Source organism: Sarcophilus harrisii, chromosome 1 (assembly GCF_902635505.1).
Source record: "Sarcophilus harrisii chromosome 1, mSarHar1.11, whole genome shotgun sequence".
NCBI lineage: Eukaryota > Metazoa > Chordata > Mammalia > Dasyuromorphia > Dasyuridae > Sarcophilus > Sarcophilus harrisii.
Genome location: NC_045426.1, coordinates 637723912 through 638278272, shown reverse-complemented (window position 1 = coordinate 638278272; position 554361 = coordinate 637723912). Strand labels below are relative to the sequence as shown.

Below are 554361 nucleotides of genomic sequence, written 5' to 3'. Positions count from 1 at the left end.
AGAGACATGAATTACAGTTTCAACTCTAATTTGCTTTTTTAAGGTCTAGCAACGTTTCTTCTCTGAGTCTCAGTTTAGTTCTGTATTAAAGGGTTTCTGCCTACCTCCAAAGATGGTAGTCAGATAAGGTAATAGGCAAAAGTTGCCCAGGTATCCATATATCTTAAAGGGATCATTTTTTAAATTAGAGTAAACTCCTCCCCCCCAAGATATGTGTATATATATATATATATATATATATATATATATGTAGATATGTGTATATATATTTATATGTATATATGTTACTGGTCAAAAGATGGGTACTTTTCATCAGAGCTGGGAGAGACTTTGAAAATAATCTTGTTTAGTCACATTATTTTAAGTAGGAGAATGTGGAAGTCCAGAAAAGTTAAATGCTTTCCCAAATCCACATAGCAAGCCATGAGCTTGAGGATTCAATTTCAAGTCTTCTGACTTCTAATCTAGGACCTCTTCTTTTTAAAACACCTAATAGTGTTGAAAGGTTTTTTGTTCAATATCAAATGTTATAAAAATGGTAACATTACTACTACTATTATCATTATTAACACAATGAAATTAATGATAACATTTATATACAATGCATAATGAGATCACATTTCTAATTACTAATGTAATCAGCAAAATGATTGTTAATTACTGTTACTATTTATATTATTATTAATTTATACTATATCATACTACCTCAATCAAAGACTTTCTTACTGGTAAGTAAAGAAGGCATTTGGTTGCTGCTGCTTCAAGATCTCTTCATTTTAACAAAAGACTTAAAAATAAATTCTTTAAAAATTCTTTTGAAGAGATGTGAAGATTTAGTCTCCAGTTCTTTTTAGGGTTTCCACAATACTTTTTACATCACAAAAAGAAAAATACAAAATATCAGTCAACTCTTTTACAAAAATGCCACCTGTATCCCTTGTCAGCTTCCCAGAGACATTCATCTAATCCTGCTCTGCTGTCCATGGTGCTGATGGAGACAGGTGCCCTGGGACCATATCTGCCCAGTTAGATGTGAGTAGTCAATAATATATGTGAGTGTGCAAATGTGAATGTGAGGTCCTTCTAGAAACAATTTGGCTAAGTTTGTAGTGTAAACAAGATCTCACACAACATTTTGTTTGCCCCTCTGCAATGCACTTATTACCATTTTGTTGTGTACTGTATTTTCTTGTGTTTATGTCTTTCCTTCCTTGCTGATCTGCCTCTAGCCTAAACACAGGAAAATCATAGGAAGTGCTTAATAAATGTTTGCTTAATAAATGAATGAGTGAATTTCCCCAGCTTAAAATATTTTTTCCTTTCTCAGATGTTTTGGAACACATTCCTTCATCCCTTAACATTCTATCATGCCTCATCATTATTTGCATTTGCTATTATATTGTAAGATCCCTGAAGCCAGGAACTCTGACATTTTAAATTTCAGTGATGGTCATGGGGTCTATATGTTGTAGTCAATCAACAAATATTTGTTGAATTGTTATTTATGAGCATGCATCTCATTACTTTGAATGGGGGGAGGGACTTGACAATGAAAAAAACACACACCCAAACTTAGAGTCAGAAACCTGAATTTTATTTCTGATTTGTTGTGTGATTCTGGGAAAATTGATTGACTTTTCTGGGCCTCATTTACTCCTTCTTCTGAGGTGAAGATTCAGTGGGGAGATTGAACTAGAAGATCTGTGAAGATCTTTGTGGCTCTTGCTTTCTAGGAACCTTTCTGATGAAATTAAGTATCTCCAAAATTTGTGACTTATGATACATGACACAAAGAGACCAGGACAAGGTGAGGACATTTAGACTCAGTTTAGATATTTGTGGGATAATGGAGCTTTTGAAATCCTATGGGAGACTGAATTGTTATTTCTTTGGGGAGAATTAAAGACCTTAATTCTGAATGAAACTGAACTCTATCCTCCAAGGGTCACAATGTTGCAGTGAGGGGACACAAGGAAGGAAATCAAGGTTCTTCTTCAGATAATTCATCATCTGGAAGCAGAAGGAACAGACACAGACTCAACCCTGAGAAAGAATTGGAAGTCCATGGAGGGGCTGGGGAAGGTAGAAACAGAAAAAGTAGGTACAATTCTGGCTTTGGGAGAATTTGCAATTTTGAATATATGAAGAAGAAATTGTCCCAGGATTATAGGGAAATTCAAAGTCTGGAAAACAGAAGAGATGGGCCTGAACTCTATCCCCAGGGAAGTAAACATATGTGCAAGAAAGAAAAGGAGCAGAACTGGAAGACTATTGCTAGTGGATCATCTTCCTGAGATCTGACCTTCACCCAGAACTGTTTAACCTTTTAATCATTTACTTGAATGAAGACAAATATTTGTTTATTAAGTTTGCTGATAGCACAAAACTGGAAGGAAAAAATATAATGACATATTGGATAATACTGGTTAGAACTTTGAAGATAATCTAATAAAATGATATTTAACTGAGATAAATTTAAATTCTTACCCTTCATATAATAGAAGTTGGTCATGTGAAAAACATTTGGAAGTTTGATTTGACTCAATTTAGGCAATAATGATGGTTTCTGAAAAAGGCTACTTAAAAATAGTTTGAATCTACAGAAATCATCAGCATTTTTATATATTATCAAAAAAGTCCAGCAGAAAGAGCTACAAAGAGAAATTCCATTTAAAATAACTGTAGATAATATAATATATTTGAACGTCTACCTACCAATGCAAAGTCAAGAAGTGTGTGAATACAATTATGAAACACTTTCCATACAAATAAAGTCAGATCTAATCTCTTGGGAAAATATCAAGTGCTTATAGATAAGCTGAGCTAATATAATAAAAATTACAATACTACCTAAATTAACCTACTTACTCAATGCCTTACCAATCAAACACCAAAAAAATTACTTTACAGAGCTAGAAAAAATAATTCATCTGGAGGAACAAAGAGTCAAGAATTTTAAGAGAATTAATGAAACAAAATGCAAATGAAGATGGCCTAAAACTGTACCAGATCTAAAACTATATTATAAAGCAACAGTCATCAAAATCATTTGGTATTGGCTAAGAAATAGAATAGTTGATCAATGGAATGGATTAGGTTCATGGGACAAAATAGTCATTGACTATAGTAATCTTGTGTTTGACAAACCCAAAGACTTCACCTTTTGGGATAAGAACTCATTATTTGACAAAAACTGCTGGAAAAATTGGAAATTAGTATGTCAGAATCTAGAAACCCACATCTAACATCCTTTATCAAAACAAAATCGAAATAGGTTCATGTTTTAGATATAAAGAGTGGTATTATAAGCAAATTAGAAGAATAAATGATAGTTTACCTCTCAGATCTGGCGAGAAGGAGGAAATTTGTAGCCAAAGAAGAATTTGAGTATATTATTGAATGCAAAATGGATAATTTTGATTATATTAAGTTAAAAAGGTTTTATACAAACAAAACCAATGCAGACAAAATTAGAAGGGAAGCAATAAAGTGGGAAAAGATTTTACATTCAAAAGTGCTGATCAAGATCTCATTTCTAAAGCATATAGAGAGTTGGCTCAAATTTACAAGAATTCAAGCCATTCTCCAATTGATAAGTGGTCAAAGGATATGGACAGACAAATTTCAGATGATGAAATTAAAACAATTTCTAGTCATATGAAAAGGTGCTGTAAATTATTATTGATCAGAGAAATGCAAATTAAGACAACTCTGAGGTACACACCTCTCAGATTGGCTAACATGAAAGGAAAAAATAATGATGAATGTTGTCAGTGATGTGGGAAAATGAGGACAGTAATACATTGTTGATGAAGTTGTGAATTAATTCAACCATTCTGGAGAGCAATTTGGAACTGTGCTCAAGGGCCTTTCAAATTGTGTTTACCCTTTGATCTATCAGTGTTTCTTCTGGGCTTGTATCTTAAAGAGATCATAAAGGAGGGAAAGTGATCCACATGTGCAAAAATGTTTATAGCAGCCCTTTTTTGTAGTGGCAAGAAACTGGAAACTGAGTGGATGTCCATCAGTTGGCGAATGGCTGAAGAAGTTATGGTATATATGTTATGGAATATTATTGTTCTGTAAGAAATGACCAGCAGGATAATTTCAGAGAGGCTTGGAGAGACTTACATGAACTGATGTTAAGTGAAATGAGCAGAACCAGGAGATCATTATTCACAGTAACAAGAAGACTATACAATGATCAATTCTGATGGGCATGGCTACCTTCAACAATGAGATGATTCAAACTAGTTCCAATTGTTCAGTGATGAAGAGAATCATATACAACCAGAGAGAGGACCATGGGAACTGAGTGTGGACCACAATATAACATTTTCACTCTTTCTGTTGTTGTTTGCTTGCATTTTGTTTTCTTTTTCAGATTTTATTCCTTCTTGATCTGATATTTCTTGTGCAGCAAGATAATTGTATATATGTGTGTGTACATATATTGGATTTAACATATATTTTAACATATTTAACATTAGACTACCTGCCATCTGGGGAGGAGGTGGGGTAAAGGAGGGGATAATTTGGAAAGAAGATTTTGCAACAATCAGTGTTGAAAAATTACCCATGCATATGGTTTGTAAATAAAAATCTTTAATAAAAATCATAAAAAAGAAAAACAACTTAGAATTTATATATACACATTTAATCCCTGCCAAAGCCCCTTTGTAATGATTCAAGGAGTTTGATGGATGAAAGGGTAAAAGATAAAATACTATTTGTGGGGAGATGGCAAGATCTAGTCAGAAGTTGTCTGGTTTTTAATCTTGTTTTTAATTGATTTTGTTTTCTTGTTTTAGGATGATATGACTTGGGCATGATTGTAGCAAGTGAGAAAGTTACTAGTAGAAACAGAGGGACTAAAGATAATGTAAAAAGAAGAATGAACTCAATGTCAATGTATCAGAGGATATTCTTAGTTTCTAACAGGTAATACAAGTACATATTTTCGTAGTAAAGGCTGTTACAACCTTAGCAGTCATCACATTGTCATAATGTAAACAAATTAGTAGTATAGAATGATTAAAATACTTACTTGATAGCCCATTAAAATAAATCTCATAAAACTAAAAAACAAAAACCAACCAACCAAACAAAAAATAATGAGATGGTTCAGACCAATTCCAATGATCTTGTGATGAAGAAAGCCATCTGCACCCAGAGAGAGGACAGTGGGAGCTAAATGTGGGCCACAACATAGTATTTTCACTCTTTTTGTTTGCTTGCATTTTGTTTTCTTTCTCATTTTTTTCCTTTTTGATCTGATTTTACTTATGCAGCAAGATAATTGTAGAAAAATATATAGAGGAATTGAACATGTTTAACATATATTGAATCACTTGCTGACTCGGGGTGAAGATGGGGGACAAAGGGAGGGAAAAATTAGAACATAGGTTTTAATAAGGGAGATTGTCAAAAATTATCCATGCCTATATTTTGAAAATAAAAAGCTTTAAATTAAAAAAATTAGTTTGTATTTTTTATTCTATCTTATTATTCTATCTGTTATATCTATCAATTTTATTCTTTCTCACACACACACACATTCTACCTCTATAGTCTAGACAAACTGGCCAACTTATATTTCCTATACTCAATATCCCTATCTATGCCTGGAATGCTTTCCTTCCCTACCTCTCTGCCTCTTGCAATCTTTAGCTCCATTCAGGATTCACCTCATGTGCTGTATCTTACATGATCTTTTCCCCAACCACTCCAGTCCCCTCTCCAAATTGCTCTGAATTTACTTTGCATATATAATAGAGTAGCCAATGAGAGTCCGGGCTTTTAAGCAATTTTATTCTCCCCTGCCTGGTGCCAATGTACTTCAAAATTTGGGGAACCTGCTTCCAAGAATGCATAATGGAGAAAGGCCATGCCCTCTATTCAGAGCATGCACAGGTTTTCCCTGCCTGGCTCCTGTCTACTTAATGCCTGCTGAATAAAAGCCTTTAATTGGCTCTGAGCTGGAACTGAATATGCATACAAAAGGCATGGACTAGCCAAATATACTTTGCCTTACCCCGGCAGTTGGAATGGAAAGAAAGAAACACTATAAGCCTTTCCATAGGAAAGTCCCCACTTGGTAATCAAGTACCTTTGAAGCCATAGTAGAATGCAGACACCTGAGGAAAGAGACTGTTTACACCTTTTTATTTGTTTCCCCCATTCTTGGCACAACATTTGACACAGGGTAGAAATTTAATAAAAGCTTGTTGAATTGCATTAGAAGGAAGGAAACAACTATCAAGTGCCTACTATGTTCAAAGCTCTTTTAAAATGTTTTCACATTTGATCCTTATAACAACTTGAGAAGTAGGTGCTATTTTCCACTGAGAAAACTGAGGCAGAGATTAAGTGACTTGTCAGAGCACACAGCCAGGAAGTGTCAACAGCCAGATCTGAACTCACAAAGATGACTCTAAATCTGGCACTTTATCCAGGTGCACCACGTAGCTGCCCACCCTGTAGGATATATACAATGAATACAAGATTTAATTTGCTAGTTCAGTTCTTGAGGAACTGTTACATAGAGAAAGGATTAGACTCATCCTCCTTGGTTCAAGAGGGCAGGATGGACAGTTACAGAGAGGCACAATTAGTTTCCTTTAGATATGGCTTTATGTCCATCTTCCTTTTCCGGCCATGTTTCCCCTCTTCTATAATGGTATATCCTGCCTCTCAGTGACCTACCTTCTTTTTCCTTAGGCTTTGGTTAGCAACATGAACTAGATGATTTCAGATTCTCCCAACTCTGATGTTCTATCTTGGATTTTACAAGTTCCCCTTTACTTCTGCCCCCAATCATTGACACCTCTAGGTGACTTTAAGTCTCTGTCCTAATTTCCAATTGATGTTTGCACTGGGAATATCAACTGTAATCCTGGAAGACCAGATTTCTTCCTTGGGGGGAGGGATCTAGGGGATGACCATCCTTGGGAACACAGTGATTTGTGAGGGTAGAAGCAACTTTCCAGGCTGTTTATTCCATTTAAGGGAAGGTCCTTAGAAACTGCCTCATTTTTTCTTCAAATCAAGGATGGCTTCTAGGAGGAGAGAGCGGGCAGCCTTTAAAGGCAAGCAGCTTAGTCAGCCTTCTCTCCTCCCTGTTGCAGCTCCAGGGACCTATAAATCCCTAGTAACAGAGCCAGGCAGTTTGAACCCCCCTCCGTGGCTCATTACCGCCAGTTATTAAAACAATAGCTAATTGCCCGAAGAAGAAGCAGCCGCCGGTAATTCACCCTGGACAGAGTTTGTTTCTGCAGAATTTATAGCTAGGCCACTGACAGCCTTAGCCTCATTCTGTCCAACACCCCTGAAGGAATTGACTATTGAGAGACCTCTTGGGGAAGCCCCTGTCCCTGAATCATTTGGGAAAGGCAGTTTTTAACAGTCTTTCTTTCTAACCTCTCCTTAGGGAAAGAAGTCAGCTGAGGTGGTAAAGGTGTCAGCACTGGGCTAGGGGTAAAGGGAAAAAGTGAAGAGATCAAAGAGAGTTTTATCAGCATAAGAAAAAACAGAGTCCATTGATTTTCTCCCTCAGGCTACAGGGCATCCGACTGAATGACTGGCAAAGAGTGCACATTCGTCTGGACCTTTCTGGAGAAGCTGACTGTTTCTATTCTGCTGTCCGCTTTTTGCTATACTTGGGCATCTCACAAATTCATAGGATTATAGATTTAGAGCTTGAGGGGACCTTAGAGATTATTGGATCCAACTCTTTCATTTATAGGTGAGAAAACAGATCTAGAATGGTTAATTTGACGAGGATCACACAGGGAGTGATTTAGTGTCGTGAGATCAAGGTTGAGGGTTTGAGGACTGAGAATTCTCTCTGGAAAGCCCCACAGACTCACAAACATAAGTAGGCATCCAATAAAGCTTAGGGATTATGGTACTGGTGAGATAAATAAATGCAAGTGATAGGATAGCATGGTATAATGGAAAAACTGCTAAATGGAGAGTAGGAGTGACCTACGAGCAAATCTACCTCCTGATGGTTATCAGCTGGATAATCTCTTTGAGACTCAGTTCCCTTTCACAAAATGGAACAATTAATAAGATGTGATAATACCTTTCACATCTACCTCTTGGTGATCTTGCTGGTATCAAATGAAATGCATTTTTTTACATAATAGGTTTTTTATTTTTCAAAATACATGCAAAAATAGTTTTTAGCATTCACCCTTGCAAAACCTTGTGTCCAATATTTTTTTCCTTCCCTCTCAACCTCTCCCCTAGACAGCAAGTAATCCAATATAGGTTAAATATATGCAATTCTTCTAAACCTATTTCCATATTTATGTTGCTGCACAAGAAAAATCAGATCAAAAGGGAAAAAATGAGAAAGAAAAAACAAGCAAGCAAACAACAGAAAAAGGTGGAAATACTATGTTGTGATTTACATAAATGAAAACATTTTATAAACCATTTCACAAGTATGGCACAGTGGATAAAGTTCTCGGTCTGGATGTATTTCCATTATCATATCTCTAAATAGAAGTAGTAGGTCAAAAAGTGGCTTTAAGAAGCTAAAGTCCAGTTCATTCATTTTACAGACAAGAAAATGAGGGACCTGAAGGAATTGGTAATTTTTTAAAAAACCATGTAGTTTTACATCAGTAACATGATTTCGGTTCAAATCAATGTTTCTTGATAGCCAGACCAGAACTTTTCTCATGGTATTTCACTTCCAATACAAGGCTCTTCCTGAAACAATCCTGTGTGGTGGGAATTCTCTGCTTCCCTCTCCAGGTACATCTGGGATCACTGTCTCCTGACTTACTTTGGTGCCCTAGCTACTGAAGAACAAACAGGAAAATAGAAATAGAATAGCATTTCCCAGCATCTTCAAAATCAGAATTCAATTCAATACATCCCCAAAGTTCACATAATAATGACTTCTAGTCCTGTAGCACTTTAAGGCTCTACAGAGTATTTTCTTTTTTCACTCTGACTCTGAGAAATAGTAGTATAAATAGCATGGTCCTAATTAACAGATGGGAAAACTGAGGCAGGCCAAATTACACAAACAAGATCATATTTTTCACACTCAGGGGTGGGTTATACAATTGTATTAGCTCCCTTTTTCATACGGGATATTTAGACCCAGAGAAAAGAAATGATTTGTTTAAGGTCATGCGATTGGGTAAGTGATTGATCTCCTGATTCCATTTCTTGGCTTCTTTCATGTCTTATTGCTCTCCAGAAATATTACTAAGGTTGACAGGATCTTGGTTTCTCATTTTAAGGGGAAAATAATCTCTCTTCAAGTTCTTTTGGTAATTGGATATCATCAAAGTAGGCAGGGGTGGGATGGAGGAGCTCATTACAATCCAAGTTGGATACTGGGGCATGACCTAGTAGTCAGACAGAAATCCAGGCTAATCCACTGGACTACAAACTAGGGGAATGGGAAATATGGCCTGAGACACTCTACTCCTTGGAGGTGAATAGGGGCATTCAATCCATACAAGGATGTGTCTGAGGACATTAGTCTCCTGGAAGGCAGATGCAATTTTGAAGATATAGACTTTTTAACAGTAGATTGTACAAAGTACGGGGAAGAGCCAGAAATTGAGCTGTAATGGGATAGTTGGTACCATTGCTCCATGCCCTGGTGATTTTACACATTTGGTTTCTTGGAATCAAAGAAAAGGTTTGGGAGTATCCTGTTGTCTGCGGGGAGAAAAGCAGATTTATTGAAACATTAATGGACTTAGAGTTTGGGTTGTTTTTTTGAGGGGGAGGGGGAAGTAGAAGGTCTCTCAATGTTCCCCCATAGGAACTCAAAGGGACAACAGTGACAAGTTCCACTATGGAAAGGTGTCTTTGGCCAGGTCCATTGTCGCACAATCACAATGGCCAACATCCCCATCCCAACATCCCAACTATGGCCATTTATGAGTCTCCACCCTGATTCCTGTTCTCTCCAGCCTCATTGCTGTTACCACTGTGCCTAATATTCCCTGATCTCTTCAGCTTCATTCTGCCTCCACTGACCCATCCCCGCCATCATCTCCCACACAAATTATGCTTATCCATGACCCTATCTCCTCCATCTCTACCCTCCTCATTCCGATCTTCTGATTTCATTCTCTGCTATAAGTGCATGGATCAGTGTGAAATGAGAACAAGGTTTGGACTCAGTCTGAGCCTTGCTACTGAATTGCTCTGTGACATTACATAAATCCCTTCCTTTCTCCATGCCTCAGTTTCCCTCCCTGTAAAATAGCAGCTCTCATCTAGGTAAAATGCATTCTAGAACCATAGAAAGAAGTCACTCTAGACAAGGCAGAACTAGGTTCTTATAAGGAGTAGAAAAGACTCCAACTATCAACATTCTCCCTGGTATTTCTCTTAATTTGTCTCTAATCCAGACTCCGTGTGGTGACTCCTTTTATTATTTCATGGCTGTCATCTGTAAGAAGAAGAATAATTTGAATAAAATTATAGGAGTGATGGGCAATGATTGCAATCAGGAGGATGCCTCTTCTTAAGTCAAAGTCCAGCCCAGACAGTTACTAGTTGTGTGATCCTGGGCAAGTCACTCAACCCTCTTTGTCTCAGTTTCCTCATTTGTAAAATGAGCTGAAAAAGGAAATGGAAAATGAAAAAAAGGAAATAGTATCTTTTCCAAGAAACCCCCAAATGTGTTCCCAAAGAGTCAGACAGGATTGAAAAATGACTACATAACAACAAAAGGAATGGAAGACAGAAACTGACACCTCCATTCTTTTCTTCTAGTCTTACTAAAGCAAAGTAGCTCCACAGTCACCTAATATTAACTGCATGATGGGATCTGGAATTTCCTCACCCTTGTCCTAATAACAGATAGACTTAAGGAACTGGTTTCTAAGGGAAAAATTATTTGTATTTTTAATTATTTTTAAACTGCCTTTAAAAATTATCCTTAAATTTATTTTTAAATTATCTTTTAAATATATATAAAAACATATGTATGTGTATATGTGCATATAAATATATGTGTGTATATGTATATATAAATATATGTGTGTATATGTATATCTAAATATCTAAATATAAATAAATATATGAATATATAAATATATATATATATATATATATATATATATATATATATATATATATATATATATATATATAAATACATATGTCTGTGGGTATATGGATAGATATTTGACCTAAGGGATGCTTTTTCTAGTCTGTGGAGTCTGCCCTGAGTCTAACTTATAAAGAACTAAAACACTCTGGGCTATGACCACTTGGCTGGGGAGAAGGAATACCACCTCAAATTCAGTTAAGAGCCAGAAGATGGCAGCAGAGGCGGACAACTGGCTGGTGACATCAACGGCTCACGGGCTGTCAGAGGAGGCAGTTCAGAGGAGGAAACCAGGGACATCAGTAATTTTGCAGGGAAGCATCAAGTAGCATCTCCAGAGTTAGAGCCATGTTCCAGATGATTCACGATTAGGAGAACCCGTGGGAAACCCTGGCCCTGGGTTCCTATGAGAATATTTTTTGTTATTTAGGCAAATATTTACCATCTGACTTTAGAGAGAAGGTGCTGGACGAAAGTTCATATCCAGTCTCAGACCTTTACTAGCTGTGTGACCCTGGGTAAATAAGTCACTTAGCCCCTATTTGCCTCAGTTTCCTCATCTGCACAATGGGGATAATAATAGCATCTACTTCCCAGGGTGGCTGTGAGATCAAATGAGAAAATGATGTGGCTGGCACCTAGCAAGTACTATATAAATGTTAGCAATTATTTTAATTATGACAAGTCATAGCATCATGGGTTTTGGAAGGAAGCTTAAAGCTGGTCTCTTCCAACTTTCTTATTTTGCAAATGAAGTGCTTAAAGCTTGGAAGGGAGAAGTGATTTGTATGACGTCCCACAGATAGGAAGGAAGCAATAGAATTGGGACAGAAGCCCAGTGTTCTTTCCACTCCACTACATCTACCCAAATTCTGACAATGACTCACCCTATGATCCTCTATTTGGGTAATCATTTCCTTTAAATGTGAAATGGCGTGATGCTAGAAGGTTGATAAAGTACAAAAAACTGACCTAGGAGTTGGGAGACCTAGATTGCTGTATGTCCATGAAGCCCGCCTTTTTCCTCCTGCCTGGACCTCTGTTTTCCCATTTGTTAATGGTTTTTCCAGCTCTCCTTGAAACCAGGATGCTCTAATTACCAATGGAAGTTTTTACTATCTGAACCAGAACAAAATGGAAGAGGAAAAAAAGGTGGGGAAAGAAGGTGGAAGGGGGAGGAAAAGGAAGGAGAAAACTCTAATGAATAATTAGTTAATTTAAGAAATAACTCGGGCTCCCGTGTAATTAATTCTTCTTTCTCAGAATGAGATTCTGCTCAGGCTTCTGGCCTTAGCACAGGCATTTTTTTTCCCCTTGCTGCTCTCTTTCTTCCTCCCTTTATTAATAAAGTGCAGCAGTTACAATGATGCTCGACTGGGCTCAGCAGTCCCTATAAACGTGTCACTCCTCTGACTAATTCTTTTTAATTAGAAACAACAAGGAAAGAGAAAGAAATGTCCTTGGGAACTTCTGCCTTGATCAGACAGTGATTTACAGGGGTTGTTACCATCAACAATAGTTCAGCAGATTTCCGTTCTCTCCTATCATTTCCCCTTCTCCATCCTGCCTCCTCCCACCGTCCCCCTCCTCCTCTCCCCTTCCTCCTCCCATTGTCCTGTCCCCCTCCTCCTCTCCCCTTCCCCCATGAATTGGCCAGGCCAAGAGCCAAGTGAAGTCAGCCTGGGAGTTGGGAGTTTCCGGTTCTGCTCCTGGATGGGCCACTGGAAGGAACCTTCAACAAATGCAACTAATGCATTCTCGTCTCTGGCCATTAAGCTTTTGTTTTTTGTTATTTTCATCTACCAAATGAGGTCAGGCTAGATGATCTCTCTAAGGTTCCTTCCAATTCTGCCTCTTCATAATAGTGGTAAAATTATGATTACCAGAGCTGGGAGGGACCCTACTGAACAGAGAATGTAGGATAGAATGTCAGCTCTGACTGGTACTTCAAAGATCATTTCATTTCACAGGTGGGGAAACTGAGGCAAAGATAGAAGAGAGCATTTATTTGTCTAAGGTCACAGGTGGAAAGGGAAAGAATAAAGATTTGAGTTCAGGCCCTAGGATTCCAAATCTAGGGCTTTTGGGTGTTTCCTTCCTTAACTTTCTCAGCTTTAATGTTACTTCTCTCCCCAAAGGATGAACTTTCTTCCTTTTTTTTTTTTTTTTGAACCAAGTTGTGTGTATGTATGTATTTTAAAGAAAAATGCAAAACCAGAACAGCTCAGGGAACGAGATTTCCCTGCAAGGTGGTTTGACTATAAATTTAAAGCCCGTCTTTCTCTTCTTCTGCCTCTCGGCTGGGAAATCCAGGAGATTAACAGCTCCCCAGAGCCAGCTCATGTCTATGGAAATGGCTCTGGTGAGCAGTAAATCTCTCCTAGATTGGGTTGGGGCTCCTCAGCAGCCCCAGCTCCCCTACATCAATCTCCCCCATCTCAGCTCAGGGTACTGCCTTTCCCACTCTTCTGGAGCAAGATAGCACTGGAATTTTAGACTATGTCATGAATAAATAAATAAATAAATAATAATAATAATAACTCCCATTCCCATAGTACTTTGAAGCTGATAAAGCACTTTTTTCAAAATAACTCCGTGAAATGGGGGGTTCAGGTGTTATCAACCTTATTTTATAGAGTAGGAAACAGTCACAGGAAATTGAAAGGACTCAGGTGCCAGAGATTAAGAACAGTTAGTCTAGCCCTATTCTTTTTACAGAGGAGAAAAATGTGGACTACAAGTTACATATGAGTCAAAAGCATGTCAAAGAAACCAAGAAAAGCTAATTCTATCCCAAACTGCATTGAAGGAGATCTAGGGTCCAGTTCCATTCAACTAGTCAGGCTACATGAAAAGTTCTGTGTTCAATTGTGGAACTACATTTTAGGAAACTGTGTCTGTGTATTAATTGAAGGACTATAAATGCTTAGCACAGGGAAGATTTGGAGTGATGTAGGGTACTACATATTCAATATTTGAAGGGCTAGATTTTTTCTATTTGGTTCCCAGAGGGGAGAACCATGAGAATTGGGTAGAAATGGCCATGTTACAGATTTAGATTTGATAAAAAGGAAAAGCTTCCTAACTAACTAGAGCTGTCCAAAGGTGGAATGGGCCACCAAAGGGAATGGAGAACTCATCCATCATTGGAAATCTTCAAACAAAAACTAGATCACTCCTTACTGGGTCTGTTATAGAAGAGATTCTTGTTCATATTTTGTTTGAATTATATTCTTTGATCTTTTCCATCTATTAATTCTTTTTTTTTTTGTGATTCTGTAAGGGTAGGTTGGTCCCTGGATATTTGGTTCTGAGGACAAATGAAATCTCCCACCCCTTCTCATTGTCAGAGAGACTTGAGAGGTCTAAGGAAGAAATGGGGACGAGGGATCTCATCCACCTCAGATGGGTAGTGGGAGCTAGCTTCCAACGAATGCTGAAATAATATGGCACCTTGGGATGATATCAAAGAGAGGGGTGTTCTCATGGTGGTGGTGCAGGGGATTATGGCATTTCTGAATTAGATCTTAATTAGCCCAGCCCAAGCATGGAGACCCTCTTCTCTCTTCCCATCCTATCCTCAGGTATGACCCCTCAGAAGTCTCACCTCAAAGTCTCATTGAAACCACTCAAAAGCAAGGGCAGAGTGGGTATTTTGTAGCTTCCTCAGACTTCCAGGCCATAAATATTTCTTTGGCTGCAGCCCCAGTTGGCTTTGTATATTCTTCAGTGAAATGAAGAACAGGGCTCTTATACATGCCATGTTTCCAGAGGAAAGTCACTCAATGTCAGAACTGGAAGAGACCTTAGAAAGCTTCTAACCCAACTTTCTTTTTACAACTGAGGAAATTGAAATCCAGTAGGGAAAAAGGATTTGATTAAGGCCACCTAATATATCCAACTTGAATTCCTTGGCTCATGAAAGGCATGCTGAGGCAAAAGGAAATCAGTAGAAACCATTTGGCCCAGATATTGCAGGAAGAAGAAATTTTATGTTTGTTTCTTTGTCTGTAAAATGTAGGGGTTAGATTAGAAAGAACTGCAAAATCTCTTCTAGTTCTAAATCTATGATCCCATGATTATTCTTCCTGCTTCTTTTCTCTCTCTCTCTCTCTCTCTCTCTCTCTCTCTCTCTCTCTCTCTCTCTTTCTCTCCCTCCTTCTCCCTCCTTTTATCTCTTTCACTCCCTTCTTCCTTCCCCCTTTCCCTTCTTCCCTCCTCTTCCCTCCTTCTTTTCTTTCTTTTTCTTTTATTCTCTGCACATCTACTCTCCCTCCTTCTCTCTCTTTCTTTCTCTCCTTCCCCATGTCTTTCTTACTTTCTTGCCTTCTCCTCTTCAACTTTTTCTTCCATCTTGGTCTTTCTTTTTCTCTTAGTCTTTCTTTTCACTTACTTCAGTCTCTCTGTATTTCTCTTTTTTCCTCTCTTTCTCTGAATTTTTCTGTTTTTGTCTCAGCATAAAGGCTTGGTCTATTATTTAGGGGATGTGTATATATGTGATTTAAAATGGGAATATTGTAAAATTTGTGAAGTCTGAATGACAACTTTTTTTTGGAGATGTAGGGAGGGAGACATGGATTGTGAGCCCTCCATTTTGGTGGACCAATTATTACTTGTTTAACCTTGGACAAATCATGTGATCTTTGTCAGTTTATTTATTTGTAAAAGAGGGGATTGGATTAGATGAATACAACTTTAAATTCTATTGCTTAGAAGATGAAGGAAATGGATGATGCTAGATTTCAGTGATTTTTGATGTTGATAAGAGGAGCAAGATAATACCAAGATAAAAGAGGAGAAACAGAAAAAGAGCAATAATCTGGAGCAGGATTCTTAACTTGGGGGGTCTGGGAACTCATTTAAAAATTGATAACTGTATTTCAATATAATTGATTTTCTTTATAATCCTAAGCATTTTATTCCATTCATTAAAAATATTATTCTGAGAAGTTCTCAAACTCACCAAACTATCAAAGGGGGTGTATGGCACTCCTCCTAAGGAAAATTAAAAATCCTTCATCTTGAGGCTTGAATGAAGGAGTCACCTTCTGTGTCTTCTCCCAGGGTAGCAGGGGAGGCCACCAAGCAAAAGTACTATTTAACATTTATTTAAATGTTGGCCCAGTATTATTTAATGTTTTTATCTGTGACTTGGAGGAAAGAATAAGAAGCACATACCCTATTTGCAGATGACCTTCCCAATGGACAATACCACCATAGTCATTCAATTCAGTACAATTAAGCAGATATTTAATAAAGCACAAAGCACAGTTGGATGGTGCAGGGAAACATAGCCCATGGAATAGCATCAGTCTCTGTTAGGTTAGGTTAGGTCCTCAGGGGATAGTAGCAGTGGGAGAGAAACAGATTACAAGCTTCCAGAGCCATTTAGGAAAAATAATAGGATTATAGTATGTAGGATTGGGAACCCCACCTCCCAAGATCATAGAATTTAGAATGGGAATGGATATTTAGAGTTCATCTAGCTTGATCCTTTTACTTTCCAGATGAGGAAACTCAGGCCACAGAAGTCCCACACCTAAGTAAGTAAAATCTATTTCTACTATAAGGGAATTGCAAGGGTGGCTGTCTACTTTACTGAGAATAACCCTTGGACTGAGAGAGATCAAAATAAAAGAACTAACTAGGAATTGAAGTTCAGGATAAGTGAGATTCTAACCTAGCTACTCTCAAAAAGTTCAAGTTAATGCAGAACATCCCAGGGGGAAAAAAAGGCAAATGTGGTGGCTTAGGCTTTTTCAGGAATATTTGAAAGACACTCTAGGACTGGAGATAGACAAAGTCCTGATGTGAAAAATGGAGAATGAATGAAAAGCCTGCAAAACACAGACTTTTTAGCTTGACTTTGATTCCTGGAAAACTTTCAGAACCTTTCATCAGAGTGATGATTTGTAAGCGTTTTTTTTTTTTTTTTTTTAAAGGGAAACTAGGACCATAGATTTTAATTTCATCAAGAATAGGTTATATCAGAATGTATTGGTCTACCTGCCATCTGGAGGAGGGGGTTGGGGGAATGAAGTATTGGAACAAAAGGTTTTGCAACTGTCAATGCTGAAAAATTACCCATGCATATATCTTGTAAATAAAAAGCTATATAATAATAAAAAAGAATAGGTTATATTAGGCTCACTGTATTTCCTTTTTGTGACTGATAGGACACAACAGATTGGTAGGTTAGCGGAATGCTGTAGCCCTAGTATTGATACCTAGATGTCAGTAAAGCATTTGACAAAGTTTTTCATTCTGTTCTTGTAGATAATATGGAGCAATGTAGATTATAACATAGTAAAATTATATGGATTTGGAAATGGTTGATTAGCTGGAGCCAAGACATAGTCTAAAATTAATGAGTTGATGGCATTCTGGAGGGAGATCTCTAATAAAAGCACTTTACAAATATTAACTTATTTGATTCTTACAACCACCATGGGAAGTATTATTTGTAAATGATTTTGTAAAATGAAGAAACTGAGGCAGGTGGTGGCTAGATGCCTTGCCCAGGGATATAAATCTAGTAAGTATCTGAGGCCTGATTTGAATTCAACTTTTCCTGACTCTTAAGTCCTGATATATCTAGTCTAATATATCTAGATGCCTTTTTTAGATGGCTAAAAACTGGCCCAGTACTATTTAACATTTATTTAAGTGCTGGCCCAGTATTATTAAATGTTTTTTATCTGTGACTTGGAAGAAAGAATGAGAGGCACACACCCTATTTGCAGATGATCTAATGCACAACACTACCACAGCCATTCAATTCAATACAATTAAGCAGATATTTAATAAGCTCCTACTAAATTTATTCACTGTGTTTGTCCTGGGGGTAATACAAAGACAACTTTTTTTTAAAGTACTTGCCCTCAAGATCTTTGGGTATCTAACCTAAACAAACAAATGAATGAATGCAGGGATATCTGAGGAGAGAGATAACATAAAAAAATGGGCTGGGGGATTCAAGATGATGGCAACTGAGCCAAATCTCAAAGATTTAAGCTAGGGATTTTAAGAAGAGAAGATGAAGAAAGAAAGCATTCCACATGTACCTTAGTATTATTTTTATTCCCATCCTCATCCCCACTGTCACCATGATCATTGTTAACAATTAATCAATCAACAATCATTTATTAAGCATCAACTATTATATGCCAGTTCTTGTCCTCAAGGAGTTTCCATTATATCAGAGGAAGCAATGTGTTCATATAGAAACATGTATGAAATGAAAAATTAAAGTATAATTATCCCTTCCACATCATGGGGGATAGGGATGTAGTGCCCCCACAATTTGGAAAACTCCATGTAAAACTTTTTGGCCCTTCCTTAATACCAGAGAAGAAGTCTGAATTTTTTTTTCTTTTATGTTGTGTTTACAGTACCTTATTGTAAAATTTGGGGGTTTTTGGGCAGATACTGGAGTGGTTTGCCATTTACTTCTCCAGCTCATTTTACAGATGAGGAAACTGAGGCAAAGAGGATCAAGTGACTTTTCCAGGGTTACATAATTAGTAAATGTCTGAGGCCAGATTTTAATTCGTGAAATCATCTTTCTGGTTCCAGGTCCAATGCTCTACCTGGGCCACCTAACTGTCCATTCCCCGCCCCCTCCCAGTTGTCCCTAAATTCCAGGATTGTGATATATTGACTTCTGTATGACTTGTGTCAAATGAAGCTGGAATGATAGGCTAGGCTTTAAAAGCCCAACATAGGTGTTTATTTTATCTTAGATCATCATCATCATTTTAATTGTTGGGGAAAATAACTTCATGTCAGAAGGAAAAAAGACAGACTCAATATTCTGGAGGCTTTCCTAACATGCTTCACTGTTGCTGGGCTTCCTTCTACATACATGGCTCCCCCTGAATCTTCACTTGTTAGGTTGTTTCATCATTGTTTGAATGATTAGTTTCAAAGAGCATTGATTAATTGGGTCAACAAAAAGAAATTTCTAGTGGAGTAATATAGGGATTTTATACTTGATCTTATATTATTGGACATTTTTTAGAAATGATTTGCAGCAGGACCTGGTGAGTTTGAAGTCAGAAGACCCAGGTTGACTCAGCTATGATACTCCCTGTAGGACCAGGGGATCAATTCACACAAAAGTCACCCTCATGATGCCATTGGTCCTCTTCAGGAATGAAGGTCAAACAATAACAGCAACAACAATGGGTAAATCACTTAACTTTACTGGACAATAGTTTCTTTAGCCTTAAAATAAGAGGGGGGGATAGATAATGGTTCTTCACAATCTTTTCCAACTCTAAATCTGTGATCCTTTATTTCCTCATTTTCTTCATCTGTAGAATGAGTGTTGGATCACATCTTCTCTACAGCCTCTTACAGTTTCAAATCCTTACAATGAGTGAATGAAGGACACATTTATCAAATTTTCATATGATGGGAAACTGAGAGGAATAGCTAGTAGTCAAGATCCAAAGGGATCTCAGTGGGCTAGAAAGAACGATAAGAGGAAATTTAATAGGGATAAATCCACAGTCCTGCACTTGGACTAGAAAACACAGGTGCTCAAGTACAAAATCTGGGGGTTAGGGGCTTGATCAGGAAATAGTTCATCTGATTTAAAAAAAAAACACAAATCACTATTGATTAAAGAAATGTAAATTAAAACAACTCTGAGGTGCCACCTCACACCTCTTAAATTGGCTAAGATGACAGGAAAAGGTAGTGAGAAATGTTGGAATGGATGTGGGAAAATTGGGACACTGATGCATTGTTGGTGGAGTTGTGAAATGATCCAATCATTCTGGAGAACAATCTAGAATTATGCCCAAAGAGCTATAGAACTGTACATATCCTTTAATCCAGCAGTGTCACTATTGAGTCTGTATCCCAAAGAAATCATAAAGGAGGGAACAGGACCCATATCTGCAAAAATGTTTGTAGTAGCTCTTTTTTGACAACCAAAAAAATGGAAAATGAGAGGATACCCTTCAAGTGGAGAATCACTGAATAAGCTGTTGTATATGACTGGAATATTATTGTTCTATAAAAAATGATGAATAAACTTATTTAGAAAGGCTTGGAAAGATTTACACAAACTGATGCTGAGTAAAACAAGCAGAATCAGGAATAAATTGTACAAATGTGCGATGATCAACTATGAAATACCTAGTTTTTCTTAGTGGTTCAGTGATCCAAAGCAATCCCAATAGACTTTGTACAGAAAACACCATCTGCATGCAGAAAAAGAACTACGGAGATTGAATGTAAATCAATACATGCTATGTTCATTTCTTTTTTTCTGTTTTTTTTTTTTCTCCCATGGTTTTCCCCTTTTGTTCTGATTTTTTTCTTCCAACATGATTCATAAAACAATGTGTATTCAAATAAATAAATAAACAAAAACAAAAATGGAATTAGTGACTACAAATTCCCTATCATCTTATCAGGATGACATGGTTTTTGATTCCCTCACTATCTTGCTCATTCTCCTGTGGAGATGTAAATGTCCTTCCTCAAATGACATGTATAAAGCTAAATTAGGTTCTCTAAATGGAAAAGGTATCTTCTATCAACTCCAAAGTCATATTATCACAACTCTTGGACAGGCCTGTCAGTGATATGATGGCAAATGTTTAATCACTGACTCTTTGGGGGAAAATATGCATGTGACACAATTTCAAATTTGATCTTTTTTATTAATATTTACCCCATCACTTTCTCAAGACTAGGAATCAATAAAATAATAAATCAAGACCTAATTTGTAGCATATTTCAGAGATATAGATACTTATACTGAAAATTTAACAGTTGACTCTCTTAAGAAGAGCTGACCTAGTATCTCTTTTTTTTTTTTTTTTTTTTTTTTATTTAATAGCCTTTTATTTACAGGATATATACATGGGTAACTTTACAGCATTAACAATTGCCAAACCTCTTGTTCCAATTTTTCACCTCTTACCCCCCCCACCCCCTCCCCTAAATGGCAGGATGACCAGTAGATGTTAAATATATTAAAATATAACTTAGATACACAATAAGTATACATGACCAAAACGTTATTTTGCTGTACAAAAAGAATCTGACTCTGAATTATTGTACAATTAGCTTGTGAAGGAAATAAAAAATGCATGTGTGCATAAATATAGGGATTGGGAATTCAATGTAATGGTTTTTAGTCATCTCCCAGAGTTCTTTTTCTGGGTATAGCTAGTTCAGTTCATTACTGCTCCATTAGAAATGATTTGGTTGATCTCGTTGCTGAGGATGGCCAGGTCCATCAGAACTGGTCATCATATAGTATTGTTGTTGAAGTATATAATGATCTCCTTGACCTAGTATCTCTTAGTCTTGATTTTCAGACAGAGAGACAGAAAGAGACAGACAGAGAAAGAGACAGAGAGAGACAGACACAAACAGACACACACACAGAGCAAGTAAGACACAGAAACAGATAGAGAGAAACAGAGTGAGAAAGAGACATACATAGAACAGAGAGAGACAGAGGCAGACATGCACAGAGATAGAGACAGAGACAGAAAGATAGAGTCAGAGACAGATAGAAACAGAGACATATAGAGAAAGAGATAGAGTTACATGTAGACAAAGATGGGGAGGTAGAAATACCAAAAGAGAAGACAGAGAAATACACAAATGTGAGGAAAAGATATTGAAAGACTTAGAGAAGGAAGAAATAAAAAAATGAATTGGGAATAAAAAGAGAAATGGGAGAAACAATATGTAAATAAGGTCACTAGAACATGAAAATGTTCAGAGATAGGGAGACAGATAGTCAGAAAGGACAGATGAGCTTGGTCCTATGGCCAGTAGGTGGTGTGCTGGGCTTTGGCAAAGAATATCAGAGCTTTGGGAAATTTTGAAGGGAGAGGGAAAGAGGAGAGATACATAGACCTAGAAGCCCAGAGAGAGACAGGAGGGAAAGGAAAAGGAAGGAAAGAACAGAAGGAGAGAAAGCTATTTGTATGCATGGGGCTGAATCCCCATAGAACTGGAGCTAAAACACCTTTAGCCATGGGCACCTTTACATTATTTGCATCCCTATCTCAAATAGGACAAGATATCCTTGTCCAGAAGAGAGTGGACCAGGGCTGTTTGAGAATACAATGATTCCTAGATTCGTTACCAGAAATGTAAAGAAAAGTCAGGATGGCACTTATGTCATCCATTCTCTCAAGTCTCAGCTTTCAACCTGGCCATAGGCTTTTTAAAATTAAATTTTCTTTTATTTTTGGTTTCTAATTTACTCCTTCCAATTTCTTCCCCCTCCACCCATCGAGAAGGCAAGAAAAACAAAATCCATTACAAGCATGTATAGTCATGCAAAACAAATTCCCTTATTAGCCATGCTTCATCCTTCATCCTTCCCCTTGCCAGAAAAAAAGAAAAGAAAAAGAAATTATTCTTCAATCTTCTTTTTGAGATTGTTAGCTGTTTATCTGGAGGTAGAAAGCATGTTTCATCATGAGTCCTTTGGAATTGTGATTGTTCACTGTATTGATCAGTAAGTCTTCCAAAGACATCTTAACACTGACCAAAGTCCAATCCCTTCTACTGGCAACAGGCGGAACCGGACACTAGTAATATCCTCTCCTCAGGTTCCAGAATCATTTTCTTAAAGCATAAATCTGACCATTTTACTCTGTTACTCAATAAACTGCAAAAGCTCCCTTAAACATCTCCCAAAACAAATATAAAATTCACAGTCTGGCATTTCAAAGTTTTTATAACTTATCCCCTTCCTGCCTTTCCTCACCTTTCCTCCTCCCCTCGCCCAAGCACCCTATCATCTCAATCCACTGGCTTATTTGCTGCTGTTCAGAGCATGACATTTCATCGCCTGTCTGCTTTTGTCCTTTATGTTCCTCGTGCCCTTTTACCTCCATTTCTGATTTCCTTCAAGACAGTTCAGATGCTTCCTCAGGAGGTCTTTCTGTACCTTCCACCTGTGAGTGTCCTCTCCTCTAAGGATCCCTTGAATCTTCTCTATATGTAGCAGCAGGGGCTGTTTTTGGCCTTTCTTTGTCTGCACAGACCTTAGCACAGTGCCTCGAACTTAGTAATATATTCTTGCTAATTGCTTGACTGATTGATGTATTTAAGCAAGAGCCTGGAGAAACCAATAACACTAATTTAGTAAGCACTTACTACTGTGGGCTCTGGAGAGATATAAAGTTAGATAAGACAAGGTAATTGATCTCATGCAATAGTATAGTTTGGGGATATCATGTATAAAATCTATGATTCACAATAATTTGATAAGAATAAGTAATATTTATATAGCACCTTAGGGTTTGCAAAGAGCTTTAATAATAGTTCTAATGACAATAATAGCTAGCATTTATATGGTACTTTACATTTTTCAAAGTATTTTATAAGCACCTTAATGTATCTCACAACTCTAGGAGGTGAGTAAATCTCAAAAAATGGAGGCAGACAGAGGTTAAATGATTTTCCTTTTTGTTATTTGTCCTTGAAAAGACCAATAACATCAAGTTTTAACTTGTGTATGAATTGAGGTGAGATAGAACTGTACAAAATCAGCAGTCTCACTCTCTTCTCCAGAGTCATCAAAATCCAGAGGATGAAAGATAAAGATGAAGATGAAAAATAAAAAATAAAAATAAAAAAAAACAAGAGGACTGGTGATGACCCAGGATGTAGCGAGTGACCTCGGTCTTTCTAAACTAAGTTCCTTCCCAGGTCCCGGTTGGTCTGAGGTCAATCCCATTCAATGACGAAGGACTAAGTAAGAATTGAGACAAAAGTGACTAGGGTTACATCATACAGATGCTAAATAAGAATTTGAGAGCTAGTTTCAACTCAGTTCTTTCTCATGCCATGATCTCTCTATGGTGTCATGAAAACATGATCTCATTTGCTCCTTACAATAACAGTGTGATATAAATGCTATTATAATCTCTATTTTATAGATTAGGACAGACAGCGATTAAATAACCTGCTCATGGTGATACAGCTAGTATCTGAGACAGTATTTCAACTCAATTCTTTGTGCCTCCAAGTCCAGCATACTATCCAAAATACTATTTAGCTGCCTTTCATTATGATAGATTCACTGAAAAGCAAATAAGGTACCATGTAAAGTGTGATGGGGTTATTGGTTGCTAGGAAGACCAAGGAAGACTTTGTGGAGAAACTGGCCTTTTAGCTGGGAATAGCAGATGGGTAGGAATTCAACAGGAAGAGAAGAGGGAAGGTATTCCAGGCATAGGAACAATGTTAGTATAAACACAGAGAAAAAATTCAAGAGAAGCAAATTTTTTATCCCCCATCTGATAGAATCTAATGCAGTGCTCCTCTTCCTAAAATCTTTTTTCCCTCTCCTGCTTTTGTAATAGAGATCCCACTTATCAATGCTTAATTTCTCGGGATACAGCATAATCTTTTTTAGGGTCCAGTGCATTGTACTAGGAACAATATATAATCTAGTTTGCCTGGAGTATAGAATGTCTAGAAAAGAAAATACAAAACTTTAGGGTTACAGTGACAAAGGAAAAAGTTAAAGGGTAGACATTTTAAAAGAGGGGCTAAACTGAAAATTAGGAGAGAAATTGGGGCAATGGTACTTGGCCAAGGTTCTTCTCTTGCCAATTGTTTGGGCAGGACTGAGGACTGTGAGTTGCTTTTTAAGGCTGCTGGAGGTGGTTCTCTTCACATTTAGTGATATAAAGGAGAGCAGAGAGAGCCTCAAATATAAATGAATACACTAGTATCCAAGCTAAGAATTAGAGAAGGGTCCACTTGGATGAGAGATTAAGCTCAATCTGGTCTGCCTGGTGAGATCCTGACTGATTAATCTATATACCAACTTTCAGGAGGAAAGAGAAATCAGACACAGTACCCTCATATTCCAAAATCAGATCTTTTGGCCAGACATTGACATTTTTTAGGAGGTTTTACTATGAAAGGAAGATGGCCACTAACTCTCCATAGGAATGTCTGTGATTTGGGGCTAGCTCAGAAACAAAGGGGTGAGGGTTTCTTGAGCTAGAAAGGAGCTTTGGATGTACAGTTTATGCTGGGCATTTGCTCATTATCCCATTATCACACTTGGTTTTATTCCTTTATCATGTTAGGATTAGAAAACTATATACCACATGATATAAGGATTAGCACCATTTGAAAGAAAGCAAAAATAGAAAAAGGGTATAGTTTTCTAGTGGGATGAAAACTGAACCACGAGAAATCTTATTGGATAAATCCCATTACATTAAAATCACTTGCTAACCAGATTTATAGTATTGGCACGAGCAAAATGGAATGGCTAGGGAAATGAGGTAGCTCTCTGAAAAACAATGAGAACATAGCTAAAAACTCAAAAAGTTATCAAACTGTGCATACTCTTTGATCCAGCAGTGTTACTACTGGGCTTATATCCCAAAGAGATCATAAAGAAGGGAAAGGGACCTGTATGTGCACGAATGTTTGTGGCAGCCCTCTTTGTAGTGGCTAGAAACTGGAAACTGAGTGGATGCCCATCAGTTGGAGAATGGCTGAATAAATTGTGGTATATGAATATTATGGAATATTATTGTTCGGTAAGAAATGACCAACAGGATGATTTCAGAAAGGCCTGGAGAGACTTACACGAACTGATGCTGAGTGAAATGAGCAGGACCAGGAGATCATTATATACTTCAACAACAATACTATATGATGACCAGTTCTGATGGACCTTGCCATCCTCAGCAAGGAGATCAACCAAATCATTTCCAATGGAGCAGTAATGAACTGAACCAGCTACGCCCAGAGAAAGAACTCTGGGAGATGACTAAAAACCATTACATTGAATTCCCAATCCCTATATTTATGCCCACCTGCATTTTTTATTTCTTTCACAAGCTAATTGTACAATATTTCAGAGTCTGATTCTTTTTGTACAGCAAAATAACGGCTTGGTCATGTATACTTATTGTGTATCAATTTATATTTTAATATATTTAACATCTACTGGTCATCCTGCCATCTAGGGGAGGGGGTGGGGGGTACGAGGTGAAAATTTGGAACAAGAGGTTTGGCAATTGTTAATGCTGTAAAGTTACCCATACATATTACCTGTAAATAAAAGGCTATTAAATAAAATAAAATAAATAAATTCAAATAAAAAAGAGAATATAGCTAAAAACAAACCAAAAAAACATATCATGTAGACACTATTTCAGATCCTGCACCAGAACTCTGTGCACTAATTGCTTTGGTACTAAAAGGACAGAATATAGACTGGAAGTTCATAGCAAATCATGGAGTCATTTTAATTTCTTAAAGCACCAATCAATATTTTAGCAGGTGACAGACCCTTTCTTCTTCTCCTCTATCAATTATTTAATAAATGACAGCACTTCATGAAAGTACCTTCAAGTACCCACTGGTGTTGTACCGAATTGACAGGATTTGTTCCTTATTATGCAACAAGATCAGGTAAATAGCAGTGTCCCTAACTGTTCAAAATAAAATAAAGTTTGAAATATAAAAAAGAAAACTATGGCAAAATAGTGGAGGTGAGGTTTGTGTCCAAAACTCTTTAGCTTCCTCATCTGACATTCTATTTCCTTTCCTGGTGCCATATCTATAAATTATGCAGGTATATATGTATGTATGTATATATAAATTATACACATTATAGGCATATGTATAAATTATGCTTGTAAAAATTCAGTTCCATCCCAGCCTTGTTTAGTGTTGCTAAGGAAGGAAGAGATGAGGCAAATTTATTCCTGTTTAGGTGTCAGTAACTGAGAAGTGATGAATGTGTCCATGTGCATTTCCCATCTGCCATTTTATACAAGAAGCTTGGAAAGATTCATTCAAAAGCCCAAGAACTAAAACACTAATGGTGAAATTTGAAGCATCAGGTTTGGCTGAAAGTTGGGGTAGGTGAAAATATTTTGCAAATGGGGAAGAGCTTCATATTCCATCCAATGAGTAGCTACTAAGTCTGCTTACATACATGTTCTTATTTGGTCATTTCAGCTGTGAAGTAGTTAGTCATTTCCTTCTCCAGTTCATTTTACATTAAGGAAACAGAAATAAATAGGATTAAATGACTTGCCCAGAGTCACATAACTAGGAGTGTCTGAAGCCAGATTTGAACACAAGAAGATCCTGACTTCAGACCTGACATTCTATCTAATGTGTCACCTCACTGTCCTAACCTACAAATAGGGTGGGATCTAAACATGGAATTACTTGAATATTTAGTATTTAGTATTTAGTACTGAATAATTTCAATCAGACTTGGATAAAGACATGTCAAATGTGAAGATAAAGAAAGTTGGGAGGAATGCCTACATGACTATAATAAGGATTCAAAAATATCAGGGGCACAAATCTAATATGAAGAAGTATCAACGAAATAAATATGGGATCCTAATCTTGGGTTAAAAAAAATCAACTTCCTAAGTACCGAATAGAGGAAGAACAACTATGTAAGAAAAGGATCTATGGGTGGATCAATGGATAGAATTCTGGATCCAACAATGGTTTGGAAGATCTGAATTCAATCCAGTCTCAGACATTTAATAGTTGGGTAACTCTGGACAAGTCACCCTCTCTCTGCCTCAGGTTTTCAATAATAAAATGGTAATAATAGAAATAATAGACCCTACTTCTCAGATTGTTGTAGAAATAGAATGAAGCATTTATAAAGTATTTCACAAAGTTTAAAACACATGCTAGCAATTATCATTACTATTATTAGTAATTAGAGATAAGTAGTTATTAGAAGTAAATCCAAGATAAAGGCAAAAGTATGACTTGATAATCAAAAAAGTAAAGAAATCTTAGACTAATGGAAGAAGCTTAGCACACAGAAAGTACACAGCATTCTGCCATCCTGTGCTTTTATCAGGCCAATCTGGAGTGTTATGTTCAATTTTGTGTATACCACATTTTAATATGCACATTGACAAGTTGGTGACCATCCAGGAAGGGAGGCAGGATGCTAAGTGCACTGGAGACAATAAAATATAAACATTGGTTGAAAAAGCTGGTTTTCTAAAGATAAGTTTTTAAAGATAAAGAAGGAGAAGAAGGGAGATGTGTTGGGGGGGGGCAGGGACATGGTTGCTGACTTTGAATATCTAAGGACTGTCATGTCAAAAAGTGTTTTAACTTTTTCTTTTTGGTTCTAAGAGACAGAACTAAGAATAATGCAGGAAAATGAAGAAAGAATACATTTTATCTGGATATAAGAACAAGTCTGTCAACAACTATAGCTATTTGACTCTAAAATTGATTGCCTCAGGAGGTGATGTACTTCTCATCAATGCAGATCTTCATTCCAAGGTTGGATAATCCCTCACTGGGGATGTTATTACAGAGGGGATTCTCAATCAGGTATGAATAGAATTTGATGGAGGTCTCTGGTTTTTCTTTCAGTTCTAACATTTGATGCTATTATGAATCTTGAGATCCTCTCCTACTTTGATCTTAGGCCCAGGCTTAGCATTCAATCCCTGGGCCCTAAACCATAAACCATAAGTATAATGGAATATAGGCACACTTGCACAACAAGCCAGTTCAAGTCTTGGCTCTAATGTTTACTAACTAAGTGATTCTAGGTAAGTCACTTAACTTTCCGACTTTGAGGCACTCAATTAAGCTCCTCTAAGCTAAAGTTTCACCTTTATGCAGGATTGCCCTCAAGCGTTTATTTATCCAGCCTATCTCTCCCCTGAGTCCCAGGCCCACATGACCAATTTCTATTGGACATTTTGAACTAGACATTGAACTGGACATGTCCCAAACAGACTTTATCTTTCTCCACAAACCTGCCCTTCTTTCAATTTTTCTGTGCCTATTAAGATCATCACCATCTATGTGAATGTTATGGAATGTTATTGTTCTATAAGAAATAATCGGAAGGATGATTTCAGAGGCTAGGAGAGACTTACATGAACTAATGCTAAGTGAAATGAGTAGAACCAGAAGAATATTGTACACAACTACAAGATAATACGATGATCAATTCTGATGGACGTGGTTCTTTTCAACAATAAGATGACTCAGACCAGTTCCAGTAGAGGCTTATGATGGAGAGAGCCATTTGTACCCAGAGAGAGAAGACTATGGGGAACTGAATGTGGATCACAACATAATATTTTCACCTTTTTTGCTATTGTTTACTTGCTTTTTTTCTTTCTCATTTTTTCCACTTTGATCTGATTTTTCTTGTGCAGCATGATAATTGTGGAAATATGTATAGAAGAACTGCACATGTTTAACATATATTGGATTACTTGCTGTGTAGAGGAAGGGGATGAAAAGAAGGGAGGAAGAAAAATTTGGAACACAAGGTTTTGCAAAAATGAATGTTGAAAATTATCTTTGCATATAAGTTGAAAATAAAAAGTTATTATTTAAAAATTTTTAAAAAGATCATCACCATCCATCTAGGTTTGCAAATTGATAGGGAGGAGAGGGTCATATTCAATTGTCTCATTCTATTCATATCCAATCAGTTATCAATACCTGTCAATTCCATATCCAAAAGCAATCATACATCTGTCCCTTCTCCTCACTTACACCATTGTCACTTCTCATTCACAGCCTTATCATCACTTATCTGGACTATTTCCATGATCTCTTAATTGGTCTGTTTGATTCCAATCTTCCCACTGCCTTCCCTGATACTTCAGAAGTACAAGTCATTGGGTCATTCCCCTCACTGATAAGCTCCAGTGTCCATTTCTTACCTCTAGAGACTTCTTTGCTTGGCTTTTTCTTTTGCTTATTTACTTAGCTTGGACTTTTAAAGTCTTTCAAGTTCTACTTCCCATCCGCTTTCCACTGTCACATATTGGTTTCCTTCATTTACTTTGCATGCCAACAAAACTGATTGATTTGCTCTTCCCATGAAGTTCATGGGAACCAGTTCTCCATGACTTTGGACAGGCTCTCCCCTATGTTTGTAATGGATTCTCTCTTCATTGTTGCTTCCTGGAAACCTAGTTTCCTTCACAACTTAGTTCATATGTCATAGGGAACCCATCCAGATCTCTGAAAAGTGCCAGTGCCTTCTATCCCCAAAAGAATTTGTTTATATGTTATATTTAATTTCCTGGGTACTGATTTTCCCCTTCCTTCTTACTAGAACCCAAGATACTTGGGAGCATTTCAGCTTAATTTTGGTTTTGTATCTCTAGTTCCTAACAGAATATAATTAACACGTGTATATGTATATATGTATAGATAAACATATATGTTCATTTATATATAAATGAATAGGGAACCCAAACCTCTAGTCATGAAGATCTGGATTTGATCCTCCCTTATGCATTTATTTGCTTTGTGATTCTGGTCAAGTCATATAACCTAATACTCAAATTTCCCATCTATAAAATGGGCATGATAACAGCATCCACATCACAGAGTCATTGTGGAGATCATATTAGATATTTAAAATATAGTACTTTATCAATCTTAAAACATTCAAAAATCGGGAGCTATTCTTCTTATCATCATTAACAAATAGGATGGGTTCAAGACCCATTTTCAAATTCTCTACATAGCTTCAAGACTGTAAAATGACAGGGTTATTGTGGAGAGTATATTAGATATTTAAAATATAGTACTTTATCAATCTTAAAACATTAAAGAATTGGGAGGTATTCTATCTGTTATCATTAATAATTAGTACAGGTTCAAAACCCACCTTTAAATTCTCTAGGTATAACTTGAAATCTGTAAAATTACAGGGTTGTTGTGGAGATCATATTAGATATTTAAAATAAAGTACTTTACCAATCTTAAAACATTAAAGTATTGGGAGCTATCCTTTTTTATAATCATTAACAAGTAGGATGGGTTCAAGACCCATCTTTAAATTCTCTAGGTAACTTAAAGTCTGTAAAATCACAGGGTCGTTATGGAGAGCATATTAGATATTTAAAATAAAGTACCTTACTAATCTTAAACATTAAAGAATTGATAGGTAGTCTACTTGTCATCATTAATAAGTAGTATGGGTTCAAGACCCACCTTTAAATTCTTTTAGGTAACTTAATGTCTGTAAATTGTAATGTGCTTTAATTAAAGGAGTTTCCTTTATGAATGAAATTACAGGTTTATTCTCTATCCTGTAATGTTCTCTCTTGGGTTTTCTGGAGGTCTTGGAGCAGCCTTCCTTTTTAGCAGAGTAATCACTACAAGAATAGCCAGGTGTTACAGTCCAAAAGTCTTTATTGTCTCCTTCACCTAGTGCTCAGCTAGCTTTCTCATGGCTTTCAAAGGGGACTTGGTTTCAGTGGAGAATATGCAGGAGGACAGGCTGGCCACCATGAGACTGATGAAGATGGAATGTCTCAGTCTCTCAGTCCCCTTGTCTTCTCTGGCTCAGTCCCTCAGGAAAATCACCAGGAGCCTGAAGGAAGATGGGATGAATCTCTCTCCTTCGCTCCAAGAGCTTGAGCTCCTGTCACCAATCTGCTTGTCTCGTCTGGCTCTGACTCTGGCTGAGTTTGTCCGAACTTATATGCTCTCTTATAATTACATTATCATAAGTGTGAATCTTGTAGAACTATATTAAGTACTAAGTATATGTACTGAACTAGAGAACTATTAATCATCATGCTAAACTAGATAACCATTGTTTTAATCGATTCCACTGACTTAACACCTTGTAAGAATCCTTGTTTCAAGTTCAGAGTTCCGACCCATAACACTATCCCTCAGTTTCTGTTCCTCACTTTCCCCATCTGTGAAATAAGGATACTTCTCAATTTGGACGCATAATCATCTGGTTGGAAACTCAGAAAAGGCAGTGATTCCTGTTCCTGGACCAGATGTTGATTTTTGTTATTTATTTATTTATTTATTTGGGTAGATTATTGTTGTTGTTTAGTCATTTCAGACACATCTGACTGATCTCATTTGATGTTTTCTTGGCAAAGATACTGGAAGGATTTGCCATTTTCTTCTCCAGTTCATTTTATAGATGAGGAAACTGAGGCAAATAGGGTTAAATGTCTGGGGCTGGATTTGAATTCAGAAACATGAGTTTTCCTGATTCTAGGCACAGTGCTTTATGCACAATACGCCACCTAAAAGTCCCCTTTAGATTTATTTTATTTTTGTCTGTATCCCTACACCCATGTAGTGGCTTGCACATGGTGGGCAATTAATAAATGCCTGCCAAATGAAGAAAATAATAACGATAAAAATGATATTGCCAAAATCTTAGCTTTTTAATTTTCTTCCCATTTTTCATATTTAGAATATTTTTGCCCCTTGACTCTTTAATAATGATAATTTACCTTTATATAGTGCTGCAAGTACTAAATAGAGACAACCAAGTGACATACAACGTCTACAATCAAGGAAAAGTTCAAATTTGGGCTCTGACACTTATTAGCTGATCTAGTTACTGAACCTCTGTCTGTTTCAGTTTCTTCATTTATAAAATCTTGTTTTAAGGATAAGAAAAGATAATTTTACTAAAGTGCTTTGCAAACCTAAACACACTACATAAATGCTAGCCATTAGTAGTTGTAGTAGTAGTAATGGTAGACAAGGTTTGCAAAAGGTTCTCTTCACAACAACTCTTTGTTCAGTACAGAAGTTATCACACTCATGTTTCAGATGTAAAAACTGAGGTTCCATTAAATGATCTTCCCATTGTCTGAATGTTTGAACCCAAGTCTCTTAGCTCCAGAGCTAATACTTTCCCACTGTGTCACATTCCTGCTTTGTTGTCTCAGGAAACAGTGTTGTAGTATATAACAAGGATATGGGATTTGACTTCTTTTTGTACTTATTACTTATGTGACCTGGGACAAGTCACCTGTCAGTTCTGGACCTCATTTTCCCAATCTATAAAATGAGTTTGGACCAGGTGATCCTGAAGTCCCTTCCATCTCTGAACACTGATTTTCACCTGCTTTCACAAACTACCTAATGGATTGTTGGTGGAAGAAAAAGCACTTACTAAAGCCTTAAGTATTATGGAAATGAGACCTTTTATATAAAAGAAAAAACTGGGGGATTGAGACATACCCCTCCCATGCCTCTCTCCAGACTTCCCACCATGAAGAGAGAGGCTGTTTCCCCACTGCTACTGCTGGTGATTCAGGGGCTGATGAGCCAGCAGGAGGATTACTCAGGACCCTTTCTGCCTCCCCCTCAGATTCCAGCTCCCTCTCAGCATTAGCTCCCCCAGAGAGAACAGATGAGGGTGGAGATTCAGATTTAAGTAGCCTCGATGGCTGGAAATAGGAGAATTGGAGGGATAAAAGAGGCAGAGATGTAGAACCATACCATACAGAGCCCTCTCCCACCCCCCAACCATTTAATAGGGTCATAGACTGACAACTAGGAGGGACTTTAGAAGCCATTGAGTGTTATAGAGGAAGAAGCTAAGATTGAAAGGTTTCCCATGGCAACAGTGAGTTGAGATTTGACCTGAGCTCTTTGTCCACCCCCTGTATTACACAGCTACCTAATGATGAAGAAACTGAGGCACCATATGGTGGCAGTCATACATGCTGTAAACAGAAGAGTCCAGCGTGTATGACTTCAAACTTAGATTATTGCAACACTTTTCTGGACCATCTCCCTGCCTCCGGTCCTGGCTGCATCATTCTCCCCTGCGCTTTTCCGGTCATATCCTTTCTCTGCCAAACTCCTCTAGCCATCAATGTCTCTTTCTGGCAATAACAACCTCAAGCTTCTTCTCATTTGATGCAAGCAATCAAGTGCGTATTTATAACCTTGGAGTGGAAAGGGGGCTATCGGGACGCTCGTATTCCTAATCCCCGTTAGCTGTATAACTTTGACTAGAAATCGACATCTCTGGGTATTAACAATCTCATCTATAAAATGGGTATAATTTGCATGCTCACAGGGTTATTGTGAAGGAAAAAGGGTTGGTAAAGTTTAAAGTCCACTAGAAATGTGAGTCAGCTGGAGGGTACAATGGCAACAGCAAGATTATACGATGATTAGTTCTGACGTTCTGATTGGCTCTTTTCAACAATGGGATGAATCAGGCCAGTTCCAATGGTCCTGTGATAAAAAGAGCCATCTGCATCCAGAGAGAGGACCGTGTGGACTGAGTGTGGATCCCAACATAGCATTTTCACTCTTTTTGTTGTTCCCTTTTTTCTTTCTTTCTCGTTTTTTCCTTTTTGATCTGATTTTTCTGGTGCAGCAAGATAGTTGTGAAAATATGTATAGAAGAATTGCACAAATTTAACATATATTGGATTACTTGCTATCTAAGAGGAGAAGGTGAGGAGGAAGAGGGAAAAACTTGGAATACAAGATTTTGCAAGGAAGAATGTTGAAAATTATTCATACATATGTTTTGAAAATAAAAAAGCTTTAATTAAAAAAAGATAACAGCTAGGGGGTACAATGAACATATTGTGCTTAGAGTCAGAATAGATGGAGTTTAAATCTAAGCTCAGGTGAGGAGGATAGCTTATATTCATATACTATTACTGTGAGCTAAGCACTTTACAATTGCTATATCATTTGGTCCTCTCAACAACACCGGGGATGCAGGTGCTAGATTACTGTCCCTAATTTACAGATGAAGTGAGTAACTGTGTTGGCCAAGTCACTTAAATGCTGTCTACCTCAGTTTCCTCAATTGGAAAATGGGAATAATAATAGCACCCACCTTTCAGTAGTTGTTGGGAAAAATCAAATGAGATAATGTTTCTAAAATACCTGGCACATAGTAGGCACCATGTAAAATGCTAGCTATTATTCTCATTACTACCTATGCTAGATGTTGGAATACATAGAGAGATTTGACATATATCTAATTTGGGAGAGGAGAGAGTATAGTGGAGTGACATGTACAGAAATAATCAGAATGCAACTTACTTTTCATTTTCTGTCTCATAATATCTTTACTTCAGGTACTCTCCAGTCTATCCAAATGATCTGGCTTTCTGTTCTCTAATTTTTTTTTTTTTTTGTTTTCCTGACTGCCTCCCTCCCTCATTCCGTTTTTCATGTTTAGAATGTGTCCTCCCCCTGCCTCCAGTCTCTGCCTCTTGACATTTAATTTAATTGAATTTAATCCAACACATTTATTTTGTTATTTACATTTTATTGGGATCTTTTGTTTTTTACCTCACCTTGATATCAAAATATATTCTTTCTTTCTTCCCCAAAGTCCTACGTTCTGTAAAACAAAATAAAAAAGAAAAGGATGAAAGGGGAAGAGATAAACAGAAAGAAAGAGACAGAAAAACCGACAGACACAGAGACACACAGAGAGACAGAGGGGTAGACAGAGACAGAGACAGTGACAGCTAGGTAGACAGGCAGATAGAGACAGAAAGAAATAGACATGAACAGAAACAAACAAAAAAAGACAGAGAAAAAAAGACAGAAAGAGACATATGAGGAAAGACAGAGGAGCAAATCTAAGCAACACATTAACCCATATCAGACAGGTATATACTGTATATATAGTATTCCCGTTCTGTAGTCTCCCATCTTTGTAAAGGTTAAAGGACTGTATATTTCTCATTTTTGCTTCAAGAACAAACTTGATCATTATAATTATACAGTTTTTGGTTGAATTTTTTTCTGTTGTTCTTTTCATTTACTTTGCTGTAATCATTGCATATATATGCGTATATATATGTGTGTGAGTATATATATATATATATATATATATATATATATATATATGTATGTATGTATTTTTTTTCCTGGTTCTTCTTATTGCACTCTATCAATTTACCTTTCTTGCATTGCTTGTTTTTTTTGGGGGGGAGGAGGAGAATAATAATTTCTTGAGGCTCAGTTATATTCCATTATACACATATACCCAAGTTAGTTTAGCCATTATCCAATGGAGGGTTATCTATTATATTTAAGCTCTTTGCCATCACACAAAAAATGCCACTATGGTCATTTTGCAGTATGTAGGACTTTTCTTTCCATAAATGACTGCCTTAGAGGATATGTCTAGCAGCAGGATCTTCACATCAAAGGACAGAGTGGACATTTTAGTCACTTTCTTACACTACTCCAAATCACTTTCCAGATTGCTGGTGCATTTAGGGAATATCTACTACCTTTACATCATACTGGGCTAAGTGCCAGAGATATATGTATCAAAAACCAATCCCTTCAAGAACTTACTTTGTATTGGGGACGGGGGGGGGGGGGAAGAGGAAAAACTCTCTCTGTGTCTCTCTGTCTGTCTGTTTCTCTGTCTCCATCTCTCTGTTGCTCTCTGTCTTTCTCTCTCTGCTTTGTCTCTCTCTCTCTTTCCTTCCCTCCCTTCTTCCTTCTCTCTCTCTCTGTCTCTCTTCTTCTTTCTCCCTCTCTTTCTATGTCTGTCTGTCTTTATATGTATACACACATATATTTATATTATTGCTCTAATAGCTCATACATTTTATGCTTTAATAGCTTAAAACTGCACTGACTTTTGGAGCTTCTTATAGACATATATAAATATATATATATGTGTATATATATATGTACATGTGACAGTGACTTGTAGATACTGACTATATATTCCATTTCTCTTTCAAAGCCCAGATTCAGTGCCACCTCCTTTATGAAGCCCTCCCTGATCCGTTCTGCCAGAAATGATTTTCTTTTATGAAACTCTGAAGTCCCTTGTTCTTTGGAGGGGGTAGATCAAAAGCCGAGCTTTGAAGGATTGTTATGATTTGCATAGAAAAGGAATGAGAAGGAAATTCAGACCTTGAAGTAAAGAGGAAATTAATCCAGGCAGAGATAATGGCTCCCATGGTTTCCTCTCTCTTCCCCCTAAGTCTCAGAGGGATTGAGGGTGGGGAAGAGCATAGTTCTGGGGCACTGCCAGTTCCTGGAGGAAGCCGCGAGATCATCAGGGATGGGTCCCCAGCATCAGGGGACAATCCTGTTTGTCCTCAAGGTGCCCTCGGATCTCCCCAGCTTCCTCATTGGATATCCCAGGAGCAGCATCAATCCCCCGGAAACGTCACAGCTGATACTATTCTGAGTCCTTCTCCTTTTATGGAGAATAGCGCCCTGGTAACCATGGCATAGTCACACACTGAAGCGAGTGTTAGAAATTATTTAAAAATACAATCAAAACAGGGCCAAATGGAGAGGGATGGGTGGGCCAAGGCATGGAATAAGGGAAGCCCACGGAGAATTTCCTTGGGGATGTAAAATAGGGTGGGGCTCTGGAATAGCCACTGACATCTAGAACAGCATTGGCAATTGAACTTGTCAGCTGTGACTCTGTCCCCTGACTCTCTTCAACTAAGAAAAGGTATCTCTGGAGCCAGAGTTCCTGCCTGGTGTCACCCGTGAGACAGATGGAATGAAGCTGGGAAATACGGGGAGCTAACTGGCCCTCAGCCCCTAAAGAGGGAGCCGATGCTGTTTCCACCCCCAGAGAAACCTAGCTGGGTTTCCCTGCCATTAATTAATCATGCAATTCTTAGGGAGAGTGATGAGGGATAGGGCTCTTAATTTTAAAGCTCAGATATTAAAGGGGTCACAGGAGATTCAATGTCATCAGGCTACTTAGGACTAGGATGGGGTGGAATATTGGGGGGAATGACCTTTCTTAAATTGGCAGAGGCCTTGGGCAAGTGTCCAAGGATTTAGACCTCTATTGATCCTTTGGAAAAAGATCAGTTGGATAGAGGGCCCTGAAGATCCTTATCACTATCAGCATAATCACCAACACCATCATCACTGTCACCATCACTAACCCCTCCACATTATAACTTACCATCACCAGTATCGCCAAAATGTTAATATCACTGTTACCACCATCACTGTCCCTCCCACCATCAGCTTCAACAATCCCATTACTCTCAATACTGACATAACTGATACTATCATTGTCACCATCACAATGGCCAATTATCAAAATAATTAATGTAATTAATAACACATAATATAATTTATCAATATACATATGTTGATAAATTATATTGATATATTATCACATATATACTTATTAATATAAATATTACTCTTGCCATCAATAATAATGTCACTCTTACCATTATCACCATCATCATCACTGTAAGTATCAACATCTACCATTACAATTATAATAATAACTAACATTCATATGCATGGATGTTTGTTAAATACTTTACATATGTTATTTCATTCAATCCCCACAGAGAGGTATGGTGCCCTTATCATTTCCATTTTAAATCTGAGAAAACAATCTAGGAGCATTTAAGTCACTTGATCAGCTGCACAATGAGCCTTGCTAGAGGCAAGATTCATACTTTGATCTTTATTCTACCCCAAATCTAATACCCTTCCAATAATTCCATGATTTCTCAAATATCACCATTATCGTTACCTTATCCAACTATACAAAGATTATTAATCCTGGTTGTGGTTGGCTTGGAGTAGTCTCTACTGAGTAAGAGATGCTCCCTTCTGAGAAATGACCAGACTTAGAAGTGAGGTTGTATCATAGGAAGAAGTAGTTATGATCAGGACCCAGCTGGATCCCAGCTTTTCCTCTTCATTGGGCTGACTCCTGGATAGTTTGGGATTGATCTTTCTTCAGGCAAGGAAGGGAAGGTCTCATGGGACTCTGGAGGGCTGGAGTTGATGGGGTTGATATCTGCTTGCTAAAGATGAAAATAGGAAGAAAATATGGGAATTAGGATGGAGTCACTGAATTAATGAATTATAGCATAAAAGGGATGAGAAGCCCCGAATTTCATGGGGAAACAGTCATGGAATCTCTTCTAATGGGGTCAGAAAATTCAAAGGTAATCTAACACTGAATGTTAGAGATAGAAAGAACCTTGAAAGATAGATTATAAAACATGAGTTGTAGGAATCGGAAGAGACTTTAAAATATAATATAGTAAGAAATCACATTTTAGCAATGTTATTATTGTTATTATTTCTGGAAGGGAGCTGAGAACAAAAAACAGAATGTTAGAGCTAGACTCTTGGAATATCAATCTGTTACTCTGCCTCTAATTTGCTATATAACTCTGAGCTAGTTCCTTTATATAGGCAGCTAGATAATTCAGTGGATAGAATACTGAACTTGGGAGCAGGACAAATTGAGTTTGCATCCTTCCTCAGACCCCTACTAAGGATCGATTTATCAAGAATCACAAACTTGTGTGATTCTTGATTAAGTCAATCCTTTCTCAGCTTCAGTTTACTCATCTGTAAAATGGGGATGATAATAGCACCTGCCTCAGTGAGTTTTTGGTGGATTCAATATGTTGACATGGAAAGCCCTTTGTAAACATTATTATTCTCTGTGAGATTCTGTTTTCTCAACTCATTTTACAAAATAGAAGCTGAGGGAGGCAGTTGGATTAGATGGTCTCTGAGGCCCTTTTTGGCTTTAAAGACTAGAAAGTGTGGGTGCAGGGAGGAATAATTTGTAGGTAGGAGGATTCCCCTTTTGTTTACTTTTCAAGCAATGAAGCTAATTCTTCCCTAGATGGGTTTAGCTGTGCATTTGGGCCTCGGTTACAAACAAGACCAGGACTTTCCGAAAGGGTTTTTACTCATTAACTTTAGATTTCATACCTGGGGCCGTTCTGGATACCTGTACCATCATCTAGCATCCTAGGGAGTTAGAGCTAGGAGAGACTTAAGAGATCATCTACTCTCATTTCTCCATCTTGCAACTGAGGAAATTTAATCCCAGATTTGCCCATGGTCACACAGAACTCAGATTGAACTCAGGTGTGTTCCAATAAGAGTTCTTTCTCCCCCACTGCAAAAAGCTGTCTGTGCTCTGATGCTGGGGGTGTGAGCAATTAGCACTAATTAGCTCCTGTTAGCTATCAGCTCATCCTCCTTCAGCAAACAGAAAAGCTGCCACAGACACCCTTGACAGGGATTTCCTAAAACAGTACCCTTTCACTATTCCCACTTGTTTTAGGGACCAGGACTGGGAAGCATAAGATGTAGGTGGGAGACTCAATAACATCTTTTCATTCTTTCCTTATCACATATTATACAAACTTTAGGAAAGTGACAGTTGCCTCTCATGAGTCTCAGTTTTACCATCTATAAAATGAGCCTAATAATGTTTTCCCAACCTGCCTCCCAGGACTGTTATGAGGATCACATCAAATATTATATGTAAAAGTGCCATATAGATATGAATTAGGATTATTAGGAACAACAATAATACTTGAGCTCATTTTATTCTAGGGCAGTTCTGAGTGTTAGGAAGTTCTTCCATATATGCCGCCTACATCTTTTTTTGTACTTTTCTCCCATTCTCATTACACAGTCTTTCAACTGGCCCTCATGATTTCTAGTCCTTCAATATCTGGGCCACCTGACTTTTTAAATTTCAATCTCATTGTTCCTCATATCTTTAGGTTGACATTCAATGCCTTTTACAGTGTAGCCCCCAATTGATTAGTTTTCTCTCTCACTCCATGAAATACAAATTTCATCCATATCTAACATCTTAGAACCCATCCTCTGATTTTCTGACTCTGTGGTTTTGCTCTTATACCTACCTATCCCCTTTTTTGCTTGAAATGCTCTCCTTCATGGTCACCTTATCTCTATCTATCCAAGTCCTAAGATGCCATATTTATTTAATATTTATATTTAATATATATCATATTTTATATATTTATATGGTCCTTTAAGCTAATATTTATCTTATGCTAATATTTATTTAGTGCAAAGATTTGTAAAACATTAATATAGTGAATGAAATGCTATATATCTATAGCTATCTAGCTCTGTCTAATCTCATTTGATTCTCACAACAAGGGGGAAATGGGAGGTATTATTATGACCCTTTTTTTAAATAGATGAAGAAATTGAAGCAAAGGGATGTTGTGGCTTCCTTAGGGTCACACAGCTATTAAGTGAGGCAGGACTTGAACTCTGGTCTTCTTGACTCCAAGAACAACATTTTATTCACTGTATTACCTAGATTTTTCGAGAAAGCTGCCCCCACTCCTAGCCAGAAATGATTGTTCTCCTACATTTTGTCTCAATAACTATCAAACTTATCTTGTAGAGTCATTTGACTTGCTGTTCTTGTGTAAAGTCACAGTCCCCTACTAAAGTGTCTGTTCCAAAAACTCAAGGGTGATGCTCTTCCATTCATTTAATATATGCATTGGTTAAGCATCTAGTAAGTGTAAGTCACTCTTCCACCCCAATTCCCTCTTTGACACAAAGCACACAAGTGCTGAACATAATAAGGCTTAGGAAGTAGTAGTTGAATGACTGGCTAACTGACTGGTAAGACAATGTTGATCTCCTACGCATCCTTCAAGGCTTCTCTTAAATGCCATCTCCTACAGGAAGCCTTCTCTGTTCACTACCCCACCAAGCTTGAATCAATGGCTCTTTCCTCTAACCCTACCCTGTATTCTGTTCATGGAGAACCCTGTGGTCAGAGGAAATTGAGATGAAAAAGCAGCTTCCATACAGCTGGTGCTTAATAAATGTTCATTGAATAAATGAAAGATTAAATCATTGCCATCCTACAACTGATATTTTAGTAGGAAGAATAAGACAAATATACAAGTAGTCTTGCTCTGCCTTTTAGTGCATATATATATATATATATATATATATATATATATATATATCTTACAACTCCCATTATTCCATGGGATCTTGAGAACAGCACTTGGGGACTGTGGAATCATGATATGACAGATTAGAAGGGTTTATTGGTAGATTAATCCAATTGTTTCATTTCATAGATGAATAAATTGAGATCAGAGAAGTAGACTGAGTCTTCTAGTAGGAAAAGTCCAAAGCAGGGATTTGAATTAAGGCTTCAAATCCATTGCCATTTCATCATGTTGTGTCCTTTCCCTCCCTGTGCCCTACTCTGAGAAGAGCACAGAGTTGGGCACACAGCTCTACTTAGGATCTGTACCTTTAAGTAGACTTGTCAAATTGACTTCTTAATCTCTGTGTCCAGAGATGGAGTTCTATTGCTCCCATTCCCTCCTCCCACCTTCCCCCTAACACTTCCAATCAGAACAAAACTTGCTCAGCTGCTGTCCCCATATTGCTCAGTGGGAAGACTCTGATCTCTCCTTCAGCAGAGTCTCTTTACTTGGCTTTCTCTCTCCCTCCAACCTGTCCTGCTTGGATGAGTTGGCTCCTAGCCAGAGCTGACATGCTTCCCCTAAATGGATGGAGAAAAATGCTAAGCAGTCATTCTGTTGGGACCAGAAGGGAGTTAATCATGGACTGACTCATCAGTCCCCCTCCTGAGGAGGGGTGATGGCAGGGAGGAGGGTGGATCCCGCACAAGCACATGACTTGCCTTCACATCAATGAATATCTGGGCATTGGTGGGCATGGGAGAGGCAGCAGGTGATTTGAAATAAATGCTGGACTTGAAATCAAGAGATTCAGGTTCAAAATCTATTTTCAAAGTTCAGTCTGTGGGTGACCATATTCTGTAAAAGATGATGATATCTTCCCGACCTATCTTACCATAAGGAGAGTGCCTGGAGACCTCAAAGTGCTAGACTGAGGTTAACCTAGAGAATCAGAAACAGAGACAGAAGGATGAGGCAGAGTGGGAGGGAACAAGAGAGAGAAGGGTTAAGTCCCCCTGCTTGGGAGGCTCTCTTGTTGTAGCTTGATTGGGCAGCAGATTCAAGGTTAAGGACAATATACAGCACAGTCAGCCTCATGAGGTAACTCCTTCCTGGCTCAGTCGTTCTTGGTGATCCAACTGTGGCCTGTGAGAGCAGACTAAACAGACAATTTGAATTAGTATTGCTCAGCAAAGGGATTCATTCGGCTACTAAGTTCTAGGGGAGAGCTCCTGCTTTCAAGAAGCCCTCAGTTTGAGTAGTTAGGGAACTCCTGCTCTGAGGAAGGGGAACCCCTAGTCTGAAGGGGAGATATAAATTTCTTAGAACAACAAAAATAATCCTATGTTGTCATATTCCAAATGACACAGTATTGTTCAGGTTCTGGGAGGGGGCTGTCAAGGGATGGTGGTGAGCCTCAGTAGTTTGTTCCAGTAGGGGCTGGATGCCTTTCTGTCAGGGAGCTTTAGAAAGGGGATTGAGATTGGATCAAAGACTCTTGAGGTCCCTTTCAGTTCATAGACTGAAAGTGTTTTTTCCCTTTTCTTTTGTTTTTTTTTTTTCTTCTTCATTACTTTTTCTTTTTGAGGTTATAAGGTAAGGAGCTAGGACAGAAGCAGAGAAATGGAGTACTCCCTCCCTCCCTCCCTCCTCTCTCAGTTCTTTTTTTCTTTCCTCCCCCTTTTTCCTGAGCTCTGTAATCAGGGGCCTGGAACATGTACTTTGAATTAATTTCCTTCATCTTTTTTTTCCCTTTTTGTTTGGTAGGACAGACGCCTGTCCCCACAGAACAATCAGCACTGTTCTATCGGCCCCCACACCAGACCCTCCTTACTTCCTCCCTTCCTTCTTTCAATCCTCAATAACTCCCCCCTCCACCCCATCCTTTTTTTCTTCCTTACAGATTCTACTGTTCTGGAGAATTCAGCTGTCCTTCCTCATCTGTAGCTCCCCCCCCAATCTCAAAGAACCCTCACTTTCACTTCTCCTCCTCCTAGACAAGCTCAGGACCCTAAAATGCCAAGTCCACTGACAATGTCAGCAGAAGAAGGGAGACCAGACTTTAGCCCAGAAGGGCTGACCAGAACATCAACCCCAGCTTGAGTGTCTCTGGAGTTCAAATTATAGCCACTGTCTCTCTACATGAAATATAGCCTTCCATTCTATATTTTTACAGACATATGGAAGCTTAAAATTAGAAGGGAACTACTGAGCAGTACATAGACATTTAAAACTGAACAGAAATGTCCCCTGTCGCATCCTGCCTTTATTTGGATACCTTTAGTAGTGTGGAACTCATTACCTCTTAAAGTAGCCCATTCTATTTGATAGTTCTATCTATCATATTGGCAGCTGTGATCCTATGGTACATAAAATCCTATACCACCAACTCTGAACAACAGTGTTAATATTAAGTACCTACTATGTGGTAACTGTGCTCCTCAATGTCACTGAGTCGGTCAATAGACATTTACTACTCAAATTATTCAAATCAATTGAATTCAGTAAACATTTATTGATTACCTACTATGTGTCAGGCACTTTGTGCCAGTCATGGGGGACTTTGTGAGATTAAATGTCATGTGTAAGGAATAATAAGTAGGTAAACAAACCTTTTGGATACAAAAAAGAGCACTTAAGGCTCTTCTTGTCTCTAGTGTGATCCTATCACAATATTGGTACTTCTCCTCTACTTTGCTTCATTGATTCTTATCCTCAAATCATTGTGCTTCCCTTTCCAAGTCCCACTCACTTCAGTCTGTATTGTTAATATACCGTGTTATTCATAGAATGATAGGATCATAGTTTTTGAGTTGGAAGGAAATCTCTAAGGTCACAGAATGCAGTTCTGCTCATTTTGCTAATGAAGAGTAAGATTCAGAGAAGTTGTGTCTTTTCCAAAATCACACAGATACTAAATATCTGAGGCAAGTTTTGAACTCGGGTCTTTCTGACTCCATGTGATCACTGAAAAAAAAACAACTCCTATTTATGTAGTGCTTTAAAGCTTGCAAAATTCTTTCAATATAATATCTAATTTGATCTTCACAGTGAGGTGGATGCCACATTTGTTTCCTTTTTACAAAAGTAAAAAGTGAGATTGATAGAAACTAAGTGACCACTGGGATCACATAGGGGCAGTCCTGGAACTCTCATGTCTTACAGGATTTTATTCAAGCAAGGGATCCAGTGACTGGATTCAGGAAGACCTGAAGTAAGCTCTGTCTTAGATGCTTATATGTCTCTGGGCAAGTCACTTAACCTGCTTCAGCTTCTTCCTTGGTAAAATGAAAGGTTTGACCTTCAGGTCCTTTTACTTCTAAATTTACAATCCACTTTGCCTTGCTGCCTTTTATCTTATCTGTTTTTCCATTCTTTCATGAAGTGCTTTATTTTCTCAGATAACCTGGAGAGAAGCAACTTGTTTTTCTAACCCTTTCATGCTGTTATTTGTCAGGGATACCGACCTGTACTTTATACACAAGTAGTTTTTACTTGGCATCAGTAGAAATGCAAAGGGCACTCTCCTGGTTTCCTAGAAAATTCCCTTTATTGTCCTTCCATATTTGCTGGGAACTGAGATCCCCAATCCCATCAATTGCATTTCCAGTTGCTTACTGGACATCTTAAACTAGATGTTCCATAGACATTTAAAATTTAACATGCCCCAAATGGAACCCTCTTTCCCCCAAAGTTTCTTCTTTCCCTAACTTCCCTATTACTATTGAGGGTCCCACCATCCTATTGGTCACCCAAATTTGCCACCCAGGTACCAGGTTGCCTCTACTCCCTACCTAACCTCTCCCCCTCCTTCCATATCGGATCAGGTGCAGATCAGTGTTACCTTAGTAACACTTCCTCTATGTCCCTTTCTCTCCTCTGACACTGCCATTGCAGACAGGAGTCTTATGCCCACTGGTTATTCTCCCTGCTTCTCCCCAATCAAGTCTATCCTCCATTTAGCTGTCACTTTGACCTTTTTTATAATTTGTTTTTAATATTTAAAAAAATGAGTTCCAAATTATATCTCTCCAGTCCCCTTCACCATTCATTCATTTCACTGTCACTCCTTGTTCCATCAAGAGAGTTCCTCATTACCTCCAGGATGAAATATAAAGTCTTCTTTTTGGCTTGTAAAAACCCTCCATAACATGGCCTTTTCTTACATTTCCAGTCTTCTTTCATTTTACTTATTTCCACCCCCACCATGGATACTTCCATTCAGCCACACCGGTCTCCTGGCTGTTCTTTCACATGACATCCAGAAATCTCTCTGTTCCCCACATGTTTAGAACTCTCTGTCCTCATCTCTATTCCCTTGCTATTCTGGCTTTCTTTAAGCCTCACTTAAAATCCTACCTTCTGCAAGAAGTCTTTTCCAGTCCTCCTTAATTTTAATACCTTTCCTCTGAGATTATCTCTGTTTATTATCCAATCAGATGTTCATTAGATACTATCAGATATCAGATCTCTGATCATTATCCAGTTTAGTTCATATTATATCCTCTTCTGTATAATGCTATTTGCATGTCGTCTTAATGTGATCCTTCTGAGATCAAGTACTGGTTGTTCTTGGTTGTTTTTTCCCCCTTTCTTTTTCTCCTCAGTACTTAGCACAGTGCTTGGTACATAACAAGTACCTAATGAATGCTTGTTGACTGAATGACTGACTGTCTTCCTATTAAGTCACACTGTCAACCATCTGCTTGATGCCGGAGAAACTCTCAAGTGGCTTTTTTTTTTTATATTGAGCCTGCCTGCTTTTTTTTTCCCCTGGGGATTTCTAGCCTTTACTCCTGATTTCTGCCAATATTATACTTGGCCAGTCACAATTGTCATATGTAGCTTGTCAATTATAGATTTCAGACAATGTCCCTGCCCTCGGGTATTGTCCGGGAGGAAGTCTTATGTAGAAAAACAAGCTTCCATCAATTTCTCATCTTCTGCCTTTCTCTTTTATTCTCTTCAACTCTGATAAGGCATCAGATTTTGTCTGTTTACAACTTGTCACTCCTGTACCCCTGCTTAGTCATTTCAACAGCAACAACAAAATTCTTTTGTACCACTGCACAATACCCTCATTTTAGAGCGGAGGAAGCTGAGAAAGAAAGTGAGCTGGTCATATAATGGGCCATGGCCAGAGTCAGAATTGGATTAGGATGTCACAATCATGGAAGTTCAGAACTGAAAGGGACCTTATAAATCATGCAGTTTCTCAAACCCGGAATCAGGAAAGGGCAGGATTTTCTCAGGCTACCCAGATACCTATAACCTTTTTAGTCTGATACTAGCACTTTAGCATGTATTCTAATCATCTCTTGTATCTGACTGGTAGCTTCCAAGGGCAGCTTGAGGCTAGAAGTTTTATTTTTCCTTTACCTGTGCATCCCTTGTACCAATAACATGTTTGGATTCATGATAGTGCTCAGTATTGCTTTTGAATGATGGACCAAGTTCTGCTGAGTTACTGAAACTTCAGGTGTAACCAGTTCCCCACTCAACAACCCAATTTCTAGGATTTCTTACTTCTTTAGATAACTCCTTTGAGCATGATTATCTATGGATGCTGTGAGCATGGGGCATTCATTTGGGAGAAGACACCAAGTAGAGATGTTGGCTGGGGTGAGGAGGAATAAAAGGCTTTCATACAGAACCTTTCAGTTCTCTTAGGGCATGTTAGATCCAATGCTCTTTACAGATCCAATGACAACTAGAGAATAATACTAGTCATAGTTTCTCAGATTATAGACTTAGACTCTTAAAAGCTTCAGATGCCTTAGAAAAATAAATTCTAAGAATATTTTTTAAAAAATCAACACATAGAATTAAGAACTCATAGAGCTGCATCAAAATCATTAGAATTTTAAGGTCTTTAGAACCTCAGAAATATAAAAAAATGTTAAAAATAATATAGAAATCCAGATTCTAGAATTTTATATATTCTTAGGACCTCAGATTATATAGATTTTGGGCTTTGGAAACACAAACAAGCTCCATCTATAGGAGTTCTTAAAGAAGTTTGGAATAACAGACTTTTAAAGCTGGAAGGGATGGCCAGCCCAATCACCCTCTCAGTGCAGGAAACCCTTCCTCAGGAAAGTTCTTAAAAAGAACTACCTGAATCCCTCCCCCACCCCTAACTCATTATCCAAGACCTGCTGGGTTAGGTAGAATAAACCTTTCTAGGGGCAGAGCTAATCAGTTTTGCAGTCTACATTTAATCCCAGTCGATATCCCTCCAGTATTATTAAATCTAGCCATTTCTTTCAATGGAGGAGTTGGGAGGGTATAGCGTCTGGTTTCATTTTCTGGTTTGCTTCTTGGTAAAGAAGTGTGCTGAGAAGGATCCTAAGTGAGAAGGATTTGGGCTAAAGGAGCCAAAGGATCTCCCCAATTTGGAATGAAGTCCAATTGCCCGGGTTCAAATAAATAAGAAAAAGGAATGTTGGGCACAAAGGCTGCAGGATGGCATCCAGGCTTGTTAAGGGGGGTGGTTGCTTGACTCTACCCACCCCTCTCACTTCCGCCCTGCTCAGCCCCCACAAGAGCCCAGTTGGTGGCCACTTTCTCAGCTGAAGAATAAGGAAGGAGCTAACTCTGGGAAGAGATGTGTGCAGTCTCTGGGGGTGATAATTGGCCACCGATTAAGTGTTCCCACTCTAAGGCTCTGAAAAGACCTTGCTTTTGTGGCCTCCCCATGGCTAATGTCAGTGTTCTGTTTCTTTGCTTTTTACATACGTGCCTGTGCATAAAATACACACAGAACCTTGTTTGGCATTCATTCCTCCTAGGAGCTATGCAGCAGTGAACCTCCAGCCTTGACTTAACAAGGTATGTGAATGGCACTGAATGTCCTACTTCTGCTGTCTGACCTTCAAAGTCCAATGCTTCCAGGAAGCCTTCCTTGATCAAGCCCCTTCCACTATCTATTGCTCCTTTCCTTATAGGGGGGAGAGGAGGGAACAAGCATTTAGTTAAGTGCCAACTATGTGCCAGGTGCTGTGCTAAGCTCTTTACAATATCTCATTTAGGGCTGGGGCAAATAGTGGGAGGTGAATTGAATTACAATTTAGACGACATCTGAGTTTCACTTCTACTTCTCATTTATTATCTGTGAGACCCTGTCAATGAATCTTTCTGAGCCTCAGCTCCGTCATCTGTAAAATGGGGGCGATAATGTCTATGGAATCTTACTGGAAAGGCTGCTAAAGTGTGTAAAGCGTTTCATGGATTTTAAGGTATTATATGAACATTAACAAATATTCCTCAGAGTAGTGCTATTTGGTTTTGGACAAGTCATTTTCTTTACTCCCAGACCTCAGTTTCCTCATCTATTAAATGGGGTTGAAGTGGAATTCTTTGTCTATATGGGATGAGCCACATGGTTACTAGGGCCCTTTCAGTTCTTCTGATCTTCAGATATCGACCTTCAATATTCTCTGTACATTTGTGGTAGGAGGATGAGAGGAAGAATATGGTCAAATGGGTACATAATAGATGGGAGAGGGAAGCATAGTCTGAGGAAAGCTAGGGGTAGTGGGCTTTGTGAACATGTGCTGACTCACCCATCTGGACAACTCAAGTGCCAAGGTGTAAATTATAATGCTGCGTGGATCATGTCATCTAAAGTATAGTCCCTGGTGTTCCATAGGTCTACACCCTTGAGTGAAAAAATGGTACTGTGCATGGAATATTATAAAGAGGAAGCATCAGCAATTTCCTCACTATTATAGCTACCTAACAGGAAAATGGGATACCTGGGTAGGTAGTGAGTTTCCCATCATGGAGGTGTTCAAACAAAGCCTACACAATCAATTTCTAGGGAGATAGAAGAGCAGATTGCTTTTGTGCTGGAGTTGGACTAGATGTCCTCTGAGGTCTGTCCCACTTAGCTTTTAGATTACAAGGTCATGTAATTCTGAATTCCTTCTGGGCTTCCCAGTCACTTGTAGCTTGAATTGGCTGGGACCAGGTACTAGTCTTTTTCTTGTCTGTTTGCTCCTTCCCTTGCCTCTCCATCCCCATTCCCTTCTTCCTCTTTCTTGATATCAGAGAATTTTATATTTGTAAAAGAACTTAGATCATTTGATATAACCTTTACCTGAACAAAATTTCCTGAAGCCTCCTTTAGTAGGTGGTCCTCTGGTCTCTGGAAGAAGAGCTTTAGGGATGGGGGAGCTTGTTACTGTGATAGACAATCTCCCCTGATGCCCTGCTAAGCACTCTGGTCCCCTGCTCTAAAACGCCACCATTCCGGAAACCTTTGAATGCTCCGGTTGCCATTTTTATATTTTCTTTTTCTTCCTTTCTCTGTCCCTGGCTCGGGTTCCTTCCTCCCTGTCTTTCTAGCAGGTTCCCCTGCCCTTCTCCTCTCCTTCTCAGCCCACCCACTTGCCTTTAATTAGAAATGCCAGGAGAATGGTTTTCAGAGTATTTTTTGCCAGCAAGACATTCCCCTTGGGGGCGGGAAGCCCAGAAAGGGAAGGGTGGGGAGGAAAAACAAGAGAGAAGGTAGAAGACTGGGCCAGTGCCAGAGACAAGGGGTGAACAAAACAGGGAGAATCTCACATGAAAGAGCCTGTGGGTGAATGCAATGTGGGTGAATGCATTGGTGGGTCTAGAGCGGACAAAACGCAAAAAAATCTTGCATGTGTATTACTGTGTACAAGCAGGTGAACTGAGTGACTCTGGAGAGAGAGAGAGAGAGAGAGAGAGAGAGAGAGAGAGAGAGAGAGAGAGAGAGAGAGAGAGAGAGAGAGAGAGAGAGAGAGAATAGCAGGGAAGAGAAATTGGGTATAACTCTGTAAGCTTTAGTAGGAATGTTTGCATTTGCATTACCTGTCTGATCTTGGACAAGCCATCTCCCTCCTCATTATCTGTAAAATGAAGAGATTGTAGCAGGTGACTCTTACGGTCTTTTTTTAAAGCACCAAACCCATGATCCAGCAATCTGATTAAATTTGACAAAATGTGTGTGTGTGTGTGTGTGTGTGTGTGTGTGTGTGTGTGACTATATGTGTAAATATGTATGAGATCTTATATGGATGAATGCACGTATCTAAGACAGTATGATGCCATGTCCACTTGTACAAGTGTGAGTGTGACTATGTGTATGAAAATGTGTGTGATTCATAAACTGTTAGAGCTGGAAGCAATCTTGCAGATTTATACTAGAACCCTAAACCTCATCATTTTACAGTGAAAGGAACTAAAGCCCAGAAAGGTCAGTGACTTGGTTGCTAGCTAGTGGGCCAATGATAGAATTGGTGTTAGACCTCAAATATATGACTGTGTGAACAAACTCTGTGTGACTGTAAATTCAAGCACATATGTATGTGTGTATACCTGAATGTCATAGCAGATGGGTGTGGCTGAGTGTAACCTTGTGTGTGTGTGTGTGTGTGTGTGTGTGTGTGTGAGAGAGAGAGAGAGAGAGAGAGAGAGAGAGAGAGAGAGACAGAGAGACAGAGAGACAGAGAGAGTCAGAGACACCCACAGACAGAGAGAGAAACAGGCAGACAGATAGACAAGAGACAGAGATACAGAGGGACTGAAACGGGAGAGAGAGACAGAGATAGAGGCAGATTCAGAGGCAGAGAGAAAAACAGTGAGAGATAGAGACAGAGACAGAGACAAGGGGAGAGTGACAGAGATAGAGGCAGAGACAGAGACAGAGAGGCAGGAACAAAGAGAGACAGAGTCACATACACACAGAGAGAAAAAGAGAGACAGTCAGGCAGAGACAGAGTCACATACACATAGAGAAACAGAGACACAGAGAAAGACAGTGAGAGATAGAGACAGAGAAAGAGATAAAGAGAGCAGTGGGAGAGAGACAGAGACAGAGGCAGAGAGAAAGAGAGACAGTCCCATACACACATAGAGAAACAGATAGAGAGGGAGAGACAGAGACAGTCACATACACACACACACAGAGAAACATAGACAGTGAGAGACAGAGAAAGAGACAAAGAGACAGAGAAACAGACAGAGACAGAGATGCAGAGATAGAGATGAAGAGACAGAGATAGAGACACACAGACAGGAGAGTCTTTCTCTCCCACTATAGGTCCTTTCATTGAACAAAGCTTATGCTTCATTTTCTACCCAGACCTATGAGAACAGATGAGAACAAATCTTGGAAAAAGGGACCTGGGAAGGGGAGGACTCAGAAATCCTAGACCTTCCCAGGCCCACACCTTTCCTCCCTTGGACTAACATCTTGGGCTTTTGGGAGCCCTCGCCCTGTCCTAATTCCCCCTGCATCCTGGGGCATCCCCCTGATTTGGGCAGGCTGGGTCATGGTGGGTGGCTGGGGAGTCCCGCCCCTCCTCCTTCTCCTCCTCCTTTTCTGGAGCTGTCACTAAAGTTGGAGCAGGGATGGGAGGGGAGAGAGGAGGGAGGGAGGGAGGAGACAGGAGGGAATCTATGCTTCCGTTGCAGAAGCTCTTAGCCTTTTATGGTGTAGTTCCCGGGAACTGCCTGAGTGGGGGCGGCCTCGGAAGCAGCTGATTCAGGCTGAGTGAGGAAACAAGGAAGGCTGTGGCAGCAGCAAGAGGCAGTGCCAGCTCTAGAGGGTGGACTTAATTGGGTGGAGAAAGTCCAGAGCCAGCCTCTGAAAATGGGGTCTGGGCCAGGGCCCAGACTAGGGGGGATGGTGCAGGGCTGGGCTGGGCTATGGGTCCTTTTCATTGTTCTTGCACCTCTCCTCCAACAAGAGCTCTGTTCCAGATTACCACTGATTCCCCTGTGTCACCTAAGATGATAGGAGGTAGCAGGATCAGGAGAGGGAGCCCCACATTCAGAGCAGGGACACCTGGAGTCTAGGTTCCAGTTCTTTACCACTAACCTCTTCTGTGACCTTGAGGGTGACAATTTTCTTGCCCGAGTCTCACTCTCTACTTCTGTAAGAAGAGCATCATTGAGCTCCATTAAGTACCAAGCATTTATTCAGTGCCTACTGTATATATACCAGATATTGTGCTAAGGTCTGAAAATACAAAGGCAAAAATTTCCCCTTTCCTCAAGGAGCTCACAGTCTATTGAAAGGACACCATGTAAATGACTAGGTACATATAAAACATATACAGGAAAGTATCAAGAATAACAAGAGTGACAGGAAAAGCTTCTTGCAAAAAGTCAAACTTGACCTGAGACTTGGGACCAAAAAAATTGTAAATAAAGATGGAAAGTTATAGGTAGGGAGATCAGCCAGTGAAAATGCACAACTGGGAATTAAGTTTTGTAAACATAAGGTCACATTTTTAATTTTAGTATTTTTAATTTATGCGATAAAACAAGCATTTCTTTAACATGGTATAATAAAATATGATTGCACATGAAACTGCAAATCTATTATGTTAATTTTTTTTCTCCTCCTCTCCACCCTAGAGATGGCTTACCATTAAATGCAAACGGAAATATATGTATATATACATGTATATGTAAAATCATTCTATGTAAGGTCATATTTTGTAGATCTAAAACGGAAGGGGTCTCTAATCTAATACTTAATTTTACAGATGAGGGAAGTGAGGCTGGGAAAAGTAGAACAATTTGCTCAAGGGTCATCCTGGAAGTTCAGTGCTAGAGCAGCAATCAAACATCATTATTGTCTTCATTTGAGTAAGCCACTTAATAAAATGACCTCACATTTATATAGCACTTTAAGGTTTGCCAAGGATTCCTCTCACTACATCTCTAACAGTTGGGTAGGACAAAACTTATGATCCCCTTTCACAGAAAATGAAACTGAAATTTAGAGAAGTTGCAAGTTGCCCCTGATTATGAAATAATTGTCTAAGGAAGAATTCTTCTCAAGGTTCATTGACTCCATAGCCATCATTTCATCTGTTTCCAGTTTGGACATTGTGCCTTTGGAATGAAAAATAACCCTCAAAAATCTGGTCTTACGTAAAAGAGAAGAGGAAGTGAATCTGGTGAAGAGTTTGGCAGGGGAAGTGATTTTTTCTGGAAAAAAAATTTGTCTTTCTTTACCCCCAAACTCCCCAATTTCATTTTGGGGATTCTTGAAATAGCAGACTCCCTTAGGGCCATTTGAACAAATAATTAACCAAGTAGTATGCTGGATTTCATTTACATAGATTTGCATACCGATTTTTGGTAACACAAAGATTGGAAAGTGTGATACGCCCACCCCTTCTTTTTCATCTCTGTATAACTGAGTAGATTTGCATAGATGTGATGTGGCTGGAATTGTAGGTCTCAAAGTGCTTGGGAAATAGGAACCGGAGACAAACATTTTCTTCATGGGAGTTCAAATAGATGTTTCTCATGTATTCTAATTTATGTTCAACTCAAGAGGTTAGAAACCTTAGCTGTCAACACACAAGGGATATCAGGGTTGCCAACGGGGGGGGGTGAGGGAGGCATTTCAAGGGCCTCATTGGTTAATTTGGAAAGGAAAGAAGTAAAGAGATGTAAGGCTTGGTAGGGATGGCTTCTCTCTGTAGCTGTCTCAGTTTGTAGTGGGATACCATGAAAAAGGCCTGGTTTACACACATGGTCTTTTCCTACATTATACTCTTCTTGAATAGGCCAACAGACTTAGGATTACCTGCTAATTGATTTAGTATTGAATGAGTCCTTAGAGGTTATCTAATTCAACTATCCCACTCTCATTTTGAGGATGCTAAGACCCAAAAAAAGGGAAGAACTTGTTCAGATCACACTGCAAATAGCAGAATTGGCATGTGAACTTATATTGTCTGACTTTAAATCAACTGCTCTATTTCATCATGCTCTACATGAGTCCTTAACCTGGGCTCAATGAACTTAAAAGAAATTTATAACAGTATTTCAATACAGTTGGTTCTCTTTATAAATCTCTGTATTTTACCTTACGTATTTAAAAGCATGATTATGACATGGGAACCATGGCTTCACCAGCCATGAACCAGAAGGGTTCATGATGCAAACAAGCTTCAGAATACCTACTCTAGAATTGCTAGGCTAATAGTGAGGGCACATACATACATTCAGAGTGATTATATACACACCAGTGAGGATACTGAATCAGTGCCCTAATCTCTGAGGAATAAAAGATCTGACCCATAATAATCGTTCAATAAATGCATATTGAATTGAATTAGGAACTAGGAATTTGTAGTTCTAGTACCAACTTATCCATTTGTTCTGTGATTTTGTCACTTTCCTTGTAACTAGATGACACAGTGGTAAGAGTGCTGGACACTGGAAGGAAGAAGATCCGAGATCAGATTTTGCCTCAGATGCTCCCAGGTTGTGGGACCTTGAATAAATCATTTCTGCTTTGTCTGCCTTGGTTTCCTTATCTGTAAAATGGGGATAACAATAGTTCCTACCTCTCAGGGTTCTTATGAAGATCAAAGGAGATAATACATGTAAAGCTCTTTGCAAACCTTAAACTGTTATATAAATGCTGTTATTTTTATTTTCTGGAGTTGAACGTGATGCTCTCTAGGATCCCCCTCAGTTCTAGCATTATGCCTCCTAAAGTCCTGGCTCTATCTTTCATCCCTTCCATCTCTGACATTCTAATCTCTATGATTCTCTGATTCCATGAGCTGGGGACAGACTAGTGACAGGTTGAGTGGGGAGGCAAGTGATTATCCGGGAATAGCCCACATGTCCTCTGTCCTTGGTGCTGACTCGTAAAGGAGTAGCCCACAAAACACTTCTAATGAATTCCCTGCTTTGTCACAGAGGCCACTTGCTGTATTCGCCCCACTCCACCCTTCTAACCCCCAGACAATCTGGATCCTTTTGTGTCCCCGAATGTCAGGACAAGAGGGGAATTTCAGACCTCATCTAATTCAATCTTCTAAATAGAGATATTAGAAATTTAATTCAATCTAGAATTGAATTAGATGTTGAAATAAATAGAGATGGTGAAATAAAGGACTCTAAAGTGACTTTTCAAATCTAGTTGGGAGATAGTCAGTCCTGGATTCCAACCCAGATTACCTGGTCCAAAGGTTCAGAAGTCTCTTCCACAGAAGAAGTAGGAGAAAGGAGGAGACAGGGAGACAAAGAGGGAGACAGAGACAGAGAAATAGACTTATAATGTATAAATTATATATATATATATGTATATATATACATACAGTTCACACTCATGTATATTTGTAATTTGTATATGTATGTGTATATATGCACACCACATATATATATGTATGTGAATATGATGCCATTTAGAGAGGATAGGAGCCCCATTCCTTTTCTCCCTTCTCTCCTGCTGTCTTTGCTCCTAATTCTCTGTTTTTTCCCCCAGTCTCCCCACACTTCCAACCTCAACACATAATTCATTTGGTGACCTGGTCTTGATGATTCTTAATTCATTAGAGTTGAAAGGTCATCTATTCTAAACGCCTCGATTTATAGGACCACCCCAAAAAGTGCTCTGGTTAAGTCAGTGGCCGAACTAGCAGACCATTAGAACCCAAACCAGCGTTCTTTTCACTACCCAAGCAGCTGCTGGCACACACCCACCACATGTACTCCTTGGAAGTCCGAGTAACATGTCTGGGAGGGCTGACCCAGCCCCGGGAAGGGTTGATGGCTGAGGTGGGAGCTGTGGGTGCTTTCCCGACCTCCGGACCCCGACCTTCTTGAACCTTCCAAAAGTTCAGCGGGGGTAGAGCGCAGTGACAGGGTTGGCGGAGTAAATCCTTTAGCTTGGTGAATAAGTAAGAGCCTTTTCCCTTCTCTCTCCCTCCCTCCTCCCCTCTGGAGTTTGAAAAGGAAGGTGGGGATTAGTCATCCATCCATCTGAACTATGTGTGTGCAGTATTCCCCCCCCAGCTCCGGCTCTGGGGGAGTGTTTGAGTGGGCGCCAGGAAAGAGGAGGGGCTTCACTCAGCAGTTGGGGAGGGGGGCACCCTGGCAGGGCCTAGGTGCGCGCCACCAATGAGAATCGGAGTTCCAGGAGCCAGGCCGCCCACGTGCAGGGAGCCCGGCTGTATAAAGCCAGGAGGCAGCGGGAAGGGAGGCAGGCTACTCAGCGAGAAGCTTCAGCAGCTTTAGCGGAGAGCCTGGGAGCTGCGGCAAGCGGCGGCTGCGGCGGCGGCGGCAGCAAGAGCTGATCTGCGAGCATCGGCAGCCCCTATCACCTGTGGAGCCGAGAGACTGGCGCGCACCCTCTGATCGCTGGAGACCACCTTTTTTCTTTCTCTTTCCTGAATTTCTTCAAGGAGCCGAGAAGAGAACGGGGTTGGCTTTGCCACTAGCAGGATTAACCCCTTTTTAAGGAGCCAGGCTAGCGGAGTGACGGGCTGCTCAACTCAGACCCCTACGGCGGGCCGGAGAGAAATTTGCCTTATCGCTTTTTCTACGGACACGAGTGATGGAGCTGGAGCACATGACCAGTGGGGGCCTTCATACCTACCACGGCCCCCGGGGCGGACCAGCGGCCAAACCCAACGTGATTCTGCAGATCGGGAAGTGTCGGGCAGAGATGTTGGAGCACGTAAGGAAGACTCACCGGCATCTGCTCACCGAGGTGTCCAAGCAGGTGGAGAGGGAGTTGAAAGGCTTGCACAGGTCAGTGGGGAAGCTGGAGAATAATTTGGATGGCTACGTCCCTACCGGGGATTCACAGCGCTGGAAGAAGTCCATCAAGGCCTGTCTGTCCCGTTGCCAAGAGACCATTGCCCACCTGGAGCGATGGGTGAAGAGGGAGATGAACGTGTGGAGGGAGGTTTTCTACCGGCTGGAGAAGTGGGCCGACCGGCTGGAGTCCATGGGAGGCAAGTACCCAGTGAGCGGGGAGGCCGCCCGACAGACTGTCTCTGTTGGAGTGGGGGGCCCTGAGGGCTATTGTCAGGAGACTGACCCCTATGATTACACGGTGAGTCCCTATGCCATCACCCCCCCAACACCGGCAGGGGTCATTGTGGGAGGAGAAGCTCTAAGCCACGAGCCTTCCGAGACCCAGCAGTACCCACCCTGGAGCTCAACCACTGAGGATGGGACTCTGAGTCCTGGTGTAGACACACAGATTTTTGAGGATCCCCGTGAGTTCCTCAGTCACCTGGAAGAATATCTGAAGCAGGTCGGAGGGACTGAAGAGTACTGGCTGTCCCAGATCCAGAACCACATGAATGGCCCAGCAAAGAAGTGGTGGGAATACAAACAGGGATCTGTAAAGAACTGGGTGGAATTCAAGAAGGAATTCTTGCAGTACAGTGAGGGGACCCTCACCAGGGATGCTATCAAGCGGGAGCTGGACCTGCCCCAGAAGCAAGGAGAGCCTCTGGACCAATTCCTGTGGCGTAAGAGAGACCTTTACCAGACCCTGTATGTGGATGCTGATGAAGAGGAGATCATCCAGTATGTGGTGGGCACCCTTCAGCCTAAGCTCAAGCATTTCCTCCGACACCCACTGCCCAAGACCCTCGAGCAGCTGATCCAGAGAGGTCAGGAGGTCCAAGAAGGACTGGAGCAGGGGGAGGATGCCACAGAACAGCAAACCCAGTCAGAGGACAATGATGAATCACTCACTCCAGCTATCGAGTCCCTTGCCAGTGATGGGACCCAGCCCGAGTAGAGGTGGTGGTGGCCACCCCTCAGCTTTTATTAGCCCCTTCTTCCTGGAGACCCCCACCCCTCCTGGGTGTCCCCTTCTGGGATCACTTGGTTGAGGATTCTCCCAGATGTCCTAATTTCCCAGGGGCAGCTTGTGCTGTCTTGCCAAGGAAGAGTTGGCAGGCAGCCCCATCCCCCAGTGGGATTGGCACTTGATGGACATTTTGGGAGACAAGACTCATGCAGTGGGGGTTTTCCCACCACCTTGTCCATACCCCCTCTCTCCTACTTGAATCCTCCATAGTTTTACACAGATCACCTATGCCAGCATCAGTTAACTTTTCTCCCCTTTTAAGCTGTCTGAAAGCAGGACTTTAGCTTTTCTCTTTCCCCGTCTCTAGCCAGTCTGGTGTGTATGTTCCTTACCTTCATTTTGTCCATTCACTCTTTTTCCCTCCTCCCTAATGGTTCTACAAGGAGTTTCACCTGCTCCCACATGAAACTCTTTTTAAACCTAGAGTCTAGCCACCGGCCTTGATAGGTTTTCTTCCTCCCTAAAATCATTCCCGTACTTCTCCCATTGGCCACTAGCCACAGGAGACATGGAGAGTGGCTAGATTATAGGGGGCTGGCATTGAGCCAGTTGGCTTTTCAGATCCAGGACTCTGATTGTCAGGGAAGAAACAGAGGAGAAGAAAACCTGCTTTCCAATCTCTTGCTCTTCGTGTGAGAATCAAGGGTCCATGGCCATTCCGCCCCCACCATGGCAACTTCCTTCTCGACTTCCCCAGAGAAGAGACAAAGGCTTTCCAGGAATGGCAGCAGCAATGGATACTTGGAGATCCTGATCCCTCCTTCGATTTAAAGGTGAGTCTCCCCTGTGGAAGGAATCAAAGAATTCTAGAATGTCAGGGCTGGGAGAGGAGATGTTAGAGAGAATTTTAGAAATGAGACAAAACTGAATGACTCAACAAGTTACCAAACAAGTTAGTGGTCTAATGCAGTTCTCTTGATTCCCTGTTCAAGCTTCTTTTAGTGTAGGAAATCCTCTTAGGGAATTATATAGAAGCAGTCCTTTTCTATTTCCTATAGAGAGGTAAGGAGAGAGGCAACCTGAAAAGGGGATTAGTGGGAGATGGGCTGACCAGAGCAGTATCTGATACCAACATTAGTTCTCTGAGGAAACCTAAGTAAGGTGGGCAGATGTGCTCTAGAGCTTGAAGAGTCTCTTTTTTCTCCATCTCTATCTTGTTCACATAGATTGTTGGGTTTTTTCCCCTTTTCCTTGCTACAGTGATTCACTCCAGCCTAGCAGAACAGAGAAGCAGTGATGATTCACCTTGTGATGGACAGCAGGCGGAGGGGGATCAAGGAAGCTCCAGTGCTTGATTTCCAAAGTCTTCAGGATTTGGCACCAGCATCTACAAGGTAATTGACTTTTCTCTCTTGAGGACATCCTGTCCACTCTTTTTCAAAAGGTCCTAATTGAAAAAGCATTCCCTTACTCTCCCATCTTCAAATTTTTAGACCTGGGTCTAAGCATAATGCTTTGAAATGCAAATTAACCCCAGGAGTCCAAAAGATGAGGCAATTTAGTCTGAGTACTGTGGTTTGGCCACTTTGGGATGGTCTGGCCAGTTGTAATTCCCACCCCCTTTGCAATCTGATATTTTTAATTGAAAAGCCCCACAATTCCCCTTTTTAGATAAGTAGGTAAGTCTAGGATGGAGATTAGTTTCAAAGGTTGAAGCCTCCAGTCCTACTTAAGTCAGTCATTTGTGGCCAAGTATCAATAGGACAATTGCTGAGTGATTTCTCCTCTTAAAAACAAAAACCACCCTTTTTTTGGTCAGCGTAACCCTCCTTCCCATCCTCCCTTCTTACTCATGCTTCTTTTTTTTCACACTCCAAATTCTATTGTCCTTTTCTACTGTTTCTAATTTGCTTGTTATGCTTGTATTTATTTCAGGAAACAAGAATCTCACAAACTTATTTGCTGCTGAAGTTGAAAATATCTTCACCAACCTGCCAGAAGGAGAAGGAGAAGTTTGAGGATTTGCCAGTGGTGCTATCCAAATTAGGAGAAGGAGGTGGAGGGGAGAAGAGAGACTACCAAGAAACAGGGATCCAGAGCTTGAAGTGAGAGAGGGCTGGACAGAACTCTGTATGGAGATGACACGTCACAGGGAAAGGATGAATGGAACAGCCGGCCTTCTGGGAGACGCCAAGGTCCAGCCCTTAGGCACTATTTGGTTTTCAGCCCCTGCTCTGAGTAAACTCTACATCTTTGGAGTCTCAAGTTTATGTATCCCCTTTATCTCCTTCAACCTGGGCCCCATATCTTGTCCTGGGCCAGTGGCCATGGCCCCCCTTCTTGTCCCACCCTACTAAACCTTACTCCTGGAGATATCTCAATGGGGCAAGGGAAGTCAGGATCTCTTTCCCATTGGGATTCCCCATTGTCATGTCCCCACCTTCCCAATCCTCACCACACTGGCTAACAAATGTTTACACCCCTGTCCCATCCCTGGACAGTCCATCCAGGATTAGTTCAGCCTTCCTGGACCTTCCTGCATTTCTTTCTAAGGAAGTAGGAGTTAGAGTGTCTCTGCTGGCTGATTAGCTAGCTACAGTCCTATGCTCCTCCAAATGCTCCCCATAGATTTATTTTTTAATAGTAGAAATTCTTTAGATTCATACATAGACTATCACCCTACATTCACTGTGTCTGATCCCATCGGCTAGAACTTTCTTGGATTCATTGATGATTGATTGGTGGTGGTGGGGTGTTATTGGTATTTCTAAGCTGGATGAGCTATACTCCCTATCCCTTTTTGTCCATTAGACTGTCCACAGCATCAGCTGATCAGGTCCAAGGTCAAGAGTCGATGTATGCTTCCCTTCCCCTAAAAAATCCACTTTTGTAAGATTTCTTTAATAAAAATTGAAATATCAATTAAACATGTTTCTAATCTTTTTTTGTGGGCAGGGGAAAATGGGTGTGGATGGGTGGATGGGGAAGAAAGAGAAGAAGAGGATTGGGGTAAGGGAAGGGAGAGTTACTAGGTAGAAAGTTGTTAAACTGGCAATTCAGCAGAATATTACAGATATATCTAACTAAGATTTATTAGTATAGCATTTGATAAAGTTTCTTACACTATTCTTATGGAAAAGATTGAGGAGTTGTGGGCTCTACAATAATGCAGTTAGGTAGATTGGGAAGTTGCAAAATAGCCAGAAGCAAAGAACAATTAGTGAAATAAATTTCTATTTATAGGGAAGTCTGCAATGGAGTGCCTTGGGAATCTATGCTTGGCCCTATATTATCTAACATTTTAAAATTGACTTGTATAAAGGAATAGATAGAAGGAAAGCTATTGCACTGCATGATAACATCATAGATTTAGATCTAGAAGAGATCTTAGAGGTCATTTAATCCTTCCTATCTTCTTATAGAAGAGGAAATGAGGGCTTAGAGAAATTAAATGATTTGCTCATGATTACCCAGCTAGTAAGTGCTAGAGATAGGGTATAGTCAAGGTGATCTATACTCATTACTTGATCCACCATGCCACAATATTTAAAAGATCTTAACAGTCTAGAACACTGAGCCAAATAATAGGGATCAATGGGAAGCCATAACACTTGCATCAGAAGCAGCTGGTAGAACAGTGGATAGAGCAATAGGTCTGGAAGCAAGAAGAACTGAGATCCAATTCTCAGTTGTATGATCATGGGTATGTTATTTAACCTCTGGTTGCCTCAGTTTCCTCAACTGTAAAATAGGGATAATAGTAGCATTGACTTTGCAAGGTTGCTGAAAGAATTAAATGGGATAATATTTATAAAAATGTCTGAGCAAACTCCTAATGAATGAGTTTTGTGGAGGAAGCCAGGTTAGATATCAGTTCATTGGAAAAATTTTGGCGACTTCAGTGGATTGAAAACTAAAAATGTTTTTAAAATGGATGTCCCTCCAGAAGGAACTCTACTGATACATATTTCTTGTAGCCAAAAAAAAATAAGGAATATTGGGCTCTTTGAAAGACCCAGAGCCTAGAATTAGGGAGGTTGCAGTTCTGCAGTCCTCTATCCTGGTCAGACCACAAATGGAATAATGCATCTAGTTCTAGGACATACACTTTAGGAAGAACACTGGAGAGTGAGCAGAGAATGACTATCAGGGTGATAAAGAGCCTTGAGTCCATATCATAGGAGAAGAGGCTGAAAAAGTCAATGTTTGGTCTGGGAAAAAGAAAATTTATTGGGGTCATCATTGTTTTCAAGTATCTGAAAGATACTATCTCTTGAAAGAGGATTTAGATTCTCCTTTGATTCAGAGGGAAGAGGAAGATTGGAGCTTAGTGACAGAAAGGCACTATACATGCATTGAGTAAGCACACACTGTGTGCTAGTCACTATGCTATGATATTAGGGACAAAGGCCAGCCAAATCCCATTTCTTCTACATAATGATAATAACAGCCTGCCCTCTGTAGTTTGCTTTGGTTCTTTACAATTGTGTAGGGAAAGGTAGAGCAGATACTATTATCATTATTTTGTTGTTCAGTTGTGTCCTACTCCCCATGACTCAATTTGGGATTTTCTTGGCAAAGATCCTGGAGCATTTGCCAATTTTTTTTCTCCAGCTCATTTTGCAGATGAGGAAACTGAGGCACTGATTTGTCCAGGGTCATGAAGCCCATAAGTGTCTCAAGCCAGATTTGAATTCAGAAAGGAGTCTACCAGACCTAGTGCTCCCATCCACTGTGCCACCTAGGAAACTGAGGATCACCACAGAGAGTCTACACACTTTAATTTTCTAAAAACAACATATAAAACAGATGAAAAGATGTGTGTGTGTGTGTGTGTGTGTGTGTGTGTATGAGAGAGAGAGAGAGAGAGAGAGAGAGAGAGAGAGAGAGAGAGAGAGAGAGAGAGAGAGAAAGAGACAGAGAGAAGCAGAGACAGAGAGACAGAGACAATGAAAGAAACAAAGAGAGAGGAAGAAACATAGCTGGGAGAGAAATGAGCAAAAATAGAGCTACCCCTAGAAAAAATTCACCTGAAGGAAAGTAGGTTGGAGGGATATTGCAAAATGGGAAGGCTCCAGACTTTGAAAAAAGTTCCATGGTAAGAAGGCTGCTGAGTCACAGTAGCAGAACCAAAAGGTGTTTAATGTAAGGAGATACCTTCTTACAATTACAGCTATTCACAAGTAGCAAGTGTATGCTCTACACAAGAGTCAGTTGTATTTTCAGCATGAGCAGTTAAATCTAGGAAATCAACACACCATGGCTTGACATAGTGTTTTGTTGATGGTCTAGACTTAAGAAAGTGATGGAGAAAATTTCAATAGTATAAATTAAACTTTAAAGTGTATTGTAGATACATTTTCCTTCCCCTCAGAGATTTGATTGTTAGATATTTACCAGCACCTTCCCTGCATGATTTGCATCTGAAGATGTGAGCTTCCTTGAAGGTTTTCCAGAAGACCCTGGACAGATCTTTTCAGGCAAGTTGTAGAGAGCGCTTTCTATTCAGGTATGGCTTGGGCAAAATAGCACCTGAGTTCTGACCTATCCCTGAGGTCTTCATCATTGATCTAACAGAAACAACCACAAGCTTGCATACAGGACCATACAGGTCCTTTCCAGTCCCCACTTGAATAAATCTTTCTTGTGCTTCTTGTGCTCTGGAAAATGACAGTTGAACTAACTGAGTTCTCAAACCTTTTCCAGCTTTTGTATTCCATTGTCTCACCTAAATTTGATTCTAAGGTTCTATGTTCCAGTGGTTCTAGGGAAGTTAGATAGAGTGGGACATCTGGAGTCAGAAAGACTCAGATTCCTGAGTTCAAATATGGTCTTGGACATTTACTAGTTTGGTGACCCTGGGCAAGTCACTGAACCCTATTTGCCTCAGTTTCCTCATCTATAAAATCAGATAAAGAAGCAAATGGCAAACCACTTCTCTATTTTTGCCACCCCCCCAAAAAAACCCTCAAATGAAGTTATAAAGAGTAGGGCATGGTTGAAACAACTACAATGATTCTAATGGTCTAAGATTTTCTGGCTCCTTTATTGTAACTTCATTTCCTGGTCTAAATTATCAATTGCCTTACATTTATGCCACAAACCACTGCCGAGTTAATCATCATGAAGCTTGCTAAGCATTATGCTAGGGGAGGGAGGGACAGTCAGAATGGGCAGATTTGGCTTCAAATGCTAGTTCTGTCATGAGAAAAGGGAAGAGAAAGGGAACAAATATTCAAGCATTTATGAAATGTCTACTATGAGCTAAACATTTTACAAATATTATCTGATCCTCAAAACAACCCTGGGAAGTAGGTGCCATTTTACAGATGGGAAAACTGAGGCAAACAGAGGTTCCTTTACTGGATTTACTTTGAGGACTTACTCTGGGACACTGAACCAATTATTTTCCTGACATGATCCTCTGTGTCCTCATCTATAAAATAAGTATAATAATCTCTTTTGTCCCACCCTCTGTCCCACTCCTATGCTATTGTGAAATTCATATGAACTCATAATAGACTGGAAGTCAAAACATTAGAAAGGACCAAAATATATATGAAAGGATGTTATGACTGTTGATGTTTGGAGTGATGACTAATTCATTCAACTTATTTTAATAAACATTTTATTCAGGACCTACTCTGTATAAGGCATGGTGCTTGGATCAGAGGAAAAAAAATTGGAAGCCAATCAGGGATATGTGGCTTGCCTAAGATCACACAGTAAGTGTCTGGGGCTGGATTTGAACTCAAGTCCTCCAGACTCCAGGGCTAGTGCTTTATCTATCCCATCACTTAACTGCCCCAGTTTTTTAAACCTGAAGAATGAATGATCTCTCCCCTCAAAGAACTTACAATCTAAAAGGTTTAAAGGCATAAAAAAGAAAAAATCACAGATGGTTTGGGAGCAAAGCAGACTGCTCAAAGTTTCTTTGAAAAATTTGAGGAGTTTAATCATTTTTAGTTGGGAAGAGTCAGAAAAGCTATGTGGCTATGGTGGTACTTGAATAGAACCTTAAGTTTTATTACTCATTACAGCATTCTCATGAGAGAGAAGGTAGTATGATGGATAGAACTCTAGATCTGAATGCAAATATGGCCTCAGATACTAACTAACTGTGTCATCCTGTCTTACTCACCCTTTGGTGACCTCAGTTTCCTCATCTATAAAATGGGGATGATAATAGCACCTACCTTAGAGAATTGTCTGAGATGATATTTTATTTGTAAAAAAAAAGCACTTGGCAAATTTGAAAGATCTGTATAGTTTCCTATCCTTTCCTTACAAATGGAACAACAAAATGAAGCAGCTCACTTAGGGTCATATAGCTAGCAAGTATCACAGCGAGGTCTAAGTCTACTTTTTATTTCTTGGCTAGGAGTTCAATAGGATTTCTTTGATATCATCTTTCTTTGAAGGAAGAGGAGAATCTGAAAAGTGTGTTGGGAGGGGTAATCTACAGGGATACATGGAGGCAGAAGTTGGTGAGACAAGGTTGTGGAGTCCTTGGTGGAGAGCTAGGCAGAAATGGAATATTTATTGAGGTAAAGAATATATGGTAAATATGGAAAAGTAGGATGGGAAGCTCATTGTGAAGGGCTTTAAAATGCCAGGCAAATCAATTTGTATTTGATATACCATGCCAACATATTTGGTCCTCACAACACTCCTGGGAGGTAGGTGCTGTTATAATCCCTATTTTATAAATGAAAAAACTGAGGCTGAGAGAGAATGATTTGCCCACTGTCACATAGCTAGTAAGTGTCTTATATAGGATTCAAATCAGGGTCTTCTCGACTTTGACAACAGTGCTAGTGTTCTAACACCCTACCTAGCCATAAGCTCTAGCGAACTGCTGATTGTTCCTGATCTAGAAAAGGATATGGTAGAAAAACTGTCAGTCTCTGTGATCTTCTTATATCAGCCTAATTGGAACAAAAGAATTTTAGCCTGATTGTGATGTGACTCTGACCTTAGAATCAAGGAACCAGGTTTCTTACTGTTCCTAGAGAAAGATACTAAATTAGAGACAAGGGTTCATAGGCTTCATTGTTCCTCTCTTTTCCCCCAAGTATGGTCCAAGGGGCATGTTATATTTCAGGCTATTCCCTAGGGTCTGCTCTAGGTCTAGGAAGTTCATTTATGTAATTTCCAAGACAAGGTAATTTAGTCAGGGCTATTGGAGATTTAGGAGGGAGACCTCAATAGTGTGGATTACTCAAATGGGCTGCCTCTGAATGTGATAGAGATCCTCAAGCAAAGGTTTGATGACCATTTGTTGGATATATTTTTTCCTCAATAGTATTTATTTTTCAAAATACTTGTAAAGGTAATTTTCAACATTCATTTTTGTAAAGCTTTGTGTTCCAAATTTTTCTCTCTTTTTTTCTTACTACCCTCATCTCCAAGGCAGCAAGCAATCTGATATAGGTGATATATATGCAATCCTTTTAACCATATTTCCATATTTGTCATGCTGTGCAAGAAAAATCAGATCAAAAGGGAAGAAACCATGAAAAAGAAAAAGCAAACAAACAAATAAACGAAAAAGGTGAAAATACTATGCTTCAATCCACAGTCAGTTTCTGTAGCTCTCTCTCCAGATGTGGATGGCTTTTTCCATCTTGTTGAGTATTACATAGAGGGGATTTTTGTTTTGTATAAATTATACTACGTAGTCCCTGGAGTTTCTTTCAACCCTGAATGAACTTGTCCCCAAAGAATTATAACAAGAGGACGATTCTCCTTCTATGCCTTTGTGGAAGTGAGTGTCCATGCATATGGAACTTTATATCTAATATCATATTATTTTCATGTATTGATTAAGTTTTGTTTATTTTCCCCTCTCTTTCTTTTTTAAATTTTAAAAATTCTTGTTATGGGGGATGACTTTCTATGAGAGGGGGAGAGATAGTAGGGGAAATTTGAGTAGTGCAAAAACAAGTTATTGAACAACTAAGAAGATCTGAGTTTAAATCCAGCCTCAGACATTCACTAGCTGTGTGACCCTGAGTAAATACTTAATCCTATTTGCTTCAGTTTCCTCATCTATAAAATGAGCTGGAGAAGGAAATGGCAAATCACTCCAATATCTTTGCTATGAAAACTGCAAATTGAGTCATGATGAGTCTGAAATGACTGAACAACAAAGAGTTAACAATAACAATTTTTTTTAAAAGAAGTCTAATCCAAAACACAAGTATAACTCTTGAGATACCATGGTGATCAGGTCACTTTGTACTTGGTTCTTCCCCCCCCCTCCCCAGGAAATAGCTATTTAAGAACTTAAATTCTTTTTTTTTTATTATAGCTTTTTATTTACAAGATATATGCATGGGTCGCATGTTTGTGGCAGCCCTTTTTGTAGTGGCTAGAAACTGGAAACTGAATGGATGCCCATCAGTTGGAGAATGGCTGAATAAATTGTGGTATATGAATATTATGGAATATTATTGTTCTGTAAGAAATGACCAACAAGATGATTTCAGAAAGGCCTGGAGAGACTTACACAAACTGATGCTGAGTGAAATGAGCAGGACCAGGAGATCATTATATACTTCAACAACAATACTATTTGATGACCAGTTCTGATGGACCCAGGCCATCCTCAGCAAGGAGATCAACCAAATCATTTCCAATGGAGCAGTAATGAACTGAACCAGCTACGCCCAGAGAAAGAACTCTGGGTGATGACTAAAAACCATTACATTGAATTCCCAATCCCTATATTTATGCCCACCTGCATTTTTGATTTCCTTCACAAGCTAATTGTACAATATTTCAGAGTCTGATTCTTTTTGTACAGCAAAATAACGTTTTGGTCATGTATACTTATTGTGTATCTAATTTATATTTTAATATATTTAACATCTACTGGTCATCCTGCCATCTGGGGGAGGGGGTGGGGGGTAAGAGGTGAAAAATTGGAACAAGAGGTTTGGCAATTGTTAATGCTGTAAAGTTACCCATGCATATAACCTGTAAATAAAAGGCTATTAAATAAAAAAAAAAGATATATGCATGGGTAATTTCTCAGCATTGACCCTTGCAAAACATTCTTTTTCAACTTTTCCCCTCCTCCCCCCCATCCCCTCTGCCAGATGGCAGATAGACCAATATATGTCAAATATGTTAAAGTATATGTTAAATACCATATATTTATACATATCCATACAGTTATTTTGTTGCACAAGAAGAATTGGACTTTGAAATAATGTACAATTAACCTGTGAAGGAAATCAAAAATGCAAGCAGACAAAACCAGAGGGATTGGAAATGCTGTGTAGTGATTCACACTCATTTCCCAGAATTCTTTCGCTGGGTGTAGCTGGTTCTATTCATTATTGAACAAATAAAACTGATTTGGTTCATCACATTGTTGAAGAGAGTCACATCCATTAGAATTGATCATCATATGGTATTGTTGTTGAAGTATATAATGATCTCCTGATCCTGCTCTTTTAAGAAGTTAATTTCTTTAGGAGTTTCAATAGACTCCTCAGGAATCTAAGGACACTAGTTTTGGGTGGGTTCCTTTTCATCCCAATTAATGGTATTATTCTCTCCACACTTCCTCCCCAACATGGTATCCCATGTTACTCTTACTTTCTGGATTGAACTTGGAGGCTATGGGACTTCTATAGAGAGTTGGTGGAGATCTGAACCAAATCCTGACCATTTAGCATTCTCCTTCCTGACACATGCCCATCCACTCACCAAGGCTCTCAGTCCATGTAGCATGTCTTTCTCTGTTATTGCTACTGTATTATTTTTTTCTGTCATTGTCTCTCTTTATGTGTCTTGTTTCTCTAGATTTTCTTTTGTATATATGTCTTTCACTTTCTAAATATATATTTATACATAATGTTATGCATGTACATATAAATATATATTTCTCTCAGTGCGTTTACATGCAGTTTTCTCTGCATCTGTCATCTTTTCATGTCCATATCTCTTTTTTATTATTCTCCTTTACCTATATCAACTCTTTTAATAGATCTATCTTTTTTCTATGTATCTTAGTTGGTCTCTATTTTTGTCATTTCTCTAGCTCTGTGCTACTATATCTGATTCTTCCCCTCTGTTTCTCTTTCTCTCCATCTTTTAACTCTTTGTCTATATTTATCCATGTCTCCAATTCTCCCTCTTTCCTCCCTCCTCCGCTCTTCCTCTCTTTTCCTTTTCTGTCTCTTTTTCTTAATTTCTTTTACTTTGCCTCTCTCTTCTTCCCTTTCCCCCTGTAGTCAATGAGAAAATCACAAGAGTCCAGCACACTGCTCACCACCACCAATCATTCTTCCAATCCAGGGTTCATAATTATCATGATAGGGAAGTAGAGAAGGGGCTGTTGATCCTCACCATCTGCCAACCAGCTGCCTGCTACTCCCAGGGCAAGCAAACCACTTAGTTGAAGCAACAAGGCACTCTCAGGGAGTGGCAGGAGAGCAGCCTGGGCCAGGCAGTCACATTACCACCTGCACTTCCACTTGGATCACCATCTCCCCTCAGAGCCTGGCAGAGATAGCCCTGGACCCTGACGTCAAGAGCCTTGGCAAGAGTCAGTTTTCCAGCCCACTGGCAGCTAAATAGTATAGTAGAGAGGGCACAGGACTTGGAATCAGCTAGGCAACTTCAAATATGGCTTTAGAAATATAAGAGCTATATCATCTTGACTAATTCACTTAACCTTTATTTTCCTTCATCTTCACTACTATAAAATGTGTATAATAATAGTCTCTACCTCACAGTATTGTAGGGAGGATTAAGTATTTGTAAAGTGCTTAGTATTGTGTGTGTTGTGCAGAAGGCATTATATAAATGCTTATTCTTCTTCCTCACCCCCATACCAATCAGTGCTTGAAGTCATCCTCTTGGGAAACAACCCATGTGGAGATACAGCCTGGTAACTGCTTCTGGAGATGCTATAACCACATCTATTAGTGACACAGAAAAGAAAGGTGCTGTCACCAAACTCTTTGACACTGTCAAATTGTTTAACACCAGAAATTAATGTGAAATTACCCCACCTTCTGAAATGTGAAATTACACCACCTTCTGAAGGAAACCTTCCCCATCTCCTATTAATTCTAGTGCTTTCCCTCTATCAATTTTCTATTAATTTTATATAAAGCTTACTTTTTATATATGGGTTTGCATATTTTCTCTCCCATTAAATTGTAAGTTCTTTGAGGACAGGAACAGTCTTTTTTCTCTTTCTGTATCCCCAGTCCCCAATAAATATTTATTGGTTGATTAAAGAAAAGATAATACCATCTATTTTGCTGTTGTAAGTAAAGACCAGGGGATTTTCCCAGCTGACTTGCAGCTGAAACCTTCCATGTGTTGTCTCCCCTGTGTGAGCTATTGCAGAGGAGTGGGATGGAGGGGTGGCTATTTTGGATCTCCAGCACTTTGCACAAAGTAAGTACTTAAAGTCTTTTTCATTTATTCATTCTACAAATCAACAAGCATTTATTGAGGGCATAAGGTGGGCTGAGAATTACAAATACAAGCAAAAAAAGGGAAATTCTCTGATCTCAAATTATATTCTAATGGAGGAAAATAATACAAAAAAAAAAAAAGAAATTGAAAAGGGGATTTAGGAGAAGAAATTTATCTGCATGGAGATGTGTTAGAAAAAGTTCTCTGGAGAGTTAGAAGCAGAGCCCAGAAAATAATGGAAGAGTGAACAATGCTGGACTGGACAGTTTCCTTAAAATAGACATTCTGGAAGGAACTAACCAATTTGACCAGGAGTAAGCAAAATACTACAAGGCCCAGGGCCTGCTTTCGTTGGAAACTAAGACATCTTTAAATAAAGTTTTGTTGTATATTAAAATGTAAAAAAATCCTTAGCTTGCTTACAATGACAGGCAGAGAGCTGGATTTGGTCCTTGGGCAGTAGTTTACTAAGCCCTGAATTAGAGGAAAGGACCATAGGGCAGAGTATCTTCTAAGGTGAGAAGGATAATGGGAGTTGTTGGAGAAAATACAGTATGAATGAGACCCAGAAACAGGATTTGCTGGGGATTGAATTAGGGCTGGGTGAATGAGAAATGTTGAGAAAATGAGTAGTTGATTATTAAAACTGACGGAAGGATCCAAAGAAAGAGGAAGTACCAATTTGAAGGGATATCAGAGGGCAAAAGAACCTTGTAGGAGGCTCACAAGATTAGGATGAATCCAGCTTTGGTTTAGAAGGCTGAAAGTCGGAAGTGGTTACAGAGGCTTGCAGAATTCGCTGTCCAATTCCTACTTGAGGAAAATTCCCCCTTGCAATATTTACAGTGAGTATTTATCCAGCCTTACCTTGAAGACCTCCAGTTACTGGGGACTCACTACCTTTAGAACTGAGAAAGTAGCAAGATAAGCTGAAAGAAGGTAAGAAATTGTACATAGTATCCACTGAAGACGGGAGAAGGGAAAATATTCAGGCAATGCATTGGGTTAGAGTGCTGGTCCTGATATGAGGAAAACCTGAGTTCAGATCTGGCCACTGTCACTTAGTAGTTATTTGACACTGGGATAATAGTTCCTTGTCTGCCTCAGTTTTCTCATATATAAAAAAGAGATAATAATAGAAAGTACCTATCTACCAGGGATGTTGTGACAAATGAGTTATTTGTAAAGCACTTTGTAAACCTTTAAAGTGTTATGTAAATGCTAGCTATCACTAGCAGTCTGAACATTAATATTGTCTTTGTTATACTGCAGCAAGGGTGATTTAAGGAGGGAAAAAAAGAAAAAAAAGAGTTTTAGATTGTAAAGTTTCATGAAGGTCCAAATGTAGTAAGTAGAAAGAATGTGAAAAAGTCCTTTCTGAAAGGCTTTTTATGGAAAAATTTAGGCAGTTTTTGTCCTAAAATGATTTACAGAGAAAAAAAAGGAAAGATGACCTTTTTGGTAGTACTGTGTTTGCTTGAGCACTTTGTTCCTCACTATCTCACCACATAAAGCACAGGTTACAGTCTCTGAAGTGGTAGTTAATTTTTTGTGACTAAAAATTACAACAGCAATTCCTATTGTTTTAGTACCTTAAGGTTTACAAAGTACTTTCTAAATAATAGCCTTGGGAGAGAGGGACTACAGATGCAATCACTCCTCATTTTATAAATGAAGCGATTAAGGTTCAGAGATGTGTCATTATTTGCCCAGAGTCATATAGTTAGTAAAGTTAGAGCTAGGAGTCAAGGAATCTTAAAGTTATAAGTTATCTTAGAGCCAGCTTGTCTAACCCCTACCTGCAAAAGCATTTTGCTCCAACAAACACTAAGACTGTTCAGCCATCCTTTGTTTAAAGACCTCAGTGAAGGAGCTGTCTGCCCTACCAAGTCAGACTCAAGTAATAGAGTCATTTTCTTGTGGCAGGTTGAATCCTGCCTCTTCGCCATTGCAACCTGCTGCATCTAGATCACGCTTCCCTTCCCTTTCTCTCCCTTCTTTTCCTCTCCTTTCTCTCTTTCTTTTTTCCTTCCTTCCCTCCTTCCATCTTTCTTTTCTTCCCTTTCTCCCTCCTTCCCTCTCTCTCTTTTCCTCCCTCCCTCTCTCTTGTTCTTCCTTTTTCTCTCTCTTCCTCTTCTCTCTCTTTCTGCTTGACATAGTTGACTGAAAATATGAGCTTTTGCTTCTATGATAAAGTTTGGGCAATGTTAGCAAATGTTTAACAAGTAACTTTCAAAATCCTTTTTCTATCAGCTATATAGATAAACACTTTTAAGCTTAATCTATATTATTAATATTTTCCCTACTACTTTCTTAAGTCTAAACAATCAACAAAGCAATAAATTAAGTCTTAATGTGTAGATTTGCATCCTGAAATGTAAGTACTCATACTGAAATGTAATAATTGGCATTTATGAGCTGGTCAAGGTTCACTCCTAGTTGATTTCAGCACCTTGGCAATCACAAGAAATTTTTGCTTGTTCATCCACACAGGAAAAACCAAATGGATGAAGAATGTCTATTTTACAAAGTTTGTCCAACAGTATGTATACCTGGCCCAGAATTTAAAAGAAGGAGAGTGTACTTGATTGTCTTCAGAATGTTAAAAAGTATTTTTACTGACTACAAACTAATAAAAAGAGATTTAAAAAATAATTCGACCAACTGTCTGACAGTATATGCAATATCCCATACTCATAGAAGTCTACCTCTTCAAAGAAAGAAGGTATATTTTCTCATCTCCTTTTCACCAAGATATCATTATAATTATATAATATTCTGTTTATTTTTTTCTTCTTTTCATTCACATTATTCCAATTATTATCTATGCTGTTTTTCTGGATTTTTTTCTTCATTCAGCATCAATTCATATAAGTCTTCCCATCAGACTCTTTTCAAATAACCTAAGATTATGTTAGCCTTCTGGTTTCCATATCGTACCACTGAATCTTTTGCATTTATAATCCACTAAACTCTTCCCAGAACTTTTTTAGATTAATTCAATGCATCTTGCATTGATGGAGTTCATTTTTAAAACCCAGATTTAAGACTTTATATTTATGCATTTATGTGAAGGACCTCCAATAACATTAGCATGAAGAACATTGCCAATAAGAATCACAGTGTATCTCTGATTTTGTAGATAAAGTTCAGATATCTGAGGTACATAGAAATTAAGTGCTTTGCCCTACTAGAAGGGATATCATTGTTACATGGTGAAAATAATGTTCAATCAATCAAACCTTTGCAGACAAAACAAGAAGTGAAGCAGAAATCCAGGAAATAATATATTTATAGCCAATGTTTCTGATCTCATTTCTAAAATATACAGAGAACTGACTCAAATTTATAAAAATACAAGTCATTCCCCAATTAACAAATAGTCAAAGGATATGAACAGACAATGTTCAGATGAAGAAATTAAATCCATTTCTAGTCATATGAAAAAAATTGTAAATCACTATTGATTAGAAAAATGAAAATTAAGACAACTCTGAGGTACCATTTCACATCTCTCAGATTGGCTAAGATGACAGGGAAAGAAAATGATAAATGTTGGGGGGGATGTGGGAAATCTGGAATACTAATGCATTATTGGTCGAGTTCTGAAATGATCTAAGTATTCTGGAGAACAATTTGGAACTATGCATAAAGGGCTATAAAACTGTGCATACCCTTTGCTCCAGCAGTGTTACTACTGAGTCTATATCCCAAAGAGACTATAAAAGAGGGAAAAGGATGCACATGTGCAAAAATGTTTATAGCAGCTCTTTTTGTAGTGGCAAGGAAACAGAAAATGACTGGATGCCCACCACTTGGAGAACAGCTGAATAAGTTGTGGTATATGAATGTAATGGAATATTATTGTTCTATGAGAAATAATGAACAGGCTGATTTCAGAAAAGCCTAGAAAGACTTATATGAACTGATACTGAATGAAGCAAGCAGAACCAGGAAAACTCTATAAATAGCAACAACAAAATTATATGATGATCAACTGTGATAGACTTGGCTCTTCTCAACTATGTGGTGTTTCCAATAGTCTTGGAATAAAAAATGACATTTGCATCCAGTGAGGGAACTATGGAGACTAAATGTGTATGAAAGCACAGTATTTTCACCTGTTTTTTGCTTTTTTGTTTTCTTTTTCTTTTTTCCCCTTTTGTTCTGAATTTTCTTGTACAACATGACAAATATGGAAATATGTTTAAAAGGATCGCATATATTTAGCCTATGTCAGATTGCTTGCTGTCTTAGGGAGGCAAGGGAGGGAAGGAGAAAAATTTAGAACACAAAGATTATAAAAATGAATGTTGAAAATTATCTTTACATGCATTTGGAAAAATAAAATACAATTAAGAGAAAAAGAAAAAGCTCTTTAAAATATATTGTGGGTTTTTTTAGCTAAAGAGATCCAAAAGTCTTTTGGGGGCTGATAGGGTCTGGGGGGGGAAGGTTCCCTTAACCCCAGATCACTGGGGGACAGAAGCATCAAGTCCTTTGCTCTCAGCCTCCAGCAAAGGAGTTCTGTGTGAGTGGGAGGGTGGAGAGAAGTTCGTCCCCTCCTCCTGGTTGCTAGGGAGACCTCTCCCACACTTAACCCCCTGATTTGGCTGTGTTTTTTAGAGAATGTTAAGGATTCTGTGGGTGGTCCAGGCAGTAGATAGGGGAAAGGGGTCTGGATTATAAAGACTATGTCTGACAATTGGTAAAGAGAGACTAAGGATATAAAGACAGTGGGAAGAAGAGCTGATGTGGGAATGGAGGCTGGGGGGAAAATCCTCTGAGATCATTGTTCTTTCCAAGGGGAGTTCCCCCAGGTCTAAGCTAGCATTCAAGAATTATAAAACAGCAGAATTGTAAAAAACCTTAGAGATCACTGGTCCAGTTTCCTTATTTACAGCGCCTCTAAGGGAAATGTTTTGTTCAATCACAAAGTGGAAGTGCTAAGTTTCAAACTTGGGTCAATTGCCTCCCAATCCAGAGCTCTCATTGAGCCCTGAAGCCTCTCCAATGCTTCCCTCAACTTCTTCTTACTGTAATACATCCCTGATCTGCACCAATGGCTATGAGAGGGCAATGAAAATAGAAATGGAACAGATACAAAGGCAGAGAAGCTGAGGTGGAAGAAGAGACGCAGAGAAACAGAGAGGGAGGGAAGAAGAATAGTGAAACGGAAATATATAGATGCAGATGCAGGGGAATCAAAGAGACAGAGACAGACTAATAGAGAAGTGGGGGGAAATGGGGGGAGAGAGAGAAATAGACACAGAGACAGAGATAGAGATGCAGAGACAGGCAGAGCTAGAGACAGAAACAGAGAGAGACAGAGACTGAAAAGAGACAAACAGAAACAGAGATAGAGACAGAGACACACACACACAAAGAGACAGACACAGACACAGAAACATAAAAGAGATGGAGAAACAGACAGGAACAAAGACAGACAGAGAGAAAGACAGAAAAGAGACAGATTCAGAAACAGAAATAGATAAAGATACAAATACAGACACACACAAAGAGACAGACAGATGGAGACAAACCCAGAAACAGAAGAGACAGAGACAGAAACAGACACAGAGACAGAGACAGTGACAGTGGCAGAGACAGAGAGACACTGACAGAAACAGAAGAGAGATGGAGAAACAGACAGACACAGAGACAGAAAAGAGACAGATTCAGAAACATAAATAGAAAAAGAAACAAACACAGACACATACTAAGAGACAGACAGACATAGACAGAAACAGACACAGAAACAGAAAAGAGACAGAGACAGAAACAGACCCAGAGACAGAGACAGTGGCAGTGGCAGAGACAGAGAGACAGAAACAGAAACAGAGATAGGGAGACAGAGAAAGAGACAAACACAGCCACACCCACACACCCACACACAAAGAGAAAGATAGACAGACAGAGAGGGAGGGAGGAGAGAGGGAGAGAGACAGACAGAAAGACACAGAGACAGAGACAGAAAAAGAAACACACACAAAGACATAGACAGAGACAGACAGAAACAATAAAGAGAAACAGACAGACACAAAGAAAGACAGAGACAGAAAAGAGACAGATTCAGAAAAAGAGACAGACGTAGAGAAAAAGACAAACCACAGACACACATAAAGAGACAGACAGAGACAGATTCAGAAACAGACAGACACAGAGACAGTGGCAGTGACAGAGACAGAGAGGCAAAGAGAGACAGAGACAGAAACAGAGATAGACACAGAAACAAGGAGACAGAGAAGGAGACAGACACACCCATACCCCCAACAGAGAGAAACAGACAGACACAGAGAGACTGACAGATACAGAGAGACTGACAGACACAGAGACAGAGGTAGAAACAGAGAGACAGAGACAGATAGAAAGAGATACTGACAGACAGACAGAGACAGAAACAGAAAAGAGACAGAGACAGAAACAAAGAGATGGAGAAAGAGAAACAGAAAGACAAAAAAATACAGAGAGACACAGACATACAAAGAGTTTCTACTCTGCTGATTCTTGTATATCTGACAACAGCTTCTTCCCACTCATCCACTCCTGGCCTTCTTCCTTGGCTTCAGTCACATTGCTCCTAAAATCCTGTCTCCTCCAGGGAGTTTTCCAGTTTCTCAGAGAAAGAGAATGATTTATTCAGAATCATGAAAGGGTAGTGCTAGATCTAGAAGTCACCTGGCTCCTAGTTAAGTGCTCTCACAGCAAAAGTGAAGTTTATTCTTGGCCCAGGCCCTTTCTACCCAGACTGGTCACAAGAAACTCTCCTTCCCCAGACACAACTGTATTGGGCTTGTAAGCAAAGTTCATGTTTTCCAATTTTGTTTATTTATGGTACACTATTAAATATCTGCTCTCTGTCTCTCTCTCTATCTCTCCCTCTCTGTCTGTCTCTGTCTATCTTTGTTTAGGTCTATCTTTCTTTCTGCCTCTCTTTCTCTGTCTCTGTGTCTGTATGTCTCTTTTTCCATCTTTCAGTCTCTGTCCATTTCTGTGTCTTTGTCTTTTTTCTGTTTCTCTCTCTCTCTCTCTCTCTCTCTCTCTCTCTCTCTCTGTGTGTGTGTGTGTGTGTGTGTGTGTCTTTCTCAAGCCAGAAAACCTTTAAGAATAAGGACTGTGTCACTCACTTTATCTACTGCTATAAGCTTGGGAAGAAATTTAAAATGGGTTTGAAAGGGGGAAAGGAGAGGAGATGGTAAGGATAATGGTGGTAATCGCAATGGAGAAGTATTAGAGTAATAGTGAAAATGATTAGGATGATGGTGGCAACGGTGATAGTGGAGATAGTGGTGCTGGTAATGATGGCAATAGTCACAGTTTGATGGTTGATGTAATATTACGTTTAGTGATAGTGATATTGGAATGATGGCAATGACAATTATGGCAATAATAACCTCGATGTCAGTCATGATCATGATGACAGTGGTAGTTATGGCGATAATGGTTATGGTGATGGTAATGGTGTTTGGTTATTATGGCCTTTATGATGACAATGGTGGGGGTGATGGAAACTAGACTGTCAGCTCTATACTTCTGAGTACTTCTACAAAAAAAGTATCTTCCAGCTTCTTTAAGGCTCCCTTTCCTCCAAACTTGGGATGTGCTTTTAGAAGCAACTCATGGTCAAGGGTATCTTCAAGTGAGAGTAGAAACAATAGAATCTTTGAACATTCGATCTCAGGGCCTGGTACCTTGCCTATGTACCTTATTGGCTTCCTCTGAGCAAAGTCTCACAAGGCAATTTGAGTAGTCAGAGAAGAAAAGAATTGGATACTTGTTATGGAAAGAATCTAATTTCCTCAAATTCAAAGGGGAAACAGAGGGAGTGATGGAATGCTAATTAAGGACACTTCTCTGTAACTATCCCTGTCTCTGCTCCCCCAATCTCTCCTCCCACATTCCCAGCCCAGATGCTATAGGGCCCTAGGCAGGAACTGCCAGATATAGCAGAAATCCCAAGGCATCTGTTCTTTCCAACACAACCTAGTTCCCTTAGTATCTAGGGGTTCAAGGCTGACTCAACAAGACTCTAAAGAATCTTGGGACAGGACTCAAGCTGCTTCTAGGATAATAGGATCTCAGAGCTGGCAGAAACCTCAGAAGGCATCTAGTCCAAATCATTTGAGAAATCATCTCTACCGTATTCTTTGACATGACTTCTTTCAACTTCTCCTTCATTTCTCCAGTGATGGGTAACCATCTACTACTTTAGGAGGCAACCCATTTGACTTGTGGACAACCTCAATTATTAGAAAACTATTACACTCCATTCGTTCTTTATACTATCCCCTTAGAAGTAGGGGTGAGTCTGAGAATAATGAATCTCCAAGCGGCTATTTTATTCATGTCTCTATTTCCCTGTGTGATTATTCTGAAGACAAGCTGAAGAAAACATGGCCATCTACTCTAAGGTCTCCCAATTCAGTAGATAAATTATTTCCCAAGACTGACATAAAATTCCTCCTGCTGCCTATGAAACCGCATAGTGTCATCCTCAGAAAGGGTAGAAGGAATCTAAGTTTTCTCTAACTGATGCGATTTGCTATAGCCTAGTCTCATAAAACAGCTCAGGAGGGACTGAAGAAGATTTCTGTCTGCATGCCCCAAAATTCATGTTCTTAAATCTCAGCCTAAACACTCCCTCAGAAACTTTTGCCCTATAGCCTTCTCTTAGATTGGTGAATCCCAGGCACACTTTTATTTCAAACCTCCAGGCCAGGAAATGCTCACTTTGCTCTTGATTTCATTTTTCCATCATGGGACTTCCCCACCTTCCATCCAAAAGCCTTCTCATTCTGCAGGTGTTTCATGGCCCTGAATGGTGAGTTATCTTGTCCCATTCCCTAGTCAGCTACCCTTTAAATGCCATCTTTCCTCATTAGAATGTAAGCTCCTTGGGGCTGATGTGGTTTTGTTGGTTTCTATTTGTATGCCCAGTGTTTATTACAGTGCCTTGAAGTTAATAAATACTGTCTGTCCATCTACTTGTCTGTTTGTCTGTCATTGAATGGGATTGTAGATGGAATGATGGACTTGGAGCCATGAAAACCTGAGTGCAACAAATCCAGCCTCTACTTGTATTACTTTGAGCAAATAACTTAACCCGTATCTATCTCAGTTTCCACAATTATCAAATTGGGATAATAATAGCACCTATTTCCCATGATTATTGTGAGCATCAAATGTGATAATATTTGTAAAGTACTTACAAATTATACTGCCTAGCACATTTTAGGCACTTAATAAACACTTTATCTCTTCCTTCCTTCTTATCAGACTGGCACCTTATAAGTTCTGTAATGATCTGCTGTTGTCTGATAGGTTAGAAAGAGTCCTGGGCTGGGAGTCAGGAGGCTGAGCTTGGTTCAGGTTCTACCACAAATTCAATCTTGGTGCATAACACACACACACACACACACACACACACACACACACACAGCACAGTGTCTGAGCCCTGAGTCCTTCAGCTTATTACCAAATGTCCTTCATTTTCTCCATGAGTTTCTGAATTCAGCAAGGAGATGCCCAATTTGTCTATGGCTTTTTGTGTCTAAAGTTTCAGCTAAGTCTCAATGTTTTCCAGTCCCAGGACCTGCTCTTTCTTTGTTTCACATAATTTCAGACACTCCCCTCCCCCAAAAGGACTATAATGCAGTATGGGGATCTGCAGCTAAAATCTGGACTTCAATCCCACTTATCACCGGTTCACACTCACCTTCCTTTCAGCCTACCACTACCACAACAATTTAAAGGCTTAATCTAACTTGCCATTATATTTCCAATTATATAATCAAGATTCAGCCAGTTAACAAATATTTACTACTGGGAGGCATTAAGTTAATCATTGGGGACACAAGGAAAGCTAAAAAATAGTTCTTACCCTGAAGCAGCTCATGTTCTAGTAGGGGGAGACACCATACAAACAAGTGTGCACATACGGGTTGCATCCAGTAAGGAGGGACTAATCTCAGAGGGAAGGCACTAGCATTGAGGGAAAGGTGTAGACTTTGGAGTCTGAGCTGAAACCAGGAAAGCCAAGAAACAAAGATAAAGAAGGTGAGAATTCCAGGCCTTGGAGGCATCCAGTGAAAAGGTACAGAGTTGGAAAATGGAATGTCATGTGGGGAAGAGCAACAAAGAAACCAATGTTGCTGGATTGTAAAATATTTGGAGAAGAGTAGGGTAGGAAGCCTGGAAAGGTAGGAAGAGGGGCAGGAAGTAAAGAGTTTTGGAAGCCAAATAGAGGATTTTATATTTGATCATGGAGTAATTGAGGGAGCCATTGGAATTTACTGAGTAGGCTGAGGTGACACAGTTACATCAGGATCACTTTGGCAGCTCATGGAGCTTGGATTGGAATGTGAAGGAACTTGATGAATAGAAATCAGCTGGAAGGCTATCGGTCTGGACTACCAACTAATTAACCAGGGTGGCAGCTGTGTGAGTGGAGAGAAGACATAAACATGAGATATTTTGAAGGTAAAAATGACAAGAGCTAGCAAACTGGATATGTGAGTCTAAGATGACATTGAATTTGCAAGCATAGGAGACTGGAAGATTATGGAGCCCTCAACAGTAATAGTGAAGATTAAAAGGAGAGTTTGGGGAAAAGATAATGAGTTCAGTTTTAGATATATTGACATATTAAGATATCTATGAGATATATAGTTTGAGATGTCCAATGGGCAGTTGGATATTGAGACTAGAGGCCAGCAGAAAGATTAAGGCTGGATAAATAAGTGTAAGAATCCTCCACATAGAAATGATACTTGTAACCATAGGAGCTAATGAAATCACCAAGTGAGATCATATAGAAGATCCGGAATAGGGTCTTGGGGCACATCTACAGTAAATGAGCATGATCTGGAGAGAGATCCAGCAAAGGAAACTGAGGAGGAGTCAAAAATTTAGGAGGAAAACTTAGGAGAGAGCAGAATCACAAAAACCTAGAGAAAAGAGTATCCAGGACAGGAGCATGATCAATAGTAGCAAAAGTTACAGAGAGCTTCAAAAGAATGAGGATTGAGAATAGGCCATTGGATTTGGCAATTGAGAGGTCACTGGTGTGTTGGAGAGAGCAATTTCAGTTGAATGATGAGGTTGAAAGCCAGAGTGCAAAAAGTTTGGAAAAAGAGAGAAAAGGAAGTGAAGGCACCAAGAAACAGTATTTTCTCAAAGAGTTAAATCACAAAAGGAAAATAATTTTAAGGCAATAGTTAGTGAGAAATGGTTGGATCAATGAGGCTTTTTTAAGGATGGAGGAGACATGACTATGGTTACAGTCAGTAAAGAAGCAGCCTCTAAACCAAAAGAAATTGAAGATTAATGAAAGAGTTGTAATGATTAAGAAATGATTGGCCAAAATGTTTGTGGCGGCCCTGTTTGTAGTGGCTAGAAGCTGGAAAATGAATGGATGCTCATCAATTGGAGAATGGTTGGGTAAATTGTGGTTCTGTAAGAAATGACCAGCAGGATGAATAGAGAGAGGACTGGCGAGACTTACATGAACTGATGCTGAGTGAAATGAGCAGAACCAGGAGATCATTATATACTTCAACAATGATACTGTATAAGGATGTATTCTGATGGAAGTGGATTTCGACAAAGAGAAGATCTAGCTCAGTTTCAATTGATCAATGATGGACAGAAGCAGCTACACCCAAAGAAGAACACTGGGAAATGAATGTAAACTGTTTGCATTTTTGTTTTTCTTCCCGTGTTATATAAATAACCTTCTGAATCCAATTCTCCTTGTGCAACAATAGAACTGTTTGGTTCTGTACACATATATTGTATCTAGGATATAATGTAACCTATTTAACATGTATAGGACTGCTTGCCATCTGGGGGAGGTGGTGGAGACAGGGAGGGCAAAAATCGGACCAGAAGTGAGTGCAAGGGATAATGTTGTAAAAAATTACCCTGGCATGGGTTCTGTCAATAACAAGTTATTTAAATAAAAAAAATAAAAAAAATGAATGGCTAGAGAAGGAAGGATGGGTGGGAGCATGGGAGCATAGAAAGGAGGTTGTCTTGGCAAACAGAAGGAACAAGACTACTTCTTCATATGAATCAAGATTGGAGAAGGAGATATCAGGGGAAATCATTTGAATGATGGAGAAGGAGGGGAAGAGAAAGGAGCTAATGGCAAATGGGCTCTCGTTTTTTAAGGAGAGAGGTTCTCAACTGAGAGGGTGAAGAGATAGGGTGCCATAGGAAGTTTGGGGAGGGAAGAAAATATTTGGAAGAGTCACTTTAGTGAGTGGAATAGTGAATCAAGTAGGAAGGTATAAAAGGATCCAGTTAAGATTATGTAACATAAATCCATGGTGAACCTTGTTAATAGTTTCATGATTTTTTCCAACTCCTTTCAGAATCAATTGAAAAGGAGCAAAAACAGTAAATAGGGAGAATAATCCAAGGTTGTAACTTAGAAAGACATGATTAATAATAGGAGGGGGGGAATGTACTATGTTTTAAAGGACAATATTGAGTTGTGAACTGGTTCACCAAGGAGTTAAGATAAGAAAGGGAGAAGAATGTAACTTTTGAATGACTAATAGCTGAAGGAAGAACAAATGAAGACAAAGGAACAGGGTTGGTGGCCATGAGAAATGAGAAAGAGAAGATAATGAAGGGATATGATCGGGAAAAATAATGCAGTGTTCTGAGCTTGGAAGTGGAACACTAGGTGGGTAGGTAGATAAAGGACATGACTATCTCTGTGTCTCATAGTATTGTCTAGTCAGTAGACTAGAACATAATCACTCATATGGGAATACCTTTTAGCATTTTCTTTTCTTAATTTAATTTTTTAGGTTATATATGATATATATATATATATATATATATATATTTCCATATGAGTCATGTTGGAAGAAAGAAAAGCATAACAAAAGACAAAAGCATGAAAAAGGAAAAAAAAGAAGAAAAAAAGGTTAAAAAAGTATGCTTTGATTTATATTCAGTCTCCATAATTCTCTCTGGATGCTGATGGCATTTTCCATCCAAAGTTTATTCTAATTGCATTGGATTACTTTATTGATAAGAAAAGCTTAATCTATCATAGTTGATCATCTCACAATCTTGTAGCTGTGTACCACATTTTCCCGGTTCTGCTCATTTCACTCAGCATCAGTTCATGTAAGTCTCTCTTTTCTGGCTTTTCTGAAATCATCTTCTTGATCATTTCTTATAGAACAATAATATTCCATAACATCCATATACCATAACTTATTCAGCCATTCTCCAGCTGATGAGCATCCACTCAGTTTCCAGTTCCTTGCCACCACAAACATTGTTTGCACATATGGGTTCTTTTCCCAAAGGAAGAATTTGAGACCAGGTTTTCCTGACTCCACAGACATCACTGGACCCAACATTTTGATTTAAGTGAGAAACTTGGCATATTCAAACTTTGATTTTAGATATAAAACTAATAATCATTGACATGGGGACAGACCTTTGCCATCATCCAAGCATCTCCCTCTATTGTAGCCCTAGGAGACTGTCAGGCCAGGGACTGTCCTATCCCTTTTAGCAATGAGGCAAATGAAGTTTAGAGGAGCAGTGGAGCCGGACAGTAGAGTAGATCAGAGCTCAGGGGGCCTTCTAGCAGCTCCCCCTTCTCCACACTTCTCCACTTTTTCGGTAACAGCAGCTTCAGCTTGGACATGCTTCTGTTCTGTATCCTCATCTTCTGACTGCTGAGTTCCTGTCTGGCCCATCATCTCATGGGGTATCAGACCAAGGTCCCTTCACTCTTGGCTCCACTTCTCACTCTCCACCCCCCTCTTTTCCTTACCTTCCCAAGTCCCTTTATGCTCTGTCTTCTTCCATCAGAATAGGAACTATTTGAGGGTAAGAACTGTTTTTATGGCTTGTATTTGTATTCTCAGTGCTTAGCACATTACCTGGAACAAAGCAGATAGTTAATAAAAACTATCCATTGATCTGATCCAGGGCTCTGGCTAACATACCTCATTATTATTTGGGACTACCTATTAATCACTGATCATTAAAACAAAACTACAACCATTTAGAAGTTACCTAAATCAACCCATTCATTTTCTAGATGGTCAAGTGGCTTGACTGAGGCACTGAGAGATGATGTAATTTGCAGCTTCTCCCTACCTTTCCAAGTCCCTTTATGCTCTGTCTTCTTCCATCAGATTAGGAGGTTTTTAAGGGTAAGAACTGTCTTTTTGGCTGGTCTTTGTGTTACCAGTGCTTAGCATATTACTTGGAATAAAGTAGGTGTTTAATAAAAACTTTCCATTGATATGATCCAGGACTCTGGCTAATATACCTCATTATTATTTGGGACTACCTATTAATCATCGATCATTAAACCAGAGGTTACTTAAATCAACCCATTAATTTTCCAGATGGTCAAACTGAGGCACCGAGAGGTGATGTAAATTGCTCAAAGTGACATAGGGAGTAATTGGTAGTCTCAATTGGGGCAAGTCTTCTAATTCCCAAATCCAGCATTTTTTCCATTGCCCCACAATGCCTAATGATGGGGGAAGAGGCTTAGATATCTGCTGTGAAGCAGAGTTTTACTGATGGCTCTTTGCCTTCTCTCCTTATCCTATGTTGGCTTTTCTGGGGACTCCCTTGAATGTCTGGGGCTCGGTGCAGATGCAAGGTCAGATTTAATTAACATCTGGAACACAGAATTAATAATGGCAAGGTCATGGGTTGTATGTCTTTGTTGGGATAAGTTGACTTCACACAGAGAAAGTTCATGCATCCCAGACATAGACTGAGCCTTGACCTTGGCACCAGACCGAGTCCTGATTTGGGCCTTCAGCCTGGTCTTGGAATGAGCCCTAGTGATTAGTAAAAACTAAGCTTTAATTAGAGGCACAAACTAAGATAATTCCCCAGGATATTGAAGAAGAGCTGGGGAATGGAATAGGAGAGGCCAGTCCTATTGTACAACTGATCCCCTTGGAAAGAGGAAAATCAAATTGTTAGAATCAAAAATGAAAAGGAAGAACGTTCCACCAATGCAGAGGAAATTAGAGCAATAATTAGGAGTTATTTTGCTCAACTTTATGCCAATAAATTATATAGATAGATAGATAGATAGATAGATATAGATAGATAGATAGATATAGATAGATAGTCCAGATTAACAGAAGAGGAAATAAAGTACTTTAATAGTCCCATTTTAGAAAAAGAAATAGAACAAGCACAACTGATCCCCCAAGATGTTTGCACCTTGGGACAAAGTCCTACTTATAGTTCTGGACAGATTTAATCTTAACATTTTCGTGGACAGAATCTTAATCTAACTTAATTAATTTACCCTCTGAAGATGTATTCAGTGCTACCTGAGCACAGCCACTAAAGTTGGAAAAACCCTATCTCTCTGTTTCCCTCAGCACCCCCTCCTAGCAGACAATTCTGTCTGAGAGGGTAGGCCCTCCTTCCCACACTTCCAGTACTAAGCTCCATGCCCTACTTCTCTGTACTCACAGTGGGTGGTGTACATTAGCCGGCTTCCAGGGTTCCTAGGAACATTTCAAGAAAGAGGCCTGAGGGCTGATCATGGCTAGCCTCCCTCCACTAGGACAGAGATGTTAGCACCCACTATTCAAGGAACTAAAGCAGGGAAATAGTTCAGCAATATTTATCCAACTCTCTCCCCGGTTTCAGAAAGTCACAGAATATTAAAAGGAGAAAAGACCTTAGGGACTCCTAGTCCAATTTCCTCATTTTCTAGAGTAGGAAGATGAACCCCTGAGAGGGAGCCTTGTTCAAGGTCATAAAGTGAATTATTGACAAAGCTGGGATTTGAACTCGTCTCCGAATTCCCAGCTGAAAAAAAGTCTTTTTTGTTTTTCTTTCTACTTTGTTTTTCTTTCATGTACCATGAGTTCAGTCCAATCCATTTCAATTCACTCTAACTTTAATTTTATTTAGTTTAATAAATTACTTATTTAGCTCTGTGCTCAGTTCCTTTGAAGAGAAAGGAGAAGGAGAGCAAGGAGATTCTGGGCCTCCTCTTGGGGAATTGATGTTCTGGCTGAGGAGACAAGGCTCATGCATAGGAGAACTCTGATTTTAAATTAACTATATGTGAGCAGGTGTGCTTTTAGCAAGGGCCCAGATGAACTTCATAGATAAGTAAAGAGGTTTGATAGATTTGATTAATTTACTGAGAGATTGAGTCATTGGGTGGGAATAGTGGGAAAGGACATCGATCAGGGGAATTCCCCAGTCAACTCAATAAACATAGAGAGAGGAAATACTTTGTCTGGACCCTAGAGGATCTGGACTTATTTCTTGACATGTCCTGAAGGATGGGCCTGAGGGACCAGGACTGCCCTCAAGAAGAATTAAATGATTGATTCTTAAGAGGATAGATTTCTATTTGATGATCTGTAATAGGAGACTTCATTGAAGATTCAGGGCTATTATCCCCATTTTACAGGTGAGGATCCTGAGGCAAACAGTTTAAGTGACTTGTAATTTTCTGAAGCTGCATTATGTTCAGTGTTCTACCTACTATCTCATCAGCTATCTCTTAATTTGAACTTTGAGTGTTTATCCTTTTTATTATAGATTCTTTTTCCTTCCATCTCCCTCTTCCTTGATTTTTTCAAGGGAGCAGTGAATATTTGGAGAATTTGGAGAAGCATGCACATGTGGCCTCCTAAGTGTGGTCTGGATGATATGAGCTCCTGAGCTCCTAAGCTTTCTTGAGTTGTTCCTGGATAATGTTGCTGAATGCTCATCTTCCTAGTTAGGGGGACTTAAAGAAAGCCAGAAAAACTCTCATCTGGAAACAAGAGGCCAAAGAGAGGAGTCCTTAGATCAGCCTCCAAGAGAGGAAAGCCTCAGTACATGTAAAGCCACAGCTTAGGTGACTTAAGTTTAATCTGTATTTTTAATATCTCCCCCATCACTTCCTTAAGCCTAGGCAACCAACAACAACAAAGAATTGAGGTCTGCAAATTGGGTTCCCTAGGCAGAGTTGGTCAAGACTCAAGCACAGACAATTTCTTCCATTTTGGATCATGTTGCTTTTGTCTGAGGGTGGATCAAGCGGAACATGACTGTTAGATTAAGATGCAGATTGAGATGCTGGGATTTATTTTGTTTAACCATATATGTTTGCTATAAAGCTTTTTCTTTTCCCCTCTCCTCAAAAGTGAGCTATGAGGGGATGAAAGGAGATTTTAAAAAATAGATATAAATAAAATATTTTTTAAAAAAGAAAATTACTTCGCTCCAGAAGGCAGAACTCCATGCAATGGACAGAAATTACAAAGAGACAAATTTAGGTGTGATATTAAGAGAAACCTACCCAACAAATAGTCATTGAAACCATAGTGGCAATAAAAGGAATGGCAAGTGCCAATATCTTGAAAACCATCAATGAAACAGTTAAACCAGGAGAGAGGGACAAGACTGCCTGAGGACTTTTGAAGTTATCTCCTGATGCAGATGGACAACTTCAGCCATTTTCCATGTGGTTAACAGACCAGAATCAGTTATTGAAGGTCCACAACTACCCCAAATTCTCTCCAAGGCAATTCCTTTATACACCATCATGAATGGCCCAGAAGAATACCTCTTCTACATGGAGAATTGCAGCAATGGCACTCTGAGCATGCCTTATTAAATTAGCTTCTTGCATATCTTAGGTTTTAATTATGTTTGTATTTTTCTTTCTCAACCAAAGATCATCTTCCTTTGTGATGAAGATAAATGCAAAGTAAGAGTGAAATAATTCAGTCTTTTCACTACTGCTTGTTACCATTGTTCTGTCTATCCTTTCCTTGATCTTTTTTCTTGGAGTTAAAAAAAAAAAAGATTTATGTTTTTCTTTATGGGCTTTCTCCCTAACTTCAAACAATGAGCTTCAACACTGCAGACCCTGCTGTTATATAACTGCCATTCTTTCAAATTATACTCAAGTTACTTTTCCTTGCATCTGTGGTCTATACATGTCATTGAAAAGCACAAGGCGATCTCCGGTGCTGTTCTAGCAGTCTTCTTATATAGCTCTTTTTTTTCTTCCTCAATGGAATTGTTTCTATTTGTGTCTTCAGCATTTCACTTCTGAGAGCCTCCAGTTCCTTGTTGCTGATTTTGCTTGTAGTGTTTTATGCTGTTGGACTGTACCTTTAAAATTTGCTCTTCCCATATCTAGGATGAATTTCAGACTATGCCCCATTTTCCCTTCCAATCTATTATGAATTCTAAGATGGAGCAGTCACTTCCACCTGACACAGATTTCAGTAATTCAGTAAGTGGTTGCTGAGAATTAAAAATTTGCCACCTGGTGGTAAGCCTGCTTAGACTTAATTAGGCTGGTAGCTGGACTATGGACATGAGGCTAGGACAAGGCCCAACCTCAAAAATTTTCTGGCATGGCAGGAATTTTGAGAGGTTATGTTCTTCGGGAAAGGACATCCTTAATAGGACAGGGCATCCTATGTTCCACAATGAGCGCTCTGAGGAGGACTTCTGTGGAAGCTGGTCCATCAAACTGGACTGAATGATCTCAAAATTTCCTTTTGACTTTTGAAATTCTGTGATTCTAAGGGGTTAATATTCTCCAGTTCTAGGACTCTCTGTGTCTGGTTTGCCCTTGAGTGTCACAGATTGACACCTAACATTTGCCATCTTTTGATGGTTCATCAGCACCTCTTCCAAAAATAAAACAACCCAGTGATCTTTTTCATTATTGTAAAAAGCATTTGGATGGAAGGCCCTCACCCTGTAGACTTAATCAGTAAGCAGGAATGACCTGATTTCCAAGAGCAAATATCTTTGGTTCCTGGGGAAATATCAGGGAAGAAATTCATAGTATCATAGATTTCACAATATATATATTCTAGTCCAACCCCTTCAGTGTACAGATGAGGAAATTGAAGCTAAAAGAGAAGACATAGCTTGCCCAGAGTCACAAAACTCTCAAATAGCATAGCCAGAAATTGAACCCAGGGCCTCTTCCTCCAAATCCAACACTGCTTTTACTGTGCCACCCAGTTTTTTATATAATTAAGTCCACTTTGTGTAAAGTACACTTATAGATCTACAGCTAGAAGGGAGCTTATTAAACTGAGGGTCACAATCCTATATGAACTCTCATCACTGAATGTGGAAGCCACAAAGTTATGATTTGTTATCAGCAAATGTTGGATTTGTATACTTATTTTATATACTTCTATGCCTGGGATAGTGTAGAAATTTCTCGGGCAAAAAGGAGTCATGAGTTAAAAAACTTCAGTCACTATCTAGACTTTTTACAGATGAGGAAGCTGAGACCCAGACATATTAAGTGACCTGTCAAGGCCATCTAGTGAGCTCGTGCTAAAGCAGGAACTCAAACCTAGCCTTCTCATTCTAAGACTTTTACTATTGTGTGTTCTGACTCACATCTAGCATACCTAGATTACATTTAAGGATTATATGGGCCATTGGTAGCATAATGAAGAATTAACTATCAGCTATTTCTGGATGAGTCTTGTAGTGTGTTTCCTGAACAATTTTTCCTTAAAGAAGGTTAGACATTAACATTTATTTATGAAGGTCTAACTATGTTATCAAGGACTATGCTAATTCTGGGGATATAGTGAAATATGGGCCTGCTCTCAAGGTGTTCACCTTCCAAGGGGAGGGAGAGATATGGTACACACAACCTGTATATACAAGTTATATAATATACTCCCACATCCATATCCATATATATATATATATATATATATATATATATGTGTGTGTGTGTGTGTGTGTTTATAATATATACACACACATACAATTATATGTATATATGTATACACACATATATTTATAACATAATGAGAAGGAGAGTACTAGGTGGGGAGAGGGAGAGGGAATGGTTTGAGTAAAAACTTGAGGGAAATTTCAGGGAAGCCAGAGAATACAGGAGGCAGAAACAATAAGAGGGACTATTCTAAGATTGGGGGAGAGAGTAAAAAGGCATGGTGCTGGGGAGAGAGTTTTGTGTGAGAGAAATACAAAAGAATATGGGAGGGTATAGGGGAATAAAATGTAAGCAGTCTAGAAAAGCAGGGAGAAAACAAGTTGTGAAGGACTTTAAAAGACAAATAGGAGATTTTCTTTTGGTTCTCTGATCAAACTTGGGATTTAAGAGAAATACTGAAATCAAGAGAAGTTTTGTGGTAATAAGAGCCCCAAACCTTTCAAAATCATATCTATGTATAGATAAATGGAAGAAAACATCTACTCTAAATTCTCCCTCCCTTTCTTTCCTCCTTTTCCTTCCTCTCTTCCTTTTTTCTTTCTTCTTCCCTTTCTTTTTCCCTCTTTCCTTCCCCCTCCCTCCTTCTCTTCCTCTTTCACTCCTTCTCCTCTCTCCCTTCTTCCCTCCCTCCTTCCTTCCATCCTTTCCTTCCTTCCTTCCTTCCTTCCTTCCTTCCTTCCTTCCTTCCTTCCTTCCTTCCTTCCTTCCTTTCTTCCTTCCTTCCTTCTTTTCTTCCTTCCTTTCCTCCTTCCTTTGTCCCTTTCTCTTCTCTTTCCTCTTTCCCTCTCTCCTTTTCCTCCTCTTTTCCCCTTCTTTCCTTATCTCTTCCTCCTCCCCCTCCTTCCCTGTTCCTCATTCCCACCTCACTCTCTCTGTGTCTCTGTCTCTCTCTTCCATTAGGCTTGCAGTAGGAACTAACTGGCTCTGTTTCCTGCCTAGAGCTCCAGGTAAACACATTACTATGTTGGGCATTCCCGCTAAGAGCAGATGGAGAGTGGGAGGATGCCAGTAATTATGCTGGGTCATATAACTGGGGTAAGTCTTTCCTACCTGGCACATGCAAGCAGTGAGCTTATTGAGGCACACTCAGGCTACAGATTGGGGGATGGCTATGGGAAAGTGAAAGAACTTATTTCATTCTCATTCCCAAGAAAGAATTGTTATAGAGAATGTCAGGTATCAGGAACAGGAATCATTTCTCCATCTTAGATACTTTCCCCAACCAGGAAACTCCTTGGGTAGAGATAGGAAGAGAAATTTGGGGGGAAAGATAGGAAGGGTAGAAACACATTCAAAGATAGACAAAAAAGAAAGAGACATGAAGTTAAATGGAAGATAAAGGAAGGGAAGTTGGAGGGGTAGAAGGAAGAGAAACAGAAATAGAAAGGAGGAACAGAAAAGTAGAGAAGGAAAGCAAAAGGGTGAAGATATAAGGAAGGGGGAATGAAAAACAGGAAGAAAGAGGAAAGAAGGAAGAGGGGAGAAAAAGGAGAGAGGAGAGGAAGGGGAAGAGGAAGAAAAAAGTAATAGAAGGAGGAAGAGGAAGAAAGACAAGGAATAAAAGGAGAAGGAAGAATAGGAGGTTAAAATCCAGATTGGGAGAGACAGAAATAGAAACAGGAAAAAAGAAGAGGCAGGGGAAGTGATCCCAAGACGGAGACAGAAAAAGAAACAGCATAAAAAGTGAGACATAAAAACAGATGCAAAGATTCAAAAAGAGACTTGAAAGCAAGAGAAAGAAATACATCTATAGTCTTATCTGAATATTCCACCCCACTTCATCTATACCAAGCTTCAAGAGGTAGTTATTTGAATAGATAATTAAAATACTTAAATAGTTATCTCTTCAAATTTACAGCTCTGAGCTTCCACTATAACTCTATACTAGACCTTATTCAATGACACATGAATTTAATGCAAAGCTATTTAATTAAAACAGAATGGCAAGGTAATAACAAGGAATTGCATCAGGTATTAAATACTCTCAGCACCCATTTGTAAATGATTGCCACCCCCAGCATGCATACTGAAATCACTCTCCAACTCCCAATTAACCCCTCTGTCAATTCAATGTGGTAGGAGAGGAGCCTTTCAGATGGTTCATGGAATCGTGCTAATAATGCAGATTGTGGCTGTAGTCAAAAACCCTCAGAGAGCTAGAGACTTCTTCCCACTCAGCATTCACTTCTCAATATAATTGCTTCTCTCAACTAGGTCACTTCTAGCTTGATCTGGTCATAGTTGCCATTTTTCCTTGTCTCTCTCATTTCCCTTTCAATAGCCTCTGCAGTCAGCATCTCACAGACTTTTAAAACTGTACAATAGAAATCCACCTACTCCACAAGAGTAGGTGCTAGTGCAGGGGTGGGCTGGAGTCAGCTCCAACCAGCTCCTGAGATAGGATTGTTAAATTTTAACATTTATACTTTGAGCATTTAGACTTTGGAAATTGACAAATGCTACAGATTAAGGCTGAATTTCTTGTTTTTCAGATTGTCTAGACTTTGAATGTGATGGAGAAAATAATAACGTGTATTATCTTAAAAGTGTGCCAATTTTACTTTTTTTTTTCTTTCTTTCAGAAAGCTCTTTGTTAAATTTTACCAGGCCACACTTAATACTGGGTAGAATGTGGGTACAGACTTCTGAGAAGTATAGTTGAAAATGAATTCCCTCTAATGGACAAAGATCTCTTGGTCCCAGGCATTATCAAAATATAGGATATATACATGGACACATTAGCATACATATACATACACATGTCTCCATTGAAATAAGCTGAGAAATGTATGAAGATTCTCTAGAAAAAGAACTGTATTTTGAATCAGAGAACCTAAGTTTGAATCCCAATACTTCTGCTTACTACTGCTCTGTAACTTTTTTGAGATTCAGTTTCTTTTTCTGTAAAATGAGAAGGATGGATGAGATGACCATAAGGTCCTTCCAAACTTAAATCTTATTTGCTTCTGATCCCCATGACCCCTGCACTGGATAGAAGTTGGACTTGGTGAACGCTAAAGTCCTCTCTAGCTCTATGATTATGTGCCCAGGATATTTTATGAGGGAGGCAAATATAGAAATAATTACAGAGATTAATTTCTTCAACCTCTAATTTTAACTTCTTATTCAACTGCTCACAAACCATTAGTTGCTCCCCATTGCCTTTAAGATAAAGCCTAATCTCCTTTGACTGGCATTCTTGGTTTTGCCTATCTAGGTTGCCAGCAACCTACTTTTCTATTCACATCTTACTTTCCTGTGCACACTGGAATCTCTGTTTAGTTTAGGCAGCTTCTTTTCATTATTCTTTGCATCCTCCACTGCATCCTCCATTGCATTGTCCATTGCACTGAGCATCAACATCTCATATCGATGCCCTCCTCAAATGCCTCCTGCTTGTCTCACTCTCAGGTTTGCCTCCTCTTATTTTCTAAAGAAGAAGAACTCTAATGGAATTTAATTTAAAACAGAAAACACTAAATAGTTTCCCTTCTCATTTCTGTTCCTTCAGACCTCTCTTCCTTGATAGCATCTGGCTAAGATTTTTTTTATTCTTGATTCTTTTCAGTTTTGTCTGACTCCTCATGACCCCATTAAGGATTTTCTTGGTAAAGATACAGAAGTGGCTTGACAATTCCTTTTTCAGTTCATTTGACAGAGGAAGAACCAAGGCAAACTGGATTAAGTGACTTGTCCAGGATCACACAACTAATAATTATCTGAGATTAGATTTGAACTCATGAAGATGAGTTTTCCTGATTCCAAGCTAATGCTCTAAACTTTGTACCACATAATCTTATATAGCTGCCCTTTGTTCCTGCCCTAAGTCAACCAGCCTATCTGTAAGAAGTCAGACTACAGGGCCATGTTTTATTAGGGACATAGATAAACCAGAGCAAGTCTAGAACAGGACAGTATACTCAGTACAATAAGAGGACCAGAAGTTGCAGGGATACTCATCAGGAAATGGCTGAACAAATTATGATATATGATTGTGATGGAATACTAGAATCTTTAAGAAATGATAAGTTCAAATAATCTTAGAAAAACATCAAAAGATTTGAACAAAATGATGAGTGAAATGAGCAAAACCAAGAAAACATCATATACAGTAACAACAATATTGTTTTAAGATGATTTTGAGCAAAAATGTCATTTTTGTCTATTACAAATATTTAAATTACCTATAAAGAATATAAAAGAATATTATTCTTATTATAATAAGACAATTATAATTGAATTTAGAGAAAGAACTGATAAAGGTATGTGTAATATATACATACATACACACACATATATATATTTAAGTATATATATGTATGTGTATACACACAAATGCACCTATTTGTATCTAATGGTAGCTATCTCTAGAGAAAAGAGGGAGGGGAAAAATGGGAGAAATTTGCACATTAACTTTATTATGTATTTTAAAGGAATAGCAAGTTGTACATACTAGATTTGCAATTTCCTGTGCAATCATCTTTTAAAAATTATTATACCATGTTATGAAAATACTTGTGTTTTTCCATAAATTAAAAAAGTAATTAATTTTAAAAATAAGATTATTGGATACTATATTGTATCAGACTCTGATGAAAGGACAGGTATGATTACTTAACCTATGGACCTCAGTTTTTTCATCTATGAGATATACTGGTTTAGGTGACATCTAAGGTTCCTTTCAATTCTTAACAAATGTGTAGTCTGAAAAAGATAAGATTTAGGGAGACATAATATAGAGAGGCAAGTATCAAAATGGGATGACAGGTGAAAGTGTGATTAGGCATGTGTGTGTGTGTGTGTGTGTGTGTGTAATGGGATGGGGAATTTTTCAGCCCAGTTTAGAGAGGACTTCTTAATAATCAGAGCAATGTCGCAAAAGGTGGCTTGATCTCACAGGTATTTCATCATTATGGGGTTCTAGCAGAGGCTATATTTGGTATTGAGGTTTCATACTTGGGTCAATGTTGTGAACTGACTTTAAGGATGCTGTCCAGTGCTGAAATTCTTTGAGTATGAATACTTTGGGTCTATGAATTGAGAAAAGCTGAAATTTCAGCTGAGGACTCTAGGAGCTGAGGATTCAACACTGGAGGCCTGGAAACAGATATCAGGAAGAACTCCATCCTTCTGCTAATATTTAAAATGCTTCCCTTAGACCAGTACTGGGAAGCTAATAGGAAAATATCATTATTAATGAGAACCTCTCTGTAGCCAGAACAGTGAAATAACTTGCCTGGGGACTGTGTTGGAGTCAGCAATCAAATCCTGGTCTTATGATTCCTTTCCTATTGCTCTCTCTGTTATGTCATCCTGACTCTTCATTAGAAAAAAAAGAACCATGATGCATGTTCTGGTAAAATCATTAAGTCTGGAGTAGGATTTTGCTTCAAGTGTGAAGACTCTGGGAAAACTGGGACACTGATACATTGTTGGTGGAATTGTGAATGCAGCCAACCATTCTGAAAAGCAATTTGGAACTATGCTCAAAGAGTTATCAAACTCTACATACCATTTGATCCAGCAGTGTTATTACTGGGCTTATATCCCAAAGAGATCTTAAAGAAGGGAAAGGGACCCACATGTGCAAAAATATTTGTGGTAGCCCTTTTTGTAGTGGCTAGAAACTGAGAATTGAGTGCATGACTATCAGATGGAGAATGGCTGAATAAGTTTTGGTATATGAATGTTATGGAATATTATTGATCTGTAAGAAATGACCAGCAGGATGAATACAGAGAGGCTTGGAGAGACTTACATGAACTGATGCTGAGTGAAATGAGCAGGACCAGGAGATCATTATATACTTCAACAACAAGACTATATGATGATTAATTCTGATGGACGTGGCCCTCTTCAACAATGAGATGAACCAAATCAGTTCCATTTGTTCAATAATGAAGAGAACCAGCTACACCCAGTGAAAGAACTATGGGAAATGAGTGTGAATCACAACATAGCATTTGTACTCCCTCTGTTTTTGTCTGCCTGCATTTTTGATTTCCTTCTCAGGTTATTTTTACCTTATTTCTAAGTCTGATTTTTCTTGTGCATCAAAATAACTGTATGGACATGTATACATATGTTGTATTTAACATATACTTTAATATATTTAACATGTATTAGTCTACCTGCCATCTGGGGGGGGCGAGGAGGGGAAAAGTTGAAAAAGAGGATTTTGCAAGGGTCAATGCTGAAAAATTATCCATGCATATATCTTGTAAATAAAAAGCTACAATAAAAATTTTTTTTAAAGTGTAAAGATTCTGATTTACTATTTTAAGCAAGTCGATTAGTCTTTATGGATATCAGATTTGTTGTATGTTAAATAAAGGTTTTGGATTATATTAGGGGTTCTTAACTTTGTTTTTGATCACAAAACTCTTTGGCAATCTGGTGATGTGGAGACCTCTGGATAATGTTTTTAAATGCAAAAAATAAGATACAAAGGATTTGAAAGAAAACTAAATATTGAAATTCCGTTATCAAAATATTTAAAACATTCACAAAAATTCACAAATGGCTTGCAATTCATTCCTAGGTTAAAAATCCTTAGATTGGACAATTGCTAATGTAGAGCTAAAATTACTCAAAACTATCTTCAAAGTAAACCCAATTCTTTTGTTTTGTTTTTCAGCAAATTATCTTTCAGAATCACAGCTCCTATACTTAAGGAGGTTAGAGGATGAGGGTGAGATCCTGAGATAGTGATCATTGTTGGATAGGAAGGATAGACCATGCTTACTGGTTCTGTTTGTGTTCTAGGTCAGGTCAAAAATAATGACCTGGTGCCAGTTATGAGCTGTACTCCAAAGTCATTTTCAACTCTAACATTCCATGAATTTGATGGATGTGATTCCACCTCATTTGATTCTCCTTGGAGGGCAGGCAAGGTAAGGATTATGAACACTGCTTTAGAAATCAGCAAAAGGATTATGAAATATTCATTGATTTATTCCAGATCATATGGTAGGGTTTGGATTCAAATTGAGGTCAATTTGCTCCTAATATAAAGCTTTTTTAACTACCTCATCACCACCCCCACAGCTGCCCTCAAACTGCAAGTTCCAAGTTTCTGTTGTCAAATTATATACCTGGATTCCTATATGTTCATGAAAAGAACCAGAACTAGGGCAGAGAAATTAACCCCTCATTTGGTGGATGAGGACTTCCTGGCAAACTTCCCCTCCCTCCCTATTTGCCTCTTTTGGGAGCTTTTTTTTTTTTTTTTATCTAGAAACCCTCAGCTTTTCATTCCTAACCGCCCCTGCCCCCACAGCCCTTCGTTGCTATGGGAACCAGGCTTCCCAGATCCAGAACAGAGCAATCTCTGATGGACACCTTCCTTCCCCATCCCCCTCTTCATCCACCCCCATGTTGTGGGAATGCTCGAGCTAATGAGATAAGCCTCAGGGCTGGAGGACAGAGCCAGTCCAGAGCGATTGGTGAGGTTCACATTTGATGGCTTTTGAGAGAACTCTGATGAGTTAAGTAGGATCCTGGGAGTCAGAAGACAAGGACTAAAATCCAGCTGAGGTACAGATTTACTAAGTGATATTGGTCAAATCAATCACCCTTTCTGACACTCAGTCATCTTGGTCTTCTTTCCACGGATCCACCTCTTTGTTTCAGAGGGTCTTAGGATCTGAGTAGAAGAAAAAAATGCAAATACTAATAAAAGGGTTTTTTTTTTCTAGATCTTTGATATTTGCATGGGGAACATCTGCCTCCTCCTAGATGCCTTCTGGAACAAACTCCATGAAGAGTGGGAGTGATCAAGCACTCTCCAGCTTTCCTTCATTCACCATCCCACTCACTACAAGGTTCCTTTGATCTTGCATGATTGATATGCCTAACCCAGAATTGTTTTTGTTAACCCCCCAAAATTCTATTGGGCATCAATGCCATATGGTTGACCTCATAAACCCTCGAAAGTGAGACCACGATTGTTTAAGTTGATTGTTTTTATGTTGGTTTAAATATTTACTATGTTCAGGGCCCTTGACTGGGTTCATCTATAAAGACATGTTTTTCTCTTGCTGTCATGAAGCTTTAGATCTATATGAGAAATTAAATCATCACCATGTCAACCTAACATCATGATTACAATCCAAAGCTACTCAGTTGCCAGGTCCCAGCAAAGCACAGAATCTCTTCCATCAGTCCCCTTTTCTCCACTGACAACACCTCTATCAAGGTTTATAAACCCTTATTACCTGAAGGGTTTTCCCATGTGAGAAACTGATGAGATTGGACTAGATGATTTTAAGGTCTCTTAGGCAGCTCTAAATCGATGATCCTATAACTTACCTCTTACCAGAACTGTTGCAAAAGCTTCCTAACTGATCTTTCTGTCTCGAGGGTTTTTCTTTTCCAATATATCCTTTATGGCCAAATTGATATTCCTAAAACAGAAAGATGAACATGTCACTTCCCCGTTATGCACACACTAATATCTTCAATGGCTCCCTGCTGCCTCTATGGCAAAAATACAAGATGTTCTGCTTGGCATTTAAAGCTTTCTATGATCTGGCTCCTGCTATTTCTGGTTTCATTTTGATATGAAACGAAATATTTATTCTTTCTTCATTACTATTAAACTCGCCTACTAGTGGTTTAACCATGATTGCCTCAGTTTCCTTATCTGTAAAATGAGCTGTAAAGGAAATGACACACTAGCCCAATGTCTTTGCCAAAAGGGATCACAAGGAGACAGACATGACTGAAAAACAACAGCTCCTTTGTTACTGTTAAACTGGTCCACCAGTGGCTGCCCTTACCTTTCATCTTTCACACAGTGTTATTGCACAAGTAAGATGCCTCCCTACCTCTGCTTCTTGGAACTGCTAGTTTGTTTCCAAGGACTATTGCTTTCTATTGTGGGACTTTCCACATCATTCCATTTATTAGTATTCTTTCCAAATTTTGAAATTACTTTGTAATTATTTACCCAAGTCTATGAGGTAGTTTAGATTATTCAGTAGTTAAAGCACTGGATCTGGACTCAGGAAGTCCTGGGTTTAAATCTTGCCTTAGACTCTCAGGCAAAGAGCTATGTAACCTTGTTCAGGTCAGTTAGATTCTTTCTGCCTTAGGTTTCTCATTTGTAAAATGGGGATAATGATAGCATCTACCGTCCCACAGTTGTTGTGAGGATCTAATGAGATAATATTTGTAAAGTATTTTGCAAGCCATGAAGTGTTACATAAATGCCAGATATCATTATTATTATGTTGTTCTCTCTCTCCTACTCCTAAATTCTGCCCCGCCCACCATTTTAATACTGCATCAATTATAGCAGTCATTTATCATTTATTAAATGTTCTTTGGATTGAATTAACTCCATCCTTCTAGGATACACTTGTCTTGACCACTCCCTGTCAGCATCCCAACTATTATCATCATAAAAGCTCTCTTTTCTAGAGCACTTTCTGCCTTTATTTTCAACAATTCCATGAGATCCACTGTGCTGGCATTATTATTCTTGTGTCACAGAAGAGAAAGCTGGGACTCAGCAAAGAGAATGGGTTAGTAAATTCTAGTGCTTATATTTGAGTGGAGCCTTCCTGAAATCAAGTCCTTTGCTTTTTCCTTAGACAGACCATTATCCCATCAGCTTCCGCTCCACCATCATTATCACTTTCTTCTACTCCCTGTTTCTGCCACTAACTCATTGTGTTACCTTTGGGGAATTATGTGCCCTTGCTGGGTCTCAGATTCCTGTTCTGTAAGATCAGAAGTTTGGACTAGCTGACCAAGTGAATTTAGATTGCCACGAGAGGGATCTAGGCAAGGAATGAGTAATCATTTGTACTGACATAGGACTTGAGTTCTAGTCCTAACACCATCACTTAAATCAATTAAATAACTATTTTTTTGAGCCTCAATTTCTTTATCTATAAAATGAGAAAATGGAACTAGATTGGAAGTTCTTGATTTGTTTTAGTGTGTGTCATATGCTTCTTGGATCTTCTTGTGAAGTTCATGGATCCTTTCTCATAATAATATTCTTAAATGCATAAAATAAAATATATAGGATGACAAAGGAAACTAGCAACATTGGAATAAAGCTATAAAAATGGTATTAAATGGTATTAAAAAGAGGAGTTCATGGAAAGAAACAAACATTTATTAACTGCCTATCATGTATCAGGAACTATGCTAAACACTTTACAAATATTAATTCATTTACCCTGGGAGAGAAATACTATTATTAATTCCATTTTACAGATGTAACTGAGGCATATAGATGGTAGGTCACCTCCCCTGGTCACACAGCTAAGTCTCTGAGATCAGCTTTGCACTTAGGGCTTTCTGATTTCCCTGCCAGGACTCTGCACACCAGGTTACCTAGCTGCAGCGTAGACCCCAGTTTAAGAACTCCTGCTGCAGATAATTTTCAAATCCTTTCCAGTAACCCAAGAAGTCTAGCTTTTGTCACTTTCCTGTCTTTGATAGGGGAATGAATGGTTGCCTCAGGGATTTGTCTTCCCTTGTAAAATACAGGGAGATCCTGGGGTCCCATCTGGTTCTGCTTGGCTCTCCTCCTAGGCAGGGGGAATCCCAAATGACCTCTGGAGCTTGTTTCCAGCCAGGGAGAAGTATGAAACAGAGGTTGCCTCTCAGTCCTAAGCTTCTTTGCCTGGACCCAGGCAGGCTTCCCCAGCCTCCCACTCATTCCCCCTCCTTTGCCAACTTAAACCTTTATAGAAACTGTCTCTGCTGTGTCAGGGAAGACTGTCTTCCCAGAGAATGCCTGAGCTGCAGCAGATGATGAGCTTGCCTGTAGTCCTCCCCACCCCCTGCTGCTTGTGTGGGTGGAAGTGAGAGAAGAGAGACTCCACGGGAGGGAAGTTTGCAGGCATCCTTGCTGGGAGCTCCCTCCCGGCAGGCGGGAAGGCTCCTTCTGCACCCCTGCCTCACCCCCACCTGCACACGCAAACCAAGAGTGGGGGTGAGCACTGACACCCACAGATGTCTTCAGCCACGCTGGCTGCCTCTTCCTATCTGTCCAGAGAGGGTCGCCAGCCCCCTCCACCTTGCCCCTGACTAAGCCTGGGCAGGCGGGCACCTTTGTTCAGGCACCCCCCTCCCTCCCTCTTTGACCTCCCAGCATCCCTTACTCTTCAGCTTGGGATATGGAGTCACCTCCATGTCTTCTGCTTCTTCACCTTACGTCTCAAACTCAGCCTATCTACACAGGTTTCTCCCTAACCATGGCCCCTGGAACAGTCCTATTTTATGCTTTTGATGAGAAGCTTAGCCAGCGCTTTGATCTCGGACACCCCCTTCGGTATTTCCATCAGGTAGCACCCGGCTTTCCAAGTGCACTCCTCTCAGTCCCTCTCCCCTCCTGAACAAGTCGTTTTGGAAGTCTCCAGGTCTCCTCTCTACAAAATTTCCTGTCAGCCCCTCCTTTCCTTTCAGCGAATTCAGCTTAAGACGGACTGCGGCAAGTTTCGTCTGGCAGCTCTCTTCCTGGTTCCGATCCATTCTTTATTTGCTGCCTCAGGCAGTCGCGGCTCCCTGAGCTCGGGTCCTGTCACTCTTTGCCTCCAAATTTCCCGTGACTGTTCCCTGCCTCTTGAACCAACTTCAAATTTCTCTTCCTGGCATTCAAGGCCTCCTCTGACTTGACATTGCCTTCTTTCATACCATGTGTTGTGTGTCCTAAGGAGGAAGCAGCTCGGCGGTGCCGGTGCTGGATCTGGAGTCGGGCAGATCTCTGTCCGGTCCGACTCAATCTCGTCCAGTGCCTGAACCTCTCTCAGCCTCAATTCCCTCCTCTGTAAAAGGGGATAACGACGCCTACTTCTCCCTCCCAGGGATTAAAATGAGAGGCTATCTGAAAAGTGCCGTGTAAACAACCTTAAAGCTCTTCTGCCGCTGCCCCTTAGAGGACATTTCCCCTGTGTCTCGATCGTCCTTCCTTTCTTTTGGGCTGTTGGGTTCTTACCTTTCTTTTGTTTTATTCTTTGCATTTTAAATATCTTTTGTTTTTTCATTACCTTTGTTTCCAAATATAACTCTCCTCCCTTTCCTACTTGGCAAGTAAGTCTTTGTAAATAGATAAGTAAAAATTAAAATAAAAAAAAAATACAAAAAACCCCCAACAACAGTTCAGCAAGACTAATCAGTTACCAGCCAAGTTTGAAATTATATGTACCATTTCACATCCATATTCCTTGTTTCTGGTAAGAAAGGAAGAATGTGCATCTTTTCATCTCCTCTTTAGAGTTAAGCTAAGTCATTATAATCATACAAGTCATTTTATTCCCCCTTCCCTCCCTTCCTTCTTTCCCTTTTTGTTCCTTCCTTCCTTCCTTCCTTCCTTCCTTCTTTCCTTCCTTCCTTCCTTCCTTCCCTCCTTCTTTCCTTTCTTCCTTCCTTCCCTTTCTCCTTCCTTCCCTCTTTCCCTCCTTTCTTCTTTCCTTTCTTGTCTCTTTCTATCCTTTCACTCATTTGTCTATTTATTTATTTGGTATAACTTTATTATTTATTTTATAGAATTTTAACTTATTTATTTGGCATAGCTTTAATAATTTTTTTAATTTTGTATAACTCAAATACTAACAAATTCCTCACTATAATATACCTGAAAAGTAGTCAGATAGCCTTTGCATAGAGGGAACCTATTTTTTTTTGTTTGTTTGTTTGTTTGTTTTTTTGGTGAGACAATTAGGTTAAGTGACTTGCCCAGGGTCGCACAGCTAGGAAGTATTAAGTGACTGAGGCTGGATGTGAACTTAGGGTTCTCTTTACTCCAAGACCAGTTCACTGCCCACTGGGTTATCTAGCTGCCCCAGATCTGTTCCTTCTCAGTGTAGCCCTTGGGAAAGATGGGTAGATTTCATCTGATATTTACTGCAGGGGTGACCATGAGTAAATCCCTTGGCTTCCATATTTTCATTTAAAATGGAAGAGTTGACTGAGCTGGCCTGGGGTTCTCTTCTAGCTTTAGGTAAATGAGCCCTATCCCAGAATTCCCAAGGTTCAGATTCCCAGGTATCATGGGCCCTCTGTGTTCGAGGGTAGACTCCGACTGCCTGAAAAGACCCATTGAGATTTCTCTTCTTTTTGCTGTGGCCTATATCTAGTTCAAACTGAAGGGAACAAGGTTCCCATAGGGATTCTCCACTGGGAAAAGGTTTTTCACTTGAAAATTGGACCTTAGACCATGATGCCCTACCAGATCTCAGGGCAGCTTATTGTCTGGTACATGAGGACCTCTTCTAGGCTTCCTCTGTGAGACCTTCATAGTTCCAGACCACAAGATAAGCAAAATTCTCCAACTTGGGGGGTGGCTATAAGAAGAAGCACCATAATTATGAACTCCTGTTTCCAAAGGCTCTGACATTTACCAAGGCTTTCCTTACAACTAACTGCCCATGTGAAGGAGCTGAGCTTCAGACTGGGTAAATGACTTCAGCATCATAACTGTCAGATCTTGTAACCTACACAAGATGTCTTAGTACACAGAATGGTGCTGGAGATGGAAGGAGCTTTGGGGATCATCTGGTCCAGTCTCCTTATTTTACAGTTCAGGAAACTGAGCCACAGAAAAAAAAGCAGTTATTTTTCAAAGATGGTAAGAGCTTGAATCTAAGATTCTGGGTTACCAGCTTCTAAACAATGCTTCTTTCTGCTGCACGAGGCTGCTACTTATGTTTTGGAAAATAGAAAAGTGCTATGGTACTCTGATGCTGGTGATTATTACTTCAAAATGCCTGAAGTGTCCGTGTAGCCAAGTGTTCTGTACTCTCCTAAGGAGAGAAGAGCAGGAAAATTAAGGCAGCCATGAAGGAGGCCCTGGAGTGCAGGAGCCATAATGATTCAGATATGGCATAATAACTCCAATTTATATTGCACTTATGTTTCCAAGGGGTGCCATGTGCTTTTTCAGATTAGTTTTAATTTTGAACAATATCACTAGACTCTGGGTGATGATGGAAAAGGGAGGTATGGAGGGAGCTGAGCTGGTCAGTCTCCTCTTGCACATAGGGAATACAGAACTTGGCTGATATTTCCCAGGTCATTCATATAGTCTTATAAAATGTTTTGTTTTTATTAGCCTACAATGAAGTGGGAAGAAAGTTGTAAAGAAAGAAAAGAGAGGGCTCAGTACATAGAATACTGTGGTCCAATTGGTGCTCTCAGCCAGCTTGGCTGCTGACTTGATATATGAGTTTGGTAAGGTCACTTTTCTCCTTCCCTTCCCAGATCCATCTCTTCCTGCCACCTTTCTATCCCTGGCCTCTAGTTTCCTTTACTCCTGAAAAAAAAAACCCAGTAAACAAACCCTATCATGCTAATTGTGTTGAAATATAACTAATTTTCTGTGTATTCCTATGCATTTTATTTTATGCATTTAAAGTCATTAAACTGAGGAGGGGGGTCTATAGATTTCATCAAACTTCCAAAGGAGGCCTGTGACACAAAAAAGAGTAAAGAACTCTGGGACTTAACGTTCTCTGGGGTCCAACCAACTCCAACATTTTCTGTTCCAAAATTTTCTGATATTCTGTTGTAAGGTCTAATGGAGCCTTAGCCATTCTATGTTCTAATGTCTTTCAAGCTTTGACATTGTGTTCTAAGGCAATGGTGTCAAATTTGAATAAAAACAGGTTGCATAATAGTTTAAAAAACACAAAGCAACATTACCTATATCATTATCTCGTGCTAGATAGATGCCTTCATTTTATAAAGGGAGAAAGTAAAGATCAGAAGGAAGGAAGTTGCTCAAAGTTGTATAGGTAGCAAGTAGAAGAGCTGGGATGATGATGATGATGATAAAATATAATAATAGCTAGTATTTATGTAATGCCTACTGTGTACTAAGCACTGTGGTCTCTTTTGATTCTCACAACTCCTGGAGGTAAGTGTTATTATCATCTCCATTTTACAGTCAAGAAAACTAAGGCAGGCAAAAAGTTAAGTGATTTGTCCGGGGCTGCCAGGTTGGTAAATGTCTAAATGTCTAAAGCCAGATCTGAGTTCAAATTTAGTTTCATTCACTTCCCAGCTATGTTATCCTGGCCTTGTCACTTTCTTCAGTATGTTTCAGTTTTCCCAGCTATGAAAAGGGAATAATAATATTATTTCCCAGGGTGGCTGTGAAAATCAAATGAGGTATTTGTAAACCTCTTTGCAAGCTTTAAAGTACTATTATCATTTAAGACTCATTTCTGTAGAGACAGGTGATGTCTGATTACTCCCATCAGCATTTGAGCATGAAGAATGAGAACAAGAAGAATATTTTGGATATTTTACATTTAAACCACTTCAGGGTTTCCAGGCTATCACTCAGGAGTTGATTTCAGTGATTCCATTAATTTAGGTGCAGAAATAATTTTATCCTTATCTCAAAATAATTTGTTTTCTCACCCCAATTCCTATGTGTTTTATTTTATGCATTTAAAACTATCGTTCTGAGAAGGATCCTGTAGATTTCTATCAGACTGCCCAAAAGACTTTGGCCTAAAGAAGATTAAGCATTTATTATCATGAATATTATATATTTTTTATAACACTGTAGATTTAGATCCCTGCTATCATTTGATCCAATCTTGTTTTATTAGGGAGGAAAATGAGACTTTTGAGAGGTTGAGCAACTTAGCCTTATCCCACACAACTAATAAATGTCAGAGACAGGATTTGAACTTAGGTCCTTCCCATGCAAGACCCACCCCCAGGGCTTTCTCCACCATTTTACCTACATTGCCCACATGATGACATTAATGCAAGAATCCTCTAGTCCTAATTTTCTGTGTTCTTATGTTCATTCTAGTAGTGGCAGGAAATCTTAATCTTCTTTGGGCCAAAATTCTCTTCAGCAGTCTGATGGAGCCCTACAGACTTTTCTTAACAATAGTTTTAAACATGTAAAATAAAACCAATAGGGAATTAGGGTTAGGAAACAAATTATTTTGAACTAAAGACAAAATTTTCCCACACTTAATTTAATAGAATCACTGAAATATATACATGAACCACAGGTTAAAAATCCCTGAATGCTAGCTTTGAAATCTTGAAGTGGTTTAATGTAAAATATTTGAAATATTGTTATTATTCTTATTCTTCATCCTCAAGTGCTGATGGGCTGTAATTCCGGCATCATTTGCTTTTACAGAAATGAGTCATCTTAAAGACTAATAGATGCTTAATATGCAGCTTTCCTTACATCCTTACACCTCCACATTCAGACTGGATGAAACTACTTTAAAAATCACTGCTGAAGCTCCCCAGATCTGTGACCCATCTGCCTGCTGAGCATTTCTGTTTATTAGTTGACCTTGCTAGAGACATGGGGACATGGGGACATAGAAAGAGCCTTTGGGGGCTGGACTGGAGTCTGGGATCCACCACTGTCTTTACTGTTTCTTCCTATATGAAATGAAGACTTTGGGCTCAATGATCTTCCAGGGTCTCTTCCTGGTTTTACAAGGCCATGCTCCCCCTCCACTCAACATCCCCAGGTGAGGGCAATCTGAATTGGGTCTGGTACCCATTTGTCCTTTTTTGGTAGGAACACATCATGTTTAGAGGCAACTATGTATCATGGAGGATACAACGCTGCTCCTAGAGTCAGGGAGCCCTGAGTTCAGATCTAGCCGTAGATATTTATTAGGCTATATGACCTTGATAGAGTCATTCAATCTGTTTGCCTCAGTTTCCTCATCTCTAAAATGGGGATAATAATATCACTTGCTTCTCAGGGATGTTGTGAGCATCATATGAGATAAAATTTGGCAAGTTCTTCACAAACCTTAAAGTGCTTTAGAAGGTTAGCTATTATTACTTTTCTTGATTTCTAAACCTCCAGGGAACATCCATCCTCCTTTCATCCCTTCTAATGGGGTCTTTTCGGAGTATAGGGTACTGACTAACTATGTGCAATTTCATACAGATCACTTGACCTCTGTCTTTCTTAGTTTCCTTATATGTAAAATGGGGATAATAATAGCTCCTACTTCCCAGGATAGTTGTCAGGATAATAGTCATAAAACTCTTAGTACAGTGTCTGGCACACAATAGACACACTATAAATATTTGCTATTATTATTGGACAGGCAGAAGGAATGGATGGTGAACATATAGGGAGAGACAATGCCACTTAAAAATTAAGAAAAGAGCAGAACTTATCCAGAGGAAAAAAAATGAATGATAATGGAAGGCAGAAAATTTCTGGGCTCTACAGTTGGAGCTTCAGCATAGCATAATGTCAAATGGGCTGCACTTGCTTTTAGAAGTCTGAGTGGCCTTGTGAGCCACTAAGAAAGGACTCAGTTTCTTCATCTATAAAATAGTTGTAATTATACTTTTGTTGCCCACCTCACAGCCCTATTGTGAGGGAAGTTCAGCAGACCTTAACGTGTTATGGAAACGTGAGTTATTATTATTATGGCTTCCCATTCCTTGGAGTGGTAGGGATCTGGTGAGAAAATGATCATATTTAGAGCTAAAAGCAATAGAGGAGAAGTAATCTTTGAGACTCTTTGAGAAAATCCAGTTAACAGCTTTCTAGTTACATTGTGATGCAAAGGGACCTTCATTTGTTTTGTGTTTTTTGTGGGGCGGGGTTTGTGGGGGGGATGTGAAGAATGGAAGGAGGAGGTGTGAAAATATAAAAATCCATTTCCTTTCAAGGGAGAGTTTCTGAACCATAATGTGCTCTCCTTCACTCCACCTAAACCAGGTTTTTTTCTCCTTAGCAAAGAGCAAAGTATTCAGTCCAAAGCCAGTTTTCCCAAATAATACCCCTAAAATGTGCTGCTGACATCACCTGGGATCAGTGGTGGGTATTTTGTGTAGGCGGAATCATAGAAATAAAATCATAGAACTGCAGGATGCAGAGCTGGGAGGGATCAATCTTGCCCAAACCCCTCATTTTCTAGAAGAGAAAAATATGGCCCAGGGGTATTAAAACTCCCCTCAGCCCCCTCTCTAGCTCAACCAGGAAGTCAGTGGTAGAGCTAGGGCTGGAATCTGTACACTGTACTAGGTTTGGAACCTTTATCTTCCAGCTGTCTGATCCAGGTTCCTTCCCCTGCTTCTTCCTTGGTACAGCCAAGCCACAGACAAGAGGCAAGGGGGTTGGGGTGAGACTATATTGAATTCTTCTTCTTTTTATTCTCTAACTGCTTCCTGAAGGTCAGTCTGGTCTCTTAAGGCAAATTACGAGCTCCTGTCTTCTTCCCTCTTTCTTTTGTCTCCTTCATAGTTAAACTGTACATAGAGCCTGATACATTGAGATGGAGTGGGAGGGAACTACACTCAGTAACGGTTTACTGATTGGGACTATAGGCCAACCCCTAAAAAATAAGTACCCTTTCTAAAGCACAAGACTGTTAAAGGAAAAATATTTTGCAAACCTCTAAATTGTTAGTAAAATGGAAATTGCTTCAAAACTGCTTAAATGCCACCCATTTTACTGAAGAAAAAAATCTTCTGAGGTGGTTCTGCTTTCTTTCCAGTGGGGAATTGGGCTTACACTTTTAAGGAGCCTTGGAGATCAACTTAGTTGGCTCATTTTACACATAAGGAAACTGAGACTCAGGATAGTCTAAGGTCACATATGGAGGATATTGCAGAAGTGGAATTTTCAATCCATCTCCTGAATCCAAGGTCAGTCTTTATTTATTTTTATTTCTCTAATGTAAGGAGGATTGGGGCACAGTTAGGTAGAGTTCATGATTTGGGGGTCACTTAGGATACATCTTTTCAGTTTCCATAGCCCCTTAGGTATGCAAAGCATTTTCCTCACTACGGTTTTTAGTTCTAATATTATATTATGTTCCATGTTCAAAGATTCTGGGGAAGAGCATACCAAGGATTGGAAAGAGAACAAGATTATAAATGAGGCAGTGGAGGTAGCTCTGACATCAAGTGTCTGAAGGGAAGGTTATCAGACATGACTAGAGTACTCTAGAGCCAAATTGTGGAGTCTTTTTTCACACTTATTTATTTTATTTTAATTTTTAGACTAAAACAAGTATTTCCATAACAAAATGTAATAAAATATGATTGCACATGGAATGCAAATCTATTGTGTACAACTTGCTATTTTTAAAAAAATTATATAATGAAGTTATCATGTAATTCTCTCTCTGTGTCTCTGTGTCTTTCTCTGTCTCTGTCTCTGTCTCTCTCTTTCTCTCTTTCTCTGGCATTTGTAACTTAACCTATAGGGAAAAAGGAGTCACTGAATATTCTTAGGTGAAAGAGTGACATGGTCAGACTTGAGTAGTAGGAGGATGATTTGGATAGCACTAGATGGGTTGGAGCAGGGAGAGACTGGAGGCAGAAAACCAGTTAGGGGGATAAATCCAGTGTAGAAGTGGTAAAAGCTCATATAACAATGGAAGTTGATAGAGTGAAGAAGAGGGGAAATTTGCAAGAGACAAGGTGGATAGAACTTTGTAAGGATGAGACGCAGGAGGTGATAGGGAGGAAAGCATCTAAGATGACCCTGAGGTTTTAAGCCTAAGTGAGTTAAGAATTTATCATATTTTCCTAATTCCTGCTTCCTTTTCTTCCTACTTCTCCTCCTGGCACCAGGATCCATTCTGCCAGGAGTGAGAAATTGGATAAACTCCTTTTTGCTGGGAAGTGAGGAACTGAATATTGTTTCCTTCCTGGCTTGGCATTCTACAGAGAATATTGCAGAAGACAATGCTGAACCCCCTGAAAGAAAGATAGAATTGCAGATTCTGTAGAAAGTGGATGAGAAAGCACTGGGAAGTTTCTGGGGAAGAGATATCCCACTGGAGAGCAGCTGAATCCTTAGCACTCACCTACCAAAAAGTAAGAGTCTGATTTTGATACCCTCCTGAGTGCTTTTTCAGATGGCCACTTCCCAAGATCAATGACTCATTGGAGGCTCCAAAGCCAAGTGATCTGTATTTTACTGGTGCCCTATGAAGCCAAGATGACTTATGAGACTGCAGGTATCACTGGCCAGGAAACAGCCCAGAGCAGGAGGAGGGCTGTTCTGGTACAGCCTGGCCTTATTCAGCGTGCCAGGTGATTTGGCAAAAGCATCCTGGGCTTCTTCCCAATGTCTCCTCAGAGTGGACTCACTCTACTTCCTCCCCCTCCTCCCTTTCCCCAGCCCAGCAGCAAAAAACACCCTTAGAATGAATTGCTCTTAGACTAGAGAGTCTGAGCTGGGAGATATTTCCTGCTTATTAAGTACAGCGTTAGACAGGATCTTAGAAGAGAGGATGCTATAACCAGAGACCGTAGCATCAAGCTACAGTGCTCTGCTTTTACAGATGAGGAAACTAGTGGAGCTGAAAAAAGTCTGCTCTCTCCCTCAATCAGATAACATTAGTGGGTACTGAGAGGTAAAAGTCAAAGGATCACAGAGTTGGGAGAGATTTCAAAAACCACTTGGTCCTATGAGCTTCTTTTGCAGGTGGGGAAACTGAGGTTCAAGGTCAAATAATCTACCACAATACTACCTTTTCAGAATTCTTATGGCTCCTAAACTTTGAGGACACAAACTGGATCTTTAATTGTTCTTTGGCTCAAACTATTAATCAGTGCTTACCGTGGACATCATAAAGACCATTAAACTTGGAATCAAAAGCTTGATCCGCTAATAACAAAATCACAGTTGTTTGAGTCTCAGGTGCTTGGGCATTGGAAATTCCACTCTAGATGCCAGATTGGATCGGAGGTGGGGAGCAACTCTGTAAGATTCTCATCAGGAGGTACCAGAGAGCTGGGATTGTGTATGAGGGAGCATATGTTTATCTTGGCTAGGTTTGTAGTTTTCCTTCAGCCTACAGTTGTCGGAAGATTGCAAGCCTGTAAAGATCCTAATCTCCATGGTACCCTAGAGCTTATATAGGATATCATACCTATGAGAGACCTTAGAGATGATCTAGTACAACCTCTCATTTTACTGAGCAGCAGACCATAATACAGAGAAGACGAGAAGACGAATGGCTCACTCACTTTTGACAAGTGGCTATACCTTGATCATCAAGGTAGTACCTGGATGCAATATTTTCAAGGAATGCTGCTAAGAACTTGGGACTGGGATTCCAGGGATAGCAGAGTGGGATGGGTTCAGCTAAAAAAGGCTTCGTGGAGGAGATGCATTTGGGAAGGATCACAGGATTTTCAAGTTGGAAGAGATCTAAGAGGTCACCAAGTCCAATCTTCCCATTTAATGCGACAGAATGTTAGACTTACTCATGGCAATAATGAAAGAGTAAGTAGCAGCGACCAAATTTGACCCCAGGTTTTCTGACTCCTGATCTAGTGCTGTTCTCATTGCATATTGACCAATCTATAGATCAATGGTTCTCAGACTTTTGTTTTCAGTATCTTTATCCTATTAAAAATTATTGAGGCTCTCTCCAAAGCGGTTTTGTTTATCTGGGTTATATTTGTAGGCATTTACCATATTGGAAATAAAAACTATTTTTGAATTTGTAGACCCTCTAAAAGGATTTCAGAGATCCCCAGGATTCTCTAGACCATATTTTGAGAACCACTGCATAGATCTTTCAAACATCAGAGAGCCTGGGCTCATCAATCACACCCACTGGCAGTGGCCATGGGACTGTTGGCTTGAACTAATGAGGACAACTAGGTCCTCTCCTATTACTTCATCAGCTCTCATGGGCTTCTTTCTATTTCTTATTTTACCCTTCTCATTCCAAGGATCCTTGGAGAGAAAATTGAATAACTGCCCCATCATTGTGTCTGTTGTCTTTGAGCAACTCGTCTAGTATAACAATATTGTCCCTTCTTTGATCTGCCTGTCACAATCTTCAACATAGACTCAAAAATGTCTTTTTAAAAAATTATTATTTTTTATTGTCAGCTTCAGCTCATTTTGAACTTCAGGACTCCTGGCATTCTTCTAGTACTACTCAGTTCTTTTGTCTTTAATCTTAGATGTTTGTGCTAACTTTCATATTCTACATGTGTCTTTTAAGAATCTAAGTTGGTTGATGAGATTCCCTAAATATCCATATTTCTTTACACAATCTCCCATTTTTTTCATAGGAACTATTTCTACTTTTGTCTCCAGAATTTATTTCTTCAGAGCTATTTGTATAGATGTGTACATATGCATATTTATGTAGGTATTGTGTATATATACCTAAGTATATATTCATATATATATAAATTTTTCTATTAATTACAATTCTGAATAATAGCTTGTAAACTTTTGTTGTGAACTGAGAATTTTCATGTACTTTGGACTGAATATACCAAGAGTGTATCCTCATCTTTGTATGTATGGTTGCAACTTTCCTAAATCTATTGTTTTAAAAATGTAGTTTTTTTAATGAATAAAGTTATAATTTGAGAATTTGGGGTATAATTTTATCTTATTATGGTAAAGTATATATATACATATTAAAATAAAATTATTTGTAACTAGGTTAAATGGCTTATGTGGATATTTTACAAAAATTATAATTTATTTTGAAAATATTTCTATTTTCTTTTCATTTTCATAAAGATCATATTCAGATTTATGATAATCTAAAATTCTAGTTGTTTTTTATAGTCAGTTTTAAATATCTTGCATCATAAGAGTATAATGTGATTTAAATTGTTGTTAATTTGTGATGTTAAAGTGATATCTGCATTTCACTAGTATTACTGAAATGTAAATTATAATACTGTGATATAAAATGTGATTTGTATTTATTTTTATATATTCTTTAAGGATAAATATTTTCTTTTCCTATTCCATATTTCATTTGTATACCAAACAGAGCATTTTTTGGTATATTGATACAAATCCAAACTAATACACTAATACAATTAGTTTGTCTGAGGAGGCAAAACAAGATAATAAGACAACAAAAAATTTATTTGATCTTTAATATGTCCCAAACACTGTGTTAAGAACTGGGATGCAAATACAAACAAAACCAAAGGTATTAACTTGCCTTCAAGGATCTTATGTTTTGATGGGAGAAATATAAAAGAAAGTAGAAAGACAGAAGCTATGGGGGAAGGAGAGAAAGAGAAGGTAACAGCATGGGGAGTTGATGGGACTACCAGAAAGTCAAAAGCATATCAGGGTGGAGAAAAGAGGCATCATGTCCAGTGCCCTTTCCTCACTTCCCATTACTTTCTCTTCCCTCTTCTCTTTTTTACCCTTGCTGGAAAGCCTGAAAAAATAGCTCTGAGTGAGACCTTAGTGTACACAGTGCTGTTACTTAGCAGTGTATCAAAAACAATGAGTGCTCTGTCTTTCAGCAAGCAAAATCTCTAGGGCTCTGTTGTTGCTGCTGGCAACCCCTATAGCTAAATCTGATGACAAACTGCGAAGAAAATTGCCTATTTGCCGCCCTCGTTTCTTGTACAGGGGTCTCATTTTGCAGCAATAGAGGAGGCAGGGTTAGGTCCTAAGTGAAGCTTAATTTATTTATTGCTTATTTATTGTAGGCTTCTTGCCTTTCACATAGTATGCTGCCAGTGACATCAATTGCCTAATTAACAATTAAGCAAACTCCTGGCAAATCTTAATATAAACAGAAAGAATCTTCCTTCAGCTGTCCTCTCTGCCCCCCCCTTTTTTTTAAAATCAGAAATGCAATTACAAAATGACAGGATAAGGGTAATTACTAGAATCAAAGAATTTTCAGTAAGGCTTTATCTCATCAATGTAATCACAGACCTTTTCTCTCTTCTTCTTGCTGTTAAACTTCAGGTAAAGTAGTTCCTGGTGGGATTATTTTCTTTCTAGTAACCTAGTTACTGCTTAGTTCCATTTCAAGCCTGGCTGGGCTTTTTTCTGGGGTTCTTATTTCCAATTCTCTCAAGTTTCACTTGTTTTCCTTTAAGGTTCTGAGGATAGCCTAGAAAAGTTGAAAATCGATTTTCTAATGCAAGAGTCATGAACCAATGATTTACTCACTCCATGATTAAGAACTGATAACAGGTAGTTATAGAGGTTTAATTAACTTTTAGAAAGGGATATTTAATAGGGTGGTAAGGAAGAACAATTGATACAAAATAATACTACTCCCCATTTTCTCCCACATCAAATTTGTGTGACATTTTACCTCTGGTACATAGAGTTCAGGGTATGTGGGCTCAAGCTGAACACATAGAGCAAAGGGTTAATGACCAGATCCTGGAGGAGCCAACTAGGTGGCACAGTGGATAGAGTATTAATCTTGGAGTGGGGAAGAGGTGAGTTTAAATCCTATCCTTATTATCTGTATGATTCCAGGTAAGTTACTTAGTCTCTGCCTCCCTCGGTTCCCCCAAGTATAAAATGAGAATAGTAACAGCCCCTATATTATAATGTTGTTATAAGAATCGAATAAGGTAATAACATTTGTAAAGTATCTTAAACACAGTGGTCACTTAAGAAATATTTGTTCCCTTCCATAGAAGTGTTTTTCTCTCCATCATGGGTTATTTACCTTAACTGTTGTATAGCTTATATGTTGGCTCTCTTATAGAGTCTTAAAACTGCCTTCCAGTTTATTCTCAGTTCCTTCCAATGAAAATATTGCTGCTCAAGGATGTTGCTATGACACCAGTCAAAAATTTAAAATTCTCTGAACCTTTTGAAGTTGACATGGTCCTACCCCAGTCAAAGTCAGTGGGGGAAAGCCAAGACCTAGAGGAGATAGAAATTTAACTTTTTCTTCACTCCGCACCCTCTCCTCTGATTTCCCCTGTGATTGATTGGAATGACTTTCTCTGTCTCTGGGTTTTTTCCTCTCTTCCCAATTCCAAATTAGCTTGATGATTTTATACAAGAACCACAGGATGTGAACAGAAACACTCCAGATTTCCTTTCATGCTTAGTTTAAAGGTTTTAGATTAGTAAGGCTGCTAATGAGGCGGTGGAAAAGTCTGCAAAGCGAGAAATAAAGTCATCTTGACCTGAATGCATCAGGAAATGGTGGTCTGGGCCAGGCACTCAGCAAAGTAGGTGTTTACATGTTTGTTGAGTTAAATTGCTGTGTTAGGAACCATTGAAAGTCAGAAAGGCAAAGAACATTGGTATGTGAAATGTTAGAACCAGACAGAGCTATATATTTTGTTCAAGCAACAGTGTTTTGCTTTTTCATGATGAAAATTGTCTCATGTTTTGTGAAACCTTCCGCCTCTTATTTAAGAATTCAGTTTATAACTGTAGTTGGGAAAAGGACCTTTCATTCTCTTCTACTCCTTTTTAAAATGATAGAACTTGTTAGATTTAGGTCATATACTCATTTGGAGCATAGTATGTAAGAGATCGTGTTCTAAAATTCTTTCTAGCAGTTCTTGAATAGGGAATCCTTGCCCTAGAAATTTCTGTTCTTGGGCTCATCTAACATGAGACAACTATTTATTTGAGTTTCGCTTAGGTAGGCTGCTCAGTTGGTTAACTTTTCTCTTTTAAGTTTCCAAATAATTTCAATGATTACCACATTATTTTGACAATTGCTAATGCTAGATTTTAAGTTCTGCTTTTTTTAATTATTTCCATTGAGATTCTTGATATAGAATGTCAAAGTTGAAAAAGATTTTAGAACTATTAGATAAAGTTTCCATACTGTATATACTAATTTGACACAATAGTTCTATTTTATAGAGCATATAAAACAGTAGTTTAATAATAAGAGGAAAGAAAGGTTTTATATACAATAATATGGCTTATAACTTAACTCCTTGTGGCAGAAAAACTCCTGAAAATTAGGTGGGTACTCACTGATAAGGGAATATTTGGACAATTTGTGAATTAGGAATGTAAAAAAAGGTGAAAACTGACAAAGATATATACATATACAGACACACATGTAAGAGAGACAATAAGCTTTTATATAGTCCTATAAAGTTCCAGGCACTATGTTAAACACTTTTGTTTTCTCATTTGATACTTATGACAACCCTGCAAAGTAGATGCTGTTATATTCTATTCCCTCTTTGACAGCTGAGTATATAGAGGAAAATAGAGGTTAAATGATTTAGCTCAAGTTCTAATGAGTTTCTGAGGCCAGATTTGAATTCAAGTCTTTCTGACTTAGGTACATTACTCTAAAGGCTAGCTAATAAATATAGATTCATACACACACACATATATGTATACAGATATACAACATAGATACATATGTATACATACATGTATATAAATATATGTACATATATAATATTCTGTGGTTTCATATATATATATATAAATCATATGTCATTTCCCCCCCCCCCCAACATTTAAAGACCTTAGAACTCAAGCCAATGAAATAAATGGTTTTGACTACAAAACTCTTGCTAAAACAGTCAGTAGACTGGTGAAAAATGATTCATATGCCATTAGACATAGTGAGTCATTCAACACAATAAGCATTTATTAAACACCTACTACATGCCATGCACTATACTAAATGCTGATCTATGTGTTGCTTTGTTTTGCTTAATTATATTTCTTTGTTATAAGGGATAGTTTTGTTCATAGTGTTTAAGGAAAAAGTTAAGAAATAAAGATAATTTTGGGGAAAAAATCAATATAATGTTGAATTTTAAAGAAAACACCCTAGACTTTAGAACATAAAATGCCTCAGGTGGGAAGTGATGCATACCAACTCAAAGTAAGTTGGTGTCATAATGGAAAGAAAAGTGGGCCTGGAGACATGAGTCATTGAGTTCAAATCCAGCTTCAGACACTAGCTGTATAATCCTGGACCCAGTTCTTTATCTCTAAAATGGGGATAATAATAGAACCTGCCTCCCCAGGTTGTTGTAAGGATCCTATGAGATAACCAATTGCAAAGTCTTCCTTTCTCCATTTCTGAAGTAGGTTTTCTTCTTGTACAGGGATGTCTGTAGCCTCAAAAATATTCCATTTCCATCTCACATATGCTAGTGTTTTGTCATCTCCACCAAAGCTGGAGTCACTCTATGGGATGGCACTGGCAGCGAGCGTACATTCACTCTCAGGGCTTGAATCATATGTAAAGTTTGTCAGTCTCCATCTGCTCATTATTTCCACATCCCCAAACTCTCCAGGAAACTGGACCTGAAGTCACCACAGATTGACACACCTGACTCACACATCAAGAATAAGTCCTGGATTCAAACCAGTAGAAACACTGATTAACATCTTCTCTCAGCTTCCATATAGACAAGTCATATAGTCACTCCTAACATGACTGCTAAAATTTTAAAAGCATCAACTCAGTTGCTCAAAATATTCTGTATAAAACACCTTAGGGGCTGGCTTCCAAATCTGTCTACTCTGTCACTTACTGGAGATGGGGGGGGGTATCAGAACTCCATATGTGTATGTGAATTAGCAATATAAGGAAAGGGAATATGTTACTGAATTGTCAGGGAACAACTGTTTAACTTCTGAAAGTGGAGTCCTCGATTCTAATCAAAAGGACCTTAGGACACAGCACATTAACCCTGGAAGGGACCTTAGGGCTCGCAAAGTCAGAGTAGAGAGAGATCTTCTGGACCATCTAATCCAAGGTTCTCACTTTTTCATAATATATGTGTATATTGTAAATTATATATCTATATATTATATATTATATGTATACATATGTGTATATTATATATTATATTGTTGTTTAGTTGTTTCTCAGTCATGCCTGACTCTTCATGATCCTGTTTGAGATTTTCTTGGCAAAAATATCGATTGGAGTGATTTGTCATTTCCTTCCTCAGCTCATTTTACAGATGAGGAAATTGAGTCAAGCAGTGTTAAATGACTTATCCAAAGTCACACAGCTAATAAATGTCTTAAGCTAGATTTGAACTTATGAGTCTTCCTGACTTGTTGTACTATCCATTTTATATATAACACATATATACATAGATATGCATTATGAATTGACACTTCTTGAAAAGCCCTCCCCTAACAAAACTCCCTGAGTGATTTTGACATGTCACCAGAGTTGTGATTATCAATTTTATCATATATTTGCAGATGTGCTAAAGAAAAAGTATATATGCTTTATTTACATTGAATCCTGTTATTCCAGCATTACTTTTTGCTTCTTTGGCCATGATCATTTTTGTCTTTACTCATATACTTGTAGCTATTCATGCATGTTGTTTTTCAGCCTCCACTTTTCTCAGGGTGCATCACTTCATTAAAGTCTTCCCAGGTTTCTTGGATTCCTGCTATCTGTTGATCTTTATGGTCCAGCAATGTTCTATTATATTGATATTCTACAATTTTCTCAGTTACTCCTCAAGCATTGGGAATGCATTTTGTTTCCATCTTTTCATTATGCCAAATTATTCTGCTAGGAATGCCTTTGTACATAAGGATATTTTCTTGTTGTTAACTTCCTTGGGGTGTAAACCGGACAGCAAAATTGCTGAATCAAAGGCTATAAAAAGATCTATTACCTTTTTTTCAGATAATTCCAGATTGTTTTAAGGCATCTAGCTGCTTTTTATGGGTTCATATCACCTAATCCACATTAGCTTCATCATCTGTTATTGAAAGAACAAGTGAATGTAATGGCTTAGTCATTGTCAGGAATATCTGATATATTATGGAGAATAGAAGAAGTCTCAGAGCTGGGAGACTAATTTTCAGAAAAAAAAACCATTGAGAATAGAGTCTGCAAGTTATTGTTTGGTAAGTGTGGCTTTGTTTCCTGGCAAAAATCCTTAATTTTGCATTCAACTAAAATTTCTCTCCTCATAGTTACAAATACCCTCTTAATTGGCAAATCAGATGGCCTTTTTCCCAATTCTCACCCCCCCTCCTTTGACCCTTCTCCACCATTCTCTCTTTGAATATTTAGTCTCTCCTGTCTGGACTGCTGTAAAGAATATAAATTTTTACTTACAAAATAGCTCATTTGCAATAAAAAAAAGCTTGGAGACAACTTTCCAATCTGGTTTTTAAAATATTGAAAATGAAGAGTTTCAGTGACTTTTGAACCCATTTGTGAAAGAATACCATAATGTAATACCCTCTGATTAGTTTTCAAGAGCCAGTGATTGACATGAGGCAAAGTTTAAAAAAAAATTCCATGTATTGATTGTATTGAAAAATGACTATCATGATTAAATAGATGTAATAAATGATGTACTTGGATTTCTTTCTATCTATTTGTGAAGTCTCTTTATCATCAAAACTGCTATTAAATAAAATATTGAGATTAAATGAACCTAGAATCAGACCTCTGAATTGCTGTACCACAAAGTATGAAACCACATTTTAAAAAAAAATCATTCAATTCAATCACTCTCAATTAAATATCAGTGTGAATAATATTTTAGTGAGAGCAAATGTTTTATGTATAATTAATAAATTAAATATTATTTCATCTTTATCTCACCCATTTTAGTTTCTCTTTTTTCTGTCCAGGTAAAGGATCAAGTTAAATATCTTCCAATGATACCTAGATTTTTAGATTATCTAGGCTTAGGGATTATCTTTTTTTTTTTTAATTTAATAGCCTTTTATTTACAGGTTATATGTATGAGTAACTTTACAGCATTAACAATTGCCAAAACTCTTATTCCAATTTTTCACCTCTTACCCCCCACCTCCTCCCCCAGATGGCAGGATGACCAGTAGATGTTAAATATATTAAAATATAAATTAGATATACAATAAGTATACATGACCAAACCGTTATTTTGCTGTACAAAAAGAATCAGACTCTGAAATATTGTCCAATTAGCTTGTGAAGGAAATCAAAAATGCAGGTGGGCATAAATATAGGGATTGGGAATTCAATGTAATGGTTTTTAGTCATCACCCAGAGTTCTTTCTCTGGGCGTAGCTGGTTCAGTTCATTACTGCTCCATTGGAAATGATTTGGTTGATCTCCTTGCTGAGGATGGCCAGGTCCATCAGAACTGGTCATCATATAGTATTGTTGTGGAAGTATATAATGATCTCCTGGTCCTGCTCATTTCACTCAACATCAGTTCGTGTAAGTCTCTCCAGGCCTTTCTGAAATCATCCTGTTGGTCATTTCTTACAGAACAATAATATTCCATAATATTCATATACCACAATTTATTCAGCCATTCTCCAACTGATGGGCATCCACTCAGTTTCCAGTTTCTATAGGCTTAGGGATTATTCACACTGCTTCCCTGAGTCAGCCTAGACCTGCCTTCCCTATTCTCTCCACTTCCAAACCCACTCTATGTGACTGGATTCCTGAACTGATATTTAGATCCACAGGGACAATTCTAGCACCTGTTTCAACAAGGCTATTAGAGGAATGAATGAGCTAATAGTTAGAAATGTGCTTGGAATTTCACCAAGGAAGAATTCTTATAATGAGTACACTGTGTAATGATTAAACCCTAGGGGGAAAGACACTACAGAACACAGTGGGGCCCCAGAGGATGAAGAACTCTGTAGATCTAATAATAACATTCACACTTCTGTGGCAGAAGTTTGCTTTAGTTTGCAAAGTGATTTCTTTATTCTGCATAGTAGGTAATACAATTACCCCTATTTTATAAATGAAAAAATTGTCTCAGAAAAATTAACTTGCTACACAGCAAGTGCCTAAAGTAGGATTTGAACTGAGGTTTCCTAACTCTAATGATAAAGCAGTTGTCTCCAGTTCTTGGTGGAAGGATCCAGTTTGATTATAGAATATTAGGATTGGAAATAATCCTGTATTTGCTCAGCCCTTATTTGTACAACAATCTCCTGTGCATAACACAGAGACAAATAGTTATTAAGTCTTTTCTAGAAGAGCTCAAGTGAGGAGGAAATCTATTACCTTCCAAAGCAACCCATTTCATTTTGAACTAGTTTTAATTTCGGGAAGTTTTTCCTTACACCAACTCTAAATCTATCTTTGTAAATCCCATTGCTCCTATTATGATCTTTAGACTAAACAAAACAAGTCAATTCCATCTTCCATGTGACAATCTGTTAAATACTTGAAGACAATTATAATACCTCCCCAAAATATCTTTTCTTTTCTAAGCTAAACATTCCTAGTTCTTTCATCAAATAGCATGAAATAGAGTCTCTTCAGAAATCCAATCCACTCGCCTCTTCTCAAAATTATTTCTATGAATGCCTTCTTAAAGTGTGCCATTTGAATAATTCTGTCAATAAAATTCACTGTGGCTAATGAGTAAGGCAACAGCATGGCATAGTGGGTAGAAAGCTGGTCTGAAGTCACCAGCATTTGGGTTCCAACTGCATCTTTAACACACACTAATTGTGTTGTGGGCAATTGTGGGCAATATATTAAACTTTGAGTCCCAAGCAATTTTCTGAGACTCTAAGTTACAAAACAATGCTCATTTGCATTGGTTAGTGGAGTTATTCACCAGGACCCCATATCCACCATGGAATCACAGGTTTGGTTAAAAAGATAAAAAAGATAAATGCATAAGAGGAGTACAAAATGCTATGAAATTATTTTTCACTGACAAGAGAGATTTTTTTATATTGTTTCCCATTTCCTCCAATTTATTTCCAGTGTTCACTTCTGATTACTTCATACATAGTCCTCTTGAGGTCAGGAAGTAGGTCTTCCACCTCTTAGCATTCCCAGCACCCACCTGTGCTCAATAAAATTTTAATAAATGTGCTCACCTATGTGCCCAGTCCTGTTTTAGGAACCCATGGAGTCATGCAAAGAATCATCAAGAATAGTTTGGGATGTCTGGAGAATCAGTTTGTGCTGTTCCATCTTCAGCAGCATGGAGAAAAGTAAAACATGGGCGTGGTCCTTCATGATTTCTGGCACCTGGAAGTCAGTATTTGGATGTTACCCATCAGGCATTTGGTTATCCTTGTTATTGTTAAACTGCATAATTGTTAGTAAACAATAACTTCTTGGGTTTTCTTTTTTCTCCATTGTAAAGGGAGAGAGTTGGGCTAAATGATCTTTAAGGTTCTTTTCAGATCTAAAGCCTATGATTCTATGACACTTTATGCTCTTTTTTTTCTCCATCTCCCTACTTCTCCTCCTTATACTTCCTTTTTTCCCTCTTCCATGTTTTCCTCCCAGTATTTTTTAAAAGAATAAAAAATATATTAGAGAAAAAATCAGAAGAAGAAATGAATTCTTTTCCCCCCTTAGTACCCTTATGCCCAGGCTCAACCCTTGGGAAGTAATCAGAAAAAATAAACAAAACTTATTGTATTTTGAAAACTTCCCAGGAGTAGGAAAGTACTATACAGAATACAACAACAATTTGCTTATTATCCAAAAAAGTTAAGCTTCTTACCTTGGCTTAAGTGGAAAGAAAGAGGCCTTGAAGGTCATCAGATTTAGAACTAGGAAAAACAATTAAAACCCGATTTAGAACTAGGAGGGGTCTTGGAAATCAATTAGTCAAAATAATATTCGAGAGGGAATGAGTAGTGGGAGATCATATAGTTATTGTATGTACTCTCAATGTCTTGATGTTAGAAGAGACCAAAGAAGTCTATTATTTCAAATAATAAAGAGTAAGAGCAGTTAGGTAGCACAGTGGATGGGGGTTGGGTCTGGAATTAGGAAGTCTCATCTTTGTGAGTTCAAATCTGACCTCAGATTTTGTCATCTTTCTGACTCTAGGTCCATCACTGTTTCCACTACATCACACATTTTCTTTTGTCCTTTCCTTATATAGAATTCCTCTTTTCCTTGGACTTTTAACACGATGTTGAATTGAACAAAACTTATAAGAGACACTGAACTAGTTGCTTTTAATACAGTAATAGCTGACATAGGTAATCCCAGTCCTAAAGCCGCTTGGGACAACATTCTGTCCTCATCAGTGGAGATCAATGCCCTAACTGAATGTGAAGAGAAGGATGGGGTTGGCAAAAGTGGGAAAGAGGGGAACACTTCAGATCTTTTTCGGGCAGTCTTCAGGTCTCTTCAGTGTGCTTTGAGTTTTCTTCAAGTCATTAAATCTCTTTAGAATTCACATTATTCTGACTTCTAACTCAAAAGAACAAAAATGAACAAATTTGACTCACTTCAGACTCCTAAAGGAAAAGACACTGTAAAGTGACCAACATAATAGGAGCTGGCAATCTCCATCCATTCCAATCCCCAGCTTGCTACACTAAAAACCTTGGAGGAACTTCTTGTTAGGTGAAATTTAGGAGCTCCTTCACTTTATATTGCCTGGTATATCTCATGTGTACTTGCTCTGATTTTTGCTTCACTACCAATTTAGATGGGTTTCTTGGTTATGTGTTATGTCTTCATTGTAGAACTGGTACTTGGGGAGAGAGGAGTAAATCTTGTATACAGGGCTTGGGGTTCTTTCCCCATTAATAAAACAGTGATCAGAAGTTAGCTTGATTTTTTTGTCATGTTTTTTCCTTTTGATCTGTTTCTTTTTCACAACTGTGACTAATATGGAAATACATTTTACACAATAACACATGTATAAATTATATCAGACTGCCAGCATCTTTGAGGAGATGGAGGAAGAGGAGACAATTTGGGACTCAAAATCTTATAAAAATGAATGCTAAAAATGTTCTTGACGTGTAGCTGGGGGAAAATAATATTTTAAAAAAGGAAGAAATTAACTTGAATCTAAAAACCACATACCCTACATTAACAATATTTAAAGGATGAAATAGATAAAAATCTAGCTTAGAACGTCCTCCTCCCATCAACTGCCTCACTTAAAGAGTAGAAAGATCAGTAGCTGACCCCAATTTCCTGCATCTCTTCTTGATATGAATCTCTCTTGGATAAGGGTAAGGTGAGAAGACTTTAGAGATATCTATTCTGTCTCTTTTTGAGCCATACAATGATACCCACATGCTACATACATGTAAGGGATAGCCTTTGACACACATAATTTTGTCCTTCAAAGAGCTTATGGTATATTGTTGAGTATATGGTTTTATGTATATGTTCCATGATACTATTGAAGATTTTTGTAAGCACATATCTCTCTGTTTGATGCTTTCCTGGATACTCAGAAGATCAATGGACAAAGTTATCTCTCCAGTCACACCTGTCTTGGAATATTGTATGTTTTCTATACATGCTGTACATACTATCTTCCTCCAAAGAGTATGCACTTCTTGAAAGAAGAGACTTTACTTTTTATTTTTCTCTTTTCATTGATTAGGACCACTTGTTGGCACACAGTAGGATCTTAAAAATTCTTGTTGATAGTTTTATGGATGCCTGTTGCTGATGCATTTATCCACGCCTGCAGATATTTTGAGGAAATCCTCTAAGACAGAATCAAATGCTATTTTGGAGTCAAACTGTAGGCACAAACTGAGTTTATATTTTCCACATATCTCATACACTTGTGTAACTGTGGAAATGAAATCTTTATAGAAAATAATAACTATTCCTTTCATCAAGGATATCTTTCATTTTGTGTAGTTTCTCATAGGAATTTCATAGAAGAAACAAAACCAGTATGTGCTTGATATCTTCTTCATATTTATTCAAGGTTACTATTTCTTATTTTTGAGTGGTATTTTACTATCTAAAGTCTTTTCTTTCATTCTTTTGGAATGTTCCCCTTTTGAGCTCTCAAATGCTCTTTTCATTAAATAACATTACAAACAGGATCTTGACCTGGAATAATTCGCACCATTCAAGGTTTTGAATAATTAGCTTTTCTCTTTAGGACTCATTTGAGAGAAGGTTTGGAGAAATTGAGAGAGCATTGGATTTAAGGTTAGGAGATCTGGATTTGAGTTCTGGATCTACCAATTCCTAGATATGAAGCCATAGGCTAAGTTCTCTCTCTATGTGGGCTTCTATTTCCTTGATGTAAAATCGGTTGTCTAGGTTTGATGATTCCTAAGTCCCATCCAGGACTAATATTCTCTGATTCCTTGAATATACTGCTCTTGGGCTCAATTATTTCTAGGGTACATTATGGCTTTATTATCCCCATGATATATCATTTCATGTACCTTAGGAAAAGAAAGCAACGGCAGACAGCCACACAATCAGGTTTCAAAGTAATTAGTATCATTATCCAATCATTCAAGTCAGAGATATTCAATACTTATCTTTGTGGTCTAATTCTATGAAAACCCCAAACTTGACAACAGTATTCTCTCCATGACTGATAATTTCAGAAGCTTCTTTCTTGATATTTAAAATACTTTTATATTACCTTGCATTTATCTTCATTCTGCTTGTCATCAAGTCATTTGATGTACATATTTCTGTCCTAAAAGTCACATTTCCTGCACTTTATTATACAAAGGCTTGTAGTAACCTTTGTACTCAGAGATGTTAGGTAGCTGGAATCAGGTCACAATTCATGTGGATGTGTGAAATGTGCTGTAGGAGTCTAATAAAAAAGAATCTGCAGGTATAACTCTCCCCAAGGTAAAGAAAATCTGGATATGAGAAATCAGAGCAGTTTCTCTAAGCACCATTATTTTGGTTGGGAAAGAAAGGCACAAAGCCATTTTCATTTTGACAGATCTTTATATATTTGAGCAGCTCTCCTGTCCCCTGCCTCTTCTCCAGTATAATCACCTCTGGCTACTTTTCACTGATTCGCTAAGGTCAAGGTTTCAAGTCATAGGTGAGCTCTTACTTATCAGCTCCTCTCCCCTCTTCCATTTACTTTGATAAAAAATGTGGAAGTTTTTTTTTATTATTAAAGCTTTTTATTTACAAAGTATATGCATGAGTAATTTTTCCAATAATGACCCTTGCAAAACCTTTTGTTCCAAATTTTCCCCTCCTTCTCCCATCCCTATTGGCAGATAGTCCAATACATGTTAAATATGTTGATATACATGTTAGATCCAAATATATGTATACATATTTATACAATTATATTGCTGCACAAGAAAAATCAAATCAAGAAGGAAGAAAAAGAAAAACTGAGAAAGAAAACAAAATGCAAGCAAATAACAACAGAGAGAGTAAGAATGTTATGTTGTGATCCACACTGTTTCCACAGTTCTCTTTCTGAGTGTATATGGCTCTCTTCATCATTGAACAATGGAACTGGTTTGAATCATCTCAATGTTGAAGAGAACCATGTCCATCAGAATTGATCATCATATAGTCTTGTTGCCATGTGCAATGATCTCCTGGTTCTGCTCATTTCACTCAGCATCAGTTCATGTAAGTCTCCCCAAGTCTCTCTGTATCCATCCCTCTGATCATTTCTTATAGAACAATAATATTCCATAATATTCATATACCACAATTTATTCAGCCATTCCCCAACTGATGGGCATCCACTCAATTTCCATTTTCTTGCCACTACAAAAAGGGCCACCACAAACACTTTTGTACATGTGGGTCCCTTTTCCTCCTCTAAGGTCTCTTTGGAATATCCCAGTAGTAACACTGCTGGATCAAAGGGTTTGCAAAATTTGATAACTTTTTGAGCATAATTCCAAATTGCTCTCCAAAATAGTTGGATCTGTTCATCGTTCCACCAACAATGTATCAGTGTCCCAGTTTTCATGTGGAAGATATTTTGAAGGTTTTAGGGTTGGGTTTTTTGTTGTTTGTTTTCCTGAGATCCCTGAGATATTGTTCACTGTGATGGCGAGGGCTCCTGGAACTTCAGAAGTTCTGTATTATGAAATGAATATGAGGTTAATGATCCCTTAGCATTGTCATTTTTTCAAAGCTCTTCACAAGTTCTGTTAACACTTCCTCACTATTCCTCTGTAAAATAGACAGGATTGAGATTAAGATCTTTATTTGGCAGATGAGCTGACTGAAGCTACAAGAGTTACTTGCTTGCACATGTTCCCGTCCGAGCTCAGGCGTTATACAGAAGGGAATAAAGTTGACCAAAGAGATTCCCGAGGGTTTTTGCTGATATCAGAGCATCTTTCTCTCTCCTTAGGTGTCTGACTGGTTAGATGTTCCCCCACTAGCTTGTGTCAGAGAGTGTTAGCTTTGCTGTCGGGGGTTCCAGTGACCTGCTATTTACAGATGGTCCCCATCTATTCTGGGTTAGGATGGGGTTGGAGGGACACGTGTGAGTGAAGAAGCTGAATGTTGGCAGACATTTGGCAATTCTATTTTTAAATGCTTGAGAGACAGAGGGCAGCAGGTGGTTTTAATTACACTGGATTGCTCCCAGGAAGGTTGTCAGTTTTGGCCCATCAGCTCTGAGTTATTGAAGAGTGGATGAAATAGATGGAATGGTGTCCTTCTTGTCCGACTGTACTTCCTAAGTCTCCTCGTTACTCTTCAACCTTGCAGTGCCTGCTCTGTCCTAGGATCTATTCTCTTTATTGATTTATTGATTGATTTATATATTATTTATTCTCACTTGAGAATATCATCAGCTCCCATGGATGCATTTGTCATCTCTAGGAAGATGTTTCCCAGAACAACATATCTACAACTCTAGTCTCTTCTTAAGTTCATCCTTCATCACCAACTGCCTATTGAATGTTTCAAATTAGATCTCCCATAGGAGCTCAAATTCAACATGCCTAAAATTATCTTTCTCTTCAAACCCTGCTCTGTACTTACTTTTCCTATTTTGTTGAGGTTTCCTCCCTCCTCACAATCATCATCAAAACCTCGACATTATTCTTGATTCCCAATTCATAATTGCCCCATAGACATGATTTTTTTTTTCATGTCTTGTTATTTCTACATTTCTTCTAAAGTATGTCCTAAATATGCCCCCTTCTCTCTGTTTCTCTGGCACATGCTCTCATCACCCTGTGCCTTGACTCCAGGAACAGGTACCTGACTGGCTCATGTCTGTCCTTACTCCAGTCTGCTCAGTTGCTAAATTTTAAGTCATTCTTCCTAAAGTACTTGGGGAATGATCGTGTCATTTCCCTATCCAACAAAATTCCAGTGGCTCCTAATAACTCTTGAATTTTAGGTAAACACTCTGTTGTGTTTTTAAAGTCCTTAATGATCTGGATTATTCCTACTTTTCCAGTCTTCTTAATACCATGGACTCAGTAGTCCAGTTTCAAAGGCCTCCTGGCTGTTCTTCCCACCTAATACTTCACATCTTATCTCCTTGATTTTGTACTGGCTGTCTTTCTAGCGTGGAAGACCTAGAATCCAGTTTCTGGCTTGCTTCAAGACACAGTTCAAATTCCAACTTCTGCAAAAGTCTTTTCCTAGCTCCCCCCACTGCTAGTGCCCTTTCTCTGAGATTATCTCCCACTCAGACTGAATATATTCTGCATGTACTTAGTTGTATGCACATTGTTTCCTTAATTATGTGAGCTCCTTGAGAGCTGGATATTTGAATTTCCTTTCTTTGTATCAGAATTCAGCATGATTCTTGGTGAATATTTTGGATCAGTTAGGAGGCATAGTGGATAGAGAGCCAGACTTGGAATCAGAAAAATTCATCTTTATGAGTTTAAATCTAGCTGTGTGACCCTGAGTAAATCATTTTACTCTGCCTTAGCTTCCTCATCTGTAAAATGAGCTGGAAAAGGAAATAGCAAACCACTCCAATATCTTTGCTAAGAAAACCCTACATGGAGTCACAAAGCATCAGACATGACTAAAACAAGTGAACGACAAAATGGCACATATTTAGTGGTTATTAATTGTTTGTGGATAATGGTAATGATCATTGTTAGTTTTTGAAGACAAATTAGGAGGAAACTGGGCAGGGTCAAAACAACACTGTCTATAGGTTAACGAAGTTTGTATTCAGATCTTGGACTTTTTTCTTAATACCTCTGTGACCTTGTGGATTTCATTCCATAGAATAAAAGAATTGAATTAGATGATTTATGAGGCACTTTTTCCATGCTATAACTAAGATTTTATGATCTTTTCCAATCCTATCAATTTAGAAAGGAAGGTACACTATCCAAGCTGGTCAGTGACAAAGCTATAGGCAAAACCCAAATATCCTCAAGTAGTTGGATCAAGGCTATCACATCTCCACATTCATTTGTTAATCTATATTGATGGATTATTAACAATGTGTGCTAGGTTAACAATTTATTAGAATGATAATGAAGTGAAGATAAGCATAACTCACAAATGCAAAATTAGGAGGTGCTTTTATCACTAGCAAAGAAGAAATTTAATATTAATTAATTTTCTTTATGTAGAGTTTTAATGTTTATGTTACACTTGCTGCACCAGTTTGGGCCTATACACAAATTGAGGCATTATCAAGGAAAGCATAAGAAGAGACAGATTTTTGTAAATGATTTTCCAAAGCAAACCACATTTTTATTATAGTCACATAACTGCCTGAGATGCATAGGGAATATAAAATCTCACTGCATTTGTTGTTTATTGATTTCAAAGAAAAATGTGGCTCAGTAGAGAAAAATGTGACCAGAAGGTTCATCAGACAGATTTTTTGTGATCACAGGAGTGGACATAGTGGTCAGAGGCTTAGATTTAGGCATCTTGAAGGTTAAAATCCTACATTACTTGTGTGATTATGGCTAGTCAGAAGAACTCTCAGTACTTCATGTGATTCTCTGAGACTAAAAATGAAAAGTAATTTATGAATATGTAATGGTAGAGATATTGTTCACACCAGGAATTATAGAACTATAAGGGGATACTAATATTTGGACTATCTCGTTCACCTAACAAAGTGCTAATTCTTCTCCCACATCCTCTAGCATTAATGAGGCTCACAGAATTGAAATTACATTATGATCTGTTATTATTCAGTTGTCCCCATTTGAGGTTTTCTTAGCAGAGATACTAGAGTGGTTTGCCATTTCCTTCCCCAGGAACCTGAGGCAAGCAGGATTAAGTGACTTACCCAATGTCACCCAGCTGGTACACATTTGAGGCTGGATTTGAACTCAGGAAGAGGACTGTTTCTGACTCCAGGTCCTGCAGTGTGTCCCCTAGCTGCCCACATTATGATCTAGGTCACACAGTTGAAGTGCTTCTTAAGAGGACATAGGACCTTACATAGAACAGAAACAGAAAATGTACAGGAAGGCAAAGAAAAAAGACCCAGATACATCCCCCTGAGGTAGATTTAGAGCCTAAGAGAGAAATGTAGACATAGGTATAGACAACCTGGGTTACATGCCTAGGGGTAGACAGAAGCCTGTACATATTTTTGGTTTCTACAGGGAGCCACATGAACTTAGGGGCAGACATCAAAGGGAGACACAGAAGAAGAATGGATTCCTCGAAAAGAAACCACAAAAAGATTTTGGACATCAGAGAGAAAGTAGGAGAGTAGCCAGAGACTCTCAGTCTCACATCTAAAGAGAGACCTGCAAAGTCACAGCATCTGATGGAGCCCAAAGTGGGAGAGGGATTGGCACAGTAGGACATTGCCTGTACCAAAGGGCAACCTAGACCTATCCCTTTGCTAATATCATCAACTCATGGGTTATGTATATGCAGTGAGAAAGCAGGATCTGATAGAAGGGAAGATGGTGTAATACTCTCAGAAAAAGGTTCTCCTGATTTTTAAGAGATCCCAGTACGTGTTCTGTGTTTTTGTTGGGTCAAACAACCTGTTCTCTATGTCAGGGATTCTTAAAATTTTTTCACTTGTGACCCCTTTTTATCTGAGAAATTGTTATGCAATTCAAGGTATACAGATATATAAAATAGACATACAAATCAAACATTTATTGTTAATAAATCATAATTTTGCAACCACCACATTCAGTTATGAGACCCCATATAAGGTTGTGAACCACAGTTTAAGAAGCTGAGCTTTATGCAACAAGTTCTTGTTAGCCTAAATGCCATAGGCAACTTTCCATGTTAGAAAGACATGAACCAAATTCTGATGTTATCAGAGGAGACCCTGAATAGGGATAAAACTGAGACAAAGAGCTCTCTATTGAGTCAAACCCCCAGGGTGGTCTTGGTCTATAATGGCAGGAGCAAAGGTCCTACTGATGCATGAGTTGTCTCAATATTTCTTCAGTGATATTTTAAATTATGAAAGCCAACAGTTTCTGAAAATATACAATTACAAATAGCCCAAAGGATAATGAGAAGGATAAGTTTCCACATGCTACTAAGGTCAGCTCACATCCACATGAAATACAATATCTAGGAATTAAAAGACCAGAAAAAATCACATATGACTGCAGGCTTGTCATGTGATGAGGCATGAAATTGAGAAAAAATAATCTGAGTGGAGTATTCTGATGTTCAGAAATCTAAAATATCAAGAAGACTGCCATATTTAAGAAATTTCAGTGAAGAATTTCTAGGTAAATATGGACAATAATTGTAAGTGGAGAAAAATTTTAAAGGTGCTCCAATTTGCATTGGTAGAGAAGATGCTCACATGATGAAATCAACATAAAAAAATAAAAGCATTTACAATTTACAAAACACTCCTTTAATACTTATTCTGTACAGTAGATAAGAAAAAGATTATTATTCCTTTTTTACAGATGAGGAAACTAAAGCTTAAAAAAGTTATATGACTTGATCATACTAAGCCAATAAAGTATAACTCACAATTATATAGTCTATCTTATTGCAAAGGGTTTATACAATTATTTCTTTACAACAACCCTATGAGTTAGTCCAGTTTGATATCTACCCCATCATTTTACATGTTAGGGTTGATTGAAGAAACTATAGATATTTTGTTTAGAGATAAATAGAAAAATATCAGAAATAGAGAAGCATGATCAATTTCTTCCAATATAATAAAAGTGGTCATGGAAAAGAGCCCTGCAGGAATAAGTATGGTTCCAGAGGACAGAACTAGGGCCAAGTGACAGGGAGGCTGGTCTCAGACATAATATAAAAAGTACCAGCTGCAGTCAGAACATACAGAAGCACAGCTACATCTCACATTCTCTAGGGGTGGTTGAGTGACTATTTGTCAAGCAAGTATGGAGGAGAAGCTTGTTTTAGGAGAGCCAGCCAAGCTCTCTGCAAATTCCCATTTCTATGTTTCTAAAATAGAAAATAAAGAATGAGTTTAGGAGAAAGGAGAGACCCAGAGATACCATTAGTCTTTGTTCAGCTACTAATTAGCTTTGTGACATTGGGTACATTTCTTAGCCCCTTGTAGTTCGGTTTCCACAGCTCTCAAACATGGCTAAATAATTCTTTGATTGCTTGTCTGACAAGGCTGTTGTGAGACTCAAATTAGATAATGGATTTGAAAGCACTTTGAAATCTGTAAGGAATCATACACAACTGAAGAATTATACTTCAGTGTACTTGGGATTTCACTGATGTACGCCCACTCTCTGCCGGTGTGCAGATCTCAAACCATCCATGCTTTCTTATTCTGTATAATTCTTGTTTGAGTCATCCCACAAGACCTTCATGGAGGATCCCCACAATCCACTGGAAGCCTTCTTCTCATCTCTGCCCTCTGCACCTGTCTTTTAAAGCAATTTCCCTTCCTTCATCTTCCTCTCTTTTCCTCCAAAGGATTTTCCTTTTTCTGTTGATATTCATAGAACTCACAGCTGGAATGGAGGCAGCTTCTTCTACCTCCACATTTCCCTGCCCTGCACACTCCTTAAGCCTTTTGTCTGCAGCCAGGGACTCAGTAGAAAAGGTTGTAGGCTTGGTATTTTTGACACATCCATTTGCAAAATCTCCTTCAGAAGGCAGCTGGTTCAGAGCTGACCTGGGATGCTTTAAGGTGGGAATCTGGAGGAAATGCTTCAGAATGAAAGTACGTACGACACTGCAAATTACCTCAGCTGAAGGCCGGTGGAGATTCAATCCCCAGTGGGGCTGTTCTCCTGAAACATTTGACCATAATACAGTCTCATGACTTCACTAGGGTAGTTAGGAGTATTTGATGCATTTGATGCAATCTCCTCTCCAAAGTATTAGATTTGTATAGAATGTAAGATTCTTGAGGGCAAAGATTATTTCATTTTCCACCTCTTTTTTCCTCTCTTCTCTTCTCTCCCTCTTTTCCTCTCCCATCTCCTCTTTTCTCCTCTCCCATCTCCTCTTCTCTCCTCTCCTCTCCCCTCCTCTCCTTTCCTTTTTCTCCATTCCTTTCTTTCTTTTTCCCCAGCACCTTGCACAATGCCTTGCACAGTTTGGGAACTTAATCCATACTTTTGATTGATCTGATTGAGTCAGTATGGTACAATGAGGAAAACAACCACCATTACAACAACAACAACAAAAAAAATGGGACAATGGAGTCTTTGTTTTTTCAGCATTAATTTTATTTTATTTTTATTAGCATTTTTTGTTTTTTAAATTTTTTTAAAGCTTTTTATTTTCAAGATATATTCATGAGTAATTTTTCAACACTGACCCTTGCAAAACCTTGTGTTCCAAATTACTCCCCTTTCCCCCAATCTCTTCCCCTAGATGACAAGTAATCCAATATATGTTAAGCATGTACAATATTTCTACATATATTTCTACAACTATAGTGCTGCACAGGAAAAATCGGATCAAAAAGGAAAAAAATGAGAAAGAAAACTAAGTGAAAATGCTATGTTGTGATCCATACTCAATTCCCACAGTCCTCTCTCCCGCATGTAGATGGGACAATGGATTCTTAAAAGACCAGGATGCTCCAAACTCCCTGCATTACCTCAGGCAAGTTTCAGCTTTCTCTGAGCCTCAGTTTCTCAATCTGTTCAATGGGGGATTAGCTTCAGACTCCAAGTTTCTTTCAATTTTAGTCCTCATGTCCTTATGCTAAGTGAGTTTCTGCTTGGCTAGAACAGGGGCTGGACTTCATCAGCTTGTAGCAAGGATAAAAGGATAAGTTGTCTGATCAAGGAACCAGGGTATCATGAAAAAGAAGGAAGAAATAGACTTGACTATGTCTCAGTACCTCATTCTCCTGTTTATCAAACATTGATATATCCCTCCTGGGGAGCCCTGGAGATGTATAGGAAGCATGGATAGAGGAATCCATCCTGTGGCCTACAGCTATCCCAGTATTGGTTGCTATGGAGACCAGGGGACCAAATCCTCCTCCTCCTCCTCCTTCCCTTGAGAAAAGAATTCTCTCTTCCTTGGGAAGGATTTTAGGCTAGGGGGAATGTGTTTCCAGAGGTGGGTTGACAGAAGGTGTCTCCTCTGGGAAATCAAGTATTTGAAGGCCAGGGGGACAGGGAATGAGATTTTTATTTTTAATAAGGAGACAATTGTCTCATACAGCTAAGTGTCTGAGGTCAGATTTGAACTCTGGGCCCTTTGACTCCAGGACCATTGCTCTATTCAGTGTACCCCATCTAGCTGCCCCAGGTAATGAGATTTTTATAAACTTGCTCTTCAAAGGGAATTTGGGATCTGAGAGAGCAGAGCTGTGTTTTGGGGTGATGGAACTCAGCATGACCTTAATTTGTTAGTATGTCAAGACTGAAGGGGGGAATGTCTTTGAAGGCCTAGAAGTGGTTTGGGGAGAACTCAAACATTTAAATAAAAGCCTGTTACAGAGCACCTTGGAGTTGAATGTCCCTCAGGATTTCCATAAAGAAGGATTGCATAAGAGGCTGACCCTGGCAGTCTTTCAGTTCCTGAGGATGTCCTGGAACCCCAATAGCCTTCTCCCACACACTCCCCCTGCAAATAGACAACCTTCTGTGTGGCCTGCCTCTTGCTGTGTTCCTTCCTAGCCTTGGGCCAAGGCCTAACTTAATTCAGAGGGAGGGGTGAGGTGGGGACACCTAGTTTCAAAAGGTTATTTTGGGAAGAGTCTTGAGAAAAAGGGGAAATGCTTTTATAAGATAGGAAAGGCTGGCAGGAAAAGCTTCCCCTCAATCCTCCTCAAGGTTAAAGTCAGTGTCTAGATTCAGGCTGTGACATTGAGCCAACAGCCTGAGGAGCAAGTGGGAATGACCAGTTGCTGGCCCCCTGTGGGCCTTGTCTCCCCGTTAACAGTAGGAGAAGGAGCAGTCAGTTGGTTCTCTCTGTCTGACTCCCTGATGCCTTTGCTTAGGTGAGGGGCATCCAACAGGCTTGAGACCACCAAAGGCTCTCACATAGACAGGCCCCAGCCTTATTGGGACCCTGACTCAGGAGTCCAGAGGACCCCGAGGATGGAAAGTCCCCTATCCCCAGCCAAAAACTGCCAGGAAAGAGTTCTCTTAGAGACATTTTGTCCCTTCAAGGCAGAGAGGGCTCAAAGGGGCTGGAGTTTCCCCATAGCTAGGAACTGGGCCTTCCACTGTGAGCAGGGAGAACATCCTCTTCTTAGCTTCAGGAAACTGTAGAGACCTCAGGAATCTCTTTCTGGGTTTGGGGAGGGAGTATTTTTGAGGAGGGCTTCAACCCTCTATCTTTTGGGACATGCTTTTCAGGGTGTAAATTCTCCTCACAGGGTAAATTCTCAAAATCTATTTTCCTCAGAGTCTAAATTCATCTCAGGGAAAATTCTCCTCAGAATAAATTCTCCTAAGGATCTAAATTCTCAGAATCAATTTTCCTCGGAGTAAATTCTCCTCAGAGTAAATTTTCCTCAGTCTAAATTCTCTTCGGAGGGTAAATTTTCCTAGTAAATTCTCCTCAGTTTAAATTCTCCTCAGAGCCTAAATTCTCCTCAGGTTCTAAATTCTCTGGTGGTTAAATTCTCCTCAGGTTCTAAACGCTCCTCTTTTTTTAAAATTCCATATTGTTCTCAGGATTTTTCATGGCTTTCAAACAACAGAAAAGAAAAAGGCCTGTGTGAGCTCACCTGGAGAGAAAATGTATGTGCTGTAAGGGGGAGGGAGAAAATAATGGTTTTGTCTTGTTGGTATATCTGGGGATTTTTTGAAGGAAATGTCATCTTCTATTGGGAAGGGGGCGGGGCTCCAAGCAGCACTGTTCTTTCTTACCACAGCCTGAGGTAAAACAGGCCTTTATTTAGGCCCTGTCCTCCATCTGGGACCCTAATTCTAATTTAAATTCTCCTTAAGGTTTCTTAGTAGTTCTTCAGGACTTAGAAGCAAAGAAGGGAAAATGATTCCTCCCTGCCTGCCTCAAGGTCTTGGGTCTGCCTTCTTTAGACCTGGTAAAACTGGTCTGAAACATTTATTTTTCTTCAGGCCTTTACATTGTTACTTTTAAAAATCAAAAGTAGTTTTATAAATTGGTAGGATATTGCCCCTGGGTAGAGAGGCAACTTTGGTGAGTGGGTACCAGAGAGCCTGAATAATTGAAAGGCCGGTGTCCCCAAGTCCCATGGTCACCGATGAAACCTTTTATTTTTCTTTTTTTAAGTTTTCCTGTCACTTCAGTTACATTTAATTCCACTAAGGCCTCGTTTATTGAGATTCTAGTATGTACAAGGCCTTGTCCCAGATACTAGGGATATAAAGAGGAGAAAAGCAAACTTTTTTCCTTTCACTGCTTTAATGCATAAGACATGGACTCTCCTAACTGTAATAAAAAGGGACAGTATATAAGAGAGATACAAAGAATTATGAGAATTCTGAAAATAACGGCATTTCTTTGGATTGAGGGAATCAGGGAAAGGTTTGTCGAGGAGAATTGATACTTGATCTGGATCTTGAAATAATAATAATAATAATTATTATTATTTACATTTACCTAGCATTCTAAGGTGCTTTTAAGTAGCTAAAGTTTTATTATCTCCATTTTATGAATGAGGAAACAGATTCAAAGGATTGAGCGTCATATAGTTAGTAAGTGTGAGCCAGTATTTAAGACTCAGGTCTTGCTTGATTCCAAATTCAGCAGAGCTGTGTTTTGGGGTGATGGAACTCAGCATGATCTTAATTTGTTAGTATGTCAAGACTTTGCTTTTTCCTATCTTAAGCTAACTTAAATTTCAGCATGCAGAGATTAGATGGGAAGAACATTCTAGGCATAGGGAATGAGTTTATTTATTTAGTGCCTATCCTTATACCCTGCTGAAATGGTAAAGAGAAAAATATAGTTCTACCCTAAATCAGCATATAGTGTAATAATATGAGAGATAAGATGACACATGTAAAATATTTGGAGAATAGTTTGAGATAGTTCCTGTCTGAGAGAAATACATTTTAGGGATCCTCTAAAACTGACAAATTCACAAGTACTTAATCTGGAAACAAAATGCTTCTGACAGCCATTTACTTTCCCCAAACTCTTCAATTTTCAGTGTTCTTTTATTGTGTACTGGGAGAGTTTCTGAGAGGTGTTAATATGTCTCTTGCCTTGTTCATTCTTTTTTTTAAAGAAAAATTGTTTGTCCTAATGAGACTTGGGATCTGGAAGAAATTGGGAAGAGTAGAGTTGATGGATGTGTAAAAAGGGAGCAGAGGCAGTATGGTATTAAAAAAAAACAAACCCAAAAACAAAACAATAACTAACCATAATAACAAAAAACACAATAGACTTAAAAATCAATGGACTTGGCTTTTCATCCCAGTTCTGTTACTAAAAGGCCATTACCTCTCTAGGCTTCAGTTTTCTCATCTGTTAAATGGAGACTATACTACAAGGGAAAGGTTGTTTTAGGAGAAATACTATATAAACCTGAAAGCCTTATATAAATATGAATTATTATTATGTCAGACTGAATGATAAATTTTCACAAACCTGTATCACAAATCCTTGATTCTAGTTGGAAGTTTTTAGTGGAATGTCCTAGGAATTTATCCTTGCAGTAAAGTTTGCAAGTTGGGATTGTTTCATTCATTGTATTTGTATCCCACATATCTAACACACTATATGGTTTATAATAGGCACTTAATAATTATGGGCTAATTGACTATGACTTGCATGAAGGCATAGATTGCTTGCAGATGACAAAAAACAGAGAGGACTAGTTATCACCTTGGGTGAAAATTAGAATCCCCAAAGAGCTAAATGAGTTGGAAAGATGAGCTGGATCTAGTAGGATTAAATTTAATAGGGATAAATATCAAGTCTTCTACTAGATTTCAGAAAGTCAGTAACTGTACAAGTATAGATGACACTGATGAGGCAAGACAATGCTGTAGGTGAAAAGGATCTGGGGTAACAGTGCTACAAGCTCAGATTTTGACTGCTGTAATGGATGAATGGTACCCAGAATGAAGGGATGAAAATCGAGTCAGACTTTATCTAGAATACTATTTTCTTCTTTATCTTCTTAAAACTTTTTATTTTATGGAAAACCTTTTAAAAAGTTTAAGAAGTTGAAAACTTTTAAAAAATCATTGTCAATTTCTAAAATATTCTTACTCCCTGAAGTGAATGGTGCTTTGTCACAAACTGAATCAGTTATGCAAAATCAACCAACACAACTATGTCTGACTCCATATATAATACTCCACATCCATAATCCTCGACTGTTGTGTTGAGCTCTGGAAACCACATTTTAAGAAGAGCATAGAAAAACTGGAGAGTATCCAGAGATTATGGATAATGAGGGAGAGGACTGAAGCCATTTTAATTGAATGAAATAAAGATTTATTAAATATCTAATAAGTGCAATGCAAATTGATGCCCGTACAAAGATCTACTGAAGGAATCCATAGGCTTTATCATACTTCCAAAGGAGTCCATAATAAAAACAAAGGTTAAGAAATGTTGATTTAGAGAAATAATGCCAAGGGAATGGAAAATTTTCAAGGGAAGAATTCTAAAGACTTAGTCAATTCAGTTCTGACGAGGAGAGGTGGGAACTGGCTGACAAAATCAATGTGGATTCACAGAGAACTCAGAGACCAATTTACTTTTTAAAAAGACCTGGGCAGAATAATAGCATTTGAGTGGCACTGTCAACTAAGAGTGGAAACAAGAGTGCTAAGTGTGAGCTGGAGCTGGCAAATAATGTTAAAGATATAAGAGTAGTGGGTCCTTGGTTGTTTGGTTGAGTTCCAAACTTCCAAGAAGGAAAAACTCTCCAAGTCAGGAAAAAGTTAATGCACTGCTGAGAAGGCAAATCTACTTAGCTCTTAGTTTATTTCTGTTTTCTCTGCCAAGGAAAATAATCCTTGGACAGGCAAAGTCAGAACAAGGAGAACCAGAGTTTAAATCCAAGATCAGAAAGAAAGAAATTGGACTTGTCACCATGACCCAGACAAATAACATCAGATCAGATCTGAGCAGTATTTACAAAGATTACTGATACACTGAAGAGCACCCAGATCACAATCAAGATGATAAATGATCTTGAGACCATGCTCTAGGATGGTCATTTAAAGGAATTGAGAATATTAGAAGAGAGAAGAGTTGGAGAGAACATCATATAGTTGTTTTTAAGTTTTCAAAGGGCTATCACGTGGAAAAGAGAGATTTGATTTCATCTTCTGGATTCAAAGAGCACAAGTAGAGGAAATGTTCAAAGGGAGAATGGGGGAAATTGCAAAGTAGCATATTTGGCTTGATTTATGGAAAAACATCCTAATGTTATAGAGCTGTTTTAAAAGAAAATGAGCTGCCTTGAGAAATAGTGGATTTTTTTCACTTAATGACTTCAGGTAAAGAATAATTTTAATCCTTTTTACACATGACAACCCTTTAGACATTTGAAAACAACTATTATGTATTCTGCTAAAGGCTTCTTCTCCATTTGGCATCAGTGTTATTAAGTGCATCTTTGTTTCAGATTTCATTTTGCCTTGGTGGTCACTTTCAAATTTGAAGGCAAATTTTGGCTTGAGTCTTCAATAGAATTTGCAGAATGATATTTTAGTTTTATTTAAAACAAAACAAAAGCATAAATGAAATTTCTATTTGCTATCTAGTTTGGTGCTATCTAGAAAAGGACTTGTCTACTCAGGGACAGTTTGTTGTCACTGGCATTTTATGAATGGTCATTTGTAAACAGTGTGATACAGGGAATTCCTATTCATGTACAAAGTAAACTGGATGACATCTCTCTCTCAGTTCTGAGATTCTATGATTCTGTTTTCTGACTCTAGTTAAGTAGCAAAATGGATGGCCTAGTCAATAAGTAATGTGGAATTCAGAGGGCAGAGAAATCAGTTTGAGTTAAGATCATAATGAAAGATTTCATGGAAGAGATGAGACTTGCATTAATTTTTGAACTATGGGGATGACCCAAGAGTATTGCATTTGTGACACAAGTTTGTACTTTTTTTTTAATTAATCCTTGAGAGTCTCCCAACTTCAAATCCTAGTCACTATTTCATTCTCCCCAGAGAAGTCAATTGTACTTTCCTCAAGAACTCCTCTGGATCATTGTCTTTTTGTTCTCAGAAACTTAGCTATTTTCTATTGACTCTTGAACCAAATCCAAAGTCAAAGAGCCTCAGAACTGGGCTCATAGGTCTGGAAGGGATCTCAGAACTCTATTATTCTCATATCTTTTACAGACAAGTATCTGAAATCTCTGGGAAGATTAAACAGTTTGCTTAAGGTGAGAGAAATAGTAAGTCGCAGACCTAGGACCTGGGAATCCAGGTCCTCTGACCCCAAATCCAGCATTCTTTTTAGGATTCCATTTCCATACATCTGGAAGGATCTCAGAGGTCAGTCGGACAGTTAACAAAGCATTTATTAAGTGCTTACTCTCTATGTGCCAGGCTAAGTATTGGGAATAGAAAAACAAATAGGAAAAAAAAAAGATAGTTGCTAGAGTTTATATTTTAAACATCTAGGAATTTGTATTTTTAAGGGTGAAACAACACAGAAAAAGGAGCAGAAAAAGTGGGAAGGGGCTGCGAGATGGGGCAGCGAGTGTATAGCAGGGGTAGAATTCTTGAGTCAGAAGAGGAATGAGACCTCCTTAGCTGGAGGTTCTGGGAGGAGCATGAATCCTAGTTCTGGAGTGAGGTGGAGGAAGCTTGAAGGGCAGCTTGGAAAGGAATGAGGTCCCTCAGTTTGTCACCCACTGCACTTCTATTTGGGGCAGCTAGGTGGCACTGTAGGGCACAGATCTGGAAAGCTCATCTTCCTGAGTTCAAATCCAGCCTCGGAGACTTCCTAGCTTTGTGATCCTGGCCATGTCACTTAATTCCATTTGCCTCAGTTTCCTTATCTGTAAAGTGATCTGGTGAAGGAGATGGCAAACCTTTGCCAAGAAAACCTTGAGTCGGGTCACAAAGACAGACAAAACTGAAAAATAACTGAACGACAAGCATTTCCTCTTGTCTAAACCCTGTCATGGTGTTTATTTAGAATCATGGATTCACCAAATAGAAAATCTCAAAGAGTCAAATTTAGATCTCAACAGCTATCTAGTCAAGTCCTGTCATCCTACAGATGAGGAGTCTGAAGAATGAGGGGAGTAAGGGTCTTGTGTTGTCCAAACAAGGTGCCCCAGGTGGGCTGTGAACTCGGGTCCTTCTGTATTATATAAGTCAGTCTTCTCCACACCCCAATAGAAGATGGCATTCAGGCTCACTCAGTCACACAGCAGAGAAGTGAAAGAATTGGGACTCCTAGACCATCCTCTGACTCCAGGACTAATCATGCTTCATCTTACCTCCTCCAGGAAGCCTTCTTAGACTTCTTCAATGATTCTCCCAAACTGCCCCACCTGTTTTATAGCTATAGTTAATTTTTTTTCTTTCATGTAGTTATATCTCTTTTTCTTTGTATCCTTGTACATGAACACACCTCACCAATTCAGGGCCTACTAATGAGGAGTTTGTGCAAATTCATAGGTGGGAAAGACCGAATATTGAAGAATTCTTTGCACTCTGTGACATATGGATTGCTGAACAAAATACTAGTGGGAATCCAGATTGTAGGGGGGTGAAGTGCATTTTAACTTACTAGATAGAACAGATGGCCCCTAAAACACTTTAGCAGCACCTATTTAAAATACCAACAAGAAATGTGTTAGTTGCAAATGAATCTTGTTTAATTATTAGGTCAAGCTCCATAGGACCTTGTGGAACACCCTGTTGCCCTTATTTGTGCTATGGTCGTTATGTAACCTAAGTATTTATGATCCTTGAGGGAGACTCCTATTAACAGATCACTTTGCCTCTACTTTATGCTTCTGCTCTTTGCATAAAACTTATTGCCACTAGCAATCACCGTACTCTACATATTTAAACAAAGAAAACAACCAAGAAGGGTTTCCAAGTATTCACGTTTTCAAGTCCATTTCATGAGTCTTAGAGTCCATCCATTTCTCTTTTCCTTACCTCAATAGCTTACCTTCTTATGTCTTTACCTTTTCTGGATCATTGGCCAGAACCTTTCTAAGACCAAGCCTGAAAGAGTAGACAGCACACTACAATTAGGGAGTCAGGACTATGGGAATAGAAGTCTTAGGATCTGGATGAATGAAAAAAAATTGCTAAGTATTTACTTAAAGCACTATATTTAGCATTAAGATAAATATAAGTGTTTACTCTCAAGGAACTTATATTCTCTCAGGGGAGACTACACCTAAAGAGTAGCAGTAATAATGCTCATTTGCTTATCATTCTCAGAACAAGAGATAGAAAGGAAGGGTGGTAAGTGCATAGTAGCATGTTGGAAAATGAGTGAAGTGAAGTAGAAGATAAGTGACCCCAGGGCTTCAGAGTTGAGGGGCTTATTGCTTCTGCACATGGTCTCTGGAGAAATGGTTTGGAGACAGGAGCAGTTGAGTAGAAAATGGTCAGACTTGACAGGAGGTTTTTTTATACTTAGTGAAACCCAAAGGACATTAGTATGCCATACAATTCATCTTTAGAGAATTGTTGCTCTCCTTCTTAGTAGATCTTCTTTAAGAACTATTTCTGGGGAAAAAATCCAAAAAACAAAAAATCCTGTTACCTGGTCGCCCACTCAAAGCTGCTGAGCCTTTCTCACACTTACTAAGTCTGTTCTTTTAAGAGCAGCCATACAGTTTATCATTGGCCCCCATATTGGCAGCCTTTTTTTCAAGCTTGGTTGGTCCTGCCAGAGGTTATGCCCTGTCAGTCTGTAGTTTTAATACTGAATCTTATCAAAACACTATAATGAGGCAAGTCAATGAGTCAGTCAGATAGTCAAAAATCATTTCTTAATCATTTACTGTGTGCTAGGCATTTTACTAAATATCAAGGACACAAAGAAGGGCAAAGGGAGGAAAAAACCCAAAAACCATAATTCCTACCTTCAAGGAGTATACCTTCCATTGGGGGAAGTAATGTGTAAATAGCTAGCTACACATAAGTTATTCATAAAACAGAAGAAAGTATTCTGAAATAGAAGATGTTAACAAAGAAAACTAGAGAAAGCCTCCTGGAGAAAGTTAGATTCAAGAGGAGTCAAGAAGAAGCCAGGAAAAAAAAAGAAGTGATGAGGAAAAACATTCCACAAGAGACAGGCAGGTGCAAAGGCATGGAGACCCCTGAGGAACTGCAAGAAAGCCAGTGTAATTGGGTTATAGAATAAGAGAAGTAAGGCATAAGAAGGCTGGACAAGTAGGAAGTGAGATCATGAAAAAAATATGAATGCCAAACAGTTTATATATTTGTTCTTAGAGTTTAAAATCACAGGAGCTCATAGAATAGATGATGACATTTAAATGGTCAGTCAATCAGTAGTTATTTTATATGCTTATTATGTTCCCGGAACTATATAAATTCTGGGGTTATAAAGAAAGATTTTTTTAAATGGTCCCTGCCTTCAAGAAACTCACATTTTAATGGGAGAAATAAGCAATTATACATATATATCTGTGTGTAGAGGGAAGAGGAGAGAAGGGGAGAGAGAGTGAGAAAGAAAGAAAGAAAGACAGACAGACAGATAGAGACACAGAGACAGAGGCAGAGACATGGAGAGATAGAGACACAGAGAGAGACAGAGACACACAGAGAGAAGTTGAAAAATAATCCCATAGGTAAGTCCTTGTGTGGAAGTGAAGATGTAAGTGGTAGAAAACTGGGTAAGGTGTATTGCAGAAGGTAGGGTTTGAAATGAGTCTTGAAGGAATCCAAGGAAGCCATTTACAAAGAGAGAAAACATTCTAGTCGTGAATGATAGACAAGGAAAAATACACAATTACAGGGTGTTGGGGTAATTTATGAGAGGAACAGCAAAGAAGTCATCATAGCTGGACCATTGAGTGATAAAGGGAGTAAGTGTAAGAAACCTGGAAAAGTAGGTAAAGGGCTTTCAAGGCTAAACAAAAGATTTTATATTTGATACTGAAGATTCTGAAGGGAGGAGATGGAAGGAGTCATGGTCAGTCCTGCATTTTGGCCACTGAGTGGAAGATGGACTGGACTAGGGACAGACTTGAAGCAGGTGGACCCACCAGAACACTACGTCAGAACATCATGAAATAAGGTGCTTCCCCAGGGTGGTGGTCATGTGAGTAGAGAGAAGGGATCTTTATAAGAAGTATTGTGAAGATAAAAATGATAAGGCTTGACAATGGTGATATATTGGATCGATGATGTGAGTGCAAGTGAGAAGATGATGATGAATTGAAGTTGAGATCATGAAGAGGATGGTGGCAACCTCTATCATAATAAGGAAAGATGGTGAGCTCTGTTTAGGGTATACTGAGTTGGAGATGCCTATGGGACATCCAAACTGTCCAATGTCTAGCTGGAATTGCTAGATTGGGGGTCCAAAAATGAGATTAAAGTTAAATAAATAGATCTTAGAATCATCTTCATAGAAGCGATCATTGAGTTCATGGAAGTTGATGAGATTACCAAATGAAATCATATAGAGGGAGAAGAGAAGAGAATCAGGGGCAATAAGTGAGCATGTTCTAGAAGAAAATCCAGGAAAGGAGGACAAGGAGGAAATCAGACAAGTAGGAGAAGAACTAGGAGAAAGCATAAAAATACCCGGAAAAAAGCAAAAAAAAATGCAGAAAATAATGAAAATCTAGAGAAGAATCAGTATGTAGGAGAAGATTCCTTCTCTCCTTTAGCTTCTTGTTCCTATCTGTGGCTTCCATTTTAAAGTACTGACTAAGCCATCTACTTATAACTTCTTTAATCCTTCTCTGCTCCCCACCTGACTCTTCAGAGTTCTTCACCATAGTTCTGTGGGGTATCCTCTTTCCTCTTTCTCCATCTTAAGCTCCCTTTTATGCATTGTCTTCCCTCATTCAAATGTAAGCTCTTGGAAGGAAGTATATCTTTCTCTTTCTTTCTATTTACAATCCTAGTGCTAAGCACAGTGCCTGACAGATAATAAATTTTAATAAATGCTTGTTGATTTGATTTGTTGAGAATAGAGTGATTGAGAGAATAGGGGAAGGATGAGGATTAAATAAAAATCATTAAATCTCACAATTAAGAAAGTATTGGTCACTTTGGAAAGAGCTGTTTCAGGTGGAAAATGAGGTTGAGTTGAGATAGACTTTAGAGGGTGAAGAATAGAGTGAAAGTTGAGTAAATGAACATTCCCATTTTAGTCAGCTTTTTCACAGATTTTAGCCACAAACAGAAGATGAGATAAAGGATGATAGCTAGCAGTGTTAGACTTATCATTTAGAAAAATCAGCACTACAACTCAATGGAGGCTGAATTGGACTAGGGAGAGATTTGAGGCAGAGACAGCATAAGTCTTTGATACAGCCCCATTTGAATTAAGAATGAATAAAAATCACATTTTTCTAGAACAATGTGAAATTTAGGCTTTCCATTGATTACAGCCTATTTTCTTCATTAGTCTAAATTAATGATGCTTGGTTATTTGAGGGAGGATTCCCCTTCTTTTACCTAAGATGGGGAGGTGGGAGACTGCTTTTTCTGTCAGACTTATTCTTCTTGTGGGTTATGAGATAATATAGTGTAGTGGGAAGACCACTGCATTTAAAATCAGTGCATGTGGATTTGAAATTTGCTTTTGCTATTTACTTAACATCCATATGACTTTAAGTCTCTTATCAGCATCCTTATCCATAAAACAGGGGAGCTGAACTTCTAACTCAAAATAGGATGCTATGAACCTCCCGGCATAGAGATTGCATCTTCCTCTTTTTTCCTCCATCCTCTCTATGGGTTATAATTGAGGGCTTTGTCAATATCAGAGCTTGCACCAAAAAATCCTTGAGTAATTAAATTACTTGGTCAAAGTCCAAATAATAAATGGTAGATGATCTTTTTATTCAGATAGAAGCATAATTTCTGAATCTGTTGTTCCTCATGTTATATTGCACCAGCCATTCCTCGGTCCCCTGTCTGTTAGCCAACAGGGAAAGTAAACAAACAAACAAACAAAAATGCCTTTCAATAATGTTGGCAGCATATAGTGAAGTTCCACAACCATCTCATTCTTGTTGGAGGTTTCACTTCTGGAAGTTCCCTTTCTGGAGGTCCAGTCGCCTCTCTCCCATCTCAGACACAGAGCAGGAGAAACAGCAGGAGAAACAGCAGGAGATCGAAATTGAAGACTATGGTAAGAAATGTGTTTGTGTCTGTATCTGAATGTGTGCTGATCCTTTCAAATATTTGAAGGGTTATAATATCGAAAATGCCATGCTTGCCAATTCTTGGCTGATGATGCTTTGTTGTGAAATTCTCTCCCAGGGAGATTTTTATTCTAATAGGCACTGTGAAGTACTATGAAGGCTCTGAAGCAGGTACTATGGAGTGCTTAGAACCTGGTCAAGCATCTGAGATGCTACAGTAATCCACTGCACATGGAACTATCGCTAGCTGCAGTGGAGTTCTGCCACTGGAATTGATGACCCTAGAAGAGAAAGTGAGGCTGATAATTTTGTGCAACTCTATTTCACTTAAATATAATTCACAGGCAAGCCAAGACATTACCCCATGATCCCATTGCTCTTCAAAAATGAAGAATTAATAGCAACAAGAATGGCAACAACTTCCCCATATATTTCTTCTCACCCTCACCCTCACTTTCTCTATCTTTTGCATTGAAGTTTTCAAGTATCAGTGATGTTGACTTGATTTGGAGTGTTTTAAATTCTTTGCAGAATTTCTCCACTCTTTCATCTCAAGGAGCAGAAGTTAGTGCATAAACTTGCAATTATTTTCATGATGATATTTTTGCAAATATGTGTCATTAATAGTACATTATGTCATTACCATGTGTTTTAGGAAATAATATTTCTTACAGTTTTTCACTGTACAGTAACTCACCTCATCAAATCCTTTATTTGCCTCTTCAAGGAATTACTGAGCCATTCTTCCACTTAGCTGCCACTTCTTTGTTTTTTCCTTCTCTTTTCATTTATAGCAGGAGTAAGACTGATAACATTCAATTTCTCCATCAGTATATCCAGCCATTCATCATCAAAGATGTTACCTTTGGGCTATGGACAAATGAAGTTTTTGATAGGATAAGACCAATGTGATTCTTATTGCTTTCTGTTGCTTTTTCTTCCATTTTGGCGTAATCACTACAAAGTGTGAAGGAACTGCACACACCTGTTGGTTATTTTAAATAGCCATTTAAAATTGTCTTATAAATTTTTATAATCAAAAATTTTCATCATTAGGTGACCAGCCTACTAGTGAAAAGCTCTTTTTATAATTAGGTTAATCCTTGGAGAAGGACATGGTTTATAACTGAGACTACTGTCAAAGCTTTTCGAGCAAGGTAGAACCAGCATGGTACAATACAAACTAGAGTTGGTGTCTAGTAAAATAGCTTTCTAGGTCGTCTTCATCATAACATGATAAGGCATCAGGGTAGGATTTTGTGAAAACTTTGAACATAGGATCTACTTAATAATTATTATTGATGGGTAATAACAGTATAGTGGGGAAATGTAATGAATTTGGAGTCAGAAGACCAGGGTTTGAGAACTGAATCTAACACTTGTAAAAAGCCTGACTTTGGGTGAATTATATCTATCTCCTTGGCATTAATGTTTTATTCTGTAAATTGAATAAATTAAGCATTCCACAAAGACTTCCTTCAGTTTTAAATTATTTGAACTATTATAATTGCTACTATAATTGTCTTTTTGCTTCAGAACTGGATACCAAATCATCCTTTGAAAATATGATGGGTGCTCAGCCCTCCCAGCAACAGTTACTGGTCTCGAAAATTCAGTTAATGACACCTGTTGAGAAGACTGTGGTGCTGAAATCTATCCAGACTTCCATAGCAAACTATCTAGAGGTAGGATAAAAGTGGGTTGGCTTGGTTTGACTAATCTTCTTGGCAGCTTTCCCCCCACCTTAACCTCCCTTCCCTGAACCTTCATCTTTTGCATATTCATGAATCCCAGACTCATTTCCCCTCCACTCAAATTTTCCTGCTTTATGTCATGGCTTTTCTCTACATTTTCACTTTCACAGAATATTAGATATGGCTAATTTATATAACATATAATTCTTTAAGCTTTACAAAGTGCTTTACAAATATCATCTCCTTTCATCTTTAAGTCTGGGAGATAGATGCTTTTATTAGTCTTATTTTGTAGGTGAGGAAATTAGAGCATTTAGAGGTTAAATGACTGGTACATTGCTAGTATCTGAAATGGGATTTGAATTCAGTTTCTCCTGACTCTAGATTCAGTACTTTATCTACTGTACCACCTTGTTGTCCCTAGAATCCTATAATGCTACGGATGCTGAGAGCTCAGGTAACATCTTGTTCAATTCTTACTTAAAGCTTGAATCTGATTTATAACATCCCTAATAACAAGTATTCCACTTCTGTCTAAAACTTTCCAGTTATGAAGAGTAAGCTTGGGTGTGAGAGCCTTGTGATGAATCTCTGGAGGCTGGGAGAGGTTTGCTATAAAACAAAAGACCTTCTGAGAAGTTTTCATTGGTTATAACTTATATTATTACATCGGAGCACAATCTGCCTCTGTTATTTCCATCACTGTTCATAGTGTTGCCCTTTGGGGTCAAGTATAACTGGCCCAATCTTTCAAAACAGAAGTCCTTAAAATTCTTGAAAAAATGGGTTGCTAAATAATATTTACTCATTAAGAATTGGAGGTCCAGAAAATGTAAATTGCTCTGTCACATATTCAATCACTAGCTTAGTCTGACTAAATAAGGGAGTTGGATTATATAGTCTCTGTATTGGAAAGGACCTTAGAGAGCAATTAGTACAACCCCCCCTTGTCTTACAGATGAGGAAATTGAATCACAGAAACATTAAATCACTTTCCCAAGATCTCCTAACAAATTAACAAGATTTGTCTAGTGCTTTCCCCCAAAAGGCATGCTGCCTTCCTGACAGAGCAGCATCATGTCAAGAATCCATCAAAAAACTAATTCTTTTAAAATTCCATGATTCTCCAGGCTTTCTTCAATCAGCACTTTAAAAAATATATTTTGAGCACTTTTTGTGGAAAGTGAAGATTTCTAGGGCAAAGTTAGCCAAAGGGGAGAGAAAAGAAACCTAGGTCCTGCCTTCCTTCTACTGATTCTTTTAAAACTTGTCTATAATTAGGAATTCGAAGCCTTGAGTTCTAGGTCTTGGCAGTTGTGTGACCTTGTGAAAGGTCTTTCCCATTTCTGGACCTCAATTCCCTAATCTAAAAAATGAAAGTGTTTGGACAAGATGATCTCTAAGGTTCTTTCAAGTACTAAATGTGGTCATGAGATTTGGATACAAAATTCAGTATCTCAGATGATCCAACCTTCCCCCCACTTTGATTATTTGTTCCATCGGCCTTAGCTCTTAAAGAAGACGAGATAGGAGATAATGAAGAAAAGCCCTCCCATTTAATAGTATTTTAACTTTTTCCAATTATATATAGACAGTTTTCAAAATTCACTTTTATTAGATTTTTAGTTCCAGATTTTTCTCCTTTCATCTCTTCTCCCCACTCCAAAACAGCAAGTGATATGATATAGGTCATACATGTACAATGACATTAAACATATTTCCATATCACTCATATTATAAAAGGAAAATCAGAACTAAAGGGAAAAAACATGAGAAGGAAAAAAAATGAAAGAAGTATGCTTCAATCTGCATTCAGTATCTACAATTCTGTTTCTGGATGTGGATGGCATTTTAAAACACAAATCTATTTCAATTCTCTTGGATCACTGTATTACTGAGAAGAGCTAAGTCTATCATAGTGATCATCACACTATGCTGTTACTGTGTACAACATTCTCCTGGTTCTGCTCACTTCACTCAGTATCAGTACATAGAAATCTTTCCAGTTTTTCCTGAGATTAGCTTGTTCATCATTTTGTATAGAACAATAGCATTTCATCACATTCATATGCAAGTTGTTCAGCCATTCTCCAATTGATGGACATTCCCTCGATTTCCAATTTCTTACCACCACAAAAAGAGATGCTATAAATATTTTTGACACATGGGTCCTTTCCTCTTTTTATGATCTCTTTTGGATACAGCTCCAATAGTTGTATTGCTGAATCAAGGAGTATGCACAGTTTAATAGTGCTTTGGGTCTAGTTCCAAATTGTTCTCCAGAATGGTTAAATCATTTTGCAACCCCACAAACAATACATTACTGTCCCAGTTTTCTCAGTCCCTTCCAATATTTATCATTTATTTTTCTATCCTCTTAGCCAGTATGAAAGGTATAAGGTGGTACCTCAAAATTGTTTTAATTTGCATTTCTCTAGTCAATAGTTTTTTTTTTTTTAAATAGGACTATAGATGGCTTTAATTTCTTTGTCTGAAAATTGCCTTTTCATATCCTTTGATCATTTATCAATTGGGGAATGATTTCTAATCATACAATTGACTCAGTTCTCTATATATTTTAGAATTGAGGCCTTTATCAGAAATATTGGCCATCAACATTATTTCTCAATTTTTTTTGCATTCTAATCTTGGCTGTATTTGTTTTGTTGGTACAAAATTTTTTATTAAAGCTTTTTATTTACAGAGCATATGCATGGATAATTTTTCCAACATTGACCCTTAAATAATCTTTTGTTGCAAAATTTCCCTTTCTTCCCCTTACCCTCTCCCCTCTCTGGCAGGTAGTCCAATACATGTTAAATATGTTGAAATACATGTTAGATCCAATATGTGTATACATATTTATAGAGTTATCTGGTTGTACAAGAAAATCAGATCAAGAAGGAAGAAAAAGAAAAACTGAGGGAAAAATGCAAGCAAATAACTACAGAGAAAGTGAGAATGCTATGTTGAGTTCTGGTGCAAAATTTTTTAAATTTAATGTAATCAAAATTATTCATTTTGCCTCTTATAATGTTTTCTATTGCTTATTTAGGATTTAGTTATAAATTTCTCCCTGCTTCAAAGATCTGAGTTAAACTATTATTTTTTCTTCTAATTTGCTTAGTATCACCTTTTCTGTCTAAATCATGAACCTATTTCAACCTTATCTTGGTAGGTGTAAGATTTTGGTCTATTTCTAATTTCTGCCATATTGTTTTCTAGTTTTTGAAGCAGTTTTCGTCTAATATTAAGTTCTTATCCTAGAAACTGGAGTCTTTGGGTTTATTAAACAGCAGATTATTATAGTCATTGACATATTATGTCTTGTACACCTAACTAATCCATTCCACTGACCCACCACTCTGTTTTTAGTCAGCAAATGGTTTTGCTGACTACCACTTTATAATATAATTTTAAGTCTGGTATGGCTAGGCCACCTTCCTTTGGATTTTAAAATTAATTTCCTTGATATTCTTGATCTTTTGTTGTTTTGGATGAATTATGTTATTATTTTATATAGCTCTATAAAATAATTTTTTGTCATTTTGATTGGTATGGCACTGGATAAATAAATTAATTTAGGTAGAATTGTCATTTTAAATTATATTAGCTTGAACTACTCATAAACAATTGATATTTTTCCAGTTGTTTAGATCTGACTTTTTCGTATGAAAAGTGTTTTGTAATTGTGTTCATATTGTTCCTAGCTTTGTCTTAGCAAGTAGGCTCCCTAATATTTTATATAGAAAATCTAAATGGAATTTTCCTTTCTGTCTCTTGCTGTTAGAATTTGTTGGAAATATATAGAAATGTGGATTATTTACATGAGTTTATTTTATATCCTGAAACTGCTAAAATTGTTAATTGTTTTAAGTAATTTTTAGTTGATTCTCTAGGATAGAGAATTCATTTGTGAATCCAGCTGGTCCTGGAGCTTTTTTCTTAGCTAGTTTATTGATGGCTTGCTCAATTTTCTCTTCTTTTAAAATATTTTTATTTTTCTCATTACATTTAAAGCAATTTTTACAATTGTTTTTAAAATTTTCAGTTCCAGATTCTTTTTCTTATCTCCATCCCCAGTCCTCATTAAGAAAGTGATTAGCGAAACATTTCCATAAGTCATGCTGTGAAAAAATATGTAGATCGTCCTCTCTTAAAAACACTCAAGAAAAATAAAGTAAAAAAAAAGATGAAGAGAGAGAGTATGCATCAATCTGTCTTCAGACACAATCAGTTCCTTCTCTGGGTATGGATAGGATTTTTTTTATCATAATTCCTTCAGAGTATTTTTAAATCGTATTGCTAAGAATAGCAAAGTCATTTACAGCTGATCATCTCACACCATTGCTATTACTTTGCATACAGTACCTTTTACTTCGCTTGAGTTGATGGAGGACTATACCTATATTGAGTGTGTATGTTATTTCCTCTTTGAACGAAGTTTGATGAGAATAAGGTTCACTCACTCACTTTCTCCACCTCCCCCTTTCCCTTTATTGTAAAAGCTTTTTCTTTCCTCTTTTTTTATATTATATATATGTATATATATATAGCATATGTTATAATATTCATGTAATATACAGATAATTTATATCATTCTACTTCTCTGTTTCTTCTAGTACATTCCTCTCTCACCTCTTAGTTTTATTTTTTCAGATATCCCTTCATATTCAACTCACATCTGTGCTCTCTGCCTACATATACTCATTTTAACTGCCATAATGAGAAAGTTCTATTCTATTTTTTCATCTTTTTTTGGTTTTGCTTTATTATATCTTGATTTCTGGTAAAGTGACTAGTTTCCATTTTCTCAATTCTAATTTTTAAGGAATTCTTTCTCCAGTAAATTTTTGTACTTTCTTTCCCATTTGGTCAATTTTGCTTTTTAAGTCATTCCTCATTAAGTCATTCCTTCTCATTAGCTTTTTGTATTTCCTTTTGGACCACTCTCAATTCTCTTTTTAATTTTTTCTCTTTCTTACTTGATTTTCCAAATCTCCTTTGAGCTCTTCCATGGCCTAAGACCAATTATTAATTTTCTTGGAGGTTTTGGATGTAGGAACTTTAACTTTTTTATCTTCTTCTGAGTGTGTATTTTGATTTTCTTTGTCAACATACGTAACTTTTTAAAGTCAAATTTTTTCTGTGGTCTTCACATTTTCTTAGTTTATTACTCAGCTTTTGACTCAATTTCTTTTTCTAAAATGGGGTCATTTAAGTATTTTATTTCATCTTCTGTTAATCTGATCAATTTATGTTTTTGTAAATAATTATTCATTTCAATTAGGTTGTCAGATTTACAGGCATGCAATTGGACAAAATAGCTCCTAAGTATTGCTTTAATTTTTCTTCATTAGTGGTGAGTTCACCCTTTTTATATTAGATACTAGTAATTTGGTATTATTTGTTTTTTTCTAAACAAATTAAGCAAAATTTTAATCAATTTTATTGTTTTTCCCCATAAAACCAGTTCTTAGTTCAATAGTTTTCTTACATTCAGTTCTATTAATCTCTTCTTTGTTTTTCAAAATTCCCAATTTTGTATCTTATTGGGGATTTTTGTTCTTTTTCTAGCTTTTTTGTTGTATGTCTAATTTGTTGATCTTTTCTTTCTCTATTTTATTTTTAGTATTTTTACAGTCCTTTGTTACATGTGATTTTTATCACATTGTGATCTGAAAAGAATGTATTTGATATTTCTGCATTTGATTGTGAGGTTTTTATGCCCTAAAACATGGTCGCTTTTTCATAGGTGCCATGGACTGCTGAGAAAAAAAGTATATTCCTTTCTATCCTTATTTAATTTTCTCCAGAAGTCTATCATATCTATTTTTTAAAAAATTCTATTTATGCCCTTAACTTTTTTCTTGTTTATTTTGTGGTTAGATTTATCTAGTTCTGTGAGAGAGAGATTGAGATCCTCCACTAGTATAGTTTTGCTATCTATTTCATCTTGTAACTCACCTAACTTATCATCTAGGATTTTAGGTGCTTTACTTCCTGGTGCATATATGTTTAATATTGATATTACTTCATTGTTTATGGTATCTTTTAGAAAGATGTAGTTTTCTTCCTTATAACTTTTAATTAGATATATTTTTGCTTTTTCTTTGTCTGAGATCAGATTGCTATCCCTGTGCCTTTTTTTTTTTTTACTTCAGTGAAGTCTGTAGCAGACTACAGCCTTTTACCTTTTTTTCCCTATGTATCCCTCTACTCCAAATGTGTTTCTTTTGATCAACATATTGTAGGATTCTGGTTTTTAATCCACTTTGCTATCTACCATTTCAAGGGAGAGTTCATCCCATTTATATTCACAATTATGATTATTAACTATGTATTTTCCTCTGTCCTATTTTCCCTCTTTTTATACTTTTCTCTTTCCTTTGAGAAAGGACATTACTTATTTCATTTCAGCATACTTCCTGCCAGCTCACAATCAGTCCATCCTCCTTGGCTCACATAGAAAGGTCATTTTCAGCAATCTTCTGGGGGTTCAAATCTTGACTCTGACATTTTTTAACTCTCTGACCCTGGTCACTGAACCTTTCTGAGTCTCAGTTTTCCCATGTGCAAGGAAGAAATAGTAATAATATCTGTGCTACTTGTTCTGCAGAGGTTTGTGACAATCCAATGAAGTATTACATGTAAAACACCTGGTAGACCTTAACTTATTTTCTAAGTGAAAAGTACTATTGTACATACATATGGGATGTGTTCAAGTACTATTAGTACCTCTGATGTGAAGATTGCTGGGCATTCTTTGGGGTTGCTCATTCACCTTTGGTGTCCACTTAACTCTCTTTGTGGTTCTAAGAAGCTGTAACATAGGTAGTAGTCACACCCTGATAAAATGCCTACCCAAATGGAATAAACCAAGTTGAACATAACTTACAGGCCTCTAACCCTTCAGTGAATTGGGGAGATGTCTAGCCAATCATGTGAAGATTTCTACCTGCAGGATAGAAAGTAAGAACAATTTGTTGTTGGTCATGAAGGCAGCTAACACGAGGAGCTGTGGGTTGCTTAGAGCTTGGTCAGACATTGAAGATGTCAAGGTCATTCACTGCATCCCAGGCCCTGCTAGTTTCCCTGACTTTCATCTTGCCACTGACTTTAATGACTTTGGAGTGAGACTGATGACTTTGGGCAACTCTATCTCACTCAAATTCAATTCATGCAAGAGCCTGTGATATCACTAGTGCTCTTTGAAAACCACAAACAGCAGTCATTTAGTCAGAAAACACTTATGAAACACCTACTATGTAAATGTAAAAAGAAGAAAAACAAATGACAACAAAACAAACAAACAAGTCCCTACTCTGAAAGAGCTCATAGCCTAAAGAGGGTGATAACTAGCAAAGAAATATGTGCAAACACAGGATAAATAGAAAATAATTAAAAGACAGAAGACATTAGAATTAAGAAAGGTTGGGAAAAGCTTCCTAAGGAAAATGTGATTTTAACTGAAACTTAAAAGAAGCCAGGGGAGCCAGGAGACAGAAATGAGTAGGAAAAACATTTCAGGCATGGGGGACAGCCAGAGAAGCCTGGAGCTGAGAAATGAGCCTTTTGGTTTATTTTAATGCTTCAATCTGTATTCAGACACAACCAGTTTCTTCTCTGGATATGGATAGGATTATTCATCATAAGTCCTTCAGAGTAGGTATGGATGATTGTACTACTGAGAATAGCAAAGAGATTTATAACTGGTCATCCCAGAACATTGCTATTACTTTGTATATGGTACATTTCACTTTACCTGAATTCATGGAGGACTTTCCAGGTTTTTTTTCCCTAAGAGCATCCTGCTTATCATTTTTCACAGAACAATAATATTCCATCACAATGACACATCACAGTTTATTCAGACATTGCCCAATTGATAGGCATCCTCTCAATTTTCAATTTTTTTGCCCTGAGAAATGATAGAAATATTTTTGGTACATATAGGTCCTTTTTTCTTTGTTAAAAGCTCTTTTGGTATTCATGTCTAGTAGTGTTATTGTTAGGTCAAAACATATACATGCATTTATAGCACTTTGGGCAGAAATCATATCTTTGATCATTTATCAATTGGGACATGGGTCTTTTTTTTTTTTTTATAAATTTGACCTAGTTCCCTTTATATTTTTGAAATAGGGTTTATCAGAGAAACTTGCTTCAAAAGTATTTTTACAATGACTATTGCTAACTATATTTATTACCCTTTATTTTCTCCTTTTACCCTGTCGCTCCTCAAAAGTGTTTTTCTACTGACCACATTCTCTCCCCTAATATGTCCTCTCTCTTTTTTTTTTACCACCTTCCCCTTTCTTGTATGCCCTTCCTCTCCTCCTTCAGGGTAAGATGGATTTCTATACCCAGAATGAATATGTTTTTTATTTCCTCTTTGAGTCAATTCTTATGAGAATAAGGTTTGAAGTGCCTTGTTTGTGAAACAGCTAGGAAACTAAATGTCACTAGATCAAAATATGAGTCAAAGAATACCTGAAAAGGTAGGAGAGGGCTAGCTTATAAAGGGCTTTAAGCATCAAACAGAAGATTTTTGTATCTGATCCTGGAGATAATAATAAGAAGCCACTGAAGTTATTTGTCTTCAGAGGATAACTCAATCATTTATTAAATTCTTCTTTGTTTCAGATGAGAGACAATGTGAGTTAGTGGATAGAGAGTTGACCTTAGGCTCGGCTTCAAATTCAAGAAAATTTGGGTTCAAATGCCATTTTGATGTACACTATCTATGTAATCTTTGACAAATCCCTTAAACTTGTAATGCCTCGTGCCATTCTCTAAGGCTCTAAATTGCAGGAAAGTTTCTAGTTTGCACTGATAGAAGGAATTTCCTCAATTCTATTGGTTTTAATAACCAATGAAATTATAGCTCTAGATATCCCTCTCCCCAAATGTTAGGCTGCAAAACCAAAAGTGAGACAAGACTTCCTTCTCTTGGTACTAAATAGAATGCTTATAGATATGTGGGAAAAAAACCATAAATAAAATGCATAGAAAAGAAATAGAAAATAAGGCAATTTTAGCACAAGAGAGCTCACTTATCTATATTCATGAAGTATAGTCACTTTGTGGATAATCCTCAAAGGGATAATCTTCAATCAGTTTACAAAATGAAGGAAGAAAGGAACTCATAAGGCTGTCTAATTTAAGCTTCTACCTTCATGGAAATAAAATATTATTCATCTCATTTTATAGATGATAATAAGAACTTACATAGATCATTAAGATATACAAGTTATTTTCCCCCTAATAAAAACCTGTGCTGTAAGTAGTATATTATTATTGTCTCTATTTCACAGATGAAGAAATTGGGGTTGGAAATTTAAAGGAATTGTCTAAGAACACACAGTTAGTAAATGGTAGAGCCAAGACAGATCCCCAGCCATTGATTTTTCCCTCTAGACCATGTTCTCCTCAAGTTTATTAGTATTAAAGTCCTTCTCTAATGTCTTATTATGGCATGGAATTCACCTTGAATTTTTGAAAACTATGCCAGTGAAAGACAAGTTGTTAGGTCCAAGTGGAAAGACTTATGAATCTGTGTGCAGCAGCATAGTTTGTGACTGTCATTTAGGGATCAACCTTGCTAAATTGGACAGATTCATTCCCTCTGTGCTGCCAGCTAGTAAAGTAAAGTTTTTGTTTGTATTTGCTGACTATATAACCCAGCACTATGTCCTGCTAGCCAAAAGAGCAAATATGATCTTGACCTGAGGGATAAGAATAGTTTCCTGAGATAAGGAGGTGGAAGTTCGATTATACTTTGCCCTATTCATTTCACATCTGAAGTATCAGCATGATTTGAGAAAGAGATTGATTTGCTGATAATGGTCCAGAAAAGAATGATTTAATGAGAGTTTTTTTCAGGTATAAGTTGGACTAGATAATACTTCCAATTCAAAAGTTCTCTTATTCTCCGAAATGTGGTGTTCCAAGGTCCATCTTAAGCAATGCATTGCTTAATTTGGGTCAAGATTGCAGTAATTCTTTTCATTGCCATATTTCAGTATTGACTTGCATTAAACTTCCTAGCTTGGTTTTGTTATCTTAATATTCCTCTCTTATCTTCTACTTGTGAAATTGATATTTTGGATCCAGATTTAAGACTTTACACTCATCCTTTTAAAATTGAACCTGGTGTTCTTGCCCATCAATATCTTTTTAGATCAAGTCATATAGTGTATTAGCTATCTTGTGTATTAGGGCAAAAGAGCTGCACAGGGAAACAACAAGCATAAGGGAGTTAATGGTTTATGTGGGCTGGCAGGGACTTAGCTGTCTCCTAGAACTGAATAAGAATCATGAAGGTGAGTGTATGGGGTACGACAATATTTAAGTGCTTTTCCTCCTCTGTAGCTCCTCAAAAATTAAAAAAAAACTTGCAGCCTGTTTCCTATTGTCATCCAACTCGAGAATGCCTAGTATATTTCAGGCACAGCAAGTGATGCTTGGACTTTGGAATCAGAATCCTAGACTAGGTATGTCTATGATTTCTAGGCAAGTTATTTCTCTTTTTTGCACCTTAGTTTCCTCTCCCTTAAAAAAATTGTAGATATTGGGCTAGATGGTGTTTCTCATGTCCCTTTCAATTCTTATACCTATAGTTTTTGGGGACTAAGTGATGCTTTGGGCAACTAGGTGGCATAGAAGATAAAGCACCAAACCTAGAGTCAGGAAGACCTGGCACCAGACACATACTAGCTGTGTGATCCTGGGCAAGTCACTTAACCCTAGTGACTTCAATTTCCTTTTCTTTAAGATGAGCTGCAGAAGGAAATAGCAAACCATTCTAGTATCTTTGCCAAGAAAACCCCCAAAGGGTCATGAAGAATCATATACTGGATTGTAAATGACTAAATAAATAATAAACAAAAATGAGACAAAGTAAGCACTTTAATGGAGAAGGAGCTAACTTGAGACAGGCAGTCTGACTTTGCCTAGTCTCCAAAGTCCTGGTGATAGGCTAAGACTCTATAGTACTTCCTTAAAAGGCACCTGGATAGATGGAATAGTGGACAGATCCCTGGTCCTGAACCCCTGAGTACAAATCCTATTTCAAACATTTACTGATTGTGTGACCCTGGGCAAGTCAGTTATTCTGTCTTAGCCTCTTTTTCCTCATAGGTATAAATGGTATAATAATAGCTCCTAATTCTCATACCTGTGAAATTCCAAGAAGATAATATACCCAAAACATTTTGCAAGTACTACATAGAACTAGTGTATATAAATGCTAGTTATCATCATCATCATCATCATCATCATTATTATTATTATTAAGCATGTGTTTGGCCTACAGGTAGAATCTGAGTTCATCTCATTAGGATCATTTGACACTGATCTCCAGGATCTCATTTCCACAATGACAGAACCTACAAATTTCCTGGACAAGGTAAGTGATAAGGCTGAAGGTCCAATCGACCATCAAGTGTTAAGTGTCTCCTGCATGCCTGGCCTTTGTCCTATTTTAGGAAATGGAGGGATTGTAAGGCAAAGGAACTTACAAAGAAAGCATGGGGAAGTAGAAAACCGGAGTCCTACCCTCAAGGATATTACCATTTATCTAGGGAAACAATATACACAGAGAAAAATAAAGAGAGAACAATAAAAGGCAGGGCATAATTAAAAGTTCCATGATGTGATGTGGATTGTAAGAGTTACACAGAGAATCATCAAGGGCAGGTGCAACCTAGGAAAGTTTCTTTGGGAAAGACAAACTTGGAGTCATGAAGATTCATTGGATTTAGATAAATAGAAGGAAGAAAGAAAATCATTCTACATGAGCAAAATCAGTTGGACAAAGCACACAGATAGGAAGAGAAACAACATTATTTTAAAATCAGAAGGCCTAAGGTAACAACTTTCTGTCAATTTAGGGAAAATCAAATTGATTTCTCTGAGCCTCAATTTCATCAGAATCATTGGATAATGATTCACACACTCCTTCACAGGATGTTGGAAAGGAAAGCACTATGCAAATCTGGAGCCCTCCATAATTGTTAGTTATTACTCACATGTATGTGGGTATTTACTAATAACCTCTCAATTGCTAAGTCTAAACTTTTCTTATCCTTCTCAAACTCTGCATTGGCACTGTTGAGCACTCTTGCTCTTTTTCTCCTTTTTATTTATTTATTTCTCCCATCTTTTCTCATTCACAAGAAAGAAGAAAAAAACAGGAAAGAAAGAACAAAAAGATAAAGAAAAGAAAGAAGGAGGAGAAGGGGAAAGAAAAAAGAAAAGAAAAGAAGAGAAAGAGGAAGGAAGGAAGGAAGGAAGGAAAGAAGGAAGGAAAGAAGAAAGGAAGAGAAAGAAAGAAAGCTCAAATCATATAAACATTATTAAGCAAAACAAATGTACACATTGGCCACATCCAAAAATTCTACACATGAGACCATTCTCTCTTTGTCATGAAGTAAACCATGTTTTCTCATCAGTTCTTTAGAGTCATGGTTAGTTATTTGGCTGAGCAAAATTTTAAGACTAATAAGTTGGTTATCTGGTAGAACAAAGTTCTTAAGTCTTACCTTTATAGTATAAATTGTTCTGGTTCTTCTCATTTCACTTTGCATCAGTTTATACAAGTCTTTCTGGGTCTTACTGAAACTCTTATCTTTATTTCTTATAGCACATTCCTTCTTCTCTGGATCATCATGGCACTAGCTTCTCTTGGATCTTAAACTTGTCTGACTACTCACCAGTCTCCTTTGCTGGCTTATCTTTCATATTATGTTCCCGGTTGAGGTATACCCCAAAAGATACTGCTCTAGGTCATCTTTAATCTTTTTTTTTCTTTGCACTCTCTATTAGTGGTTTCATTTATTCCAATTTAATGATTCTGCCTAGGTAGAGGACTCACAAATCTATATGCTGAACACTAGTTTCTCTCCTGATTTCCTGTTATTAATCTCCAATTACATATTAAAGATTTCAAATTGGATGCCCTCTAGGAATATCAGATGCAACAATGTCCAAAATTTAAAGAATTTTCATTCTCCCCAAATCCACCCCTCTTCTGAACTTCCCTATTTTTGTTAAAGACATCACAATTCTTCTAGTCACCCACGCTCACAGTCTTGACATGGTCCTTGACTTCTCACTAGACCTCATTCCACATTGCCAGTCACTTGTAAAGCGTAGTTGTTTCTTCCACAACATTTCTTGTATCTTTCTCCTATCTCTACTCATATAATGATCATCCTAGTTTAGGTCCTTCTCATCTCTCCTCTAGAGTACTGAAATAGACTTCTAATTAGCTTCTCTGCCTCGGTTCTATTCTCACTCTGATCCATCTAACACAGAGCTGCCAAAATGCTATTCTTAAACACAGATCTAACTAACTCACTTCTCTATTTAATAAATTTTAAAAGCTCCCTATTGTCACCAGGTTAATCTTCTTGGCTTTTAAAATCCTTCTTAATCTGGAATCCCAATATTACTATCCAGAACTTAACCTTCTTGCATTCTGTGACCTGAGTCAACTAGCCTTCGTGCTTTTCCTTGCACTCAACCCTCCATCTTTTGTGTCTGTATCTTTGCAATAATTGTCTTCCATGCATTTTCTTTTCACTTCTACTGTTAGAATCACTTCTTTTCTGTAATACTCTGCTCAATTATGGACCACATGATCAAATAAGATGGAGCATTACACACTTCCTTCAGTCCCCACAATCTTTCAAACCTCTCCAAAATAGAAACTACATAATGTAGTTATGTAATATTTGCTGATTCTAAGTCTATGACATCAAGAGCCCTAAGGAGATAACAATAAAATGAACTAACAGCAGAGAAGGCTAACTCCCAATTCCTGTTGCACTCAACCAATACTTTCTTCCCTACCTGCCACCACTTGCTGGTAGGGCTGACTGAACAAGCTGAGACAAAGGCTTGTAGTTTTGCAATAGAACTTAATTTTGCCCACATTCCTCTCTCTCTTTTTTTAACCCAACTTTATCACAAATCAGAAGATATAAACTTGATCTGTCTGAGTCTGTAGTACTACAATATTCTGGGGTGCAAAAGAACTCATCTTGAAAACTGAGGGAGAAAACTAGGGCAGAACTGTGAATTTATAACATTCCATTAAGCATAAGGAAAAGGAAACTAATTCATCAAGCAAGAGTTTTATTCCCTATGAAGTCACTTGGGAACCTAGGCAAAGACAGGCTGGTGAAACATGCATTACCCAGCATAGGAGAAGGTTGAGACAGCTTTGAAATTCAGCCTCCAGGGAAATTGCAATGAAAGAGGAAGGAGTTAGAAAGTGAGTAATAGGGAGATACAAAGGAAAGAAACTAAAATTACCAAAGAAATGTCACAGGAACAAGGAAATTCATTTAAGACCATAAATACAAGTGGATTAACCACCAAGTGTGATATTAATAATACAAGGGAATATAACCTCCAGATAAGTTCAATTAGCCCAGGTATCTATGAATAGATATTGCTAGGAAAAAGAAAATGAATCAACATATGATGAAGAAGAGTAACCTGTGGATTCTAAAAGGGAACAGAACTATAGCAGGATTTCTCCAAGTGATTTAAAGAGAGACAGAAATTGTGAAAACAGAAATAATTGTCAGAATAGAAAAACTCGAGTGCACACTGTCATTCATGCCTTGCCAAAGAACCAAAGAAAACAATTGAATGACAATGCAAGTGCAACACAAGTCCAGAGACACAAAGGATAATCTAGAAGAGAAGCAAACAAAACAAAACAAAGCTTTGCTGAAAGATTATCTTTTATCCAAGACTTTTGCTCCAATTGCTAGTGCCATCTCCCCAAACCATTATTTTATCATTGTTATACATCATATATTTTTATATATACTTATTTATGTTTATCTCATTTAATAAAATATAAGCTCCTTTTGGAGCTGACATTGTTTTAATTTCATCTTCCCATTCCACACAGTGCTTGACACAAAATGAGTGCTCAATAAATGCTTGGTGATGGATTATTATAGGTCAGTTCAATTCATCAAATAAATATTAAGAAGCTACTCATTAGGGGATAGGAAGATTTTTAAAAATAATTGTACATTTTCCCTTTATATTAGGACAATATAGAATATGTATGTGGATAAAATTAAATAAGATAGGGACCAAAATCATGTTCAGCAGGCCTAATTATTGATAGCCTCAGAAAAGACTGGGCATGTCCTTTTGAAGGAATGAAACATATCAACAAGTTGATGACAAGGGAAGGTGTTTCTGATGCTTGGGTTATTTCAAAATCAAATGTCTACAGCATAAAATTGTAGGGATAAAGATGAAAAAAATAAGAAATCATATCATTTCCAAGCTGACTTATTTAAATATGTTATCACCTCCAAAAAAATTAAGAACTGCATAAAAGTTAAAGACAATTTTCTTCTCTTCCCAATTGCCCCATTAATGTCAAAGACATCATTCACCCCACTCACATATTTCCACTCTCAAGCTCATCCTCTACTCAGTTGCCAAAACATCTTCCAAAAACATAGATCTGGCTGTGTCATTCCTATCTCCCACTCAGTAAAGTCAAATCACTGCCCATCAACATATAAAATTAAATGTATCATCTTATATTTGGCTTTTAAAGCTCTTCACAACTTGGTCCCTTGCCAACTATCTAATCTTCTTATACTTTACTCTCCTTTAGTCTAAGATCCAGCCCCAGTGGCCTTTTTTACTATTGCTCCTACAGGATTCCTTATTTCCTATCACCTTGCCTTTTCATTGGTTATCCCCCTTGCCTAGAAAGTTCTTTCCCTCACCTCTGTCAACAACTGGCTCTATATTCCTATGAGCCCCACTGGGATGAGGATAGAATGGGGTATAAAGGGAAACAATGAAGGAGATTGAGGGGGCTAGCGCTCTTGTCCAATTTTGTCTCCATTGTGCCCTCAGCCTTCCTCCAGCTCATAGAGGTTGGGACCAGAATAGGGCTGCTCATTGTCCTGCATCTTGGCTAACAGAATCTTTTATCTCTCTTTCCCCCCTACATGAATGTCTAGAAATTTCTCTTTTACTGTTATGGATTGATCCTCAGAGAATCCTTAGAGAAGGTAAACATAAAGATGTACTTGGCTGCTCTCCTAGAGATGTCTCACCAGGTAGCCTGCCAACGAGAGGTGAGTTGCAGCAGCACCTAAGATCAGAGATGGGACAAGAGGAAGTAAGGGAGGTAGCTGCCAAGGGGGGAACACACAGAGAGCAACAAGGAGAGCTTTGGAATGTGATTTTAAGAAAACAAATGCAAACACCTTTATCTGTTCATTGTTGAGGTGGTGGATGGTGGCGATAAAATGTTGCACGCACGAATGAGGTAGATATGGTTTTTCAGAACTGTTCCCTCCTTTATTATAAGGAAAAGTTTGCTGGGTGAGAGATAGGAAAAGGATACAATAAAAATGTTATGCAAAAACAAAAAAAGCATCAATAAAGGAAAAAATAAATAAGTATCCTTTTAATCTCAGCAAATTCTCCTTTTGTGTCTATCTTTTGGGACAAATTATGTTGAATACTCAGTCACCAATGCATGTTCCCACTTAAGGATAGACCATGTTTAGAGCTGGTCTCAGGCCTAGGATATGCTTTGACCTGAGATTACTCCCTACGGCTGCCACTTATTATCCATGTGATCTTGGGCAAGTCACAATATCACAAACTCAATTTCCTTATCTCTATAAAACAGACATAAAATATGTTTTGCTTTCCTCATAGGTTTGTTGTGAGAACTACCCTTCAAAGTGAAAATTATTCATGTTTCTGAGAGGCTATGTGGTAGACCTGGAGATAAGCAATATGGGAATAACAATCACAACAATAACTAACATTATAACTGACAATAACTGATACATGTTATATCATTTGAATCTCATAATAAGCTGTTATTATCTGTATTTTATAAATGAGTAAGATTAAGTGACCCTAAAAGATTCATTAATTTTTCTATGTAGTTATCAAATTTAAACTTGGAATTCCCTGAACTAGGTTCCTGGTTGTTTTTCACTATACTACACAATGCTATACCATACTAGAGTATACTACACTAAATCTGAATCCTAGCTCAAATATTCATTAAATGTGTGACTACAGGCTAGTCCTCTCTGAATCTAAACTTCTTTATTTACAAAAACAGGATAATATTTGCACTATCCTTTCTCACAGTGTCCTGAGGAAAATACCACATAAAGCCTTAAAGTATGTTATAAATGTGAATTATCATAATTATTCTTCTTCCATAAACAACATATTTGGTTGGTGACCAAATACATAAAAGATGACTTGGTTCACATGTGGTATTGATTGGGTATCATCTGGAATCTGGCCTACCCCACTTCAAAGAAGCCATGATTTCTGTCTTTGTGATGAGCAGAAGGAAGCTATGGCTTGGTTTTTGCTCCTTCTCTTGCTAATATTTTTCAGATATCTGTAAGCCCAAGGGTATAATAGATTCAGCGTAAAAGACAACTCCTTTATTGCTCTTAAAAGAAATGGGTAATGGAATAATATCATCAGATTAGTTCTCTCCCACCCAAACACTGGGTTATATCAAAAATGGACAAGAATTGTGAGTAAGCCCATTCATCCAATTAAGACAATGAACAAAAGTTGGGGAATTTATATAGATTACAACTGCCCCCAAACACTCAGCAATAAAGGAACAATTCAATTGGGAGAGGGAGAATAAAGCCTAACTCAACCAAGGTTGAGGAATGATCTCACTGAGAAGAAATCTATACTCAGTAGTTTCTGGGGTTTCAAGGGCTGGAAATCAAAAGACACGCTGAGAAACCAGCTCCCCTGTGTATTGGCTGCTCTGATGTCTGATCTCTGGATTGCAAATCCAGGTTCATTCTCAGGATCATTTATCTCCTAACTACTTGTCTGAAATTTCCAACCTTTCTCCTTTAGGTGGGTATGTAGGGTCACACTAAAATTATCCCAGCTAATTAAGATTTCCTTCCACTAGGAAGCCTGCAGTTTCATAAAATTTCCTTTAAGAAGCCCATCCAACTCAGTGAAATATGGGTGAAGGTATTCCACTTAGTATTACAGAGAGCATAGAGAAGAATTTCTGGGACTTGTGAGGAGGGAAAGGGAGAGAAGACATGGTTCTAAAACTAATCCACATTTTTATCTTTCACAGGGCATAGCACTAGCTGTTGGGCTGGCATCATCCAGTCACCGGGAAGTAGCCTGGGCCGTACTGGAGCAATTTGGTCAAAAAAGAATAATGAAATTTAGCCGAAAAGCTACTACTTCCAAGGTACTGTTACCTGCAGACAGCACTTTGGGATTTTGCTTGGCTTAGTCTGTCTCTCCCAATATTCTTTGGTAGAGTGGGGGATACAGTAAAGAGATAGTGAAAGATGTAGTAGGGAAGGGGAAAGTGGAAGAGATCCCTTAAGGCAATTTTGTGAGATAATAGAATTCTGGGTGACAAGTGACTTAGATTATTTTTTCTGGGATCTACCAGGAATTTTCTCTATGATATCCATGTCACCTCTCTGAGCTTCAGTTTGTTCATTAGAAAAAAAGGAATGATAATCCTGGCTCTGTCTGTTAACCTAATGGATATTGTGACAATCATGAGATAATGAATATAAAAAGTATTTGAAAATCTTAAAGTTCTGAATAAAATGAGAGATTTTGATTTGTAGTAGTTAATAAATATTTATTGGGTGTCTTTTCTACCTAAGTTTTCCTTCAGTGCCTCATCTTGGCACAGTCTGATCCTCAGTTTAAGAAGATCATGCCAGAAGATTATAAATTGACAACTGTATCAATTCAATTCAATTCAACACAATTACTAAGCAATTATTCCACATAGAGCTCTGTGCTATGCACTGGGGGATATAAAACTGGGGATAAACAAAACAATTAAATAGCCCTTACCTTCAAGGAGCTTGCATTCTACTTGGGAGATACAACATGTATATAGACACATTAATGCAAAGCAACTTGAGAAGTGAGGAGCATCAGAAGGTTTGGGTTATGGACCTGGCAACAGTCTTATGTTTGCCATGTAGCTGAGCTAACTAAGTATAGAGAAATGGATCAAGAGGCCTCCTCTTTAGCCATTAGGCAACCCTGTTTTATTTCTTGAACAGAATAAGTGCTTTAAAATATTTCTTTAATTAAATTGGATATATGTAGCCATATCAAGGCAACAGTGAGTGGAATTGTTCCTAATATGCCCTTACTAAAGACAGAGCAATTAAGAGATAGAGACAGAGACAAAGAGGGGCAGAGAGGAGGATGGAGGCACAGAGAAAGAGATGAACAAAAAAGTGGGGAATGGATGGGGAGAAAGAGTTAGAGAAAGGGGAGAGAAGAGGTGGGAGGGATAGAAAGATAGGGATAAAAACAGAGAGATAGATAGAGAGAGAAAGAGTGGGGGAAGAAGGGGGGGAGAGACAGAGAGAAAGGTTCCCTGATTCCCAGTTAGACCTTCTCTCTGCTACCTGACAGTTCTTTGTCTTCTCCTTCACTGGCAGGTCATGCATGACATTTATTGGAAGTGGGCAAGCAGTACAGCCCTCCTATGCTACGGGCAGATGGCCATCCATGCCAAGAATAGCAACCTCCCATGGGTAGACAAAATCATGTCCAAGATGGTATACTACTTCAACTGCAGCAGATATGTAGGCTTCTCTGTCTTACTCTTTGGGCGGGCAAATACCCCCTTTTCCCTTCCTTCCTATCCCCACCTAGCAGCCAGAACAAGAGCCAGGCCCCTTGTGAATAGCAGCCCTGGGTAGCTAATTGTGTAGGGGCTTGATCCAGACTGCAAGGATCCGTGGCTTAGTGTTCATAATGGCTTCCATATTTCATTATTAAAGTATTTCTATTATCATTATGCACAACAATCATGTGACAAGGACTACGATTATCAAGATGGAAGTAATGAGGTTCTGAGAGGGCCACTGATTTGCTCATGCTCATCTAGTTACTGAGGGTCAGATTGTTGCTTCAGTTCAATTGTCTCAATCCTATCTGACTCTTTGTGGCCCCACTGGGGGGTTTCATAGCAGAGATAGTGGAGAGGTTTGTCATTTCTTTCTTCAGCTCATTTTACATATGAGGAAACTGAGGCAGATTGGGTTAAATGACTTGCCCAGGGTCACATAGCTGGTAAGTATCTGAAGCCAGATTTCCACTTGGGTCTCAGGTGTTCTATTCACTGTGCCTTATAGCTGACCCAATCCAGGATTTCTGACTCCAAAATCAATGATCTTTCCATTGTTCCTTAACTACCTCTTAAACAGGAAGCTCCTTGAAGGGAGAAACTCAGTTTGCAGAGCTCCCTATGGAGCTTTCTTAGAGCCTTTAAAGGGCATATATATATATATATATATATATATATATATATATATACATACACATACACAAATAGATATATATAGATATAGATCTATAGGCATATATATACACACATATGTATATCATACTTATTATACATATGTAATATACATTACATATATAAAATATTATGCATTGTATTATAATATCTAATATACTATAATATATGTGTATACACATATATATTCAGCCTTGTGCTCTTATGCCTTTGGGAACCTGTTGTCCCTACCCTAGGGGCTTTCATATCTATGTGAGGAGACAGACACTGAATAATGAAACACTTATGAAATCATATACAACTTTATAGAACTCAGTGTCAACACAAGCAGTACCAGCAGTAAGTGCTGTAACAATTCAGAGAAGGGAGTGATCAGTTCATCCTGTTATTCCAGGATGGGGGGAACTAGTCAGGCAGCCCTGTCTAAGTATATGAACTTGTAGTTAGAAGATCAGGGTTTAAGACCTAGTTGTGAAAGTTACTAGCTATGTAACTTTAGCCAAGTGACTTCACTTCTCTGTGCCTCAGTTTCCTCACGTATAAAACTGGAGAAATAATAATATCCTCATTATTTTTCTCTTAGGGTTGTTAGGAAAGCTTTTTGAAAAGCTTAAAATTTCAGGGAAATGTGACTTAAAGGCATTGTTATTCATGGAAGAGATGGCATTTTACCTAGTCCTTGAAGAATAGGTAGAATTTGAATAAGCAGAGAGGTGAGAGGGAAGGTATTCCTGAAATCTGGGACCATGAGATCAAAATGAAAGGTATGGTCATGACATGAGTGAAAGATGAATGGCCACTTGCTGGGCATGATATAGAGGGGAATTCTATTTGAGTACATGTTGGATCAACTTTATATTCCTTCCCAGTTATGAGATTTTGTGAGCATCATCACAACAAATATAACTTTATTATCTGTGTAGGAATACATTTTTCTCTTGCTAGGATTCTTATAGCACTTCTGAGGGGGTGAGCTTTCACAAACTGCATTCCTCCCCCTCCACCACCACTGCACCTTTGAATATTTTGATTGTGCACCCTTATTAGACCCATAATATTTTTGGATATTCACTCATAATACTTGCACATTTATTTATTCAAAAATTACTTAACACAATGAGAAACAATGTGGGCATAGTAAATAGAATTGATTTCATTTCTGACACATCCTGGGTATTATTCAGAGTGATGTGGGAAAAAATCATTTAATTGTCAGAGCCAAGACAATTCTTTGAGACTGTAAGCTGCATAAAAGGAGTCTAACTGCTCTGACAGAGGAAGTTTTTTCCTCTGGGAGTTCCCTCTACCAATGATATCAGAGGACCCTGGCTTGTAATGTACTATATTTGTGTGAAATGTACACAAAAAAGAAATAAAAAAGATGAGACAAAATGAAATTAACCATATTTTAAAATATTTTAATTTTACTTATTACTAGTAAAAAAACCTTTTTAATATGGTCAACAATGATAAAAATTTTATGAGTAATATGATTTGACATGCTTCATTATTTTTTTAAAAATCAGTACTACACCTGGGGAAGGGAGCAGATTTGAAAATAATACTAATTTATTAGAAATTAACATTCATTTAATTGGACCAATGTAACTTTCTAATTAGGCAGGTAAAACTAATTTTAAATGATAAATCTTTATTATACACAGCACAAGAAACAAGTAATGGGTCAAAATCACTAATAAGCCTCTCTTTTCAGTGGGAGTTATATTTCTCTAGGAATGATATTCACTATCACAATACAAAAACAACAAGCAAATATGAATTTTTCTACCTTCGACTTCACAGAAAGTTTCTGAGTTAAGTCAATTATTTATCCTTTATGTGATTCTACTTAGTGGATTGGATGATACCTTAATTTCCAAATTTGTATGAAGGAAAGGAGCAGCCAGTGCAAAAAGGGAAATCAATGTATAATAAGGCTGGAAAAGCAGATTGGGAAAATGTTGTGAAAGGATGTAAGAGTCAAACAGAATACTTTATAATTAATCATAGAATCAACAGGATTTGAGTTATTGAGTAGGGAAGTGACATAGATAAGCTGAAGGAAGTGACATAGATAAGCAAGTTTGTGAGGTTGAACTGAAGTGGAGAGAGACTTAAGGAAAAGAAAGCAATTAGGAGGCAATTGTAATAGTCCAGGAGAGGTGATAAGGGCCTGCAGTGGGATAGTGGCCAGGGGAATGGAGAGATGGGGATGGATTTAAGAGATTGCAGAGATGAAAATATCAAGATTTAGCAACTACTTGGATTTGTAAAGTGAATTAAAGTGAGAAGTCAAGGATGACAGTAGAGTAACTGGAAGGATGATAGTTTTCTTACTGACACAGAGATATATGGAAGTAGGACAGGTTTAAAGGGAAAGTATATGATGAGATTGATAATAGATATTGCAATACCCATTCCTGCTCATCCAATGAAACTCACTTTGTCACATCAAAGATGAAAGGCTTGCGGAAGGGCAACCAGGGCTCTTATTCACTCCTGCTATGGGCCCCTGAATCAAGCTTGGGTTATAGATGTACATTCATTTTATTACATTTTTCCTTATGAATCATGTTGGGAGATAAAAATCATAACAAAAGGGGAAAACCACAAGAGAAAAATATGTTTATTTTTTATTAATCCCTCCAATATTGATTACTTAAGGTCCCTTCTGACTCTGAATCTGAGTCTATAAAGCTATGGGCTATATCTGATATAGAAGCGGGAAAGCTAAGATTGTATATAGTTGAGGTGTGAGGTTAGGAGGAGATGGAAGGAGAAAACTGGGGAGTAAATAGAGAAATATAGATTATACTGGGTAAAAGATAGATGTGGGATGTTGGAAAAAGGATTTGAACCATCTTTTCATGCTCGAATTGCTTACTGAACAATTTGGAGTTATTCTATACTTCCACTTGGTCCTGCCATGGTCCCTACTTCAGATACCACTGCTCTAGAAAACTTGGTATTATCCCCTTAAAATAGTTGTTTAATAGCATTACCCAGGATCATTGAATTATTGGTTTTTAGAATTCCAATATTTGTAGGAACATCAGAGGTTTGACTTTTTTTTTGTCTCTTGGATGGATTAGGATGAAGTCCTGAAGAGTAGTTTCCTCAGTGCCACAATTAAGATCGCCATAACACTCAAGAGAGATAATTCAGGAAAGGGCTACACATTCAAACAGCTCCCAAGTCTAATAGACTGTATACTGGTGAGTAATAACCATTTGTTCCATGAAGACTGTTCTTTCACCAAGACATAAGTTGGAAGGGAGATATTACTATTATGCAATTGATCTTGAAATGAGAATTAATGACCTTTCTTAGTCCAGTTAACCATGGAAAGTTGGAAAGGCCATCAATTAATTTCTTTGAATCTCAGAGTTTTTTTTTAATCTGTAAAATTATGTTAATGGCAGCAGTACCACAAAGATAAAAACATTAGGTCTGGAACTAGAGGATCTGAATTCCAATTTTTTAAGTAAAGCTTTTTTATTTTCAAAATCTATGTGTGGATAATTTTTCAACCTTGACCCTTGCAAAATCTTGTGTTCCAAATTTTTTCCTCTCTTCCTCACATCTCCTTCCCTAAATGGCAAGTAATCTAATATATGTTAAACATCTTAAAATATATATGTTAAATCCAATATATATATATATATATATATATATATATATACATATTTATACAATTATTGTGCTGCACATGAAAAATCAGATCAAAAAGGAAAAAAATGAAAAAGAAAACAAAATGCAAGCAAACAACAACAAAGAGTGAAAATGCTATGTTGTGATTTACACTTAGTTTCCACAGTCCTCTCTCTGGATGTAGATGGCTCTCTTTATCACAAGATCAATGTAATTGGCCTCAGTTATCTCACTGTTGAAAAGAGCCACGTCCATCAGAATTGCTCATAGTATACTCTTGTTGTTGCCGTGTATAATGATCTCCTGAGGTTCTGCTCATTTCACTCAACATCAGTTCATGTAGGTCTCTCCAGGCCTCTCTATAATCATCCTGCTGATCCTTTCTTATAACAATAATATCCTATCACATTCATTTACTATAACTTATTCAGCCATTCTCCAACTGATGGGCATCCACTCAGTTTCCAGTTTCTTGCCACTACAAAAAGGGCTGCCACAAATATTTTTGCACATGCACTTTATGACTCTTTGGGATACAAGCCCAGTAGAAACACTACTGGATCAAAGGGTATGCACAGTTTGATAGCCCTTTGGTCATAGTTCCAAACTGTTCTCCCGAATAACTGGGATCCATTCACAACTCCATCAACAATGTGTCCCACTTTTCCCACATTCCCTCCAATATTCGTTTTTATCTTTTTTGTCATCTTAGCCAATCTGAGAGGTGTATAGTGGTATCTGAGTTGTCTGAATTTTAATTTCTCTAATCAATTAGTGATTTAGAGTATCTTTTCATATGACTAGAAATGGCTTCAATTTCTTCATCTGAAAAATATCTGTTCATATTCTTTGAACATTTATCCACTGGCGAATGGCTTGTGAATTTCAATTTTTACCCAGCTATTTGTCACTTATTTTACCATGATAAACTCATTGCACCTGCTAGAGCTGTTTCTTTGTCTGTAAAAATAATTAGGAAGTTAGAGTAGAATAACCCTAAAATCCCTTACAGGACTTTGAACTTTTTATAAATAAATCTAGAGGTCAGGCATTTATCCATTTATAACTTCATGTAATCCTGTTCTAATGCCTCATTGTGGCATGGGTATAACCCAGGATTTTAAAGCATCATGGCAGAGAAATACAAGCTCTAGTAGATTCTACTATTCTGGAGAAAAGATTCCAGAATAGTTCTAGCAATAAGCTGTGCTATTTTCTGAGATTCAGCCTACCTAGGGAGAGACTCATTACAAGCATGGTAGACACAAGGTGATAAAGTTTTTGGTTATGACAACCCATGGAAAGGGGAAAATGTCATAATGGCCATCTTCTCTGCATGGATCCTTCCATTTCCTTGATGATGTTAAGAATTACAGGAAGAGTGAGAGAAGATAGTAAGTAGTTTTTAAACTGCTTGAGTCAGAATACTTAAAATTCTTGAAATGTGTTCAAAATTCTTAATGTCAAATGAAGCATAAAACAGGAAGCTATATGCTCACTAGAGAGTTTACCACTGCTAGAGAATGATGTCTGGTATAGAATTGAAATAGAAAAAAATAGGTTCTTTATAAATGGTGAACATAAGGTTAGAGTTATGTTTCTCCTTGAAATAAACATCATATCTTTTTAAAATCATTATTGTTTTGTTGATTCTATATGGCTAGAAATCATGTAGAACCATAATAAACTGCAACACATTACCCGTGAAGATTTGCACAAGAGAAACAGAAATTAATATGATCAGAAGGAAATACAATTGGAAAATGAGATGGGCCTGGTTAAGATGATAATGTGAATGATTTTTTTAAAAGTCCAGATTTTTCATTTAACATTCTTGCAAATATATGAGAGGGGGAAAAGACTTCAGATTGAGCAATTTTAAAGAACCTGAAGAGAAACAAAGAACTCTATTATATAGTCCAGAACTGTACAAAAGCCAGTCATCAGCAGGTGAGAGCTAGGAGAGGGATGGCCCAAAGGAATCCATCTCGAGTGACTCTAAAAACAGGAATGCAAAGAAATCTAGGCAGTAGTAAAGTAGTAAAGAAATACTATAAGTTAAGAGAAATCCAAGAAGCAAACCTAGAAGCAGCTGTTTCCCATCAAATGAAAGCAGAATCTCAAAGAAAAAATGATATTTTGACAGGGACTAAAAAAAAAGGGAATAAAGGGAATTAAGTGATGAAATCTAAATAGAAAACAAGAGAGATAAAAGTGGAAGGAGAATAAATATCTTAGAAAAGAAAGTAAAAAACCTTGCACAAATTGCAGTCCCTAAAAAACAGAATTGAGAAATGAGAATTCAATGACTCCATAAAGCAATAAACAAACAAACAAAAAACAGAATTAAGTCAAAAGATTGAAAAATAGAAGAAAATGTAAAGTATCTACTATCAAAATCAAAATAGATCAAGAGGAAATAAACATTAAATCGCTAAAAGAATGATTAAACACTCTAAAAACTTTGACCAAGCAAAATAAGACCTGGATACCATACTTTGGTAAATCATAAAAGAAAACTTCTCAAATCTATTAGAACAAGAGGACAAAATGGAAATAGAAAAAAAAAAGGATGCATTACTTCCTCAAAGAAATCTCAAGCTGAAAAGTCTCACAAGTGTCATAGTCAAAGTTAATTGTTTCCAAGCCAAGAAAAAAATTATTATAGAGAGTCAGAAAGAGTTCCTTTACCAAAGAGCTACAGTCAAGATTATGATTATGCAGTGACTCTGTGGCACCTACATATTGTGAAGACTGAGTTAGCACTCCAGATACCTTAGAATCAGCTGTAGTAAGGATAAGAAAAAGTCCTTGGTCTTTATTCTTGGTCTTTGGGGGTAGAAGTGAAGGGAATGGACACAGGATTTCTATGACCTTCCTTTTCCACCTCTACAGCCAAAGTGACTCTAGCTTGTCTTACTCCCTACCCCCTAATCCTTCCCACAGTTCTCTGTATACACCAAAAGATTGATCCAGCCCAGAATAGTGAGAAGGGCCATTTTCCAAGCATATGCTAATATAGTATTGTCCAATCAGTAGTTAGCCTTAAGTGCTCAGTTGTCCGACCTCAGTGTTTCATCAACACACAGTTTCAGCCTTTACAACACATAAATGAAAAAATCTTGAATTACATTATTCCAAAGCAAAAAGATAAGGATTTATAACCAAGAATAACACCTTGAAAAACAGGAAAATCCTAAATGAGAAAAAAATGGAATTTTGATAACAAAAGAGAACTTTCAAGTGAAAAGAGCATAGTTGATTAGAATCCTAAAATGTAAACACAGTAAACTAAAAATATAGAATGGTAAATTCACTTGAGCTATTGGAAAGGGCTAAATGGTGATGAAGTTTTTACAGGCTTATATATTGGGGGGGAAAAGAATGACCACTATTTGTAAGGATTACAGAGTAAGTAAAGTATGTTACTTTAGAGGGGTTTATTCTATCTGGTTCTGAGAAGGAAGAAAAGAATGTGGGGAAAGGAATACTCAAAGGAAGAAACAAAAGGTGAGGGAAGAAATAGACTATTCTGAATAATTGGGAAGAGGAGGATGACGAAGAAGACAAAAAAGAGGTGGAGGAAACAAACAAACAGAGAAAGGAAAAAGAATTAGTGGACGTGAGAACAGTAAATGCCCAATTCAGAATTACAACTGTGAGTTTGATGGACTTATCATAAAGTGGAATATAACCAAATTGATTAGAAAGCAGGATCCAACATTATGTTGCTTATAAGAAACATGACTGAAACATAAATATTCAATAAGAACCAAAATGAGAAGCTGGAATTGAATTTATTATACCACAGGAGAATTTTAAAAAGCAGGAACAATCATCATCTCAGATAAGACAATATAAAAAGCAGATATACTTAGGAAAAAATAAGTAGGGAATACAGGGTTGTTTCAGAAATGAAGATATAAACATAAACAAAGAGGAAACAAAATTATCTATTTTTGAGGATAACGTGATAGCTAGACCCTAGAGATTCAACTCAAATTGAAAACATAGTAGCCAAATGATGAAGTGGGATATAAAATAAATTCCCCATATCATTATTCTTCTAAATATTATCTTCTCCAAACACTTGGACTAGATTAAAACAATTCTGTTGTAAATAACTACAGACTATATAAAATATATTGGAGTCTACCTACCATAAAACACATAGGAATGTGAATACAACCACAAAATACTCTTAGAAATAAAGACAGACAAATACAAAGAGTCATATAAGATGAAAAGATAGAACTGAATTATGGTATGTACTGTTAGTGAGAATAACCGCATTGACATCGCTATTCCATTAAAGTTTGAAAGTATCTCTTTTTTACAGAACTGCATTAAGTACACAAACATGCACAAATATACTCGCAAAAGAGCCAACAATTATGCATGAGTATACACATACATGTATATATTAATATCTAAATTCTGCTCAGTTTAATTCAATATAGAACGCTTAGTACCAGTTCTCACAGAACATATAGTTTAATTGGGAGTTTAAGGCACTGATGGAAAATCAAAATATGTAATATTCCATGATAATCACTTGGGTATAGTGTGCAGGTAGGATGTGAGTCCAGAGGTATTAATTCAACTTTATGAGGACCTCTGGATGTGGAAATTCCCTACAAAACACATAGATCAGCAAATTCTTTGTATTTTACAATCTAGTGAACAGCTAGGGGCTTAGAAATTTAGTGACTTGCACATGGTAATATAGCTATCATATGTTAGCAACTCAGCCCATTTCTTTTGGACCCCTAGGATGACCCTGTATCTATTATGCCATGTTGCTTCTAATTACTGTTAGGGAAGTGTGAAATGAAGTGCTAAGTGAAATTCAACAAGGAAAGCTGATACAGATAGGATAGAGAATCAATAAAACTTCAAGGAAGAGTTAGCATTAGAGTTTAACATAAAAAAGATAGTGCTTTAACAGATGAAATGGGAAAAGGGGAAGATTCTAGGTGGAGAGAAATGCCTGAGCAAAAGCAAAGTTCAGAGATCAGAGGACATATTTAGTAGGTTAATATAAAACAAGCCTGGAAAGATATAGAGCAGTATTAGATTTTGGAAAACCTTGGCTGCCTGTCAAAGGTCTCTGAACTATATTTGCTAGGATTTAGAAAATTGTTAATGATTTTTAAGCAGAGGAGTTACTTGACCAGAGCTGCAAATCTGGAAGGGTATGGAAAATAAAGGAGTGAAGGTGGAAAAGTTGAAGTAAAAATACAAAGATTTATTTAAAGCTTACTATGTGCAATGTGCAAAAATTAGATTGACTGAGGGTACCATTTAGCTGCCACAGTGATCTTCCTAAGGCATAGGTTTCTGACCATGTCACTCATCCTATTTAACAAACTCCAAGGATTCTCCATTATTTCTCAGATCAAATATAAAATCCACTTTACCCCCATCTTTTATTTTATAATACAGTTACTCTGGCCTCATTGCTATTATTCATATAAGACACTGTATTAACTGTACATTTTTTACTGGCTGTTCCCCAAGTCTGGAACTTTCTTCTTTCTTTTCTCTACCTTATCTCAAATCCCACCCTTTGCAAGAGGTCTTTCCAGGTGTTCTCCTCTCTCTTCAACATCTCCATTCTCAATACTTTCTCTCTGAGATTGCTCCCAGTTTATTATGTATATATCCTGGATGCAATTAGTTGTTTGCTTCTTGTCTCCCTCTTTGAGGACAGAAATGATTTTTGTCTTTCTTTGTAGCCCCAGCACTTATCACAGTACCTAGAATATAGTAATCATTTTATAAATACTTGTCAACTTCACTTGAGGGTAGGCCTGAGAAATAAGCAATATTTTTTTCCCATGGAGTAGCTAAGGTCAATATTGAGAAACCAACTATGAGTGGGTTGATCATAAGGGGATGTATGTATTTATTTATTTGGTTACTGAAATTCATGATACTACCTACCTAGTCACAAGGTATTTGTAATGTAAACTGCATGTGGAAAAGCTTCTACACTGATGAAATGACAGATTCTGGCAAGTGTTTAGAGACACTGATGACCTTTGGTAATGGGTAGCTAAAGTATTTTTTACTTTATTTGTACCTTTTGGTGGATGCCTTTGTGCAGAAAACTATTCTTCTTCCCATTTGTATGGAATGAGGAGCTGGTGTGATGACGACTCAGGACCTGGAAGTGGGGTTGGCACTAGATCCTGTAGTGTAGAGTGTTGTAGACCTCATCTTTGCCAGTTCTCAAGATTAGAAATGCCTTGGCAGAATTTTGCTACCCGAGTAGAGAATATGAATTCCCTGTGGAATTCCCAATCTGGGTTATGACTATTTGAAAGTAATCCAAGGTAGTTGACAGAACTCTGCTCTTCTCACTAATTTGACTTTGTCATTCTTAGACCAGCTTTCAGAATGAGCCTCAAGAATTTTTTGATTCATATTTTCAGCAGAAGAGCCTACAAGTTATCAGCACATTGAGGTATTTATTCCCTTTAGGACCACAAACATTAGTTATTTGTATAGAAATTTGAAATCACAAAGCTCAGTTAGGCCCCTACCCTTCTAAGCACAGGCAGATAAAGGAAGAAGAAGGTTCTGTGGCCATGAATGGGGAGGTAGAAATATTGAGGTCCAAGCTTTGGGCTCTGTTATTGTTATATTGTGCTCTGCCCACAGAATGACTTCTCCATCCCTTACTGAGCTGTACCCCTAATTATAGATTTGTCTTTAATCCTGGCTACAGTTTGAATCCTAAATCTAGTCCCCAACTTAGCCACTTATCTTTTATTTTAGCTCTATGTTTATTTTATTTATATTTTAACATATAAACATACATATATATGTATATGTATATATATACTTACAGATACATATACATAAATATATCTCTATACATATATATATATATACATATACAAATATACATATATATCTACATCTAAATCATACATACATATTTTTTTCCTAATAGAATAAAACCTCCTTGATGGCAGAGGGACTATTCCATATTTATCTTTCCATTGTTAGCATAATTCTTGGCACACAGTAGGCAGTTGATAAATGCTAATTGATTGATTGATTAGGTATACTCTAGAACTTCAGCCACAGACCTGGTTCTAACCATGGTCAAAGTCTGACCCTAGACTGAGACTTAACTTTGGTCTCAGATTTGGCTCTAATCTATCCTTATCTTACCAGCTATCTCACAAATACCTGCTGTGAGTCCCCAAAGATAATAGGTGTTTGTCCTATTCAATCAGTAAATTAGGCACCTATTATCTGTTCTTAAGCACAGGTTTAACAATGTTACTCTCCAACTTAAACTCCATCTTGCTCCCTGTTGCCTCTGCTTGTAGCTTATATCCTTTAATAGTATTATTAAATATCATCATTTAATTTTAAAATGATGCACTTTTAGATTTTAAAATTTCTCTATTCTAGGACTCACATGCATTAGTAGAGACAATTTTCTCACTTGTTCCCAATACCAGTGAAATTCCATGACCGGTTGCTCTCCTTATCAGCATCTCTATCCTTATCCCTATTCCCCCTCCTCAGCCTTCTCACAGACCCTCTATCTATGCATGTCTCCTAGGTCTTCAGAGGCAGAAATCTTATTTTTTGATATCTTTATTCTATCATTGAATATATTTTCTTTGTGTGTCTTTTGCCTTAGCTCCCTACAACCAGGTTTCAGTACAAAGGTCAAAACTAAAGTGCTCAGCATCTGCTTTAAAAGCCTGTTCGTTCTTCCAGCCACAGAGATGTTAACAGGCAGTCTGTCTGGTCAGAACATTCCACCTGATGTCGAGGTAATATAATGATGCTTCCAGCTGAGGTCACATGGTAAGGTCTGGCAAATGGGATCAGGAAACCTAACATTAAGTCCAAATTTGCTATTTTCTATTTATGAAAAATTGGGCCAGAACCTTTGGAAATAATGAAGTGCTTTGCAGATGCAATAGATTATGATTATTAGAAGAAATTTTTTCAACTGGAAAGTCTATTAGACACTGAAGAGGCCAGGCTGGATCCATTTTGTCTGAAAATCCTTAAGAAGCATCTTCCCAGAAAAGCCGGGCATTTCTGTAACCTCATATATTTACAAAGCATTTACCTCACGAATACCCTTCAAGGCAAGAAGGATAATTAAGATCAATTCCATCTTGTGAATGAGAAAATTGAGGCTTGGAGAAATTCACTAACTTTTCCACAGTCATACACTAAGTATTAAAAAGGAATCAGACTTTCGTTCTCTGGACTATAAGATAGGGATTTGGAATAAAATATGCTGTATCGCAAAATTAATTAATGATTGTTTTTTATAAACCACTCATTTATTCATTTGACATTAATTAAATTCCTAATATGTTATAGTACTATACTAAATACTAGAAGAGATATTTACAAATAACAGATAAAAACAATACAAGATAAATACATAAGGGAGGTACCAAGTGCTTTGTGATATTTGAGGGCAAAAAGAACATTGCAAGAAAATACACTGAATAGAAATCTTTTGTTAGTCCTCAGGGATAGAATAAGACAGGAGTTGGGGAAACAACTGTTGAAGAGCTCTTGCGGCTTCTTCAGAGCAGATATGACTCATAGGATCACAGGATAATAGATTTAGGGCTAGAAGGAAACATGTAATGTAATCATCTTTTTTTACAGATGATGAAACTAAGATTCAGAGAAGTTAAACAATTTCCTTAAGAGGTTAAACAATTTTCTTAAAGTAACACAGGTAGGAAATGACAGGATTGGAATTTGAATATGACTTCCATGTCACACTCAGCCCTCATTGTCCTTCTATCCTACTTTGTCTCTATCAGGCCAGGCTTTGAGATGCTAGAAATGACTAAAAAGTTTTATTTTTCTGCATGTAGACCCTACATAACAAGACTATGGAGAACCTTGATCAGCTTCTCCAGAGTTTCCTCTCTGAGAATCAGACAATGGAAGAGCTCGAGTTTCTCCTGGAGGTGAGAAATGGAAGTGATGACATCCACAAACGGCCCCAGTCCCTCTCCATATCTCTCCCACCCCTTTTAACAAAGGCTCATTGTACAAGTTGAGGGGTTACATTCAGGCTTTATCTTCTTTTGCATGAGAAATATTGAATACTGCTTTGTATATAGGTGTTTCTAAGTAGCCGGAAATCTGGCTGTGCATTAGCCAGATGGATTGAAATTTGTTAGTTTTACTTTGGCTTTTAGTACTATAAAGTACTATAAAGATAAGGATGAGTAATTCAGTATCTCTGATGCTTTTGAACATAACCTCCCTCCCCACACCTTTTCCAAATTCTTCCTTGCTTTAAATGATGAGTTCAGAGTTCTAGTCTCATTGTGATGGTTTGATATGGACCTAAGAATGAGTTTTCCCCTGAAGGGAATGCTATATATTATGCTTAGGGGGAAAACTGTGTTTATACTCTGTACATAGAGGGGTTTAGTAGGCATTGGGGCTTTAATAGATTAACAGGAAAATCTAATCAGTATTTCTAAAATTATTGTGCAATATCTCTCTTCCCCATCTCAGTTGAACTCTAAAAACAAGCAAACAAATCCTGTCTATATTTGTTGACTCCATTTCTTATCCTTTCAGTCTCTTGTTATAGTCTGGCTGCTAACTTCATCATTCAAACGAAACTATTCTCTCCGAAGTTACAAGTGATCTCTTGCTGTTGTCTTTTTTCTCTATCCTACTTCTTTTATACCTTCCTGCAGCTTTTTACACCATTAACCACCTTCTTTTTCTGGTTACTTTATCCTTTCTGGGTTTTTCTTTCTTTAATTTCTCTTTGTTTCCCTATTTATCCATGTGCTCTTTCTTAGTTTCCTTTGTGAAATCATTATCCATGTCTCATCAGCAACTGTGGATACTCCTAGGTCTCTTCTCTCTTTACATTTTCTCTTTTGGTGACTTCATCAGTTTCCATTATCATCTCTATACAGATGATTAACATCTTGATATATCCAGGCCCAGTCTTTTTCCTGAGCTCTAATTCTATATAACTCTCTATCAGATATTTTAAACTGGGTATCTCAAAGAGATCTCAAATGTAATGAAACAGAACTCATTTTCTCCTTTACAAACTTCTCTCCTTTACAAAACTTTCTTTATTTCTAGGGCAATAATGTTTTTCCTTTTCTTCTTCTTTTGCTGAGAAAGTCAGGGTTAAGTGACTTGTCAAGGTTCACACAGCTATTAAGCATCTGAGATCAAATTTGAACTCAGGTCTTCTTGACTCCGGAGCTGGTATTTTATCTAGTTGCATCAGTAATATTTTTCCAGTCCCCTAGGTAGATCAGTTATCCTTAACTTCTTATTCTTATTCAATCTCTGTAAACCCAAGTTACTAAATCTTGAAGTTTCTACCTCTCTTATATTTGACTCCTCTGCCTACTCATAGGACCACTGCTTTGGCTGATTTAGGTCCTCATCACATCTCATAGACTATTGCAATGGTGTTCCAAGTTGGTCTTGCTCAGTTCTAATCTATTCTTGACAGAGCTGCAAAAAATGATTTTTTAAAAACATAGATTTCATCATAGCTTCCTTTTTTCTTAGAATAAAAGATAAATGCCTTGGCTTGGCTTTTGAAGTCCTCCAAAACCTGGCCCCAATCTATTTTTCCGGACTAATTATTCTCCTCTCTACATTTTATGGTCCTGCCAGATTGGCCTTCACATTGGCCTTTACATCTTCCATCTTCCGTGGATCCATCTTCCATCTGTTCCTTTGTACTAGCTTTTCATACCTGGAATGTACTGCATCCTCATGTACCCTGTAGAATCCTTGACTTCCTTTAAGGTTTTTGCCACTTTCTACATGAAAATTTTCCTGACTTCCCCAATTATTAGAGCTCTATTTTCTTGCCTTGTATTTAACTACTTTGTATTTTATTTTGTAAGGAAGGGGATGGATTGCGTTACAGATCTGGAGTCAGGAAGAGACTCACCTTCCTCAATTCAAATCTGGCCCCAGACACTTCCTAGCTTTGTAATCTTGGCCAAGTCACTTGAACCTTGTTTGCCTCGGTTTCCTCATCTGTAAAATATGCTGGAGAAGGAAATGATAAATCACTCTAGTATCTTTGCCAAGAAAACACCAAATAGTGTTACAAAGGGTCAGATATGATTGAACAACATCAAAAATTTATTTTGTATTTATTCTGTATCCATTTCCATCCATACTTATTATCTCCTCTGTTAATAATAGGTAGCATTTATATTGCAGTATATGTGTGAAATACTTTGCATATATTCTCACATTGGATCTTGAGAGTAACGATAATTTCACTTTTTGTCTTTGTATCTTGAAACCTAAAACAGTGCCTGGTACATAGCTTGTTGGTTGCTTGAGTTGGGAAGAAAATAAGTTCTTGTATATAGGATTTTAAGGTTTGCATGATATTCCCTAGACCTCTTCCAAATAAGAAGAGTCTGAAAATTTTTTTCCCATTTTTGAAGTCTTATCACTTCATTGCCAGAGGACTACAGTTGGACTTGCTATCTGGAGACCTTCTCTGCATCTCACAGCAATCTCACCACTTACTGAGATGACTTAGATAGTGTTTTTTCAAACATGAAGTCATTACCTTAGATCATTAGTGACATCATAGCCTCACAGAATTTCATATTTGGAAAGGACTTTAGAAGCCATCGATTCTAACCCATACCTGAAACCTGAATATCTTCCATAATATATCCTTATTTAAAGACTTCTGGTGATATGGTACCGATTAATAGCAGTCCATTCTACTTTTGTCTAGCTCTAATTATTATTCATGATGTTCTGCCATCAAATTTAAATTTTCTGAAGCCATATAGAATGTGTCTATTCACTCTTTCATTTACTTGCCCTTATTATTATCTAGTCCAACTCCCAATGAATCAATCAACAAGTATTTGTTTATCATCCTCTATGTGCCAGGCACTGTTAGGTTCCAATAGCCAACAAATACTTGAAGACTCCTAATACTTTCCCATCACATATATTTGTTTAGTTTCCTCTCCTCACCTGGACTATATACTCCCTGAAAACTGGAACAATTCTATCCTACTTTTCTTCCCAAAGAAATGCTCTGCAATAAATAGAACATGTTCTTCCTTCTTCTATAGGTTCCCTGCAAGTTTCTAAGGCCTCCATCTACCTCCTAGTCTGTATTCTGAAAGACTCATTTTCAAACTGGTGATATGAGGGTCAGAGAGAGAAAATGAGAAGAAGTTTGGACTTAAGAGTTGAAAGACCTTCCTTTGAGAACAGGCTGTGCCCCTTGCCAGATATGTGATGCTGGGCAATTAATAGAATCATGAGATATTAGCATTAGGTGGGAACTGATAAATCAACTCCTTGTTTTACTAGTGAGAAAAGTAAATAATACTGTGCTAGAGGATATGCACAGAGAGGAAGTGACAGAAAAAGGTCTTCTGGACTCCAGGTCTAGGACCAAAAATCCAATGCTTTTTCTAATTTACTATACTCTGTCATATAATCTGTCTAAACCTCAGTTTTCTCATTTATTAAGTTGGGTGAATAGTAGGGTATAAACTGGAGATTACAAAGTATTTTACAAACTATAATACACTGTGCATAAACACCCAATATTGTTAATAATAGACAATTAGTATTTATTACACACCTATTCTGTGCTAAGAAGTTTTGATGTGTTGGCTTATTATTTTTATATCTTTCTAAATATCTATCTCATAGCTATACACACAGTGGATACTGTATATAGGGTTATTCACTAGTTATATCACCATTATAATAGGAGGAATGTAAAACTGGGGAGTTGGGAATGGTGGTATTATGACAAGTTGAAAGGAAGGGTGAATATATTCAGGGAATGGTGAAACTTTGAAGTGCCCTTCATATCAATCACCTTATTATCTACCTAATCAACTTGTCCACAGGACTAGCCATGATCAAACATTCACTCAACAATTTTGGTAGGTGGGGTAAAGGACGGGGAATGAAAAAGACTCGGGACTACAATGACTCTCAGTTTTTTCTTCTTTTTTTCTTGCTTCACCTGCAGCATTTTGAGCCCTGGCTCCTGACCAATAAGCCTAATGAAAGGCTTCAGGCCCTGCAGACTGCCTTGAAACTCCTACAGTACTCCCAGAAAAACTTGAATCTAACTGTAAGTTAAGACACATTCCTCATTTTTCTCTGCATTGGTTTAGTTTGTACAAAAGCCTTTTAACATAATATAATCAAAATGATTCATTTTGCATTCAGTAATGTACTTGAATTCTTCTTTGGCCACAAATTCCTTCCTTCTCCACAAATCTAAGAGGTAAACTATTCTTTGTTCTTCTAACTTGCTTATAATGTTACTCTTAATGTCTAAATCATGAACCCATTTTGACCTTATCTTGTTATATGGTGTTAGGTGTTGGTCAGTGCCTAGTTTCTGGCATACTAATTTCCAATTTTCCCAGTATTTTTTGTCAAATAGTGAGTTCTTATTCCAAAAGCTGGGATCTTTGGGTTTGTCAAACACTAGATTACCATAGTCATTGACTATTTTGTCCTGGTTTCCTAACCTATTCCACTGATCATCTACTCTGTTTTTTAGCCAGTACCAAATGGTTTTGATGATCACTGCTTTATAATATAGTTGTAAGTCCGGCACAGCTAAGCTACCTTCATTTGCATTTTTTTCACTAATTCCCTTGAAATTCTTGACATTTTGTTCTTCCAGATGAATTTTGTTATTATTATTTCTGTGAAATAATTTGTCAGGAATTTGATTGGTGTGGCACTAAGCAGATTAATTTTGGTAGTATTATCATTTTTATTGTATTGGCTCAGCCTACCCACAAGCACTTGATATTTTTCCAAGAGATTAGATGTGACTTTATTTGTGTGGTGTTTTATAACTGTGTACATATAGCTCCTGATTTTGCCTTGGTAGGCAGACTCCCAAATAGTTTATATTATCTACAGTTATTTTAAATGGAATTTCTCTTTGTATCTCTTGCTGTAGGACTTTGTTGGTAATATATGAAAATGCTGATAATGTATGTGGCTTTATTTTGTATACTACAACTTTGCTCAAGTTGTGAATTGTTTCTAGTAGTTTTTTAGTTGATTCTCCAACTATACCATCATATTATCTACAAAGAGTGATAATTTCCTCATTATCTACTCTAATTCCTTTAATCTCTTTTTATTCTCTTATTGCCAAAGCTAACACTTCATATGCAAAATTGAATAGTAATGGTGATATTGGATAACCTTGTTTCACTCCTGATCTTATTGGGAATGACTCTAGTTTATCCCAATTACATCTGATTCTTGCTTATGACTTTAAACAGATGCTGTTGATCATTTTAAGGAAAACTCCATTTATTCCTATATTCTCTAGTGTTTTTAATAGGAATGGGTGTTTGGATTTTGTTAAATGATTTTTCTGCATCTGTTAAGATAATAATATAATTTTTGTTAGTTTTATTATTGATATAGTTGATTATGCTGATAGTTTTACTAATATTGAACCAGTCCTGCATTCCTAGTATAAATCCTAATTGGTCATGTTATATTATCCTGGGGATAAATTGCTGTAATCTCTTTGCTAATATTTTTGCATCAATATTTATTAGGGAAATTGGCCTATAATTTTCTTTCTCTGTTTTGATCCTATCTGGTTTAGGTATCAGCATCATGTATCTGTCATAAAAAGAATTTGGTAGGATTTCTCCTTTCCCAAATTTTCCAATAGTTTGCATAATATTGGAATTAATTGATCTTTAAATGTTTGGTAGAATTCATATGTAAATTCAGCTCTGTAGATTTTTTCTTAGGGAGTTGATTTATAACTTGTTCAATTTCTTTTCCTTTTTTTTTTTTTTTTTTTTTTGCCTAAGCAATTGGGGTTAAATGACTTGCCCAGGCTCACATAGTCAATTTCTTTTTCTAAAATGGGACTGTTTAAATAATTTATTTTTTCCTCTGTTAAACTGGGCAATCTATATTTTTGTAAATATTCATCCATTTCACTTAGATTATTATATTTTGGCATACAATTAGACAAAATAGCACCCAATTATAGCTCCAGTTTCCAATACTCAACATCTGTTAAGGATTGTACATGCATACCTTTAGAGCTTGAAGGGATCCCAGAGGCATCTAATTGAATCCCTTCATTTTATAGATCAGATCCCTATCTGAGCCCCTGGGAAGTTAAAGTGACTTGGATACTAGTTGTCTCAATCGGAATTGCCTAGATTTCAGAATTCTGCCAGTAAATAGACTATTTTGGGCATAAGAACATGATGTTTAATGGGCAGTGTTATTCATCATTTATTTATTTGTTAAGGAAAACTTTGTTATTTATTTATCAAGGTATATTATTTACTCAGGAAGCTCTTAGCTCAAACCAATCATAAATTTCCTTTTTAAAAAATTCCTTTATGGCAACTTTTTAAAATAAACTTAAATATATGAATATGGACACAATTATTTTTTATAGTAGGTTTGTAATAGACTAATTTTCTAGTGCCTGTTTGAGTTTACCTTGATATGAGGACATGTAGACTTCCAGATTTTAGGAACAAGGGTCAGAAGCAATGTTCCCAAAACAGATTTGCTTGTTGACAGTGTTAGAAGTTTATGAAAGATGAAGAATAACAGAGGTAAAAACAATGAACAATTAGGCTATTGTTTTTAATTTGAGAGGATACACTTTTAGTCAAATTGAGGTATCAGGAATAATATTTTAAGGAATTGAAAACTGATGTAAAAAAGTAGATACAATGAACACAGACAGATTTTTCTCATAGTTTAGTTGCTTAAAAAATTAAAAGACAAGTCTCATTTTGGGGAAGAAGATTGGAGTCAGTAAAATAAATTTACAATATCACCAAAGCAATTTTCTATTCTTTCTAATTGTTCAGTCAGGATCTCTCTCATTGTCCCTGTGTAATATCTATTTTAGCTATATGCTGATGGATGAGCTCTTTGTCTATATACCACATAGAATAGTCTCAACAATAAACATTCTTCCTAATTTTTTCCAGTGTAGATTCTTTTGAAATAGAATCATTCAAAATAGCAATTTGTTTTTCTTTTTTGAATGATTATGAATCCATTTAAGAAATTCTGAAATGTTGCTTAGTTTGATGCAGTTGCAATTGCCACAAACTGAAACATCTGGAGGATCTCAAGATTTACAGGGAAGCCCTCTTTAATTTGGACTCAAAGCTAAACTTTCATGGCAGTGGAAAATAACATTACTGAGTTTACTTCTGCCTGTTAATGACACACTAAAAAATGATGCTCTAAGAATCATTTGACAAAGTCATCTTTGTTGTTGCATCATTCAAGTAAGCTTATAATTTTTGCTTATACATGGGAAGTACATTGTAAAAGGAGAGAATTTAAAGAATTATTTTGCTTTATCAAATCAAATGCTTTTTATATTTAAACAATAAGCACAGTGGGATCTTGCATTCTTTACATCTTTCATTCAGTTATGTTATGCAAGATAGTTTACAATGGAATATTTTCTTTGAAGCCTGCTGTTTACCTCCTCATACACTCATTAAGGATGTCTTTTATTGTCAAAAAAATTTACATTGGTGGGAAAATAGATATATTGCTTAGTAGCTATTGATATTATCTCAGTTGTCCTTTTGTGATATTAATAAGGAGAAAGATGTTTTCCCCTCACACCTTTGGTATCTTCTCCCCCTTTATATGCACTCAGAATCAATCTCACAAATCTCTCAAAATGTCACCTCCAGCACTGACCTCATCTGTTTATCTTCAGTCTGACTGGTTTTCTCAATCTTCTGTTGTCTGCTACTTTTCCCATACAGTTTTCTTCATTATCATTTCTACTTCCTTTGTAAGCTCTTTTGAGACTGTGATTTTGAAAGAACAAACACGATGTTTTCCTTCTTTAATGGTAAAAAAAAAATCTCCTGTAAAAATTATTACCATGTATAATGATAATAATAAAAGAAAAGTTTGATTACATAAAACTGAAAAGCTTTTATGAACACAATCAGTATTGTTAGAAAAAGAAGGGACTAAATCATTTGGGAAAAATTTATAATAAATATCTATAATAAGAGTCTAATATCTAAGATTTATAGATTAATATAAATAAGACGGAAAAAAATCAGTTCCAAATGGATGTGATCAAAAGATTTAAAAAATGGTTCTCAAAAGAAAACCATATTTTTTACAACTAAATGAAAGATTACCCCACATCAATAATAAGAACAATTTTAGTTTTATTCTTATAGTGAATAAAAGGTAAAGATAACAAAAGACAAAAATAGGCAATGTTAGAAGAGTTGTGGAAAGACACTAAAAAAAGTAGTGTTGTGCATTGGTTAAACCATTCAGAAAAATCTTTTAGAATTTTGTTTTCAAAAAAAACCTATGATGTGGAATTTGATTTAGAACTTTTGCTGGTAGGTTTACATACATAGTCCAAGTAGGTCAAATATATTTACATATTCATAGCAGCATAGAATTGCAAATAAAGTTCATTGATTGGAAAATGACTAAACACATTTTGGCACATAAATTTAACATGTTTTTACACATTTAGAAACAAAGAATATTTAGTGGAGCATGAGAAAACATGTGAACTGATATAGTAAAACAAATAGAACCAAGGATTCTTGTATCCAAACAAACTCCAGCTTCTGTACCCCCACCTTTTAAAATAAGGAATAGCTCACTGAAAAGTGATGGGGACGGATGTGTTCAAAAATGTGGTGTAAAAAAGCAAAATCTTTAAGTAGAAAATTTTAAATTATATTTACAACTTTTCCATTTTTCATCTGCTTTTTGGATTTCCTTTTAGTCAATCTTAAATGTATTTTGGAATGACCTTGCTTGTTTTTATTTTTTGCTAAGTTTTAAAAAATCGTTTTCTTTCCTTCCTCGCACTAAATGGCTTCTTGCTATTTTATGGGGCATCAATGATCATAATCTTCCAGTATTCTTCATTTATATGTTTCTCAACTTAGCAAGGAGATCAAATATTTGTTGACTAATGTGGTTTTAAGGCTATTTTGGCCTCCTTATTATGGTAGTTGATTTATGCTTTTTAAGTTTCTATATCCAATTACAATAATTGATACTGATACTCTCCTCCATGCATTTGCCTCCATTCAGTGTCAATAATTCATTTAAATTAATCAAGTTGTAGTTGTTTTACATGACAAAGAATTCATCACCTAGTGATGAACTTGTTTATATATTAAACTGATCCTTCAAAAGCAGAGGTAGTTTGTTAGGATAAACCTTCAAGAGGGTCCATGCTTTATAAGCATGGAACTTAAGTAGTTGGGGGTAATCTGCAAATCACAAGGAGTCATCAGAATAGAACTTTTCAGAGTATTAATGTTGTTACATATTGTTTGATGGCTACTGGTTATAAAATATTGTAGTCTACAAGAAGCTGAAATTAAGGACATAAAAAGGCAATGAAGAGGCACATGACAGATGCAAGCAATAGACATCACATTACAAACAAGAAGTTAATGAAGTCATGTAAAGGGTTTTTACCAAAGAAACAGATGAATGGAAATTAGCTAATCACATGGTAAGAATTAGAGATTATTGATGGTTATTCTATATATTCCATTAGCATCTTTTCAATGTCATGAGAAAATGAGGAAGGATCCTAACATATTTGGAGAACTATGCATTCTCTTGGAATGTTCTCCTATGAAAAACGTTTCAGAGGTATTCTAATTAGGACCATACCTGGCACATAGAAAGGGCCTAATACTTGGCAGTTGGTTAGCTATCTGACATAGACAAGGACATCTTGTGGATGAAATACAGTCTATATCATTGGAGGGTCTATCGCCTCAGTAACATTGCAAGTCCATTTGAGTTTGCACTATGAAAGGGGAGAGAAATCTAGGAACAAAGTTTGAGAGGACTTCTCAAAGTTGGAAGGGCAGGATTTTTTTTTTAATATGGGGGGATCTGTGTATTTTTTAAAGCACTGTGAAGTGAGCCAATAAATAAAGAGGTACTGAAGGCTGCTGTGCAGCCTTGACAAACGAGTTAAGTTACCCAATAAATTTTTAGTAAACTTAGTTGGGTTATATGATTTTCTCCATCATTGTTATAGCAGCATGAAAAGAGTGGAAAAATGGAAAGTCTGGAGTAAAACAATATGGGAACAAGGATAGGGTTGTGAGTCAAATGTATATGGTACAGTATGAACTGTCTGGTCAAGACTATAAGGGGAGGAAAGTAAAGCCAGAGTGAATGAAGAAGAGCAAGGAGAAATGGAATGACCTCCAGGTCAATCAATTAGTCAAGAAGCACTTTAAATGCTATTATGTGACAGGCATTGTGTTAATTCTCTGAATCACTATGATGATTAAAAATAGGTTTATAAAGAATGAGACATAAGAATATCTGGAAGGATAAGAATTTGTAATCAGAGGGGAATTTTAGAATGTAAAATTCTGGAGTTAGAAAAAATATTGGTAAAGGTAAAAGCAAGGTTATGACTATCACCATTTATAATTGATATGAGTGAAAATTCAGATTAGGGAACTGAAGAGTATGATCATCTTGGCAGCCAGATTGTTGGAGGGAATAGGCACATGGAAGTTCCTGATTATAGAGCAAATGTTGGGGATGAGTGCAAAATTGACCTAGGTACTTGAGAGAAAAGAGAAAATAACTTGGGAATCATCTAGATAAAGGAGATCTAGATTCAGTGATACATACAAAGAACCAATCAATGACATTTTTTGATGCTTATTAAGAGCCTAATATGTGCCAGATACTCTATTAGGTGCAAGGTATACAAATACAAAGAATGAAACAATCCCTACTTGAAATAAATGTACATTTAATTGAAAAAACCAAATATATCTAAAAAATTTCCCAGCATAAATAAGTGAAGAAAATTTAAATATTTTCAAAATGGTTTAATGTAAATAATTTGGGAGAGAGGGCATCAGCAAATGAAGGATCAGAAAAGGTTTCCTGTAAAAAAAGATGATGTTTTAGTTACAGAGTAAAAGAAGACAGAATCTTATGAGACAAAGATAGAAATGAAGTGTGTTCCAGGATTGGGAGACAGCCACTGCCAATGAAAGGAATGAAAAGATGGAGTACTGTCTGTGAGGAGCAAAGAGAAAGATAGTTTGTCTGTATCGCAGAATATAAAGGGGGAAATAATGTCAATTAAGGCTGGAAAGGTAGATTAGAAAGAGGTTGTGTGGGACTTTAAAAGATAAAGAGTTTGCATTTTATCTTAGAGATAATAAAAAGCCACTGCAGTTGGTTGAATAAAGGAGACACATGATCAAATCTGGGCTAAAGAGAAATTTCTTTAGCAGCAGGGGTGTGGGATGGATTGGGGATATAAGGCAGAGAGGTCAGATAGAATGCTGTTGCAACAATTTGGGCTAGAGATGATAAAGTCTGAACTATACTAGTAACTGTGGGAGTGGACAGAAGGAGTTGGATTTTAGAGATTTTGTGAAGGGAGAAATATCAAAATTTGGCAATCAACTAGATATGGGTAAACAGAATGAAGAATTAGACATAATGACAAAATTACAACAAACCTGATAGATTAGGAAAATGGTTGTATTTTTGGAGTTAGAAATAGCAATAGCAATGATCATTTACTATAGAAAACTTGTGGATCTCATGATCTTCTCGTTACCAACAATGTATTCCATTTACCTAAATGCAATAACACTTCATAGATGCACCATTGCATTAAACATTGGCATTTAATAGACTATGTGATTGTAAGAAGAAGAGACAGACAGGCTATGTGAGTGCCATGTGTGGAGCAGTGTGCTGGACTGATTATAGACTTATCTTCTCCTTGTTGAATATTCACAGTCAATAAAAGCAGCAGCTTCAAGGCAAAGAGACCACTAGAAGAATTAATGTCAATAGATTAGCGTGCTTCTCTGAGAGGGAACAGTTTTCTAGCTTGGAGGGTTAAGTTGAGCCAACACACATCAGAAACAATGGAGCAAAAAAGGAGTTGGCAGCTTTCAGAGATTTGTTGCATAGCACTGCAGATGAGAAATCATCTGGGTCAGAACACTCATAAACATCAAGACTGGTTTGATGAAAATGATGGGAAATTCAGAAGCTGCTAAGTGATAAACAAAAACTATACAGGGTATATACCAGTAGAATGGTTCGTCCAGCTCTAAAAAGGTAGCATTCAATTCCATCAAAAATAAAGTATAATTGAAACTTAGATGAAGGATTCTTGACTCAGAAAAAAGGAAATGAAATTTAGTTTTATGAAGACAGCAACAATCCAATGCATTTTTATGATGCACTGAAGGCTATTTATGGCCCAAAGACCTATGGTGCATCTCAACTACTCAGTGCTGATGGAGCCACATTGATTAGTGATAAAAACATGATCTTAGAGTAATAGACTGAATACTTTTATAGTGTTCTTAACAGCCCATCCTCAATCAATACTGAAACTACTGAGCATTTACCTCAAGTTGAAATCAATCGCTTCCTAGCTGAAGTTCCAGCTGAAGAAGAGGTTTTGAATGCCATCAGGTTACTTTCATGTGGTAATGCACTAAGCGCTGATTCTATTCCAGCTGAGATTACAAGGTGGAGGGTTCATTGCTCATACAAAAGCTCATTGAAATTTCCCATATTATATGGCAAGAGTAAGTTTAAGGATGCCTCCATTGTCCATCTTTATAAAGGTAAAGGAAATAGATTGTCCTGTGATAATCATGGGAGACAGGAGGGTAGAGAACTCTCTCTTAGTAATTGCTGGCAATTACTTGCCAGCAGTAAAGCCAGAGTTCTCCTTAATAGGCTGACCTACCACCTACAAAAAAAAAAAAAAAAACATATACCTGAGAGCCAGTTCAGAAGGGGCCAGGAGCAGATTAAAGGTCTGTACACATTTGTAGATCTGACCAAGGCCTTTGATACTGTGAGTCATGAAGACTTCTGGGAAATTATATCAAGTTTAGTTACCCAGAGAAGTTCATCAGTAGTACATTAGTTTCATGATGCCATGCTCGCCTGGGTTCTGGATAATGGACAATCACTTGAGCTTTCCCAGTCACCAATGGAGTGAAACAAGGCTGTGCTTGCTCCTATGCTTTTTAGCATGATATTTTCAATCATGTTGTCAAATGCTTTCAAAGAGGACAAAAATGGCATCAAAGTCAGCTACTACACTGATGGTAAATTCTTCAACTTGAAAAGGCTACAAGCTAAAACCAAAGTGGAAGGAGTGCTGATACATGATTTTTTGTTTGCAGATGATTGTGTGCTCAGTTCAGCCTCTGAAGCAGAGAGACAGCAAAGCATGGATCCGTTCTCTGCTATTTCTGCTAATTTTGGCCTAACAGTTAACACCAAGGAAGCACAGGTCCTCAATCAGTCATCTATATGTGGAAACATAAGTTACAGTAAATGATGATTTTTGCATGCTGTGAATAAGTTCGCTTACCTCAGCAGTATATTTTCCAGCGAAGTCCACATTGATAAAGAGATTGACACACACGTTGCTAGAGATAGTTCAGTGTTTGAGAGGCTCTGAAGGAAAGTGTGGGTTGAAGAGGTATCACACTGAAGGTCTATAGAGACATTGTGATGACCTCATTATTGTATGCTTGTGAAACTTGGATGGTATTCCAACATCATGCTAGGAAACTGAATTGTTTCCATTTGAATTGTCTTAGGAAAATTCAGAAGATCACCTGGCAGGATCAGATACCAGACACTTAAAAGGTCCTTGAAAAGGACCCTGAGAAAAATCCTTTGTCAAACTAAACCATCAAGCATTTCAGCTCTACTGCAGAAAGCCCAACTCTGTTGGGCTGGCCACATTGTTTGAAGGCCACAATGCTTTGCCAAAAAGACTTTTGTGGAGAGCTCACACAGGACAAATGCTCACAAGATGGTCAGGGAAAAAAAGATACAAGGACACTCTCAAGGTATCTCTTGAAACCCTTAGAATCAATTGTATGACATGGGAAACACTGGCATAGGATCCTCTAGCATACCCTCATCAGAGAAAGTGCTGTGATCTATAAGCAAAGCAGAATTGAATTAACCTAAAAAATGCAAGATGTGCAAAGTTAGAGAAGCTACCCTAAATGTTTATATAGACTATTTGTGTCCAATCTGTGGCAGAGAATTCTGAGCTCATAATGGTCTGATCAGCCACAGTCAGTTCCACTATTACTCCACTTTAACATAATGATGTCATTTTGGTCCTCTTTAAGAATGAAGGAGAACAACCAACTGTACTTTTGACAGAAATCAGGAAGTCTGGAAGAAGGAAGGGTTTGGGAGAAGTAGAGTAAGTTTAGTTTTAGACATAATAAATTTAGAATGCCTTGGACCATTGCGTTTGAAATGTCCAATGAGAAATTGGCGATGAGGGGCTGACATTCCAAGGAAAAACTAGGAATAGATATATAGCTCTGGGGACCCTTTGCATAGACATGATAGTAAAACCCTTGGGAACTGATGAAGTTACCAAGAGAGACAGAATAGAGAAGGAATTCTAATTTTTTTTTTCATGTACACTTTGACTGTCTAATAAAGCTTATGAACTCACTTCTCTGACTATTTTTAAAGGCATAAAATAAAAATACATAGGATTACAAAGAAAACCAAAGATTCTTGAAAATAAAGTTACATTTTCTCCTATTCCCATTGAGAGACCCTTAAATTTATATCCATTGACATTTCTAAGGATCTTTGGAACCCAAGATAAGAACTACTGGTACTGAGGGTAAAAAGAAGGCCTACTAGAAAACCATGATATGGATGATGAGATACGGAGGAATGATCAGATAGGTAGGAGGTAAATTAGAAGAAAATAGAGTCATAAAACCTAGAGAGGAGATTGTATTCAGGGAAAGAGGCTCCTCAACAATGTGAAAGGCATTAGATAGAGAAAGTACTATAGTGTGGCAAGAATGATCACCAATGTGTTGTTGGTAGAGCTGTGAATTAGTATATTCATTCTGGAAAACAATTTGGAATTATTTAAATAAAATGACAAATTATATGATTTGATCTAGAAATTTCCTTACTAGATATATTTCCTAAAGGGGTCACTAATAAAAAATAACAACAATAGTGTGCATTTAAAGAGTACTTATAATAAATATCATTGCATTTTATCCTCATAACTCCAGAAAATAGATGCTATAATGATTCCTATTTTATAGTTGAGGAAATTGAAATTGATAGCATTTGAGTGACTAGTCTAGGAGCACATTGCTTGTAAGTATCTGAGACTAAATTTGAACTCAGGTCTTTTTAACTCCAGATTCAGCATTCAATCTACTGTGCCACCTAGCTATCATTATACTAAAATAAAAGTATAGCACAACTTTTTGTCTTAGGAAGGAATTGAAAACAAAGTAGAGGCTCCTTGATTAGGGAATTGGTAATCTTGTGGTAAAACATGAATAATATAATATTGTTCTGCAAATATGTTCCATAAATATGATGAATAAAAAGTACTTAAAATATTTAGTTATACTGGTACAAAATCAATCAATTAATTAATAAACATTTTATTAAACATCTACTATGTGCCTGGCAGACATTGGGCTAAGTATTAGGGCTACAACCACAGTAGCATCAACAATAACAAAATAATCCCTGTCCTTAAGGACCTCAAAATATAATAGGGAAACCAAATATATACAGGATAAGCTGAAATAATTACCAGAGGAAAGACAATAGAATTAAGAAGGATTGGAAAAGATGTGCTATAAAAGATAGAATTTTAATAGGACAAAGCCATGGAAACCATATTTGAGGAGGGAGAACATCTCAGGTATAGAAGATAGCCAGAGAAAATGTTGGAGTTTGTTTGCGGAACAGCAAAAAGGCCAATGTCACTGTATCAAAAGAGTACATAAGGCAGAGTAAGGTATAAGAATACTACAAAGAAAGGAGATAGGGCTAGATTATGAAGGACTTTAATATCAAACAGAGGATTTTGTATTTGAACCTGGAGGTGATAGGAAATCACTGAGAGGATGACTTCTAGGCTGCAAGCTTGAGGGGCTTGCAGGATAGCTTAGGTGATACAGTAGATAGAGCATGGGATCTGGAATCAGGAAGACCTAAATTAAAATTAGATATGTAGTAGCTATGTGACCTTGAACAAGTCACTTAACCTTGTTTGCCTCAGTTTATTCATCTGTAAAATGAGCTGGAGAAGGAAATAGTAAAATACTCCAGTGTCTTTGCCAAGAAAATTCCAAATGAGATCACAAAGAAACCAGCATGAGTGAAATGACTTGAAGATGGGGAAGGGCTTAGGGAGAAAGATAATGAGTTCTATTTCAGATGCATTTAGCATAAAACATTTATGGAACATTGGAGATATCTGAAATGTAGTTGTACATACAAGTTTGGAGGTCAACATACAAACTGGGGCAGAATAGGTTGAGAAAAATTATCACAGAGATTACAAATATATGGGAGATGAGATCATTAAATTGAATAGTATAGAAGGAGAAGAAGATCCAGGATAGAACCCTGTTTGATTTATAGTTAAAGAGTATGATTTTGATGAGGATGCTGCAAGGGAGACTTGAAAGGAACAGTCAGAAAGGTAGGAGTAGAATCAGGAGAGCATGGTGCCCTAAAAAGCTAGAGACAAGAAAGTATCAAGGTAGAGAGCATGAGCATTAGAGGCAAAAACTACAGCTAGAGCAAGAAGAATGAGAATTGAGAAAAAGACACTAGATTTTGCAGCTAAGATCAATGGTAACTTTGGATGAAGAGAGATGAGAAAGCGGAGGCAATTATTAAAGAAGTTTAGCTTTAAAGAACTGAAAAGTTATAGGACAATAGCAAATACAGAAGAGTTTCTTCAGGATAGGGAAACATGGACATTTGTGTAGGCATAAGAAATGAATCTATAGAGAGGAAAAGATTGAAAATAAATGGGGAAAGAATAAATAAAGTAAATAAGGTGCATGACAAAGAACCAAAGAACAATGTACAAGAAAGCAAAGAAAATGGACATTCATGAATATAATTTCTTCTAATATATATTCTTTCTTGCTATATATTTTGAATCCTTCCTGATATTCTTCTGGACACATGACAATGTTCTTTTGTTTTGTTTTATTTTGTTTTGTATTCCTTTCTTTTTTTAAAGAAGAGAAATGGGGAGGCAGAGCCAAGATGGCAGAGTTTAGAGGCAAGGACTCGCCCCCAAGCTCTCTTTCAAACCCCACTTTAATGGCTCTAAACAAATTTAAATATGTCAGAACTCATAAAAAGATGGAAGGAAACAATTTTCCAACTGAAGATAACTTAGAAGGTCAGCAGGAAGAGTCAGTTGCACCAGGGTGGGACAGAAATATGATGCTACACCATCATAGGCCTAGCCCCAGCCCTTTCAGCAGCAGCAGCAACAACAACACCAGCTTCTGGAGATCTCAGCTCATAGGTAAGGGGGCTAAACAGATATTCAGAATGAGATTAGAGTGGTCTTTGCTAGCACTGAGGCATGACTCTGTTGCTTTGCCCATGTTTAGACCCAGGTTGCAGTGCTGCCTTATAGTACAGGTCCCAAGAAAGATCTCTGAAAACAATTGCACAAGACCCTGAAATTTGTCTCTGAAGGTTGGGACATTGTACAGTCCATCCTGGAAATAGAGTCCTACTTTAACAAAGAGTTGAAAGTTGAGTAACAGCTAGAAAAATGAGCAAACAACAGGAAAATATTATGATAATAGAAAGTTACTATGGTGACAAGGAAGATCAAAATACACACTTTGAAGAAGATAAAAGTAAAAGCTTCTACATCCAAAACCTCTAAGGAAAGTAAAAATTGGTCTCAGATCATGGAAGAGCTCAAAAGAGATTTTGAAAATCAAGTAAGAGAGAAAATTGGGAATAGAAATGAGAGTAATGAAAAAGGAAATACAAAAAGCTAATGAGGGGGGAAATGCCTTGAAAAGCAAAATTGGCCAAGTGGGAAAGGAAATACAAAAGCTCACTGAGGAAAACAATTCATTAAAAATGAAAATTGAGCAAATAGAAGCTAATGGCTTTATGAGAAATCAAGATAGTATAAAACAAAACAAAAAGAATTAAAAATAGAAGAAAAAATGAAAGATCTCATTGAGAAAACAACTTAGAAAATAGATCCAGGAGATATAATTTTAAAATTATTGGCCTATCTCAAATCCATGATCAAAAAAAGAGCATACACATCATCTTTCAGGAAATTATCAAGGAAAATTGTCCTGATATTTTAGAACTAGAGGATAAATTAGAAATAGAAAAAATACACAGATCAACTCCTAAAAAAGATCCCAAGATGAAAACTCCCAAAAATATTATAGACAAAACTGCATACTCTTTGATCCAGCAGTGTCTCTATTGGGTCTGTATCCCAAAGAGATCACAAAAAAGGGAAAGGGATCCACATGTGCAAAAAATGTTTATGGCAAACTTTTTGTAGTGGCAAGGAACTGGAAATTGAGTGAATGTTTATCAGTTGGGGAATGGCTGAAAAAGTTACATGAATGTAATGGGATATCATTGTTCTATAAGAAATGACCAGCAGGATGATTTAAGGAAGGCTTGGATGCTAAGTGAAGTAAGTAGAACCAAGAGAACATTGTACAGAGCAACAAGATCGTGATGATTAACTTTGATGGACTTGCCTCTTTTCAACAATGAGGTGTTTTAGGGCAATTTCAATATACTTGTGATGGAAAGAGACTGAATTGCTGCAGTTGTTGTTTGCTTGCTTGTTTTATTTCTAAATTTTTCCTATTTTAATCTGATTTTTCTTATGCATTATGATAAATGTAGAAATAAGTTTAGAAGAATTGGACATGTTTAACCTAAAAAGAATTTATAATATCATGGAACTCTCAGGTGAGGGGAAAATATTGCAAGCACCCAGAAAGAAACAATTTAAGTATAGTGGAATTACAGACAGAATAACACAAGATTTAATAGCTTCTATACAAAAGGATAAGAGAGCTTGTGATATGATATTCCAGAGAGCTATGAAACTAGGATTACAACCAAGAATCACCTACCCAGCAAAACTGACTATAATCTTTCAAGGTAAAAGGTGGTCATTCAATGAAATAGAGGACTTTCAAGCATTCCTGATGAAAAGACCAGAGCCAAATAGAAATTTTGACTTTCAAATATAGGTCTCAGGAGTAAAAGGGGAATAATCAGTAAAGGGAAACTATACAGAACTTAATATAAGTTGATCTGCTAAGGCCGATACTTGGAACTCATAAGAATGTTCTCACTATTAGGGCAGTTGGGAGGAATATATATAAAGAGAGTTCACAGTTGTGAGTTGAATATGAAAAGACAATATCTAAAAGAATAAAATTAAGGGATAAGAGAGCAATTCACTGAGGGAAAGAAAAATGGAGATGTGGAAAGGTGCAAATTATCTGCCATAAAACAGGCAAGAAAAAGCTTTTACAGTGGAGGGGAAGAGGGGTAGAGGAAGGGGAGTAAGTGAACATCACTGTCATTGGAATTAGCTCAAAGAGAAAATAAAAACACATTTTCAATTCAGGGAGGAGGTGGTCCAAAGCAAAAACTTTCGAGGAGCGACAAGATGAAAGGAAAGAGAGAATAGAATAAACAGGGAAGAAATAGAGTTAGCAATAGTAATTGTGAAAAGAATTTTGAAGCAATTTTCTCTGATGAGAGTCTCATTTCTCAACTGTATAGGGGACTAAGTCAAATTTACATATATATATATATATATATATATATATGTGTGTGTGTGTGTGTGTATAATATATATATTTTATATAATAAAATTTTATATAATAAAATAAAATATAAAATGAGCTATTTCCTAATTGATAAGTGATCACAAGATAGGAACCATGTCCAAATGGCTATAAAATCATATGTATACCCCTTGACCTAATAATACTACTATTAACTATGTACCCCAAAAAACATTTTAAAAAAGAAAAGGACCTATATGTACAAAAAACATTTGTAGTTGTTCTTTTCTCAGGGCAAAGAATTGGAAATTGAGGGGATGCCCATCAATTGGGGAATGACTGAATAATGGCATGTGATTATGATGGAATACTATTGTTCTATAAGAAATGATGATCAGAATGCTCTCAGAAAACCTCAAAAGTCCTCCATAAGCTCATGCAAAGCAAAGGTACAAGGTACAAAATAATATCAGCTCTGAATGACTTTGCTATTCCCAGTACTACCCTGGGAGACTACTCTGAAGAATTTATGGTAAAAAATGCTATATATACTCAGAGAAAAAACTGATTATATCTGAATACAGATTGTAGAATACTTTTAACTTTGTTTTTCTTGAGGGTTTTTATTTTGGAGGAGGGGGATCTATGTTTTCTTTTGCATCATGATGGTTATAGAAATGGTTGACAAAAAAATGAAAGAAAATAAATGAAAAAGTGGAGATGACAGTAAGAGCAATCCACTGAATGAGACAGAAGGGAATGACATCACCTGAATGAGTAGATGGGTTAGCCTTCATCATGTGAGATGGGTAAAGAAGGAGATAGTTACAGAAGGTATCTGAGTAACAGGTGATGAGGAAGAAAAAGGAAGCGAGAGTTACTAATTTTGAATCAAGGCTCTCTTTTCAGAGAGTTGGGGGAGAGGAGGCATGTAAAATATGAAAAGAGATGAAAAGGTTTGAGAGCTACTGTAGGGAATGGAATAGGGATTTAATAATAGAGACATGGTAGGATTGCCTAGCAACAGTGAGGGCCCAATTGAGATTATATAACATAAATATGTAGAGGACCTATTTAAAATGGTTGTTCTTTTCTCCCCTTTTATTCAGCAGCATATGTGTTGGAGGAAAAACAATGAATTGTAGAAATGATTCAAGACTAAGGCATGGATGGGTACAATTGGCAAAGCAATAAAGAGCATAGGGATTCAAGAAAAGAATGTAGCAGAGAATTAAACTGGTTCACCAAAGAATCAGTATGGGAAGGAGAAGATAGAGTAGTTTTAGTGCAAGAGAGATGGCCTGGGAAAGATTTGAGGGGTGGAGGTTGCAGGTCATGTTGCAGATGAGTAGGATTATATAAGAGAAAACAGAAGGAGAGGTGAAGAGCCAATGCTCAAACAAAGAGATTTCAGAATTCTTGAATAGGGGATGGCAAGATCAAGGGCATGATGCAGGGGTCCTCAAACTTTTAAAATAGGGGGCCAGTTCACTGTCCCTCAGACTGTTGGAGGGCTGGACTATAGTAAAAACAAAAGCTTTTTTTGTGGGCCTTTAAATAAAGAAACTTCATAGCCCTGGGTGAGGGGGATAAATGTCCTCAGTTGCCGCATCTGGCCCGCTGGCCATAGTTTGAGGACCCCTGTGCTGAACTGAGGGGGTGGAGTACCTCCTAGAGCTGGTTGAGGAACTGAAGGATTATGGTATTTGAGAAAAATTCAATATCTATTTTGAAATCTTGTAGCATAAGTACACCTTCTCCCACAAAAGTTTTTCAAATACTCAAAGACAGTGATTATATCTATAACACTGTTAGAATGATTAACTTATTTCATCCCAAGGGACCAACAGCTACTAATGTCCATGTAGTTCCCTCCTCTTCAGCTTTAGGGAGTTGATTGTAGATGAAACATTGAGTTTACTCACCATTGTTCAGAACCTCTGTAAGGGAAATTACTAACACTTAGGGAGAGGTTGAGCTCTTCCCCAATATTATATTTGTTTCTGAATCTAGTTAGTTGCTGTTCTTTTTGTATTTAAAGTAAAAGCCAATTTATTACAAACATTTGAGAAATGAAGTAGCATAATACATTATGGTGTCTGAATAAAAAGACAAAAGGAAATGTGAGTAAAGAGTCAATTTTTCTTGGGCCTTTCCTCAGGCCAAGTCTTCTGATGACTGCAGAGTTAATGATTCTTCTTGATATCTCCTTTTTCTACTACAGCTAAATCCTATTTTTTCTTCTTCAAGCATATACTAGAAGTTCATACTCACTTCAATCTCTTATGAATCTTTTCTCAATTTCCTTGATGTTTTATTGATGATTCCTGGAGCCAAGTTTCTCCAGCCTATCAACACACAATTCTTATTGAGTAAACCAATTATTCCAAACCTTTTCTTTCTTAAACTTATTTAACTCTTCCTTGGAATCAAAGTTCAGAATCTTATTTAACATAACAAAACAAATGTTCCATAAATAAAAAGTAAACCAGATTTTGGTTCATGAATCTAATTCTGTAATGGTTATATATATTCACATTTGTATAGTAAGTTTATTCTTTTCAAATGATTTTCATGTGAAGTTTTTCATTTGACCTTCAGGGACATCTTTTGAGAAGTCAGTAAGAAGGAGATGATTTAATGAAGCAACTGAATTCAAATGACTTGCCTGAAGTTTCGTTGCTAATTAGTAACAAAGTCAAGTCTGGAATCTAGTCATAATCTGGTTCCTTTTCCATGATTGCCTAAGGTGACCTACACCCTTGGAAAAATAAGAAACTTGTGGCTAAAATAGGATGAAATTCTCATCAAATACACTCCTTCCCCAAGCTAATGTGTTTTTTTCTCTCTTCTTTTCTCCCTTAGACAGAGACGTCGCTGTCAATGATGGGGCATCTGTTAGCTTTGTTCAGTCTTCTTTGGCGGGATGAATATAAAGAAAACCAGCACTGTGCTCGACAATGCATTTTGCATCTCATGCAGCTCCTGACACAAAAAAGTGAGAACCCTAGAATTGGAAAAAATGAAAAATGGGTTGTAGTCTGCTCTAACTGTGTGAACTATGAATTCCTTATCTTTTCTCTCTGTAGGCATTAGCTTCCTTGGTTGTCAAGTGGGGATGATATTAGTTATTCTACCTTCATGATGGAAGCATTGTTATCCAACAACATAATGGACATGACCATGCTTTAAAAATATTAATTGTTGGGAGAAGGGAGAGAAAATTCAACTTTGAATGAGTATATGTTGGAATAAACCCTAGACGGATGAAATAAATTTTCTGTCAGCTTCTGTGACTCATTCATCTACTTTAGGAGACATCCAGGGCCATGGCATCTTTCATTAATGCTTGCTTACCTGAGAGTGCAATGAAAAAACCCCAGGGGCATGGAACCTAAAACAATCCACAGGAGTTCCAGTATGAAAGTTAGGTGGCTTCTTGAGTGTTTGATTTAAAGATGAAATATTAGGGAGTAAAAATTAACTGTGAAGTTCTATTATTCAGGCCAAGAGAATTGCCTGTGTATTTGCTGATTTGATGATAATAATAATAGCTAGTATTTATATACAGGTAGCCTCTAAGGTGTATAAACACTTTATATACATAAGATAGATGTTACTATCATTGCCATTTTTCCAGATAAGGAAACTGAGGCTGAGAGAGGTTAAGTGATTGACTCAGAGTCACGCTGCTAGTTAATATTGGATATAACACATCAACTCAGATCTTCCAACACTTTATTCATTGAGATTTTATTCTACCACCTGAAAGAAGTTGCATTCCAAAGTGCTTTCCTGAGGAGGTACTTGGGAGAGAGAAAGTGTTGGTTGTGAGAGGAGGATTTGCTTTTTAAATCCAACCTAATAAAGACCTCTTTTGATGGATGGGTCTTAAGAAATCCAAAGGGATAAAACTAAGCCATCAGTGAGAGCACACTTGAATAAGATGTCAGAACAGAGAGAAAGTTGTGAGTGTGGATATGTATTTATTTTTAAAATTTTGTGTAGATTTCAGTTAACACAGAATCTCACAGCTAGAAAGGATCTCAGTAGTGGAGAAATCAAAAGAGGAGAAACTGTAGAAGGAAGAAATGAAGGTTCTAACTCAGATTATATGTTTCTGGAATCAGAACATCTTATTGTAAAATAATTATTCTATTTTGAGATTGATATCACTTTTCCAAAAATAATTTTGTAAGAAAGGTGGAGCAAATATCATACCCCCATTTTATTGACGATAAAACTGAGGTACAGACAAAAAGGGTGATTTGCCTAATCAAATATCTTGTAAGTAGAGCTTGACTCAAGTTCAAATCTACTAACTCCAAATACAGTGAACCTGACACCACTCTATGATGCTTCTTCCTTCATTATAAGGAAACACCATTCTGATACCAATGGCTACTTTTGTCAAATTGCCATTAAGATCATCTTAGAATTTTAGAGCTTGAAGGAATCTTTGGGATCAGCTAGTTCAACTCATTCATTTTAACAAGATGGAAACTGAGTTTCTGAAAAGGGAAATGATTTTCTCAATTAGTGTAAGAATCTATACCAGAACTTAACTGATATAAATCCTATGAATTGAAAAGTATCTCAAAGTTTACCTAGTATAATCCCTAACTGAACAGCACTTAGAGTTTTCCATGATGTAGTAATTAAGCTTTTGCCTGATAGTCACATACTGGTCTCTGGAGGAGGACCTCCAATCCTAGGAAACTCACTGCTTCCTAAGCTAGTCTATTCTAATTTTGGACACCTAATTCTTAGAAAAATCTAATTCTTCCCTATGTCAAATCTTCAAGCATAAAAAGACAACTATTATGTCATCCCAAGTCTTCACTGATGGTTAAATATTTCAAGTTGTTTAAACTATTTAAGTGTGCCATTCTTTCATTTAAAAAAACTTTTTTTCTGAGGCAATTGGGGCTAAGTGACTTGCTCAGGGTCACACAGCTAGGAAATATTAAATGTCTGAGACCAATTTGAACTCAGGTCCTCCTGACTCCAGGGCTGGTGTTCTATCCATGGCAACATTTAGTTGCCCTTTACAATTTTTCTAATAGTCTTCTCACCTTCCAGTTTGTTCTGTTCCGCCTACACTTTAGTTTGCCAATGTCCTTTTTTGAATATGGTATCTGAGTTCTCCAATGGAAGTACCTCAAACTTATTTCTTTATGCCAGGGACTGAGGAAAGCTATAAGTGCATATTTGCATGGAAGCAACTGAGAAATTTGGACATGAAGTTCTTGAAGGAAGTGAACCAAAATTGCTTCAGTCTGGTGAAGGTAAGGAGGTTATGGGGCTTCAGGGAGACACAGAGATAAGAGGACTCTGATGTTAGGATATATGAGTTTCTAGACATAGCTTCTCATAACAAATCAGAGCTAGCATAAACCTTAGGGTTCATCTACTCCAATCTCCTTTTTTGACAGAGAAGGAAACTGGAAGTATTTGCTTCAGAATCTCATATTTTTGGGAAAAAATCATGGTAAATGTTGCAGGGCATGTAGGAATACTGGACACTAATGCATTGTTGGTGGAGTTGTGAATGATCCAACCATTCTGGAGAGCATTGAGAAGTATGCACAAAAGTATACTACAAAATTGTGCATACTCTTTGATCCAGCAGTGCCATTATTAGGTCTGTATCCCAAAGAGATAATAAAAGAGGGGAAAAACCACATGTGCAAAAATGTTTGTAGCAGTTCTTTTTGGGCAGCAAAGAATTGAAAATTGAGTGGATGTGCATCAATTAGCTGAATAAGTTATGGTCTATGAATGTAATGGATGATTGGTTGTCCTATAAGAAATGATGAGCAGGCTGATTTCAGAAAAGCCTAGAAAAGCTTACATAAACTCATGATGAATGAAGTGAGCAGAATCAGAACATTGTACACAGTAACAGTAAAATTATGTGATGGTCATCTATAATGAATTTGGCTCTTCTCAGCAATATGGTAATTCAAGGCAATTGCAATAGACTCTGCATCCAGAAGAAAAAACTATGCAACAGATATGGATCAAAACACAGTGTTTTCCCCTTTTTTGTTTTCTTGTTTTTTTCTTTCTTGTGGTTTTTTTCCTCTTTTGGTCTGATTTGTCCTACACAACATGATTAGTATGGGAATATGTTTAAAATTATTGTACATGTATAACATATATCAGATTATTTGCTGTTTTGGGGTGAAAGGAATGTATTCAGAAAAATAAGAACTATTGAGAAAAAAAGAATATCAGATTTTGAAGTGACTTCAAAAGGTTTTCAAGTGTCAGCCCTTGTCTGGAACATGGATTCTTTTTATGACATCTCTTACATAGCGGTTATACAGAATCATCTTGAACACAATATTGTCTCTTGAGGCAGCTTCCTCTACCTTTGGAGGAGTTGAATTATTAACAAGTTATTTTTTAATGTTGAACTGACTTTGTCCTTCCTGTAACTCCTACCTATTATTCCTATCATCAAGGGGCAAGTAGAACTAGTTTGCTCTCTCTTCCCCATGGAAGTTATTCAGGCATTTGAAAACAAAGAATATGTTCCCCTTTCTCCCAATGACCCCTTCTTCAGGATGAAAATCTCCCCTTCTTTCAACTAATCCTTATATGGCATAATTCCAAGGTTCCTTGTCATCCCTATCAGTGGCAGAGGTTAAGACTAGACCTTAGGTCACCTGACTCCAAATTCAATGTTCTTTACAATTCCTCAGCTTGCTTCAGTTTCGCTATCCCAATCTTTTCCCATTATGATTAGAAGCATTTTGTAATAGGAAGTATGCCTTCTTCAGTTGGGTAATTTGTTCTGGTGACCTGAGGCATATCTCAATTTTGGTTAACACAGTTTTCAAGCAGTAGCTAAGGACCTTGAGAGTAGGGAATAGTTGAGGACTGATGTTGTGAAAAAGTTTATGATTAAAAGGCACAATGAATGCAAAAACACATTTAATCTTTATGGTATGTTGCTGCCCAAGTACCTAAATATTCATGGATGAGGGCTAGGGATTCTTAAAGATATGGCTAATTCTGGTGTTGTTTGTTTGTTTGTGTGTGTGTGTGTGTGTGTGTGTGCATGGGTGACAGGACTTTATTCATTGTTCTAGGTGTGTATGTTTTGTGGATCTATCCAAATTGTCTCTGGATTCAGTCCTCACTTCTCTAGAATCTTTTCCCTCTTTTCTGTATGCTTCATTTCAGTCAAGTCATACTAGCATATAATGGCAATTGATTCCAGAAGGAAGAAAGGGAGAGGAGGAGTGAAGGTGGTGAAAAAAGAAAGGGGGCAGAAAGAAAAAATCAAGTATTTATTGTACCTATTCTGTATACCAGGAGATAACAAATATTATCTCTTTTGATCCTCACAATAACCCTGGGAGGTAGATAGTATTATTATCCCCATTAGTTGAGGAAATTGTATTGTTCGATTGAATTCAATTCTTTAACAATACCTATAAAAATTAAAAAAGATAAAATCACAAACCCATGGTTCTTCCCAGAACTAGATAGCATTTAGTCAATATGTAGGCATTCCCCAAATCTAAGAATTCCAGGAATATAGTTAAGGTGTTGAGACTATCATCCACTTATCCATCACTCATACAGGGAATTAAGAAATTCTTACAATACCATTCCATTCATGTTCTCTCAGAGGGTCAAAATGCATTGTTTAAAGTAATTTTGGGAATGCAAAATACTTATTACTTTTTTGACCAATTTTTTTTTTTGCTTACTAATATGTTTTTTGTGATATCTGAGTCTTCCTCATTGGTCAGGTTTTATAGGACCTTAATCACTCCTCTCTATCTGTTCATCAGTAGTACAAAAAGGAAGTAAACTAAAGAGCAATGCCAAGTATAGAAATTCCTCTATCGCCTTCAATTCCTCTGTCCCTATATTTTTCATGTCTTTCTACTGTATCCTACATCAACTTTTTTCTCTGTCTCTACCTCTTTTTTGTATTCTTTTTCTGTAGTTCTTCTCATAATATGTCCCTGAAAAAGGAATTCATATTTAAAGCACCAATGTCTTAGTGTTTTTAATCAATTGAAAAAGTATACGATTTTCCCTTATATGACTGCAAATCTTTTTTGGGAGATGATACTATTTTCAGTGTTAACTCAGAAAGAAGTATAGGAGAGGAAAGTTATTAAACTGACAATAGAACTGAAAGTTTTTTATAAAGTGTTTTATATCTGTGAAATCTGGACAGCATACCAGTGCCATGTAACAAAACAGAATCATTTCCATTTGAATTGTCTTAGGAAGATTCTGACAATCACCTGGCAGGAGAAGGTACCAGACATTGAGATATTTTCTTGAACTAAACTACTAAGTATTCAAACTCTACTACAGACAGTACAACTCCATTGAGTTGGCAACATTGTTCTAATGCCAAATGTACGCTTGCCAAAAAGACTTTTAAAGAGAATTCACACAGGGCTAGAACTAACATAATGATCAGGGAAAAATGATGCAAGAACACTTTAAGATCTCTCTTAATAATTTTAGAATAGAGCACATGACATAGGAGATACTGGCACAAGACTTCCCAGCATGGTGTGCCCTCATCAGAGAAGATGCTGTGCTCAGTGAGTGAAGCAGAATTGAAGTAACTCAAAAGAAATACAAGATTTCCAAAGTTAGAAGAGCCATTCCAAATATGCATATGGACTTTGTGCTCAATCTTTAATAGAGCATTCCAAGGTGGCATTGGTCTGATCTGCCACAATTGGACACATTGTAATTTGATTGTGACATAGTGATATAATTTTGGTCCTTTTTGAGAATGAAGGACAACTGATTATTCTCAACTTTCCTTGTTTTACTTAGCTCATTCTGAGCTTTGGTACTTTTATGTTGTAAGACATATCCATACCTTTGAATTTATCATCTATTACCCATATTGTTAATTCAGGTCTTTCAAAAATATTTAATTTGATTGAGGAGTGCCTACTATATTGGTTAGAAAACTTCTTTCTATTCATAGGAAGTATCTTTTTCTTCAGAATTTTGTTTTTAAGGGCTTTTTATACCTCCTGGGTTGACTTTTCTTTTTCAATGTTAGAACATGGGACCTTACTTAACTTTTCTCTGAACCTTTTGATATTTTCTCTTACCATCTACATATCAGGTGATTTCTAGTTTTCCTCTCTTTCAATTTTAAAATGGAGTAGTTTTCTCTACCCTTCCCAAATTTCTACTATCTTCACCTTAGAAACTAGTTCCTTCTTGTTGGTAAAAATCACACCTAGAGCAGCAATGTCTTTTGTTGGTTCCTGCACCTTTTAAAGGATGAAGTTATCATCAAGAGAAGTTTAGAAATTATATTCATAAGTGATATTTCATAGTATGACAATCACACAATTGATTGAAAGGGCTGAGGAATACACAATTATACTGTGTATGTTTGTAAACCATAATGAATAACAACAACAACAATTTCTTCAATAAAACAAAATTCTGCCTTAAAAACTTTCTTATAGCAAGGTGTCTCTCATGTTTTGATCTAGTCTTTAGATTTTAGCCTATTTAACACCTACTGGTCATCCTGCCATCTGGGGGAGGGGGTGGGGGGTAAGAGGTGAAAAATTGGAACAAGAGGTTTGGCAGTTGTTAATGCTGTAAAGTTACCCATGCATATAACCTGTAAATAAAAGGCTATTAAATAAAAAAAAAAGATTTTAGCCTAGTCTGTAAATGAAGAATAAATTTGGGCTATAATTGAACACCACAAAACAGCAGACTTTGGAAAATTACATAGTTCTTCTGATGAAGAAGACCAAAAGGGAAAAAAACTATGAGAAGTATGTATCAATGAGGTCCCACAATTAGACAATACACAGTACAAATGTCCAGGACTGTTTTCTCCGAATGAGAATAGCAAATAGACTCAGCTTACATGATTTAGATAAATAGGACAAGACTGGATATGATCTCACAGTTAATGTCATGAGGTACTCCTTCATTGGTATAAGCCAATGAGAAAAGGTAAAAATACTATGTTTTGATCCACATTTGGTCTCCATAGTTTTCTTTCTGGATATGGGTAGCATTTCCATCTCAAGTCTGTTGGAATTGCCTTGAATCATCACATTGTTAAGAAGAAATAAGTCTATTATAGATGACTATCACATAATTTTACTGTTTCTGTGCACAATGTTCTCCTAGTTCTGCTCACTTTACTTAGCTTCAGTTCATGTAAATCTTTCCAGGCTTTTCTAAAATCGGCTTGCTCACCATTTCTTATAGAACAATAATATTCCATCACATTCACATACCATAACTTATTCAGCCATTCCCCAATTGATGGGCATCCACTCAGTTTCCAGTTACTTGCCACTACAAAAAGAATGGCTACTAACATTTGCACACGTAGGTAGGATCTGATTTTTAAAACAAACTTTGTTAGCTACGAATAGTCTGATGTTGGGCAAGTCACATAATTCTTTGAATGTCAATGTCTTTTTCTATAAAATAAGCAATTGTCCAGGATGATCTCTACCAGCTCTATATTCTATCATTTGATAATAAATGTTTGTTGAAAATTTAGTGGATGAATAAAGCCATTAATGAATAATGATTGATTGTAAAGAAGCTCAGCTTTGGTGTAGAGAGAACATAATGAAGGAGTGTTTATGTGTGAGTCAGAGTACATATAATAGGAGGAACATTAAATTAGCATGTGTAGGAAGGTTGAGTGCATTTGTAAAAAGTGTAGCGAACGGTATAGTGTAAGTACTATAGGGATTGTCTTGGTTTTCTTTGATCATTATTTCAGTGTGTGTGTGTGTGTGTGTGCGTGTGTGTGAGAGAGAGAGAGAGAGAGAGACAGAGAGAGACAGAGAGAAAGGGAGAGAGAATAAGCATGTGCACTGTTATGTGTTCTTAGTTTAGTTACCTTTATATGACATATCAATGAATATTACATATTACTATATAATACTATATGAATACCAATAGTACTATGTGCTATCTAATTGTGGGACCTCATTGATACATACATACAAATAAATGTATATATATATATGCATGCATATACATACCCTAATATATACATATCTACATGCCCATATATATATATATATATATATATATATATATATACACCTATATATACACACACATCCTAATATAAATATATATACATACATATGTACAAATATACACACACACATACATACGCACACACTCTGCATAAGTAAAATTGATTCATTCATTCTAGAGTCTGTGAGAACCAGTAATTCCTCTCATTACTTGGAAACTTGTACTGGCCCTTTCCTTTCACTTGACTTCAGTAAGACTTAGCTCTCTGAAAGATAATTCCTTGATTTTTGGCTTTTACAGATGTTTGGGAAAAACCTCTCAGTGAACCAAAATACTCAACTCATCCTGACCTTCCTGAATGGCCTAATGAGCAGCAACCAAATCCGAGTAAATCTGGCTTTGGAGTTGTTTAACATTTTCCTGGAAACCCAAGGACTCAAGTTTGAGCAGGTCAGCTTTTCCTTTTTAGAAAAAAAAATTAGAAGGATGGCAACAGGCTATTGATCTGTGGTGGAAAAACTGCCCTAAGGGTAAAGGGGGAGGGGGAACTGGACAGTAGTAAAGTCCCCCTGAAATCACCAAAGAGTTGGTACACAGGATCATAGAATCCCAAAGTTGAATGGGAAGTCAGAGGCCATCTAATCTAAATCATATTCAAAGGGCTTTGAGATTGGGGGTAGTCTGAACAAATTTTCAGGTGGTTATTGATGATTTATGATTTTTTTTATCTTTTTCTCTTTAACAATTGCTTATTTGTGTCATTAGCCACATCAATTGGGGGTCTCCAAATAATGCCATATGAAGATCAAAAGAATAGAATGTTTAGGGGAATCATGACAGTTGTCTTCAAGTGGAAAAGGCTTTAGTCTTTGCCCCCCCCCCAAAAAAAAAAAAACACACAGAACTGAGAACAACTCAGAAAGTTGCAAAGTGGCCAGTTTAGGTACAACAATATTAACTTTATGTTATTTGTAAATTTGATGAGGATGCTTAGCTATGCTTTTATACAAGTCAGAGTGGTTTTGGAAGCACATTGTTTAAGACTGTCCATTGGACATCTTCTTCTAAACTGACATATATAATATATACAGACATGGATACATATTACACATTGGTGTATATATATATGTGTGTGTGTGTGTGTGTGTGTGTGTATGTGTTAAACTGTCTAGTGATATCTTCTACCCTCACCTAATAAAATCTTCCTTTGAAATAAAGAAACACAATTAAGCAAATTAACATATTGCCCTTGTCTAAAAATGTGTGCCTCATTTTGTACTTCTTTAAAAAGTAGAAATTAGCAAGGAATACATTCTAGGGATAGGGGAAGGTTTTCTTCAACTCTCATTTCAAATCCAATCTTTGATAGATAGCCTTTCTTAGTTCTCTAGCTCCTTGTGCCTTCTCCTCTGAGATGATCTTCCATCTTCTCTCTCTCTCTCTCTCTCTCTCTCTCTCTCTCTCTCTCTGTCTCTCTGTCTGTCTCTCTGTCTGTTTCTCTGTCTCTCTCTCTCTCTCTGTCTCTTTCTGTCTCTCTCTGTCTCTGTCTTTGACTCTGTATATAATATATGAATGTATACATATGCATGTATATGCATATATACTTATTTATTCAGACATTACATTATCTTTTTCATTAGAATATGAGCTACTTAAGGTAATCTATTTTGGTCTTTCTTTGTATCCCTAACACTTAGCACAAAGTCCATTTGTTTTTCCTTTTGCAACATGACTTATATGGAAAAAAGAAAGGACACAATAGTAAAAGAAATTATATTAAAAATGATGCTGCACCGATATTTCTCTGATGCTCCCAGAGGATCCTTGTGTGTGATACTGCACTGAGGGAATGGGATGGAAGGGTGGCTAGCACTGCTGGAAGTCATAGGAGTCTGGTGGCTTAGCTACTGCTGATCTTGGATCCTAGTAGCAGAGTCTGGTGTGTGCTGAGCTTGGGTGCTTCTGGTCTTTCCCCAGAGCTACACTGAAGCACACGAGGTCTGGTTTCTGGTAGCTGCCTATTTGGCCAAGGCTGCCCTGAAGTATCTGGTCCCAGAACTGAAGTCCGCCAGTTCCCCTTGCTATGCTGAGGCATGTGGGATGCCTGCTTCATCATAATGGAGCGCAGGATCTCCCTTTGGTTCCTGAGGTGGGCCTTGCTGTTGGCTTGCTGGAATGCTTCTCTCCTGGGCTGTGCTCCCCTTTTACCTGAGTGAGATAGAACATTCTTGCCAATGTATATTGAATATATTATATGCAAATAATTTTATTAATATTATCCATAAAATTGCTAAATTAATATAATCTAATTATGTGATATATAATTAATACATACTTTTCTATGTCTACAATAGACATGTTATATCTAGGTAATATATGCATATAATAATATAAGATTCATATAATATATACCATATGCATAAAACATTCTTTAAAGTCACATTCAAATTTTATTTTGAATCAATATTTATTAATATCAGTTTATGGCTATAATTCTTTGCTTTATCCTTCCCTAGCCTAGGAATTAGGACTTTTCCATTTTTTGAGACTAATTTGTGCCTTATAAGTATAAATTCTTTAAAGGTTTGATGCAATACTCCAGTGAATATATTTGGAGCAATGTTTGTGTCCTTTGATCCTTCTTCCACTTTTAAAAGAAATATTTCATTGTCCTTAAATGTCCTAGAGCAGTGGTGTCAAACTTAAATAATGAAAGAGGACACTATTTCATATTCCCTGTGGGCAGTATATTGATTTAATTTTTAAATATAATGTTTTCTATATTTTATTATATTTTTATTTATTTTGTTAAATATATCCCATTTATAACTTAATATACTTCTGGAAACATTCAGGTAGGTTATAGGCCTTGTATTTGATACTTCTGTCCTAGAAAATGGAGAAATGTTTCTTAAAATCTTCTACCTTTTTTTTTTTTTTTAATAGTTTTTTATTTACAGGTTATATGCATGGGTAACTTTACAGCATTAACAATTGCTAAACCTCTTGTTCTAATTTTTCACCTCTTACCCCCCCACCCCCTCCCCTAGATGGCAGGATGACCAGTAGATGTTAAATACATTAAAATATAAATTAGATACACAATAAGTATACATGACCAAAACGTTATTTTGCTGTACAAAAAGAATCAGACTTTGAAATATTGTACAATTAGCTTGTGAAGGAAATCAAAAATGCAGGTGGGCATAAATATAGGGATGGGGAATTCAATGTAATGGTTTTTAGTCATCTCCCAGAGTTCTTTCTCTGGGCGTAGCTGGTTCAGTTCATTACTGCTCCATTGGAAATGATTTGGTTGATCTCCTTGCTGAGGATGGCCAGGTTCATCAGAACTGGTCATCATATAATATTGTTGTTGAAGTATATAATGATCTCCTGGTCCTTCTCATTTCACTCAGCATTAGTTCGTGTAAGTCTCTCCAGGCCTTTCTGAAATCATCCTGTTGGTCATTTCTTACAGAACAGTAACATTCCATAATATTCATATACCACAATTTATTCAGCCATTCTCCAATTGATGGGCATCCACTAAGTTTCCAGTTTCTAGCCACTACAAAGAGGGCTGCCACAAACATTCGTGCACATACAGGTCCCTTTCCCTTCTTTAGTATCTCTTTGGGATATAATCCCAGTAGTAACACTGCTGGATCAAAGGGTATGCACAGTTTGATAACTTTTTGAGCATAGTTCCAAACTACTCTCCAAAATGGTTGGATTCGTTCACAACTCCACCAGCAATGCATCAATGTCCCAGTTTTCCCACATCCCCTCCAACAATCATCATTATTTTTTCCTGTCATCTTAGCCAATCTGACAGGTGTGTTCTACCTTTTTTTCTAAGAGGGTGGTATACAAGACAACATCATGCACCTTGCCTTCCATACCTACTGAAAACTGGGATGCTTGGTCCTCAGTTTTCTGTCATTTTTGGTAGCTTTTATGGACAACTGCATAAAAAAACCTACTATGTCGAACTGCTTGTTCTACTTGAAAGGGATACAAAGATGTTTGATGATGATGCTGATGATGGGGAGATGCTGATGGTAGTGATGAAGATTTTAGCATGGCAACCAAATGGTCTCTGAATTGAGTTCTGGACCTGAATATAGGAGGACTGAATTAAAATCTTGCCTCAGATATCTACTAACTATGTGACCTGAGCAAGTTGTTTAACCTGCCTGCCTGAGTTTCTTCAATTGTAAAATCAGGTTTATAATATTGCTGTCCCCACAGGGTTGTTGTGAGAATAAAATGATATATTTATAAAGTGCTTTACAAACTTTAAAGTAGTGTATAAATATTATCACTATCCTCCTCCTTTTTCATTTATATTGTCCTGTAGGATTTATAAAGCATTTTCCCTCAAAACTCTATAAAAATTGACCAAATATCAATAGTCACATTTTAAAGATGAAGAAATGGAAACACATAAAAGGTTTAAGTGATTTTCCCACAAGCAAATATTTTTATCCAGAAAGACAGGGTGATATAATGAAAATATCCTTAGATTTTAAGTAAATCCAAGAATTAATCCCAATCCAATTACTTCCTAGATTTATGATTTGAGGCAAATCACTTAATGTTAATGAAACTAAATTTCTGTATCTACATAATAGGAGAATAATATTTATAATACCTATCTCAAAGAGTTGTTCAAAAGATTGAATTAGTTAATGTTTAGAAAGCACTTTTTAAAATCAGAAAAATATAATGTAAGCATAACTTAATGTAAATCAGAATAACATATAACTTATGACTCTATAGTAATAAGAGTTTTTAGAAATTGGGCCTAAAGTATACCTTGAAATGAATATTGTCTCCTTCAAAGGAGTCTCTTTGGGAAGTCATACATTAATCTGAAAAACTCTTACCATTGCTCTCACTATTTGGATTCTGTCTTTTTTGGAAATTTCCCTGAGAACTGGCAATAGATTTTTTGGACTATCCTTGGAAGAGTTACAGAAGCAGTTTTTCATCCTTTGGGTTTGTATGTGATTTTCTGAAACAGCCAATCATTAAGATCATAATTTTTATATAAGACTTTAAGGTTTACTATGTTTTTTTCTATATATTATCTCATCTGTTCCTCACAGCAGAATTGTTGTTATTGTTGAATCTTTTCACTCATGTTCCATTCTTTGTGCCTCCATTTGGGGTTTTATTGGTAAAGATCCTGGGATGGTTTGCCATTTCCTTCTCCGGATCATTTTACAGATGAGGAAACTGAGGCAAAGTGTGTTAAGTGACCCGCCCAGGATTACACAACTAGTAAATGTCTGATGACAGATTTAAATGCATGTAGATAAGTCTTCCTGATTCCAAACCCAATGCTTTATTCATTTCACCATCTAGACATCCCTTGTCATATAAGCATCACAAATTTTCCCATTTCAGAAATCAAGACAGGTAAGTGACATACCTAAAGGGCAACAAGACAATAGTGGGAAGACAAACAAGAGACAGAAGCCGAAGTCATTGTTAGGGGAAGAATCAGCATCAATACCAAACATTTAAAACATGTTTTGCTTTAAAAAAAAAAAAAAAAAAGATAAGGGGAGACAAGATCTAGGTTTCAAGATTCAAGGTTTCAGTTTCAGAAAGCTGATAGACTTTAGAGTTAGACATAGTATTTGTGTTCAGTTTGTCATACTAAAAGATACTCAGTGAATCTTGATGTTAGGGAGGGTGGTGGCTCTCTGCTCCTGATTTACCTCAGATCCTATTGTCTGGTGAGCTCCTTTGTTATGATCACCTTGATTAACCTTTGGGGAATCCGTGAGGTGGCAGGTACCTTACAGCTCAAAGACTTTTTGATCCTATAACCATATGTCATCCTAAGTACAGAGAGGCTTCTTCTCCAAAGGTGATAGAACTTTGGACTAGATGAGGGGAAGAGAAACCTAGTCTGTCCTGGTCAGAGATCAGAGGACTGGTGAAAATTCAGGAGCAGGAACCAGAAGGTGTGTTCAAAAAATAAACATCCTTAGAGAGAATGGCAGAGAGCATCCAAATCCCCAGGAAAGAGATAGAATAAGAACTGTAACCGTTGAAAGCATTGTATCAGAGAAACTAAAGACCAAGAGCATCTAAGGTAGAGGGTTTTTTTTTAAAAAAGACTGAAAAATCCATTTAACTAGGCATATCTTTGCCTGCTCACTGGAGCCATCCCTAACATTCAATCAATATACATTTATCAAATACATATTATAATCCATGCATCATGCGATCAAGAATATCAAAGATTTATTTAGTGCTTTAAGTTAGGTAGAATTCTTTATATTTATTATCTCATTAGATCTGTGTTTGGAAGATGGGAAATCATATTTTAGCTCTGATACTGTACCAGCTTTTTTATTATGGTCAAGCCATAATACCTGAATTTTGGTTTCTTTATCATTAATGGGGAAATTCTAATACTTTCTGAAAAAACATTTTGTAAACCATGAGGTGAAAAAATTCGCCATCCATCATGACCATTGATGTCATCATCATCATCATCATCATCATCATCATTTGATGGGAAGTCATGGCGATAGCAATTTACCTTGAGTGTTGTTTGTTTTTTTTTCCTACAGGTGGCGGATGTGTTTCGGGGTATGTACAAGGTGCTCCCCTCTGTCATATTCTCAGATGTCCGGCTGTCCCTTCTGAAAACAATCCCAAAGTTGGGACAACAATACACTCAGGAGGTAGTTGAAGTACTCCTCTCCTTCGCCCGACCAGTGGACAGGTACTACCAAGCTCTTGAGGGAATGGGCAGGACACAGTCTGCTGCCTGAAACATCTGTATGGACATTCAGAACCAGACTCTGGGCAAACCATTTCTCCTGTGGCCTTCTGTTCCTCCCTTTGTAAAATGTGTGCATTGGACTACGTTATGGCTAAGGTCTTTCTCAGCTCTGATATGTAGGATCTAATAATCTTAAATCTCTAGTCTCAGAGATCACCAAAGAAGTAATCTCGGACATGCTGTTGCCTTTAGAAAAGGGACTTGCACACACTCTCAGAATCACCCATTTCCATATTTAACATGTACCCTGGACTTTTCACTTACTGTAATCTTGGTCAAATCCTTTCTCCTCTTTAAGCATGCTTTTCCTCATCTTTAACACAGAATCACTCATTACCTGGAAACCAGGAGTTTGTGCTTCTAGTACCTGGAGTGGAAAGAAGCAGGTCTTCTAGTCATCCCAACACCTGCCCTTTTCATTCCCCTTTATTGAGTAGTGATCAACCACTCAAAAACTCTTAGTAACTCTTTGTTCCTGTTTATCATATTACAACTTAGCCTGATTAGTCAACCTTCTCCAAGCAATCCCTTCTTTTGTAGACTCGTAGATGGTGAAGGTGACCTCATGACATAGACCACGAAGGTCAGAGCTTACAGACACCTTAGAGAATAGCTCATCTATCCCCCTCACTTGTCAGAAGAGACAACTATACTAACTGTAGCAGGATCTAACAAGCTTGATTATGGCTTTTTCCCAAGACCACTGGTTTTGGAATCTAAGGACCTGCACTCAAATCCTGTTTCTGTTACTCTCTAAGGAACTTGGAACAAATAACTTAATCTCTCTGAACTTCAGTTTCTTCATCCAGGAATTTCACTCACTGGCCCCTTTGGCCCCATCTCTCTCTAAGTCTGTGATTGGTGATGACTTTGCAAGTCAAAAAAAGGGGAAAAGATAAAACAAAAATAACAGGATATGCCCCAGGATTGTCTAGCAATGGATCCCAGCTATTTCCTACTGGCTATACCAGTCAATCTGGCAACATCGATTTCCCAGGTTAATCAGGATCTATATTTGTATATAGTAGTATAATACTGATCCTACTTGTACTGTATAATCTCACTGACATATAGTAATATGCTATCATACCTAACCTATAATAATATATATAGTATGTACACCTGTAATAATATATAGCACATTATAATATAATAATACATAGTATAATATTATTATAATATACATGAGATTAATATGATACATAGTATAATAATATAACATAAAAACTATAGTATAAAAACATAATAGCATATAATATCATAAAAGAATATAATGTATAGGCAGAGCCAAACCCAGAAATATAAATAGTCACCTGTTGTAATAAATAAATATGTGTGTATACATATATATGTAGAATATTCATATGCATATCCATCTATAGTAATACTACATCATATTATACAGATATCCAACTATAGTAGTAATTATCACAACATATGGTCATATATAATATATGTTTACTCATGCCTACACATAACAATATCTTTTTTTCCCTGAGACAACTGGAGCTAAGTAACTTTCTCAGGGTCATGCGGCCAGGAAGTGTTAAGTGTCTGAGGCTAGATTTGAACCCATGTCCTCCTGCTTCAGGGCTGGTGCTGTATCCACTTTGCCACCTAACTGCCCCAACAATATCTATTTATAGACATATATTATCAGTCAACAAGCATCAATTAAAAACTATTTTGTGTCTGATACTGTACAAAGTGCTAGAGATACAAAGGAAGGCAAAAACATTCCAATGGAGGAAACAAGTAAGTAATATGCAATATATTTATAATTAGAAGATAATCTCAGAAAGGAAGGTTTTAGCAACTGAAGGGAAATGTCTCCTCTAGACGGTAGCATTTGAAAGGAATCTTTCAAGAAATCCTGGAAAACTAAGAGGCAGAGCTGAGGAAGGAGGCATGGGAAAATAGTCAATGAAAAGGCACAGATATGTGAGATAGAATATGATGTGTTAGGAAGAGAAATAGGTCACTAGAGCCAGATCATAAAGTGCATGGAGTGGGCAGGGAAGTGTAAAAAGACTAGAAACCAGAAACAGGCCAAGTGGTAAAGACCTTTAAGATCAAATAGAGGGTTTTTCATTTGATCCTGGAGATACTAGGGATCTATTGGAATTTATTGAGCAGCAGAGTAATGTAATGAGGCTTGCTTTTTAGGAAAATCACTTTGTAGCTTAGTGAAAGACAAATATATAATCACATCCACTTACAATGATCTTCAGTCATGCCCACAAAAAGTATCTTCCAGGTATGACCATATTAAATTCCCCTCAAGAGAAATTGGAAAGTCACTGCTTCACAGTGGAAGCATTTTCCCCTCCCTCTAACACTTTTCCAGTGAACTATCCCCTGAATTTGGGGCAAAAGAGGAGTAGAGACAGGGTGAAGTAATCTTGAAACACTTTACAGACAGGTCATGGATATGTGGAAGATCATGGCAGTGGATAAACACCTAATGAGGAGACTGATGACTCTATTGTACCTCAAAATGAAGGTCCGGCCATCAGAAGAAGATATGATTTTAAAAAATATAAAGGATAAGACAGAACTGACATCCATAGAGGTGAGCAATAATGTGGGGTACTCTTTCCATAACACTTCTTAGTAGAATTATTGACCTTTAGAGTTGGAAGAGAACTTTATTTTACAAAGGGGAGAATTCAGATCCATAAAGGAGAAATAATTTGTCAAAGTTAAGTCTCTCCCCTTCTCTCTCTCCCCCTCCTCTCTCTCTTTATTCCCTCTTCCTCTTCTCCTCCTTCTCCCTCCCACTCCCTTGCATTCTCTGTCTCTTTCTATTTCTCTCTTTCTTTCTGCCTGTCTTTGGTGCTCTCTCTCTCTCTCTCTCTCTCTCTCTCTCTCTCTCTCTTCTCTCTCTCTCTCTCTCTCTCTCTCTCTCTCTCTCTCCTCTCTCTTTCTCTCTCTCTCTCCTCCTCTTTCTCTTTATTCCCTCTTCCTCTTCTCCTCCTTCTCCCTCCCACTCCCTTGCATTCTCTGTCTCTTTCTATCTCTCTCTTTCTTTCTGCCTGTCTTTGGTGCTCTCTCTCTCTCTCTCTCTCTCTCTCTCTCTCTCTCTCTCTCTCTCTCTCTCTCTCTCTCTCTCTCTCTCTCTCTCTCTCTCTGTCTCTCTCTATATATCCCTGCCTCTGTGTGTGTGTCTGTCTCTATCTCTCTATGTTTCTGTCTCTCTGTCTCTGTCTGTTCCCTATCTTTCCTTTCTCCCTCTCCTTTTTACCCTTCTCCATCTTCTGTCTTCCACTTCCTTTCCCTCTCCATCTCCCTCCCCTTCTCTCTATATATATATCTTTCTTCCTCTCTTTCTCTCTCTCTTTGGTCCTCTCTCTTTGTCTCTGTGGGTGTCTATCTCATCTTTCTATTTCTATCTCTATCAGTCTCTCTACTTCTTTCTCTCTGTTTTTCTATCTCTCTCTCCCTCCCTCTTTTTATCTCTGTGTATCTCTTTCTTCCCTTTCATCACACTGCTTGAATTTCCATCATTAGAAATCACACATCTACTTTGTAGGGTTTAATTCATGAGTCTTCATTTGGCTGTTCACATTTTGGGGATTCCTCATCTTATTATTCATATACACAAAATTTTCAAGAGTTATAGACCCTGGGTGGCTCTAATCAAAAGAGTTATAGTATAGTTTAAAGAGCATAGAACTTAAATCCAAAAGCTATGGGTTTGAGTGCTAGCTTAATAAACTTAATAACAAACTGTGTGACATTGGGCAAATGATAAGTAATCATAGGAGTTAAGGTCCCATAGAAAAGATCTTAGAGATCATTTAGTTCAACCCCTTCATTTTACAAATGAAGAAACTGAGAACTATATAGGTATCATTAAATTCTTGTTTTAGAATTAGATAGCATTTAAAGATCATCTAGTCTACTCCCAGACTATTAGAACTACTAATTTTCCTATGGTCACTCAACTAATAGGTAGAGTAGTCAGAATGTGAACTCAGACCTCTGACTCTCTCTTCAGTGCTCTTTCTTCTATATCACTCTAACTTTCCTCACTATGCTTTTCTAAACTTGAGTTTCCCTTGGAAGGTGAGATTCATAGTACTTGTCCTACCCATTTCACATAATTGTGAGAAAACCATATTGTAAGTTATAAAACACTACAAAAATGTTTTATTATATTTTTTGAACATGATATCTTTCCTGGAATTCCTATCTGCATTCATATGCAGAGGGGCATCCCAGAAGGAATCCTTAGGTTTTGGGGTTTTTTTCCCCTAAACCTTGATGTAGCCCTAAATAGCTAGTCTCTTAATCTCCAGACCCTAATCTGGGTCCTTTTGGTTCTTTAGAGCTAAAGAAGTTTAGTAAGCAATGACCACTATTGCTTTCCTTCTGGCCAGAAAAAAAAAAAAAAACATATCTCCACCTCTTGTTGAAGTTTATTCCTTAGCCCAAATCCTTCCTTGTCTTCTGGAGTACTATTTCAAAGTCATCTCATTTTTCTTATGTACCTTCAAGCTCACACTCTCCATTGCTTCCTTGCCTTCAGACTATAAATATCATCAAGGCTCCCCAATATTTAAAAAAATCATTCCTTTAGTCTTTAACCCATTCAACTAAAGATTCTTTCCTCTTTCACTGCCAAACTTATTGGAAAAAAAAATTTGTCTACACTTAAAACTTCTACTTCCTTACTTCTTACTATTTCCTAAACTTCTTGCAACTTAATTTTTGTTTCCACAATTCTATTGATCCTGATCTCTCTTGGGTAATATTTGACCTAATCTTTCAATCAATGGCTTGTCTATTATCCAATCCAACAATTTTTGGGGGCCTTTTCCTTTTAGAACAGTTAGATGGTACAGTAGATAGAGCCCTGTGCCTGGATTTGGAAGACCTGAATTCAAATTTGGCCTCATACACTTACTAGCTGAGTGACCTTGAGCCAGTCACTTAACTCTGTTTGCCTCAGTTTCTTTATCTGTAAAAGGGAAGAAAATGGCAAGCCATTACAGTAAGTTTTCTCCAAATGGGGTCACAAAGAGTCAGGCATGCCTGAAAGAAGTGAACAACAGCTTCCTCTTCAACCTAACTGCAGCATTTGATACTTTTGATCACCTATCCTCTATATTCTCTTCCTATGGTTTGCATAGTCCCTACTTTTGGCTCTCTAAGCACCCTTATGTCTCATGCTCTGACTCTTTGTCTACTGTGTGACTCATTAAGGTTCCTTGTCTATAACTCTTCTCTCTATATATAATCTCCTTTTGGTCATCTCTTTCCTCCTCTTGCCTTCAACTTCCAACTCTACAGATTGAATTGTGATCTGTAGGCCAGTTCACAATCCCTTTCCTAAACTGCAATGCCCCCAACTCCAATTTCTTTTCAGAGTGTCTCTACAAATCATTAAATTTGATCCCAAACCTGCTCCTATTTTTGATTTTGCTCTTTGTGTTCATGGTACAATCATTCAACTCATCTTTCATAGTATGGTTAAAAAAAAAGAATACTAGCCTTGGATTAGGAAAGATCCTAAATTTCATATTTCACTTCCAATCAATTAACCTCTCAGAGCTTTAGTTTCTTCATCTGTAAAATGGAAATGATATTGTGGTAACTATGTCAATGAGCAAATGTTGCATAGCTCAAATGAGATAGAATATTAAAATCTTTTGCAAATCTTTTTTTAAAGCACACAAATATTAGCTTTGCTTGAAACTTTGGTGTTAGTTCTTACTCTTCTTCCTCACTTCTTGCATTTAGTCCTAATCCTTAGCAATATCTTGACTTGTCACCTCTTCCCCCTTTCCATAGTCAATCCTCAGTTCTAGGCCCTGAATATTGCAGCTTTCTAGCAGATCTTTCTCACTCCATTCTTTTTCTCTTCCAAACCACCCTTCATACAGTTTCCAGACTTCTTTCCTAATGTCTAGATTAGCCATGATAGACCCCAGCTCATGACTCTTTGATAACTCCCCATTGCCTAATGAGTAAGTTCAAACTCTTTAATTCAATGTAGAAGGTCTTGCCACTTTATCTTTTGAGTGTGTTTTCAAATCTGTTTCATGTACCCATGTTCTAGTTCAAAGGCTCTCATAGATGCCCTGAAGTTTTCAGTCTCAGTGCCATTTCTTAAATTCTTTCCTGTTGAGGAGGGAAATAAAGCTAGACAGGCTATGTCAGGCTAGATGATAGAGGGCCTTGAACCTAAAGACTGAGAGGCTGGACTTGATTGGGGAGGCAATGTGAGCCATGGTTGGTTTCTGATCAGGAGTGTGCCCTAAAAAGTGGTCCAACTTGAAGCTGTGTGTTTTTTTCTCATTTCCCCACCTCCGTCCTCTTTTGTAGGCACTGAATACAATGTATGAGCTCCTTTACATCCAGGAGTTCCGGTTAACAGTCCACTGGGCCTTTTCTGGTATTTTTTTGGGCCTGTTGACACAGCTGCACTACCTCTTTGAATTGAACATGGTTGACACCTCCCTGGACAGCTTTGAAAATACCCTGAAGTTGGAGTATCTCAGTCCTTTCAGGTGAGAGCCTCAGGTCCCTGGAGATTGCTTCAGGGTAGTCTTTACAGATGCTAAATTCACCCTAGCTATTTCTAAACTAGAGGGAAAGGTCTAATAACCAGGAGCAATAGAAGGGGCACACTAAAGCCTTTGTTCTTTTTATTCTGTAATTTTAACCCTGACTTGTTCTCCAGAGCCTGAGCAATCAACTTTCTAACCAGCCAAGGAAATAGGATTTGGATGAGAAGACTTGATTTTGTCCTTGGCCCCAGACTGGGCCCAGAGCAAGGACAATGCTGGGGAAAAACAGCAGAGAATATCCATGCAAGAAATAGCTTTCTTGGTTTTAAATTCTTCTGTTTGTTCCTAGTTCTATCATCTTAGGTCACATCGTTTCCTTCTAGTCTGTGATGGTCTTTTAAATACTCAGAGGCAACAGCTATCCAAATTTTCCCTTTACAGGTTAAACATGCTCACTTTCCCTCAAATAACCCTAGGAAAATCTGGTTTTGAGTTCTCTCTATTCCAATCATGCTTCCCTAGATGGGACCTCCTTCATAAGGAAAGAAATTCTTCTAGCCTGTGAATATTCCTCTGAAAAAGCAATTTATAATATAAGGTTCTCTGCCCAGGTCTGCTCTGAGCTTAAAGGAAAGGAAGGGGGGTCTTTAATTTCAAGCTGTAAATAAATGCCAAAGGAAGGACTTTGTGAATGATAACCCATAGTCAGTCCATAGCTGCTCTGACAGCTCCTGGGGCCCAGAGAAAATAGGATCTGGGCTTAAGCTGAAGAAGGTCACAATTTAAATTCTGACACCAAAGATATGAAAAAAGAAGCAATAAAGGATATCATTGCTTTAGAATGGCAAGAGACATTGCTTGAAGGAGCAAGTGCTGTGCTCAGCTTTCAACAAACTAAGCATATTTGTCTGTGAGATTGTATGGCTATAAAAGTATGGTGCTCCCCTTCAATAGGAAAAATAGCTGCAAAACATAGACTCTTAGCCACCCCTGGCTTACTTTAATGCAGCAACCCATCAAGGACACACGCTTGGCAGCCAGCAGCAATTTAATTAGGTGAGATGCAGTTGCTTCTGGCCCCCATATGTGCTTTTCCAGTTCTTTCCAGGAGGCACACCTCATCTGCTTGTGGAAGATAGTGCCCACAGTAACTCAGCCTTTGTGCCTCTGTACCTTAGGGGGCCTGTGTCTGTAGGTGATATTGCTGCTTTCCCATTTCTCAGTCTCCACTTTGAACTTTCTAGCACTTTAATTGGTGAATAGCCAAAGTGTCTGCTCTTCTATCTGCTTCTAGATCTTCACCCTGAGGGTCTTTAATATCATACTTTGTTGAGAGAATTAAAAAGCAGCTGGTATGACTTGTGGTTAGTGTTAAAATTTATTCTGTACAGCACATGTCATGCGGTGGGGACATCTGCTTTCCACAGTCTTGCAAATGACCCTTAGCTCATAGGAAAGCTCGATTTTAGTGTTACCTCCTCTAGGAAGCCTTTCCTGATCTCCCACTCCCCCAATCACTAAGGCCCTTTCCCTGGGAGTTCTTTGGTATCTACTTTGCATCTTAATTTCTGTGTATATATTATTTCCCCTCAATATAAGCTCCTTGAGGAAAGGAAACATCTCATTCTCAAGGGCCTACTTCAGTGCCTGATATACAGTAGTGACTTCATAAATACTTGTTGAATGCATTGAATGAATGCATGAATTCATACAAATAGCTCCATTAAGAGAAGGGAGTGATTTATACAGTGAAATTTAATTTAGATACATATATATATATATATATATATATATATACACATATATATATTATAAGCAAGCAAAAATGATATATGCTCGTGTGATATATGTATTTGTTATTTAATACCAATTGTCCTGTCTTAAAGTATCCTGTGTGGAGATAGCGACAATGTATACATGTTATCTGGATTATGGCTAACTCAATAGTTGCTCATTTTAGATATAATCTTACCACACAAAAGGCATACCCAGCCAGGTGATAGTCAGGCCTTAAAAGGCCAGTTGTCAAGCTGAAGATAAAGAGGAATAAACAGGTACATTAACATGAGGCAGGAAAAAAGGTAAAATATCAGGGCTGGAAGCTAGTCAGGATGAAAGTTCAAATCAAAGAGATGGGAAATGCCATGCAAAAAAGACTGTAAAAGTGAGAGCAGAGAAGTGTGGGCTTGATGAAATCCATAGAGGAAAAAATGACACTGAACAACTAAGATTAGAACACCACAGAACCACATATTTATTATTCTTTGTATTTATTTATATTTTTATTTTCCTCTGTTACATGTAAATTAACTTTTTTTGGTTACACATGTACATATGAATCATTTCAGGAGAGAAAATCAGAACAAAGGGGGAAAACCATGAGAAATAAAGAAGAAAGAAAAAAGTGAATATAGCATGTGTTGATTTACATTCAGTCTCCATAATTTTCTCTCTGAATGAGGATGGTGTTTTCCATCCAAAGTTTATTGGGATTGACTTGGATCAATGGATTGCTGAGAAGGATTAATTCTATCATAGTTAATTATTACACAACTCTGCTGTTGCTGTATAATATTTTCCTGGTTCTGCTTGTTTTATTCGGCATCAGTTTATGTAAAATTTTCCAAATCTTTCTAAAATTGTCCTAAAACCAAAATTTAGAACTGGAAGGGACAATAGAGGCCACTGAATCCAACCTTCTCATTTGATAGATGAGTAAATTGAGGCTCAGGTGAATTAGGCAATTTCCCCCAGGGTCACACAATTAGTGTGAGAGAGAGAGAGAAAGAATTTTAAGCTAGATTTTCTCAATGGGAGCCAGGAAAACAAGACTAAAGTAGATATCATCAAACTTCCATTTCTAAGTAACTACAGAGCACTTTCTTCACAATAACATTATAAGGTAAAAATAGAAATTATTGTTATTATTCTTTTATAGGTAAAGAAACCTATCTCAGAGGGGCTGAGTAATATCCAAGGTCTCATGGCCACTGACTCCTCATTTAACTCCTTCATGCCTTTTCTTCCTATGTGTTCTTGTTCATGTTTTCCTATAAATCTCTTCAAAAATCCCATGATTTCAAAATTCAAAGGAATCTCCAGGTTCATCTATTTTAATGTCTTCTACAATACATCTACCACATAACTATCTATCCTTTGTGTGAACATTTTCATTGAGAGAGAATCTGCATGCTCCCAACAGAGTGAATCAACTTGTTATTCAGGAAGTTGGGATTTTTGTTTTGTTTTGTTTTGTTTTAGTTCTGTTTAATTCAGGAGGCCCTGGGTTCAAATTCTAATAGTGATGAGAATTTGAAAGTATATGTGCAAATAATTAAATGTGATTTTGGAGAATGGCCTCAATCTGCTCAGTTCTCAGCCTCACTCATTGGGATGTGCGTGTGTGTGTATATATATATATATATATATATATATATATATATATAGCTAATATATTGGGAGCAAGTCAGCTAATCTCAACTTCAGTTTTCCCATCTGTAAAATAGGGATAATGATAGCACCTCACAAGGTTGTTTTAAAGAACAGTAATATGCAAATTATTTTGAAAACTTTAAAGCACTATATAAATGTTACTATTACTACTATCATTGTCACTATTGTTATTGCATGGAAAACTTAATAAGTTGCCCATGTAGCTAATTTAGTAATTTTGTAATTTAGGCAAGGGACACTTTTCATCCAGCTTAATTTTTTAAGTATGTATGATTAGACTGATGTCTTGTAAATTAATATATATTTTATTGCAGAATCAATGTAGTTATCAGTATTGGTACAATGTCATTCATTCCTGGATTGGGAGACCTTCCCTATAGCAAAGAAACCCTTTGTTTAGAATCTGTAAAGGACATCTGTAATATTGGCACACGGTTTAAGGGAGGTTTATCTCTATTTTAAACATAGATTGGTTTTAGCACTCATTGAGCAAAACTATCTTTTAGCATACATAAGGGAAAAAGCCTTCAAAATAACATTTTATTCTAAGGCAAATGCTTCTGAAAAAATAGTATAGAGTAAATGCTGGCAAAGATAACAAATATTGGGACTGATAAGTGTGGGAAGATAAGTACAGTAATGCATTGTTGGAGGAAGCTATGAGTTGGTCTAACCATTCTAAAAAACAACTTTAAATTATAAGAAAGTGACTAAATTGCATATAACCTCTGGTTCAGAGATTCTTTGTTTTTGTCTTTCTCTGTCTCTGTCTCTTTCTGTTTTTCTCTATGTGTGTGTATATATATATATATATATATATATATACACACACACATACATATATACATATACACCCACACACATAGATATATATGTGTTTGTCTCTTTCTGTTTCTCTCTGTCTCTATCAGTTTATATATATGTGCACATATATACACATACACCTATACATATATATATATATGTGTGTGTGTAAATATATGTATTGAGACATATGTATGTTACATACACATATACAAATATAAAAGCTCAATAACAGAAAGAATAATCTTTTTTTTTTACCAAAATAAATATTTATGGAAACAAAGAAGTGAATACCAAGTAGATGTTCTTCAATAAAGGAATGGCGTTTCATGTTATGACACATGAATGTGATGGGGTATTATTATGCTATAAGAAATGAAGAGTATGAAGGGCATGAAGCATTAGAAGTCATACAAACTGACAAAGTAAAGCAAGTAAAAGCATAAAGATATGAGTCACTGAGCACTGACTATAACAACATAATGAAATGAAAACAAATCAATTGACACTGAATTCTGTGAAATTCTAATGACCTAGCTTTGTCTCAAAGAACATATGAGAAATGACTTGCCCTTCTTTATCGAAGATCCACTTTTGTTTCCCCCCTAAAGTTCCTCTAGGGGTAGCTAAGTGGCATCATAGTGCATAGAGTACATAGAGTCAGGAAGACTCATCTTCCTGAGTTCAAATCCACCTTCAGATACTTACTAGCTATGTGATCCTTGGCAAATATCACTTAATCTTGTTTGTCTTATTTTCCTCATCTATAAAATGACCTGGAGAAGGAAATACCACTCCACTATCTTTGCCAAGAAAGTCTCAAATAGGGTCACAAAGAGTCAGACACCAATGAAAAATGACTGAACAACAATAGGACTCTAAATATAAAATATTATATATAACATCAGAATTTTTTGATGTGTTGGCTATTTTTTTTAGAATTTTTTTTTTCTTTAAAAAATTTTTTTATTATAGGGCAAGGTTTTCTGGAATGGGAAGGGAAAAGGAAGGGATACATTGGAAATTATAGATTAAAAGTAAAAAATAAATTTAAAAAATATTTTTTAAAAAGAGTAAACATAACTAGTATGGAATATTTTCCATACCCTCAATCAGTTGAATGGTTGTAGAGATGTGATTAGCTATAGAATTATTAGTTAAAATTAGTGAAAATTTGTTTTCCCCCCTTGATGTTTTTATCAAAAATACCATCTATGCATTCATAGACTATTCACATAAAGATTTTACAAAGATGAGAAAACAGACACAAGAGTCACTTATTTTTAGTAAAACATCATCCATGACATTTTACATTTTCTTAGAAACAGTCAATCAGTCAAAAAGCATTTTATTCTCAGGACTTACAGTGTGCTAAATGTTGGGCATGCAAAGAAAAGAAAATAATCTGGTCCCTGCCTTTATGGAGCTTACATTGTAATAGCAGACACAACATGTAAATAAGTAGGCACATACAAGATACATAGACACACATATATATTTAGTAAAAGGCGCTGTTAGGCATTAGCATATTGGAGGAACTAAGAAAGATATTCTATAATAGGTGGGATTTAAAATGCTTCTTGAAGGCAGTCAGGGAAACTAAAAGATGGAAATGAAAGGTATAATAATCCTGGCATGGGGGATAGATACTGTAAAAGCACAGAGATTGAAAAGGGAGTGCTTTGTTTAAGGAAGTGCAAATAACCCAGTGTTGCTGGAATATAGAGTGTATGGGGGAGAGTAATATTCAAAGCTTGAAAAAGTAGAAGGGATGAGGTCATAAATGCCAATCAAAGAAATTTATACTTGATTGTGGAAGTACTAGGCAGTTTATCGGAAAGGAAATGCCTTATGGCTTTAACTACACTTCAGAAAAATTACCTCAGAGGATGAGTTAGAGTAGTGAAAGACTTGAACAGGAAGATGAGATATGATGAAGATCTGAACTATGGTTATACTTGTGTAAATGGAGAGAAGATGATATATATGAGATATTGTGAAAGTAGAGATGACAAAAGATTGGTTATGGAGGGTGAATGAGTTAAAGTCAAAAACAGCATGAAAACTGACTGCAGACATGGGAGACTAAGAGGGTGATGATTCTACAACAGTGCTATTAGATGTTGGAAAGAGGGGAGGGTTTGGAGAGAAAGCTCGTGAGTACTATTTTGGACACATTGATTTTCAGATGCCTATGGGACATCTCATTGAAGATGCAGTTAGGAATATTAGGCCAAGAGCTCAGGAAGGAGACTATGATTGCGTCTATAGAACTAAGATTTAACTGCATAGGAATAATTGAGCCCATGGGAGCTGATGAAATCACAAAATGGAATAGTAATAAAAAAAGAAGGAAAAAAATCAGGACAAGAGCATTAAGGGACACCCAGGGTTAGTGGATGGGATGTGGACAAATTAGCAAAGGATATTGAGAAGAAATGGTGAGAGGGATGGGAGACCCAGGAGAAAGCAATGTCATGAAAACCTAGTGAAGAGAGAATAACAAAAAGGAGGTAATCAACAAGAGTTGAATTCTACAGAGAAGTAAAAAATGATGAAAATTTTGAAAAGACCATTAGATTTAGCAATTATGAAGTTATTCTTTATAATTTATAATGAGATTATAACTTTAGAAAGAGCAGATTCATTTGAATGATGGGGCAAAAAGTCAGATTACAGACAAGTTAGATGACAGTATGAGAAGAAGAAATAAAGATACCTAGTAGGGACAGCTTTCTCAAAGATTGTACTGTAATGCCAGAGAAACTGAGGAAAGATAGAGATTAGATAGTTTTAAATATTTTATTTGAATTTCTGAGAGGGAGAGATTTTCTGGGACCAAAGGATCCATTTTGGTCCCAGGGCTGATGTCTTAAAGTATCAGCATCAACATCAGCATCGAATGTGAAATTATGTGAAAGTATGTGAAAGTATCCTTCTCAACACCCCCAACAAAGGCAAGGAGGTGAAGTTCAAACTCTGGTGAGCGTGGGAATTTCCAGAAATGGACCATCAATCCAGTTCTGACAGTTTGGGGGTAAGATCATAAATTCCGATAAACTGGGAATGAAGGGGAATAGTCACTAGAGACAGAAAGTTTGGAACTTAGAGATAGAAGTTGCCAATTAGGTATCTGAGATAGGACATCTGAAGTTTTATCTTTTGGAATGCCACAGTGGCCAGATCTCCACAGCTCTAATTATCTCAGTTCTAATGGTCAAGAAGGGGAGTTGCAACCAGGGGGATTGAGGCAGAACAATTCAAGGAACCGAGTCAGAGCAATTTAGGGAAACTGATATAGGAAAATTTAGGGAAACCGAGGCTGGGCAATTAGGGAAACTGAAGCAGGACAATTAGGGAAACTGAGGCAGGACAATTAGGGAAGCTGAGGCAGGACAATTTAGGGAAACTGTGGCCCAAAAGTAGCAGTTTCATAACCCCCTAACTTGCCTCAGAAACCTTTGGCATTCCCCTGGAGTCAGTCATTGCTTATAAGTGCCATTTTTAGGCAGTTTCTTCTTTGAGAGGCATGTTCCTTCTTTTTTGTCTTCCCAGGTCCCCTTATTCTTCCAGGCAGGATTTTTCTAACCTCTGCTTTGAACCATAATAATCTGGGAAATAGAGTCTTTCTTACCATTTTCAGAGTCCAGTTATGTTTTTTCTCTCTCCTCTACCCCACACAAAAGAATGGAGAGGAGAAAAGGTGAAAAGGAAAGCTTAGCAATCAGCTGGTTCTTTTATATGCCTACTCTACTTCTCAATTTTTTTTCTAAAAGATGTTACTACCTGTAATCTCTCTACATCTTCTGCTGTGATATTTTACAACTGAGTTTGTATTTAAATGTACTTTGTCCTTGGCTGTCTTGAGCTCTTGGCTTGGCTCAGAAAAAGTTTGGGGCTCAGCCAAATTGAATTCATATTGGCTTTAGGCAAACAAAATTAGAAAGGCAAATCTATTTCATTTAAGAAAAAACAATGACAGAACACAGTCTAAAAGTAAGGAAATGAATAAAATTCTAAAGTCCTTGAGCTAGAGGAGAACTTGGAGGGTGCTTCAGGGCCACCCCAACTTTCCAGCCTGCAGAGGGTCTTCAACAAATAGTCATTTACTGTGCATAATCAAGAAAGAGTTTACACTGTATTCTATTCACCCTATTTACCTCTATTCACCCAGGTGCTCCTCTGGAAGTGATCAAGGTTATTTATGTTCTTTTTAATATCTAGTTCTCAGAACTGAAAACACTATTCCTGAGTGGACAAAAACTCCAAATATTCTGCTAGAAAATGTACTGAATCAATTTATTTGTTAGGACTGAGGAGAAGTGTAAAGTTGTATAAAAACTCCAAGTCAAAAGACCTGAGTTTCCCATTTGATACATGGAGGAGTTAAATGTCACCATTTAAGTCCCATGGTGAAGAGAATACCACACTGAGAAAGTCTCTGATCTGCCATAAAATAGCTTTGTTATGGATTAGTGGAGGGCAGCCCAGGTGAACAAACCCATATAAATATATTCCAGAGTCAGAAATTGGGAGCTGAACTTAAACCCTCATACCTAAATTTCTCTATTCCACAGGACATGTCTAGAGGCCCTGAAAGGTCTCTTCTGGACTACTGACAATTGGGAGATATTTGCCTATATGAAGCTACAACAGGGCTGGGACCTTTTCAAGAAGATGAATACATTCAAAGAGGGTGTGACTCTCCTGACTAGGTACTTGGGGAAAAGATACCAGAGATAGGGTTAAAGGAAAAATTTGGGCCATGATGTCCTTGAAATATGAAATTCTTTGGGGGATTAGATCTCAAGAGGCATGCCTGTAATATCTTTGGAATTTGTGCTCCAGGTTCTTCTTATTTCCATGCCCACAGAATCTCTCACCCCATGTCCATGGTCTTCAGACTACTTCTGGTTCTCTCCTGTGCAGACTGGAGGTGTCTGAAAATTCCGCTTTGCTGAATATCTGGAAACAGGATGTATTCTTCATTTTGAGGGACTGGCACTTTGAAAACATAGGAGGGAAATACTAAAATCCAAGGGGTGAAACACAAGAAAGAGTGATTCCACTGACAAGTGAAAGTGCAGGAGAGAAACACACAAATTCATACATATATGCACACAGAGAAAGAGACAGACATAGATACAGAGTGATAGAGACAGAGATAGAAGAGACAGAGGTGTATATATTTCTATATATGTTTGCATGTATACATATATATACACATACATACATATATGTATGTATATATTTTTTGTTTACTTTCTACACTAATTTATTGGTCTTTCTTTTTTGGAAGAAGGTAATATGTAATCCAAAGCAATGTTGCATTAATGTTAAAATTTCAGGTCCTGTGACAGAGTAATGAGGGAGATATTTGGTATTATGTGTCTGTCAAATTGCATCCCATAGATGGCTGTTTCCTTACTCTATGGAGAAGTCCTATGTATAGCACCTAGGACAGTTCCTGGTACAATGCTAGTTGACTGACCTACTGAACTTTCCTTCCCATCTCTGACCCTGGTTCTCTATTCCCTATCCTCAACTGGACAAATCCATCATTAGAGATTCAGAGTTTTCTCCCTGCTTATTTCTTTCCATAGGGCCATAACTCACTATAAGTGTGAGATCAAGAACATTTTAAGTCATGCCATGCTTAGCATGAAGAGTCCATACGAGCGGGATCATTTGGTAGGCATCCTCGTTATCATTGAGGTAAGGCTGTCCAGGCAGAATCCTATAGCTACTCTGTAGGGAAGTGATGGACTCCAGATCTCTCATTTAGGATCTCAGGATAGGAGCCTGAAAATCTAGAGCAGCCCCTTCTTTGCAAGGTTGTGAGGAGGAACTCATAAGCTGAGGGAAGAGAAGCAATTTTGTTCAGATAGCTTTTGATCTAGTAATGGATCCAAACAGGTCTCCTCCATGGTAGCTGTAGGCAAAATTATTGTATACACTGTGGGGTACCCCATGTAGTGAACATTTATCTCCTTCATTCCCATAAGATCAGGAAGAGTAGATGATGGAATAGCAGAATCTCAGAGTTGGCAGAGACCTTAAGGGAGCACCTAGTTCCATTTATACCTGAATAAAAGTATCCTTCTCAACACCCCCAATAAATAGCAATTCAACTTCCATTTGAAGACCTCTGATGGAGAAAACTGCTTGTGACAACTCATTTCACTTTATGATAGCCCTTATTTTTAAAATGTTTACTCCCTTGCATTGAACCTAAAATTTTCACAACTTTTACTAAGTGTTGCTAGTCCTTCCCTTCTGAGGCCCAACAAAACATCCATTTTGTCTTTCACATGATAGCCCATCAGATCCTTAAGAACAGCTAGCACATTCCCTTTAAATCTTCTCTTCTTCAACTGAGAATCCTCAGTTGAACAATTATCCCTTCCACATCATGACTTTCCCACCAGTTTTGATATATATCATGGGCTGACCTAAGATGTTAAATAGAAAATTTTTGTCAGTTTTATAGAAGCCACAGATGATATGTGAAGGCGAGAAAATGGCACAGAGAAAGTTTAGAAACTCAGAAATGCATAATATATATAGTATAAATCTACATTTTATTTTTATTTTATTTTAAACATATATTTTTAACATCATGACATCATAATAATTCAGACTTCTTTGGTACAAAGGAAGGGCCAAAAACTTTTATGTGGATTTTCCAGATCACAGGATGCCCTACCCCTAACCCCATGATGTGGAACAATAACTGTAGTGGGGTTTCTAGTCCTCTTTCTATACTAGTTTTCTTCCCCTGGACAGACACTGGTTTGGCAATTTATTTCTTAAAATGTGGCATCCCGAATTGAACACCTTACTCCCAATAAATTCTGAGTAGGTCAAAGTAGAACAGTATTACTGACATTGATTCTGGATGCTCTGACTCTCTTAATACCTCTCTAATTTTCATTGCAATTTGGAAGGTTACAATGTCACAGTGTTGATTTGTTGAACTTGTGGTCCACTCAGATCCCAGTACTTTCCTAGAGAAGTTATTGTCTAGTCACACTATTCTCATCCCATATTGTGAAGTTTTTCTTTTTTGCTTTTTTTCCCCAAGTTAAGGGGCAAAGTTCATTATGTTTCAGTGAGCTATGTTCTAAAAGAATTTAGCCTTTTTTTTTTTTTTTTTTGCTTTGTTAACCCAAGTTTCAGGAAAAAGACAAAGAGTTCTTGGTAGTGAAATAGACTGACAGACTGACAGAGCATGGAACTAAACCAACCAAAACAAAAGATTAAAGCAAAGGAGGGAGTCCTGTGAGGTTCAAATAAATATAAAAGCAATAATGATAATCTTAATGTATACTTTGAAAAGTATAGAATACTATCCAAAAGAGAGTGGTTCATTATTGGTATTATCATAAATTCTTATCATTTCTATTTAGAGCTTTATAATTTATAAACTACTTTCACATTCATTTTTTTCTCATTTGATTCTTACATCTTTAGAGGGCACACAGGGTAAGAATCATTATTGCTATTTTATAGAAAGATAAATGTATGCTCTGGGAATGTAGAGGTCTTGACCAAAATTAAAGCTATTTACAATAAAGTGGGTATTTAATTTCATGTTTTCTGTCACCTACTCTAGTACTTTTTACTCTGGAGAGTAGAGACTTTGGAAAGGTTACAAAGTATGTGAAACTTTTCCAAGTATATATATATATATATATATATATATATATATATATAGTAGAATTATTTTTCACATGGTCTTAAAATGGAGAACTTGGAAGACTGAATAGAGACGGAGATTTAGGCTTTGTCTATAGAAAAACTTTCTAACAATCAGAGCTGTCCAAAAGTGGAATGAGCTGCTTTTGGAAAAATGGGTTCTCTATAATAAATTTGTTTTATGTAGCACTTTTCTATAGCACAATGTGCTTTCCCCAAAAACAACCCTGGGAGAAAAATTGTCAGCAGTTAAGAGATTTGTCCTAGATCATATGTATCCAATCCAATCCAGGCATTTATTGTATTCATTATTTATAAGGCACTGGGGATATAAAGACAAACCAAGACAATTTTTAAAAATAAAAACAATTCCTTCCCTTAAGCATATTATTAATGGAAGGAGATGGCTTCTTAGTTACTTTACCAATCTGAGATTCATGAATCTGTACTCTCTGATTCTTTCTTCTGTCATTGAGTAACAAAGGATGTAAGTAGGAAGAAAAGAAGGTGAGCCTTATTTTGACCAAGTATTAGATAGGGTAGATAGAAAATATTCCAGATTTTACAAATGATAAAACTGTCTCAGAGAGGATGAGATCTGCTCAAGATCACACAGGCAGCAAACTAGGATTCACAGCTGGGCCTTTATCAAGTTTGACAATAATGGACCCAAAGAGGTGCCTAGGAAAGGTCACTTAAATAATCCAGGAAGTGGGTAGGGAAGCTCTTAGTAGTCAGACTAAAGGATAAGACAAATGATTGTCATTAAAACAGATCAAGTACTCCAACTTAGTAATAAGAGATCTGCTGCTTAAACATGTTGCCCAATATCTGGGCACTGATTCTCAGGGATCCCTCCCCCCCAGTAGCTGAGAGGAAGTTCAATCCTAGGCTTTCATTGTCCTAGCATACAGTTTCTGTGGGCATCTCATTCCCCAAGTGAAGTTAAATTTGAGAATAAAAACTGGCCACAAAATGGTGGGGAAGAAAAATCACCAGTGAATGGATCATGACAATACACTGAGCTCAGTGAACAAAGTTCCATTGAGTTTCACTGCTATGTGAAGAAGATGCTAGAGAAGATTGTACCAACTTTGGCCATATCTGCCCTTGGGACCCATTGAAACCAAGAATCTGGATTGGGCAATGGGTATTTTTCATCTTGATTTCCCCCCCCACCTCCAGGCAGGAAAGGCAGGGCATGAGATTATTCTTGGTGTACACATACCTATTTCTATGTCTCTGAAATGGTTTTTGATGGCCAGAGTTCAGGACCAGCTCTGAATAATATGAAAAGCTCACTATGAGACCTCTGTTCAGCTTCTCAACAGCAAAGAGGTCTCACGATACAAATCTCGGCGGACTATCTGGAGCTTCCTAACTTCCTCCCTGAGAAATTCCAACATGGTGGTACAGACCATGAGCTTGCAGGGGTTGGGTAGCCTTCTACTTCAACCTGGGAAGGTAAGAAGGGAAATACTATCAATACTATTGATGGGAAATACCTCCAAAAGGATATCCCTACCAGTTCAGGATTCAAGGTTTAAGGCCATGATTGTTCCTTCCGACCCTCTTGCCCTTCCCAAACACTTTGTTAAAAAAAAAAAGTTCACTATCCTTTCGTATTTGCCTTGGACACACACTACTTTTAGCATTATTAAAAGTTCCTCTTCTATTTTATCCTATTTTTCTCCCCTCCTCACATCCCCTTAATATAGAATCACAGAGCTCAAGAATTAGAAGATAACTCAGAGGTTATCCAACACATGTCCAAACAATATCTATAACTTATTCAAATTCTAAATGGATTTTTAAAATCTCACCAATTCAGATGTTCCCTCCAATAATACAAATTGTAGCATATACTGCCTGCCCAATCCTATGTTACTCTTCTCCCTATCTCCCAAGAAGTTGGCAAGGTAGTTGATCCAACATGCTGGTCTCCCTTGTTTTCTCTTTACATAACACTGATAGCAGTAGAACACACAAATTATTTTGTTTGCTATCTCCTGCTTTTGTAACATGCCCATCCCATTTTTTGTTACTCACTTACTTAGTTGACATCACTTACTCTAGGTTTTTTTCTTTATAATTCCTTATTTGTTATATGTTTTAGACAGATCATATCCACATATGTCGCTTCATTGGACTTTGAGTGATATTCACTTTTAAATCTTAGAAACTAATAGTGACTCAAAGTCATGAAACAATGCTGACAGAATATAACTGTTAAAAAAATGAACATTTGCTTAAAGGCAATTAAAGGAGCTTTGCAATTTCTTAAAAGCAATTTATCTCACTCTCTTTTTTAATAGTGAAACCCATTGTCCACCCACTGTCAGCATCTAACCAAGAAGTAGTTACTGATAGCTGAATTCTATGTTGTTCCTGTAATCACTTATCATTATTTGGGACCATAGAGATTACTCCAGACTTTACAAATTCCAGATTATTTGGTTTTTCCTATGTGGATGTTTATGTCAAAATCATTTGTGGGAATATGAATTTTATTTAAAAAGTTTATCCAGGGTCTCATGAAACCAAAATCTTGTCATCTGCAAAGAGGAACATCTGGAAGACTTTACCCTCTACAGAGAATTAAATCTTCAACTTAAAACAGACTTCTCCCATTATAGTGGCAAACACCTTGGGTTGGCATGTCATTATCATCCCCCTTATCTGGTTTTAATCATAGGTTTATTGAATAAGGCTCTCTGTGTCTATAAATTTCACAAAATCTTGAATAATGTTGACATATACATGGTATATGTATGCCTTTTAGGTGGCATTTTGTTCTACTGAACCAATAATTAATAAACAGCAAGCCAAATGAGATCTTGAATTCACCAAAGAATCTTCTTTAGTCTAAGCATCCCCAGCTCTTTCAACTGATATTTATGTAATTTGATTTCTAGATTCCCTCCCCATCCAAGTCACCATTTGAATAAACTTTTATTTAATATTCCTCCTACAATATGGTACACATGCAATGATTGTAGCTTCTCCATGTCTTCTCTCCTCCAACTTAGACAGTCACAGTTCTTTCAATTGCTCTTCATAAGATGAGGTTTCCAGAACCTCTCTCTGTCCAAGAAGGGAAGGAACTGAGGTCACTGAAATAAACTTCCATCCCTTTACTATTTTTCAAAAGACCTGACAGCTTAGGGGGGAAAATTCTGAGGGACTCAGCGTTTTGGGTGGAAGTGGTCTAAAAGACACTTGTAGCTTTCTGGACTGTACAAAGCCTTTTGGAAGATCCTTGGAAGGAGTATCCTTAGGTTTTTCTCCTTTTCATCCTCATTCCCTGTAGGGAAATCTGCTCCGGAGCCAACTATCTGACCTGATGGAAGGATTATTGGATCAGGAAGAGGAGAACATTTTGGTACTTATAAGCATCATTGGTGAAATCCTGCATCGCCTGACTTTACAGGGTGCTGGCTCCAACAGCCTCAAGGTGGCAGAGCAGCTGTATGATCTCTTTGATGATGTAAGTGTCAGGGCTAAGCAAAGGGGTGGATAACCAGGGTCAGGAGCTAATGGAAAGAATTCATCCCTTAACCTGAAGACTCCCTAAATCACATCAGCTTCCAGGAACACAAGGCCTTTCATTTATGGCTGGTCTAGAATACTTTACTTTGGTCCCTGGAGTATTACTTTGAAATGCTTTTTTTCCCTTTAAGACAAGACAGAACATTTTATTGATCCCCTTTGTCTTTACATCACAGTCATACCTGGAAGAAAAAAGAATTGAAACAAACTCTCTCTTTCTCAAGAATTTTCCCTTGTAGGGAAAAAAACAAAAAAGAAACATTTGATACATTTGATAAGGTGACATTGCATAAAGCTTTGTCATCTCTTAGTCCTCTGGCTTTCTTCCATGAGGAAGAAAATGTGCTTCTATTATTTGTTTCCTGAGGAATTCAGTTTTCTATATTACTATAATTACCAATAGATAGTAATATTCATATAATTTATAAAGTTTATACAATGTTTTATAGTTTACAAATCACTTATATATCATGACTCAGTGTTTACTTCCTTTTAATGATCATTTAACTTAAATAGTGGTATTGATTATGCAAATTATCCTTTGGTTTCTTTTTTTCTTGTACATTAGTTCATATTACATTTGTCATATTTCTCTGAAATTTTCCTATGTGTTATTTATTGCTAAATAACAATATTACATTCCACTCATAAACCACTGATTTTAGGTATTCTCTAATCAATAAGCACCCACCTTCTTTCTAGTTCTTTCCCACCACGAAAAAGTATGAATATGTTGTTACAGACGTCTGTTTCCATTTTCTTTCTTTCTTTCTTTGGGTATATACTTAGTAGAGATATTACTGGCTCAAAGAGTAGAAACAGTTTAATAAGATTTATTATGTAGTTCTGGTACCTAGAATGGTTGGATCAATTTACAGACCAACCAATAATGTATTTAGTGTATCTATATTTAGATATATGTATCTATAGTTCAACGTTGACCATTGCAATTTGGGGAGATATACATATACATACATAAAAAATATATGTGTGTATGTATGCATGTAATATGCATACATAAAACATATATAACAATATAGCACAATATGTATGCATATAACATGTTATGTGTATATGTGTATGTATGTATCATGTATATGTGTGTATACATACCAAGATGTATACGTGTGTATGTAAGTATGTATGTATATATGATGTAGGGAGACTGGTTAGAAAGTTATCGCAATAGTCTGGTAATGAGGGCCTGAACTAGGGTTGTGGATATGCAATGGGAAAGAAGGAGATTTTATATAAAAGACCTCATGAAAGTGGAAATGACAAAATTTGGCAGTAGATTAAATGCTTGTGTGTTGAGAGAGTGAGCATTGAAGAACCCACCTAGATTGTGAGCCTGGATGACTAAGAGAATGCTGATACACTCACCAGTAATAGGGATCTTGCTTCTCGATTGCTAGTGGACTCCCCAAATTACTTTTTATTTACTTTGTCTATATTTTGGATTCACTTTTAGGTATTTATGTTTTCCCCTATCAAAATGCAAGTCCCTTGGCAGCAGTGAGGGATTTTTATTTGTTGGTTTGGTTTTTGTCTTTGTATTTCCAGAGTCTAGAGTGGTGTCAGAAGTCTAATGCATCTTTATTGAATGAAAAATGTTGCCTGTGTGCCAACCATCACCTGCATCTCTTGGATTCATGTTTATAGGGGTCTTTTTGGTACATAGACCATGTATATAATTTAAGTCCCTGTGCCAGTGTAATACTGGAGACTTCTAAATTCAACCTCCCGCTTTTAATCACAAGATATTTTTATTACCATATTAACTGTAACATGGGTAGACCATAACAAAGAACCGATAATTTAATTGAAACAGAAAAGGAAACCACACAAACATTAAAATACTCAACCATCTCGTAAATAGATTACTACTCTCCAGTTCCCCAGTATTTTGCCTTTTATACATTTTTCTGTTTGTAATAAGGGCTATTCTGTACTTTCCTGGTAACTTTCTAAAATTTCTTTCAACCTCAGTCACCAATTTGTTTGTCTGTCCTGTCCTATTTTCATTAGCTGTCAATTTGGGTAACAACTGTCCATACTTAGGATTCTCCTTTTTTCCTTCTCTTTTCTTCTTGCCATGAAAATGTTCCTTAAAAAATCAATCTACCCATTGTCCTCAAACTCGATAACTGGAGCCTCATGGGCTTTTGATGGGATGAGGTACTGCAAAACACACTCAGAAGTATGTAATGTCTACTTAAAAAAACAACTCCTCTTACATGGATTAATGATTACATTAGGTATTCTCTATTTTTAACGGCAAAAAACTGTGGGGAAAGAGCCTCAGTGAAGAAAGAAGACATTTCAAAAGCATATGGAATCACAAAGATGCCCAGCAATTGAATTTAAAGAGAAAAATTTTGGGATGATTTAAGGAGAATCTGAAAAAGCAGATGGATCCCATGTGAGGAAGGAGAAGGGTTTAAACTGAAAGAGTAAGGGAATTCATAGAAGATCCCAAGAAACAGAACAAGAAGGATATAGAATAGAAAAGGAGAAGAAAGGGATAGAAAAATGGGTATGATTGTCAAGGTACTAATAAGGTAACAAGGCAGAGTTAAAGATACAGGCAATTTTCCTTAATAGTTCTTCAGAATAGGAGCTAGCAAGAACAGCAAAGAATTTCAAATCTCACTTCAGTAAGTCTGAAAAATGGGGAGAAACTTGTACTGATATATATATATAGAAGATATAATAGTTTTATTTCTGTGACTGTTATGTATGCAAAAAGTATAGGTTACTCTCCCTCCTAGAAGAAAATTTAACACTAAAAGGATTTTAATTGACACAAAACAAGGGAACAAAACTTGGTTCATTTTAGCCATTCTTAAATTCTAGTCCTTCTATTAAAAGAATTTGTAGAACATATCAATGAGAATGAAGAGTACCTTAAAAGAAAGAGTCAGGAAAAGAGCTTTAGTGTTAAATTTTTTTAAAGGATAAAATTAATCTGAGAAGTAAAAGGAAATGATGACTACTGTCAAGAAGTGAGAAAATGAAAGAATGTGAAAGAAAATAAAAAAGAAGAAAGATCATGAGATACTTAGAGATAAGTTATCTATGAGGATCATCTCAAAGAGGATGGAACTGGACTTTCTGAGAAAAGGAATTATTTGCCTCCAAGGACGGTTGCTGTCAATTCTCCTGTAGAATTGAAAAAGAGTTCATTTACTAAGGATCAGAAGAAGAAAAGAAAAGTGGAAGTTGACAACTCTTTTCTGAGGAGATTTTTGATAACAATATTAGAGAGGTCAATTGGCTTTTCATGTATCCCAGATATGAAGGGGAATCACTGAAGACTGGCTAAGATGTATGAATATTGCACACTTCTGGTGATTTATTTCAGTACAAATGATACAACCATGAGGAATCTAGAAGATATTGCTAGATATTACAAAACCGTACCCAAGAAAGTGATAGATTTCAGGGCATGGATGATTTTTCTTCATAATGGAAAGACCTAATTGAGAAGTGAGTAGTTTGATAAAGTCTATAATAAAGAGACATACATCTCATATTGTAAGAGAATAAATTTAGAGAGTATAAATAGGATTCCATGACTAAAGTTCTAGAAAAGAAGTTAACCCAAAAGGAATGGGAAGTCCTCATAATGAAAAACTAAAGACTGAAAGTGAAATAATTCTCACTCAGAAAAAAAAGGAATTCTAAAGGAAACAATGCTAAGGTATTGAGAGACTCAGCAATTTAGATTTTTATTTTTTTAAATTTTAGTCATTTATTTATGTCTTTCTTTTTTATGTTAAACATGGTAAAATATATGTTAAATCCAATATAGGCATACATATTTATACAATTATGTTGCTGCACAAGAAAAATCAGATCCAAAAGGGAAAAAAATAAAAAAGAAAATAAAATTCACACAAACCACAACAAAAAGAGTGAAAATACTATGTTATGATCCACTCTCAGTTCCCATAGTCCTCTCTCTGGGTTTAGATGACTATCATCAAAAAATCGACCAATTTAGAGTTTTTAAAAAACTCATGCAAGAAAGCAAGGATAGGTGACTTTAACAGAAAGAGAACTAAGTGTAACAAGAGTCTGTTAGAATATCATCAGGAACACAAGCTCAGAAAGAGCTGAATCTGTTAAAGAAACAAGCACAACAATAAAAAACAGTACAGAGGTATTTTTAGTTACATTAAGGGTTAAGAGATAGAAAGGGGGTTAAGATTGCCATTTGAAGGGAATGGAAAGACAATAATTAATAACTTATTTTGCTTCTATTTCCTCTATCAAGATCTTTAGACTGGAAAGGATAAAACAAACAGGTCAGTAGGGAGTTGATATTTAAAATAAATAAGGATATAGTAAGAAATCTGCTGACCTTGATTAGTTCAAGTCAGACAGTCCAATAACTTAGAGTATTGAAAGAACTGGCAAATAGTATTTTTTTTTATATTTAATAGCCTTTTATTTACAGGTTATATGCATGGGTAACTTTACAGCATTAACAATTGCCAAACCTCTTGTTCCAATTTTTCACCTCTTACCCCCACCCCCTCCCCCAGATGGCAGGATGACCAGTAGATGTTAAATATATTCAAATATAAATTAGATACACAATAAGTATACATGACCAAACCATTATTTTGCTGTACAAAAAGAATCAGACTCTGAAATATTGTACAATTAGCTTGTGAAGGAAATCAAAAATGCAGGTGGGCATAAATATAGGGATTGGGAGTTCAATGTAATGGTTTTTAGTCATCACCCAGAGTTCTTTCTCTGGGCTTAGGTGGTTCGGTTCATTACTGCTCCATTGGAAATGATTTGGTTGATCTCATTGCTGAGGATGGCCAGGTCCTCATATCTTGCTGCACATATAGTATTGTTGTTGTAGTATATAATGATCTCCTGGTCCTGCTCATTTCACTCAGCATCAGTTCGTGTAAGTCTCTCCAGGCCTTTCTGAAATCATCCTGTTGGTCATTTCTTACAGAACAATAATATTCCATAATATTCATATACCACAATTTATTCAGCCATTCTCCAACTGATGGGCATCCATTCAGTTTCCAGTTTCTAGCCACTACAAAGAGGGCTGCCACAAACATTCGTGCACATACAGGTCCTTTTCCCTTCTTTATAATCTCTTTGGGATATAAGCCCAGTAGTAACACTGCTGGATCAAAGGATATGGCAAATACTATTACTCAAGTATGGTCTTTAATTTCTATTAGCAGAGACTATATATACAAACATATATATTTATACACAAATGAATATAAATATATACATGTATATATGTACAGTATATACACATTCTATATGAAATAAAAAGCAAGGGAAATTAGAGGGAGCACTAGAACCTGGGAGAGTCATGAAAGGTTTCATGGAGATCAGGAATTTTTCCTAAATTTAGAAAGAGAGGGGGAGAGAGAAAGACAGAGGGGGTAAGAGAGAGGATGGAAAAGAGGGGACAAAGAGGGAGAGAGAAGGAGAGGAAGGGAGAAAGAAGAGGGAGAGAGAGGGAGGAGAAGAGGGAAAGAGGAAAGAGAAAGAGAGGAAATATTTAGGATATTTCCTAAATAGCATCCACTGACAATCTGGTGAAATCTGTGGACAACTTCTCAGAATACTGTTTTTAAATGCATGAATTAAAATACATAGGATTACAAAGGACACTAATATTGAAGTATAGTTTTATGTACATATAATTAACAAGTTCATGGACCTTAGGTTAAGAATATAGATATTGTTTTTTGAGAAGGGTTTTGGAGGAAACAAAGGATTCTAAGAAGTGAAGGTGACCTTGGAGTGCATCCAGGCATGTCAGGACATCAAGTACAGACATGGAGTTGGGAAATAAAGTGTCAAGTGTGAGGAGCTGCAAAAGGCCAGTCTAGCTGGACCATAGTATGTCAGGAAGGGAGTCATCTATAAATAATAAACTTTAAAAGGTAGGTTAAGAACCAACTTGTGAAGGGCCATAAATGCTAAAATGGAGTTTATTTAGAAAGTACTGGAGTTTATTAAGGTTATAAAATATGGTCAAACTTGTGCTTCATGGAGAGGATGAATGAGATTCATCAGGAGCCTGTGCTTTTGGAGGGCAACTAGGTGGTTTGGTGGATAGAATGCAGGACTGAGACCAGAGTTCAAATCTACCCTCAAACAGTTACTCACAGTGTGACTCTGGACAAATCACTTAACCTCATTTGCCTCAGTTTCCTTATCTGTAAAATGAGCTGGAGAAGGAAATGATAAGCCACTCCAATATCTCTGCCAAGAAAATCCCAAATGGGATCACAAAGAATGATACACAACTAAAATGACTAAACAATGACACATTGATATTGAATGAATTAAAAAATGAATGCTTAGTCTTGATGGGTTTTGACTATGACAAAGCAAACCCAATGGGCTTATTACTTCCTCATTCTTGGAAGCTATTCTCTTTTTCAAACTCAAGATTGTATGAGTTATTTTACTGCCATGTCATACAGCTCATATTAAACTTGCAGTCATTAAAATTTTTAGATCTTTTTCATGCCTCCCCGATCTTGTATTTCTGAAGATTGTTTTTTAAAGGACTGTAAATATACAAATTCCTGTTAAATTTCATCAACCCAGTATTTAAGCTTAAAATTTGGGGGAAAGGAGAGATATTATCTATATTTTCACGTATGTTAACACTTCCTCCCTGTCAATTAAAGCTTTGACCATCCATTCAATTCATTTGTCCAAGTTATTGACTGTTCATTGAGTTTAATCTTTCAAATAGGTCCCAATCCATCTAATTGTGCCATTATCTTGTTTACAGGCATACCCAAGCCTTTATTGGGAAATGGATCCCCCACCCTAAATGATTTTGCCCTCAAAGTTAATGGCAATATGTGCTCTTTTATCACACAATGTTTTTCAGTCTCCACCTGCTATTTTCATAATGCCCACCATTCAAAAATTCCTGGCTTCTCCAATGGCAAAATGCAGCCAGGATACCTCACAATCTATTGCTTTCTTATCTTCTTCCAGAATCATGTTAATACTTTAGATGCAAAGCTTATATACTAACTCGAACTTCAAACAAATAAGTGAGGATGAGACTATCTGCATTATCCCTTATGAAAACAAATGACTGTGTTAGGAGATGAAATAGAAGCTGCTTTAAATAAGGATTACACATCCATAAAGCCCCTATTATTTTGTGGGCTCTGTGAAGGGTAGATAGGATTTTAGAAACTCTGCTCTCAAGAATCTTCCAGTCTTGGAGGAAGAAAAGCCATATGGCAATAACTGTGCTTAAAAGGAAAGCAAGAAATATGCAAAGAACAAGTGCAAGGAAAGAGTTATGAGATATTTTTCCAAGAAAGAGACTATTGAATGGAGCTGAAATCCACCTTTCACCATTTTCATTGATCTAGAACAAATTACCATAATTTACATAATTATAACTTTGAATAGTACAAATTTAAATACATGTGATCACTTCACAGGATTTAGTATTCTCACTAATTGAAATATAACTGTATACCCATTTGTGCTAGTCCTTTCCTTTGGAGTTATTGAAACAAATTAATCCCTTTTCTACATTTCTAATAATTTGGAGACATTATGATCTTAAGATGTCTTCTTTCTCTAGGTTAAAATATCTTCAGTTCCTTCAATTGAATGTACTATAGTTTAATCCTCTCTCCATATTTCTCATCCTCCTCTGGACTTGCTTCATCTTATCAATGTGTGGGATGGCAACTCCTAACTCAAAATGACTACTCAGAGATTTCTCAAAGTGAACAATAGAAGCTTTATTAGAATCTCGTGAGAAGTGGGCTATCTACTCACTGAAGTCTCAGAGAGAGGACCACCAATTTCCCAGAAGTTAAGGGTGATTATATAGTCATAAATCACGGGTATACTCTTCCCCTTATCCAGTTAATTTTCACTAGCTGCTCAATGCTTGCTCAAGTGGATGTTTATGATAGTCAGTTTGTTTACAAAAGTTTACAAATGCTTATGAGCACGCTATTGTAAGGTTTGTACAAAGAATTTAATTTTCCCAAACCCATCATACCTTCATAAACTGAAATTTAGGTTATAGATTCAATCTACCTTAGCTAATGACTTTATGAGAAACCACATAATCCTTCACAATAAGGAGATTTATTTAGAGGTATATAATTCATTAAGCCAGTGGGGTTAAAAAGGTTTCTAGACTAACCAAGGAGACTTAGTTTATCTCAGGCTTCCTCAATCAACAAACAGAGATAGCTAGTTTGGAGAATTCTTGACTATCTCCAGGCCATTAAATAATTAGGTTCTTCTCTAAGCAATTAAGTAACTGCTCAATCAAGGGGGTTATCTCAGTTATTTCTGCTTGAAGAGCAAGTCTTTGCTCTTCTTCCCAGAACTTTAATGATTAACAGTTCCTTGGTGCTGAGTTTTGAATTGCCCACAATTGCCTCCCACAGTTATTATTTGGAGAAGTTATCAGTTTCATTCATCAATGAACTTCCTAAAATTTGGTGTCTAGAATTATCCACAATACTCTAGCTAAGTTCTGAACAAGGCAAAGAACAGTCAGACTATTCATTCCACTTCTGTCTAAGATTGCGTTATTTTTTTTCAGCTGCCATGTTCCATTGTTGACTCATAATTTGCAGTCTTTTAAATCCCTAATACCTTTCCCCCATGAATCATTGCTTAACCACTATTGTAAATCTTTTTTTTGTTGTTGTTGTTGTTGTTGTTGTTGTTGTTGTTTTGGTTTTCCCAACCCTAACCCCAACTCCTAACCCCAAGAAAGAGAAAAATCCTACCTATTGATCCTAGATCAATTAATTAATCCTAGATTAAACCCAAAGTCCATAGATTGCCCCATTTTGTTTGTCTTCTCAAACCTAACATCCTACTTTAATGAGTTTGTCCTCCTTAGGAGAGAGAGAAAGTTCGAGGGGAAGCCATCTTCCTCTATGGAGATGTGATCTATAGTGCTGGGAAGAAGTATGAGGAACAACTGAAGATTCATGCTTTCCAGTGCCTGGTTCCTCTCCTCTTCCATTTGGCTGATTCGTGCCCAGAGGTTGTTGTGGTAAGAAGAGATCACTCACCTAGAACTTTTGTGAATTTTTTGTGAGCTGAGTGTGGACTCAGATGCTCTATGGGGAAGATAGAAAGAGGAGGAAGCAAAGTTTCTATCCATTCAGATAACACAGAGCTTACATGGGAAGAGAAGATTTACCTTACAGCATATATTTTGTTGTTGTTCAGTCATTTCAGGAGTGTTTGATGCTATCTGGGGTTTTCTTGGCAAAAATACCGGAAAGCTTTGCCATTTCCCTCTCCAACTCATTTTACAATCTACTCAAAACAGTCTGTACACAAGCACCATTATGGCAGGGCAGAATAGTAAGGGAAGAGTTCCTAAGGGACAATTGAGCAAGTTTTTGGTTGAGTAATGAATAGTAGAAGGTCATTCTAGACAGAGAGAATAATGAGAGATTGTGAAAGGGGAAAAGTGTGGAAACCAGAGCTACAGAAAAGGGGCTTGTGACAGAGCCTCCAGCACCCTTCCCTTCTTGTGTTCTTTCTTCCTGCTCCCCCAGTAGTAACTCATTAAAACTCTCTGCTATGCCTGAAGGGAGACCCACGTACCAGGTTCCTAACAATCACTTGGCATCTTGCTGGAGTACTTCTTGCCATAGAAACCTTTTCATTGTTGGTTTTCAGGAGCTCTCAGGAAGGGGATAGGGAGCACAGGTAATGGCCCTAGAATCTCTAAGGCAGTAGGGTTGGGAACACTGTGTGAGATCTGAAAACTAAGTCTCTGACATGATATTGCTTTGCTTTTTCCTGGCAGAAAACCAAATCCACATTTATGCGTCTTGCCATATTATTCAAATGGGGCTTTCGGAAGGAACTGTTCAGCACATTAGCCTGGAGAGAGGGCCTGGGAGCTGAGAATGACATTTTTCTCTACATGGTGAGAAATGTAAAGTTTCCTTCTGGAATTTCAGTATCTGTGTGATCAAAGCTGGGGGTAGTTAGGAGCAGTAGGTCAGAGCCATGGATTTAAAGGGATGTTTTCACTATGAAAGACCTGATATTCTTCAGCAATTGATTTATTCCTAATAGTATTTTTTTGGGAAGGAAACAGTACAGGAGAGAGGTAATAAAACTATCCTATCTCCCTGTATTCATTATATCTCTCCTGAATCAGTCTTTGGCTAATGTTGGCTTATTTTGAGCTTGTAGTCCATTAAGCCACCCCACTTCCTGCCCCCAGATCTTTATTTCATATAATCTCAATAAACTTTCTTCACCCTGGTCTTATTCGGTAAGTTTTGAAGCCAAGTGTATCACTTCACATTCTTCTCTATTGATTTTTATTTTTTAATATTTTATATAAAAATTTTTAATTTTTATTTTCTCTATCATTTTTGTAAGTTTTAAAAATTTATTTTAAACAATACAAAATGAGAAAAGAAAAAAAGTGAACATTTCCATATACATGGCAGACATCAGAAAGGATTCAACATAAAATAATAAATATCCATTTCAAGAAAATCTATATAAAAATATCATACATTGTTTTCAAAGCTACCCAGCTTCTCTTTCCTTCCTTCTAGGTTTTCTCTTGTTCCTTGCTCTGTACTTTTTACTTTATTATTTTTTCTTCCTTTCCCTATACCTGCCCTAAAAAAGGGTATAATTAGTGTGGATGTATCCCTGTATAGATAGATATTTATACACACACACACAAACATATACATAGATATCAATAAACATCACATATATACACATATATGAAAAACTGTACTATGCATATTTCCTCAGGTCATTTCTTACTCTGGATGTGAATAGTAGCTTCCTTCCTAGATCCAAGTCTATCCATCTTTTTCTAAATCAATAATTTCCTTCCCCACAGCAGTATTTCAACACAATCACACCCTATCTGAAAAATTGTCTATGAAACTTTCTTCCCAATTTTTTCATTCTGTCTATTTTTGCTTACACTGGTTTTATTTACACAAGAAAATTTTAATTTAAAATAATAGAAATTATCCATTTTGTACTTCAACAATGCTCTCACCTGATATCTTTTAAAGTCTGACACTCCTAAATTTCCTTCCTTTACATCTTTTCCCCTTGATTTCTTTGAAATTCTGATCTTTTATTCTTCCAAATAAGCTGTTATTATTTTCTGCTAATTCAGTAAAATGATTTTTAGCAACCTAATTGAGATGACATTGAATAAAAAATTAAATAAATAAATTTTTTATTATATTGGTTTTATCCACCTATGAACAATAAATATTATTCTAATTGTTTAAATCTGATTTTATTTATATAATGTGTTTTATGATTATTTTTATATAGTTCCTGTGTCCATTTGGCAGGTATATTCTTGGATATTTTTATACTAATTAGTTTTTTTAAAAGCTCTAAAACAATATTGAATAATATTGGTGATCCACAGTATTATTTCCATATGTTTACTCTTTTAATTAAATCTATTTTAGTTTTAACTTTGTCTGAGATCGTGATTATCACCCTTGCTTTTTTATATAATAAATTCTGTTCCAGTCCTTTATTTTATCTTTGTTTGTATCTCTCATTTTTATTGTTTCCTGAAAGCAATATATTGTTGAATTCAAATTTTTAATTTGCTATCCATTTCTGTTTTATGGATCAATTCATCATCTAAGCTATGGTTACTTCTTTTTCATTTCCCTTTTTTCTATTTTTTTCACCATCTTTCTCATTCTATTTATCCTATCCTTCCACACAACTCTAATTTACTTTTACCCACTATTTTGCCCTGCTATTTCTTTTGCCTATCCACTCCTCTAAGAGTCCCTCCCTTATCCTCCTCTCCGCCCCCCTCCTCTAGCCTGTCTTCTAGATGTATATGTTCTCTCTTTAACCCATTCTTTAATGAGAGTAAGATTCTAGGATTAGCCTATCTCCTTTCCCCCACTTGCTTTTTCTATATCAATTCTTCCTTTCATGCTTCCTTTGTATGAGATAATTACTCCTTTTTATTTCTCCCTATAATTTTATTTTATTTTTTGAATCACACCATCATGCACAGCTCAGCCTAAGCATTTCTTACAAACAACCCAAATAATGGCAGTCATGAGTATCAATAACATTTTCACATCTAAGAAGCAGACAATTTGACTTTATTGAAAGCCTTTTAATTGATCTTTTATAGTTGCCTTATATTTCTCCTGGATCTTATATGCTGAATTTTCCATTAAATTCTGCTGTTTTGTCATAAATACTTGAAACTTATTTTCAGTTTATTAAATGTCCATTTTTTTCCATTCAGGATTATATTTAACTTTGCTGGGTAAGTTACCCTTGGTTGTAAGCCCAGCTTTTTTTTTTCTTTCTAAAATATAATATTCTAAGATCTAATGTCCTTCAATGTAATAGCTGCTAGTCTTATGTAATCTTTAGTGTGGCTCCATGATATTTATTTTTTTCTTGTTGCTAACAATATTTTCTACTAACCTGGGAGCTTCAAAACTTAACTATGATATTCCTATACCTTTCAGATAGTCTGACTATTCTTATAGTCTCTCCTCATTCTATTCTTGAAATCAATTGTTTTTTAATAAGATGGTTGACTTTTTCACTTTTTAAAATTTATTTTATTTTATTATTTCTTGATACCTTATGACATCATTAACTTCCCTTTGCCCAACTCTAATTTTCAAGGAGCTATTTTCTTTTTTAAGTTTTTGATTTTTGACTTTCAGTTGATTGACATTTGTTTCCTAATTTTCTTGATTTTCTTGGATTGCTCTTTCCCCCCTAATTTTCCTTTGCTCTCTTATTTGATTTTTAAAGTTTTTGTTTAATTCCCAAAAGTCTTTTTGTGTATAACCTTGAATAAATTACTATGTATACGTAGGAGTATCATCTATGATCTCCTGACCCTTCAGGACTGTCAGGAAGGTCAGATGACATAATAAATGTAAAAATCCTCTGCAAATTATCAAGTTCTGTACTTGTATGAGGAATTGCTATTATAACAAAATACTGGTCCAATCCAGACCTAGATACTGTGAGAGATACCCTATCCTTTCATGCTAGAGAAGGTAAAATATAAATAGGATAAAATCATTGATTTCATAAGCTTGCAGGCTAGTAGGGAAATGTGACCTTTGTGTAAATAAAGATGATCAAAATTAAAATAAGTACATAAAGCAGCCAGGTGCTCTACTTTGGAATCAGGAAGGCTCATCTTCATGAGCTCAAATCTGACCTTAGACACTTATTAGCTGCATGACCTGGACATGCATGTCCATGCATGACAAAACAAAACAACATCATGGAGAGTTGAACACTACTGAAGTAACAGCCAAAAGGTACATAGGAGTGTGAGGTACTAGGAGATGGGATACATCATTTATCTTGATGGAGATCAGGGAAAATGGAGGAGGAGTCACTTGAATTGTGCTTTGATACTATGATTTCCTTTCAAAAGTCTGAGTCTCTGACTCTATCAATTGAGAAAGCATGTTTTTTTTTGTTCTCCCCCAAAACGATAATAGTCACAATTGTATGAGGAATCTTTTCCCCCTAAATCTATTTAATTCAACAAATATATATTGTGTGACTGTTATGCAGAGTACTGTGTTGGATAAGGATGGGGACACAAAGTTAAAATAAATCTTTACCCCCATAGAGTTTTACTGTCCAATTGGAATAGACGCTATGGTGAAAAGTAGAGTATGCAGTAATGTATGATAGAAGTACTAGAGCTGTGCAAATAAAGCCCTCTAATAGATTTTGCTCTAGCTCTTTGTTTTAACTCCATGAGAATTTTTTAGTGTTATGTTTTAAAGACAGCATATTACCGTATTCTGCTTTCTGCTTCATTTTGCCATCCTTTTCTGTTTTATGGATAATCTCATCTCATTTACATTTGGAGTTATGATTTTTTAATTACAAATTTCCCCAAACCTTGTTCTTTTATATTTTATCATCTTTGCTCCTCATTTTGTCTTAAAGAAAAAACAGAATGGGGTGGGAGAAGAGTGTGTTCAAGACAAATATCCTATGTTTAAGGAAGATTCTGTTCTGCCCCTCTTCCTTTTTCCTCACTCATACCCCAATCACAAATTCTCACCTTTTCTATATTTTTATTTTTTTTTTATTTAATAGCCTTTAATTTACAGGATATATACATGGGTAACTTTACAGCATTAACAATTGCCAAACCTCTTGTTCCACTTTTTCACCTCTTACCCCCCCCCACCCCCTCCCCTAAATGGCAGGATGACCAGTAGATGTTAAATATATTAAAATATAACTTAGATACACAATAAGTATACATGACCAAAACATTATTTTGCTGTACAAAAAGAATCAGACTCTGAATTATTGTACAATTAGCTTGTGAAGGAAATCAAAGATGCAGGTGTGCATAAATATAGGGACTGGGAATTCAATGTAATGGTTTTTAGTCATCTCCCAGAGTTCTTTTTCTGGGTATAGCTAGTTCAGTTCATTACTGCTCCATTAGAAATGATTTGGTTGATCTCGTTGCTGAGGATGGCCTGATCCATCAGAACTGGTCATCATCTAGTATTGTTGTTGAAGTATATAATGATCTCCTGGTCCTGCTCATTTCACTCAGCATCAGTTCGTGTAAGTCTCTCCAGGCCTTTCTGAAATCATCCTGTTGGTCATTTCTTACAGAACAGTAATATTCCATAATTTTCATATACCACAATTTATTCAGCCATTCTCCAACTGATGGACATCCATTCAGTTTCCAGTTTCTAGCCACTACAAAAAGGGCTGCCACAAACATTCGTGCACATACAGGTCCCTTTCCCTTCTTTATAATCTCTTTGGGATATAATCCCAGTAGTAACACTGCTGGATCAAAGGGTATGCACAGTTTGATAACTTTTTGAGCATAGTTCCAAACTACTCTCCAAAATGGTTGGATTCGTTCACAACTCCACCAACAATGCATCAATGTCCCAGTTTTCCCGCATCCCCTCCAACAATCATCATTATTTTTTCCTGTCATCTTAGCCAATCTGACAGGTGTGTAGTGGTATCTTAGAGTTGTCTTAATTTGCATTTCTCTGATTAATAATGACTTGGAGCATCGTTTCATATGACTAGAAATAGTTTCCATTTCTTCATCTGAGAATTGTCTGTTCATATCCTTTGACCATTTTTCAATTGGAGAATGGCTTGATTTTTTATAAATTAGAGTTAATTCTCTATATATTTTGGAAATGAGGCCTTTATCAGAACCTTTGACTGTAAAAATATTTTCCCAGTTTATTGCTTCCCTTCTAATCTTGTCTGCATTAGTTTTGTTTGTACAAAAACTTTTCAGTTTGGTATAATCGAAATTTTCTATTTTGTGATCAGTAATGATCTCTAGTTCTGCTTTGGTCATAAAGACCTTCCCCTTCCACAGGTCTGAGAGGTAAACTATCCTATGTTCCTCTAATTTATTAATAATTTCATTCTTTATGCCTAGGTCATGAACCCATTTTGACCTTATCTTGGTGTACGGCGTTAAGTATGGATCAATGCCTAGTTTCTGCCATATTAGTTTCCAATTTTCCCAGCAATTTTTATCAAACAGTAAGTTCTTATCCCAAAAGCTGGGATCTTTGGGTTTGTCAAAGACTAGGTTGCTATATTTGTTGACTGTTTTATCCCTTGAACCTAATCTATTCCACTGATCAACTAATCTATTCCTTAGCCAATACCAAATAGTTTTGGTAACTGCTGCTCTATAATATAATTTTAGATCTGGTACAGCTAAGCCACCTTCATTTGATTTTTTTTTCATTAATTCCCTTGAAATTCTTGACCTTTTGTTTTTCCATATGAACTTTGTTGTTATTTTTTCTAGGTCATTAAAATAGTTTTTTGGGAGTCTGATTGGTATAGCGCTAAATAAATAGATTAGTTTAGGTAATATTGTCATCTTTATTATATTTGCTCGCCCTATCCAAGAGCATTTAATATTTTTCCAATTGGTTAGATCAGACTTAATTTGTGTGAAAAGTGGTCTGTAATTTTGCTCATAAAGTTTCTGATTTTCCCTTGGCAGATAGATTCCTAAATATTTTATATTATCAGTAGTTACTTTAAATGGAATTTCTCTTTGTAACTCTGACTGTTGGATTTTGTTAGTGATATATAAGAATGCTGATGACTTATGTGGGTTTATTTTATAACCAGCAACTTTGCTAAAGTTGTGGATTATTTCTAACAACTTTTTAGCAGAATCTCTGGGGTTCTCTAAGTATACCATCATGTCATCGGCAAAGAGTGATAATTTGGCTTCCTCATTGCCTATTCTTATTCCTTTACTTTTCTTTATTTTTTAAACAGCTCTTCACAACTCTCCCTCCAAGTTTAAAGTTTATTTTGCTAACTACTAATGCCTTTGTGAATCCAACTCTCCCCTTATTTCCTCCTTTCCTCTCCTAGTTCCCTCCTTTTACTCTATTAACTGTATTCTACTGTATATTTGTCTCTACCCTTGTTTGACCAGTTCATATGAAAGTATGACACCTAATCCCCACACTCTTTTCCTTAAGTGTACTTCCTCTTGGGTCTTCCAATTACTTGATATGTTAAGTTCCTGACATTTCTTCCCAAGTGTACCTTTTTGTCCCTTTTTTTTTCTTTCTTCTTTTAATATCATCAAAACAGAACAAAACCACTCCAAAGGGCTTTGTCATGTTTAACTTCTTTTATAATCCTTGATGACATTAGAGTTCTGAGGAGATTTTCATATTATTTCCTTTTCTTAGAATGTAACCACTTTATCCTTGCTTAGTCTCCTCTGATTGCTCAATTGTATTTAATTTTTTATTTCTCTTGACTCACATTTCAAAATTTCTACTTAGTTCTGATGTCTGCAAGTTTTCTAGTTTAAAGATTCATCATTACCCTCCTCCTCGTTTAGAGATTATATTTAAATGTTGCTAGGTAAATGATTCTTGGTGGTTAGCCTTCCCTTCTCCACCCTTGACATAACTTGTTCCAAACTCTTCACCTCTTTAAAATGACCACTGTTGAATCTTGTGAGATTCTGATTGTGATTGATTGGCTTTTATGTTCTTTCTGCTGTCTATAACACTTTGTGTTTGATCTGACAACTTGCAATTTTGACTATAATGTTTCTGGAAGTTTTCCTTTTATAGTTTCTTTCAGGAGGTGATGCCCTCTGGTTTTAATTTGTCTTGTAATTTTCTTTCATGATTCCCAGAAATATTATATCCATTATATTATGACTTTGGGGTAATAAAATGATTCTTATATTATCTCTCCCTAATCTGTGTTCCACGCTCATTGTTGTTTAGTGTTTTGGTTTTTTAAAAAGAGATACTTTACATTTCTTCTATTTTGTCCATCTTCTGACTTTGCTTCTTGTGGTTTTGTGGAGTCAATAACTTCTGTCTGGCTCCTTCTAATTTTCATGGAGTCTATTATTTGGATAAGGTTTTGTACTTGTGTTAATATTTTAATACTCTTTCCAAGTCTTCCTTCCAAAGTTTCAGTTCTTTTCCAATTCTTTCTTTTAATGCTGCCATTTCACTTATAATATCAATTTTAACTCTTAAAAACAAGCACCTACTTCATTTTTTTCCTGTGAATTCTAATTGACTTTGTGGTCAAGCTGTTTTTCTTTGCTTTGAGCTTTTGTTCAACGATGCTTTGGAGTTTTCCTCTTCTTTGTTTATATCTTGGTAATTCCTGACACCTTAATAGATTTTTATGGTGGGAGTTTTAATTCTGTCTAAATATTCTCAGATTGAATACTGTGGTAGAGCTGGGCACTGTGCACTTCTAGAGAGAATGTCATGGCTTATATGTTCCAGGTCTGTTTTATCTGGAGTCTTGCTACTACTGAATACCATGTGCTTCAGGGATCTCAGAGGCAGCTCAAGCCAAGGAATCTCACATTTTAATTGGAACTGTATGATTTAGTCTAGAACATAGCTGGTTTGCTATTCTTTTGGATTTTTCACACTCTAGACCCCAATTTAGGTCTACGATATGACTACAGATTTGCCCCTCATTGAACTTCTGGCCCTAGATCCTGTAATCTCTGCTTGTTAGTTTTGTGGGTTCAGGATAGAGCTATAGGCTTAATCTTAGCAAGACTCCAGAGATTGAATTTGAGATCCCTTTCTGGGGTCAGAGAAACAGCTACAGATCTAACCTTACTCAATATCTGATCTACTTACTTGCCTGAGGGCTGAATTCATCATCTTGGATTAGGAAAAAATAAATGACCCATTTTTTTCTTCTACTTCTTGAACTTCTACTAACTCTGGCACCCTTCTTGGAACTTTGTTGTACTAACTGTGGATTGTATTAGTTCCTTCTATTCTGCTGTAATTGCTAATTCTTGAGGGAGGAAAATTCTCACCCACAAGTGGGGAAAAGAATGATTTCTATAGCCAATGGTGTTGGAAATATGCTTTAAAGAACTTGCAGAAGTTCAAGTGCCCTCCCAAAGCTTTGGATTCTTATAGTGACCTACTATTCTATGTGACCTACTATTGCTTGGTTATAACCCATTAGTATGATCATGGACTGGATCTATCATACCCACTCCTGACTCAGCTATGACAATGAAACTGAGCCATAGAGCATGTTGATGAGCTTGATGAATAAGAAGGATGAAAAGATCAATTTGGTTCAAGTACAGAGTGCTTATGGGGGAAGTGAATGCAAATGAGATAAGGCTGCAAAGGTAAGTTAAGATCCAATTTGAGGAAGATTTTGAATATTGGTTAAACCTGATCTAATCTCCCTTATTCTCTCACTTTAGACCTCTTCCTGGTGACTTCTTCTTTATTTTCAGTCAACATTTAGGGTCATCAATTTCTCAGGTTCCCCAAACTAAGTAGTGACCCATGCTCCAAAATTATATACCTCAATTGCAAATTTAGAGTTTCAACTAATCCATAATAATAATAGCAATCTCTAAAATTTTAAAGGCATTAATAATTTACAAACCACTTCCCATTCCTTCCAAAATTTTATGGAAGAGGGAGTTGAGACACAATGAGGAGAGGTGTTTTACCAAAAGCCATGTAGCTCCTGCCAGTGTGAGAACCAAGCCTAAAAATTCAATTTAACAATCATTTACTAGGTACCTGATGTTGTTTTCCTACTTTTGTCTCTATATCACATTTCTCTGTCCCAGATGATGGTTACTGGTAAGCCAAATACTATTCAGTTTGAATAGCTATTGTCATATATGTATCATATATTATCATAAATAGGAGCTTAATAGTCTCCCTCTTCCCTCATGGGCATATGTCTTAAAAGAGAAGTACAGAAAGAACCACATGTGTTTCAAAGAAATTAGTACTAGTTATAGAACTCCTATCTCCATATTTAGTGCAAAACTTTTGATGTGTCCTTTTATCTTGTCTATGCATCCTGTAGAAAAAATTTCATCTTGAAAACCCAGGTCAACTGGGTCTAGAGGGAAATGAAAGATTTTCAACTATGTATCACCAACACAGAAATAACCTTGAAATTGAGGGAAATGGTTATCTCATTTGAGGAACTGAAAAATCTCTCTATCTGTTCATCCATTTGACTGGGGCTTAACATTATAGAGTTATAAACTGCTAGAACTAGAAAGGACTTTGGAGGTCACCTAATTAAAAGAATCACATGGAGTTGAAAGGGATCTCAAAGCTGCCTACTTCTATGCAGCCCTGACTAATGGGGAGGGGGAGTAGGAGAGCACATATACTACATCCTAAGACAGCTCATTACACCTTGGGCATCTTTGAGATGTTCTTTTCTTATATCAAATCTAAATCTTTCTTCCCCACCTTGCTCCAGAGGCCCAAGCAGAACAAATTTAATCCTTTTTCTTATGACATCCCTTTATCATATTGCCTCATTTTTTCTATAAAGTGCTCTTATTTCCTTGTCCCACAGTTTGCTGAATTCAATCCCCATATATTTATTAATACCCTCGATAAAATCCCAAGCTTCAGTTTGATGAAGGGGAAAATTGAATCCTTAAAGAGGTAAAAAACTTCCTTAAAGTTATATACAACTGGACATTCTAGTGGGCACATGCATGTACAGGAAAAGTGGATTTGAATTGCTTCCTCCCCTAGGCTTGCAGAAATCACCAAAGAAGGGCTATCAGTCTCATTTACCAGAAGCCATTGTTAATCTCTCTCCTCTGAGAGAGATTTTTCTTTAACTTCTCATATTTCTTCTCCTCCTTTCCAGGTAGAGAGCAATTTTGGAGAGTACCATTTGTTCCTCTTGCAGGCTTTTATGTATGTTAAGAGCCCTCAGAAGAACCTCCAACGGGCTGCCATGAAATTTATTGGTAAGTCTCATACAACTTTGATCATCTTGGTTTATTGGTCCATAACTCCTCTCCTCAGGATCTCCCTAAAGGCCTCCCTGACTCTGGCTCCTCCTGGATCCTAAGGTTCACTGAACATTTGTATCCCTTGCACTCCAACCCTGGCCTGAACCAGGACTAACTGTGCCTAAGCTGAAGTGGGCAGAGATGTGGTCTTCATGTGAGTCCAGGTTCCAGGCTTTCTCTTAAGGTTAGTGGTAATCCCCATATCCATAACTGGGCGAGGAGAGTCCTTGATTGAGGAAAAGGTCCCTGGTCACACTTCTAGTCAGGCTATAAGAGAGGAGTGCCCAGCTCTAGTTCCTGGTTGAAGAACTGAAAGCCTTGACTTGCAATCTCTTTAGTGCCCAACCTGTTTTCTTTTTTCTTCTTCAGGTGGAATGCTTCAGGAGTATTTTTCTGATCTCTGCTTTTATCTGAACAAGTCAGATGTGAAGCTACTGGCAAAAAGTAAGCTGTAGTCTCAGATTTTTATCATTCGAGATTGGGGTGGGGGTAAGAAACTCCAACAGACCAGATCTAGGAGTCAGGTAAAACCAAGAACCTTCTTACATGGCAGGCTATGTCTCCTCCTCAAATCTGGGACTCCCTGACACAAGTTTCTAGGGGAAAGCAATGAAAGAGAGTGCATCTAAGAGCTGGCTCTATGTCTTAAGACCAGAAGTTTCTATAGAATGGACATTGTGTTTCCCCCTTATACCAAGGGCTTCCACATGATAGCATGTGGATGGCCCCCTCTCAGACTGGAAGCTCTCTAAGTGTTGAGACTGTGTTTCACTCTCTCAGACTAGAGACATGGTCTTGAGTTTTCTCTTTCATACTAAGGTCTCCCTAAGAGAGACTTCTCCAGCAAATCTAGGGTTCCTGAATAATAGAAGTCATCTCATTTGCTGTCTACATTTTTCCCAATAAAATCTTGAATAGCCTTTCCCCTAGCCTTTCTTTCTGGGTTTTTTTATATTCAAGTTTCTTCTTAGGATTAATCTACCAAATATTGTTTCTCTCCATCCTATCCTGGGCTCTCCAGATCCCTGAGAAAAAGCATTGCAGTGAGATTTTCCTTCTTTGCCTTTCCCTTTTAGAGTTTGAAGAACTGAGAAGAGACCAAGACCCCAATATCAGAAAGTTCTACCTGAATTATTCAGAAGATATCTATGAGCTGTCCAAATATGTGTCCTGAAGCTTTAGTGATTTGCCTTTTGTGTTTTAAAAATGTCATTGGTTTTATCTTTTATTTAACAATAGTGAAATAAAAATTGAGTTTAATTCAACAAGCATTTATTGATGTTTTACAAATGTGACCAGCATTGTCCTGGGTAATGGAAAAACTACAAGTATATTTGAACACACATTCTAGGTTATGTTATGATTATGACTAGATAGCTGTTGTAAATAATAATCTGTAGCAAGTACATCTAAGAGGCACCAAACAAAAGGCATTATGAAATCCAAGAATAAAGGAGTTATTACTAACCAGAGAAATAAGTGAAATCTTCCTGTAAGAGGTGGAGTTGAATCTGATTTTATCAATGGGTGGAAATATAATGGACAAAGCAGGGAAAGGAGGACATTCCATATAATGAGATCCATCATAAGTTCAGCACAAGGTGGGTTCGGATCCTCAGTTCAAAATCTAGTACAAGACATACATACATATACATAACTCTACTAAAAATAATGTAATAAGTGCCATAAGAGAAGGGCAGACAGGACATGGGGAGTTCAAAAAGACAAAGATGTTATTTTTGCCTGAGGAGAGGAGATTCAAAAAAGTGCTTCTTAAAAGGTACTATTTGAACAGTTTGGTCCTGAACGATAGGGGATTTCTATAGGCAGAGATGTCCCCCAGAGTGAGTTAGGTCATTTCAGGCAAGAGGAAGGGTCTCAGTATGTTCAGAAGAGAGGCAAGTACAGGATGTATTTGGAGAATAGCCATGAGTCTTGTTGTCTAGAGTGTGTGTGTGTGTGTGTGTGTGTGTATACACATACATGTGAGGAATGGAAGATCCTGAAAAAGTTGCCTGAAGTCAAATTATGTTGGGTCTTTTATTTCTTGTGGGCAGGTAGGGAATCATTGCAGGTTTCTGAGGCAAAGATACAATAGTGGAATTACTTTTATCCTTGATCTCTCCATTCTTAAACCTTTTCTAATCACTTTACATGATGAGAGAGAAGAGAAAAGAAAGGGAGAGTGTTTAACAAGTAGAGTGATGTAGAGACAAGCCCTGGCATTTGGAGGCTTCCCATCTGTGACAAATAAAGCCCACATTGCATATGGCGCACATGCACCATATTTCCTTGCTATGTCATCTGCCCTAAGTGGTGAGACTTGAAGAATAGTTGGGAGCTTGTGGAGCCTTGTTGTCTCATTTTCCCCCAAATATCTTTCCCCTCAGAATCATAGGGATATAGAAATCACTGGTTCAATTCCCTTACTTTACAGATAATGAAACAAGCCATTACAGATATCTTGTTTTTGTTTTGGAGGTTGCATGAAAGATGAAATACATCAGAAAGAGCCTAAGAGGAAGGAAAGTCAAAGGGAGGCAGAAAAAGGAAGCAGAGAGAGATCCTCCATAGAAAAAGGGCTTTTCAGTCATTCAGCAAGAGACAATTGGAGCCTATACTGGATAGGCTTTATGGGAAATTATCTCTCTTTGAAGCCAACATAATTAGGAAGCCTTCCTGGAGGAAGAAGCCAACTGAAATCAAAGCTAGTTGATAGTTTACCCAACAGTGCCCTGTTCATGAAGGTTCCAACAAGCGTTAAATTCTGTTGGCATTTAAAATGTTCTAGGAACTGTGGAGAGGGGGTGGGGTAGGGACAACCAACCTCCTGAAGTACTAACTGTAATAGATGAATGGCCAAATCTAAATATTCAGGCATCCTTTGAAAGTGTCTTTCCCAGCTGTAATTGGCCAACTGTTCCCTCTCCAAAAGGGGCTAGGGACATGTATCAACTGACCTACAGTTTATCAAAATTGTATAAGGCACCAAAATTTTAAGGAACTTGTTTAGGCTCACACAGCTAGAGGGGTCATAGGAAAAATTTGAACCCCAGACTTTCTGACTTCAAGGTTAACTCTCTGGCTTTTATGTCACTCCTTCTCCATGTTCTGAGCTTGTCATCATATCACTCCACTACACAGGTAAGAAAGTGCTCAAGAGCGAGAAAAGTGCTACAGGAAATCAGGTTATTCTAAGTGTCAATAACTCGTCTTACTCTGGCACTATAAGTTTTACAAAGCAGAAAGCATTTCTCAGTCCCCTTTATTCTGCTCTCTATTGATTTTTCTCCAATTTATCTTGCCTATTGCTTGTTTGTACAGAATTGTTGACATGTCCTCTCCCCTATTACCTCCTTGAGAGCAGGGACTATCATTTACTTTTCTTTGCATTCCCAGCACTTAGCAGTGTCTGGTGCTTAATACGTGTTTATTGACTGATTTTTGTGAGACTTATTTCAGCAAAGTGAAGTGCAATCTGGCTTTAGGATCAGGAGACCCATGTTCAAATCCTGCCTCAGACATTTACTACATGATTATGGCTAAAACATCTATTGACTCAGAACCTTAATTTTCTCAACATTCAAATAGAGGTATTAATTCTTTATATTATGTACTTGTGCTTTTTTATTAGCTTTTTTGTGAGGAAAATATTTTGTACTTTACTACATAAATAGAAACTTTTATTTTATTTTCTCCATTTGGCAGATGAAGAAGCTAAGGTTGGATTATGATTTTCTCATAATCATACAGGTAAAAGAGACTAGAACAAGGATTTGAACCTATCTCCAAGTTTAGTGCTGTTTCCACTTTAGCACATTGTGATTCTGTCAATATATATTTAAATGTTTATTGTGTGGCAGTTACCATGCTAAATGCTGGGGACAAAAAAAAAAAAGCAAAAAACTGGGGGTGGTTTATCAACAGGATGGGAGCCTGGGGGATGCCATTAAAACAGCAGACTTACATAAGAAGATCCAACAACGTTTCAATCGGACATCAACTGAGAATGATAGCAGCACATGCGTTTATTTCCAAATGGTGTTATTTAATGAATGATGATTAAACATAATATTATTTAAAATCAATTGTAACATGTTATGTTTAGATATTAAGCTAAGTAATTATAATCAATTATTTTATAGACATAATTAATCAGTGATCGTTAGACATATTATTATTATATTACTATAACCTCAGCAGACTATGCATTTATATTCCACCCCCTTCTCTCCTCCCTCCTCCCCCCGCACAATCTGTAATAAATCATCAATCCGGGCGTGAGTACAAGCGTACAAGCATACAAGCAAAAAATTCCAGCCCTTGCTCTCAAAGAGCTTGCATTCTAGTGGGGGAAACCAACATGTAAGTAACTATATACATATAGTTGAAGAAACTTAGAAAAGCTTCCTGAAGAAGGTAGGATTTTAGCTGATTCTTGAAGAAAGCCAAGTAAAAGAAGTGGCAGAGGTGAGATGAGGACTGGTGTATACCCAACACAGAGTAATAGCCATTGCAAAGGCATGGAAGCAGAAGATGAGTATCATTTTTTAGAAACAGCAGATAGGAAAACTGGAACATTACTGAATTGTAGGTGAAGTTGTGAACTGATCCAGCATTATGGGGAACTGTGCCCAAAGGACTATAAAAAATGTTCATCCTTTGATCCAGCTTTGCCACTACTGGGATTGTATCCCAGAGAGATCATAAAAGAGGAAAAAGGATGCACGTGTGCAAAAATAGCAGTGCTTTTTATGGTAGCAAGGAATTGGAAATTGGGGGTGCCCATCAATTTAGGGAATGGCTGCATATATGAATGTAATGGAAACTATTGTTTTATAAGAAATGATGAGCAGCCTGATTTCAGGGAAATTCAATTAAAAAAACTAATTCAATAGTCCAAATTAGAGGTGATAATGAGGGTATAAGCTTATGTGAAAAAAGAGCACAAACACATGAGATATTGGGAAGTTAGAAATAGTTTGACTAGTAATTATGTGTACGGGATAAGAGAAAATAAAGAATTGAGGATGACATTGAGATTAAGGGTCTGGGTGTTGATGGAGTGACCTTGATGAGTAATCTGAAGAAAAACAGGGATGTTAAGCTAAGCTGGGTCTTTGTATTATGGCTAAAATGTAGAACTGAAACAGAACAAGTGGTCTTATGTGACTGGACCGCAGGGTGTGTAAAAGGGAGCCATAGACAATGAGGTTGAAGAGTCATCCAGATTTATAACCACCATGTTTAACCTTCCCTATCCTCCACAATAGTTAATAGTTAATAAACATTTCTTAAGGGCCTACTATGTGCCAGGTACCATGCTGAAAACTAAGGATACATTTATGAAAAAAAAAAAAAGATAGTCCCTGTCCTTAAGGAGTTTACAGCCCATTGGGGAAAGACAATACATGTAAGAAAGTCAAAAAGGTTCTGGGGGAAGCATCAGGGATGGGATCATGATATTCATGGAGTAGAAACTAAGCAGAGCCACTGATGGAAAATGAATATCAATAAAAGCAGGCTCTGGAAGGAGTTTTTGGCTCAGCCCTCCAGGAAGAAGCATTATATACATAGGTATCTGTGTGTGAGATCACTTGCCAAATATTGCAGATCCTAACTTCACAAAAGCTTTTAGTTCTCTCTCCTCATATGTCACCATTCTCGTTCAGGCCCTCATCACTTCTCATCTTGATTATTGCAAGAGTCAGAATCTCCTAATTGGTTTCTAGGAGGTGAGCCAGGAGTATAGTCTGGGAAAAAATCTAGCCCTACTCCTTAAAATGAAACTAGAGCAAAGACGAGGATGGACGATAATAAGGATAATAAGTGGGGAACCTTCTGCTGTTTAACTCTTATAGTCCCTGTATGCCTTTGGGATTTACATTCAGCACTGGAGTCCATTTAACTATTTGGTCATCAGTTAGATTCTCTGACGTCTTTATGGGTGAGGACTTCTCTCGGACCAAGCATTCCTTGGAGAGTTTCAATGTTTCCTCTTTAGAAGAGGGCTTTTCTGAGTCCCTATGTTCTATTCTCTTCCCCTTGCCCTTCCGCAAAGTTACCTTGAAGGTAAAGATTGTATTTCTGCTCATGGACCAGGATCGACCTGAGAGTAGACACTATTTTTACTCCAAACACAAAGAACCGAATTGTTTCTCATGAGGAGCTGATGGTGATGTACTTAATGCTTATGCCTTCTACTGTTGATTATCTCCAGTTTATCTCATGTCTGGCCTGTTCTTTTGTTTGCCTATTGTTCCCCCATTAGACTGTGAGCTCATCCAGAACAGGGAGTGGTTTTTGCCTTCCTTCATATCCCCAGGGCTTAGCACAGAAACTGGTTCATACTAGGTTGCATGTACCTAGTACATGCAAATTTACCAATTCCCAGATAGTCTAGGTGTCTCAGAGGAAATTCATGGGTCATTTAAGGTCTTTGGTGAAACATCTGGTGCTCCTGATCTTGATAGTCTCAGTGAAAATAGCACAAAGCTGATTAAGCCAAGAGCACCACCTAAAGTGTGAGACAGCTCAAGATGCTTCACAGATTACAGCTTACTTTCCTTGTTGTAGCCGTGATTCTGTGGACATTGAAAATATTCCACTGTGGCAGGGAGAATGGCTCTGGAAATCTGGGTTCTCAGCTCAGCTGTGCCACAGGCTCAGGAGAACTTTGAGAGAGGTACTTTCTTTGTAAAATGAGGGAGTGGATAAGATGGTTTTCTTCCATTCCCTCCCATCCTGTCTGTGTTTAAGAATGTTCCCGCTCTAATATTACACGATTTGACTATTCTATAACAAGGGGGAAAAATAGGTACACACAAGCAAAAAACATAATTTACAGAACACAGAGACTTTGTCCTCAGAAACTCACATTTAGACGTAGTTTGTTCTGGTCATCATTGTAATTGATTACACCCCACAGTTCTGTTTCATTCTAGGTCTGTCTTCCCTATTCATGGATCCCTCCCATGCAGGAAAAGGTGGTTGGGAGAAACCTCCATCACTCAGGAATGTACACTTACACAAGGTGACTGTTTAAGTGGACAAAAGATGTCAGATTTAGTGGTATAGTGAAGGAAGAAAGGTATTATTGCCTGATTGGCTATGAGGATGAATGAGAGTTGAGGACAAAGCCAAGGTAAAAGCAGAAGAATGCTTCATCCTTTGAAAGAAAAAGGTGGGGGACATTTGGATACAAACAGTGGACAGAGCAGGGGCCCTGGAGTCAAGAGGACCCGAGTTCAAATTCAATCTCAGATACCTACTAGCTGTATCACTCTGGGCAAGTCACTTAGCCCTGGTTGCCTTGCCCAATTAAAAAAAAAGAAGAAAAAAAATGGTCAGTTTTGTTTTAGACATAATATTTCTGTAGGAAAAACAGTTTGCAATGTCTAAAAGTGAGACTGAAATTCAGTGAAGATATTGAGAATAGATATGTAAATCTGGAAGTCATTAGATACTAATTAAATCCTTGGGAGTAGATGAAGTTACCAATAGAGGAAGTACAGAGAGGGAGGATTGGGATAAAAACTTGGGGAACTGCCACAGATAGAGGATGTAATAGGAATGAAAAGCTGGCAAAGATGGATGAGGAGTCAGCAAATAGATAGGAGGTGAACCAGGAAAGAGTAACATGGTAAAATCTCAAAGAGAAAAAAGTTTCCAAGAGGAGAGGAAGATCAGCAATGTCAAATGAAGCAGAAAAATCAAGAAAAGATGGTTGATGAAAAGCTTTCAGGAGAGATATGAATAGTATTATATATTGGTAACTTTGGAGAGAGCAGTTAGGGTTGAATGTTGCGGTCAGAATAAAGAACTCAGAGAAAGTAGGAGTTAATGAGAGGAGAGGAAGTGGAGGTACACAGCAAAGACAGGAAGAATGTGATAGAACAACAATGGAATTGAAAGCTGCAAAATTATAAACAGGCTTACCACACCCCCTTGCCCCCAAACAGGAGAGCATTCCTCCCTCCATTCTTTGCAGAAACAGGAAACTATGGAGGTTGAACAATACATAATGTGTTAGACTTAGCTAGTATGTTATTTAGTTTTGCTGAACTGTTTTTTTTTTCTTTTTTAAAAGAAAAAATCTTTGTTAAAAGAGCTATGGAGACAGAAATGATGCTAGACAGAGCTGGCCTTGAGGCCCTAGGAGTCCTGGATTTAAATCCAGTCTCTGATACATAATAGCTGGGAGCCTGTAGGCAACTTTCTAAGTGGCTAAGTTCAGAAAAGCTGCTGACCTGTATTAAAAAAAATAGTTTCCTTATCTGGCAGCAATCTCTATTCAATGAAATCACAGATCCAGTTCTTATTCCTCTAAAAGCTATCTTTCTGGAAGAAAGTAAGGAGAAAGTTATCTAGGGAAATGTAGGTGATATGAAAACAAATGATAGGTATAGGAAGATACAGACACACATAATGATATTGGGATTTTGAACCTAATGACTGGGAGGATATAATTTCCTCAAAAGAAATATAGAAGCTTAGAAGTGTGGTGGACTTGGTGGAAGAAATCATATCACTTTGGACAGGGTGAATCCAAATTGACAGCAGTGTAGGTGGACATTGCCAGCAAGAACCTAGAAGTATAGAAATAGAATTCAGGACAAAAATTAAAAGAAAAAGTATAGATGTTTGGGCATCACCTAGTTAAGGATAATTGAACCCAAGAGATAAGATAAAATCATCAAGAGATAGCACACAGAAATAATAGGCAAGGGCTCAAGACTGAGCCTTAGGGGACACCTACACTCACTAAGTGGGAAAAGGATAATGATCCAGCAAAAAAGACAAAGGAGCATCTGCCAAACAAATGACAGGGAATCTGAGAGAGAACAGTGTCATACAAGGGAGAAATGTTGTTGAATTCATAAGTTGAATAGAAGTCAAAAAGTCAAATAGCAATCAATGAGCTAAATAAAGAAGGCACCATGGGACCTAACCGTCGAGAGAGCACTGGGAGTCTTGGAAAGAATAGTTTCAGGAAAGGGATGGGGTCAGAAGCAAAGGATGGAAAAGTGAGTGAGTAGTCGGGATCAGAAGAGATTTTAGATGATTTGCTAGGAGCTTGGCAGCATTTGATCAACAGTATTAAGTGCTTATTATGTGCCAAGCACTTTAAAAAGTGCTGGTGCTACAAGATGAAGTCTGTTCCCAAAGAACCTTACATTCTAATAGGTAAGACTACATATACATAAATTGATTTCTTCATAAAGTGGATGGAAGTTAGCCTTTTAGGGGAAGGTGCTAGTAGCCACAAAACAATGTTATAGTGAGACAGAGTTCCAGGCCTCAGATCAGGAAGACTCATATTCCTGAGTACAAATCTGGCCTCAGACAATTTACTAGCTGTAGGACTCTAAGCAGGTCACTTAACCCCATTTGCCTCAGTTTCCTTATCTGTAAAATGAGCTGGAGAAGGAAATGTCAAACTGTCTCAGTATCTTTGCAAGGAAAACCCCAAATCGAGTCACAAAGAGTCAGATATGACTGGAAAACAACTGAACAACAAATAATATCAGTAGCTGCAGCAGATAAGGAAAGTGTTCCTGTGGGAGGTGATTTCTGAGATGATCCTTAAAGGAAGGAAGGGACTGTTAGAGTTGAAGAGAAGGAAAGAGAATTTCAGGAATGAGAGAGAACAGTGTAAATGCACAGAGGTGGGAGATAGAGCATTGTGGGTGAGGGCCCCCAAATAGGCTGAAACGGCCAGATTGTGGATAAATAGAGGATAATAGTAATACAAAGATAGTATAATAATTTGAGGGAACCTCAAATCAAGTAATCTTATGAATAAAGAAAATCTGAATGTGTTTGCAGAGACTAGAGAAGTAGCCAGTAGATAGGGAGAAAGATGAGAGAATTTCCAGAGAGAAGAAAATGGGGTAGGAGAAAAGGCCCAAATAGAGAAATTCATCTTTCTCAGAGGCTGGAACAAAGGAATGGAAGAGGAGGGGGAGAGCTGAAGGTGTTTAGAGGAATACAGAGGTATGAGAAGGGAGAAGGAAGCTTTGGATGGATGGACTTGATTTTCTGTATGAGAAAGGACGTGACTAATTTCTATTAGGGCTTGAGACAAGAGAAAGTTTGAAAAACAGTTGTAGAGAGCATGATGGCCAATCAGGAAAGAATAAAAGTATATCTATATAGACTCACAACTCCAGAAAACAGAGCCAAGAAGGGTCAGATAGGACTGAAAAGTAACTGAACAGTAGCAGCAAAGTAAGGAACCACTTGAGATCAGATAATGTGAATCTGGGTAGACTTGATTGGCAGGGTCAAAAACTTGTTCTTTAACTGCAATTAGCCACCCAGAAGTGGGAATGGATAAGATTTGGGAGTAACTCATGTTAGTACTGGAAGGGTTTAAAGTGATTGACAAAAAAATTATGAAGGTAGTAATGGGGTTTAAGGGGACATAGTAGCAAGAAGTAGCATAGTAGCAATTCAGTGGTAGAAGTCAATACATAGTTACACTGGCTAATACATAGTTACACTGGCTAATGCAAGGATCAAGACTGTGTAGGGACTGATAGGAGACCAGATCAACATGTACTATTGGATTAGGATCTGTAAGGAAGACCAAGGGTCATATCTTCCCTCTGGTACTTTTAATACAACTAACTTCTCTGAGTCTAAGCTTCTTTATTTATACAATGAAAAAAAGAACATTTGTAGTAGTGATGGCACAGAGTTATTGTGAGGATCAAATGAACTAATGTATGTAAAGTATACTGCAAGCTTTAAATCAATATCAATGCCAGCTGTTGTTGACTGAGAAAAAAGCAAGGAATAGAGCCGAAGTCAAGCTAAGGACAAAAAACATGGGTTTACAAAGAAGGAAATAGAGAGTATGAAGTGGTAATAAAGTGGAGGCAGAGGGTGTGGATGACTTTCTGGCAGTTTTGAAGAAGGCTGGAAGAAAAACATAGCTTGAGGAGTTGACAGAAGGATTATTATTGATCTGGATACCCCTTCCCCCATAACACTTTCCTAGCTGCTCTCACAGAGTTATTATTGCTTGTAGTTTGAAAAGTGCAAAGCATTCATCAAAAAAAGTATTTTTAGTATTGACCACATCTTTCCATTAGAGAAGGGCTAGGGACTTTTCAGTGATATCGGGCAAGACACTTCATCATGCTAAGCCTCAGTTTATAAAATGGAGTTAAAAATCCCACTTTGCTTTCCTCACAAGACTATTGAGGTCAATGAGAAATAGATGTGGAATCGTTTTGTAAAGTATTAGAAAAACATAAAGAAAAATATTATAATAATTGTATCCTTTATTGTCCATCTATGTTTTGTATTTTATATATTTTATAACCCCCATATGATATTTAATAATCTGTATGTATCTTATGATAAATAATATATAAATACATTTTGTTTTACTGCTGTATCTGGTTAAAATACTGGCTCTGGATCTATAGAAGCAGGGTGGTTTTGGAGAAGAGCAGTGGGGAATTTGGGTCTCAGTGCACTTAGAAGCTTAGTGGTGAGAGGAGGGAAAAGGTTGTACTGGCCTACTCCAAACCCTCAGGAGTTTTTGGTTGTCACCAAGAACTGGAGTCAGAGTAGAGAATGCCATGATGACTACATATAATGCATACCTTTTATTTTTGTTGCTTTCACTGCAGCACAGTGGAAATAGGGGAAGCTGAAGGGTGTTAGAAAGTTGGAGGGAAATGCATTTACTTGGGGATAGTGGGCTCTCAGTCATGAGGACTGACATTATGCACGGTGATAGATGAATATAAGATGTTATCTACCAGTTGGAGAGGTTTGTCTTTCAGGGTAACTCCCTACTTTCAGGTTTTCACACCAAGGTTGGATGACCTCTTGCCAGGGATTTTGAAATGGGGAATACTTTCAGGTATCAATTGGAGTCAAAGGCTGCTAAATTTCCTGCCATTTCTCTCATTCTGCAGTTCTATGAAAAAGAAATTGTTCAATGAATGGGCAGAGGAGGATATGGAATGGGGCTTTTGTGGGAATATGCCTAGTCCTCCCCCGATCTTGTATTGTGTTGGGGAGGGTGTCTATACACATATACACACATACATACACACACGTGTGTGTTTACTGAGCGAGCTATAGATAATAGAAATTCATGATTTTACAATAGAGATTTGTGATTTCACATTTTATTCAACTTTATATATAGAATCTGTCTCTCTCATTCTCCTTTCTATCTCTCTCCCCTCTCTTTTTCTGTCTCTGTCTCTTTCTTTTCTCTCACTGTCTTTTTATCTCTGTGTCTCTGTCTGTCTCTTTCTTTCCTCTTTCTCACTCCCCTCTCTCTGTTTCTCTATCTTCTTTTTCTCTCCTCCCTTTCTCCAATCCCCCCCTTTTTTCATTGAATGCAGAATTAAAAAAACAAATTTTAAAAGAAGATATAGGGAGTGTTTGTGGAAGACATTTCTTAGAATGGGGAATTTGTTTATGTTAGAATAAGAATTATAGAGGGCAGGAACTAAAGAAGGGTAAAGGCTGAGCTGAATCAGGAAGACTGTGAATAAAAGCAATCAGAGAAAAGGAGTTTTCATCTCTTCAGTGGGTGAATCTTTATCCCAGGCTCTAGGTTAAGAATAGGTCAGATGGAGGTGGGAGGTGGATGAGTTTCTCAGTCCTTCAAATCAGTTGCCTTCAATGCTAGTGACCCATCAGATGCAGCTGACTATCCTGCAGCATTTTCTGTCTCCGAAATGCAGAATAACAGACTCACAACATTTCAGAACCTCAGTACTGGAAGGACCTCAAAAGGCATCTGATCAGCCTATATGCAAAATCTCCTTTGGACAGTCCAGACACCTTTTGATTCTCAACTGTCCCTCTCCAGGTCCTGATACTGAGATCATTTATCCTCTTTTCAAGGGAGCAGGGAGAAACTGGAGCATAGGAATCTCTGCAGTGGGGATTGGCATCTCCTGCCATCCGAGTCTCCCATGATTTTTCACTGTGCCCTGTTCTTTGGGGCACCGGAAGTATGAGAAGGTTCTGGATCACACACCTCTCCCAGAGAAGGAACTCCAGGCACTTACGCAAGGGGATGCGTTCAGGTTGGCTGGCGTATCTATCTATATCCCCAGCTGCCTTGTATGGGCACTGTTTCCGCTCCCTTCTGAGTGACTGGCACATTCCCTAGCTATTTAGAGCTGTTTCCACCCCATGTTATTTTTAGTCCCTGGAAAGACTTCTCGGAGTGCCAGCAGTACCAGGAACCCTCTAGAAGGCTGATCAACCTGGCACGGGATGCGGGGGAAGATCAACAGGCAGGAGGCTGACAGCCGAAAGAGAGGGGGTGTGGGAGGAACTGGGGGAAAATACAGCCTATTTCATTCAAGGCTTCTGCTCCACAAGCTGCCATCTCTATCTCCCCCCTCTTCCCCCAGACCCTTGTCACTTTTTTTCTATTCCTATCTGCTCCCCATATCTTTGGGAAAACATTGGCTTTGGAACTGGATATCCTGTGTTCCCTCATTGTCTCGTGGGTTAAAAGGTGGGACTTCAATCCAGCTCTTCCTGGCTTTGAGGTTAGCTCTCCAGACCCAGTACCTCACTCTGTGTGACCTTGGGAAAATGGCTTCAACTCTGCCTTTTGTAGGTTGACCAGGTGAGATTAAATCAAAGGGTCTTAACAGAGACTCCATGGAACAGATTTCTGGAGGTCTGTGAATTTGGAAGGGGGAAAATGACATCTGTTTAAATATAATTGGTTTCCTTTGTATATCTATGCATTTTTATTGTATACATTTGAAAACATTATTCATTCTATAAAAGGATCCATAGACCTACCTCACTACAGCACCAAAGAGCTTCCTTGACCATACAAAAATGGTTTTAAAATTCCAGCATTAGATAAACCTCAAGGTGCCTCACACCTTGACATCTGTCTTGTATGATCACCTCCATTTCAGCTCAATTTAGGCAGACATGGTTGATAATTCCACTCAGGCAGGTAGAATGACATGATACTCTTCCTTCCCACTCCAAGGAACTTACCAATCTTTAGTCTCAGCTCTGCCACTGACTTTCTTTTTTATTAAAACTTTTTATTTTCAAAACATATGCATAGATAATTTTCAACAGTCACCCCTGCAAAACCTTGCATTCCAAATTTTTCCCCACCCCCTATCTTAGACAGCAAGTAATCCAATATATCTTAAATATGTGCAATTCTTCTATACGTATTTCCACAATTATCATGCTGCACAAGAAAAATCAGATCAAAAAAGAAAAAAATGAGAAAGAAAAGAAAATTCAAGCAAACAACAATAAAAAGAGTGAAAATACTATGACTCAGTTCCCACAGTCCTCTCTCTGGCTCTCTTCATCACAAGATCATCGACTTTGTCACTGACTTTCTGTGTGATCATCAGTCATTCATTATTCCCCTCTCCTCCCATGCACTCTCCCCCTGTGCCAAATGAAGAAGTACTAAGTGGTCTCTCTGGTCCCATGAAACTCTGACATCTGATGCTGTTGTCTTTTGGAGAAATTTGTATTGACCTGCCCAGAGTGGTCCAAATAATCCACAGTCCAGATCAGCCACTGAGAAGACTGGAGAAACTAGCAAGATATTGAGTCCTCCAATGTCCAACTAGATCGAGAGATTTTCTTTCCATGATCTTTTCAGAGAGCCTCTATCACTGTATACATCACCTTCCATGTAGTCTGATTTGGAACTATTGACAAATCTAAATATGGCCTCCTCAAAGTCAGTATTTAAAGTTGTTTTCCTCCAGGAAGTCTTCACTACTTGGCCCCACTTATTTTTCTCTGCTAATTTTCTGTTATTGAGGCTTGGTCAGCTGTTGTCACTCTGAGTAAGAGAGGTTACTTCACATAGAAGATAATTGACTCGAGTCATTGTTGGGAGTCAGGTGAGCTACAGGGAAAAGAGTCAAGTGGTGGATGAAATGGAGAGTATTGTACCTGGAGTCAGGAAGTCTTGATATTTCAGATATTTACTATCTCTGTAACAGTATGGGCCAGTCACTTAACTTCTGTTTTCCTCAGTTTCCTTAATTGTAAAATGAGGATAATAATAGCATCTCTTCCTCCCAGAGTCTCTGAGAGAATCAAATGAGAAAATATTTATTTAAAAGTGCTCAGCATAGTGTCTGACACGTAGTAAGTACTATTTAAATGCTTTTTTATCTTTACTTTCTTTCCTTCAATAGCTACTAAGGAGAGCATCATCTTCTTTCCCATGATGTCTGCCACAAATTACTCAGTACTTCAATCTAGCCAAACTCTTCTTGTTGTTCCACATGGACAAAACTCCATTTCCCATCTCTTTGTCTCTTTGCAGGCTATCCCTGTCCCTATAATATACTCCCTTCTCACCTTCATCACTTAGAATCTCTATTTTAATTCAAAGCTCAGCTCAAATGCCATCTGCTACATGAAGTCTTTTCCGACTCCTTTAGTTGCTAATGCCTCTCTCTCCATCCCTCCTTCCACCTCCCCATCCAAGTTACTTTAGATTCATTTGGAATATACTTACATATGTACTGGTTGTCTCCCCAAATAGACCTCCTTGAGGGCAGGGTTTGTTTGCATTTTTCTGTCTATCCCTAAAACTGGAATAGTGTTTGGCTTATAGTAGACACCTAATAAGTGTGTGTGTGTGTGTGTGTGTGTGTGTGTGTGTGTGTGTATGTTGATTCATTCATTCATTCCCATGCCTAGGCTACCTACATGCAGCATTGAAATGGAGAGTCAGAGCTGCTGGGGTGTATTCCCTACCCTGGATTCTAAAATGGGCTTGGAGGGGATGCTTGTTTAGGAGGGAGAATGAGAGATTCAGGGGAGACCTCTGTATGGCAGAAGAGGGAATTAGTTTACCTTTGCATTTGTATTTGCATCGTATTGCATATGAGTTTGTATATCATATTGTATATGAGTTCCACTGTATTGGACAAGACTTTGGGTAAATTTTGCCTGATGGGCTGGGAAATGTGGAGATGAGGTCTTGAGCTCTGAAAATGTCAACATTCTAAGGAGATGGTGACTCTTTATTCCAATAACAGAACTAGTTCCATCTTATCATAGCATTGTCAAATTTCGAGCTTATGGGAAGTTAGAATCTGTCTTGTTCATACTCCTTATTTTGTAGATTAGAAAATAAAGGCAGTCCAGGAATCTGGAAAAATTTGCCTAAAGTTACACTTATAGGTTGCAGAGGCAAGATTCAATCCCAGACCTTCTGATAGCTAAGTCATTGCTCTTTCTAACATGACACATCACTTCTTAAAAGGTAGATACTGTCTATTTGGAAAAGCTTGGTCAGAGACTACATGTCATTTACTAAGTTCAGAGTGGCTCATAATCAGAAGATCTTCCCTATAGAATGAGTCCTTTGGGCCACTGCAAATCATGAAGACTTTATTGAATCATGAACAAGTTTTTCATCTGATTCAGTAGGGAGACCAAAGCAATCATTGACCTTTTGAGTTATGAAATGTGTGCAACAGCCACATATCTCTTTAAACTTCAGAACTCAAAATGGTCTAGAAGTTGAATGTACAGACATAATACAGACATAAAGGGAAAAGATTGGGCACAAAGTGTTGGCTATCATCAGAGGTACAGGAAGTATTCCAAAGGCCACTGAAGAATCATTGCAACTTTTTTGACTAAATTTTGAACTATGATTGAACATCCCAAGGGACCCAAATTTAACTTGAGTAGAAAACTATGCCTCCCCCTTTTTTCTCAATATTCTATTTTTAAATTACATGTAAAGATAATTTTCGACATTCATTGTTCTTGTTTAAATAGCATTTTACTTTTTCAATTATGTGTAAATTAGTTTTGACATTCATTTTTGTAAGATTTTGAGTTCCAATTTTTTTCCCTCTCTTACCTCCTTCTTCCCCAAGACAGCAAGCAATCTGCTACAGGTTATACATATATAATCATTTTAAACATATTTCCATATTTGTCATGTTGTGGAAGAAAAATGAGAATAAAAAGGGAAAAACCATGAGAAAGAAAAAACAAACAAAAAAAAATGAAAATAGTATGCTTCACTCTTCATCAATCTCTACAATTTTCTCTCTGGATGCAGATGGCATTTTCCACATCTATTGGAATTGTCTTGTATCACTGCATTATTGAAAAGAGCTAAGTGTATTATAGTTGACATTATATAATCTTGTCACTATGTACAATGTTCTCCTGGTTCTGCTCATTTTATTCAGCATCAATTCATATAAGTTTTTCTAGCTTTTCTGAAGTCAGCCTGTTCATAATCTCTTATAGTCAGGTCTTGAGCTCATTTCAGATACCATAACTTATTCAGCAATTCCTCAGCTGATGGACATCCACTAAATTTCAATTTTATCACAAAAGAGCTGCTATAAACATTTTTTCCACATTTGGGACCTTTTCCCTCTTTTATTTTCTTGCTGGAGATACTGACCCAGTCCTAGCACTACTGGATCATAAGGTATAAACGTTTTATAGCCCTTTGGGCATAGTTTCAAATTACTCTCCAGAATGATTAGATCAGTTCACAACTCTACAGCTCCTTGCATTAGTGTTCCAGTTTTCCCCACATTGCCTCCTAGATTTATAATCTTTTCCTTGTCATCCTAGTTCAATTGATAGATGTGATAGAAGGGGAAAAAACAACCTTGGAGTTGTTTTAATAGCATTTTTTTTCAGATTAATTATAGATGGTTTTAATTTCTTCATTTAAAAATTGTCTATTCATATCCTTTGACCATTTACCAATTGGGAAATGACTTGTATTCTTATAAATTTTACTCAGTTCTATATTAATAATTTTAGAAATGAGGATTTTAGACCCATGTGTGCAAAAATGTTTGTAGAAGCTCTTTTTGTAATGGCAAGGAAATAGAAATTGAGTGGATACTTATCAGTTGAGGAATGGCTGATCAAGTTATTTTATATGAATGTAATGGAATATTATTGTTCTATAAGAAATGACTAACAGGATAAATTTCAGAAAAGCCTGGAAAGACCTACAAAAACGGATACTATATGAAATGAGTAGAACCAAGAGAACATTGTACACAATAACAACATGATAATCAACTGTGATGAAGTTGGGTCTTTTCAGCATGTAAGTGATTTAAGGCAATTCCAATAGACTTGTGCTGGAAAGAGCCATTCGTTTCCAGAGATCAAAGCATAGTATTTTTGCTTTATTATTTTTATTATTGTTTGTTTACTCATTTTTCTTACTTTTTTTTCTTTTACCTTTTGATCTGACTTTTTTTGTGCAGCATGATGAATATGGAAATATGTTTAGAAGAATTGCTCATTCTTAATCTATATCAGATTGCTTGCTGTCTATGGGAAAGGGCGGGGGGAGGGAGGGAGAGAGAATAAATGGAAACAAAAGGTTTTGCAAAGGTGAATGTTGAAAACTATCTTTGCACATATTTGGTAAAATAAAAAGCCATTAAAATAGGAAAAAAAAGGAACATATGATTAACAGTATGGAGGTGAATAAAGTGTATGTGAATAAAGGTGAGAAAGAAAGGTATATAAAATGCCTTAATGCCAAAAAGAATGAGAGAGAAACAGAGAGAAAGAGAGAGAGAGAGAGAGAGAGAGAGAGAGAGAGAGAGAAGAATGGAGGGAGAAAAATTTAGAACTCAGTCTTCCAAAAATGAATGGTGAAAATTACCTTTACATTAATTTGGAAAAAATAAAATATCATATATAAAAAAGAAAAACCTTTATCAGAAACACTGGCTATAAAATTTGTTTCTCAGCTTCCTGCTTCCTTTATAATCTTAATTGCATTGGTTTTATTTATGCAAAATCTTTTAAATCGAAGATAATCAAAATTACCCATTTTATATTTCGCAATGTTATTTATTTCTTGTGTAGTCACAAATTCTTTATTTCTCCAAAGATCTGACAAGTAAACTATCCCTTACTCTCCTAATTTGCTTATAGTATCACCCTTTATGTTTAAATCACAAACTCATTTTGATCTTATCTTAGTCATATTCTTCTTCTCATTTATGTTTCTCTTTTCTTGTCCTTTCTCTCTTCTATCTCCTTTCTTCTCACTTGACCCTATCTTCCACTGCTTTATCCACCTAAAGCTTACACAGCCCATTCATCTTTATATTCATTTTCTTGTTTATGTTGTTTCATCTTTTCATTCGAGATAACTAATGACCACAGTAAAATCCCTTGACACAGAAGGGTAGGAGGGAAGGGAAACATTAAGCAAATCTTGAGCATTCATTGCTGCCATTAGGTTCTGGAACTGGAAGGGACCAGTCCTCAAAGGCATCTGGCTAATGCTGTCAAGATGAAATAAGAGGAAGTGAGTACCAAAGTAAATAGAATGCCAGATACTAGAAAGGGCACTGGCAGGGAGGTACTTAGCCTACAGTGCCTGGCAGGGCATTAACACTTAATAAATGTTTATCTCCTGACTGATAAAAGGCAGGAATTCTAGACTGTACTCTGTCATTAGCTAGATATGTGACCTTGAGATCAAAAAAAGTAGTATTGGAGATTCATCTGATAGAATTTCACTGGATAGCATTGGGGATTTTAGGGAAATTGGTTGGGGAAGTATATGAAAAGTACTGTTACCAAAATTTCAGATGCAAGAAAGTGTACAGTTTTATATAAGGGATAAAAAAAGAAAGAGGTTTGGCTGGAATGTAGAGCAGGTAAGTGGGAGTGGTGGGAGATAAAACTGGAAAGATGATTTTGGATAAAATTGTGGAGAGCCTTGAAATATGGAGCAGGGACTTTATCCTACCGGTCACGGTTTCTTAAATTTTTCTGCTCACAACTCCTTTTTGCCTCATAATTTTTTATGGTAAATAAAATAAGTTTGCAAATCAAACATTTACTGATAATAAATCATATTTTCATAACTCCCACCTTTAGTTATGTGGCCCCATATAGGATCACAACCCATAGTTTAAGAAGCTTTGCAATGGGGAGCCATTGAAAGTCAGGACAGGTGGATCATATGACTAGAGTTGGTGCATTAGGAGGATTAATATGACTATATGCAAAAGGAAACTGAAACCACTCACTATACAGTAGGGAATATTGAGTGTTTCAATATTTTTCAGAGCAGGGTATTTACTATTCTGCCTCTACCCCAGAAAAAGTGGATTAATAAGCAGCAGGAATTAGGTTACTCATAAGGAAGGATGCCACGGAAATAGTTATAAAATTTGAAATGCAGGTAATAGAGGGCAACTGCTACGGAAGTTTTTAAAAAATAAACCTTCAAACAAAGAAAAGATTTAATTGTTGGAGTAATTGGGGAGATATTAGAAAGATATTAAGAGATATCAGAAAAAAAGTTGAGGACTTGTGAATCAGATAAAGGTTCCCTTTAGGAACCTTTATTTTTTAAAAATAAACCTTATTTTTAGGAACTTTTATTTTTTAAGAACCTTTGTTTTTAAAAATAAACCTTCAAACAAATAAGAGATTTAGCTATTGGGGTAATTTTGGGAGATGTTAGAGGGGAATGATGGAAAGAGGACTTAAATCTTCTCATTTACTTCTGCCATTGACTTGCTTTGTGACCTTAAGCAGACAAATCTCCTTTTCTCTGGGCCTCAGCTTCCCTTTATGTAAAAAGGTTTAACCAAGTGATCTCTTAAAGTCCTTCATGGAGTTCTTTTTACTAGGGATGTAGTGGAGAGACTATTCAAATCCTGTCTCTGAAATTTACCATCACTTTACCTCTTTGAAATTTTCCTTATAAATAAAAAAAAATAGCTATAGTTTCAGCACCTCCGATGAAATAGACTAATATTTGTAATTTTGATCACTAGTTTCAGCTATTATTATTTTTTTCTATTTCCTTCTTAAAGTAAGATTAATTTATCAACCTTTTAGTATTTTCTTGCTTCCTGGAATTCCTTGACTTGTGAAGATATGACAGGAAAAAAAAAATTGAGGACCTGTGAATCAGATAAAGGTTCTCTTTAGGAACTTGGAACCTAGTGACAATGAGTGTAGGTGAGTCATTATCATTGCTTATGAGAGGGAGTATTTATGATGTGTCACTACGCCTCTGATTGTTCTCGTTAGTTCTTCCTTGACTGAATCTGTCCTCAGAATCACACAGAAGCCACCAATCAGAGACACCATTCTTTCCTCTCTAGGGAATTACTGACCCTAAATACTCCCAATTCCCATTGTTATTTCATCATCACCACCCTCATTACTGCTTCAGTCACCTATTTGAGTTAATTCATAACCAGTGTCCTTATTTCACCATCCATGGATTAGACTGAGAAAAAAGAAAAAAAACAAACAAACACTTGGAAGGACTCAAAGATCATCTTGCAAAGTTGTCAGACCAACCCAGAACAAAGGGTGAAAGTTACAGAGATGCAAATTTTGACTCAATAAAAGGAAATATTTCCTAACAACTAGAGCTGATCTAAAGTGAACTGGCTTACACCAGGACTATAAATGTGGCTATTGATATCTTTAGTTTCTTCCTCTGAAAACTATTCATTTAAATCCTTTGTCTATTTTATCAATTGGCGAGTGGATCTTACCCTTTTAAATTTGACTCAGTTTCCTATACATTTTGGAAATTAAATCGTTTTAAGAGAAACCTGCTGCAAAGATTCTCTTCCCCCTCCCCATTTCCTTTTCTTCTAACTTTAGCTGGTTCTAATTTTAGCTACATTACTTCTGTTAATGCAAAACCTTTTAAATTTAGTAAAATAAAAATTATTCATTTTACGTCTCATGAACTGCCTTATCTCATTTGGTCTTGAACTCTGAAATCTGACAGGCAATTTCTTCCCTGTTCTATTACTTTGTGTAAGATACCATTCTTTATGTGTAAATTAAACACCTGTTTTGAGCTTAGCTTGGTGTGTAATATAAGATGTTGGTTGTTTTTTTTTTTTTCTAATTTCTGCCAGACCCATTTTACCAGTAGGTTTTGTCAAATAGTGAGTCCTTGCCCTAGTAGCTGAGATCTTCAAATTTAACAAACACTATGTTACTGTATTCAGCAGATTCTGTATATTGCATACCTGATCTGTTCTATTGATAAAGCTCTCAATTTCTTACTCCAAACCAATTTTTTTATGATTACAGGTTTGCAGGATAGTTTGAGATCAGGTATTATTAGGCTCCCTTCCTTCACATTTTTTTCATTGATTCCCTTGATATTTTTTACATTCTGTTCTTCCAGATAAATTTTGTGATTTTGTTTCTAGCTCCATAAATTAATTCTTTGGTCGTTTAATTGGTATGGCACTGAGTAAGTAAATTAATTTAGATTGTGTTGTCATTATTATTTCGGCTTAGCCTGTCCTTGAGCAACTAATATATCTCTATAATTCTTTAGCTCAATCTTTATTTGTGTCAAGAATGTTTTGTAATTTTGTTAATATAGTTCTTATGTATATTTTGGCAAGTAGACAGACTCTCAAGTGTTTTATGTTATCTGTAGTTAATTTAAATGGAAATTGTTTTTATCTTTTCTTGCTAGTTTTTGTTGGTAATATATAGAAATACTAATAATTTATACAGTTTTTTAAAATATAGTACAACTCTGCCAATTGTTTCAATTAATTTTTTTAGTTGACATACTAAGGATTTCTAGGTCAACCATCATATAACTGGGGAAAAGTGCTAATTTTACTTTCTATATATGTTCTTATTCCTTTTTCTTGTCTTATTGCTATAGCTTTCATTTCTAGTACAGAATGGAATAGTAATAGGGATAATGGACATCCTTGTTTCACCCTTCATCATACTGAAAAGACTTTTAGCTTATTCCCATTACAGATAATGCTTGCTCTTGGTATTAAATAGACATGACTTACTATTTTAAGGAATACTGTTTATCCTCGTGTTTTAAAAAACCAACAAGCCAGAAATGGGTGTATTTTATCAAAATCTTTTTCTGCATATATTGATATAATCATATGATTATTGTTATTTTTATTATTGATGTGGTTAATTATGCTTATAGTTTTTAAAAATATTAAATCAGCCCTGCATTCCTGGTATAAATTCAGCCTGATCACAGTGATATATTGTGATAATATTGAGATATTTGTGGTATATGCTATAATCTACTTGCAAGTACTTTATTAAATTTTTTTTCTCATCAATATTCATTACAAATATTGGTCTATGTTTTTTCCCCTATGTTTTGGCTTTCCCTACTTTAGACAAGACTCTATTTATAAAAGAAATCTGGTAGGACTTTTCCTTTACTTATTTTTTCAAGTAGTCTAATTAGTATTAGAATTAATTTTTCCTTAAATATTTCATAAATTTGCATGTAAACCCATCTCGTCCTGGTTGTTTTTCTTTAGGAAGTTCATTTATAGCTTGCTCAATTTCTTTTTTTTCCCCCTAAGATAGGATTATTTAAGTATTCTATTTCTTGTTCTGTTCTTCTGGGTAATTTAATTTTTTGTAAATACGCATCTATTTCATTTAGATTATCAGTTTTATTAGCATTTAGTTGGGCAAAGTAATTATTAATAGCTGCTTTCGTTTTCTCTTTACTAGTAATAAATTCATGTTTTCAGTCAATGATACTGATTGTTTGTTTTTTCTTTCAGATATACATGTACACACATATCCCAAACATAGACATATTTACACATAGAACCAGGCAAGTGTCCAAACAAACATGTCCAGTTATACTCACATCACAATATATATGTATGACTAGACCCATGGCACATGCATATATATAGGTCTAGAAAGAGATACCATGTGTCTGGAAGGTGGAAACATGCTGTGGTTACAAGTCCAGATATATATATTTGGAAGTACATGTACACATGCCATGAGTCCAAACACACATCTAGATCAATATGTATATATATATATGTGTGTGTGTGTGTGTGTGTGTGTGTATATATATATATATATATATATATGTATATATCTTTAGTCTACATCTGTATGTACATGTTTCATGAGCTTAGGTCTATTTGTAGAGTATCCACATATATGCATTGAGTCTAGACTTACATGTTCATTTTTACTGTTCTTCATTCTTGAAGGGATCACAATGACATCACTGCTACTCAAGTTATACATGCCCAGAGACACACATGTACTGTACACACATGTTATGTGTGCATACACAGGTCTAAGCATACAAAAACTGGGAGACAGGGAAGGAGGGAGAGAGAGATAGAAAGACAAAGAGACAGAGACAGACAGACACACACACACACAGAGAGAGAGAGAGGGAATGAGGGAGGGAGGGAAGGAGGGAAGAAGAGAGACATTGAGAGACAGAGACAAGAGAAGAGAAGAGAAGGAAGAGAAGAAAAGGAAGGCAGGCAAGAATCAGAGAGAGGGAGAAGAGAGAAGGATAATAAGAAGAGATAGAAAAATTTGAATGGGAGAGAAGAAAATGGAGGGAGGAGAAAAGGTGAGTAGGAAGAGAGAAGATAAGGAGGAAGGCAAAGGCTTATTCAGTTTGGCTCTAAAGGGCAAGGTTCCTTAGAAGGATGTATTTGGCAGAGAAGCAGACTGGCTTAATGTAGGGGAAAACATTCTAATAGAACTTGCCCAAGTAGAATGGTATCCTTATTAAAGAGGGAGGTTTTTAGGTGAGTCTTCAAAGAGAGGCTGAATGACTAGTGTTAAGACTTAATGTTGAAAGGATTTCTTTTCAAGAATAGGTTGGACTTGATAGTCTCTGAGATTCTGTACTTTTGAGAAGAAAAGAAAAAGGAAAGAATAGAAAATGGAGGGAAAATGGAGAAAAGAAGAAAGAAAAGGGAAGAGGTGAATGAGGAAGAAGAGGAAAAGAGAAAAGAAAATAAATGGACAAAGGAAGACAAGAAAAAAGGTAAGGAATAGAGAATAGAGAAAGGAGGAAAGAGGAGAAAGGAGGGAGTAGATGAGAAGGATAGAGAAGTAGGTGTGGATGAAAAAAGAAAGAGGGGAATGAAAAAAGAGAACAGAGAAAGGAGAAGAAGAAGGAGAACTGAAGTACATGGAGAGCAAAGAAGAAACAAAAGAATTGAGTTAAGAAAAGTGTTGATTTTCAGTTATTATGAAACATCTTTCTTTCAGTCCTTACAGAAAACAGGTTTTTTTTTTTTTTTTTTTTTTTTTTTTACATTATCGAGTCAGGGGTCAGTGGGGAATCAAAATAAGGTGATTCAAACAGAGTAGAAAAATCTGTTCACTACTCCCAGTCTCCTTATCCTTTGTCTCCAAGCAATAATTATAGATCCTTATGATCTGAGAGATGTATTGAAGCATGGGGAGGAAGGAAGAAGGCATAAGGATGAGATCAGGAACAATGAAACTGATTCTTCCCAGAATCTGGACCAGACAATATTCAAGTGGCCTCAGGTGCTATGTCTAGAGTAGGAACATTTTTTTTCTCTTCCTCACATAGAAACCCAGAGGGCACATGTTCAGACTTGTATATACCTTTGCCCATGACCCAGATGATTGCAGGAAAAATGTCACAGGTATTTTTTGTTTACCCAAAGTCAATCCCCCAAAGGGGGAAAGATATTACTTGTCAAAAAACCCACTACTGACTCCTGGGTCAAGACCCCCATGCAGCCATGCTGGCCAAAGGCTATCACTTGTGCCACCTTGCTCTTAGTTCTCTTTCTCCTCCTCTTCCTTCTTTCTCTCTCTTTGTCTCCCTCTCTTTTTTCCTGTCTCCCTTCTCTTTCTTCCTACCTCCTTTTCTGTCTCTGTCTCTATCATACACACACACACACACACACACACACACACCCCTTAAAATAGCCCTGTAAGGTAGAACAGGCAGGAATAAGCTTGTCCCTATTTGAAAGAAGAGAAATGAGAAGCCCAGAGATGGAAAACATTCTATTCTAAGGAAAAATATTATATCTGGAGTCAAGAATCATGTAATCTCAGGATTAACAGGGATCCAGAACTCTTCTCTCAGTAGGAATCCCACCTCTGGAATGGCCATCTCAGCTCTGCTACAATAGCTCCAAAAGGCAGCCCATTTTCTCTGGGTTCAAATCCCAACTTGAAACATTTGACTTTCTGTATGTCCTTAGAAAAGACTTATCTTGGTCCATTTTCCTATCTGAAAAATGAAATGTCCAGGGAAGTTAATACACACATTGCCAGAGCTAGCTCAGTGTTTAGGAGGCTCTGAAGGAAAGTGTGGGAGAGGAGAGGTATTAGACTGACCACCAATCAGCCACATGAGAGTCTACAGAGTTGCTGTGCTGATTGATCTCATTGTTGAATGCTTACAAAACCTGGACAGTCTTCCAGAGCCATACCAGGAAACTGAATCACTTTTATTTGAATTGCTTAGGAAGATTCTGAAGATCCTCTGATAATGTAAGATACCAGACACTGAGGTTGTTTTCCTCAAAATAAACTGTCAAGCATTGCAACTCCACTGCAGAGAGCACAAATCTGTTGGGCTGGACACATTGTTCGAATGTCAAATGTATGCTTGCCAAAAAGACTATTTTATGGAGAACTCACACAGGGTAAGTGCTCACAAGGTGGTCAGAAAAAGTGATACAAGAATACTCGTAAGGTGTCTCTTAAGAATTTTAGAATCCATTGTATGACAAGGGAGACACTGGCACAGGACCGCCCTTATCAGAGAAGGTTCTATGAGCAAACCAGCATTGAAGTAGTTCAGAAGAAATATGAAACACCTACCATCCCAAATGTGCATATGGACTATTTGTGTCTGACCTGTGGCACAGCATTCCGAGCTTGTATTGGTCTGATCAGTCACAGTTGGACACGGTATAACTTGATTCTAACAGCAATGTCATTTTGGTCCCCTTTGAGAATAAAGGACAATAACAAGGGATTTCTGCATGTGTGGAACCCTGAGATCATCCAATGAGTCAAGGACAAGGCCAGGGTTAGAATCAGGGCCTCATCTCCCCCCAGTGGCTCTCGACCTTTCCCAAGCCTGGTCCTTCTCCACCCAAGCAAAAAATAACAATAATAATGAGGAGGAGGAGGAGGTTAAAATAAATCTCAAGATGATAGCACTTTCAGGTTTACCAATTGTTTTCCTCACAATATCCCTATAATCCTAACTTCCAAAGAGAACAAAGAGGAAAAGACTATAAATATAGAATTATTGATGGCAACTCCTTTTGTGATGGCAAAGAACTGGACACTAAAAGGCTGCCCATCAAGTGTGGAACAGCTGAGAAAATTTTGTTATATGAATATAATGAAATACTGTTGTTATTAGAAATGGCTTAAGGGATTTTTTTTTCAGAGAAACTAGGGACTGGATGGAGGATAACAATTTATAAAACAGCAACATTATAAAGAAAAACAATGTTGAAGAAATACCAACACAATCATCAACCATGTCTCTGGAGGATTGACTACCAACAGTGCTGTCCACCTCCTGACAGAGGTGAAATGCACAATGAGATAGAAATTTCTCTGTATATAAAGTGTAGGAATTGATTTGTTTTGCTTCCTGATACCTATTTGTTAAAGTTTTGTTAGAGATTTTTTTTCCCCAGTGGGGGTGAGAAGTAGAGATTGAAAAGAAAGAAAATAAATGTTTATTAGATGAAGAAATAAAAACAAAGTATATAAATACAACAATAATTCTGTAAGAAGATTATACTTATTTTAAAGATATGTCTAATGAGGCCTGGGCAGTTCAAATGACTTATGTTTTAAGGGCACATAATAGCAAGTTAATGATGAAATCTATATCTAAACTGAGGTCTTCTGACTCCAAATACACTTAAATCCATTGTTTGTAAAGATCAGGCTGGGGTAGGGAGCAATGATCAAGAAGAGAGAGTATTTCCATTTTTAATTCTTGTTTTATTGAAGAAAAGAAAAGGAGAGAAAAAAATAGATTCCCCCCCTACCCCCATCCCTGTACACCCAGCCCTATTTCCCCTCTGGAGGGTGGGTGCTCTGGCCCTCTGCACAGGGAGGGCCAGGGTGTGGGAGGCTCTCTGCCTGGGCTTGGGGAGTAGTGTCCAAATACTCTCCCCTGGGGGAAGATTTAGGGGGAGTCTTAAAAAAGGATGTCCAGGGCTTGAGAGGCGAGGCCAGGGCTGCTCCTGGGGAAGCTGGCCTTTCTGATCACCAGTGTGTCCTTCCTCTCTGCCGTGGGGCCCCGGGGCTGAGAAGAACCAGCTAAGGGTTTTCTCTGTCTCCCACAGCCCACCGTGAGAACAGGCAAGGGGCCTGTCAGAGCAGGACTGAATCCTAGAACCCTGTTGGGGCTCGGAGGTCTTCCTGGAACCACGTGATGGGTCCAGTCTGGCTCCTCTGCCTGGTCTCAGCAGGCTGGACGGTCCCCTTTGGCCAGCAGCTGGCAGGCCTGCCACGGGCCCCCTCCCTGTCGCCCATCTCTTTGCCCCACCCCCTCCCAGAACCTAACACTACTGTATGTCCCAGAGATACCAATCTCTGTGCCCTAGCCAGAGGCCGGGCTCCTTGGCTCCGAGGCAGCTCCTCGGGGGGAACCGGGGTCACCGCCTCTCTGCCCCGGCCCTGCCGAGCCCACCTCCACTCCGGGGATCCTCAGGCCCATGGGTCCCGGGGCCAGGCGCAGCAGGTTTCCTCACAGGAGTCTGGGGTGAGAGGCGGTATGGGGGAATGGGGTTTGGGGGAGAAAGATGAGTCCTGCCTCGTCCCCAGCCCCAGGCCCCAGCTCAGACCTCGGTCTGGAGGTCAATGATGTCTTGTCCCACCAGAGGTATCGTGGCCCCCGTCTTCTCCCACTCCACGGTTTTGAGTTCTAGTGGAGAAGGGGGGAGCAGGTCTATCTCTTTTTTCACCCAGGCCGGCGTTGTCTGACCTTTCCGGACACTGTCCCAAGGTCTTCTGTTCGGAGTCTGCTGCTTCTCTGGCTGTAGAGGGTGGAAGAGGAGGAGGAGACCGGGAGAGAGAAAGAAATGAGAGAGATAATGAGAGGGAGGCAGAAATAGAGGAAGGCAATCAGAGACAGAGACAAATATGGACCAAGACAGGGATAAAAATGAGGGAGAAGAGAGGAGAGGAGAGGGAAGGATAGAAGAAGAAAGGAGAGGAGAGAAGGGGAGGAAAAAAGGAACAAGGGAGAAAAGAGGAGAAAAGAAAGGGGAGAGGAGAGGAGTGAGGAAAGGAAAGGGAGAGGAGAAGAGAGGAGAGAGGAAAGGAGGGAAGGGAGAAAAGAGAGAAGAGAAGGGGAGGGGAGAGGAAAAGGAGGGGAAGGAAAGGGAGAGGAGAGAAGAGGAAGGGAGGGAAAAGGAGAGAAAAAGAGGGAAGAGGAGAGGGGAGAAGAAGGAAGAGAAAAGGAAAGTGAGGGTAGAGAGAGGATAGGGGAGAGGAAAGGAAAGGGCGGGGAAAGGAGAGGAGAGGAGGGGAGGGGAGAAGAAAGGGAAGGGAGGAGAAAGAGCAGAGGAGGGAAGGGAAGAGGAAATGTGAGGAAACAGGAGGGTAGAGGAAAGGAGAGGAGGGGGGAAAGAGAGGGGAAAGAGAGGGGAAAGGAGAGGAGAGGAGGGAAAGGGAGGGATGAGGAAAAGTCCAATCCTTCCTGAATACCTGCTATCTGCAGAGATGAGTTCTAGGGAAATAAAAAAGGAGACCGGGTCCTAGCCTAGAACAATCTGTGGTTCTATTATACAACAGAGAAAGACTAGCATAGGGGACTAAAAGAATAGAGAGGTCATTCCGTGCTGGTGAAATGGAAGGAGACTGGACGAGAAGGCACAGGGCTGCTTCAGGAAATTGTATGTAATCCTACCTACATTCCTTACTGGATACTTACAAAAAAAAAAAAAAAAAAAAAAAGCCAGAAGCGCAATCCCTTCTCTGGAGAAAAGAGCAAACCCAAGTTCATATAAGAGAAGGGTTGCCCAAGATCACCCAGCCAGTCAGTCAGGGCCTTAAACCCAAGTTTCCTGACACTCCATTAGATCCAGGATTCTTTATATGGGAACCCTGTGACCTGGGCCATGATAATCCCTGGTCTGTCCACAGGAGATGGGAGAGATGGATGGAAGAAGTGGCAACTAATAATTTTTAGCACTAAATGAGTTGGTCAATAAGCATAGATTAAGCACCTACTATGTGCCAGGTACTGGGCTAAGTTTAGGATATAAAAAGAGGTAAAGCCTATTCCTGCCCTCAAGAAACTCATAATCTGTGGACAAAATGGTAAGTAGAGTGAAAGGTGCAAAGAGAGCTATTCCCAAAGCCAGGAAAACCTGGGTTCAAGTATTGCCTTAACATACCCACAGAAAAGTACACAACACACACATATACACATATATATGTGTACAAATGCATTTGCATGTATCTATACACATATACATGTCACATATAAAACTGTTATATGCACATATTTGTATATGTACACATACCTGTGTATACACACATACTCAATATATACCTGTGCATATACATGTATATGGGTGTGTATGTTTTCACCTAGCTATATCTATATAGCACAGCTAGGCAGAACAGTTGATAGTGTGGAGTCAGAGTTAGGAAGACTTGAGTTTAAATTCAACCTTAGATGCTCATTTGCTGTGTGACCCTGAACAAGTCACTTAATTCAGTTTGTCTCAGTTTCCTCATCTGTAAAATGAGATGGAGAAGAAAATGGCAAATTTAAATAAAATTATATATATATATATATATATATATATATATTTTTTAACACAAAGTGATTTCAAGAGGGAAAGAACCCTGACCCAATCACTTGACTTCTATCTGCCTCAATTTTCTCATCTGTAAAAGAGGAATAATAATAACATATACTTAAAATTATACATATATTTGTTGTGAGGATAAAGTGAATGAAATAATATTTGAAAAATGCTTTGCAAGCCTTAAAGTTTTATACAGTGCTGGCTGCTGCTACTACTACCCTCATGGCCAAAAACAACTGGGGATCTGCATTGACTTCATGTAAAAGATGGTCCCTGAGTATTGCTTTAAAAGAAGCTAGAGTTTCTTAGAGACTGAAGAGGGAATATCTTCTGAACATGAAGTCCGTACAAAGTCCATGCAAAGAGGGAAAAAAAAAAAGTGGTAAATGGAATGTCACTTTTTGGGGACAGCATTTGACAAGTCTGACTGAAACATGGAGTTTATGAAGGACAAGATTGGAAAAATATGGGACAGCTGGATTTGGAAGGCAGCGGGGTGAAGATTTTAATTTTTTTTTTTCCTAGAGACATTAAGACTCCCAACGATTTGGGGGAAAGGGAGTGACAAGATCAGATCTTGTTTGGTCAGTTTGGTGGTAGTGTGGAGAATGAATTGGAAGGGGGAGACTGCTATCTTATTTCAGATGAAAAGTGATGAGAGCCAAGAGGAATTAGGAGAGGGGATGGGTAAAGGGGGAAAATGGGAAAAATCTGAGAATTATAGTGGGGGAAGAACTAACAAGTCTTGGGATACATAATAAATGCTTTTCATTTATTCACATGAAAGGTCAGGAAGGGGCATTATTCAGGAATGACTCTGAGCTTGCAAATCTGGGTGACTTGGATGGTTCCCTCAAAAAACATGGAGGACTGGAGGAAGACATTCCACTTTAGAAAGTTTGAGTTAGAAATATCTAAGTGGAGATTTCCACCAGGCCATTAGTAATATTGAATATTCAAAACAGATTAGGGCTAGATGTGGAGATTTGAGAAGAATCTTCATTGAAATGTTAATTAAACCCCATGACTGTTGATGTTAATTAAACCCTTGGGAGTTGTTAATTAAATCCAGGAGAGTTGATTAGATCAACAAGGGAGAGAATATAGGGAAAGAAATGAAGGGAGCCCAAGACAAATTTTGCTCATATATACTGAGAAGAAAAATAATGATGAGCCAGTAAAAGAGATGAGAAGCAATAGTGCTGGAGAGAGCAGAAGAGTTGGGGAAGCAATGGGATAAGGGAAGTGGCAAAGGAGCTGGGGTGAAGAGAGACAGAATCCAGGGAAAGTGGGAAATGGGTGGTTACTAGTGGCAGAAAGTTCAGAGAGGTCAAGGACCATGCAGTTAAAAGATGACTGATCACTTCAGAAAATCCATTTTCAGCTGAGTAATGAGGTTGGAAACCAGAATGATTGAGGAAAGTCTGGGAAGTAAGAAAATGGGGGTCATGACATAAATGATGCTCTGAGTTTGGTTCTGAAAGGGAGAAGAACTAGAGGAGGGTGTTTGGAAGGCTAATAGGGTCAAAACAAAGGATTTTTAAGGATGGGGAATGTTTGTAGGCATTAGGGAGGGAGCTGTTAATAGAGAGAGACTGAAGATAAGAGGAAGGAAATGATGATGGTAGTCTCTAAGAGGAGATGGGAAGGGACAAGCTCAAAGGAATAGATGAAAGGTTGGTCATTGCAAGAAGAAATTTTTTTCATTGAAAATTGGAATAAAAAGGGAGAGAACAGCAGATGGTGAAGAGAGATTTTGAGGGAGGCAATAGGAGAGAATCAGCTTGGGACAAATAGCCTCAGATTTCTCAATCAAGAAAGAGGTGAGGTTCTCTGCTAAATAGGAGAGCCTCTATGAGGCTGAGGAAGAGGGGGGAAAGTTTAGAATAGTCATAGGGACGGGTGTGATGAGGAGGCAAACCAGATGACATAAAATGATTGTTGACTCTAGGAAGGACTCAAGGGAGATAGAACATAAATTTGTGGGGAACCTAGGACGTATGTATGTTCAGCTTTTTCCAGAAAATAAAAAAAATAATAATTACAATGATGATTCAGCTGGTTTTCAATTGTGTCCAACCCTCTATAGCCCCATTTGGAATCTTCTTGGCAATGATACTGGAGTGGTTTGACATTTTCTTCTCGAGTTCATTTTATAGATAAGGAAACTGAGACAAACAGAGTTAAGTAACCTGCCTGGGTCACACAGCTAGGAAATGTATGAGACTAAATTTGAACTTCCAAAGATAAGCCTTCCTGACTCCAGGCCTGGCACTGCACCATCTAGCCTCCCATATGAAGATGACAACCAGCATTTATATAGTACTTTTAGGACAAAGTACTTTACATATATTTTTCCATTTTATCTTCAAAACATCTCTATAAGTGAGGTGCTATTATTATCCCTATTTTGCAGAAAAGGAAACTTAGCCCAAGAAGTGCTGACTTATTCAGTATCACATTTTCACTATGTGTTTGAGAAAACTTGAATTCAGACCTTGCTAACTCCAAAGCCAGTGCCCAATTTCTCATTCTATCTTTCTTTCTTCTTTCCTTCCTTCCCTCCCTTCTTTCTTTCCTTCCTTCCCTCTTTCCTTTCTTCTTCCTTCCCTCTCTCTCCCCCTTCTCTCTTCCTTCTCATCCCTCCTTTCTCTTTCTTAATTCCTTTTTCTTCCTTTTTTTCTTCTTTCTTCACTTCCTCCCTTTTTTCCTTCCTTCCTTTCTGTCTCTTTCTTTTTGTTTCTCCCCTTTCTCTTTTTTCTTTCTTTCTTTCTTTTCTTTTCTTTTCTTTTTTTTTTTTTTTGAAGCAACTGGGGTTAAGTGCCGACCAGGATCACACTTCTAGTAAGTGTTTGAGGCTAGATTTGAACTCAGAAAAATGAGTCTTCTCAATTTCAGACCTGCACCACAATTCTTGGATTATTATAACAGTCTGCTGTTTGGTTTCCCTATTTCACATGTTAATTCATCCTCTCCTCAACTGTCAGAATGATTTTCCTAAAATACCGTTCTGACCACATTGTCCCTTAAAGGATTGGTACATGGTAGAGAAGTTAAATAAACCTTATTATTATTATCATCAAGGTTTTGCCTTAGAAGGAGTGAAGGTGATGGTTGTGAGAGTTGATGAACTTGGATATCGGGGTTTCAAAGGAATATCAATATCTTACATAAGGATTGTGAAGAATCTGGAGGGTAAGAAAATGGAAGTCATGATATGAATGGTGCTTTTCTGGAAGTTAGTTCTGAAAGGAACTCTGTATGTATCTATCTAGCTGTCTCCCTATATATGTATATGTGTATATATATATATATATATATATATATATATATATATATATGTATATATATGTGTGTGTGTGTATGTATATACATACATGCATATCTTTATATCTAGATCCATATATATGTATTGTCTTTATCTATATATATCTGTATCTTTTATCAATCTATCCATCAATTTCTTTTCTCTCTCATCTATTTCATATCTCTATCATCTGTTCATTTATATCTAACTATTCATCCTTCTATCTGTATGTCTGTCTCACTGTCCATCTATTCATCTATCTATCTGTCTGTCTATCCATCTATCTATCTATCTATCTATCATCTATCTCCCTTTTCTGTGTGTATGTGTGTGTGTCTTTCCATATGTCTATATGTATCTCTCTATGTCTGTGTCTCTCTGTCTCTCTCTTTCTTGCAATGGAAGAAAAGATTGTGAGTCAGGTTCTGAACTCCTTGAGAAAGCTGAGGAAATTATCTGGAGACTACTAGATAATTGGAACAGTAATAACTCCCATTTCAACAGTGATTTAAGATTTCATTGCACTTTCTTCACAATACCTTGTAAGCTAGATAAGTAGGTATTATCCCTATTTTGCAATGGGGAAATAGTCTCAGAGGTCACACAGCAATTAAGAGTACATGGCTGGTACCACTCTACATCTCCAAATTTCCCTTTTCTTCCTCTCCCTCACACATCCTACCCACAAACCACAAAGATTAGAACTCTGTTAGGCTTTCATATCCTTCTCTGTAAAATGAAACTAATAATTCTTACACTACCGGTCTCACAGAGTTATCCTAAGGAAAACGTTTTGTAAATGTTAAAACAAAACAGAAATGGGAATTGTTATTTTCACTATTAATAGATATTTACTGGGCTGAATTCAATTTAGTCCTTTCAACTGCCACAGTGATTTTCCTAAAGTGTGAGTATTAGCATATTACTCTCTTAATAATTTCCAGTAGGTCCCTATTATCTTCATAATCTCTCTCTTTTTAATCTTCTTAGATTTTATCCCCCTCCATGCATTCTACAAGCTTCAATAGGTTACTTGTTTTCATTGGAACATGACTTCCATAAATGGAATTACTTTTATTATTATTATCATTGTAGCAATTATTATTATTATTATTATTGTTATTATTACTATTTTCTCCCTTCTCTGTGACTTTGTCACTGGCTGCCCCCCATACCCAAGATGTTCTCTTTCTTCATCCCAGTCTTTTGGAATCACAGATTTTCTTCAGGACTCAGCTCCAATTCCATTTCCTCCTGTGGAAAGTCTCTTCCAGTTTCCTCCGTCACCCCCAGCTGCTGGGTATTTTCCCCTCTGAAATCAATTCCCAACCCTTTGTATATATTTCATATGTCTGTAGTTATTTACATGGTGTCTCCCATTAGAAAGAAGGCTTAGCTCTTTGGGAACAGAGACTATTTTTTCTTTTTTCTGTATTGTTGGGGTTTAGCCCAGCACCTGGTATATACAAAACAAATAATGCTTGTTGACTGACTGAATTAAACTCTCTTCTATGGTTTCATGTCCCTCCCCAAACTGGCTACCCTTCCTAGAGCTTCCCAAATATTAAAGATAGAATAGACTTTAGGGATGAACTAATCTAATCCTTGGATTTTTGTGGAAAAGGATATCAAGTCCAGAGAGGGGAATGTGCTTGAGTGAAGATTACACAGTGAATTTTTTGATAGAGCAGAGACGGAATGCCAGTACTCCTGATGCCCAGCCTGGGGCTCCATGGAGCATACTAGGCTTTAAGCTCTTGGCTCTTAGACAAGGTCACTGACCTTACTCTCTGCAACAGGTGGTTCCTTCTCTTTCTCCTTCTCTGCGTGCTGCAGCTTGCGGTTCAGGTCCTGGAACATGTCCTGGTGGCGTTTCCGGGTGTGCATTATTTTCTGGGGAAAGGGGGAAATATTTACAACAAGGCATAATGGAGAGAGAAATTAATGATTACCCTGGAGTTCCTATCGGTTTCAGAAACACTGGCTTTCAAGTCCTAGGGTTATGGCTAGGTGCCTAGTCATATCTGGCCTGAAGCTGCATTCAATTTCCCTTACTGATGCAGTAGGGGACCCTTCAAATATCAATCAGAACTCTCTGGGACTCAATTTATCCACAAGGGAATTCTCAGAAAACAGGTCTCATTAGATTTGGTTTACAAGTTAGAGTCAGGGTTCATAAAGTTATAAAGGTAGAATAATAATAGCTAGCATTTATATACTGCTTTAAAATTTACAAAATGCTGTACATATATTAGTTAATTTGATCTTCATAATAATGACAATAGATAACATTTATTTAGCACCTGCTATGTGCCAGGCACTGTGCTGAGCACTTTGCAATTATTATCTCATGTGATCCTCACAACAGCACTGTGAGATAGGAGCTATTCTTATCTCCATTTTACAGATGAGGAAATTGAGGATGACAGAGGCAAAGTGACTGCCTACTTTCAGGCTTCCACGGATTTCTTCAAGTTCCAAGAGAACTACATTTTCACCAGAAAACTTTCCTCAACTCCTCTAATTTCCAGTGGTTAATTACTTTCTACTTATCCTGTATATTGCTTGCTTTGTATATATTTGCAAGTTGTCTCTCACATTAGATTGAAGGCTCTTTGAGGACAGGACTATCTCTTTTTGAATTCCCAACACTTAGCACAGTGCTTGGCACATAGTAGGTGATTAATAAATGTTTATTGAATGGCTTAATGCCATTCAACTAATAGGTATCTGAGAGGATTTAAACTCAGGATTTCCTATCTCCAGATCCAGCCTCTCTTGACTCTCAGATGAAATACTATTTATAAAGTGCTTAGTGCAGTGTCTGACACTTAGTAGGTCCTAAATAAATGCTTATTTCCACCCCCTACTTTCCCTTGACTGTGTCTTTTAACTGTCTCAAAAAGGATCTTAGCAGCCATCCATGCCCATCTTTCCATAAAAAAGAATCCCCACTTTAACACATTAATCTAGTGTTTGTTTGAAAACTTCCAGTAAAGGGCAGCTCACTACCTTCCATGGCAATCCAACATATTTTGGATTATCTTAAATTTAGGAACTTTTTCTTAATATCAAGCCTAAATTTGCTTCTTTGTAATATCTACTCCTTTCTCCCTAGTTCTCTCCCTCAAGGGATTAGAACAAGTCTAATCAGATGAGGAAACTGATGTAGAAGTTAGGGGTCACACAGCTAGTAAGAATCTGAGGCTGGATTTGAATTCAGTTCTTCCTGACTCTATGCTGTATCTATTGTATCACCTACCTGCCTCTTTAAGGCAGCTATCATTTATGTCTGTTAGAAGTCTTCTCCCAGCTAAACCTCCTCAAGTCTTTCAACTAATCTTTATGTGGCAGATTTGACGTCTCTTAACATTCTATCTGATCTACTTCAAATTCTCTTTGACTTAACAATGCCTCCGCTAAATTGTAGCTTCTAAAACCAAACAGAATTCCCCAAATGTAAGTCTGAATTCAGCTTTAAAAACTTTCTAGTTGAGTGACTCTGGGCAAGTCAATTACCCTCAAATCACTTCAGTTTCCTCATCTATGAAATGGGAATAATTACAGTACCCACCTTCCACGATTGTTGTGAAGAGCAAATGAGAAGCTTATAGAAGCTTTTGCAAACTTTAAAGTGCTATAGAAATACTAGCTATTATTCAGCATGGGAGAGGAGTGGAGAACCATCCACTCCCTATTCCTTCAAACTATGCCTTCCAGTGCAATGCAAGAGCACAATACTTTTATGTTATTATTTTTGACTGTCACATCACACTTTTACTAAATCATGCTGAGCCTGCAGCCCCCAGATAGGCTCCAGATCTTTTTTTTACACAGACTTCTGTCAAGTCATACTTTCCCCATGTTAGACTTGTGAATAAACTAGCAAGGTCAGAGATCCTTCCCTATTTCTCAGAAAATTTCTCTATCAAACCATGGATACCCCAGAGACAGTGACCTTTCCTCCCCTTCAAGCAGGGGAATGCTGAGGACAAGAGAAAGACATGCAGAGAGTGAAAGAGACACCCACCTCAAAATCCAGCTCTGCATACCGAGATTTCCTCCTCTGTGAAGATAAGGAAGAGAAAGCTCAGTGGGAATTTGCAAATTACTCTTAAAACATGCATGAATTTTTTTACCAGCTCCATTCCTTGGTTCCCCTTCAATTCTAACATCATTGCCTTTTCCTCCTTCCTTCCTCTTGAGGGGGCTGATCTAAAGTGTTGCAGGAGGCCCCCGGATCACACACTTCTCCCCTTCACCCCCAAACTGCTTGAAATTCCATTATTATTGCTCCTGGCCCTCATGTTGAAATGGGGATAAAACCAAAGGTACTATCACAGTCTCAGTGCCAACGAGTTGTTCAGAATCTTTTCTGAACACAGTTTTGGATGTAGGTGGAAAGACATCGAAGGGGAATAAAGTCCATGGCAGGGAACTGGGAAGGTGGGGAGGGGATTATAATAAGAAAGCAGTAGAAACTCTTATGAAATAGAAGTCAGGCAGGGAGAAGAAAAGGGCAGCTAGAAGGCTCAGTGGATAGAGCACTAGGTCTGGAGTCAGGAAGTTCTGAGTTCATATTTAGCCTTTGACACTCACTTAGCTGTGGGTTGCTGGGCAAGTCATGTATCCTTAATCCACTGGGGAAAAAATGGAAACAACAACAAACCACTCCAGTAACTTTGCCAAGAATGGCCCATGGACAGTATGGTCCACAGGATCAAAAAGAGTTGGACATATCTGAATGACAGTAAAGGAAAACTAAAGTAGGAACAATGCAAGATATGTTACCTTAATACTGTGCTACAATAGGGAAGAAAACAGCATTTATTAAGCACCTACTATATGCCAGGCATTATGCTAAGTGATTTATACATATTATCACGTTGATATTATTATGTTCCCCTTTTTACAGATGAGGAAATTGAGGCAACTGCCTTAGTAAAAGAAAGGGGAATAATGCAAAATATCTCATCTCAATATGCTACAATAGGGAAAGGAACAGCCAAGCACCTACTATGTGCTAGGCATTATTGCTAAGTGCCTTACAAATATTATCTCATCAGTATTGTCATGTTCCCCTTTCTACAGGTGAGGAAATTGAGGCACAGTTTGACGTTAATGATTTGCTCAGGATCATCCAGGCAGCATGTGTCTGAGACTGGATTTGAACTCATGTCTTTCTGATTAGAGGCTCAGCTCTGTATGTATCCAGTGTGCCACCTAGCTGCCTGAAGGAGGTACCATGATAGAAACTAGCTCTAGACTGTGTTCCTTTGCCTCTTGTTTGAAAGTATAGCTCCAAGTTGCCCCCTAGCTCTGTATTATCAGCATAGCAGCTAAGGGAGAAATATCATATGGGCTTAATTATATGCCACTTTGCAGGAAGAAAAGAAAAAGGTAGGAAGGCATTGAAAGAAATGGGGGAAAGAAAAAGAGAGGAAGAAAAGGAGGAGAAAGAGAAAGAAGGGGAAAGAGGAGAAGAGAAAAGAGAAAGGAAAAGGAAAGGAGAAGAAGGGGAAAGAGAAGGGATAAAGGAAAGAGGAAGAAGAAAGAGAGGAAGAAGGGGAAAGGAAAGAAGAAGGGAAAAGGAGAAGAGGAAAAGGAAATGGGAAAAGGGAAAGAGAAGAGGAAGAAGAAAGGAAAAAGGAAAGAGAAGGGGAAGGAGAAGAGGAAGAGGAAAGGGGAAAGAGAAAGAGGATGAAGGGAAAAGGAAAGTGGAAGGAGAAGAAGAGAAAGTGGAAAAGAAAAAAGGGGAAAGAGAAGAGTAAGGATAAAAGAAAAGGGAAGGAAAAAGAGAGGGAGAAGGGGAAAAGAGAAGAGGAAAAGGAAAGGAGAAGAGGAAGAGGAAAAGAAAGGAAAAGGAGAAGAGGAAGAGGAAAAGAAAGGAAAAGGAGAAGAGGAAGAGAAGAAAGGAAAAGGAGAAGAGAAAGGGAATAAGGAAGGATAAAGAAGAAGAAAAAGAAGGGGAAAGAAGAAGAGTAAAGGAAAGGGGAAGAAGAAAGAAAAGGGGAAGAAGAAGAGAAGAAGAGGAAGGAGACAAGAAAAAGGAAGAAGGGGAAAGGAAAGGGGAAGGAGGAGGGGGAAAAGGAGAAAGAAAAAGATAAGGGAAAGAGAAAGGAAAAAAGAAGAGGAAAGAAAAGGGAAAGAGAAACTGGTTGATATTAAGCCTTACTAAGGCTACTAATCAGTGCCCTTTTTATATTATATAGCAGACCTCTCCTCTCTCCAGGCCATCATGTAGACAGCTGCCAAAATAATCTTCCTAAATAAAAAATGTGTGTGATCATGTTTGTCTCTAGGTCAAATGATTGCATTGGTTCCATCTACATTAGTGGTTCTTAAACTTTTTGATGTCAAGACCCCTTTATGGTCTTAAAAATTGATGAGGATACTCCAAATACCTTTTGTTTAAATTAAAATGGCATAATATTATTATGAAATAACTTTTGACGGGAATGAAATAACTTGACTGGAAATGGCCTCTGCACCCCACTTTGAGAACCTCTGATCTACAGAATAACTTAAAATCTCCTGCATCTGGCCTTTCAAGCCCTCCACCTGGCTCCTACTCCTATTTCTGGACTTTCTTCACTCTTTTTTCCCTTCTAAATCTCTCCTAGTCAACTAAAGCAGACACTCTCTGGCACTTCCCAATCTAATTTGTCCTCTCCTGCCCAATGAAGGCTACTGCTGCCAAACCTGAGAGACAGTTTCCTCTGCCTCTCTTCCTCCTGACATCCTTATCTTCCTTCAGAGCCCTGTATATCTTCTCCACGAAGTCTTCCCTGATCCCCACAGCTGAAAGCTGATTCCCCTCTTCAGACCATGTCAGTACACTTTTTCTAGATTGCTGCTTCTCTTCTTTGGCATACGTTATACCTCGGAGGATCTTTATTTGATTATATGTTATACTTCCCCATTTGCCTGTGATTTCTCTAAGGGCAGCGCAATGTAATTTATGTGTGTATGTGACTGTGTGTGTGATTTATTAAGTATCTACTACATGTCAGACACTGCTAAAACTTGAGATAAAAAGAAAAGTTAAAAAAAAAATATTTTCCCTGTTCTCAAGAAGTTCAGTCTAATCACTAATGAAGTTCCTGAAAAAATTCCACTAATTCCTCTAAAATGTGATTTCTAATGTTTGAATACAAAGTGCTAAGTACAATACTTTACAATTTGTGTCATACCAATATATATATATATATATATATATATATATATATATACACATATAGATACAAATATCTGTCAAACAGCAATGTGTAATATATATATATATATATATATATCTTTTAGTATATATATCAATACCTATTTGCAAAATGTTTAATTAATTTCCATTTTATTTAAAAGGTTTTTCATGCTGGGAGGACAGCCTACATTGGGCCCAATTATAGTATATTATACTTGAAGGAATATCGGGCACTCACCTCCAGGGAGCTCATGGAGAGCGTGGAGACAGTCTCGCCCTTGTTCACGACCCCCGTGGGTGCCCCTTCGCTGCTAGGCTCACCTAGGTTACTGGGGTGCGGCTCTGGGGCCAGGCTGTGAGGGGCTGGGGGTGGGGGAAGGGGCTGCTGCTGAGGTGGCGGTGGGGCTGAGGGTGGGGCTGGGGGCTGTGCAGGAGTCAGGGATGGGGCCTGGGCCTCAGGACATGAGGCTGGCTCTCGGGGTGGGCTCTTCACCCCATAGCCTGAGTCAGCTGCCATGTTGAGATGGATGAGGCGGGTCTGGGGCATGTGGTCAATGTTGATGCTGTATTTCCCCTCTTCCTTGGGGGGCTTGGCCCGGAGGGTGGCGGTGTTGGTGGGCAGGATCACATAGCTGGTGTCCAGCACCTTCTCCTGGGCCCGGCTCAGCTCAGAGTCCAGCTTCTTAAAGATGTCCCCATCGCAGATATAGATGGACTTGGGGGTCTTGTCTTTCTTAAGCGTCAGCGTGTGATTGGCAAACTCACCCAGGTTGACCCCGCCCAGATAGTGGGGTGACCCCTGAAGGTGCATCTTGGACACATTGGTGGGAAGACTGTTAAAGTTAGAAGGAGTCTTGGGATGATTGAGTTTCAGTTTCTCCTCATCCTGAATGGAGGGGCGCTTCAGGGTCCCCGTGATAGTTGAGGTCCTGCAGGCCGTGATATCCTTGTTCAACACTGCAGAAAGGGAGATACAAAGCAGAAGGGAACTCAGGACTATCCCTTTCTGTGAGACCGCAGGGTCACTCACACATTCATGCTCCCTCCCCAGCCCCCCGGGCCAGCTGGGACAGCCCCACTCCAATGGGGGTCTGGGTCTCTGCTCTGTGTGGGATGGACCATGAATGGTCTGGAGGCCTCAAACTCAAACAGAAACAGATCCCTAAAGGTCATCTATTAATTTAGAGAACCACAAATTAGCATTACTTCTGTTATTCTACATTTTTATTTATTTTGTTAAACATGTTCCAATTACATTTTAATCTAGTTCAGCTTCATTTAAACAATAGATTTGAAACCTCTGGGAAAGGGCATTGTATGGCTCTGGACTCTTTTCTTATCTGACATAAGCACACTGTGCCACTCTAACAGAGATAATCAAATAGGCTGTTTTGCTACCTTCTCCTAGGTGGTCTGTGACCCTTAAAGATACTAATTAGTTAACAAAACAGATCATACAAAAAGGCAATTATTTGATTTGCCATTCTCTGCATCCATGTAAAATGATTTTATTTTTCCTTAGGAAAAATGATTATTATTGGAGGCAGAGCCAAGAGAGCCGAGCAAAATCAGAAAATGGTTACTATGAAAAATCAGGGTCATCTTTGGGAAAAATAAGGCTCAGGAAAGGGAAGCTGCAGGGGAAAGGATTTGGCTCATATGAAAAAATTGTGTAACAATCAGTTCTGTCCCACAATACCTCCCTCTGGTGGATAGCAATGTTCACTGTGATACCTTACATAGTAAAAATGTCCCTCTCTGATGCACTGCTCATAAAATAATATGTGGTTATCACTGCTTAATGTTTTTCTTTTTATTAAACCATGTGGTACATAAGGACAGGGAACCCATCTCATCTGAACTCTGTATCAATTCCAGCATTAAATAATGGTGTGAATACAGTAATATATGAGTTGGATTGTGTTTGATAAATGAATGGGCAGTGAGCACCCTATTCCCGAAGGTATTCTAGCGAGTGAAGGCTGAAAGAACTTGCCAGGGATGTTTTGATGGGGTTCCTATTCAGTCATAGTTTGGTTTATGTGCCTAAAAGGTTTCATTCAGATTTGACATCTTGTGATACTGTATCTATCTTGTGATACTGTGTCTACTGCATGGACAAGTTGAGAAATCTCCAAACCAATTTACTCCTAAGCACTTACTCAAATAGGAAATGAGAAGGCACTCCTAAAGCCAGTGGGTTTAGTTGCTTGCTTTCAGGTATATGACCTGAGCAGGCAGTCATCTATTCAAATGAATCACAAAATCTCAGATCCAGAAATGACCTGGGAGGTCATATTCCCAAATTTCAACTATTGGCCAGAATGATAGAACTGAGATTGATTTTTTTTAAAGTGGTAAAGGAAGGAAAGGATAGGAAATAAGATTGATTCTAACTCAATATAAGGAAATACCTCATTTAAAAATGGAACTGGATGCTTCTGAACTTAGTAGGGATAATAGGATAATCACTGAGATCACATAGTATCTGAGTTTTGGAGTGCTATCTAGACCAGGGCTTCTTAAGCTTTTTCTGCACACAATTCCTTTTTGTCAGAGAATTTTTTTACATGACCCTAGGTCTATAAGTCTATAGGTATATAACATGGATATGGCAACTCAAACATCATAGTTGCTTGACCCTCACATTCATTTACAAGACCCCATATGGGGTCATGACCCACATTTTAAGAGGCTGGGATCTAGACCAACCTGTGGCTGAATAAGGTACCTAAATACTCTTTGAGATTTATCCAAGGTCTGGAGTTTGGTGATTGAAATATTTAAGACTATCGCCACAGTCCAGGTGATACACTTTACAGACATGCTTGTAGATTATTTCAGCGAGATGGAGGAGAGGGTGTCATGAGCTCTTGGCTTGTTTCCCTTTGAGAGAAAAGAGGTGACCAAAGTCACTTCTAGTTACCTAGCTAATGATGAATTGGGGGAATTATTCCTTTAAATGCCCTCCAGGTTGAAAGGGGTAGCTACCATGAACTACCAATTTTCTAAGAAATTTGGGAATATTATGCATTGAGATCTCTGAGATAAGAGGTAAGGATTACTTGATCCAGGAAGTAAGGCTAATGGATACCAGTGGCATTCTCTGAATTTCATTTTAGACGGGCTATCTGAAATTGGATGACACTGATCCACAATAGCAGAAGTTCATAGGATGCAGAACTTAAGAGGACATTGTAGGTCACCTAGTCCAATCCATACATTTTACAAGAAAGTAAACTGAAGCAAGAGATATTAAGTGACTTGCCCAACAGCACAGAGGCAACAAATAGAAGACTTGAACTCAGGTCTTCTGACAGGAAGTTCAAGATCCTTTCCATTTTAACTTAAGTCCTTTCCCTGATTTTTCTCAGTTGGTTTCCATTAAAGCCTTTAAAATGATAGTATTCTCATTTTATAGTGGATGAAACTGAGGTATAAATGACTAAAAAGATTTATTATTGATTACACAATGAAGTGGATAGAACATTGGATTTGAAGTCCAGAAGATCTGAATTCAAATCCTGCCTTAAACACTTCCTATGTGACTTTGGAGAAGTCACTTAACTGTGTTTGCCTCGGTTTTCTCATCTGTGAAATGAAGATAATAATAGCACCTACTTCCAGTATTGTTGTAAAGATCAAATAAGATAACATTTGTAAAGTACTTAGCATAGTGCTTGGCACATAGTAGGTGCTTATTAAATGGTTGCCTCAGTTTTCTCACCTATCAAATGAAGATAATAATAGCACCTATTTCCAAAATTGTTTTGAGGATCAAATAAGATAATATTTGTAAAGTGCTTAGCATAGTGCCTGGCACATAGTAGCGGCTTACTAAATGATTGCTGGAAAAAAGGCACCTTATAAACTTTAAAGTACTACATTATTATTATTACCAGGAAAACATTATCATGCCATGATCCTGCAAATTAATGCTGGTATTGATCAGGTTATGATTTTTCCCTAGTACCAATTATTATTTGGTAGGATAACTTAACTTAAGGACTTAAGATAGAATTGGGAATGTTGATCCAAAGACCCTATCCTGATTGGCCAACTTTCATTGTCCTCAGAGTATTTTCAGACTTAGGGGAGTCCAGGCCAGTTTGGAGAGTGGGACCCAGATCCAGGGCAGTACAAACAATATGAACACATACACAAAGACACAGACACACAAGCACATCTACTCTTTGTTTCTTGCAGGAACCCCAACTTGTGCAGGTGGCAAGGTCCAGGCTGCAAAAAAAAAGCATTAAATTGCAGGCAAAGAGGTCCGAGGTAAAGTGAAGGAAAAAGGACAAGATCTGGAGCCAGGCCCTAGAAGGTGGGTCTGCTGATATCAAATAACTCAACACAAGAGGTCAGGAAAAGAGATGCTAAAAGAATTGCTCAAAGGGGAAAGGAAAAGCTAGGGCCTGGGGACTGAGGGTGGGGGGTTGCCTTAAAGTCAGCAATCCATTTTACTGGACGGTAACTGGGTCAGTGAAGGCCACTGACCTTGGTGAGAGTGACTGGATATTAACATGGACATCAGACTATACTGAGTAAATTTGATCCTCCTGGAGGGGAATGTATGTCAATGAGGATCAATCAGAGCTTAGTCATCAAAGTCAAAGGGTGTTCAACCAGAAGGGCTCAGTCATGTCCCTTTTCAAAAATTAGGGGAGCAAGGAAGAGTAGGGATAGGGCTTCAGTCATTCCATAGATCGGGGCAGTGAGGTGGCACAGTGGATAGAGCACCAGCCCTGAAGTCAGGAGGATCTGAATTCAAATCTGGTCTCAGACATTTAACACTTTCCAGCTATGTGACTCTGGGCAAGTCACTTAACCCCAATTGCCTCAGCAAAATAATAATGATGATGATGATGATTATAATACCATAGGTCAATGTCTAGATCATTGACAATCTTTCTAAGACTTTTCTACAATCTTCATAAGATTATGGAATTTAGAATTGGAAAAGACTTTATAGGTTACTATGTCTAAGACCCTCATTTTCTGTTAGGGAAAGGGAGAAGGGGTGGGACCAGGGTCTGAGGGTCAGTGGGGCCACATGGCCCATTCTGGAAGAAGGAGGAGAGTCTAGTGGAGTTGGGAACAAGAGCTTGGACTTTTAATGAGCAGGATCTGCATCTTATCCCTGAGAAGGGTTTTCTGACAATAGAGCTTGTGGCTGCCCTTTAGCCTCAAGGCTCCCCAAGGGCAGAAATCTAGAAGAGGAAGCTCAACTTTATTATTATGAGCTCAATTGCTCTTTTTACTCTGTCATACCTACCAACAAGGTACCTTCTATACTTGGCATCTCATTTTCTACACAGGTTCTATGATCCTTTCTAACTCTTGAATACACCTTCTATACCCCTAAAACTGCCTGCTGGCTAAGGACATATGACTTAAGCCACAGGCTGAAAAAAAGAATTTCCCTTTTCAGCCCAGATTCAACTATCAGACAGGTAGGAAAAACCTGCAAAGGAGAAATCCAGATTCCCAGTGACAGATAAAAGGCAGCTTATTTACATGGGAGGGAAAGGCAAAGAGGGAAAGGCTTAATAGGGAAATCCCAGAGTATGTGGGAACAGGAAGGGAGCTTTGGGAGCCTGTCTCTTAAAATGGAGGAAAAGAACATTTTGGTGAAGAAGAAGCAAAATCACTATGAGAAATCTTCTCTTCTGAACCATATTCTGGGGTATGGGAACAGGAACAGGAACTCTCTGAGGGCGAGATCTGGATCTTATTAGCATCTTCTCCCTGAAAAGAGGAGTTCCCTGATGACAGAGATTGTAGCTTTTCTTTAGACTCAGCATCCCCTAAAGGCAGAAAATGTACCCTCTTCCAGTTTGAATTTCCTAGAGGTGAGCCTGGGTCTTCCCTTTCTTTTCTATATATCTTCCTGTTCAGCTCTTAGCAATGTCCACAGAAAATACACATCATTAGGTGCCAATGGACTTTACTGCCCTCCCCTGGCTTAACACTTGAGAAAACAGCCTCCCTTCATTCCTGAAGTGTAGACATGAAGAATTATGAGCTGTCCAGGGACACAGGGGATGGGGGGGATAAAAAAAGACTTGGGCACTGGAGAAAGAATTTCCTTCACTTGCTCTGAAGCAAAACCAAATTAACCCCTATCAGACAGGGAAGAAGAGGCTAAAGGATATGGCAGCAGCCCAGCCCGAGTCCAGAAGCAGGGAGCTAGAAGGAGACAAAAGGCATAAACACCTATATACAGATACATGCACCCTTTCTACCCCCTCCCACAGCCCACACAGATTCTGCACAAACAAGGACATGAAGTAAAGAGAAAGCCAAGGCGGACCCCCAAATGCAGGTCCCTTGTTGATTTCTCACCTGTCAGGTGCTCACCTGATCTACAGGCCATATCCACATCCTTCTCAAAATCAGTCTGAAAGACAGAGAGGAGAGCCCAGGGTGAATGGGGAGGGGGTGTAGGGGGGTCATCCTAAATAACCATCAGAAATTCCTTTTGTGCAGAAAACCCTAGGCTCCAAGGTACTTCACTTAGAACACAAATTTTCTGAGATGATTGGTGTATTATTATTGCTTTTTTTGGTTTAGAATAGAAAAATCCAGGTGTGTGAACACTTGCCACTTTCTCTCTTACACATTACATCCTTCCACATCATTTGATGGTCTAGTCATAATGGCTTATTTGCTCTTGCTCATAAATGATGCTTCATCTTCCATCACCTTTTTATCCTGGCCATCCATTATCTTTGGAATTTTTTCTCTCTTCTCCTTTAGCTTTTGCACTCTCTGGCTGCCTTCAAGATTCAAAACTACCTTCAACACAAATAACCTGTGAGAGCCCTCTCTCTTTAACTGCCTTGTATTTATTGATTTTGTATCTACACTGAATAGATACAATATAGATATCTGTACATGTTTTCTCCCCTGTTAGAAAGTAAGCTTCTTGAGGAGATGGATTGTTTCACTTTTGTATTGGTCTGGCACATAGTAGGCCCTTAATAAATGCTTGTTGATTGAAAAATCTATAATGTATAGTCGCAGGCAGTTACCTGAGGGGATTGAAAGATTAAAAGACTTCTCCAGTCACATAGCCAGTATGTGTTAGAGACAGGACTCACTATTCTACTGCTCTCTACCATTAACTCCATTTAAAAACAACATAACTTATTCTTACAGGGGACATGACTTGACTAAAGTCACAAAATAAATATCAGGGGCAGGATAATGAACCCAGGCATTTTCACTCCAATTTAATTTTGCTTTTCATAGGTACAGTAAAATACATTGCACAAGAATTATGATGCCCATTTGACAGATGAAGAGACTGAGGTTTAGAGGCAAAAATAACTTGCCAAGAGTCACATAACCTGTAAAGATATGATCCAGGACTAAAACCCAGGCCTTTGGATGGCCAGACTGATGCTATTTTAAATATACTATGATAGTGCATTGGATATGGAGACAGATAAGACCTGAATTTGAATCATGCTTCACATCCTTACCAATTATATGACCCAGGACAAGTCATTTAACTTCTTTGATGCTTAATTTTCTCATCTGTCAAATGGGCATAATAATAGCATCTACCTCCCAGAGCTGTTATGAGGATCAAATGAGATAACTACATAAAGAGCTTTGCAAATCTTCAAGCAATATCTATCTACTTCCCCCCTCCTTCTCTATTTATCTCCCCTTTTCTCCCTCCTTCTCTCTCTCTCTCTCTCTCTGTCTCTCTCTCCCTCTGTATATATACATTTAATATACAAATGTATATATCTACATATATAAACATCTATGTATATCTATATCTATCAGTCTATATCTCTATATATTAATATCTATTTATATCTATATCTATCTATATCCATTCATCTATCTATGCCATTATCATGTCTATTAATATCTATATCTTTATACATCTTTGTATAGCTATATCTATCTATCTATATATATCTACTAATATCTATATCCATTCATCTATCTATGCCATTATCATGTCTATTGATATCTATATCTTTATATATCTTTATATAGCTATATCTAAATAGATATATTTATCTATCTATATCTACATATATCAATATCTATGTATATCTATCTATCTATCTCTACATATATTAATATCTACTTATATCTGTATCTATATACATATATATCCATTCATCTATCTTTGCTATTATTATATCTATCAATATCTATATCTTTATATATCTTTGTATATCTATATCTATTTATCTGTCTATACATAAATTAATATTTACTTATATCTATATCTATATCTATATCCATTCATCTATGCCATTATGTCTATCAATATCTATATCTTTATATATCTTTGTATATCTATATCTATTTATCTGTCTATATCTATCCGTATCTGTATCTGTATATTATATCTGTATATATCTATGCATAGCTATACCTATCTATCTATAGCTATGTCTATAGCTATAGCAATATCTATGTATATCTATATATCTATCTATATCGACATATATTAATATCTACTTATATCTGTATCTATATATGTATCCATTCATCTATCTATGCCATTATTATGTCTATCAATATCTATATCTTTATATATCTTTGTATATCTATATCTATTTGTCTATACATAAATTAATATTTACTTATATCTATATCTATATCCATTCATCTATGCCATTATGTCTATCAATATCTATATCTTTTTATATCTTTGTATATCTATATCTATTTATCTGTCTATATCTATCTGTATCTGTATCTGTATATTATATCTGTATATATCTATGCATAGCTATACCTATCTATCTATAGCTATGTCTATAGCTATAGCAATATCTATGTATATCTATATCTATTTATCTGTCTATACATAAATTAATATTTACTTATGTCTATATCTATGATATTTATATCCATCCATCTATGCCATTATGTCTATCAATATCTATATATTTATATATCTTTGTATATCTATATCTATTTATCTGTCTATATCTACATATATCAATAATTATATATATCTACATCTGTATATAGGTATATTTATATCTGTCTATATCCACATGTCAATATTTATGTATATCTATATATATCTAAATATATCTATATCCATTTATTTATCTGTCATTATTATATCTATCAATGGATGACAAAAAGAAATATTCTCCCTTTCTTCTAGTCTTTCCCTAAACCTGTGCTTATTTCTCTTTTATTAAACTGATCATATTAATTTGAATCAGAGTTACCACTATCCAAATCTTATTCTTTGATCATATTGTATACTCCATGAGGGAGGAGACCGGTATCTTCAAGAAGAGACTAGATAATCACTTGTTGTGGAGGGAGGAGAAATTCAAATGCCCCCTTCTTACCATGAAGCATACTGTGATGAACAACCTCCCTCTCACTACTCAAGTTCAGTATCTCCATCTCTGTCTGTTTATCTCTCCAGTATCTCTGACTCTCTCTCTATTTGTCTCTCTTCTGAGTTTCCCATAGTCCTGAGTCTCATCTTCTCTTAGACACTAATCCCAATGTGGTTTATACAAGAAGAAGGAAGGCTGGGTGGCCTTTGGAGAGCTTCTTTTTCTAAGCACCAGTCTTCCTCTGGTATAACCATAAGATGAGGGGGCTGGATCAGAGGCACCTCTGGTTTTTAAAATTCTTTCTTGGTTTTTTTAAGCTCAACACCTATGATTCTATCATTGCCTAGAATTACTGACCCTGTAAATTAACAGGAAAAGCCAGGGGGGCTCCAACTTGAAAACAACAAAAAAGGGACATAAGTTTAATTGAGGTTTGAGAGAGATGATTTAATTGTTGTACGCAACCAGGTAACTCCTACTGAAGTACCTCTTTGATCCAAGGCAATCCAACAACTACTCTGCAATGTCTGGTCCTAAGGAATGGCTTGGAACACATAAAAGTTAAATGATTGTTTTAGGATCACACAGCCAATATGAAGTGGCATTTGAACCCAAGTCCTTCAGAATCTGAGACTGGCAAAGCTTGGATGAAAATCCTAAACTTCCAACTCAAGTGAGCTAAGGATAGAAAAGAGATTTCTGAGTCCTGAGCCCCAGGCAGGGGAACAGAATAGAAGGGGACTATCCTAACATCCAGATAATATCCCATCTAGAAGAAGTCTACATCTATTTTTCATGAAGGCTCTGCTATCTTATCTAGGCCCTCAGGCTTATAAACACAGTCTGAGAGAGCTGGGAAGGATCTGAGTCCATCTAATCCTACAGAAGAATCCTCCTCAAAACAGTCCTAACCTAACAAGTGGTTATCCAACTTCTCCTTCAAGACCTCCAATGACAGCAAAATCAATACTTCTTAGGTGTGCACATTTCACTCTGGGGCAGTTCTAATTCTTAAGAATGTCTTTTTTTTCCCCTCACATTTGAGCCTAAGTTTGCTTCTCTGTAACTGCACCTACTGCATCTAGTTCTGTCTGTGGGGTCAAGCAAAAGAAGTTTAATCTCTCTGCCACAAAGTGGCCTTTGGTTATTCAAATATAATCTCATACCACCCCTAAGTCATTTCTCGGCCAGGCCAAATATCCCATTTCCAACTAAGGAAGCCTGTTGAATTGGCTGCCGCTGCTGTTTGATAATGAAAGTTTCTATTTCTGTGACAGAATAAAGGTTTACAAAATACTTGTGAGATAGATAGGTATTACAAATATGATTTATCCTCATTTTTAAAATGAGAAAAGTGAGCAACTGAGACCCCCATGACTCTGTGACCCCCAGGCTCAGCTGGGGTTAGGGGCCATGAAGGCACTGGGTCCTACCATAAGCTGTGCATGGCCATTCTGAAAAGATCCCCCTGAGTCACCGTTGCCTTCCTCCTGACGATCTACCACCCGACACTTCACAGCATCCTGGACCTGGGGAAAAAGAGAGCATCAAGTGGTCATGGAGAGTGCTACACCAACCAAAAATACAATGTCAACAACAATCAAATCCTCATCATCGCAAAATTGGTACACCCAACACCTGTCTGCAGGGGGCTGCCAATCTTGAAGAAGTCTGAGATTTCCATAAATTGGGAGATTGGGAATAAACTTACCTGCTGAAGGGAATTACAGAGAATAAATAATAACAGCTCCTAGTTAAAGAGTTCTTTAAGTTTTACAAAGTACCTCTCTCGTAGCAGCCCTTCTGAGATAGGCAGTGCTATTATAATTTCCACTTTACAGATGAGGAAAATTGAGGCAGAGTTAGCTGTGCTGTAATAAGAAGGCACTATAAGAGATCTCTAGCCTCAGGGGCCCATCTTCCTTCTCTCTGGGATTCAGAATTAGTATCTGCTTGGTTGACAATCCTTTCTTTCCTCCCCTATTCTCAATCCATGTCAGCTCAACTTTTTCTGTCCCCCATTCAGATCCTCCTTTGCCCTCCTGGTCCTGATGTATGTTCTGAAAGCCCCATGCTATTGTTTGCAAACTTTATCCTAGATCTGTTCATTTCACACTATTTCCAACTTTAGCTCTTTAAAGAAACTGAAACCCCTCTAGAAGACACCGCATCTCTCTATCACTAAAAACTTTTTTGTTCACGACTTCCAACACATTGGAATATGAAAAAGCACAATAGGCATTCAGTGTTCCTTATCCCTTTGCTATCATCATTCAGAATGAAGTTCACTCAATCTGTCAAAATCTTCTGATCTAGATTCTTGCTAAACTCATCCTTCCTAGAACATTCTTCCTACTTTCTGAAGAAGTTCACTATTTGGCTCAATTTTAACCTTCTTGTTAAACCCTGACCTCACATCTGAAACTACAGAATGTGCATTGATATGCCTTTGACACTCTAACCTCTCAGTTCATAAGCCTTCTTTTTTCCCATGACCTATATAATAAGGATGGTCACATCTAAGATATCACTATTAACCACAACTTTGCCATATCTATGACCTTCAATTCCAAAGTTCTTTCCCCTGATATCAACCTCCTATTCTTCTATCTCACATGTCTGACTCTTCCTCTGATATCTCCCTATTGTACCATCACTTGCTATACTCCTGACCCTATGATTGAACAGTTCAGATATTCTCTAAATTAGTGCTCATCCAACACAGGTAACCTTTTCTATCCCCTGACTCCTTTTACAGTTCTTCTATGTATATTGTCTTCCTCGATTAGATTATAAGCTCCTTGAACACAAGGACTGTCTGACTTCCTTATATTTGGATCCTGGTGCTTACCAATGCATGGCAACAGTAAACGTGAAAGTAAATGACCTGTTTACCTATCTATCTATATTGATCTATACCTATATTTATCCAATATCTATCTCTACTTCTTATTTTTCTCCATTTTTATCTAATCATCTCTCTTATCTGTCTATGTATCTATCATCTATCTACCCATTTGTCTATTGTTTATAATAGGAACTGAACAATGTTTTTCAAATTGAACTGAAATCGAGGAAATTATGTACATTCACAAATTAAGAAAAAAAAAGCAATCAGCTCAAGTGAAGGGGATTGGCTGTTAAAAAAAAGAATCAATTGTCCTGGAGGGGAGTGTATGTGTCAATGAAATCATGGAAGTAATACTAGATTGAGGTTGCAAGAGAATATTGTGAACTAGTTAGAGTAGAATAAGCAGAAAATAGATTCATATGATCATGGGATCACAGGTTTAGAATTGGGAGGAACCTTAGTGGGTCATTCAGTCTAACTTCATCATGGGCTGACAATGAGGATTATTTCTATAGTACTATGCTGAACCTCAAGATGATTATGGGGTGAAGAGCTGGGAGAGACCTCATTGACAGTAGGTCCAATGGCCTCTTCTTATAAAGGGGGAAATGAGCAGGGTGAAGTGTCTTACCCAACATGCCATGAGTAGCTGAGAATCTGAGCCTAGGCCCTGACATCAAGTTCACCTCACTTTAATATTCCCCATCTTGGGGCAAGTGGTTAAAACTCAAGCCTTCCTTGAATTTCACTTCACTCCGATAATAGCTCTTTAAGCATTTATGGAGTTAGTTTTTATTATGTTCACCTCAACTTGTTGCTATATTCTTTTTCCAGTGTAGGTCACTGGCCATAGTACTTGTCATCTGTACTATAGATTTTAATCACTTAAAATCTCATAATCTTAGGATGAAGGAACCCTAAAATATAGAATGTCAAAGCCAGGATGGGTTTTGGACCATAGAATGGAATGTCAAAAATGGAAGGGGATTTAGAATGTGGAATGTCAAAGTTGGATCTTGGAACACAGAAAATTAGCATGGAGAGGAACGTGTATAGAACATTTAATTCACCTGCCTCAGTTTCCAGACAGGAACCCATAACCCAGAAAGGAAAATGGTGATATGGAGTAAGATCATAACAGCCAGGCCAGGATGCCATCAGTATTTGGTCTCTGGACCATAGACTTCTGGAAGCCAGGCCATAATTCCCCTTCTCTCTCAGTGCTTAGGTTGGACTGGCTAGCCAAGGCTTTGTGAATTCAGTGCATATGGCTGAGTGTGTAGTGCATCCCTAGGAGATGGCCCACCTCACGCCGGAGGATGCAATGTACCATCACGATGACAAAACCCTCCAAGGAGTCGAAGACGGCAAAGAGGATCTGGAAGAGGGCAGAGCGCCGATCAGTGACAGCCAGGACGGCAGACATCCAGGTGAGGGCCAGAAGAGGCAGCACCACACAGGAGCTCCATAGAGAGGCCCTGCAGGAAGGATGGCAGAGAGGAGGGTTAGATAAGAGGCTGATAATGTCTGTACCCATCATAGGGAGGAAGGAAGTTCCCACAGCTTGGGCTTCCCACCTCCTGACTCCCACTGCCCACCATCTGCCCAGGAGGAGAGCCCCAAGGGAAGTTGGGAAAGCCCAAGAACCAACCAGAGACAAGAGGTAATCTGGGAATGCTTCTGGAGCTCATAAGAGAAAGCATGGAGAAGGTTGTCCAATCTACAGGTCTTGTTCTTCAAAGAACAAATAGGAAAAGCCTGGATAAGCAGACTTTTTGACCACCCAATTTCAGCAAAGAGATGGGAGAGAAAAGGAGACTCTCTGGTGCTGTTAGAGGATTAAGTTTGTTTGGGGAACAGGATAACCCCCCACCCTGGGCCCTCCAACCTTCCTCCCTTGTGGCATTTGTCTCTCTGTCTCTCTCCATGTGTTTTTACTCATAACAGCTTCTCTCTCTCCCTGTTTCTGTCTCAGCCTTCTGATCTCTCTTCTCACTCAGCTTCTGTTTCTCTATCTCTGTCTCATTGTTGGTTTCTCTCTGCATTGTTCTTCTGGACCCACCTCTGTTTTATTCTCTTCCAGTTTCTTACCTTCCTTCTCTCTCTTTGGGTCTCTGTCTGTCTTTTTCATTTATCTCTACTTCTCTCTATGTTTGTTATTCTGTCTTATTTCATCTCTGGTTCTGGACCTATCTCTCTGGTTTTTAAATTTTTCTTTTCCCTTGTGTCTCTTTTGGTCATTCTTGGTCAAAAAGAACTTTCTAATCATGAAACTTTCCTCCTCTTTTTCCCTGAATCTCTCCATGGGAAACCTCTTGGAGATTCATCAGCTGAGTCTGGGCAATGTGAAGTTGGGACTCGCCCTGAACTCTCCATTGCTCCTTTCTTCTAGGTTCCCAAGTTCTTCAATGAAATTGGGGAATAGCTAGGTAGAGGAACCTAGGGGCCAGTCCCACAGGAGGTCTCTGACTGTAACTAGGCAACAGCAGGGTCTTCTCTCATGTTACCATGGTGATCAGAACCTTTCAAATACTAGCAGGACCTAGGGAATGTGGAACGAGATATTTTGGGAAAGAAGGGAGCAAAAATTGTTTTTTTCACTTCCCCAAAGTCCTCCATCAAGGGAGGATGGGCTCAGATCTTGTAGGACAAGATGGCCAAACTTCACTCCAGGGATTTGGGTTTAGTTATGCAGAATCCAGGAATAAAAGAGTCAATATGAAACCTGGCAAATGTTGTCCAATCACAAGCCATCTTCCCCCAAGGAAAGGAATGCCAGGATCCTCAAGGAGTGAAAAATGGGTCCTGACCTCCAGCTCCCTTCCCATTCTCCTTGACACCAAATATCCTCAGAAAATAGGTACTGGTTCCATCTTTTTAGAATGCAGATTTTTCAATCTTTCTCCTGAAGAAGAGTCCTCAAACATCAACTCCCTTCCCATTTTGGGAGCTGTGCTAAATAAATAAAGCATATGCATTATGTGACCATCTATAGTCTCTTGACCTTTTTCCTTAGGAAATTTTAGGTTTGTTTTTGGGCATATCCCTTCTTTTCTTTCTTGTTAGAGCTAATTAGAAATTTGGATTTGGTTTTTCTCCTGGAGAATTACTCTTATTTTTCTCTGCTTATTTGCAATATGCCCGTTTTTCAGATATATAGTTAGAGCAGAGAAAGAGAATGCAGAGAAGGAAAGAACTGGAGAGGAGAGAAGAGAGAAGAGACAGAGAGAGGCAGAAAGAGAGGGAGGGAAGGAAAAGGGGAAAGAGAGAGACAGATAGAGAGAGAAAAATACAGAGACAGAGACAGCGACAGAGAGACCAGAAGAGAGAAAGAAAAAGAGAGTTTCGAAAAAAGGGGGGACAGGAGGAGATAAAGGGGGAATGTAGGGAGGGAGAAAAAAGAAAGGAGAGAGAGGAGGACTGAGAGAACAGAGGATGGAAAGAGAGAACGTGGGAAGGAGGAAGTCATACAGAAGCAGAGAAATAGAATACTTTACATTCGGGCCTTGCAACATGTTATCTTTTTATGGATGTCTTATCTTCCTATTTAAAGTGTAAGCTCTCTCAGAGCAGCCATAAGTTTGTTCTTCTGCCTTCCCCCTGTCTCCTCCACTGTGGCAGGGAATACAGAACTGGACCCACAGCAGGGACTCTGACAGACTAATAGTCTACTTGAACTCAGCTGATAATTGAATCCAGGCTCATTCCTTACCTATGTATTAAGGACTCCTGACAGATTGTCTCTGGTCTGTTCAAAGGCATTGAGATGGGTCCCTGGGCTTCCCTCCCATTTATCATCCCTCCCCTGCTCCTCCCCCTTCCCCTCTTCCCATCCCCGTGGGGCCAAGACAGGACTGGACAGGACAGGACAGGACATGGGCAGAAGGACATGGAGGCAGCAAAAAGGAGAAGGTTGGGGAAAGGAGAGAAGCTAGAGAGGGAAGATAGGAGCTTGAAGAGAAGGATTAAAAGGAGGAAGGGATGGACAGGCAAATGGGAGGGCCTGGAAATCCAGGGGAGGACTGAGGGAAGTAACAGGAAAGGGGGAAGGAACACTGGAGATAATAAGGGCTTGTCCAGTTGTGCCCAAAGTCCCTGAAGCTTCAAGACAAGGAGGAAACCTGCTCGGGAACTGGGTTAGGATACCTTCCAAAAGCAATCTTTCTTACAAGAAAGGAGTGTCCAATTCCTGGGATGAGGTGGAGCTCTCATACCACACACACACATGTATACACACAATGCACATATATCCACACATGTACACATACAGGGAATCACAAAATACTATATTTGGAAAGACTATCTATGAACCTCCTTTCTTTCCAAAGGGAGAAACTGAAACCCAGAGAAAGGAAGTATGGAAAAGGGCCTTGCCTAAGATCATATGACTAGCAAAGTTCAGAATGGAGTCTCAAACCCAGTTCTACTGAATATATATCCACAGCTTCCCATTTATACAGACACAGGCATGAATTCTCACGCAAAACACATGCGTGCATAGGATACATACAAAATACATACAACACACGTTCACATATGTACTCTCAGGGTACATTCTTTCTTGCTGAGACCTTGTGGATCCAGAGAATGTTTCACAGAATTTCCCACGTGGAAGAGCTTCCAAGATCATGTTATTCAGCCAGTATCTCAGCAGGAATCCCTTCTACAATACTGCCCAAATCCAGCCTCTCGCCTTGAAGATCTCTAGTGATGGGGAGCTCACTATGTGGCCTGTCATTTTCTTTTTGGAATGGTTCTTTCTTTGGAAGCTTAACCTAATACTATTGTGGTTTTGTAATGTGAGTGGGGTGAACAGAGGTGGATGGGGAAGGAATGGAGGAGTCCATTTTTCTTGACAGTTTTACATCTTTCCATTCTCTCAAAATTGTTGACCCAGTCAGACTATAAGAGCCTTCCATTTCCCTGATGAAGAAACCCATTGTTTCCATTTCTCTTGCCTTCTCTCTCCCAAGACCTTTTAAGACTCTCTAGGGGCAAGACAGAGCAAATCCTTCATGGAAATAGCAACAGAGTTTAAAACATCCTTCTCACTTCTCCCACCTTGAAATCTTGGTTTAATAATAATATATATTACCATTTCTAAATTTCTTTAAGGTAGGAAATATGAGGTTTACTCTTCCCCCTGTTCCCTTCTTTATAGAAGAGGAAACCAACTCTCAGAAAAAAAAAATGATTTGCCAGAGTTAGTGTGAGACTTTGGATTGGTATCATTATCTCCTGACTTTAGATACAAAGCCTTACCCAATAGATCACACTCCCTGAGCCACAGTCCTGCCTGGGGCTAGGGATAATGCTATTCCACTTTCCTTCTCACTTGTCTGGTGTCTCCTTCTTTGCTGGCTGCATTCATCTCCAACCTCACTTTCTGCATTTTTCTGGTTGAACTAGGAATCTAAGAAGGGATCCATGGTATGGTATATTATATAGTATATTAACTTGTCAGTTATTATGTAGTGACCCTACATCCTGAATGATCAAAGGGATAGATGTTCTCTCTTTTATCAGAGTAGAAATTCCCTGAGGGCAAGGCCCAAGAAATTTAGGCCTTTTTGAAGATACAGATTATGTTTCCTAAATCATCTGAATCCTATGTTACTAATGGGATTTTAGCAGAAGTGGAAACTAGGTAAATTAGCCTTTTTATTTGAGCATTAATGTTGGCAAATCCTTATAAATATAAAACCATCAGAAGGTCTCTGTCTCATGCACAGATCCTGATTTGGACATCTGTTAACACTAACTCTCCTGTGACATAAGAACCTAGTATTCACAGAGATCTAGCAATAAATACCAAATTTTGTGAATAAAGTATGGAGCCCTAAATCACATCAGCAGGTGGAGGCTCTAAGCTCTAAGATATGTCCCCAGTAGGGGAAGCAGAATGCATTAGACCATCCATGTACACTTTGCACTTTGATTTTGTTTAGAACTCAGTCTATAGGCAGGGCTAGAATACAGCTGTTTGGAGATAGGGTCGGGGTTTAATGGATAAGCATTGTATCTTTATTTTCATTAATCTCTAAATGACACGAAGTATTTCTGTCAATTAGATTATAATTGTTTATTTTATTAGATCATAAAGTCCTTGAAGTCAGGGACTATCTTTTGCCTCTTTTTTGTTATTTCCAGCACTTACTGTAGTTGCTTAATAAATGTTTAATGATTAATTGAATTATTTTTAAAAATCCATAGATTTTACCATTTTGGCAGCCACACTGCCAAAGAAGTTTATGACACAAAAATGGTTAAGAACCCCAGATTTTAAATAGATTTAGGGCCCAGCTTCAGGACTCAGTCTGGGCCAAAATTAGGGATCAGCCTAGGGATGTAGGTTCCTCAGTCTACAACCAGGATTAGTGCTCAATGACCAAAATCAGAGCTCTGTCCGTGATCAGATGTAGAGCATAGTTCATAGATAGAAATGCTTTTTTTTCTCTATAAATACAACCAGATAGCAAAGAAAAGGAAATTGTGATCTTGGTGACATCAGCTTTCTGCTGTGTCCTTACCTGTCTCAAACCTGCATCAGCTGGGGCATCAAGGCTTGTAGCCTTGGCCTGGTTGCTAGGCAGGATGCCCAAGTCTCTCCCAAGCAATGACTCTAGGAGGGCTTAGAAAGAACTAAATGATGAGATAATATCTAGAATCTCTCTTTTTGGCCTCTTCTCTTTTCATAAGTCTCTCTCGTGTTCTACCAATCATCTCCCTCTCAGGCTTCCTAAGCAGTTCTTGGGGTGCAATGGGATGAGTTCCAGATTTGGAGTTAGAGGTCCTGGACTTAAGCCCTTCATCTTCTACATAATAATAATGATATTATTATTAATAATAATAGCCAAAAAATTTATATAGCACTTTAACATTTATAAAGTTTTCCAGAGACTTTATCTGATTTAAAACATCTGTGCAACAAATGTCATTATACCTATTTTACCAATCAGTAAACTGAAGCTGAGAGATTGAATGATTTGTCAATAGTCATATAATTAATAAGTTCCCAGAGCCAGGATTCAAATCCAAGACCTTCTGACTCCAGATATAGGGTTCCTTCTATTATACCATGTGATTTCTCAAATGTTGTGGCAGGCTCTTATACTCTCTGTGACTCTTTTTCTCTCTATGAAATGGGAGAAAATTATTTGTATACTCCCTCCCTACCCACTATAGGGAAAGCATTTTGAAAATGTTAATGATAATCATGTTGATGATGGGGGTGGGAGGGTAATATTGGAATAGGAAGAACACAACGATTCCATTAATTATCTAGTGTCTTCATAATTCATCTACCCAGTGGACTAATCCTGGGCTAAGAAGTTTTAGGAGGGGTTCTGTGAAAATGTCAACAGCTGGTTAAAAACATAACTAAGGCTTTCACCATGGTCACAACCATGGGACTAGAAATTTTATCATTTTGACAACTCCACACTCAGTCTCAGGAATTTTATAGCAAATGTGCAATGGAGAGAGTGCTGAATTTGGAGTCAAGGATGATTCTGCAATTGTTTCAGTTGTGTACAAATCTTTGTGATGCCATTAGGGGTTTACTTGGCAGTGATACTGAATTAGTTTTCCATTTCCTTCTCCAGATCATTTTACAGATGAGGAAACTGAGGCAAACAAGGTTAAATAACTTGTTCCAGAGTCATACTGTTAGTAAGTGTCTGAGGCCATATTTGAATTCAGGTCTCCCTGACTCCATGCTATCCCTCTGGACCTCAGTCCAAATCCTAGCTCTGCCACTTACTACTTGTGTGATCCTGAATCAGTCATTTTACTTTCTGACCCTCACTTTCCTCATTTGTAGAGGTTGGAGTAGATATTCTTCAAGGTTCTTTTTAGGTCTATGTCAATACAGTGAGCCAAAGAAAAAAAGATAAGGGAAAATGTGCAACTCCTTAATGTATTTCAAGAAGTTGAGGCCCCTGAGACCTCAGAAGGCATAAATTCTCAGGACCTAGAGTACAAGAAGTCACAGAGCATAGAAAACACAGATTAAGAGCTGAAAAGAGCCTTGGAAATGATGTCTTCCAACTCCCTTGAAGAAATTTCCTTTTACAGATGAAAAAAATTGTGTCCCAGAACTCTTTCCTAATTACAGATAGATGGTCTTAACTAGAAAGAGAGGAGGCAAGCACCAGCAAAAAACTTGCCATCACGTAGGTGCTAAATGGAAGTCACCAACTCTATTCCTTCCAATGAGATGGATGGTCATTAGATGTTACTGTCTGTTCATCCTGACCCCTTAAGTCCTCTAAGTCCTTCTTATCTGTCCCACCAATATCTCCTGCAGATCCCCAGTGCTGTCATTTAAACAAAAACTATGAGCTAAGATGCTCTGCAGAAACATTAGGACTTCCAGGACTTTCTTTTCTGCCTTGAAACTGAATTCTCTTTTATGTAATATTGTTTCTCCCAATTAGCATGTGAGTTCCTTGAGAATAAAAACCTTCTCACTTTTTCTATTTGTATTCTCTAGTACTTAGCACATAATAAGTGCTTTTTAAAATATTCATTCATTTTCACAAGGTCAAGAAACTGAGGCTCAAATATAGAAAATTACTTACCCAAGATCATACAGTAAATCAAGGATAAATCTTACTTTAACTAACTGGGCAGCCTTGGTCAGAACATTCATCTTTTCTGACCCCTGTTTCTTCACAATGTGCATAATTATAATACACTACCTATCTATAAGGGATGTCATGTGGAACAAATGGAGTCATGCTTTTGTGCTATTATTAGTATAGAAAATATATATTATTATAGGAAAGTGCTATATAAAGACAGTGTATTACTGCTGATCTCTATCCCTTTCCCTTCTCTTCTCTGCATTAACCCCTCCCCATCATACCTAACACACAGTAAATACTCAAACTGAATTAGAAAGAGATTAAACAATGGGGAATCTCAAGCCCCAGCAAGGACCTTCAGAAAGTGAATATTTCTTTTCCCTGGAAGACCAAGGCACCATTAATGCCCGTTGTGTTAGGTCCTGAATCAGTCTAATGAAATATTCTCTCACAGTATTCCATTCTCACTTTTTCTTCATTTGTTTCTGTTTTTCACTGTTTTTATTTCATTTGTTTCTCTCTTAGGTGTCCTGCTCAAGGTCTCATTACTTTCCTGTTCAAGTACCTTTGGTGCTTCTAATACCCCTATGTGCTTTATCCTGTTCCAGTCAGGCTGGTTTCCTATATAAGTCAGGCTCAGCCCTTCATCTTGTGAGGGGAGGCCCTTCCTCTTATTTATCTGCATGAAATCCTGTATTTCCTTCAAAGTTCAATCAGCACCTCCTCCTAGGAGCTATTCCTGAAGATTCCAGACTCTTCAAAACTAGGACATGTAAAAGTCAGAATCACAATGGTCTATTAGCAAGACTATTAAACCTTAAAAAGGAGTATATATATTTTTTTTGTTTTAACAATGAGTCTCATAGGGCCCTGAACACTTAGGTGCTTCATACATTTGAGTTTAATCAAAATTAATCTAGAGTTATAGATCTGATTCTGGTGTGGGCCCTGGGAACATAGGATTTAGAGCATGGAGGGGGCCCAGGATTGATTATCTCATGAAATCTTCCTCATCTTACATACTCAATTATTCCCTCTAAGAAGATTCTCTTCTATGATCCCAGAGAGATCCTTTAATATCAAGCTTCAACTTGCCCAGTCATAGACAGAGAGAGAACTGAGCTTGACCTTGGTTGCAGATAGAGATTTGACTATGGCTAGAGACCCTCCACAAACTGTCAAACCTGACCAAAGGCTGAGATCTAATTGTAAGCACAGATTGAATTATAACTATGACAATGGACTGAGCTCAAACAAATGCCCTAATTCTGACTAGATACAGAACCTTAAACCTGAACCTTGATCCCAACTAGAGAAGGAATCATGAACCTAACCTCAGACTGAGTCTTGCTCTCTTGATCACAGACTAAATCCAGATACTTCCCTTGCCTCATTTCAGAGGAGATAAGAAAACTCAAGGTGGAAGGGGAAGGGGTAGAAAGGAAGAGCCAGGGCAAAAGATGGAGGAGAGAAGGAAGGAGAGAGGGAAGGAGGGAGGGAGGAAAGGAGGGAGGAAAGAAAAAAGGTAAGGAGGGAGGGACAAAGGAAGGAAGGAAGGAAGAAAGGAAGGAAGGAAGGAAGGAAGGAAGGAAAAGAGGGAGGGAGAGACAAAGGAAGGAAGGAAGGAAGGAACTGGGGGAGGGAGGGAGGGAGGAACAAAGAAAGGAAGGAAGGAAGCAGGGAAGGAAGGAAGAGGGGGAGGGAGGAACAAAGAAAGGAAAGAAGGAAAGAAGGAAGGAAGGAAGGAAGGAAGGAAGGAAGGAAGGAAAGAAGGAAGGAAGGAAAAAAATTCCAGGAGATTGGGTGAGATTAGGCAGGAAGGGCAAGAGGGCCTCCATAAGAATGGGAAAGGTAAGGGAGGCAGGAAGTGAGGAGCAAAGAAGGGGAAAGGGGCTGCACTAACATGGCATTACTGGTGGTGGCCGCTGTCTCTTGGGCTGCAGAAACCACTCCGCACTTGGCACATTTCAAGGCCAGACCATACAGGGGAACTGCCATCTGACTGGAAGTGAAATCAAAGACTGAAACAAAACCAAATACCTTTTGCTCTCAGAACACAAAAGAAAAGGGGGCTAAGAAAAGGGGAAAGAAGGGAAAGAACCCCAAACTTATTAGGGAAGGGAAGGTCTAGAGGATGGAAGGAAGGATGCACTGGGGAAGGAAGGAAGGAGGTGGGGAAGAAGAAATATAGGAAAGGTTCACCAGCACCGAGGAATGGAGTGTCTCCCAGTCCAGTCTCTGGCCCAGGCTTGCTCTGAGATTCTGGGGAAGGTGATAGGGCAAGCCCAGCTCTGTCCCTGACTCCTGACTGGCAGCAGCCCTGGGAGGAAAGGGGGCAAAGTATGTAGCCGAGGCTGCTGCTTGGGAGAGCTAGGAAGGTCAGGGATTATGTTGGAAGTGATGTCGGGAAGTGGGATTTATTATTTAGTTATTTCCCCTGAGGCAATCAAGGTTAAGAGACTTGTCCATTGTCATCTAGCTCATGAGTGTCAAGTATCTGAGACTGCATTTGAACCCAGGTCCTCCTAACTCCAGGGCTACTGCTTCATTTACTGCATCAGCTTTGAAATCCGTATTGGAAAGTTGAAGAAACTGATTATCTGGGTGACTATTTATATCATAGTGAGGAAAAATGGGTCTAGAGCTGAATGTCTATGTATGTGTGTATGTTTGCATATACCTGTGTGCCATGTGTGTGTGTGTGACATCTGTCCATCTGCCTGTAGTTCTGACCTTCTCAAGGGCAGCACCACAATTCCCCCTTCCATTCATGTAACAGAGTTCAGCATCACGGGGCTCAGTACAGACCTGGTGACTGATGGATGGGCTAAGAAGAGTGTAAACAGATGTCTGCTTACATGTCTATCTATAATCAGCAATGCACCTGTGCCTGTGTGTGAGAGCATATGGGTATAGAAGTCAAATTCAGAACACTAGAGTCAGAAAAGGGCTTAAAATTCAGTCCTTCCTGATTTAGAGCTTGCTATTCCAAAAGCCAGAGAGGGTCAGTGGGCAGAGCAATATCATGAGAGTCATGAGAACCGAGATCTCTAACCAATAGTATGCTGATGTTGATTCTCACTAGTTATCAAAAGCTGATGGGAAAATTTTCAGTGTAAGCATTTACCCGTCTGAAGTAGGCAAATGCTACTAATCAGTACTTGATTTGGTACTTTGTTGATTGTCTAGTGTCAATAAATGTGTCAAATAAATGACCAGGCTTGCCTTCATTCCCTATTGCAGCTAAACCAGATTAAAATAGAATTGGGAGATATTTAACAATTTAAGTAAAAATGTGATAAAACATTGATAATGTTATTTTGAGGGTTTCTTAGTCAATCTGCAGGGATCTTTATGTACATTATTTAATGGTCCTTGTTTTTGTCTGAGTTTGACACCACTTGTACTAGATTTAAAGTGATGGAGAAAATTTTAATAATACAGGTTAAAATTTAAAGTTATGTGTGGCACTCTTCCTGCCCCCTACCCCTGCTGTTTCGGAGAGCCAGTTTTTCTTTAACATTTACCTGGTTCTGTCTAACACTCACTGCTAATGTGACCTTGAGCAAAATATTTCTTTTGTGCCTCTTTATTTAGCTCTAAAAGAAAGAGATTGGCATTATTGTTGAATCATTTTACTTATGTTTGACTGCCCATGACCCCATTTGGAGTTTTCTTGGCAAAAATACTAGAACTGTTTGCCATTTCCTTTTTTTGGCTCACTTTTACAGATGGCTCAGTTTTACAAATTGAGGCAAACAAGATTAAGTAATTTGCCAGGGTCATATAATTTGTAAGTGTCAAAGGCCAAATTTGAACTCACATCCTCCTGACTCCAGTAACTGGCATTCTATCTACTGTACCATCTAACTCCCTGAAATGGGCCTCTCAAATCCATCGCTGTTCTAAACAAAATATGTATTGACTCTATATTTCCAAACGGACAATATAATTTCCTCTTTAACATCATATGTACACACACACACACACACACACACACACACACACACATAAATAAATAGTGAGTTCTCTTTTTTCTGAGTTGGCCCATTCAATTACTGAACAGCTCTAATGCTTAAAGAACCAAGTTCTTTCTTTAAATAGAGCTTCTAGTTGCCTCCTTCTAACTTTTGGGATGGATTAACTGGTCCTTTTTTTTAATCTATGAGGAAAGAGCAGGTCAGAGAAATGACTTGACTTATTCAAGGTGATGTGGCAAACAGTCTAAGTGAAACTTCAGCCTGGGACTTTTGCATACTAACAAACCTTTCTCTCTCCATCTAGCTCCTTCCTCTGGGGCCAAGCAAAACAAAGCTAATCCCTCTTTACAGGACAGCCCTTCAAATGCTTAAAGACAGCTGGCAAAGCTTGCCTCTCTCTCCCTGCCAATCCACCCTCATCTCCTGGTCCCTCGGTTTTCTCTTCTCCAGACTAAACATTCCCAGTTCCTTCTATCTATTTTCAGCATCTCCTTCCTTACCATGCTTGGTACACTCTTCTGGACCTGCTCTAGCTTGCTCACGCCTTCTTTATACATAAAGCAAGTATAAGCCTGGGGGATATATGTGGATATGACTAGAGGTGCAATGGATATAATGCTGGCCCTGAAGGCTAAATCAAACACTTACTAATGTATGACTAAAAACATGTTATTTAACCTCAGCCTGCCTCAGTTTCCTTGTCTATAAAACAGGAATAATAACAGCATCTACCTTCCAAGGATGTTGTGAAGAACAAATGATGTAATATTTGTAAAGAGCTTTGCAAATGCTAGCTATTAATATTGTACTCATCTGACAGATAATTCCAGAGCCCATATTCTGTTCAAAGCCCCGGGCTAAGCACTAATGAAAAATAATGATGAGAGCTCCCATCTGCATGGCTCTTTGTAGAAATGATTTCCTTAAACCCCCCAACCCAATCCTCCTTGGGCAGGTCTTACTTATACTTCTATACATCTGTTCAACAGAGAAGAAAACTGAAGCTCAGAGTGTTCAGTGATATATTCAAAGATCAATTTTGTTGCAATCACTCTGTGAAGTACATAGTGTACATATCTTAATTCTTATTTTATAGAGGAGGTCATAAAGACTCAGAGAGGGGAGAACACAGAGGAAATTGCAGTGGTCTTTTTCACTAGACTACACTGCTTTTATTAATATCTATATATGAAAAAGTGTGATGGTGTGTGTGTGAGTTGTGTGTATGTGCATGTGTATAGAAATTCTGTTATTGTTCAGTTTTGTCTGACTCTCTGTGATCTCATTTGGGGTTTTCTTGGCAGATACTGGGGTATTTTTGCCATTTCCTTCTCCAACTCATTTTACAGATGAGGAAACTGAGGCAAACACGGTTAATTGATGTGCCCCGGTTCATATAGCTAGTTAGTATCTGAGACCAGATTTGAAATCATGAAGATGAGTCTTTCTGACTTCAGGACTGGTGCTCACTCTACTGTGCAACCTAGCTGCCCCTTGTGAAGAAATAGCCCTTTCCTTATTTTTTTTAATTATAATTTTTTTTGGCAAGGCAAAAAGGGATTAAGTGACTTGCCCAGAGTCTCACAGCTAGTTAGTATCAAATGTCTGAGGGCAGATTTGAACTCAGGTCCTCCTAACTTCAAGGCTGATGCTCTGTCCATTGCACCATCTAGCTGCCCCCACCCCTGTTCTTATTACTAGTATATTGCTTGAAATTGTACCTGGTTCAATTTGTGTGATACGGATGGGAAATTGTAAATATTGTTGGTTTGGGTGATATGGCTGTGTTACTGTAAACATTGTTGGGGGCTTAGAGCTAGAACAATATTGGTTTGGTAAGATGACATAACTAGTCCGCCATTTTTCCCCAAGATTGTGCCCCTTTTAAAAGAAATTATAATTCAAGGGGAGCTAGATGGCTCAGTGGATAGAGCACCAATCCCAAAGTTAGGAGGACCTGCGTTAAAATCAGACCCCTGATGTATAAAATGAGGGCTGGATGAGGATAACTTGTAAGTTTTTCTCCTACTTTAGACCCAGGGATCTCATGGAACATAGAAAGCAAATTCCACTCATGTATCTGCACTTGAAACCTCCCCAAAGCTTACGCTCTATTGGCACAGCTTATAAGGAGCCTAGAAATTATGGTGGGTGAGTCATCCACCAATTTATTCACAAGGATAAAACTCCTAAAATGCCATGATGATAATCAGAGGAGGAAGATATCAATGTAGGTTCAATATCATCCTCATCTATAAAATGAGAGCAAGGGTATTGGATTTCCTCCTTTCTACCACCATGAGGAAAGTGTTTTGAAGCCTTATAATACAGCAGGGATGGGAAATGGTGTTCTATCATTATTTGTAATAATTTCCTTAATAAACAACACTACAAATTTGAGGAGTTTCTAGAATTAAAGTCAAGAAGACAGGGGGTTTGAGCTAATTTCTTATTTGATTATGATTATGGATAAGTCACTTAACTTCCCTGAGATGTTGCTGCCTCATCTGCAAAATGCATACCATATATGCATCTCACAGAGTTATCATGAAGCTCCAGGAAGATAATATGTCAAGTATTTTGCAAACCTCAAAATGCTATATTAATGTATAGACTTTTTTGGAGGGAAGAGATATTTGTGACATTCAGAATTTTAAAAAGCAAACTTAAAAAAAAAAGTCCTAAAATGCTATCTAAATGTTAGCTATTATTATTATTAAATCTCTTTTTGGAGGAAAACTTGTTCCCTGTCTTGGGAAAGCTGAGTGAAGGAAGGGAGTGTCTAGACTGAAGCTAAGAGGGTGTGGACAGCATTGAGAGGGGGAGAGAGAGGGTTACTTCTTGTTCAGTCATTTTTCCAGCATGTCTGACTTGGCGATCCCATTTGTTTGTTTGTTTTGGCAAAGATTCTGCAGTGGTTTGTCATTTTCTTCTCCAATTAATTTTGTGGATGAAGAAACTGAGGCAAATAGGGTTAAGTGACTTGCCCAGAGTGATACAGCTGGTGTCTAAAGCCCATTTTAAATTTAGGATGAAGAGTCTTCCTTTTTCTAAGCCCAGTATTCTATCCACTGTACCACTTAGTTGCCACTGTGAGACCTAGGGATAGAGTTGGTAAAGACATAGACACTCTTGGCTGACCTCACTTCCATCTGCTATAGTCATTACCTTCCTTCCTCGCCCTACTCAGGGGCCATCTTCTCTAGAACAGTGGTTCTCAAGTGTGGTCCAGAGAATTCTGTGGGGTCTCTGAAACCTTTTCAGAGTATCAACAAATTCAGAATTAGTACAAATATAACCCACATAAACAAAAACTCTTGGAGAGATCTTTAATAATTTTTAATAGTATGAAGATACTGAGAACAAAAGTTTGAGAATCATTGCTCTACACTTTCCTCCACCTCTGGTGCCAAATAAAGATCAAAAGATGATTAGTTTTAGAGCCAGAAGTGACCAGAGAAGTCATCTAATCTACTCTGTCATTTTAAGCAAAAGGGATTTTCTCAAGGTCACAGGGATAATAAGGATTAGAGTCAGGCAGGTGCTTTTGCTTGAAGAACTGCAGTTAAAGGAAACCTACCCCATCCTGAGGCAGCCCATTCTATTTTGGGACCCTTCAGGAAGCCATTGCTCACCATTCCTCCTAGTTCTTATTTTTCCCAGGGCCCAGTATAACGAATAAAAAATACTATTTCCCAGTTTCCTCAATATATCTCCCTATGGCATGAACTCAAAGCTCTTCAACATCCTGCTGCTTATTTCTTGGCTTGACCTAACTCAATGATGGCTTTCCAAAAAGTGACACTCAAAAATGAATACAAAATAAGAGAAAAGGAGCAGATGACAAGGGAACTATTATCTCTTTTATCCTGAATGCTATTCCTCCCTTGATGCAATTTCAGATTGTATTTATTACCCTGTCCTAACTCATTTTATTTTTGAGCCTGTGGTCCTCTAAACCCCACCCCAGATCTTTTTCAAACTCAAGCTAATGATTTTATGCTTCTGAAGTTGATTCTTTGAGCCCAAGAATAAGCTTTTGCATTTGTCCTTATTAATTTTTCATTCCATTAGACTTAGAACAATATTCAGCCTGTGAAAACTGCTTGAATTCCTGACTCCATTATCCTATGTTTGGGCTTTTCTTCCCAGCTTTGTAGCATATGTCATATAATTATCTTTTTCAAATCATTAATTTTTTTAAAAGCAGCTCATATTCCAGATCATAGATAACTTTTTTTTGTATTGAACCATGAATGGCCACCCAAATTACTGGATCCAACCAGATGAACTATTGCTTAGACCACATCACAAAGAATAACATGTAATTCTTTATTAAATACTTTGCTCAGATCTGAGTAAATATTATCCACAGCACTCTCTTGATCTGCCAAATCCCTTGATTTAATTGGAAAAGAAGGTTAGTATAGCATGATCTGCTCTTGATGATTTTCCTAAAGCATAGACCTAACCACGTCAACAACCTGTTCAATAAAATTAGGTGCTCCCTAATATCTCTAAGGTCAAATGTAAACTCCTTTAATTATTATTTAAAGTGCTTTAGAAACTGGCTCCAACTTACCTTTCTAGTATGTGTATGTATTGTATGTGTATATATGTAAAGATGTGATTTGTGTTCATGTATATGTATACACGTGTGCATAGTGTACATGTATATGTGCTTACTGTGAGCCTGTATGTGTATAAAAGTATATGGATACAGATATATATGTATGTATACAAACATACAAATAGGTTGTACAATGTACATATAAATGTATATATAATAAATCTTTCTAGCCCTATTTGTATACACACACACACATATATATATATATATATAGGTATGTACAGAATATATGTATTAAATCTATCTATAGTTGACATATACAGCTACATATGTGGTTATTCTATGTAATTCAACTGATGATGTACTTCCTCCCATATTACATTCCCTCTTCTGTTGCTTTGAATAGATTGTCCCTGAAGCCCTGAACAACCTGAACCCTGTTCTCCTCTAATGCCTGTAGTTTCCTTCAATTTTAATTCAAGTACCATGTTCTACCTGAGTACTTTCTCAACTACCCCAGCTTCTAGTGTTTCCAGACTTGCCATCATTGTATTTACTTTGAATATAATTGTGTGTGTGTGTGTGTGTGTGTGTGTGTGTGTGTGTGTGTGTAAATGATGCTACACACATTAGGACATGAACTCCTTGAGAAGAAAGCTTCATTTTTGTATTTATAGCCAGACATACATCTGGCATAGTGACTTGGAAGTTTTTTAAAACAGCATACCTGAAAGTAAAGAGTACTTGCTGAGATACTTCCTCTACCCAGGTAAATATTCCCCTTCTTGGTAACTAATACATTGCCTGTGATGATGAGAGATTAAGAAACTCACCGAAGGCCACCCAGTCAGTATGTGTAAAAACAGATCTTCCTGACTCCAAAAGTACTTCTGCATCCACAATACTGGTACATGGCAGGTGCTTAATAAAGGCATATTGATTGATATAGTTGCGTGATTGTTTTGATTATTGCTTCCTTTTCTACAAGTTCACTCTCTTTTAACTAACATGTTCTCGAATTCTGCCAAGAATCAAAATCCATTTCACTTTCCCATGGGCTACAGAATCCATTCACTGAATTCACTCTTTGCCTTTCTCTGCTCTTGAAACATTTCCCCCTTCCCTGAACTCATGGTCAAGCCTTCTGATGTCCTGACTAGCTTTCTTTCCCCTATACCAGCCCCTCTCCCCTTCCCAAGACTTCTTATAACATATCATTATGTGGATCTCACCTTTGGACTATCTCCCTTGATTTATCATAGTCATATCTTTCTGTTAGGTTAAAGCTCATAGAGAGCAAGGTTGCCTGCCCCTCTTCTAGGTGGAATAAAGGGAATTGGGTATAGTAAATGCTTAATGATGTTTGTGGAATTGGATAAGGAGAAGACCCTGAACTGGACTCCCTTTGTTGCTAGTGAGTTTTAAAGCACTTCCATGGTCCCTTTCTCACAGGTTTGCTGTTCCTATCAAATGAAACAATCCTATGTATGTAAAGTCCTTTGCCAACTTAAAAGTGCTGTGTGTGTGTGTGTGTGTATATACACATACACACATACATATATATACATATGTATATGAATGTATATTTTAGCTAGTATTACTATTATCGTGTATCCATACGTATGTGTACGTAAGTACACATCCATGAATATCAGGATGAGACACAGCAATGTCTTTGGAGTTGCACTCTTGAGTGGGGGTCCCCCCACTCTTCCATCCTAGTGATCCAGTACCCCTCCCAGATAGGGACATTCAGGGCAGCTCTAAGACTAGAGGATCAAAGGACTGAGAACTGAGAGCTAAGAATTGAAGGTCAAAGGTAGAGGGCAAAGAGCAAGGGGCTGGAGGATATAAAGCTGAGGGCATAGGACTGATAAGCTGAGGGCAGAGGGTAAAGAGCTAAAGAATCAGTGCTGAGAACTGAGTGTTCAGGGAAGAGATAAAAGGCAGGAGCCAGAAAGCTGAGAACCGAGGGTCAAAAGCCAGGAGCAGAGGGGAGCTAATGGCTAAAGGCAGAGGACTAAGGTTGAGTGAGTGGACCACCTGATTGTGGAGCTATGGGGAGTGGGAATGTGCTGCCCACTGCTTAGGAAAGGCAGGGGAAAGAGGAATGAGGAAAAAAGAGGGAGAGGGACAGAGGAAGGGTGAGAGGATTGGGGAGGGGTGGGCATGGAGTGGCAAACCTCCTAACAGGCAGAATGCTAAAGACCTTCCCGGACAGACAGACAGACGGACAGACGGACGGACACACACACAGAAACAGAGTGGCACCAAGAAACAGAGATGGGGCTGGGGAGCAGGGGGGGCAAGTTTCAACAAGAAAATGAGATCCATAACCAGCCAGCTGAGGCATCAGCCCTGTCCTGCCCTTCCCAGGAGAGTACATTTGATTGTGTTCCTCACAGCAGCAAGAAACAAAGGACTCTCTTGGGCCATCATGTGACTCTCTGTGTGATCTTGGGCACCCTTCTGTAAATCTTTTTCTCCAACTATTTAAGGCAGGGGGAAAAATTCTACTCTCCAGGTTTGCTCTGAGGATAAAAGGGACTTTTTCTGAAAAGTTCTGAAAAGTTACATGACCTGTCCAAGTACATCCTTGATAAGAGTTATCAGAAAAAATGGGGCTGTGAGGAACCTGGAAGAGTCTATAATCAATCCTGATAATTTTACAGACAGGAAAACTGAGGACTTGTCCAAGGTCTCCTAGAAAGTAAGTCATGTCAGAAAGGGACTCAAGCCAGGTTTCCTGATTTCAGGTGCCCATTGGCCCCAAGCTGTCTGATAGTTCTCCTAGGTACACGTTACATATTTCCTACTCCCTCACTGATGGGTAGCTCCTGACTTCAGGTGCCCATTGGCCCCAAGCCGCCCGATAGTTCTCCTGGGCATATGTTACATGTTTCCTACTCCCTCATTGATGGGCTAAGGAAACAAAAATGGAGATGTATGGCTCCAAGGTGCCCAGCTCAGCTTTGCCCAGTCACCCCTCTGCACTAACATTTCTCCTCGCAAGGGAAGAGTCTGGCTAGGTCTCTTCCCCATCCCCACTCACTCCACCCCACAATGGCAGATCAGGGTGTGGATCCCATCTTGCTGCTTGGTTATGAATCAAAATTGTCTTCAGGAACATAGAAGTCTTGTATGTGTGTGTGTATGTGTGTGTGTGTGTGTGTGTGTGTGTGTGTGTGTGGTTTCAATATTTCCAAACAAAACAAAACAAAACACTTTTTTTCATCTTCTCAGAGGAAAGAATGAGGCCGCCTACCCTGCCCGTTCCTTCAGCTTTTTATCTGTGATCCCGTCTTTGGACACAAGTTTGTTAAAAACCAAGATCCCGATGACCATGTTCACCTGTTGGCACAGAAAATGAGAGACGAGTTGGCGGGGCCCGAGGGGGCTGGCAGGAACAGCAGTTCACTTGCTTGCTCCCTCCCTTGGGGGCACTGCCTCTGCATGGGGTATGGAGGAATGGCATCAGGCCCCATTTGGCTGCTGAGGTTTCCCCTCTGCTCTATTCCTCAGCCTGAGACCTCAAGACCATCTAACAACCAGACCTGGTATGGCATGATTAGGAGAATGTTGACTGGACCGGAGACACAGATCTGCTCACCAAAGCTTCAGTCCTTAAACTCTGGATGGCCACAAATCTGGGAGCAGAGCAGTGATTCATTTCAAGTATGAGGGGTAGAGGAGTCCCTAGGAAGTATAAAGGGACCAGAATATTCCTAGGGGAATGGCACTTCTGAGAGGTTTGAAGGGCTTGTGGGGACTCTTAAGTAGATGACAAACGGTGGCATTCCTATGGGATATAAAAGGCGCATGACATCCCTGGAGGGAAAGAGGAGAAGGTTCAGCACCATGGACCTTACCATCCTCAGGAGATGTCAGAAACGCTAGTGACTCAATTAATATGAACCACATCCAATCTCCCATAGAGGAGTTGAGGCATCTGGGGTATTCCTGAGATAGCATGGAGGGACTTAGGCTTCCTATGGGATAGGAAGGGCTTTATGACATCCCTGGTGAAAAAAGAAAAAGGATCTAGTACCTACCAAATAAGTGTGAGGAGCCCCACCATTTCATGGAAACATAAGGGACTAGCCCATCCTTACAAGTTATATATAAAGACCAAAGATCCCCCTAGGAAAGTTTGAGAATCCTGAAGTGTTCTGGGGGCAATGATGGTGAATGACTGGAGTATTTCTATGTGCTAGGAGGAGTTTAAAATATCTTAATCAACCTGGAATCCATAAATTTATTTTAATATTTTGATAATAATTTCAACATAACTGATTTCCTCTGTATTTTATTTTATACATTTAAAGACATCTAAGAAGGGAGCCATAGACTTCATCAGATTGTCAAGGCGTTATTGTGCAAAAAAGATTCAGGAAGCTCTCTTTTAGGGACTTTGAAAATCGAGTTAAATCATATGGTATACAAGGGTTTGCATATAATAGACACACAGATATTAAGCCTTATGGGCCACCTTATGGGGGAAGAGATGGTACCAAAAGATAACCTGGCTGGGGACAGAGATGAACACCTAGTGGAGAGTGAAAATTAAGTCAATGAGCCTTGGAGTTCATTAGCATCAGCTAGGAAGACCCTTCCCCAAGTCTCTGACCATTGGGAGAGATGGTTCTGATGTGCTGTGTACTGTACAGCTGTCACCATAACTCTGGATTTGTTCCCTCATGGGAAAGAATGGGGAAGCTGGTACCTGATCAAAGGCAAGTGTTAAGAAGGAAGAGGGGGTTCCTTTTGTGATCAAGGTCAGGGCTCAGTCTAGTGGCAGGGGCAAGACTTGGTTTGTAAGCAGCTGGTGAGATCAGTGCTCAGTCTGAGGGCAGGGAGAATAAATAGAAATCACATAACTAGATCCTAGAAGAGTTGGTTCTACTTGAAGTGATATAACTGGGCTTTGAAGGGCAAATGATAAGATGAGAAACCTCTTTTCATTGTGTTTAGGAACCCTTGCAGATCCTACCTCATGGAAGCCAAGGGCATTCTGAGCTCCAATTCTGCTATTAACGAGAAGTGTCATCTTGGGGAGTAATGATTATACCCATTTTCTTTAGCACTTAACAAAGTGCTTTATTCACAATAACTGTATAAGGCATGGAATACAATGAAGAATATCCCCATTTGACAGATGAGGAAGTTATGCTCACAGATGTTACATGAGTTATCTAGGGGCAAACAACTAGTAAGTAGCAGAATGGGATATGAACTCAAGTCTTGTCTAGTCCTGTTCCCACAAGACCCACAATGCTCTTTTTCTGACGCAAGGAAGAAGTCAATTTAATTTCTTTGGACCTCAGTTTCCTCATCTGTAAAAGATATAGAGTCATGCCTTTCACTCCTTCTTGGGAAATCTATCATTGCTTTGATGTGACATTGGTTTAGGAACCAATTCCAATATTGGGGTAATAGCAATAATACATTTCTGGGGGCACTTGGTTCTTTCAGTCAAATCTCCCTTGATGTTCCCAAAAGGCTGTGATACAGATATGCTGGATCAGATATTATTCTCTCCAATTCTAAGATGGGGCAATTAAAGCCCACAGAGAGGAAGAGGCTGTTCAAGGTCACAAGGGAAAGAGTTGGAACTCAGATCCAAGACTCCCAAAGTCTACTCCCTTCCTCCCATCTCCAAGAGATGGGAGTGATATAAATTAAATGAAAGATCCTTTGCCCAGCATTTTATTCTCCAGCATGTCCCAAATTAGGGGATTTGGGAAAGAATCTCTCAGCTCTCATTCAAATATCTAGGGAATGGAGACAAAATTCATCCCAGAAGCCAGTCCAAGGAATCCAAGTTGACCCTATATTTCATAAGAAAACCAAAGAAATGGATTCCCTCCACTTAAATAAATTTATAGGATGATTATTTGCCTTCTAAAAAACATTTCTTATTTTCCCAAGCACTCGTCTCCCCCATTGCAACAAAGTATATGTTTTGTATACATTGCATACAAGTATATTTGTATACATTATATATAATGTATATACAATATACATTGTATAGAAGGAATGTATACATTCCTTAACAGGATGTCTGGGAGGCTTGGGGAGCAAGGAGAATTGAGCTGTGTGTGGATCCCTCAGTCTGGGACCAGCCCTCAAGAGATGATGAGGAACCATGTCAGATGTAAGATTTAGTTCACCCAATTGCCCTTCGGCTGTTCTCTTTGCAGTCAAGATGAATTAACTTGTCCCTCTTAGCCTCTCCAGGGTTTTTTTGGCTCCTGCCTTCCCTTGGGTCTGAGAGTGCTGTTCACCGCACCCCAATTTCCTTCTATTGAAGTCCTCCATCCTTTCATGGATTAGTCCCAGTAACATAGTCTTCATGAAGCTTTTCCCGATTTCCCTCTTCCTCCACTGAAAAGGATCTATCCCTAGGTAGGAAGCAGTAGTACAGTGCAAAGAGCCCTGCCTCTGGAGTCAGAAGGTCTGCCTTCGAATCCCATTGCTGCCAAATTCTGCCTGTCTGGCAACTTGGACAAATCACCCTCACTCTGACTTGTTTTCCTCATCAGAAAAAAAAAAGGGAAGGGGGATGTTGAATGGATGGCCTGGGCAGCAGAGAAACTGGTCTCCATCTACACAAATTCAGCTGACACATCTTCTTTGACATCACAGTTGCTATATAAAGTGAGGTGTGCTTGTGGGGAAAGAAAGGAGAATCAATAAGCATTTATGTAGCACCTACTGTGTACCCAACACTGTGCTTTACAAATATCTTATTTGATCCTTATAACAGCTCTGGGATGTAGGTGCTATTATTTTTACAGATGAAGAAACTGAGGCACTCAGGGATGACATAACTGGCCCAAAGTCAACATAAAGTATCTGAGACAGAATTTAAATTCATAACTTCTTGGTCCCAGGTCTAGTACTCTGTCCACTGTATAACCATTTGCCTCTGTCTAGGCTAGCCAATAATAAAGCTAGGCATTTATATAGTACTTTAAAAGGTTTCCTAAGCACTTTACAAATATTATCTCATTCAATTCTTACAACAGTCCTAGGTGGCTTGCTATTATTAACAGCATTTTATAGATGGGGAAACTGAAGCAAACAGGGATGAAATAATTTGCTCAGAATGACATAGTAAGTGCCTGAGGAAGGATTGGAATTTATCCTGGCTCCAGGTCTAGTGTGTCTCACTCACTGAGCTAAATTACAAGTTTCTGAGGGTAGGGTACAGGTTTCCTATCTGTTCTCCTCTAGTGTCTCATAGAAGAGCTAGGCCCTAAAGCCTTGGCATCTAGGGACCTTAAAGCATCAAGGGAACTAAGATTCCAGAATTTAAATGACTTGTCCAGCCAGGTCTACTGACCACAAAGCCAAATGTTAATCTCCACTGCCTGTCATGATTCTATCCAAGCTCCAACTCAGGAGCACTGGTAAATGGAAAACAGCCACTGATAATGCATGGGGTGGATATTTTAATCCGGGAATAAACCATAATCACTTGCACTCCATGGAGGACGAGGAGTTCACCAGAGTATGACTGTCACTGAATGGGGGTCTTAGACGCTTCCGATTTAGAGAAGGCATGAACTAAGCCAGCTTCTTAGGGAAGGGAAGCTGATGGCCAGAGTGGGAAAGTGATTTCCCTGAGGTCACACAAGTAACAGAACTGAGATTAAATCCCAAATCTTCTGACTTCAAATTTAGGATTTTCTCCCCCACCTACTTAAATACTACCCTTCCTCAGTGTTCCCAGGTAACTTAGTTCAGTCCCCTGACTCTAATCTGTTTCAGACCACTCTGGCTCATGGGATCACAGAAGATGGGATGGAAGGAATGGATAGCAGAATTGGAGTCATGAAGTTCTGGATTCGAATCCTGTCTCAGACAAATAGTAGCTATGTGACTCTAGTCAAAATGCTTAAACTTGAAGCACCTCAGTTTTATCATCTGTGAAATGGGCAAAACAATACCATTGAGAGACAAAAGTCAGCCCAAACTTAGAAGTGCCTAATACACACTGGCTTTGTTATTTAACTTCTGGTTTGCCTCAGTTTCCTCAATGATAAAATGGGGACAATAATAGCTCCTACTTTTCAGGGTTGTTGTGAGGATCAAATGATATTATATTTATAAAAATCATTTAGCACTGTATCTGGTCTATAGTAGGTACTATCTAAATGCTTATTCCCACTGTCCCCCTCCCCTTCCCTTCCCTACTTCAGTGAAATCATAGGTCCAGCCTCATTCCTTTTTCAAAGAAAAGTATCTATCCCACAGATGTGGCCATCCAGTGAGATGCTCTAACAGAAACAATTCAGAAACTGTAAAAGGCCTTCAGAACATTAGCAGTCATTGCCGAGCCATGGGGACCTTAAAAGTCTTGTTAGAAACCACTAGGGTAGGAGACTGCATCCCTCTCTTAGACTTGATTCCAAGATTTAAGCCACACTGTTGGGCATTTTTTTGTGGTTTCTAGTCTGTTATTCCTAATCCCTCCATATCCCTCCTCACACACATTGTGATATAGGCCCATTTGTTTCTTCTATTCTCTGGTAATCAAACAACCAGATGTCTGAGAGTGCTGGAGTCAGGAAGACCTAAATTCAAATCTGGCCTCAGACACTTATTTGGCCATTTAACCTTTCTGTGTCTCAGTTTTTTCACATGTAAAATGGGGATAATAAACCCATCCTCCCTTCCAGGGTTGAAGTGAAGATCAAATCTATAACATTTGTAGTTACAGATTTGCAAACTTTAAGGTGCTAAATAAATACTAGTCATTATAATTATTATGAGGAACAATGCCAGCCTGGCAACTTTCTTATACAAAAGACTTTTTATCCCTCCTGCATATCTAATAGCATATTGCTGAACAAACTTGTCTTGGAGGTGATTACTAACCATGTAGAATTTTGTCTTCATTTTCAGAAAAGTGTCTGATTTTTCATGACCCCATTTAGGATTTTCTTGGCAAAGATACTGGAGAGGTTTGCCATTTCCTTCTTTAGCCCATTTACAGATGAGGAAACCGAGGCAAATAGGATTAAGTGACTTGCCCAGAGTCATATGGCTAGTAAATGAGAATAGATTTGAACTCAGAAAGATGAGTTTTCCTGATTTGAGACCCAACCTTATATCCACTGCAGAATAAGACCCATATCTTTGGACCTGAGCAACATCGAATTATTTGCATATTTTTAATGAGGATTTTTGTTTTACTCTCCCACTCCCTCCCTAGGGGAATAGAAGGTGGGAGGGTGATAAAAATAAATGCTTGATAATTAAAAATAATTAATTAAAAATAGAAGCTAATAAGCTCACAGATTTAGAGCTGGCCATCTACTCCAACCTTTTTGGTGATGAAGAAATTTGGGCCCCAACTGCTTGTGATAAAGGAATAATTGGAACCCAGGCCTTCTGGCTTTGTATTCTAACCCTTCTCCCGGGCCACATTTTCCAGTGGTTTATCCATTTACTTGGCTTTCTCTAAATGCTTCCTGCCCTCCTGAGAGAAAGGATGGAAGCTCCTATTGACAGGGTCCCACCTGATGGCTGGGAACTAAGGCCCTGAGTTCTCTCCAGACTCTATTGCACCAGAAGTAAGGGATTCTAGAGTGTGCTCTTCTGAGCCTTTGTGTTGCTATAAATGTATGGCTCTGTGAACCGATGATCCTTGGAGCCTATGATTTCTTTTTGCTGTTCCATAATTCTATGATTCTATTATTCTACAGCCCTGTGTTCCGGATGCTTAGTCTGGCTTCTAGCCATGGGCACTCAGTCAGAATTAGGAAACCTGCTCATTTTCCGACAAAGGAGAGAGTCAGGAAAGAGGCATCATCTCCAAGGTCACTGTAAATCTTCGAAGCCAGAGATTCAGGAACAGAGATCCCAGACCAATGTATCAACCCTTGGAGGTCTGATCTATACAGAACACTTCTTCCCCTAGCCCCTTTTCCTCTCTACTCTTTCTCTGTCTGTCTGTCTTTCTCTCTTTCTGTTTCTGTCTCTTTCTCTCTATCTCTTTGTGTTTCTATCTTGTTTCCCTCTTCGCACTGCTTGCTCTCTCTGTTTCTTTCCCCTTCTCTCTCCCTCCTTCTCTCTGTCTATCTCTGTGTCTTTGTCTCTCTTTATGTTTCTGTCTCTGTCTCTGATTATCTCTGCCTCTGCCTTTCTCCTAAATTCTCATATTTCTATCCCTTTTCCCTCCCTTTCCGAGGTTGGCACTGAATACATGGATAGAACTTTGTCAAAGGGAAGTAAAAATAACTCCCCTGAGACAGGGCTCCCAAGAAAGTGCTCCAGGGCCCAAGATGTCTGATGTATAAAGTACAGGTCCGCCATTAATATGCACAGCACACTCTTAATTCTCCTGCAGTGCCTTCGAGGAATAGGGGTGATAAAATGAGATACAGTCTAAGAAATGAAAGCATTTGGAGGGAAGGAGAGTGACCTAAGGAGATCAACCCCACAGCTAAACTGGTCCCCATCCTACAATCTCAGCATTGGAAAGGCTCTCAGAGGCTATCTGCCCCCTCTACTCACTCCACCCTTCTTGTCCCACCATTCTTACCCAATACAAGAAAACCCTCTAGAATCTCTGAATAAATATTAAAGCTGGAAAGGACCTTGGAGGCCAGAGTTCAATCCCTTCATTTTGCAAATGCAGAAATTATATCCCAGAAGAGTAATTCGTTTACTTAATTAAGTAGCAGACCAGAGACTTGAAACCACCACAAGATGTTATCTCTCACCCAAGATCTCTTTGGATACCTCCAGGGATGAGGAACCCATCACTCATGAGCAAGAGAGTGCTCATTGTTAAGAAATGTTAAGCTGAATTCTACCTCAAGGAGAGAGGCAATGGGTTTCCAAGTCAAGAAGACAGGTTCAAATCCTACCCCAAATTACTAAACTGTGTAATCCTGAGCAAATCTCTCTGTGCCTCAATTTCCTCATCTGAAAAATGAGAGACCTGATGACTTCAGAAGTTCCAGTTCTAAGTCCATAATCCCATGATTCCTCTAACTTCCTTCTGCTCTACCCTGGGGTTTCTAGTTCTTCCCTCTAGGACCAAACAGGACAAGTCTAATCTCTAAGCCTTCAGATGCCTAGAGATAGTTAACACATTCACTTATGCCCTATGAATATTTTTTCCTCCCAAGCAAAACATTCTATTTCCTTCAAGCTCCTACATTGTCTTCTCTCTCCAAGATGGTCTCCTTCTTCTAGTTTATCCTAAAATATGGCATCCATCTCTGAACCTAGACCCTCAGATTTGGTCTTACCAGGGTGAAAGACAAGCAGCCTTTTGTCTCCCTCCCTTGGGACCCTGAACCTGAGAAATAATTCTATCTTTGACCTTCTATCCTTTTCTCATCAACTGCTGTCCTAGGAGAGCAGGGGCATTTTCTACTAAGGACAAAAGCCAGCAGGGAAGTTTCTTAAGGAAGAATGGTGTTGTAGAAATCCAGTTGTAATGTGACTCGCCCAGTGGGCTCTAGACAAATAGGCAAGAAAAGGAATTGGTACAAATGGAATACTGTTTACTCCTAATAATCCCCTTTCCTCCTTGAGATGCTTTATTAGATCATAAAAAGACTTCTCAGAGTTGGAAGGGAAGCACTGAATTCCAAATGTGCTGGAATGGGAATCTCCAATGCGTGTCATTTCTACCTTCACATTTCTTGTAGATATCCCCTTCTTTCCTCTGATATGGCAACCACCTTAGATCAGCCTCTCACCATCTCCTACATGGGTTAATGAAAGAGCCTGCTGTTTGGTCTCCCTGGTTTCAGTTTCTCCCATCCCAGATCCATCTTCTACTCAGATGCCAAAGTGTTTTTCCTAAAGTACATATCTGACCTCGTCACCATTTCCCCCTCAATAAACTGCAGTGGCTTTTAGAGATCTTCCAAACCTGGCCTCTTTCTATCCTATTCAGTCTTTTTTTATTCTTTATTGCCTTTCAAGTACCCTGTGCTCTTGAAATACTGGCTTTTTTCCTGTTCCTCAGACACAACATTCTGGCTCCCTATTACTTGCCTTGTACTGGCTGCCCTCATTCCTGGGATGCTCTCTTTTCTCCCTTCTGCCTCGTGGCATCCCCAGTTTCCTCCAAGACGTAGCTAAAATGCTCCCTTCTGCATGTGATTCTCCTAGTACCTGTTGCTTCCTCTCTGCAATTATTTTTCATAGGTCAACAAGACCTGTTTCCTCAAAGAGTTCACATTCTAATTAGGGCTACATCTTGTACATAGATGATTATTTGCATATTCTAACCTCCATTAGAATGTGAGTTCTTTGAGGAAAGGGTCATGTTTTTGTCTTTCTATCTCCAGTCTCTGGCACGGTTCCTGGCACACAGTTGCTGTTTAATTGTTTCAATCATATTCAACTCTCTGTAACTGCATTTTGTATTTCTGTATTTTTTTTTTGAGTCGTTTGCCATTTCCTTCTCCAGGTCATTTTTTTAAAACAGATAAAGAGCTTAGGCAAATAGGGATAGTAAGTGTCTGAGGCTGAATTTGTACTCATGAATGTGAGTTTTCTTGATTCCAAGTCCAGGGCTCTATCCATTGCACCACCAAGCTGCCTTCCTGTCACATAGTAAATGCTTAATGAATGCTTGTTGATTGACTAAACTGAATACCTCTATTTGAAGACCTTCAGTGACAGGGAACTCACTATATCTCAATGTAGCCCACTAGCATGTTTAGATAAGTTGCTTCATATACTGGGGAGTTTTTCCCAGTGTAAAATCAAATTTTGCATCCCTACAAGTTCCAGTAATTGTTCAATCAGCAGTGAGCAAGGGCTTCTCAGAACCTAGTTTTAACTTTCACTGCCCCATCCCCTCTGTCTCCCTCCTCCCCTCTTTCCTCTATTCTCACCACTATCACCATCATCACCACCACCACTAACCTTCCTACCTAACAACCTCACACTGGATCACAATGTTAGGGGATCCATAAACCAATACTTAAATTTAAACAGAAACTTAGATGCTCAAAACATCCTTAAAGTCAAGGATCCTTTAGATGTAAATAATTGCCCTGGATTTGTAGGGCTTAAGCCTAAGATTCTGTCAAAATAAGAAAAATTGAAATTCTGGGTTTGCTTAAAATGGGCTCTACTTGTATGGGAGTGGGGTGGGTGCTGAAATAGACTTTCCTCTGAGCCTGAATCCTCTTTTAGCCTGTGAATGTCAAGATTCCAGACCAATGTAGGGATCATCAGACCTTGGTGGGTCTGAGCTGGGGAGAGGGAGAGGGAGAAGAATAGTTAATTTTATTGCGATTGATTGAGATAATGAAGGTGTGTCTTTCCCCCTACCTACCCTCCTTAGGTTTTTCTTCTTAGGTATTTTCAAGAAGAGAGGACACAGGGAGCTCTGCTGGGGATGCAGCTACAACCTTGGAGAAGAGAATCATGGATAGCAACAGCAGCACTGGGCTGGAAGCCAGGAGACCTGAATTGAAGATCTGGCTCTGCTATTAAGAGCTGTGCAACATGGGGCAAGTCACCACCTATCTCTGTGCTTCTTATTCAGTAAAATGAGGGAGTCGTGCTATGACTTCTAAGGTCCTGCCAATTCTAAAATCCTATAGCATCTTCCCTGAGCAGATTTAGAAGGATAAGGGGGGGGGGGGAACATGGAACTGCCATATATATGGAACTTTCTAATGCAAAAAGTGTTTTCAGATCAGTGTCTCATTGAATCTTTCCAAATCCCCAGGAATGGGTGCCACTCTTTCCTAGCCCCCTGCCTTTTTGTGTGCTATTTCTGTCCCAGTACCATTTTCCCCCTTTTCTTTCTCTGTGGAAATCCCACCATGAAAAAACAAACTTCTATATTTGGCACTTTTAAAGCCCTTTACAATTTGACCCCAGACTGCTTTCCCTTGCTTATTAGATATCACTCCCCTTAATACATTCTATGGGGCAACCTAATAAGTCTCTTTGCTGACCCTCACACATGACGCCCCAATTGTTAAATCCCTTGTCTTTGCATAAGCTGTTCCTTCATGCCTGGAAAGTTCTCCCCCTCATTTATGTCTCTGAAAATCCCTAAAGCTCTAAGAAGTTCAATCTAAGCTCCATCTTCCACATGAATTCTTTCTTTGCTGTTAGGATCTTTCCCCAAATTGTTGTGTTCAGTCATTTCAGTGATATCTGACTCTCTGTGATCCCAGTTAAGGTTTTCTTTGGTGAAGATACTGGAGTGGTTTGCCATTTCCTTTTCCAGTCCATTTTACAGGTGAAGAAATTGAGGCAAACAGGATTAAGTGATTTGTCCAGGCTTACATAGCTACTAAGTGCCTGAGGTCAGATTTGAATGCAGATTTTCCTAACTTCAGACCCAGGTCTCTTATTTACCTAACTGCTCCCTCCTCAAATTACCTTATATTGATTTTCCAAATATCTATCCATCATATTTTTCATTTATTTCCTAACTGCCTAGTACAGTGTTGTCTCTCTCTATGTGTTTCTCTCTGTCTCTGTCTCTCTCTGTCTCTCTGTCTCCCTCCTGTCTTTCTGTTTTTCTCTGCCTCTCTGTGCGTTTCTCTGTCTTTCTGTCTGTCTCCTTTCTCCTCCAATCTATTAGTTTGCTGTAAGCTGCCAGAGTAAGCTTCCTTATATAGTTTCCTGAATCAAAATTTTTCAATGGGTTCCTATTGTCTCAAGCTTTTTAGTCTGGCATTGAAGGCCCTATACAACCTGGTTATATCCTGTTTTTCCAACAAACTGTGCTGCTACTCTACCCCCATTAAACCCTGAAATTTCCTAACTCTATGTCTTTATTCAGCCCCTTCCCAATGCTTGGAATTCCTTCCTCTTCCATTTGTTTAAATTTTTACATATCTGTCCTTTAAAAATCAACTCAAATTGCACCTTCTATCATCCTTTATTTACCCTAAAGGTTGGCAATGACCTTTCCCTCCAGATCTCCAATAGAGTTTTGTTAAGACATCTCTTGTATCCTTTTCATATATAAAATTGGGCTTTAGAATTAACTGTGTTAACTTTAGAGTTAACTTTTAGAATTAGCTGTGTTAACTTTTTCTGAACTTTGTATTTCCCCCTGGTGCCTTGTCAAGGCCAGGCACACAATAGGTGCTTACTAAATGTCCAGTTACTAGTGCTCTTCTGAAATTGCTTGGGATATGTATTGTACTACTTTTCTGCATACATTCTCTCTTCTCCTCTAGGATGCAATCTTGAGAGCAGAGACAGTTTTGTTTTCATCTTTGTATCTCTAGTGAATAAAATGGGGCCTGGAACACAGTTAGTACTTAACAAAATCCTGATGAATTTAGTCAAATTCAAATGGAATTTGTGATTCACTTGTTTCATTTATGAAATTATTTTCCCTTCAAATAAGGATTGCTGATTTATTTGTTTTAAAACTAGTAAAAAAACAAACAAAAAAAAAACAGGTGTATGCTCTAGGGCTATAATGTATATTTTTCAAAACTCTTATGCTAGACTTAAGGTTCCCTCTTAGGGTTGATCTGCAGAGTTGAATCCAGCAGACTGATGCCCTTTTTCTATTGAGGAAAACAGGCAAAGAGAGAACTTACCCAAAATCACACAATGACTTATCAACAAAGCTAGGAATTAAACTGGGTACATTGATTTCAAGGATCTTTGTTGGGAAGAAGAGGATGATGAACACCTTTCTCTCAACCTGGGCAAGTCACTTAACCCTGTCTGCCTCAGTTTCCTTCTCTGGAAAATGAGCTGGAGAAGGAAATGGCAAACCATTGTAGTATCTGCCAAGAAATCCCCAAATGGGATTGTGAAGATTTGAGCAGGACTGAAAAATGACTGAAAAGAGAAAAAGGGATTTGGAAAGATATGATATGGATCAAAAACTCATGCTGAAGGGGGTAGCAGTATTATGGTTCCCATTTTACACCAGAAGAAACTGAGGCCCAGATGCTAAGGGAAATAGTAAATATAATCATTATCAGTAGTATCACTCTTCATGACCTCAAGGTAAGTCACTTAGCCCCCTCCTCTAGTCTCACCCACTGTGTAGCTGAGCCCAAGGCCAGATGTGTATCCAGCAAAATTAGATCCGGAAGCCCTGGATGAAAGCCTATTAAACTGAATTGCCTGTGTGCAAATGATAAATGGTTCTTATCTATTCATTAAAGTAGGGCCTGTATTTGGTAATATTTTGCTATGAAGACTTCAGTCCTTAGACTATTAAGGTAGGAATGGTTCCTTAGAGATTGTTGAACCCAGCCTGGCAGGGAAGAAACTTAGACTGGGGGAAGGACTTCTGCAAGGTTATAAAGAGAGTGAGAAGAATCCTAGATTGTCCTGAGCTAGAATAGACCTCAGAGAGCACCCAAGTTCTTCTTTACAGATGGAAAAACAAGCCCAGAGGAAAGAGGTGATGCCCAAGTCACATAATAAGTTAGTAGATTCAGAGAGAGACTATTAGGGACAGAGGGATCTTGATAGACCAATGCCCTTGTTAGAAGCAGGAACCTGTCCAAAATCACACAGTAAAGCCAGCTCTAAAATCCCAAGAATCCATGGGATCTTTGGTGGGATGTGGGGGAGGGGGTGATGAGATAAGGTCATCTCTTGTCTAGATCTAGGGGATAAAGGGCCTTTGGAAAGGGCTGGTGGAGAATCATAAAGGAGCCCATGCTGGGGAGGCAGTACCAGGACAACGGCAGCAGCTGGTCCCACGAAGGCGTATAGCAGTCCCCCTTCCAAGGAGAGCCAGCAGCTGAGAGAAAGGGAGCACAGAAAACAGGCTGGTTAGTCCAGGTTAAGCCATCAGACCGCCCCACCAATGAGGCTACTCCTCCTTTCTTTAGCTTCTGCTCTTTCTCATGGCAATTTCATTGTGCCTTTGTAGCTCTCTCCCAAGTCTGACCCATTCTCATCTCTCAAAGCTGCCATCTGTTTCCTATTTCTATAACACTTTAGGATCTACCCATCAACTTGATGGGCACAGGAGGGCAGAAACACCAGAATAGGCTGGGATGATGAGCATTTCTCCTTGACTCCCTTGGGTACTTCCTACCCCAGCAGGGAGAAGGGCAGAGAAAACTCCCTTCTAATCCCTGAAGGAGCCCTGAAGTATGACTGTAATTGGCTCATCACCCTGTGCTGCCCACACCCTGCCCACCCTTCTCATTTCTCCATCATGTGTCCTTGGACCCCATCTATGGGACCTTGGGTTTCAGAACTGGGCCTCCATTCCAGCTCTCACCATGCCATCTACATGTGGCTATCATCCCCATTCTACCTACAAGGACATTGAGACTAAGAAAGGTGGTGTGATTTTTCCCAGAGTCACAGGCAGGATTTGAAAGGTATGAACTGGGATTTCCTAAATTCAGGACTAACATTCTATCCCAAGTGTCAGGAGCTGCCCTTGTATAGGGGTAAGAAGGGAAGTGACACAGAAAAGCTCTAAGGGCCTATCCTCCCACTGGGGAATCGAATAAGTCAAAAGTAGATGCCCACTGAGTTCAGGTAACCCCGTGAAAGTTAGTCACGGAGCTGGAGCAGTGCACAGGGTTCAAAGTCTGGGACTATGGGATGATTCAAGCTGCTTGGATTAAAAGAATTTATTTATTTCTGTGGAATAGTCATGATTAGCATTTTGCAGAATGCAGTCTATACTATTACTCTGATAACCAAGCAGCTAGGTGACCCAGTGGATAAAGCACTTATCCTAGAGTCAGAAGAACTCATCTTTGTGAGTTCAAATCCAGCCTCAGGAACTCACTAGCTGTGTGAGCTCCTTAATTCTGTTTGCTTTAGTTTCCTCATCTGGAAAATGAGGTGGATAAGAAAATGGCAAACTGCTCCAATATTTTTGCCAACCCCCCAAAAAAAACCCCAAAACCCCCCAAAAATGGGTCCATTTTTTTGTGTGAATTCCTTAACTCTGTTTGCCTTAGTTTCCTCATCTAGAAAATGAGGTGGAGAAGAAAATGGCAAATTGTTCCAGTATGTTTGCCCAAAAAACCACAAACATCATCAACAACAACAATAAAAACAAATGGGTCCACAAACAGTGGAAATGACTGAAAAAGATAGATGTTGGTAAATGGTAAAAGAATATAGATGAATATCAATGAGATAATACCCTATCCATGTCCTCAGAAAACTCCTTATCTAGCAGAGAAATAAGACACAGACACTCAGACACTTGTAACCACAGGAATGCCCAGACTATAGGGATAATGGGGGGGGGGGGCTTTCCCTGCAGGGGGCATTAGGATGCTCATAAACTAATAGAACTGGAGGCTATCTCAGAGACCAAAGCTCTCATTTTAGATAGGACAAAATGTAGGTCCAGGGAGCAAAAGGAATCTGCATTAAAGTTCCCTGATGGGAAATCAAAGGACCCATGGGGACCTCCATACAGTGTGTCTCCATACCCTGCCCAAAATCCATTTATACTTATTCATGTCATTATAGAATAAGGTAGGATGCAGAATGGAAGAGGCTTAATATTCACAACTGGAAGGAACATAAAGGGTCTAGTCATCTAGGCTTCCTCTGACAAATTAAAATAAACTTGGGCCAGACAGGTTAATGATTTGCCTAAAGTCATACAGGGTAACTTTCATAGTCATTGTTCAGTTATTTCAGTCTTTGGATAAAATTCTGATCTTGGAGTTAAGATGATTCATCGTGAGCTCAAATCTAGCCTCATTCACTAACTGTGATCTTGGGCAAGTCACTTAACCCTGATTGCCTCAGTTTCCTCATCTGTAAAATGAGCTTGAGAAGGAAATGGTAACAAATTCCATACCAAGAAAACCCCCCCCCAAATGGGGTCATGGAGAGCTGGACATGACTGAAAGCAACTGAATAACCAGAACAATAAACTTCCTGACCCTAGAACTGATACTTTATCCTCCATGCCACCTAGCTGCCCCAACTTATATAGCAAACATCAACAAATAATTAATAAAAAATAATAATAAATGCTATAGTACTTTAAGTTTTTGCAGAATAACTTGAATCTCCATATTTAATTTTTGCATCTATAAGAATACTGAACCACAGCAACTCCAAGGTTTGTTCATTCTTGTTCAAATGAGCCATCCATGACACCTTTGTCATGAGACGTCATATTCAGGACCAAAAGGAATTAGAGTCACTTCTTGCCTAGAGTGGAAGGTAGTCCTGAAATTGGACTCAGTATCTGAGACTTCCTACCAAGGGGTCATGGCAAAGTCGTGGACTGTAGGTTTAGAGTTAAAAGAACTTCAGAGATTATCTAATCCAATAGCTTCATTTAACAACTGAAGAAACTGAGGTCCTGAGATTTGACTTCTTAAAAGTAAAACTGAAACCCAGACCCTCTGATTCCAGAATAGTGCTCTTTACACTGTACCCAAATGTCCCTGTAAGGTACCTCGATGGTCACTTCTGAAAAATGATGAATTGATGCTACTAGACAATTTCTAAGGTCTCTTCTGGTTCTGACATTCTATGACATGTCCTCAGACATGTAATAAATCTAATGATTTATTATTTAATAAAGCCTATTAGAACTTCCAAAGTACTTTCTAGACCATTCTCTTATTTGACAAGCCTAATAATTCCCATTTCTTTTTATTTCTAAAATTTATAAAGCTCTTTCCATACGATGACATCATGAAGGAGTCAATTTGGGAAAAATTAGCCCTTTTTTATATAGATGAGGAAACTAAGCCCCAGAGGGGTTTTGTCCAAGAAGATGATGCGAGTTAATTTTTGAACCCATCTCTTAACCACCCACCACACAATTCTATCTCTGTCTGCTTCTCCATCATATAGATGAGTGTGTGTGGTATATGCATTATATGTGAGTGTGTGTGCTTGCTTGCGTGTCCCATTTTCCCTCTCAGTCACGTTGTCCTGTATGTATCTCTTCCATTGTCTCTCTGATTCTTTCTCTCCCACTCTTTCTCTCCCTTTCCCTTCTCTCTCTCTCTGTATCTTTCTGTCTCTGTCTCTCTTTCTTTGTCTCCATTTCTGTTTCTCTCTCTCCAAGTTTCTGCTTCTTGTTCTCTCTTTGTCCTCATTTTTTTGGCCATTGTTTCTGCCTCTCTGTGTGTCTCCTCTGTCTCATTCTGTCTCTCAGGCTCTCTTTTTGTTGTTTTTCTCCCCCTCTGCCTCTTTATCATCTCGCCCCCATCACCTGAATCATAGACATCATCAGAAGCAGTGTCTGGTGCTAAGGTGCCAAGGTCTCTCTTGGCTTGATGCCACTGGGCAGTTAGTGCTCCACCAATAAGATCCTCAGCTCCTGACATCCCCCTTGGGCTTCTGCCCTGTCTCTCTCTTGCCTTCCTCCAATTTCCTCCCAAATGCCCTACTCATCATCTCCCTGCCCCCTCACCAAAGCCGGCTCTGTGCCTCTCTAATGTCTCCCTCCTCCTTCATTTCAGTCTCTCTGACGCCAGTCCACTGATGACTACACCACTATTCCTTTGGTTTCTGAGGCCCTGCTGTCTTGGTTTTCCTAGTCCAGACCCTCAATACAATCTCCCTCAGTTGTAGCAATGGTCTCCTAGTTCATTCTCATAGTGCTGGGCTCTCCTCTAAATCTAAGAATAATATTTCTAAAGTCCAGCTCTGATCAACCAAAAGGGACTCAGGGGCTAACTAATCCAGTCTCTCTCATTTTCCATAGGAGGAAACTGAGTCCTAAGACTCTAAGATCACAGAGATAATAAGCATCAAAGGTAGGATTTAAATCTAAGCCTTCTGACCCTAAAGACTAGTGCTCTTTCTACTGTCCCATACTCCTCTCATGTCACTCTCTTGCTCAGAACATCTAAGTAGTGACTCAATCAATCAACCAACATTTATTATGTATTATGTGTCTGGTACTCTGCTAAGTGCTGAGGATACAAAAAGAGACAAAAGAAAGTTCCTGTCTTCAAAGAACTTACAATTTATTGGGAGATGTATATACATATACAAATATGTATATATATACATGTATATGTATATGTGTGCATGCATATATATATATATATATATATGTATAGGTATGTGTATATGTTCACACACACACACACACCTCCAAATCCAAACTCTTCACCCTACCACTTAAGACTCTTCATGGTCTGATCCAACCCACATTTCTAGTTTTACTTGTCATTCTTCACCCCTTCACTTTGTACCTATCAAAGAAAATATCCTAATGGAAATTCACTTCACTGATTTGCTAGCTGCTCTGTGGAAGGCACTCCATGCTGGCAGAATTAAGACAAAAATGAACCAATTTCTTCCCTTGAATTTGATGTTAAACGATACCCTCTCTCACAGGATCTGGACTCTTTCCCTAAAACACTAGCCCTGATAGGAAATTTTCATCTCCTCTTACCAGGAAACAGACCATGTCACTTCCAATATTTTTCCAAATTGTATCATTGCCCCCTTTTCTAGTTCCCTTTCTTGAAGGCAGGGATTATCTCACTTGTTTATGTTTGGATCTCTGGTGCTTAGCACAGTGCATGGCAAGTTGTCTAAGAGCTTACTAGATGTTCAATCATTCATTAATCATTCAAATTGTGGCTCTGCACATCCCTGTGTTTTTACAATCATGGAGATGTCACTTTTCCTTTCTGGATCTTACTCAGCAACTTTCAGAAAAGGAGAGGATGGGATTCAGTGCTCAATAAGGTGCTTTTCAGCTCTAAATCCTATGTTGTTATGGACAATTTACTGCTTCCTAACACGTCTTACTTTTCTACTTCTTGTCTTTGCTGTTGATTTTTCTCTTTGCTTGAAATATGTCTTCCTTCTTCTTATTTTCATGTCTTCTCCAATGGCTTTGTTTGCTAAAAGCCTACTGATCCTTAAAGGCTAAATTCAGGTGCCAACTCTTCCAAGAAGCTTTCCTGACTCCTCCCTAATCAGAAGAGATCTCTCCTTCCTCTAGGCTCCATAACCCTGAGACGCTTATCTTATAGCATTTATCCCATCCTTACTTTATAAGAACAAGAATAGTTCATATTTCTGAAATACTGATAAAACATTTTCTTTACACAGATCCTTTGAAGCAGGGTGGCTCAGATAACAAGTCCCACTTTACAGATGAAGAAACTTAAACTTCGACTCACAAAGGAGGGTGATTTGTCTAAGGTCACATGGCTATATGTATTATCAATCTTGTTTTTATAGAATCCATAACCAAGAGGAATCTTAAAGGTCAGATAACCCAAAAGTTGGGGAGTGAGGAGCCACAGTGGATAGACTACCATGCTAGGAGTCAAGAAGACTTATCTTCCTGAGTTCAAATCCACCTCAGACACTTACTAGCAGAGTGACCCTGTTCACCTTGGTTTTTCATCTATAAAATGTGCTAAGGAAGAAAATGGCAAAACACTTCAATATCTTTGCTAAGAAAGCCCCAAATGGAGTCACCAAGAGTCAGACATGATTGAAAAATGACAACGACAAACTAAATATTTTCCTTTTATAGATGGAGAAACCTAGGCCCAGAGAGGAAGGGAAAAAAAAAAAAACTTTTCCTGGGCCTCCATTTTCTCCTTTATAAAAAAAAGAGCTGTACTACATAGTCTCTAAAATCTCAACCGTTTTTAAATCTCTAATCCATTGATTCTAAAAATCTTGTCCAGTATCACATAGGTAGTAAATACGGGATCTGTCTGGGATTTGAACTCAGATCTTCTGATTTTACATTCAATGATTTTTTTTACTTTTATATTTATACTTATATCTATATAAATATATATGTGTGTGTGGGTGTATATATATATATATATATATATATTTATACTTTTTGTATTATAACATCTTCTGCCTTTGTGTCTCTTATCTCCTATATCCACCCCATTAATTGAATTCAGGTCCAATTCATCTCTTTGATCAGTGCTCAGGAGATATTTGATGGAAGAACGACTGGAGAAACCACTTCTACATTTTTGAAAGAGTCTAGGTAGGTGCTAGAGAATGAGTATACCAACTAACTCCCATTTCACTAATTCCTATTGCCACACCAAGGGGCAGTGTTCTAGTAAAGAGAGATGGAAGGAAGGAGTTGTATCAATACTTACTAGTTCACCGTGCTGTAGCCTTTAGCCTTGGTAAATCCTACAGAAATGGCCACGACCAAAGCAGGAAGCCCTAAAGAGGGAAATACCAAAAAAGAAGGTATTATCAAATTCCAGCTTTCTAACCCTTTCTGTTATCCAGCTACCCCCTCATACCATAGCATAAGTCTATCAAGTCAAAATTCAGAGGTAGAATCTGTGACAGGTTTTAACAGCCCCATCTTGTTGGTGATAGCCATATTTGGGAACCATAAAAATGTGAGGTTCTGTAATGAACTGTAGAAAGACAAGGGGAGGTTTGGTTTCAAGTGAAAAGAATCTGAAGATCTTAGTGAATTGTGTTCCACATATGAGATATGAGATGTTTAATTCTGGGCACCACAATTGAACAAGGACATGGATAAGCTTAGCACAGTGCCACATATAAGGTACTTAATAAATGTTAATTTGATTGATTGATAAGCTAGGGAACATTCAGAGGAAGGCAAACAGGAAAGGGAAAACTATTCCATATGAGATTAGATTGAAGGAACTGGGGATGTTTGACCTGGAGAAGAAAAGACTTAGGGAAAACATGATGTTTATTTTCAAATGTGAAAGAACTTTTACTTCCTTTATTTAGAATCTACTCTGCGGAGGGGCCAGTGTTCAAGGCTGGCTCGGGGCTTCAACTCGTGAATTTTCATGAATTTCATTTCTGGAGGGATTTGTCCCAAGGAGATGAACTAAAAGCAATAAAAGGAAATTGCAAAGGAAAAAACTAAGTCTTGAAGGTTAAAAGGGGGGAGGGCAGAGAAAGGGGCAGAACAATACAAATTTTCTTAATTAGGACTGTCTATAGAGAATTATCATGATAGTAGATTTTTAAGCAGAGACACTTAACTGTTCTGCTTCAGTGTAGGATTGTTGTTTAGTTATTGGTTTGCAGTCATGAACCCTTTTTGGGAGTTTCTTGATCAAGATACTGGATACAAGTTTTGCCATTTCCTTCTCTAGCTCATTTTAGAGATGCGGAAACTGAGGCAAACAGTTAAGGTTACACAGTTAGTGTCTAAGGCCAGATTTGAATTCAGGAAGATGAGTGTCTCTATTCACTATGACACCAACTAGCTGCCCAATGTGGGACTTATTATTATTCTTATTCTTAGTGAGTTCAAGGTTGTTTTTGTACAAATTGGATTCTCTTTTCATTGGAGTCCCTTGTGACAATAAAATTCAGAAGTCCTGTGACTGCAGGCTTGATATGAGCCAACACTATAGCACGGAAGTCAAAACCCTAACTTTGAACTGGACTAGCATTAAGAGAAACCCAATACTACAATGATAAAGGAGATAGTCCTTCTACACTGTACCCTGGTCAGAGTACTGTGTTAAGTCCCAAGCACCTATTCTGGGAAGGGTTTTGGTACTTTGGGGATCTTCCTGGAGGCCAGGTCAAATGAAACTTTATTGAGAATATTTACTATGGAGAAGAAGTGGTGGAAGGAATAACAGGGAAGGGGAGGGAACATAATACTTGTCTTAAAGAATCTGAAGGGCTGTCTTTGCAGAAGACAGAGGGATTAGAAGATTTAGATCTCAAGGACTTCCAGAGTCCCAGAGTGAGAAGTAAATCATTCTTTCCTAAGAGATCAGTGACTTCATAAATAGCAAAACTGATGGCCCTTTTTCAATCCTCATGCTTATTGCCTTCTTTCTCACCATTATTTGACACTACTGGCCTCCCTTTCTTGCTGGATTGCTGGATGACCTCTCCTCTCTTGAATGTTGTGATCCTGCTCTTTCCAATCATCATCCCCACAAAGTGATTCCCAGATCTATATATTCACTTCTGGTATCTCTCCCAGGTTCCAATCTTATAACACCAAATATTTACACATACTTCCAACTTAATTAAAGAACTCAGTATCTCAATCTCTTTCCCTCCAACCTAATCCAACTCACTTCTCTTTGTAACTTTCTCATTTTTGTCAATAAAACCTTCCTTCCAGGAACCCAGGTCCTTAACCTGAGTACATAATATCCTCACTCTCCCTCATCCTTCGGTTGCCAAGTCATGTCTACCTAACATTTCCCCATTTGTACAGTCACCAACCTAGCTCAGTCCTTCATCATCTCCTACATGGACTACTGAAATTGGTTTTCCTGCTTCAGTTCTTCCCAAGTTTTTTCACCAATCCATCCTCCCATAACTGCCAATGTGATTCTTACAAGAACCACAGGTCTTACCTGTCCCTCTAATGTTCAATAAACTACAGTGGCTCCCTGTTGCCTTTAGATCAAATATCAGTTTCTTTGTTAGATATTTAAAGTCCATCACAACCAGTTTCCAGGCTGCCTTTCTAGATTTATTACATAATTACTTCCTTTCAACTATGCTACAGACAAGCCAAACTAGTCTTTTTCATTTTTTTTGTTCTTCTCACAGAACATTCCATTTCCCATCACCATGTCTTTGTATGGGCTGTCCCCTACTTAGCATAGATATCCTCCTCATTTCTACCCTTTAGAGTCCTAGCTTCCCTCTAAGCTCATTTCAAGTACCACCTTATAAATCACCATGTAACATCTACTTTCATGCTCCAATATTTCCTAGTACTTCCCTATCCCAAATTTACCATTTATTTACTTTGTGCAGACTTTGCAAATGCTTATGTGACTTATGTTATTGACTCCTCCAATGGAATATAATATTCTTAATGACAAGGACTATCCCATTTTTTGTCTTTCTGTCCTCTGTATCACACATCAGCACTTGATAAATGTTTGTTAATTGATTAATCTCAAGACTATCTTGTCCAATTTATTGCTGAAGAGAAATCTCTTCTTAATAACAGAACCATCATCAATATGGTTATAATCATCCTCTGTTTGTACATCACCAATAAGCGTGACCTGTCACCTCCCAAGGCAGCCTTATTGAGATCTGGAGAACTCTAGTTGTCAGAAACTCATCCTTAAAGAAGGACGTCTACATTGGCTTCTCTGCAAATTCCAGCCATTGACTGTACTGAGCATTGCTCGTTAGAGCCAATCAGAACAAGTTGAATCCCTCTTCTGCAATAAATAAATAGAGTGAAGACAGCCATGATGGCCTCACTAAGTCTTTTCTTTTCCAGACTGAACATCCCCATCCATTTCAGTGGCTGCTCATCAGGTAAGATCTCTAGTCTCTTTTGCCATTTGGTCACTGTCTCCTGGAAGCGATCCAGCTTGTCAGTGTCTGTCTTAGCCAGACTTCACCCAGAATTTAATATAACCCCCAACGTGAGGCACAGGACATTGGGACTACCACCTTCCTTAGTCTGAGTGATGTCTCTCTTAATGGAGCCCAAGATGGAATAAGATGCTTGATGGCCATACTATTGGACTATATTATTTTTAACATCAATAATAGTAATGATGAAAAATAATAACTATCATCTATATATGGCTTTAAGGTTTGCAAAGTACTTTACAAATGTGATCTAAATTGATTTTTACAACAGCTAACATTTATGTAATGCTTACTATGTGCCAGGCACAGTGCTAAATGCTCTGTAATTATCTCATTTCATCCTCAAAACAACCCTGAGAATTAGACTCTATTACTCCATTTTATAGATTTTTTTATAGATTTTATAGATGAAGAAACTGAGGCAAGCGCAATCTAATAAAAATATCTTTTGCCAAAAAGCAGGGGAGAAGAGGTACAAAATCCAAAATACAGAGGGCTGGGGAAATCATCAAGGTCAAATGCCTCCTTTTAGGATGCAGCCTAGAGGATGGAGCCCAGGTATCCCTCCTCCCAAGTCAAGGCACTGCCTGTTGCCCCATCCACCCTTGTCTGGAGCACGGGAGGGATCTCCAGTTCCACTCACCCCAGCCGAGGCACAGGAAGCGCTTGCGGATGATGCGGTTGCGAAGCCTCCCAGTGACCGCCATGTAGGATTGCCAGGCCTCGGTGAGTACCCAACAGAAGGAGGACAGGAAGAAGAAGTGGAGGAAGGCAGCCACCAGGGTGCAGATCACCTGGGCAGGGAATGAAGGGCCAGGCCCAGGGAGTTGGGGGAGCCAGGGATGGGATGCGTCCATCAGCCTGGCCCCCAGAATGGCACTCGGTGCTCCAGGCTCTTTCCCTATCTCTCTGGCAGACTATGAGCTGGTTCTTCTAGAGCCGGGAGCAGCTGTACCAAGCCATCCATGAATCCCACATCCTGGTGGCCAGAGCGTGGACAAGGGCTATCTCTGCCAGGTAAAGGGGCTCAGATTGTGATCTATATTAGTTACATTCAGTATATAAGCAGGGTGAATATTGTCCTGGAATAGGGCTCAGTCCTGACTGGGATCAAGTCTTAGTCTATGACAATAGGGTTATAGCTTACTTACAGTCAGAGCTAGAGGTTGGTCTGGACATGGGTTTATCCCTCAAACTGGGGGAGGCTTTAAGATTTAATGACCTGAAGAGGCAGCTAGATGAAGCAGTAACAGAGCACCCTCCTTGAAGTCAGGAAGACCTGAGTTCAAATCTAGCCTCAGACACTAAATACTTCCTAGCTGTGTGATCCTAGGCTAGTCACTTAAACCCAATTGCCTCATAAAAGAAAAAAAAAAAAGATTTAATGACTTGAGTTGTGGCTGATTCTATGATGAGGATTAGGGCTGAGTCTGGCACATTAGGATGAACCTATTAGCCCAGGGTTAGGACTTAATTTGAGACTGAGATTAGGGGCTCTCATCCTATCCCAAAAGTTAGGGTCCAGTCTGGAGCTGGGGAAAAGGCTCAATAAGCTTGGAATAAGAAGTCCTTTAATGTCAATTTTGTGTCAGAGAAATGAAGTAATAAATATAGTGTTACTAGATTAAAGAAATACTATTAAGTTACTATATTAGAGAAGATCAGAACTGAAAACAATCTTAATCCAACCCTCTCAATTTACAAATGAGGAAATTGAGATATAAGGGAAGTGACTTGGCCAAGATCACATAGCAAATTTGTTGAAGGCTAGAAGGGAATCTAGGGCTTCTATTTTCCATTCTAGGGCTTTATCCATTATGAAATGAGCCTGAGATAACCTAGTGTTTCCTTACTGTAGTCCCGCTGGTATTAGGTAGAGGTATTCCCTTTTGTTTAATTCCAAAAAGATTAAAATAATTGAAAACAACTACTCTGCACCAAAACCATTTTACATAGAGAAAGTATAAATGGTTTAGTATGAAATGAAAGTCAAAAAAATCTAGTGTGATCTTAGGCTGAGTGAAGAAAGTCACAGTAGGATCTGTATCAAGGGAAGGGGTGTTTCCAATGGCCTCCACTCTGGTCAGACCCCACTTATGTCCAGTTCTTCATTTGAACTAGAGATATTTTATATGTACAGGTATTTGTTTTGTCTTCACAATTGGAATATGAGCTCCTATGGGAAAGAGATCATATTTTTGTCTTTCTTTGTAGTCCCAAAGCTTAGCACTGTGTCTGGCACATTTAATGAAGCTTGTTGATTGACTAAGTTCTGGGTACTACAATTTAGAAAAGACATTAACTATTTGGAATATGTCCAGAAAAGGGCAATCAGAATGGTAAGGAGTTTAGAGATCATATCCTAAGAGAATCAGTTGAAGGAATTGGGGATTTTTAGCCCAAAGAAAAGAATACTTAAGAGGAACATGCTTAAGTATTTTGAAGAGTTGTAATATGGAAGAAAGGTTATTCTGCTTGGCCATAAGAACAATGGACAGAAGTGATAGGGAGGGATATTTTTGTCAATATGAAGAAGAACTTCCTAACAATTTGAATTGATCCAGAGTTTAAGTGACTCTTTAGGAGGAGAAATGATAAGGTGACTCCTGCAGGAGAATGAAATAAATAGAAGAAAGAGCACCTGATCTGGAATGTGAAAACCACTATTCAAAAGCCAACTCCTTTTATTTATTTCCTGTGACAAAATTATTTTTCTCTTTAGGTCTCAGTTCTCTCTTCCTTTTTACCTCTATAAATTAAGAGGGTTGGGTTAAATCAGAAGTTCTTAATCTTTTTTGTGTCATAGTTCTCTTTCAAATCAGGTAAAGGTCATGGAGACTTCAGAATAATGTTTTTGCCTATATTCCTCCTCTTCCTCCCTAGCATTTATAGTGCTTTAATGTTTGCAAAATGTTTTAAAAATATTAGCTCATTTTATCCACATAACAACTTTGGCAGGGAGGTGTGCTATTGCAAATCCCCACTTTACAGTTGAGGAAATTGAGAAAGATAAGAAATAAGTGACTTGCCCAGGGTCACACAACTAATTAGTGTCTGAGGCAGAATTTGAATTTGGTTTGTCTTTCTGACTTCAAGTATAACACACTATTCATGAAGTCACCCAGTTGACTCTAATTGGAGGAAATGCTTGGTTTCAATTAGGAGTTACTGAAAATAAAGGTTTAATTTTTCTTTCCATTCAAGTTTATCAAACCTTCCATCCCACCCCAAAGTTAAACATCCTTTGGTTCAAAGATCTCTTAGCTCAATTACGACTGTAGAATTCTGTGAATCTAACAATAACATAACGAACATAATAATTTTTAGCTACAAAGCCTTTTGTCTACATTATCTTAATATATAGATATATCTATATATATATATTGTTACTGATTGTGTTAGCAGATACCTGTGCTAGGGCTGAATTGAGAATCTGCTGTTTTTAGTGATTTGTAAAGGTGGGGTGGGATCAGGAATTCTTACCTTGTTTCGAGTCTGGGTCTGTCCAATGAGGATGAGGGCGTTGGAAGAGATGATGGAGAGGCAAAAGTTGATTAAGATAACTGATCTTTCAGAGCGGATGTACCTGGAGAAGAGAAGAAACAGAAGGGCACTGGACCAGTTCCATTGTCTAGAAACATACCTCCAATAGGCTCTGGTGCTTTATTCAGGGACTGTAGGCTGGGGAAGTGCCTTGTCATTTAGAATCATCACCCCCCCCCCTCATGATTGTTTCACTGCTTTCACCTTAATCACTGACATAATCACAACCTCAAACAATTGTATTAGACAACTGGCCTCAAAACTAGGACAATCTGGGTTCAAATCCTGCCTTGAACACCTACTGGCTATGGGCCCCTAGGCAAGAAATTTAATGCTCTAAGCCAGTGTTGTCATACTCAAATAAAAACAGGAGCCACTAAACTGTACACAAGGTTCCCTGACTTGGAAAACAACATATTAGCTTTGTCTATGTTCTATTCTATTTTTATTCATGTTGCCAAATATCTACTAATCACATTTTAATCTGCCTTAGGCTACTCTTTTGTAGGTAAGCCTCTAAAACTGTAAATTTATATAATGGTCATCACCATCTATATGTTGTTTGTTCTTTGTTTTTTAAGAGGACCGATGACATGACAGAAGGATGTCTTGACCACTAATTGAATGAATTGGTGAATTGAATTTAAATGAGCAGAATTGCACAAAGCCACAAATCTCACTCACTCTTCCAGAGTCACTGAAGTCGGGTGGAAAAACCAAAGTTAGAATGCCTTACAAGGGCCGGGATGAAGTGGAAGACCCTGACATCGTTGAGGTCTGACCAAGTTTTAAGCACTCCAGGGTACCTGATTTAGTAACTTTCATGACTGTTGGAACAAATTGTTCTTACCTACTACCCATTCCACCAGGGAAAGTCTTCCCATGGTTGAGATAGACATGCCCTAAGTCACTGATAGGTTTGAGACCCGTTGGTACCATCAACCTGGCTTAGCCCCATTTGCCAATATGGTCTTACTGGGGTGTGCCCACTGCACATACCACAGCTTTCTGGAGCCAGAGGTGAGAGTCAAAAACCAGATACCACCAAAAGTGGAGGAGCAGACCTAAAAGGGCTCTGAAGCCCTTGTACCAGAGGTCCTAGTCCTGTTTAAATACCCATAAACCCCATCACTTATATGTCATCAACTTCATCACCCTCACTATCTTCACTACATCACCATCACTCTTTTCAACATCACCACAATGAGCAGCATCACATCACCATCTACGTAACTGACTTCAACATCACCATTACTACTGCCAGTCTTACAATCACACATTACCGCACTCATTTTCATAAGCATCACTCACTGAATTACTACCAGTATTGTAGCAGTGAATATAAAATTAACACCACTATCATCTCCATAATGACCATCAGATAATGGAAGGTGAAAACATAATCCCAAATAACCCTATCTATATAATAATCATTCCCACTAGCATTACTCTCTCTGTGTCTCTCTCTGTCTCTGTCTCTCCATTTAGCAGGCTACTAAGTAACTACCTTATAAAAACATTATTATAATAACCATCACCATCTCTCTCTCCATAATTGTCATCAGATGACAGCACATGAAAATACAATCACAAATATCCCCAACTATATGATAACCGTAACCATCACTACTAGCATTACTCTTTCTGTCTGTCTGCCTATCTGTCTGTCTCTCCCTCTAAATTCCTGTTCTGTCTGTATTTATCTCTGTTTCTCTGTGTCCATCTTTGTGTCTCTCTGTGTGTGTCTCTGTGCCTTTCTTTCTCTGTCTCTCTGTTTCTCGCTGTGTGTCTCTATCTCCTTGTCTTTCTGTCTCTGTATCTCTCTGTGCCTTTCTGTCTCTGTGCCTCTGTCTCTGTCTCATTCTGTATCTCTTTTTCTCTGTGTGTGTCTCTGTACCTCTCTGTCTCAATTGTCTCTGTCTGTCTGTGTCTATTTTTGTCTCTGTCTTCACTGGGTGTGTGTCTCTGTGTCTCTATCTCTCTCTAAATCCCTCTGACTCTGTCTCTGTCTTTATCTTTGTCTCTTTGTCTTTGTCTCTCTGTGGTCTGTCTTTGTCTCTTTCTCTCTATGTGTCTGTGCCTTTCTGTCTCTGTCTCTTCACCTCTATCTGTCTCTTTGTTTCTCTCTGTGTCTCTTTCTGTCTGTTTCTATCTTTTTCTCTTGTCTTTGTGTGTGTATGTCTCTGTATCTCCGTATTTGTCTCTCTGTGTCTCTGTACCTCTCTGTCTCGGTGTCTCTGTCTCTATTTTTGTCTCTGTCTCTGAGTGTGTGTCTCTCTGTCTCTGTCTCTCTAAATCCCTCTGACTCTGTGTCTCTGTCTTTATCTCTCTCTCTCTCTGTGGTCTGTCTCTGTCTCTCTGTCTCTGTTTCTCTCTGTATGTCTCTGTGGTTTTCTGTCTCTTTGTCTCTATCTGTCTCTCTGTTTCTTTCTGTGACTACCTCTGTCTGTCTGTTTCTTTTTCTCTGTCTGTCTCTCTCTCTCTCTGACTCTGTTTCTCTCTGTGTGTCTCTGTGCTTCTCTGTCTATCTCTATTTTTGTCTCTGTCTGTCTGTCTGTCTCTCTCCATTTAGCTGGCTTGGTAGCTAACCATCTCATAAAATCAACATTACCATTATCACAATCATTATCATTTCCATAATCACCCTCATCATCATGATCAATAAAATCACCATGACCATAATCACAGTTATCATCTCTAACACCTGCGCCATCATCATCAAAGATAACCACCATCCCAACATCATCATCATACTCCCTATTCCAAAGACTTTATCAGACCTTGAGAGTGTCATCCAGTAGAAAGACAGCTGGATTAAAACCAAAGGATTAGGTTCAAATTCTGACTCTTTCTCTTATGATCTATGTGACCTTGAACAATATATTTAACCATGTTGGTCCTCAGTTTCAACACCTGTGAAATGAAGGAATTGACTTTTATCAGCCCTATGATAATCTGAATCTATGATCATTATGGTCCTGTGTTTTCTCATGTCTGAGGCATGAATTTTAAGAAGCAGCCCTATGACCCTTGCCCCACAATGACCCAGCAGGGGAAAGAATATGAATATAGTCTTAATTTCCAACCATCTCCATTTGGCTACCCCACTTGATACCCCATATATTTGTATATATGACATATCAATGTACATAGTCTTGTGTGATTATCTGAGGGAATATGTGTATGTGCTATGTGCATACAGATGTGTGAACCTGTGTGTGCAAATAGGTTTGTGAGTGCAAATGGATGTGAGTAACTCAGAGATTGGACTGTAGGGTATGCATAAGAGTGTATATAGTAAGGATGTAAGTCCATGCTGGAGCAGTCAACAGCCACAAGGCACAAAAATAACTCATTTCTCCAGTCTAAACAATCCCCTAAATCTGTGAGATCAATGAAAATCTCTGCCAAAGCCTTCTCTACCAACAAACAAAACCCAGCCAGATTGGGTCCCTTGGGGTCCAGGATAGATCATACAATATTAGAGATGGGAGAACGCTTAAGATACATAGAATTTAAACTATAAAACACAGAATGACAAAGCTCGACGGGATCTCGAAACGGGGAATGTTACAGGACAAAGGGACCTTAGCATAGAGAATGTTTCAGAATATAGAATGTTAGTATTAGAACACAAAACTCAATTTTGTTATTGTTCAGTCATTTAAATCATGTCCAAGAGACTTTGTGAGTTTATTTGGTGTTTTTTGGGCAAAGATACTACAGTGGTTTGCTACTTCCTTCTCCAGCTCCTTTGATAGATGAAGGAACTGAGATGAACTAATAGTTAAGTGACTTGCCCAGAGTCACCAGCTAATAAATGTTTGAAGTCACATTTGAACTCAAAGATCGGTCTTCCTAACTTTAGGGAAGGTGCTCTATCCACTGTGTCATCTAGCTGCCTATTAGAGTTTGAAGGAAATTCAGAACAGAAAACATTAAAACATTAAATATCTGAGTTTCGCAGGACCTTGGAGTTCATGTTCTCTGGTGCTGTCATTGTAGAGGAAACCTCAGGACTAGATAGGGACTAGTCCAAGGTCACAAAACAAGCTAGAGCTAAAAGTTCTCTGACTGGCTGCCCAGAGCTCTTTCTACTGATACACCCAGCTGCTTTTATAGTTGGCCGTGGCCAGCTCAATAAGGTCATTAGGCAGCACCATGTCAGAGATAATTGAACCTGACAGTTCTTGACACGCTCACAGGGTCAGGCAGCACTGGAAGCAGAACAGGTCGATGCGACCCCAGTGTAGGGAACTAGTGCCATATTCTTTTTCGACCAGAATTCAGGATGATTGGCAGTGGAATATGAGAAAGGAGTGGGGGTGGGGTGAAGAAAGAGATCAGATCATGCAGGTTGATGCCTTCGGGAAAATAATCAGTAACTGGTTTCCAAGGCTTTGGGAGGTAATTTCCCCACCTATAAAAAAAATTGTCATGATATTCCATCATGGTCACTGATTAGCTGGGTGACCCTGTTAAGCCCCTTCCCCTCTCTGGCTCCTCATTTTTACTATCTGTTAAATATGAAGATTGCATTAGTTGATCTTAAAGGCCCCCTCAGGGTTTTACATTGTGTTCTATAGTCTAAGGTCATTTTAGTTCTAATGTGCTCTAGTATAAGCCTGAATAGGATTTTAATTTTTTAAAGCACTTGCACTTATAATTCCATAAAGTCTTCATTAAACCCTCTGGGAGATAATCGGATAAGAGAATGTATAATTTTCCCTTGGTTACTGAAGGGGAAACTGAGATACAAGAAGTGATATCTGCCTTCTCCCCCTCCATTCATATAGGACCCTACACAGATAGAGTCCTCCCATTTAAGAGGGTCTTTACTTTACAATAGTGTTCGTCTCTTGTGAGCATTTTTATTAACTGTTAGGGTAGGTGGAAGTGGGCACTCTAACACTAGCCTACAGACTGATTTAAGATCATTGATTTAGATCTAGAAGGGACCCCCTCATTTTATAGGAAAGGGAAACTGAGGCACAGGGAATTAATGATTTACTGAAAGTAGTCATTATATAAACACCCGAGGCTGAATATGAACCCAGGTTTTGTTGACTCCAAGTCCAATTCCACACTATCTCAAAATTCCACTTGTCAAAGCCCTAGATCATTTAACCTTCACAACATAGAGAGGGAAGAAGGAAGAGAATTAGTAAAAAAAAAAAAAATGAAGGGTGGGAAAGAGGAAAGGAAGGAAGGAAGGAAAGAAGGGATTGAGGGGGGAAGGAAGGAAGAAAGGGAGGAAGGGAAAAAGGGAGGAAGGGGAGAAGGGAGGGAGGAAGGGGTGAAGAAAGGAAGGAAGGATGGAAAAAAGGGAGGAAGGGAAAAAGGGAGGAAGGGGAGAGAGGGAGGGAGGGAGGAGCTAAATTTGCTCCATCCAAATTACACTGAAACATTTGATAAGACAGGGCTGTCAATATTGCACTGGTGTCACATCAGCTATGGAGAAATTTCTGACTGTTGATTATCGCCACCCAAACAGGGCCCCTCCCATGTCCCGAAGGGCATCCTGAGAACCCATCAGTCGCCTGCCTACCTCCACACAGAAACGTAGATGATGATGAGAAGCAGCAGGGTCAGGGAGGATACGCCGCAGCCCACGATGAGTGTGACTGAGGGGACAATCGCCTTTTCCATGTTCTGCAAGAGGGAGAGAGAGACACACACATACACACACACACACACACACACACACACACGCACAATGGGGGAAGGGAAACACATCAGTGTCAGCCCCTGGCATAGGAAAAGAATAGGAAAATGGAACAGATTCGAATGGGATGGACTCAAATGGAAAGGGAAGGTATTGATCAGACTTTGGTCCTAGTCCTGACTCTGAGACTCACTTGCTAAATTTCCTCTCTGGCTCTAGGTTTCCTCCTTTATAAAGAGGCTGCAATGCAGTGGAACCATAAGGTACCTTATAGCTTTTCCATGTCATGAAGCCATGAAAGGAAAGGGCCAAAAGGTTGGCGTGCCAAGTCAACTAAAGAATCAGGACAAGAATTCCTATTTCCTGATTCTCAGACTAAGGTTCTGTCATCACCCCATGACATTATTTTTTTTGGGGGGGGGTTTGAGGTCAAGATGATGGGCAAATGAAGGAATGAAGTTTAACCTGAGATTATGAATGAAACATGTTCTCACTGGACCCTTCCTTTTATTCATTCTTTTCCTCCTCCTGCTCTCTGAAAGGTACTCCCTTCCTTTCCCACCCAAGAAAAGATCCAGGTCTGATCTTCCCCTGGGTCCCTGCCTTTGCTTTCTGACCTTGCCTAGGCAATATTGACCTTTCCCTTCTCCCTCTCTCCCCCTTCCTAGAGCATTCACTAACTAGTTCCTGAAGACAAGCACTTGATCTTGGTGCTGTCTGTCTTTCTGTCTCTTTTTTTGGGAGGGAGATGTAGAAAAGGAGGTTCATCTTTCCCCAATTGGGTATCCTCCTTCTGCCTCTTTCCTAGCCCCCAAACAGAACATAACCCAAGACTGGGCACATAAAGGAAGCTTCATTCATTTCAGAATGAAGAAAAAGCATGAACGTTATATTACCTACTAGAAAGAATTCTCTAATAATTATAGCTGTCCCACAATGAAATTTGCTTCCTTAGAAGAATGTGAGCTCCCTGTGATTAGAAAAATTCAGACTAAGGCAGGAAGTCTTGCATCTTTATAGCTGTGTAAGGCTTATTACAGCTCCCACCTTCTCCTGACTGGGGAGCATTCACTATGTATAGTAAGCAGCCCAGACATCCCTTTTTATGCTAGCCCCTGATTTTGATAAATGAAATCATAGGTGGATCAAAAATAAGTTTTAAATGATATACAAAGAAATCTAGCGTATAAAGGCAGTTATGAATTAACTCTGGACCTCTGCTTTCCTGCCCGTAAAGCAAGAAATTTTAAAGAGAAGCAACTGATGATTTCCCACCTAGGATCAGAAGCCTGACAATCTGGTTCTGAAAATAATTCACCATGCAATCATGGTCAAGTTATTTCCCCTCTCTGGGCTTCAGTTCCTCATCTTGTCAAATGGGGATAGGGGAAGGAAAAGATCTGGAGCAAATTAACTCTAAGGTCCCTCAGAATTCTATATTCTATACTTTGTGTTATTAGGTGACTTCCAGTTCTCATATTCTAGCATTCTTTTCCCGTCTGTCTCTTCATCCTAGTAATTAATCCCTTACTCAAATTCACAGGGCTTTGAGCTAAATTCCCCACCTGCTGTTCTCAACTATATCTCAGGGCATTTGAATAGTGGAGGGGTGAGAAGGAATTTGGCAGTTTAAAGAGGGACAACTGACAATTAAGTCTCACACAGCATCCACAGAAGGAACTACATTGACAATTCTACTTTTTTCCTCCTTTTCCCCTTTATTTTCCTACTTTGTTTCCTTTCTTCCCCTTTTTTATTTTCTTTCCTTCCTTTCTCCCTTTTCTTTCTTCCTTCTTCCCTTCCTTCTTCCCATTTCTATTACTCTCTTTCATTCTCTCCCTGTCTATAGCTCTGTCTCCCTCCCTCCCTTCCCCTTTCTCCCTTCTTCACACTCTTTCTCCCCAATTCTCTTCTCTTGTTTCTGTCCTTTGTTTTTCTCCTCTCTTAGTTCCTATTTTTGTCTATTTTCTTTTTTCTCTTTCTATCATCTTCTCTATCATTTCCTCTGTCTCAATTCCTCTCTGTATTTTTCTCTATGCCTCTGCCTCTATCTCTCTGGATCTGCCTCTGTCGCCTTCTTCTATCACCTTTCCTTCCCTTCCTTTCAGTCTGGGGTCACATCTGTCTCCAATGTTTTGCTGGCTTCCAGCTACTCTAACCTACTTTACAAGCTGACACAAAGAAGAACATCCAGAAACACTGAAGCACCTAGAGCACTCTTTCTCTTTACCTCACACCACCTGACCCTGCTCCTGCCTCCAAGGCATTGAGGTCCACTATCTGACTGTGGCCTGAATCCTGAAGCCAACTGCCAAAGGAGACCTCAGCAGTGGAGTTAAGGCAATAGAGTTTCTCACACCCCTCCCAACTCAAACCCACTCAAAGAATCGTGGCTTCAAAAGATCAAGTCCAAATACTTCAGCCTAGCATTCAAAGCCTTAAAAAAAGCCTAACCCAATCGGCAGCCTTATTACTTACCCTCAGCCTGTTCCAGTCAACTAACTAGGATCATTTCCACCTCCTTGCTAATTACCCACTGTGCCCCAACTTTCTCTCCCTCAGGCAGTCACCCATCCCTGAAATTCCCAGTCCTTGCTGAGTTCTCCCTCCTGGGAATTCCTATGCCACATAACTCATCATTTGCTCACATTGTTTCTAATTATCTTCATCAATTAACATTTGAGCATCCTTTTGTGTAATAATATTCGTATTTCCCAACAGTGCAGTAAATGAAAAGAACACTTCTTCTGTGTGAGAGGACCTGGATTCAAATCCCTCATTTCAAATTTATTTTCTCTATGACCTTGGACAAATGATTTGAATTCCTCTAAGTTTAGTTTCTTCACCCGGAGGATTGGACTTGATGGTTTCTAAGATCTCTTGGAGCTTTCAAGCTAGAATCTTATCTTTCCTTGTTTGGGGTTCAGGAGACTTTGGAGGCAGAATCATGTATTGGAAAGAACAATGGTTTCTAGGTTCAAATCCTGCTTTCTATGTTATCTAGCTTGGTGACCTTGGATATATCATCTGTAAAATGAGGGAGATGGACTGGATGGGCTCTAAGATCCTTTCCAGTTCTAATCTATGATTCTTTGAACACTCTAATACCCAATGGCCAGATCATTTCTCATTTCCCTTCTTTCCTTCCTTTCCTCATCCGTTAATCAGGCACATTAATTCCTATGCTACTGCCTTCATGGGGCTATTATGACAGTCAGTTCAGGAAAACTAAGTTCTAGTTTCATATCTGGTCCTGATTTAGCCATATATGAAGGCCAAGTTCCTTTCCCTTTGGGCCCCATTTCCTTCTTTCACTGTCACATGAGGACTTTAGATGAGATATTTTCTTTTCTTTTTCTTTTTGGTGAAGCAATAAGGGTTAGGTGACTTGCCCAGAGCTCCACAGCTAGTGTCAAGTGTCTGAGGCTAGACTTGAACTCAGATCTCCTAACTCCAGACCCGGTAATCTGTCCACTGAGCCACCTAGCTGCTCTGAATTAGATCTTTTCTAATATCTTCTTAACTGTTATCTTGTGATTATTCTGAGAAGGGATGATCACAAGTCATAAACTTAGAAATTTTTAATGTACATTTGAAGAAACTGAGGTACAGGGCAGGGAAGGAACTGGCCCTAACTTATTGAGTCATTTCAATTCTTAGAAATGAGATTTTCCTCTTCTGAAAAACATAGATTAAAAAAAACCTTATATTATCTACTTCCCAAGACTGATGTCTTATTATTTGTTGGAGACTAAATCTTATGTCTTTGCTATTGGGAAGTGCATGATTTTGAAGTCAGAAAATAATATGGTTCCAAATCTTATCTAACCCAATAGCCACTAGCTAGGGGATGTTGGGTAAGTCTGCTTTTTCTTATCTGCCAAACAAGGAAAATGGCAGTCTCTACCTCATAAGGCTGTTATTAAGATCAAATGAGATGATGTGAATAAAGTACTTTGAAAACCTTAAAACACTCTATAAAGTGATAAGCCTTTGGGGGGAGAAGGGATCAAGTCTGTGAACTATCCATGCAAATTAACATCTCTGAATGTTATCTTGAAGAACTGTGTTGGACACTGAATGGTTAAGTGACTTCTCTTGACAATTATAACCTAAAGCCTGACCTTGGTCACAAACTGGGTTCAAACCTATCTGTCTCAAACACAAGGCTCACCAGAAGGCTTGACTGACAGTATGTGGGTGAAGTTAGTGTAGCCCTTCTCCCTTCAGAAGAAACAACACTGAGCCCCCGACTCTTAATTTTCTTTCTTAGTGGTAAGTAATACAACCAAGACTCTCAGGATGTTAGAAGCAGAAAGGACTTTAGGAACAATTTATCACAACTCTTAGTTTTACAGAAGAGGAAACCAAGGTCCACAGTGGGGAAGGAAGATGTCCAAGGCTACCAGTTCTATCACAAAGAAGCAAACTATTCTCCAAGGGAAAAGGAATTACTCTGGAAGAGTACTAGGTCAGACAGCATCCTGGAGGCAGGGGGAAGGAAGGAATGACCAGAGGCATGACCTCTGAAGAGGAAATACATTCTCTTGGCTAGCTAGCTTCTTATCCAATGCTGGCCGGCTGGCTGGAGACCCTGGGGCCTGGCCTATTGTTCTGTCACCTGCAAATGGACATGCACTACTTGATAGAGGGCTCATTCTCCATGCACCTCCAGTCTGCTTCTCCCTCGCTCTCCCCAACCCCGATCTGCTGTAGCCATCTGCCTCATCCTGCCCTCATTAGGACAGGGCAGCTGGTCTCCCTTACCCCCATCTCCTCCCTGGTCCTGCTTGGAGGCTTCCTAATGTTTCCCCACATCCCTTTTAAGCCTGATCCTACAAGTGTTAGTATACTGAGTACTTCCTGGATATCCCATCCTGTACTGGGCCCTAAATGGAGTAGAACATCAGCCGCTATGATCTGAACTATAGGGGGCCTTAGAAGGGCTAGTCCAACTCCTTCAGTGATTATTCTTCAGCTAAATCCAATAAGCATTAATTGCAAAGAAATTAAATACAAATAAAAAACAAAGAACTAGTACCTGCCCTCAAGGGTCTCACAACTGACTCAGTGGAAAATATGAATGCAAAAAAGAAAACATAAAGTGAATATAAAATAATTTCAAAAGGTAAAGTCCATTAATTACTGAGGGAATCAGTGAAGACTTGTGGAGAAGGCAGAACCCAAATTTGCTTTGAAGAGAGCTAAGAATCAGTAAATCTATTCACAAAGGATTTTCTTTGTGGTTAGCTGCTTGGAAGAAGAAGATGAGATCATGAGCAGAGGATATAGCCTAAATAATCCCCTCAGGCCTTGAGATCTGATAACTCTGGAAGAGATCTCTGGAAGAGCCCAGGGCAGGAGGAAGAGAAGAGGAAGTCAGACTAAGATGATGCTTCTCAGCAGAAAAGTGATGCACAATGGGGGCTGAAAAAGGGATGCATTGTTAAGACAGCCAACATCCCTGGATTATTTTTTTAAAATATATACTTCTTTGTTACAAGAGAAGTTTCTCTGGGGATGAAATGGGACCACTGAGAAGTGAGAATAATCTTTTTAAACAGAGTATCAATACAATATTTAAAAGACAGGACTTTTTCCTCCCCAAAAGATCAGTAATTTTGTAAGTATAAGAAGCTGCCTCTGGCAACACAGATCACATCCTAGCTGCTCTGATTTAGGAGATAAATTCTAGAGAATTGCTTGAGGCACATGGAGGCACAGGATTTGCCTATGGTCAATTAACTAGTAAGTGTCAGAAAACAGTTTTTGAACTCAGCTCTTCTTGATGCCAAGGCCCAGGACAATCCATACGACAGGAAGTTTCAGGAAATGAGATCCAGAAAAAAATAGTACCACCCATTTCTAGAGTATTTCAAATCCTTAGCGCAACTATTTCCCAAAGAAGTTAATTGACAATGAAAAACTTTTTGTTATAAGGATGGTTTTTTAAGAGGAGGGAGTGGAAGACAGAGAAATCAAGGCAATGAAAAAAACAAAAGATAAAAATAGAAATAAAAAATGACTTGATGATTAAAGGATTTGAAGGTCACGAGCAGCAAGAAGAAAAACTAAGATTAGGACCCAGGTTAGCAGAATCCCAGTCCTTTTCAATAAACACTTTTCATGCCTTCAAGGAGTACTACTTTAGGGAGTTTTTACTCCCTTTTTTTTTTAACAGATGAGGAAACTCATCTTGGCCGACCCCTAGATAGTCAATGTAAAGGCTCCAGTTGCATGACTAGTGTTTTTTTCACTAGACCAAGATGTCACAGAGAGATCACTTCAAACAGGCAGCAATGGGAGCTGGGCTAGTTTGTCTCCCCTCCCCTCCTGCCTTCCTCTACTAAACATAAATTTCAGTATAATTCAGGGATAAAGAAGAGTCAGTCAGGCCCTGAGGTGGAGAAACAAACCCAGAGAAGTACAATAATTTGCTCAGGATCACAAACAAGGGTGGGGTTAAGGCCTTAGGTCTTCCCATAACTGCTCATTTAGTGCTTGTAGCTTCTGAACTAAGCTTCCTCCCTCCAGGACAGGTCAATCATAATTTCTACCTGATTTGGGACTAATAGTTTCCTACCTATCTTACAGGGCTGTGGTGGACAAACAGCTTTGTAATCCTTTAGAAAACAGGAGCTATTGTTATCTTAAATTCTCATTTAATAACTTTAGGCGAGGTGAATGCATTATATATGTAAATATATATACACAAATGTACAATGTACATACATATTATATACATATACAATGTATCTATACATAAATGTGGTATCTATATGTATCGTTATATACACACATGTATACAATGATACATATGTATATACATATACAAATATATAAATATAAATATATATAATATATATCTTTATTTCACTGACCTTTGATTGAAATTTAGCATTTCCTCCAATTATATTGTTTTAATTAAAAAAAATTTGCTCTGGAAGGGTTCCAAACTTCCAAAGGGCTCATGTCACAAATAAGGTTAAGAATACCTGATTTAGACCCCTCTCCTTTCTCTCCCTTCCCTTCCCCCCAGATGAGGACACAAGTCTCAAGAGATTTACTGATCTGTCCAAGGCTGCATTGGTTGTCCGTGGCAGAGATGGGATTTGAACCAGGTCCCCTAGCTCCAAGTCTTCAGCTCTTAACTGTCCATGCTGGGTCTGTCTTTCTAAAATCACCTGTGGAAACCACATCCAATTAGGAAAGGAGGCCAGGCCACCAGGAGAAGCGGGAGTCCAGACCCAGAGCCGACCCGCCTTCATCTGAGGCGGCCTCTTTTCTTACGCGTCCCCGCTGGGCTCGGGGAATTGGGCCGGCCACCTGCAGGCTCTGGCTGGCCCTACCTTTTCTCTGCTTTCTTATTTTAGCCTCCGCATCTCTAGCAAAACCTGACCTGCTCTGGCAAAAGCCTGACTTGGAGGAGCAGTTCCAACCCCGTTTCCCCAAAGAGAGAAAAGCTGGGAGAAGCTGTTCCCCATTCTGCCCCTTAAAAGCTATGTGATCTCCGGTGAGCTGCTTCTCTCCCCAGGCCTGTGACCTTCTGTGTCCAATGAGGGCCCCGGGCTAGGTAAGGGGCTTTTAACCTTGTTCGTGTGTGTGTCATGAAACTTCATGGAGTCTCAGATGTATGGGCTTAAATGTATGACATAAAATACGTAGGATGGCAAAGGGAAGCAACTAGATTGACAGGTCATTATCAAAAGATTTTTCTTAAACTTTTACAGATCTCAGGTTAAGGAGCCTCTGACAAGTGGACATCCCTCCCATAAGGGGAACACTATTTACTACTCTCTGAATCAGCCCATGAAAAATCCCTTCCTTTCAGAAGCTTTTTTATGGTTGTTTAGTCATTTTCAACAGTGACTAAACTATGACCTGATTTGAGGTTTTCTTGGCAAAGATACCAGACTGATTTGCCATTTCCTTCTCCAGCTCATTTTATAGATGAGGAAACTGAGGTACACAGGTTAAGTGACTTACCCAAGGCCACACAACTAATAAGTATTTGAGGCTGGATTTGAACTCAGGCCTCCCTACCTCCAGATCCAGTATTCTATTCACTGTGCCCCATAGCTGCCCCATGCCAAATCCCATCCTTTTTTTTTTTTTCTTTTTCTTTTTTTTCCTGAGGCAGTTGGAATTAAGTGACTTGCCCAGGGTCACACAGCTAGGAAATATTAAGTGTCTAAGGTTGAATTTGAACTCAAATCTTCCTGACTTCTATCCACTGCACCACCTAGCTGTCCCTCCCCTTCTCTTCTTGATAGAATACTAGTAATGTGGATTCAGACCTATACTAAAACAAACAGTTTGCCCCTCCAGGACAAGAAGTTGGACACTTGGGAAACTCCCCACTTCAAGCCAAAGCCAGCCATTGCCTTCCTGTTTTATCCTCAGACTATTTCTTCTTGTTTCTTATGCTTGGAATGCTTTACCACCCACTCAATACTAATAGTTATTATAGGTGCATATATATGACACCACATGTATACATACATGTATGCATGTATGTGACTTTTGGAATACTCCATATAAGCTATAAAAAATTAAATCTCACTAAGACCATGTGTGTATGTGTGTGTCCATACCCTTTTAAAGTCTGCAATAACTATATAGTATGTGCCTTTATTAATCCCATTTTACATTGCAGAGGAGGCTATCAGAGTGAAGGGACTTACTCATGGTCATGTAGTTTGTGAAGAGTCTGAGGTGGATTTCAAAGTTATATTTTCCTGATAGCAGGCCCCATGATCTAGTTACTGTTACACCCAGCTGCTTACCTCTCTAAAATCCAACTCAAATACCATCTCTAGGAAACTTGCTCTGATCTTTTTTTTCACCACCTCCCAATTCCCCCCCTTCTCCCACCAAAAAAACACTTTTTCCTCTGATCTTATGTAGCAGTTTGTTTGTAGGACTCTAATGCATTTATCAGGTAACACAGTGAATTAAAGTTATCTGTGCTTGTATTCTATAGCCCCGATAGACCTTAAGCTTCAAAGAGGGTAAGCATTGAATTTTATTTAAACCTTGTAACTTTTCCAATGCTGAGCCCAGGGTTCTGCACCCAGGAAGTCTTTAATACATTTTTGCTGGATTATACTTAATGGGAACTGTCCAAAAAAAGACCTTCCAAAGCTCTTGAAAAGAAATCAAGTCAGTTTAGGGGGTTGGGGAGAGGGATGGCACAGAATTGCAAACCTGTGTTGGTCAGGGCACTGGGACAGAGGGGGATAATTCAGCACTATTGGACTGAGAAAGGCCCTAGGATGTTTCCTAGGGAGAATGTTTTGGGAAGTCAATTCATAGGCTGCCCAGCCTTAGTGAGTTTAGGTTCCTAGAGAACTATTCAGGAGCCTTTTCTTGAATATCTTCAGTCACCCTCCTCTATGAAGCTTTTCTAGAATGCTCCAGCTATAGAGATTTCTCCTTTCTTCAAAACCCTACATTGGTTGGAGTCTGTGATCCATTCAATCCAGTTCCAATTCACCCTGTTCAATTTATATAACTCTCAATCTGTGTGAATCTAGCCTCCTCAGTGAGGCAAAATAGGGGTCAGGAAGGCTGCATGAAGTCAGTGAAAATGATCTGAATTTGGAGACAAAGGACATGGCTTCCAGTCTCAGCTGTATTTACTAAGACAGTGACTGTCGGTAAGTCAGGTTATCTCTGTGAGCTCAGTTTCCCAATCTGTAAAGTGAAGGAAGCAGGCTAGATGATCTTTAGGGTTTCCAAAAAAACTCACAAAATTTAGATTGGGAAGGAATGCCAGCAAACATCCAGGCCAATCCATTCACAAAAGGATTCCCCAGTATAACAATGAAAAAAACCTTCCTTCCAACTTCAGATCCTATAATATGGGCTTTGGGGTCCCTGGGAAGCAAGAAAGGTAAGAGGAGGTAGAGAAATAAAAGTGGCAATAAAAGTTGGAATTTGGTGAACTTAGAGCTGGAAATATCTGGAGGGGTCATCTAATCTCTTAATTTATAGATGATGAAACAGAGTCACAAAGTTATTAGATCCAGGATTAAAATCCAGAATTTCTGGGTACAAATATGATTTAACCATCAGAAATGTGGCGAACTTAAAGATATAGAATTAGACATTTATTTCTGGACACACTTGACCATACATATTTATACAAAATTTTTCTTTTTTTCTTTTTTCAGTGGGAGGGGGAGGTAGACAGGGAATTAGAAAAGAAACGCTTGTTTATTGACAAGAAAAAATAGTGTTCTTTCCTCAATATCCTTGTACTATCTCACTTAGCAGAGTAATTAGAAGAGAACCATTATCTCCAAGTCAGGAGATCCAGAGTCCAGTCCCTGTTGGTTCTTTTCCCTAAGTAGAAGAGTTCTAGTCCTTCTTGCTCCAAAAGCTGTTGGGAGGATTAAAAGGAGATGGTGGAGAAGTACCCTGAAAAGCATAGCAAGTCTTAGGTTCTCACATCTAGTCATAATCCTTTCCCCAATACAAAAGACAATTTCCTTAAATACCATATTGGGTTACAGAGATCTGTTTCTTGGCAAAGCATCCACACATTCACTATTCCAGCATCTTATCACATTCATTATCCTTCTTTCCATATGACCTAAATCCCTGGTGATTGGTGGTTGCCTGACAAGTTAAAGTTCCCTGAGATTCAGACGAATTGGAACGTTTAGAATCTGGACTCTGATACTGACAGGTTGAATGACTTTATGACCCCACTCTGGACCTCAATTTCCCATCTATAACACAAGGTAGTTGGATATACTATCATCACCAGCACTATGAATATAACAATAATATTAATAATGATAACATGTCACAATTACAAAGCCCTTTAAAGTTGACCAAACACTGAAAGTTCTCTTGAAGCTCTACCTTTCTAGGATATTTTAGTTCATCCTAGACCAGGGAGAAATCCGCTCTGTATTGGCTATGAACCCTTCCCTCTCTTGTCTAGGAGTCAGTGACTTGGGTCACGTTGCATTGTGTTGTAGTGAAAAGGATCCTGCTCTGGAAGTCTGATCAAGACCTCCTCTTACCTCTTTGGCTTTCTTGCCCTGAAAGGACCTTCTGCCCTTGAGATCCCTTTCTCCTACTGGTGAGTTCTAAATTCCCTAGAATCTCCATTTTGAGGAACTGCCTAGGTCAATCAATCACATTTACTCCTTGTCTCTTTTCCCAATTTTAATCCCGACTCTTCAGAATTGGCAACCATATCTCCCTAAAGGTATCTCCATCCCATTCCCACCCCACCTCCACTCTTAGTTGCTTGTCTTCCTCATTAGAATGTAAGTTCACTGAGGGCAGGCACTGTCTTATTTTATTTTGTTTTGTTTTTATTTGTATTCTCAGCTTAGCATATTATTTGGCACAGAATAAGTACTTAGTGAAACCTGAATGACTTACTAGCTGGGTTCTCTTGGGTGATTCCCTTCTCTGCTCTGGGCTTAAGTTTCCTTATTTCTAAAATGAGGAGTTTAAGGTAGTTGATTTATTCCCCTGTAGCTCTAAAGGGATTTGTTTCTATGATTCCTAATCTGTCTCAGAGCCTTTGACCAAAATCAAAGGGAAGAACCAATAGCTACGGTGGAAACTTGACTCTTCCCTTCCTGGGGTGACTACCTCCTCCAGGTAGTCTTCTTAGATCAAACCCACTTAACTGTCATCTGCCAGTGGAATTCCCTCGATTTACTCACCTCAAGATGCTTCTGCCCAATCACATATTTTAAATATGGTTAAAAAATATCTTCTGATTTCTTCAGAACAGGAATTCCATAGCCTGTCTATAATACTGAGAAAAACCTTACAAAAGCCATCTAGTCCCACCCCCATTTTACAGAAGGAAAAATGGAGGGAGACCCCTTTGAATTACCTGGATTTAATCTTCTAATTGCTTTGATACTAAATAGATGGATGCCAGTTTCACATATAGCTCCCTGTTTTGACTTCAGACCAGGGACTTCCTGAGGACAGGGACTATGTCTCTTTCTCAAACCAGTAGCAATATCCTAGCTGCACTGACTGCTTATTATCCTGTTTTTAGACATTGAGAGATGATGCTACAGGACTCTGATTGTTCCCCATCATGCAGGAACCCAAAGCTGGCCTAGATTTCCTAAAAAGGGGGTTGTCTTGATAAGAAATTGATGGGGAGTAGATGCTTGATTTCAACCTTGTCCCAGCGGACCCTCTTAGTGGAGAAGGATAAAATGAATAACAGTTTCTATCTTTAGGGCACTTTAAGGTTTGCTGAGAGATTTCTTTACAGGAAGTCTGGAAGGTAAGGAATGATAGCACTGGCTGGGCTTGCTGGTCTATCCTACTTTAGTGGGATTTATCCCACCTTGGATAAGTACTCTGGAGCCATTGTAGTTCCCATGGAAATCCAAAGACCCCCCCCCAAATGCACTGAGTTATTTATTGGAGCCAGTGTGATAATGATAATAATAATGACAATAACAATAATATAACCCACATAGCAGGAAATATACCAAAATCCCTTCAGCCCTTGTTTTTTATTCCTGATTTTCCTCCTGGCCAAATTAATTCCTTCAGTGTCTGGTCCTCCCTTTTTCCTATGGGTCTAATTGATAGGGCTAGAGCAGCTCTGCCCCAATTCCCTGAGAACCCCAAAGCAGATCCCAGGAACCATGCTTGTGGTTAACAGAGACAACTGACTGGGCTCTTGGGGGCCCTCAGGCTCCTCCAGGAGTGCACTGAGACCCAGCCTTACAGACAGTCAGAGCCTTAGGGGAGAGAGCGGAGGAGGGATGCTGTTCTAGGAACAACTCTCCCCTCCCCCAGCCAACAGCACCATCCTTCCCTCTCCTCTCAGTGCCTTACCCCTAAGATTTGGGCGTCTCAGTTCCTCTTAAAGATCTCTTCCATCTCTGCCATTCCAGATAAACCTGGTGATTCTGTATCCCATGAGTCCCCCTCCCAGACCTTCTGATCTCTCATTTCCTTCTCCCAGATTGTGGACTACTTTGATCCTTTTTCTTAGGCCTTATACTTTATCTTCTTTTTAGCTTCCCCAATAAGTCCCTCAAATCCCTAAACTTCCCCTCTCTGTCCTCTAAAGCCCTCACCTACCTCTCTCAGGTTCCTAGCCATTCATCTTCTTTACAAGCCCTCAGAGTCCTCTCAAGCCTCTCACTTGCAGGCCCCATAACCTTTGGTTACCTCTCTTTGGGTCCTGGGTCCCTTATCTTCTCTGTCTCAGTCCCCACCCTCCCATCCTCCCAGCTCTTCCTCCCCATTCTCAATGCCAGTGGGATCCCCAAGTTCCTTTATTTCCCCCTCACTCAGGAGACCCTACTACCTCAGGGTCTCACCTTTCTCTCCCAGATTCTGATTCACTGATGCTCCCTTTAGTCCCCAAATACCTCAGAACCCCCCCCCCCAGACCCCAGATACCTCAGCCTGCCCAAACCCATTCCAACACTTTCAAAAACCCAAATTCCCTCTCAGGCTCTGGTTCTCCTCCGTGCCCCCTCCCATGCCTCAGACTCCAATGCTCACTCTTTTAGTCTCCCCAGAATACTCAGTTCCCAGATTCCTCTGCTCTATTCTCAAGTCTAAAGTCTAAGAAACCAACTTTCTGGCAGATCTGGCTAGCCGAAACTCTTGCTCTTTTCACAACCCATTGTGAGATCCAGCACAGAAGTCCTATAGCTAAGATACCCCTCCCCCTGCCATCCCTTGGACTACTCAATCCCTAGATTTCTTTGGAGGAGGGAAGGAGATTTTGGGAGAGACGGGAGGATCACAAAAGCCCAGAAGAGGGGAGTGAGAATGATGGAGCTGCCCCATGTTCAGTGGGACCCAATCTTCCTTTCATGTGTCCCTAGAGCTGGACATCGGACAGCACCGGACACCAATTCCCTTCCCTGACACCTCCTGCTTTCCCCCCCTTCCTTCCCCATCCCTGGCCCGAGCTGTGCAGCTATTGGAACATCCCGTTAAGTCACTTCTGACCAGAGCTTCCCAGCCCAGCCTCTGCTTGCCTTTCTTAGCTGGGCACCGGCCACCCACAGGGTCCCTGAACAAGCCCCTGGTCCCCTCCTCCAAGTCCCTCCAGATCCCCCGGTCCCCTGGTTCCAAGGCAGGGAAAGAGGCAGAAGCAGAGCCAGCAGCAGGCACCTGACGCCTTCTATCTAGCGCTTTCAATGTCATTGGGGAAGCTTTCCCATCTTGTCTTTCTGTCTCTCTTCTTCCCCATCCCCCCAACCCCCAGCACTCTTCTCTCTCTCTCTCTCTCTCTCTCTCTCTCTCTCTCTCCCAGTCCAAGTCTGTATGTATGGGCTGCCTCTCTGTCTCTCAGCATCTCTTTCCCTCCCTGCTTCCCGTTCCCTCTCTCTTCCTCCCTCTCCCTCTCCTCGCCCTCTTTCTCCTTCTTACCCTCTCTCTCTCTCCCCCTTTCTCCCTCTTCCTCTCCCTCTCCCTGGGTCTCCCCAGGACTTACCCCGTCAGCGCTGAGCTGGGCTAAGATGGCGAAGGTGGACAGGCGGTCACAGAGGCAGCGGGTTCGGAAAGCATCGAGGGGCACCGTGCGGCAGCCTCGCCAGGACCAGGGGCCGAGCTGGGAGGAGGAGGAGGAGGAAGATCTGGAAGGGGTGGAGGTAGTGGTTGGGGTGGGGGGCCGGAGAGGCAGGCGGTGAAGGGGGGGCGGGCAGTGAAGTCGGGGGGAGGAGGCCAAGCAGGAGGGAGGCAGAGAGAGAAAGAGAGAGAGAGAGAGAGAGAGAGAGAGAGAGAGAGACATACACACATGAAGGAGAGAAAACACAGCGTGAGAGGAGGCAGCAGCAGAGAAGGGAGGAATGAAATCATTAAGGGATCATTGGCCAGCACAATACAGCCAAGGGGACTTCGCCTGGCAGGCCGGCTGGCTGGCCGGCTGTCCTACAGTCTCTGTCTGTCCATCAGTCCATTTAGCTATCCATCTGTCGAAAATTTTCCCACCCCCCCCCAGGCTGCCCTGGTCCAAGCCCCCCTCACCTCTGCCCCCAGCCAAGTCCCCAGCCCCTAGATGCCTGAACTCCATCTCTTTGCTCCTCCTGAGGCCCCAGAGCTTCCTCCTTCTCCGCCCTCCCCCCAAACCCGCCCCCAGCAGCAGGAGCCCTCTGAGTTCTGAACCCAATAAACCCAAGGAGAGAAGTGAGGGAAGGAAGGCAGGAGGGAGTCACAGTCAGAGGGGGCCTGAGCAAGAGAGACAGAAAGGAGAGCAATGAGAGATGGGGGGAGAAACTAGGGAGGGGGAGAGAGAGGGAGAGAGACAGAGACTGAGACAGAGACAGAGAGAGACAGAGAGAGTTGCCTACCCAGCCAGCAGTGGGTAGAGATGCCAGGCGTTTGCTGAAGTCTGGAGAGCCGCCAACCCCCAACCCCAACCCCCACCACCATCACCACAAAAAAAAAGCCCAACCCTTACTCACTCACACAAATACACACACTCCTACGGGCCCAAGGCACCCACCAGCCCAGCCTGGAGGGGGAAGGGAAAGCAGAGACTCCACAGGGGAAAACAAAGGGGGAAGGGGGAAGGGGGAGGGGGTGTGGAGTGAGTGGATGTGAGTGTGAAAGAATACACATCTGTGCAAGAGTATGGCACGCCAGAAGGGCGAGGGGGCTGGGGAGGTGTGAGCACGTGAACCTTTGGGTTTGGGGTACGTGTATGTGACAGTACATGTGACTGGGGGAGCCCCGAGGGGGTATACCTGTGGGCACATGGATGCGACGGTGTAAGAAGGTTAGCTTGTGCGAATGGAATTGCACATGGAAGGATATAAAGGAGAGTATCTCAGTTTCCCCTCTAAAGCTTCATTATCAGTCAAGGAAGAGAAGAGGCTTAGGGGAGAAATACCTTTAAAGTCTCGGGGGAGGCTACAAGAGGAAGCGGAGGGCTCCTGAGGGACATTCCAGGTGGATGCTGGAAGTGCGAGGAGTAAGAGCTACTCTTGTAAGAGCAACAGGAGGAAGGACCTTCCCATTGCCCATGGGGGCGGGGGCAGGAGTGACCACAAACCATCCATCCAAAGAGCTCCGGTCATCGGAAAAGCCCTAAAGATCCCACAGCCCAGTAACCTTATCTTACATGTGAGTGAACTGATGCCCCAAGCGGGGGAAAGTACTTGTCCAAGAACACACAGTTACTGCTCTGTCAGAGCCAAGATTTAGAACTAGGTCTTTGGGCTCTCTGTATGAGCTGAAAAAGGAAATGGCAAATTAAGCCAGTACATTTGCCAAGAAAACCCCAAATGGGGTCACGGAGAGTCGGGCACAACTGGAACGACTCAACCACAGCAACAACAACTCTGGGCTCTGAGTCTTGTTCTTTCCAATACACTGTAGAGTCTATGTCATGCTCCCTCCTCCAAGAAGCCTCCCATGACTACCACTATGTAATCCCTTACAATGCAGAACTTTAGCAACGAGGGCCATAGATCACAGGATTATTGGTCAAAGCTGAGAGGAACCAGAGAAACCCTTCAGCAAATGGAGACCCAGAAAGGTTCAATGATTTGTCTACACTCACATAGTCAGTATTAGAGATGAGATTTGAACCTGGGTCATCAGATTCCAGATGCAAGCTGATTCCTTGTTTCAGGGTATTTCTTATCTGATGACCAGTGAGTGGACATATCTTTCTGGGGAGAGGTCCAGCCATTTGTTCTAAATTTATGTTCCTCGCTCTTTCATGTCTGAGGTCCTCATCTCCCCAGCATATTTCCCTTTACCTCTGCCCTGAGGTTCAAGAGCTCCTTATCATGCTGACTTCAGTGACCCACATGGAAAAATCATGATGCTGGCACCTGAGAGCTCACCATTTTGCAGGCCCTTGGTGAGGATGGCTGGAGGGGCCCACAGCCCTCCTTGTCATTCTCACACCCCTAGGCTCTCACCAGAGTTCTTTTCTCATTCATTCTCCTACGAGCCCCACTGTGGGACTAGGAGTCCTTCCTAGCTAGGTGACAGTTAAAATTCCTACTTGACTGGAGTAATTATCAAAACTTCAAATCAACATTTGCCAAGAAAAAACCTAATTCAGAAAAAAAACCTCCTAAAATAAATCAATATTAAGAATTTTAAAAAATGTAAAAGAAGTTATTTCTTTGACTCTTCCTTGTCAAACAGGGACGAGGATTCTGTACCATTACCCGAATGTTTTGGGGAGGTTTGTAAGCTGGAGTAGAAATGGATTGTTACTATGGTTATGAGGAAACAGTGTCAGAGAAGTGAAGTGATGATGTGCACAAGAGCACAGAGCACGTTAGTGGAGAAGCCAGGAGGAGAACCTGGGCTTCTCTACCTCCCCCTCACTACCTACTCCCACCTGCTGGCCAAGCCAGGGTAGGCCATACTGCCTCCCCAGCAGGGGCTCAGGCAACATCCATCAAGGCTGCTGATTGACTAATTCCCTGGAGATCTTGGAAAAGAAAATCGATCCTCTATCCATCTTTTTGGTGAAGCTGGATGAGGGGCCTGGGGATGGCTAAAAGGACTTTGCAGGCTTCCTTCTATCCTTTGCATCCTAGGGCATAAAAGTCACAGCCAGCCAACTTAGGAGAAAAAATAAACTTTTTTGAAAAAACAACTCATGGCATGTGCACAGTGCTTAGCATGAATTGAGTTGAATCCTGGATCTGACACTTATTAGCTGTGTGACAACAGATAAACGAATCAACCTCTCTGAGTCTCATATCTCTGTATCATTTTCTGTTTCTCAGTCTCTCTCTGTCTCTGTCTAACTATCTCTCAGTCCCTGTCTGTCTCTATCTCTATCTCTCTTTGGCAGGAATCTCAGAAACCATTCAGCAAACCCACCATTTTATAGATGAGGACACTGAGGCCCAGAAAGGTTCAATGGTTTGTCCACACTCACATAGTCAGTTACTTTTAGAAGTGAGATTTGTCTCTGTCTTTTATTCTCTCTCTCTCTCTCTGTCTGTTTCTCTCTCTGTCTGTTTCTCTCTCTCTCTCTCTCTCTTTCTCTCTCTCTCTCTCTCTCTCTCTCTCTCTCTCTCTCTCTCTCTCTCTCTCTGTCTCTCTCTGTCTCTCTCCCCCCCAAACCAACCCTATGATTTTTGTGTGTGTATGATCTGATAAGGAAAATACCTCCACTGAAACAGGTTTCAATCTATTTTGTGACCTGGAATCTTGGGGAGATGCCGGGATGCTAAAAGGTTGAATCATTTCTCTAGATCACATAGTCAAGGTGTATTAAAGGGAGAAAGTGGTGGCTTGAACCCAAGACTTGCTAATTCTTGGACCAGTATTCTATTCATTCTATCCCATCACATCTCTAGAAATAAAGTTCATCATTAATATCTATTTTACAAAATTATTGTGAGGAAATTCTGTGAATAGCCATAAGTCACAAGACAAATATGAGCTATTATTACTGTTCCGTTATTTTTACTATTAGAGTTTACGATGTATGAGCTCATCCAGACTCTCCTTTGATCCTCATAAAAGTCTTGAGAGATGGGTATTGAAGAAACCATTATCATGCCCATTTTAAAGATAAAGAAAGAGAGGCTTAGAGGAGAGTAAAGTGATTGACCAAGTGTTGCATTCCACCTAAGTCCCTTAAGGACAGGGCCAGAATTTGAAGCTGGATTTTCTGAAGCCCCAGGCTACTTTCCCTGTAAGGGCCAGTACTTCTCACTCTGATGACATTATTTTAACTGACTTGAGGTTGCTCTTCTCAAAGGGAAAGACACTGTTGCTTCCTGTGCCTCAGCCCCTGTCCTGCTAATTGTGTGATGAGAACATTCATCTGTCATAGGTTAGACCTGGAAAGTTCGCATACATTCCCACCTACCCTGAGGGTCAACAGACTATATTCAGCAACACTAAACACGGAGATGCTCAGGAAGCCAGATAGAAACATGGACCTTACCCTCTGGAATCCCCCTTATCTACAAGGTCCCTGCATTGTGCCTCCAGTACTAGGTTTACTGTGGCACTGGCTCAGCCATTTTCACCCTTTGTGGAAATTCCTACTCTGTGAATTAAGGAGTTTGTAATAATTTTAATGAAAAGTGCTAAAAAAATTGCTTTAATTTCTACCTTTTTCTTCAGGTCTAGGGTGATGATAAACACAGATGTTGTTTCTATGAACAAGCAATTGGACATGAGGCAACTATCAAAACTTAAAATTAATGTTTGCCAAGAATAAACTAATTCAGGGGAAAAAACAAAATAAATCAATATTAAGAATTTTTTTTAATTTTAAAAGGAATTTGGAGTAGGTAGTTTCAAGGGCTCTCTCCCAATTTTTACATTCCATAGGTTCAAGAACATTCTACTTCTGACATTCTATATTCCATGTTTTATTCCCTTTGGGAAATGGGTGACAAATTGGAGTTAGGAGTCAGAAAATCTGGCTAGACATGGCTTTGAATCCTAGCTTCACTTCCAAAAACTGACCTTCAGTCAACCACTTGATTCCTCCAAATCTGTTTCCTCATCCACAAAAAAAAGCAATTTTAGGGAATTAATTCTAACTCTGCTTGAGAGGTTAAGTTGGGTTTAATATAACCAAATGATTCTTTAAAATTCATGCAATCGCCCTTAATGTCAACCCCTTCCTTCTTCTGCTTATCAATTTATTCTGCTTGCATCTTGTTTGTATGTAAGCTGGCTGTTTGTGCGTTGTCTTTCTCTTTAAACTATGAGCTCCTTCTCTAGATCAGGGATCGTATTTTTACCTTTCTTTGTATTCCCAACATTTAGTAGAGGTACAGGTATATACCTGTAGTACATACAACAGGTGCTCAATAAATGCTTACTGACTTGGAATAGGCTCTCTCAGTAGATAGAGAATTCTCCTTTCAATGAGATTTTTAACCTAAGTCTGTATAATTGACTGGTCAAGTATATTATAGTGAAAGATGTAGGTTAGTCTAGATGGACACAGAGGTTCCTTCCAAATCTATGATCCTGCCATTCTGTGAAGATTAATACCTTTTGTAAACCTTAAGGAAACAGAAATTTTAATTATTATTATCTCCACTTCTGACATATGTTCTAAGGTCTTGTCCAGCTAAGTTCTGCTCTAAGGCTCAGTTCCAATCCTAGGTTCTAGGTTGTCTGCTCCTGAGTGCTTTCCAGATCCTAGGATGTGATTTATTCCCCGTTTTTCCTCCCGGGAAGCAGGGGCCCTGTGGTTGAGGGGGGGAAACAGCCTGCTCTTCAGATGAAGCCGGCCCTTGGAAATGCTTCCCTCGGCTGTGAGTGGCTCTCGGCCCGGTGCTAATTATGTTATCAGCCTCCACAGAAGGTGGTGGTGGGAGAGCGGCCAGCCCCGCTCTCTCCACTGGGCTGGCATGGACTCTGACATAAGGGAACAGCAGTGGGCCCTCTTGGAGCTGGGGCCTCGGAGGGCCTGGGTCTGATCTCCTATGCTGTGATTCCTGCTCTAAAATAACAAGGATTCTAGATTCTCATTCTGTGTAAGGGAGATTATAGTTTGCTTTTCTTGCTGCAGTTTGTGATTCTGTTTGGGGTTTTTTTGGGGGGCTGACAAAGCTTGGGGAGTGGTCTGCCATTTCTTTCTCCAAGATATTTTACAGATGAGGAAACAGAGGCAAACAGGAGTAAGTTACTCATCCAGGATCACACAGCTAGTCAGTGTCTGAGGCCAAATTTAAATGTGGAGCTCCCAACTCCAGGCCTGGCTGCCCTAAATTATAGTTGGTCAACTAGTCTAACCTTTGAAAAGGAAGCTGAGGTTCCTTGCCCAGAATCGAGCATCCACCAAGGAAAGATCTAAACCAGTTAGCCTCCTGACTTCCTTGTCGATCACATCACAGTCTGGGATTAAAGTTACTAATGTCTGGAGTAAATGGAAATGTTTTTTAATTCCCCATACAGACTTACATGCCCAGAGAAGCCCCTAGGCTCAACTAGGACTTTTTTTTTTCTTGATGAGGCAATTGGGATTAAGTGACTTGCTTAGGATCACACAGCCAGGAAGTATTAAGTGTCTGATTTGAACTCAGGTCCTCCTGACTTCAGGATTAGTGGTCTATCCACTGCGCCAACTCGCTGCCCCAAGTTAGGACTTTTCAAGCCCAGATACTAACCTAAGATGACACAGAAAGGGAACATGGACCAGAGTGCTGGGTCAAGTAGGTTCTCATGCCATACAATAACTGGGTGAGAGGCCAGTGACATGGAGAAGAGAAGCTGAGAATGGTCAGGTACTGTTATTTTTAGACACTTGAAAGTCTATCCTGGGAGAGACAGCTAGATAGTTCTGGGGGACCAACAATGACATTAATTATTTAGTCAAGTGGGTAAGTCACAAGGAAAAAAGATTTAGGGCCCAGAATATTCAGTTCATTGAGATTGAGGATCGTTTTTAAAACAAAAGTTCTATCTTGGGACTAATAAGCCTTGTCTTTTTAAATGATATTTTTATCACTGTATTTCAACATAATTGATTTGTTTTCTTATGTGTTTTTTTTTAATTCCAAGTTCAGGGATCTTAGGTAAAGAACTATTACTCCTAGTAATACATTTAGAGATTCATACTATTAAGAAATTCTTCTCAAAGTTTGACTTAAAGTTCTATTGCTGGTAGTTAAACTCTCACCTTTTTGTACTCTTACTCCCAATATAGTATCATAGGAGTCTATGAAAGATATTAAGATTTTTTTTCAGTTCTAGTCCCTCATTTTATATATAGGGAAACTGAGGTCCAGAGAGGTCAAGGGACTTTGCCTAAAGGTTTTCAGCTAGTCAGTGCCAGAGTTAAAGCTAGAATTCAGGTTTCCTGGTTTTAATTCCAATGTTCTCTCTATTCTACAATGGAGCAGAAGATGTTGTTTTTCTCCTTGTTTTTCTAACTTCTTATCCTGGGCTCCAGGAGAGGGTCAGGTACTCCTGAAAGGAGCCTGCTCCGTCCTGGGCTATACCAACCTGGAATAACTAGGTCAGGAAGCTGAGTGTCCTTTCTCCTCCATCCTAGTTCTGATGAATGTGGGTCAGTGACTCCTCCCTTTTCCCTCCCTTCTTCCACCTCCTCTCACCTCACCTCACCCAGAACAAAGCCCTAGAAAGGTAGATATTCTGTAGCTCCCAATCCTAGGAAATCCAGAGATTCTTTTCCTTTAATCTGGCACAAGGTGTTGGTTGTGAAGAATAAAATTTCATGTTGTAGGATGTTGGAACAAGAAGGGTTGTCAGCTTGTCCAGACCAGACCAGTCCTGAACCACAACTCCAGTCCTCCACCCACCCCTCCCTACCTCCCCCCACAAGGAGTCAGCCTTGAAGTTCTAGAGAGGGGAAGCGGATCACATTGCAAGGAGGCCCAATTCACTTCCAAACAGTTCCACTTCATAGCAAGTTTTCCCTTATATTAAGCCTCTTGGCAGCTCTTGGCAGCTTCCAACTCACTGCTTTGAGAACAGAACAAATGGAATGCCTCTTCTTCAGGAGAGCAATACAACTACATACATACAACAATCCCATCTTCCTAAAGTGTTTTCTTCTCTAAGCCAAATATCCTCAGGGCCTTCTACTAATCTTCAAATATTATAAACTTAAGGTGCTTCCCCACATGAGCTATTCTACTCTAGGCTATCCATCTGAAAATCCTGGGTCCACAGCGATTTTGAGTTGGAAAAGAAGAGATGGGGGGGTAGATATATTAGGCAAGAAGCAGACATATCCACTGACTGGATTTGAACCCAAATCTTCCAATTCCAAATGCAGAGCTCTTTCCACTGCTGGCTCCCTTCCTCCCCTCAACTCTTACAAGACCCCAAGACCCCAGACCTTCTATGACCAGGGAAGACATAGTCACTATTGATTCTAAATAGGAACTATATACTATGAGATGCCAAATGCATATGGAAGATTAATGCTGGAAGAGAATTCGCCTTTGTCGATTGAAGATACAATAGGATTAAGAGCTTGAACATTTCTAAGCTTCAAAATGAATTAGATATAAAATGCAACAAAGAGCTCTGTCTAGTCAATTTTTCTCAGGACACTATAGAGCATCTAAATAGCCCCAAACACATAGCTCTCTACTTCCCTCAGTACAAGAGGAATGATCGATGCTAGGAGAAAGGTGATCAAAATCTCACAGGAAAAAAATAAAAGAGATCACAGGCCACTGCCATTTACCCTAATAAAGTGAACAAGCTGTGCATTTAAAATTACATTCACTTCAAAGGTTGTTTTTCAAGCAGATAATAAAAGAAGTATGAAGAGATTGAATACTGGCTGTTTCTTCCTACCTGTGTGATGTTGAGAGAGTGCCTTTCCTTCTCTGGGTCTCTGTTTCTTCATATGTCAAAGGAGGGTCCTTTGGTCCCTACTTCCTCTAAACACTAAGTTCCCAGAAAAGCACTACTCCACCTCCATGTTTCTTTAATCAAAAGGCAGTTTGAGGATCTTCCTCTTTTTACAGCCTTCAGAGACTTCCACCTCCCCAGCCTGCTCCAATCACTCCAAAACTTGGCGCCCCTTCAATAGCTCTCTGCACAGTCTGCAACATAATCCCGTGGCGTTGCTTGGTACATTGCTCTATATGGGAGTGTTGCCTGCGTAGATGTATGGCTTGGCTCTCTCTTTCCCTGGAGGTCTGCCCTGAAGCAAAGCCATATCTCTCCCTCAGAAGAGGGTTTCTTTGAGTCTCTACCTTCTCATGAGGGGGTCCCTGAAAGAAAGGGTTGTATAGCCCTCTGAGATGAAGGCCTTCAGGAGCTATGACTCATCTTTTTTCCTTCCTTTTCACACTATCCTCTCTTTCATCCTCAATAAGCAGAGACCTGACCCTACTACTAGATCATGCTGGGGATGGATCAATAATTGATCAATAAATGCTGGGCATCACTTGATTAATCCTCCCTTGAAATGGACAGTCATTGATTGGGAAACCCAGGATGGAACAGGAAGGATGCTGTTCCTGGGAAGCTATTCAGATGGACTGAGGGTGCTAAGCCCTAGACAAAACCTTAGGGGACTTGAGTTTGATGTAAAGTGGGACAAGCCTAGAACATCACAAATATTTATCTTGCTAGAATAAATGTTCCAAAACACCACACTGATTCATTAAAAAAGATTTTAATTAAGTCTCTTCAATGAACCAAACTCTTTGCATGGCAATAGTAAGGTGGGGGGAGTAGGTGAGGGGAGGAGGAAAGTGCAATGGAATCACTTCATCACTTCATAGCTCAGAAGCCTTTAATGGCTCCCTATTGCTTACATGAAAGTCCAAACTCCTCATCCTGTAACTCCCCAATAACTCCCCAGCTCTAAAATCAAAATATGCTGTTCCTCATCTCCACAGCCTTAATTGGCTCCCTACTATTTACATATAAAAGATCCCAAACAGATATTCAAGTTCCCCCACAATCTATACCAATATATACCCTCACCCGATTCTCAAACTTTTTCCTACTCTATTATATGATCAGAACTAATCAATCTAGATAGACTTTCACTATCCCCCATATGAACCAGTATGGAAAAGATGGAAACTTGGAGCTGGAATACATAGTTCCATCACTAATTCTCTGTGTGACCTTGATAGCACCCTTTCCTCATTCTGTGCCTTTGTTTTTCTACCATTGTAAAATAAAAGAGTTGGAATAAATGCAAATATTCTATGATTCTTATATTCTGTGGGCCTAGCAAGCCCATCTCTTCACAATGATTCAGTCCCTTCTACTGGAGGGCTTCCATTTCTTCTCTGTTTATATTTTCCTCATCCTTTAAGGTATAGCTCAAGTCTTGAATCCTTTAGGAAAACTCCTCTAGCTATTCCAATGTCTTTGGATTTCTATGGCACTTCCATTTAATCTTATACTTGAGGTTGCCCTGGAAATCAATTTAAAACTAGGTAATTTTAGAGGAACTTTTCAATTATAAATTCTAGTCTGATCATCTTCAAGTGGAGGTAAAGTGATGAACCTTACAGATCTAATTCCTTTCAGACTAAACATCCCCACTTTCTTTACCTTTACTTTTGGCATGGTCTCCGGGTCCCTCCCAATCAGTTGACCCTCATAGGACTGTATACATTTACAATTATAAGGGTAGATTTTGAGTAATCTTGTCTATTTGATTAGGTCTATTAAATCTAAATCAGTTCCAGGTTTCCATTCCAAAGTCAATTCTTCCATATTGATTCACATAGGGGATAGTGGTTTGTTCTGATGAGCTAATGGAATAAGAAAAGATCTGAGAATTGGGTATAGGTAGAGTATATAATTCAGTCTATTTTCCCCATTTTTCTTTTCAGATAAGGAAACCAAGGTTCAGAAAAGTTCAATTGTCAATAAGCATTTGTTAAGCACCACCTACGTGCCAGGGACTATGCTAAGCTCTAGGGATACAAAGAAAGGCAGCCATGGTCTACTGGGTAAGACAACATGAAAACAGCTATATACAAATTACCTGCATACAGGTTAAGTAGGAAATAGTCAACAGGGAAATGGAAAAGTGGAATTAAGAGTGATTATCAAAAACTTCCTGCAGAAGGTGATTTGGCCCAAGGACACATAAGTAATAAATTGCAGGGCCAGAATTTGAACTTGAGGCTTGTAAGCCCAAGGCCAATACTCCCTGCATCAGTTTGTCTCTCTGTTCTAGGACCCTAAAATCTCCAAGAATTCATGATTCTTTGATTGTATGATTCCAAATTCCTGTTCCATCCCCACCATCTATTATTTCTATGTATGAATCCTTTTCATCTGACTCCATGGTGAGCATAGAGGGAAGAATTATTGGGGATGGGGAGTGAAACTTGAAGTTAGCACAGATCTCTATCTTTTGTCTATCTCTTGGATATTGGGGCCCCATATGAAGCCAGAGATAGGAGATTAAATATAAATGTACTAACCAGTTGATGGATTGGGCATCCTGACTTGTAAGTCCTTTTCCTACTGTGGAGGGAGAGAGAGAAGAGCAGCTGAGGACTGAGTCCCTGGTCCCTTGGGCCTTCAAGGAATGAGCCATTTGGCTCCAGAGAAGACATCACTATCCAAAGGCTAGGGACAGTGAGCAGACACAGGGCCAGTCTGTGTTGTGACTGGAACCAAGCCATTGCATGGCTAATCCCCAGGGGGAGGCAGGGAGGCACAGCCAGGAATAGCAGCTTGATGTGCAATGAATCCTGGCCCTTCTCTTGTTGCACAGAGATGCCAATCACACCTTCTCAGAGGCTGCCCTTCCTAATGCTGGCTCCAGGTCTTCCTCAATTCCCCTAGCTCCTCAGCTGACACTCAGAAAGAAGTCACCAAACCTTAAGAGCCAGGGGCTTACCCTACCACTCCTGGAACCCGAGAGGAGAGGCGCCAGTGGACCCCTTGGGAAGAGAGAATAAGAAGGGAAGGTCGGGCTACTGAGAAGGTCACAAATGTTCCTGTCTTTGGCCAGAGAAGAAGTTTACCCACTCTGTCCTTGTCCCTACTCACCCCTTCCACACACACACACACATACACACACACACATACACACACACACACACACACACACAAACATGGTACATAAAAGAGTAGGGGAGCAAGGAAGATCAGAAATGGAAGTGCTGGTTTTGAGGCTCATTTAAGATTCATTCGGTTAGAGAATGAAATAGAAGGCATTGATGCTGAGAGATCATTAGACTGAATGAAGATTTACAGAATGGATGCCTTAGGGAGCAGGGCTCAGTCTGGGATCAGGCTTGGGAGTCATTCTGGTACCAAAGCCAGGGCTCAGTCTATAATCTGGGAAAGTGCTTAGTTTAAGGACCAAGGCCAGAGCTCAGCCCAGCTGAGTTTATCTCCAAGTTAGCTTATCCCATGCAGAAGCAAACTTACTGAAATCATGGGTAGGAATCTAGTTCACCTGCCAGAAATGTAAGAGGGTTGCCAAGGCCCACTCATTTGGGTCCTGTGGGCTCCTGAGCAGTGGGTGACAGTTCTGTCGGAAGATACTGAGTCATCTCTCTGGAACCCAACCGTCTTCCAGGAGGGGAGGTTGGAAATATAGCCAAAATTATTCCCTCTCTTGCTACATTCCTTTCTATTATCCGGCTGTAATGCAAATGTTGTTGAGGGGACAGAAGTCTCCATGTGTCCCCAATTCTTTCCCAGTAACGGGCTGTGGTATTCATTAGAATGTGTGCAAACTTACACTTAAAACAAAATCAGAAACATAGCTGGGTGTCTAGATTTCATTCTTGGTGAAGTACTGCTATAATTGATTATGTGACTCTGGGACAGGCAATTTCCTTCTGGATTTCAATTTCTTCATCTGAAAATGAGGAGGTTGGGATTTGATAATCTCAAAGGGTTACTTCCACTTCCACTCCTGATATCCTATGTCTCTACATATCTTTGCCCTAACATCTTTATATTCTGTGTTCTAAAGTCCAGGATCCTATGTTCTAAGGTTCCTTCCAGCTCTGATATTCTAGGACTCTAGGGAGTCAGCTATGACTAGCCTCTGAAGCCTCATTTTACTTCTATGTTTTCTTTTGCCCTCTTCCATTTGAAAAGTGGGATTTGTGTACTTATGCCCATTGTTCATTCACATATTAATTCACACAGCAAATATTTTCTCAGTACCCTGTGTTTGGTGCTGTGGTGTATAGAAAAACAAGTAAGTCTCTGATCAAACATATATTGAAGTCTTCCAGGGTGGATGAGATAAGTACTCAGCTAAGTACAGTATGACCCAGAAGCCAACAAATGCATAAGAGGGACACAAAGTGCTACGGGACTTCCAAGGAGAAAGATACTACATCATTGTTGGTCTGGGTAATCAAGAAAGACCTCATGGAGAAGGTAGTATTAGAGTTCAAGTAGTAGAAATTGGAGGATAGTTGAATAGCATGGGCATTTTTTGTATAAGGAAGAATATGAACAAAGACAAGAAAATTTCCATCATCATCATCACTACCATCATCAGCATTATCATCATTCCCACAATTGCCATCATCATATCCAAGCCTAATGCCAACATCCCTATCCCCAACCACCCCATCACAGTCACATCATCACCCTTTCTATATTCAGATTTATCCCCATTGGTTACAGCTATCATAACCCCTATCAAACCATTCTAGCTACTAGAATAATCACTCACGTAGACAACATCCTACCACTAGCATAACCATCCCCATCACCACCACCAGCATAACCATTCCACTCAATACCATCACTACCATTAGCCCAACTAGCCTCATCAATATCATCTTTACTACAAACATAACTATCCCCATCACTACCATTAGCATAACCATCCCCATCAATACCATCACTACTACTAGTAGTATAAACCATTCCCATCCTAATCATCAGTACCACCAGAATAACTATTCTTATTGCTGTCGATATTCTGAATAGCATAACTGTTCCCATGACTATCATCACCACCAGCAGCACAAGCAATTCCATCACCACTGTAAACATCCCTATTACCATCATCATTATCACTAGCATAACCATCTCCACTGACATTCCCATTCCTATGACCACCATCCCTAACACATGAATATGATGCCCTGGGATTATTTAAAATGTTATTTCATTTCCCTTCCCCCTGCTTCTAAGAAAATTGCCCTTTGACTAAAACAGGCTTGCCCTTCATGGGGCAGCCAATGCCATGTTTTTGATGCTTACTCTGGGAAAGTCCTTACTTGTATCTAACTTGATTCTCTTCCTTCTATAGCCAAAGCTTGCTCCTGGCTGTTCTGTCCTCTCAAGATGGAGAACAGCTGGTCACCACCCTCCCAGAATCCACAGACTTGAAAACCACTATTATCGCCTGGGGAGTCAGAGTTTTGATTAAGACTTGTTCTCCTAAGGGAGATGGGTAATTAAGTGTCATTGGCACAGGGAGCTTTGAGCTCAGTTTTGCAAAGGAGGGACAAAAACACCCTCACTTTCTCCTCTGTCTAAATGTGTTGCTTCCTTCAGTTACATCATCTCAGCAACCCTGAGCATGCTGCCTTTTCCAAGTTTTTCCACAGAGCTGAGCAAGGCTGGTGTGCATGTCTCTCCCCTGCAGTTCTCACTCTCAACAGCTACTTTGTTCCATGTATTCACAAAGGTCACAGAATCACAGAACCATCCAACTTTAAACTTCTGGAGCTTTCAAAATTCAGAACAATAGCAGCATGTTACTGTGGGAAGAGTACCAGTTTGGGATCCAGAGAAGCTGGGTTCAAATCCAACTCCAGACACTTAATAGCTGCGTGACCTTAAGTAAGTAGATCTCTGGGGCCTCCATTTCCTTTTCTGTAAAATGAAGGGGTTGGATCATACAACCTCCAAGGTCCTTTCTGAGTACAGAATCATTATCTTTGAACTATAGAAGCTCAGAGCTGAAAGGGATTGTAGAGTTTATCAAGTCTTTTCTTACTAGTCCCCAGTTAGGGGGCCTGACAGAGACCATGCAACCTCCATTGGGACCCCATCAAGGATGGAAAGCACAATGTGGTATCATGGCAAAAGGACTGTTTGGGGAGATAAAAAACTAGCTTCAGGTTGGGGTTCTGACACAATCAGCTCTGCAGACTTAAATAAGGCAGTTGACCTCTCAGAACTTGTTTCACTAGTGATCTGTAATTTGGGAGGAACAATCTTTGCTTCCTATAGAGAGTAATGGAGTATTTCATAAAGTTTTCAAAATGGGAACTGATGGTATAACCAGGACCTCAGAAGACAGCCCATTCCATTGAGGAGCACATCTGCTAATTGCAAAATACCTTTCTTATATTGGGAAGGAATCTGCTTCTCTGCAACGTCCCATGCATTGGTATGAAAGTCATATTAAACCTGGAAAAGTCCTCCTTGCCCAGGTGGCTAAATGTCCAGACTCAGGCCATACACAGTTGCTTTCCCCCTTCAGGGGAAAAACCCAAACTCCAAGCCTGAGTCTTAGTAACAGATCTCAAGGACCATTGAATTTGAACTCATATAATCACAGGATTTCTGAGAGGAGATCTTGGAGTCTAGTAAACTTAACTGAAAGTTGAACCATAATCTTCTGTACAATATCCTTGACACGTGGTTAGCTAGCTTTTAAAGATGTCTAGTGCTTGGAATGGAAAACGGCCAATCATATTCAGAGAGAGAGAACTATGGAGACTGAATGTGGATAGAAGCATACTATTTTCACCTTTTTGTTGGTTGTTTTTTTTTCCTTTTGGTCTAGTTTTTCTTGCATGATATAACAAATATGGAAATATGTTTAAAAGGAGAGCACATATTTAACTTATATCAGATTGTTTTTTTAGCTTGGGGAGCGGGGAAAGTGGAGGAAGAAAAATTTGGAACAAAGTTTTATAAATATGAATTCTGAAAACTATCTTTTCATGTATTTGAAAAAAATAAAATACTATTGAGGGGGGAAAAAGATGTCTAATGACAGGAAGTTCATTACCTTCTGAGGAAGACCAATTCTCCATTTGGAAGGTACAAATTACTAGGAAGTTCCTTCTATTAAACTATAATCTGTCTCTTTAAAATTTCTAGCCATTATTTCTACGATCCATTCTTTGGGGACAAGGGGAATTAACAAAGTCTCCTTCTCTCAGAACATTCTTATAGAAAAAAAGTGACTTGTTCAAAGTCACGCAGTTAAGTAAACACTGATTCAAGTAGTTGAATTCAGCTATCATCTCCATCCTTGACCCATTTTTTTGTCTTGTTTAGTCAAATCAAGCCTCACATGGAATGGTCTTCATTCCCCTCAACCATCCTAGCCCTGCACTGTTAGTAGTCAACAAACTTTTATTAAGCACATGCTATGTGCCTGGCATTGTGCTAAAGGAGGGGAAAAGCAGGATCCTTTAATAGAGGAGATATATCATTTATTAAGGACATACATGATATACACAGAATAGATGGAAGTGATCTCAGAGAAAGATATACACAGAATTGATGAAAGACACTAAAAAGAATTTGGAGACAGGAAAAGGAGGGATCAGAAAGGCTTCCTGAGATTTGAGCTAAATCTTTAAGGAACCAAGAAACTAAGAGATAAAGATGAAGGGACAGAGGTTTTCAAATACAGGGGCAGTTGGAACAAAGGCTTGCATGTGGGAGATGGTGAACCTATGTAAAGGACAGTAGAAAGGCCAGTGGAGGAGGATAGTGGAGAGGATAAGGTATAAAAAAGATGAGCCAGAGGCACTGTGACTCACAAATGTCCTTTTTAGAAGGTGACATTACAAGTGAACTCAATATCCTCTATATGGTAAGATGAGGTCAACAGGACCACCAGTTTTTCCTCTCTGGACACTCTGCAACTACAAACACAACCTAACATACAGGTTTTGGGTTTTGCAGCTTTTTTGACTGCTATTTTGAAGCATCAGATACCTCTCCCTTTTGGCTGGGACTGATCTTCCCATGTCTCCACCACGAGAATGTTTTCCTCATTTCCCAATCTAGCAATGTTTTTTCCCTTTGATGAGACCCTGTAAGTGGCTCCGGCACTAATCCACCTGGCTGTGATACTCCCTACTGATGCTCTTCCCAGAGCTGTACTTGGACTGGGTGATTAAAATGGGGCTCCCAGCTGTGGGTGAGAGCAGCAGAGCTCCTGGGAGAGATCCGGCTGGGGAAATCTCAAGTTGCCTGCAGTATTACCAGGAAGGAGATGGGGAATGGAGAGCCCCATCTCTCTCAATGCCAGGCCTATGGATTCCTAGCTATGGGAACCTCAGCTCCACCCCCAAGCTCTCCACTTTCCAGGACCTGGTATCATGATGACCTGGAGGAGTCTATAGGAAGTCACGAATAAGGAAACAACCCCCCAGATTCCATTTCCTCCAGGAAACAATCTGGGACTGATTAAAGATGAATCAGCGTAAGGAAAAAAATTGCTAACAATTAAAGAAATGCCATCAAGATTAAGATTAAGAATTGGAATGGACTCAACTAAGAAAATCCTTTCATTTTAAGGAGAGGAAAAGATGAAGCCCAGAAAAGGGAAGTTGTTCAAAATCACACTGTAAAGTAAGGCAGAGGCTGGGATTTGAACCTAGGTTTTTATGCTCAAAGTTTTGGACTTTTTCCAATTATAGCACATTGATGTGTGAGCAGGGAAGGAAGGGAAAAAATTATAATTTTTTTCTTGTATCTTCCAGAGAGCAAAAAGTGGGAGAAAAGTGAGGCAGGGAAAATTGCAGGGAGGCAGATTTTTACTTGATGTGAAGAAAAGCTGTCCAGAAGAAGAGTGGGATAGCAGAGGAGGTAGTGAGTTCTCAGTCACCCAAGATGTTCAAGAGAAAGATAGATGACCATTTGTGAGGTATAAGGGAGCAGGGGATTTCTGCTCAGTAACTTCTAAGGTTTCTTGCTGATTGAAAGCAATTTCTACAGGGAAACAGGGCGGGGAAAGGGGGATCCAAGCAAGTTTCCAACTGAAAGTAAAGTTCCAGCTACATCCTGATCTATTTTTTCATGGGCTAAGACCTGAAATGGGAGCAAGAAGGGTCATTAAGATTATCTCATCCACTTGTGTCTCTTTAGAGACAGAGAAACAGAGGTCAGGAATGTCCAAGATCACATAACAAGCTAGTCACATAACAATATTCTATCCTCAACTTTGGGTGTGAACAAAGCCCCAGACACAGTGTTCAATCTTTGTTGAGGGGGTCATGAAAGCAGGATTAGACAAGGCAAGGTGAACTGAAACAATAAACAAATGAAAAAGCTTCTTTTTAGCACTGGGTTAGTGTAGCCTGCTGGCCACTGATTGGGTAACAGAACTCAAGTCTCTTGACTCTCAGCCCCAGTTTCCCTTCCATAGCACCCACCACCACCACTACCAGTTCTCTTTTGGGATGAAAATAAGCCATCTTGTGAATTTTCAATTTTATTTAGATTTAATTTTTCAAGTCTATGGGAGTTCTTTTCCTGTCCCTCAGGGTTGGGGGGGGGAATACTGAAATTGGGTTGAAAGAGCCTTCACATCACAAACATGAGATTGTGAGATGGATAATATGCCCCTTCCCAGATTCAAAAATGCTGTGCCCTCAGCAAGGTCAGCAGTCTGGATCAGTGCATCTCAATATAGCTGTTTCCTCAGTCTCACTCTGGCCCCTTCTCTTTGAGAAAAGCTAATTAGCTCCCTTCCTCTCTGCCATCTCCTCAGTTCAATGTCCCCCTCCCACTTCCTGGTCTCACCCGTTTCCCTCCTCCCCCTGCCCAGCCTATGCCCAGAAGCAAAGCCAGCTGTTGTAACAGCTGTGGAAAATGTGAGAGAAAAATGTCGAGCTCTTATACTGGCATTCAAGGCCACCAACTTGGCGTGAGTCTGTTTCCATAAATAAGCAAATATTTAACCAAGCATCCACTCTTGTCAATATTTCAGGGTTAAATAATGTGAAATGTGGAATAGAAGGAGCTGTGAACTAGCAGATAACTGCTCTTTCTCTGGCCACAGTGGTTAGAGCTCCCCACATGGAGTCAGAGTGGTTTGAGTTCAAATCCAACCTTAGATCCTTACTAAGTTTGTGATCCTGGGTAAGTTACTTAAACACCGTCATCAATAAAATGAACTGGATAAGGAAATGGCAAATCACTCCAAATCTTTGCTAAGAAAACCCAAGAGGGGTCCTGACTGGTATGACTGAACCAACTGACTTTACTATATGGCTCTGTGTAAGTGACTTCACCACTGTCTGAGTTGCTATTTGTACAACTGTAAAAGTCAAGGGCTAGAAGTGTACTATGGAGTGGTGGATAGGCAGTTAGTCCTTGAGGAAAAAAGACCTGAACTCAAATTCTACCTTTGACACATGCTTCCTAGCTAACTCTCTAAGGGGTACAATAGCAGCTATCTGCGTTGGTGGAAGCAGTCTCCACACTGAGATTTCTGGGCAGCAGTGACATCACAGCTCCAGATTAAACCAAAAAACCCCAAGACCAGAAACATCTCCCACAAAGCGATGCCACTTTACATAAGGGATAATGGGTTAAACTTGAAACCTGGAGAATTGAGTTCAAATCCTATTACAGATCCCTAATAACTGCCAGCATTTACACAATGCTTGCCATTTAATAAAACACTTTACAAATATTATTTCATTGTTGCCATTATTCAATGTTTTTAGTTTTGTCTGACTCTTTATGACCCACTTTGGGGTTTTTCTGACAAAAGTAGAGTAGTTTGCCATTTCCTTCTCCAGCTCATTTTATAGATAAGAAAATGGAGGCAAACAGGGTTAAGTGACTTGCCCAGGATCACACAGTTAATAAGTGTCTGAGGTAGGATTTGAGAAGTCCTGAGTTCAGGCCTGGCATTCTATCCATTATGCTGCTCTTAGCTGTCCTTAGATAATATTATGATCTCCAATTTATAGATAAGGAAAATGACACTGGGTGGGTGGGAAGTGACTTGCTCAGAATCACACAATCCGTAAGTATTTGAGGTCAGATTTTAACTTAAGAATCCTTGAGTCTAGGTTCCATGCTCTATCCCAGGGGTCCTCAAACTTTTTAAAAAGGGGGCCAGTTCACTGTCTCTTAGACTGTTGGAGGGCCAGACTATAGTAAAAACAAAAACTTTGTTTTGTGGGCCTTTAAATAAAGAAACTTCATAGCCCTGGGTGAGGGGGATAAACGTCCTCAGCTGCTGCATCTGGCCCACAGGCCGTAGTTTGAGGACCCCTGCAGTCTATCCACTTTCCAACCAGCTGTCTTTAACCTCCCCCTCAGCTCCTTCACTCACACAATTCTCAATGATTTATTTACCTACTAAGTTATGATGGCTTAACACTTGTGTAGGTGAAATGAGTTGTCGCACCTATTTCAGATTATCACCTGTGCAAACCCCACATAAGTGATTTCCTTCTTTTTAGTCTCAGTTTCCTTCTCTGCAAAATGGCCTTCCTGCCTACCTGTTCTCATTTTCCCCTCCACCTGAGCTAGGCGATATCAGGGCCATCTGGCTGGGACACCTGTCACCTATTGATGGACAGCATTGATTTGGCTGACCTGGCTGGCTCGGCAGGTGTTCCCTTCCCTGAAGCTCAGCTGAAGAAGGTGACCTTCTCCAATAAAAACAGCTTACAATTATACAGAACTTTAATGCTCGTGCGATGCATAGATTAACTCATTTGATTCTCACAACAACCCTGTGAGGTACAGGCTATTATTCCTTGCCTTTCCCTCAATTTATGGGAAAAGGAAACTGAGGCTAAATGAGGTTAAGTGACTTGCTTGATTATATATTTATTAAGTGTCCAAGGCAGGATTCAAACTCAGGACTATCCTGATTCTAAGTCCAGTACTATTGAGCACTTTAGGAACCATTCCTTGGGACCTAAATGATCCAAGAAAGGGAAGGTGATAGTCCTGCTGTCCTATAACCTGGTGAGAACCTCAAGACTCAGAACCAACTAGAGTATATCTAGAAGGGAGGCCAGAATATGGCAAAGCTGGAGGATTAGGTGAAAGATGGGATTTTTATCACAGAGCAATCTCAAAGTTATGGTCTAATAACTGCAGGCTGGTTATGGAGCAGAGGAATATTGTTTGTTCTGCTGGGAACCAGAAAGCAGCATGAGGATTGACAGAAACATGTTCTATAGGGGGAGATCTCAGCTGGAGTAATTGTGTGCAGATAATCACAATGGAGCATGCTTTCGGCTATGAGGGAGCTATGACTGTCAGAATATATATGGAAGTAGAGGCTGGATAACTAGCTCTCTTATTGGGGAGGTTCTGGTATTAGATGGAAAATTGAAATAGATAATATCTGAACTCAGGGCCTTGCTAGCCCAGGAAGCTTGGGATCACATTCTTAATCCAGTTCAGAGGTCCTCCCCACAGTGTCAAATCAGCTTGGCTTCCACTGACCCTTTGGTCCTAGAGGCCTGGAGATGGCTTGTACCTAGCCTAACATAGATGGCTGGAATACACTGCCAGCACCAGTCCTCAGATCCCTGGAAGCAAAGGGGAAAGGAGAAAACTCACACGGTCCTAAGCACATAAAGCTTACATAACAGAAAGACATTCATAGAAAAAAAAGCGCTCAGCATGCGATAATGGACAGAAGCTCACACTGAGGGACACGATCACCAGGAACCAACTAACTAATCAATAAACATTTAGTAAGCACCTACTAAGCGCCAGGCAGGAGAACCCATGTGAACAGGTAAACATCCATATTGAGACACAAAACTGCATACTTTAATGGAGTTCTGTTCTTATCTTATCAGATATCTAGTGAGAAGGTACTATGACTTCACTGAGTCTCACTTCACTTTTACAGATGAGAAAACTGAGACTAAGAATATCTATTTGACTCTGTCAGGGTCACACAGACAGTAAATATCTAAGGCAGAATTTGCCTCCTGACTTAAGCCCAATGCTCTATCTAATACACCATACTGCCTTCAGAGCATCAACATGGATTGTGTTTTAGTGACAGGGAATCTCCCCATCTCTTCTTTGTGTGAGTTTTCTCTTACCCATGTCATCCCTGAAAGAATCACAAAATCACAGAATTCTCCTGTTGGAAATTCTAGTCTGACTATAGAAAAGAAAGTCCCCCTTCCCCAGAAGATTCTTGATAAATGGTTATATTGAAGCCTTTCAAGGAAAGGGGGCCACTATAGGACAGCCCTCCTTGTTAGGGCATCTTTCCTGACATCAATACTCAACTGGTTTTTAAACTTCTACCTGTTTCCCTGAATCCTGCCCTTTGAAACCAAGGGCAATAAATCTAATCCCTGCTTCACATGACAACCTATTAGATACTGTGATCCATGTCTCCTGAGCCCTCTTTCTTCCAGGTTAAATATGTCCAGCTCTTTAAATACCCCGGAGAATGATCTATCCAAACTTCAAGAGCTTTCCCTCTGTAAGGAGTACTTAATGCATGTATGTGTGCTTGTGTGTGTGCATGTGTGTGTATATATATATATATGAGAGAGAGAGAGAGAGAGAGAGAGAGAGAGAGAGAGAGAGAGAGAGAGAGAGATTAAGGAGCAACAAAGAGGGAGGAGGGGGAGGGGGAGGGGGGGAAAGGAAAGAGAGAGAATGAGACAGAGGCAGAGAGACAAAGATAGAGAGACAGAAGAAAGGGAGATATGGAGAGAGAGAAATGGAAGAAAGAGAGAAAAACACACAGAGACAGAAACAGAAATGGAAGAGAGATTCACAGAGATGGAAGATAGAGATAGAGGGACAAAGAGAGATAAAGAGAAAGAGATGAAGACAGAGAAAGAGAGAGAGAGGGAGAGGGTAAGGGAAAGGAAAGACACACACACACACAGAGAGAGAGAGAGAGAGAGAGAGAGAGAGAGAGAGAGAGAGAGAGAGAGAGATGGGAGAGAGGAAAAGGCAGAAACGAGAGACAGACAGGACTAGAGATATAGAGAGAGATGGAAGATGGAGAGAGAGAGACGGAGACAGAGACAGGTCCCTTTGGCATTTTGGGGAAGTCTATGAACTCTTTCTCAGAATAATGTTTCTAAATGCCTAAGATAAAATGCACAGGATTACAAAGGAAATCAATCATTGAAATCCAGTCATCCAAAGATACTTATTTTCAAATAAGGTAGTGGAAATAGATCAGGTCTATTTACATCTTATGCACATTGGTGCAGTAATTGGCCCCTTTATCTGTTATACTTGGATGATGGGACTTGCCATCGATCAGTCATCTTTCAGGCATATTGGAGGCTCCATGACCCCATCGGAGGTTTTCTCAGGAGGGATGCTGGAGGCTTTGCCATCTTCTTCTTTAGTCAGTGATTTGCAATGACCAGGTGGAGTGGGAGTATCAGACTGAATGAAGGATCTCACCCCGCTTCCATCCTGCTGCATTAACCTGTCTGGTCTCTTTGGGGTTCCTCCTCATCCCCATGTCACCATTTGCAGATGGCTCGTGCCCACCACACACCCCGCCAGGGACTGTTGAGTCACCCAGGACTCTGATTCACACACAGTCACAGCAACACATAAAAGCACACGTTTAAACACAGCTACACTGACTCATGCCCATCCAAGTGGCCACACAAACCCTGCCCTACATTCACACAGATGCACCAGTGCATGTACACAATCCTATGCCCGCAAACCCTTGTCCCCATGAACACACGGGGTTACACAGAAAAGAGGACTGATCCTGGGGAAGGTCTGGAAACACGCCTTCCAAACATTTTGTCACACATGGAGGAACACACAAGAGGCAGACATAAACGCACGTTCCTATATTTCCACAGCGCCCCAAACAAACACAAGCATATACCGTAGGCACAGCTCCCAGCACATGCACCGCTGCATACAAACATAATGCCCCTCCATTTAGCCCTATAAACACGTACCGCCCAGTGTGTGCATTTCAGTGCAGCCATTTGCACTCATGCTCCACTCCTGTGCATTCATCAATCCACACGCAGGTGCTAAACACCTGTGCACATCTAGAACCCAGCCGAGAGCCAGCCATCCTGCAGAGAGCCAGGGCCCCAGGAGGGCAGCAGGGCTGCCAGCAGCTCAAGTCTTTGAGATTTAAACACCATTTACATTCATCAGACAAGACATTCCCTTTGCAAATACTTAGAGCTCCCTGCACATCCCTCACACCTTCACTCCAAGGAGAATAACATCTTCTACAGCTTTGTAACCTGAGAAACAAATATGCCCCATCCCCCTGCTCTACAAAGGCTTTCTCCAACTCCCCCCCTCTCCCTCTCCAGCTGGCTCTGAACTGGGCTTCTGGCGTGGGGGATGGGCTACACTGAGACAGCTCCATTCTCATGCTTATTCAATTACACACACATTTATTAAGCCTTACTTGGTGGTCAGGCCCTGGATCTATGACCAGGAGCAGGACTAAGACTGGGAGGAGGGTCAGAGCTCAATCTGGGATCTAGGTCAGGGCTCAACCTAGGGCCAAGTTCAGGACTCTGTCTGTGACCAGTCACAGCTCAGTTTGCAGACTGAGTTTGGGGAGGATGAGAGGGTATTATTCTGGAGCTAGAAAGGAAACTTAGTGTTCAATCCTTTTTAGGTAGTGTTTGATTTTTTATGGCCCCATTTGGGGATTTCTTGGCAAAGACACAGGAGTGATCTGCCATTCCTTTTTCTAGCTTATTTTGCAAATGAGTAAACTGAGGCAGTGACTTGCCCAGAGTCACACAACTAGCAAATGTCTTAAGCCAGATTTGAATTCAGGAAGATGAATTTTCTTGACTTTGGGTCCAGCGGCTCTTATCTACTGCATCACAAGAAGTCTTGAAAGAAAACTTAGAGATCGTCTAATCCAAATGCATTTTACAAACAAGGAAGTGCATTGTCAGAAAATAGAAATGATTTGTCTAAGATAATAGAGAAATTATGTAACCAGGTTTGAATTTGAACACTAGTTCTGCCTCAGAATCCACTGTTCTCTGTCTAACATGAACCTGTTTCAATCTGAAACATGAGTTAGGATTTAGCCTCAGCTTGGATTTCTGACTTGTACCCTCTGTAGATACTCCCTGACCACATAAGCCCTCTGGGTGACAAGTGAAGAAAGCCCTTTGGGATGTTGTGGAGCTCATGGAACTAGAAGTAAAATTCCTGACTTCTAATCCTGGACTTATTGTGTAACTGTAGGAAGGCTTTGTTCTTTCTGGATCTCAATTTCCTCAACAATACATGGGAGAATGATAAGTTGCCACTCCCTCAAATGGATGAGGGATCCAAGTAATATGAGGCAGTGAACAAGTAGAGACTGAATTTATAGACCTCCCTAGACTACAGTTGCACTGGGATAAGTGAAAGACAGGTTCATCAGGTGTTTTTCCTCTGCCACCTGCTAGCAATGTTCTGGCTCTGCAGGACTCTTGGAGACCTAGCATGGAATTGACCCATCCTGATGAAAGGGCCATAGTGGAATTCAATGACTCTTGTATGATGTAGTGGTACCAATGGATTCCAAATAAATTCAAACCCCTCCCACTTACTATTTGTGAGACTTTGAGATTTTGGGCAAGTCCCCTAACTTCCTGAGGACTTGGTCTCTAGAAGATGTCCTGTGAGGTCCCTCCTGGCACTGAGTTCTATCATACTGGGAACGTGAGATTTGAAGTTAAAAGGCTTGAAACCAAGTCCTAGATTTACTACTTAGATGATAGAACTTTCTCTGGACCTTAGTTTTCAAATGTGTAAAATGAAGGGATTTGAATACTTCATTTCTAATATCCCATTCAATTCTCTCATACTTCTGTGGTCTTTCCAACATGGTACAAAGAATGTGAACTAGACTAAAGTTCAACTGGATTTGGGTACAACCTTCTTTGCTACTACTTGCATGACTTTTGGTCCCTTTCTGGACTTCAGTTTTCTTATCTATAAAATGAGGATATTAATAACTAACTTTACAGGATTGTTGTAAGGAACACACTTTGTAAACTTCAGAAGTGGGTCTTATTTATTATTGTTGTTGTTAATATTAGTTCTACTATTGCTACTTCTATTACTACTATTATAAACTTCAGAAAGGGGTGTTATTTATTATTGTTTATATTACTACTACAATTATGACGACAACTACTACTACTACCATGACTACTACTACTACTACTTCTACTTACACCCACTTTTGGAAAGAACAGGTCATTCTCCCAACTGTTTATGTATATATGTAATACAAGCAGGCAGGGACTCTATTTTGAATGTTAAATCTAAGTGTGCCTATTTATAAATGCTAAATTAAAAGCACCTGTGAGGATCGGTTAATGGAAATGAGAATGCTCTGTCAAGAGAAGGGAAAATTCAGGCAGGATAAAGTCACTTGTATTGAAATATGTGAGTGGTTCGGGCAGGCAGGTGGCACAGGGGATAGAACACTGGGCTTGGAATCAGGAAGCCTCACCTTCCTGAGTTTAAAACCCTCAGATACTTTCTAGCTGTGAGATCATGGGCAAGTCACTTAACCTTGTTTGGGTCAGTTCCTTCTCTATAAAATGAGCAGGAGAAGGAAATAGCAAGCCTCTCCAATATTTCTGCCAAGAAAATCTCCAAAATAGGGCAGAACCTCCAAAAAGAGTCGAACACGACTGAAATGACAATAACAAAACAGCAAATTCCCTGACAGAAAGTAAGAAATACTGGTGGAATCAAAGTGAACTGGGCATGAGAAAGCAGAATTATCTTGCTTGCATCCTCCAGGATGTCACAGGAAGACTAAATCAGGTCCTCAGTTTTCTGATTCTAATCTTCCTGTCTAGTCTTATTTCCATCAAACTAATCAAACTGGGTATTTCTTAGCCGGCCCTGTTCCAACTTTCTGTTATCACTCCCCCCTTGTCTGTAATGGACACCTCTCCAGGTCTTCTTCTGATATTCCTCTCTTCTTTTAAGACTCAGTTAAGTACCACCTCGGTGAGCTTTCTCTCTCCTTGAAACAAACAATAAGTATTTGTCAGCTGCCTATTCTTGATAAGGGGACTGCTTTAGGCCCTGAGAATGTTTGTTCCTTCCCTTTGTTGGTTATTTCCAATTCATTAACAACAACAAAAAAACCCAGTTATACACCCCCCCCCCAAAGAAATTATATGGGGAAACAACATGGACACACAGAAGCAGACACAAAATAGAAGTCTTTTTGCTGGAATGAGCTTGTCTGATCTTTTCTGAGTCCTATCACATAGAGCCTTATGTCATACGTATATAATATAATCTCAAGATTCCACTCCTTGAGGAGCATATGATAAAAAAAAATGGAAGAAGGAACTCGACAACCTTATTTTATACTTAAGGAAGTTGTGGCCCAAGGAGTTAAGTGCTTTGTCCAATGTCAAACCAAGCAGTGAGCATTGGAAGCAGGTTTTGAATCCAGGACCTCTGACTGAAGTAGAGAGTGTTCCTTCCATTGTACCATAACTATCTTGCTTCTTCCCCAGTGCCAGATATTTCCCTTATACACAGTAGGTGTTTAGTAAATAAACTTTGATGAGCTGATTTAAAGGCTAAGCCAGATCTTAAAGCTTTTCCATAATGTTACAACTTGTGTGCTAAGTAGGAACATTAAAAACCCTGGAATCAAATGTAAAATTCTCTGCTTGGCCTTCAAAGACCTTCAGAACTCCCCTACATCAGTCTTCTCACATTTTCCTCCCTGCCAGTGTCCAGAGATATTGGTCTTCTTGTTGTTCCCTAAGTAAGACGCTTCATCTCTCAGTTCTGGATATTTTCACAGTCTGTCCCTCTAGTCTGGAATGCTCTCACTCCTCATCTATGCCTCCTGGATTTCCTGGCTTCCTTCAAGTCCCAGGTAAAATCCCACTTAATGCAGGAATTTCCTCACAATCATGTTTGTGCCTTCCCTCTGTTGGTTATTTCCAATTCATTAAGCCCAAACTTATCTGTCCATAATTATTTGCATGTTGCCTACCTCATTTGATTGCAAACTTCTTCATAGGAGGGACTACTTTTTACGTTTTATGTATTCCCAAATCTGCACACATAGTAGGTGCATAATAAATGCTTTGCTGGCCAACTTACCAGGAGAAAGTTGACAATAGCATAGGCAAGATGCAAATGATGTTTAAGACTCAACTAAAGTACCACCTCACTGAGCCTTCTACAATGATGCTAACAATCAATATTCTTTTAGATAGTATTTTACTCTATAAAATACCATCATAGCTATTCTCTTAATGCTGTTCATTGTGGATTGGGTAACAGCCAGGGCAAATAGGCAATATATAGACACAGGAAAATGAGACTTTTGTGTTTTGTGAGTGTGTGTGTCTGTGTGTGTCTGTGGAATAGTCAATGGGTGAATGAAAAGAAATGAGAGTACAAGAGAATGTGTACTTTTGGGACAGTGAGCATCCAGGCATGGCACCCTTAAAAATTCAGTCTGTTAATATTAAAGAAGCAGAATATTAAAAAGGAAGAGAGTCTAAGTATAGACCTTTGAAGACCATTTTATGATCAGTAGCACCTAACATCATGGGGTATATGTATTATGTGTGTGGGGGGGGGTCATTGAATCAGAAGGCATGGGGTTCAAGTTCTGCCTCAGACATTTACTACTCATGTGAACAAGGGCAAGTCACTTAACTTCTCTGAGCCTCAGTTTCCACATCTGTAAAATGGGGATAATAATAGCATCTGCCTCATAGGATTCTTCTGAGGAGCCAAATGAGATAATGCATGAAAATAATTTTGCAAACCTTCAACACTATGTAAATGTCAGCTATTATTATAGTGAGTGAGTCAGTCAAGTTGTGGGCGTGTGGGCAAAGTGGATTCTAGGGCCAAGCAGAGGCGAACCTTCCCTGTTTATATAGTTGGCAGGACAAGTTGGGTAGCCTCGGTCCTAATGCCGATCTCTAGGATCCAATTCTAATATTTTGGGAGCTGAGAGAAGAGATCTCTTAGAAATATTACCTATTATAGTGGCACATATCAGAGTCCTGAGTAACCTCCTCACAGAAAAAGAACATTTAGGGAAAAGTCAGTAGATGAGGGCAACTTTATAGTACAGCTAGGTGGCATGGTAGATAGGTTTGGAATTGGGAATTCAAATCCAGCCTCAGACACTTTACTACCTGTGTGATCAAGCAAGTCACTAAATCTTGTTTGCCTCAGTATCCTCATCTGTCAAATGAGAAAGAAATGGCAAATCACTTCAGTATCTTTGCCAATAAAACTTCAAATGGGGGTCACAAAGAGTCAGACACAACAAAAATGACTCACAACAGACCAAAGTTCTGGTAGGAATAGAATTCACATCAAGTAATTAAGAGCTTCTGAATATTTGTATCTGGGAGACTCTGGGAGGGTAATGATCTCCCTGTTGCTGGAGATTCTCAGGTCACTCACTATATCACTTGGTTACAGCAGAGCTTTTTAAATTTTTTCCACTTGTAACTCTTTTTCATCTGAGAAATTTTTACATGACCCAAAGTACATAAAATAGGCATAAAAATCAAACATTTACTGATAATAAATCATAATTACACACACACCACATTCAAGTTACAAGATCTTATGTGGGGTCATGAACCATAGTTGAAGAAATTGGGGTTTATAGTAACAATATGAAAAGAGACAGACATGATTTGAAGTAATGGATAAGACCTGAATTCAAATCCTGCTCCTGTTACTTACCACATGTAGTGAGTCACTATATTTCCTACACAACTCCCTAAGGTACAACCATCCTCCTTGTCACTCAGATTCAAACCTCAATATCACTCTCATTCACTCCACATATTCAATCTGTAGCCACATCTCAGCATTTCTACCTTAACGTCTCTCTTATATGGATTCTTCTCCCCACTCCCATAACCATAATGCTAGGGCAAGCCCAAATCTCTTCTTACCCAATCTTTTTCAATAACTTTCTAACTAGTTTCTCTGCTTCAAATTTCTCTGGATTTGATTCCTAGCTGTGAGATCTTCCACTAACTCCCTAAGAAAATAATTTTCCTTCTCTGGATATCAGTTTTCTCCTTTGTTAAATGTAGAAATGGAATAATGTGATCTCTAAGGATCTTTCCTGCTAAAAAAAAATTGAATGAGTCAGCTTAGTCCTCTAGGATTGCTGATCGAATGCACTTTTTCTCCCTTTTTTCTTTGCAGAGGTGGGGGACAATGAATGTGGAATATTTCATATGGGGCTGATGAGTTGGTTGGCTTTGTTGGAACCATTATTTTTCTTTTCTAATCTCCATTACTAGAGATGATTTGCTGGATGGGGGGCAAGGGGAAAAGTGTTAAGATATAAAGGTGACAAAATCCCCCTATATATTATATTAATATGTACATGTGATATTAATATGTATTACATATTCAGACATACATATATCCATACATATATACACTCACACACATGTGTCAAGAAAGGGAGAAGTCTCATGGGGCAAACCATTCAGGAAAGACTTTCTAGGGAAGATAGCAAGATTTCAAAATAATAGAATCTCAAGGCTGAAATGACATTCTGAGTTTCCTGGTCCCACCTACACCTGCAGTTATCCTGAATATAGGAGTGAGGGGAGGGCTGGGTTCCTAGGAATCTCAGTTGGGCCATGGCAGCCCTGGAAAGAGGAATGCCATAGTAACCAGAGTTATTTATCCTTTAGGGCTGAGTTTGGCACAATCTCAAGAAAAAGAGGAGCCTGGTTTCTTCCCAGGGAACTGAAGAAAGTTTCTTTGTTGTTTTCCCCAAAGCATTTTACTGGCCAGCCCTCCCCCAGCCTCCTCTCCCAGGGGCCCTCTTCCCGCTGTCCCCTCATTAGGAGGTGGGCCCTGGGTTTGTGAGAAAACTGGGCCTAAGGGGAGGGACGTGCTGGGTGAAGAGGCTGCCGAGGAGGCCCTACTCTCTGCCAGCACACTCACTTCCGCACCCTACACAACGTCTTTGTGCCATGGAAACTAGAGGAGGGAAGAGACCCTTGGGGATATGCTCTTAAAGTGGCCATCACTCAAAGGATAGGAATGATATATATGCTCAGAAGCTGATGAGGAATAATAGCATGCTCTTAGGAGAGACAGAGCCCTTGCCTTCCAGAGTTCCAAATTAACAGGAATGGGGCAGATAAACTAATCTTGGGGAACCTTTGATCCATCAGGGAAAACAGTCCCTGCTTCTGGGAGCTTGTCCTCAGGGACTACTGGTCTGAAAGAGTTAGCCACCATTTCTCCCTTGTACAGTCCCTAATCTGTAGCAGCAACACAGCCCCTGACTCAGGTACCGCTGACCTGAGGGTACAAAGGAAGCCCCTCCCTCCTCAGGAAGCCCTAGGCTGAGAGATGCACAGAATACTAGCCTTCAAATCTTCTTCCAAGAATAACTCTTCTACTCAATAGCACACCATGCTTCTGTCTTCCTTTTAAATTGATCACAAAAGTCATTTTCTCTAGGAAGGCTTCAACGATTAATCTTGCTTGGCTTCTGTTATTCCTATAGCCCTTGCTTCTCCTCATACTCATGCTCAGCACTTCAGCCTTGCTTTAAGGAGGCATCTTATTATTAGCATGTGACAATCCCTGGAAAGAGGAGATATATGAATATATGTATGTGGAGGGGAAGAGAGAGATCTATATCTATATATAGATCTAGAGCTAAATATATCTGTATTGGCCTAGATCTATATATAACCATACATGTGGATAATATATATATATGTATATAATATCTATAAGTACATAAAATATGTATTAAATATTATATGATCACATTTTAAACACTATTTGATATGAAATGTCTTTTATCCAAAGAGAAATTTCAATAATTACCACATTTCTTAAACTATAAATTGAGAATTTTTGGTATGGGGCTCTCTTAGATCAGGACCTTTCTGTAATTATTGTCAGCTAGTTTTGGTACCTACAGATTTCTCTCCTAGTTGAGAGAGCCCTAGTCATGGAGTCTGGAGCTTCGGGTGGTAGGCCTGGTTTTACCACATCTCAGAGTGTAGATTTGAGCGGGCTACAACTTCCCTGGGGCTCAGTTTCATTAGATTCTTTCTAAGATTTCTGCTCTTTCAGTTGTAAAGCCTATGACCCTAATAATGGACCCATATGGTAAAGGGGGATGGGAGCTGTCCTTTCAGAACCCTTGAGATTGGAACAGTTAACAGGATGACTGAATGTGAGAGCCTCTTTCAGATGGTAAACTTGAGGTTGGCTCAAACCTAAATCCATAGCAGCTAAGAACTGCAGCACTCTGCAAGTAATTATGATGGCTAGAAAGCAGCTAAGTGGTGCAGTGGACAGTATTTAGCTGAAGACAGGAAGATTTGAGTTCAAATTCTGGCTCAGATACTTAGATTATGTGATCCTGGGCAGTAATAGGGAGGCATGGTCTCTCCTGAGATGCCTCAGAACAGTAATACTACCTCTCTCAGGGTGGTTGTGAGCATCAAATGAAATAATATTTTCAGGTACTTAGCACAATATCTGGCACATAGTAGATGCTTAATAAATGCTTGTTTCCTTCTGAGAGCTGAAAGAATAAGGACTAGGGGCCTCTTTGTGCATCTGTGGCAGCCCAGAATCATCCCTGCTTCTCTGGATGAAGTAATTCTTTCCTTCCTTCCATCCCATCCCAGGTGTCTGCCTTTCTCTTCAATCTGCTTTGAAATGTTGGGATAGACACTTAGGACCCAATCCAAAAAACACTAACCTAGCTTTATCACAGACTTACCTCATCCAGAAGGTCTTTGAAATTAACTCAGTTCCCCTCAGAAGTCTCCTCTCTTCATTATTGTCTCTCACTACATTTCACTCCAATCCCAAACCAATCCACAGTACTGAACTGGCTTCACACACACACACACACACACCCCTATTTACAGAGACAAACACATAAGTACTTACACAGACCAACAGATACACAAAGACATAAAAAAGTACTGCCAGAATTACAAGGGAAGGAGACATGTGATGTATAAACATGGTAGCCCATAAGGACCTGTATTTAGCCGGTTCAAAGGGAGAGGCGAGGCTCAGATCCTGGCAGTTGATCAAGAGCCAAACACATCCAATTAGGCCTTCCATCACCCAGAGCTGGAGGGAACCCAACATGGAGAGACACAGGAGACAGAGCCAGAGACAGAGAGACAGAGACAAACACCTAAAAACAGAGAGAGACAGAAAGGATAAGAGAAAGCAAAGGGGAGAGAGAGAGAGAGAGAGAGAGAGAGAGAGAGAGAGAGAGAGAGAGAGAGAGAGAGAGAGGGGTGGAGGGAGCACTAGGGAATGGAAGGAGGGTAGAAAGCAAGGAGAGACAGATAGAAAAAAGAGAAACAGTTACAGAAATGAAATAAACAAAGGAGGGAGGAAAAGAGGAGAAATTAAAACACAAAGAAGAGACAGACAAAAAATAAAGAGTAAGTGAGAGGACCCAGAGAAACAGAAATAGAACTGGAGAGAGAGAGATAAGGGAGGAAAAGAAAGGTACAGACAGAAGCAAAAAAGGAGAGTGAAAGGAACAGATTCATATAGAAGAGAGAGACTAAACATGAAGGAAACAAAGGAAAAAAACAGGAGAAAGAAATTGAGGGCAAAGATAGACAGAGGCAGAGATAGGAGGGCAAGTGACAGACAATAGGAAAAAAGAAAGCAACAGAGAAGAAAAGAGATAAAGGAAAAGGAAAAATACAGAAAAGAATCTGAGCTGGAAGGGATCTGAGAGACAATCTAATCTACCCCACCTCCCATTTTCTAGATGAAAAATTGAGGCTTATGAACATGAAGGAATTTGCTTAAGATTGCACAGGTAATATCAGAGGAGAGATTTTAACTCAAGCTCTATATCTAGCATCTTTTATACTCTACCATATTTCAAAAGGGATCTATATATATGTAGATATAGATATATGTATATATGTATGTATTTATATACACACATATAAATAGAGAGAGGGAAAGGGAGGAAGGAAGGAGGAGGAAGAGAAGGAGGTAGAGGAGGAAGAGGAGAAGGAGGTGAAAGAGGAGGAAAAGGGAGACAGAGAGAAAGAGAGAGAGAGAGAGAGAGAGAGAACGACAGCAAGTGACAGAGATGGAGGAAATATCTCTATACATACACATAATAATGTTCACAATAGATATATGTATATATACATCTACATATATGTATGGAAATATGTATATATGTATGTATTTATATACACACATATACATAGAGAGAAGGAGAGGAAGGAAGGAAGCAGGGAAGAGAGAGGGGGAAAAGGGGAGGTAAGGAGAGGACATGTAGAGGAGAAAGAAAGAAAAAAGGCCAGCCAAAGAAAAAAGGATAAAGTTGATGATACACACTGAAAGAAGACATAAGAGACCAACAACAAAAAAAACCAGAAGGAGATGAAGAGGAAAGGGAGCTTTTAAATAATTCAAAGACTGAGAAGGCAAAGGGGAGATAAGGAAAGAATATGAGGGAGGTAAAGAGAACATGCAGAAAAGGGGAATAGATAGAAGGGGGAAAGGGGGAGGGAGAGAATGGCAGTGGGTGGGCCAAGAAAGCTTTCCTAAGAAACAGTCAGCTTCTTTGTCCCTCAGTGAATCCCTCAGTGTCCTTCCCCCTCCCTTGATAGGGATGAGTGTGTATTTGAGGATCCAGGGTGAGATTCTTCATCTCAGTAGAGACCATGCCTCCCTATTGGCTCCTCTCCCCTGAGGACACAGAGGAACAGAGTTTCAGTTCCAGCTTTTCCAAGGTCAACTGTATGTATTTGAACTAATCATTTCCTCTCTGAGCATTAAATTGACTGCCCCTACAAAATGAGGTGGGGGGGGGGTGCAGAATGTTATTACACTTTCCAGATCTAGAGTATTTTAAGAAATTCCAAAAATGCAATATCATATATTACCCCACCTATTCATATTAGTCTCACTCCTTTCTCCCACCTCAGCACCTTTGCTCATGGTCTTCCCTTCTCTCCACTCCTGAAGCCATCACCCTAAGTACCAGTTTTCATTACTTTTTTCCTGGACTACTGCTATCATTTTCTAATTGGTTCACTTGCTTCTAGTCTCTTCTCACTTCGGTTCATCATCTCTTCAGTTGCCTAGATGATTTTCCTAAAGGACAAATCTGTTCATGTCCCTCCCCCCCACCTTCCCACCTTCCCATCTTCTACTCCTCAATGAATTCCAGTGGATCCCTATTACCTTCAAGATCAAATAAAAAGAAAGTGCTTCATAACCTGGCCCCTTCTCATCTTTCCAGTCTTCTTAGGCTTTACTATTCCTACTGACTCTCTAGTTCTAGTTTTACTGACCGTGCTGTTCCTTTCCATCTCCATACTTTTTTTTTCTGAAGCAACTGGGCTTAAGTTACTTGCCCAGGTCACTGTCCCACCTAACTACCCCCTATCTCCATGCTTTTGTAAAGGCTGTCTCTAATTTCTGGAATGTTCTGCCCCTTCCCCTTGGGATTCTTAGTTTCCCAAACTTCCTTCAAGAGCAAACTCAAAGCCAACCTCCTATCTCCTTTCAGATTACACCCCATCTATGCTTTATTCTTATATGTATCTAATTATTTACATGTTGTCTTATTTATTATAATAGATGATTCTGGAGGCCAGGGACTATTTGTCTTATTAAATGTGTGATCTGAATCTCACTTTCCTTATCTATAAAATGTGGATAATAATTGTACCTACCTCTCAAGGCTGTTGGAAGCAATCAAATGATAGATGGATATAAAGCTCTTTACAAGTCTTAAATAACCACGTATAATGGATAGGCAGCTATTCTTAGGGTCAGGAAGACCCAGATTCAAATTCATGGTTTTCTGATCCATAGTGAATCACTTAATATCTCACCGTTTTAATAATTTTCTAAGACAGTAAGTTTCAGAGAAGTTGTCAATATGCTTTGGGAGGGCAATTACTCAAAATGAACTCACTACATCAAGGGAATCATAGATCACAGTCCAAAAAAAGCTCTACAAATCCAACAACTATATGCATGATGGCTAGTAATTTTTAGGCCAAGGAAAAAGAATCCAAGGAAGAATAAAGGCTAAAGAAGCAAGAAAGAGAAAAGGAAAAGCTCCAGATTGTCAGAAGGTTAATTAACCTTGGTAAGGAGTGAAGAACTTCCTTCCTAAAAGATAGAAAACAAGGAATGGATAAAGACAGACAAGTTTTGAATTATAGAAGAGAAAATGTTTCAAGTTCATCTCAAATAGCTTTGATATATTCAGCAAAGTAAGAAGTATATATGTACACATATATATGCTTCTATATATATTCTCTTTATATATCTATATATTTATCTATATATAAGAAGTATATATAGGAACTAGACATGTGATATCACTGGCATTATCAGGGAACTCTCAGGTAAGGAAACACTCATCACTGGAGATTGGTAAATTATAGTCTTAGAAAGTTGCTGAGGGCAATGAGAGATTAAGTATTTTTTCTAGGGGTCATGCAGCCAGGATATGTCAAAGGTGAGACTCGTCCTGGGTTCAAGACCAACTCTTCATCTCTCTAACTCTCATGATGGATCCCCTTGATTTATATAATGGGTATAGAATTAATACTGTAAAACTTAGGAATTTTAATAAAATATTATGTAATTTAAATTTTAAATTTTAATATTAAATCAGATACTATATGTATGATGCACTTTCAAATTACTAAATGGAAATTTTTTCCTCTTTTTTGATATGGTTGTTGGAGAAGGCAATAAAGATAAAATGGCAATAAAAATAAAATGGCAGACTCAGTCTGCAGATAGGGATCAGTTTAGACCAAAAAACATTTCACTCAAGAGTGAAATAATTTGGCAAATTTCAGATGATCAGTTTCATTTAGTTTTAATAGATTATATAGCAAAAGCAAATCAACAATTTGTTTTTGTGTCTTCTCATGTTCTGGTCTTGTCTAGACCCAAGCTTTGGGTTCTCATAACCGGATTCTATATTATTGTTTCCAACAGAGTAGTGGTAGTGGAAAGTACAGGGTTAGGAACTGGGAGATCTGAATTCTAATTCTGATTCTGTCACTAGATCAACATTTGATTTTGGGCAAGTCATTTAGTGGAAAATGTGCTGGATTTTTATAAAGAAGGAAGCTAATACTCTACGGACACCTTCTACTTCTAACATTCTTTAATTTTGTGAGGCATTGGAGATCAATGACTCATTGAGTCTAATCCCTTCATTTTTCAGGGACCCCGAGAAAGGAAATGAAGCTCACAGTCACATAACTAGTAAACAGAAGAGCCAGATTTCTACATGCTGCCTCTTGGGTGTTATCTACCCTACCAAAAAGTAAGCCCCTTGAAGGTAAGGATTATGTCTCCTTTATCACTATATCAAGAAGGGTGGGGCAGTAAATTTTGGGTTGATGTAAATAAATTAAAACTCAAACCAAAACCTTCCAAAGGATCAAAGTTGTTTTAAAGTTGAAGAAGCTTCCTTACTTCCTCAGTAATGTAGGCAGGATGGCCAATTATTGGGAATGTAACTTACTGTTCTGTATTAGAAACACTTCATTCCCCTTCTCAGTTTCCTTGCACTGGGTGACCACCATGCCAGGGATGCCTACCATTCTTAACTGAGATTCTGTGAATCCTTTTTTTCCTTTGAAACTTAATTTAAATTCAAACTCCTGAATTTGATCTCCTCAGGTGATAGTGCCTCCCTCCAGTTGTCTTGTGCTTGTTTTGTAAAGACTTACAAATATATACATTGTTTCTCCTGTTCGAACTTAAGTTTCTTACCCACAGGAACATTTTCCTATTTTGTATCTGTATCCTTAGGTACTAGCACAGAGTATCTGGCATAGGGTTATATAATAATTATTTGTTTGCTATTGATTAATTTTTGTGGATTTCATTCCTGCCTTAGGAGAAATTGTAGATACCCTGAAATATTCCTTCTAAATCTAAAATCTGTAATTCTATGACTTTCTTTGTTCATGATTATCCTGGCCCCTGCAGCACTGGCTGTGTGGTGTCTCTGTCCTAGAAATATTTTTAAAGCACTTCAAATGCTTTCTGAGACCTCTAACGACTGTCAAGTATGCTGGACAGAGATGACTTTTTATTGCACATATGGTCCAAAGATCCAGTAAGGAAAACCAGTCCTTTCAAGATTCAGGGATAGAGCAATCCTACCAAGATTCTCCGAGAGTAGCCCCAAACAGTCATAAGTATAGATGGGTCTAAGATCTTAGATTTTATTACTCCAATTTGTAAAGGCCACATCTTGTGGATGAGCCCAAGAGATCAAAGCAAGAGTTTCATATGCCCCACAAATGAACTCAACATTTAAGTTCTCCAGAAATTTGCCCTTTGTGTAGAGGTAAGGAACTGAGCAGATGCCCATCAGTTGGGGAATGGCTGAACAAGTTATGGTATATGAATGTAATGGAATATTATTAGTTTATAAGAAACAATCAGCAGGATGATGTCAGAAAGGCCTTGAGAGACTTACATAAAATGATGCTAAGTGTAATGAGCAGAATCAGGAGATCACTGTACACAGAAACAACAAAATTATGCGATGATCAATTCTTTTGGACGTGGCTCTTTTCAACAATAAAGTGATTCAGATTGGCAGTTCCAATAGACTTTTGATGGAGAGAGCCATCCACATCCAGAAAGAGGACCATGAGGACTGAATGTGGATCACAATATAGTATTTTCACCTTTTTTGTTGTTTTTTGCTTGCTTTTTTTATTTCTCATTTTTTTTTCTTTTTGATCTGATTTCTCTTGTGCTAGCTACATAATAAATGTGAAAATATATTTAGAAGAATTGCACATGTTTAACATATATTAGATTACTTGCTCTCTTAGGGAAAGGGCTAGGGAGAAGGGAGAAAGAAAAATTTGGAATGCAAAGTTTTGCAAGGGTGAATGTTGAAAACTATGTTTGCATGTATTTTGAAAATAAAAAGCTATTTTTAAAATTAAAAAAAAAGAAAAAAGAAAGAAACTTGCCATCATCAGCTTTACCTGGATTGCTTAATTCTATTTCCTGAACCACTTTCCACGTTCAAAAAAATGAAACAAAACTGGGAACTCTAATAGTCACACCTTCCTTAATCGTGTGAGTTCTTATGTCCTATAGCAAGCTGATTTCAATGACATAAAAGATTAGAGAGAGCTTTGGAAAGAATGAAGTGATGATCATGGAGACTGTGATGATTGCAGTGAAGGTTACCATGATTTGGTTTATTATTTAGCTAATATGATATATATCCCTTATGGAAAGGGACCTATGCCAGGTACTAGAGTGGGTGAAAGATAAATAAGACCCAAACCATAACTTCAAAGAGATCATGATCTAGTAGGTGCTGATTGTGGGAGTGACAGAGTGATAGAAATGAAAATGATTAAACAGAGAAAGACATAGAGACATAGAAAAAGGTGAAGATATGATTGCAATGGTATTAACAGTAATTTTATTGAGAGAGATGATGATGATGCTAGTTATGAAAGGCACTGAGGCAGACAGGTGATGTATTGAGCAGAGAGCACTGAGTCAGTAGTTAGAAAGACCTAAGTTCAAATCTGGCTTCAGAAAATTACTGGTTGTGTGGCCTTAGACAAATAACTTACCTTCTCACTTTTCTAAAGTGTAAAATGAGAATAACAGCAGATCTCTCTCAAGATTGTTTTAAGGTATTTGTAAAGCACTTAGCATAGTGTCAGGAATATATTTGGTACTATATCTAGTTGTTCCCTTTTCTTTCCTTGATGGTGATAACAACTGGTAATTCCAGTAACAGCAGCCATCATGATGGCAATCACAATGATGTTGGTGATAATAATGATAGTATAGTCTGATTAAGTATCTGAATGATAGCAATCAAATGGAGAAGTTAATGCATCTTGCCCATGATTAATGTATCATCAACACTTTTCAGGGACTTCAGGTCCATGTTCCAAGACCTTTTGTAAAACAGAACAGAACATCCAAACAGAAGATGAATACCCTAGTGTGTTCAGATTTGCCAAACTTTACATAATATGTTTACTATCAAAAACCTTAAAGGAACTTTTGATTCAACCTTTTTCTTCCCTACCTCCACCCACAGTCTTATCTCTCAGACTAAATTCTCTAGTCCAACGTTGGCCAACTAACCCAAAGTTTTACCAACTTCTCTAAGAACAGAGTCATGTCAAATGGAAGAGTCCCAACATCAGGATGGAAGAGAGGGAGGTGAAGAAATAAGGGGAGATGGAAAAAGAGTATTTCCAGAAAAATATGAATCCTGCCATTCATAGGAAGTAAAACTGACTCAATGACAGTGATAGTAACTGTTATTTAGAGTGATGTTATCTGAGGGGAAGGTCCAGAGCACTAGAATTAAACACCACAGAAAGTAGATAGAAGGCAGGACAGGAGATGCTTCACTATGCCAGCCCAATAATCATGGAACACACATTAGAATAAACATCTTGATATTGAATTCATGCTAGAAGTCCCTGTGGCTTTATTCCAGATCAGTTATTCTGTGAAATTGCTATTCAGTTCAATTAAATCTACATCTGTTAAGTGCCAATTTTCAACAAGTATCTAAGTCTCTTATTCTATGCTTCCATGGTTCTTGCTCCAAAATCTTATTTGACATCTATAATAATCCAGCAGATTCTATAGTTCCATTACTAATTAGTATAGGATATTTTTCTAGATTTGATTAAAACTATTACTGATTATTCTGTGATTCTGTTCTTGACTTAATGTTTCAAATATTTTACTCCATTTTGCTAACCATGATTTTATAATCTGATAATCCAGAATCTATAATTCTATTTTTCTATTGAGATCTATTATCTTGCAGGCTGCCCTTTTTGGGTTCTGTCTAAGGTCTAAAGTAAATATGGAAGTCTGGTCAAAAACAGGACAATCAAAAAATAGGATAGCATGGTTCAAGGAATCCATTACAATTCTGAAATTCACAAACAGCACTAGGTCACAACTACCCACTAGGTCTTTATACCATGTTACTACTCAGAGGAAACCAGTGGACCATAGCGATAGAGCAGAGGAGAGGCCATTTAGGGAAGAGAGAAAGCATTTTTAGAAGAAATAAAGAAGAAACAGATATAGGCCAAGATTGAGAGAGAGGCTATTTATGTGATGGAGAAGAATTTAGGAAAGATAGGAGGAGATTAAGCCAATTGCATCTCTTCCAACCTTGGGAATTAAACATTAGGAATTGAAAAAGAAGGGTCAGGGACCATTCATTTAGCTTAATGGGGGGCAGAAAGGAATGTGCCAGAAGTGGGGAGAAGAATGGAAAGGAACATACATGGCAGGTATAATCAGCAATTTCCAGAACACTACAGCTTCTTCAGTATCATACTTCAGATGTACCCTCTTCTCATCATTCCTCACTCCCCTGGCCAGAATGTCTCCCTCCCTTGTGGCCTGATGCAATGAGATCATCCCCCCCACCAAGCCCAGTGCAAACCCCAGCTAAACTTACACATCAGCCTCCTCCCAGAGGATGCAAGTCTGGTTCGTGGTGCCCTGATAAGAGTAGAGAGAGAAAAGGAACAGATATTAGACCCTATCCCCAGAGTTTCATTCTGCAAGAGCTGCCTAAGACACTCTAGGGAGGGATGAATAGGGTTCTTTTAGGCAATTATACATTATTCACACATTAGTAGGGATTGCTTTATTTTATATCACCAAGAGTAAGGCTCTACGGAAATGAAACAACATAGCCCAGCATGAGGGAGGAAGGCAAAAACAAACCAGAAAAACAAAACTTGGTGTAGGAGTTTGGAAACCTGACTTTTCATTATGAATTTAATGGGTGGAAGTCCCACTCTCCTATGCTCTTGTACCTTAGCCCTCGGTTTTTTCCTCCATAAAATGGAAGGCTAAGGTGGTCTAAATGATCTCCAATTCTAACATTCTATATCCAGCGTTCCAAGGGTTCTGTGGCTCTCCAAAGTGCTAGGGCTCTTTCAATAATACCCATGGGGAGAGGTTGATCATACACATACGTACATGCACCCATACATGTACACAAATACATCACACCTTCCCATGTATTCCCAGATATGCATGTATATACACTATCATCATACCCACACAGTAACTGACACATATGCATGCCCACATACATCCACAGATGGTCATCCCCCTTTATTAACAAAGCATATGCTGGTATCATGGAATCATGTATGTGACTTCAGAGATTCCATTGCACTGATGAGAAAATGGAGGTCCAGTGAACAGAAACATCCATATGCTACATACACAAATAGATTACATTTATACCCACATGTGTGTATGTGTATGTATTTATAATGCAAAGAGCACAACTCTGTTGGGCTAGCCACATTGTTCAAATGTCAAATGTATTTTATGGAGGACTCACAGATGGCAAGCACTCAAGAGGCGGTCAGAAAAAAGTGACACAAGGACATTGTCAAGGTCTCTCATAAGAACTTTTAGAATTGATTGTATGACATGGGAGACCCTGGCACAGGTGTGCCCTCATCAGAGAAGGTGCTAAGCTCTATGAGCAAACCAGCATTGAATTAGCTCAGAAGAAATGCGTAAAGTTAGAGAAGCTACCCCAAATGTTCATATGGACTATTTGTCTGACCTGTGGCAGAGCATTCTGAGCTTGTGTTGGTCTGATTAGTTATAGTTGGATGCTCTGTAACTCAACTCTAACACAGGGATATCAGTTTGATCCTCTTCAAGAACAAAGGACAACAACCAATTAATCTATACTCACACATTCTATGCATCTAGCACCAACATATCTACAAACATGGGCACTCACATCTACATACATCAAAATGCATACACACATATAGACCCATGTATAGACATGTTCAGAAACACGTTCATAAACACTTACATTGTACATGTGGGAAAACTCAATCTCCAGAGGGGTTTGCAGGGATCGAGGGGCGGGCTTCACAGTCACAGAGATGACTTTAGAGTTTAGGACAGTCGTATTCCTGAGAAAGAAAGGAAGAAGAGGGGAAACTGAGCCCTTTATCCCAGAATAGAGTCCCCTAAAAAGCTTGGGAAAGGTCTAGTGAGGGGGAAAGGATCAGCTTGAACCAATTTTTTCCTACCTGTGCAAGGCCAGGATACTGCCAAGATTCCGGTATAGTACAGTGCCAATCACAAACACAGAAGAGGCATCAGTCTCTGTAAAACAACCCTATCAGCATTAGACTCCAGTGATGTTCTTGCCCATAGCCTCAAGACCCTTGTACAGATCTTGCCCTTAGCCTGCCCTCCTCCCTTGCTCCTATAGCCCTAAAAGAAAATAGTGTTTACTCCGGGTGAATCTGTGGTCAGGAAGTCTCAAGTTCAATTCACTTAATGAGTATGCTTTGACTTAAATTGAATTGATGATAGTGTATACAATCAGGTGGATTTCAAATAAATTGAATAATGGAACACAAAGATTAGTCATTAATGGTTTCACTTCAACTTGAAAGGAAGTCTAAAGGGGAAGGCTATAGGAATCAGTGCTTGGTCCTGGGCTGTTTAACATTTGTATCTATAACCTGGATGAAGGCAAAGATGGCTTTTTGATAAAATTTATAGAGACAGGAAAGTGACAAAGAAAATGCAGGGTTGGGGCAGCTAGGTGGTGCAGTGGATAGAGCACCAGTCCTAAAGTCAGGAGGACCTGAGTGTCCTAGCTGTGTGACTGTGAGCAAGTCACTTAACCCCAATTGCCCCAGCAAAAGAAAAGGAAAAAAGAAAATGCAAAGTCAGAATCAGGATACAAAAAAGATCTTGACAGACTAGAATGCTAGACTGGATTTCAGAAAATGAAATTTAAGGGACAAATGTAAAGTCTACATTCAGGCTCCAAAAATCAATTTCAGAAGTATAAAATGAGAGAGGCAAGGCTAGATGGCAATTTATCCAGAAAAAGATCTATGGGTATTAGTGGATTACCAATATGATGTAGGTCAGCAGTGTAGTATATTAGTCCCACCTCACAAAAAACAAAGCAGTATTAAGTTTGCATTAAGAGAGATGTGTGGCAGAAGGAAACAAAGATTCAACCTTTTGAGTATATCAATTTGTTAAGTAATATGTGCCAATTGCCCAATAAATCGGAATCAGGACCTTTCTTCAGCTTAGGGTTGGATCCTGAATACATAGAGAAGACAGTCTTTAATACATTAAAAATAAGTAATCAAATAAAACTAAGTAGTTACAAAGAAACAAAAGAATATTAGGTGATCTGATTTCTAATTGGAGGGATTTTCCAAGTTGGCAGAGGAAGATGGAACAAGGGCAATCCCCCAAATTCAGAAAATAAAAGTGTCCCTCTCTTCCCAAGTGTCTGTAAACAATTTAAAAAAACATGAAAACAATAATTGGTCGGTATGGGTGAAGTTTTCAGATAAGACAAATCTTATAAAGGGTCATTTGAGCTGTACAATTGTGAGAAAACTCTTTACATCAATCTTTGGATATGACTTAGTTTCTGGTCAGCCTAATGTAGGTATTTAATTAAGGGTCTGTAAGAGCAGCAGGTAGGGATGGTTCAGTTCCCCAGCCATGCAGGGCAAGATTCAAACATTACAATAAGGTTTTCTCCCAACAGCACTCCATTATGCTATTTCCTTCTTGAACAGGAAATTTCCTGACCTGGTTAATCCTGAGCCTGTTTCTGGATATCTTGTAACTATATGATATGGTTTGCACTGGGAGTCAAACAGAAAAGGAAGTTTTTCCCCTATTATTATATCTGTCAGGTCAGTCTGTGCCCCTAAGGGGAGTTGTGACATTGCTATAACAATGTCCCTACTTTTCTTTCCCTAGCAACTTTCTATAATAATCTAGGTAAGCAGTAAAGATTTTATAAGTACAATATTAAATCTATTACTTGACAGATTGATACTGGAACATCTCTGAGTTACTATGATATGATACAAGTGTGAAAAATTTTACAATATTAATCTGTACTTGTGGTCAAATTATAATAGAGGAATGAAATCCTTCAAGAGGAGGAATTAGACAAAGTAATGAGACAAAAGATATAATGTGAAAGTTCTCTAATTAAATGGAATAATAAATTTTGAGAAAGCAATAGGATTAGATTTTTTCTTCCTCCATGAACTACTTACATATGTTTTTAAAATTGGCTTCTAAATGTATCAAGAATAAAATTTCAGGCTTTGATTATGTTTCAATAATAAGTTTTCAAAATCAGAGTAAAGATTTCACATATAAAATTGCTTTGATAATTTTTTAAAAAGTGAAATTGTTTTCCCATTTTAAGATATCTGTCTGATAATTTTAAAAGGCAGAAGAATTAGATTCATTAATTTTTTTAAGATTCTTATATCAGCTACAGGAGTTAAATAAAGATAAAAACAGCAAGTGGTATGTAAAAAATAAAATTCTCTGAAGTTTCAGATTTGGTAATTAAATTTAAAAAATTATACTAAATTGTATTATCCTGTAACTGGCAGATTTTAGGATAATTACCTAGAACAAATGATTTGAAACCAGAGAAGCACAGCCCCATTCAGCATGAGAATGAAGCCTATTCCAGAATGTCCAAAAGAAGATATTCAGGGACCAGACAACTAAATGAGACATCTGAGACTCAAAAAGTATTAACAAATAAACACTGGGAGTGGGATACTAGGATATAAGGAAATAATGTTAATATTATTGTTAATATAATTATAATGTAATATATATTACATGTGATATATACTAATATAATATAAATATAATTAATATAATATATAAAAATAATATATAATATTAATGATCATTATTGTATTGCTATGTTTGCTATTTCTTGGTGTTAGTATTTATATTTATGTGTAAATTTTTTTGGTTACCTTGGTGACAAATAAATCTCCCTTCTCAAAATTAATCCAATATGCTAAGTATTTTGATTTGTAACCTAACTTATATAATTATTAATAGCATATGAAAAAACCTTATCAATTTGGCTTATAAAGAAGTGATCCATAAGCATAGTATTTTCACCTTGTTGTTATTTGTTTGCTTGTTTTTTCTTTTTTTCTCATTTTTTCCTTTTGATCTGATTTTTTTTGCATAGCATGATTAATATAGAAATATGTTTAGAATAATTTCACATGTTTAATCTATATCAGATTGCTTGCTGTCTTGGAGAGGGGGAAGAGAGGAGAAGAGGGAGAAAAATTTGGAATAGAAGTTTTGCATGCATTTAGAAAAATAAAATACCATTAAGAAGTGATCTATGAAGGAGTGGGTTACCCATTCCCCCATAAATCAAAAGGGGGCATTGAGGAAATTGAGGCAATTGAAGAGATTACAACAGCAAGTGGTTAATTGTAGGGATTGAGCGAACCTCACTGACTCCATCTTGTGACTCAATTCTGGAGCTAACTCGGCTCCTTTTCTGTTTCAGTTTTGGATCTAGTTCAATTTCTGTCTTGTGAAAAAAAGTTTTCTGAATTGTGGGAATTGGGAGAAAACCTTACTGCATTGTTTGGACCTAGCCCTGCAAGGCTGAGAAATTGGAAAACCACTCTACCTACTGTTTAGAAATCCTTAGTTAAGGGTTATGCTGACCAGAAACTCAGTTACATACAAAAATTGATGTGAAGAGTTTTCTCACAGTTTTATATCCCAAGCAACCCATGGGTCTTATTTGAAAGTTGGCCACACACTGACCAATCAGTTATCATTTCCATGTTCCTTTGATTATTTATAGATACTTGGGGGGAGGATTTGAGCCACTTCTTGTTCTGAATTCAGGAAGTTTGCTCTTCCCTTCCCTACTAGGAAAATCCCTATTTTTTCCTCCAATTAGAAATCAGATTACCTAATATTTCATTGTTTCCTTGTAATTAATTGGCCTTTTTTGATTAATTTTTATTAAAGTTTTTTTTATTTTTCAAAACATACTTATGGATAATTCTTTGACATTAACCCTTGCAAAACCTTGTGTTCCAATTTTTCTCCCCTTTGCCCCCTACCCCCTCCCCTAGATGGCAAGTAGTATGTTAAACATGGTAGAAATTGATTAATTATTTTTAATGTACAAAAGACTGTGTTCTCCTATATTCAGGATTCAACCCTAAGCCAAGAAAGGAGCCTGGTCCTGATTTGTTGGGCAAATGGCATACATTGCTTAATAAATTCAAAATACTTAGAAGACTGAACCTTTGTTTCCTCACCATTTCATCTTTTACCCACCATAGTTTGAGTTTTCAGAATGAAGAAGGTGACGGTCTCCCTGCTCAGTACACCTGAAGAATTGTATTTAGTTGTGGGAACCTCATTTTAGGGAGGATTTAACAAGCTGGGGCATATCCAGACAGGAATGGCCAGCATGAGAGAAAACTAAAAGAACATGGAAACATTAGCTCTCCCCCAGGAGAATCTAAACTTCCTGAAGACAAGGATTTTTAAATAATTTTTGTATGCCCAGTAGTAACACAAAGTTGACACATAAAAAAGGTCAGTGGAATAGTCTGTGCCTATCTCTGATGGAAAAACAAGGTAGTGGGATTGTTGGTATGTTTTTCACTTGAAAAAAAATGAAACTTGTGTATGGTGTCACTTGGGAATGTGGAATGGTCTATGTCTCCCTTGGGTAAATGTCACTGGGATATTGTGGTAGGCATGTGCATGACTCATTTGGAGAAATAAGGCATTGGGGTAGGGTGTTCATATCATCGTTGGGGAATGAGTGTGATATTGTGTCTATATAGTATAAGCTTTCTTTGAGGAGAGAAAGGGGTGGGATGTTTTCTTCCTCGACAAAGGTCACTGAAGAATATTCTTGAGGGATATTTGAATGATATTTTTGAAGGATATTCTTCATATTTTCCCATAATGGAGAGGGTGGATGACATTCCCATCCTTCCTCACTTCAAGCACGAGACTAGACAATAGAAAGGACTTCCTGGTCAGTTCCTTCTTGACCTCTTGGTAGGACACAGAGATGAATTCAGAATTCTAACTGTGAAATTTCAGGCTTTCTTAACTTTTACCTCTTACTCATCATCTCAAGCCCAAAGGCCCAGAGCTCTCTCACCTGCAAGACCAGTGGAGAAGACACTCTTGGAGACAGTAACCTTGTCCTCTGATGTCCTTGACCAGTCACCAGGGGTACGCCAGCCTTTCATAGGGAAGCTGATGTCAGTGGCACCACTGGCAGGGAGCTTGTGGATGCTGAGGACTGGAGAGAAAGGGAAAAAGAAAAGGAGGTGGAAGGACATCGGAGGTGTCTCCAAGAGACATGGGGAGGAAGAAGGGAAAGAACAAAAACCACGTTAAAATGTCTTTGTGAGACAGCAGCTAGTGGAGTAGTAGCTAGAGAGTGCTGGGCCTCCATGGAGTCAGGGAGACTCCTCTTCCTGAGTTCAAATATGGCCTCAGCTACTCACTGGCTGTGTGACCCTGGGCAAGTTCCCCAATTCTGTTTGCCTCAATTTCCTCATCTGTAAAATGAGCTAGAGAAGGAAATGGTAAACCATTCCAGTATCTCTGCCAAGAAATCCCCAAACAGGATCACAAAGAATGAACAGAACTGAAACAAGTAAATAACCACCTTGAGTGAAGGAGATAGTAGTTCCATAGTCTTCTCCTTTAGTTAGACACCATCTAAAATACTATGTGTAGCTGTTATGCCATAGTCATATACTGATGTGTGGTCAGAAGAGAATGGATGGGAGACTTGAGAACATGTCACTTAAGGATCAATGAAAGGAACGTTTATCCTGGAGAAGACTTGGAAGTGGGGCAAGGAACAGAATAATTCTTATTATTCTGCCTAGAAAGTTTCAGGAAAGTAGATTTTCCCATCAACTTAGGAAAGAACTTTCTATCAATCAGCCATACCACAACAGAATGCAAAGGAGTTTCCCATTATTAAGAATTTTCTCTAACTTTTTGTGACTCGTGCTGAGGAAATTCAACCCAAGTGCCTATTACAGTTGTTTTTAGTCTCAATACCAGGCATGCTGCAAGCTTGAATGGACTCAGTTTCCTCCCTTGTGAAATAACATTTTGGACTAAATTCCTTGACTGCTCTGCTATTTCATGACTCCACAGTTTGTGGATCATAGATAGGCTTTCCATCTCCACTACTACAGCTGAAAATATAAATAAGTGTAAATCCAGCTTCTTCTATCCAGAATAAAGAGAGATATTGAACTTATTTAAATAACCAAACAAAAGAAGAAAGATGATCACAACCATCTATATCCCTATATGACAATATTTCTCAGGCTGGAGTGATAATAATAGAAAACTGGCATTGGGTAGCATGCCACTGCAATTCCCCTCTTCAAGTACCATCAGTAGCTATGTATTTCCTCTGAAATTAGAAACAACTTCTTCACCTTGGCATTTAAAGCCTTTCAAAAGCTATCTTCTTCTTACTTAAGTTCCAGGTTAAATTCACATTATTCCCTCTAAAGTATTCTATATTCCACCCATACTAGTTTACCTGCCGCTCCCAATTTCTCTCTCTTTCCTCTCTATGCCTTTGCATACACTGTGCCCAACACCTAGAATGAGCTCTCTCCTCTTGTGTGGCTCTAGAAATTCTTAGCTTCCCTCAGAGATCAATTCAGGTGGCACTTTCAACAGGAAACCTTTATTAATCTTCCTTCTCAAAGCATCAAGTATATACTTACCTATTTTATATGCTGTAACTCTCCAGTGGAAGATAAGCTCCATGAGGGCAGGAGCAATTTTTCATTTTGTTTTTGTATCCCCTACATATCCAGGACCTTGAACATGAAAGTCACTTAGATTGTTGAATTGAATTGAATAGATCAGGGAAATGTTAATTCAAATGTTAATTAAAATTCAAAGGCCTCAATGAATTAACCAAGTGTGCATCTATTTATTCATTCATTCATTTTGCTGAAGCAATTGGGGTTAAGTGACTTGCCCAGGATCACATAGTCAGGGAAGTATTAAGTGTTTCAGGCCAGATTTGAACTCAGGGCACCACACCAACTAGCTGCCTCATGTGCATTTATTAAACTTAGACCTTAGAACATGGGATATAAAATGTCAGAGCTGAGAGAGTCCTTGCAGCACAGAATATGCCCTCTTCTCCTCTTGCCTTTACGTCTATTTCTCTGAATTTGCTCAGACAATCCTCCCATGGCTTGAATGAAACTTCTGTTGAGTGTCTCCCTTCATTGCTAAGGTAGGACCTCCTCCTCTACCTCCAAGGTTCTCTCCCTGAAAATTCTCTCATCACCACCACCCAAGATAAAACTGATCTCTTTTTCAAAAATCTTGATATTACAATGGGCAGGGGTCTTTGAGGTCATAATCTTTTCCAGTGTTTCATTTTACAAATGAAAATTTCAGTCAGAGTTGGAAGATGCTTGTTCAAGGTCATAGTGTATTGGTGATAGGGCTGAAATTTAAAACCACAGCTTTTGACCAAAAGACCCTTTCCACTCCATCCTAGTATCTAAGTCTCACCTCATAGTATATAGTAGCAACTGGGGAACAATGATAAAAAAAGTCACTCAACAGCCATCAAAACTATTGGAGACTGGGTTTGAGATGGAGCTGGGACTAGGCCTGGGATGTTTGGAAAGGCCCAATCTGAAAAGAAGTTCTTTTTACAACATCCCCAATAAGTTATTACTCAATATCCCTCTGAAGGATTCTAATGAAGGTGAACCTAATTTCTTCAACAAGCATCCCATTCTGCTTTAACATGGCTATGAGGAAGACCTTCCTTTTGAAGCTGACAAGATCATTCTTATGTTAAGCCAAAATCAAACCCATCATGCTACTTACTGCCTGTTGTAAATTCATGTTCTTTACATACCAGTCTTTCCAATGCCCTGTTCTCCTCTTGTTTTTTACTACCATTTGTCTGTTTTTGTTGATCTTGAATGGAACTCCCCAATCTCTCACCTTTTGGGAAAGGTCTTCCTTCCTTTCATGGCTAAAGGTGCCACCACCTCTAAGGAGTTTTCCCTGAGAAGTCCCTCATCACCACCCAAGATGAAACTGATTTCTCCTTTCTCAAATATCTCACATGATTTTGATTGGGCCCCTACTAGCCCTTACATCAGTTTCCCTCCATTAGACCTTAAACTTAAAAGTAGCATGTAGAATAAAAATAGTATAATATTGATAATAATAAAGATATAATATTTAGGAAGCACTTTAAGGTTTTTTTTTTTTTGTTGTTGTTTGTTTCCTTTTTTTTTTTGCAAAGAAAACAGGGTTAAGTGATTTGCCCAGAGTCACACAGGTAATAAGAGTCAAGTATCCAAAGTCAGATTTGAACTCAGATTATCCTAACTCCAGGGCTGGTGCTTTGTTTGCTGTACCACTTAGCTGCCCTCAAATTTTCTTTTTTTTCAAAACACATATATTATTTCATTTGATCCAAGATGTTTGCATTTAAGCCAATCCAATTCAATTGTTATTTATTAAGTAACTGTTATGTGCAAAGAACTGGGAATTCAAAGACAAAATGAAAAGCAGAAGCAGAACCGTGCCTTTAGGGAGCTTATATTCTAGTAGAAGGAAATAATATATAAACATATATACATATATGCACATATACACATAGGATTGTATATACAAACACAATAATTTGAAGAGAGAGAGAATATTAAGTACTGGTGTAAGGGGGTCAACAGTAATGACTCCCTATAAGAAGTGACCACTGAGTTAATCCATAAAGGAAAATAAGAATAAGACAGGAAAATAAGGAAAGAGTGCATTTCAGGTATATCCCACCATGAAAAATCAGGAAGGCTAGAAATGGAAACGAGAGTTTGGGGAAAGACCAAGTCAATCATTGAGAACAGAATGTTGAGTACCAGAAGATTAATATAAAATGAGCCATAAAAGTAGGCTGGAACCAGACTATGAAGTCAAACAGTAGTTTTTATTCTATCATACAGGAAAGAAGTGGCTACTTTAAATGCTTATATCGGGGAATTATATGGTCAGTCCTATATTTTAGGAATATTTGTGAAAGATAGATCAGAAAAGGGAAAGGCTAGTAGTAGAGACATCAGTTAAAAGATTATTGAAATGTTGCATGAAAGAAGAAATAGAGACCTGGATTAAGGTAATGACACACATAGTAAGGTAATTTCCACATGGGTGGAAAGAAAAATATCACTGTGAGGGAAGAAATGACAAGATTTGATAATTTATTGGACAGGTAGGGTCAGAAAGAGTGGAGGGTCAAGAATTTCAATGACAATGTCCACCAGAGTGAATGAAAGAATGGCTAGATATAACTTTGTATATACAAAACACAGTATCTTGGACATAATATGTGGTTAAATGCTTTAGCCTATTGTTTAACTGAATAAAATCACAGAATATGAGTCTTCCATAAAGGATTGTGGAAAGTATATAGTTCAAGACAGAAAGGGCCACATTCCTGAGCAGAGATCCTCTTATAGATCCCTGATAAATGGCCATCAAGACTATTTGAATACAGCCAGTGTTAGGGAACTCATAATTCTCTCAAACAGTAGAAATCATAGGAAAAGAAATAACTGCCTCTTCCAGGCTCAATGGAGATCGGCTTTCCACGAAGGGAATATGGGCTATCCAAAAGAGTTACCAGTTATCTTAATAAATGAAGAGAAACCCAAGCACAGTGGTGGGGAATTGGGCTCCACACAGCACTACTGAGGAAGCAAAGGATAACAAATTGAATGAAGAACATTGGCAGAGACCTTTTGGGCTCATCCATCTAAAGCCACTTGGAGCAAGGTCACAATATGAGGTCAATGGGAATGGGGCCAGCTAGTCCCTGAAAGCAGCAGTGGCTTAAGTGGGCAAACATGTAAGTATCTTAGGAGAACATGCCCAGGATCATGAAAAGATTCTGCTTTCCTTAAGTGTGTTTTAGAAAGTGTGAATTTTTTTTTTTTATAAAGAAAACTGGTCTTAGAGTCAAGGACCTGGATTTGAGTTTCTTCTTATATAACACAAAGCAAATGACTTGATCTCTCTGGGACTCAGTTACCACTTCTGTAAAATAATTAACAAATATTTATTAAAACATGACTATGTGTAACTCTTTCTCTCCTTACTACACAGGTCAGTGTGCTATGAGGACAAGTGCTTCTAAATATTAAAATATTCTAGATATATGATCTATAAATATTATTGTATTTTTTTCTTTCTTTCCAACAAAATCCTCCTGTAATATTAATTTCATGGTTTTAGAGTACTTTAAGGTTTACAAAATATTTTGCTACCCAAATCACATGAAGTAAAGATGGGAAGTGTTTGTCTAATTTTTAGAAAGGAAAACTGAGGATAAAAAATGTGACATAACCTGCCCAGAGCCACAGACATAGTAAGTGGGAGAGCCATTACTCAAACCCAGGTCTTCTGATTTTCAATTCTCATCCATTGGGAAACTGAGAAGAAAAATGGAGATTTCAGGCTGGTGTCAGGAACAAGTGTTCAGAAGAGAACCAAGAATCGGCAGTGGCACTAGACATGGGAAGGTATCAACAGAAGAAAGGAAGGAGGGATCATCATGCTTTTTGAAGACTCTTCACAAGAAGAATTCAAGAGGAAACTGGATGATTGCTTACTCCAAGATGTTTCTTTGTCATATACCATTGGGCAGTATAGAGGGCCACAGATAGTGGGGGAATTCTAGGTAAGGTATAAGACCTTTTAACCCAGATTTTACACACCAATGGCATACCTTTTAATCCTCAAGGAGAGGCAATAATAGAGAGGGAAAAACAGAGACATCAAGACGCTCCTCCAAAAACAAAAGAAAGGAGAACCACAGGTATTGTCAGTGGGTTTCCTCTGGGCTAAAAGGTCTTATACCTAACTCAGAGTTCCCTCACTATCTGCAGCCCTCTACATCACAGCTCATTAATTGTGAGAGCCAACTCTGGGTTTGTGCTAGTCTGTTGGAGAGGGATAGAGGATCTGAGATGGGGGATGTTAGCAAATACTGCTTGGGCTAATTTATATACTACCAAGACTTGAAGATGAAATATCAAAGTATATGAGGAAGAAAAAAGAAGAAAGAAGGCAGGGCAGAGAGAAAGGGAAGCTCACCCAAGTTGTCTGTCACTTGGTAGGAATCTCGGAAATCCTTCATGCGAAAGCCAATGACGTCGACAAAGTCCTCTACCAGGCGGAAGAGTTCCTTAGCGTTGGGACCCATCTAATGAAATACAAAAACAGAAAGATATCTTCTCAGAGCAAGAAGAAACTTCAGAGGCCACCTAGTTCAATTCAAACTATGGATCCCCATCGAAACTTCATTGACAAATGATCATCTAGTCCACTTCAAAACCAGTAATGAGGAACTTACTATCTCTTGGAGGTAGCCCACTTTACATAGGGGCATAACTAATTATTAGGAAGTATTTCCTTATGTTGAGGCAAAATCTGCCTCCTTGTAATATCCCCCCAGCCAACATGGTCCCAATTCTGTTTCTCTTGGGATAAAAAGAAGTATTTGATTGTATGCCCATGAACATCCATCAGATATCTTCAGGTATCATGTCTCCCCACTAAGCTCTCCTGCTTCTCACTCATTTCTGACCGCTAAGAAATGAACTACTAAACACATTCTACATATGTGTCTGGACATGGAATTCATGAAGTTGAAGTCAACTTTCAGTGTGATAAGGAAATGTAATCCTTTTGATAACATAAAATCAAGAGATAATTTCCCTCAATCCCAACCAAATAAAAGGAGAACAAGGGGTGGGGGGCAACAAAATAAAAACAAATATACATAATTTAAGAGAGAATTCAAATGCTATATTTTTGCTACTTATATTCTATAATTCATTACTCTTTTCTTCCAAGTAAATTAATCTTTCTTGTTTAATTAGATCCCAACTTATATTTTAATGAGCTAGCAGTTCCTAAGTTTACAGTGTTCAGGATTAAGCTGGCAGATGATATAGTAATGTTCCTTCTGAGTAAGAAATTTGCAAATGGTTATCTCTAAATATGATAGTCGAGACTTGGTACCATACATGGCCACTTGGGAAGAGGAATGAACTTGAATAGAGAGTGAATATTATTTCTGGAGATGCATTTGTCTAGAGAAGGATAATGGAGGTTAGGTCCTCTGGAAGAGTTTTAAGCTCCTTCAGTTAGTTAAGGGATTTGGGGGAAAGGAAAAGGATTTGTTTGTCTCCAGTCCATACCAATTGGGCCTCTTCCCATTTGTCCCGGTTCTCTTCAGTCAGCAGGTTGCTTATAATCTGGACAAAATTCTGAAATAGAGAGGGAGAAAGGACAACATGCTGGAGAGTTGGCTTCTAGGCTTGACATTGTTACAATTTGGGGCATTAAGCACAATTTAGCATTTCTACTAGTAATTTCCCTGTGAAAAAAGTTATATCGGAAGCTGTGGGAGACACAGAGAAGCTAACATATAGCTCCAAGTCCTCAAGAGATCATAGGAAGATGGGGGAATACAATATGATGATGATAGTGATGGCAATGGAGCTAATTATGTTGGTGATAAGATTGGTACTGATGATGGTGCTTGCAATGATTCAATGTGAAAATGGAATGATGAGTTATGACAATTATGGTCATGGTAATGTGGTGGTAATCATGAAAGCAATGATAATGTTGGGAATGGTGATAGTAATAGCAATTTTCATGGTTGTGATGTTTTAGTGATGGTGAAAGCAGCTGTAATATTGAGAGTAATGGTGATCCCACTACTTAATAGTGAAGATGTTGCTCGAACCAACAATGGTGAGGGTGCTCTTCTGTTCCCACCCTTTGGACTTCTCCCTCATGCCTTCCACCAGGTGCCATCCCACCTGCTTTCCGGCTTCGTTTTGTATGTTGTCTTCCTCCATTACAATGCAAGCTCCTTGAAGTCTGGGTACTGTTTTTTTTTGGTTGTTGTTGTTTTGTTTTGTTTTTTGCATTTCTAGCATTTAGCACAGTTCCTGGAACATAGTAAAATCTTAATAAATGTTTACTGACTGACTATTAACAGTGTTGATAAAAATGATAGTGACAGCAAGTTGGTGTCTTTTAACAGTAACAGTGGGAGGGATGGTGTGATTTAAGTAATGATTATGATGTTTTTCTATTTAATCAAATGAGACATGTCAAAGGCTCTGCAAACCTTAAAGCACAATATAGATGTCTGGCACATAAAAACTCATTAAATATTGATGAACTGATTGATTGAAATACAAGATATTGCTGTTGTTGTTGTTGCTGTTGGTAATAAATTAAGATAATCATATCAACGAGCATTTAGTAAGCTCCTAAAATGTGCCAAACATTGTGCTAACCATTCATGATGGAACAGACTTTCAAGAAACTTAAATTTTACTGGAGAAGACAATATGTAAATATGATGGTGGTAATCATGAGAGTAATTACAGCATTAGTATCTTAATATGTTGGTGATAGCAGTGATGATGATAGTACCACAGTGTTGGCAATGGTGTGATGATGATGGTAGGGATGACTGGTGTTGTCATGGGAATGGCAGAGATGCTAAGCCTTTATGATGGCCTGAACTTTTACTAGTGGGGTACATTTAAATACCCTACTCCTTGATCCCCAAAGGTCCCAGCAGATATTTTCTAAGCCCCTTACCTGCACATCACCCGGGGTAGGGCTATAGTAGGCTCTCCGGAAGATCTCAGTCATATTCCTCAGCACATCAATGGTGGAGAGAAGGTCTCCACTGTAGCTGGTCCCATCCTGAGAGATCTCCACCAGTGTCTGGATAACCTCTGACACACCCTCACCTGGAATCCCCCTCTGAGCCTTGGCTAGGTGCTCCCGGGTCTGTGAAGAAGGGTCCCAGAGAAGATTGGAGGCAGGGGGCTGGATGTGATGATGTCAGTATAGCAAACCAGTTCTTAGCATCAGAGTCTCAAGGCTTGAGGAGACCTTAGATGTCATCTAGTTCTATTTCCCACCCGGAGCAAGAATAAAGATAGCTTCTCTGACAGGTTATTTAGACTTTTTGAATACTCCCCAGGGACTGTTATTGGGTCCCTCTTTTCTGGAAGGGGCACTATTGTCTGATAGTAAGGAAAATCAGATGGAATTTCTAAAGGCCTAAAGTTTCTATGCTTTGGGGCCTTCAGAAAAGGAGTTTCTGCAAAATGGCAACATCTCATTCCAAGTCTCCAACTAACTATACCAAAACATGCCCTTTCATTTTTCCATCAAAGGGGCAGAGGAATCGATAGCCCAGTCACAGCTTTATAAGGGGAAGTCAGCAACAGGAATGCTCCCCCTTTCCCAAAGTGAACTTACTACTGGCTGCTGCCTATGCCCTAAAATAAAACAGCTGTGGAGAAACAGGGATAGAAGTCTAGAGGAGTTAAAAGGAAGCAGGACTTTAAAGCTGAATGTTACTTTGCAGGGAGAAAAGGATGGAGAGATTTTGAGGAAAGGGCAAGAAGGGAGAGGAAAGAGGGATAGAAATGAGAAGGGCACAAAGGCTGGAGGACAAAGGGAAAGGGGGACACAGGGGAAAAAGAGAGAAAATCATAGAATCACAGAATTTTAGAACTAGAAATTAACATAAAGTTCATTGTGCCCACCCCCTTAGATTTACAGGTAAGAAAAATTAATTGGTAATTAATTAGCTGGTAAGTGTCTGAAGTCATATTTGAACTCAGGACTACTTGACACCAGGACTGGTATTCAGTCCACTCCACTATCTTTCCACCATAGCAAGCTCACAGGATGCTACAGCTGAAAAGGTCTTTAGAGACTATCTCGTCCAGACCCTTATTCAGAGTGGGAATCTGCTTTATAAAGGGATAAAGACTGGATCCCAGAGGGAAAGAGAAGAGGCAAGGGAAGGAGCTGTCATTTTTTTATTATATTAGGCCTTCCCATGAGCATTTGATATTATTCCAATTGATTAGATCTGACTTTATTTGTGTGGAAAGAGTTTTGTAATTGTGTTCATATGGTTTCTGACTTTGTCTTGGCAGGCAGACTCCTAAATATTTTATATTATCTATAGTAATTTTAAATGGAATGTCTCTAAATGCTGATGATTTATGTGGATTTATTTTGTATCCCGCAACTTTGCTAAAGTTGTGAATTGTTTCTAGTAGTTTTTTAGTTGATTATCATCATATCATCAGGAATAAGTGATAATTTGGTTTCCTCATTACCTATTCTAATTCCTTCAATTTCCTTTTCTTCTCTTATTGCTAAAACTAATATTTCAAATACAATATTGAATAGTAATGGTGATAGTGGGCAACATTGTTTCACCCCAATCTTATTGGGAATGATTCTAATTTATCCCCGTTACATATGATGCTTGTTGATGGTTTTAAATATAAATGGTTTTAAAAATAAACTATTTTAAGGAAAAGTCCATTTATTCCTATACTCTCTATTGTTTTAATAGGAATGAGTACTGAATTCTGTCAAATGTATAAGGGGAGAATCTGGGGAATGAGTGGTGTGGGGAATGAGAGGAGATGGAAGGAGAGAGGGAAATAGGAGGGAAGAGGGTTATGGGAGTTACAGGAAACATTGGCAGAGGTGAAGAAATCAAAGGTGAAGGAATCAATAGGCATTAGAGATGGGCATGATCAGAGTGGACTAAATCAATAAGGGAAGGCTTCCCAGAGGAATCTGGGTCCTTAAGAATAGGTAGGGTTTAGAGAGGCAGAGCAGGTAGTTTCCTGGTGTGAGGACTGGGGTAAGCAAAGTCCAGGCAGTGGGAATTCACTGAGTTACAAAACCAAAGACCACATAGTCAGACTTCTTCAATTTATAGATGAGGAAAAATTCTAAGATCACAATTTATTAGGGTCAAAGTCCCAATTTAAAGAGTTAGAACTGAACGATCCTTTAGAGACTGTCTGCCCCCAACGCTTCACTTTTGGAAGCAGACAATAAGACTCACAGAGGTTCAGTGAGTTGCCTGAGAGTTCACAATGAGGTAGTGGCAGACAATATAATATCCAGAATGCCAATGCTAGAACAGACCTTAGGTAATAGAATGCACAAAGTTAAAGCTAGAAAGGAATCCTGAAACACAAGAGTGTTAGAGCTGAAAGGAACCTTAGAGACCATTCTAGCTCAACGTCTGCAATTTACAGAAAAGAAAACAGGACAACAGGAGCCAAACCACTTATTCAAGTACACACAACATTATCTTCATAACAGATCTCATGGGGCTCTAGCAAAAGGCAAGAGAAATTCAGGTGAGAAGTGGATAGAGGGTACTTCAATCAGATTCAGAAAAAGAATTGAAAGGAAAACAACAAAGTGGATGGGCTGGAATAAAAGAGGGACTAATACACAGATCTACTGGTTCTAAGCTTGGGGTTCTTTCTACCATGCACCATCTTATAGTTTCAGGATTTGTCCTTGAACCCAATATCCAGACAGTGATAGAGGAAGGGACTTTATCTCTCTTGGGAGTGACTGAAAGATGGGGAAACCTTGAGTCACAGACACAGGGAGATGGAAAAGTCCCCACCAAGGAAGGGATCATTGGTTCCTCACCATCATTTGGATGTTCCGGTAGTCGATGGAGACACACTTGATGTAAGTGGGGGGCTCCCAGTAGGCAATGCCTTCCTCGTCCAGGACACACCTTCTGAGTATGAGGCCTAGGGTGGGTTAGGGGGAAGGGAGATTATGTCTCATTAGTAATGGATCATAAAACCATAGACTCCTACAACCAAGTTAAAGACGTCAAGAGCTAGCTAAATTCTACCATCCCTGTATGTTACCCCCTTGCTGCCTAGATCTTGGTATAGTCATGTCTCAGGGATCCCTAAACAGCCACTGGACTATCCTGGTCATCCTTCTGTCTCTGGCTAGGACCAGTGTAGGACCAGAATAGAACTAGTGTAGGAAGGAACTTTGAGGATTTTGAGATCCAAACCTTTCATTCAAAGGAAGCCCTTCCCCTCAAACCCTATTTCTTAAAAACTCTGAAAAGCACAGAATAGCCAATGAATAACAGGCATGGATATTATTAACAGGGGTATTTCCTTTCCGGTTCTCTTAAGACTAGGTACTAAAAGAAGGGCTTCTATCCCCTCTTCTTCCTCTTCTTCCCTCCCCCCATGACTTCCCAAATATAGCAGAGCACTGGAATCAATATAGCTTTTGGGAAGAGAGAACAAACTTATTATCTATAGTCCCCAACATAGGACTGGGACCAGTGGAGGAAAATTGAAGGAAGGTTGATTCTAGCCCAGTTTTAGAAAGAATTCTCTAATAATTGGAGCTATCTATGAGTGGAAAAAAGTATGTACTGGGAGTAATGAAATCCCCATCAATGATGATATTCAAGGAAATGCTAAATAATCACTGGACAGCAATATTGAGGAAGGAATTCTTCAACTTAGAAAGAGGTTGGACTGGATGAACTCTGAAGTCTCTTTCTAACTTTGAGTCTATGATTCTATTTCTGGTTAAATAAGAAGCATGAGAGAACGTCCCAGAACCCATCCCTCAGTGCCTGGCACCACCTAGGGACTCATACCTGTGGCATTTCTGGGGCACCGTATGGCAGCCACATCCCCAGCTGGAGTCTCCTTCCAGACCATGGAACCAACATTATCTTCATAACAGATCTCATGGGGCTCTAGCAAAAGGCAAGAGAGATTCAGGTGAGAAGTGGGTAGAGGGTACTTCAATCAGACTCAGAAAAAGAATTGAAAGGAAAAGAACAAAGTGGATGGGCTGGAATTTAGGTCAATTAGCTAAACTGTTAGAGTCCAGTGGAGCCAAGTCAGAAAAGTCAATTCTAATTCAGGATAGTCAGCCACATATGAAAAACAATTTCTCCCCAGCTATAGCATGACCCCCAACCTTAGCTTCACATTGCACCTCAAACTTCATGACAGATTGAGTCCTATTTTAGTTTTTAGACCCTTTTTAGAGATTTCAAGAGCTAGCCCCCTGCCATCTCTGAACGGTACCCCCTTACCACCTAGAACCTGATACAACCATGGCTCAATGGTCCCTCGACAACCAGTGGGCTGTCCTGGTCACTTTTCTGTCTCTGGTTAGAACCAGAGTGGGATTATAAGGTCCAGATCTCAATTTCTTGACAGTCACAATCATAGAGAAATCAAGTAGAAAGACTGAGGGAAACCAAGACCCACTGTGTCTCTGGGGAATTCTTCTGGCTAGTAAGGAAGAGGGAGGGAAGAGGAGGGAGATGGAGTCAGGGTAGTTGGACGAAGAGGATAGGAAGGGAGAGTTATCAGGGAGTGAGGAGAGGGTGTCTTGAAGGGAATGTTACTCACCAGGGCACCTCCTCTGGCTGCATTGTCTGTACTCTTCCTTGGGACCCTGGCAGGCCTCACCCCCAAAAAAAGGGCCTTGGCAGGTTCGATCACGTCTCTGGGTACCCCCACCACATGTGGTACTGCAGCTGCCCCAAGTGCCCCAGGCTTGCCACTTGCCATCCACTGAGAGAGTAAGATATGACAATGTAGAAATACAAAGATATGAAAACCGACAGAAACAGAGACCCAAAGATATGGAGACATGGAGAGACATAAAGAAAGAGACAGGAGTTAGGACAAAAAGAAAAGTAGAACAAGACACAGATAATGTAGACAGAGGCACAGAATCATGTCATTAAAGACCATAGAAGGACAGAAAGACATGAAGACACCAGGACAGAGTCATAGGAACAGAGCCACACCAAGACAGGAGCACAAAGAGATCAAGAAACAAAAAAAAATAATAAAGATAGGAAGACATAGAAATATAATACTGGAGAAGGAGGAATCCAGAGAACCGATGACTAGAACAAGAGCAGCATAGGTCTCGGCTGGGGCCCGAGAGGCTGAGGACTCACATTCCACAGCCCTGATCTAAGCTCCCCACTTGTGCCCGTGGCCCATCTCCCCTTGGCTCTCCCTCCTTCCCAAAGCCATCCTGAGCCTCCCTTTGGGGGATAGATACTGACCTGGGCACTGTCGGAGGAAGCAATCTCGAGTCTCGGCCCAGTGGCCCTGACACTCAGCCCCTCCATAAGAGGGTCCATTGCATTCCCTTGTGCGCTGCTGGGTGCCATTGGAACAGCTGGATGAGCAGGAACTCCAGCTTGACCACTCATTCCAGTTGCCATCCACTGCCCGGCCCGGGGGGAGGAAAAGGGACAGAGCACAGAGCATGAATACCTTTCTTGGGCTTACCATCTCTTTGTGGCATAGCATTTGGAACTGCCAAGTCTCATGGGTCCAGAGCAGTGGCTGGATGGCCCTGGCCATTCCCCTGCCTCTCAGTAGTGTGTTAGTAGAATTGGAATAGGATGATGGGAAGGTCCAGACCCATTTAAAGGAGGCCAATCATAGGGGCCACACAACTGAATCAACAGACTACTATCTTCTCCCAGCATCTCTCAAGGGAGTACTCCAAGGTCAACATCATAGAATCTCGAAGGTTGAGGCCATCTAGTCCAATCCATGTCTAAGAAAGAATCACTTCTATAATATTTATCACAAGTGATCAGTCAATATGTCTTTGAATATTTCCATGGAGAAGGATCACTACCTTCTGAGGCAGACCATTACACTTTTGGATATCTTTAATTGTTAGTAAAAAACAGTGTTAAATAGTATATAGAGAACTGCTTTCTGGGAAATCTGGATTCAAATCTGCTGCAAATACTGATTGTGTGATCCTTGCTAAGTCTTTATCTTCTCTTAATACTTCAAGTAACACTCAAATGCCAATGAAAACTCAAGTCTGATCCCTCTTCCCCCCAAAAAAAATTAAAGAAATTTTTCTTTCTCTCATGATTTAAATTGCTTCTCACAAATTCTTGCCAATATTTCTGTTTCTTCCCTTAGGATCAAAAAGAACAAATTTAGTTTATTAGTCACAAGACATCCCTTCAAATACTTGAAGACAAATTATCATTCCCTACCCTACCCTCCAAGAATTGTCTTCACCAGGTTAAACAATCCTACTTCTTTCAACTGTTCTTCATAGGACTACTCTCCAGTCTTTTCATTGACTTCATTAGTTTCCTCTTGATATTCTCTGAACAGTATATCAATGAGGTTGTTCAGTCATTTTTCAGTGATGTCTGGCTCTTCATGAGCCCTTTGAGGGTTTTTGGCAAAAGTGCTGGAGCAGTTTGTCATTTTCTTCTTCAGCTCATTATACAAATGAGAAACTGAGGTAAACACTGACAAATGACTTGTCCAGGGTCACATAATTAATAAATGTCTGAGGCCACATTTGAATTCATGAAGACCAGTTTTTCCGACTTTGGACCTAGCACTCGATCCACTCCATTACCTAGTTGCCCATCACTGTGTCAATGACCTTCCCAAAACATAGCTCTTAGATATGACCAAGATAAAACATAGTGTGTACTATCAACTAATGAATTCTAGAAACTATTTCTCTCTTAATAAGAGCTCATTAACTTTTCTAGCTGCCACATTTCACTACTGACTCATGTTTAACTTGCAGACTACTAAGATTTCGAGATCTTTTTTAGCTGAACTGGTAACTATTCATGGTTGTGCTTACGGAATTATTGGTTTTAATCCAAGTATATTGCTCTACATTTACCTCTATTAAATTTCCTCTTTTTAAATATTGCTTATAATTCTAGTCTGTTGAGATATTTGGAAGCACTGATTATCATATAATTTATTGAATACTTTTGATTTCATGTCATTCTAGTTATTACCACCACCAAAACCAAAACCTTTACTACTACCATCATCAACTTTATTATCTTCAACACCCTATAATCTCCATCATCAATGATACTATCATCATCATTATTACTAGCCCCACTGTCACCATCATTATCACTATTGTCACCATGACAGCTGTCAACAATAACTGTCACTATCATCACCATCACTCTCTGCCATCATTCCCATTCCCATCACCCTCTTCTGTCATGGTCTCCATTAACAATTACCATTTTCATTCTCATTAGCTAGGAAACTGCTACTACCATTCCCAGCAACCTCCACCACTACCCTAAGGAACAGCAGTATATCACCAGCATCAAATGAGATCTCTCCTTCTCTCTGCCATAGAAGGGAAAGGATAAGACAATGAGGAGTGGTTTTCAAAGGTAAAGGACATGAATTGAGCATCTAAAAGGTTCTAATTTATTATTTTTCATTTTTTATTGACTACGTGAGGAAGGCATGAGAGACTGAACTCAAAAATGTCTATAATATCCTAAATACCATATCTCCCCTACTCCTTCAAGTTGCTAGGAGCTTGTTTGAGACCTGGGACTAGGTCCCCTGAAAGATAATCTCATAGGATAGCTTCCTAATTTGCCATGGATGAAATATTGAGATTTAGGAATACTATAGACATCCCTGCCTTTCAAGGCTTCAATAAATAAGAAATGAACACTGGGGAGAAGATAATGGGGAAAACCTCTAATTGTCACATGAATAACCCTGTAGCAGAAATGATGGACCAAAATGACAGTCAGTACTCTATGGCCAGGATCCTAAGGAGATGCCAGTGAAACAAGAACCAATTTGACAAATTTTCTAAATGAACAGGGACTAAAATGAAAGAAACCATGACAAATGAAAGTCTAAGAGGAGTAGCTTGGGGCAGATGACATTGGAGGATTGAGGAGAAGTGATCCATAGTAAGATAAAGAGACAGAAAGAGACACAGAAACAGAACCACAGGGATAGACAAGGAGATACAGATTCTGTCTGAAAAACAGACAGAAGTGGAAGTAGAGAAAGACACAGATAGAGAGAATGATGGACAAAAAGAGAATGTGAGTAGGAAAGACTTACAGAAGCTGAGAGAAATAGAAATATTTAATAGAGATACAGTAAGAAACATTCATAAGAGATACATTAAATAATACATTAAGAAAACAGAGAAGAGAAACAAATAAACACAGAGCTAAAAAGAGAAAGTGAAGCCAAAGAGAGGGAAGAGGAAAGACATCTCAGAGAGGATTTCTTAGCAGCCAGAGGCAGAGGGGGCAGGGAAGAGCAAAGCATTTATATTAAAGCAATTTGCAGAGCTGGCCAAGAGCCTGCTTAATCCCCATGGCTATTTTTAAAGCTATTTCTCTTCCTCTAAGCTATTTCTCTCTGCTTTCTTTTTGTTAAAGAAACAAGTGAGATTATGATTGCATAAAACCATGCCCATGGCATGTCAGAAAAACCCATGGACCCCTGTCCTTCACCTTTCAATACTAGCATCAGAAGCTGAAGGGTTATCTGTCTCAAGAGACACTGTCTACGTCTTAGAGACAGTCCTAGCTGGTTCAGGGAAAAGAAGTTCCAGAACAGAAACAGTTCAAGAAAAAAGTGAACGAAGGAAATGGATATTATTCTATCTTTCAATGTCACCTCTGTCTTGAAATCTTTCTTAACCAACTTGTCAACCACAGAGCTACTTGCTGTTCTTAGTAGCTCTACTCATGCATGCTATCTGGATCACATCTCTTTTATGCCAATTAGTCCATCACTGGAAAATGAGGTAGTACAATGGATAGAGTGCTGGGTCTAGAATCAGAATCTTTGTGAGTTCAAATCCGGCCTCAGACACTTGCATTGGGCGAGTTACTTAAACCTGTTTACCTCAGTTTTTTCATCTGTAAAATCACGAGAAGAAGGAAATGGGTAGACATTCTAGTATCTTTGCTAAGAAAACCCCAAAATAGGGCAGCTAAGTGGTTCAGTGAATAAGGCACCAGTCTTCAAGTCAGACAGACCTGTATTCAAATTTACCTTCTGACACTAATTAGTTATATGACCTCTGGAAAGTTACTTAACTCTGCCTCAAAAAAGAAAAAGGAAAGAAAAGAAAGAAAAGAAAATTCCAAAGTGGAGTCATGAAGAATCAAATATGATTGAAAATGACTAACAAATCACCACTGCCACAACAATGAATGCTGGGGCTTTCGATAAGGATAGTGATGGTGATGGTAATGGTCCTGTTAGTAGTGAAGATAGTGAAGATTGTAAAATGGAAATTCTTTGTAAGACTCTTTTTGTGTGGGGCATTATATTTGTATCTAGCTTAGTGTCAGGCACAAAGAAGGCATTTAATAAAAGTTTGCTGAATAAATGATGAATGAATAAGTTATGCTGGTAATGGTTAAGTTACTCTGGTAACGACAGAAATACTGATTGAGTCAACAAGCATTTATTAAGCATTTTCAATGTGCCAGTTTCAATATGTTGGGTACTGGAAATATACATAAACAAAAATGAAGCAACAGAAAGCTGGAATGATAGTGATGGACTAGGACATAAAGATGGTAGAGAAGATGAGCAGTTGTGTCCTGCTCACACACAAATATGGTTTTCTTGTGTTAATCTGAAATTTTCCATACAACATAGCCAAAGAACTTTTATATCTTCTGTATCAGAATCCTCAGGTGGCAACTTCATCTGCTCTCATAATTTGACAGCAACTACAAGGGTCACTATACAAATGCAATGACCATTTGACCACTGATATCAATATCTCTCTCTCTTAGAAAGACATGGTGGTATCATGAGTAGAATTGATGAAATGAACAGCTCTGGGTAACAGAGGAGCAAGAACATGAAAGGAAGATCCCTAATTTCAGTCAAAATATATAGCCAAGGGGAACATCCATTCTTCACTTCTGCCTCTAGGTAGATGCTCCTCAAAGCCTGCTCAGGGTCTTTGCCACCTCCATCAGCCACCCCAGCTTGGCCAGACCAGCTACTCTCTCTGGCCAAGGGCTCTCTCTCCCTCCAACTTACCAGGGCACAAAGCGATATTGCAGAATTTGGTCTGTTTCTCTGGACCTTCACAAGGGTTGCCTCCAAATTGAGGTGGGCGGCAGGTGCGGGTACGGTCCCGGAAGCCTCGCCCACAGGTAGATGAACACAAACTCCAGGGTGACCACTCATCCCAAGTACCATGAACTGTGAGGAAAAAGTAAAGTCATCAGGAAATTCTCCTTCCTCTGTAACATTACAGACTGTAACTACAACCCCCATCAAGGATATCACAGAGGCCAAGATCTTTGCTGACCTGTTCCTTCCTTCATTATGCCCCTTTTCTCCTGAAAACTAACCTTCATTAGAACACCTTCCTTGATTAGCCTCCTCTGATTAAACCAAGTCAATGTATGATGGACTCTATCCAGGTTTGAAAGTGTATTTATATTATGTTTCCTCCTCAAACTAGGAGCCTCCTGAAGGCAGAGTTTATACTTCCTTTTTAGACCATGGGGTCCCAGAAGACCTGGGCTATTTTTCCCTTTCAGTTCTAAGGATTGCTAAGAGAAAGATTTATGTCACCCCTAAAGAAAGGGGGCATGTCTTCCTCTTCCAAAACAAAGTTCCAGAAATCAGTAATTGAGACTTTTTCTTCAACCAGAGGTCCCATTCCGAACCTTCCTTGGAAGGAGAGCTCACCTGGACAGATGGCTGAGTTATTGCATTGTCTCTGCTCCCTCAGGGGTCCACTACACTGGGTGCTATAGGATGAAGAAACGCAGAAACGGGTCCGGGTCTGCCATCCCTCACCACATGTAGTTGAGCAGACACTCCATGGGGACCACTCCTCTGCTGCTGGGTCTCCTGTTGGGACATGAGACATTAAAGTCATGGACTAGTTAAAGGCAGCAGGAAAGATTTCAGAGAAGCCAATCACAAACTTTCTCCATACATCACATTTATTAAATGATGGTTAGACTCAAACGAGGATTATATATGTTCATACTAAGAGACAGACAAATGAATATGGTAAGTACAGTAGTAATCATAGTAATAATGAAAAATAAAAACAGAAAGAGAAGAAGCAGAGGGGAAAGAGAAAGAAAGAAAGAGAAAGAAAGAGGAAGGGAGAGAAAGAAAGAAAAGAGGAAGAGGAGGAGGATAGAGAAAGAGAAGGAGAAGGAAGAAAAAGAGGAAGAAAAAAGGAAAAGGAAAAGGAGGGCCTGAAGAAAGAAAAGGATGAAGATAAAAGATGTTAGTAAATATATGTATTTTGTCAGCATTTTGTACTTTCATAGAATCTCCAAAGAGAGCTCAGAAGTCATTTGAGCGATACTTTAATAGTAATTCCCTCTCCAACATTACTAGAAAGTGACTGTCTTGACTTTGCTTGATGGCTTATTGCTGAAAGTAAACTCATGAACTCCTGGGGCAATTCATCCCACTTTTGTTGTTGTTACTGCTACTGTTGTTGAGTTGTGTCTGACTCTTTGTGACCCCACTTGGGGATTTTCTTGGCAGAGATACTAGAAGGGTTTGCCATTTCCTTTTCTAGTTCATTTGACAGATGAGGACACTGAGATAAACAAGAACAGACTCTTGACTTGTCAAGAGTCAAACAGCTAATAAATGTCTGACACTGGATTTGAACTCAGCTCTTCCTTATTCCAGGATTAGGTGCTCTATTCACTATGTCACCTAACATTAGCTACTCCAATTTACCTTTGGATATCTCTATTTATTAGGAAATCTTTTTTTTTAATTAGATGGCACAGTAGATAGAGTGCTGGATCTAGAGTAAGGAAGACTCATCATCTGAAGTGAAGCCTCTGACACTCACTAGCTGTGTGATCCTGGGTAAGTAACTTACCTTTGCTTTAGTTTCTTTATCTGTCAAATGACTTGGAGAAGTGGCGGGCAAATTATTTCAGTATTTTTGCCAAGAACACCCCAAATGAGGTCATGAGGAGTTGAACACTACTACAAAGCACTGAACAACTTTTCTTATATTAAGCCTAAGTTTGCCTTTCTGTAACTCTGCCAGCTGTTCTAAGTTCTGTCTCCTGGACCCAAGCAGAACCAATGTAATTATTCAACATTCCCATCCAAATATTTGAAGACAGATATCGTATCCCGTTCTAAGTTGTCTCTTCTCCAAGCTTAACAGCCTCTCTCCTTGCAAATTATAGTTATGTGGCAAGGTTAACCCACGCTAGTTGGTATCCCTCTTGATGAACTCTATTTTGACCTTCTTAAATGAGAAATGAATATAGTTCTTCAAACTATAATTGACCAAGGAAAAATATAATAGAACTCTCACAGTCTCTCCTCCTGATTCCCACTTTCTAATCTTAGATATAACTCTTAACGAATTTTTGGAATGTTATGTCATAATGTAACCTAAAGTCCTTTTAAGACCTTTGGATCAATGTCTCATTCGATCTCATCTAAACACATCTTCCTATAATGTGCTTCTAAAGTTGATTTTTTTGAACCCACAGATAGAAATTTACATTTATTTCTAATAAATTTCATCTAGTTAAAGTCAGTCCTTAATTCTAGACTAATAAAAGATATTTTTAACCCTGGTTTTGTTGTCTCTCTCACTACTGGGTCGCCTATAAATGTAATGAATCTGTTGTCTATACTATATCCAATTCATTTCTTTTTTACTAAAGCTTTTCATTTACAAAGCATATGCATGGGTAATTTTTTCAACATTGACCCTTGCAAAACCTTTTGTTCCAAATTTTCCCCATCTTTTCCCCACCGCCTCCCCTAGTTGGCAGGTAATTCAATACATGTTAATGTGTTAAAATACATGTTAAATCCAATATATGTATACATATTTATACAGCTATTTTGCTGCACAAGAAAAATCAGATCAAGATAGAAGAAAAAGAAAAATAGAAAGAAAACAAAATGCAAGCAAATAACAGAGAGAGTGAGAATGCTATATTGTGTTCCAACTCTGTTCCTATGGTTCTCTCTAAGGGTGTAGATGGTTCTTTTCACTGCATTGTTGAAGAGAGTCATATCCATCAGAATTGATCGTCATATAGTCTTGTTGTTGCTGTGTATAATGATCTCTTGGTTCTGCTCATTTCACTTAGCATCAATTCATGTAAGTCTCTCCAGGCCTCTCTGAAGTCATCCTGCTGGTCATTTCTTACAGAACAAAAACATTCTATAACATTCATATACCATAACTTATTCAGCCATTCTCCAACTGATGGGCATCCACTCAGTTTCCAGTTTCTTGCCACTACAAAGAAGGTTACCACAAACATTTTTGCATATTGAGTTCCTTTCCCTCTTTGAAGATCTCTTTGGGATATAATCGCCGTAGAAACACTGCTGGATCAAAAGATATGCACAGTTTGATGCCTTTTTGAGCATAGTTCCAAACTGCTCTCCATAATGACTGGATCCGTTCATGGTTCTACCAACACCATATCAGTGTCCCAGTTTTCCCACATCCTCTCCAACATTCATCATTATCATTTCCTATCATCTTAGCCAATCATTTCTCTGATCAATAGTGATTTGGAGCACCTTTTCTTTTGACTGCAAATACTTTCAGTCTCTTCATCTGAAAATTGTCTGTGCATATCCTTTGACCATTTATCAATTGGAGAATGGCTTGAACTATTATGAATTTGAGTCAATTATCTATATATTTTAGAAATGAGGCCTTTAGAAATCAGATCCTTTGAAAGTAAAAATGTTTTCCCAGTTTATTACTTCCCTTCGAATCTTGTCTGCATTAGTTTTGTTTGTACAAATACTTTTAACTTTTTAACTTTGATTTAAATCAAAATTATCTATTTTATGATCATTAATGATTTCTAATTCTTTGGTCACAAATTCCTTCCTCCTCCACAAATCTGAGAGATAAACTATCCTGTGTTCTTCTAATTTGTTTATAATATCATTCTTTATGTGTAATCATGAACCCATTTTGACCTGATCTTGATATACGATGTTAGGTGTGGGTTTATGCCTACTTTCTGCCATACTAGTTTCCAATTTTCCCAGCAGTTTTTGTCAAATAGTGAATTCTTATCCCAAAAGCTGGGGTCTTTGGGTTTGTCAAATACTAGATTGCTATAGTCATTGACTATTTTGTTCTGTGAACCTAACCTATTCCACTAATCAACTTCATTATTTCTTAGTCAGTACTAAATAGTTTTGATGACTGCTGCTTTATAATACAGTTTTTAATCTGGCACAGCTAGGCCGCATTCATTTGCTTTTCTCTTCATTAATTTCTTTGAAATTCTTGATTTTCCTATTCTTCCAGATGAATTTTGTTGTTATTTTTTCTAGATCATTAAAACAGTTTTTTGGGAGTTTGATGTAGCACTAAAAAATAGATCAGTTTAGGTAGTAGTGTCACTCAATCTATCCAAGAGCATTTGACATTTTTCCAATTGCTTAGATCTGACTTTATTTGTGTGGAAAGTGTTTTGTAGTTTTGCTTATATAGTTCCTGACTTTCCCTTGGCAGACAGATTCCCAAATATTTTATATTACTGACAGTTATTTTAAATGGAATCTCTTGCTGTTGAATTTTGTTAGTGATGTATAAGAATGCTGATGATTTATGTGGATTTATTTTGTATCCTGCAATTTTGCTAAAGTTGTGGATTATTTCTAATAGCTTTTTAGTTGATTCTCTGGGGTTCTCTAAGTATACCATCCTATCATCTGCAAAGAGTGATAATTTGGTTTCCTCATTACGTACTCTAATTCCTTTAATCTCTTTTTTCTTCTCTTATTGCCAAAGTTAGCATTTCTAATACAATATTGAATAGTAATGGTGATAGTGGGCAACCTTGTTTCACCCCTGATCTTATTGGGAATGGTCTCAGTTTGTATCCATAATATATGATGCTTACTGATGGTTTTAAATAGATGACTGTTTTAAGGAAAAGTCCATTTATTCCTATACTCTCTAGTGTTTTTAATAGGAATAGGTTTTGGATTTTATGAAATGCTTTTTCTGCATCTATTGAGATAATCATATGTTTTTTTGTTAATTTGGTTATTAATATAGTCAATTATGCTACTAGTTTTCCTAATATTGAACCAGCCCTGAATTATTGGTATAAATCCTACTTGGTCATGATGTATTATACTGGGGATGATTTTTTGTGATTTCTTTGCTAATATTTTATTTAAGATTTTTGCATCAATATTCATTAGGGAGATTGGTCTATAATTTTCTTTCTCTGTTTTTGTTCTACCTGGTTTAGGTATCAGTACCATGTCTATGTCATAAAAGGAATTTGGTAGGACTTCTTCATTCCCTATTTTTTAATATAGTTTATACAATATTGGAGTTAATTGTTCTTTAAATGTTTGGTAGAAATCACCTGTAAATCAATCTGGTCCTGGAGATTTGTTCTTAGGGGGTTGATTAATAGATTATTCTGTTTCTTTTTCTAAAATGGGACTATTTAAGTAATTTATTTTCTCTTCTGTTAATCTGGGCAATTTATATTTTTGTAGGTATTCCTCCATTTCACTTAGGTTGTCAAATTTAGTGGTATAAAGTTGGGCAAAGTAACTCCTAATTATTGCTCTAATTTCCTCTTCATTCCCCTTCAAAGGGTGGATAGTTCTCCCATTTCATTTTTGAGACTAATAATTTGATTTTTCTCTTTCTTTTTTTCTAATCAAATTAGCTAAAGATTTATCTATTTTGTTTGTTTTTTTCATAAAACCAACTTTTAGTTTTATTTATTAATTCAATAGTTTTTCAGGATGATTTCAGAAAGGCCTGGAGAGACTTACACGAACTGATGCTGAGTGAAATGAGCAGGACCAGGAGATCATTATATACTTCAACAACAATACTAGATGATGACCAGTTCTGATGGATCAGGCCATCCTCAGCAACAAGATCAACCAAATCATTTCTAATGGAGCAGTAATGAACTGAACCAGCTATACCCAGAAAAAGAACTCTGGGGGATGACTAAAAACCATTACATTGAATTCCCAATCGCTATATTTATGCACACCTGCATTTTTGATTTCCTTCACAAGCTAATTGTACAATAATTCAGAGTCTGATTCTTTTTGTACAGAAAAAAAAAAAAAAAGAATAACAAAACAAATAAAAATTATCAAATTATAATGAACAAAAAAAAATTCAATAGTTTTTTTTTTTACTTTCAATTTTATTGATCTCTCCTTTTATTTTTAGAATTTCAAGTTTGGTATTTGATTGGAGGTTTTTAACCTGTTCGTTTTCTAGCTTTTTTAGTTGCAAGACCAATTCACTGATCTTCTCTTTCTCTGTTTTATGCAAGTAAGCATTTAGAGATATAAAACTTCTCCTTATTACCACTTTGGCTGCATTTTCCAATTCATTTCTAATGCTAAATAGAACACTGACAAGAACAAAGCTCTTAGACATTTCACCAGACCACCATCCAATTTGACATTGTCACTGACATTGGTTAATGATAATTCATTAGGAACCATCTTATTGTCAAGTATAAAGTCAGGAATGTAATAAATAGACCAATTGAATTCAATCTGGAGAGTCCAGGATTTGAATCACAAATTGGAGGTACTATAAAGGGAAAATGTCATTCTTGGTGGTATCACTCCTGAGTGAGGAAGAATCATAGTTAACTCAGGCAAGTTTTGTGAGAACTTTAGTGTAGAAGAGTTTAGGAAGCTCAAGTCTGCCCCATCTGGGGAAAAGAAGTTTCTTTTCATACATTTTTATGGAATCATGATATCTTAGAGTCCTAATGAACCTCAGAAGTAATCTATCCCATTCCATATCTATCCCTGACAAGTACTCATCCAAACTTTAAACAATAATTCACTACCTTATGAAACAACACACTTCTTTTTTTGACAGCTTAATTGTTACTATTGTTCTCCCTTATACTTACATCAAAGTTCAAATCCACTTTTCTGAAATTTCTATCCATTGTTGCCAGTTCTGGTCTTTGGAGTCATGCAGAACAAGTCTAATGTCCTTCTAAACAAAAGTCCTTCAAGTTTTTAATGATAACTATACTATCCTAAATCACCTTTTCTCCAGATCAAACATTCCCGTTTTCTTCAAAGGACTTTTACATAGTGCATAAAGATAAATAAGTACCAACTTCTTCAACATACTCACAGTAGGAGTGACACAGACCTAGAATCAAATGCCCATCAATTGAGGGATGAATAAACAAATTGTGGTTCAAATTACAAGCAGTTTAGGTTGTATCATGAACAGAGCTATGAATCTGTAGTCAGGAAAATAGAGAGAGAGAGAGAGAGTCACAGATGGAGGGAGGAAAGACAGGTATAATTATATGATCCTGGGCAACGCACTTAAATTCTCTGTACCTCATATTTCTCATGGTTAAGGCGGGGGTAATAATAGCACTCAGCATCCAGAGTTGTTTTGAGAATCAAGTAAGATAATGTATGTAAAGAACATCACTTAATGACTTTAAAGCACTATATAAGTGTTAGCTATTAGTCATTGTACTAAATCTAATAAATGTACTGATTGTACTAAATATACATAAATGTAATAAAATATTAATGTGTGCTAAGAAATAATGAATATGAAAAATTCAGAAAAGCAAGGGAAGCCTTCTATAAACGCACATGGAATGCAGTAAATAGGACTGGGGAAAAAATGTGCCCCACGACTGCAAAAATATAAATGTTAGAAATAAGAACAATAGAAACAAAATTGAATGCTATATAATTACAATGACCAATCTTGATCCTGAAGAAGAGAGGAGAAAATTCACTCCCTTCCCTTTCTTACCTCAGAAGAGAACTAATGATGTAGAACATTTCATATAATATCAGTCTTGTTCATATATATTTATTTTGCATGTAATTATATATGTACATGTCATCTCTCCTAATACATTACATTATTAAGATCCTTGAGAATTGGATTGTTTTAGTCTTTGTATTTGTATTCTCTAACACCAGCTTCTAGGATATAGTGGATGTTTAATAAATGCTTGGTAATTGATTGATTAATTTAATTCTCTGAAATACCAGATGGGTTCTTGCATTGGGAAGAAAGAAGAAATATTTTTTGAAATTAAGGTAAATTAAAAACAATGTTATCAATAAAACATTTTAAATACATCTCTGTAGAAGAAGAAAGAAGTGGAAGAAGAAAAAAAAAAAGACAGAAGTAAGATAATGGTGAGAAGAGGTCATGCAACTAGAGCAATGCTTAAAAAGAAAGAAATACAGGCAATAATTAGTGGCATATTTCTAAACCTAAGGACACAAAAGAATCAGGAAGGTTCATGATCTCAGGACCTCAGGTTGAGAGTCAGAGATATTTTTTAGCAAAGAGTTAGTGCTCTGTAGCCAACGTAAAAAATCCCCTAATTTGGAGAGAAGAACCTGGTATTTGAGGAAGCTGATCACAGGGTAAAGAATCCCAGAATCTTAGAACTGAGGTATAGGGGGACCTAAAGCTCAATTTGTTCAACCTGTGCATAAGCTGGAATTCCTTCTATGCCTGCCAAGTGGTTATTCAGCCTTACTGACTGAGGTTGCTAAGTTATTATATACTGTATAAAAATAGAAAAGTCCCATCTTCTGAAACCCAGGCTAGAGCTCAATATCCTTCACTGGGAGTCATATTCTGGATTTGTATCATAACTCAACAAGATTCCTGATGGTGGAGCTATCAGCCAGGAAAATCCAAGGCATACCCCCTCAACCTCCTAGGGTTCTTAGTTAAATTCAGATAGATTAGCTTGGGGTTCACTCTGACTGAGATGAGCCGAACAGATTTCTTGTCCCAACCTGCACCCTAGTGTGCTAATTCAGAATTTCTATTACTTGTTCCCCTGTGAACAAACCCTCGAAATAGCACACAAAATCCTGGATATGTATATAGTAAAGAACAGGTAACAAGGAAGGTAGAAAGGAGGGAGAGACAAAGAAAAGGAGAGAAAGGGGAAAGCAGGAAGTAGGAAGTAATATAGACAGGTAGGAAGGAAGACAGAAAGGTATGAAAGAAAGGAAAAAGGGAGGGAGGGAGGGAGAAAGGGAAGGAAGAAGGAAAGAAGATGAGGAAGGAGGAAAGGGATAGCAGGGGAGGGAGGAAGAGTGGGAGGGAGGAGAGAAAAAGGAAAGAGAGAGAGAGAAAGAAGGAAAGAGGAAGAAAGAGTTATGAGTGAAAGGAGAAAGGAAGAGGAGAAGAGAGGAAGGAAAAAAGGGAAGGAGGAAGAGATGGAGGGAGGAAGAAAGGGATAAAAGGAAGGAAGGAAAAAGGGAGGGAAGAAAGAAAGAAAGAAGAGAGGGAGAAAAGGAAGAAGGAAGGGAGGGAAGGAAATGAGCAAAGGAAGAAAGAAAGAAGGGGGAAAGAGAAAGGAATGGAAGAGATGGGGGAAGGAGAGAGAAAGAGAGAAAAGCAGGGCTGAAGTGAGGAAAAAAGGAAGGAAGGAAAGAGGAAGGGAGGAAAGAGGAAGGAAAGTAAAAAAGAAAGAAAGGAGAAAAGAAAGAAGAAAAGGAAAGAAGGAAGGAGGGAGGGAGGAAGGGAAGGAGGGAAGATAGGGCAGAAACCAGTTTAGCAATTCCCTCCCAGAAACATGGTGCCTACTCTTTAATGCAGAGGTTAGAAAAATATGTAGAGGAAGAATCGAAAATTCCCTGATTTCCTTAGGAACTGAGGCTTTCGTTAAGCTCTTAGTCAGTATATACTCCAGTGGCTCCCCTGATCCTTCAGGCTGTCCCCACAGTCTAGAATCCTATCCCCCCTTTTCCTGTGTCAGCCTTTCCTTATCATGCCCCTCAATAACTACTAACTGGGTATGTTGATGCTATGCATCAGATAATTCTTGGGTCCTCTACAACTTAAAGTTTCTTTGACTTTTGGGATGATCTAGAAATCTTCTATTGGTCCATACTCCAGAGGTACTTCTAGGTCCTAAGTAGGCTCTCTTGAAATCATTCTCCTCCCCTTCCTCCTCCTTTTGTAGATAGAATTCTTGGTCAAATACAGGTTGAACTAAATCTCAGAATATGTGATTCATTACTCAGTTTTCTGTGGACCCCTGGGAGGTATTTCTGACTCCAGCCAGTAGTTCTCTCCAAATTCCTCCCATTACTATTGCTCTGTTTTCTGGATCCAAGCAAAAGAAGTCTAAAGTTGTCTTCCATATGACCATATTTCAAATACCTGGGTACAGCTATCACATTTCCACCGAGTTTTCTCTTCTTTTGTCCAAATACTGCCCATTACTTCAAACAATCTTCATATTATGTTGCTTTTGGTCATCCATCCTTCTCTGGATGTGCCCTCCCAGAAACACTATTCCTTTCCCAACTCCTCTTAATTCTAGTATCTTCCCTCTCTTGATTTATTTCCTTTTCATCCTATCTATTGTTTGCTTGTTGTCTTCTGCATTAGACTGTGGGCTCTTTGAGGATAGAGAATGTCTTTTCTCTTTTTTAAAATCTTCAGCACTTAGCACATAGTTAGCATTTAACAAATATTTAATGACTGGATGATTGATTGACATGAAATTGTGAACTCCTTAATAGGGGGACTTTCTGCTTTTTTATCTGCTTAGGATAGTGTCTGGCAGATAGTAAGCACTTAATAAATTGCTAATTTGACTTGACATTGCTGAAAGTATTTGGGGACCAACAGATATAGTGCCAGATCTGGAGTGAGGAAAACCTGAGTTCAAATGCGGTCTTAGACACTTAGTAGCTGGGTGACCCTTCCAAGTTCCTTAACCTTATTTGCCTCAGTTTCTCATCTATGAAATGAACTGGAGAAAGAAATGGCAAAACTCTTGATATCTTTACCAAGAAAACTCCAAATGGGGTCATGAAGAGGTGGGCATGACTGAAATAACTGAATAAAAACAGCAGGTGAAGGTATTTGGACAGAGGCAAAAAAAATCCTATTAGAAAAGCTGCAAAGTATTTAATAAATCAATCAATATTTATTAAGCAGTTATGACATCCCAGGAACTATATTCAGCATTGGGAATACAAAAGAAGACAAAAAAATCCCTGACCTCAAGAAGGTCAAGAATCTAAGAATCAAGAATCTAAAGATTCCTAGAAAGGATGGAAATTAGACTAGATGACCTGTTAAGACTATTCCTTCAATGATATTCTCAGATTCTGTGAGATTATGACTATGATTGTCATAGTCTATAGTTCTTGAATTCTAAAACTGGGCTTATCTGGGTCCAAAACTTTTTTTTCCTTTATTTTTTTTTTAAATCTCATTAAAAAAAACTACCATTAACTCTTATCTTTTTGCTTTATTTCAGTACTTTGATGGATCCGTGACCTCATCAATACTGGTAATGCTTCTACATATGCAGAATGAAATTCACTCATACTTCTCATCACTAGGGATCTTTTGCCTTTCTGACTGGACGTTTCCTTAGTGAATGCCTTCTAAGTCACTTCTTGCACATAAGTCACCAATGGTAACTTGCTGCTGCCTACATACATCCATCATGTCTCTCCCTGCCCTTTGGATCACTGGCAGTTTTGCTTCTTAAGAGAGTATAATGTTCCATGATTCATAGATAGTCTCACCAGGAAAACAGTCATACTGGGAAGATGGTTTTAGTGAACAGGAATAATTTGGAATCAGTGATAGCTCTATTCAGGAAACTGTTGTCTTCTTCCTATTCAAGTCTAGGGTTAGCCATCTGCAGTTTGCTAAAGATACAACAGTAGGAGTAGAAGATCTCTGAGATCTTGTATTCCAAATCTGAGAGGCCATGATGCTGATGAAGCATCCAATTATACGCCATGTTGGTTATCCACCCAACCATATCCATTCCAATCCAACAAACACTTATTAAGCATCTAACATTTATAAGCCATTGTGCTAAGATAGGAGATGCAACAACAACAACAACAGGACTTTCTCTCAAGGAACTTACATTCTTTTGAGGGAAGACAACACACATGCCTGTGTGTGTATGTTTGTGTGTGTGTGTGTGTGTGTGTGTGTATAATGTTTGGCTGACATTGTAAACTCTTTGAGAGAAGGGACTTTTTCTGCTTCTGTATCCTTGGTACCTTGTACAGTGTCTGGAACATAATAATAATAAGCACTTAATAAACTTAAGGTTCCATATAGATTTATGCATCTATATATAGAACATATGTGCATATTATATTGTATAAATAATGTACATATGTTCATATATGACCACACAGATAAAAAAGTTTACATGTTGGTGGTAGTTGTCACTATCTTCTTACTAAGCTTCTTTTATGATAATATAAAATTCTGATTTTTTTTTCTATTTTCTTGGCATCTTTCTGTCTTTATGATTCTCTGGAAAATTGATCCCCTTGTGTCTTCAAAATCAGGTTGCCTCCAGCACAAATTCATTCTGTTTGTACTTGGTCAGATTCATCTGTTCTGTCTGAATTCATGTTGTTAAATGTCATTTCATTTCCATCTCCTCCTATGAATTGGGCACTGAGGTGTTAGAGTACAAATGTGATTGTTTCACTTTCATTGATGATGAAGTCTTTGATAACACTGGTTGGTCTGGTATATCCATTTATAACAGCCCTTCACAGTTTCTTAACGCCTAGGATGGAGCCCCCTCCTCATTGCTACTTCCTAGAGTTCTTTCTTCCTGAGAAACTCATCCTTTAAGAAATTGCCCTTGATTTCCTCCCCCTACCAATTTCCTCTTTCACTTGACTTCTTTGTGTATGAATTATCTTCTCCCCCAACCCCACCTCCACAACTCTATAATCTTCTTATGGCTATGAACTATTTTATATTTTTTTTATCTTTTTAACCTCAGCATAAAGAAATCAAGTCAACAACCATTTATTAAGTGGTTATTATATGCCAAACATTGTCCAAAAAGCTACAAAGAAATTGACATTTATATGGGAGTTAATTGAATTTGACACCTTAGCATCATAAATTTAGAACTGGAAAAGTTCTTGAAATCATCTACTCCAATATTCTCATTTACAGATTACCTAAAAAAATAAAATAAAATAAAACAAACAACTAAAGCCACCTACTCCAATCTTCTCATTTATAGATTACAAAAACCAAAATAAAACAAACAAAAACAAACAACTAAAGCCACATTATTAAGGCCAAGAAGTAAAGTCATTTACTCAAAATCTCACATTAGATAATAAGCAATATAAACAAGATTAGAGCAGAAGTCCTTTGAGTACAAATCTAGCTACTTCTATTTTTTTTACTTTAGTTTATAAATGTTCTTTGTTGGGACTCATATCATATTAAGTAATATCTACACAGTTTTAACACATTACAGGGAGTTTGTTGAATTAAAGACTCTGTTCTTATCACTGTTTTGTGAAATGAAATTACTTGTGATATCCTGTTATGGCATCTTCCTTTGAATGGCTTCACAAATGAGTTTGTGTATGGAGGCACTACACCTCTCGCCTTGGCAAGGAGACTAAGTCCCTGCTGGCTGAAGGAGGTCCTGAGTCTCTACATCAGTTACAACTTTTCTATGATATAATGATAATTCGGATCATTTCTTTGGCCTGGGCCTATGGTGGAGCACAGAAAGGAACTCTTAGTGAGAACATTCACCAGTGGAAGTCTTCAAGCCATATTCTATACCTCATAGCTTTGTTGAACATTCTGGTCTACTGAGATGTGAAGAGGGCATTTGCCCAGTATCACATAGTTCATGTCAAAAGTGGGACATAACTGATTCTGAAGCTGGTTCTCTATCTTTTAGCTCACAATGTTCTCTCTTGTCTTTCTTTTTATCTCTTTCCTTTTGCTCTGAATCAACTACTTATACAAATAGGTCAAATAATAAAAATAACAATAATACTCACATGAATATATTATTTTAAAGTTTTCATGGCGTGAATACATTATCACATTTGATCCTCACAGCAACCTTGGTGAGGTAGGTGCTATTATTATTATTCTCATTTTATACATATATTTTACATAAAGAAACTGAGGCAGACAGAGGATGGAGGCAGGGCTCAAACTCAGGTTTTTCTTACTCCAAGCCCAACACTTTATCCACTTCACCATCTAGCTGCCTTGGAAGGCTCAGAACTACTGCAATTACATGGACCATCTTCACCCTTGCAAATGAGCATTGATTTAGATCTTTTCTCTAAAAGCTGGGTTGTTGGCCACACATAAATATTCAAATCAGAAATGACTCTCATGTCATCTTCTGATGCCTTTCTTGACAATATTTGTAATGTGCAGATAGATGTGCAGCTTTAGAGGAATCTACAAGCCTTATTGACTTTTATTTCTTAATCAGGAAGCATTTTTCAAGATAATTTGTACTCTTGTTAGGTGACAAAAACAGGTGGTACAGTGGATAAAGTGCCTCAGATATTTAATAATTATAACTCTGGACAGGTCATCTAACTTATGTCTGTTTCTTCACCTGTAAAATGGAGATAATAGCTACTTCTCAGGTTTATTGTGAGGATCAAATGAGATAAAATATGTAAGATATTTTGCTCTTTATGCAGAGCCTTAAAATGCTATATATGTACTAACTGTTATTATTACCACAACTTTGAATTAAAAAGAATCACAGTCTATATTTTGACTTAATTTGTAAAATCCTGTCTAATTCTTCATTCTCAGCAACAGCTAATGGTACACAAGTTTCCATTATCAGGAGACAGTGAGGGGTGCAGTGGATGGAACATCAACCTTGGAGTCAGGAAAACCTGAATTCAAATCTAGTTAGCTGTATGACCATGGGGCAAGTCACTTAGCCGGACTGTCCTGCCCTCCCCCTTCAAAAAAAAATCCCCATAGTCTCAATGGGATGCTTTTTTGTTGTTGTTGATAATAGCTTTTTATTTTCAAAATACATACAAAGATAGTTTTCCATATTCACCCTTACAAAACCTTGTGTTTCAATGGGATTCTTTTTAAGCTAATGGTCACAGTGATTACCACATATAGAGAAGATTGAATATTCCCATCTTCTGGGTGCCTAAGGAAACCAGCTCAACCAGCCATTGAATCAATGCTTTAAGGGAAACCTGTAAGCTGTCTTTCTATCAAGTTTCAACTTCCTCATGCCTTCTGACTTGTTTATAATGAGAATGTCAATGGCAATGTGCTCCGGTTCCTTCAGTTATACATCAACTCACTGGTTGTTTGGAAAAGATAGCACAGGTATAGCACCAACAGTTAAATTAATGTTTATAAACAGTTTAAGAACAAGAGATTTTACCACCCTTTCACTTTATCACCCTTATCACCTCTAATAAAAGGATTTTATCATCCTTTTTCTTCCCCTCTACCAATTGCCCCTATCTCACAGGACTAAAGTAAGGATCAAATGAGATGATATCAATAAAAGAGCTTAGCCTGTGCCTGGCACATAATAGGTTCTTAATAAATATTTCTGCCTTCCCTTAAATACTTCACCTTGATTCAACCAGACAGTGTATATCCAAGGGAGAATTTGAACTCAACTCGAAGGCTATCACTCCATAACTACTGAATATATTCAAATTCTTTGATTTCATCAGTTATTACAACCAGAAAATGCCCCACTTCCTGGAAAGTCTCCTAGTAATGAGTGCTTATAGACTCAGCTCTACATGTAAGAGAATCACCCTAAACCATTTGCTGGTCTTGTTCCATGCTGAAGTCCCCTCCACTTTGCTCCTCTTACCTGTCTGGGGGGATGGGTATCCAAACTGTTGAAAGTCATCAGCTTCCTCTCGCCTTCGGGTGTCTGTGGACCTCAAGGACTGACTCCTAGAATTATATCTTCCACTGGCTATTTGGGAGAAGAAATAGGGAGGGAGGGAGAAGCAAGAGATCAATACAATTCAAGTTCCAACCTCTCTTTCCTCTATGATATTCTCTCCATCCAGGCAAGGAGAAACCATGTCTTATTCTCAGAACCAAAGCTCCCTGAGATCAGGACTAGGGTTTTACATCAGGCCTGGGATTTCCCAAGGTCAAAGATAGTATATCCCCTTAGACCAGAAACTCCCTAAGGTCGGGGGCCTTGTTTTCCTTTAAATCATACCAAGGCCTAGTATTCCCCAAACTCCTCTTGATAAGACTTGCTGAGTCTATTGGCCTCTGACCAGGAAGGTTCATAAAATTCAAGAAAAGAAAAGACAAAAGCCCACATAGTGACATTCTCATTATAATTTGATTTAACATTATGAAAGAATTTTTAAAATTCATGAAGTCATTAAGGTTGATTATTAGAGAAATCTCATAAGCTGGGATTCTGGACCAGGGGAGAGAAGGAGCCCCTTTGGGAATAGATTGGCTCAAGGAAGACCTCCTATTAAATCCAGGTCTCAAAAGATATAACCTGGTGTGATGGAATGAGCCCTGAACTGCAAAGCTTTTTAAACTTGGTTCACAAGCCCACATGGGTTCTCATAACTGAATGTGGGGGTAATTTATTTATTATCAGTATATTTATATCCTTATTTTATATACCTATATACCCGAGGTCCTGTAAAAATTTCTCAGGCAAAAAGGGGTCATAAGTAGAAAAAGTTTAAGCTCGGCTCTGGTACATCTAGGTTCTAAGGTTATCTAAGTCATTCAAATGCCTAGAATATCAAGACTGAAAGGAACCTCAGAGACCATCCAGAACAGGAATTCTTAACTATTTGTATCTATGGAGCCCTCAGATGGTGGATCCTTTCTCAGAATTGTGTTTTTAAACGCATAAAGCAAAACATATAATATTACAAAAGAAACCAATGCTATTGAAATATCCAAATATTTATCCAAATATCCAAAAAAAATTTTTTTTAAGCAAGCACAGACTCCAGGTTAAGAACCCCTGATGTAGTAAAAGTATTTCAAGGAAAAAGAGAGACTCCTAGTAAGGAAAGCTTTTGGCCCCAGGTTACATAGATTGTTAATTTGGAGCCAGTGTGAGGCAAGGATGCTCCTGCTTCTGGCACTATCACTGATGGGTATAGTCTGGAATGGGTCATATCCTTTCTCTGAGATCAAGTTTCTTCTTGTATATAGTAAAAATGTTAAACCGAAAAATGATGTCTGCTGTTTCTTCCAACTCTCTTATTTACCAATGTGAATAATCCAGAAGTCATTTCAGGGATGGGAGACTTTTTGTCTGTTGTCAAAGGAAGCTAACATTTTATAACCTTAGGGCTCTAAAATTAAGACTGGATAGATAAATCTGTGAACAGAGATTCTGGTTGACATCTAGGAGTTTTGGACATGGAATTTTTTCCCACAGATAATCCATAAGGTGTTTAATACACTCATACATAATTGAAAATTAATCATGAAAGAAGACGCTATCCCTTTATTATTACTGAAAAATTAAGTTGCCTGGGGAAGAGGAAGAGGGGAAGCCCAAGCCTTATTCTTCAAAATAAGGATAGGCTTAACACTGGTTTTCTAAGTAAAAGAAGATAATAACCCAAGAGGCAACATGATACATCAAAAAATTTGCTAGGTCTTGGTTTCCTTATCTACAAAATGAGGAGTTTGACTTAGACTTTCAGATCCCTTTTATTCTACTCAAAATTTCAAGATTTAGGCATCTGGGTCATAGCAATGTCTCCACTCCCCTTGGAGTCATCCCAGTCAAGTATGGGGTCGAAATTTGGCATTCTCGGGCTAAAATGTTCTGATCCCTTTCTTGCCCCCAGACTGCTCTCCATTTCCTAGCAATTACTGCAATATTCTCAATGCCCCCTAAACCCTCTCACACATTCCAATATTCTGCAGGTCCCCTTTCATGTTCCACAGCCCTGTCCCAATGTTCCATAATCCAGGCCCAATATGACAGCCCAGAGTTAACATTCTGCAACCTCTCCTTCAGACTACATTGCCCTGTCCCAGAAATCTATATTTCCTGCCCCAATATTCTTTAGCTCCTCCGTATCCCACTTTCCAGTCCCAACATTCCAGCACCAAGAACAAACTCTCCAAAATCATATCAACCTTCACCGTAAAGACCAAGCTTCTAATTAGACAAACAGCCAGCCAACCTCTTCCTTTCCTCCCCACCCCAAAATCAGAGTGTCTACAGACTGTCCCAAACCTTTCATTCTCTGCCTGAAATTGCTCTGCCTTCCTGTGTTCTACCTCATATTTCCCAACTGTCTCTATTTGTTCAGTAATTGTCTTAAGGGAAGATACTGGACCAAAACTGAAAGTGTCTGAGTTTTCAACTCCAAATGCTGCTTTCATATGAGAAGGAAATGAGGGAGCCCAGCTCCTCAGAATGTACATTAATAATAGTTCTCATTTGTACTGTATCCAGTTTCATAATTTACAAAGCACACCTCTGAGGGAGATTTTAAAGATTTTATTTTCCTCATTTTCCAAAAAAAGGAAACAGAAACCTAGGAAGGTTATGGGGAAGGAAGGTAAACTGAGGTCCACAGTGAGCTGAAAGGGATGAAGAGAGGAGCACAGGGGATAACTTACTATTGCACGCCTTTCTATTGCACAAGCGGCCCTCCTCAAGGACACCCTCACAAGCAGCACCATGGCCAGGAAGGGCCAGACATGTCCTCTTCCGGGTCTGGAGTCCTCCTCCACAGTCCCGAGTGCAGTCTCCCCACAGGGACCAAAGGTTCCAGCCACCTGGGCAGCAGAAAACAAAAATTCAGAAGACTAAAGCATTCAGGGTCTTATAACAGAGAATGGCAGAAGTAGAAGGGAGGGGTGAGAAGAAAACAGATGAAATGGAGATCTGTGCCTGACCTCATTAAACCATCCCCCCCCCCCAACCTCATTGCCAAATAAGAGATCTTCCTTTATCATACTTACTTCCACCCTACCAAATCTATACCTCTCATTTTTTCAAGAGCTGGCTCAAAAATCTCCCTCCTCCTGGAAGCCTTCCAGAATTGAACCCAGACCCCATAATGAACACTATCCCTCATCTCTTTAAAAAGTCACGGCTCCCTAGACTAGACTAGACTGTGTTCTGAGATACCCTGGTGTTCTGAGCAATATGAATAGGAGTTTCCTGAGAAAATGTTTGTACTTAGCAGTATTTTCACTTTGAAAAGATTAAAGACAAAATTATATATGTATCCAAAATACTTATTACCTACGGCAATATTCCAGGGAGAAAATAGGCTTAATTTCCTCTATTTGGATCCAAATTTTCCTAAACTCCCTCCCCACACACATAGAGACACTTTATCCTGGGGGTGTTTCAGGCTTCCAAGTACCCATGGACAAGCATTTATGATTTTCATAAACATATTTCAAGCCCTAAAGTATTCCACTCCCAAATTAGTTAGGGAAATGTTATCTTAAGCCCTTATGTAAACATAAAAATTCTAGAATGTCAGAACTGGGAGGTAGCTCAGAACATAAAATATGGAATGTCAGGGCTCAAAGGGAAATTATAACATTAAAAGTAGAAAGTCAGGATTGGAAGAGACCCTAGAAAAAAGAACATTGAATAACATAGCTAGAAGGGACCACAAAACACAGGGGGTCAGGCTTAGAAGGAACCTTAGAGATTGAATATTGAATGTTAAGAGTCAGAAAAAATGCTAGGATACTGTATGTCAGAGTTTAGAGACATTAGGGTTACAATGTTGAATGCTGAGTTTAAAAGGGCGTTAGAACACAGAATGTCAGAGTTTCAAACTATCATTTTACTAAGAGATCAACTGTCTACTGGTGCTTCATTTCTTGTTGACATGTCTCTCCATTATTATTCTCAACTTGGTCAATGAAAGTCTTGTTTCTCCAAATAGGATATGAGATTCTCCAAACTAGATACCCAGCATCCCTCCCCACCAGATCTCCAGAGTCCACATGCCCCACTCTTGGACAGATGATTTATTCAGCTTTGAACTCCTACCTTGGGACTGAGCTCTTCTGGTTGGGGGATAACTGAGGGCAAACTTACCTCCTGCAGATTATACCTAGTTGATCACAAGGCAGAATGTGTTTCACAAACCATTCAGACATCCACCAGGAGTCATCTTGCCATCTGCACTACCTCCACATGCATTCCCTCTCTCCTCAACACACACACACACACACACACACACACACACACACACACACCCCACACTCTTCTCTCTCTTCTCTTTCTCTTTTCTCTCTCTGTCTCTGTCCCTCTGTGTCTCTCAGTCTCTCTTCTCTCTCTTTCTCTGTTTTTCTCCCCCTAATTTTGTTCTACTCCCAATATTCAATCACTATAGAATGTCATTTAGTTGTCCTACAGATCAACTCACCGTACTTGGGATTTCCCCTTGCCAAAATTTAATTCCCTGGTTATCACTCCCTTGTAGAATACCTTAATGGCAGGCAATATCTCATATCTGTATTTGTGTTTCCAGAACTTAACACAGTCCCTGCTTTAATAAAATACTTTTTCATTCATTCATTCAATTTCCATATCTCTTTAGTATATTCTTGATTATTTACCACCCTAGGGCCACAGGGCCAGCCTGATAGAGAGATGGGAAGGGGTTTAGCTTCTTGATATCCTTTGAGACGTATTGTTCAATTTTGCCTTCCCTCACTCAATGGCAATAAAGAGGGAAAGAAGGTAGGGAATCATCCCCAAAATAGTCATAAAGAGTTAAAAGGTAGATTTCAAAGGTCATATAGTTCAATCTCTCACCCAGGAGAGGAATCCTCCTCAGGCTTCTTAACAAGGTGCTGCTAGAATACCTCCAATGAGTATGAGACAGCAAGATCAAAATTTGGATGGCTATCTACCTATGTGTGCAGACATGTGTGTGTTTGTTTTCCAGAGCCACAACAAGACAGCTCTTCAAATATCTGAGGAGAGCCACCATGTTTCTATTAAGTCTTCTCTGCAAGAGAGAACTGACAATCTGCTTTGGTTGCTCTTAGAATGGTTAAGGTCTGAGAAGGTTAAAGATGGGGCCATCTATTCCCCTTGATGATCAGAGCTTTGTAAGGGATTTCCTGGTTGTTATTTCCCTCCCTTGAAGCCCCAGTAAAAGTTTGAGGATTCAAGGCACTTTCTAGATCTTCAAAGAAAAAGGTTCTAGAACTTCAACTGGTGAAGAAGAGCTAAAGAATGTTGGGTTCCAGAGCCATAAATGGGCCAGAAGTCAGCAAAAATAATATCATTAAATAGAAAGGAAAGAGGTGTGAGTCTACTGGGAAATGAGGGAGATCTATGCTCACAGACTCAATCGGCAGCGTGGAGGAACCTCAGAGGTCATTTAGTTCAACCTCTTCCTTTGATTGAGCAAATTTACACAATTGTGAGAGTCTGAGCAGGACTGGAACTTCTGAGTCCAAGTCTAGTGATCTCCAGTATATCACACTGCAGTCACACTGGGAGGGGAGTGTTCTTCGGCCTAAGGGATGGATGGCCCCATCCTTCCCTTCCCTGGACTTTGGTTTCACCCTCTCTGTAAAATAGAAAGAATAGCTCCTTCTCTGCCTTCATCCTCAGACTGTTGGGAGGATCATGTGAGAAATGGAAAAATTTTGTCAGTTCCCACACCTGAGTGAAAGATGATGACCTGGGTGGTTACCTACCTATAGGTGCGGACATGTGTGTCTGAGCATGAGCTCAGCAAACAAGATGCCCAGCCGTGGTGGAGAGCAACCCCCCCCCTCCTGAAACCATCCAGCATGACGTCCCTGGCTGCTCCCAAACTTGGGATGGGGGCAGAGCAGGGTCTGGCATCTCCATCTGGAGCAAAGCGAGGCCCTGTTGTGCCTGAAGGCCTGGTCCAGCTGGCATGGACCAAGTGCCAGGAAGGCCACGCTGCCTCGTGCCATCTACAGGAACCTCCCTCCCAGCCCCATCCCAGACCCGGCTCAAGCTCCCGTTGTAGGGGAAAGTTCCTGGGCCAGCGTCTGGGATTTGCTTCCAAGAGTGTTCATGTTTCTGGGAGTCTGTCTGTCAGTGGGAATGATCGTGGATGTGTCCTGTAACCTTGTGTCTCTGTGTCTGTCGCGCTAAAGGAAGGTCTCCGTCTGTCTATGTTTGTGACTGTGTGTGGACGTGAGCCAATGTGTGCAGTGTTTGTGAGTGTGTGTCCATAGCTGTTCCTTTCTGTGACTTGTCTATATGTGTTTTTATAAGAGTTTTTGGGTATTAGGTATGAAACATTGCCCATACACCTGCACATTAATGGATAAGGTGGCTGTATGTGCAAGGGGGCAAGAGAGTAAAATAATGGGATGGGCTCTGACTGAGGGGCATGATACATTCCATTTATAGGGCACCAACTATGTGCCAGGCCATAGTCTAAACACTGGAAATATGAATGAAGCCTCAAGAACAAAGACAAGTGAAGTTCCAAGCCCTGCTTTGCAGTTAAATTACTGTGTGACTGAGGATATTCCTGGCCCAATTTGTACATTTATCTCTTCATCTGTAAAATGAAGGAGTCACGTTAAATGAAACTTAGATCTCCTCTAGTTTGATGTCCCTTTCAGCTCTGCCACTGACATTCTATGTTCTAATGTCCCTTCCAGATCTGACATTGTATCTTCTAATGTCCCTCCCAAAACTAACATTTATTAGTCTAATGTCTCTTTCAACTCTGACATTCTGTGTTTTAATCACCCTTCATTCTCTGACATCCTATGTTCTAGTATCTCTTCCAGCTCTGACATTCTATGTTCTAATATTCCTTCCAAAACTTTAACATTCACTGTTCCAATGTCCCTTCCAGCTCTGACATTCACTGTTCTAATGACCCTTCCAAATCTGACATTCTATGTTTTAATGACCTTTCCAGCTCTTACATTCACTGTTCTGATGTCCCTTCCAATGTTAACATTCTATGTTCTAAGATTCCTTCCAACTGTAACATTCTATTTTCTAATGTCCCTTCCAGTCCTAACAATCCTCTGTTTGTAAGGTTGTAATGGTCCCTTCCAGCTCTAACATTCAAATCATTTCTTAGCTCTGGTATTCTATGTTCTAAGGTCCTTTTTAGCTCTTACATTCTATGTTCTAAGGTCTTCTTAGTTCTATTAAAAGACAATGTAAGAAAAAAGAAAGAAAAATTTTAAAATAAATTAAACCTAAAAGAAAACAAAAGGTGTCATATCCTTACCTGCTGGTGTTCTGCCCAAAGGAATGTAAATTTTCATTACTTAAACTTCCTAAAATACTTGGGGTTTCCAAGCTGGGACCAAGCCTTAAACCCAAATCACTCTGGCTATCATTGATTGGCCAACAATAGGTTCCAGGCCAACCCCCAGCTGGTCCTTGTTTGAGCCCTGACTGGTTCAGACTGAAGGTAAAAGATTGTTTCCCCTCCCAGATTGATTTTTTTTTAACTAGGTAAGAGGCCATTCTCTGCTTTATTTCTTAAGTAGACTTAATCATTGAATGGGCATTGCTTTAGTCAAACTGACACCTGTTAAAAAGTTTAGCTTAAAAAGGCCAAGATCTTCCACATCATCAAGGACCATCTCTAGTCCTCCTGAGCTATATCTGGCCACTGAACCCAGAGGCTCCAGAGGAGAAAGTGAGACAGGTGACTTCACCCAGCCCTCCCTCACTTAAATCCAATTCATCTGCATGTCATGGCAACAACTCCATCATGGTCTTCTTCCAGAACAAAGGACAAACAACAACAAAAGACAGTGTAATATGGTGGACATTAAAATTATCATTTGGATAGCATTTGGATCCCACCTCTGAGAGTCTCTATAAAGTGTCTTTTCATTGATATGATTGTGTTTCTGAAAATTTGTGTCTTTTTGAATAATTGGACCCAGGCCCAATTTGTGTGAATGCACTGGCAATCTAATATGTACTAGTTGTGTGACTCTGGGCAAGTCCCTCAACCCCTATCTGCCTCAGTTTCCTCAACTACAAAATGGAAATCATACTAGTAACTACCTCCCAGGATTTTTGTGAAGGTCAAATAAGATAACACTTGTAGACCATGGGAGTCAGTAATTAATAAATGCTTATGCATTTCCTTTAAAATTCTGTAGCCTATGTTTTAAGGTCCTTCTAGCTCTGACATTGCATATTTAATAAATTTATAGTTGGACAAATGCTCTGGTATGTTCTGAGCCATGGATTAAACATGTTGTATATAATTATGTAAATGTCATGTCAGTAGTGACAAAATGCTACTTGTGAAGTGAACCATATGACCCATAAGTTATGTGAAGATTGTGCATATGGTCTAGGAATACAGTAAGTATGGGGGCTGAATAAAAGTATGTGGTTGACATTCCAGGAAGGAGCCTGTTTCCATCCTGCAGAGGACAGGAGGTCACTGAGCTAATTCCGCCTTCCAAGCTAGAAGATCAAAGATCATCGCAGGCATCTCCTCCTAGGCTTTCCATTTATCACCACCATAGCCTACCTTATGCAGGTTTAGATTAGGTCACTAAACATTGAGTCTCCAATTTTCACCCTACCTCTCCCTCCTTAGGTGCAAATGTAGACAGAGAGATGGGAGGAAAAGGAGAGGTGAAAAGGGGCTTATTATAATGATGATAACAATTTACATATAATTAGACTTTTATGACTACAAAGTACTTTCATCTATATTCCCTCCATTTTTACAATAACAGAATGTCAGAGCAAAAAAATTAAAAAAAACAAACAAACGGAATCTCAATTAGAAGGGACCTCAAATGGGCAATTAGCCCAACCCATATTTGAATATAAATATGCATTACAACCTTGAAATGTGGTCTCCAGCTTCTAAGTAAAGACTCCTAGTGATAAGGATCTCAAAACCTTGAGATACAGGACCACCATTCCACTTTGGATGTTTGGAAGCATTATTTTAATAAATCTAAATCTTCCTTTCTAAAATTTCCTCTCATTGCTTCTAATTCTCTTATTTTTGATGCCTTCCTTCTGTTGACTTCCTAATTATTAGATTTGTTGTTAGTTTGTATGTAGTTATTTACAGGTTGTCCCCTACTAGACTGTAAGCTCTTTAAGAGCAGTGACTGGCTAAACACATGGTTCCTGGTTCATAGGAGGTGCTTATAAATGTTTAATTGATTTCTGCCCCCCGGGGGATCAATCATGGCAACTCTAATCCCAATTTCCTAAAACAAATCTGTAAATACCTGAAGATTACAACAATCATAGATAGACTCACTCCCCCCAGTTAAGTTTTTTTTCCTCCAAACCCAAAAACTATAGCTCTTAATATGTAGGTGTATTTCACAGTCTCCAGACCCCTCCCCTTCTCAGGCCACTCCAATTTCTCAATGTCCTTCAGAAAACATGCTGTTCAAAAATGAATTCAAGAGTCCAGATGGAGTCTGACCAAGGGCAGATGACAAAGGCATTATCATCTACCTCTTCTGGAGCAAATTTAGTCCAGTTACCATCCTTCCCCCCTAAGTTTCGATTCCTGTACAACTCAAGGCTCCCAGAAAATTGGTTTGTCCAAGGTCACAAGGTCACAAAAAAGAGACCCTTCTAGCTGTAAATCTGTACTATCCTATGACTAAGATCTCTTTCCGTTCTGAAGGTCTAAGGTTCTAAGCGTTGTCCAGCAGGGGGTGCTGCAGACGAATAAATCAAGATGCAAGGAAAGTTAGAATTTTTAGCATAAGCTTAATAATGAAGGGAAAGAGTATGAGTAGGAATCTAAGATTTAGAACTGGAAAGAACCTTGGAGGGAAGAACCTTGGTCCAATCCTTTCATTATATCAAGACCCAAATAATGGAAGTGATTTATCCAATGTCACGCAAGTGACCGAGAAGAGCTGGGATTTCAGCCCAGATCCTCTGAGTTCTAAAGTCAGTGCCAGCCAGACTCCTGTCAAATTGGGAAATCAGGGGGGTCTGTCTCTGGCTTTCTAGAGGAACACTGGAAAGCTCAGTTTCCTCTTCTTATTTCTGTCCTTTCCTGTGCTTTGAAGTTTTGGTCTAAGTCAATAAATATTTATGAATTAGTCACTGTGCCAAACTCTAGGAACACAAAAGAAGATAAAAATCACTCCCTGTCCTCAGGGAGTTTATAATCTAATGTAGGAGATAATGTGCAAACTTTGGTACTTTGTATTAGGTACAAAAGGATAAAGTGGATAAATAGAGAAATAATCACCAGAGGGGAAGCACTAAATTAAGAATGATCTGAACAAGCCTCCTGAAGAAAATGAGGTTTTTAGCTGGATCTTGAAGGAAACCAGAGAAGCCAGGAGGGAGAGAGGAGGAGGGAAAACATTCTAGGCATGGGACAAACACAGAGAAAATATGCCTGACTCTGGATATGGAGGGTTTGTGCAAGGTTCAAAGAGTATGTGAGGGTTGGGACATTGTAAGGTGCAAGAAGACCAGAAAGTATGTGTGTATATTGGAGGAAGGAGGTGGAAGACTTTGAATGCCCTGAAAATGAAGAATATTAGGATGGAAAAAAATCATTGATTATCTCAGCTGAATAATCCCTGAAAAATCTGTAATCTGCCTAACGAATAGTCACCTAGCCTTTACTTGAAGACTTCTGGATCTGGAGGATAGGAAGGGAACCAAGTAAAACTCTGGAAGAAGCCCACTTCATTTGTTAAGCAATTCTAATTTTTTAAATTAGAATTTTTTAAATAAGAAGTTTTTCTTAGTGTTAAATTTATATCATTACGCTCTGCAAACTCTACCCATTATTCTGAGTCCTTCCCTCTTCCCCCTCCCCTCTTCACTCCCTGGAACCAAATAGAACCAATTAAATCATTTTTCAAGTTAACAGCATTATAAATGCAAATACTGCATTACAGCCAGCACTGGGGGCCTTTAAGTCTCTTCCACTGGCCAATGCAGTTAGGTGGTCCCATGGATAGAGCCAAATACTTGGAATTAAGAAGACTGATGTGAAATCCTATCTGAGACTCTTATGTGAAGGTGAAGGTCCCTTCACCTGCTTCTCACTCTCAGTTTCCCCATATGTAAGATGAGAATAATACCATTTAAATCAAAACATTGTTTGTGGAGATCAAATGAGATTACATATAGCTTTAGACCCTCAAAAAGGCTAATTCTTCACCACCATCCCCAGTTCCTTCAATTTATCCTAGTCCAAAAATGGCCTTTCATCATCAAAGCTGCCTTCCCCTGGATGCTCTCCAGCTTAACAGCATCCTTCCTTAATGCCATTCAACGGGTGGATTATAATCATAATCTCTCTAGCAGGGACAAGTTATGGATTATAATCATAATCACCTTAGCAGGGACAAGTTATGTGCTAAACATCTTTGAGTTTCATTCCCAAAGTAGCCCTTGAATCTTGGATATGACACATATGAGTCAACATCACAAAATGTCAGGAGTCCAAAGTGCTAGGCAAAGCCAGAGACTGTATGAGGCTGCTGGGAGGAGGGTTGAGGAAGGAGAGCAAGGAAAATTGACAGGATACTGTTATGGGGGTTTTAAATTTCCTTTTATTATTTGAGACTTGGAACTCTTCCTCCTTCAAATTTTGGTTAAGATGAACCTCATTGAATCAGTTAGGTAGTGCAGTGGATGCAGTGCCAGGCCTGGAGTCAGGAGGAACTGAGTTCAAATCCAGCCTCAGGCACTTATTAGCTGTGTGACTTTGAGCAAGTCACTTAACTCTGCTTGCCTCAATTTCCTCAACTGTAAAATGGGGCTAATAACAGCATCTGCTTATCTCCCAAGGTTATTGTGAGGATAAAATGAGACAATATTTATAAAGCATTTTGAAAACTGTAAACTGCTAGTTGTTATTGTTAACATGAGCCACAGGTTCAAAGAATTACTTTTTTTTTTCTTGCTTGATCCTAAAGCACCGAACAAAGAGTCATGGGAAGAAGTTACAGGGAGATAAATTTCAGTTCCATGTAAGGAACTGAGAGGCAGCCTGGGCACATTATCAATAGAGAGCCTGACCTAGAAATTAAGAAGGGAATAAGCATTGATTAAGATTATAAAGAGTGCTAATGTGCCAGGCTCTGTAGAATTATCTCATTTGATCCTCACAACAACCTAGGAAGTAGGTACTGTTTTTATTAATCCTCATTTCACGGATGAGAAAACTGAGATCACATTTGAACTCAGATCTTCCTGACTCCAGACTCAGTGCAATGAGCACTGAGCCACCTAATTGTTTCTAAAATCTAAATTCAATTCATGTCCCTGACACATATTGGTTATGGCAAATGATACTCCATATACTTATTAGCTAAGTGACTCTGAGCAAGTCATTTAACCTCTCAGTGATCCGGGAAAACCTCTAAATTACAGCATAGATACTAATTTATATTCCTGAGAGGAAGTCCCCTGGCCCAGATACTATCATTCCTTATGTTGCCTCATTGACACAGCCATTTCCCTCCCTTCCTAGTAATCAGAATTATCCCAAAGTGCCATGAACTTCCTCATGAAATAATGATCTTCAAGGGGAGACAGCCTTGAAAGGTCTCTTATCTGAGAAGATGGAGTGGGGATTCCTGCTCAGGAAAAAGTTAGATGAAATGGCCCATGAGGACTCTTCCAATTGTGAGATGCTGTGCTTCTATGAAACTCCTTAGGCCATAGGGAAGGGGATTTCTCTGGCATTAAAAATATGTGATTATTTTAAAAAATGGAATTAAAAAATAATCTCTCTTTTTGACTTCTGGTATGCTAGACCCTAGGGGCAGCTCTCTACCTTGTCTATTACTATTTGCAGAACTAGTATTTATGTAAAGCATTAAGCTTTGCAAAACATGCCGCATAGATTCCTCACAAGAACTCTGAAAAATAATTATTATGGTTATCTCCATTTTATAGAAGAGCTCATAAAGTCTGAGTAAGGTTAAGCGACTTCCCCCAGTATTGCATAATTAAGAATCTGAGGAAAGATTTAAAATGGCCCCAGAATCAATATTCTTTCCATCAAATCCTCCTCAAAGCCCTCTAGTCCCTCTCTATTAGTCTGTATCCCTCATTTGGGGTACCTACCCCAAGCATATGAAGACTTCTCCAATAGAATAGATTATAAAAATAATTTGTTCTAGTGGACTGAAGCAGGCGCTGGGATGTGCTTAGAGCTTGGTCAGGGGTCAAAGACCCCAAGGTCATTTGCTGAATCCCAGGACTTCTGTCCTGACACTGGATTTCTATGACTCACAGAGAAAGAAGGAGGCAGTGATTCTATGCAACTTAATTCCAATTAAGTCACCCGTGATGTCACTGGTCCTTTTTGAAAAGGAAGGACAAACAGCATCATTTTGCAGATGAGGAAACTGAGTTCATACAGGAGCTGCCTCTCCCTTTTTCTACCAGAAGACCAAGAGTCCCCACATTAGCCCCAGACTGGAGAAGAAGGCTCCCTCTGGCCCCTTCCAGAACTAGCGAGAAGGAGATGGTAGAGAACACCATTAAAAGAGAGATCATAATGTGCTTGTCCCAAGGGTGACATATATGCTAAAGACCTGTCATGTGGCTGAGGCTGATGGAGAAACAGGGATTTCCAAGTGAACTCGGGACCCTGCATGCTTGGCTGAGCAGGGCTCCACTATGGAGGAGACAGAGCTACTGCCCTGGGGGGAATTCAGCAGAGAGAGTGTGGGGAGGGAGGGAAAGATTAATATTTCCATCTCCCATTTCCATGGTGATCTAAGAATTATGAAACCCTTTCCTCTTCAGGAAGCAACAACAATCATCAGCAATGATTTAGGTGGCCCACTTATTCATATCTCCATCATACAGAGGAGGAAACTGAGCCTCAGGCTACACAGACATCAAAGTTCAGATTTGCACCATGGCCCCTGCTTCAAATTCAGCCCCATTTCCCTACACAACACAGTAACTCGGTCATTACCACAAAGCTAGTATTCATGGAGCCACGATGAAAAACAGGTCTCCTGACTTGTTTGCTATTTGTCTCTCCCCCATGCCATGGCCCCTCAAAACTTACCCATAGGAAACATCAATGGAAGAAGAACGTCCAAGATGGAGCCCTTTGGCAGATAGGAAGAACCATCAGGTTGTTTTTCACACGTTTCTACGCTTTGCATTGGCTGTTCCCCCCTCCTGGAATTCTGTCTCCCCTTATTTCTACTTCACAAAACCCTTTACTTCCCTCAAGGCTCATCTCAGATCCCATCTTCTATACCGGTAGTTCTTAATTTTTTCATCTCAGAACTCTTCTATATTCCTAAATATGTTAAAGAGCCTCCATTGTATATGTGCTTTATAGCTATCAATATTTAACATATTTGAAATGAAATGGGGATCACTAATCTATATATACCTGAGACCCACACATTAACTTAATGTTGAAATATAATATTATCTATTGATGGATATTAATATAAATATAAAATATATCTATTATATTTTTATGTAATTTGTTAAATATTTCCCAATTATGTTTTATTCTGGTTAGGTTGCACTAGGGTGTGTTATGTTTGCATATGGCCAGAATGCTGAGGGGTTGACATCTCTTCTGTAGTATTTTATGAAAATAGTTTTGAACTCATGGGTTCTCTGAAAAAGTCTAAGTGACTCTCAGAGACACCCAGACTACACCTCAAGAATGACTGCCATACATAAAGTTTTTCCTGATCTCCTGAACAGCTAGTACCACTATTGTCTTTACCCCTTTCCTCCCAACCAGTTACCCTAATTGAACTACCTTATACTTAATTGCCTGGTATGTACAGGGTGTTCCCAAAGTCTTACTGAAATTTTAAGGTTTTTTTTTTTTCTTGTTGTTGTTGTTGTTAATGGCTAGCTGTTTCAATTATATACGACTCTCTGTGACCCTTTTTGGGATTTTCTTGGCAAAGATATTGGAGCAGATATTCTCCAGCTCATTTTACAGACGAGGAAATTGAAGCAAATAGGATTTAATGACTTGCCCAGGCTAGTAAGTGTTTGTGGCTGGTTTTGAACTCAGGTTTTCCTTACTTCAGACCCTGTGCTTTAACCACTATATCACCTAGCTGCCCTTGTTTGAAACTTTAATAGCTGTAAATGGATAAGTAGATAGAAACAAAGACAGATAGAGAGACAGACAGACAGATAATTTTAAAATATCCCATATTTTGTATTTATTTGGTATACACTTTGGGACCAGCAATTCTTTTGTTGAACCCTTAAGTGCCAAGCGAAGGAATCTACATTTTATCAAAGAGAAACTTGAGCAGGATATCCTATTGCCACACAAGTAGCTTAGAAAGATCATTCTGATGGCTTCCCAGCAAAGGAATTAGAAAGAGAAAAGCAGTAGGGACTTGGTGATAGAGAGAGAGAGATCAGGAGAGGTTTGAGATTGGAGACCCAGAGATCACTTAGGAGGCTCTCGCAAGTCATCCAGGTGAGAAGTAATAAGGAAGTGAGAAAGGAAGAACCAGCTCTGGGAGGTGCTGAGCTGGAAGTAGGAAGACATAGGTTTCACAGAATCTCAGAATTTTACAATTGGCAGGGACCTTGGAAGCTAATAAGCCTGGTTTATAATCCAAAAAAGCATATTCAACTCTCCCTACACTGCTTTCTAAGGGAGCTCATTCTACTTCTGAGTTGTTGTAACAGATTATTTTTCATGAAATCAAGTTTAAATTTGTCTCTCTGTATATTCTACCCATGGGCTACTAGGTGACACCTTATTGCACATAGCCCTAGGCCTAGAAATCTTCCTGAGTTCAAATCTGACCTCGAACACTGTGTGATCCTGGACAGGTCACTTAACCCATTTAACCCTGTCTGCCTCATCTATAAAATGAGCTGGGGAAGGAAATGGCGAAACCCTCCAGTATCTTTGTCAAGAAATCCCCAAATAGGGTCATGAAGAATCAGGATATGACTGAAACCACTGAACAACAACAAAAATATTCTCCCCATTGGGCCTGGGTCTGCCTACTGGAACCAAACAAAACAAGTCTCCCTCTCTTTTCATGGATCTGAATTCCAAATCCAGCCTCAGATACATACTAGCTGTATGAATTGTGTACACATACACACACACACACGTGTGTGTGTGTGTGTGTGTGTGTGTAGAACCTAAAGTCCACTAAACTTGTGGCTATTTGACCAGAGTCACATGGCTTAATAAGTGACTGAGACAGGATTCAATCTAGGTCCTCTGCATTTAAACCTCAATGTCTCACTTTTCTCCTCTGAAAAATGGGGATACCAATACATGCATGTCCCACCTCTTACTGTCTCTGATTTGGAGGGGAACCACTAGTGATGTCAAAGGAAAGCCCAGGAGAAGCTTAGGAAGCAACAAGAACCATGGAAGAAGAAAGCAGGTTAGGCAAGTAGGTCTCTTCAGCACTCATACCCTCAAGAAGAAAGAGCTCAGGCAAAGGAAGGCAAACCAACCAGTGTTGCCTTCAAGTAAAAAATGGTGTTTGCATACTGGAAGAGGTGGGGAGGGGAGGCTCATATAAGAGGCTAGTATAGGGTGTTGATGGTCCCCTCTTTCCCCAAAGTGTAGATCTAGGGGATTAGGCAAGGTCAGGGCTTGAAACTGAATCAGTCTCATCAATGTAAAGGTGGAAGGATACCCTGACTAATAATAAAGGGCTGAGGACTCAAGTCCTGGGAGATTCCAGTAATGCTGGGTCTAGGGCTATCATTACAACCTTGAAGAGCTTCCCAGAATAGGCAAGCTAAAGGTGGGCACCATAATGAACAATCCACTTTACTAAATCACAAATTTAGTGAATCTTAAGATTCACTAAATCGCAAAGATTCACTTTAAGAAGTGGGAATAACTGCCATCTCCTAATTTTGTGACTTTAGGCAAGCTGCTTACCCTCCCTGGGGCCTCAGTTTACAGAATCAGTCAATTGGTCATCAAGCATTTATTCAACACTTATTGCCTGCCCTGAAAATACAAAGAAGGAAGGGAAAGGGGAGGGAATAAGCATTTATATAGAGCCTTCTATATGCTAGGCATTTTGCTAAACTCTTTACAAATTTCATCTCACTGGATACTGACAACAATGCTGGGGTGCGAGTGCTGTTATTATCTTCTTTTTATAATTGATGAAGTTAAGTGAAAGTGCTCATGCTCATACAGCTAGGAAGTCTGAGGCTGGATTTGAATCCAGATTTTCCTGACTCGAGTCAGATAGATAGATGTGTATATGGATGAATATAGATGGAAAGATAGATGGAAAGATGGATGAATAGAGAGATAAATGAATAGATAGATATATGACTAAATAAATAGATGACTACATAGAGAAAATAGATAGATGGAGAGATGGATGAATAGAGATAAGTGAAGATAGATTTATGACTAAATAGATAGATGACTACATAGAGAAATACAGAAAGTTAGCTAGATAGATAATGAATATATAGAATATATAGATAGATGGAGAGATGGATGAATAGATAGATAAATAAATGACTACATAAACACAAACAGATAGATGATTACATAGATAGACACAGACAGACAGACAAATGGACAGATAGATAGATGGAAGGATGAATATATGGACAACTAGATAGATAGATGGAGAGATGGATAAATAGATAGATGAACAGATAGATAAAGAGATGACTACATTAACAAACACAGGTAAATAGATGACTACATATACAGAGACAGATAATTAGATATACAGACAGGCAGACAGACAGATAGATGAATATTTGGATGACTAGATAGATGGAGAGATGAATGGATATATAGATGAATAGATAGATGGATGACTAGACAGACACAGACAGACAGAAAAAGAAATAGATCAATAGATAAATGCAAAGTAACAAAGACTCATATATTTAGAACTAGAAAAGACCTTAAAAGTCATTGAGTTCAATTCTCTCATTTTATAAATGAGGAAAATGAGTCACAGAAAGGAATCATCACTTGCCCAAGTCAACCCAACAATAAGCATCTGAGTTGGGATTTGAACTTAGGATTTCCCAAGTCTTAAGTACAGTGGTCTAACCACTATACTATCCTGCCTCACTCATTTGTAAAATAAGGAATGGGGCCAGAAAACTCTTCAGTGACCCCAGAGTTCAAAGGAAATGAGAGTTCACTGCGGGATGGAATGATGTCAGGCAGGTTCTCTGAGCCCCAAAGTCTGGTTTGCTAATCCTCCTGCTCTTGTTCTACGAAGCTGTGGGCTAGAGCTGGAGAGAGACCCCTGCCCTCATCATAGCAGCAGTAACTCCTGAGATGCCCAGGCTTGAGATACAAATGGGCGCCCTATAGAGAGTCTGTTACTCTGCAATGAGGTTCCTCCCAGCCTCCTCCTCTCTCATACACAACGTGCTTCTTCACAACCCTATGTCATCTGCCAGGCCTTTAGAAGGCTCTGGTCCACACCTCCACCCACCCCTTCTCATTCTGAACTCTCTTCCCCAGCAAAATTTCTCTCCAAGGGAATTCCTCCCTAATTAACTTACGAAACTCTCTCTCCAATTCCAGACTTAGGTCCATTCACTGCTTAGGGACAGAGTCAAATGATGCTTAGCGCCATGAGGTTTTATTTATTATCTATCAGGGATGAGACCTTTGTGGATATTTTGTATAAACATATTGGCTTCCCTACTGAAATGGAACCTCCTTGAGAGCAGGATCTCTTTCATTTTCATCCTTCTGTCCTCAATACCTAGCATAAAATAAGCACCTAATAAGTCAGGGGTTCCTCTCCTGCCATCTGTGACATTTGTAATTATATATTTTGATAACTTTCAATATAATTGGTTTCATTTTTAATCTATATTTTGCCTTGTTCATTTAAAAACATTATTCGGAAAAAGGATCTTTAGGCATCACCAGACTGCCAAGGGATTCATGAAGGAAAAAAGGTTAAGAGTCTCTATAATAAATATTTTCTGATTGGTTGATTGCTTATTTGGTTCACTGAGCCAACTTGAGTTCTTCTTCACCTCAGACTGGAGATTCCATGAAGACAGACACTCCATAGGAGTAGTGGAAAGAGCTCTAGATTTGGAAATCAGACTCAGGTTTAAATCACAGCTCTGTTATTTAGGACCTTGGGGCATGGGCTTTGAGCCATTCACTCAACCTCTGAGTGAATCCATTTCTCTGTCTAATAAATGGAAGGGAAGGGGATGGACTCAATGGCCTTTAAGGTCCTCCCAGATCCCAAGATCCTTTGATTATATGACCCCTTAGAAGTGGGTTTCTCTAAGGCCTCTTATGTACAGCAGAGATAGAAGTAGGGGTCAGGGGACTGGGACTGGAGAGATAGTAACCCAGGACAATACTATGCAGGTTGTGAAAAGAACCTTATTTTTTAAGTGAAAAAGAAAAAAGAAAATGGAGAAACCCCATGTGCCCCAATCCTGGGAATCTGGCTATGTGGGAGGATGGGCAAACCCAAAAGGGTAGAAAGATTTAGGTTATACATCAGAGAGGGGGTTGCTAAAGATACATGATCTAATCTTCCAGAACCTGAACAATGCCAGCTACGTAATAGTGACTTATTAGATGCCCTCTGATTGACAAATTAATGATGCTTTTCCAACACATGCAATATCTGAAGAGCTGGATTTAAGTCTTAACTCTGCAATTTGTTTCATGAGATCTAGAGCTAGAAAAGATCTCATAGAGGATCTATTCTAATTCTATCATTTCACAGATGGGGAAACTGAGGCCCAAAGAGAAGTGATTTGAACCCAAGATAGTAAATACTATGTAAAGACAGAATTTGAACCCATTTTCTGACTTCAAATATGGGCTTCTTCCAACTGTTTCTACTTTTGCATCTCAGGCTTGCAAGAGATCTTAGAGCTCATCTGATCCAAGCCAGTCATTTAATACTTGACCAAATCCACTGATTCCTTGACCCCTTGATATATGGTTTTAGTCACTGCCACTTTTCTAAAACAACCTCCTCTAAGATGACTATAGAGCTGGAAAGAACCTTAAAAGACATTAAGTCTAACTTCCTAATTTTACAGATGGGGAAACAGAGGCACAGAGAGGTGACTTGCCCCAGCATCAATTCATAGCAAGTGCCTGAGTTGGAACCTGAAGGCCTCCTCATCAACAAATCATTTTTTCTTCCTGTCATCATCTTCCTTGACCTTTTGGAAGGATTTGTCATTGGTGACCACCCCCTCCTTCTGGATATTCTCTCCCTCCCTTTTTGATGCTGCTGCTCTCTCCTGTTAATCCTCCTACTTGTCTAACAGTGACTTCTCCATCTCCCTCCTCCAGACTGTTAAGTGTGGGTGTTCTTGAAGGTGCCATTCTGGGTCCTTTTCCCTGTGCTCTGCTCCCCTTATACACCCTCCCTTGACAATCTCAACCATGCTGCTTTAGGATCATAAGATTTAGAAATGAAAGAAACCCTAAATATCATTTTATAGATGGGAAACCTAAGAGGTCGAAGGCTTCGGGCTTGCCCAAAGATGCTATATCATTGAATTAGAAGATCAGTACTCCAGCTAGTCCAGCTCACACTCAAAGAGAATCCCCACAATATACTCAACAAGTGGTCATTCATTCTCCATCTGTTCCCCACAATAGGGAAGTCTGCCATTTCTTAGGTGACCCAGTCCACTTTCAGACAGCTGTAATTGGCAGCAAGCCTAAAAGGTAGCTTTGCTCCTTCCTCCCATCATTCCACCAGAACAAGGAGGAGCACTCTTCCACAAAACATTCTTCTAAATATTTGAACAGTTATTATGTCAATCTTTCCTCCAGGCTAACTCTGTCCATTTCTGTCAAACGATCTTTCTCTGAACTGGACGCAGGATTCTTCATCATTCTGTTTATCCTCTTCTGGGTACCTTCCAAGGTACTGATGGTCTTTTCTCTAAATTGTAGTACCCAGAACTGAACATATTATTACAGATGTGAAGAAGGCAGAGTGGAGAGTAACAAAACCATCCTTATTCCTAGAAGTCATAGAGAGGCAAAATTCAGCTCTTCTTATTCCAAATCCATCGGCACTCTTTCCACCCTACTACATGATGCAGTATTCCTACATAAAGGATCACCGCTAGTCAGATAACTCCCAAGTCTATATAAACAATCTTAACCTTTCTCCCAAACTCCATTCTCCTATATCCAATTGGCTGTTGGACATCTTCACCAAGAAGTCATATAGGAAGATTTTCCCAATGCTTCTTAATTCTAGTGTCTTCCCTCTTTTTATTTTTTTATCCAATACATAATTTATTGTACAAATTTATTTGCTTGTTGTGTCCTGCATTAGACTGTAAGCTCCCTGAGAACCAGAGCTCTCTCTTGCCTCTTTTTTAATCACCAATACTTAGCACAGTACTTAGCAAATAGTTGGCACTTAATAAATGTTTATTGGGGGCAGCTAGGTGGTGCAGTGGATAGAGCACCAGCCCTGAGGTCAGGAGGACATGAGTTTAAATCTGGCCGCAAACACTTAACATTTCCTTGCTGTGTGACCCTGGGCAGGTCACTTAATTCCAATTGTCTCAGCAAAAATAAATAAATGAATAAATGTTTATTGACTGACTGATAGATATTTCAAAGTCAGCATATCAGAAACATATTTTCATCATCCTTCATCTGCCCCTTACCCTAACTTCCTTATTTCTGTTAAGTATCACCATATTTCCAGTGACCCAAGCTTAAAATGTCAGTTATGTTTTACTTTTAACCCTTGCTCCTATATGTACACACACATATATACATAACATGTATATATGTATATGTATGCATGTAATATGTATGTGTATACACACGTACATACACATATATGTGATGTTTTAACGATTTTAAAGATATAACATCACTTATCGGTCGATCCTCTCCTCTTCATTCTCCAAAACCATCTCAGACTAGGACAGATCCTCACCCCTTCTTAAGTGGATTATAATAGCTTCCTATGTGTTCTCCCTGCCTGTGGTGTTTTCTCCTTAATCCACTTTGCTCGTGCTGTCAGAGTCATCATGTAAATTCACAGTTCACATCCTATGTCTCCCTATCAAAGAACCTTTAATGGTTCTTTGCCAACAGACTAAAATCCAAACTCCTTAATTCAGATTCCAACATTGCCAATTTCCCTATCCAGCTCTATTTCATCCTATTCTATATTGCAGTTAAACTCTACTAACCCTTCCCTTTTTTCTCTCTGTCTTCCCTTACCTCTGAACTTCTGGTCATGATACCCTATATGCTTGGAAGGGATGCCCTTCACCTCTGCCTGTTGAACTTCTTTCCCTCTGTGAAGTCCCAGCTCGTATTCTTAAAGTATTCCTTAAATCAGCTTTCTTCTGACCTCCAAACAAGAGCTTCTCTTATTAAGTAGTGTAATGGATAGAATACTGAACTTAGAGTCAGGAAAACCTGAGTTCAAAACTTGCCTCATACACTTAGTAGTTGAGTGACTATGGAAAAGTCATTTATCCCCTTTGTACCTTGTTTTCTCATATGTAAAATGAGGCTAATAATAGTATCTACTTTATGGGGTTGCTGTGAGAATCGAGTGAGATAATAGCTCTAAAGCAATTACAAACCGTAAAGCTCTCTATAAATGCATTATTATTTACCCCCATCTTGGAAAGTTCAAAGGCAGGACAGTTGGGGTACTTCCTTCCTGGGGCACAGAGGAAAGGGTGATCAAAATGACTTCTGTGGACAAAAGCCTGAAGGCCCTGTGATTCAGACACAATCATAGCACTGTAAAACATTGGCACTCTGTAAGGACTAATGAGAGACAAGACAGAAGAGACAGAGAAACAGAGAAATGCAGAACTCAGAGAAAGATAGACCCAGAAGGCAGAGAGGCAGAAAGGGGAGATGATGAACAACCGGCACTGAGATGCATGGAAGGCAAGGAGGTAGAGAAAGAGAGAATGGGGGAGCCAGGGAGGAGGAGGCAGGCTCCAAGGAGAGAAGGTTGGGGAGAGGAGGGGGCAGGCAGTGGGAGGGCGAGAGCCCGGGAGCTGCAGATAAATATAGCCTGGGTGAGGAATGGAGTTAATGACAGCCGAGAAAGAGACTCTGGGTTCTCTCCTGCTCCTGGGAATGAAGTGACACAGATGAGGCCTGATTAGAGAAGGAGGGGGTAACCAAGAACTCATTACAAGTTCCTTGGTAGCCAGAGGTAGAAGGGACCCTAAGACAGAAAGCACAGACTGCCTGGGTTGGCAGTGCTGGTCCAACTTAGGGCAAATACCTGTTCTACAGATGCTCTGTCAGGACAGTCTTTCAGCTCCTATAATATCTCCAGTGATGGGGATCTCACTACCTACTCAAGCAAAATATTCCATTATTATATAGAATCATTTGGTAGGGGGGAAAAGAGCACTAAATTTGGAGCCAGAGGGTCAGTGCTTAACCCCAGTTTTGCTACTACTTAACTTCTCCAGGCCTCAGTTTCCCCATCTGTAAAATTAGAGTAGTAAGCCAGATCAATTCTAAAATCCCTTTGATGTATAAACATCTGATGCTATGAAATCTTCCTCCCCCATTGAGGCAGCTAGGCTACAAAGGGATGGAGTCCTCAACTCAATCAGAATGATCTCAGTTGAAATCTGGCATTAGATATTAACTGGCTATATAACCTTGAGTAAGCCATTCAATTACTGTCTACCTCAGTTTCCCCATTTGAAAAATAGGGATAATAATAATACCTCCCTCCCTCCCTCTTAGGATCATTAAGAGGATCAAGGGAAATCTATAAAGCATTTAGCACAGAGGTGCTTAATAAGTGCATATTCCCTTTTTCCCCATAACTCCCCCTCTTCTCCCACCACCACTCTAGCATCACTCTTAAGCCTGCCCTCTGGGGCCACGCAGAATAAGTCCACTCTCTCCCCCCCTATGCTTTTCTTTTACCTCATTCTTTCCTGGAGCAGACCCAAATGCCTCCCCCAGTGGGGGTCTAGGGGCTTCAGGGGTAGAACAAGTGTGTTGGGAGTGGATGGAAGAGAAAGGGTGTCCAACCCAAGCCTAATCATAGGCTACCACACAGGTTCCTATGGAAACGCTCCTGAGAGAGCATCTTTTCCGGATAAACTCAGGTTGGTCCTCAGCTGCCAAAAAAGGCACTATTTCAGGGCTGGTTACCTTGGTGACAGGTGGAGAGGGAGATAGAGATGGAAAGGGGGACAAAATAGGACTGCTTAGCATTGAGGGGCTAGACGGCAATGCCCAAGCTCAGGGCAGAGAGCTAGAAAGGAATGAAAAAAAGAGTCGAAAGGACACACCCTAGCCATAAAGGTATTTATGAACACATTTCTAACCTGGGTCCCCAGCCTGAGGCAGATCCCAGCTAGAAGCAAAACCCCACCATCCATCTCAAATTAATGTGATGTGAATCTCCAGACAAGACCAGGCAGGAGAGTGGGCAGAATGAGATGCGATTTCTGTGGTTCTTTCTGACTTTGCTATTCTGGGTGATTCTGGATATATGGATGGCTCAGCCCCATAACTCAGAGACAGGGGCTGAGAAAGGCATCCATTTCTCTCCCTCTCTGATCAAGGACTCCTCTGAGATCAGGAACCAAGGAATGAAACTTCACTAAGTTCCATCTCTACCTCATCACTCTATTAGGGTCACCCAATTCTTCACCCAGTGTCTGCTCCTTCCTCCCCAAGTCCTTGAACCACTTAAACAAAGTTCAAATGAGAACAATACCAGCCAGGGATCAGCTGGAAATGGCATTTGCTGTTATGCTAGAGGAATGACCAGTTGAATTTCTAAGTTGGAGAGAAATAATCCAGAACTCTCCCATTTGGAGAATGACTGAAGAATGATTGTTTCTAATATCACTTCATTTGTAGCTTTAGGTATTATCTTCCTTCTATTAGGACATAAGTCCCTGAGGTCATCCGGGGCCGTTGCAGTTGTCCTGATCTATATCTTAGCACCGGACCCAGGTAAGTGAGGCTGGTGACTTTGCACAGCCCTCCCTCTCTTAAATACAATTCACTTGCAAGTCATGGCATCACCTTCCTGATATCATGGCCCTCTGATAACAAAGGACAAACAAGACCCTGGAGAACAGGGAATTTATTGCCCAGGGTCTGGCACATGATAAAGTACTTAATAAATGCTCTCTCTATTTCTACTTCAATTGACAGACCTAAAATGCTTTCTTTGTGCTATATAAATGTAAACTCTGATGATGACGATGTCTTCTCTGGGCTTTAATTTCCTCATCTGTAGAATGGGGATAATAATAACCCTGCTCCCTCCCTCACAGGACTGTTGTAATGAAAGTGTTTTATAAATCTCAAAGTCTTAGAGAAATGGGAGCTGTCATCATTAATGTTATTATGATTCTAAGGAAAATGTGCTTATTATAAGGAACAAGCAGAATCTGGCTCAATGCAAGGAAAACCTTCCTAACAATTAGAGCTGTCCAAAAGCAGAATGGATTGCCTCAGGAAATAGCAGCCCCCTAACCAGGAGAAGTCTTTGAAAGGAAGCTGGATATCCATTTATAGGCATATCTCAGTAGCTGACAACTACTCAGCATGGGACTAGACCAGATGACCTGAGTTCTAACTCAGAGATGCTTTGGTTCTAGTATTTTAGCTGAGTTGGGGAAACTGAGGCAGGTAGGAAATGCTAGCCTTGTGTTCCTTCTACTTGGGGTCATCAAGGCTGGAGGAAAGGACTGGAGAGATTATAAAAACAGTCAAATCTGGCCTGGTCCCACCTCCTACCTCCCACCCCCAGGAGATGGTGATACTTTGACCTCCCTCCCTCTCCCACACACTCTGTCTGCTGAGCTGAGATTGGGGATTTCTCAGGCCCAGGGAAAGAGTGAACATACCGAGCTCTCTTTCACCCACATCCTCCAACACTTACAAGGACACATATGCAAAAACTGACCACACACACATTAACACACTGCAGCCAGGCACACACACAGAGCTCCCCGCCCCCAGGCTGAGGCTTTTTCTGGATCTCACACACTCACAGTTCAGGCAATAAAATCCTTTAATTAAAACATGAATATTTAAAACAGCTCACAAGAGCAGAAGCCCTTTCTCACCAGAGGCACCAAAAAAAAAAAAAAAAAAGATAGGGAAACACAGAGGGAGAGAGAAAGAGAAAGAGATAGGCACAGAGACAAACACTCATAAAGAGAGAGAGAGACCAAGACATAGACAAAGAGAAATGGAGGAATATAGTCAGACAGAGAGACAGAAACTGAGGAAGACTCAAAAGGGCCACCACTCAGCATATTAAAAAGAACAGCACCACGCCAGATAACCTGAATTCAAAATAATACTGTCATTTTTTAGTTCTGTGGCCTTCAGAAACTACCTCTCAGAGTTTCCTCAACTATAAAATGGGGTTCACAATAATGCTTGCACTGCCTACTGCACAAGACTGTTTGGAGGAAAGCATCTTGTAAACCTTAGAGTATCAGACGAACATTAGTAATTATTGAAATGGAAACAGTCAGTGACAGGAAAAGGGAAAAAAGAAAGAGATAATCAAAGAGAGAAAAGTGAGAGACAGAGAAACAGAGACAGAGAAACAGAGAGAGAAAGACAGAGAGAAAGAGAATCACATACAGAGAGACAAAAAGAGGGGGGGATGAAAGAAAGAAAAAACAGAAAAGGAGGAGAGAAAGAGAGAGAGAGAGAGAGAGAGAAAGAATTTGACACTTATAGTATTGGCCTAAGGAATACTGAATAGAAATGCAAAATTATAGAATCAGAGAGATAGAAAGGACCTCAGAGTCTATCTAATCCAACTGAAACATAAAGAATGAATTGTCTATAACATCCCAAATTGGATGAACATAAGTCAAATGTTTTTTCCTTGATGATGTCTCATGAAAAGAAATTTATTCCCTTACACAGGAGCACTTGGGAGCTGTTTTGTTATTAAGCTTTTCTTTTCTATAATCTCATCACTCATCTGGAACTGCTCTCTCTAAAATGACCAACGATCTCTTAATTGCTAAATCCAATGACTTTTCCTCAATCTTTATTTTCCTTGACCTCTGCAACACTGGACACCATTGACTGCCTTCTCCTTTTTTGTGCCATCTTCTAAGATTTTGTGCCCTTTTCTCTCTTGTGGTCTTCCTCTGACCTGTCTGACTGCTCCTACTCAATCTCCTCTGATCCATCTTCATCCATATCTCATTCCCTGACTATGGGTATACCCAAGGTTATGTCTTTGGTCTCCTTTCTTCCTTGTTTAGTTATCAAATCAACTCTCATGGATTAAAATATCAATATGCCCATAACTCTGGTGGCTATATATCATACGCTCATCCCTCTCTGGAGCTATATCTCTGTATCACCAAATGCCTGTTGGACATTTCCAAATGGATTGTCTATAATGATCTCAAATTCAACATGTCCAAAACATAACTCATTATCTGAAACAGAGTAGATCTTTAATAACAGTTGATGGATCTACTTCACCTTAACCCTGTTTCTCCTAACTGCCTCATTTCTGTCAAATTTCTGCTATTATTCTTCCAGTAACCAAAATTTGTTTCCTTAACACTTCACTCTTCCCTCACTGCCCCACTCCCCTGTAATCATCACCACAGCAATATCCAACATCACTTGCATCCACCCTGCTATTTCCATTCATGTAGCCACTCTCCCAGTTCAGGCCCACATTCCCTCCTGCCCATCCTTTTAAGCAGCTTCCTAATTTGTATTTCTCTCTTTTAATTTCACTCTTCTCCCATCCATCTTCCACATGTCTGCATCAAATTACTATTCCCAATACACAAGTCTGACCATATCACCTCCCTTGCTCCTCAAAAAGGAAAAAAGAAATCCCACTGGCTCACTATTACTCCTGGAGTAAAATTCTGATTCTTCTACTGGGCATTCAAAACCTTCCATGGTATGGGTCCATTCTACCGTTACAGGTTTATTGCATTCCCCTTCATGTATTCTACATTTTAGACAAATTCTCCTGCTTGCTTTAATCTCATTCACAAAATCCCATCTCCCACCTCCACACCTTTGTACTGGCTGTTCCCCATATTTGTATTATATACTCCTTTTCCACCTCCATTTCTTGGAAGCATTCACTTCATCTGAAACTCAGCTCAAGTGTTACCTCCTACAAAGACCTATTTGGATATCTCCAATTACTAACACCTCCCTCAAAGATTATTTTGGGTGTGTCTATGCATGCATATGCATATATATGTGCATATACAGACACATAAACATACACATATACACAGGCATTTATATACACATAATCTTTGCATACATATATTGGTATTTGAATATATACATATATGGGTATTAAAATATATAGAGAAATATGTATAAAGATCCTTATATGTATATATGTATATTGTATATATACATGTTGTTTATTCCAAGAGAATGTAAGGTTCACAAGAGTAGGTACAGTTTTTCTCTTTGGCTCCCCAGTATCTAAAAGCATGTCACCAAACAATAGGGCTTAATGAATGTTTGCTGAAGAAATGAATGAATGATTCAAACTGAAATCTGCTACTCTTCAGCTTCCATTCATTACTACTCCTGATTCTACTGTTTGGGTCACACAGAACAAATTCAATTCCTGTGCCTTAAAACAACTTGTCAAATTTTTGAAAATGGTAGGCATTTAAATCCTAAATTCTCTTCTCCGGGCTAAACACAGTCATTTCCTTCCTCTGTCATCCCATGGCATGGTCTTCACTCCTCCTCCCTATCATGGCTCCCTCTTCTAATACACATCTAGTTTGTCAATGTCCTTCCTAAAATATGGCATGTAGAATCGAACTCAAGACTCCTGATGTGCTCCCACCAGAGCTGAAGACAGTGGGAAAATGGTGCCCTCTCTTACTTGATGCTAGATTTCTTCCTAATTCAATCGCTCCCTGGCACATCCACAGGTGAGGTTTTCTGCTGAAGGACAGAAGAAATCTTGGAACTGACTTCAAGGATCTATGATGAGGTCCTATCTCTCTTACAGGGTGGTACTACCATATGGGAAATACTGAATAAAACTTAAAACTTCAAAATGTAAAGGATCAATGAGATACAAACTTCAGTAGGGCAGTCACTCCACTGATGCATGTCTCAACCCCTCTATGGCTTATTCAATATTTTTCAGAAGTTGTTCATGTCCAAAGAATGTACTACCCTGTGATCAGCCTGGTGATGATCTCCACAACTAGCTAGGCTGGTCCTTGGAGAATAGACATACAATGGGCATTCATCACCAGACATATTTGAAACCCTTCCAGCTTTGGAAGTAGGAGTTGTGCAAGCTTGGGTTCCATTGGCATAATCTTCAAAATCACCCACTATAAGCAATGGAGGACTTGAGTGAAACAAAAATCCGAGAGCATCACGGAAATGGGAGTTTAATATTTCTTTGTCTCTGATGATTTTATGACCAAAAAAGTCAATTCCTAGTATCTAATCCTCTATTGATAAACTTCTCTGATCTTAGCTAGATTAGATCCCGGAAGAATACACACCTACACACACACACACACACACACACACACACTATATCACTGACTCTGTACTTGAATTTCTAAGCTGGTAGAATGTGGTGAACATCAGTTTCTGTTGGTATGGCCCCCAAGAACCCAGGGTCCCCTTCATGCCATGGCAGAGCAGCACAGAGATGGATGTTAGCAGACACAGATCTGATTTGGCTAAAGCTATTTTGATTATCTTTGGCTCTAGGCTTGACTATGGACTTATCTGGAACCGGTTGAGTATCCAGGCCAATCTTACCCCCACTCTCACCTCAAAAGGAATTTGTGGATTTTGGCACAGTTGAGAGCCCAGGGGAGGGCAGAGACAAGACAAGAGGGAATAAAATTGGAAGTCAGTATGTTGTGCCAGAAAATGACCTAAACTAAAAGTCAGGAGACCTGGATACCAATTGAACTTCATTACTAACTCCCTGTGTGACTACAGGCAAATCACTTTCTTTGCCTGGGTATCATTTCATCCCCTTCTCAAAAAGGGGGGGGGGCATGGAATTAAGCGGCATCTGATATTCCTCAAAGGAATATTTAGTAGAATGCTAACTCCTGGGGCTCAATAGTTTAGTGTTTGATTTTTCCATGTTCCTCTTTCAGAAGGCTTCCCTGTAGGCACTCACTGCTTCCCCTTCAGAAGAAAACACCATCTCACTGTCCCAGTCAGAGTCATACAAATTTATCTGTGTATCCTTTTATTCCTAGGATCCCCAGAGGCCAAAGGCTATGTCTCAATCCTCTCCCTCTCAGACTGGACCCTCTCCCAAGTTCTTTCCTTTCAGATTAAGGACTATACTTCCCACTTACCACTCGGGTTCCCAGAGGTAAATGGTTGTTTCTCCCACTGAGACGTGGGGCTCTCTGAGGGCAGTAACCCTTCAGCCCAGGGGTAGGGATTGAGTGGCTTCTTGAGGGCAGAAGCCAGCATATCAGAACAAGGTCTCTTTGAGCAAAGTCTCTTCCTTGTATCTCTCTTATCACCAGCCTCCAGACTCTGTTCAGACCACTAAAAAGCAACTTGTCAACTGCTTTGTTGATTCTTGGGTGTGGGTCTCCACATTTGGTCTTATGGATACTCCTGTCACTGATTCTATTCCCCAGTCTCTGGAGCCCTAATTTGTTCCAAGGGCCTCCAGGTGCTCCTGTCCTCAGTTCCTGTTACATTCTCCCCACATTTCCACTCTTGCCCCAAGCACTTCACACTATCCTTACTCCCCCACAATAACCTTATTTCCCTTTTGTAATCTCCTTATTCCTTCTATCCTCTCATCACTGTCCCCACACTCTCCTCATTCTCTAGATGTTTTTCCCATTTCCTTACACTCACCTCAATAGCAGCAAGCTTTCTAACCACCCCCAGATTCTTCTTGTTTTTGTCCAACTCTTAAGTCCACCACTGTCTCTTCTCATTATCACTCTAGTCGCCCACACTCCTCAAGACCTCTCTTTTGCATTCCTCATTCTCCTAAATGTTCCTTTTTCCTTATCACATTTCTCTCTCTCCCACATCATCCGTCTTGTCCCTACCCCCTTTGATAGCCCAAATCTTGACACTCCCCCAACTCTTTACATTTCCCTGGAGTCTTCTCACTTACCAACATATAGTCCATACTCCTGTACTCTGACAGTATTCCATGATCACAGAACCCTCAGAAATCTCAGAGATCATCAAGTTTAATCTGTACCTGACCCCAATTCACTTCTCCAAAATCCACAAAATTCAGTAGATATCCAATGATTTATTTCTCCACAAGAGGTCATTTAGCTCCATTTTCCCAGTCACTTATTTCCCAGGATCCTTGGAGAAACTGGGTGACCAGCCAAGTCAGAGTCTTTGTGAAAAGGAACCCATAGCTCAGGGAAGGATAACAACTAGAGAACTTAAAACAAGAATGGTCCCTTGCTAATCTAATCACTCACGATTCGAGTCCAACAACTTGCTCATGACCTGAATGTCAAAAACTAAATTCTGCAGACTTTTGCCACTTCCTCAGTTCACAGCCAGCCAAATCCATCATTGAGGGTGGCTTGAGGCTCTCCCATCTTGGGAGGCCCTTTTCCAGTTCTAGTCATCTTTGTGACCCTATCAGAAGGAACACAATCAAAGGGAAAGATTCCAAACCAGAAGTTGAGTGACTTTAATGTAGACTTTCTTATTGATATTTCATGTGAACTAGGGGATGTAACTTTTTTTTTCTCTAGACATAAGCCTGTATATACTTTATAGCCTTAAAATAGGAAGTTACCTTGTAAGCCATATAGTCCAATCTCATTTCACAAATGAGGAAACTAAAGAGCTCAAAAAATAACTATGTTTCCTTATCTGTAAAATAAACTTGACTACTGAGGTCCTTTCTAGGTGAAATTAAGTAATTTGTTCAAGGTCACACAAATAAGTAGATGAACCAAGATTTGAATACAGATCCTTCGATTCAAGAATCTGTCTGCCATAATTTTGGCCACTGTAAGGTCCCTTCCAACTCTAATATTCCATATTTTTCATAACTTCTCTCTTTTATTCTATGCTGCTGATTCATATCTACCTTAACCTTACCCTTTACCCTCTCATGACCATTCCCATTCACTCAGTCCATCTTCCTTACTATGACTTCCCTTCTTACCTCAGGCTTGCTCCCATGGTATATAACCACTACTAGCTATCATACTATTCTTGAGTCCTTCATGTCCTTGCACTTCTGTCCATCCTCATCTTTGAGTTCACATGCTTACTTGAGAAGTCCTAACATGTTCTTTCTTCAATCTCCAGAGTCATAAGAGAAAGTAATGAAACTGAATTAAGTGCATCTACTAAAAATTGACTATGATCAGCTTTAGCTGGGGTTTTCCTGCTTCTTGGAAATTACTCTCCTCTAACCTTAATCTTATTCTTCATATCCACTGTTTTAAACATTTCTTTTCTCTTTCCACCACCAAACTCATCTTTAAACCCCATCCTTACACATGACCCAGATTCTTACTTCACTGAGAATATTGAGGCCATTTATCTTGAACTCCCTCAGCTTTCTATCTTCATTAAGATGACGATCTAAGGACTAGGCAATAGTGCAAATAAATTCAGAATTGGCTGGATGGCCAAACTCAAATAAAGATTGTAAATGGTTCAATTTCAATGTGGCAGGAGGTCTATGATGGGGTATTCCAGGGTCTGTACTTGGCCCTAGGCTGTTTAACATTTTTATCAATCATATGCATAAAAGCACAGAAAGTATTTTCATCAACTGCAAATGACACAAAGTTGGGAGTGAGAGGTAACATATTGCATTACAAAGCTAGGATCCAAAAGGATCTTGACAGGCGAGAATATTGGGATGACTCTAATAAGATGAAATACGCAAGTGATCAATGGAAATGCTTGCCATCAACTACATAAGTACAAGATGGGAAGACAGATGGTCAGAAAGCAGTTCTGAAAATGATCTGAGAGTTTTAGTGGACTGCAAGCTCAATACAACTCAATAGTGATGTAACAGTCAAAAAAAAAAAGCTGATTCAAACAACGGGCTGCATTAAGAGAGACATAATTTTTAGGAATAGGAAGGCAATGGTTCCACTGTATTCAATCCTGCTTAGCCCTCATCTGGAACACCAATGGATTCAGTTCTAGGATCCATGGTTTCAGAAGGTCACTGATTATCTAGAGAATGTAGAAAGGATAACAATCAAGATGGTGAAGGACTTTGAATCTATACAACATTAATATATGTTGAAGAAACTTTGTGTATTTATCCTGGAAGAGAAAACTGGGCAGGGGGAAAGGAGAGGAATAATATTTTTATTCAAATATTTTAAGGTCTGTTAAATAAAGAAGAAATTAAACTTGTTCTCTTTCCTTCTTTTTAGGAAAGAAGCAGAAGTATGTTGGGGGGGGGGTGGGAGTAATAGAGGCTAATTTAGGCTCAGAGAAAACTTCCTAACAATTACAGTTGTCCATTAGTAGAACGGATTGCTTCCTCAAAAGGTAATGGGTTCTGTGTCCTTGGAGGTTTTCAAGCAGAAAATCACTTGTAAGGACTGTTATAGTGGATGTTCCTTCCATGAATGGGTTGGGACTATATGGCTATTGAGGTCCCTTCCAACTCTCAAATTCTGTGATTATTATTCATCTCTTCCTATCTCAGCATCATCCCCTTCTTTGTTTCCTCTGGCCACCAAAAAAGACATCTGAGTCCTCACTAAGGCTAATACCAATGTCCTCTGTCCTAAACCCACCTTACAGTGTGTTCTTGACTCCTCCAACACCTTTCTCCAGCAGTTTTCAACTCTTCTTATATGCTCGCTTCTTCACCTTCTTCCCTTTCTATTCCCTCCTTCCCATCTGCTTAAAAACAATCTGAACAAAAGCTTTTTTTTTGGCCCATTTAAATAGCTTTTCTCTTTCACTGCTAAAATGCTTCCACTTCCTCCCTCCCTATTCCCTCATATTCCCTTGTGATCAGTCTTCCACTCCCATGAAATTGCTCTTTCAAAGGCCATCAATATCCTTCTCATTGCAAAATGCAGTGGCTTCTTCTCAGTTCTTACCTTCCACTGCCTGGAAGTTTTTTATACAGTTGATCACCCTCTCCTACTAGTTGTTTATTATTCTTGTCTTCAGAAACACCTAAAGATAATCTTATAGTTTTGTCCTCCATCTCTGATCTTTCTTTTTCTGTCATTTCACAATGAGCTGGCTCCCACCCAACATTTCATAGTTGAATTCCTCAGAGAACTGTCCTTGGTCCTCTTCGTTTCTTACATACTTTATCTTGGCAAAGTCTTGAAATCCTGCTGCTTCAACTCTTATTTCTATGCAGATGACTACCAAATCTTCAGTTCTATCCCTCTCACAAGTTGTATCTCCAAGCATGCTCTACACATCTCAATTGGGAAAAGGCTTTTGTATTTGGTGATGACACAGTTTTGGAGAACTTAAGGAAAGTAGTTTAAGCAAAGTCATGGAGGTGGAAATTACAGTGGAGGAATTTGAAAAAAAATTAAGTGGACATGGAAGAAGTGTTTTGGAAGATGGATCACAGAATTCTAGTTCTAAAACTATTCAGAAAGGAAGAATGCCTTTATAGGGGATTAATAATAATCCCCTATAAATAATAAAGTTTGGTTCATGAGTTGACTTTAAGGAGGGACACTCAAGTGCTATTCAACCTTTTCATCCGTAACTTGGATAAAGGCATAGATGCATGGGATGCTTATCATAGCTGAGATGTTTATAGAACTTATCAGAGACAGGTCACAAACTTAATGACAAAATCAGCATTGGCAAAAATCTTGGAATGTTTGAAAAATGCAATGAATCTAATAAAATTAAATTTAATGAAGATAAAAGTAAAGTTCTAGATGGGTCCAAGAAATCACTGACAAAATGTAGAAATTAAAAAAGGGTTTCTGTTGTTTTTTAGTATTAATTCTTGTTTCCACCGGTTTAAATGTAAAATATTTTATGCTTATTTTCCATGTTCCCTTTTTATGTGAATGGCTAAGTACAAAATACATTTCCTAAAGAAAACCTTACCATTCAAATATATAGACAGCAGTTCCACTGAAAAGGCTCTAGGGGTTTTTTTAAGCTTCGAGTTTGATGTGAGTCGACAGTGTGTCATGTTAGCTATGAAGGCTAATAAGATTTTCAATATCATTAAGAGAAGTCTCATGTCCAGGGCTAAGGAGGTGATGGCCTAGTAGTATTTCAACATGGTTAGATAATATATGGAATAATGTGTTCAGTTCTGGATACTACATCTGGGGAAGGATATTGAAAGGCCAGAGAACATCCAGGGGATGGTGACCGTTGGTGAATAGTTTTGAGTTCATAGCATACAAGGACTGTGGAACAACAGCAATGTGGACATTTAGCTTAGAAAAGGGAAGACAGTAGAAAAGATGATAGTTGTTATTATAAAAAATTGTCATATAGATGAGGAATTAGACGTTTTCTGTTTGGCCCCAGAGGGCAGAGCTATAAGTTAAGGAAGGTATAAGCAGCAGAGAGACAGATAGTTGTAGGGGTTGATGTCAAGAAAAGCTACCTAACAATAAGAGATATCCCCTAATGGAATAGGGGACAGTGAGCTCTCTATCTTTGGATGGATGATCACTTGTAAGAGTTATTATAAAGGAAACTGTTATCTAGACATATGTATGATGTATGAAGTCCCTTTAAATTCTCAGATCTTAAAATTCTTCTGTTCTCACCTTTGACCTTTCCCCATCTAAACCATTTTGCATACTCTATAAATCTGTAAGTCTCAAGTTCAAAGTTCTTGCATGTGCATCAAAGAGCCTCTATAACATAACCCTCCATCTTTAATTTTTCCTTCAGTTCTTTATTACTCCTCATTCTACTTATGCAATTCTCTGGCCAAATGGGCTATTCTCTTTCTCTTGAATATTCCCTGAATTATCCAGCCTCCATGACTTTGCTCAAGCCATTCATTACCTGTACCCTTTCTCATTTTCTTTATCGTTTTTCTCACACTTCAGATTGCATTTTATTTGTATCACTCTCATGTATTTGTCAGGGAATTCTGTATAGGAGAACTCTGTATCAATTTCATATCCCTCCATTTAACTGAAACCTCCACATAGTTTAATAAACAAATCAAACAATGAGTCAAGAAGCATTTATTCAATGTCTACTATATACCTGGTTCTGTGCTCCACAATAGAGATACAAACACGATAAATTTGTTTAAATTCAAGTCTCTACTTTTAAAAGGAAATTTTATTCTGATAAAGAGTGAGGATTAGAGCAAGAAGTTTCTCAATTCTCAAAAGAAGAAAAAAGGAGAGGAGGGGAGAGGAAAGGAGGAAAGAAAAGGAAAGGAGAGTGACAGCTTTTTTTAATCATCTGGAGGTTGTCCTTTGACACAGAAATTAGATTGGAGGAAAAATTGCTTCTCCTGGCAAGGCATTCACTTGCCCTTCATTAAAGGGCAACTAGATAGTATATAGTTGGATGGGATAAAGTGTAGGGCTTGGACTCAGGAAGGCTTGTTTTCCTGAATTCAGATCTGGACTCGGACACTTACTATTTGTATGATCCCGGACAAGTCCTGATTGTGATTTCCCTCTCCAGCTCATTTTACAAGTGAGGAGATGGAGGATCACACAGCTAATAAATATCAGAAGCCACATTTAAACTCAGGCTAATGAGTTTTTCCTGACTCCAAACCCTGCATTTTCCACTGTGCCATCTACTGGCCCCAAAAGGAAATACAGTGGGGGACAAAAGGCAGCACTTTAAACTTCAGAAAATGGAAAAAAAATTCTCATTCTTCCCTTCTTTTCCCTTCTCCTGCTGAGTATTGAGAAGTCTTTCTCACTTTGGGTCTGCAATTCTATCCACTATTCCATCTAGCTGCCCATTAGCTTATGTGAATCCATAAGATACAATGTAACCTTTCTGGAGTAGAAACTGTTTCATTTCTAACTCCTATGTCTAAGAACCTTGTACAAAGGAGATAAATAGTTTTTGTTTGAAGAGTTAAAATGCTTATTCTGTATGACCCTAAAAGAGAGAAATAAAATCTCTGGAGAGTAAAGTTATAGAAAGGAAAATTTCAGCTCCATTTAAGGAAGAAAAAAAACTTTTTAATAATAAGAGCCATCTTACAACAGAACAGGTTGCTTGTAAAGATAGCGAGCTTCCATTCACTGGAAGTATTAAAGAAAAACACTGGATGAACAGTCAGAAATGCATGAGGAAGAACGTTGGACCAGATGACCTCTAAACTTTGACCTGGGATATGCCAACTTTCTCCCTTATATCTTCTCTCAGCCCTTCTGCTCTTCAGAATCCAGTCTGAATTAGTAACAAAGAAATATAAATGAAAAGCTAGAAGGGACCTTATTAGAATAGAATCCCTTCATTCTATACATGAGCATATAGTAGCCCACAAAAATAATATGACTTGTCCAGAGTCACATAGTTCATAAGTTTTTGAGGCAGAATTTGAAATAGGTTTTCCTGATTCCCAAATTCAGTAATCTCACACTGTCTCCTCGCCAAGAAGAACGTTGGTTCTCTTAGTTTCAAAGAAATTATGAAAGCAATTTTCTCTTCTCCACTAAGCAAACACAAGACACCTGGTGAGAAAAGGTCACACCTTCAGAGGAAATGATTTGCTTAAGATCATCCATCTGTCCAGTGGCTGAATTGCAACTACAACTTGCATCTCTAGAGTCCCAGGTCAGAGTTCTTTCTATCTTACCATGTTGTCTCCCATACAGATCTACTTCCTAGCTCTTGGCCATGGGCTTCTTCAGGACCCTCACAATCTTTCTTCCTATTTATTTCGATATTCATAATGAACCCAGAGGGGCAAGGACCATATCTCAAGGCTTATGGGAGCAAAGGCATGCAGTTCAAACTTAGGAGAAAACTTAGTAATCAATCCTAAACCCAGAAACTGATAGAGCTTCCATCTTGGTCCCTAAACATGGTCCCATACTGAACCCCTGACCTTGAGAACAGCTTGTAGTAAGAAACTTTTGGTCACAAGGGAGGTCTGGTGTGAGTGTAACAATTCAACTCCATCCTCATTTTTGGAGATCCAGTTCAGAACACACATCCTGCTGATACTAATTGGTGATCAAGAGTATCAGACTCAATCCTGGGTCTCTATGCTGACTTTTGATTTCTGCCCACCTCTGCCCCACTTCCTTTTTGGCTCCATGGATCATGGCTATTTAGAAAAGCTTTATTCTTGGTAAAGGACGAGACAGAAGAAGACCTCAGTTAATGGAGTGATGTGAGGAATGATTGTTTGGAGAAAGGATGGAACAAGGGATCAATTTAAAAGAAGAAAACGATTGGTAGAGTTCTGAGGTCATGAGGCTTGATTGGGAGGGGCTGGGAAAGGAAGACAGTAGGAGAGAAGAGGACCTAAAAACTTGAGTAAAAGAGCTTTGGCCTTCTATTGAATTGTTGTGGAGAGGTCTCATGCTTAGAAAGGGAGAAATGGAGTGCTCACCTGAATGAGAATTTATACCTGAACCAGTTAGTAATTCCCAGGACTACTGACTTATAAAGGAAGTGGTTTATAATCCCCTAAAAGAACTCTGGGTTACTCACATCTAGAAGGTCTCTGGGCTTTTACCATTAAGAGGAATTCCTCTTAGGACTTCTAATATCCTATTTCCATAGAATTTGAAATTCCTCTTGATGGGGATATCAATTATAAAATCCCTCTGTTTTTTGTTTTTCTTTTTGACTGAGGCAATTAGGGTTAAGTGACTTGCCCAGGGTCACAGAACTAGGAAGTGTTAAGTGTCTGAGGTCAGATTTGAACTCAGGTCCTCCTGACTTCAGGGTTGGTGCTCTATCCAATGCACCACCTAGCTACCCCCCCCCCATTAGATCATTGACTAATGACTAAATGAATAATCATTTCGGAAACAGATGGAGGTGCCCTTGAAAAATAATTCTAAATTCCCTAGCCCTGAGAGGGAAAAAAAAAAGTCTCTCTTCCTGCATCTCCTCTGGCCATGTTTTCTGACACATCCCTGTCACTAGTTTGATTCAGGCTGATTCAGTGGTTCTTCTCCACTATACCCTGAAATTTTTATGAGGATGGATGGAAGTCAGGGAAGCCCTGATCACTCACCAATCCTGCCGTCCCCTCCTCGGTCCTTTGTCAAGCTGGTAAGGCAGTTCTCTGGACTTTCCGTGCCATCCCTCAGGCAGTCATCCCCCCGGGAAGGGTTCTCCCCAGCTGCCAGGTCTGGGGCATCCCCCCCGGAGCAGGCACAAGGGGTCTGCATGATACCACAGGGATGAGAGCTCCGGCTGCCAGCCAGACAGGCCTCTAGCCAGCGGCAAAGCATCTGACAGGCAGCCCGGCTGGGGCTGCGATTGCCCACCACCAAGTACTCCACGGAGAATTCTGCGTCAGGGCCCGGGTAAGGAGATATCAAGGCCTGATCATCAGGCCCCAGCTGCTGCTGCCGTCTCATCTGCAGAAACTGCTTATTGGACTGGAGAAAGGCATAACGGGCGGAGGGGTCACAGAGGCGTAAGACCTCATCAAAGCTCTCCACTCCCAGGTAGGTGCGTGTGGACTCCAGGAAAGAATCAAACTGGTAGGTGCGAACAGGCCAGGGCCCACAAGGCCCCGCAGGCTTGGACACCTTCATGTAGAGGGTATAACGTCGTGGGTCAGGATTCCGCAGGGTCCAGGAGCAGCGGGAGGCGTTGGCTGGGAAGACGGAGGCTGATGAGAAGTATCCAAAGAATTTGCCGAGAACTAAGGTGGAGCAGGGGTCGGACCCCTGCCCGGGGTCGGTGCCACCCACTGCCCAGGTTGGCTGGACCAGGAAGAGGAGGAGAGAACTGAGGATCCAGACCCGGTCCAGGGCAGCAGCTGGGCTCCTCATCCTAGATCTCGGGGCCCCCGGAACTGAGCACAATCGGCGGCCAAAGTTGGGGAAGGTCTGGACATAACAAGGGCTCCACGGATGGGGTGGGAAGGAGGAGGCCAGCAAAATGCAGGAGGAAATCTGGAGTTAGACGTGAAGGTGAGAACCAGGGATGGGGCACAGGCTTAACCAGAGGGCCACAGCAGCTAGGTGGCTGGGAAGAAGCCAGTGAGCAGGGGGATGATGGTTTTGAAAATACTTCAGGTTGCGTTTTCCAGACAGATGCTCCCTCCTGTGGCCATCAACTGTAGCTGAGACAGGAAAAATAGAGAAAAAAAGGAGCGTTAAGCACTTGGGAGAGAATGGGCCCTCTGGCCCTGCTGAACCCTCATGAAGGGGGCAATGGAGAAATATGACTGGGGCCTTTATGCACCCCTCCCTCCTAGCCCCACATCTGAGATCAGAGAGATCACAGCTGGCAAACCTTAGGCACCATTTAACCTAACCCTCTCATTTTACAAAGTGAGAAACTGAGGCCCAGAAATGGACTTGCTGAGGCCACATATGCTTAGGAGTTTCAGGAAACCAACATAATGATAGAAATCACAGGGCAGCCAGGGCCTAGGCCTTATGCCCATGTCTAGCTCCTCAGATGGAGGCCAGCCAACAGCTCTGGGGGTAGCAGGTTCTCTTTTGGGGAGGGATTGGGAGTAGGGGGCTGCAGGCATCTGCTCAAGTGGAAAAATGGGAAAGGGCAAGCCAGACGTGCTCTTCTCACTGCCTATCTTCCCGGGCTCAGGGCTCAGCAAGCCCCAGAGCTGGCTCTTGCAAGTTAGCCACCAGCAGTGACAGCATGACCACATCCCTCCTCCCACCCAAGGAATTCTGCAGGGACCTTTCCCTTCCTTGCCTCTGCAGGCCAACTTGCCTCCTGGGTCTTCTCCTTCTGGCTTCAGATGGCCCTCCTGCCTCTTCTCCAAGTCAAGCTATCCTGCTTTTGCCTTCCCTCCCTCCCTCCCTCCCTCCCTCCCTCCTACTTTCTGTCTTGTCTTCCTATCTCCTCTCTTCTGTATCTCGGTGTCTAGATATTTTCCTTTCCCCCTCTTTTTGTCTTTGTGTCTACTTCTCTCTCACTCTCTTCTTTTAATTCCTATTTGTGTTGCCTCCTACCAGTCCCTTTATCTCTCTCTCTCTCTCTCTCTCTCTCTCTCTCTCTCTCTCTCTGTTTGTGTCTTTTCCTCCCTCTTTCTCACTCTCTGTCTATCTCTGTGACTATCTTTGTCTCTCTGTGTCCCTATGTCTATTTCTGTGACTCTGTCTCTGTGTTTCTGTCTGTCTCTTACTTTCTTTCTCTCATTGCCCCTCTATCTCTTTCTCACTTTTTGTCTCTCTGTCTCTGTCTGTCTGTCTTCCTCCTGTCTCCTTCCCTGTGGTCCTGGTCCTATTGCTTCTCTTTCTTCTGTCTTCCTTTCTCCATCTCTCTCCCCCAATCTTCCTCCTCCACTCCCCCCTCTCTCTCCTCTCCCCCCTCTCCCTTTCTCCTCTCTTCTGGCTGCACTAGCTCCAAGTTGCTCTCTCATCTCTCCTTCTGATTCTGATCTCTTGGTCCTTCCCCCTCAAGCCAGCCATCCGCTCTCCATCTGTCTCTCAGAGGACTCTGAATGTCAGGCAGAAAAGTTGAGGGGGGAGTGGAGGAATGAGAAACTCTAGAGGTCATATTGTTCACCCCCCCTTCTGTCTAAAGACAGACCAGTTGCCTCTTAATTGCCCCCAGGAAAAATGGTTCGGAGGTGGGGTAAGTGTTTAGGGAGAGAGAGCAAGCTGTCCTTATCCACAGAGTTCTGATGAGCTGTTAATGTGGCCATCACTCCCATCTATAATGAATTTAATGGTTAACCATCCTTAGAAACTTTGGGATGTGCCCTGAATCCTTCTGGCTACAACCACCTGTCTGCCTCCTCCAGTCGACTTGTTTCTTTAACCCTCTGGCCTTGTTCCCAGCACCAATGGATCTGGCTCAGCCCCTCTGCCTTTTCCCATTGTCCCAACCCCCCTCTCCTTTTTCCTCCCACCCCCACTTCACCCTGTCATCTTTCTTCTCACCTCTCCCACTCTCTTTGCTTCTCCCTCTGTTTCTCAGTTCACACTTTTCATAGGAACCTAAAATTTAAAGACCATCTAGTCCAACCCCCATGTTTGACAGATGAGGAAACTGAGATCTGGAGGTCATACAGCTCAGACTCCAGGCCCAGAGCTCTTGCTACTGGGTCATAGATAAGACCCTGAACTATTACTTTGGCCAATCTTATGCAAGGTAGGGATGAAATTCAGCTGTTTGTTATCATGCAAAAACCCCACCCCAAGACCAGGAGTGGGGAGCTCTGGATTCAGGTTCCAGCTCTGCCAATGACTTGTTTAGTGACCCACATGAAGTTCTTTCCCCTCTCAATTTTCTCTGAAATCAAGGAGTTAGATCACTTGTCCCTTTAGGCTGCTCCTACACATTTACATCTTTTTTCATGAGGCCTTGGGCAAGGTTGGCAAATGTGGTCTCTGAGGTATCCCCTAAAATGATCCAAGGATCTTGACGTCTCCCTGCCCATTCTCTCCAGCCAACTATGTACACAGTTCTAATTGGATTGTGATTATTAGAAGCAGACACATTAAGTGTCAGCACTTTGGGGTTTAAACCCCTAACTCTCCCATTCCTGGCAGGAAACAATGCTACTTTTCTATTGTCGTTGGCTAGAGATCCTGCCCATATCAGCTTCTTAGCCTCAGCAGTAGCCCCTAGAGGTGCTTTCAGTGACAAACTGTTGAGTTTGATCCTAGAAGTAATAGAGAACCCTTGAAAGTTACTGAGCAAAGGAGTGAATGGGCTAGATTTTTATACTTTAGCAGTTTGTCAGCTCTATAGAAAACAGAACTGAGATAAGAAGGTGGGGAGGGAAGGAGAGAAGGAAGGAAGGAAGGAAGGAAGGAAGGAAGGAAGGAAGGAAGGAAGGAAGGAAGGAAGGAAGGAAGGAAGGAAGGAAGGAAGGAAGGAAGGAGGAAGGAAGGAAGGAAAGAAGGAAGGAAGGAAGGAGGAAGGAAGGAAGGAAGGAAGGAAGGAAGGAAGGAAGGAAGGAAGGAAGGAAGGAAGGAAGGAAGGAAGGGAAGGAGAAAAGGGAAAAAAGAGGGGAAAATAGAAAGGAGGAAAGGAAGAGAAGAAGGAAGGAAGGAAACATTTATATAGTAGCTACTGAATGCTAGGCACTGTACTAAATGTTTTACAAATATTCTCAAAATAAACCTGGAAGGCAGATGAGGTTAAAAATCCCCATTTTACAATTGAGGAAACTGAGACAAACTTAACTATCTAAGGTCATGCAGCTAAGATGCTGTTAACAATTGTGCAGAAAAGATAGGGGAAGAGTTTTAAGTAGAGTTACTACTGTGTAAGTGAATAGGAGGGCAAGGAAGTGAGAAATAGATGTTGTGGCAGTAGGATGAATTGGGAAAGCTTGCTTAAGTGGTATAAAAGAGAAAAAATAGTCTGAACTTGTGAACCCAGGTGAATTGGATGATGGTGCCCTCAAGAGAAACAGGGAAATTTGAAAGTTTGCTGTGTAGTTAGGTAAATGGGAACAGGGAGAGATCATTAGATTCATTATGGATATGTGATTTTACAGAGTACCTGCTGAAGATGTCTAATGCAATACAAGACTAGAACTGGAAAGAGACTAGGTTTGGGTAAATGTAGACTCCTCTAGAGTTATATACATTTATACATGCACTTCCTGCCCTTAGAACCCATTTCTTTCAAAGCTCAGCTTAAGTACCACTTCCTCCAGGAAGTCTTACCCTACTCTCTTCCTCCTCCATATGATAGTGTTTTTTCTTTCTTTTCAAATAACTGTGTATTTATAGATATGGGTTTATAATCTGCATTATAATTTAAAAGAATATCCCCAATGAGTTCAAAGACCTGTTTCAGTAGTTGGGGTTAGAGAAAACATCCTCTGGTAGAAATGCAAGGATATTGGTCTTTGTATCTCCAGAACCCAGAAAAGTGTCTACATATAACAGCTACTTTACACCCATAGCACCCCTTTCTCTAGTAGCAAAGAACTGAAGACAAACAAAAAGACAAAACAGAAGTCCATCTCTTAGAGAATACTAATACACATTCTGGTGAATTAAATGTAAGAAACAATGAATATAATGAGACCAGAGAAGCAAGGTTAGACTTAGATGAACTGATATAAAGAGAAAAGTACCAGGAAAATCCTATACACAATTAACTACACTAATGTAAATGGAAAAGAGCAATAGCACCAAATAACCAAAGTTGACTGCTATGAAATTATGATTAGGCTTGGCCCCAAATAAGAGACATGAGGATGCAACTTCCTTCCTTTGTTGCAGAGGTGAGGTACTTGAAATGCAATGCACTTGACGAATATGTTGGTTAGTATCATTGAATTGTTTTTCTTTCTTATTTCTTATTCTTTGTTTTATAAAGAATGATTATCAGGTAGGAGAAGAAGAGAGGGCTATATTGGGAAACATTATAATACTCCTAAAAGACATCAGTAATTTAATATATATATAATCCTTCTAATATAGCCTTCTTTCCTCTCCCAAAGCAGATCCTATGGGCTAGGTAGGCTCCCATAAGGTCTCAGGACAGACAAAGTCAGTAGCCTGGATTTAAAAAGCTTTTTTTTTTCTTTTAACCTAACCCAATATGCCTCTCATATTCCATCCTTGTTTCATGGGACATGGATAAAAGCCAACTAGTACAGGCAGGCATGGAAGGATCAGATTCTTCATCACTGGAAGGGACAACTACATTGATGAGATCAGACATTTATCTGAGTATTTGAAAATATTTCAATGTACTAGATTTAGACCATTGTTCCAACCTGTTTTAGTCTTTTTTAGATCACGTCTCTCATCCAAAGTGTTAGTTATTCCACCCACTTTTGTGACAGTGATAAATTTGACAAGCATTCTCAATATGTTGCTCATAAAAATGTCGAACAGAATAGGACTCAGGTCAGATCCCTCATACATTCCACTAGAGACCTCCCTCCAGGTTGACATACATTCATTAACAATCACTCTCTTTCTGACTATTGTTGTCAATATTTCCCTCTTGGGAAAAGAAAGGAGATGAGAGGCAAAACATCTCAAGGTTTGGCATGATATTCTGGGGGCCCAAAACCTATCACAGTCCTTTGAACACAGTTGGCACTTAATATAAGTTTGCCTACATAAACTGTAAACAAAGGGTGGGAGTGGAAGATTACATCATAGAGTTAAATAAAAAGAAAGAAAATGGCAAAGGTATATGGATGACTGGACATCATCCATAATCCTAATGCTAATACAAATGGAAGCCATCAACCTAGATCCAATTCATGTTGACAATAAAGCCATTTCTAACCCTAAGCTTCATGACAACCCCAGAATAAACTTTAACCATGATGCTAACTCCATCTCCTATTCAGGGTCCATCGAACAACAGATGGATACAAAGACACAGAAGAATGGAAAGGCCAGTGAATCAATTAACAAACATTTAAGTTTTTATTATGTGCGAGGCACTGTACTAAGTGTAGGGGATAGATAGATGAGAGAGAGAGAGAGAGAGAGAGAGAGAGAGAGAGAGAGAGAGAGATTGAATGGCAAAAATATTGATTTGATTCTGGAGTTCAGAGGGTCTGGGCTCACATTCCACATTTGATGCTGACACTGAACAAATTATTTACCCATCCTGAGCATCAGTTTGTTTTTTTCATGTGAAAATGAAAAGTTGAACTAGAATGCTTCTGAAATCCTTTCCAAAGCTAGATATCTGATCCAAAGATCCCTAAAAATCCTTCACTTCATCCTATTTACCCGAGTCGGCTCATGAGTTTCCTTCCTATGTTCCCATGCTTCCATGTCTCACACCCACTATCTCCATCTCTACTGGGGTCTTCCCCTTCTTTTTCCCAGCTTCTCCCCAACCTCCATTACAGGCTCTGTCCTGGAGTTTCTCCAGTGCTGTTTCTTAGCAACTCCCCTGGCTTTCCAGAGAAACAACACATCTTTATGTGGGGGCTGAATATTCAGAAGGGGAAGGAGGTACAGTATAGGGAAGATCAGATTCAGAAGGAGGAGGTTTGGGTTTTAGTCCTGGAGCTTGCCACTGACTGGCTGTGTAAATTAAGCCAAGTGATGTCATAGCTCAGTGTCCCCATCCCCAAAATGGGGAGAACTGTTGCTATAGCACAAGTCTGCTAGAAGGATCCAAGGAGATTGTGCATTTGAAGGTAATCTGGAACAATTGGCCTATTTATATCTCCCTTTCAGGGACCTCTGGGGTTGTAGTTTCTCAGAGAATATCAGTGATGACTACCGGCCAGCCTCATCATTTTGTAGATCTACCATCCTGATCCAGTGGTACTCGAAAGGGCCTTCCCAAGAGGGGAAAAATATCTGTACTCAGTGGGAATTGTAGGATTCCATGGAGAATCCATTGGGCAGCCAGCTAGTAGCAGGATCTGCGATTCAAACATAGATCTCCTCCCTCTCAGCCTGATCTTCCCTGTCTGTACTGAATCTTCTTCCCCTCTAAATATCCAGCCCCCATATGAAGATGTGTAGTTGGTCAAGTTCTTAGTCTTGCCTCAGCTACTGACTTACTGCATGACAATAAGCAAATCATTTCCTTTTCTATTTTTTTCCCTGTAGAATAAAAAGATTGGATGGGGTACATTCTGTAGCCTTTTCCAGTTTGGAAATTCTTTTTTTCTTTTTTACTTTTCCCTCCTGTAGAATGAAAAAGTTAGATGGTATACATTCTGTAGCCCTTTCCTACTTGGAAATTCCATGATTTAATGTCCCTTCTAGCTCTGACATTCTATATTTTGAGATCCCTTCTAGCTCTGACAGTCTAGGTTCTAAGGTCCTGCTGAGCTTGGACACTTGATGTTGTGTTCCATTAGACTGTGAACTCCTTGGAGAAAGGCATGGTCTTTTGTCTATAGGATATATATATATATCCCCACTACTTTGCACATTTCATAAATATTTATCAAATGTTTTCTAACATCATTTGCAAATCTAACGTTCTGTCTTTAAAGTCTTTTCCAACTCTGACGTTCTATGCTTCAAGGTTCCTTCCAGCTCTGATATGTTATGGTTTAGATTTTGATGCTTCCTCTTGCTCTGATGTTCTCATTATTTTTTTCTAACATTCAATTCAAACATCTGTTCCAGTTCTGATATTTTATGTTCTATATTTGAAGATCCCTCCCAACTCTGATATTCCATGAGTCTATGATGGAGTCCACTCATTATAGATACCTGCCAAACCATAAACCTCAGCAACAGTTCATTGGAAAGAAATTGGTTTTTTAGCCTGACTTTCTTCCTCCCTGCTGAGTCTGGAAGGTTTCCCCATTGTGAATGAGAATGATAGCTTAGTAACAATCCTCATCCCTAAGACATTTGTTTAGTGATTGGCAGGTTTCATGGCACTCTCATATTCATTATCTCATCTGCTCTTTAGGACTCAGACTGCCAAGGCAGAGAGTGGTATTCTCACTTTAAAGAAGACAAATATAGAATGGAAGGAACTTGTCCAATGTCATGTATAAATCAATGATGAGGCTAAACCCAGATCTTTTTTTCCTTTTTTTTTAATAATAGCTTTTTGTTTTCAAAATATATACCAAGATAGTTTTCAGTATTCACCCCTGCAAAACTTTGTATTCCAAATTTTTCTCCCTCCCTTCCCCTGTCCTTTCCTCTAGACAACAAGTAATCCAATATATGTTAAACATGTGCAATTCTTTCATAAATATTTCCACATTTATTATGCTGCACAAGAAAAATCATATCAAAAAGAAAAAAAAATGAGAAATGAAACAAAAAGCAAGCAAACAACAACAAAAGGTGAAATACTATGTGGGGATCCACATTCAGTCCCCATAGCTCTCTTTCTGGATGCAGATGGCCCTCTCCATCACAAGTTTATTGAAATTGTCCTGAATCACCCCATTATTGAAAAGAGCCACATTCATCAGAATTGATCATCACATAATCTTGTTGCTGTGTACAATGTTCTTTTGGTTCAACTCACTTCACTTAGCATCTATGTATGTAAGTCACTCCAGACCTTTCTGAAATCATCCCACTGATTGTCGCTTTTAAAAAAATTTTTAATTTTTTCCCACTGATTATTTCTTATAGAACAATAATATTCCATAACATTCATATACCATAACTTATTTACCCACTCCCCAACTGATGAGCATCCACTCAGTTTCCAGTTCCTTGCCACTGCACAAAGGGCTACTACAAACATTTTTGCACATGGAGGTTTTCCCCTCCTTTTTTTACAATCTCTTTGGGATATAGGTCCAATAAAGACACTGCTGGATCAAAGGGTACACACAATTTGAGATTCCTTTGGGCATAGTTCCAACTTGCTCTCCAGAATGGTTGGATCAATTCACAATTCCACCAACAGTGTATTGGTGTCCCAGTTTTTCTACAACCCATACAACATTTATCATTATCTTTTCCTGTCATCTTAGCCAATCTGAGATGTGCATAATGGCACCTCAAATTTATCTTAATTTGCATTTCTCTGATCAATAATTATTTAAAGCATTTTTTCATATAACTAGAAATGGTAAAACCCAGGTCTTTTAATACCTAAATCTTTCCTTTATGTCATAGCATAACTGGATTTTGAAGAGTGCATTTTTTTTAAAAGCATGTGTTTTGTTGATAAAGTAAAGACATGATTCAGAAAAGATCAGAAAGCTTCATATTTTCTTCATTGTTTGCTCTTTCTTACTTTCCATTCCAAAAACAATGTTGGCTGGCAATATCCCCATGGCTGATATAAAACTCAAAAGGACGGAGCCAAGGGTGTGCTAGTAAATATTTAAGCACTGGCTCTCAGCTTGAAGTGGGAGAATGGTACAAGGTATGTAGGACACATTTAAGTTTAATCTTCTCTATTAACATTTTATCCAGTGCTTTCTTAAATTTAGACTAGCAACAGAACAAAAAATCAAACCTTTTTGTAGCATTTGACAATTTCTGAAGTATAAAGACTAACACTGAAAATTTAACAATCAACTCTTTTTCAGAGCTATTTCCAGTACATCCCTGCCTAAGCTAACCTCTTTCTGGTTCACACTTAAGAAGGGGGAGAAGATGGCATAGAAGGAATTGATTAAACTTTCTGAGTATAAAAGAGTGCCTTTAGACATCCAACCAGAATTTATAGAGGGATAAATTATTAAACAAATTATTTCAGAAAACAGCAGAAAATGGTATCAAGCAGAATTTGATTGGAAGATTTACTACATTTAGGAATAATGGTTAACAAAAAATAACTTTAAAGTTCACAAAGCCCTTGACATTAGTATCTCATTTGGTCTTTAAAGCAATTTTAAGTAGTTGCTAATATTATCTCATTTTAAAGGGAAGCAATAGCTGTTTAGAGAGATCAAGTGATTTACTAACTATGGATAAATGGCAGAGACTTTTGAACCAAGTACTTCTTGATTCCATGGATTCAGCAGTTTTTCCACTATCTCATAGATAAAAGCAGCTATGGAAACCTGAGAAATAATAGAAAAAACACCCACTGTATAGTTGTGGGACATATTAATAACCCAGTTCTGTTCCCTCTGGCACATCAAGCATCTTTCCCCCCCATTATTCACTCCCGAACCTGATTTCCATGCTATTTCCATATTCATCCTAGGCATTCCAATACTGAATTGCCCAAGACCAAGGACAGCAGCCCAGGGTATTCTAGTTGAACCCTATTTCCAAGATAAGGTTGACCAATTCATTATGAGTGATCATAAAATCACAATATTCTGTTATAAAAAGGATCATAAAGACCAAATAGTCAAACCTTGAATGAGGAGATAGGGTCCACATCATAGACAGGAAATAGCAAATGTAAAAAATTGAATTTTCATTCTCTGGCTCTAAAGCTAGTTCACTGAATCTTGCTTCAATTCAAACCAGTTGTGAATTCATCTCCAATACTATTGTCTAGTTCAGGGGTCCTCAAACTTTTTAAATAGGGGACCAGTTCACTGTCCCTCAGACTGTTGGAGGGGCAGACTATAGTAAAAACAAAAACTTTGTTTTGTGAGCCTTTAAATAAAAAAAAAAACTTCATAGTCCTGGGTGAGGCAGATAAATGTCCTCAGCTGCTGCATCTGGCCCGCGGGCCTTAGTTTGAGGACCCCTGGTCTAGTCCATCTCTCCTTCTGGGATGAAAGGGTATAGTGAGAAACTCAAGTCAAATCCTTTGCTGAAATCTAGATATACTAGACACTGTCAATCTAGCTATGCCATCAAAAATGGAAATGAGGCTCAATTTAGTCTGGCATGATCTGTTCTTGATGAATCTACTCTGACTCTTAGAAATTACTACTTCTTTAAAAAAAGGGAAGTTACATGAGAGGGAGGGGTTCCACATCATTTATCTTTGTATTCCCATTTCCCAGAATAATAGCTTCCATGTAGAAATTAAAAAGAATTTTTGAATTTAAATTTGAAAAGGGCACAAGTCAATCCTTTAATGAGGTAATCTAGATTTTCTCCAGGAAAATAGCTCCTTTCAGTGATGGTTTCCAAGAGCAGATCCAACCCAGAAAGAGTCAATTAGGATGGCTTTTTTGTGTCCCTCAGTCAACAATTTTAAGTACCAACTGTGTGCCAGGTACCATGACAAATTCAAGGGTCATAAAAAGTCAAAAACCCAGGCCTTTCTATCAAGGAAGTCACATTCTAATGGGAAAAAAAACGGCATTCAAAGGACTAGGTACATGTAAAACTTGTATAGAAGAGATGGAAGGTAATGGCAGGATTGGAAGGATCAGAAAGGCCTCCTGCAAAAGGTTAGATTTCAGCTGAGATTTGAAAGGAGCCAGGAGATGGAGGTGAAGAAGAAAAGCATTCCATTCAAGGACAACCAATGAAAAAGTTTGAAATACAGAAAGGAAGTGTAGTATATAAGACACAGCAAGAATTGGCTGATGCCATATTTCCTTGTGGCAGTATAGTGAAGCCTATGGACCCCTTCTTAGAATAATATTTTTAAATTTATTAATATAATACATAGGTTTACAAAGGAAATTGATTATAATAAATACAATTATATGTGATTAAATATATTATGCATAAATTAAATTACATACATGTATATATGTATGTAGTACTATTATATATCTATTTTTTTTTGGTAAATTCACAGATCCCAGGTTTAAAAAATCATCCTAAATGTATTATATGTAGGCAGAGTAATCATGGTTTATTAATTAATGTGATTGGTCCTAGAAAAACCAATTAGGGGGGCAGCTAGGTGATGAACTGGATAGAGCACCAGCCCTGAAGTCAAGAAGACCTGAGTTCAAATCTGATCTCAGACACTTACCACTTCCTGGCTGTGTGACCCTGGGGAAGTCACTTAACTCCAATTGCCTCAGCAAAAAAAAGAAAGAAAGAAAAAAGAAAAGAAAAGAAATAAAAGCCAATTGGCCTGCAAGCCCTTTCCAAATCTCTCTTTCCCAATGTCTAAAATGTCATTTAAGCCATTCCCTTCATTCTGGGCACAATCTCAAGGACTCCTAATAAGATATTACTGAGGAGGAGAGGGAGATTTGAGAAAGAGTGTACAATTTCTTGATTTTCACAATCTTCAGATAAGTTGCAACTTGGAGCTCATGACCCACAACCCTTAGGTTTGGTCAGTAATTTAAATAAAGCACTTTGGAGGTCTTCTCCTCACAAGTCAGAAAATCTAGATTTGACCCCTGATGCTACCACTGATTTGCTGTGTGACTTGGGCCAGCATTTCCTCTCTCTAAGTTTCAGTTTGTCTACCTGTAAAATGTGAACAATGATTGCACTACTTCCCTCAAGTGGAAAAATGCAAGGGAAGTGCTTTGTAAGCTGTAAAGTATTTACAGAAATGTGAGCCATTAGGAGTAAAACTCCTTGAATATATATGAGTGCCTATGTACTGGTTCACTTCATCCTCTTTCAAGTCCCATAGGAATAAGAAGGCAAGAGAGGTAATTACCAATGTCCTCATTTGCACGGCGGAAGCCCAAAAAGGGAAGATGTTTGCCTAAGATCCCATGGCAAGTTCATGGCACAGCCAAGGTCTTCTCCCTTAAGAGTCATAAATCAAGGGCAGCCAAGTGACCCAGTGGATGGAGAGCAGGCTTTAGAGCCTTGAATTCTGCCTCAGCCACTAGCTATGTGACCCTGGGCTACTCATTTAACCTCTTCCCTGCCTCAGTTTTCCTGTTTGTAAACTAAGGATAATAATAGCACCTACTTTAAAGGGTGGTTGTCTAGATCAAATGAGTTAAATATGTGAAGTGTCTTGCAAAATTTAAAGTGCTATTTAAATACTACCCATCATTACTGTTGTTATTGATCATACATTAAGAACTAGAAAGGACATAGAGGCCATCAAATTCAACCCTCTCATCTTCTTGATGAGGCTGAGAAGTCAAATGACATTGTCAAAGTCACACAGATTGTGAGGTCTTTTTTTTTTTTTTTTTTTTTTTTTTTTACTATATTCAGTGAACTTCCTGTCACTCTTACCCTTAACACATTTTTACCTTTCATGAGCAAAATCTAATCAAAGAATATTATAGAGAATCTTACTTAGAGACAAATTAGTTTGACTCCTTTATTTTAAGTAATTAAAAAATACTCAATTTGATGTGTGATTTCATCACTTTCAACAATGAGGACTCCAAAGCTACCCATCCTGCTCTTCCATAATTTCACCACTTGATGTGCAGGCAACCTCTCCTGCCTTCTGACATTTCAAAGCCACCATTCTGGCTGTCCAGCTGTTTTCTGCCAGCCTTGAAGTGTGCATTCCTTCCTTTCATACATTTCCCTAATGACATCTTATACTCCCATTTTTCTAAATCTCTCATTGGTCATCTGCCATAGTCCTCTTCTACCCTCTAAGAGTCTCTCCATTGCCCTCCATGTGATACTCATTTTTATTTTTCTTTGTGGATTGTAAAGTCCCTAATGTCTCAGCCAGATAGTAACACATTTTGCAAAAAAGAAACTGAGCCTAGGAGAGTGGAAGGAAATTGCCCAAGTGGCAGAGGCAGGATTCCAGCCTACCAGGCAAGAACTTGATCTGGAACATCATACAGCACCCTGATGTCAACTGGAGCAATGGCACCAGAATGGATGGATTGGGTGGGGAAAAGATGTCATAAAATCAGAGTATCTTGCTTGGACAGGGATATCAGGGGTCTTCTGGTTCATCCTCATACCTGAGCAGGATATGCAAAATTCCAAATCTGTGCTTAATTAACTGTTGTTTTAAGTCTTCCAGAGAAAGGGGAAGCCCCTGAACTCCTGAAACAGCTCATTCCACTTTGGGATAGCTCTAATTAGATTTCTCTTTACACAGAGCTTAAATCTGGCTCTCTGCAATTTCCACCCACCTCCCCTAGTTCTGTTCTTTGGGGCCAAGATGAATAAAGCTAATCTCTCTTCCTCATAAAAGCCCTTCAAATATTTAAAGAGCTATCAACTCTCTACCACCCTTCAATGTCCTTATCTGCAGATAAACTTTCCCAGTACCTTCAAGGTAATTAAAGCCCTCATAACCCTAGACAGTACATCCAGCACATCTATATCCTTCCTTAAAATTCAGTGCTCAGAAGTGAACATAGTTCTCCAGAAGGAATTTGACCAGGAAGAGTGAGTGAGACTTCCATTTCCTTTACAATGGATATAATGCCTCTTGTTAAGAAAGCCCTAATGCTTTTTTTCTTTAGGTTTTCCTGGAATGAGTCAGGAGAAGTTTGGACTCAAATCTTGACTAAGAAAGACATGTTGCCTGATTAATCAAATGCAGACACCTCATTTAATTTCTGTGAAAAAAAAGGAAAGAAGGAAGGAAGGAAAGAAGGAAGGGAGGGAGGGAGGGAGGGAGGAAGGAAGGAAGGAAGGAAGGAAGGAAGGAAGGAAGGAAGGAAGGAAGGAAGGAAGGAAGGAAGGAAGGAAGGAAGGAAGAGAAAAAGAAAAAAAGAAAGAAAGAAAGAAAGAAAGAAAGAAAGAAAGAAAGAAAGAAAGAAAGAAAGAAAGAAAGAAAGAAAGAATATTCCTGGGGACATTGAACTAGAGCCTTCCCTCTAAAATGACATCAACCCATTAATAATCATTTTCTAAGTAGAAGGATTCAACTAGTTTTGAACTGACCCAAAATTAACATCATCTAACCTACATCTTTCCATGTTTTCCAAAGGAAAGCAAGAGTCTTTGTCAAATGCCTTGCTAAAATCTAGTTATGCTGTGTTACACTGTTCCAATTATCTGCCAAACTATTAAACCTGCCAAGGAGACAAAGAATAGAATCATGAGATACCACCAGAAGTGAGATTTCCTCCTTCTTTTTCTAAAACAAAGAGGATAGCAGAAATGGTCTCACTTAAAATGCACACTGGCTTAGGAATTTAGGTTAACAGGTCAAAAGAGAAGATATCCGTGTATTGTGTCTCAAGCTAGGTAGCTCAGTAGATAGAGTGCCAGCCCTGGAGTCACGAAGACCTGAATTAAAATCTGCCTCACACATTTACTAGCTGTGTGATTCTGGGCTTGTGTTTTTTTTTTTTTAACCCTGTTTGTCTCAGTTCCTCACCTTTAAAGTGAGCTGCAGAAGAAAATGGCAAACCATTCTTGTATTTTTTTGCAAGACTCTTCTCCTGCATGCACAAAGATTTGTTCAGTCATTTTATCATATCTGACTTTTCATGACCCCATTTAGGATTGCATGTCAATGATAATGGAGTGGGTTATTGTTTCCTTCTCTAGCTCATTTTATAGATGAAGAAACTGAAGGAAAGAGAGATAAGTGACTTGTCCTCTACTCCAAAATGCAGAAGTACAAAAAGGAGGGACTAAGAAATGAACAGAGATAGATATCCGTACACAAAGTTCTTAGTCTTGATTCTTTTTCATTTTATTCTATGTATAATACATGGCATGTTCATTTAATTTCTCAATTTATGAATATAAATGAAAATGAATGGAGAAAGGAATCCATAAACAAGATGAAAGTTTCAGCTAAATAGAGACTCCAGATTTCAAATGTTAATGTTTTGAGCAGTGGTCCATTTCATCCTATTGATCAAATTCAGCCCAGGCTAGCAATGAGTTAATCCAAACTAATTTAACCTTTAAGATCTTACAGCACCTGCAGAGGTGAGGAAACAGTCTATGTCTTTGCAAGCTGAGCACCCTCTGGTGGTCTGCAGGAATAATGCAGCTTCTTAGGAAAGGACCATCTGCAGGTGTCAGTAATTGAAGAGTTTAGATGGCTGGTTCAAGGAGAGCGTCCTTGGTAGTGGTAACTTCATAGGTTGCATTCCCTTGCTGGATAATTAATAGGGTGACATGCCATCTTTCTGGATGCTTAAGCAAGGCACAAGCAAAGGACCCCAACTTGAGCCCAGAGTCGTACTGACAAACTCTCCCTTAAAAATTTGGAAGGAAATGAACTCAAATCTACCAGTTTATAGTTTACAGATTTCACTCTCTTTTTAAAAATTTAACATGGCAGGTAGGTGGTACAGTGGGTAGAGCACCAGCCCTGAAGTCAGGAGGACCTGAGTTCAAATTTGACCTCAGACACTTAACACTTCCTAGCTGTGTGACCCTGGGCAAGTCACTTAATCCCAACTGCCTCAGTAAAGAAAGAAAGAAAAAGAAAAGAAAAAGTGGATATATTTGCTCTTTCTAGCCCTTTGAGTCCCCACAATTTAAATGAATACTGTCATCAGCTCAGAAATTTTGTATTATCAGTTGTCTCAATACCTTGGGATTTTGTTCTTCTTGTCCTGGTATCTTGAATCATATTCCTCTCCTATTCAATAAGTTCCAATGGCTCCCAGTTGCCTCTAGGATCAAGTACAAACTCCTTTCTTTAGCAATCACACATACTTTTACCCAAGCCCTTCACAATCTGGCTCCAACTTATTTTCAGATTTATTTGACATTATTTCTCATCAGATACTCATCAGGTCTGTCAAACTGGTATTTTTGTTGCTCTTCCATCCATCTCTCATCCCTACTTTTTGCACAAGGATTGGAATGCATTTCCTCTTCACCCCTTTCTCTCAAAACACCTGATCTCCTTCAAAATTCAGTTCTGATGTCACCTATACAAGGCCTTTTCCGATCCCTCTGGCTAAAAATGTATCCTCTCCCCAATTTAGCTTATATTTACCTTGTATTTGGTACATACTTATATGTGCATATGTTGTTTTTCCCAATAAAATTTAAGATTCCTGAGGGACTGTTTCAGTTTTGTCTCTATGTTTGTTACTTCTCAGGGCCTAATCCAAAGCCACTTATAAAGTAGTAATCAAAAAACGACTACAAGTTGACTGAATAAAACACAGGTAGTTCTTCCCTTATTATATCTTCACCTGTCTTAGATTTCAACTCCAAATTAGCCTTTTAATTCTATTCTTACCAGTTCAAAGAACAATCTTTTGGCAGAGAAAACAAAAGCAAGAGAATAATTGGCATTAGCTTTTAAGCTCTTGAGGGCACGGATTGCTTTCGACACCTTTTGTATACATAGCACTCATCACAGTGCCAGGTACACAGTAAACACTTTATAAATGCTTATTGATTGATTGAGTATAGTTAAGCCTTTTCCTAATTATCCCCTATAACCTATCTTATAATTGTTCATCTACTTCAAACATTTAGTTCTATATTTTTTATCTCTTCTTTGGTCTTCCATTTACCCCAGTATAACTTTAAAAGCCCTTTTCATTTGCCTTAGTCTCCATTGCTAATCTCAGATCATTTGAGGAAACAGTATACCTGACAGGGATTTTAGGGGAATAAATTGTTTTTAATATCTATCCTTTCCTCTTGGACCTTGCTTCCCTCTTCAATGTTGTCATTCAATCATCTTCAGTTGTGTCCAACTCTTCACGACTCCATTTGGGATTTTCTTGGCAAAAATACTGGAGTGTTTTGCCATTTCATTCTCCAATTTATTTCATGATGAAGAAACTGAGACAAACAGCATTAAATGTCTTGCCCAGCATCACAAGCTAGTAAATGTCTGAGGCGGAATGTGAATTCTTCCTGATTCCAGACCCTGTGCTCTGAATCCTTGACAAACCATTCTCCCAACATTTCAGGCCTTGCCCAGTCTATGTCCAGATTTCTTTTCCTTTCTCTCAAATGCTAAGGTGGAAGATTTCTTAACTATATGGTTTCTGTCATTGTGCCATCTTTAGCTGCCCTTCCATTTTCTATACACAATTTAACATTTGTTTACTTGATAAATTCCCTGCACATCCATAATTGGATTTTTTCTGTCTCCTTTTTTTCTGTCCACATAATAATTAATTATTAACTTATTGGGAAAGCTTCTTTGGAATGGGGAAATCAGACTAAACTTTCCTCTGAATCCTTTACAAACCTTTCTCCCAACATGTCAGGCCTCAGCCAGTCTATATCTAGATTTCTTTTCTTTTCTCTCAAATGCTAAGGTGGAATGATTTCTTTATTATAAGTTTCTGTCATTTCTATTTTAGCAAATAGTTCACAGGATCATGGGATGGGGGGGACATGTATTAAAATTGGAAGAAGAAACCTTAGAGATTATCCAAATTATGAGGAAACTAAGGTTAGGATATAACTTGGGTAAGATCACACAGAAAATGGTAGAGCTGGGATTATTCTATGATAGTAAGAGGCAAATCTATAGTATAGCAGTCCCCCGATTGTTTCTTCTATCATTCAAAGGATGAAGTCATCATTGAAGTAAGCAAAAATTCTAGCAGGTGCTCTCATTTTGGCAGAGAGAGAAAGAGTTCTCCAGCAAATGTCAAGATGATTGACGCTCCTATCACCACTATAATAGCCAACATTTATAGGCCTTCCTGGTGGTCTAGCTGGTTAGCATTAAGGGCTTTCAAAGTATCAGTCCTGGTTCAATTCCTAGTCAAAAAATGTTTAAGGTGGCACAGGGGGTTAGATGTTGGACCTGGGTATCATGAAAACATGAATTTGAATCCTGCCTCAGATATCTGTTAGCTGTGTTATAAATAATAATAGTAGTATTAGCTACCCTTGATATAGAACTTACTATGTACCATATCTCACCTGATCTTCACAATAACCCTATGAGGGTAAAACTATTATTATTCCCATTTCACAGATGAGAGAACTGAGGCAAATTACAAAGCTGCATTACACTGCCTAGTTGTCTCAGTATTATCCTAGATAAGTCAATGTCAGTTTCCTCAATTGCAATTTGGGAATAATAATAGCATCTACCTAAGAGGGTTTTGTGAGGATCAATTGAAATCATGTTAAATCAAGTGTTTTGCAAACTTTAAGGGGTTAGCTATTATTATAAAGCACTTTTTTGAAGAGCACTTAAAATAAATTATTTCACTGATCTTCACAACAATCCTATGAAACAGGCAATAATAAAAATAATAACAGCAGCTAGAATTTATACCAGTGCTTCAAGGTTTACAAAGGACTTTACATATTTTATTCCATTTTATTCTCACAACCACCCAAGGAAGTAAATGCTATTATTATCTCCTTTTTACAGATGGGGAAACTGAGGCTAACAGAAGCATGGTGCCTTGCCCAGGGTCATACAGCTAGCAATTATCTGAGGCAAAATATGAACCCAGGGCTACTAACTCCAGGCTCAGAGCTCCATCTACTGTACCTCTCAGAGAACATGTCCAGATGGTCTATCCAGGTGGTCTATTGTATAGTATATAATAATTGTATAGCATATATATGGTATAACATATATACAGTAATAGTATATATATTATATATACTCCTAAAAAACTTTTTGCTTCTATTTCTCTCTCCACCAATCTCTGACTAAACATTGTTTCCTCCAGCTAATGGGTTTCTTTTTTCACACAAGCATCTTTCTTTAATATACAAGGCCATTATCTTCTTCCTTTTAACTGCTATTCCTTTCAAGGGAAGAATTCCTTCACCAATCATATTTTAGTCTTCAGTCAATGATCACTATGAGATTGGATTTGCTTCCTTGCGTCAGGATTGCTAGTCAATCCTGTTATTACCTACTTCTGGTACATCTACAGTGAGACCACTGAGGCAATAGGATTTGATTCTAGCATGCATCTTGGATTTTTTTTCCTTGTGTGAATTATTGGGCATCTCTACTGATCTCCTTCCCTTTAAGTTGCGGCTGCTGCTCTCTGGGATATCAGACTTGGCAGAGATCTTTTATGGGCAATTTTCTTATGCCTGTACCACTTCTAAACCTTCCTAAGAAGATTCTCAAGATTTCAAGCAAATAGATTTTTTTAAACCAACCCTCATTAGGCGTACTCCATCCCTGGCCAAGAGCCTATTATTTCTTCTAAACCATGATAGGGAAATTCAAATCCTATTCTCAGATACCATCTCTGGAAGCAGCTGTTCACTTCCAAAATCTGATTTACTTTTCAAAGATGCCTATTTTCAATCACTCATAGTGATGGGAAAACCACTAGAACTCAACAGTATTCATTTCTTAGGCAGGAGTTCATAATGCTCAGTAATCTTTTTTTTATTATTATTATTTTTAGGTTCTTTCTAGCAGTATCATTTGTGAGTCACCAGAAGTTGGTAGTGGTGGTTTGACAGGATTTGAAGTCTTAGCTCTGTCATGACCCAGAAATATGGCTCAGAAAAACAGTTCATACCTTTGTTCTTAAAACTGGTTCAACAAATATAAATATTGGTTCAATAAATATAAAACACTGGAATAGAGGGGATTCAAGATTAGAATACAAGAATTACTATTAAACCAGTGCACACCACTCAATTCCTATTTGTCAAAAAATGCTTAAAATATAAATCCCAGAGAGGGGCAGCTAGATAGTGCAGTAAAAGTCAGGAGGATGGAAGTACAAATCCGGCCTTAGATACTTAACATTTACTGTGTGATCCTGGACAAGCCATTCAACCCTAAATGTCAAAAAAAAAAAAAGAATGCCAGTCCCACACTAAAGGAGTACTAAAGGAGTACTATAACATATAAGCTCCACTATGAATATTTACCCCACTTAAAACACCCCACATTATCCACTATATCATTTTTCTCCCATGTTTCACATATCCTTCTCTAGTCCATCATGCTGTTCCCAGAAAAGCAGCACTCTGATTCCATCAGAAAGCATTCTAAGACCAAACTGAAAATAAATTAATAATAATAAATGTTATTATAATTATAATAAAGATTTATGTTTTTCTCATAGAAATCCTATAAATTGAATATTAAATATTATTAACCATTATACAGATGAGTTCAGAGAGTTTAAACAAATGACAACTCCCTCAGTATTCAAGCATAATAACAACTAACATATACGGAACACTTATTCTGAACAAGCTACTGTGCTAAAATGCTTTACAATTATTATTTTATTCGATTCTCACAACAACCTTCAGAACAGGTGCTGTTATTATTCCATCTTATAGTTGGAGAAACTAAGCTAAACAAAAGTTCAAGTTTTTGCCCAAAGACACACCGTTAGTAAGTATCTGAAGCCACATTTAAACTCGGGACTTCTTGAGTTTGCACCCAGCACTCTGTCCACTGCAGTGTCTAGATTACTCGACTTCTGACTCTCTCTGCCCTATATGTCTTTTCTCTTGCCTTGCTTATAATAGCACATTACATAACATTATTTATTATTACAATATATACATAATGTATATAATATATACTATTATTGTATAAGAACATATGAATAGATACTACATTCTATTATATAATGTGCAATATATTAATTTTATAATATAGTCCTCATAATATAAAGAAGTATGTTATGAAATATGTAAGCTATGAGGATACTTAAAACACAAGTGATAGGATTTTCGAGATGGAAGGGTATTCAGTTCAATTTCCTCATTTGACAAAGGAGAAAATTCAAGGCTAGAGAGGGAAGTCCTTACAGTGAGTCAGTTATAGATCTAGAAATATGAAGACTAAACAGCACTGAACTTAGAAGTCAAGATGCTTGAAGTTTCTAGTCTCAGGCTGTGCCATAATAACAGTTAAGAAAGCTAACATTTACGTAATTGTATTAAGATTTGCAAAGGGCCTTTAATATATTGTTTAATATTTAAAATAAAGATAATATTCAAAATATGTCATTTTATCTTCATAACAGCCCTAGGAGGTAAGTGCTGTTATTATCCCCATTTTACAGATAAGGACACTAAAGCTCAAACAGGTTAAGTGACTTGCCCAACATTACATACCTAGAAAGTATATGAGGCTGAATCTGAACTCAAGTCTTCTTGAATCCAGATTATTTCATATGCCCCCTAGCTGCCTCTATTGCCAACTCTATCGCCTGACCTTGGGTTTGGATAACAGGATCATGAAATGTCAGAGTTGAAAAAGACCTTCAGAATTCATTGGGTTAAAAAATTTTTTTTAATTAAATTTAAAATTTTTTTAAAGGGGCAAAAAAAAAAAAAAAGAAATCATCAGGTCTAATTTCATTATTTTAAAGCAAAGGAAATTAGGTTCCAGAGAGAAAAATAATTTTTCCAAGGTCACAGAGACCTTGGCTGCAAAGCTGAGACGCAAATCCATTTCACCTGGCTCCTTAGTCAGGGTTCTGTTTCCTCCTCCATGCTGATCTCTTAGGATAGAAACCCTTCATATCCATTTATCATCTATAATTTATCAGCCTAGAGGTCTCTCTAGTTCCATTCAAAATGCCTGACGGAGCCCTTTCCATCCAGGAGAGAGACACCTCTCTTTTGCGATTAGTTGTCAAGCATTTATTAAACACTTACTATATGCCAGATACTGGGTTAAGTGCTGAAGAGGCACAGAAAGTCAAACAGATGTGCCTCGCTTTAGAGCTCATATTCTAAGGGAGTGGAAAACATGAAAAAATCTAGGTATATACAAGAAACAAAGCAAAGATGTGGGTCATCTCAATAAAGACACTAGCAAAGGTGGGAACCTAGAAAGGTTCTTTCAGGAGGAGGGATTAGAATTGAGATTTAAGGAAAACCAAGAATTTCAGGAGGGAAAATGTTTCATCCTGTGGACCCGGTAAAAAGGCACATAGTCTGTAGATAGAAGATCTTGTCTGAGTAACAGTCGGAAGGCCAGCATTACCAGATCCAGTCCACAGTGGGGGTGTAAATCATAAAAAGACTGGAAAGGTAGAAAAGGGTCAGTTTGTAAAAGATTTTAAAAGATGAATGGGATTTTGTATTTGATCTTGGAGACCATGCAGAGTCACTGAAGTTCACTGAATAAGGGACTGACATGGTCAGACTTGTACTTTAGGAAGATCAGTTTAATAGTTGAGTGGATGGTTGATCTAAATGGGAAGAAAAGGGGAGTCAACCAGAAAGCTAGCTTAATCGTTCCAGCCTGGAGATAACGAAGACTTGGATTGAGACGCTGATAGTGTCAGAAGAGAGAAGGGAGCATATAAGAGAAATGTTACAAAGGGAGAAACTGTAGGATTTGACAACAGATTGGCTATGGGTGGTGGAGAGTATGAGAGGAGGGACGATGTGAAGGATGATACCTGAGTTTCCAGCCTGGGTGCCCGGGAGGAGAGTAGTGCTCTCCACAGTAATAGGGAAATTAGGAAGAAGAGAGGGTTTAGAGGAAAAGATAATGTGTTTAATTCTGAACACATTGGGTTTAAGATGTCTACTAGACATTCAATTCAAAATGTCTAATAGGCAGTTGGATGTGTAAGACCGGAGGTGAGGAGAAAGGGTAGAGATGGACAAATCTGATAATCATCTACAAAAAAATTGATAATTGGATCCAAGGAGGCTGATGATAACATCAAGTGAAACAGTATAGAGAGAAAAGATAAAAAGACCTATTACAAGCTGAGTAAAGATCCTGAGAAGCACAAGTAGGAAGAAAGCCAGCAAGAAGTCGTGTCATGCAAACAGAGAAGAGAATATTAACAATAAAATAAGGATAGTGTAAAAAGCAGCAGAGAGGTCAAGAAAAATGAGGATTGAGAAAAGACTATTAGATTTGACAATTAAGAGATCATTGGTAACTTTGGAGAGGGTAGTTTAAGTGAACGAAGAGGTCAGAAGTCACATTGCCCAGGTTTAAGAAGAGAATAAGACAAAGAAATGAATATGCCTTGTAGATTGTAGATGCAAAACCCATGTAACTTTAGAAAACTCATCTCCCTTCCTTCATTTTCCATTTCCTCATGCATAAATATCAATCAGTGGCCTAAGGGCATTTCAAGATCAATCTGTGGTGAAAATTTTGATCCCCAGTAGGCTAGACCTCAACCCTAACCCAAAAAGAGACTTTGAAAGTGAGCTCATTCCTCTAAAATCATGGAATTATAGGGGGCAAAGTTAAATGCCCCTGCCCAGCCTCTGCAGATTTTGAGATAACCAACAAAACTCTGGCTTTCAGCAAGTACTCCCTGGGAGGAAGAAGAAATAAGGTTTCCTTTGCAATCAAGTACTACTGTTCTGGGGAATTAATTTCATCTTGCTTTAACCTTTTGGCATTTGGATGGAATTCTGATTCACGGTTCACAAGATCATAAGTTTATAACTTGAAGAGACCATAGGTGGTCATCTAGTGCAAAAACTCTCAATTTACATATGGGGAAACTGAGACCCAGGTATTTTAAGTGACTCAACCAAGATCACCCAATTAGTGAGCAACACTAGCATTCTTTTACTTTAGAAAATGCATTTTTTCCCCTCTACAGCACTGTATCCCCAATGGTTTGCTAATGTGTTTGGGGAAAATTTGGCCTCTTTGGGATCTGTCTTTAAGAAATATAAAATAACCAGCCACCTGCGTGTTTCTCATCCTCCTCGGACCTGTAGCTTCTTGAGAGCAAGTTTGGGATAAACAAATCTGAGAATTATCTATATAGAAATGATAATTGAATTCTCACTTGTATGTATGTAATTGGGGTTAAGTGACTTCCCCAGGGTCACACAGCTAGGAAGTGTTAAGTGTCTCAGGCTAAATTTGAACTCAGGTCCTCCTGACTTCAGGGCTGGTGCTCTATCTACTGTGCCATCTAGTTGCCCCATAACTTCCCCAGTTTCCCTCAAGTCTCAGATCAAATCCTACTTTCTACAGGTCTTTCTGGGTCCTCCTACCAGCAGATGCTAGTACCTCCCCCAGTGAGATTACCTTCCATCTACTTTGTCTAAACCATGTATCCTCCTAATTATTTACATGTTTTTTCACCCAATGGAATATAAATTCCTTGAAGACAGGAACTGTGCTTTTGCCTTTCTTAATATCACCAGAGATCATTACACTTCCCAGTACACAGTAGGAGGTTAATAAATGTTTTTGATTGATTGGTTGATTTAGTTAGTTCAATAAATATTATGTGACTATGATGTACAAGACACAGACCTTGCTCTCAAGGAGCTTTCATCTTCCTAGGGAGGAATAACCTGTACACAAGTAATCAAATATAGTGTATTTTTAGGGAGAAAAAATAATTTCAATAAAGAAAGAGCTAAAAACTGAGGGGATATAGAAAAACATATTTTTAAAAAATCATCCCCTGAGATCCTTCTCCTCCAGTAAGCTTTCAGAAATACATTAGAGAAGAAATAATATAAGGACATGCTATGGGATGAGTGAACTCTAAACAGTGCTTAGAGATCTCTGGATAAAAGTCTCACTGAGGGCTGGCAGAAAAAGCTGGGTCTTATCCACTGTTTAGTCATCTTGTTAACTAGTCACTATTTAATTAAACGCCAATCACTAGCTTCTCTCCAGGGGAATCTGTGATTACTTCTGTGTTGAAATTGCAGGGAGAGATAGACTATAATTGGTTTCTAGAACGCAGTGTAGGCAATCCCCACCCTGATTACCCTCTGCCAGCTTCCAAAGAACACATTCTCTATTACTACCAGAGCCCAGAATATCCTTCCCTACTGCCAGGGCCACCACCAGAGCCATTGCCATCACCGGGGCCGCCGCCATCACTGGGGCCACCGTCACTACCACACACACCTCCAGTTTTTTCTCAGTCACTTGTTACAGGGTCTAATATCCCTTCTTTTGCCAGAAGATTCTTCCTCATATCTAACCCTAATCCCCTAAGCTACAATTTAGGATGTATTTAGACTTCAGTGGCAACAAGACTATTCTTTCTAACAATAGAAGCTTTCAATATTCTCTTCCTTAATGCCTTCCTTTTTTGTCCTTCTTTCTTTCTCCCATCTTTCTTTTTCTCTTTTGTTTTCTTTTTTTACTTTTTTCTTAATCCTCTCTTCCTCTTCTCTTCCTTTCTTTCTCCTTTCTTTCTTTCTTTCTTTCTCCCTTCCTTCCTGCCTTTGTTCCCTCCTTTTCCTTCTTCCTTCCTTCTTTTATTCTTTCTTCCTTCCTCTCTCCTTTCTTTCCTCCTTCCTTCCTTTTCCTTCCTTCCTTCCTCTTTCTTTCTCCATTCCTCCTGTCACTCCTTTTAAAATTTTCTTTCTTTTTTGTTCTTTCTTCCTTTCCTTCTTTCTCTCCAAAGCAGAATTCTGATCACAGCATTCCTCTTCTGAAGAACCTTTAATGGATCCCTATTGTCTTCTAAATAAAATATAAATTTCCCCTAATGATCATTATATAGCCCTTCACAATTTAGTTCCAGCCTAACTTTCCATGATGATTGCATATTACTTCCCTTCATGTTCTTTATAGTCTAAAACTCAAAAGCCTACTTGCTGATACCTTGCTGTGCTTTTACCTATGCTGTCCCCTCTACCTAGCACACCCTTCTCTCATCACCTCTGTCTGTCAGAATCCTAAGATGCCTTTCAAGGATCAGTTCACATGTCACTTCCCAAGGGAAATTTTTTCTTATCCCATTAGTTTTGAGTGATCTCCCCCCTCAAATTATTACATGTATCGTTATCTCTTTCTATACTGTATCCTCATAGAAGAAAGTAAGCTCTTATAGAACAGGGAGTGTTTTTCATTTGGTTTTGATATTCCTAGTGCTTAGCACAGTGGCAAGAGCCCTGTGAAGGGAGGCAACAGGCCTGGTAAAGTGGATTCATAATTTGAGTAGAGATAGACTAAGTGACATGGGGTTTAGATATCACAGTAGAGCATTTAACCTGGAATCAAGAAGACCTTAATTCAAATCCATACTCAGATACTTATTATCCACGTGACCCCAAACAAGTCATCATTTAATCTGTTTGCCTCAGTTTCCCTACCCTGTAAAATAGAGATAATAATAGCCCCTATTTCTCAGGTTTGTTGGAAGCATCAAATGAGGCAATCATTATAAAACATTTAGCATAGTTCCTGACACATAGTAAGCATTATATAAACATTAATTTTCATTATTCTTATCATTATGCTTCAATCCAACATTCCCATTTCACAGAGAAGACAGACCAAACATCAAAAAGAAGGACTTTTCCCAAGATCACATAGCAAATCTACAGCAGAGCTGGTACCAAAATCCAGATAGGAGTGTATGCTAAATGTGTAACAACCAGCTCACTGAAAAAGAAGAAAAAAGAAGCACTAAATTTCATATTTAATTTTCATTATTAACAGTTTTCTCTCTTGCTTTCTTAATTCTAGACAATCAGGAAAAAAAATAAACCAAGACTTGATTCGCATTGTTTGCTGAATTCCAAAGTGTAAATGCTCACACCAAAAATTTAACCACCAGCTCAGCCCGTCCCTGAGCTCGGGCCCCCCAGCTGCCAGGTCAAGGCTCTTTCCCCTTCACCACATCCACCTTCTTAATGGCTCCTTCTGGTAGTGATGTTTTCTATATTCTATCTCCCCAGGCTTTTTTCAGGAGAGAATTTTCCTCTCTGGTTTCTTGGACAGAAACTCCAGCAAAGAGGTACGCTTGAAGCTGGGAGATTCCAAAGTGTTAGGGAAAATCTCCAGAGGAGGTTTCCAAAAGCTTTCCAAAAATGGAATGCGGCTGTCTTTAGAGGGAGTGCTCTCTGTGCTTCCCCACCCCTTTGCCACCTGAGATCTCCATGTAAAGGTCACTAACTGCATTTATTAATGGGGAGAATCTTGTGCCGATATGAGTGGACTGGATAATGGCCTTTTTTCTACGGTAAGCTTCCATGATGCTGAAACTTGGGTTCGAATCATGCCTCAATTTAGCTATAGGATGATGAGTGAGGCATTGAGCCCATCAGAGCCTCAGTTTCTACCTATTTTCAAAGTGAAATTCTAACTGATACATTAATTACTCTCACAGAGTCATTGTAAAGAAAGTACTTTGAAAAATCTTAAAGAACTATAGGAATATGAGTTTGTTTTTATTATTATTACTGCCTCAGGTTACATGTAAGATGAGTGAGACATTGAGTCCATCAGAGCCTCAGTTTCCACCTATTTTCAAGTGAGATTCTAATTCCTGCATTAATTACTCTCACAGAGTCATTGTAAGAAAAGTACTTTGAAAAATCTTAAAAGTACTGTAAGAATGAGTTTGTTTTTATTATTACCGCCTCAGTTTACCTGGAAGATGATGAGTAAGACAATAAACCCACCAGAGTCTCAGTTTCCATGTATTTTCAAAGTCAGATTCTAACTCCTGCATTAATTACTCTCACAGAGTCATTGTAAGGAAAGTACTTTGAAAAATCTTAAAAGCACTGTAAGAATGAGTTCGTTTTTATTATTACTGCCTCAGTTTACCTGTAAGATGATGAGTGAGACAATGAGCCCACCAGAGTCTTAGTTTCCACGTATTTTCAAAGTCAGATTCTATCTCCTGCATTAATTACTCTCACAGAGTCATTGTAAGAAAAGTACTTTGAAAAATCTTAGAGTACTATAGGAATATGAGTTAGTTATTATTATTATTACTGTTATTATTAGTATAGTTCAAAGAAGGTCCCATACCAAGCATTCTATGCTTGTACTTTGTCTTCCAGTATCTGTTCTAATTCCTTACCCCCGCCTTTACCTGATTCTCTTCCCCACCAGTCCCAGGCCCCAGGCCCCAATCCTGGGCAGCCCTGGGCGTTCTCCCCACCCTCAGGGGCCACCCATGCCATCCCCAACCCAGCCGCAGGCCCAGCCACAAAAGGCGCTCTGTCATGCTGGAACAAGCCCTCTGAATAGCTGGCCCCTCACTGGAGCCTGCAGAACAGTGCGGTCTGTGTTGTGGCTGAATGGGCCGGCTAGGGGAGGGAGCAGGGGGAGGGGAGGCTCTGCAGAGAATCAATACCCTGCCAGGCAGAGAGGCTAGAGAAGGGAGGAGGGAGTGGGGAGGGAGGGAAGCGCTCAGGAGGGAAGGCAGGTCCCTAGAGTGCCTCGGCTGGACTCCATGTGCACACACGCATCCCCCTCCTATGAATGGATATGGAAAAGAATGCCCAGACCTGGGAAAGTCTTAAGACCACAAAACAGAAAGGAGTCAGAGCTTGGAAAGACTTCAGAAAGCAATGAATTCAAGTTTGCAGTTGTAATACCTGGAGTCCAGAGTAATTAAGGGGTTCTCTGGGGTCATGGGATAAGATATATTAGAGGGGTCTTCCCTCCTGGAGATCCAGAGCTCTTCCCATGACACCTTAATGCGATCTCAGGCATATAGGTATATAAAATAGGTATGAAAATCAAACATTTGCTGATAATAAATCATAAAGAAATTTTAACAAAACAATTTTTGGTACACATATAAGTTTACCATTTATTAAAGATGAAAGCAAATTTGCATACTAATGAGAATAATAAGGAAGGACCTCACAACCTCAAAGGATCTTTGCTGCTAGAGGGATTTAATGTGTCCCACAAACTCTCAGATCTCTCTGCCCTCAATGAACAACAGTTCAGAATACCTGCAGCTCAGGTGTTTGTGACCTCATGGGCATTTCTCCCTTCCTCCTGCCATAGAAGGCTGTCAGTTAACTTATATGTATCGGTTCTAATTAATTAGCATACAGAAAATGCTTAATAAATGCTTTTTCATTTATTAAACCATTCAATCATTTGTTTATTAGACATCTTCTAAGTTCTGCAAGACTCTAAAGTTGAAGAACAGGGGAATCCAGGAAGGAATGTCCAGCATAATTGCTGAAGTACTCACTGCCACTGGCTTGTGGGGAGCCTTTGCAAGTCATTCCCTTGATGTCAAACTGGGGAAAAGGGGGAAATGAGAGAACTTAATAAAATCAAAGAATCATTCATTCTCAGAGTCAAAGTCTGTGAGGGTCATTTCAATCTGTCCGGCTTTCAGTTCCCTTATTTGTAAATTGAGGGCATTAAATTATAGGATGATATGGTCTCTTTCAACTATGGATCATGCAAGAATAAATAATAGCTACTGTTTATATAGTGATTTAAGGTTGCAAAGCACTTCACATGTATTATCTCATTTTCTTACAACAGCCTAGTAAGGCAGATGCTATTTTTATCTTCATTTTACAGTTGAGGAATCTTAGGAAGAGTGAGATTAAATGACCTTGCCCAGAGTAGTAGGTGTCTAAGGTCAGATTTGAACTCATCTCCCCCAATGTCAGACCCAGTACTCTATACACTGTGTCACCTATATCCATCTAAACAGGAATTATCACAACAGCATCCTGGACAAGTGGTCATCTTGTCTCCACCTGATGGGGATCTCAATATCATAAATCCAGGCAGCTCATTCCACTCTGGGACTAGGTGATTTCTATAGTCCTCTTCAGCACTGTGACTGCAGGCCTTTAAATCATTTCTTCAAAATTATCTTGTGTCCCTATCCATGGTGGGGGAGGAGGCCTGGAGGGCATCGATCAAGAAAGAGACAAGTAGCCTTCTTCCTGCAGCAGGAGGGACAGAGGTAAAGGCAAGAGAAGACCATCGGGCTGGGAAATGATGGAGGGGTGCCAGAAATACTCTGCCCTCTCTGTATGGGAGAAATGATTCTCCTGTTCTATCCTGAGGGTCCAAGGGGACAAATGGCTTTCATTTCTTCCTGCATCTGCCCCCTCCCCAATCCCCTAGAGGTTATCAGCATCTCCATTTCTATCTGCCTGTCTCTTTCTCTATCTGCCTCTATCTCTCTCTGCCACTGTCTTTCTTTATCTGCTGCTGTCTCTCTCTTTCACTTTGCTTCTCTTTTTCTATCTGCCTCTTTCTCTAACTACCTCTATCTATCTCTCTTCCTCTCTATCTGTTTCTCTCTCCCTCTCTGTCTCTCTTTCTCTGCCTCTCTCTTCCTTTCTCTATCTGCCTCTTTTTTTTTTCTTATCTGCCTCTGTCTCTTTAGCTCTTTGCTTCTCTTTTTCTATCTACCTCTTTATTGCCCTCTCTCTGTCTCTATCAGCTTCTCTCTTTCTCTATTTGCCTCTAACTCTCTTTCTCTATCTGCCTCTTTCTTTTTCTTATCTGCCTCTGTCTCTCTTTTTTTATCTGCCTCTAATTATCTCTATCTGCCTCGGTCTCTAAAATGCTTCTCTCTCTTTCTCTATTTGCCTCTGACTCTCTTTCTCTATCTGCCTCTCTCTCTTTCTGTCTCTCTCTTGCCATTCCTTCACTTGAACTTCTGAAAATCTATATTGGTCCAACACCCAAAGTGATCTTTTCTAACCATTTATTATTCCTTTCTAACAGGCCCTGGGGAGAAGAGAGGTAAAGGTGAGTCTGTCAGGGAAACAGAATGTTAGCACTCTGAGAGGGAGCTGCTGGATCACTGGACCAAGCAAACTGAGTTCAGTCTTCTTGCTTTCACCCCCACCACATCCACCTACCCCAACTGAAGGTTTCAGGGCATAAAGCATTGGCATCTTCATTAACCAGAAGTTTTCCATCTCCTGACAAGTCACTCCTAGGAGCAAAGCAACATAGAGGTGAGACTCTGGTCAAAATGGCCACATTGGAAAGTGAACTCCCTGTCACTGAAGGTCTTAAAGCAGAGGCTTACAGGACTGCTTATGCAAAGATACTATAGAGGAGACTCATGCTTCAGATAGAAATTGACAACATGGGAACAGGAAGGCTTGGGTTCAAGTCTGACACTTACTAGCTGTATGATCTTGAGCAAGTCACTTTTCTTTTCGGTAAAATGAGGGGGTTGAGCTCAGTGGCTTATAACGCTCCTTCTGGTTCTTTGATCCCTCAGGGGTCCCTTCCAACTCATATTCATGAAAAGAAAGGACTTTAAGGTTGTATATGTATAGAGAGGGAATGGATTTGTAGTGTTGACCAGAGGGAGCAGATGAGGCTGAGAATAATTTGATTACTTTCTTCTAGTCTAGGAAGAATTTGTTTAGAAAATGACCTGGAGCAGTCTCTTCTATGTTCTTTTCAGATGGCTTCAGAACCATCTAGTCTACATCTATCTAAATAAAATACATGTTATATGTTAGTTCCCCTTAAAATGTAAACTCCTTGAGGGCAGGGACTATTTTTGTCTTTCTTTCAATTGTCTGCATTCAGCTCAGAGTTTGGCACATGGTAAGTGTTTAAACTGTTTGTGGACCGCCGGACTGCCATTCTGACGAATGAGATGGTGGTCAGGCATTTGGCAGAACCTCTTGGATCCCAAAGGGTTGAAACATTAGAATAGTTGATCAAAAGAGGTTATGAGGTTTCTGCTCTTGGAGAAAGGCAAGTGAATCACCAACCAGATGCCCTGGGTGGTTGAGGCATTGCACTTTCAAAATACAGGATAGGAAGAGAGAATGGGGCAAATATGGGGAAATAGTCCCACAAATCAATTGAAATTTCTTCCATTCTAAGATTCTTAAGTTATATTCTAAAATCCTAGAATTTTAATATTTGAAAACTTTATCATTCCATCTCACAAGTCTAAGATTTTGCAGAGGGTGAATTTACTTCTTACCTGAAGTAAATCACACAGATCTCTTTTGAAGGTCCATGCAATGTTATTCTGCTCCAAGGCAGAGAAACAGACCAGGCAGTTCCACAATGTCCACTTCTCTCAGAAAGGATACAGGCCAAAGCTCAAGGGAAACTCTTTTCTGCTCAAATCCCTTCCACCTCCCGTTTCTCTGACTGTCTTCCCAGGCCTTTGCAGTTTGTCTGATGGACCCTGATCTAAGGTTTAGCAGTCGCTGGTCTGAGTAGAAGTATAGGACACATGCAAGGCAGAAGAGGCCCCAAGCCATAGAGGAAAGACAAAATCATTCTAACTGAAGAGTCCTGTAAAGGCAGTTGTGTATCATGGTGGGCTGGGGAGAAATACTGTGGGAAAGGCTTGATTAGAAGCTCAAGACATGCTTCTTAAACAGGTCTAGGACTGAATCTTAGAGAATTCCATTGCAGAATGAAAGATGACAGGGGTCTAAGGATCCCCTAGATGGTGCACTGCCTTTATGACCTTGGATAAATCATTTCATCTCCCTTAGAGGCAGTTTGGTGGTACCATGGAAAGAGCACTGAATCTGGATTCAGGAAGGCCTGACTTCCAACACAGCCTCAGACACTTAACAGCTATGGGATCCTGGACAAGTTACTTACTGCCATAGTTTCCTCAAGTGTAAAACAGCATAATAACATCTCTCTCCCAGGATTTTTGCAAGGAACAAGTGAGATGTTTGTGCAGCGCAGTGACTGGCATGCAGTAAGCATGCTTTCTCCCTGGACCTCAGTTTCCTTAGCTGTTAAATATGATCACAGTCTCACCTCTTAGTTCCCTTCCAGCTCTAAAGCTAGCACCATCCGATCAGGGACTCTCTAAGGGCAGGGACTGTGTCTTCCCCTCAGACGGGGGGCTCCCTGAGGTCAGGAGCTCTGCAACATCTTTTTCCTCTATGTCGTCACCTCAGAGCCCAGGCCAGGGTCAGACTCAGACAGAATGAAGACGTGGAGAGCCCAGCTGCAGTTGGCTCTGACCTCTCCCACCATCAGCCAGTGAATCTGCCCTTTATCTAGGAGCCTTTCCAGAAGAGTTGGCAGTGACTCACTCCTTTGGCTGCTGAACTGTGATCTGGCTCAGAGTCTCTGCATCAGCAGCAAAAGCAGCGGCAGCGGCAAACGCCCCCACCTCCCCCTACGCCGATCCCTGGCCACCACACCCCCAGCCTGCCGACCACCCCTGCATCTCAGCTCCCAAGATCAGCAGCCTGGGAAGGCTGGCTGCTAGGCGCTCGAGCCATCCTCCCCAGCCCTCAGAGGGAGAACAGAAATGCTGGGGAAAGGGAGAAAGGGAGAGAATGGGACAGGATGGGGAGGAGCAGAATGCCAAGATTGGAGAGGGCCTTCCACTGAGTCCAAGTCCATCATTTCAGAGCGGCAGACAATGAGGGTCACAGAAGACTATAGTTACAAGGGATCATGGCGCAAATTTGTGGCAAGACCAGGACCACAACTACTACTAATATTAGTGATAATTTGTAATGACTAGAAGATAGATTTGTTATTTAACTGATAAAGAACTCATGCAGGACAGTAATTTTGTTGCAATCTATAATAGTTTCTTAAAGTAGTTGTATCAAAACTCAGATAGAAACTTGGGGCCACTAATAATATGTAAGGTTAGTTAGATGGCACAGTAGATAAAATGCCGAGCCTGGAATCAGGGAGACCCAAGTTCAAATGTGACCTCAGACACTTAATAGCAAATCGCTTAATCCTGTTTGCCTCAGTTTCCCACATTTATAAAATGAGCTGGAGCAGGAAATGGCAAAGCACTCCAGAATCTTTGCCAAGAAAATCCCAAATGGGGTCACAAAGAATTGGACACAACCTAAAATAATACATAAGAATTCCTGCAGGCAGAATATTGACTTAGTTTTAAAATGCAATATTATCTATGTTTTTTTATTTGTTTTTGTTAATTTTTTTGTTATTTTGTTAAATATTTCTCAATTACATTTTAACTTGGTTCAGCCACATTTGGAAATGTTTACGTAAGTGCTGCTTACTCAGCAGTTGACCTTTGGCCTAGACCACTGAGAGGTTTTATGGTCTACATGTTTCAGAATCAAGATTTGAACCTAGCTCTTACTTGTTCTGTGGTCAGATCTCTATTCATTGTCACACTATGTCCCTACCACTAATAATAACAATAATAACAGCCCAAACTATTGTGTATAATTACCTAGGCATATCATTGATCCATAAAAATTCAGAATCAATGTTTTTCATAGTTATTTCACAATCTCCAAAACACACAGAAAGAAAAATTTCAAAATATTGAAATTTAGCAGAAGAAATTAAAACCATGTAGGAATAATAAGAGACCCACATCACCCCCTCGTCCCTACAGTTGTCCTGGAGATGATTTCTATGAATGTGCAAAACAATAAGCCAGCATTTTAATGCTCTTATTCAATTATTAAAAAGCAGACATTTTATCTACATGCATATTTGCTCATGGGGCTATAAATATAAAAGATATTAACAGGAGAGTATTTTGTCATTGGACAGTTTTTATCTGAATCCATCAAAAAGATGAAAAAGATAACAACTATCATTATTATTACTATTATTAGTTAAAATAACTATTGACAGCTACATAGTACTTTATAATGACCCCTTATATGGATAGTTTACAAAGGACTTTTTATTGTTTACCTCACTATAGCTTTCCAAAAGCTCTGTAAGATAGCTATATCAGGTATGGTCATACATATTTTGCAAATGAGAAAAAATTAAAGATGGCTGAAGTGAAAGATTTACATGAGATCCCACAATGACAAGAAGTCCCCATAGAAGAGTTCTGCAAATTTCTCCCTTTCCCAAACAATTTTCTCTACTTGGCTGGCATGGGTCCACCCCCACCCCCCAACTCATTCCCAGCTTAAAATCTACATATCATTAGAATCTCCAAATTGTCTCCAGAAGGTCTTAGTGAAAATGAATGTGCTAGTAGGAGAATGAGGTTTTGGGGAAGATAGAAATTGAATTGTAACTTCTGGACATTACTACCATTCATCGGAGTTCTTCCCTGGAAGACACTTAGAAATAGATATGGAAGTTTGAGTGTAGAATACGTGAGATCATACAGTCATAGCAGTAGATCTAACATTTACCACAAAGGTAAAAAAATCCAACCTCATCATTTTAAAAGAAAAAAATGGAGGCCAAAAGAAATTAAGCTACTTCCTCAAGAGCAAGTAGCAAGTATCAGAGGCATGGGGCCATCCCACTCTCTCAATCCTTTAGTAGGCTGGACACATGTCCTTTTTCTTCCAATGGAAACAACTCATAGGCCATTACACTTTCTGGGAATGGCACACAGACTTTCACACCCTTTTATTCCTTCATTAGAAAGATATGAAAATTTCCTACTCATTTACTTCTTCACAAAAACAATAAGCCAGTATCATCGCAGCAGAGACTGGTTGGTCACTGTCCAGGATACCTGCCAATAGACAGGAATAATGCTTTGGTTAGAGGTTTGACTGGATGCCCACTGAGGTCCCTTCTATCTCCGAGACCCTACAATTCCAGGATTCTAACAGAAATAACACCTTAAAACAGCTTTCTGCCTGAGAATAGGAGTCTATTAGACAGCCTGGAAGCAACTCTGAAGAGTAATCTCATCTGTCTTGGGGACTCCTAAGGGAACAGCTTTGTCTATATTTAAAGACCTCTAGGGAGAGAGTCATTCTGTTACTTGCTAGATAATCGATCAACCTTCATTCTAGGAAGACATTACCTGACATCTAAGTTGTAACCCCTTTCTAGTGACATTTAGTAATATTTTGAGAGGAATAACTGGGAGAGGTTTAAGATACATCTTCTCCAACTCCCTCACTCATTTTACAGATGAGGAAACTAAGGATGGTTAAGTCATTTTGACCATGGTGACATAGGTAATAAATATGAGAAGCATAATTTGATCTCTGATCTTCTGACTCCAGAAGACATATTTTCTTTAATGTACTGCATTGCCTAATGAGAAAAAACAAAGAGAATATGAAATGAAGAATAAAGTGACTGACACCCACCAACGTTAAAAATCATACTACATTAGCTCTGAAGACCCTTTATCCATTATTTCTCATTAATCTCTTCTACAGGTTTAATTACTGCATTTCCTCCCTTTCTCACTGACCTGTATTTCACTAGGTTTTTTTTATCCTGTTTTCTTTTGTTTCTATCTGTAGCTACTAGAGGGCAAGACTATAAAGATTTGTTGGGCATCCAATGTGTACCAGGTACTGGGTTCTAGACATAAAAACCTCCAACCTGATACAAAATCTATCCTGAAGGAACTTACATTCTGGTGAAATCATACAACATTTACAGAGATATGTCAATGCATACAACATTTACAGAGAAGGCAAAAGAGCTAATACTATCAAGTTACAGGGCTAGAATCGATCTCATCGGTCATTCAGTCTACCCCAAACCCACTAAAGCATAATCTGCAAACAGTCATCCAGCTGCTGCTTAAAGACCTTTAGTGAGGAAAATCACCAGGCAGTTCATGTCATGTCTGGACTCTGCTAATTGTTGGGAAGATTTTCCTACATGTTTTTATAGAATATAAATATGTCTCTTTAAAATTTCCATCTATTGCTATTGGTTACACCCTCATGAGGTCAAACAGAATAAATCTAATCCCTGTTTGTTACACAAAATAGCTATTCATATAACTGAAGATGGTTCTTACACCCTCCCCCTCGATAGCCCCTCACCAATGGGGTTCCTTCTCTAAGATAAACACCCCCAATTTCTTCAATATAGTCTCATACTGCATGGACAGCAAGTCTCTGGCCATCTGGTTGCCCTCCTCTGGATGTCCTCCAACTTATTAATACCTTCCCTAATTATGATGCCAAGAACCGAACACAATATTCAAGATGTGGTATGAACAGGGCAGAATATAGCAGGATGATTCCCTTCTTATTCCTGGAATCCATGCTTCTTTTAATGCAGCCCAAAACTGAATTAATTTTTTGGGAAGCCTTATTGCCTTGTTGATTTATATGGAGCTTGCAGTCCACTAAAACCTCCAGATCACTTTCAGAGCAACTGCAATTTTACCATATCTCTCCTACCTCTGGGAAGTCAATTTTTGTACTTGTAAAGTCAATTTTTTAACCCGAGTATAAGACTTTGAATTCCATCTCAGGGGAAAGCCTGGCATAGTGGCTAAGGAGTTTCCTAATATATACAGCTGTATTTGACTCTGGGCAAGTACCTCAACTTCTCAATGCCTCAATTAAGACACTTATACTATTAGTTATAAGTTAGTTATAAATCTACATCAGTTTATAGTTTCTATAAACTAAGACTTCCCTACCCTAATGAATCTATAAGTCTGACTCCATCCAAAAAAACTTATTAGAGTCAATCTAGTGAATCTTGATGAGTTATAATTTTTTAAAATACTGATTCTATCAGCTGTCTGTCTCTATCAGCTATCTCATCCACTTTGGTGCTATCTGCAAATTTTATAAAGATACCGCTTTTGCTTCAATCTGAGCCCTTGATAAAATATTAAATAACATAGAAATACTTCTTGGACTTCTTTCCAAGTTGTAACAGAACCATTAATGACCACTTTTTAAGGCCAGCCATTCAACAAGCTTCTAATTGATCTTAACTGTACTATTGGCTAGTCTATTTGTCTCCAACTTCTCTACAAGAAGAACATTGATCAAATGCTTCATTAAAATCCAGGTGAGTTGCATCAATAACATTTCCCTGACTTGTCAATTTAATAATACTGTCCTAAAAAAAGAAAGAATAAAGTTAGTCTGGCACAACTCATTCTTGAAATATGGCATCCTAACTTGTATGAGGACTACTTTCTTCTCTGGGCATTCACTAATGAAGAACTTCTGTGCATAAAATGGTGTTTTTGATTAATACATTATAGAATTTTCCAAGGAAGAAAGTCAAGTTCACTGGCCTATAGTTTGCAGGCTTTATTAGTTTTCCTTTTATGAAAACTGAGACATCATTTGCTTTCACCTCTTTCATTCTTTAGTTATTGAAAGACTATTGTCAATGGCTCATAAATCTTTCAAGACCCAAAGACATAGTTCATCTGGATCAGGTGACATGAATCAATCAAGGACAGCTAGGCAATCTCTTACTTTTTCTAAATTATATTGATTATCAACTCCTTATTAGCCATTTTCTTCTGTTCTTTCCGTAGGTCATTCAACTTTATGGAGCAGAATGTAAATAGCTTGTTTGTATATATTTATTTGCTTATTGTCTTCCCCATTAAACTGTAAGTTCCTTGAAAATAGGTATTGTCTTTTGCCTTTCTTTGTACCCCCAATACTCGGTAGAGTGCCACACATTATTAACTGATTGACTGACTGGAGAAAACATTAAGGAAGAACTGCCCCACATGGCCTTCTCCCTATGGTAGTGTAATGATGGTAATGGTGATAATGGTAAGTAGTGATGACTGATATGGTGATCATGGTGATCGTGTTATCCTTCCTTATATCTATGATAATTATGAAAATGGTGATGATGGTGATTGGAGTGGGTTGATGATAAGGACAGAGCTGGTCATGGAAATGGACATAGTACCATTGGTGGGGACCGTGATAGGTTGATGCTGGTACTATTTATAGCGATGTGATGATGGCAATTGGCTAACTATGGGGATAGGGATAGTAATAGTTATGGTGAAAGTGATGACTTAAAGATGGATGTTAAAAATAGAGATGAAGATGGTGAAGAAAATAATATAAAAGGTTCAAGACTAAACCAAAATGTGAAGTTCTTAGATTCATAGACTCTATCCTATCTCCCTCTACTCAGCTAATATCAAGGTACTATGAATGTCTAAGGTAAGACATAGCTATGTGACTAAGTGGCTTCAAGTCAGGAATACCTGAGTTCAAATCTGAACTCAGACTCTTACAAGCTGTATGACTCAAGCCTGTGACCCAAATGGGGTCACAAAGAGTTGGATACAACTAGCATAGATTATAGGATAGCCCCCCACAAAAAGGCCTTGAGAGGACCTTTTTTAGGGAATCCCAAACATGTAGCAGGCACAATTGAGGCACTAGTCACAGAATCCCAGAATCTTAAGGGACCTTCAGAGAGCATTTAGTTCAGTTCCTACTTTAAAATTAAAATTTGAAGGGATTTTAAAGGTAATATAATCTAACAGATCTTAAAAGTCATCTAAGCCCTTTATTTTCCGAAGGATGCCCCCAAAAGTTAGTTGATTTGTCCTAGTATAATGTAGTAAGTGCAGAGTTAGGATTTGACCCAAGATCTTAAAACCCCCGATCTATCAGTCAATCTTTCTACTGCACAAGTGGCTGTTTAGCCTCTCTATTAAAAAAAAAAAAAAAAAAAAAAAGCAAAACTCCAGGGTAGAAAATCACTGCCTCCTAAGACATCCCATTCTATTCACAGACAGCTCTCATTATCAGGAATCTTTACCTAGACAACCTGAATCTTCCTTCCTGCAACTTCCCCATTTGCTCCTAGGACTGTTTTCATAGATCAAACAAAACAAGTCTCTCCTTTCTTTTCCACCATAACCCTTTAGATATTTGAACAAAATTATCACATTCCTCCTACTCCAAGTCGCTTTTTCCCCCCAGGATAAATATATTGTTTCTTCTACCAAATTTCATAAAGCATGATCTCAAGAATGCTCATTCTTAGTTGCCCACCATCTCCTCTGAATTTTTGCAAAAAAAGAGGCGCTCAAAATTTTCTGTAAAGGAACACTAAAAAAATCCGGAAAAGACAACCATTTGGGGAGGGAGACACCTGACCATCAATAAATAAATGGTCAAAGAACAGCCATGAGGATATGCGATCAAAAGGGAAAAGATGGCTTTTACATATCAGTGTGTGTGTGTGTGTGTGTGTGTGTGTGTGTGTGTTCAGTCCTTTCAGTAATCTCTGACCTTTCATGATCCCATTTGGGGTTTTCTTGGCAAAGATACTAGAATAGAGTTTGTCATTTTTTCCTCCAACTCATTTTACAGATGAGAAAACTGAGGCAAACAGGGTTAAATGATTTGCTCAGAGTCACACAGCCAGTAAGTATCTGAGATAGGATTTGAATTCATAAACATGAATCTTCCTGACTCAAGACCCAGTACCCTACAGAGCCTCCTGACTTCTTGATAAGACTCTATTATTAAGCATCACACATACTGACCTCAATTTCTTTACCCAGTAAATGAAATGGAGGGTAAGCAAGGGGAAATCCCAGCTACCACTATAATTATACCACTATAGCTACCACTATACATGCTACTTAATTCAATTAATTGAAACAAAGGAAGTGCTCATGGCTCTCTGCTTGGCTCTGAGGATACAAAGGAAAACGAAAAAAAAAATTAATAAGCGAAGCAAGATGATCCCCAACTTCAAGGAGCTTATACTCTTGAAAGGGGAAGGGTAGTGGTGGCCACATACCCATGTGACCTTGAGAAACTAAAGATTTCTGAACATCACTTTTCCTAGTACAATATAAGATCTTTCAAAAACTAGGCCTTTTAAAATTTTTTCTATATCCCCAACACAGAACCTTGGGAAGAACAGGAGCCTCAAAATAATATTTGCTGAATTGAATTTGGTCATCAGTAAACCAGGGGTAGGACTGGATCACAACCAAGGTCCTTTCTAGCTCTATCACTATGTGTGATTCTAAATTTCTCAGTGACCTAAGTGGTGGAGAAGTGATCTTAGAGTTCTGGGTTTCAGTTTCAATATATGTAAAATGAAGGGATTAGATATCTGGAGACTCCAGGAGACTAAATTTTACACTTCAGCCACAAGCAGCAGACTACGCCTGCTTAGAAAATGTCTTCAAAAACCTCCTTTGCAATTTATGCTTAATCTGTTCCCCCTACACACACACACACAGTTTTTCTTCCCAGTCTAAAAATGCCCCTTCCAAAGAGTGTGTATGCAGCAGGATCATGGAAGGAGCCTGAGTCAGTGAAATGCGAGAAGTGGAGAACAGGAAAAGGTGAGATATCTTCATTGAACTGGAATACTGCAGGAATTTATTTATCTAAGGAAGTTGTATAAGCTCCCTTGAGCCACTGACCCTATTCACCTTTCAGCTTTAGAGGGATCTTTAGTGAGGATTTTATCCAGTTCCCTTCTTTAGGGGACTGAAGGACAAAAAGGGAAGTAAAAGGAAAGAATGGAGGCATAAAAGTGATTTGTCCCATATCTTAGCCAGATCTTGAGTTCCATTACCTTCCAGGGAAATAAGTTTCCTCCTTTCTATCCAGGTTACATTCCAGAAGTCCTCTTATTATCGTGTAGAAATCAGTTCATCCTGGGAACTCACTTTAGCTGGGAAATTCACATATTGAAAGAAACCTCTGGTTGTGATTGGATGACTGGATGGCTCCTCCCAGAAACTTCTCTTAAGAAGGGTAACCAAGCTAGTTACATCTCATTCCTCTCCAGGTTTCACTCCCGGCTTTCTCTACAATGCCCCTGAACAAACCATGTAACTTTATCTCCTTTTCATCAAACTTTTATACATTATCTTCCCTGATTAGAATGAGAGCAAGGGTTGTCCTTCTGTTTATATTTCTATTCCCAATGTTTAACCCAGTGACTGTCACATAATAAGCCTTTAATAAATGCTTGTTGAGAGATTACATGTATAAGACTCATTTAGGGATAATAATCTCATAGGAAAGGACATTCACTGATTGGAATTAGAAGATCTAAATTCAAATCCTAATCTATTTAACTGTGTAAACTTATATAAATCATTGTCCCCCTCTGGGCATAAGGGTTCTCATCCATAAAATAAGGAGGTTGGACTAGAGATTTCAAAGAAATTGGGTAGTGTGTTAATAATCAATAGTATAAGTACATAATATAAGAAATAAAGTAGGAAGGAAAAAGAATAAATGAGATTTGTCAAGTCCCAAGGCTTCATTCTATTTCCCATTTTTCATCAATGAAAGTACTCTTCACCTGCTCTGCTCCAAGCCCTTATAAGAATTATATTTTCCTTTTCCAGGAAGCCCTTTTGGCTTAATGTCACCTACTCATTCCAAATGAAGCATGTAATTGCTTAACTCGCCCTTGCTATGGGTAGGTTTGTAAAAGGTATATTGACCTGAACTGATTTGACTAAATATGTACATAAGTGAGCATCTCATGCCCTCCAGGATATTAGAATTATAATAATAATATAGGGGTTATACTTCCTCCTCCAGGAAGCCCTCTTGGTTTAATGCCACATATTCATTCCAAAGGAAGCAATATATTTGCTTAGTCCAGCCTTGCTATGGATAGCTTTGTAAAATGTATATTGACCTGAACTGAATTTGGCTGAATGTGTCTATGATGCCCTCCGGGACATTAGAATTAATAAGGGTCATACTTCATCCTTCAGGAAGCCCTCTTGGTTTAATGCCACCTACTCATACCAAATGAAGCATGTAATTATTTAGCCCAACCTTGCTATGAAAAGTTTTGTAAAAGGAATATTGAATTGAACTGAATTTGGCTGAATATGTACATGATTGAGCATCTCACGCCCTCTGGGATGTTAGACTTTAATAATAGTAGCTAGAATTTATAAAGTTAAGGTTTGCAAAGCAATTTACATCTGTTGTGTCACTGGAGGCTCCAACAATCTTGTGAGGTTTTGTTGTTAGTCCCATTTTAAAGATGAGAAAACTGAAGCTGAGGGAATGGCTTCTCTGGGGTCAAATAGCTAATAAGAGCCAAAATCAGAATTCGAACTCTTGTTCACTCCAAGTTTTAACACTCTAATCACTGCAGCACCTTAATACCTCTGTTCAGGAGTAATCTGGAATAAGGTTAGGGTTCAATCTGTGGCCACAATCAGGGTTTGCTTTGGAATTAGGGTAGATCTTAGCTTGTGTTCAAAGTCACAGTGTAGTCTGTGACTAAGCTAAGAGCTCAGTCTTGATCTGGCTTATAATTTGGGTCAAGTCTAAACCTAAGTAAAAGGAAGGTATCCCACGGCTGCAATGCTGAATGACTGAATCTATGATACAGGCTGACATCTAGTCAGTAGAAAGACAGTCAAGTTTGAGAGTCAGGAAACCTGGCTTAAAACTCTGCCTCTGAGTCCTCAAAGTCTGCATGACTGTTTCTGAAAAAATCATTTGATATCTGTTGGACTCAATTTCCTAAACTTTAATATGAAAATAATAAAATTAATACCGGTTTCAAAAGACTCTGTTGAAAATCCAATAAGATAATTTGTATAAATCACTGTAAACTTTGAAGTACTATGGTAAAATCCCTGGTATTACAATTATTATAAACAAAAATTCATTCATTCTTTTATGCATAGTGACCACTTAATAAGTCTGCTGTATGTACATGATTCTGTGACCAGTGTTCCACACATGAATAAATGAAATAAGAAGCATTCACTAATTTCCTAATATGTGCCACCTAATTGTTGGGGATTGAAAGGGGAAAAGTGAGATAATTCGTGCTCTCAAGGTACTACACTTTAAGGGGAAAGATATATAAAGTATGCCTTACATATATACTTACAGATATAGCCACATATGTGTGTATGTGCATATACATATATGTGAACATTCACACTAGTGAATATGACTGTTATAGCTGGTACAGATATTTGTGCAAATATGTTTATATGTGAATGTGTATATACCTAAAGGTCTGCAGATAATTATAATGTATATGGCATATGCCTTTTTCTGTGTGGTTGCTGGGAATATTCTGTTGCTTATATATTTATGTTTCAAAGATTTAGAGAGGGACAAGACCTCAGTGATTATTTATGCACACCCACCATTTATGCAGACACCCACTATTTAATAAATAAGCTGCAATCAAGAAGAGGTTAAGTGACTTTCCTAAGACCATAGAGATAAATATCAGAACCAATACTTGAACCCAGCGCCACTGGCACCAAACCCAGAATTCTTCCCCCATGTGATGTTTATTGTGTGTCTGTATGCCAACGATTATATCTGTATACCTAAGAATGCCAACATATCTTTATGGATTTGGATATATTACAAAAAGCACCCCAAGTTGGGGCCCAAATAGAATAGCCAGGCTATCCTCCAGCAGCCTCTCTGGAGATTGGGACCTTAGGGTCAATGGGAGTCCAGTAGGAAATAAAATGAGAGCCTTTTTTCCCCTTTTCCTCACTCCATCCTGGGCTCTTCTATAAGGAGGGGTAAAAGCAGGCAATAGTAGAAGAGTTGGGAGTAATGGAAAGAAAAGAGAAGGGATGAGCAGAAATGATCAAGGTATGGTGAGAGTAAGAGGGGAAAGAGGCAGAATTGGGAAGTGAATTAGTGGGTGACTAGAACAGGCAAGAAGAAAGCTGGGAGAAAGAGTGAGTACCATCAGGGATGCAGATAATGGAAAGGGGAGGGGAAGATTACCTGTGCAACTGAGAGAAGAAAGAAGAAAATGAAGGGGAGTAAGGGAATGGATCTACTCTGGTCACTTGTGGGCTATCCCTATATAGGCAATTATTTTCACTATAGACCTTTATTATAGTAGAGAGTAAAGGAAAAAAGAGATGATCCACCAAGGCTCCCCAACTCTGGGATTCTGGGAAACCCAGATACATACAACACATAAATACAGAAATAGGCTCCCACTGATACACAAACCTTTATATATGTCATATTCCTAGACTGGACTGTAAGCTTCAGGAAGACAGGGACTAGGTCTTATTATAATTTAGTATCCCCAGAGTTTAGGGCAAATCTCAATTTATAGATGATTATATATAGATTATTCATAGATTCTCAATTGATATTGGTTAAATTACATTGACTAAGGCCCAGTCTTCCTGTTGGGAGGGCAGGAGAAGACCTCTGGGACATTCCTCTTCCCCCTCCCCCACCTCAGCCTGGTGGAACTTGTGGGATGATGTCGTGAATCAGAATGTCAAGGGACAGACAGGTTGCTATCTGCATCTTTGGAGGGAACATCCCCTGTAGAAGAGATCACATAGACATCTGAGTAATCCCAGTGCTCCTCCTAGGCAGCTACACAGCACGGATGCATAGAGACACACACCTAATGTACATGCCGGCACATATGCATACATGTGAGCTCCCGAATATGTGCAAATGCGTGGGCGCGCATTCACACACTCATCTGGCACGAAAGGGGAAGGCCAGGGGAAGCACAGAGGTCCGGGAGCCCATCCGCGGGGAGCTGGCGCCATCTCTCTGCAGTTCGAGAAAGCTGGGCCACCGCAGCCCAAGCAAACAAGAGCGAGAGAGCAAGAGACAAACCCCAGCCCTGGCCAGTTTTGTCCAGTCTTCAGGTCCCAGATTTAGTCCTAAGAGTATCTCTGGCTCCTACTAATCTAAGATGAGTCGGAGATGCTTCTCCTCCCCCCTTCCCTTCCCCAAACTCCTTTCCCCTGCAAGCCTTTCTTACAGCAGTCCTGGCTCTGGGGAAACCGAGCCAAAAAGGCAGGTTCCAAACCGGATCCCTCTCTGCACCCGGGACCCGGCGTGTCCTTAGACGCAGAGCTCCACCTGCCTGGTCCTTAGGAGCTGTCAGATTTCCAGGAAAGGCAAAGGGATTGGGGGGGGGGGGGGAGAGTGACGGTGAAAATCCAGACTTCGGCCAGGTCTGCTCCCTCCAGGCCGGGAATTCCGGAGGAGGGCGCAATGATTCAGAGACCGCTGCCGTAATCCTCTAAATAAGCATTCCTCCTCCTCCTCCTCCTCCTCCTCCTCTGTCTCCTCCACCACCACCTCCTCTTCTCCCTCCTCCTCCTTTTCTCCACCAGCCCGGGAGGCTGCCATGTGACGGATGCACGTCTCCGCAGCACCGCGAAGCGGAGAACTAGCTACTAGCTCTCGATCTGCTTTCCCCCAGAGCTAGGGCCCCGGCCACCGGCTCCACCTCCCCTGAGTTTCAGCCGCCTCCCAGCTGCACAGCCGCCCGACCTGGGGAATGCTGCATACCCGCTCTGAGGCGCAGGCATCTCTCTGGCCTCTCCCTACTTAGGCCAGTCCAGCTCCAGAACAAGTGTCTCTGGGGCGCACGCACATCTCTCCTGCGGCTCCATCCCAGGCCCCTGCGGGTCCCAGCCTACAGCTTCCAGTCCCTGCCCCGGACCTGCCTCAGCGCCTGGCACTCGGCTCCCGGCTCTTAGCTCCTGCACCCCCGCGCACAGCTCCCAGCCCCCTGGCCGAGGCCATCGCGAGCATATCTTGGCCCTAGGCTCAAGAATCTCTCCAGCATTAATGTCCCTGGGGCTAGTCCCGGCTCGCATCCCCAGACCACCAGTTAAGTCTGGCCAAACCTAGACTGCTGCTCCCAGCCCCCTAGTCAGCCGTCCTCTCATCTCCTCCTCCCCCTCTCTCTTCCTCAACCATCTCCAGCCCCCGGACTCTCCGTCCCCCACACACATAACTCCCGGTTCCGGGTCCCTATCTCCGCCCCCACCACCCCCGGGACGGAGAATCAACAGGTCCCAGAGAAGGAGGCTGAGAAAGGGAGGTAGAATAAGGACGGGGGTGGGGTGGGATAGGGTCTGGAAGCTGAATGCTTGGAGAGGGGGTGGTCCTATATAATGCGGGCCTCTTCCCAGTCTCTCTCTTTCACCTCCGGCTTCTGCACGCCCCCTGCCCCGTCCCAAAGCCCTCTCCCACTCCCTTCAGCCTCCCTGACCTTGTTCTGATATTCACAGTCACCAGTCAGGGACCCAGGAGTCCCTCTCTGAGCAAGGATAATTGTCTGGAGAAACTAGAGGGAAGGAGAAGGCAGCTCCCTCGCCTGAGGGGGGATTTCTCACCCTTCTCTCCCAGATACTGGGTCGCGAAGAGCCCGAGCTTTTAGGATTTCGGGATGTAGTAATTACCTGCCAATCGGCACCTGCTGGGGCTTTTCAAGTTCTCCCGACCACCGACCTTAATATTCCTTAGCCATGCCGGGAGAGATCCCTTCCCTTGCCAGGAAAAAGTTTGAGATTTTCCCACCACATTTTTCCTCCCTCTCCCCTTCCCTTTTCCTGTGCCCTTTGCTTTTTTCTTTTCTCCATCTTTCCCCTTTTTTCCCTTCTTCTTCTACCCGTTTCTCATCTGTAAAATGAGGAGATTGATTAAAATTCTAAGTTCTTTATAGTTAAATTTATGGCCCTTTTCCCCAGGACTGGAGAACCCAAATGATCGGAAAAGGGGGTTTCTGCACCCCGCAGAACGGGGAGGAGGAACTGTGAGGGGGAGGAGGAATGAATGTGTGTGTGTGTGTGTGTGGGGGAGAGAGAGAGAGAGAGAGAGAGAGAGAGAGAGATGGATGAAGGGGGGGGTGGAACAGTAAATGTCTCAGTCCAGGGTGGGGGCAGGGTATTGGACAAGGACCTTTCCTCGGCTTCCATCCTTCCCCCCCATCCCCCCCACTCTGGAAGGAGATGGGGGCAGGGAGGAAGGCAGACTTACCTCCCAACTCCCCCACGGGAGTTCTAAAATACCCAGACGGAGCTCTATAAGGTCAAGGGGAAAAGGACAAGCTGATGCCCCCTCCTCCAATAGGGCGCCTAAACGAAGCCCGGACGTTAGGGAAACTTGAGGGAAAATAATGAGCTGGTGATTTGGGTGGTTACCGGCTCCCTGCTCTAGGAAGAGAATGGAGGGCCTAAGGATCAGCCCGTTGGCCCCAGGCTTCAAAGATTTGGGGCCCGCCCTGATTCCTCCCCTCCTTGCCCTGCAAAATGGCGGTTGTGGGCCCCCTTTTCTGAGTGGTGAGTGTGTGTGTGTGTGTGTGTGTGTGTGTGTGTGCGTGTGTGTAGGGGGGTAATCTCTCCAGTCCTGAGCTCTCTCTTGTCTAGTTATCACTAGTACCACCAGCCCCTTGTCGCACCCTCTGGAGTTTCTTCTCCCATACGGCTCCCACTTCCCCTTGGTTACACATTCCTCCAGGCAGGTCAACGGAAAGCGAGAGCCAGGGAGAGAAGCAAGGCCAGGGAGAGCAAGTGAGAGAGGGGGAGGGAGAAGCAAAGCTTCGGCCAGACCCCGGCGACCCCCTCAGGCCCAGCTCTGTGAAGAACCGATGGGTACTAAACGGAGGACTGATCAAAAGTTGGAGGCTGTTTATCCGCTCTGCCGAGAAGACGAGGTGGAAAACAGAGAAACGGGGGAGGAATGGAAGGATGGGTGTGTTGGGGGAAAGACATCTGCGGAGTATGCTCTGTACCTGGCTGGGAAGGGAGAGAACATCTGGGGAGTGTATACCATACTTGACCGGGGGTGGAGAACATCTGGGAACTATGTTTAGTACTTGAATGGGGGGCGATGTATTTAGGGGGTTCATTCCGTTTAGGGAATCTGTGTAGAGGAAGGGCATGAACATTTAGGGAGTACGTTTCGTATCTGATGATAGGAAAACATCAGTGAAGCATCCTGGCTGCAATCGGGAAGGGGGTCAGTAAGAACATCTGGACAATATGTGGTGCACGTTTGGAGGCTGGGGGAAAAGGGTTTTTTGTGGGGGAAATGTTCCTCACCTGGCTGGGGTCTCTATATAGCGGGGTGGGGGGAGAGCGGTTAAAAATACTGGGGGCATGTTCTATGCTTGGCTCTGGGGCTGGGGATAAGGAATGTTGAATATCTAGGGAGCTTCTGTCTTCGCTCCCGGCTGGATTAGGTTGGGCTGGGCTGGGGTTCGGAAACAGGGTGACTGGCTGGATTCTAATCGCTCCAAACCCAACTTCACCCTGGAAACACTCCAGGAGACGGCGGGTTTAGCTGGGGCGGGGGGGAGGGGGGAGAGATAAAAGGAAGGGATGCTTGAACTCCGGAGCTCAAAGCGCAAACCTCGGGGGATCTTTCTAAAGCCCCAAAGTGGGAAGTTAAAAAGTCTGATTGTCCACTTATCTCTTCCATACATATATACCCCCATTTCTCTTCCCAGCCCGCTCCCTCCGTCCCTACCCAGAGAAAAGCAGCAGCTTACCTTTCCCCAGTGGGGTCGATGTTCCTGGAGACTTGGGCCGGCGAGTTGCAAATCCCCCAGAGGAAGCATCCGCCAGCCGGGGCAGGAGGGAGCCGAACCCGGGAAGCACTGGCGGAGTCTGGGGACGGTTGCCTTCGGGGGCGCAGGGAGAAGCTCGATGAAGGGGAGGGGGGGTGTTTAGTGGCCGCCAGCCCAACGTCCCTGGGCTCCAGATCCCAAACCACAGAGGACGTAAATCCACATACACTCGTGGACCTCGCGTCCCCCTCCCCCTCCACAAAAAACAGAGCAGCCGGAACCGAAATGTCCCCTCCCGGAGCCCCCGGAGCAGTGGACGCGCTGCAAGTCCCGCACGCGTCGCGGGACGCCCGCTACCGCCGCCGCTTAGATCCAAGGAGGCGAGCGCAGCCTCGGGCGGCCCGAGGGCACCCGGCTCAGCGCAGAGAAGCGCCCGCCCGTCCGCCCAGGCGAAGCCTGAGCCCGAGCCCAGAGCCGCCGTCGCCGCTGCCGCCGCCGCCGCCGCCGCCGATCTCCGCAGATCCCTGCTCTGCCGCCGCCGCCGCCGCCACCGCTCCCTCTCTCCTGCCGCCGCCGCCGCCGCCGCCTCTCTCCCCTTCTCTTCGAATCTTCTCCCCCCCCCCTCCTCCCTTCCTGAGGGGGAGGGGAGCCCGGGGGGCGGGGCGGGGAGGAGAGAGGGTTTTTTCCCCCCCTCTCCCCCTTCTTCTTTGCCTCCCGAATCTCGCTCAGTGCGACTAGATCCCGAACCTCCAGCCAGAGGCTACATTAAGGATTACATCAGGGCTTATAAACCTTCCAGATCACACATTAGAAGGGGGAGGGGGGAGGGGGAGAAAAAGAGGAAAAGAAGGGGAGGAAGGAAAGGGAAGAAGGAGGGAAAGAAGAAGAGGAGATATAGAGAAGGAGAGAAAAGGGAGAGAAGGAATAGATGGAGGGGAAGGACAGGGACAGGGGAAAGAAGGAATGAGCAAACATGGGAAAGAGGGAAGGGAGGGGAAGAGAGAAAGAAAAAAAGACGAGAAAGGGGAGGAGTGAAAGCTGGAGGGAGGGATAAAGACAGACATGGATGAAATGCCCGCACACATGGAGCAGAGTGGTGTGTTGTGTGTGTGTGTGTGTGTGTGTATGTGTGTGTGTGATGTGTGTTGTGTGTGTGTGAGATAGAGGGGGAGAGAGAGAAAGAGAAGGAGGGAGGGAGGAAGAGAGAGAGAGAGAGAGAGAGAGAGAGAGAGAGAGAGAGAGAGAGAGAGAGAGAGAGAGAGAGCTTTCTGTACAATCCAGTCAGGAGACAGCAGCTTGATCCCTGCCTCTCACACTTCCCAGTAGCATCCTGGAAGGGGGGGGGGGGGGAGATTGGGAGCTGAAAATAGGTGGGACTGAAGGAAGGATAGATAGAAAGATAGAATTAGTACATGGAAGAAAAAAGCAGTGTGTTGTGGAAGGCTTAGTGAGTGGATAGAAGGATGAATAGATGGGTAATTGTGTGGATAGGAGGATGGATGGGAAGAAGGAAGGAAAGACTAGTTAGTATATATGGATGCTTTCATGTACTATTTTGTGCATGGACATATGGGTGGGTGGATGGAAGGGTAGATAAATAGGTAGATAAAAGGTTGACTGAATGGATGGAGGAATGAATGGATGAAAGCATGGTTGAGTGGATAGAAGGATGGCTGTAAAGGAATGACTGTTCTATGTT

At 38.9% G+C, this 554361-nt stretch overlaps 3 protein-coding genes across 7 annotated transcripts; 2 read left to right on the top strand and 1 right to left on the bottom strand.

Annotated features, from left to right (window-relative positions):
- The first annotated feature begins 56135 nt into the window (after positions 1-56135).
- ARC (activity regulated cytoskeleton associated protein) lies at positions 56136-58772 on the top strand. Its single transcript, XM_003760425.2, has one exon. The coding sequence runs from the start codon at positions 56966-56968 to the stop codon at positions 58166-58168; it is 1203 nt and encodes a 400-aa protein (XP_003760473.1). The 5' UTR covers positions 56136-56965; the 3' UTR covers positions 58169-58772.
- Positions 58773-135751: 76979 nt separating this feature from the next.
- LOC100916963 (maestro heat-like repeat family member 5) lies at positions 135752-262287 on the top strand. The gene is made up of 27 exons (XM_023496533.2): positions 135752-135852; positions 146277-146389; positions 147939-148087; positions 159414-159506; positions 164113-164229; positions 166251-166370; positions 167602-167748; positions 171557-171679; positions 178505-178584; positions 179782-179917; positions 180995-181090; positions 185155-185259; positions 203702-203834; positions 206021-206124; positions 212177-212326; positions 218473-218627; positions 221106-221259; positions 225018-225202; positions 234037-234174; positions 235063-235174; positions 238478-238621; positions 240468-240644; positions 249621-249776; positions 250545-250667; positions 260960-261062; positions 261477-261551; positions 262184-262287. Coding segments are annotated over exons 1-27 (3288 nt in total). The 5' UTR covers positions 135752-135850; the 3' UTR covers positions 262282-262287.
- A 26616-nt stretch (positions 262288-288903) lies between these two features.
- ADGRB1 (adhesion G protein-coupled receptor B1) lies at positions 288904-553136 on the bottom strand. 5 transcript variants are annotated; one of them, XM_031947288.1, is made up of 32 exons: positions 552645-553136; positions 503017-504078; positions 466540-466698; positions 463772-463879; positions 448797-448961; positions 448137-448301; positions 443345-443518; positions 442674-442838; positions 441905-442006; positions 440914-441020; positions 438016-438210; positions 436590-436658; positions 435481-435589; positions 429470-429613; positions 424527-424602; positions 424304-424406; positions 422909-422952; positions 381509-381650; positions 366931-367034; positions 361323-361425; positions 358483-358633; positions 354626-354695; positions 348246-348312; positions 334849-334934; positions 324937-325035; positions 315752-315923; positions 313028-313123; positions 308599-308653; positions 302489-303207; positions 299083-299118; positions 296835-296945; positions 288904-289960 (listed from the first exon to the last, which is right to left on the bottom strand). In XM_031947288.1, exons 2-32 carry the CDS (start codon positions 503783-503785, stop codon positions 289763-289765), a joined length of 4863 nt encoding a protein of 1620 aa, XP_031803148.1. In that variant the 5' UTR covers positions 503786-504078; positions 552645-553136; the 3' UTR covers positions 288904-289762. The 5 variants fall into 5 exon arrangements, with proteins under 5 accessions (XP_031803148.1, XP_031803150.1, XP_031803149.1 ...); XM_031947290.1 differs by having other exon boundaries at positions 308614-308653; XM_031947289.1 differs by having other exon boundaries at positions 443345-443509.
- Positions 553137-554361: the final 1225 nt, after the last annotated feature.

Excerpts from the sequence above, each read along its gene's own strand:
- ARC (XM_003760425.2), top strand. The coding sequence starts at position 56,966 with ATGGAGCTGGAGCACATGACCAGTGGGGGCCTTCATACCTACCACGGC.
- LOC100916963 (XM_023496533.2), top strand. Across the intron at positions 178,585-179,781 it reads CAAGTTATCAGCACATTGAG|CTCCCTACAACCAGGTTTCA; the intron begins GTATTTATTCCC and ends CTTTTGCCTTAG. Across the intron at positions 261,063-261,476 it reads GGCTGCCATGAAATTTATTG|GTGGAATGCTTCAGGAGTAT; the intron begins GTAAGTCTCATA and ends TTTCTTCTTCAG.
- ADGRB1 (XM_031947288.1), bottom strand. The coding sequence starts at position 503,785 with ATGAGGAGCCCAGCTGCTGCCCTGGACCGGGTCTGGATCCTCAGTTCT. Across the intron at positions 429,614-435,480 it reads CCAAGTGACAGACAACTTGG|TCCTCAGCATCCACAAGCTC; the intron begins GTGAGCTTCCCT and ends CTTTCTCTCCAG. Across the intron at positions 381,651-422,908 it reads CTCTGGGAGGAGGCTGATGT|ATCTTCCTCCTCCTCCTCCT; the intron begins GTAAGTTTAGCT and ends CACCCCTTCCAG.